General features: G+C 44.1%; 2 protein-coding genes and 1 long non-coding RNA gene across 7 annotated transcripts in view; 2 read left to right on the forward strand and 1 right to left on the reverse strand.

Annotated features, from left to right (window-relative positions):
• Window positions 1–5,781: 5,781 nt before the first annotated feature.
• TDRD7 (tudor domain containing 7) lies at window positions 5,782–350,949 on the forward strand. 3 transcript variants are annotated; one of them, XM_029603524.1, is made up of 17 exons: window positions 5,782–6,038; window positions 23,833–24,052; window positions 61,775–61,916; window positions 84,298–84,511; window positions 102,108–102,190; window positions 143,185–143,402; window positions 163,383–163,954; window positions 225,479–225,665; window positions 246,690–246,801; window positions 277,793–277,995; window positions 287,246–287,380; window positions 288,190–288,276; window positions 308,446–308,580; window positions 321,039–321,149; window positions 323,874–324,370; window positions 336,783–336,943; window positions 349,594–350,949. In XM_029603524.1, exons 1-17 carry the CDS (start codon window positions 5,797–5,799, stop codon window positions 349,812–349,814), a joined length of 3,540 nt encoding a protein of 1,179 aa, XP_029459384.1. In that variant the 5' UTR covers window positions 5,782–5,796; the 3' UTR covers window positions 349,815–350,949. The 3 variants fall into 3 exon arrangements, with proteins under 3 accessions (XP_029459384.1, XP_029459392.1, XP_029459400.1); XM_029603532.1 differs by having other exon boundaries at window positions 288,193–288,276; XM_029603540.1 differs by having other exon boundaries at window positions 336,783–336,864; window positions 349,594–349,736.
• A 43,414-nt stretch (window positions 350,950–394,363) lies between these two features.
• The window catches only part of TMOD1 (tropomodulin 1), a 196,022-nt gene continuing 13,669 nt past the window's right edge, over window positions 394,364–576,716 (forward strand). Inside the window, exons 1-9 of one of the 3 annotated variants that reach the window (XM_029603569.1) lie at window positions 394,374–394,486; window positions 440,948–441,055; window positions 464,999–465,168; window positions 482,076–482,232; window positions 506,388–506,507; window positions 534,438–534,527; window positions 549,769–549,899; window positions 554,821–554,928; window positions 565,261–565,404. In XM_029603569.1, the coding sequence (XP_029459429.1) occupies window positions 465,049–465,168; window positions 482,076–482,232; window positions 506,388–506,507; window positions 534,438–534,527; window positions 549,769–549,899; window positions 554,821–554,928; window positions 565,261–565,404 (870 nt within the window). In that variant the 5' untranslated portion in view covers window positions 394,374–394,486; window positions 440,948–441,055; window positions 464,999–465,048. Of the gene's footprint in view, window positions 394,487–440,947; window positions 441,056–464,998; window positions 465,169–482,075; window positions 482,233–506,387; window positions 506,508–534,437; window positions 534,528–549,768; window positions 549,900–554,820; window positions 554,929–565,260; window positions 565,405–576,716 lie in introns of those variants that run through there. The other 2 variants (XM_029603559.1, XM_029603550.1) reach the window with 2 other exon arrangements.
• On the reverse strand, window positions 490,917–494,812 carry LOC115092583. Its single transcript, XR_003857029.1, has 3 exons — window positions 494,572–494,812; window positions 491,622–491,680; window positions 490,917–491,057 (listed from the first exon to the last, which is right to left on the reverse strand). It is a non-coding gene; the product is annotated as an uncharacterized LOC115092583 (long non-coding RNA).

The raw sequence follows: 576,716 nt of genomic DNA on the forward strand, positions 1-576,716 counted from the left end.
CATCTTTGGCCCCCCTTGTGGTTACCAGTATCCTTGTGGAGTCTTAATCTGGTTTTGGACTTTTGGCGGGTCCTACATTTCAGCCAATGCACTCCCTTTTCTTGCGCTTAGTGACCTTCAAAACAGTGTTTCTGGTGATGTTATATTCTGCGCATCAAATTTCTGAGCTGCAGGCCTTGTCTTGTTGGGAACAGTTCCTTTGGATGACTCCAGAAGCGATTCAATTATGTGCTGTTCCTTCTTTCTTGCCTAAAGGAGGTCTCAGATTTTCAGTTGAATCAGTCCATTTCTTTGCCGTCTCTGGATAAGGAAAGAGATGCGGAGGCAGGGCCAGTGGAAGCACTAGGCAAACTAGGTGATCGCCTATGGTGCCACATGTTTGGGGGCGACCCAGCTTCCATTGGACCTGCTCAGAATTGGACCTGCTCAGAATTGTGAAAAAACTTTATCCGGATTCCCGACACTGGTGGCAGCTGCAGGACCTCCTTTTTCCAGCCCTCGAGAACTGGAAGAGAAAATGTATTGTGGGCCCGTGTGGGCAGGAAGAATAATGCCCAATCATCGTAGCTGGAAGGAGTGGCCGGAAGAAAAGACAGGGTCAATTGCAGCATCACCCGGGCTGTGCAGCAGGAGAGAGGCGAGATCAGGCCGGCCCGCGCAGCAGGAGAGAGGCAGCGATCGGGCCGGCCCGCGCGGCAGGAGAGAGGCAGCGATCGGGCCGGCAGGAGAGAGGCAGCGATCGGGCCGGCAGGAGAGAGGCAGGAGAGAGGCAGCATATCTGCTGAACGAGGAAGACAGTGGAAGCCTCCTGATGCTGTGGAAGTCCAGGAAGAAAGCTGCTGCTGCTTACACCTAAGAGGGAGAGTAAAATAAAAGAATACATGTGTGTGAGAATGTGTGAGTGCATGTGTATATGAGAGCATATGGGGAGAGAGAGCATGTGTGGGGGGGGGAAGAGTATGTGCTTGTGAGAGAGAGCATGTGAGGAAGAGTGAATGTGGGGGGGAGAGAGTGCATTTGTGTGTGAGAAAGTATGGGGGGGAGAGTATGTGTGTGTGTGTGCGTGTGCGCATGTAGGGAAGAGAGAGCAAATGTATGTGTATGTGAGAGCATATGGAGAAGAGAGAACAAGTGCATGTGTATGTGAAAGCATGTGGGGGAGAATGAGTATGTGTATGAATATGTGAGTAAGGGAGTATGCGTATGTGAGGGAGAGGAGAAAGTCTTTGTATCGCAGCCACCGCCTCCTCCCATTAATCCATGACAAGCTCAGACTGAAAATCAAAAGTTCCCAGGTATGAGTGTGGGAGATTTTTTTATCCTTATTTTTAATTATAGGGTGGTGTTCATGTGTTTGCTGTTTTGAAATATTTTATAGGTGTTTGGGAAAGCTTTCAAAATTTGCATGAGTCTTTATTTATTGGATATTCTATTCATCAGCTGTTTTGAAATTATTTTATTAGTATGCTTTTACTATTATGATTAATGATTTATATATCTTGATTTTATTGTTTTGTTTTATGAGGAATGGTGAAATGTTTGTTTTTCCATTGTTGCACTGTATAGAGTCTGGCATGTTGCATTTTACAATTCAGTTTTTGCCTGCACATTTCCATTTATACTTTATGGTGGCTTTATTCTGTATTTGGTGAGGGTCTGTGTTCTGCATGTGAGACTGAGGTGAAGCATTCTGTTAGCATATGATTTTTCTGTAGGGATATGTAGTAGCTTGGCCTGTTCTGTTTTCCTGATAGGAGGTGTATTGATATTTTAGATTCTGGTGTAATATTTGTGGTATTCCTTTAGACTCTTATTCACACACTTACACATGCTCTCTTTCTCTCACTTACACACAGGCTCTCAGTCACCTAATCACAAGCTCTCACCTACACCATGCTTTCTTTTATTTATACACATGGGCTGTTAATCATACAAAAACATGATCTCTCACATACAAGGCTCTCAATCACACACACATACTTTCTTTCACAAACAGGTTCTCACTCACACACTTACATATACAGACTCTTAATCACTGACTTATATACATGCTGTCTCTCACACACACAGGCTATGAAACATATATACTTGCTCACTCACTCACTCTCTCTCCCTCCCACCGAACTAGCAGCAGCAGCCTCCTGTACTTTCAGCCCTCTCAGCCTCAAGAAAGGAGTCCCATCGGCCGCGGGGGCTGACGTTGCTCTTTTGCTCCGCACTGCTCTGCTCAATTCTTCAGGCCGCCTCTCTTCTTCGGGCCGATTGCGTGGTCACTGCACTCCACTTCCTCTTCCTTGCCGAGGGGGGGAAGAAGACGAGACCATGCTGGTGCTGCTGACCCCAGCTCTCCTACCGTGTTCTGCCCGGGCTATCAGCATTTTAAGCCCCAATGGAGGACCTATTTTGCTGGGGCAGCAGGAGCAGCTGGGCCAGCAGGGGACCGGAAGTGTGGGAACACACCTGTGTGTCTTGGTGAAACACTGGTTGAAAACCGCTGAGCTAGGAAATGAGAAATTACTACTTACCTGATAATTTCCTTTTCCTTAATATAGACAGATGGGTTCAGCTTCCTGCCCTTGGCTTCCATATGTATGTGTTATAGTCCTGGGTGACTATGTGTTGTAGGGGTTACTGGTTAGTATAACTCCAGTCCCTAGACCAGGGGTCAGGAACCTTTTTGGCTGAGAGAGCCATAAACGCCACATATTTTAAAATGTAATTCCATGAGAGCCATACAATATGTTTAAAACTAAATACAAGTAAATGTGTGCATTTTATGTAAGATCACACTTTTAAAGTACAATAAGTCTCTGAAAATATTACACCAGGCCTTAAGACACCAATACATCTCCTATTAGGAAAACGGACCAAGTCAGGCTGCTATAGAGTCCTACACAGAAACTACACGCCAGCAGAAAACCTCACCTGAATCACGTGCTGTCCCTCACCTAACATAGAATAAAGAGACCAAAACGCATAACAAGAAGCATGCAGACAAAAACTGAATTGGAAACTGCAACAAGCCAGAGTCTCTGTATGCAGTGTAACAAAGGAAAAAAGAAACATCACACATCCTTATAAAACAAATCAAGAAATATAAAATCATCAGCAGTAAAACTGTACTAACAAAAAGAACATATTTCGAAACAGCTGATGAGTGGAATATCCAATAATTAAAAACTCATATAAAACATTTCCAGATACCAACAAAATATTTCAAAATAGCAGACACAAAGATCCAGTAATGAAAAATAATAAGGATACAAAAATTTTTTTGCTCTGCATACCTGGGAACGTTTGATATCCAGGTGTCCTGAGATTGTTCTGAATTAGCAGGAGGTGGGGTGGTTTGCTTGGAACTTTCTCCTCTCTCAGTCACATACCAGCGCTCTCTCTCACACTGGCTCTCAATGACACACCTATACACACATGCTCTCAGTCACTCACATATACAAATGTTTTTTCTCTCTCACTTATATAGGCTCTTAATTACACATTTACACACATGCTGTCTATCTTTTCACGCTTACACACACACAGGCTTTCAATCACATAAATACATGCTGTCTTTCTCTCACACACAGACTCTCATTCACATGCTTACAAACATGTCCTCTCTTTCCCTCATTTACACACAGGCTCTCAATCACATACTCACATGCTCCCTCACCTAAATCAGCTCTCAATCACACACAGACACACATGGTCTCTCTCTCTCATTTAAACACAGGCTCTCAATCACATACTCACATGCTCCCTCACCTAAATCAGCTCTCAATCACACAGACACACATGGTCTCTCTCTCTCATTTAAACACAGGCTCTCAATCACATACTCACATGCTCCATCACCTAAACCAGCTGTCAATCAGACACAGACACACATGATCTCTCTCTTACTTATACACACAGGCTCTTAATCATACATACACATGATCTCTCTCACACACAAAGGATCTCAATCATACACACATACTCTTTCAAACAAACAGGTTTTCAATTACAAACTTACACATACAGGTTCCCAATGGTAAACTTACATTCATGCTCTCTCTCTCACAGGCAGGATCTCAATCACAGACATACTCTCTTTCACATATACAGGCTCTCAATCATTCACATACATGCAATCTCTCACTCACACACACAGGATCTCAAACACACATGCTTGCTCGCTCATTCACTCTCTCTCTCCCCCCCCGGAACTCGCGGCAGCAGCAGCCACCTCCCAACGCTAACCTCCTTCATTTTCAGCCCTCGCGGAGGCGAAGGCGGAGTCCCATCGGCCGCGGTTGAAGATTTTCATTTTCCTCCGAGCCGCGCTGCAGTCTTCTTCCCGCGCAGGCACCCGATGCTCTCCACTTCCTCTTCCGGGCCGCGGGAAGAAGAGAGCACCGGCGTGCTCTCTTCTTCCCGCGGCCCGGAAGAGGAAGTGGAGAGCATCGGGTGCCTGCGCGGGAAGACCCGCGCAGGCACCCGATGACTCCAGCGCTGGCACCCGGCTGACACCCGATGACTCCCGCGCAGGCACCCGGATGACTCCAGTCGGCGTGCTCTCTTCTCTTCCCCCCCGCGGCCCGGAAGAGGAAGTGGTGAGCATCGGGTGCCTGCGCGGAAGAAGAGACCACGCTAGTGTGGTCTCTTCTTCCCGCGCAGGCACCCGATGCTCTCCACTTCCTCTTCCGGGCCGCGGGTGGGGGGGGGAGGAGAAGAGAGCACGCCGGTGCCGCTGACTCCAGCTGTCCTGCCGCGTTCCGCCCGGGCTGACAGCATTTTAAGCCCGGGCGGCGGAGGACCGGGGAGCAGCTGGGTCAGCGGGGAACCGCGAAGTATGGCGACACGTGTCTGCGAGCCAGATGCAGCCCTCAAAAGAGCCATATCTGGCTCGCGAGCCATGGGTTCCCGACCCCTGCCCTAGACTATTGTTAATGTATTTCCTGTCTGAGCTCAGTGTTTCATGTTGACAGAGTATTGAAATAATTATCTGTTTTTAATCAAGTCTTTGCAGGTCTGTCCACAGTTGCTCTTGAAGAGAAAACTGGTAGGCTGATGGTACATGCAAGAGAACATATATACTTTGACTTCAGTTTGCTCCGTTGCCATCTGCTGGTAGATGTACATAACCCATGGGTCCTGAACCCATCTGCCTATATAAACTGTTGTGATAGCTTTACCGAATGACGGTATATAAAACTCAAAACATAAATAAATAAATAAAATATATTAAAGAAAAGGAAATTATGAGGTAAATAGTAATTTCTCAGTAGCCACACTGTAGCCCAACAAAAATACAGTAAAAAATACCGCACATTGCTTCCTTGGCATACCATTTTATAAGAACACACTGGACAAAAAATTAAGCATATGGTATATCATGAGTTTAAAAAACAAACAACTAAAACCAATTAATAATATCAAGACAACGATCAAAGCAACTCATCAACAAACCACAATTATAGCGGAAACTAATACCAGACTCCAATAAATTAAAACAAAATAGACCAAAATAAGGAGACAAATATTTGTTCAAAAAGAAGAAGGAAAACAAAAACTGATGTTCACTAGCACCATGAGCGATGGAGCCGGAACCCGTTCTTCCTGCCCCGTCTAGAAAAAAAAAAAAGTTTACTACAGGTGCACCTTAAGAACACAGCGCCCCTCCCTCCTCTCCATCCCTAGAGAGTTTGCGGAATGCGCAGGCGCAGTTCTCAGCAAAGGCTCGAGGCAGGCAACCGGGGAATCCGAAAGTGAACGCAGCGCCTGCGAAGTCGGAGAAATAGAAACTGTAAGGGAGGTATGCGGAGGGCACGGACCCTGCGCATGCGCCGGAGACGGCGCGAGGGCGGGGCCCGGGATTTGCGCGTGCGCGCCGGCGGTACTTGTCTGCGCTTTGAGGCACACGGAGTGGGTGAGAGGGCGTCGCCGGCGGTTACGGGTGCGCTGAGAGTTTCTCCATCGCTTGTCCGCCTCGCAAATCTTCCATTCTGCCTTAAGATAGTGACCGAGTCCCGGAGGCAGCGGCGCCTTCGGCTCCGCAGGTAAAGTGTCTCTGCTTCTCGCCTGCCCGGGCCGGTCCCCTTTCCCTCCCGACGCAGGGCGTGTGTTAGGAGACGGAGTATGTAATATCGGGGGGAGCGCCAGTATTATAGATTTTGAGCCCTTTTTTTTCGGGTTGGGGCCCGCCGCCGCCTCCTTGTCGACTGTGGAGCCCGGACTTGATCGGGTGCGCCTCTCGTTGTGTCCCGGTGGTTGGAGCTAACGCTTTTCTCCCTCTCTGTCGCGGTTTTACTGTAACGGGAGTAGACGGGAGGGTAGTAGACGGTGCTGCCTGGGCGTCATGGGAGGTGTTTGGGCATCTCTTAATTTGTGCGACGGCCGCCTCCGCCCCGGCCTATTTCTGTCAAGTTCAGTAGCTACACACTAGACTCAAACCAGAGACTGGACGTGTGACTCCTGCCACCACCGTATCGGAATCTACCCGGGTGTTAAACCTGTCTGTGTGTGCTGTACGAGTGAGTCCGACTGAATCGATCTCGGATGTTTGAACGCAGACTGTTTTATTATATGACAGGCAAAAAGATCGCTAGGAAACTAATTCACTTATACTTTATCTTGCATATTTGAAGCAACCTTCTCTTCCTTCCCCCCCCCCCCCCCCCCCCCCGATTTTCTTTAACATCTAGAATAGAGTGGTTGTCGGGTTAGCCCACTTGAACGTGCAGAAAAAAGTCAATAAATTGGAAAAAAATATATATATTTTTTTTAGTTTGAGCATTTATTTCTTGACTTCCATTTCTGTGTTTGGATTTCTTTAGTTATGATTTCTTAGAAGAGGGATTGGTCAATAGATCTTACCTTATAGGATAGATCAGTGGTTCTCAACCTTTTCTCAGTTGGAATACACAAGATGGTTCTCACATGTGTGACATTGACCACATGATTGTCACAGGGCTAAATGTAAACATACTTTTTCTTCAGGAACTGCACTGACCTCCCAGCAGTGGGTACAGAACTAGGATTTTCCCTGATCAATTTACCATGCAAAAAAGATATTTCTGGTGTCACCTCAGTAACAGCAACATAAACACACTCTTCTACCAGGTGCAATAGCCCTCTTATGAAGAAACTTATTTACCACCAATACATGTCTTATTGAGAAAACACAGCAAATAATAATGATACAAATGCCTGCATGCTATAAAATACCTCAACTCTGTCACACATGCAAAACAGACCTTCACAAAGTACAGAAAAACCACAAATTACAAATGACAGAAACTGGAATGGAAACCCCAAAAGCAACTCTGCATGCAGTGCAAAACTGAAGAAATGGAAACAGAAATATAGCACCTAACAGACTCCCAGGATCTGCAATAATGCACACAAATTAATCCATACAAAGTTACCCCTGCATTATGGAACTCTATCAACAATAACAACCCTACCTATGAAATGACAATATTACAAATATGTAACCAGGCCCTAAACATCAATTCACCTCCTATTAGGAAAACAGAACAAGCCAAGTTGCTATAGATCCCTACACAAACTGCAAGTTTGCAGACAACCCTTACCTGGGTCACACAGACCCTCACCAAATACAGAATAAAGTGACTATCAGGCTAATATTTTTGTTTTTTCCATTGTTGCACAGCATCATGCAGTCTGGCTTCTTGCTGTTTCCAGTTCAGTTTTTGTCTCCACATGTCTGTCTATACATTTCTCAAGTAATATAAAATAATTCTAAAACTAGCATAATGAATGTTTCAAAACAACTGTTAAATATAACATCCAATCATTTAAAACTTAAAAATTATTAAAAATTCACTAAACACCAATAAATATTTCAAACAGCAGACACATCTCATAATATCCAATAATTAAAATAGCAATCAAGAAAGATAAACTTAAAAAGTCACCTTTATGTACCCTCTTCAGCAACTCTCCTACTCCTTTCCCTTGTAGGCCAATAGTACACACCAGAAGCAGCAATGGCTGCTGAAGCTTTGTCCTAGTGTGCTCCTCTTCCTTAGGGCCCATGAATAGTTTCTCTCACACACACCCGTCACCTCCCTGACCGCTCTCTCTCTCACACACACCCGTCACCTCCCTGACCGCTCTCTCTCACACACACACCAGTCACCTCCCTGACTGCTCTCTCTCACACACACACACACCCGTCACCTCCCTGACCGTGCTCTCTCACACACACCCGTCACCTCCCTGACCGTGCTCTCTGGCCTCTCTCTTGCTCTTACACATTTTCTCTCCCTTACACAGTCTCAATAACACACTCTGTCTCACTCACCCCCAGCACACATGGCAGCTACAACACAAGGCAGCCAGTATGCTGCTATTAAAGAAGTGTCCTGACAGGCTGGGACCTGCAGCAGGAGTGACTCTGCCGCAGAGCTGGGGCAGCTAATTGCTGGATTTCCCAAACAGCCTCAGGGCAGGAAATCCCCATGGCCACATTCTCAGCTGACTGCTCTGCGCCGCGATGATCGCAGCATAGGCAAACAGCTGAGTGCTGCCTTCTTACCGCTACGGGGCCAGGGGGAGTTTTGGGAGCCTTGGGACACAATTTCTGCAGTAACAGCAGTAACATGGCCCTTTCTTCTTCCCGCATGCCTGGTATTCATCATTCCTCTTCTGGGCCACAAGGGTGGAAAGTAGAAAAGGCCGTGTTGTTGCTGATTTCCACAAATACTGCTGCCGTTCCAGTCCGGGCTTGAATGTGCTGATAGCACAGGCAGGAATGGCAGCAGTGTTCATTGAAGAATTCTTTGTGTCTCACTGGGTGGGGAGAGGGAGGGAAGAGCAGCAGGAGACCAGGATGGGCACGACACCTGCCGGTGCTTGGTGACACACTGGTTGAGAACTGCTGGGGTAGATAGTCAACCTTTTTGTTCAATTTAACAAGTGCTTAATGCAATATTCAGACGTTTAACAAAATACGTTTGTCGTTTTTTGTTTTTTTTTGCTTTGGGTGAGGTTTTACTGTATAGTTCACTATTTAAGTTCAAAAACAGCTTGTCAAGGTGACAAGTTCAGGGCAGTGAGCTGATAGGATTTGTTTTGTTAATTTAAAAAACATAGGAATTAAATTAAACTTAAAATCAAGTAACAGTTTACAAATTTAATAAATTATTTTAGGAACTCAGAGTACCTCCAGATTCACTTAACTTTGAATTAAAAGGTAATGCAAGTAACTGGGAGGTATTTAAATGACTGTTCTCTCTCCTAGCCTGCCTTTCCAGATCTAGGGCAGTGGTTCTCAACCTTTTTTCTGTTGTCACACCTGATAGATGCTCATATGCATGACATACTGCACACAACACATCACAGCGGAATTAAAATTCTAAATATTAAAATTGTTGCAAGATAAATATTGTATGCTTGCAGTGTTTTTTAATGGGTAGGATTGCTGCTGTTTGAGTTCTGGGTACTCTAATGGTATGGCAGGTTTGCTCTATAGTTTCTCAGTGCCTCTGTTTGCAGATTTTCATGTTATTTCACAAAGAGTTTGGCAGGAAAGGGATTCTGAAGTGCTGGTTACTGAAGGGATACCAGAATTTGAATATATTTTTTTGTATGGTGAGTTAAAAGGGGAAACTTCTAGTTCTCTATAAAACTGCAGAAGAGGTCCGAACTTCTTGAGGTTCACAGTGAGGTGCATGAGAGTTTGTCTGCTGTTCAACCCTGTGTCAAAAATTGTGCAACACTAATGAAGTAAAGATGAAATCTTTTGTGAAAAAATACAATTTAATAACTTTTTTTTTTTTTTTTTACAAGCAGGTATAGAAATTAAAGAATACAATGCACTTCTTTTGAAAAAACAAAAGACAGCTAAAGATCCTTACCCAGAACTTACATGCTAGTTAGCAGAATCTCACATCTGTCACACGTGCAGAGCACAGACTTGCCCTTACCTATTGCCGATTAAAGGACTATAAATTAAAAATAGAAATATACAGACAAATCCCTAAACCCTGAGAAGTCAGACTCTCTGGGGCAACTTTTAAACTGCATTGAAGTGTAAAGTCTGCAGGTAGTTTTTACCCATAGACTTTTTATACTAGTTTCTAAAGGAGTACTCCATTTTGATAAATGAGTTGGAAAAAGTACGTGCACAGACTTACCCCGGTTATTTGTTTGAGTACTTTTTCAAGCTAAAATACATAGGTACTCCCTGCTGTGAATTCTCAGCAACAAACACATATGGCTGTGATAGAAAGTGTAGGCTTGCTATGTCACTGTGTATCCTGACACACACTGGTTGAGCAGCAGTTCTCAGCCGGTGTGTCACAGCACTTCCCAGTCCCCCACTGGCCCAGTTGCTCCCCCTGCCCCAGCGAAATGTGAATGCTTCCAGTGCCTGGGCTTAAAATACTGATAGCCCGGCGGAATGTGGCAGGATTGCTAGAAGAAGCACTCAGTGGTACTAGCAGCATGATCTCTTCTTCCCGCCCCCTGCGGCCCAGAAGTGGAAGTGGTGTGCAGCAGCTTCGTGCACCTGTAGAAGAGACCATGCTAGGTACAAGTGTGTGCAGCATCAGATTGAAGGAGAAGAGCAGCGTGGCCCGGAGCAATGTCAGTCCCTATGGCCGATGGGACCCTTTTCTTGAGGCTGTGAGGGCTGGAAGAGGAGGAGGAGGCTGCTGCTGCTAGTTCTTCAGTGAGTGAGCAAGCGTATGCATGTGAGACAGCATGTATGTAAGTGATTGAGAGAGAGCCTGTTTGTGTGAAAGAGAGCATGTGTGTGATTGAGATCCTTTGTGTGATTAAGAGCCTGCATGTATAAGAGAAGCAGAGCATGTGTGTAATTGTGTGATTGAGAGCATATGTGTGTGAGAGCCTGTGTGAGAGAGACCTTGTGAGTGACTTAAGAGGAGAAAGTTGCAATCAACTCCCCCCCCCTCCTAATTCACAACAATCTCAGGGTGCCTGGGAGAGCAGAGCATTTTTATCCTTGTTTTTCATTATTGGATCTTTGTCTGCTGTTTTGAAATATTTTATTGGTGTCTGGAATTTTTTGATACGAGTTTTAATTATTGGATATCCCATTCATCAGCTGTTTTGAAATCTTTTTCTTTTTATTAGTATAATTTTACTGCTATTGATGTTTATATTTTCTTGAATTTTTATGAGAACTGGTGATGTTACTTTTTTTCCTTTGTTGCACTGCATACAGAGTCTCTGGCTTATTGCGGTTTCCAGTTCCATTTTTGTCTGCTTTATGGTCCCTTTATTCTTTGTTAGGTGAAGGTCTGCACATGTGACTGAGGTGAGATTTTCTGCTGGCGTGTAGTTTCTGTGTGTAGGGCTCTATAGCAGCCTGGCTTGTTCTGTTTTCCTAATAGGAGGAATATTGGAGTTTTAAGGCCTGGTGTAATATTTTCCGTGTTGCCTTTTCTTAGGTACAATGGTTACTGTTTGAGTGCTTTGGTGCTGTTCTGGTATGGGAGGTTTACTATTTATGTAATTTCTTTTCAGAAAGAATACTTATCTTTTCTCTGTCATTCTTAACAAAAAATTAATACTGGGCTCTTTTTTTTTTTTAATTATTTCTGCTGTGGATTATAATGAGCAGTGTGTCACACACATGGGTGTTGTCCGTAAGGTGTGTCACGATGGGAAAAGGTTGAGAGCTACTTCTCTAGGATATACATATACAGACCTTTGAATCTCTCCATATGCTTTATAACAAAGACCACTGATTGCAAGCCCTGTGGACCTACTCATCTGGTTTATAGCCTTTTAAAGGTGCAGCCTCTAGAATAATTTATAGTATTCAGGGGCAATATCTAACTTTTTTTTTCCTGCTAACCATTTTCTTTTTTTTTTTTTTTAATGTTTGTGGTTTTGAGTCTAGGATCTCTGGTTCTATTTTCATATTTATTTATTTGTGGTTTTTATATACCGATATTCGTTTAGTAACATCGGTTCTCATTCAACAATAATTCACAACAGTGCTGTATAAATATAGGTATTAGCAGCAGTGTTTTACAGATAACATTTAAACTTAATAGAGTAATGACAAATCCATATAAATGCAAGGGGTTAACAAGGTAGAAGGTAACTTTATACAAGAAATCTGCCAAATTAAAAGGCAATGTTATATTAACTAGCGGTATAATTCTCTTGGATCTCTATTTGATGAAATTGAATTAATGGACTAATATCTCTAGGGACATCTGTAAGGGCATTGATTATTGCACATTAAGAAAGCATAAGGGAAGGACAAAATTACCAGAACTTGAAAACCTGTTATCTGCGTATTGAGGTGAGTGGTACCTCGATATGATTGGTATAATTAAACTAATATGAATAATAGCTTGTAGGAATGCATCTCTGTCGAAGGGGAGAAATTCTAGGGAGGAACCTATAAGAAGCGAAGGGGTATGGCATGTAAAGCACTGGAAGGGAAGACTCGAGAGGAAGGAAGGGGTATATCTGCGAGGAAGGGTGCAGATATGAGAGATTCATGAAGGTGGGGTTGTGAGATCAAAGGAGGATAGCAGTGCTGATATTTGATTGCGACTACCTTATGTAAAAGCTTGTATGAAAAGCCATGTTTTGAGTTTTTGTTTGAATTTCTTTGGGCATGTTTCTTGACGGAGATCAGGTGGCATGCTGTTCCAGTTTGAAGGCCCAGCTATGGTCATGCCACGCTTTTTGGTTGCGTGGAGTAGAATTGCTTTGTGGGAGGTTGTGTATAGCGTGGCAGCATGCTGAGTTCTAGGGGGTCTGGAGTGCTTGTGGAAACGCGGGTCATTGTTGAGCCAGGTCATATCTTCAGTGTGTAGGATCTTATGTATCAAAGATAGTGTTTTGTACATGATCCTTTGCGCAATGGGCAGCCAGTGCAGATCTTTGAGAATGGGTGTGATATGTTCAGACTTAAGTGTGTTGGTGAGTATGTGTGCTGCTGCATTTTGCAACATTTGTAATGGCAGGATGGTGGACTTGGGTAGGCCTAGGAGGAGGGCGTTACAGTAGTCGACGTTTGCAAAAATAAGGGATTGCAGTACGGTGCGGAAATCACATTGGTATAGAAGGGGTTTTAATTTTTTTAGGGTATGCAATTTAAAATAACCATCTTTTATAGTGTTGTTAATGTGTTTTTTAAAGTTAAGATGGTTGTCTATTGTGACTCTAAGATTTTTAACATTTTGCGTAAAGGCAACTGTTTCCAAATTTTTTAGTGTGCTTTGAATATTTTAGCTTGGTTTGTTTACTTGTATTTCAAGTACTTGATATTTGTAAATATGCTGAATATCCACTTCCTGCAGCTTATATGTAGTTGCTGAGGATTCAGAACATTAGCATTGTAGTGAATGTGATTGCAGATGAAGGGCTATTTTCCTTCAAAGAAATATTGTCAAAAGTTAAAAGATTTGCTGATTATATATCAAAGCTCCGATGGGGAAGGACAAAGTAAAATGGAGCAATCTAGTGTGATGACCCACAGAAATGATCAAGATCTGGAAACATGGATGAAATAAAGCGAAAAATTGATTACTAGTGCACATAGTTGTCAACCTTTCTATTAATATGATGAAGTATTCCTTCTGTGGTTACATACAAGTCAAAGCGGTATTTAAACATCATTAGGTAACATTTTAGAGCGATAAGAACAAGCAGTCTTCTGTTCCTTTTGCCACAAGCATTTCTTCAGACTACTGTTTTTATCCATGACTCCTTGTCTCTTTGGACTTTGTTCTTCTCTCTATATTTCCTAGATTTTGTGAAGGACAGGCAAATTTGTCATTTAAACTTTGTTTTCTTTCTTTTAGCACTTATTCCAGAAGCTTTAGTTTAGTGGGTTTTTTGTTTTTTTTTGTGAAAAGCATTACTTTTTTTTTTTTTTTTTTTAAATTTAAAAAAGTGGTATGTTTTTGATCTCAAACCCATTTTTCTCAGATGGGATGGTATTGAACTACTTCTACAAGAGGGTCTGCAAACATTTTGTATCTGGAAGCAGGTCATATCTGTACATGAGATCTTTAGGATGTCCTCCTGATCTGTGGGGACCTAGTAGGCAATGCTTTGCATTTTCCTGGTTTTGTAGGTCCATGGTACAGCTTTAATGTGTCAAAGTAGTTTGGATGGAGATGGGTTGGAGGCAGCTATGTTTTCATGTTCTTTGTTTAACTTTAGTGCTGCCTGTTAGCAGCTGCTGTTGCAACTCCCTTTCTTGAGCCTAGAGACCAAGCCCACAAATTTTAGATGATTTGACACCCAAGTTTTTCCCAGCCTTGACAGCTTGGAATGTGCAGTACTCTTCCATGTTCAAGCTAGTGAAGTATGCAATCTGCATATAAAATAGAGAATGAGAATGTATTCTTAGAAACATAGGTTTCAATGACAGTTTTTGCTTTTAGCCACCCATAAGCACTATTGGTGCTATTCCCTCCTTCACTTCCATAGTGTCCTCCCACCCTTCCCCCCCCCCCCCCCAACAGCAATCCAAAGACTTCACGTTTTTCCTTTTCTTTGGTCTTATGGATTTGGAATTGATGTCACCATGCTGGCTAACTATTACAATAAATAACTTAGCTAAGTTTTATTTCTTTAAATATATTTTTCCCGTCGATAGGCTGAACTAGCCATGCTGTATGGGAGACGTCACCTGTGATCTCTAGGTGGAGCTCTGTCAGGAAAATTCAGTTAACGCTGCAGCTTCTGTGTTCCCTTCCCGTGCAAATCAGAACCCCTCCTTCTCAGTCTGTTTTTTTTTTTTCCTGTGTGCCATCGGCACGTGGAGTTTCTCCTCATAGACCGACATAACTATTGTTACCTATGTCTGGGGCCGGACCACGACCAGTCCTCTTGTTGGGACTGTGGTCAAATGTCCCCCCGTCCTCCCCCCCCCCCCCCCCCCCCCCCCCCCCCCCCCCCGGGCTCAAAGACAGCAAGGTGAAAAAATTGCACACCTCCGGGCCGAATTGGGCTCTTATGCCCTAATGCCGGATTGTTCCACCCACTTTTCACCCGGACTGGGCAAGGTCAGGCAAAAATCAAAATCAAAGCAGACGTCCTCCCTGGGGCGTCATGGCAAATCTCAGAGTGCCGCTCTGATTTTACTTAGCCCTCCTGAAGCGCCCACTACATTGGCGTCGTGAGACGTGGCAAAAAAGATCAGCTGAAGCGGACTTGCGTCGAAAGAGGGAGGTTGGGACAAGTCCTCCCAGGCCAAAGAGAAAGTATCCAGTGCGGGTTGATGCTGACGCAAATGCTAGACATACCCCAAATGCGCTGGAAGCGCACGGCGCATTTGAAGCGCCCGAAGCACTCTAAATGGTCAGCGCCATAGTGGTCGGCATCATAGTGGATAATACTTTAAAATCGTCGGCTCAGTGTGCTGCAGCAGTCAAAAAAGCAAATAGAATGTTAGGAATTATTAGGAAGGGAATGGTTAATAGAACGGAAAATGTCATAATGCCTCTGTATCGCTCCATGGTGAGACCGCACCTTGAATACTGTGTACAATTCTGGTCGCCGCATCTCAAAAAAGATATAGTTGCGATGGAGAAGGTACAGAGAAGGGCAACCAAAATGATAAAGGGGATGGAACAGCTCCCCTATGAGGAAAGGCTGAAGAGGTTAGGGCTGTTCAGCTTGGAGAAGAAACGGCTGAGGGGGGATATGATAGAGGTCTTGAACGAGTAGATGTGACTCGGTTATTTACACTTTCGAATAATAGAAGGACTAGGGGGCATTCCATGAAGTTAGCAAGTAACACATTTAAGACTAATCGGAGAAAATTCTTTTTCACTCAACGCACAATAAAGCTCTGGAATTTGTTGCCAGAGAAGGTAGTTAGTGCCGTTAGTGTAGCTGGGTTCAAAAAAGGTTTGGTTAAGTTCTTGGAGGAGAAGTCCATTAATGGCTATTAATCAATTATACTTAGGGAATAGCCACTGCTATTAATTGCATCAGTAGCATGGGTTCTTCTTAGTGTTTGGGTAATTGCCAGGTTCTTGTGGCCTGGTTTTTGGCCTCTGTTGGAAACAGGATGCTGGGCTTGATGGACCCTTGGTCTGTCCCAGCATGGCAATTTCTTATGTTCTTATGTTATGTTCTTATATGACGCATCGCTTAAACCGCTCGACTCATTCGACGCCTTCCAGAGACCCTGCGTATTCACGCAGAGATTTGACGCATTCACCATCTGGAAAATTGGCGAGCCCTACAACGGAGCCCCGCAGCACAGGGGCTACTGATATTCCGAGCCCCCTCAGTTCTTCCCCATCTAGAAGCTCATCGGGGGGCTTGGGTACAGTCTATTCAAAGATGTCCTCAGTTTCTTGAAGGAAGAGCCTGTCACCTCAACTGCAGCAGCCTCTGATAAAAAGGCTCATGCTTTCCATCTAATCAAGGTGGGCAAAAGGAGGGCATCTTGAGAGCAGCACTGCCTCTATGACCCAGACCACTTAGTCTCCAGCCTCCCAAAACCAGAAGCGTCGCCCCTCAAGCCATGCTCCATATCTGAGGTCCTATCCACTTTCTTTTAATGATCTGGAATCAAAGGTCTCAGGGATGGTGCCTCCAGCCTCCTGCTGCTCCGCCGGCTCAAGCCCGAGGGCCTAATTGATTCAACATCCCCAGCTTCTCCAGAGTCACAAAGCTCGAACTTGCCTATTTCTCCACCTTCTTCCCTGGGATCCTCCAAGGGCATGCCGTCGGAGCCACCAGAAGGACCTCCGGGACCTTTCATACGCAAAATTCATCGAGAAGGTGGGCACCCTACTGAAGGTGAAGACAGGAAAGGTCCCGAACCTTAGATTCAGAGGTACTGGGGATCTTAAAAATTTTCGACATCCCTCCTGAACCAACAATGCTTCCACCATACTCAGTTCTAGACACAGTGCTGCGTAAGACGTGAGTCTCCCTTCTCTAACCTATCTGCCTTCAAAATGGATTTAAAATTTCATATGAGGAACTCAACAGTATATTCCATGGTTCGATTATCACACACGTCTATAGTAGTTGAGTCAGCTCTGCAGAAAGTGAAGAAATCCCGCCTGTTCTCCATGCCCCCAGGTAAGGACAACAATCCTAGATGATTTCAGACAAAAGACCTACCACTCCACGATGTTGTCCTCAAATTCAACATCATCAATTCTGTATTACACAATACATCTATGAATGCCTACAAGCCTCAAAACCCACATGCCTTTCTTCTTTGGCTCGGGGTTCCTTGCCCCAACCATTCCTCGATATGGAAGAGGGTTTGCGTCATCTACTCAGGACAATTTATGAGGCTTTTGAAACATCAGCTCGCACTTCGGCTGCAGCCATCAGAACGTGTCGCATGGCATGGTTGAGACAGTATAAATCACAACAGAATAAGCCCAACTGTGCAATCCCGAAACCTGAAGTACAAGTACAGGATAATATAACAAGGTTTCTAGGTCAATTTTTTCTCAATTTTAACACGCCACGTACATACAGATTTATATTAAGATAATTGTGTAGGACCACTAGCACAGGCACTCTTTAATATTCAGAAGACAGATGTTTTCCAGCTTGGGATTCCTATTCCTTATTTGTTAAATGTTAACCCTTCTTTGGAAGTGGCTCCTTTGCCAGCAAAACCATTTGTAAGAAATTTGGGAATCTTTTTAAATCCCAAACTGAATTTTAAATAATACATTGTGATGTCCAGGAATGCTTGGTGTGATCACTATGTAAGTATTTCTTACAAGTTCTCAATCAGTTTTGTTCAGTCAGTGGTTTTTATCAAAGCTGGATTATTGCAGTTCTTTGCCATTTAATCACTCTCGGGCCGATACAGTAAAATTGCGAGCGAGCGCACAGGCCACTCTCCTGTGTGCGCGATACAGTAAATGTATTTAAATTAGGGCCGGCGGTAAAAAGAGGCGCTAGGGACACTAGCGCGTCCCTAGCGCCTCTTTTCGGACAGGAGTGGTGGCTGTCAGCGAGTTTGACAGCCGACCCTCAATTTTGCCGGCGTCTGTTCTCGAGCCCGCTGACAGCCACGGGTTCAGAAACCCTACACTGGCAAAATTGAGCGTCCGGTTTTCAAGCCGCGGGCCTATTTCAAAATGTTTTTTGTTTTTTTACTTTAACTTTTGCCATGATATTAAGTCGGAGGGTACACAGAAAAGCTGCTTTTCTGTGCACTTTCCCGGTGCCGGTAGAAATTAGCGCCTACCTTTGGGTAGGCGCTAATTTCTGAAAGCAAAATGTGCGGCTTGGCTGCACATTTTGCTTTCTGAATCGCGCGGGAATACCTAATAGGGCCATCAGCATGCATTTGCATGTTGCGGGCGCTATTAGGTTCGGGGGGGGGGGGGGGGGGTTGGATGTGCTATTACCCCTTACTTGAAGGGGTAAAGTTAGCACGTCCAAAACGTGTGTCCAATCGCGGGTTAACAGTGTGCTCCGCCGGAGCGCACTGTACTATATCGACCTGTCTGTAGTCTTTTGTGTTTGCAGCAGGTCCAAAATGCCATAGCCTGCTTGATTTCTGATTCTGGATTCAGGGATTTTATTTCATATGTCTTGGCCAATATTCATTGGTCCTATGAAGATTTATGTATATGCTTGATATTCTTTCCACAATTTAAAATAGACAAGGATAAATCTGATCCAGTACAATGCTGTCAAATTTATTTTGCATGTAATATTACGATATCACATGGAGATGGCCATACTTCGAACAGGCTCTTAGTGGGTGTTCTAAAATTCATTACATACAGTAAGTCATATATATTTTCTACATACAAAGAGCATGATTTAGCAAAATATTTTAGCTTGACCAAGCACAGTCTGTCTTCTGCATTTTATTCTAGCAATACATGTCTTAGATCATTATTGGTCAACAGGTCAATATAGCTTAAGTTCTAATTATAGTTATCTACAGTTACCTACAAGCACAGCACATCTTATTACTGATGGAGAGGATCATGCTTGTGTCTAATTAGGAAACCTTGACTTGTAGTCTTTTTATCTCGTCCATGGAGCCAAAAATTCTGCCAATACAGCCTTGAGCAACTGTTAAATATCCTTTATTCTCCTTATAATCTAAAAATGGTTAGTGCCTGCTTGCAAAATCATATGTCTTTGGCCTGATCTGATCTCTAAACTGCATAAGTTTAAAGCTAAATTGGACAGAGAATCACAATAAAACTTTTTAATTTACTCAGGCCCTCTTACCTTCAAGGCTAGATTTAAGGTCATAATGTCTGATGTTTAGAGCTCTGCATGGTATGGGTCAGAGATACTTACAGGTAAGACTGTGGCCTTGTGTTCTAGCCTGTGGCTTGAGATATAAGTGATCCTTGTTTATGCTTTTTCTTTTTGAAACATCACAAATGGATTCGTCCCAGAGCTTGGGCTTTCATGTGCACCCCATTTTTATGGATCTCCCTTCCTTCTGACTTTTGTCTTGAATATAATTTAAAGCATACTTCTTTCCTTGTCTTTTGCTAGACCAGTCCTTACTTAAGGGATTTCCCTTCTCCACAGCTGCTGGGGAACAGAGTGCCACACCTTGTTCTCCACTGTGACATCACATCCAGGTATGAGGGAAGTATGGCTATAGGCAGTTGCCAGTAGTCTGTCTTTGGGGGCCATTTAAGAGCTTGTGCATAGCTACACACCCAGACATCAGATGTTCTGTCCCTTTGAGGAAGCAAAGAGGAAAACAGGCCACTCTTTAGACCAGTAGTTCCACAATGGGACCTCAACACGGCACTTCGGGCCCAGGCAGGGCCACCTTTTGAGCCTGGCATCCTTAAAGATCTGTCCATCGAGGCAGCCTTTCTAGTAGCCATCTTTTCGGCTAGGTGAATATCAGATTCAGGCTCTCTTCTGTAGAGATCCATACTTGACTTTGACAGTGGATTGCACAGTCAGACAGGTTCATGCCTTTTTGCCCAAAGTGATGTCTGTTCGACCTAATCTGGCACGGTCACTGCTGGCCTTTAATGTTGGTAGGGTGTGGGGGAGAGAGGTGAAAATGAACTTATTGGATTTTTAGTGATATTGAGCTACCTGAAGGTAATGAACCCCTTCTGAGGGTTGGATAGACTTTGTACTGCATGGTGGTATGTGGGAGGGGAAGATAAGGAAGGTGAAATTTGATCTTAATTTCCTTTCCTTTTTGGCTAAACCAGTCCAAATACCTATACAGGAAGAAGATGCAGTTGTGATCTAATACAGATTTTTTTTAACAATACCTTTCATTGTTTAATCCATAAGTGGGAGACAAGGGGCAGACTCCATCCCTGTCTCTCAAAAAAAAAAAAAATACTGTAAAAGAAAGCAGTTCACACAAATCACAGTAGTTTCTACTTTTTTGTTGTGGAACCACTTGAAGAGGATTGGGGTAGCCTTGATATTTTTTTTTTCTTTGTTCATTTTATTTTGTTGTCCCTTTCTTGCTTTCACACCTCCCTTATACCTGAACATAATGTCACTGGGAGAAAAAGGTGCTGTATGCTCTTGTCTCTTGCAGCTGTGCAGGTGGGAAATCTCTAAAGTAAGGACTGGTCAAGCAGGCCTCAAGGAAAAGAAATTATCAGGCAAGATTAAATTTCACCTTACTTGAGCTTTTTATGATTTTTGTTGTTAGCTTTGTTATATTTTGATTGCTGTGGTTAACAAACTTGTTTTTCTTGCACAAGTTAGATTCTTTTTGTATGTTTGCTGTGCATAAACTTAGAACTTTTAGTGAGACTCATTAAATTTTAATGAGTAAATAGTTGCGTGCACAAAAGTCTTCAGTGCTGGAAATGGCATTTCCTTTGAGACTGCATGAACTCCAGCAATAAGAATTGGGAAGGGCTGGCTGAAGTCTGTCACCCCGTGCCAGATTTGGTTGCAAGGACTCCACAAGGTGTGTCTGGAAAGCTTAGGTCTGCGATCGAGATAGTGATGTTATGGTTATTGATGTTTGGGTGGATCCTTGGACACTGTGGCAGCTGACCATGCCCATGGGGGGCAGATCTGTGAGGGACCACAGTGTCAGGCTAGACTCTGGACACACAAATTTGAATCTTTTATTAAACAGGTTTGGAAACCACCAGAGGTGGCAGTAGTGAGTAGTGGATGTTGAGCCCGGCTGGGCAGGTCTCCCACAGAACGCTGGAACAGCGAATCCTCTGCTAGGCTGTGCTGTAGTGGAAAGAGACTGAGAGTTATGAGTACACAATGAGAAGCATTGAGTCCCAGGTAGAATTAGGAGAAGCTCCGAGACGGGGAGAGCAGGCCCTCGATGAGCGAGTACCTGATCCCTTAGAGCAGGGAGACTCAGTTGTAATGTAGTCACACAGCAGTAACAGATTCCACTAGACGAGAGGTCTGGCAGCGGAACAGAGGGCAGGCCCTCGAGGAGCGAGTACCTGGTTCCAGTGAAGCAGTACTGTGTAATAGATGGTAGTTATATTCACAGATGGAAACTGTTAGTGAAGTCTTCCAAGTAGAAAGGCTTGAAGATGCAGGCAGCGACTCAGGGATAATGGGCCCTCGAGGAGCGAGTACCGGTTTCCTGATAGCACCTGAAAGAAGCAGAAGAGGCCCCCGAAGAGCACCTTGTTAGCAACCCCAAAGGTTGTAAGAGTTCCAGATAGCGCTGGAGTGGTAGAGCAGCTTCGGTACGGAGAGCGAATCCCATCCGTAGTTATCTTTGCTAACTCGATGAGCTAGCAAATACTGTAGGCTTAAATATCTGGGCAGCGTGACGTCACATCAGGGGGACGCCCCTGAGGTTCGCGCCAACGTAGAAATAAAGATGAGGGTGGCGTGCGCGCGCCCCTAAGGTACCTTGGAGGAGAATGACGGGAGGCAGCACCAAAGCTGGTCCGGGGACGCCGGAGAGGACGGCAAACAGACGCCGCAGCAGCCAGTAGTCCGAGGTGAGCGGGAGGAGCCACAAGAAGTGAGGTAGGCAGGGCAAAGGCGTCGAAGACCGGTCGCAACAAGTGACTGCAAGAATAACTGATGAAGAGATTTGTGATCTGGAAGCCCTTGTCCTAAAAGTGTTTCAATACTACCATCAGTCTGCTTGCTGTCTGAGAAGTTGTGTTAATGGGACTGACTGTGGACATGGTTCTGAGGGGAAACTAGGTGATAAATGCTCACCGAAGAATGATGGCTGTAGCGATAATTGCACCGTGGTCCCCAGGGAGAGCATCATGTGCTTCTGCCTACTTGGGAAGTAACTGATTTCTTACAAGACCTATTGGATCCAGAGCTACTGTGCTAGGCACCAGTATAGCCAGAAGTTCAAGCCAGAAAAAATTTAACATGAAGTGCTCTGTGAGGGCTAGATGCTGGAACCCAATGGAGACAGCTGCATAAGTCTTGATCTCTTTAAGCCCTTTGTCATCTTCACAGTTATTGTCCATGCCTAATTTGTGCTTGTTTATGCAAATCATGTGTTTATGTGCATAAAACATGATTTGTGCCTTTTCTGTGCATTAGGCTGAATACACATTTTCACTTTGGTTTTTGTGCCAGTGTCCCAACTGGTATGCTGTGGCACATTGGTGTGCCGTGAAGGATCTGCAGGTGTGCTGCAAGAAGAGCTGGGTATATGAAGAGGAGGCGCCGGCAGCCTTCAGTTTTTCTTTTCTAGCCTTCAGGATGTCCTGCCAGCAGAGGGTGTCAGAGCATGACCTATCTGCTTCTTCCCTCGCTGCTAGCTGTCTTGCATGACACACTGGCCTTGATCTGTTACTTTTGCAGAGGCAAGCTGGCAGAGGAGGAAGCAGCAGCAGTAGGTAAGTGCTGCCAACTTGTGCTGGCTTGGGGGGGGGGGGGGGAGAGAAACAGCTAAATGTGCCAAGGGGCATGATGGGAGGGGAAGATCAATGTGCCACAGGGTGTGGGGGAGAGGGAAGGTGATGCCAGGGAGGGGGAGGGAAAGTAATGCTGGCAGGGGAGTAGGAAAGAGGGATGATGATCAGAGGGATTGGGTGGCTGGACAAAGAAGGTGGTGATATACCAGAGAGGTAGAAGGAGAGGGAAGATTAAGATGATGGTGCCAGATAAGTGGAGGGGAAGAGAAAGTGGGGATGATTCCAGGAGGTAGAGGGATGAGATGCCAGGGAGGGAGGGAGAGAGAAGGGAAGAAGGTGATCATGCCAGGGAGAGAGAAGAGAATGTGGTGGTGATGCTAGGAATTAGGGGAGAGGGAGGGTGGTAAGTATGGCAGGGGAGAGGGAGGGAGAGAAAAGGGAAGGTGATCATGCCAGGGAGAGAGAAGAGAATGTGGTGGTGATGCCAGGAGTTAGGGGAGAGGGAGGGTGGTAAGTATGGTAGGGGAGAGGGAAAAGTAGGTGATGTTGCCAGAGGGTGAAGGGAGAGAAGAAAAAGCAGGTAATAATACCAGTGGGTGGAAGAAGAGTTGGGGAGAGGGAAGGAAACAAGGTGATGTCAGAAGGTGATGATGCCAAAAAGGAGAGGGAAGAGGAGGTGGTTGTGATGCCACATGGGTGGAGGGAGAGGGAAGGTGTTGGTGATGCCAGGGTGTGGGGGAGAAAGAAGGGAAGAGAAAGTGATGTCGGGGGAAAGGAAAAGGTGATGTCAGAGATGGGGTGACAGGGAAGAGTAGATGTTATGATGGTGTGCCATGATGAAATGAACCCTGTGCCAGGTGTACCACGACGCAAAAAAAGTTGGTAATCACTGGATTAGTATACCATTTGCTTACTGAATTGGGAGGAGTTGGCTTTTTTTTTAATCACATGCAATAAATTGCATTTCAGTGCTCAATTTTAATGCACAACTTGATATATCAGTCTCTAAATTTGTATTTTTGAGTATATATTTTCTACACTTCTTTGTTGCTTACAGAATAAAGATGCAGGAAACAGAGAAGGAGCTGATAGCAAAGATGCTGCGAGCAGTGCTGCAGTCAAATAAAAATGGGGTTGTCTTATCTCGGGTGCAAGGAGAGTACAAAAGCTTGACGGGAGATTGGATACCATTCAAGCAGCTGGGATATCCTACCTTAGAGTCATACCTGCGAAGTATTCCTATGGTTGTCAGGGTAGAAGCCAACAGAAGTGGCGAGGTAAGATTATTGTAAAATCATAGTAATCCTACCGCAGTATACATGTCTTTACACTTTTTTCATAACTGCTATTAAAATTTTATATTCTGTTAAGTGTGTCCCTGGTCTGCAGATTTTATGTAATAAGATATATATATCTATATAGATAGAGAGATATCTATATCTTATATAAAATCTACAATGTATAATGCAGAAAATTTTGTTGGGTGTAGACTTAATCTCAACAGGCCAAGACAAAGATCAACACAAGACAGATCATCAAACAGGATATATACTGTTACAGTTTTACAAGTATACTACTTTTTATGCACCACCTGAAGTACTAAAGGGTAAAGGTTTAAGGTTTATTGTTTTTCTATACAGTCACATCGGCAAGGCCTTCACAACGGTTTACAATTAATTAACAAGGAAATACAATAATACAATAAAATCAAGAGACAGCTAAAATAATTAAAAAGATAAAGCACGGAAAAATAAATAAATTAGCTGTTGGGCTAAAATTCTAGATCTAAAATACACAACGCATTCTCACAGGACAAGCAGGATGGTAGTCCTCACATATGGGTGACATCACAGGATGGAGCCCAATCACAGAACACTTTTTTGTCAAAGTTTCTAGTACTTTGACTGGCCCCTACTGGGCATGCCTAGCATGGCACTAACCCTGCAGCCAGCAGGGGTCCCCCTTCAGTCGTCTTTTTTTTCCACGCAGCAGTGGCTAAGCAGTTAAGGAGCTCCACAGAGAATAAAATGGAAAATGTCATAATGCCTCTGTATCTCTCCATGGTGAGACCGCACCTTGAATACTGTGTACAATTCTGGTCGCCGCATCTCAAAAAAGATAATTGCGATGGAGAAGGTACAGAGAAGGGCGACCAAAATGATAAAGGGAATGGAACAGCTCCCCTATGAGGTAAGACTAAAGAGGTTAGGACTTTTCAGCTTAGAGAAGAGACAGCTGAGGGGGGATATGATAGAGATGTTTAAAATCATGAGAGGTCTAGAATGGGTAGATGTGAATCGGTTTTTTACTCTTTTGGATAATAGACTAGGGGGCAGTCCATGAAATTAGCATGTGGCACATTTAAAACTAATCGGAGAAAGTTCTTTTTTTCACTTAATGCATAATTAAACTCTTGAATTTGTTGCCAGAAGATGTGGTTAGTGCAGTTAGTATAGCTGTGTTTAAAAAAGGATTGAATAAGTTCTTTGAGAAGAAGTCCATTACCTGCTATTAATTAAGTTGACTTAGATAATAACCACTGCTATTACTAGCAATGGTAACATGGAATAGACTTAGTTTTTGGGTGCTTGCCAGGTTCTTATGGCTTTGATTGGCCACTGTTGGAAACAGGATGCTGGGCTTGATGGACCCTTGGTCTGACCCAGTATGGCATGTTCTTATGTTCCTGACAGGAATTTTCCTCACAGAATTATTAAAAAGTTTCATACCCCACAGTGGTCCCTCCTTTGAATTTTTGACTCCATGGTACTCCGGTAAGATTTTACCCTTTTTCGGTTGATTCCCGTTGAGTTAGGCCCTCGCGGTCTACTTGCCGTCGACCGTACCACGGCTCGAGTTTTTCGTGGGCATGGTGTCGGGGTTCCATCGGTGCCCAGACTGCATTCGCACCATGTCTGTTACAGACCCTCATTAAGTCTGTGTAATGTGTCTCGGATGTGAGCACGATGTCCTGACCTGCACCAAATGTGCCCTAATGACACCCAAGGGTCGCAAGGCCAGAATGGAGAAGATAGAACTTCTCTTCCGTGCTCAAACCCCCCCGATGCAGTCTATTGCATCGATGTCAGAACCGGCACCGTCAACTTCGCGCCAGCATTGACGACTTCTCGGCCTTCAACTCCCTCTACTCCCCCTCAGGATCGAGGGGATCGTAGAGAGCGACATAGACATCGGAAGCCTCAGACCATCGAGGGAGCGAAATCATCGACCTCGCCATAGTCTGAGCTGCCATCGAAGAAACCCTGTCCAGAAAAGGCACAGACCTTTTCGGCGACTGGGTCACCGAGGCAACCCTCACCCGAAAGGGGATTGGAAGCCGCGACTCCGCCTTTAACGGTGGTCCCTCCGGCTATGCCTCTGCCTCCTTCTGTTCCGGAGCCGGGGCTGCTTGTTCCAGGTTTCTGAGGAGAACTGGACCGGCTGGTTCAGGAGGCCATTGACAAGGCAATGCATCGACTCCAAGTTCCTCCGGCACCAACACCGGTACCGATCATGGAACTGACCACTGACCTGATTCCGGCAGCGTTGGCACCGCTGCTTTCAAAAATGGAAGTGCTCATCACTGCTTTTCCACCGATGGATCCCGGGTCACTGGCTCCAGTGCCCTCTCACTTACCTTGTCATCGGGAGGAAAAACACCGTTCCGCATCCCTCCATCGGGAGTCCTACAGATGCCTCCGCCACCGATCCATTCATCTATGCCTGCACTGGTGCCTTCGATGCCTACACCAGGACCTTCAGGGATTCCACCGTCCCGTCCCCCTAGGGCTCCTAGAGGGGCAGATGCCGATCCCTACGATACCTGGACACATGATCTTCACCAGACACCGATGACCTGCCTTCACCACCTTCTCCTTCTGAAAGCAGAAAGCATTCTCCTCCAGAGGTCCTTTCCTTCATAAATTTTGTGAAGATGTCTGATTTCCTGTACATACCAGGATCAGTCCAGAAAGTGGGTTATCTTCCTTATAAGGTAGTGCACCCTCTACTAATCCTCAGTATTCTCTTGACTCCAGCAGATGACAGTGGTGGCTTTCGTTCCCCACTGAGATGACTAGAAAGCTATTTTAGGAATTTTCTCAATTTTCCTCAGTTTTCCTTTCTTTTGGATGGATCAAGTCTAATTAAAAAAAAAAAAAATTTGAATTTTCTGAGGGAATTATTTGGAGAGCTTTCCTATAGCCTCTGCTCCTGTTTTAGTGGGAGCATTCTATAGCTTGCAGGCAGTACTATTTGCAGCTCTTCCCACCCCTACCATCTCTGTTGTTGGGGTAAGTTTGTTTTTATTTCCTTTTGACAGGTTATTTCCTCTTCCTCTCTCCGGGGTGCAAGTCGGTGGTGCCGACCTCTCCCCCTGTGGCTGCTATCCGACCCGCTGCCCCTGAGATGCCGTTTTCCTTGGGGCAGCCGGCACAGAGAGGCGTTATTCCTCTGTGCCTCTATCTGTGGGTCGCTGAGGGATAGTGAGAGAGCAGGACTGAAGTGGAGGCTATTACCCGCTTCTTACAGCCTTGAACCTGGTGAGCGTGAGGAAGAACGGGCTGAAGCGGAGGTTTTTCCTGCTTCCCGCAGCTTTAAACCTTGCCTGTTTCTCACGTTAAGAACAGCTGGTTCCCTCGCGGCTCCATCGGCATCGATGACTTCTCGGCCTTGGTCGAGGCTCTCCCGCGAGGGGATTTGCACAGCTTGCTTCCCTGGTGGGGAGGGACCCTCTCAACCACCAGGCCGCTCTGGTTCTCGTCTTCTGGCGCTCCTTGACGCTCAGGGGCCGGCCCCGATCCCGCTGACCGCGGGAACGGCAACCATTTTGTTTCCAGACTCGGCTGCTCCGGCGCTAACAGGAGAAGAGCAGGATGCTCCTTTTTCATCTCAGCCGCCGTTTTTTTTTTTTTTTTTTTTTTTTTTTTTTAAATTTTGCATGTTCAGATATATCACAATATCGAAATAAAAAGAAATAAGAGATCGCACATCATTTCTATTTTCGAAACTTTACAGGAAAACAAAACTGCTATATTCAAAAGCCAAGATCTCTAGTTAAAGGAAAAATTGGGAGCCAGGAACTATAGGAAAATAGGAGCTCATTTATGATACAAATACAAGTATTACCACGCATGACAAGCCAACATTATTCCCACCTGTTAAACCCCACTTGGCTTCCCATCTAGAAATCCCCTTAATTGTTCTGGTTCAAGAAAAACACATTTTTCATTATTATATTTTATCAAACATCTGCAAGGATATCTGAGTATCATACTGGCCCCTCTTTCCATAACTTCTGTTCTCATCAGAATAAATTTTTTCCTACGTTCTTGTGTAGTACGTACAATGTCTGGATAAATCCAGACCTGTTGGCCATGGAAACAAGCCAATCTATTTCTGAAAAAATTTCTTAATACTAAGTTTCTATCATATTCCAATGCAAATGTTATTAACAACGTTCCTCTTGTGGTAATCTGATCTTGAACAGATAACTCAGTTATATTCATAGTAGATTGTTCTTGATCTCCTGGACTCTTTTGTAATCCAGTTTTTCTTGATGTAAAAAAGGCTTTTGTTATAACAGGAAAAATCTCTTGTGGCATAAGACACTCCTTCATATAGTTCTTGAACATATCTATCGGTGACACTTTTTTTAACTCAGGAAAATTCACCACCCGTAGATTTAACATACGTAAAGAGTTTTTTTTCAATATTCTCAAATTTTTTCTCAGTCACAATATTTGATTTAATCAAGTTTGTCTGTATCTGATCCATCGATGTTATCTTCTTTTGTACTTTCTCCAAATTTTCTTGTATCACAGTTTTTTCAATTTTTAAACCTCTTTTATTAGTTTCCACACATACCTGAGTCAAAGTTGTTATCGCAGTTTCAATAGACACTAAAGCTGATCAGACAGTGTCTAATGTCACAATCGAGGGTTTATTCAAAGAGAGAATTTTACCTGAAATTAATCCTTCCACCATTTAGGGCAAATCGGGTCCTTCGATGTTTATTGCCGGTGGAGCCATTGGGGTTCTAGGTGTCGATGTGATTCCTCTCACCAGGACATTCACATCCCCCTCATCTGCTCCTTCCTCGCACGCCTCGTCCAGACCCAAAGGCGCCAGCTCCCTCTCACCCACACTCGGGCTGCGCAAGATCTTCAATTCCACGCTCCGCCTGAATCCGCGGTGGGGAGGGAGTATCCGGAGCCCCCGGGCTCAACTAAATCATTTCGGCCATTGAGGGAGAACAGAGCTCCTGGCCCTCACTCACCGCGGCCCTCGTTTTCGAATCCAACATGAAGATGCTGGAAAAACTCTCAATTCTGCTTTGCTGGGTGTCCTCAAGTTTCAGAGGTAAAATGTTCTTCAGTTTTGCTTTGCGCTTTTGTATGCGGCATCCTGCAAAGCAAATAGTTTTAAGGCAATATTCAAGAGGAAATTACAAAGGAACGCTGAGAGAGCTCCTCCTGCGTGTCCTATGTGTCGGCCATCTTGGCTCCTCCTCAGCCGCTGGTTTTGACACCTATTTCACCTCTGGAGCCTTTTCCTCCGTCTGGGGATCTTCCCACTCTTCCTCCATCGGGGCCACCTCCCGTTTTCCACGGATTTTGTTCTCCTGCTTCACAATGCTTACCTGGCCAGAATGGGCTAGCACTAGGAATTTTTGGCGGGACCTCCTCCTAAGGTACCCAGAATGGCTGATTCCACTGAGGTCTTGGGAAATGCCCAGACCGTGGGGAGTGCCCAAGGGTCAGCGGTCCCGGGACCAGGGGAAACTCTGACCACCTCAAGCACTCCGAGGGTCTGTTTGGTATACCCCTCTGCGGGCGGAGGGGGGGGGGGGTGTTCCTGTTCCTCAGTAGGATCCGGATGAATCTTCAACTATGGCTCAATTGGAAGGGGATGATCCTAGAGTCCTGCGGATCTTCCAGAGGGATGAGCTGGACCCCCTCATTCCACATATCCTACAGGAATTGGACATTGAGGCCCCTCAGGACCCGCCTGAGCCTAATCCTCCAGCGAAGAAAGGGGATCCCCTTCTGGCTGGTCTACGTCCGCTGTGTAGGTCCTTTCCTTCCCATCCCACGTTCCTTCAACTGTTATCCAGGGAATGGGATTCTCCGGAGACCTCCCTCAAGGTCGGCGCAGCTATGGATAAGCTATATCCTCTCCTGGATGTTCTCCTGGAGCTTCTTAAAATTCCCAAAGTAGATTCTGCAGTCTGTGGTGACGAAAAGAACTACCATTCCAGTAATGGGTGGTGCAGCCTTGCGAGATCTTCAAGATCGAAAGCTGGAAGTTTATCTTAAGAGAGTTTGAGGTGTCCACCCTGTGGGTCCGGGGGGCCATTTGTACTTCCTTTGCTCAGCGTGCAGGCCTCCGCTGGCTTCAACAGCTTCTCAGCTCCCAGGAGTTGCCTCCTGAGGAAGCACTTCAGGCAGACCACCTGGAGGCCATCATAGCATATGGAGCAGATGCTCTATGTGACATTCTGAGAGTATTGGCCAGATCTATGGTTTCTGCAGTCTCGGCTAGACGCCTCCTCTGGCTTCGCAACTGGTCAGCAGATTCTTCTTCCAAGTCGCAGCTGGGATCCCTACCCTTCAAGGGCAAGCTACTATTTGGGGAGGATCTGGACCAGATTATCAAGTCCCTCGGAGAGAATAAGGTACACAAACTGCCAGAGGATTGCCCTTGTTCTTCTAGGTCTCTTAATTCCACTAGAAGCCGATTCAGGAATCAAGGTCGTTTCCGCCAGGCAAGGACTGCAGCTCCTCGTCAGCCGTCCTCTTGATCTCAATACTGGACTCGGTCCTTTCGTGCCCGAAGACAGCCCCGCTCTGGTCCAGCCCAGGGGACGTCCTCCAAGTCTTCACAATGAAGCTATGCCGGCCCACTCCCCGATCCCCAGGATAAGGGGACATCTCTCCCTTTCCTACGAGGAGTGGGTCAACATCACGTCAGATCAGTGGGTCCTGGATATTCTAAGACACAGCTACGCGTTAGAATTTGCTCCGCTGCTAAGAGACAGGTTCCTCTTCTCTCCATGTGGCCCAGTCCAGAAACAACTCATAGTCCAGCAGACACTCGACAGGCTTCTGGCTCTCGGAGCGATTCGTCCGGTCCCCCGTCCCCCCCCCCCCGGAAGTAGGCTGGGGACATTATTCGGTATACTTCGTAAACCCCAAGAAGGAAGGTTCCTTCCACCCAATCTTGGATCTCAAAGATGGTCAACAGGGCCCTCAAGATTCCCCACTTTCAGATGGAAACCTTGTGCTCCGTGATAGCGGTGGTACACTCCGGAGAATTTTTCTCCTCCCTGGATCTGATGGAAGCTTATCTACACATTACCATCCTCCAAGCGCATCAGCGTTTTCTGCGATTCAAGATTCTGGGACAGCATTTCCAGTTCCAGGCTCTACCCTTTGGTCTTGCGACCACTCCGAACCTTCACGAAGGTGATGATAGTAGCTGCCGCTCTCTGGAGGGAGGGAGTCTTGGTGCACCCATACCTGGACGACTGGCTCATTCGGGCAAAGTCCTCAGCCCAGTGCCACCAGGCGGTCGACAAGGTGTTGACGCTTCTTCACTCCCTCGGTTGGGTGGTCAACTTCGCCAAGAGCAGCCTTTCTCCATCTCAGTCTCTGGACTTCCTGGGGGCGCATTTCGACACAGCACTGGGCAAGGTGTCTCTGCCGGACAGGGCTCATACACTCATAGCTCAGATACAGCGATTCATATGTCTCTCGCGTCCAACGGCGTGGGATTACCTCCAGGTTCTGGGATCTATGGCTTCCACCATCGATCTGGTCCCCTGGGCGTTTGCACATATGCATCCCTTATAGCGCGCCTTGCTCTCCCGCTGGAAGCCGGTGTCTCGGGACTTCCATGCCATCCTTTCTCTCCCGCAGGGAACCAAGGACAGTCTCTCGTGGTGGTTCAACCTGTCTCATCTTCTCCAGATTGTTCCTTTGGACATTCCGAAATGGGTAATCGTCACGACGGACGCCAGTCTCTCTGGCTGGGGAGCGGTGTGTCAGATGAGTTCTGCGCAAGGGAAGTGGACGCCGTCCCAAGCAACTTGGCTGGTCAATCGCTTGGAGACCAGAGCAGTACGTCTGGCATTGAAATGCTTCCTACCTCTCGTTCATCTTCATGCAGTCCGAATACTCTCAGACAATGCGACTACTGTGGCCTACATCAATCGCCAAGGGGGCATGAGGAGCCGGCATGTCTCTTGGGAGACAGACCGGTTGATGGTGTGGGCGGAGACTTATCTCTCCCGCCTAGCGGCTTCCCACTTCGCAGGCATAGTCAACGTTCAAGCCGACTTTCTCAGTCAATATCTCGATCCCAGAGAGTGGGAACTCTCAGAAGAGGCGGTGAATCTCCTGTTCCACAGATGGGGGACCCCCTATCTGGATCTAATGGCAACCTCCTGGAATTTCAAGGCAGCATGGTTCTTCAGTCACAGAGGGAGTGGATGCCTTAGTCCTTCCCTGGCCCTGTCACGTTCCCCTCTACGTATTCCCCCCTTGGCCTCTGGTGGGCAAGGTGCTCCGGAGAATAGAGTCCCCCCAGGGTCTGGTAATGCTGGTGGCGCCGGAATGGCCCCGTCGTCCGTGGTTTACAGACTTGATCAACCTCGCAGTGGACGGACCTCTTCGTTTGGGTCACCTTCCACGCTTGCTGCATCAGGGTCAGTTATCTTTCGCCCAGGCCGATCGCTTCCATCTTGCGGCTTGGCTTTTGAGAGGTGCCGGCTGAGACGGCGTGGATACCCAGAGGCCGTTATCTCGACCTTCCTCAAGGCTAGAAAGACGGCTACCTCCATTTCCTATATCAGGGTATGGAAAGTTTTTGAGAACTGGTGTGCCTCCATACCAGTGTCGCCATGGACCGCCTCGGTGGCTCAGATCCCATCTCTTCTTCAATAGGGACTGGACAAGGGTCTGGACTACAACTTGCTGAGAGAGCAAGTCTTTGCCTTAGGCTCTCTACTTCATCAACGAAAGGTAACTTCCCTCTCCTCCCACCCGGATATCATCAGATTCCTCAGGGAGGTGAAGCACGTGAAACCCCCGGTCCACGCTCTTTATCCTTTGTGGAGTCTCAATCTCATTCTCCGAATCTTGGTTGGTCCACCCTTTGAACCCATGCGTTCCGCGACCCTCAAGGATATCACTCTCAAGACTGTTTTCCTTGTAGCTATCTGTTCTGCCCGCAGAATCTCGGAGCTTCAAGCACTCTGCTGCTAAGAGACAGGTTCCTCTTCGTTTTACGGATTCGGGAGTTTCCTTGCGCACTGTGCCTGCTTTTCTGCCCAAGGTGGTTTCCGAGTTGCACTTGAATCACAGTAGAGCTTCTGTCCTTCTCAGCGGATGCATCGGCGGATCTACGCAAGCTAGATGTCAAGCATATCCTCATTCTCTATCTGGAAGTCACTAATGATTTTCGCTTGTCGGACCATCTTTTTGTTTTCTGGCATGGTCCGAGGAAGGGGGCCAAGGCGTCAAACTACCATTGTTCGCTGGCTGAAGAAGGCGATCTTGGTGGCCTACATTGGAGCGGGTCCACAACCTCCGGCGGGTGTCAAGGCCCATTCTCTTCAAGCTCAGGCTGCTTCCTGGGCGGGGATGCAATCAGTCTCGTTCCAGGAGATTTGTCGAGCGGCATCTTGGAGATCGTTACATACCTTTGCTCGTCATTATCGTCATACAGTCTCCTACTTTTGGCTCCTTTGGCTCTAGGGTCATTCGAGCAGGGCTTTCCGGGGCCCACCCTACGTAGGGAAGCTTTGGTACATCCCACTGACTGGACTGATCCTGGTATGTGCAGGGAAAAGAAAATGATTTCTTACCTTCTAATTTTCGTTCCTGTAGTACCAAGGATCATTCCAGACGCCCTCCCTGACTGTTATATTGGGTTTGGGATTGCCTCTCTGCTCAAATTGTTCTTCAGTGCCTTTTTTCCTTTGGCTGGTTAATGGTCCATTCTGCCGGTTTGTTGTTTGCACTGTTTTGTGCCTTTTGCACACTGTTATTAGTTACTTAATTCTATTGTTCTTGATCCATCCTGATTTTCCTCTTTGCTTTGATATACTCCATACTGAGGATTAGTAGAGGGTGCACTACCTTATAAGGAAGGAGAGCTGAGCTGAGGCACACACGAGGTGGGAGAAAACTGATAAAAGAAGAGGGATTTGCTTTTGTTTTTTCTCTGGCGTCTTTCTGTGACACCCCCCCCCCCCCCCCCCCCCCCCCCCCCCCACCCCCCCCCACCCCCCCCCACACCCCCCCCCCCCCCCCCCCCCCCCCCCCCCCCCCCGTGACATCGGCATTCTTAACTTTCAAATTAAGTTCTCAACAGAGGCATCGCACGCCGTGCGTCGCGCGCCAAAGGGGCTTACCCCTTTGTGCACCCCTTCGTGCAACTCGAAGTGCATGATTTTAATATTATATTGTCATTTATTATTTATAATGTTTTCAGTTACTTTGTTAATTTTTGTTTAATTATATTCAACAAATTATCTAATAGTGCGTATTTAATCATTATTTTATAACTAATTGCATAATATTATGCTTATTTCTTCATTCTGTCAACTCAATATACCCTGTCTTCCCTTTCATAGTGTCTCCTTATTACAATCAGAATGTTAATTCCAGTCACCCAATATACAACCAATGGCTGTTCCCCAAACAGATACCACATAATATATATTCTAAAGCTTTGCCTAGAAGACTTATTCCCATACCCATTTCTCGAAATTTGCAAGTAGCCAACTTCTCTCTCTCTCTCTCTCTCCTCTTCCTCCTTCTAAATATTCCATAGCCAAAAAAATTCCTATTCTCAATGATCTTCTAATTGATCAACGCCCAGACCTAGTGTGCCTCACTGAATCTTGGTTAAAATCACATTTGTTAATCAATTACCTACTAATCTTTATAATATTTTCTCCATTCCCAGACCGAAAAAAAAAAGGTGGTGGACTCTTGTTTTTATGGCTAAAAAATTAAAATTTAGGTCGGTCCCAATCAACTCCTTATTACCCATTGAAATAAGCCTATTTAAATCTAAATCTCTACAAATTTTGTTGGTATATGCTCTTCCAGGTTGTCTTAATAAAACTCCAGATGCACTGATTGGAATTAATAGAAGAAATGGTTTCAATTTTCCTACAATTATATTAGGTGATTTTAATCTTCACATGGATAAATCTCCTCTATCACCTTCTGCAGAACTCTTCCTTAACTCTCTAATAGCTATGGGCTTTAAACAATTAATCAAATCCCCAACACAAAAATCAGGTCATATTTTAGATCTTATATTTATCAATAGCAAAATCTCTCATCTCACCTCCTTCTACCACCTCTATTCTCTGGTCTGATCATAAATTAATTAAACTAAATTACAAGTGGACTGCTCTTATTTACATTCTCAAAATAATGTTAAAATCATTAAGTTGATTAAACCTTGTTCTAGCGAAATTCTAGAAAAAAACTCTCCCAGATGCACTAAAACACTTTAAATACCTTATCTGCAGTAAACTCCTGGCTTAAAATTAACACGGAAACAGCTAAAATTATTTGCCCTACCATTTAAAAAATAAAAATAAAAACTTCAACAAAACATAAATCGCTATGGTTTAATATCAATCTAAAGAATAAACCTCTTAAGGCCTGCTGAGAAAGTTTGGAGAAAACATCCCACAAGTCAACTTAAAGACAGATACAAAACACTACTTTACATCTATTCAACTGATTAATACGGCCAAGAGAGATTTCTATTCTAAAAGAATTCACGAATATCAATATAATCCAAAAATTCTTTTTGATTGTCTAAATTAACTCTCCCTATTAATCATGACTCTCAAAGTGATAAACCTTCAATATCATGCCATGAATTTGCAAACTATCTTAATGACAAAATATCAAAGCTTGCAACAATAAATTTCACTTGTAACTCTGATTTGTCTTCACACACATCTTCCATTACTCCTGCTTGGTCGCATTGGGAGACCATTGCCCCCTCTGAAGTAGAATCCATCCTCCATAAAATGAACCCAGCAGCACACCCACTTGATCCTATCCCTATTAAATCCCTAAAGCTAATTCCAAACTGTTTAGCTAGGCCTATCACTGATATAGTTAACCTGTCTCATGTACAAGGTTTCCTCCCAAATTCACTTAAATGTGCAGTTGTTAAACCAGTTCTTAAAAAGCCACATTTAGACCCATCAATTTTGGCTAATTACAGACCCATTTCCATTTTACCTTTCCTTACTAAAATTATAGAAAAAAGTTTAATTTACAACTTACGGAATTCTTAGAGAACAATAATACTCTACTACCGGCCCAACATGGCTTCAAGAAAGGACATAGCACTGAAACACTTAGCTACTCTGGTTGATAAAAATCCATCATGGTTTCGACATCTCTTAGACATCTCTGCTGCATTTGACTCAGTCGACCATAAGTTACTACTCCATAGATTAGAAGAGATTGATATAAATGGTAATGTTCTGAAATGGTTTGTCTTTTCTTTCTAATCGTTCCTTCAAGGTATCGTATAATAACATTACTTCGGATCTCTCACCTCTCCCACTAGGTGTCCCTCAAGGTTCAACCCTTTCTCCCACCCTTTTCAACATTTACACGTTTCCATTATGTCACTATCTGAATAAATTAGGCCTCTCATACTTCCTTTATGCGGATCAAATTTTATTACCTATTAAAGATAACATCAACAGTACATTGTCACAATGGGAACTATATTTGATATTCACATCTTATCTCAATTGGCACTATCACTCAATCATAACAAAACAGTTTCTTCTTCTTACCACCTATAGATCCATTAGTATTCCCTAATTATAAAATATCCACGGCAGTTAGGACCTTGGAATTACCTTAGATAAAGAACTTAATTTCAAAATTCACCTTAAAAAAAATCTAATTACAGAAGGTTTTTATAAACTTCAAATTCTGAGAAAACTGAAGCCTTTACTACACCCCCCAGACTTTAGAACAGTACTACAAGCCTTAATTTTTGCGAAACTAGACTATTGCAACTCCATCTTAATAGGTTTGCCTGCTTCCACAATTAAACCTCTTCAACTGCTTCAAAATGCTGCCGCTAGATCCTTATCAAATTGTAGAAAATTTGAACATATCACTCCAATCTTGCACCAATTACATTGGCTTTCTATCAATTTTAGATCACAGTATAAGATATTTATGCTTATTCATAAAGCGTTATACAATGATTACTCATCTTGGTTACAAAAACCACTATATCAATGTATTTCTACTAGAAATCTTTGTTCAATAGACACTGGGTTACTCACTATTCCCACCAACAAAAAAATTCTCAAAACAGCTACTATGAACTGGGCCGCTTCTATAATTGGTCCTACTCTATGGAACTCCCTACCATTGCCATTAAGGACCGACCCTTCCACACCTACCTTTAGAAAAAACCTCAAAATATAGCTTTTTATCAAAGCTTTCCCCAACAAATACAATAGATTACATCCCCTTATCTATGGTTTTTCCTTTTATTTTCACGAGATACTGAAATTTGTATGACAATAAGTTATTGCTGTATATAGATCTATTTTTAATCTATAGATATTTTTTTTTATCTGGTGTTTCTTAGTTCCATAGGTTGTTTTTGAACTGTTCTACTGATTATGTCCTCAATAGTATTTGATGACAATTTGTTTCAATGTAAACCGATGTGATATTTTGAATTGAATGTCGGTATAAAAAAGCAAATAAATAAGGAAGCATCCTTCAAAGTTCTATTTGACTCCATCTGCTGGAAGGGGGAGATAACCCACTGTCTGGACTGATCCTTGGTATTACAGGAACGAAAATTAGCAGGTAAGGAATAATTTTCTTATTGGTTCCCTTCCAATTACAGACCGAGCAAGATGACAGGCACCAAATGATGGAGTTGTTGCAATTCCTGGATGCTCCCAAGGTGATAATCTCCATCCCTATTCACCAAGTTCTTCTGGATCTCCTCAAAAAGAACCGGGAACACCCTGGCTCTGTTGCTCCAGTCAACAGGAAGGCTGACACCACTTATTTTGTACAGACAGCCCCAGGTTTTCAAAACTCTCAATTGGATCACCACTCTGTCGTCATGGAATCTGCCCAAAATAGGGCAAAGAGATCAAAGCCTCACACTTTCTTTCCCCCAGGCAAGGAACAAACATTTCTAGATGCCATTGGTCGCCGGGTCTTCCAGGGCTCAATGCTCATCTCTTGAATCGCCTCTTATCAGCTCTATATGACCCAATACAACAGGGTCTTATTTAAGTAGATACAAGACTTGACAGACTCCCTGCCTCAGCAATTTCAAGATCAGCTCCAAACCTTAGTAAACAAGGGTTTTGAGGTGGGCAAGCATGAGATAAGATCATCTTACGATACCTTTGACACTGCTACCAGGGTATTTGCAGTTGCTATCTTGGCGAGAAGATGGGCCTGGCTCAAGTCTTCGGACCTTTGCCCTGAAGTGCAGGATAGATTGTCCGACCTGCCCTGTATGGGAGACAATCTGTTCGAACAGATTCAATGAATGGTGGCGGAACTCAAGGACCATCATGAGACCCAGAGACAGCTCTCTGATGCCTTCTGATTATGCCTCTAAGCAGCCGTTCAGGAAGGATACTAAAAAGTCATTCTTCTGTCCAAAGAAGTCCTATCAGCACAACTCTAGGACTCGTTCCACAAGACCTTTCCAAAAGGCCCAATCTTGTCAGATACGAAAACAAAAGCCGCAAGCAGCTCCTCAGCCGGGCCCTGCTTCCGGTTTTTGACTCCTGCATAGAGAGCAGCAGCCAGCTTCCACTGCCTCAGATACCAGTGGGAGGTCAATTGTGCCATTTCCACAAGTGGCACACAATCAACTCAGACCAGTGGGATCTCACCTGAACTTTCTCTCCATCCCACCGGACTCCCCACCTCGGCTGATGTGGGGAACATCCGACCACTCACCGCTTCTGGAACAGGAGGTCTCCCTCCTCCTCCAGTCCAGAGCAATAGAACCAGTACCCTATTCCCAACGAGGCCTAGGATTCTATTCCTGGTACTTTCTAATCCCCAAAAAATCAGGCGGCATTCGACCAATTCTGGACCTATGTGCCCTCAAAAAGTACCTCCAACGAGAAAAGTTCAAGATGGTAACCTTGGGTTCCCTCCTCCTTCTGCAAAAAGGAGACTGTCTCTGCTCTCTAGACCTCCAGGATGCATATACTCATATTGCGATAACTCCATCTCATCGCAAATACCTGAGATTTCTGGTAGGCCCCAAGCACTATCAGTACTGAGTGCTTCCATTCGGCCTCGCATCTGCACCACGAGTCTTCACGAAATGTCTCGTAGTAGTTGCAGCCTTCCTCAGGACTCAAGGTGTTCACGTTTACCCCTATCTAGACGATTGGTTAATCAGGGCTCCCACTCAGCAAACTGCTCTGTCGTCCCTACATCTTACCTTACACACCCTGATTTTGCTATGATTTCTCGTCAATTACGACAAATCTTGCTTAGTCCCATCTCAAACCTTATCATTCATGGGGGCAGACTTTGACGCCTTGCAGCCAAAAGCTTTTCTACTTCGACAACGAGCTCTCACTCTCATCTCTCTTGCACACCAGCTGCAGTCTCAGTGCTACACGACTGCATGCCGCTTTCTCATCCTACTGGGACACATGGCGTCCTTAGATCAGGTCACCCCAATGGCCCACCTAGCCATGAGTCATGCAGTGGACTCTAAGGTCACAATGGACTCCATGCATTCAGCCCCTGTCGACCATTGTCCACGTCACCGACTCACTCTGTCAGTCTTTCGCCTGTTGGAAAAATCAGATCAATCAATCTCCAAGGCTTGCCATTCCAACCTCCAGACCCTCAAATAATTCTCACCACCGATGCTTCCAACGTCGGTTGGGAAGTCCATGTGGCCAATCTGCAGACACAAGGAAATTGGTCTCCAGAGGAAGCCAAACACCAAATCAATTTCCTGGAGCTGCGAGCAATCAGAGATGCTCTCAGGGTATTTCAGGATCGCCTGTCCAATCAGACGGACAACCAGGTGGCCATGTGGTCCGTCAACAAACAGGGAGGGACGGGCTCCTACCTTCTGTGTCAGGAAGCTGCGCAGATATGGGCAGAGGCCCTCTCCCACTCGATGTACCTCAGGGCCACCTACTTGCCGGGAGTGGACAATGTGGTGTCAGACAAGCTAAGTCGTGCCTTTCAACTGCACGCGTGGTCTCTCAACCCCTTAAAGGCGGACTTGATCTTCCAACAATGGGGTTACCCTCATATAGATGTCTTTGCAGCATATCAAAACTGCCAAGTGGAGAACTTTTGCTCTCTTACTCGCAGCCAACACTCACAACCAAGAGATGTGTTCTCCCTCTCGTGGGCGACAGGTCTCTTATATACATTCCCTCCACTTCCACTTCTCTCAAAGACTCTCGTGAAGTTACGTCAGGACGAGGGAACCATGATCCTGATAGCATCTCACTGGCCTCGCCAAGTGTGGTTTCTAAATACTTCAGAATTTCTCCATTCGCAGGCGCATTCCCTTGGGTAAGGACCTGCTTCTGATTACGCAACACGACGTGTGCCTGCGCCACCTCAATCTGCAAGCCTTGTCCCCGACAACATGGATGTTGAAAGGTTAATCCTTCAACCACTTAACCTTTCTGAATCAGTTTCCCGTGTCCTGATTGCTTCACGGAAGCCTTCCATGAGAAAATCTTATTCTTACAAATGGAATAGGTTTCAGTCAGGGTGCTCTTCTCAATCCCTTGACCCCTTTACCTGTCCAATCACGAAGTTTCTGGACTATCTCTGGCACTTGTCTGAGTCGGGTCTAAAATCTTCCTCCATCAGAATGCATGTTAGTGCGGTGGCCACCTTCCATAAAGGTGTTGGGGATATTCCTATATCAGTACAACCCCTTGTAACAAGTTTTCTGAAGGGCTTGCTTCACCTCAAGCCTCCAATGCGTCCTCTGGCCCCTTCTTGGGACCTCAACATGGTTTTAGGAAGGCTCATGAAACCACCATTCGAGCCTCTCCAATCCTTTGAACTTTGCTATCTCACATGGAAAGGGATTTTCCTTTTGGCAATCACTTTGGCTCGCAGAGTTAGTGAGTTACAGGCCTTAGTTACCTATCCACCTTACACTAAAGTTCTGCAAGACCGGGCAGTGCTCCGCACTCACCCTAAGTTCTTGCCTAAGGTAGTATCAGTTTCATCTCAATCAATCCATTTATACTACCTACCTTTTTTTCCCAGGCCCCATTCCAATCCAGGAGAACAGGCTCTGCATACCCTTGACTGTAAACGAGCTCTAGCGTTCTACCTAGACCGAACAGCTGCCCACAGGAAAAGCACTCAATTGTTTGTCTCTTTCCATTCCACCAAATTGGGGCAGCCTGTGGGTAAGCAGACTCTCTCTCCTCCTGGTTAGTGGACTGCATATCCTTTTGCTATCAGCAAGCAGGCATTCCACTTCAAAACCGTGTTAAAGCACATTTTGTGAGGGCCATGGCAACTTCAGTAGCACACCTACGATCGGTGCCGCTTCCTGACATTTGCAGGGCTGCCACCTGGAGTTCTCTCCACACCTTTGCAGCCCACTATTGCTTGGACAAAGCCGGAAGACAAGATTCCATCTTCGGCCAATCTGTCCTGCATAACCTATTCACAACTTGACGTACCAACACCCTTCTGCCTGCCTGTTAGAGTTCAGGATGCCCTCTACCAAATTCTACCCCAGTTGTTGTGCCTGTTGCACATCTTGGGTACATTTGGTGCATACTCCGACATCCTCAGCTCTGTACTCACCCATATGTGAGGACTACCATCCTGCTTGTTCTGTGAGAAAGCAAATGTTGCTTACCTGTAACAGGTGTTCTCACAGGACAGCAGGATGTTAGTCCTCATGAAACCTGCCCGCAGCCCCGCGGTGTTGGGTTTGTTATGTTTCTTATTTTATTTTTCGGCACTTCCTGTAGCTTTTTAAACAAGGCGGAAGGGGGACCCCTGCTGGCTGCAGGGTTAGTGCCATGCTGTTCCGTGATTGGGCTCCATCTTGTGATGTCACCCATATGTGAAGACTAACATCCTGCTGTCCTGTGAGAACACCTGTTAAAGGTAAGCAACATTTGCTTTTCAATTCCTAATAACAGATAAGATATGTTTTATGCTAAAAATAAGGATATCTAAAACATATCTAAAAGAAAAGTTAAATAAGGTAAAGTAATGGAGCTCTTATCTACATAGTTATGCATCTACATTTTAATTTTGTGGGTATTTGGGCACATTTAGGATCTTAATTGGTAAATAGATACACATCTTGGATTATATTGTCTAAATGCATTATACTTTTTGTTATGAAAATCTTGCAAATTATATATATTACTGCTGTTTGCAATTTTTCTTTGTAATAGATGGTAGCTTATCTCATTCCATACATAGAGCAGATTTCAGCATAAAATCTTTTCCTTCAAACATGAGCATACTAGAGAGTGATGCTAATGGGTCTTGTGACAAGTTCTGAAGCTTTCCAGAAATTTAGCCCTTTCTAGTTGCTTCTGATAGAATTTGGAACAACCTCCATTTGATTTTTTTTTTTTTTTTTTGGGCCACTTGTCCAAGGATTAGAAGCTGACTGGAATTTCATCCTGATCCTTGCTGCCTGTGATATTCAGTCATGCTCTTTTCTCCTTTTAATTATTGAATCTAGGCCTTTTTAGCATGTTAGTGTGAGTATGCTTCTTAACAGTTGATCGGTCGATTCATCCATCCACATTTCGGCAGCGCAACAGTTTACAGCAAATTTGAGAGCTTTTTAGATGGTACAGAATGCTGCAGCTCTGATATTAACTAAGTCTAGGATGCATGATCTTCAGAAAAGGATATACTATGGAAACCTTTATCTTCTTTCAGTCCTATTCTGCATAGATTTGATGTCAATACAGATTATATTCTAATCTTCGATATCACAGCTGCCTTTGATACTGTCCCACATACTTCTTTTAACACATCTAGCCTTATTAGGTATTTCAGTTCCCTGTATGTACCAGGATCAGTCCAGACTGTGGGTTATGTCCCCCGTCCAGCAGATGGAGTCAGATCAAAGTTCTGAGGGAGGTGCCACATAAGCCCACACCCTCTCTATGTCCCTTCAGTATCTTCCTGACTCCAGCAGATAGGAGCAGGGGAACATCAGTTCCCCAGTGCATGGGCTGAGTGCAGGATTTCTTCTCACTTTTGCCTTTTGTTCACTTTACTTTCTTTGAGGGATCAAGTTTTTTCCCATCGATAGCAGGGCTGAATTAGCCATGCTGTCCTGGGATCTGTCACAGGTCCGGGAGGCGGAGCTTGTTAAGCAGAGGTTAGTCTTTTGTTCCCTCTGCGGCTGCGCATGTGTTCCCGCTCAGGAACTAACAGATTCTCCTCGGTCTGTTTTTTCCGCGCGCGCCATTTTCTCCTCATGTTCAAATCAGGGTTTGAGAGGTGTCGGTGTGGCAGGGTAATATCTGTCACAGACGGCCATGACCGATGCTACCGTTGCCTCGGTGTCACGCACGAAGTCGAAGACTGCGAATTTTGTGCCCGAATGTCGCCCAGGGCTAAAAAACGAGCCTACCGACTCAAGGAACTACTGAGTCCATCGAATCCATCGGAGGCCCATTCTTCTCCGGGCCCGGTCAAGAAGCCTTCGTACTCGATCAAACGGGCAGCATCGTGGGAAACCTTTCAGCATTGCAGGCTCTTAATACTTAATTCTTTGGACTGTTGTAACTGCCTTCACCTTGGACTTCCTCCCTCTGCTACATGTCCCCCCTACAAATTATCCAGAATGCCTCAGCAAGACTTTACTGGAAGCAGATGAAAAGATGATAAATCCCACTCTCAAGAAGCTGCATTGGTTGACCATCATATGGAGGTCAAAGTAGAAAGATCTCAGCATTTTCAAACTGCTAACCAACAAATGAACATGGCTTGTGTCTACTCTGACTATACAAGCCAATGTGTCAGCTACCGGTTTTTGTCAAAAACTTGCGTGAGATACCTACCATCAGAATTTACCAGATTGGAAATCACTAGAGAAACAGCTTTTTCTGTGGCAGGCCCAAGATAATGGAACTCTGTGCTGAAACCTATATACATCGCATTGTTGAAGGTTTTCCAGAAAGCACTTAAGATGTAATTTTTTGAACATGCATTTCAATAATGGAGGGGGGGGGGGGGTTCCTCTTCTTTTCCTTTGTTTGTAAATGTATTTTATTTTAATTTTATGTATGTATATTGTAAACAGCTGTGAATTGGTACATGGAATATGTGGCCTATAAGAATTGTATAAATGTTCATATAACATCAATGCTTTTTCATTCTGTTAATTCCTTCTCGACTACTAGACCAATCTATTATGATGGGGATTTTCCCATTCGAGTTGCTGGAGGAGGGCATGCCACTTTGACCTCATTCTTTTGTCATAAAAGGCTTTGCCAGTAGCCCTCTATCTCCAGCTGCGGGCAAGTGAGACACAAACCTCCCCCCCCCCCCCCCCCCAAAGGAAAAATAGAATACCCAAAAGGAGATTTCACAGTACCAGGACTAGGGTATTGGGTGTTGACCTGGTGCTCCTGGGTGTACTACCAGTTGGGGTAGTTTGTCCCAGCATTGCAGCCTCCCCCCCTCTCCATGATAGAGATGCCTAGGCAAGGTCCCTGCCTTTGGGCTTTGGATCCCCCTATGTAGACTCCCCTCCTCCTGGAAGTAGAGGAGGGTGCAAGCCCTGGAGCTTCTGAATTGGGGGGACGACAAGCCTCTGTCTCTTCTTTTTTCTCTTCCACCCTCCCTTTACCTTCTGTGTTCTTGTCCTGCCTACCTTAAACTTTCAAAAAAAAAAAAAAAGGGGGGGGGGGGGAACAGTTGTCAGAAATGTAGTGCAGCAGCACTGTGGTACTCTACTGTGGGACATGGCCAGCATTCTCTTGGAGAAGGTGTGTACTGTTCAGCAGGGGAAAGTGAAACTTGAGCAGCGTTGTGGCCTTAGGGGCAGGAGGCAGCAGAAAGATGCGAGGGGTGGAGATGCGTGACCTCTGAGAGCAGAAAGCTCCCTGTAGTAGCAGGTTCCATCTGTCCAACCTGCGATGGCTGTGCAGGCCGGCCTGTCCTGATTTACCTTTGGAGTAACCCCCTGGGTAGCAGGGAAAGCCCCTCAAGTGGGAGTAGAGGCAGAAGGAGGGCTTCTCGAGCTTCACTATATTTTTAGCCCGTGCCTTCTTTTTCCTAACTGTATATGCTGCAGTCTCTCCTTTTATCACTGCCTTATTTATACAAATTAATAGCCCACTGATCCACAAATCTCTGTGGACAACAAAAGTACATATAAAATTAAAACATAGACCATAACACCACATGTACATAATGCGAAATACAAAATCCAACAGAACAGAAAAAACTGCTAACTACAACAGTCTGCTGAACTGCCATTAGTGGCATCTATCAAAGAAAGCCATAGAAAATGAGTTTTAAGAAGTTTTAAAATCTGAGCAGATCATTTTCAGTCCTCAGCTCTTCAGACAAATGCATTCCAGAGAGAGGAGCATGCCACTGTCCTGTAGTGGAAGATAAATGAACATATTTCACAGTGGGCACATCCAATAAATGGAAAGAGGAACTGAGAGCATGGGAGGGAGAGTAGCAGCTAATGGTGTGCTTAAGACTAGGAGGAACCTGATTGTGTAAGGCCTTAAAGACCATTGTACGTACCTTACACTGATCCTCCGTTCCACTGGAAGGCAATGTAGCCTTTGCAGCTTCCCAAAAAAACAAGGGATCCTTCCAATGTTCCCCATAGAAATTCTCAAATTCTTTCCACTAATATTCATGAAATTGTTTATCATAGAACAGATAAGAGCGAAATTTCCATCGATTATTTTGGCTTGGTGTGGAAAACTCTTCCAAATCTATCCAAACTGGGGTGTGATCAGCTATATCAAATAGACCAATCTCTTAAGCCCACCACTTGTGAAAAACAATGTTTGGACATTAATATACAGTCTGGATTTAGAATTATGTACCCTGGAGACATAAGTAATGTCAGTCTCCAAAGGATGTAATCTCCTCCAAACATCTATTAGAGAAAGCTCCACCAAGGCTGGCAGAGATGCTGAAGCCAATACCCCCCCAGTTCTACCAGTGCCTGCAATTTTGGATCAAGGCCAAGCACCTAGGTACCCATCCTTTGTGGATTACAGTGAGGATGAGGAATCCTATGACCCTTTGGGGGGGGGGAAGATGCTTCGGAATATTCAGACGAAGGCTCCAGAGGTCTCCTTTCAGAACTTTCTCTTCCAGAGGAGCAAAGGAAGTCTCCACCTGAGGATTTAACCTTTGCAGTTTTGTGAGGGTGATTGGGGAAGCCATCCCATTTCAGTTATTGCTATATTTTTCTTGAGATGTGGTGACCATAACTGAACATAATATTCAAAATGAGGCTGTACCATGAAGTGATACAGAGGCATTATAATCTGTTTTATTCTCCATGCCTTTCCTAATAATCCCTAGCATTCTATTTGCTTTCTTGGCTGCTGCTGCACACTGAGCAGAAGATTTCAATATATTTTCAACGATGACACCTAGATCATTTTCCCTAAGTGGTGATTCCCAATGTGGAACCTTGCATTTTGTAGCTATAATTTGGTTACTCTTCCCTAAATGCATCACTTTTCACTTGTCTACATTAAATTTTCATTTGCCATTTGCATACCCAGTCTCCCATTTTTTCAGTGTCCTCTTGGAATTTCTCACAATTCTTTTAATTTGACAACTTTGAATAATTTTGTATCATTAGCAAATTTGATCACCTCACTTGTTTCCATTTCCAGGTCATTTATAAATATATTAAAGCATTGGTCCCAGAACAGATTCTTGGGGCACTCCACTATTCCCTTTTTTCCATTGGAAAAATTTACTATTTAGCCTTGCTCTCTGTTTTCCTTTTAACCAGTTGGCAATCCACAATAAGACACTGCTACCTATCCCATGACTTTCTAATTTCCTAAGAAGTCTCTAATGATGGACTTTGTAAAATGCTTTATGGAAATCCAGATACACTATATCAACTGGCTCATCTTTTTCCATATGTTTATTTACACCTTCAAAAAAAAATGAAACAGATTTGCGAGGCAAAACTTCCCATGGCTAAATCCATGTTGGCTTTGTCCCATTAAACTATGCTTATCTATGTTAAGCAATTTTATTCTTTAGGATAGTTTCTACCATTTTGCCTGACACAGACGTCAGACTCGCTGGTCTATAATTTCCTGGCTCACCCCTTTATCCCTTTTTGAAAACTGTTACATTATGATTCCTGAAGACTGAAAGGTTGACAGTTGATAGTTTACAAATTTCCAGTAGCTGCCTGCAATTTCATTTCTCAGAAATATCTTCCAGAGATTTGTTTCCATTCCTCTGAATCATCACCTTTGAATATCATTTCTGGCATGGGTATATCTCTTAATCTTCCTCAGTGAATACTGAAGCAAAGAATTAATTTAGTCTCTCTGCTATGGGTTTTGTCAACCCTAAGTTCTCCTTTTACCCCTTTATCATCTGATGGTCTAACTGACTCCCTCGCAGACTTTTTACCTTGAATGTATAAAAAAAGGTTTTTGAGAATTTGCTTCCACGGCAAGCTTCTTTTCAAATTCTTTGCCTTCCTTATCAGTGCTTTGCATCTGACTTGCCAGTGTTTATGCTGTTTCCTGTTTTTTCATTTGAATCCCTTTTCCATTTCTTGAAAGCTGTTTTTAGATATAGCCTCCCTCAACTCACCTTTCAATCATACTGGTAATCATTTAGCCTTCTTTTCACCTTTTCCAATGCATGGATTACATCTGTTCTGGGCTTCCGAGATGGTATTTTTAAACATCCGTGCCTGAGCTAAAGTCTTAACCTTTGCTCCTTTCAGTTTTTCCTAACCATTTTCCTCATTTTATCAGTCACCGTTTTTGAAAGCTAAATGCTGTCATAATAGATTTTTTTGTGCTTCCTCCAGTTCAGTGAAATTTAATAATGTTGTGATCACTATTGCCAAGTGGCTTCAACACAGTTATCTCTCGCACCAAATCCTGTGTTCCACTAAGGACTAGGTCTAGAATAGTTTCCCCTCTTGTTGGTTCTTGTACCAGCTGCTCCATGAAGCAGTCATTTATTTCATCTAGGAACTTTACTTTTCTAGAATGTCCTGATGTGTAACATCCCACCCAGACAGTACTAGAGTAATTGAAATCACCCACTACTGTGCTGCTGATTTTGTTAGCTTCCCTAATTTTTTTAGCATTTGTCTGTTAGTTCATTCTGGCCAGGTGGACTGAAATTCATCCCATTACTTCTCCAAAAAAATCCACAACTTCTCCTTCAACACCAAAGCCTTATTCTCTTGTTTCATCTCACAAAACCCTCACCCCATTCCCGATGAGCTAGCATCCTACAAAGCCACTGAGCTGGCCATCTTCTTTGAAAATAAGATAATTAACCTCCTTAACGCATATCCAGCATAGCTCCCTGCTTCAACAGCAGGGGAGAAGAAAAACAACCAATAAGGGCTGAATAACATAGTCTGGGTAAAACAAATAAGCATGGGTGTAGCTTGCTTATTGCGGCGGTTACTTCCCCTACTACCCCTAACTAATCAAGCTTGATATTTCACTTGGATGCACCTCCATCACTGCTCTCTACATTAATGGTGGGGGTGGAAGGGAAATAGAACCAAAGAGCTAAGAGAAACAGATAAGTATGAGAAAAAATGTGTGAAGCTTGCTGGGCAGACTGGATGGGCCGTTTGGTCTTCTTCTGCCGTCATTTCTATGTTTCTATATGTTAAGCCTCGTTCCACCTCCCAACTGACAACCCTCCCCTCCAACACTTCAACAACTATTCGGAATGTCAAACTAACATCCTTTGAGACTCCATCGTCACTGGAAATTGAAACCATCCTCAAGAAGCTAAAACCTGCTTCTCACCCGCTGGACGCAATACCCTCTAATCTACTTCTCTCCATCCCAAACATCATTTCAAAACCGCTAGCAAACATCATTAATTGCTCCTTTTCACAAGGAAGGGTTCCAGACCAACTAAAACTAGCCATTCTAAAACCCTTACTAAAAAACCTAACCTTCCAACGTCTGACCCCGCTAACTTCCTTCCAATAGCAAACTTACCTTTGATCTCCAGAGTCATGGAAAGAATTGTAAATAAACAACTGTCTGAATACCTAGAGGAGAACAACATTCTCTCCCCCTTCCAGTTCGGATTCAGAAAATCCCAAAATACTGAAGCCTTATTAACATCACTATCGGACACCATCCTTCTCAATCTGGAAAGAAAACAACCTTACCTTTTCGCACTTTTCGACTTATCAGCCGCTTTCGATACGGTTAATCACTCCATCCTACTGGAACGCTTATATCTGTATTCAAGGAGAAGCACACAGTTGGTTCAAATCGTTCCTTGAGAATAGATTCTACAAGGTCAGGATCAATAACAAGGAATCACATCCAATCAAATCGACCCTGGGAGTCCTGCAAGGATCATCCCTCTCCCCAACACTCTTTAACATTTATCTGCTGCCACTGCGCCAAATACTTTCCAACCTCAAACTAATCCACTACATATTCGCTGACTGAGTACAGATTCTTCTACCAATCACTGAATCCTTACAAAAAACCTGGGCACACTGGAATAGCTGTCTACAATCCATCAATCTGCTCACCAGCCTCAACCTTATCCTCAATCCAGACAAGACTGAGATCCTCTTTTCGCCAGATGAAAACCACGTTCTCCTAAACTCTCAAAGCGCCTCCCAATTCGCTAAAACTTTCAACCATTCCCCTTCCGTCAGAAACCTAGGGGTTCGGTTCGATAACCACCTCAACTTAACATCATTTGTCCTCAACACAACTAAAGAATGTTTTTTTAAACTACAAGTTCTCAAAAATCTGAAACCTCTCCTGCATTTTAGAGACTTCCGTCTAGTAGTCCAGTCAATTATCCTCTCAAAGTTAGACTACTGCAATTCCCTACTGCTAGGTCTCCCAGCAATAACCATCAAACCCCTACAGATGGTCCAGAATGCTGCGGCGAGGATTCTTACTAACTCAAACAAGAGAGCCCATATCACGCCCATCCTTCATTTCCTTCACTGGCTCCCCATAAAATCGAGGATCACCTTTAAAGCTTTAATGATGCCATGAATGTCCTTGAGAATCATCGCCCATCTTAAACTAAGCTCTCAACTCCGCCCGCATACATCAGACAGACCAATCAGAAACGCATTCAAAGGATCATTATACGCCCCACCGGTCAAATCCGCACTAAGAAAGCGTGCTATTTCGACAGCAGGGCCTACCCTTTGGAACTCTCTGCCACTGGAGCTCCGTCAAGAACCTTGCCATCAAACATTTAAGAAACTCCTCAAAACATGGCTTTTCAGACAAGCCTTCCCGGAACCCCCAGACCACTCTGACACCGGTTAAAGGACATAACAGGTCATAATTGAGATCTAGTATCTCTCCTCCATCTATATCCTAGCCTGTTCCTCTCCTTTTGTCCTAACTAACAGCTCTTCCTCTCCTCCCCCCTTCTCTCTACCCTTTCTCTTTTTCCCTCTTTCTCTTTCCTCTCTTTTCTCTTTCTTCTCTCTCTTTTTCTTTCTCTTTCTTCTCTCTTTCTCTCTACTCTTCCCTAGGTAGGAAACTTAAGATTTACGGATCATGTGAATGTTTACTATGAATGCTTTAAAGTTTTATCGTGCCAATGCTCTTTAAGATCCCTTTATGCTATACTTGTATTGGTCCATATGTTTGCATATTTATATTCTATTGGTACCTCTTGTTTTATACAACGCCTTAGTAGCGAATGTTCTATTGTATTATATTCTATTAGACGCTATGTTTTAATGTACCGCCTTTGCCGCGATTGTTCTGTTTTGTAAACCGATATGATTTGTATATTATACAAGAATGTTGGTATATAAGAATTCAAAATAAATAAATAAATAAATTGCTATGTTCCCTTTTTCTCCTGGAATTTCTGTCTTAAAGATTCAACATTGTATTTTGTTTCCTGCAGAGCTTGTATCCTGTGACGTGATGCTCTTTAACTTATAGTGCCACCCCTTCAACAATTTGATCCATCCTATCATTTCCATATAACTTGTACCCTTTATCAGTGCCTCATTGGTTATTCTCCTTCCACCTGGTCTCTGAGATGCCAGTTAATTCCACCTCTTCATCCAGTGTTATACACTCTACCTGTCCCATCTTATTTTTTAGACTTTCTAGAATTTGTATATAGACATTTCAAAGTGTTTCTTGTTTGTATTAGCAACCTGCTTATACAAACAAATATACATCAAAGGAAGTACTATCCTCTGCCTCCTCGCTCCCGTCAACACTATCAGGGCTCCCGCAGCTATCCTAGGCAGCAGCGAGTCCCCAAGCCACAGTCGGCTCCTCAGCAAACTCCAGGGATGGGGTTTTGACTGGGTCTTAGGGAGCGTATACACATACCCAGGACGATGGACCCTCCTGTCAGGGGAAGGCTGCATTTTGAGAACCAGTTGTCCAGTATAATCTTGGACCAGTGGGTACTGTCCATCATCCATCAGAGGTACCAATTGAATCTATTGGGTGTCCCGCCAAATTGCTCTTCCTGCCTGTTTTGGAGGCCAGTAGCGCACAAGGAGATACTAGCAGAGCTTCCTCCCTCTTAATGGCCAGAGCAGTCGAGCCTATACCACCAGGGCAAAGAGGGTGGGGATTCTACTCCAGGTTCTTCCTGATTCCAAAAAAATGAGTATTTTGTCCCATCCTAGTCCTAAGGGCTTTGAACAAATTTCTAAAAAAACCCAAAAGTTCAAAATAGTTTCCCTGGGCACCTTGATTCCCCTTTTGGAACAAGGAAACTGGCTGTGCTCCCTCGACCTAAAGGATGCATACACTCATCTCTAGATCTTCCATGGACCCGAAAATATCTCCAATTTGGCATGGGAAAACACTTCCAGTACTGGGTGTTGCTGTTCAAGCTTGCGTCAGCCTCACGGGTCTTATCAAAATGCCTGGCCTTGGTGGCGGCACAACTCCGCAGGCTGGGAGAGTGTGTTTTCCTGTATCTGGATGATTGGCTGCTCAAGAGCATATCTTGGGCAGGGGCCAACAGGTCCATGTGGTTGACTGGGTGTTGAAGTCACTAGGTTCGTTCTCAACTGCTGAGATCCATCTCAACCCATCACTTCAATTGTACTTAATAGGAACCCTGCTAGACACAGCTCAGGCCAATCAGAGGGCTGCCACCTTGATGACCATTGTGGCAGAGATACAACAGAGCTAGCAAGTGTCAGCCTGGCATATGTTTAGGTTGTTGGGCCATATGACCACAACATCCATGTTACGACATTTCCCATACAACTCCCCTACAAAAAAGATATTCTGATTCTGGTGACATCTCAGTAACAGCAACTCAAACTCCTTCTACTACCAGGCTCAGTAGCCCTGCTTATGAAAAGACAGCAGTTTACCACCAATGCATGTACTCTTGAGAAAACACAACAAATAAGACTGATCAAGCACTTACATGCTAGTAAAATATCTCACCTCAGTAACACACACACAGAACTGACCTAACATACTCCCAGGATCTGCAGTTATGTACATAAACAAATCCACACACAGTTACACCTGTATTATGGAATGCACTCAGCTAGTAACAACCCTATCTATGAAAAGGCAACACTACAAATATATTAAATCAGGCCCTAAACACCAATATACCTCCTATTAGGAAAGCAGAACTAGCAAGCAGCTATAGATCCCCACACAGAAAAACTATTAAAAATTCTCCAAACACCAATAAAATATTTCAAAAGATAACAGCAGGAGCCCTACCTTCATGGTAGGACCTGGACCTCCTCCGCTGGGACCCACCTCCACAGTGAGCCCCAAGCCGACGCAGCTCCATGCCGATGCCGTGGATTCAGGCCCTCTCCAGCACCGACCATGTTGAGACCCCGCCCACCGCTCCCAAGGCGGCGACGTGGGAGGTAATTGGGCAGTTTAAAAGCCCCTCTAGCACGTGCGCCCGCCCTTCGACCCGCGCTGACCTTGGCCGGACCCTATGGACCCTGACTGGACGGGACTGACGGGACCCCGACCGGACCCGCCGACATTAAATCCGCCGGTCCCACGCGATTGGAAATCGGGCCACAAGATAACAGTAGGAGCCCTACCTTCACGGTAGGACCCGGACCACGGTGAGCCCCAAGCCGATGCAGGTCCACGCCGACGCTATGGATTCAGGCCCTCTCCAGCGCCGACCATGTTGAGACCCCGCCCACTGATGCTCCCGAGACGGCGACGTGGGACGTAATTGGGCAGTTTAAAAGCCCCTCTGGCGCCGCACACCGGCGTCGCGCATGAAAGGAGCACAACAAAGCATGCCCCATATGCCTTCAACCACACCTAGACCTAAGAGCACAAGTTAAATTCTCGCCAACAGAACTCAAAAATAGGAAACTTTGCTACCTCTAGCCCTACAACAATCTCATCTTAACAGGCTCAATCCACGCCCGAAACCCTTTCGGTCTCAACAGGACCAAAGGCAACAAACCCACACGCGGCCACGGACACACACCACAGTGCCCACCTCAGGACCATCAGGACCCTCCGCTCTCTCGGTACCGTACGCCGGTCACTTTAAACCAAAGGAGTATGCTTAGGGACCACCCTCCCTTCTTTGGCAGCCCTAGCACTCCAATTTCATCAAGCCGACCTTCTAAACTCACCTGCACTTGGACTCCCAACTGTTACCCGATGCTAGCTTCTCTGCATTCAGATAGATTCACACTCAGCTACCAGCCACCTCCCAGCCTTCAGGGCGACAGTCTTTCAGTCAAATTTCTTCCACAGCCCGCACAAGGAGAGAAGCATGACTCTAGGCCACCCTATCCCCATCCTACACCACAGTCTCTACTGAGAACCTCCACGCACCCCAAAACTCGCCAAAACATGATCTCCCCATTCACCCAACTTCTAGGACTTGCTCTCTTCTCAGTGACACTCTTCAAAGCTCAATCTCTCACAAAGAAATCACACATTCTCAATGATTATCTCCTGGACTCAAAGCCAGACATCTGCGCGATAACTGAAACTTGGCTCAAACCTACGGATATAGCCTTGATAAATCAACTTCCCACACATATCTTCGATTTCTTCTCACTACCCATACTCAAAAAGAGAGGCGGTGGCCTTTTGCTAGCTGCCAAAAAAGAGCTGAGGCTAACCCTACAACCAGCCAAATCTAATTCGAAATTAGAGCTAGGACTTTTCAAATCTGACAGGCTTCAAATCTTCCTTATATACGCTCCACCCGGACGTCTGGACTCAGACGCTTCTCCTATTGTGGAAACCATAGCGAAGTATGTAACATTGGATTCCCCAGCCATGATATTAGGGGATTTCAATTTACATGTCGACTCAACCCCACTCTCCACCAACTGCGATGTATTTTTCACCTCCCTCACAGCCATGGGCTTCAAGCAAATTATTAACAAACCCACCCACAAAGCTGGCCACACGCTAGACCTCATCTTCATTAACTCTGGTCTTACTCAATCTACTCCTCCCAAATGTGTCCCAGTCCCTTGGTCCCGACCATACACTGATTTCCAACACCCTAAAGTTGAAAGAAAATCTGTCATCCCAACCATTCCAATCTACAATTCACTACAGGAAAGCTTGCACGTCAGATGTCCTAAGCAAACACCTAACCAAAGAACTTCTTAACCTAGACATCTCAAACCCAAACACGGCACTAACCTCTTGGCACAGCATCACTGAAGCGGTAGCTAATAAACTATGCCCTCTGACAACCAAAATAATCAATCCAGCTGCAAAAAATAAACAGCCCTGGTTCTCCAACGATCTCAGAAAACTTAAACAAGACCTTAGACGGAAGGAAAATAAATGGCGCAAGACCCCTTGCCCTGGTACTCTTGCGGCCTATAAATCTGCGCTCCACTTTTACAGGAACGCAACTCTATGAACAAAAAGATTTTTACGCTACCGGAATTCATGATCTCATTTTCGACGCTAAGGCCCTGTTCTCATATGTTTCAGAACTTACAAAAACCACCACCCCGGCCATTCCAGATGACCAAGCTCAATCTAAAGCTAATGATCTTGCAACCTTCTTCCAGAGCAAAATCTCCAACCTTCTTACTAGGCTACCCCCTAGCTCTACTCCTCCCTCCTCTTCCAGCTCGTACATCACAACTACGATTGCATCTCTCAATTCATTTGAACCCACTTCCACCTTGGAGATAGAAAATATACTAAAGAAAATGAAACCTTCCACCCACCATGCTGACCATATCCCATCTAAGTTTCTCATATTGGTACCAGACACCATCGCCAAGTTTTTGACAGACCTCATAAATTGCTCTCTTTCGCAAGGAATTTTTCCCGACGCCCTTAAACTCGCCACTCTCAAACCCTTGCTTAAGAAACCAATCTTAAGAAACCCTTGCTTAAGAAACCAATCTTAAGAAACCCTTGCTTAAGAAACCAATCTTAAGAAACCCTTGCTTAAGAAACTCAATCTACAATGCAGCCAACCCCGCCCTCATTGACATGATTCACCTTCACAAAGCACAACGAGCCACCAGAACAGAAGGCAAAATGACACTAGACATACCTTCCCCCAGCACAGCCAAACTGACAGCCACGAGGAACAGAGCATTCTCCGTCGCAGGACCCAAATTATGGAACACCCTTCCCCATTACCTAAGATCACTCAGTGACAGTAAATCTTTCAAAAAAGAACTCAAAACCTGGTATTTCAACCTAACCTTCCGCGACGGAGTCGGCTAAGCCTTCCACATCCCTCTTCACACCTCTGCCCCTCTTCCCCCCCCCTCCCTTTCATCTACCACCCCCCTCCCTAACTAATACCCGCACTCCTCCACCTACTTCCCCTTCCTACCTTCCCCCAACCCTTCTATGACTTCCCCACCCCTCCCTTCTCCTTACCACCCCTTTGGCATCCCATCCTACTTCACCCTCCCGCCCTCTCCTCCTTGTCACTGGTTCTTCAATTTTTTGCGACACAGCCCTCTATCCAGCCCGCCTCAGCTGATCCCCCCATGCCCCACCCTAACTCAGCTCCCCGCTAGAGTGCCCCAGTGACTGTTTTAGTTACCTATCTGTTTACAAAGTTATTTAAGTTGTATAAGATGTTATATTCGTATTTGTATAAGTTACCAATTGGTCACCACTATGTATAAGTTGTTTATCCTGTAAACCGGAGTGAAGGCATCCCGCTATACTTCGGTATAAAAAAGCCTCGAAATAAATAAATAAATAAATCTAGATCCTAAGAACCTGAACAATTTCCACCCTATTTCCAATCTGTCTTTTGTCGCGAAAATTATGGAAAAATTAGTCAACGCTCAACTCTCAGAATACCTTGAAGATCACAAAATACTTCACCCCTCCCAATATGGATTCCGTAAATCACTTAGCACTGAAACACTCCTCATCTCTCTCACAAACCACCTCATCATGGGCTTAGACAAAGGGCATTCCTTCCTGCTGGTTCTCCTTGACATCTTGGCAGCCTTCGACACGGTGAACCATAACATCCTCCTAAATTGACTTTCTGACATTGGGATAACTGGAACAGCCCTTAGTTGGTTCGATTCCTTCCTCAGTAATAGAGGATTCAAAGTCAATAACAGAGTCCCCACTCATCAGTTCCCCACTAGCAGGTCGATACGGTAAGGCCGCGGTAGAAACAGTGCGGCAGTGTCAGGCGCACCCTTCCTCCCCGCACGCACAGTTCTCTTCACTTAGTCCCCGATACTCTCTTCTAATCGCATGCAAATGCATGCCGCGGCTGTGAAGCGATAGGGAAGGGTTATGCCCGCGCAACCCATTTTACTGTATAGGCGCTTAATACAGCGCCTATACAGTAACCTGGGTGCGCTGGTACCTGTCATTTCAAATGACATTTGGAATGACAGGCACCGGGAGGAGGGAAGCGCGAAGCGACTTACTACTTGCTGTGTCTCTCCTCCTCCCGGAGCAGGGCGCGAAAGCAGCCTTGCTCCGGGAGTAGGTGGGCCACAGCGGCGAAGCAAAAAAAAAAACCAAAGGCGCGTGTTCGATCGGGCGGGTGGGCGCGTGTTCGATCGGGCGGGTGGGCGGCAGAGAAGGAAAAAAAACCCAAAAGCAATTTTTTTTTTTTTTTTTTTTCAAAAAGCGACAATTTTGTTTTTTTCCAAAAGCGACTTACTTTTGGGATCTGTCAAGATCCCAAAAGTAAGTCGCAAAAGTAACTACTTTTCTGAAGCCATCAGGAACAAGATCGTAGCTCCTCCCGATGAAGACTAAGATGGCCGCCTGCACGGGAAAGCGTGCAATTGGCCGCTGAAGACGTGACGTCACGACGTTTGGCGTCTTCAGCGGCCAATTGCACGCTTTCCCCCGTGCAGGCGGCCATCTTCGTCTTCGTTGGGGGGAGCTACGATCCTGCTGATGGCTTCAGATCCCGGGGGGCGGGTGGGCGCGTGTCCGGTTCCCGCCGCTGCTTGGATGGGTGGGCGCGTGTCCGGCTGGATGAATGCACGGGCATCCATTCCGGCGGGGGCCGTGCGTTCATCCAGGCAGAGGGAGCCGGAGGTCGTTCGCCGTCGGCTCCCTCTGCCTGGATGAATGCCCGTGCGATTTTGGCGCTCATGGCATGAGCGCCAAAATCGCACGGGCATCCATTCCGGCGGGGGGCCGTGCATTCATCCAGGCAGAGGGAGCCGGAGGTCGTTCGCCGTTGGCTCCCTCTGCCTGGATGAATGCCCGTGCGATTTTGGCGCTCATGGCATGAGCGCCAAAATAGCACGGGCATCCATTCTGGCGGGGGCCGTGCATTCATCCAGGCAGAGGGAACCGTGGGCCGTTTTCGCCACCGTTTTCGCACGGGCATCAATTCCGCTGCTGCCCCGGGATCCCGGATGCCGCTTTTTTTGCTTCTTTGCTGCCCCCCCCCCCCCCCCCCGCTGCCGCTGCTGCTCCCGGATCCCGCTGTCCCCCCCCCCGCTGCCGCTTACCCGCGAAATCGGGAGGAAGGGAGAAGGGACTACCGTAGCAGGCCCGAGCCTTGCTACTTTTTTGGTTTTGTTTTTTTTTTTTTTGCTTCGGGAGGAGGGGACCGGACGGGGCTGCAGGAGACCGGACTGGGGCTACACCGGACGGCTGGACCGGGGACCAGGGCAGGTAAGCAATGTTTTTTACACTACACTACACTAACTCCTGCTAGGGGGAGGCGGTAAACTAGCACGTTAAGGCCGCGGCAGAACAGCGGGTTACTGAGGAGATAATATCAGCGCCCGTTACAGTATCGGAGGGGAATAGCTAATTCCTTCATTATACAGCTTTTTCGTTCATTTACATGCTGGGTGCGGAAAGGGTTATGTGTTTATTTTAGGAAGCGCTAAGGACGCGTGAAACTGGAGACTGTATTGCTGGACTGCCTTACTCGTCTGTATTGTGCGCTCCCAGCACGTTACAGACGGGGAATCTTTAACTGAACGTTACTGTATCGACCTGTAGGTGTACCTCAGGGCTTCTCGCTATCTCCACGCTTTTCATCATCTACCTCCTTCCCTTCTGCCAGTTAACAAATCTAAAGCCTCAATCTGATCATCAACCCTGCCAAGACTGAACTCCTCATTTCACCAGAAAACGATACTCTCCAGCAGACCCAACCCAACACCCTAGTCACTCAAGCAAGAGACCTGGGAGTAATAATCGACAGCCATCTGAACTTAAAGAATTTCATCAATCATACCACCAAGGATTGCTTCTACAAATTTCAATTGTTAAAAAGAATTAAACCTCTTTCATTTCTGAGACTTCAGATCGGTTCTCCAGGCCATCCTGTTCTCCAAAGTAGACTACTGCAATTCCATTTTGCTTGGTCTTCCTACCGCCACTACCAAACCGCTTCAGATGCTCCAAAACGCGGCCGCTAGAATCCTGAAGAACACTAACAGAAGAGAACATATCACGCCCATCCTCAGAGACCTACATTGGCTTCCAATAAGCTACAGAATCCTTCACAAATCCCTTACCACCATTCATAAAATCATTCACCACCAGCTCCCCATTGACCTGCAACTCCCACTCAAACTCCACACCTCTTCAAGACCCATTAGGGAAGCCTACAAAGGTTCCCTGCAAGTCCCTTCCTCCAAATCCACCCACCTGACAACCACCAGAGAACGGGCCTTCTCGACAGCGGGACCAGCCATTTGGAATGCCATCCCTCCTGATCTCAGACAGGAACCTTGTCTGTTGACTTTCAGGAAAAAACTTAAAACTTGGTTGTTCCAACGAGCTTTTCACCCAACCTAGGCCGGCACCAACAATGACACAGATCACATACTAAATCAGATTGTTTAGGGCATGCTATCTTGAACAATGCTTTTACTTTGTTATAGTTATCGAGTTACATCTCCTCCTCTGGCTGCTTCTCCATCCTAGTTCCATTACCCCTGTTCATTGTAACTTTTGCCTCTGGCATCTTCTTCGTTATTGTTGTTAATCCCCGTTCCATGTAAACCGATTTGATATGATAGTATCATGAAAGTCAGTATATAAAAGGTAATAATAAATAATAAAATAAAGCAGACACATCACATAATATTAAAATGGCAGTCAATCAAGAAAGATAAACTTAAAAAGCCACCTTTACTTACCCCCTCCAGCAGCTCTCCTACTCCTGTCCCATGAAGGCCGTAGCACACACCAGAAGCAGCGGTAGTGGCTAAGCTCTATACTCATGGTCCTCTTCCTTAGGGCCCATGACCAGTTTCTCTATCACACACACACACACACACCATACCCAGTCACACCCCCATGACCAGTTTGTCTCTCTCACACCAATCATCTCCCAACCAGTCTTTGACCAACACATCGGTCACCTTCCTGAACAGTTTCTCTCGTGCCATACACACACACAGGCTTCCCACTCTCGAGTTCTATCTTACATATACGGGCTTCTCACTCCCATACTGTCTCACATACACCCAGGCTTCTCACTCCCATGCTCACTCTCTCCATCTGCACAGGCTTCTCATTCCCTTAATCACTTTCTTTCACATACACACACCCCAGTCTCTCTCTCTCACACACCTTCACCTTACCAACCAGTCTCTCTCTCTCATGCATGCATACTCACAGGCTTCCCACTCCCATGCTCTCTCACATATACAGGCTTCAGTCCCATGCGTTCTTTCACACACATCCCCACAACACCAGGCTTCTTACTCCCATTCTCTCTCTCTCTCTATTGTCTCACATCTCTGACCAGTTTCTCTGTCTCTCACACACACTCTCTCACTCACTTCCTCCCCCCCCCCCCTCCCGAGGCACAAATGGTAGCTGCAGCAGTCTCCTCCAGCCCCTGCAGGCCAAGAAAGAAGAATCCCATCAGCCGCAGGAGGCTTATTCTGCTGTCTCCTTTGCCGGCTGCTTCGATTGCTCGGGGGACCGATACTGCTGCCGCCGCTACTTTTCCACGCTACATGGCTCTTTCTCCTTCCCGTGCACTGTACTGTGTATCACTTCCTGTTCCGGGGCAGGCGCGGGAAGAAGAAAAGGCCAGCCTCGAGTGCCACTGCTTCCTCTAACACCACTGCCGTTCCCATTGGGCTTGAGCATGCTGTTAGCCCGGCAGCAACAGCAGCGGGAGAGACCAGGAGCACGCGACACACCTGCCAGTGCTTGGCAACACACTGGTGTGTCATGACACTGGTTGAGAAGCACTGTTCTAGAGAATAATGGCAGAGCAGCGCCCTTGCCCCTATGGCATCCCTGCTCTGAACACCTTAGTAGGGATGAACAGGTGGAGAGAGACTATGCATTGAATGCAGGAGATCTGAGAGTAGTCATGACTTCCTTCCCTCTGGATTCGGTGGAGCCTTGGGACAGCCCACTTATTTGGACTGGTCTGGCATGGATGATGAAATTTAAACTTAACTATTGCTGGTTAATTTCCTTTCTCTTAATCCTGCCAGACCAGTCCAGAACTCATCCAAGGAAGCTGCAGCATCAAGGGCTCATAGTCTGCTAACTCAGAAATCTAACAGCGAGCTGACCTAATTGTGAGCTTTGATGTTCCAGGGTTAATAACTATGAAAGGAAATTGATGACTGTATCAGCTTGTGGTTTTAATAGTGTTTTGGGAACCAAACCTAATTTCCTCTAGGTGACTTAGCTTTGACATCAAATACTGAAGGGTTGAGGGTAGCACTAGACCTTTATAGGGGTAGTGAAGTCAGCTTTGAGCTTTTGTCAATCTTCCTTTGCTGGCCAGAGGACATATCACCCCCCCCCCCCCCCCCCTCACATGTCTGGCCTGGTCTGGCAGGACTAAAGGAAAGAAAATTAACTTGCAACAGGTGAGTTTAATTTTACCTTGTACTAATCTGAAAGCCAGATTGGTAATTATAATATCTTATTTGACTAACATGCTATAAATAGAAGTTATTCTTTGTGCCTGCAAATGAAATAATGGTGAAAGAAATCAATTCTTTAGTAAATTGTCTGCCATGGATAAATGTTACACTAGCTTTTAATAAAAATATTTGATTTTGCATGGTGTAAATATTTTTATTGAAATATTAGCATACATCTATTAAGTCTATTGTTAATTCTTATATATTGCTTCTATTTTCTTTTGATTTATTAATATATCTTATTTGAAAACAGTTTTGTCTTATTTTTCTTAACTTCAGTTTACTTGCAGTTCCTGGATTTTTAGATTTGCTCTTTGTTTACTTAAGTGGATTTATAAAGCTGAAGTGAAATCTATTTTCTTTCTGTTTTGGGGTACCAGGTTGTTTGCTCTGCTGTGGCTTGCACAGAGACTGCCCAGATAGCTAAACTTGTAGCTCGTCAGAGAACTGCTAAAAAGAACATAGGAAAACAGGTGAACTGTCAGATGAGAATAAAACGCACTACTCCGTTCATGCTAGTAGGTAAGACTTTGAGAAATATAAACTTTTTATCACTAGCAAAGCTAATGTGTATTTGAATTGATGAGGGTGCACACTGTAGGCAAGTCTTCAGTCACAGTTAAATGTTTAACTGCCAGTGCCTTATGCAGCGCATTGCTGAAGGATGCATCTTAATCTTCTATTTCAATATGACCTAGAGCAGTGTTGTCCAACAATCTCCTGGAGGCACACGTAAAACCAGTAAGCTTTTCAGAAAGCATCTTCAATGAGTATATACGAGAAATCTATCTCATGCGTTCATTATGGCAATCCTGAAAACTTGACTGGGTAGGTGTGCCTCCAGGGGAGCAGGTTTGGAAACCCTGACCTATAGGTGGGCCACTTTGGTGGTTTTAGCACCTTGCATTTCACATTTCTTCTAGGACAAAAGCAGGATGGTAGTCCTCGCATGTGGGTGACGTCATCCGATGGAGCCCGGCATGGAAGACTTTTTTGTCAAAGTTTTTAGAAGCTTTGACCAGCACACTGAGCATGCCCAGCATGCTGCTATTCGCACGTCCACACGTAGTCCCCCTTCAGTTTCTTTTTTTCCACGGGGGTGCAATTTCCTCGCGGTTAATGGAGCTTCACTCTCTTGGGTTTTTTTTTTTGTTAAAGTATAGTGTCTTAGATTCCATAGTCAGGTTCCCCTTTGCGGTCTGTGCCACCTTGGCTTGGTAGGTTTAGATTTGCTGGTTTTGTGTTTTTTTCGTTTTTTTTTTTTGCTGCCTTGCGGTCGATCCCAGACACCTCACCTCTCTGTGACTGCCGGTCATCAACCGCTCGCCAGCTAATTTTTATGGCGTCTGGTTTCTGTTGGTGCCCGCAGACCATGACCATCATGGATCTGTAAGAGGTTTGCATCCTCTGCCTGGGGGCCTCGCATGATGTCCATGGGTGTCGCCTGTTTGACCAGATGACCCCCAAAGGCCTTCATGCATCTTGATAAGATGGAGAAGCTCTTCGGTTTTTCAAAGCTTGCTCCATCCACACCTGCGTCGGAGTCATAGACGCCGAGAGGTCACGGGGAGTCCCTCGATATGCTCCCTCTTGCTGCTACTCTTTCCACTTCTTTGAAGGATAGCAGGAACTGTGACCAATCCGGGAAAGCACCAAGGGAGATCCCGCAAGCAATGCCACAGGTCGCAGTTGGCGCACGGCTCTGATTCTGGTGTGGTGCTGGTGGCGGCTGTGCCGCCACCGAAGCGACCCTGACCATCAGAGGCCCCATACTCTGTTCCTGGGAGTCCTAGGCGTTCTCAACTGATTATCTGTGCTGTGCACCGTGCCACCTCGGAGACCCAAGGAAGAGCCGATGATGCTTCGTCTCCCTCCCTCAGTCCTGGCCTCACTGGACTTTCAGGAGGAGTTGGACAGCAGGGTACAGGCCGTGGTGCTCACAGAGCGTTGAACTGCATGTGCCACCGGTCTCTGTGCCAGTGCTGGAGCCTCCGCCGTCTCTTAGCACCTCTGCTTGAGCATCTGGGCATCCTATTAGGCGCCCTACCAATGCAACAGGTGCATGAGGGGCCTTCTATTCCCCCTACGGCCACCGATGATCACACTCTGGAGCAATCCTGATCATCGGGTCCTCCGTTCCTGAGCCTTTACTGGGTCCCTCCTGCGGCCCCTGGTCCCTTCCAGGGGAACCGTCAATTCCCGTGGTGCCATCGAGGCCGCCTGAACCCAGGGATGATAACCCCAACAGGCCTCACCCGCGTCACACTGGCCCAAGTGAGGAGGGAAGAGCCTTATGAGCCATGGGGGAATGATTCCATGAAATCTTCTTCTGACTACTCGGATGACCTCCTCTTTGAGCCTTCCCCACCGGAGGAAAGGCATCGTTCCCCTCCCCTCCCCCAAGGATCTGTCCTTCGTGGGATTTGTCAGGGCCATGGCGAGGCTATCCCCTTCCAACTGCTCAAGGAAGAAGATGCACAACCCAAGATGTTGGAAGTACTCCAGTTTGTCGATGCTCCTAAGGAAATCGTGGCAGTTCCCATCCACGACATCTTCAAGGACTTCCTCCTTTGGATGTGAGAGCACCCGATCTGCATCTTCCCCGTCAATATTTATTTGTTTTTCTATACCGATATTCCATTGAGATCACATCGGTTTACAGTAAACTGTTAGGTGGCATTTGTCTTATTTGCCCTATTTGGTGCAGCAAGCTGTGGGATTCGAGAAGCAGCACCTCCCCCCACCAGTTGGTGGTTGTGGAGTCTTCCCTTAAGGAAAGCCATGTGTTCCTGTACCCATGGCTCTGGCCCCTCCCCAGGGATGAGAGTACACGGAGCTCAGTGCCTTGGGCCGCAAAGTCTTCCAGGGTGCTATGCTTATTGCTCATATTGCCACTTACCAGTTGTACATGATTCAGTATAACCGGAACCTATGGAAGCGAGTCCAGGATCTAGTGGAGACCCTGCCGCAGCAGGAGGTGCTCTCCGCTATTGTCCTACAGGGTTTAGAGGGTGGCAAGCATGACGTGCGATCCACCTATGATGTCTTTGAAACTACGGTTCGGGTAACCGCTGTGGGCATTGGCGCCCGTAGGATGGCCTGGCTCAGGGCTTCTGACCTCCGTCCAGAGTTGCAGGAGAAGCTAGCTGACTTCCCCTGCACAGGGGACAAACCTCTTCGGGGAAGGTCCGGGATGTGGTGGCCCAATTGAAGGACCACCATGACACCCTTCAACAGCTCTTTGCTAGCACTTCTGACACCCCTTCCTCTGCCAGGAAATCTTCCAGGCCCAGTTCCAGGAAGTCCTTTTACAGGCAGAGGAAATATTATCCTTCGGCCTCCCGAGCTTGCACGCCACGCACTAGCTCTAGGGGCAATCCTCTACTAAAGCCAGTGCCCCCTCAGGCCCCATCTACAGAGTTTTGACTGGCAGCGAGAGTTCACAAGTCAGCCAAGCATACACCTGATGCTGGATCCCCCAGTAGGAGGCATGATCCTCAGCTTCGCCCATCGCTGTGAGGCAATCACCTCGGACCAATGGGTCCTTTCTATAGTCCATCAGGGGTACTAACTCAACTTCAGCTGGCTCCCATGGACCTCTCCCTCATGTCCATGGTGGGGTTTGTCCGCCCAGCAGGTCATACTTCGGACAGAACTCTCCGCCCTACTCGCAGCAGGAGCAGTAGAGCCTATTCCTCGTCCCCACTGGGGCGAGGGTTCTATTCGAGGTATTTCCTTACACCGAAGAGAGAGGAGGGCTTGCACCCCATTCTCAACCTCAGGGCATTGAACAAGTTTCTCTTAAGAGAAAAAGTCAAGATGGTCTCTCTGGGTATGCTGATACCTCTCCTCCGAAGAGGAGACTGGCTCAGCTCCCTCAATCCCAGAAGGCTTTCGCTCATATAGCCATCTTCCCCGGTCACAGAAAGTACCTCCGTTTCATGGTGGGGAAGGCTCACTATCAGTACAAAGTGTTGCCTTTCGGGCTGGCTTCTGCCCCCCCCCCCCCCCATCTTCACCAAATGTCTAGTGATGGTGGCTGTGCAGTTCACGTCTTCGTATACCTATATGGCTTTGGTTGGTCAGGAGCGATTCACACACAGGGACCCTGAGTGCTTTGACCCTAACAGTGTGGACGCTGCATAAGAACATGCCATACTGGGTCAGACTAAGGGTCCATCAAGCCCAGCATCCTGTTTCCAACAGTGGCCAATCCAGGCCATAAGAACCTGGCAAGTACCCAAAAACTAAGTCTATTCCATGTTACCGTTGCTAGTAATAGCAGTGGCTATTTTCTAAGTCAACTTAATAGCAGGTAATGGACTTCTCCAAGAACTTATCCAATCCTTTTTTAAACACAGCTACACTAACTGCACTAACCACATCTTCTGGCAAATTCCAGAGTTTAATTGTGCGTTGAGTAAAAAAGAACTTTCTCCGATTAGTTTTAAATGTGCCACATGCTAATTTCATGGAGTGCCCCCTAGTCTTTCTATTATCCGAAAGAGTAAATAACAGATTCACATTTACCTGTTCTAGACCTATCATAATTTTAAATACCTCTGTCATATCCCCCCTCAGCTGTCTCTTCTCCAAGCTGAAAACTCCTAACCTCTTTAGTCTTTCCTCATAGGGGAGCTGTTTCATTCCCTTTATCATTTTGGTTGCCCTTCTCTGTACCTTCTCTGTCGTAACTATATCTTTTTTGAGATGTGGCGACCAGAATTGTACATAGTATTCAAGGTGCGGTCTCACCAAGAAACAATACAGAGGCATTATGACACTTTCCATTTTATTCATCATTCCCTTTCTAATTCCCAACATTGTTTGCTTTTTTGACTGCCGCAGCACATTGAACAGACGATTTCAATGTGTTATCCACTATGACAACTACATCTTTCTTGGGTGGTAGCTCCAAATATGGAACCCAACATTGTGTAATTATAGCATGGGTTATTTTTCCCTATATGCATCACCTTGCACTTATCCACATTACATTTCATCTGCCACTTCGATGCCCAATTTTTCCAGTCTCTCAAGGTCTTCCTGCAATTTATCACAATCTGCTTGTGATTTAACTACTCTGAACAATTTTGTATCACCTGCAAATTTGATTCTCACTCGTCGTATTTCTTTCCAGATCATTTATAAATATATTGAAAAGTATGGGTCCAGATCCCTGAGGCACTCCACTGCCCTCTCCCTTCCACTGAGAAAATTGTTCATTTAATCCTACTCTGTTTCCTGTCTTTTAGCCAGTTTGCAATCCATGAAAGGACATCGCCACCTATCCCCATGACTTTTTACTTTTCCTAGCAGTCCCCTTCCAGACTACTATGCCTCAAGTGGTTCTCATCACAGATGCTTCTCCTCAGGTCTGGGGAGTCCATGTGGACTACCTCCACATGCAGGGTTTCTGGACCGCTCGCGAAGCCTGCTGCCAAATTTTGTGGCGCTTTGAGTGATCAACCTCTTCACCTCCCAGCACAACCATGAGATGGGCAGTTTCTGCTCCCTGGCCCGTGATGCCTTCTCCCTTCACTGGGGTAGGGGTCTGCTGTACACATACCCTCCTTTTCTGCTCCTCTTGAAGACCCTTCTGAAATTTCAGCAGGACAGAGGGACCATGATCCTCATAGTGCCTTATTGGCCCAGGCAGGTCTGTTTCCCTCTTCAGGATCTGTCAACTGGGGACTGCACACGACCTGATAACTTAGACCCAGGGTGATCTGTGCCATCTGAACCTCTGGGTGTTGCCCCTCACAGCGTGGATGTTGAGCGCTTGATTATCCAGCCTCTGAACCTTTCGGAAAATGTTTCCAGATACTGGTGGCTTCTAGGAAACTCTTCACCAGAAAGTCCTATAGTCTGAAGTGGAGGTGATTCTCCATCTGGTGTGAGGGGCATGCCCTGGATCTATTCGCATGCACCCACCACACACTATTGGACTACTTGTGGCACCTTTCCGAGTCTGGACCCTAAACCATCTCTGTCAGGATCCATTTCAGTGCTGTTTGTTCGTACCATTGGGGTATTGGCACACCCATCTCAGCGCAGCCCCTAGTGGATCATTTTATGAGGGGTTTACTTCAGTTGAAGCCCCCTCTTCAAACCCCTGCTGTGTCCTGGGATCTCAGCATTGTCCTGGCACGGCTCATGTGTCTTCCCTTCGATCCATTGCGTTCCTGCGATCTGAAGTTCCTCACCTGGAAAGTTATTTTCCTTGTGGTGGTTACCTCAGCTTGTAGGGTCAGTGGACTTCAGGCATTGGTCACGTACCTGACATTCATGAGGTTCTTTCGTGATCATGTGGTCTTGTGTACGCACTCTAAATCCCTGTCTAAGGTAGTGACTGATTTCCACATCAATCAGTCCATTGTTCTACCCACTTTCTTTCCCAGGCCCCATTTCCACTCAGGACAATGGGTCCTTCATACCCTGGATTGCAAAGGGCCTTGGCTTTTTACTTAGAACACATAGCCGGTCACAGGCAGTCCACTTAGCTATTTGTGTCCTTTGATATCAATAGGCTAGGAATGATGGTGGGTAAGCAGACCTTATCCAATGACTAGCGGATTGTATTGCCTTCTGCTGTGCACAGGCAGGTCTTCAGCTGACGGGCCGCATGAAAGCTCTCTCTGTGCAGGCCATGGTGACTTTGGTGGCTCTCCTGCGAGCAGTTCCTGTCAATTTGCTGTGCCTCCACGTGGAGTTCTCTCCACACATTTGTGGCTCACTATTGCTTGGACAAAGATCGGTGACAGGACAATGCCTTTGGTCAGTCCTTCCTTTCCAATGTTTGTTTTCCACACCTGAACCCAACTCTTCCGACCTAGTACCCCTGTTTGAAGTCAGGCAGTCCCCTACTGACCAACAGCGCCATAGTTATTGTTGTGCCCGTTGGTACTTTGTTCGGTACCTGTTGGTCTCTGTTGGTCTCTCCCACATGTGAGGACTACCATCTTGCTTGTCCTAGGAGAAAGTGCAGTTGTTTACCTGTAATACGTGTTCTCTTAGGACAGCAGGATGTTAGTCCTCAGGAATCCTGCCCACCTCCCCACGGAGCTGGGTTCTTCGCATTTTGTTCTGGTCAAAGCTTCTAGAAACTTTGACAAAAGTTTTCCGTGCTGGGCTCCATCGGATGTCACCCACATGTGAGGACTAATATTCTGCTGTCCTAGAAGAACACCTGTTTCAGGTAAGCAACTGTGCTATCTCGGGCATGGTGAATGTGATGCAGCCGTATGGGGACAGACTATACCCCATCAGAAAGCATAGTCATTGGCAGGGCTTAAATTGTAGACAAAAAGGAAATGGAACTGTAGAGCAGGGGTGTATGGGGGGGAGGGATTGAGAGGGGCCAGGACCAGGTGTGTGAGGGGTGGGGCCAGAGTGGATGTGAACATTCTCTCTTCTCCCAACACAAACACTTTTTCTCTCTCTCTCACACACACATAAGCAAAATACTCTTCCTCCATTTCTGGGGGGAGCCATAACTGATTTACACCACCAGCTCTGCCACACTTTGAATCCTAGAGAAAAGGTGACATAAAATCCATTCTAAGTCATGCTGCCAGAAATTATACTCTAGCAGGCCGATACAGTACAGTGCGCTTCGACGGAGCGCACTGTTAACCCGTGTTTGGACGCGCGTTTTCCACGTGCTAGCTTTACCCCTTATTCAGTAAGGGGTAATAGTGCATCGAAAAAGCGCGTCCAACCCCCCCGAAACTAATGGCGCCCGCAAAATGCAAATGCATGTTCCCTGTACGTACCAGGATCAGTCCAAACTGCTGGGTTATGCCTCCCGTCCAGCAGATGGAGTCAGAGAGAAACTGAAAAGCACCCCCTAGATATACCGGTGTGCCACCTGCGATCCCTCAGTATTTTCTCTGACTCCAGCAGATTGAGAGGCATAACCTGCGGTCCTGGTCCTTCTATATTTTCTAATTGGTTATCCAGGTTTGCTTATTATACTATCCCTGACTAGATCAACTAGCTTGTTATACTTTTAAAATAACATAAAATAAAATAAGAAGTAGGAAGTTTTAGGACGCGTTAGTTTCTTGTTTCTTTGGATTTCCCGCGCAGCGAGGAGGCAGGTTTGCGGCAGGCTTGGGAGGGCAATGCCCTCACACCATTTGCCCGGAGCTAGTTAGTCCCAGTGGATCTAGGGGGAAAGATTACCGGTGGGCCGGTCACCCTCCCCCCCACATTAACAGTATTCCAGAGGTTTTCCTCTGAAGGGGGCTTTTAGGTGCAGACGCATTCTTTAAAAAAAAAAAAAAAAAAAGCCGCTTAAGTCCTTTTGGGGGCAGGCAGTGGGCTTATTCTTGCAGCCCCGGCCTGCCGCGGTTCAGCCCTGGGACTCCAGAGGGGGTGGCTGGTTTACCCGGCGCGTTGCTTTATTTAGGAGGTAGAGTTTCTTTTTTTGGCACGATTTTCTAGCCACGTATCTTTCCGGCGCTGCTCGGCATGCCGCGCTCTTCGGCCTGTGCGGCCTGTGGGGGGGCGGGGGCGTGACTCTCCAGAGAGGGTCTCTGCTCCCGATGCCTTCCCGGGGGCGAGGGACCCTCTCGGAGGCCGAGCGCTGCCTGCAGCGTTTCTTCTCCTGCCTGTCCAGCGCGGCATTGGGGAGTGCTCTGCTCTCGATCGGCAGCCCCGCCTCCCATAGAGGAGGCGGCAGCCATTTTGCACGCGTTGCCGACGGGAGCAGCATCGGAGGCGGAGGATTCCCCTCCATTATCTCCGCCTGCCTTCAGCCCGCACAATTCGCCCGATTGCAATGCCCCTCAGGCCCCCCCTTCCAGCTGGTACATATCTGCTCGCCCTACCTACGATTTTATTCTTATTTTCTAGTGATGAGGGTAGGATCCGGCTACTATTGTGGTATACAAGTAACAGTAGGAGCATGCAGTGCTTGATCGGTGAGTCCAGCACAATCAGCCAGCACTGGAAGGGCAAGGCCGTGCTTTGAAATCAAAGCCACACGTTCACCCGCAGCTATGTCCACGCTTGGGCACATTTAGGATGTTGATGTGGGACAGCCCAGTGCTTGGGACTCCTACGCAGAATATCTGTCATTCTTTTTGGCAGCCAATAGGTTTGAGATCCTAAATAAAGCCATCATTTGTTTCTGGATCTCAGCAGCATTGCCAAACATTAAGATGTATGAAATTTCTACAAGCCCATTTGTCATCTCCTCCATAGATCATAGGGCAAATGTGTCAATCCTGCAAGCAGAATCAGTTGTACTAGGAGCACTGCTATCTGTTTGGCTCAGCTTCCTTGAGTTGTAGAGCATTGCGCTGACCCTTGCAATAGCAAGGGAAAAGGTTTTAGCAAGTGAATAAATGGCACTTTTAGCACGTGCAACTAATCCGTGTCACAGTGACTGATGGGGATATTATCTGCCACAGTAAGAAAGTCAGCAGCCATCTCAAGAGGCTGTACTTCCAAAACTCAGGTTTTAGCTGCAGAGGACAGCATCGATGCATTGTATGCAGATTTAAAGGCACAGAATGTCATTTTTGCAAAAAAAAAAAAAAAAAAGTCACATATAAAAATCACATGGTCCTGTCTCCACAGGTGCTTTCCTATTTGTTCATTATAATTTCTCAGTGTCCTGCTTCCACAACAAATGCTGTGGGCGGCGGATGTTTCCTCTAAGTCACGATTGGGTTCTTTTCCATTCAGGGAAAAAAATTGTTTGGAGACAAGCTGGATCAAGACCACAAGATTTATAAGTTGCCTCAGGTAAGCCCCGACAGCTTTGACCCTTCAGGAATCTTGGACTCCTTCCTTTCGGGGCAGACGGTCTCAGCGAATGGGATCCTCGCAGGGCTTTAACCCCAACAAAGCTACACAATGGAGGCACGCAGGCCCATTCCTCCATTCCGCGCATTTTGGGAGGAATGGGTCAGGATAACTTTGGACCAGTGGGTCCTCGACGTGGTACGTCACGGTTACGAGTTGGATTTTGCTCGTCTGCTCCGGAATCCTTTTATGATATCGCCATGCGGTCCTCCGGAAAAGTAGCTGGTTATTGCCCAAACCTTGGACCGGTTACAGACACTGGGGGCAGTAATACCAGTTCTACTGGTCGAACGCAGGACTGGCCGGTATTCCATATACTTCGTAGTTCCAAAGTAGGAAGGCACGTTCAGGCCGATATTGGATTAAAAGCGGGTAAGCAAGGCTTTACGCGTTCCTCGTTTTCGCATGGAGACGCTGCGGTCTGTTATTGCGGCCGTCGACAAGGGAGAATTGTTGGCTTCTTGGATCTAACCGAGGCGCATCTCCACATTGGAATCCGGGGGCATCATCAGAGATACCTGAGGTTCATGATGTTAGGGAACCATTTACAGTTTTGTGCCCTTCCGTTCGAGTTAGCGAATGCCCCAAGGGTGTTCACCAAGGTTTTCCTGGTCGTCGCAGTCTTTCTACGCCGTCAAGGAATACTGGTACATCCCTATCTCGACGTTTGGCTCATCCGGGCAAAGTCGGAAGCATTGTGCAAATGGGCGGTTCGGTTGGTGGTGGAGCAACTTCTGACGCTAGGTTGGGTAGTCAACTTCGTGAAGAGCCAGCTAACACCGACCCAACACTTGGAGTTCTTGGGAGCCCGATTCGATACTTTGGTAGGCAAAGTGTTCCTGCTGCATCAGCGAACGGTCAATCTGTATCGCTCCATGGTGAGACCGCACCTTGAATACTGTGTACAATTCTGGTCGCCGCATCTCAAAAAAGATATAGTTGCGATGGAGAAGGTACAGAGAAGGGGCAACCAAAATGATAAAGGGGATGGAACAGCTCCCCTATGAGGAAAGGCTGAAGAGGTTAGGGCTGTTCAGCTTGGAGAAGAGACGGCTGAGGGGGGATATGATAGAGGTCTTTAAGATCATGAGAGGTCTTGAACGAGTAGATGTGACTCGGTTATTTACACTTTCGAATAATAGAAGGACTAGGGGGCATTCCATGAAGTTAGCAAGTAACACATTTAAGACTAATCGGAGAAAATTCTTTTTCACTCAACGCACAATAAAGCTCTGGAATTTGTTGCCAGAGAAGGTAGTTAGTGCAGTTAGTGTAGCTGGGTTCAAAAAAGTTTTGGATAAGTTCTTGGAGGAGAAGTCCATTAATGGCTATTAATCAATTATACTTAGGGAATAGCCACTGCTATTAATTGCATCAGTAGCATGGGTTCTTCTTAGTGTTTGGGTAATTGCCAGGTTCTTGTGGCCTGGTTTTTTGGCCTCTGTTGGAAACAGGATGCTGGGCTTGATGGACCCTTGGTCTGACCCAGCATGGCAATTTCTTATGTTCTTATGTTCACAATTGCAGAACCTGTTGGATCTCCCGTTACCTATGGCCTGGGATTATTTACAAGTCATTAGACATATGGCTTCTACTCTGGAGATGGTACCAGGGGCCTTTGCATATATGCGGCCTTTACAAAGAGTGCATCTTTCTCGTTGGGATCCCAGGTCCGAGGATTCTGACATGGGGTTACCATTGCTGGAACTGGCCCGGTCCAGCCTCGCTTGGTGGTTGACCCCAGACCATCTTCTGCAAGGGGTGGACCTAGAACCTTCACCTTGGATTGTTGTGACGACGGAGGGCAGTCTATCCGGCTGGGGGGCTGTGTGTCAGTCCCGAGCGGTACAGGGGACGTGGTCTCCTCACCAGGCCACTTGGTCCATTGATCGTCGGGAGACAAGAGCGGTCCGTCTGGCCTTGCGTCACCTCCTCCCGAGGGTACACGGTCGGGCGGTGCGAGTTCTATCGGACAACGCGACCGCTGTGGCATATATATAAACCGGCAAGGGGGCACAAAAAGTCGTCCGGTGGCGGCCGAAGCGTCATTGTTGATGGCCTGGGCGGAACGTCATTTATCCCATATTGCGGCCACCCATATTGCAGGAGTGGATAATGTTCAGGCGGATTATCTCAGTTGGCAACACCTAGGCCCAGAAGAGTGGGAGCTGTCGGCCGAGGAGATGTATCTCATAACCCAGCGTTGGGGGTTATCGCACCTGGACTTGCTGACGACTCGGCTACATGCAAAGGCGGCGCGTTTCTTCAGCCGAAGGCGGGAACACGGATCGGAAGGGATGGATGAGCTTGGGCTTCCGTGGCCTCTCCATGTCCTCCTCTGTTTCCTCCGTGGCCCCTAGTGGGAAAGGTGTTAAGGCATATAGAATCCCATTGGGGTCTGGTTGTTCTCATGGCTCTGGAGTGGCCAAAGGCGCCCGCGGTTCACGGATCTCATCAATCTGGCGGTGGACGGGCCATTGCATCTAGGCCATCTTCCGAAGCTCCTTCGCCAGGGTCCGGTATTTTTCGATCTGGCGGATCGCTTTTGTCTGGCAGCTTGGCTTATGAGCGGAGACAGTTGAGGAAGAAAGGTTATCAAGAAGCGGATATTTCTACCCTTCTTCGGGCGTGCAGATCCTAGACTACTCTTACTTATGCTAGAGTATGGAAGGTCTTTGACTCTGGATGCGGTGACTTAAAGATTTCGCCCCGACAGACTCCTGTAGGGCATATCCTTACGTTTTTTGCAGGTTGGTTTGCATAGGGGTTGGCCTACAGTTCTCTTAGGGTTCAGGTGGCGGCTCTGGGTTGCCTGAGGGGTACTGTTGAAGGTTCCTCTCTTGCGTGTCACCCAGATGTTGCTCCTTTCTTGCGTGGAGTTAGGATCTTGCGTCTTCCGGTGAGGGTTCCCTGTCCTTCCTGGAACTTGAACTTGGTGCTCCATGTTCTATGCACGGCCCCTTTTAAGCCTATTAAGAGGGCCTCTTTGAAGGATTTAATTCTCAAAACGGGATTCCTAGTGGCGATTTCGTCGGCGCGTCGTGTTTCAGAGCTGCAGGCTCTTTCATGTAGGGAACCGTTTTTGCGTATGTCTGAGTCTGGAGTGTCTTTGCGCACAGTACCTTCCTTCTTGCCAAAGGTGGTATCTGCTTTTCATGCTAATCAGACGGTGGAATTGCCTTCCTTTTCGGAGGAGGAGCTCCATTCTTCTTAGAGTCGGGACTTGAGGCGTTTTGATGTCCGGGTACTCCTGCGGTATTTGGAGGTCCCTAATGATTTTCGGAGGTCGGATCACCTCTTTGTGTGTGGCAGGGACCCAAGAAGGGTCTTCAGGCATCCGAGACAACTATCGCCCAATGGTTGAAGAGCGCAATCGCGTCCACATACATTGGTTGCAGTAAGTCTGTTCCTGATGGGCTTAAGGCTCACTTCCTGCGTTCTCAGGCGACTTCGTGGGCTGAAAGTCAGTTTGTCTCTTGCCAGGAGATTTGCAGGGCGGCCACTTGGAAATCTTTGCATACGTTTGCTAGGCATTATCGCTTAGATGTTCGTGGTCCGTCGAATGAGTCCTTGGGGAGCAGCGTGCTTTGAGCTGGACTCTCTTGGTCCCACCCCATTTAAGGCGGCTCGGGTACATCCCAGCAGTCTGGACTGATCCTGGTACGTACAGGGAAAGGAAAATTAGTTTCTTACCTGATGATGATTTTCGTTCCTGTAGTACCAAGGATCAGTCCAGACGCCCGCCCAAGTCCTTTTCCTGAGAGTCTGCTCATATTTCTATCTGTGTTGTTCGTTTCTTAATGCTCTACATCTGCTCTACATCTTATACAGTAAGTTCTCAACTTCGTTTCTGTTTTATTACATAAGGAGACAGGTTTGTTTATGTCCTTAGGGCAATGTTATTACTTGATCTGGTCAGTGGTTGAGTTAAATTGTTTGTTTATTCAGCAGAGGGTTTGGTTTCGTTCCTTCTACTTTGATATCGATTATATTGAGGGATCGCAGGTGGCACACTGGTATATCTAGGGGGTGCTTTTCAGTTTCTCTCTGACTCCATCTGCTGGACGGGAGGCATAACCCAGCAGTCTGGACTGATCCTTGGTACTACAGGAACGAAAATTATCAGGTAAGAAACTAATTTTCCTTTGATGGCCCTATTAGTTATTCCCACGCGATTCAGTAAGTAAAATGTGCAGCCAAGCCGCACATTTTACTTTCAGAAATTAGTGCCTACCCAAAGGTAGGCGTTAATTTCCCATCAATAGCAGGGCTGAATTAGCCTTGCTGTCTAGGAAGCATTGCGATCCCGAGTAGGCGGAGTTTCCCTTAGCTGATCAGAGTTTTTGACTCTGTGCATCTGCGCGGTGGTGTTCCTGCACGGTTCCCTCACCTCTTCAGTTTCTTTTTTTCCGCGAGCCGTTCGCACGCAAGGTTTTTTCTCTTAGCGTATTTTTGCCTGACTGGATTTTTCTTGAATTTTTCGCGTTTTTTCACAAGATTTCTCATCCCAGATGGCTCCGAAGCCATCTGGATTCAAATATTGTCAATGTGGCAAAATTATGTCCATCACTGATGGACATAATTATTGCTACATCTGTTTGGGCCCGGACCACGATCAGAAATCGTGTCGGGACTGCGGGAGGATGTCTCCGCGGGCCCAGCGACACCGGGCCGCGAAGATGGGAGAGGCTCTGTACGGGCACTTCGGCCCCACCATCCTCCATCCATTCTTCGCCGAGACCGGCGAAGTTGGGTAAGGCCCATCCGAAGCGGGCGTCCTCGCTGGGCCCAACAGGACTCGGAAGACCTGCTAAAAGTTCCAGGCCAGGGTTTCACACACCCTCAAGGCCTTGTTCGAAAGCTGGGGATCCGGCAGAGGAACTTCGACACAAAGTACCGGCAGGTACGTCTGCGGAGCCTGCACTGTCTACATCCTTAAAAAGGAAGCACGAAGCGTTTCAAGTTATACGGCACGTCCACCGCGCGAAGACGCAACCTCGACGGGTCTTGTGGTTCAAGGAGCACATAACGGAGCAGCTACGACGCAACCTATGACATATGGCCTGTCACATGGCACACCTACGGAGCATAGATCATTGCACGATGCACCTAGGGCGCATGGAGCAAAGAGAATGCACCTGCAAACACCAGACCGCAGTACATCGGGCAAACATCGCCATAAGTTATATCATACAGCTTCTGACAAACAGATAATAAGATCTAGAAGCTCATCAAGAATCTCCTTAACTTCTGATGTAGACATTGAAGGATTCTCGGCATCTGAATCTTTATCATCAGGCCCTTCTCCTAGTGACAGTTCTTTGGCCAGTCTCTCATCGGTTTCTAGAGAGAAAAGACGCTCTCCTTCCTTGCAAATTCCATTATCAAAACGTATTTGCCCTTCGCCTGTTATACCTTCTCAAGGTCAACACAAGGGGAAAGCACCTGAGGATATTTTGCTTGCGGCAATTCCAACAAAAGCCCCAAAGCAAAAATTACATATTCCTCTACAAGATACTTTGGCAGCATCTACTATGACGAAAATCTCAGATATTCTCAGCTCCTTTTTCCAAGAACTGGAAAAAATGAAAGAATTACAACCACAGCATTCTCCATAGGGTTCTCCTATCTCGCCTCCAGGTGTCGCACCTTTGCAACCAGTCAAAGAACATATACAATCCCAACCTACTAATCCAGGTTCTCCGGAATCAATTCATTCTTTGAATTCTTCAACGGGGATGCCATCTGATCCTCAGGAAGGCCTACCTGAACTGTATTCTCCTCTGGAGGACTTGACCTATGCAAAATTTATTGAGAAAGTAGGTAGTCTTCTCCAGGTAGAAACTGGAAGGATACCTGACCCCAGAGCTGAAATGCTCGGAATATTAAAAATATTAGAATTTCCTCCTGAGCCCACTGCTCTTCCTCCTCACTCTGTATTAGAGAATCTACTATTCAAAATCTGGAAAACTCCTTTCTCAACATCGGCTACTTCAAGGAAAATTGACATTAAATACAAGATGCGTAGTTCCATAGACCTGAAGGATGCATATTCCCATATACCAATCCACCCGTCTTCGTGGCGTTACCTATGTTTCCAGATTCAGAATATACATTACCAATACAAGGTACTCCCATTTGGCCTATCTTCAGCCCCAAGGGTTTTCACCAAATGTCTGGCAGTGGTGGTGGCTCTCCTAAGGAAACTTTCAATCCAAATTTTTCCCTATCTAGATGATTGGTTAATAGTAGCATTGGATCAATCTACACTGAGAGATCATACGTTACGCACGATCGAATGCCTTCAGAGATTGGGATTTCTTATCAATTTCGAGAAGTCTCACCTACAACCTACTCAGATACTTCAGTTCATAGGCGCTCTCATAAACACGGTCGAACAGAGAGCATACCTTCCTCCAGACAGGCTTCACAGAAATTGGACATCTGCACACCAAGTTCTCACAGGACAAGCAGGATGGTAGTCCTCACATATGGGTGATATCATCAGGATGGAGCCCAATCACGGAAAACTTCTGTCAAAGTTTCCAGAACTTTGACTGGCCCCTACTGGGCATGCCCAGCATGGCACCAACCCTGCAGCCAGCAGGGGTCCCCCTTCAGTCTTCTTTTTTCCGTGCAGCAGTAGCCTCGCAGTTTAGGAGCTCTGAAGAGATTCCTGACAGGAATTTTCCTCACGGAGTTAATTAAACTTAAATTGCCCCACAGGGGTCCCTCTAACTTTTCTCAGGCCGCGGTACTCCGGTAAGTTTTTTACCCATTTTCTGTCTATTACCGTCTAGTTTGGCCCTTGCGGCCTACTGGCCATCGACCGTACTGCAGCTCAATTTTTTTCTATGGCCATGGCGTCGGGGTTTCGTCGGTGCCCATACTGTACTCGCTCCATGTCTATCACAGACCCTCATGGAGTCTGTGTACTGTGTTTAGGCCGTGAGCATGATGTCCTGACTTGCACCAAATGTGCCCTCATGACACCAAAAGGTCGCAAAGCCAGAATGGAGAAGATGGGACTCCTCTTCCGTGCTCACACCCCGACGCCGTCCATCGCATCGACGTCATCGGAACCGGCACCGTCGAAGTCGCACCAGCATCGACCTCCGTCCGGTGACTGTCCGCCATCGACGTCTTCACAGCCATCGATTCCTATTACTCCCCCTCAAGATCGAGGGGATTGTAGGAAGAAACATTGCCATCGGCATCGTAAGTCTCGGACCATCAAGGGAGCGAAATCATAGACCTCGCCACCATCGAAGAAGCCCCGTCCAGAAATGGCATTGACCATTCCTGCGACCGGGACATCGAGGCCACCCTCACCCGATCGGGGTTTGGGCGTCGCGATTCCGCCTGTAAAGGTGGTCCCTCCGACTGTGCCTCCGCCTCCCTCTTCCGTCACGGAGCCGGGGCTGCTTGCTCCAGGTCTCCGGGAAGAACTGGATGGGCTGGTCCAGGAGGCCATCGAAAAGGCGATGCAATGGCTCCGGGTTCCTCAGACACCGGCACGGAGAGTGGAACCGGCCACCGACCTGATGACAGCAGCGCTGGCACCGCTGCTATCCCAGATGGAGGCGCTCATGACCACCCTTCCACCAGTGATTCCCGGGTCTCCGATGGCTCCGGTGCGCTCCCTGTTGACAGCTTCATCGGGAGGAGAAACACTGTTCCGCATTCCTCCTTCGGGAGTATTGCCTCAGCCATCGATGCCATTTCGTCCCTTGCCACCGATTCATTCATCGGGAGCAATATGCACATCGGCACCATCGATGCCTTCGATACTGGCACCGATGCCTTCCAGGCCGCCCTCGGCGATTCCTTTGATTTTCTCGGAGCCTCAGCCGGGGCCTTCGGGTATCCAACCCCCTTCTCGTCATACAGGTCAGTCTGCTGATCCTTATGACACCTTGGGTAATGATACTTCCACAGACACCGATGACTTGCCTTCACCTCCCTCTCCTACTGAAGGTAGAAAACGTTCTCCTGCAGAGGACCTTTCTTTCATTAATTTTGTGAAGGAAATGCCTGAGTTGGTCCCTTTTCAGCTTCAGATAGAGCAGGATGATAGCCACCAGATGATGGAGCTCCTCCAATTCCTGGATGCCCCTAAAGTGATCACTTCTATTCCCGTTCATCAAGTTCTTCTTGACCTCCTCAAAAAGAATTGGGAAAACCCAGGATCCATTGCCCCAGTCCACAGAAAAGCTGACACTACCTATTTAGTACAGTCAGCCCTCTGCTTTCAAAAATCTCAGCTCGACCACCACTCAGTTGTGGTGGAATTGGCTCAAAAGAAAGCAAAAAGGATGAAGCCTCACTCATCTACCCCTCCTTTTAAGGAACACAAGGTCCTAGACAATATTGGTCGAGTGTTCCAAGGGGCCATGCTCATTTCCAGAATTGCTGCTTACCAGCTGTATATGACCCAATACAATATGGTCATTTTCAAGCAGATACAGGACTTCTCTGAAACCCTGCCTGATCAATTCCAACAGCAGCTTCAAATCCTTGTCAACAAGGGGTTTGAAGCAGGAAAGCATGATAAGAACAGCTTACGATATCTTCGACACCTCTACTAGAGTGTCTGCAGCTGCCATTTTGGCAAGACGATGGGCCTGGCTCAAATCTTCCGACTTTTGGCCAGAAGTACAAGACAGAACTTGCCAGGTTCTTATGGCCTGGATTGGCCACTGTTGGAAACAGGATGCTGGGCTTGATGGACCCTTGGTCTGATCCAGTATGGCATTTTCTTATGTTCTTATGTTCTTAGGCTCTCTGACCTACCATGTGTAGGAGACAATCTGTTCGGTGAACAGATCCAGCAAATAGTGGCTGAATTAAAGGACCATCATGAGACCCTTAAACAGCTCTCATCGATACTTTCTGACATCCCCTAAAGACAGCCCTTTAGGGAAGGACTCTAAGAAGTCATTCTTCTGTCCAAGGAAGTACTATCCTCCATCAGCAAGGTCCCGACCTACGAGACCTTCTCAAAAACCTCAGCCTCACCAGGCCCGAAAGCAAAAGCCACAAGCAGCTCCCTAGCCGGGGCCTGCTTCAGGTTTTTGACTTTCCCTTGGAGAGCAGCAGCCTGATTCCTCTGCCAAGCATACCAGTGGGAGGTCGATTGTGCCACTTTCACGGCATGTGGCAATCAATCACAACTGACCAATGGGTGCTAGCCATCATTGCTCAGGGTTACCACCTAAACTTTCTTGCTCTTCCACCGGACTCACCACCTCTGCAAGCATGGAGAGTATCCGACCATTCTGTCCTTCTGGAGCAGGAGGTTTCCCTTCTCCAGTTAAGAGCAATAGAACCCATCCCACTCTCGCAGCAAGGCCTAGGGTTCTATTCCGTACTTTTTGATCCCCAAAAAATTTGGGGGAGTTCGTCCAATTTTGGACCTAAGTGCTCTCAAGTACCTACAGCGAGAATAGTTCAAGATGGTAACCTTGGGCTCGCTTCTACCTCTTCTGCAAAGAGGAGACTGGCTCTGCTCTCTGGACCTTCAGGACGTATACACACACATTGCGATAGCTCCAGCTCATCACAGGTACCTCAGGTTTTTAGTAGGCCCAAAGCACTATAAATACCATGTGCTTCCATTCGGCCTAGCATCGGCACCACGAGTGTTTACCAAATGTCTCGTGGTTGTCGCAGCTTTTCTCAGGAGAGAAGATGTTCACGTCTACCCCTATCTGGACGACTGGTTAATCAGGGCTCCAACTCAGCAAGCCGCTCTATCGTCCCTCAGTTTGACCCTACACACTCTTATTTCTCTAGGATTTCTCGTCAATTACGAAAAATCCTATTTAGTCCCATCTCAAACCTTGTCGTTCATTGGGGCATACTTGGACATCTTGCAGGCAAAAGCCTTTCTCCCTCAACAATGAGCGCTAACCCTCGTGTCTCTCGCTCACCAGTTGCAGTCTCAGCATACAGCAACAGCTCGCCAATTCCTCGTCCTTTTAGGACACATGGCGTCCTCAGTCCATGTCACACCAATGGCCCGCTTGGCCATGAGACTCGTGCATTGGACTCTGAGGTCACAATGGATTCAAGCTGTTCAGCCTCTGTCGAACATTATCCACATCACCGACTCACTCAGTCTGTCTCTCCTGGTGGAAAAATCTCAATAATCTCCTCCAGGGTCTGACCTTTCAAGTGCCAGATCCTCAACTCATTCTCACCACCGATGCTTTCAACCTCGGGTGGGGAGCTCACGTGGACAATCTACAGACACAAGGGTCTTGGTCTCCAAAGGAAGCCAAACATCAAATAAACTTCCTAGAACTTCGAGCAATGCGATATGCTTTCAGGACTTTTCAGGAACGCCTGTCAAATCATGTCATCCTGATTCAGAGGGACAACCAGGTGGCAATGTGGTACATCAACAAGCAGGGAGGCACAGGCTCCTTCCTTTTGTGTCGGGAAGCTGCACATATTTGGTCGGAAGCGCTCTCCCACTCGATGTACCTCAGGGCCACTTACTTGCCGGGAGTGGACAATGTCTTGGCAGACAAACTTGAGTCGTGTCTTCCAGCCACACGAGTGGTCTCTCAACCCCTCGGTAGCGACTTCAATCTTTCGCCAATGGGGATACCCCCAGACAAACCTCTTTGCGTCCCCTCAGAACCACAAAGTGGATAACTACTGCTCCCTCATTCGGAGCGAGCGCTCTCAGCCCAGAGATGCATTCTCCCTCTCGTGGGCAACCGGTCTGCTCTATGCATTCCCTCCACTTCCTCTTCTTTCGAAGACTCTCGTGAAGCTACATCAGGATACGGGAACCATGATCCTGATAGCACCTCATTGGCCACGCCAAGTGTGGTTTCCTATACTTCAGGATCTCTCCATCCGCAGGCACATTCCCTTGGGAACGGACCCGCATCTGATCACTCAAAACGACGGATGCCTACGCCATCCCAATCTTCGGGCCTTGTCCCTGATGGCATGGATGTTGAAAGGTTAATCCTTCAACCACTTAACCTTTCAGATTTGGTTTCTCGTGTCCTGATTGCTTCGCGAAAGCCTTCCACAAGAAAATCTTATTCCTATAAATGGAAAAGGTACACATCATGGTGCACTTTGCAGTCCCTTGATCCCTTTTCCTGTCCAATCCCAAGATTTTTGGACTATCTCTGGCATTTGTCAGAGTCAGGTTTAAAGACATCTTCAATCAGAATGCATGTCAGTGCGGTAGCCGCCTTCCATAAAGGTGTCGGATGTTCCTATATCAGTACAACGCCTCGTAAAACGCTTTTAAAAGGGTTTGCTCCATGTCAAGCCACCTTTACGTCCTCCGGCCTCTTCCTGGGACCTTAATCTGGTTCTTGGTCGGCTCATGAAACCACCATTCGAGCCTCTTCACTCCTGTGACCTAAAATATCTCACATGGAAAGTGATTTTCCTTTTGGCTATCACTTCAGCTTGCAGAGTTAGTGAGTTACAAGTCCTAGTTACCTATCCGCCTTACACTAAACTCCTGCAGGACCGGGCGGTACTCCGCACTCACCCTAAATTTTTACCTAAGGTAGTTTCGGAGTTTCACATCAATCAATCCATCATACTACCTACCTTCTTTCCCAGGCCCCATTCCAATCCAGGGGAACAGGCTCTGCATACCCTTGACTGTAAACAGGCTCTAGCGTTCTACCTAGACTGTACAGTTGCCCACAGGAAGAGTACTCAGTTATTCGTCTCGTTCCATCCCAATAAATTAGGGCAACCTGTGGGTAAGCAGACTCTCTCCTCCTTGTTGGTGGACTGCATATCTCTTTGCTGTCAGCAAGCAGGCATTCCTTTTCAAGACCGTGTCAAAGCACACTCTGTGAGAGCCATGGCGACTTCTGTAGCACACCTATGATCGTTGCCGCTTCCTGACATTTGCAGGGCTGCCACCTGGAGTTCTCTCCACACCTTCGCAGCCCACTATTGCTTGGACAAAGCCAGAAGACAAGATTGCATCTTCGGCCAGTCTGTCCTGAGTAACTTATTTCCAACGTGACGTACCTACACCCTTCCACCTGCCCAGTGGGGTTCAGGATGCCCTCTACCAAATTCCACCCCAGTTGTTGTGCCTGTTGCACGCCATTGGATACATTTGGTGCATATTCGGACATCCTCACCCATATGTGAGGTCTACCATCCTGCTTGTCCTGTGAGAAAGCAAATGTTGCTTACCTGTAACAGGTGTTCTCACAGGACAGCAGGATGTTAGTCCTCACGAAACCCGCCCCCCGCCCCGCGGTGTTGGGTTCGTAACGTTTTGTTTTATTTTTCGGTACTGCCTGTAGCTTTCAAATAAGACTGAAGGAGGATCCCTGCTGGCTGCAGGGTTGGTGCCATGCTGGGCATGCCCAGTAGGGGCCAGTCAAAGTTCTGGAAACCTTGACAGAAGTTTTCCGTGATTGGGCTCCATTTTGATGATGTCACCCATATGTGAGGACTAACTTCCTGCTGTCCTGTGAGAGCACCTATTCCAGGTAAGCAATATTTGCTTTCTCCAACTTCTGGATCATATGGTAGCAGCGATCTATGTAGTTCCTCACACCAGACTTCACATGCGCCGCTTGCAATGGTGTTTAAAGACTCAGTGGTCTCAATTCATACAACCACTTAGCACCAGAATTCAAATTATGAATGCAATGAAAGAGGACATTCGATGGTGGCTCCTTTCCAAAAACCTTTCCTCGGGAGCTCCATTCCGTTTGCCGCCTCATCAGATAACTCTGACCTCGGATGCCTCCAACAAAGGTTGGGGGGCACATCTGGGCGAACTGAAAACTCAAGGTCTAAAAAAACCTCAAGGTCTAAAAAAGGAAAAATTGGAACAGTGTGTCTTTTTTTTTTTTTTTGGGGGGGGGGGGGGGGGGGGGGGGGGGTTGACAAACTATAAGGGTGAAAAGGTGATTCTGTTTGGACAACTAAAAACACATGAGCTGGAAGTCTGTCATGCATATGCAAATAACCAAAGACCTTTTTACATAAAACAATTTCTGGTAAAATGGAATATCAGTTATTGAATGTAGATATGACACTGAGCCTTTCCTTTTTTGTTTTGACTCATTTTTAGGAAAGCCAAAAGGCACATTGAGGCAGCCAGGGTTTTCTTACCAAACAGAAAGATTTGATAAAAAGCCTATCTTTACATTGTCGAGGAGCAGAGGAGGTTATATTGGATTTGGAAAGCACATCTATGAAATTGCTCACACTGCAGTGATCCCAAACCCTGGAACTGGAGAATCTAGAGAACTTCTTATGCAAGGACATACGTCGGTGGTAAGAAGGTCAGTAAACTTCTTTCTTAATTATTGTAATGTTTTTTGGATATGCATTGTTTTTTCAAGATGTATTCTTGGAATATAATTTGTGAAGACTCATAAATTTAAAAAAAAAGTGTCAGTAAATACATATCCCTGGTGGGAATGTAACTGTCAAAATCCTTTTAATCTAAATGATTCCCAAAGTGGTCTCTTGACTTTAGGGGGTTTGTTCTAGTATTGTTGCATCACATACCTGTTTCTGTGAAATAGCTGGGAATCGCAGTAAGAAGAGCAGCAGTCCTGCACCACCAGTCAGAGCAAGGAGTAACACCTCAGTTCCACCAAGCAGGAAGTGGCATTTGAGTCACTGATCACAGAAGTAGCTACCTAGCAGACTGATTCAATAAAAAGTGTGGCAGAGCCAGCGCTCCGAGTTGAGAGCCTGCTCTCCCAACGCGCACCCAGGCATCTGTCCTGGGCATGCGATTCTCTCTTCAAATTAGGCTGCGCTCTGAGGTGCTAGGGACACTAGCATGTCCCTAGTTCCTCCTTATTAGTGGAAGTGGTGACTAACAGCGGATCCGACAACTGCTTAATTTTACCAGCATCTGTTTTCGAACCCACTGACAGCCACGGGTTTGGAAAACGGATGTAGGCAAATTTGAGTGTCTGTTTTAAAACCCACCGACTGGCAGGCAGATTTTTTTTTTAATTTTAATTTTTTATTTATCACTATTTTACATGATAATACAAAGAAAATCTTGCATAGAATTACAAGAGATACAATGATATTGTTCCTTAACAAAATCTGATTTCTAATCTTCAAGTAAATAATAAGTTAACATAAACATATTGAAGATCTCTTTCTTACGTATGAAAATTGAGGAAAAGAGAGAAAAAAGGAGAACATTAGAACATCTTATTAACAATATGTCAGGTATATTAATTATGGGATGCAGGTTTTTGCACCCGAGCCTCTAGAAAGGCCTGAAGTTGTTCCGGACTGAAGAATATATATGTATTTCCTGAAAGTTTTACAAAGCACTTGCAAGGGTACCGCAAAACATAGGTACCCCCCAGTGCTAAAACTTCAGGACGCAAAGCTATAAATTTCTTCCTACGCAGTTGCATTGGTTTTGCTAAGTCTGGAAAGATACGGACCTGACCTCCCAAAAATAATACATTCAAATTTTTAAAATAATTATTCATAATTAATCCAGCATCATTTTCAGAATGAAAAGTTACAAATAGAGCAGACCTCTCTATTTCAACCATAGAAGATTCTAGGAAATTGGACAGATTAGCCATAGCTATCCCTAAACCAGGTGATATTGGAGTGCTTCTTTGTTTTAAGAAGAATTTTTTTTTTACAGAAGGAACTTGATCAGGAGGTATTTTTAGGATCTCCACAACAAACTTTTTTAAACGTCTGAAAAGGCAACTCTCCCATCACCTTAGGAAAATTAAGGAGTCGATTCAAGTGTCTCAAATAACTTTCTACTGACTCAAGTCTTCTCAGTGACGATAGTTTTTCATTCACAGAAACTGCACTTAAATCTTGTAACTTTTTAACTTCAGCAGTTACCTTCATTATAGTATTAGCTTGATTCTCTTGGTCAGTTTCGATCTTATCCATTCTTTTCGACACCGCCTCCAGTTTGTAGGCCTGCTCATCTAGTTTCGCCGCATTCCCTGCTACCAAATCCCATAGAGCATACAGTGTAACTATCGCCGGTTTTGTAATTCTCTGCGGGGTAAACGAACCAACCATCGGCGCCGATGTTACCGCTCTGAGGACTTCACTCTCCGCCACTCTCTCTGATGCCTCATCAGGGGCCTGGGTTGTTCCTGCCTCTGAACCGGTGCTGGGCATGCCTCCCATCTAAGCAGGCTCGAGGGACTCTCCTGTCGGCGTCTCAGCAGTCGCAGCATTGGGCAATAGAGAAGCTTGCGGTGGCGTTCTAGGATCCGGAGGTGTCAAGGATAGTTCCCCGGGTGAGTATGGAGCTCCCTTCTCTTCCTCACCAATGGGGCTAGACGTCCTCGTTCCTGACATCTGGGTCGCATACTGCGATATTAGCCGTTGCCCCTCTGGATTCTTTGGCATGGGAGGATATACCCGGATTTTCCCTTTTCTTTTGTGTGGCATGGAAAGAGTAAATAAATGAAAAGGCGTCGCAGGAGAGAAGTGCGCTCGGGTGGTGGACCTTCCCGAGCTTCCCGCAGCTGGGTCCGAACTCTGGCCGGTAGAGGAAGGTGCGTCGAATAGTCCCGTCGACGGGGGCTCCAGCGAGAGAGCAGGGAATGCTGTAGAGGTCTCATATGGGCCCGTGCCCAAGGCACCACTTCCAGGGTGGAGGCCATGAGACCCAGAACCTGCAGATAATCCCAGGCTATGGGCCGACTGGCACCCATCAGATACTGGATACGTTGTCGAAGTTTCAACTGTCTCTTGGTCGTAAGACTGACCGTGTCCGCCCGAGTGTCGAACTGCACTCCCAGATACTCTATTGACTGGGAAGGCTGTAGGCAGCTCTTGCTGAGGTTGATTACCCAGCCCAAGCTTTCCAGAAGGGCGATCACTCTGTCGGTTGTCCACAGGCTCTCCTCTCGAGATTTCGCCCTGATCAGCCAGTCGTCTAGGTAGGGATGGACCAGAATCCCTTCCCGCCTGAGTGCCGCTGCCACCACTACTACCACCTTGGTGAATGTCCGTGGGGACGTGGCCAACCCGAAGGGAAGCGCCCGAAACTGGAAGTGGCAGCCCAGAACCTTGAAGCGCAGGTAGCGCTGATGATCCGGATGGATCGGAATATGAAGATATGCTTCTGACAGGTCTAATGCCGTGAGGAATTCTCCGGGCTGGACTGCGGCTTTGACGGCGCGCAGAGTTTCCATGCGAAACCTCTGTACCCGTAAGTATCGATTGACTGACTTGAGGTCCAGAACAGGCCGAAAAGTGCCCCCTTTCTTGGGTATCATGAAATAAATGGAATAGTGTCCAGAATTCACTTCCCAGGCAGGTACTGGGATGATGGCGTTCAAGGACAGGAGCCTCGCCAGGGTAGCTTCCAATGCTGCCTTCTTGTGTATGGGACAGGAAGACTCCACAAACTTGTCCGGCGGAAGATGATGAAAGTCCAGATAATATCCTTCCCGGATAACGGCGAGAACCCACTGGTCCGACGTGATCGCGACCCATCTGGGGTAGAAGAGGGTCAACCTGCCCCCTATGGCTCCGTCCCCCAGATGAATCGGCAAATTCTCATTGTGGGGCGCGACCGGGACCTGAGCCCGAACCAGCCCCTCGCTTGCGCTGTTTGGTCCGAAAGGACTGATTCCTGGCCGGAGGACGTGGCGCCTGATAGCGCCCCCTATACGGAACAAAGCGCTGTGAACTCCTGCCCCTGGAGGGCCATGGAAAAGAGCGCTGTCCCCTCCTGGATCGATCTTCCGGCAGTCTCGGCACAGGAGAGGCACCCCAGGTAGTGGCTAGCTTATCAAGACCACTGCCAAAGAGAAACGAGCCCTGGAAGGGTAACATGGTGAGGCGAGACTTCGAAGGCGCTTCAGCAGCCCACGGCCGGATCCAGAGTTGCCTCCTGGCGGCTACGGAAGATGAGATCCCCTTAGCCGTAGTTCGAACCAAATCCGAAGTGGCATCTGTGAGGAAGGAAAGAGCGGACTCCATGTCAGCCGCTGGAGCGTTGTTCCTGACCTGGGATAAGCAGGCACGAGTCACCACAGTGCAGCAGGCCGCAATCCGCAAAGAAAGAGCTGCCACCTCAAAGGTTTGTTTCAGAATGGCGTCCATTCGCCTGTCATGGGGCTCCCTGAGGGCCGTCCCCCCTTCCCTGGAATGGTAGTGCGCTTGACCACAGCGCTAATTAAGGCGTCCACCTGAGGACATGCCAGCAGGTCCTGGAGAGCCGGAGCCAATGGGTACATACCTTTCAGGGCCCGGCCCCCTTTGAATGAAGCCGCCGGCGCCGCCCATTCCAAATCTATTAGTTGCTGAGCCGCCTGCAAGAAAGGAAAATGGCGGGCTGTAGGACGAAGACCTTCCAGCAGAGGGTTCTGCGCAGAAGGTACCGAAGCACTGAGACCAGTAATATCCAGCTCCGCCAGACACTGAGACACGAGGTCAGAGAGGTCCTCCTTAGGGAAGAACCGCCTCATGGTTCTATATGGCTCAATGCCCGGGGGGAGGTCTCCATCCGGGAGTTCGGACTCGTCCGGCGAAACCTCCTGGTCCGATTGATCTGGACTGTCCAGTGGCGGGAGGTCCCGCACCCGATAAGGCTGTGAGGGTCCAGGAACAGGATCCCTAGGCGCCGCCACCGCAGCGGCAGCCGCAGCAGGCGCCGCAGATATAGCCACCGCAGCAACAGCAGGAACAACAGGAGCAGCAGGGACAGTAGGGCCGGGACGGGAAGCCGTCTGCATCTGGACGAAGGCATGAATCCCCTTAAAGAGATCCACCCAGGAAATGGAAGCAGCCTCTAATCGCCGGGGTATAAGATCCCCCGGGATTCCCGAGTGGTCGAGACTGCCCCCCAAATCCGGGGTAGCTGCAGGGGAACTGTCAAAAAACTGCGGCTGAGATTGGTCCTGGCCGGAGGGTCCCCCGGCCGCCTCACATTGGGCACATAGGGAGTCTGGCTCAGTACTGCGCGTGGCTCTAAGGTGGCATGCAGAGCAGAGGCCAAGAGCTGAAATGCCTAAGACAGGCGGCGGCGCTGCTGAGGCTGCGGCCGCGTGCTGATCCATACCAAATATAGCAAGCGCGCAATAATCCGCGGCAGCAATAGGCGCTGAAGAAAACAAGCGCACAATAGCAATAATATGCGGCAGCAATAGGCGCTGAAGAGAACAAGCGCACAATAGCAATAATATGCGGGAGCAATAGGCGCGTAATACAACAGGCGCACAATAGCAAGAATAAGCGGCAGCAATAGGCGCGTAATACAACAGGCGCCCAAGAGCAATAATATGCGGCAGTAATAGGCGCTCAATACAACAGGCGCACAATAGCAATAATATGCGGCAGCAATAGGCGCTCAATACAACAGGCGCACAATAATATGCGGCAGCAATAGGCGCTGAATAGAACAAGCGCGCAACAATAAACAATAGGCACTGAGCCCTAAGCAGTTAGCAATATACGCTCTATAGCAGGGGTGGGCAAGTCCGGTCCTCGAGGGCTGCAAACCAGTCAGGTTTTCAGGATACCCCTAATGAATATGCATGAAATAGATTTGCATACCACTGAGGCAGTGTGTATGCAGGTCTCTCTCATGCATATTCATTAAGGATATCCTGAAAACCTGACTGGTTTGCAGCCCTCGAGGACCGGAATTGCCCACCCCTGCTCTATGGCATGCAATAGGCATTCAGCAGTAATATGCGGCATAAACTCAGTGGCAGCCAATATGCGAGAACAAAGCAATATACGCACAAGGAGGAAGAAAGCCGCGCCTATTACGGGCGCGGAATACCTGAATAAGGCCACAAAATGGTGTCCTTCACGGCTTGCCACGCCGCTGATCCTCTACTTCGGAGACCTGGGCGGAGAGACGTACGCCTTACCAGATCTTCGGCGCTTCCGGGCAGGAACACAGGCGGTCTCCGGCTGCGGGGGGAAAGGGCCGGTACCTTTCACCGCCGCGATTGGAGGAACTGCACCCGCTACCTCGTCCACGCCGGGACCGAGGGCCTCGAAGCCACACCCGAGTCTCCCCCGGGGGGCTATGCCCCTGCCGCGGTTCGGCCGGACCGAGGACTTTCACCTCCGGGGGACCACGGCAGTCACCCCGGGAAGCTCAACTGGGGGGAGTGACAGAAACGTCCCCTGAGGAGCGCGGGGCTCAAAAGTCATTGAAGAAAGGTAAAGTAGAATCTAGAATGAGAAAAAAAAGAGAAAAAATTAAAGTGGTCTTGGAAAGCACGCTGAACCAGCGTGCAGGCACTCCAAACTGCTTTGGAGACGGAAATTACTGAATCGCTTCGCTTCCTGTGGGGCTATATACCCCGTGCTGACGTCAGATCTGTCTCCAACTGCTAGCACGCGGATACTATCCCATTGGTTCTGAGTCCATCTGGCTACACGCCAGGAAAGTTAACATTATCACATTTCAGGAGAATCAGTTCCTAAGGATTGGGGAGACTAAGTTGAGAGAGGAGCGTTTGTAGAAAATAACAAGTCCACCTCCCCTGCCATAGGGTCGTGGGCAGTGGTAATAAGTGTAGTTCGGGGGTCAGCAAAGATTAAGTAAAAGAGGTGTTGCCGTCGGAAGTCCAGGATTCAGTTAAGCATAGGCAATTCAACCCAGAAGGGGCTAACAGATCATATATAATGGGTACTTTTTTAGTTATCAATCTGATATTAGCAAAAGAGAGAGGGAGTTAGATATATGAGCAGGAGAGTAGGGACCAGGAAATGGGAGAAGAGGAACAGTAATCAAGTTGTTACATGGTCTTGGGAGTGATGAGGTGGGGGAAGACCACCATAGCGGCCTTGTCCAGTAATAGTTGAAATTTGCAAGATGATAAGAGTGGGGCAGAACAGTGGAAAGAGGATAGGCGCAGATACGCACGTGCGAAGGAGCGCACAGTGTTGGGGCTCATGGCAGCAGCTGTAGTTTCAATGCCATGGTCCACTGCACACATGAGCCTGCTTCAGGCCTCCCTTCTGTGCCTGTGGTCCCCAAACCTCTAAAATACAGGGTATGGCTTCCTCCAATAGGGTGTGGTGAGTTGCCCTGACGGTCTGGTGAAAGGTCAGTCTAGTTGCCCCATCTTGGCTTCTGGTAATAACGGGAGCCTCTCACATTGTAGAGCTCATTGTCAGACTCAGGTAGTGCAAGGATGCTGAAGTCAGGAAGAAGCTTTGTGGTCCATCTTACTGGATATTAGGGCCATTTGTTTCACTCTATTGCTTTTTCTCCCAGTGAGCAAGGGCGAGCAATCCAAGTCCTCTCAGACAATACGATTGCAGTGGCATATGTGAATAATCAGGGAGGAATCAGGAGGGGTGGGTGTCTAGTCAGACACATCTTTTCCCTTGGGCAGGGAAGAATCTACAAATGCTATCTGGACAGGAGAATGTCAGTCACACGCAGTTGAAATCTGGGGAATGGGAGCTGAGTCCGGAGGCATTTTACCACATCTGTCTGCAGTGGGGTCGCCCACTGGTGGAACACGAAGTGAAGGGGCCGAGAACAGGGGTTTATAGGAATTGATGCCCTAGAGCACTCTGGCTTACAGGGGAATTACTCTTTCCCCCATGGGCTCTCATACACAGGATGCTTCGGAGGATAGAAATAGAAGCCAATTGGGTCATACTGGTAGTGTTAGATTGGCCACACAGTTCCTGGTATATGGACTTCATCTGTCTACAGGTGGACAGCCATTGTCTTCTGGGATTGCTGGGGCTGTTAATCCAGAATCGGGGATAATGGATGGTTCTAGTTTCTTACGGATTGGCTCTTGAGCAGTGACTGCTCTGCAGGAAGGGTTATTCTCCTTTCGTAATTTCTACTTTGCTGAAAGCACTAAAATGGTCCTCTTCATTGGCCTACATTCTAGTGTGGCGATTTCAAGTAGAATGTATTCGGTCTTGTCTGTGTTTAGGCAGAGTTTCATTTGATTTAAGGTATTTTTTATGTTGGTAAGATGTGGCTGAAAGGTTGAGGGCATTCTCTATTGTACTTGTTATAGGGACAATAAGTTGGATGTCCGCGTACAATGTAATAGGTGATGCCGAGATTTGATAGTAGTTGGCATAATGGTAGGATGTAGATGTTGAACAGGGTGGCAGATAGAGCAGATCCCTGTGGCACTACGGTTTCAAGGGGGATTGATTCTGATAGGGAATTGTTGATGTCTACCTGGAATGATCTGTTTCGAAGGAAAGAGAACCATGCTAGTGTATTTCCTGTTATGCCTATTTCGGTTAATCGTTTAATTAGGATTTTGTGGTCGACTGTGTCGAATGCTGCAGATAGATCTAGTAAGATGAGAATCTATTTTTGCCGTTGTTGAAGCCTTTTATAACAGTGTGTATTAGGTTGATGAGTAGAGTTTCGGTGCTATGTTTTCTTCGGAAGCCATGTTGTGTGGGATGCAGGATGTTTAGTTCCAGATGCTCATCCAGTTGTTTCAGTATAACCTTTTCCATTAGTTTGGCAAGTAAGGGTAAGTTAGATATGGGTCGGAGTTATTTAGGTCGTTGGGGGTCGAGGTTTATTTTTTTTCAGGATGGGCTTGATTGTTGCCTTTTTGAGAGTCCGGCAGATCTGCATCTTCAAGGGATTGATTGATTGATGTTATTGTTGGTGGGATGAATTGAGATATCTTTTAGCATATGGGTGGGAATTGTATCAAGCTTATGACGTGCTGGGTTTATTGTTCTATTGAGGTTTTCAATCTCAGTGGATGATGTGGGATCAAAGTAGGACCATGGTGTTGAATCAGTGTTGGCTGGCTGTATATTTTGGTTCGTGGTTAAGGGAGTTAGTGTAGCTGGGTTTAAAAAAAGATAAGCTCCTGGAGGAAAAGTCCTTAAACTGCTATTAAGATGACTTAGGGAATAACCACTGCTATTGCTGGCATTAGAAGCATGGGATGTATTTAATGTTTGGGTACTTGCCAGGTACTTGTAACCTGGATTGGCAACTGTTGGAAACAGGATGCGGGGCTCGATAGACCCTCGGTCTGACCCAATATGGTAACCTATGTTCTTATGAGGAGATCTGACAAAAGCACCGAATGTGGAGTAAAAGAAAAAAGCAATTTCACCAGATCAACAAGATCAGTAAAACATTATTGCTGAAGCCTAGTCGAAAGTTAAACACTATTGGCCTTTTAGAGTCCATGAAATATCTAAGTTGCGAAGGTTCAAAAAAAGCCATATTTAGTATTGGACAAATTCAGGATACGTTTACACTGATAATGAACTACAAATTGTGCATAAAGGGCTAAAACCTCTTGATGCATCAGCAAGAATTTTTTCCTACTATCTGAGTTCTAGTGATGTCTGGAAAAACCTAAACTTTCTAATCATAATATAAAACTTGTCTGTTCTTGAAAAGTAATTTCATAACATGTTATGAAAAACGAAAGTTATCAAGAACATAAGAAATTGCCAAACTGGATAAGACCAAGGGTCCATCAAGCCCAGTATCCTGTTTCCAACAGTGGCCAATCCAGGCTATACAAGTACCTGGCAAGAACCCAAAAACGAAGTCTGTCCCATGCTACTGATGCTAATAATAGCGGTGACAATTTTCTAAGTCATCCTGATTAATAGCAGGTAATGGACTTCTCTATTCATTACTTCTGCTTCTCCTGACCATTCTAAAATACTAGTCAGGTTAAGACCATTCTCTAGCTCCTGGCCACCCTTAGATATATTCTGAGCATCCCCTCTTACAGCCCGATACAGAAAAGATTGTGGGAGAACTGGCACTCCGTGTTGAGCGCCTGCTCTCCCAACGCACGCCCAGCCACCTCTCCTGGGTGCAAGCGTTTGCAATAGGAGGCACCACCTCAAGTGAAATTTTCAAAACTTCCAGAATGTATGTTTTAAACTGTTCCAGAGGTGAAACATAACCTAAAATAGGAAAATGCAATACTCTGATATTTAAATGTCTAACAGAATTCTCCAAATTTTCCAACTTCTTGCATGCACTAAACATCCTTGAATCGGTCCCAATTGAATCTGTATAAATAAAAATGTTAAATAGTTTGGACAAAATCGCTAATCTCAGAAACCACTGAACCGATTGCTTTCAAATTTGGACACAACCTTCATTTTGCATACAGGAAGGTTCTTCTGTACTTACATTACAGATATGTCACACCTGTGACAGGTAAAATAGGTTTAAAATTTTTTTCGAGAAAACAGCGACATCTGCTGGACGTAAGCGCCATCTGTTACACCTTACACTAACACACGCTACACTAATCATTTCGCCAGTCCAGGTCCACGTTTCACTTCCATTTTAACACATTTGCGCACTTTTTTCGCCGGAAGATAACTATTTCCTTTACAGATAAAATACACCCACCACCCTCCTCACACCCCCCACACACATGCCAAATTGATTTACTTCCCACAGCCTCCCAACACACCCAAAACCACCCTCCTCACACCCCCCCCCACACATGCCAAATTTATTTACTTCCCAGGCCCTCACAACACACACAAAACCTGACAGAAGTCCGGGAGGCTCCAACGGGGGGCCAGGACTGGTCCGGGACACATCTCCTGCACTACAGCCATCGGCTATCAGCAATCAACATGGCGCCAACGGCCCTTTCCCTTACTATGCCACTCGGGGACACCAATGGCGGCAGTAGCCCATGTGACATAGTAAGGGCGAGGGCCCCTCGGCTCCATTTTCAGGACTGGCAGCCGGCGGACCTTTGCCCTTACTATGTCATAGGACCTACCGCTGCCATTGCTCCACCCCACTGACATAGTAAGGGCAAAGGGCTGTCTGAACCCGTTTCAGTGCTCGCAGCCGATGGACCAACGCCAATACATCGCTCCCGGACCGCTCCTGAATGCCCGCTCCACCGACTGACATTTTTATCAGGTCTCAGGGGGTCTGGGGGGTGGTAAAGAATTTATTGCGAACATCTTGGGGAGGGGTCACGAGGGGGGGGGCAGGTTTCATTCAGCAACTCTGGGGGGGGGGGGGAAGGGGGGGCTACTGTTTTTCGCATGGCTGGGGGAGGGGGGGCAGGAGAGTGTGGGGTGGTTAGTTAAACAGAACTTTTCTCATAGGGTTGTTTTTTGGGGGAAGGGGGATGTTCACACACAAATACATACACTAAACTTGCATGATCTCGGGAACGCACCAAAATAGCCCTCCCCAGACCACAAAACAAATTTGGAAGTGCAAATTTGGTTAGGCACTCCCCTATTTGGCTACATAACACGCACAGACGCCCAGGGACAGACCACATGTTGCACCAACAATTTTAATTTCCCAGGTCTTGGGAGGGGGCAGGAGGGTGGGGGGTTATTATTTGATTTAAAGGGTTGGGATTGGGGGGGGTTGGGGTGGGAGGGTTCCCACAGAAATAGAAAGACAAAGGTTTTCTGATCTGAAGGGTAGGCAGTAGGCGGGGGGGAGGTGACAGTGAGGGGAGGGAGAATGAGGGGAGAGGTGAGTGTGAGGGGAGGGAAGGGGGGGGGTGAGTGACCAAGGGGGAGGAGGATGAGTGACTGAGGTAAATGAGTAAGGGGTAGGGGGAGGGAGGGTAAAGAACCTGACTCTGCCACTGCAACGCGTGGCCGGGTACCGCTAGTATTCGCTGATGTATGAAAAGTCATAAACGCAAGAAAGTTCTAAAGAAACTAAAGCAGTCCAGACATTCAAGTTGTATAACAGCAGGCTTGTCTGAGGTGATTTGATTAAGAGATCTCACATTACTTCTATCTGTTAGGGCTCTGCTGTACCCCAACAATTTCCCCGCTTGCCAGCGGTGTAGACACAAGATTCAGATCTCCTCGTGGGTTAACTTGAACTTAGGGAAAAAGCCACAGTCTGAAGGCAACAACATTGCTCTAATCTCAAACCTTCCCCAGATGCTGCTCACTTTGGCAACAGTCTTGGCAAGCCACTCAGGAGCAAAACTTCCTCCTTAGCGAACAAGCATAATGGCAGGGAAGGGGCTATCGGCGCATTGTGACTTAATGCAGTTTCCTCGTTCTGCTGCATCTTTGCCCACTCTCCATTGACTGCTTCTGCGGACCTCTCACCCAATAAGACTGATGTAGAGGTAGCAAACCCACTGATCTTTTCTTGTATCAAGGTAGTTACAGGAGCCATTGGATTGTCTGAACTTGCCCTTACGCTTTGCATGCGGCATAATGTACAACCAGAGGAAAAAAGATTTAGCAAAGTGGAGATCCAAAACAAAGTCCTCAGATCACCATCTTGGATCTCCTCTTTACAAAAGCCTGAAGCTTTCTTACCATATGTGGTGACAAAATTAAACCTCAGTAGGATCAGACTTATTTTCTGGGGTTCTTGCCCATAGAAAAGAGGATCTCATAATTTGAACAATTAAAAAAAAAAAAAATCTTTAGCTTTTCACTTGTCACAAAAAAGGAAGAATAGTAGGGATAGCTGGCAGGGGAAAAAGGCAGCTGGCAGGGCCCATTGAGAGAGGGGGAAGATGGTGGATTAAGATATAGGGTGGGAGAAAAAACAAAAATAAAAACCCACACCAGCCCAAAGGAAAGATGCACAAAAGCAAATTTTAATGAAGGAACTTTCTTCCTGGCTACTTTATATATTAAAAAAAAAAAAAAAATTAGACTGGTGCCCAAGTTTTCTAAATATGTTTTCATCTGTGCTGTATTTGAATCCGTGAATATTTAGGGGGCAATTTTCTTAAGTTTGCCTAGGTGCAAAATCAGGAGGTACTTTGTGCCTGTGGATTTTGTACAAATCTTCAAAGGGAATTTCCATGTGGACTTTCCTTTTTGAAAATTGCAAATGGGTAAAAGATTTCTTGTTGACATTGATCAACTTTTTGAGCAAGTAGGATATGACTGGGAGATAGCATGCACATTCTTGAAAATAAAATTTGCACATGCTGTTTTCTAATTCTGCCCAAAATATGTCCCCAGCTAAATGTATGCCCTATGTAAAACCCTGCATGTACTTTTAGCTGGATTAAGCATGCACAATTTTTAGGCAGCTCTGTTGCCTGGGCAAATTGGTATTTACCAGAGTCTTTTTTTTTTTTTTGTCTTCAATGGCCTTGGGCCTCTTGGGAATACAACTCCAAGTAAAATATCTGGTCAGTTTACATACTAAGTTTTGCATCATGAAATCAGTTTACCTTTGTACATTTCCTGAAGGGTTGCTTGCAATGTAAAACTGTAGAAATGTCTATTTGAATATCATCGGATGGGGAGCTTGAGTTCACTGTTCTCATGGTTCAGCATTACTCATACTTTGTTTTCCTTTCTTGTTTGTTTTTTTTTAATCTTTTTATTCCCTTCTCTTGTGCTGCATGGAAGATAGTTTGTGGGGGTGAGTATCCACTTAGCGCTTAAAATTTGGATCTGTATCCATCTGGCCCTGGCATTTTGGTCAATTTCAGTTGCATTATAGCTCTATGTATTTCTCTCACTAATTGGCTCATTCCGGCATTCTCTAGAGCAGTGGTTCCCAAACCTGTACTGGAGGATCTCCATCCAGCCAGGTTTTCAGAATATCCACAATGAATATGCATGAGATGAGGCACTGGAGGCAGTGCATGTAAACTTTATCTCATGCATATTCATTGTGGATATCCTGAAAACCTGACTGGATGGAAGTCCTTCAGGACAGGTTTGGGAACCTCTGGTCTAGAGCTCTCGTAAAATTGTGGAAGTGCCGCATCACCGAAAAAATATTGTTCCTGTTTAGATGATGTCCCTGCTTTATACAAGGTTTTAAAATACTTTTGAAATGCTTGTAATATGGAGGGAGTATCCTCATGGGTTTGTGAATCGTAGATCAGTTGTGTGACCAGTCCGTTAGACCTAGTATTGGATTTCATCAGTGTTGACAACAGCCTCCCCAATTTGTTCCCCCATTGGTATAGCTTCAGTATGTAAAACATTAAGATTGCTGTGCCTTACCGATCAGTATAGCATCTAACACTTTTTTGGCAACCATTAGAATATCTTTCTCACCTTTCAAAGTTATGGCGACCACTATAACATGGTCAGAGAAAGGGACATCACAAATACAACTAGTAGACAACTTATCAAAAAGCTGCAGCAATGAGAATATAATCTATGCAATTGTAAACCTTGCGTACATGTGAAAAATACACAAATTCCCTGTAAATACCCAGGTCAAACTCCTGGGTTTTTCCTTCCTGCCAGAAGATGGAGACAAAGTTTCACTGACACTGATAACCCAGTGTGCCACCCGCAGTCCGTCCAGTATTTCTGTCTTCAGCAGATGGTAAATGGTGTAAAACCTGCAGTCTGAAGAGAAAAAAAAGATTAAAAGACAAGAACCTTTCTGGATCCTCCCAGGGGATTGTGAGGTCCTGGTGGAGCCATCCCCCTAGTTTGAGGCAGAAAAGTAGAGTATTTATGACCCTTCTGACAACTCAGTCTGGAGATCCGAGGGATGGACATCTGATGGTCCAGATCCCTCATCCCCCAGTGGAGCAGGGAAGTATCCCTTTTATTCGGTTTGTTCTGAGTTGAGTTGCTAAAGTTTGGCAAAAGAAGATGGATATAGCCAGTGGTCTAGATCTTTTCTGATCTTCCATGTGGTCTGTACTCCTAGAACCGGAACCTCTGCACCAAAAGAGAGTATTGGCTTCTAGGTATCTTTTTGTTCCCAGTTAAAAAAAAAAAAAAAAAAAAAAGGAACTAGTTAGTCAGGGTTCGGGGGGGCGGGGGGAACTACCGTAGCAGCCCAGAGAGTTCAGTGATGGGGTTTTCAGCAGCTCTTCAGCCTATGGAGGAGACCAGGCGTTGGGCTCCATGTCGGTGAGGAACTGTTCCCCTGCTTGCTGTTGAGATGCTGGTGGTGGTGTGGGAGTAAGTGTGCATGTGGAACAAAAGCAGCATGGCGTGGGGGGGGGGGGGGGGGGGCTGCGTTGAGCATGGTTGCACTGGTAGAATGAGTCTTGCAGGTGACTGAATCTAATGATGAGGCTTTCCCCATCAGCACGGAAATGGCAGCCATTTTTTATTCCCTAATAGTGTTGGTGGGAGAGGCAGGGGAATCCCTTCCTTACCTATCGTTGATTGTTCCCTATCTGCGGAGGTGCAAAGAGGCACTTGCACTGAGGAGGAATGTCTGGTTCTGGTAGAGGTCTTCTGGCTTTAATTTGCTTATGCGCAAAGCTATTTAGTATAACAAGCAGTGGGGGATACTGGCTCTCTACCCCAGTCTCCATTGATTCTCGGCCGGTCAAGGCTGATGACTCAGATGAACTGAACGAAATCACTGTGAACCTGGAAGATGTAGTAGGCCAGATTGACAAACCAAAGAGTAGCAAATCACCTGGACCAGATGGTATGCATCCTAGGGGTTCTTAAGGAACTTAAAAATGAAATTTCAGATCTATTAGTTAAAATTTGTAACCTATCATTAAAATCGACCATTGTACGTGAAGACTGGAGGGTGGCCAATGTAACCCCGATATTTAAAAAGGACTGCAGGGGTGATTGGGGAAACTATAGACCAATGCGCCTGACTTCAATGCCAGGAAAAATAGTGGAAACTATTCTAAAGATCAAAATCACAGAGCATAGAAAGGCATGGTTTAATGGAACACAGCATGGATTCACCCATGGCAAGGCTTGCCTCACAAATCTGCTTCATTTTTTTGAAGGGGTTAATAAACATGTGGATAAAAGTGAACTGGTAGATGTAGTGTATTTGGATTTTCAGAAGGCATTTGACAAAGTCCCTCATGAGAGGCTTCTAAGAAAACTCAAGTCATGGGATAGGAGGTGATGTCCTTTCGTGGATTACAAACTGGTTAAAAGACAGGAAACAGATCAATTTTCTCAGTGGAAAAGGGGTAAACAGTGGAGTGCCTCAGGGATCTGTACTTGGACCGGTGCTTTTCAATATAGTTATAAATGATTTGGAAAGGAATACGAGTGAGGTTATCAAATTTGCAGATGATACATAATTATTCAGAGTAGTTAAATCACGAGCGGATTGTGATACATTACAGGAGGACCTTTTGAGACTGGAAGATTGGGCATCCAAATGGCAGATGACATTTAATGTGGACAAGTGCAAGGTGTTGCATATAGGGAAAAATAACCCTTGCTGTAGTTACACTGTTAGGTTCCATTTTAGGAGCTACCACCTAGGATAAAGATCTAGGCATCATAGTGGATAATACTTTGAAATCATCAGCTCAGTGTGCTAAAGCAAACAGAATGTTAGGAATTATTAGGAAGGGAATTGTGAATAAAACAGAAAATCTCATCATGGCTCTGTATCGCTCCATTGTGAGACCTCACCTTGAATACTGTGTACAATTCTGGTTGCCGCATCTCAAAGATATACCGGTAGTTGCGATGGAGAAGGTACAGAGAAGGGCGACCAAAATGATAAAGGGGTTGGAGCTGCTTCCCTTTGAGGAAAGGCTAAAGAGGTTAGGGCTGTTTAGCTTGGAGAAGAGACGGCTGAGGGGGGTATGATAGAGGTCTTGAACAAGTGGATGTGGCTATTAGCTAATCCCTGTGATTAAAAAAATGTCCTGTGGCCAGTGCGCCAATTGCAACATGGCAAACCTTGTCAGCCCGAGACTGGCATAAAGGTCCGCCATGCTCAAGGGCTCATTGGAAAAAAACCAAAAAAATCCTGCTTTCTGTGACTTCTCTTAGTATCCTTGGAATACTAAGTAGCAGGAACCACAGAAAGTAGATCCAGGAAAAAAAAGTCTTGAAAAAAAAAATTCTGGGTGTCCAATAAACATGCACAAGATACATAGTCCAGACCGTATATTGTGCCAGTAGCGGGAGAAAACGGATGCTCATATTGAGCGTCTGTTTTCCTAACCTGCACTGATGGCCACCTCTCCTGGGTGCCAGATGCCGAGGAGGCGCTAGGGATGCACAGTTTTTCTTAGCCCCTTCTTTTTAAGACTACCTCCTCATTTAAGTATTCGATCTTGCGCCCGGGGGAGGTAGCTGTGTGCATGTTAAGAAAGTGAGCGTTCAGCATTGAGCGCCTGCTTTCTAAGCACCTGTATTGCATTAACCTGTTTGTGCATTTCTCCAGTAAGTAAAACTAAGGGGATGAGACGTCCTCCAGAAACAGAGAATTGTTTTCTTATCCAGCATAAATCCTTTCCTCAACTACAAATTGATGTATTTATTTCTTGAAAGAAGAAGAAAAATCATCAAACGAGAAGAGTAGGGTTGCATGGAATGTTAAAATCCAGTGTCGTCCTCAAACAAAAGCACCGCATGCCAAAATGCTTGAGATATAGTGTAGGACCAAAAGGCATGTCTCAGAGTTCCCATTGGTGTAAAATATATTTCAGGAACAGCTTAGTAGTTAAAATTTTAGCAGCTGTATGCTGTGAAATGTAAAAAAGTTAATTTGTTTGATGCAATACAATATTTGATAATAGTAAAACAGTAAGAAAATTTCATAAATTGTAAATCCTTGTCACACTTTAAAATAAAGCCTGAATATCTGAGTGTCTGTACATTTCAATAATTTATGCAGAGCTGACCAGAAAGGGCACTCTGACCCCCATATACCATATATCCAAAACTTCAGTTCAGCTGTAATATGTTAACCCAACACACAAGCTCGTTTGTTCTCTAACTTTTGACTTTGGTAGATGTGATGGAACTTAGGTATGTCTTAAACCTGCAAAAACATTTTATTAGTATAAAATGTTTAAACTATATCTCATCGTACTATACTTTGTACTTTCTATTGTTTGATCATGGTTTGATTGCTTGACCAGGATTTCTGATGCTTGGTCATACGGTTCTTGCTAATGAATCCAGGTCTTTAAAATTAAAAAAAAAAAAAAATTACAACTTTTTGTGCTGATTACTGTCTCACTGGTTATCAAAATGCTGCAATTTTGTTTTTATTTGCAGGCCTGAAAAAATAACACTTCCACCACGATTTCAGAAAGACCTTCAGATGCAGCTTCCTAGAAATCCTCCCACAGACGCAAATGGTATGCAGTGTTTTCAAACAAAGGAAGTCTTGATGTGGGAACTTGTTGAATAGTCTTGATACTTAGTTTCATGTGGCGGTTGAATTGCATGTGGTCACCTCTAAGGTAGTACTAGTATTGAAGTTTACATGTTTTTATATAGCAAGTATTTAGTCTTGAATATTTCTAACTTTCATCTATTCACTTGGGGGCAGATTTTTAATCCTACGCACACGGGATACATGTGTGTGCGCTACCCGGTGCGCACAAATGTACACCCGATTTTATAACACGCGCGCGCATGTTATAAAATCCAGGGTTGGCGCACGCAAGGGGGTGCACATTTGTGCATCTTGCACGCGCCGAGCCCTAGGGGAACCCCAATGGCTTCCCCGTTCCCTCCAAGGCCGCTCCAAAATCGGAGCGGCCTTGGAGGGAACTTTGCTACCATAAACCCCCCACCTTATTTTATTTTTTACGCCTGCCTCTTGCAGGCGTATCTTGCATGCGCTGGCCGGCTGCCGGAGGCCTCAGTCCCGCCCCTGGACTGGCGCCACACCCCCGCCCCCTTCCTGCGCGACCTGGGGCTTGGGCGTGCTGCCGAGCCTATGCAAAATAGGCTCGGCGCGCGCAGAGGCAGGTTTTCGGGGTTACGCGCTTAACCCTTTTAAAATCTACCCCTTAATGCATAGTGTTTTGACAAGCAAGATTAATTGGCTACAAATGTGGGTGATACCTTCTGATGTCATTGACACAGAGCATTTATTTCACAGCTGTAGAAAAACCTAGACTACCTGTGTATAATTTCATGCTTTTTACCGTTGTGCAGGTCCCTTTCAGTCCTTTTTTATCCTCAGACCGGCTTGGCTCTTCAAAGATTTTTCCTGTAATTCAGTCCTCTTCAGTCATTTTCCTTTTTTTTCCAGCCCTCTTATGGTCTTAGGATAGGCTTTTTAGCAGTTTATTTTTTTCTCTCTTCAGGTGCAGGACCCGAGGCTTTTTACCTCTTACTGTGATGTGGCGTTAAGTGAACTGTCGGCCTTTTCCTGTGTATAGATTTATCTCTAGATTCACCTCAGTTTTCGCCAGTGACTTCAAGTAATGATCATAGGGATTGTATACAGTGTTTCAACCTTGAGCATGATATCTCTAAGTGCAATATCTCTCGAAGATGTTGCCTAAGGCCCTCAAAATCCAAAGATTGAAAACTTCTGGATGTCTTCAGCTTGACTCCAAAGCCTAGGGCACTTTCATCTGCACTCAAGGCCTGAAGAATGGAAGATGTGACCCAGGACAAGCTACAGATGGCCAGGGGAAAATTATTCATAAGATCATACTACAAAAGGCAGACTTTATATTTTGTGGTTTTAGAAGTCTCTCTTAGTTTCCCCAGTCAGCTGGTCCAAGGACATCTAACCAGATGATTCTACCAAGCTGCTAGGGCTCATTCTGGAACACCTATTGATGACTGTGGAGCTCTTCTCTTTGTTGTGTAGAATATACCGGACAGCAGCTTAGTTCTGTGACCAGCTGAAAGAGTACTGAAAGCAGAGGTGAGATTAGTGAGAAGCTTAAGATGCTCTCAGGAAGAGAATCAAAGGCTACATTTTTTGAAGTTCTAGGTCATTTTAGAGGGTTGAAGAATGGGAAAGTGGACTTGTTTTCAGTGGGGAATAAGATTGGGGAGGATAAGCATCAGAAGAGGAAGAGCAGTGGGAGCCATAGGAAGCAGGGAGGAGAAAAAATACTACTGGCCTAAGGCAGTCCTGTGGCATATGCTGAAAAGTGCTGGATTAATTTCCTGCTTGTTCAAGGAACTTGGGCTGACAGATAACCAAGTCTCAGTGGCTTCTGGTATCCCGTTGCTTATAAATTTTGTTCCATGTTAAGTTATTTTAATTGTTTGAGTGAATCCAATAAATGGGAAAAGAGGTGGTTGGGACTAAAATGAAATGTCTATTTCAGAAGAATAGGAACCTGGGTAGGTAGGAGGCACTTTAAAGTTCCAGCTACAAATGTGCTAGCCCAAACCTGGGCCTTCTGCGCAATCCATTCCTCTCTCCCAAAAGATGCAGCCACTACTGTGCTGCCTGCCTTCATTATAAGCTGTAATTTAAGGTTTATAGTTTTCCATTTGTGACTGGTAGGCCTTTTCAAAGTGGATTATTTTCAGATACAGTAGATATTTCCATGTTTCCAGAGGACTTATAAATTAGAGGTAATTTTCAAAGGAGTTGCGTGCACAAATTTAGCATATGTGTGTAACTATATTTGTATACATACTATATTATAAACACCAAAAGTGCGTAGATTTTTTGTTTCGTGTACACATCTGCGCAAAAAGAGATCTGGGTTGTTCCTGGGTGGGGCCAAATATGTGCATAAGTTGCTATTTTATAAAAGATTTATGCAAATACATTAGGAAATCTTGTGCAGTCTTACATTTGCTAATTAGTGCAAATGATATCAGACTTGTCTGCTATTGTTGGATGGAAGGTCTGGGTGAACTGGGGAAGCTCAGGGTGAAGTACTAGGTGGGTCTCGAATTCGAAATGGACTGGTGGAGATATCTGAACTGACAATTTCAAGTACGTACATATATTTTAAAATATACCTACTGCCTTGTATAGAACAGGGTTTTACACTAACAAGTTATGTTTCCTACATAAAATATACATGTGTTTATAAAATAGGTAGAAAAATACACACTAATACAGTTAAAGAACCCTAATTGTACGCAGTCTTACCCATAGCAAACTAGAACTGAACAAATTTAAGATGAAGGCAGCAGTCCAGCAGCAAGAGGGGGGACTCCCAGTCTGTTTTGCATAGTGTCACATGTATGATTTTTTACCCGCCAGTGAGAAATTGTGCATGCGATGCAAAGAGCTCCAGTCTCTCAGATAACTGGTCTGATCTCTGGAGGTTAGAGTGGTAGACCTGGAGGAGCTGAGGCAGACATAATAGCCAAGTCCCACCTCCAGTCTGGCATCCCTTGTGCTGCCTTGGAGGAGGAAGGTCTCATGATCGGAGATCATCAACCTGGTGCAGCAGGAAATGATCCTATAGCAAGGACCTGCTCTCCAGGTGGTGCATTGTCCTCTTGTATCGAGGATTTGTCTCCCAGGGTTTCTGCCAAGGAAGGAAGAGTGTGGTTGGCCATCATAGTTGGTGATTTGTTTATTAGGAATACTAGCCGTTAAGCCCATAACAACGGGCTACATTAACATTTTTTTTTCAGTCCATTTCCTTACCCCTAATTCTTCCCCCCCTCCCCCTATAGTCTCCCACCCCCACTCTCTTCTCCCTCCCCTCACTCTCTCCTCCCTCCCCTCTCCCCTCACTATCCCCTCCCCTCACTCTCTCCTCCCTCCCCCCTCCCCTTGGTCACTCCCCCTCTCTCAGCTCATTCACAACCCCTTCGGATGGCGCAGATGGAAGATCTCCAGGGGAGGTCCCTCCCTCCCTCATGCGTGCTGCCGCCGATACTGCTCCTCATCGCCACCGCCACTACTGCTCCTTGCCGCGTCATTTTTGTTACAGGCAAGCTCTGAGTACTGACGTGCTGCCCGCACATGCACGGTAGAGTTGCTCTCTACTGCGCATTTGCGGCACGTCGGCCAAGCTTCATTTATCTAGTAGATAGACAACTGGGTAGCTGGTGGGCATGAGGATCGCTTGGTAACATGCCTACCTGGTGTGAAGGTAGCGGACCTCGCGCATCACCTAGATAGGATTTTAGACAGTGCTGGGGAGGAGCCAGCTGTCATGGTCCAAGTGGGCACCAGCGACATAGGAAAATGTGGGAGGGGAGAATCTGGAAGCCAGATTTAGGATCTTATGTAGAAAGCTGAAATCCAGAACTTCCAGGGTGGCATTCTCTGAAATGCGCCCTGTTCCACGTGCAGGTCCCCAGAGGCAGGCAGTGCTCCAGAGTGTAAGGATGATGGTGCAAGGAAGAGGGATTCAGTTTTGTAAGGAATTAGGGAACCTTTTAGGAAGGGGGGCATCTTTTCTGAAGAGATGGGCTCTATCTTAACCAAGGTGGAACCAGGCTGCTGGCGCTAATCTTTAAAAAGGCAATAGAGCAGCTTTTAAAGTAAAACAAAGGGGAAAGCAGACAGTCGCTCAGCAGTGCATGTGTTTGGGAGATATCTTCAAAGGATCCTAATGAAGCATTAGTTAGGGGATACCAACAGAGAAGTTTCACTAATAACAAAAGTAATCCAAGTGTCTTTAATTAAAAACTCACCTGAGTTAAGATTCCAATTTATCCCTGAAAACTGAAAAGCAGAATGTGGATACAAACAAACTTTGAAATGTTTGTATGCTAATGCCAGACGTCTAAAAAGTATGATGGGAGAATTCCGAGTGTATAGCAGTGAATGACTTAATTGGCATCTCAGAGACATGGTGGAAAGAGGATAACCAATGGGATAGTGCTGTACCGGGGTACAAATTATTTCGCAATGACAGAGGAGCATCTTGGTGGCGGAGTGGTGCTTTATGCCCGGGATGGCATAGAGTCCAACAGGATAAAGATCCTGCATGAGACTAAATGTACAATCGAATCTTTTTGGGTAGAAATCTGTGTGTTGGGGAAGAGAATAGTGATAGGAGTAAACTTCCATCCACCTAGCCAAAATGGTGAGATGGACAGTGAAATGCTAAGAGAAATTCGGGAAGCTAACCAAACTGCAGTAATAATGGGAGAGATTTCAACTACGCCAATATTGACTGGGTAAGTGAAGCATCAGGGCATGCTAGAGATAAAGTTCCTGGATAGAATAAAAGACAGGTATATGGAGCAATTGGTTCATGAACAGACGGGAGAGGGAGCAATTTTAGATCTAATTCTCAGTGGAGCACAGGATTTGGTGAGAGGAAACTGTGGTGGGGCCGCTTGGCAATAGTGATCATAATATTAAATTTGAATTAATGACTGGTAGGGGGGAAGTTTGTAAATCCATGGCTCTAGCACTAAACTTTCAAAAGGGAAACTTTGATAAAATGAGAAAAATAGTTAGAGAAAAAAACTGAAAGGTGCAGCTACAAAAGTAAAAAGTGTGCAACAGGCGTGGACATTGTTAAACAAATGAAAATGACTGGTGTCTAATCTTATTGCAAGAGACTATTTTTGAAGGAACAATTTATTTTAAGAAGAGGAAAAGACCTCAGCACTGGTATGTGTCTGAATAGATTTATCAGAAATTAAACCAGTTGTTGCAATCATAGGTTAATGAACCTTTGTCCAATAAAGTCGTCTTTTATTCAAAAAATATATTTTTTTTGGAATTTTATTTTGGATTTTTCTTAAACGTTTATACTCTGCACCATTTTTAATGGATTCTTAATGTCCAGGTCTAGCTTGTGCCTTATCACAAATTAGGGCCGGTGGTAAAACTGAATCGGCTTTTCAAAGACTTTGTTCCACAATATACTGTGTATCTTAAACTTGCAATCTTTTATCGCTTTATAATTGCCCAGGAACAATAACCTGTTTGAATCACATTCTCACCTGTACTGGACTAAGTTACCAGAAATGCCAGTACTGTTCACAATCTTGTCGGCACTGTAGAAGTTGCCTTACTGGCATCAAAATTACTTATCATAGAAGATGATTTTCCTGCTTTTTAAATCGGCATGATTTAAGAATCCATTAAAAACGGTGCAGTGTATAAACTTTTAAGAAAAATCAAAAATAAAATTCCAAAAAATATTTTTTGAATAAAAGAAGACTTTATTGGAAAGAGGTTTTTGACCTGTGATTGCAACAACTGGTTTAATTTCTGATAAATCTAGTCAGACACATACCAGTGCTGAGGTCTTTTCCTCTTCTTAAAATAAATTGTTCCTTCAAAAATAGTCTTTCTTGCAATAAGATTAGACACCAGCCATTTTCTTCATTGGTTTTATTATACACTGGTTGCTCCTTAAGTATTTTTTGTGTGGACATTGTTAAAACAAATACATCTGCTCTGTGCTTCGAGGGTATTCCATGCATTAAGAAAGGTGGAAGGAAGGCAAAACGAATAACCCCATGGTTAAAATGTGAGGTGAAAGAGGCTATTTTAGCCCAAAGATCTTCATTCAAAATTGGAAGAAGGATCCTTCAGAAGAAAACAAGATAAAGCATAAGCATTGGCAAGTTAAATGTAAGACATTGAATCACTGCAGGAGATATGCAGGGCGGCTACGTGGAAATCCTTGCATACTTTTGCAAGACATTACAGACTGGATGTTCAGGCTCCAGTTGCGGGAGGATTTGGAGAGGGAGTGCTTCGAGCGGGCCTCTCCAGATCCCATCCCAATTAAGGAAGCTCTGGTACATCCCAGGAGTCTGGACTGATCAGTGTTTCTTAAAAAAAAAAAAAAAATTGAAGATGGTTTCCCTGAGCACCTTAATCCTCCTTTTGCAAAAAGGGGACTAGCTATGCTCCCTCTACCTAAAGGATACATACACTCATATAGAGATCTTTCCTGGTCACAGGAAGTATATCCAGTTAGGGATGGGGAAACAGCACTTTCAGGTCTGGATGTTGCCATTCGGGCTCACGTCAGCCCCATGGATCTTCAGAAAATGCCTGACCATGGTGGCAGCACACCTCTGTAGGCTGGGAGTGCATGTTTTCCCATATCTGTTACCAACAGCACTGGTGATGTTGTGCCTGTTGGCACCTAGTTGGGTGTCTGTTGGTCCCCTTTTGTGTTGGGGAGCAGCCTGTAGCGAAGTATTCATCCATGTATTAGGACTACCATCCTGCTTGTCCTCAGAGAAAACAGAGCTGCTTACTTGTAACAGGTGCTTTGAGGACAGCAGGACGTTAGTGCTCATGAAACCCACCCACCACCCCGTGGAGTTGAGTTTCTCCTGTTTTTTATTTTAATCATAATTCTTTATTACAAGACTGGAGAGGGACACCTCATGGATACTCATGCTCAGTGTGCCTAGTCAAATTCCTAGAAACTTTGACATGTTTTCCGCATTGCGGCTCCATCTGATGATGGTCACCCGGGTGTGAGGACTAACATCCTGCTTTCCTTGGAGAACATCTTTTACAGGTAAGCAACTATGCTTTCTCCTGTGCTCTCCATGGGATGAAAATCCTGATCCAAAGAGACAAGTTAACATGCTTTCACATCAACAAGCATGATGGGATCAAGAGTATTGGGTCCTTTTCAGGTAGACCGGTTGTTCTGGCAGTGGACAGTCAACCATGGAGCCTCGCTAAAAGTAACTTAGCTCCCAGGTACTGAAAAAATAGGCAGATTGCCTCAGTTGAGTCTTTCTTCCTCATGAATGATCATTGAATCAGTCAGTTGAGCAGCCTCTTTGGCCTTTGGCGACTTCCCTCAGTTTATCTGTTTGTAACAGAAGGCAACAGGAAACTCAAATAGCTCTGCTCCATCCATCTGAGCAATCTTCAGCTCATGTTGGTCACCTTACTGATCTCCTAGAACATGGGGATTTTCTATGCATTCTCACCACTTCCACTGCTGGCCAGATTGGTTCAGAAAGTGCTGAAGGATAGAGCGTGTCTCATTGTTATCATTCCAACCTGGCTGAGTCAACCATGGTTTTCATATCTCATCAGGTTATTAATTCGACTCTTGGTTCATCCAGGAATGGACCATCCCTGCTAATGCAGAATGGTGGTCATCTTCTATTTTCAGAATCTACTTGTCCTTAATCTCATTTCATTTGTTGTTAAGTGCTTGGTAATATCTTCCTTGCTCTCTCCAGAGAAAGAGGATGTGCTGATTTTAGCCAGAAAACCTTCCATCTGAAAAACATATGTGGTTAAGTAGAAGTGTTTCTTCTCGTGGTATAAATCCAATTCCTTGGATCAATTTTCATGCAATCCCAAACAAATACTCAAATAGTTGTTGCACTTATCTTAGACTTGCACTGAAGAGGTACTAAGACTTTAAGTGCTGTTGCACATATAAGTGCATTGATGACAAATCTTGTTTCTGTTCGATCTTTGGTGTCCAAATTCATAAAGGACTGTTGCACACTAAGCTGCTGGTTTTGAATCCCACTGTTCTATGAGATCTCAACATAGCTGGGTTTAAAAAAAGACTTTGATAAGTTCCTGGAGAAGTCCATAAGCTATTAATCAGTAGGGAATAGCCACTACTTATTGCCGGCATTAGTAGCATGGGATTTATTTAATTATTGGGTACTTGCCAGGTACTTGTGATTGAATTGGCTACTGTTGGAGACAGGATACTGGGCTTGATGGACCCTTTGTCTGACCAGTTATGGCATATCTTATGTCCTAGCATACCACATGAAACCTCCGTTTGAGCCTCTGGAGTTAGATCCATTGAAGTTCCTCACTTGGAAAGTGGTGTTCCTTGTAGCCCTCACATCAGCCAGGCGAGTAAGTGAACGTCAGGCATAAATCTCTTATTCAGTTTTCCCACAATAGTCATGCTCCTTATCCAACTGAAATTTCTTTCCAAGGTGGTTTCATCCTTTCATGTCAACTAGTGAATTATCCTGTGCCCATGGGCGAAAGTCCTTAACACAGACTAGAAAAGTTGGCCTGCTTCTCAGCTGTTTGTATGATATGATCCCAATAGGTTGGGTTAGCAGTTGCTAAATGCAGAATGTAAAGTACACTGTTATGGACTAGCTGGACTACAAATAAGATTCCTTCAAGGTTAATCAAGTCAGGCCCATGCTATTTGTTGCTCATCTGAGTGCCGTTTGTATATAATTTATACAAAATATACCATTTATGATTGATCCAAGATTACCAGATAACATGATTGTTTCTTAGATAATGGATATTTTAATAGGTGTGTTCTCCATAAACTTCAAGATTGTCAGATGTTAAGAGTTACATATTCAACAATTACGAAAATACTCAATTCTGACAGACATTATCAACTGTTCTTTAGCCCAAGGAATCTATCCAGATGACCTGAAAATTGCCTCCATCAAACCGCTCTTAAAAAAACCTAACTTAAATCCTAAAGATCCTACCAACTTCCGTCCAATATCCAATCTCCCTTTCATAGCCAAGGTAATGGAAAAATTAGTCAACGCCAGACTTTCAGACTACCTTGAAGAACACAAAATTCTGTTCCCTATCCAATATGGTTTCTGAAAATCCTTAAGCACTGAATCACTACTCATATCCCTGACAGATTACCTCATCATGGGCCTCGATAAAGGTCATGTTTGCTTACTGATCCTCCTGGACCTCTCAGCCACTTTTGATACGGTTAACCACACCATTCTACTAAATCAGTTAGCAAACATTGGAATTACAGGCACGGCTCTGTCCTGGTTCAAATCATTCCTGGGGAACAGAGGCTACAAGGTCAAAATGCACAACAAAGAATCTCAACATTATTCCTCCTTTCTGGGAGCTCCGCTGGGCTCTTCCCTCTCACCCATGCTCTTTAACATTTACCTGCTCCCCCTCTGCCAACTGTTAACCAACCTTAAACACTTTCTATACACGGATGATGTCCAGATCGTCATCCCCCTCAAAGAATCTTGCACAAAAGCTCTAGAATTCTGGGAAAATTGCCTTCGAGAAATCGACTGCCTCCTCTCCAATCTAAACCTAATACTAAATTCTTCAAAATGAGAACTCCTTCTAATTTCCCCTGAAAACAGTAACATCTACACAAATCCACCAGCCAACTTACAAACTTCACAAGTAAGAGACCTAGGAGCTATCATTGATAACAGGCTAAACCTAAAATCATTCATAAATCAAACTACCAAGGACTGCTTTCATAAACTCAATGTCTTAAAAAGAATAAAACCTCTTTTCCATACTCACGCCTACAGAACAGTGCTGCAATCAATAATCTTCGCTAAATTAGATTATTGCAACTCTATTCTATTAGGTCTACCGTCATCTCACACTAAATCCCTTCAGATGGTTCAAAACTCGGCAGCCAGAATATTAACAAACACTAGGAGAAGAGACCACATTTCTCCAATCCTCAAAGACCTACATTGGCTGCCAATTCACTACAGAATCATATATAAGGCCATCACCACCATCTACAAAGCCATCCATCAATACTCTCCGCTTAACCTTCAAATCCCATTCAGAAAATATACCTCCTCCAGACCCATCCGAGAGTCCTACAGAGAATCCCTACAGGTACCACACTCCAAAACCACTCGACATATAACCTCCAGAGACGGGGCTTTCTCCACCGCAGGACCCCCATTATGGAACTCCATCTCACCGGATCTGCGACAGGAACCCTGCCTTCCTACATTTAGGAAAAGACTCAAAACGTGGTTATTTATGAAAGCCTTTCCAGACCCCATTTGAACCTTAATTCATCACTAACTGACGCTCAGAATTTTTCTTAAGAGAGTAATTAATAACTGTACCCTCAACATGGTAATTCAATAACTCTGCAAACTCCATAACTTTGTTCACACCATTAATTGTTAAATTTGTTCTCCCTGGTAAATTCCTATCTCCTTTTCACTGCTCCAAGTTGTGTAATTCCCTTGTTTTATTGTAACTGCAATCTTTTTTTGAGCACCTGTTAATGCTTCTTATTAATTGTTATCTTCCTTCACCTCTTGTTAATTGTAAACCGGCATGATGCGATTCTCATTGCGAATGCCGGTATAGAAAGACTCAAAATAAATAAAACAAAATTCTTAGGAAATCAGTAAGTCTCTAAAATATCAAATTAACCTAAAACTTGCACTTAAAATGTTAAGATTGACTAACCACATAGGAACCTAAATTCCCAAACCTTACACTATACAGTCTGTGCTGGAAATCTTCTTCCTGGCTTTTGCCATTAAATGCAGTTACAGACTCGTGGCTGGCTAATGTTTTGACACAAATGGCTGTACCTTGCAATTACTGCACTCAGCCCAGGATTTGGGGGGGGGGGGGCTACCTCCGCTTTTTGAGGGAAGCTAGGATTGTTCAACTCCAGAGGCTAAGGCGCAGTAGGGGTGAGATGTTGGTATGTTGCAGTTATTGGTACACATGGCGGTCTCTTGAGTCTTATTCTCAACTCTTTTTAAAAGATTAATGAAATCAGTTAGCTTCAAGCCTAGCAAAACAATTGGTTAGAAGCCTTCAGTTTTTTTACTTTTGTCAAGTTGTCCCTCAATCAGAGAAATATTGACCATAAGGTTTTGGTAAACATCCCCTTGATAAGTTCAGAGTCACTGATAGGTGATGTATATAGCAAAGCAATAAAATCCCAGACTTGCAGATGCCTAGCCAGCTCTGTTTTTCAGTCTTTCATCCTTTTTCTGTGCAGAAAATAGTCTCTTTGCACTCTGCCAATGAGAATGATGGTCAAGCATCCCACATCTGCAAATTTGATTCTCACTCGTCATATTTCTTTCCAGATCATTTATAAATATATTGAAAAGTAAGGGTCCCAATACAGATCCCTGAGGCACTCCACTGCCCACTCCCTTCCACTGAGAAAATTGTCCATTTAATACTACTCTCTGTTTCCTGTCTTTTAGCCAGTTCATAGGTATGAATGCTTCTTTCTATAGTCCCTCTCTGGCTATGTGTTTACAGAAAACTGCACTGGCATGGGGTGCTGTTTGTGATGTGGCTGAATCAGTTACATGGCAAGTGGTTTGCACAGTTGTCAATAAACCATAGTGCCAGGGCCCAGCTTTCTGGCTCCATGCTCTAGAGACTTACTAATGTTGTGTCTCTACAAAGCACTTTCCACTAAGGTCGGTGTGTGACTGAGCAATACAGACTTTCAACTGGTCAGCTTAAAACAAGTTGCATTTCAAATCCTTTCTCTTGGAACAGTTGAAAAGTCACTTGTCTACCCAAACCTTTTTGGGTGCATGGAGCAGGAACTCCCAGGTCAGGTGGCCCTCAGCTCATAGTGCCCATATCAGTATCCTGTCTGTAGCACTTTGACTCTGGTAGCCAGGATGTCAGCCACGGTTTGTCTTCACTATCACAGGGATAGAAGGGTTCAAGGGAAAGCTGTAGGAGTAGCCTTTTGGGACAATCCTATTTAGTGTAACATAACATAAGAACATAAGAAAATGCCATACTGGGTCAGACCAAGGGTCCATCAAGCCCAGCATCCTGTTTCCAACAGTGGCCAATCCAGGCCATAAGAACCTGGCAAGTACCCAAAAACTAAGTCTATTCCATGTAACCATTACTAATGGCAGTGGCTATTCTCTAAGTGAACTTAATAGCAGGTAATGGACTTCTCCTCCAAGAACTTAGCCAATCCTTTTTTAAACACAGCTATACTAACTGCACTAACCACATTCTCTGGCAACAAATTCCAGAGTTTAATTGTGCGTTGAGTAAAAAAGAACTTTCTCCGATTAGTTTTAAATGTGCCCCATGCTAACTTCATGGAGTGCCCCCTAGTCTTTCTACTATCCGAAAGAGTAAATAACCGATCCACATCTACCCGTTCTAGACCTCTCATGATTTTAAACACCTCTATCATATCCCCCCTCAGTCGTCTCTTCTCCAAGCTGAAAAGTCCTAACCTCTTTAGTCTTTCCTCATAGGGGAGTTGTTCCATTCCCCTTATCATTTTGGTAGCCCTTCTCTGTACCTTCTCCATCGCAATTATATCTTTTTTGAGATGCGGCGACCAGAATTGTACACAGTATTCAAGGTGCGGTCTCACCATGGAGCGATACAGAGGCATTATGACATTTTCCGTTTTATTCACCATTCCCTTTCTAATAATTCCCAACATTCTGTTTGCTTTTTTGACTGCCGCAGCACACTGCACCGACGATTTCAATGTGTTATCCACTATGACACCTAGATCTCTTTCTTGGGTTGTAGCACCTAATATGGAACCCAACATTGTGTAATTATAGCATGGGTTATTTTTCCCTATATGCATCACCTTGCACTTATCCATATTAAATTTCATCTGCCATTTGGATGCCCAATTTTCCAGTCTCACAAGGTCTTCCTGCAATTTATCACAATCTGCTTGTGATTTAACTACTCTGAACAATTTTGTCTCATCTGCAAATTTGATTATCTCACTTGTCGTATTTCTTTCCAGATCATTTATAAATATATTGAAAAGTGTCCCAATACAGATCCCTGAGGCACTCCACTGTCCATTCCCTTCCACTGAGAAAATTGCCCATTCAATCCTACTCTGTTTCCTGTCTTTTAGCCAGTTTGCAATCCACGAAAGGACATCGCCACCTATCCCATGACTTTTTACTTTTCCTAGAAGCCTCTCATGAGGAACTTTGTCAAACGCCTTCTGAAAATCCAAGTATACTATATCTACCGGTTTACCTTTATCAACATGTTTATTAACTCCTTCAAAAAAGTGAAGCAGATTTGTGAGGCAAGACTTGCCCTGGGTAAAGCCATGCTGACTTTGTTCCATTAAACCATGTCTTTCTATATGTTCTGTGATTTTGATGTTTAGAACACTTTCCACTATTTTTCCTGGCACTGAAGTCAGGCTAACCGGTCTGTAGTTTCCCGGGTCGCCCCTGGAGCCCTTTTTAAATATTGGGGTTACATTTGCTATCCTCCAGTCTTCAGGTACAATGGATGATTTTAACATGTCTGACAAAAGTGTATCTCTGGAGGACATACTACAGAGCCACCAGGGACATGAGGTTGATATCTTTCTGTAATGCCATGTTTGACAGTGTGATGTACAGCTTCAGTGTTACAGGAATGTTAGAACTGGGGTAGAGATTGCTTGCTTGTAAGGGTCATGTACACGTTTTGTATACACCCCGGATGCATGTTTCCATTCATGAAGATCTGACACAGCATTAATAGTGTTATAGCATACATATAGTGTTCCTGTAAAAGGCGGCAGGGACTAAGGGTTTGGAAATAGTTTGGTCACAGGAATATGAGTGACGCTGCCATTCTCTCTTTGGCACAGGAAATTCGGCTATGGTTGTAGGACCTGACTTCTCACACCCTGTCACTCTTCCGAACATGCCAGCAGAGACGAGGTACAACAAGGCCTTATGTTCCACCCACTGTGTCATAGAATGCACCTTCGGACTTCTCAAAAATAGATTTTGCTATTTTGAAAAAAGGAGGGGAGCTTTAATGTATTCCTCACCCAGAGTTGCTGAGAGAGTACTGCTCTGCTGTGTATTCCATACTCTGGCGGTACAGTATGGTATCACAGTAGATGCTCTTCCAGACCTACCCGAAGATTCCCCATGTCCCCTGCATAAGCCAAGGAGGCCAAAAGGACTGGCAGCCAGCTTCAGCAAAGTGTTATACAGCACTATTTTTCCTGTTAGTTCTCATCTAGTCCTTCCCCTTATTGTGGTTCTCTGAAAATAAGAATGCTTAAAGCCACCAGCTATAGAGAAGTTTTTTTAATTAAATGATATAAATGCTAAACACTCAATAATAAAGGTACCTTATGGAGAGGTAGATTGCCACGCAACGCTTCAAAACTCCCTTACAAATGGCTTTTACTGATGAGCATTATATAGAATTTGATGGATGCTGCAGCTATGCTAATGTGTAGGTGGGGAGAAAATGACCTCATGCATTGTAACCAAACATTCCACCTCGGCCTGACACTGTTTGTTTATTCAATTGAGAAGGGATTAATGGAAATTGGCTGCATCAGAGCTCAGATATGCTGTGCTAGTTTGCCGCGAGAATAGATTTGTCTGTAGTGTAACCCCCTCCTGCACCAGAGGCTCTCCCACCCAGTACCTGGAGTGGGCTAATTTGTTTTGCTGTTGGCGAGTGTGCCTGGTTGGAAAAGCTTCAGCTGCTGGGGAGACTGTGGTGTTTGCAGGGGGTGGATTTAGATGATGTAAATTTATTTTGAGATGGAGGGGGAAGGGGGGAGAACAAATGGCACACTCATGCCAGGTACCTTAATGTTCACCAGATTAATGGGTTGGGGCCGGGCCAGCAGTTTGATACCTGAGGGCAGGGGGAAGTTGGCAGGAGGCCTGCCAGGACTGTTACTTTATGCTCTTTCTAGACAGAGACCTACTTACCCACTTATCTGTAAAAGATATCCTGGTAACTGGACAGTGAGCCTGCCACACTAGATAGCATCATTTGAAGCTTACTCTGCCATTTGTACACACTGGCGGGTTAGGCCTACAGAGAATACACCTTATGTAGCTGCATACGTTTTGGGTTCATTTATTAGGTGGCATTTTTATCCTGTTGATTATAGGGAATAGGTTCTGCTGCTAAATGGAGCTGTATCACTTGTACACTAAACAACCTAATGATTAATCACCTCTGTCTACTTGCAGTCTGCTAGAACACCATGTCAGCTGTTGTGAGACAACAGAGGATGAGTAATGGAGGTGTGGAGGATAGAGATTTCCCACTGCCCAAGAACAGACAGTGATGAGGCCTGCTGTTGCTTGGGACCAGGCAGACTTCCACAGATTGGCTCCCACTCCTGCACTGCCTTGGGTGGTTGTTCAGTACATACCCCTTAGCTAAGGATGATCATTGATGACCTCTTGAAGGGTGATTAGTTTCATATCTTCTAATACCACAGAAGATTTACATGTGCAGTATGTACTTTCTGGGCCTGGCAGCTGCACATTTTTGCTCCCTAGAGATGAACAAGACTTAGTGCTTTATGTACTTTTCAAGTAGGCTTCTGATTAAAGACTTATGTAATGACAGCATTCGGTTCTGTGCCCATTGTTTGGTCTGATGTGAGAGGTCTTCATAATGGAAGAGGCCAATGGTTTGTTATAGCCACATGTTGGGAATGAGAGAGTAAGGTACTCTGACACAATATCTGTCATCATTTATTAATGTGACATCATGGTAATATACGTTATTTACATACCACATGATTGCATATGCCATCCAGCACCCTTCGTGTCAGCCTTGTATTGAGGCGTTGTCAGGTCAGCAAAGGCGAGAAGGGGGTTTTCAGTGTCCAGCACGCTTATACGTCTATAGAGGCAATATCTCCTACTCCCGCTGGACACTGGAAAGTCCTGCTCTTTTATTCCGTACCAGTAAACAAGTGTGCGTGCGAGAGAGACATGATTGATCACATTCCCCCCCTTGTTATGTGTCAACAGTTGCTACTGCCCACTCGGACTCATCCTGTCCCTGGCATGTAGGCGATTGATCAGACCGCCTTATTCCTGACAGGGAGCCAGAAAGCTGAGCTGCACAACCTGTTTAACAAGAACATGTTTATCCTACACTCCATCCTTGATCAATCATTCTCCAATGCAGGCATCACTGCATACGAAGCCACTGTAGTGGTATATTTACTTAGACGTGCTATTTTATGCACTTGATAGGTAAGATAACATGTACACACTAGGCACAGGAGGCATACACACATTACAATAAGGATAGGATGAAAAATCCAATTCAGAGTCATTGTAGCAGTAGAGGAACGTCCGAAAAACACATCCCACCAAGAATGAGAGGTGTCTTTTATCAATTGTTGTAAATGTAGTAGGCGTTCCTTGGCAAAGTCCGCTCGAAGCAGGGCACCAGTTACAGCAATGTCCACATGTCTCCGGGTCTGTTTCAACGAATCTGAGGTATTCAATACCTTTTGCAGTTTAGTCAAATCCAACAATGGTGTCTTAAAGAATAAGTCCAACTTTACCCCCAATTGCGCATCAGTGATGTCCATTGGTGGTAAATAATATTGTCGAGAACCAAAAGTAAACCAAGTAACATTATACAGGCATCCTGTAAAAGTCAAATTATATACACATACAGTTTCAGGGAATGGAATTATGAAACCAGTTACATTATCAGGTAATATTAGAAGGCTACAATGTGCCAAAGGTTGCTGCAACGAGCAATCATTGGGTAATGTGGAATACATTAAAGGGCAAGCCAATCCCATTAGTGTAGGGGTACATATTGTATTGTCAATAGTGTGATTATTGGTGGCCCTTATCCAATTGTTAGTATGCAAAACTTGTATTGGCACACTTCCTCTTTCAGGAAGATAGTCTGGGAAAGGAAGTGATGTAAATTTACATACAGTATCTGTTAATGTATTGGAGGTGTTATAAAATGTGATTCGGCCTGTACACCAATTTGTGTCGCATATCGTATACTGTGGCAGCCAGCCTACAGGATATTGGTATGGTACATATGATTGGAACAATTCCTTCCAGATAGGAGAAATACTCATGTATAGTTTGGTTTGTATCATCTCTATCTATTGTTGTAGATACAAAGCTTGCATTCGGGATTGTGTCCAATTAACAAATGCAGTCAGATTATGTCCCATTTCCCAAGTGGCATTCCACCCTTCTATAACCAAATCATTATTTAAATGCAAATACTTCTGTACATACTGTTGCATGTGTGCGGGGTCGGGAATCCAATTTGCAATAATATTAGTGATGAGGCCTGTATCCCCTCCGGCCGTGGCAATTCTGTTCGCTAATACCTCTTATGTCCATAGTATTTAATGCTCCCATTCCTGTACCCAGTCCTCCCAATAGTGTATCATACCATGCTCGTTTATATCGTATAAGTTTGGGTCGGTGGGGAAATGTTATGTTAAATTTCAACACATGTTTTGTAACATATGGTATAAAAGGAATGCATGTCTCGGGGAATCGGACCACCAGCTGGGAATGACTAGTAACATCTTTTATAGGTAGCATCGTCCAAAAGTACCCAAAGCGGGCCCGATTTGTAATTACAGTAGCATTTTCACATACTAGCACCCAGTCATTAATACTAGTAAGTGTCATATTGAGAGATTTGGATTGGGGTGGAATTGCATATCTTCTCCTTCCACATAGCTCGGGTATATTGTAGACAAGGAGCTGAATAGTTACGACACTGTATGGCGGTGTAACTGGCTATAGAAAACTGATCCCCGATGTGATACTTGACGAGTAATCTAGTGATTTTGTCCTGTGTTGTCTTTGCTTTCACTACTTTTGCAGTTGTGGTGATGTCCAAACCACACAAGCATCGTATGCTTTACATGTGAAATTATCCTGCGTCCGAGAGGAGGTGCTGTTCTTCCACTTATAGTCCCTCGTCCGGAGGTTACTTCTACAGGCTGATATAGGGTGTGCACCATACCAATGATGGCAAAGAGGTTGATCGCCATAAACGGGAGGTGCAAGCCAACCTGTAGCGAGAGAACACATCGTTAGTTATTCCCTTAGTTTACGTCTGATACTGGGTACCTGTATCCAATGTTCATCTCCTTCTGGTAGTACAGTCAGTACTGCATCTTTGCCAACAGCTAAAATTTCACCTTTCCTAGGTTCTCTATGAGGTGTAAAGATCCATATTTTAGCTCTTGGATGTAGTTTACTTGGATTGGAGGTGCTTCCAAAGGCACCTTGTCCTCGTGAAGTGGAATTGGGAATTCCCCATACCATTTGGTCTGTTACATAGGGAATAATAATCAATTGTACCATTTTGGTTTGGGCAGGAGCATAAATTTCTTTATTTGTCAAGTTGTGATATAGTACATATATGGGACCACGGTAGTCAGAATCAATGATTCCCCCCACTACAGTTATGCCTTATTTTGCCCAACTAGATCGAATACACAGCCATCCGAAATGTTGCTTAGGGATGCTGCACCCAATCTGTAAATCATACAGTAAAGATTCAAGGGGAGGTATCACTATAGTGGTGGGATTGGTTACATCATATCCCGCAGCTTCATAACTATTTTGGTGGAGCAATTTGACGTTTCCCGAAGCCGTGGCCCAGCAAATGATATTTCAGATCTGAGTAGAAGTGGGTTCCTGATTATATAACTTCTGGAAAGGAGTCTTTCCATCCTTTTTTAAAGGTCTACTATTTAGCAGCTGTAGAGCTGTGGACAATACAGATTTCCACCCCTTCATGGTGGCAGATTTTGTAAGAGAGCGTAACATATTTTTTAATAACCCATTCATACGCTCAATAAGGCCAGCAGCTTGTGGATAATATGGAATGTGAAAGATCCATTCAATGTAGTTGTCTCTAGCATATTGCTGCACTAAGTTACCAGTACAGTGAGTCCCTCTATCGCTCTGAACTTGTTTTGGTATTCCATAATACTGACTCATTTCATTTAAAAGTTTTAACGTAGCTTTCTGATTAGTCTCTGGTGCAGGCACAGCCATCATGATTCCACTAAATGTATCTACTGCCGTACATAAATATACTACATCTCCACATTTTCGTAAAGGGCCTATAAAATCTATTTGCTAAATAGTGGCAGGACTTAAACCACGATGGATATGCCCCTGCTCAATAGCTTGTGGTGACCTTGGATGTGTCACCTGACAATATTCACATTGTGTGAGTATGTTTTGAAAATCAGGGAGGGATCCTGGTATCCCTCTGGCTTGGGCCCACCTGTGAGTAGCTTCCACCCCCAAGTGGCCACTTTTTTCGTGTGCCCATTTCCATAGCCCCTGCTCGTTTGTGGTCATGACACTGGCTCGGAATTTTGCGTGTTTATCTGCAATGGAATTGTACAGATTAGATAAACATCTTTCACATGTGCGTCTACATGGAACAGTGTAACATGCTTTTTGTGACACTCAGCCCAGATTTTTTGCCAAATGTCAGCGCCCCATACCGGGCGGTGATGTATCTTCCATTGATCTTTATGCCATTTTGGCATCCACTGAGTCATTCCTTTCATGACTGCCCAACTGTCAGTATAAATGTGGCTATCCGTTTCCCTTTTGTAAAGCCATCCATATGGCATAAAGTTCTACAAACTGGCTAGGTTTGCCTTTCCCTTCCTCCTGACTTACTTCGTTTGTATGGGGATTATACACTACAGCCTTCCATAATCGCTTGGTTCCCTTCATTTTAGCCGAACCATCTGTAAACCAAGCATGTAACTGCTGTTCTTTGGGTAATTGGGCGAATGGTACCCCGGTAGTAACCGGAGAAGGAGGAACATCCAATGTTTCTATCTGTTCTTTTTTCTTGATTAATAGGAATTTCTGCTACCTGTTCATGGAGCATGGAGTGCCCAGCCAAGCCTGATTTCACCCTGTCCTGGATATACCATTTCCATTTTACAATGGAAGCTTCTTGCGCATACCCTATCCGATGGGTATGCGGGGTGCTGTGTACCCACTGCATAATTGGGATTAAAGGGCGCATAAGGATTTCATGGTTCTGAGTTAATTGGTCCATGTCTAACAAAGCCTAGTAACATGCTAGTAACTGCTTCTCAAAGGCTGAATACTGCCATGCAGCATCAGGTAATTTCCTCCTCCAAAACCCTAATGGTACTCATTTACAGTCTTGTTTCTGCCACAGACTCCAATCCGCATGACAAGATGAAAATGAAACTTGTAATTCTACTGGCCCCTCCCTGATAAGCCATAAGTCTAATGCTGTTTGGATAGCGACCTTAGCCTGATCAAAAGCATCTTGTAATCGTCCCCATTCGAATTTTTCCTTTTTTCGAGTGACTTTATACAATGGGGACAATATTTGCCCCAAATGTGGAATGTGCTGTCGCCAGAATCCAAATAGTTCTATAAACTTCTGGGCTTCTTTTTGATTCCGCAGCAGGGAAAACAACAATAGCTTATCCTTTGCCTTTGGTAAGATTTCTCTTTTACCATTCGACCACTGTATCCCCAAAAATTTCACAGTGTTGCTAGGTCCTTGTATTTTATTCTTGTTAATTTTCCAACCTCTATTCTCCATATTTTCTACTACTTGTGCTAGAGCTATCGCTACTTGCTCTTCTGTATCCCCATGTACTAATATATCATCAATGTAATGAGTTAATTGTATGTCTTTTGGACAATCATACCTTTCTAAATCTTCTGCCACCCTCCGGTGACATATGGTAGGGCTATGTAAGTATCCCTGAGGTAGTCTAGTGAAGGTATACTGTCGTCCTTCCCACATGAAAGCAAATTGTTCTTGGTTTTCTTTACAGATAGGAATTGTGAAAAAAGCATTTGCTAAATCAATTACGGCGTACCACTTCCCCGAATGTTGCTGTATCTGCTCTACCAATGTTACAATATCGGGGACTGCGGCAGTCAGAGGGTCCGTATTTTTGTTCAAAGCCCTGTAATCTACTGTCATTCTCCACGAACCTTCTGATTTCTTCACTGGCCAGATGGGATTATTCCAACCGCTAGTGGTTGGAATTAGCACCCCCGCTTCCTGTAAATCCTTAATTGTTTGTTATCTCTTTATGTCCTCCAGGTATCCGGTATTGCTTTTGGCATACCGGACCCCTTGTTGTAGGCAAAGCTATTTCTGGTCCCACAGTTCTACCCACTATTATTGTTCTGGATAGATATACTGGTCTATTGTTTTCAAATGCTACTTGCTTACTTGGCACCTTTCCAAACACAATTTGCCCACATGTTGTATTCAACTTAAGTCCCTGTAACAGATCCATCCCATTATATATTCCTTAATGGGTACAATTACTACCTTAGCTTGAGGAATTTTGTATCCTCCCATGACTAAAGAAATTATGGTTCGTTTTCCTATCAGTTTTTCCTCCGAGACCCGGTAATTCTACCTTTTGCCCCCCATGTTTCTTGGGATTTCCAAATATTAAAGTGGCCTCCGCCCCCGTATCTACTAAAGCCATCACCTGCTGTGCCCCATTTCGCCATTGTATTTCTACCCCAATATGGGGGCGATTATCCACGGTGACGGCAGCGATTTGGGGGGTATGGCCTTTTTCCTATTGTGCCCAGGATAAGTCCGGATACAGTCTGGTACTTTTGGCCTCCTGAGGTAGGGCGCTCCGTTGAACGGACTCAGACTCTTTTATGAAGGGGTTTGTAGCATTTACCGCTTGCTCTTTTTTTTCTCTTGCAACAATTGGTTCATCTTTGTTAGTAACACTTTTCCCCAGTCTTCCTCCCTTTCCGTGTAAACTTTCTTTTGTTTACCCTTGCATTTTTGCAGATACAATTTATACATGTCTTTGGTTGGAATACCATCTATTTTCTTTTTAGCCACTCCGGCAGCTATCAATGCTGCAAACATATCTCTCCTTGACACCCGTGCGTCCGTATCTCGGTTTCGGAGATCCCTGTATCCCTTTCGAATACCTTCTCCTCTGTCACATACTTCGCCTTTAAATGTGAAAGTCTTATCATTGCGCTCTTGTATCCCTAAATCTAGGACCTCTCTGCCCGAATCAAATCTCCAATTTTCTTCCCAGCCGTATTTAATAGCAAGGTCAAAATAATGGACCTGTGTGCCGGGATTACGGTACGCATAATCTCTGTCCGAGCCGTACCAGGCAGGGGTAGGTCCAGGAAATCTCCCTGCAAATTCCTCAGACACCATGTTTGCATGGTAATTTCTTTGATACGCTGTATGATATCATGCATATTATATAATGGTTTGTTACTGACGGGCCAATCTAATACAGTGCTATACCTTGTTTTAGTGGCAGCGGCAACTACTCGAAACAAGTCCGTCATGTCCCCTTGCCAAACTACTGTTCTGATAGCTGCCCTTATCTCGGGATCGGTAGAAATCAGTGAATCTTTTAACATCTTTTTGATCAATCATAATGTCTCCTTCCCCCGATTCATATAATCTCACTAGCCAGCGGTCAATAGGTTCTCCTGGTTTTTGCCCCATGCGATCCAAAATCTCACTTACTTCTTGTTGGGTGAAGTCCTCCATTACTTGTGTACCCTCCTGTTCTATAGCTCTACCATCGCTGGTCTGCTTTAATTTATCCCTGACTATGGGACAGGCTTGCTCTACGGTGGGGAAGGGGGTATTACTGCCTCCTCCTCACTGTCCGTAGAGTCCCATATGTCCCCGTCCCATATCTCTGGATCCCAGTCATCTTTCATAATACATGCTCGTATTTTAGAATGATTTACTCTTCCTCTTCGTTTTCTATATTTGTGTTGTACTACCCACACAGCGGCTCATTTGGCCACCGGCTGATAATGTTCTGCCTTCTGTTTAAATGTCTCTGTGACATCTAAGCATAACATTATCTTTGAGGAGGTTGTCTGTCTTGCTCTAGTTCAACTAATTTCTCTTGCAACACACTTTTTTGTTCATGACATTTCCTATATCCTGTTAATACTACCCATCCTCTCAGTCCCACTGTCCCCAATTCTTTTCCTTTTATTACGGGGACCTGTTGGAGTTATTTACAATATCTAAAGGTTCTCCTCCTATATCCCAAGCCTCTGCGAGCCCTGTATTTGGAGCCCATTCCTGGGCCAACATTTTATACAGGGTTTTTTCCCATCCGGGAATTTTTAGATCCACCGGGCTTGGTGGTTCGGATGTCTCTTCCGTTTTTCCTTTTAAATAGAAACATCCTGTTCAGTGACGCCAAATGTTGGGAATGAGAGAGTAAGGTACTCTGACACAATATCTATGACATTTATTAATGTAACATCATGGTAATATACGTTATTTACAGAAAGTTATTTACATACCACATGATTGCATATGCCATCCAGCACCCTTCGTGTCATCAGCCTTGTATTGAGAAGTCGTCAGGTCAGCAAAGGTGAGAAGGGGGTTTTCAGTGTCCAGCACTCTATACGTCTATAGAGGCAATATCTCCTACTCCCGCCGGACATTGGAAAGTCCTGCTCTTTTATACCGTACCGTAAACAAGTGTGCGTGCGAGAGAGAAATGATTGATCACTATCCCCCCTTGTTATGTGTCAACAGTTGCTACTGCCCACTCGGACTCATCCTGTCCCTGGCATGTAGGCGATTGATCAGACTGCCTTATTCCTGACAGGGAGCCAGAAAGCTGAGCTGCACAACCTGTTTAACAAGAACATGTTTATCCTACACTGCACTATGACATTAGCAGAGCTATAAAAACTATTGGTTACTAACAAAGTCAAGACATTGCTACAGCAACTCTAGCCAAGCATTTCTACATTTATTCCATCAGACAGCGTTTGGAGGTGAACACTAGCTAGATAGTGCCCATCTCACATACATGCCTATGTACCCAAGAGTTAACTAAGAGTATGCTCTCTGGAGAAGGCAGCTTGAGCCACTTGTGAAGCTCCATAGTAAGAAGTTTTCTGTTTTGTTCTTGCTGTCTTCTTTGGGAGCATACAATGATCTTTCTATTTTATGGCCTAGGCTACATAGAAACATAGAAATGACGGCAGAAAAAGACCAATTGGCCCATCTAGTCTGCCCAGCAAGCTCCCACACTTATTTTCCCATACTTATCTGTTTCATCAACCACCAAGTTCAGGGCCCTTGTTGGTAACTGTGATTCAAATTTCCTGCCATCCCCTGTCATTGATGCAGAGAGTAATGTTTGGAGTTGCATCAAAGATGAGCATAAGGCTTAATGGTTAAGAGTAGTAACCGCTGCATCAAGCAAGTTACCTCGGTGCTTGTTTACCCAGACTGCACAGATCAATGCCTTGTTGGATGTTGTCCACATTTCCCCCTGCCGTTGAAGCAGAGAGCATTGCTGTATATGCATTCAAAGTGATGTATCAGGCTTAAGTGGTTTAGGTAGTAACCGCTGCAATAAGCAAGCTACCCCCACGCTTATTTGTTTACCCAGATTGTGAAGTTAAGTCCTTGTTGGTTGTTGTCTGAATGCAAATCCTCTTTTCCATATTTCCCCTTGCCGTTGAAGCAGAGAGTGCCTCAGGGATCTGTATTGGGACCCTTACTTTTCAATATATTTATAAATGATCTGGAAAGAAATACGACGAGTGAGATAATCAAATTTGCAGATGACACAAAATTGTTTAGAGTAGTTAAATCACAAGCAGATTGTGATAAATTGCAGGAAGACCTTGTGAGACTGGAAAATTGGGCATCCAAATGGCAGATGAAATTTAATGTGGATAAATGCAAGGTGATGCATATAGGGAAAAAATAACCCATGCTGTAATTACACAATTTTTATTTTATTTATTTATTTAAGGTTTTTATATACCGGCAATCATGAGGACATATCTTGCTGGTTTACATGAAACGGGGTGCATTAAATACATCAAACTAAAACTGTGGTGATCGAAGGAAACAGTTACAATTAACAAGGGTCACAGAACTTGGAGAAGAAGGAAGAGATAGGAAAGAATAACTGGTTAGACAAAATACAAATTAAATTAATTAAATACTATGTACAAATGGTATTGTTAATGGTTGAATGTTTTGGGGAGTCCTTGGATTGAGTCCTTGGATTGTAGCACCTAATATGGAACCCAACAATGTTGGGTTCCATATTAGGTGCTACAACCCAAGAAAGAGATCTAGGCGTCATAGTGGATAACACATTGAAATAGTCGGTTCAGTGTGCTGCGGCAGTCAAAAAAGCAAACAGAATGTTGGGAATTATTAGAAAGGGAATGGTGAATAAAACGGAAAATGTCATAATGCCTCTGTATCGCTCCATGGTGAGACCGCACCTTGAATACTGTGTAGAATTCTGGTTGCCGCATCTCAAAAAAGATATAATTGCGATGGAGAAGGAACAGAGAAGGGCTACCAAAATAAGGGGAATGGAACAGCTCCCCTATGAGGAAAGACTAAAGAGGTTAGGACTTTTCAGCTTGGAGAAGAGATGGCTGAGGGGGGATATGATAGATGTTTAAAATTGAGAGGTCTAGAACGGGTAGATGTGAATCGGTTAATTACTCTTTCGGATAGTAGACTAGGGGGCACTCCATGAAGTTAGCATGGGGCACATTTAAAACTAATCTGAGAAAGTTCTTTTTTACTCAACGCACAATTAAACTCTAGAATTTGTTGCCAGAGTATGTGGTTAGTGCAGTTAGTATAGCTGTTTAAAAAAGGATTGAATAAGTTTTTGGATGACAGGTCCATTACCTGCTATAAGTTCACTTACAGGTCAATCAGTAACGAGTGGTAGGAAGAGCTGCGTTAGTGCCCGGCGCACCCGCGGTTGCCGCACGCACAGTCCAGCTCACCTACCGCTCGATCCTGTATGTAAATAGCTTGCAAATGCAAGCTGCGTCTAAGAAGCGTCCGTGAAGCGTTAGGCCCCCGCAACCCATTTTACTGTATAGAGCGCTATAGTGCCTATACAGTAACCTGGGTGCGCGGGCTTAACGCTTCACGGACACGCTGGTATCTGTCATTTCAAATGACATTTGAAATGACAGGTACCAGGAAGTGGACGGTTCTCCGATGCTCGGGATTGTCAGCCCTCTCTCCCCTCCTCCCGAAGCAAGCAACGAAAGCAGAAAAAATCGGAAAAAAAAGTGAAAAAAAAAAGTAGCAACAGACATCGGCGAGGACTACCGCGGCTCCCCTGCCTCCAGCTGCCCGCGAAGATGGATGCCTGCACGGGCGAAAGCGGCCCCTGTGCATGCAATTGGGCCGCTCAAGACGTGACGTCACATGCCGTGACACCAAACGTCGTGACGTCACGCCTTGAGCGGCCCAATTGCACGAACAGGGGCCGCTTTCGCCCGTGCAGGCGTCCATGTTCGCGGGCAGCTGGAGGCAGGTAGTCCTCGCCGATGTCAGTCTCCGGAGGGGGGCTGCAAAAAAAGTAAGTCGCTTCGTCGCTTTACACTGCCAGTCCTCTCTCCCCTCCTCCCGGAGCAAGGCTGCTTTTCGCGCCTTGCTTCGGGATGAGGGGAGACAGGACTGGCAATCCCGAGCGTAGGATTGCCTGTCCTCTCTGCCCTCTCTTGCTCCTTTTTTTTTTCGCTTTTTTGCTTTTTTTTGCTTTTGTTGCTTCGGGAGGAGGGGAGAGGGCTGGAGCTGCCCTAGAGACCAGCACCCATGGACGCGGCCAGGGCAGGTGAGCGGGGGCTGGGGGAAAGTTTGCCGCCTACCCTTACCCCTGCCTCTAACGCAGGGGTAAGGGTAGGCGGTAAGTTAGCAGGTTAAACCCGCGGCAAAACGGCAGGGTAAAAAAGCGATAGTCAGGGCGCGCGTTACTGGATGGTAGGAAATAGCTAATTCGATCGTTTACATGTAATATACATGCCGCGTGCGGAAGGGGTTACCCGGGGATTTAAGGACGCGGTAAGAGTAGGTTAAAGGGGATTGTGGATCGCAGGAAGGGCTAACGCGGCCGGAAAGTGAGTAGAAAGCGGGTTAGGAGCAGGGTAAACGCAGCTGCACTTTACTGGATTGACCTGTTAGAGAATAGCCACTGCCATTAGCAATGGTAACATGGAATAGACTTAGTTTTTGGGTACTTGCCAGGTTCTTATGGCCTGGATTGGCCACTGTTGGAAACAGGATGCTGGGCTTGATGGACCCTTGGTCTGACCCAGTATGGCATTTTATGTTCTTAACTAGAACATCAAATGCTGATGAACAGACAACAGATATCTGACATAAAAACAACTCAGGTAGCAATGATCAAAGAAAAAAATAATATAGCAAGAAAAATGGAGAATTTAGAGAATGTGAGTAAAATTAGGAACCTCCACTTTATAAACTTCCCACAGGTTCCTTTATATTCTCCAAGAGAATTGTTCAAGCGATATCTTTTGGACATTCTACATCTAGAAGAAAATGCTATACCCCTGATTACAAAAATTTTCTATATACCTAAGCCAAGTAGAACATTTTATTTATTTATTTAGAAACTTTTATATACCGGTATTAGTGGGGACATCATACCGGTGCAATCGGTATGGTGCAATCGGAGGGAGGATTACCAACAGAGCCCATACAGAGTCAACCTTTGAATATTTCAGGCTTACTGGAGACTTCGGGCACAGAATTGGCGACTCTAGCAACACTAATAGTGATGCTCGCACTGGGACATGACAAAGAATGGTTATTGAGATTAAGCCTTCGTCATAGGAATGATCCTTTTCTAGGTTGCAATATTAGAGTTTTTCCTAATGTCTCATGAGGGACAAAAAAAGAACGGCCTTCCTGTTAAGACCTCAAGTTCTGCAAATTGGGGGGGGGGGGGGGGTTATTTAAAATTCCCTTGCAAATGTATAATAAAATATAGTAATACATATATATTTTTGATCCACCCCAATTGACAGTTAATTGGGAAAACCAGAGTGGCACCAGCAGGTTCCAATATGGATGCTGTATGTCACTCTTAGTTATAGGCTCTCTGTATCTACCAAGCTACACCTGTTTGAATTTAAGAGTTGTTCTTGAATTTTCTTTAGGTTGAGTTTAAACTCCCCCCACTATTGAGGACTTTATACAGAGATACTATAGAATATCTTTGTTTGGTTTTTTTCCTGATGAATTATGTATGGTAATCTCTCAGTATTTCTTTCAAGATGTAATTCTTAGAGTGTAAAATATATAAAGAAAATAATTAAAAAAAAATATATGAAATCTGTTATTGACTTTCAGATAATACAAGGACTAGGGGGCAATCCATGAAGTTAGCAAGCAGCAAATTTAAACAAATTGGAGAAAATTGTTCCTTGAATGAAAAAGAACTAAGCTCTGGAATTTGTTGCCAGAGAATGTGGTTAGGGCAGTTAGCTTAGCTGGGTTTAAAAAAGATTTGAACACAGGGAGGGGGCGTGGCCACCACAGAAGATGGCTGCTTAAACACTTGCTCCGTTCCTCACAGAGCCAAAACAAGTGCACAACAACGGCAAACCCCACGAAATCGTTAAAGCAGAGCCTTGCACTCCGGGAGCGGTAATGGCGCTGCCAGCAAAAAAGAAAAACCCTGATCTTCGGCAGTTTTCCTATAATAAGAGTGCGGAGGAAACACCAGGGCCCTGGAGCTCAGGAAAGTCAGGGAGAGGGTGCACATGGTGTCCTGCACTGCCGCAGAGCCCTCCGAGTCAGCAGTGAGTGACATCCCCTCCCGGGATGAGTTTAGAGAATGGTTTCGGGAGATTAGAACAGAGGTGACTGACTTCAAAAAAAGAGCTAAGAAATGAAGGAAGAAATTTCTGACCTGGGGCGGCGAGTGGATGAGTGTAAGGTGAGACAGGATTCTCAGGAAGCAAAACTTGATCAGCTTGATACTCAAATCGCCGAGCTGCAGCAGGAAAACTTAGCTCTCCATGCTAAAATGGAGGATCTGGAAAATACAGGGCGCCAATGTAATTTAAGGTTTCGTGGAGTGCCAGCTGAGTACCTTAATGTACATTAGGTAGTGCAAAATATATGTGCTTTTTTGCTGACACAGGATGCTACCAGTGACCCAGAACAGAGCCCAGTGGAGATAGTGCTAGATAGAGCGCACCGCACACTGGGCACCAAACTTGGAGACAGACCGCGTGATATATTAGCCTGCTTCCACAGATTCCCTGATAAAGAGAGAGTGCTGGCTATCGCCAGAAAACAACAAACCTGGACTTGGGAAAATCATCAAATATCTATAATTCTCTGATCTATCTCCCCTGACATTGAAAAAGAACGGAATTTAAAGACGCCACGGCTGTAATGCGGAAAGAGGGGGTCAGGTACCGATGGCAATTTCCTTTTGGGATCTAGATGACCATCCAGGGCTCTACCTCTACGGTGCACAAGGCAGAAGAAGCTGAACGCATACTGGCGGAGGCCGGCTACATGACCCAGACGACCAGACAGCAGAACAGAGCACCTGCATCGGGAAGGCCGGACACGTCGCGCTGGCAGAGACAGCTCAACGTCTCAGGCTGACTAACTTCAGTTAGTCGGTCTGAGTGACTCACTGCTCTCTTGATTAACTAATGTTGGTCCCTATTCAAACCCAATCACACTACCTCAACACCTTTCCAAGGTGAGTAACTGAGCTGAACTATTCAACTTCTTTACTTAGGTATACACTGCTCCTAGCTTATTTCTAGCTTCTGGCTACTTTTTGGGTGTGTTTTTTTTTTTCAATACAAACTCAGTATTAAATACAAACACTCAGTATTAAATACAAACACTCAGTTCTGCAGACTTTTAAAAATAAACACACTACCTACTGCTACCTTATTGACTGACTAAAAATACAAACAGTCTAACTTGTTTATTCACTGCCTACCTACTGCTACCTTATTGACTGACTATTTAAAAATACAGTCTAACTTGTTTATTCACTGCCTTTCTGACTATTAAAGGCACAAACACTCTAAATAATATTCCCAAATAGTTAACTTTGCCCCAATACTTTTAAAAAAGACAATGTCCCAAGCAAAAACTTACTGATTCCTTTCAGCCACCATCAAGGTGATCCTCTCCTCTCAGTGTTCCCAGTAGTGTTCTTCAGTAGTGTGACTTAGCACTTTCACCTTTTCCTATGTTTAACTTTTTCGCTTATAGGGTAAACCTGCTGCAATATAGAAGAACGCATCTCCATTATGGTTTCCCATATTGTCTCTACAGTAAAGGTAGAAGGTCTTACCGGTGGTAGTTATTTTAGGGAGTGCCACAGTGGCATCTGTTTGTTCTTCCAAAGATGTTTCTCTTTCAACGCCGGTCTGCCCCATGTTGTTTCCTGGGCTTTCTGAGGCAGTTGTTGCCCCTCCGCTCCCAGCTAGGGTCCGCATTTCAGCACTTCGGTCGATTAGCATTTCTGTTGGTTCAGGGTCAGCTCTCTCCTCAGGATTTCCTGGTGGCGCCCTTCTGCGGGGTTGAAGGGAGATATCGAGCCTGGGAGAGAGGGGAGCTCTTCCCCTCCCCCCATGCTCCAGCGGCCGCATTTACTTCTCTGCGTACGATGTGAGCATCCATGGGACCGGAGACAGGCGTCAACACCGAAGGGACAGCAGGGTAGGGTTTCCCCTGCGGTTTTCAATTTCTCCCCATAAAGTAAACCGGCAGCAAGAAATTTAGAGAACAAACCTCAGGAGCTCACAAAACGCATGGCTCTACCCAGTGGCCATCTTGGAACACCCCCCCCCCCCCCTTCATATTTACCCATTTTAGTCCTCTTATGATTTTGTAGACCTCATCATATCTTCCCCCCCCCAACTGTCTCTTCTCCCGGCTAAATAGCCGTAATATCTTTAGCCTTTTCTCATAAGTAAGCTGTTCCATCCCTTTTATCATTTTGGTCATCCTTTTCTGTACCTTCTCAAGTGCATATATATCTTTTTTTGGAGATGTGGCGACCAGAATTGAACACCGTACTCAAGGTGTGGTCTCACCATAGACCAATACAGAGGTATAATGACATTCTTCATTTTATTCACATCCCCTTCCTAATTTCTAACACTGGTTGCTGTTTTTACCACCACAGCACACTAAGCAGACAATTTCAATGATTCCTAGATCTTTTTCCTGGGTGGTAACATGAAACCTAACCTTATGTAACTACTGCATGAGTAATTTTAATCTATATGTATCACCTTGAACTTATCCACATTAAATTTAATCCGCTATTTGGATGCCCAATCTTCCAGTCTTGCAAGTTCCTCCTGCAATTTATCATTATCTGCTTGTGATTTAACTACTCTGAATATTTATTTTAAAGTTTTTATATACCGCTATCTCCAAAGGATTGTTTGTGGTGATTTACAAAGTTACATTCATAATGTAAACTAACAAAACAGAATGAAATAAAATAGAAATAAAAATACTAATACAACATGAGTCTAATTCTACAATCTATACAATTAAATAAGTCCACGAGGTTTGTTCTTTTGGTGCTAGCACTATAATATGGGTTGTAATGCTCCACACTGCTTTAATTCCTTATTGATTGCCTTTTTAAACAAGAAGAATTTTGTGTGATCTGCTAATTTGATCACCTTATTTGTTCCTCTTTTTTCTAGATCATTTATAAATATATTAAAAAGCACCGGCCAAGTACAGAGACATCAGTCACTCCACTGTATACATTTCACCACTGAGAAAACTGACCATTTAATCCTACTACTTCCTGTTTTTTAACCAGTTTCAATTCACAAAAGTACAGTCTCCTATCCCATTACTTTTTTAATTTTCTTAGGAGCCTTTCATGGGGGACTTTGGATTTTCAGAAGATGTATGACAAATACACTACATCTATCGGCTCATTATCCACACGTTTATTAATCCTTTCAAAAAAAAAAAAAAGTAGCAGATTTGTGAGGCAAGACTTCCTTGGGTAAACCATGCTTGCTGTGTTCTATGATTTTGTTCTTTAGAATAGTTTCTATGATTTTTCCTGGCACTGAGGTCAAGCTCACCGGTCTGTAGTTTTCCTGAGTCACCCTGGAGCACTTTTCAGATATCGGGTTTATATTGGCCACCTTCCAGTTTTCAGGTACAATGGACGACTTTAATGATAGGTTACAAATTACTAGTAATACATCTGAAATTTCATTTTTTGAGTTCTTTCAGAACCCTGGGGTGTATACTCCTGGTCTGGATGATTTGCTACTCTTCAGTTTGTCAATCTGGCCTATATCATCTTCTAGGTTCACCGTGATTTGGTTCAGTTCATCTGAATCATCACCTTTGAAGACAGTCTTTGGAACAGATATTTCCCCAACATCCTCAGTAAACGCCAAAGCAAAGAATTAATTTAGTCTTCCACAATGGCCTTATCTTCCATAAGGGCTCCTTTTATCCCTCAGTCATCTAATGGTGTAACAGACTCCCTCGCAGGCTTCCTGCTTGGATATATTTTTAAAAGATTTGAGTGAGTGTGTGTGTCTACAGCCAGTTTCTTTTCAAATTCTCTTAGCCTGTCTTATCAGTGTGTTATATTTAACTTGCCAATGCTTATACTTTTTTCGATTTTTCTTCAGATGGATCCTTCTAATTTTTGAAGGACTTTTTTTTTTGGCTAAAACAGCTTTTCACTTTGTTCAATATCTTTGTGAGCGGCCTTGCGGAAGAGAGAGAAGGTAAAGTTTGTCTATTTGTGGATACTGAGATCTGCAATGGAGTGGACATGCCTGAAGAAGTAGAGAGCATGAGTGATTTAAGAGAGCTTGAAGAATGGTCGAAGAAATGGTAGCTGGGATTCAATATCAAGAAGTGCTGAGTCATGCATCTGGGATACAGTAATCCAAAAGAGCTGAATGTGATTTGGGGTGGGGAGGGAGTCTATGGACTAAGTGGTGTGATAGTGTCTGATGATCTGAACATGGTGAAGCAATGTGACAAAGCGATAGTAAAGCTAGGAGGATGCTGGACTGCATCCAGGGGTGACGTCATCGCCACGAGACGAGCAGGATTAAAGCCTCCTGCAGTCCCCGGCGTCCTCCTCTTCTCATCGGGATCGGCGGTGAACTGGGCCCGCGCAGCCGGCGCTGAAAGCCCGTCGGGGTAAGGCCTCTTTGTTCCGCCTTCCCCAATCGGGCTCCCACGCCGGCCACCAGCCAGTCTTCGACCCGATCGGACTTACCTCACGGTCCTGAGACCACGCTTCGCTCCGGCCTGCCTCCACCCACGATCCGGCCTGCCTCACCCGCCGGGCCCCGAGCCCCCACCGGACCCGCCGCGCCGAGATCCGCCCCGCTGGGCGCAGGGGTGACGTCATCGCCACGAGACGAGCAGGATTAAAGCCTCCTGCAGTCCCCGGCGTCCTCCTCTTCTCATCGGGATCGGCGGTGAACTGGGCCCGCGCAGCCGGCGCTGAAAGCCCGTCGGGGTAAGGCCTCTTTGTTCCGCCTTCCCCAATCGGGCTCCCACGCCGGCCACCAGCCAGTCTTCGACCCGATCGGATTTACCTCACGGTCCTGAGACCACGCTTTGCTCCGGCCTGCCTCCACCCGCGATCCGGCCTGCCTCCCCCACCGGACCCGCCGCGCCGAGATCCGCCCCGCTGGGCGCAGGGGTGACGTCATCGCCACGAGACCAGCAGGATTAAAGCCTCCTGCACTCCCTGGCGTCGCGCGCCGGGCGTCGCGCGCCGAAGGTGCGCGACAAAGGGGCTTGCCCCTTTGTGCGCCCCTTCGTGCCGCACCTTAGTGCCGCGCCTAACCCACCGCCACCGACATCTCGGCATCCCCACACGCAGTGTCTTGAAGCATCTCTACCCTCTGCTTCATGTCTGCGGCTTCTCCTCTCCACCTCCTGCTGCGACACATAGCCTGGGGATGAACTAGACGGAGTGAGAGAGAGAAAGACACACAACCTGAGAGAGAACGCTAGAGTTGCTAACCGGGGGAATCTAAGAAACGCTATCCTGCTAATTTGCTCCCCTCAGCCACAAACAGAAACACATGCAACTGGACCTACATCCTCACAAGCTCCCTTCTGCGACCACTTCTTCCACTACCACTCCACACGGACACTCGCCTGCGGTGAGCAACTTAAAGTGCTGTCTACTCTGTGCCTCTATCCTGTTTAACATTTTGTACCATGTTGTTACATTGTGTACCATATTGCTACTAACCGTAATCTGCTGATATTCACACAGCCGAAACTTGCTGACCTACTCTTCTACCAGGCCCCCCCCTTTTTCCCCCTGTACCTCCCTTGCCACCTGACTTTTAAGGTACCTTTTAAGGTACCTACCATCCTCCTACGCCTACCACTCCTACCTGACTACCAAGGGCCCCCACCAAGGGCACCAACATGGCTGCTTACCCAATCCCTCGCATCCATTACCCTCACTCTAGACTACCTCCCCCTCCCCTCCTTCCCCGCCACCCAGCCTCCCGCCGAAAATCCCTTATCCCCATCCTCACCTCACCCCTGACTCAGCTCCTTGGTCTCACCACCGTCTCCATCATACTCATGAATGCCCAATCCATATCTAAAAATCACTAATCCTCAATGACATGCTTACAGACTGCACCCCAGACATCTGTGCAGTTACAGAAACATGGCTCAAAGAATCAGATACCGTCCTCATAAACCAACTCCCATCCTCCCTCTATGACATCTTCCCCATCCACCGACCTAAAAAAAGAGGTGGAGGAATTCTCCTAGCAGCCAAGAAACATCTTAACCTTAAACTCATCAGTATAGCAGCCCCACCCAAACTTGAAATCGGCCTCTTTAAAGCAGATACCCTCCAATTATGTCTAGTTTATGCCCCCCCTACCATCCTCGAGTCCAATCCCTCCCCCCTAATTGAATTTTTTATAGAATGGATAAATACAGATACACCTTCCATCATTCTTGGAGATTTTAATCTCCACGTTAACTCACACCCTCCTACTGCATCCTGCGAAAATTTCATTCAATCCCTCCTTGCCTTAGGCTTCCGACAAATTATAGCATCGCCAACTCATAAAGCTGGTCACACGTTGGACCTAATGTTTATTAACTCCAATTTCCAAACCGCCAACCCACCCACCTGCACCCCAGTGCCCTGGTCTGACCACTACCTCATTGAAAGCCGTCTCACTCTGAAGAAACCCCTCCCAACTAACCATTCTGCTCAAACCACCATCATTTCCAGAAAAACCTGCCCTAGCGACGAACTAACCGATGCACTAGCCTCATCCCTACCAAGGCTTATCTGCTCAGACCCAGACACAGCCCTAGCATCCTGGCATAGCCTCACAGAAGACATTGCCAACAAGTTATGCCCAATCACCGAACGTATCATAAACACCGCAGCAAAACCCTCTAAGCCATGGTACACCCAGGAACTAAAAACCCTAAAAGCCAATCTCAGACAAAAAGAAAGAAAATGGCGTAAGGACCCAACCCCGCAACATTCCTCCATCTACAAAACAGCCGTACACACATATAGGCAGTCTACTCTCAAACACAAGCGAGACTTTTATGGTAAAAAAATTCATGACTATAATTTCAACCCCAAAGTTCTTTTCTCCTACGTCGCCAGCCTCACCACCCCTGTCCTCCCCACTATCCCAGATTCCAAGGCCGTGGCCAAATGTGAAGAACTGGCCAATTATTTCAAAAACAAAATCTCCAACCTTCTCTCCAGATTTTCCCCCACCAACCCATCCCCCCCTACTAACCCACCCTTGATCCCCTCCCTGTCCCAACCTTCAATGGCCACAATGGATCTTACCTCCTCTAAAGAAATTACAGGCCTCCTCCGAAAACTTAAACCTGCCTCTCATCCCAACGACACCATTCCCACCAAAGCGCTAATAGCCATTCCCAACAGCATATCCAGCACCTTAGCTGAGATTATCAACTGCTCCATCACCCACGGGATAGTCCCAGATTCCCTCAAACACGCTGTTGTCAAACCCCTCCTCAAGAAACCCTCTCTAGACCCCAAAGACCCTTCCAACTTCCGCCCCATTTCCAATCTCCCTTTTATCTCCAAACTTATGGAAAAGGTGGTAAATTCACAACTCATGGACTACCTAGAAAACCATGATATTCTCCATGTCTCCCAATTTGGATTCAGGAAGCACTTCAACACCGAATCCTTACTGCTCTCCCTCACTGACTATCTCCTCAGAGGTCTGGGACAAGGCCACAGTTACCTCCTCGCCCTTCTTGACATCTCAGCGGCCTTTGACACCATCAGCCACCACCACCTCCTGACACGGCTAGAAAGCATCGGCATCTCAGGAATAGCTCTTGCTTGGTTCAAATCCTATCTCTCTAACAGAAAGTTCTCTGTGAAAATTGGAAACAACCTATCTGCCTCATACCCCCTACAACAAGGAGTCCCGCAAGGCTCATCACTCTCATCTACCCTATTCAACATTTACCTCACTCCCCTCTGCCACCTCCTCACTGACCTTAAACTCAAATTCTACCTTTATGCTGATGATGTACAGATCATCATTCCCATTCACAACTCCATATCTGACGCCCTCGAGCACTGGGAAAAGTGCCTTGCAGCCATCAACGCCCTCCTCACCAACCTTCAGCTTGCTCTCAACACCAACAAAACGGAACTCCTTCACATCTCCTCGCACCCCCCTGACCTCCTACCTAACGACCCTAAACTTAACCTCCTCACAGCTCAACCCTCCGTTAGAGACCTCGGAGTCCTTCTTGATCCCAACCTAAGTATGAAACCTCACATCAACTCCATCCTCAAAACTGGCTTCTTCAAGCTAAATGTACTAAAGAAACTCAGACCCCTGCTCTACGCCCATGACCTCCGCACAGTGATCCAAGCTACCCTCACCTCCAAACTAGATTACTGTAATGCCCTCCTCTTAGGGCTCCCATTGTCTTCTATCAAACCCCTTCAACTTCTGCAAAATGCTACTGCAAGACTCATTACAAACACACGCAAACATGACCATATTACCCCCATCCTCAAGGATTTACATTGGCTCCCCATAATGTCCCGTATACACTACAAAACTCTGACCATAATTCACAAGTCCATTTACACCCACAACTCCAACTGGCTCGACCTCCCTTTCACTGCCCCCCTGTCCATCCGAGCCACCAGATCTACCAACAAAGGCACCCTACACGTTCAATCCTTGAAACAGGCACATCTCTCCTCCACCCGAGACCGTGCCATCTCTATTGCCGGGCCCGTTCTCTGGAATACACTACCTGTCCACATGCGACTTGAACCCTGTGCATTTAAATTCAAAAAGAAATTAAAAACTCTCCTGTTCAACCATGCTTACACAGAATAACTCCCTCCACTCCCCCTCGCAGTCCCCTTTCAGGTAACCTCCTTATTAAGGAGACTTTCATTGTAAATTGTTTTGGTTATTACCTTCTTGTTCTCCTATCCTTCCTACTGCCTTTCTGTTCTTCCCCCCGCCCAGTTACATTCCCCTGTTGCAATGTATTTTCCAATCTTTCAGTTACTATGTGAACCGGTATGATGTCCCCACAAATACCGGTATATAAAAGTTTCTAAATAAATAAATAAAATAATGTCCTTGGTAAGGCCTCACCCTAGAGTACCATGTTCAGTTCTGGAGATCATATCTCAAAAAGGATAGAGAAGGATGGAGGTGGGCTAGAGAATGGCAACCAAAATGGTGTGGGATCTCAGTCGGAACACACATAAGGAGATACTGAAGGATCTTTATATGTATTCTCTGGAAGAGAGGAGCTGCTGGAGAAAGATGATACAGACCTTTAGATACCTGAAAGGTTTTAATGATGCACGAACTTTGAACCTTTTCCTTTGGAAAGGAAACTGTAGAACTAGGGGTCACAAAATGAAACTCCAGAGGGGATGACTCGGAACCAACATCAGGAAATATTTCTTCTTGGAGAGAGTGGTGGATTCCTTGAATGCCCTTCCAGAGGAAGAGGTTAAGACACATACAGTCAAAGAATTCAAAGGGGCATGGGATAAATAATGTGGATCTCTAATGGCTAGAGGACAGAAATGAAGAAAAAGATGCATGGGGGTAACTATCCTTAAGAGAAGGCATGGGGATTACTATCCTTAACCAATAAGCCTTGATGCTTTTGATACAAGTGTAACATTGTTCTCCGCTTCAACAGCGGCAGGGAGGGGATTGGAGTCAGACAACCAAAGAGGGCCCTGACATTCACGGTGTAGGGTACTGATAAACATGGGGGTAACTTGCTCTGTGTGGCAGTTACTACCCTTAACCGAAAGCATGGATTTACTACCCTTAACCAATAAGCCTTGATGCTTTTGGTGTAACTGCAACATCTGTCTGCTTTGCATATAGGGAAAATTAACTCATGTTGTAGCTACACAATGCTAGGTTCCATTTTAGGAGTTACCATCCAGGAAAAAGATCTGGGCATTATAGTTGATATTACATTGAAATCGGCTCAGTATGCTGTGGTGATCAAAAAAGCAAACAATGTTAGGCATTATTTTGAAGGAAATGGGAAATAAAATGGAGGATGTCATAATGCCTCTGTATTGCTCAATGGTTAGACCACACCTTGAGTACTGTGCAATTCTGGTCTCTGCATCTCAAAAAAAAAAAAATATAGTTGCATTGGAGAAAGTACAGAGAAGGGCAACCAAAATAATAAAGTGCATGAAATGGCTCCCCTGTGAGGAAAGGCTAAAGAGGTTAGGACTCTTCAGCTTGGAGAAGAGACTGAGGGGGGGATATAATAGGTCTACAAAATCATGTAAGGACTTGAATGAGTAAGTGTGAAATGGTTATTTATTCTTTTGGATAATGCAAGAACTATGGGGCACTCCATGAAGTTAGCAAGTAGTACATTTAAAACAAATCTGAGAATTTATTTCACTCTGTGCACAAATAAGCTCTAGAATTTGTTGCCAGAGAATGTGGTTAAGGTAGCTGGCTTTAAAAAGGTTTGGATAATTCCTAGAGGAGAAGTTCATAAATGGCAATTAATAAGGAGTAGCCACTGCTTGTTGCCGGCATTAGTAGAATAAGATCTATTTAATGTTTGGGACCTTGCCAGGTACTTATGACTTGGATTGGCCACTGTTGGAGACAGCATATTGGGCCTGGTGGACGCTTGGTCTGACCCAGTATGGCATTTCTTATATTCTTATGACAGCAGGGGGGAGGGGAATTGGATTCAGACAGCCACCAACACTGATCTTGACCTTTCTGATATGGGGTACTGATATGCAGACATAAGGGATAAAGCCATAGAAGAAGTCGTGTGCCAAGTCCAAAAGCAAAGCACATCAAGCAGCATTGTCTAAATTTTCAAGAAAACTCCTCACCCAGTAAAAATGTTACTAGAAGTAATTTTTTATGGGTTTCACAGTTGCTTGATTTTGATTGTAAATATTACTACCCTTATTAGACTTGGGGATAACTGCATGGAGTGCCAATTTCTACCCTTAAGAAAAACATGGGGGTAACCTGCACGGCGTGGCAGATACTACCATAAGAAGTATGCTGGACAGACTGGATGGACCATTTGGTCCTTTTCTGCCATCATTGCTATGTTTCTAGGTGTTTTAACCAAGCTGGCAGTCATTTGGCCTTTTTCTCCTTTCTTAATGGGTGCTATGCATTTGGACTGCACTTCAAAGATGGTATTTTTAAACAGTGTCCACACCTGTTGTACACTCTTCACCTTTGTAGCTGCCTAAGTATTTTCCTCATTCTGTCAGTCTCCCTTTTGAAAGTTTAGTGCTAGAGCTCTAGATTTACTTAGTTCCCCTTCCAGTTATCTAGTCAAATTTGATCGTTATGATCACTGTTGCCAAGTGGCCCCCACCACAGTTATCTCTCACACCAAATCCTGTGTTCCACTAAGCATCAGATCTAAAATAGTTCCCTCTCTTTCGTTGGTTCCTGAGCCAATTGTTCCATAAAGCAGTCATTTATTCCATCCTGGAACTTAACATGTCTAGCATGTTAAATTTACCTATTCAATATTGGGATAATTGAAATCTCCCTTTATTGCTGCATTACCAAATTGGTTTGCTTCCCTTATTTCTCTTAGCATTTCATTGTCCGTCTTATTTTGTCCAGGTGGACGGTATACTCCTATAGCTATACTCTTCCCCAACACACATGGAATTTCTACCTATAAAGATTCTACTGAGCATTTAGTCTCTTGCAGGATCTTTATCCTATTGAACTTTATGCCATCCTGAGCATAAAGTGCCACCCCGCCCCCAAGTTGATCCACTCTATAATTTGCACCCTGGCATAGCATTGTCCTATTGATTATTCTCCTTCCGCCATGTCTCTGAGATGCCAATTATGTCTGCCTCTTCAGTAACAACCTGCTTTTCAGTTAATAGGGATAATTTGGAATCTTAACTCAGGTGGTTCTTTACTTATTGGCATATGGACTACTTTTGCTTTTATTGGAACCTCTGTTGGGATGCCCTAACTTTCTTATTTCGTTCGTATCCTTCAAAGATACCTCCCTCTGAACCATGTGCTGCTGAGCAACTGCTTTCCCCCTTGCTCTAGTTTAAAAGCTGATCTATCACCTTTTAAAGGTTTGTGCCAGGAGCCTGGTTCCAGCCTGGTTTCACCCAGGTTAAGGAGTAGAATTCATTATTTACAGTGAAATGGATTATTGTCAAAATACAACTTTAAAGGTCTAGGAAATTCTTGTACATAGTATTACAGGAGATTCCTTAAAATAAAACTATTTAACAAGATATTTATTTGATCAATTTTCAAATTGTACTTCTGAAGATATTCCTGCTTCAGGCAGGAATGCATATCAGGCCAGAGTAACATTGTACTGATTGTAAGAGATGTGTACCATGTGCAGAGTGCTGTACACTATTATATTCTATAAAAATAAAATTGTTTTCCATATGGACTTCCAAAATCTCAAACAGTGCATAATAGATACAGCTTTCTGCTAACCACTAATAGCAGGATTTATAGCAGCTGCTTTTGTTTCAGCAAATGTGCTTAACTGTTTGGTTTGTTTGTTTTTTAGCTAATCTAAATGTAACTAGTCCAGAAAAAAGTAGCGTGCCTGTTGGACCACATAGCATGAACACAGGTATGGTTCAGAACAACATTAAAGAAATTCTGCAGAAGTACAGCAACGGAATCTGGTTGTCAAAGCTACCACATATTTACAAAAATGCATACAAGCAGGATTTGAATGAAGACATAATCAAACAACTGAAAAATTGGCCTCAAGCTTGTATGGTAGGTTTATTTCAAGTTTTTAAATTTTTCATCATCTTTTTCTATTTTCTTGTATAATATCTGAAATATAGTTCTTACACAAGTGTGTGTGCAGGGGGGTGGGGTCTTGTACCTTTCGGGTCTGGTTAATAGCTCTGCAAGAAATCATCTTCTCTGTACTTACAATACCTTATTCCTTTCCTATCCAGAGGTAAACTGAAATAGCTAATACAGTTTTCAGGTAGGTGGCTTACAGAGATGTTTGAAATATGTGGATTGACCTTGCTTTGATTCAATAGGATTTTTTTTTCCATTGCTAAATGTGTGAAACAGTGATGAGTTGTGGTTAAATTTATTTGTATGCCACCCATATCCGGGGTAGCTCACAACAAATATACAAAATAAGAACAGGTATTAATACAACATCTTTTAAAATGAAACACAGACACACAATCCAATCAATAAAATCTAAAATACAAACTTAATCATCGTATCTAAAATAGTTAAACTCTGTAGTAAAGATTTATATGCAGTCTGGAGATCTTAATTAGTCTAGTGATATCACCTCAAAATGCAACTGATTTTTTCCTTCTTCATTCTTAATATAATCAAAATTTCAGGAATAAGAACCCAAAAACCCCCAAAATAGTGGGTATCTAATTCTAAAGAATACAATCCATGATACATAATTTATTTGCAGTTAATTGCTGATATTAGTAAGATTCAGATTTTTAATCTATTTAGTGCCTTGCAAATGTTTTCATGCTCTTGTACATTTTTCACATTCTATCTAAAACAAATCAAAATGCATTAAAGTAGGAGTTTGTTTCACTGATCAACACAATATACTTCTAGACTTTCATCATGAAAAAATTATAGAAATATTCTAGAAGTAAGCATAAACAAAAATGTCTTGATTGCATTGTCTTCACACCCTTTGATTCAGTACTTGGTGGAAGCCCCTTTTGCAGTAGTAACAGCCAGGGTCATTTATGATCCTAACCACAACTGTCTCTACCAGAGTTGCACAGTAGGATGGTACAATTTTTTTGGCAAAAGTTCAAGCTGTTTTAAGGTGACTGGAGATCCTCTGAACTGCGGTCTTCACGTCTTGCCCAGATTTTCTGTTGGATTCAGGTTTGGGCTTTGACTGGTCTGCTCAAGGACATTCCTTTTTTGCTGAGCCAAGCCAGTGTTGTGCTTTGTGCTTAGGATCATTGTCATGCTGAAAGGCGAATTGTTTCTCCAGTCCTTAGGTCTGTGGCAGACTGGTTCAAGTTTCCTCCAGGATGTGCCTGTAGTTTGCACCATTCATCTTTTCCTGTTCCTGCTGCTGGAAAGCATCCCAATGGCAAAATGCAGTCACCACCATGCTTTACTTTAAGGATAGTGTTGGGGTGATGTGCTGTTCGTTTTGCATTACACATCACTTAGCATTGACACCAAAAAGTTCCATTTGTGCCTCAGACCACAGAGCCTTCTCCCACATGATGTGCTGTGTCCCCTAAGTGTTTCTTTGCAAATGCTTTGTGGCACATCATGTGACTCTTCTTCAGCAGTGGCTTCCCTCTTACCATCTTCCCATAAAGGCCATTTCCCTGTAAGTACCAGGATCAGTCCAGACTGGGTTATGCCTCCCCTCCAGCAGATGGAGTCAAAACTGAAAAGGCACCCCCCCTTACATACCGGTGTGCCACCTGCGTCTCCTTCAGTATCTCTCTGACTCCAGCAGATGCAGAGGCATGACCTACGGTCCTGATCCCTGTCAAAAAGATTTCAAATTATTTACATTTGTATGACCAGATTTGGTTATGGTTATTTCTTTGTCTATTGCCTTTGACTAGATCAATTTAAAAAAAAAAAAGCAAACTTTTAGAAATTTCTTTCTAAGGCAGGCTAGGCAGGGCATTGCCCTTCTACCCGGAGACTTTGGCTGCTAGCCCGGTGACAGAGGGGACTATTTACTGGAAGGCCGGACACTTGCCCCAGAGAAGATTCTTTTCCTCTGGTCGTGTCACTGTCTATTAATTAAAACCAGAGAGGTTTATTCCTCTGGTGGCTGTGACAGAAAAAAAACCAACTTAAATATATAAAAGATTCCAGGAGTCCTATCAGAGTTCAACAAGGCAGTAGTATTGCATTTTAGTGTTTTACCTATCAGAACTTGCGCCTGCCACGTTTTCTGGGCCTCTGGAGGGGGTGGATTTTTTCACCCGATCTGCAGTGTTAGTTTCGTACCATTTCAAGCCGCGTGGGCATTCTTGTACGGCTTGTGGGGACTTGGGGAGCCGGCTATCCCGCGAGGGTCTCTGCTCCCGCTGTCTTCCCGGGGGTGAGGGACCCTCGTGGAAGTCGATGTCAGGCAGGTGCTCCCGCCCGTGAGGCGCCTCGTAGGCACCGCCAGCCAAACGTTTTCGGCCGGGCACGCTTGGAGACGCAACGGCGGCCATTTTGAATGCATCGGATGCCGATGCAGAGCAGTGCTGGGAGAAGGAGGTGGATCCTTCTCCTCTCCCCACCGGCATTAAGCCCAGAAAAACAGCGCAATTCCAGTGCTAATACAGCCCCTCCCTCGAATTTGACTCTGGGGGGGCTGTTAAAGAGACAGCCCCCCTTTTTCATCTCAGTTCATTCTATTAATGCATAAAGCCTACCTAGAGGCTGAAGCAGACCTAACTAATGCAGGGGCTGTACCAGCCAGACCTTTACCTCCAGTTCCGGACATGGGAATTTCTGGGCCAAGGATCCCTATTCCTGCTACGGTTAATGAGATTCCCGGGCCCTCGACACCTGCGGATCTTTCTCTTACGGACTTGGCCAATTTGGATGTCAATAGAGATGCAGATTCTGCTACCCCAGTGGAAGGGGATGATCCACAGGTTCTGCGATTATTCAGTAAAGACGAGTTGGATCCCCTGATTCTGCATGTACTCTGAGAACTGGAAGTTCCCCTACCTCCGACCCTAGACCCCTCCCTGGGGGATTCGGTTTTATCCGGACTTCGTTCTCCTCCCCAGACTTTTCCCTTTCATCCGAAATTTTTTCAAATTGTTTCTAAGGAATGGGATTTTCCAGAAGCATCCTTAAGGGTCAGTAGGGCCATGGAAAAGCTCTACCCGTTACCCCTGGAATCTTTGGATCTCCTCAAGATCCCTCAGGTGGACTCAGCGTTATGGCTGTCGTCAAACATACTACGATCCCTGTCACTGGGGGAACTGCCCTTAAGGATCTTGAGGATAGGAAATTGGAGATTTTACTTCAACACGTTTTTGATGTCTCAGCCTTGGGGGTAAGGGCGGCCGTCTGCAGCAGCCTTATGCAGAGGGCTACCTTCCGCTGGGTTCAACCATTGCTCACGTCACAGGAACTTTCTCCTGAGGAGACTGAACAGGCGAACCGCATGGAGTCTGTGGTTGCTTACACGTCTGCATTATACGATCTTCTCAGGACTTCTGCTCGCACGATGTCCTCGGCAGTTTCAGCCAGGAGACTGTTATGGCTCCGCCATTGGGTGGCGGATTCTACCTCTAAGTCTCAACTAGGTTCCTTTCCTTTCAAGGGTAAGCTTCTGTTTGGCGAACAGCTGGAGCAACTTAAGGACCTGGGAGACAAACCCAAGGCTTCTTGGCTTACAGGGGCCTTCCGGGGACACTTTCACGGTCAACGGCGTTTTCGTGCCGGAAGGGGGACCTCATTCGCTTCACGGCAGACACCTTCCAGGTCTCAGACATGGGCGCATTCCTTTCGTGGCAGGCGACCTCAGCATGGTGGGACCTCGCACACCTTTGCCCTTCCTAAGACTTCACAATGAAGGGGTGCCGACCCATTCCTTCACCCCAAGGATCGGGGGATGTGTCTCCCAATTTTACGAGGAATGGGTCAAGATAACCTCGGACCAGTGGGTTCTAGACATTATAAATCACGGCTACACTTTGGATTTTGTTCGCCCGCTTCGGGATTGTTTTCTGATATCTCCCTGCGGTCCTCGGGAGAAGCAACAGGTTATTCATCAGACGTTATCACGACTGCGGGCACTGGGGACTATAGTCCCAGTAGCCGAGTGTCGGACCGGTCGTTACTCCATTTACTTCGTGGTTCCCAAGAAGGAAGGATCTTTTTGTCCAATATTGGATTTGAAGAAGGTCAACCTACATTTGCGAATCCCAAGGTTCCGTATGGAGACCTTGAGATCAGTCATTGCAGCCGTCCACAAGGGAGAATTTTTGGCTTCTTTGGATTTAGCGGAAGCGTATCTTCACATAGGAATACGGGAACATCAAAGGTTTCTGTGATTCATGGTGCTGGGCGAACATTACCAGTTTTGCGCACTTCCTTTGGCCTTGCGACGGCTCCGCGTGTGTTCACCAAGGTGATGGTGGTAGCAGCGAGCCTTCGAAGGAAAGGAATATTGGTGCATCCCTACCTGGACGACTGGTTAATTCGCGCAAAGTCAGAGGAGCTTTGCAAGGCAGCGGTACAGGTAGTCTTGCATCGCCTACATTCCCTAGGATGGGTGGTCAACTTTGCCAAAAGTCACCTGGTTCCATCGCAAGTACTGGAATTTTTGGGAGCATGCTTCGATACAGTTGTGGGGAAAGTTTTTCTACCACTGGCGCGCGCGGAAAAGTTGATGACCCAGGTAAGAACCTTGTTGGATCTTCCTTTGCCAACCATGTGGGATTACTTGCAGGTTCTTGGTTCTATGGCATGTACCCTGGAATTGGTACCGAGGGCCTTTGCTCACTTATGGCCCTTGCAGAGGGCCCTTCTGTCTCATTGGGGCCCCATGTCGGAGGAGTTTCACCTGCCCTTGCCATTGCTAGAACCAGCGAGATCCAGCCTCGAATGGTGGGTGGTTGGTTCCACATCATTTGTTTCAGGGTGTGGACTTGGAAACTCCTCAATGGATCATAGTCACAACAGATGCCAGCTTAACTGGTTGGGGAGCGGTTTGTCAGTCCCGATCGACACAGGGCCAATAGTTGCTGCTCCAAGCGAAGTGGTCCATAAATCGGTTGGAAACCAGAGTAGTCAGGTTGCCGCTGTACCAATTTCTACCAATTGTTCGTCACCGAGCGGTTTGGATACTCTCCGACAATGCAACCACCATCGCTTACATCAACCGTCAGGGGGGCACCAGGAGTCACCCGGTAGCCTCCGAAGCGACCAAGTTGATGGATTGGGCGGAACATCATCTGTCTCGTATAGCAGCGTCACACATAGCCAGGGTGGATGACATTTAGGCGGATTTCCTCAGCAGGCAGTGGCTAGATCCCAGAGAATGGGAACTGTCAGACAAGGCGATGTGGCTTGTAACACGCCGGTGGGGAATCCCTCGACTGGACCTGATGGCAACTCGCTTGAACACCAAAGCGGCTCGGTTTTTCAACCGCAGAAGAGAACACGGGTCAGAAGGAGTGGATGCCCTGGTTCTACCATGGCCTCTAGACATTCTCCTATACGTGTTTCCTCCGTGGCCCTTGGTGGGCAAGACTCTTCGGCGCATAGAGTATCTCCGGGGACCGGTCATTCTGGTGGCCCCGGAGTGGCCGAGACGACCGTGGTTTGCGGACCTGATCAACCTGAAGGTAGACGGTCCTCTACATCTAGGTCACCTACTGAAGCTACTGTGTCGGGGTCCGGTATATTTCGATCAGGCAGATCGCTTTTGTCTAGCGGCCTGGCTTATGAGAGGAGACAAAGAAAGGATATCCCGAGGCGGTTATTACTACTCTTTTTTGAGGGCTTGTAAGACATCTACATCTCTTACCTATGTTAGAGTGTGGAAAGTGTTTGACTCTTGGTGCAGCGGGTTGAAGGTGTCCCCGCGTAAGGCAACCATAGTTCACATTCTCGCCTTCCTTCAGGATGGTTTGAAGAAAGGCTTAGCCTATAGCTCGCTTAGAGTGCAGGTATCAGCTTTGGGCTGTTTACGGGGTAAGATTGACGGGTCCTCCATTGCTTGTCATCCTGATGTGCTTCGTTTCCTACGAGGAGCTAAGCATTTGCACCCACCAGTATGGGCTGTTTGCCCTTCATGGAGTTTAAATTTGGTACTCTGCAGTCTTTGCAACGCTCCGTTCGAGCCTCTTAAATGGGCCACGTTAAAGGATTTGACTCTAAAGACAATTTTTCTGGTAGCTATTTGTTGGGCTAGGCGTATTTCTGAGCTCCAAGCTTTGTCATATAGAGAACCGTTCTTACGCATTTCGGATTCCGGCATCTCTTCGTATGGTGCCTTCCTTTCTTCCGAAGGTAGTTTCAACTTTCCATGTCAATCAATCTGTGGAGTTACCGACCTTTTCAGTCGGGGATAAGAATTCACCTCAGGGTTGGGAGATGCGGAAGCTGGATGTTCGGGTACTTCTTCAATACTTGGAAGTTACTAATCCTTTTCGGCTGTCTGATCATCTTTTCGTGTTATGGGGTGGTCCGAAGAAGGGTAGTAAGGCTTCAAAGGCCACTATTGCCCATTGGCTAAAGGATGCAATTGCTTCCATGTACATATGTCATGGACGTTCAGTACCGGATGGGCTTAAAGCTCATTCTATCAGATCCCAAGTGGCATCTTGGGCTGAAAGCCAAGGTGTTTCTCCTCAAGAAATATGCAGGGCAGCAACTTGGAAATCGTTGCACACTTTTGCTAAACATTATCGCTTAGATGTCCAAGCTCCCGATGTCTATTCTTTTGGTAGCAGTGTGCTTCGAGCGGGACTCTCTGGGTCCCACCCCATTTAGGGCAGCTTGGGTACATCCCAGCAGTCTGGACTGATCCTGGTACGTACAAGGAAAGGAAAATTAGTTTCTTACCTGATAATTTTCGTTCCTGTAGTACCTAGGATCAGTCCAGACGCCCGCCCAGCAAGATTTCATAAGAACATAAGAAATTGCCATGCTGGGTCAGACCAAGGGTCCATCAAGCCCAGCATCCTGTTTCCAACAGAGGCCAAAACCAGGCCACAAGAACCTGGCAATTACCCAAACACTAAGAAGATCACATGCTTGTCCATAGCTCTATCCTAAATGAGTGATCCCATGTGGGCGTTCCAAATCTAAATTTGCCTTGGTTGGGCTTGCTGGATGTACCTTGTATACTTTTATGTGTGACTCCTGAGTTTCCTGTGGATCGGGGGGGGGGGGGAGGGAGGGAGTAGGCGATTGCTGTATTCTTGTATGGGCTGTTGGGGGATGAGAGTCAGAACCAACCTCTCTCCCCCCTGTTTGTTAATTGTTCATTGTTATGTTTTTTTTTCTTTAAAAAGCTAATAAACCGTTAAACAGTAAGAAGATCCCATGCTACTGATGCAATCAATAGCAGTGGCTACTCCCTAAGTAAAATTGATTAATAGCAGTTAATGGACTTCACCTCCAAGAACTTATCCAAACCTTTTTTGAACCCAGCTACACTAACTGCACTAACCACATCCTCTGGCAACAAATTCCAGAGCTTTATTGTGCGTTGAGTGAAAAAGAATTTTCTCCAATTAGTCTTAAATGTGCTACTTGCTAACTTCATGGAATGTCCCCTAGTCCTTCTATTATTCGAAAGTGAAAATAACTGAGTCACATCTACTCGTTCAAGATCTCCCATGATCTTGAAGACCTCTATCATATCCCCCCTCAGTCGTTCATCCAGTAGAGTCAGCTCGTCTGTATTTCTCTTTTACATTTGCAGATATTGGTGTTTCTTCGGCCAACTTTCCAAAAGTTATTCAGCTATGGTTACTTTTGTTCTTGTTCGAACAGAAGGCATTTTGTTATATGTTACTCTCAATCGATGTTACTAAGGCAGGTTACTTTACTTGATCTAGTCATTAATTATGGACTTCTTCTGCTTTGATATTAATTATACTGAAGGGGATGCAGGTGGCACACCGGTATGTAAGGGAGGTGCCTTTTCAGTTTTCTCTGACTCCATCTGCTGGAGGGGAGGCATAACCCAGCAGTCTGGACTGATCCTAGGTACTACAGGAATGAAAATTATCAGGTAAACTAATTTTCCTGTTTGTGGAGAAATCTTGAAATGGCTGAACAGTCATTTTCTTCATTCTCTGCCAAAGACCTCTGTAGTTCTTTTAAATTAATATTAGAACTCTGTGATCTCTTGTAGCATTTTCTTAATCTAGGGCTTCCGACTTTGGAGGGCCAGCTTGATCGCTGCAGTGACTTGGTGGTGTCAAACTGTACATTGATGGAACTGGCGGTATCCAAACAGATATTCAAACACTTTAAAATGTCTTAAAGCCTTCCTCCAATCTGCACGTTTGAACAACATTATCCAAGAGTTCTTTCAGTATCTCCTTATTTGGCATGTTTTGACCTTTGTTTCACATTACTTCATACAATAGAAACAGTTTGATTCTTCATTCAAGAGTATTCTAATCATCTCTACTACTGTAATAGAATAAGAGGTGGGCTTTGTTAAACTTATGAGCCTTGTCAAGGCAATTTTTTTGAACAAAAGCTAATTTGGGCTTGCAGTGACAAAGGGGTGTGAAGGCTTTTGCAATCAGAACTGCTCGTTTTTTATTCTTACTTTTGACAATGAAAGTATAGAGCAGTGGTTCTCAACCTCTTTTCGGTTGGGACTCACCTGACAGATGGTTCTCACATGTGTGACACACTGACCAAATGACCATCATGAGGCTAAATGTAAACATGCACTCTGCATATACAGGGAACTCCCTTGACCCCCAACAGTGGGTGCAGAGCAGAACTAGGGCATTACCCAAACAACTCACCATACAAAAAAAGATATTCTGGTTCTGATGACATCTCAGTAACAGCAAAACAAACTCCCTTTACTAACAGGCACAATAGCCCTCCTTATGAAAAGACAGTAATTTACCACCAATGCATGTCTTGTTGAGAAAACACAACAAATAAGATTGATACAAAGCCCTATGTACTAATATAATACCTCACCTCAGTCACACATACAACAAACCTTCTCCAAGTACAGAAAGACCACAAATTACAAATATGGAGACAAACTGGAATGGAAACCCAAAAAAGCAACTCCACATGCAGTGCAAAACTGGAGAAATTGAAACAAATATAGCATCTAACATAATCCTAGAATCTGCAATAATGCACAGAAACTAATTGTCACAAAGTTACACTTGTTATGGAATGCACTCACAGTAACAAACTAACTTATGAAAAGGCAACAATACAAATTTTAAACCAGGTCCCAAACACTAATACATCTCCTATGAGGAAAACAGAACAAGCCAAGATGCTATAGATCCCCACACAGAAATAATAGTAAAATTATACTAATAAATGTTTCAAAACAGCTGATGAACAGAATAACATTCAACAATTAAAAAATCATAAAAAAATTCTACAAATACCAGTAAAATATTTCAAAACTGCAGACATATCACACAATACCTGATAATTAAAATGGCCATTAATCAAAAACAAACTTAAAGCCACTTTTACCTCTCCAGCAGCTCTCCTACTCCTTTCCTTTGCAGACCAAAAACACACCAGAAGCAGCAGTGGCTACTAAATCTGTCCTCATGGTCCTCTTCCTTAGGGCCCACAAGGGTCTCGCTCACATACACACACCAATTAGACCCCATGACCAGTCTCGCTCACGATTACACACCAATTAGCCTCCACGACCAGTCTCGCTCTCTGACTTGCTCTCACTCTTAACCCCCCTTCCCAGCACTAATGGCAGCTGCACTAGCCTCCTGCAGCCCCACAATGAAGAATCCCATCGGTTGCGGGGGTTAACTCTGCTCTTTCTCCTGTCGCTGATTGTTGGCTGTGCTTTATTTTGGTTCAGGCCCACGCTGCTGCCACTACTTTATGCAGGATGGTTCTTTTTCTGGGCCGTGGGGTCGGGAAGAAGAAAGGGCCATTCTGCTGATGTTTCCAGCCAGAATGGCAGCTATGTTAGTGGAAGAATGTGTGTTGCTGCGATGGAGGAGAGAGGGAGGGAAGCTCAACTGAGGCAGTGGGATATCGGGAAGCCACAACACACCTGCCGGTGCTTGATGAAACACTGTTGTGTTGCGACACACCAGTTGAGAATCGCTGATATAGCGAATGTTGTATAGATCAGTTTAACATTTTAATGCAGTGGTTCCCATTTGGGGTCTACAAGACCATCCCAGATGGTCCTCCAGAAGGAAGTGCAAGAAAGTTTAACTGGGGAGAAAATGAGCAAACTGCTGATTAGCACAGCTGCTGCCACAGGTCAGGAGAGTAGTGGAGTCTATTATGGCCCTGAAAGCTTAACCTCATTTTGCTGCAGACCTGGAGGAGAAGGGACGGAGAGGGGCCATTTGCACCAATTAGAAGCATCAAACTGCATTTCTGTGTATTTAGCAGAGGTGAGGAATAAAGTGACAATTTGTAAACCCCACTGCTGCACTTTGAGGCTATGGAGAAGAGAGGGGACACTTGCGGCTGTCAGAATCTGTGCAGTTTCTGCTGCACATTAAGAAAACAGGAAAACTGCATTATCACAGTGATGAAAAACATTTCTCCCTTTTGCCACGTGCTTTGCCAGAGTCCTGATAGAGGAGAGCTGCACCTGAAAAGTGAGTAGAATGGCTCAAAGGAACTGAGGGTAACAGTACGAGGGATGAGACAAGAATGAAGAAATGGAGGATAAAGATGGAGACAGGAATCCATGATTGACCTGGTTAAAGGGAATGAGAGTAGATGGCAGCCTGTCAAGGAAAAGGAGAGGACCTCCAGGAATCATGCAGGATAGTGGTAGAGACAGAAGGGAGGGGTAGAGAACCAGCACAGTCCAGGAGGATAGAAGGGAAAGATGACCCAGGGATCAAGGAAGAGGGAGGAAGAAACAACCAGGTATGGATAGGACACTAAACGAAAGTTATTTAGGGGGAGACACAAATAGCCATGGAGATCTCATAAGCTGCCTTCCCTTTGAAAAGCAGGCTATTGGTTTGCTTTTTCTAAAATCTAAATTATTTTGTGACTCATTTTCTGTATGTATTTGTAAGAATCATTCAAGTAAATAATAAAGTACAAAAGAAAAGCTGGCTAAAGGAGGGCACGTTTTAAAACTTGTGGGTTAATGCCCATTTATCCATGTAAAAAAAGGTCCTTTGAGAATTGCTACTCCCCAACACTGAGGGTAAAAGTAGCTACGTGAACAGCATACATACTTTTACCTGCAGTAGGAAAGAAAAGCCAGGACTAGGTTATGAAAGGAAAAGTACATGCAGAAATTTAATTTTGAAATCTGTGCTTATCATGCACATCCTTGGCACCTGCTTCAAAGCAGATGAAAAGTACGAGTACCAGCTTTCCCTCGTAGGCACGAGTTTTCAAAAGGAAACTCTGTAAGCAGGTCCTTTTTAAATTAGATTATGTCTACAGGTACTGGTGCTGAATTTCTGCCAGTTCATACCAAGTTGCCAACCTGGAACTTTTACTTGCCTCCTTTTCCCCATTGCAGCTGGATTAGAAAGAGGAATGGCCTCAACCTTCATTTATGAGATCAGTTTTTAAATAGATTTGGGAATTTCCCTCCCTTTGTATTCAGTTTAGATCAAAGTTTTATACATTATGAGCGATTCTGGAGTGCATATCACTTCTTTTGTTTTGGCATATAAAAATAAAAAGTGTGGGGGTTCATGCAACTTTTTGAAACTGAAAAGGGGTCTATCTTCCCTGAAAGGTTTAGCCACCTCTGCTTTAATGCATTTTGATGTGAATTTTTCAGACAATAGAAATGAAAAATGCACAAGTGTGTGAAAACCTTTTACAAGGCACTGTATCCCCCTGTCTGCCAGATTATCCTCTCCCCACCCTAGATCACAAGGTTGGGGAGAGACATGATCTCACATGTCATTCAGTGATCTTTAGACCTGCTGCAAGATGAAGAATTGCCCATTGTTTATAGAGTAATCTCATCACTGATGGGATGTCATTAGAGAGTCTGGCTTTACCCCATTGTCAAGCTTGCAGATTTTCTCTGCTTTGGAGACTGGTTCTTGCATTGTTGTTGGACTGAGATCACATTGGCCTGCTTTGCTCTATTTCATCATTGTATGTACAAACACTACAATAACCAGCCAATATCTTCTGCCTTTTCTTCCTAGGTATTTTGTGCTTTTGTATCTCAAGGTCAGTTTGATTCAGGTTTTCATTAATGACATCCTCTTTGCCTTTTTAATTTTTTTTTTTTCCTTTTTTGGAGAGTCATACTTAGCTGCCTTCCTCTGTGGTTTTGGACACTTCCCACATGCTGGCCAATGGCACACAATGTAGGTTTTCTTATGTCAAAGTTTCTGGAATTTTGACTAGGCACACTAAGCATGCCCTATTACCATGCATCCACGCGGGGTCCTTCTTCAGATACTCGTAATGCCCAACTCGAGTGTTGAAGGCGGTCTTCCAGACATCTGCGGGCTGAATCCAGACCAGGTTGTAGGAGCCCCTTAAGTCTAGCTTGGAGAAGATGATGGCGCCTTGCAGGCTGTCGAAGAGCTCGTTGATTAGGGGTAGTGGATATTTCTTTGCAGGTGATGGCGTTGAGGCCCCTGTAATCAATACAGGGGCGCAGGGACCCGTCCTTGGTTACAAAGAAGCAGCCAGCCCCTGCGGGTGACTTTTTTCCCCCATGGAGCTTTCGCGTCGTGGTTAAGTGAACTCTTAACATTTTCCTTAGAAAATTGCCTTGGAAAACTCACTGATCTAAATGCGTTTTTTTCGTATTTCCGTTGACACTGGGTCTCTCTCAGTTCCTCCCTGAAAGCACCTTAGTCAGGTTTTTCAGCATTCTCGGTAAGTTTATTTTCGCTTTCGTTTCCCTCATGGCCATGGTACCTTAGTGCCTGCTGACTTCGACTGCCTGCCATGTCGTTTATCTCACTTTTTTTCATTTGTCATGACCTTGTCTGGCTTCTGTCTGCCTCCAGTGCCCTAGGACTTTGTCCATCATGGACACTCACAAGATATGCCTCTGCCTGGGGGCATCGCATGATGTCCGGGGTTGCTGCATGTGCGCCCAGATGATCCCTAAGGGACGTTGCACTCGACTCTAAGATGGAGAAACTCTTTGGGTCGAGTAACTCTGAGCCATCGACATCTGCATCGGTGGCATCTGAACCGATAGACCTTGGAGCCGCACCAATGGACACCGCACCATCAACATTGGCAGGGCCTCAGGTTCGTCGTCATTGACCTCTGCACCGGGGGAAAAACCAGGCCAAGCACTGAGAGAAACAGAGGAAGCATTGGCACCAGTCACCTTCGATACATGGTGCTGGGCGCGGGATGGCACCAGCTCATGCTGTGATGTCCTCAAAGAGACCCCCGGGACGAGGAGTGCCAATCCTCCATCGATGCAAGGGGAACGCGACAGATTCCACTGGTCCTGTGCCAGTTGCCGATCCACCTCGGCTTTGAGGAAGATCTGGCCACCCTTCCTGCCTCCCACTAAGTGTTGGCATCAGCAACGTTTGAGGAGGAGCTGGAATGGAGAGTCCAGTTGGCAGTGGAACGAGCACTGCAGGACATCACGCCTGTGGCACCAGTTGCTGATCCCCGCACTTCCTTTCAGGAATTCCTGCTGGAATGGTTCAGTATGCTCATTGGTGCATTACCGACCCAGCTAGCGTCTATTCCCAGGAGGCCATCAATGCCCAGCAGGGCACAGAGGCTTTCTCAACTGATACAGTGCTCTTTGGCTCCATCGAGGCCAGCAGTCCTCTGTCCAGCTTTGCCGGGGCCAGCACCAGTGCTATCAGTGCCTTTGCCTCTGGACAAAGGCCAAGCACCTAGGGCCCCATCCCCCGTGGACTACAGTGAGGATGAAGCTCTCTTTGACCCTGGGGGGATGACACTGCAGATTCCTCCTCCTTGGACTTGGAAGGTCTCCCCTCAGAGCCTTCTCCAGAGGAATGAAGAACCATCCACCAGAGGACGTAACATTTTCAGGTTTTGTGTAGGCGATGGCAGAGGCCTTCCCTTTTCATTTGTTGATGGAGGAGGCCAGGCACAAGTGCTGGAAATCCTCCAGTTTGGAAGTTCCTAAGGAGATTGTGGCAGTCCTGGTGCACGAGATTCTTAAGGAGTTGCTGTTGAGGATCTGGGAACACCCGCTCAGTACATCCTATGAGCAGGAAGGTGGATGGGGCTTATTTTGTCCAGAAGGCTACCGGATTCAAGAAGCATCAGTTATCACACCAATCTGTGCTGATCGAATTTGCCCTCAAGGGGAGTCTGGTGCTCTTGAACCCACGTCTCGATGCCCCCGGGGAAGGATCATAAGATGATGGATGCTCTTAGGAGGAATGTATTCCAGGGAGCCATGCTCATTGCCCGCATTGCCTCCAACCAGTTTTATGTGAGACAATACTCGCAGAACCTCTGGAAGCAAGTGCAGAAGGTGGCTAAGGAGTTGCCTCAACAGCAGGACACCTTCATGTCACTGGTGCATAAGGGCCTGAAGTGCAGAAAACATGAAGTTTGTACAGCCTGCGATCTTTTCGAGATGGCATCGAGAGTGTCAGGAATCGGCGCCCACAAAATGGCATGGCTGCTGGCCTCGCTCCGACTGGAGGTGCAGGAAAGACTCGCTGACTTGCTGTGTATGAGAGAGAATCTCTTCAGGGATAAGGTGAGGGATGTGGTAGCCCAGTTGCGAGACCACCATGAGACTCACCAACAACTCTTCGCCAGCACTTCAGACCCACCCTCCTCAGCAAGGTAGTCAGACCGGGTCAGAAGTATTATCCTCTGGCTCCTCACTCCCATTCACAGTGGTTGAGCTCCCACAGCCGTCCTAGGCAGCAGAGAGCTCCCAAGTCCCAGCCTGCGCACCAGTCAAATCCCAGAATGGGTTTTGACTGTATCGTAGGGAGTATAAACCAGCCTCCTGTACCAGAGATGCGAGATCCGCCGGTTTGGGGCAGACTACAGTTCTTCACTGTTTAGTGGCCCAATATAACATTGGACCAGTGGGCTCTGTCCATCGTCCATCAAGGGTACCTATTAAACCTATTGGGTGTCCTGCCAAATTGCCCTCTATGCCTGTTTTGGGAGCCAATAGTGTATCAGGAAGTACTAAGGGAGCTCTTCATCCTCTTAACGACCAGATCGGTCGAACCTGTCCCACTAAGGCAAGGAGGGCAGGGATTCTACTCCCAGTGCTTCCAGGTTTCAAAGAAAACAGGGAACTCTGTCCCATCCTAGACCTGAGGCCCTCGAACTTTTTTCTAAAAAGAGAAGTTCAAGATGTGTTCCCTGGGCACCTTGATTTGCTCCCTCGATTTGAAGGACTCGTTACATTCACCTCGAGATCCTCCCCAAGTCACAGGAAGTATCTCAGATTTGTGGTTGGAAAACAGCACCCAGTACAGAGCATTGCCGTTTGGGCTAGCGTCGGCCCTGTGTGTCTTCACAAAAGGCTTGGCCGTGTTGGGGGTGTACCTCCACAAGCTGGGAGTGTATTTCCCTTACCTGGATGATTGGCTGGTCCACAGTACATCTCAGGCAGGAGCCACTCTATCCAGGCACTTGACTATCCCAGTGTTGGAGTCACTAGGGTTTGTCATCAACTACCCGAAGTCTCATCTAAGCTTGTCACCTCAGTTGGACGTCATAGGAGCCCTGCTAGACATGACTCGGGCAAAAGGCTTCCTGCCGTGGTCCAGGGCAGTCACCTTGACATCCATAGCGGTGATTCAACAGAGCCAGGAGGTGTCAGCTTGGCACATGTTGAGTCTGGTGGGCCACGTAGCCGCAACTGTCCATGTTACTCCCTTGGCACGTTTGCACATGCCCAGAGCCAATGGACACTGAAGTCACAGTGGCGCCAGGCCATGCAGAGGCTCCAGGATCACATCTCAATCACCCCGTCTCTTCGGGACTCTTTGTCCTGGTGGTGGGTACTCTCAAATTTGGAACAGGGAATATCCTTCCAAAGTCCCCCTACCCAAATTGTCCTTACCACGGATGCATCCACCCTGGGGTGGGGAGCTTATGTAGAGGGTCTCTGCACCCAGGGCCTCTGGTCCATCCAGGAAGCACATTGTCAAATCAATTTCCTGGAGCTCTAGGAGATCAAGTACACTCTGTGGGATTTCCAAGATCAGCTGTCCAACAAAGTTGTCCTGATCCACACAGACAACCAAGTAGCTGTGTGATATGTCAACAAGCAGGGAGGCCCAAGGTCATACCTACTGTCAGGAAGTGATCCAGATGTGGTCCTGGGTCCTGTCCCACGGGATGCTGCTCAGGGCCATGTATCTGGCTGGAACAGAGAACATGATAGCGAACAGACTTGAGTCATGCCTTCAGACCCCATGTGTGGCCTCTGGACCAGGGGGAGCCCAGATGTGGATCTGTTCACGTGCCCCTGCAACAGAAAGGTGACTCTGTTCTGCTCCCTGCACAGAACAGACGGTAAACCAGCCTTGGACACCTTTGCCTGCCATTGGGGCAAGGGTCTTCTGTACATGTATCCTCCAATTCTTCTAGTGGCGAACACTCTTGAAACTTCGCGAGGCCAGAGGGACTATGATTCTCATAGCCCCTTGTTGGCTGAGATAGGTCTGGTTTCCATTCCTTTGGGAGTTGTTCATTTGGAAACCGCTGGTTTGGGGATTTCCCCAGAGCTCATTACACAAGACAGAGGCAGAATGCAGCATCCCAACCACCAGACTCTGCCGTTCACAGCTTAGATGTTGAGAGGTTAATTCTGCAACCACTCGATCTTTCTGAGGATGTCTCTGGTCCTGCTGGCTTCCAGAAAGCTTTCCATTAGAAAGTCCTGTGGGCTGAAGTGGAGGAGGTCTTCCGTGTGGTGTGATAGAAAGCCCTGGATCTGTTTTCCTGCCCCACATAAAAACTACTTGATTACCTTCTACACCTATTGGAGGCTGGCTTAAAAACCATCTCTGTTAGAGTTCATCTTAGTGCAGTTGTCTCACACCACCATGGTGTAGATCAGAGCTTTCCAAACTGTGTGTCGGGACACGTTAGTGTGTCGCCTGCAGTGTGCAGGTGTGTCGCGCAAGCCCGGTCAACTCTGATGCAAGTTTGGGCATTTTTTTTTCTAGAGATTCACTTTTTTTTTTCAGTTTATGGGTTGCTTATTATTGGGTGATTTTTGCTGTCAATCGCGTTTTTTTGGGGGGCTTGGTGGGTGGAACGAGCCCAGCCATCCTTGCATTGGCTGCTGCTGCCGATGAGGCCTGGCCATGAGGAGTAATGACTGCAAGCAGCAGTGTCTGGTGATCATGGAAGGGAGTGAAGCACTTAACTGGCAACAATCAAAAAGACGAGGTACATGAGTGTGGGGGCCAGACATGTGCTGGGGGGAGAGAGATGAGTGTGGGGGGCAAACGTGCTGGGGGGACAGACATGTGCTTGAGGGGGAGAGATATGAGTGTGTGGGGGCCAGACATGTGCTGGGGGGAGGAGAGAGATGAGTGTGTGGGGGCCAGACATGTGCTGGGGGGAGGAGAGAGATGAGTGTGTGGGGGCCAGACATGTGCTGGGGGGAGGAGAGAGATGAGTGTGTGGGGGACAGACAATTTGTTTTATTATTGTTTCTCATAAATTATAACAATAACATGAATCTTGGAATATATATTTTTAATATAAATTTAAGGTTTTCATGAGATAGGTTGTGTCATGAAACATTTTATTTATGTATATATTTAAGGAAACATACATAAATTGTCGAAATATGTTTCGTTCGTTTAACCTTTAACTTCTGGTTTGCTGGTAGACTGAATTACCGTGTCGTGAAATTATGTTTGTCTAAAAAGTGTGTCACCAACATGAAAAGTTTGGAAAGCTCTGGTGTAGATGGGATGCCCAGCTCTGTACAGCCTATAGTCTGATGTTTCATGCAGGGCCTGCTTCAATTGAAACCTCCCACTGTGTCTTGGGGCCTCAAAGTGGTGCTAACTCAGCTGATGAAAGCTCCTTTTGAGCCACTGCACTCCTATGACCTGAAGTAACCAGTGTTCTCCTAGGACAACAGGATGTTAGTCCTCATGAAACCCGCCTGCCACCCTGCAGAGTTGGGTTTCTCATATTTTCATTTTTATACATGGTGGCCCATGGAATAGTAGCCTGCCTCCAATGCTCTGGTATTGGAGGCGGTCTACTTTTCCATGGGCCACCCTGTATAATTCTGTTATAAGACTGAAGAGGGACCCCACGTGGACATGTGCTGGGCATGCATGTGCCTAGTCAAAGTTCCAGAAACTTAAATATGTTTTTTATGCCTCGCTTCATCCGATGTCACCCATGTGTGAGGACTAACATCCTGCTGTCATAGAACACTTGTTACAGGTAAGCAACTCTGCTTTCTCTTCCAGTCTTTCAAAATATGGTTAGAAACTACTTGTCTTTAGAAATGTTTAGGCTATAGCGTTGAGGGGTTAGATTCAGGTTTAACAAAAGGAAATGTTTCTTGGCAGAAATATTGGATACATGGAATAACTTCCTGATGAAGGCCAATATAATAGAATTTAAGGAAGTATAGGGTAAGTATAGAGGTCTTTGGATGTAAGGACACTTTGGTAATACCTGAGAAATAAATTCTGTGGTATTGTGCCATGAGTGGGCAGACTGGATGGACCTTGTGGTCATTGTCTGTTTTTCTTTCTGCATTTCTGCAGTTGACTTGATAGCACAATTACTAAACTTAAGGAAGTGGTTTTACCTAAATTTATAAAACTTTAAAAATGGTTACACTAGGTTGGTGTGACTTTATATAATGTGACTGCTTTTTGGAAGTCACCTCAGTGAGCACCTGAAAAAAGAAACTACTCTGCTACTGGAGCTACCAGCAGCTCACAGCCCTTGTTGGATTCTAAGCTTTTCAAAATAAAAATCTCCACAGATTGTAAGCCATATTTAGGATGTGCTATATCAACTCCAAATCTATGGCATCTTAGAGAACTTAAATTACCTCCCATATCTTGAAGTCCTTTATGCCAGTGACTGTGGGGGCCGATGCAATAAAGTGCGCTCAGCCTAGCACACGGGTCAACACGGTTGGATGCGCTAGGCTAACACCCGATGCAGAAAGGGGAATTAGTGCGTCCAAAACGCGCATCCAAACTCATGCATAGCTAATAGCGCTCATCATATGTAAATGCAAGGGAGATTAGTCTATTAGCTATTACCTCCTGATGCAGAAAATTGCTGGTTGGCTAACGCACACTCGTTAATGCAGCAAACTTAACACCAGCCTCTGAGCTGGCGTTAAGTCATTCCGCAAGTGAAGGGCTCTTGGCAACAGCTGCATGAATGTGGTATATATATATAAAAAAAAAAAAAGAGCAGGGAGCAAGATTGTAGGTGGAAATTTGGATTAAATCTGTGACCAGGCAATGCCAGGATTTTAAAAATGAAACCACCTTGCTTGCTTTTTCTGGCTTTACATTTCCCCAGCACTGCTTCTCATTGCCACAGAGGTTCCATCCTCCTCCTGCAGGATCCCTCTTATGCTCTTTTATCTTGTAAACTTTTATGTATAGAGCAGCCTGCAGTATGAGGTCAGCCATGTCTCCAGGGCACCCAATGCATTTGAGCGCTAGGGATGCACAGTTCCCTGGTGCATCTCTTTTAAATCAGCTAATAATTTACATACTGCATCGGGCACACAGGGGCTGTGGATGAGCATGCGTTAGGAAAACAGATGCTCAACATGTGCGCCTGTTTTACCATGTGGTTTTATTGCATCGGCCTGTCTGTGGTTGTGAAGTCACTTTATATCTCTTTATTGCTAGGATGAATCTGAAAGGAAAGCATTTGCCATAATTTGATTTTCGTGGTCAATATATCAATAAATGAACAAGAATGTATGTAAGAAGTATCTGGTCAAGCATGCTATATAATGTGGAACAACATAAAAATAGATTTATTGAGAGAACCAGCTTTAGGGTAACTTAAGTACTGTTTTGTTTTAGAAATTATGGAATATTTTTCTCACCCGCCATGCTTGCATAGAATCTTAATTCTTTAAATTTTTTTTGATAGGTTGAAAAAGTGTGCCGTGATGGTCATAAAGATGTTTTACTTTATCCCCCTGTGAACATATCCGTTTCAGTGAAGCATGGTACTAATCAGGAAAATTCTGTTCTTCCTGTTTCTTCACAACAAGACACTGTAATTAAACCGTTGATTTCATCCAATAAACTATCATCCACTTGTGAACTTAAACAGAGGGTTAAAGAAATTCTATTGAAATACAGTAATGGTCTTTGGGCTAATGCACTTCCCAAAGTGTTTGAGGACACATTTAAAGTGAAGTTCCCTGAAGATGTTTTACAGAACCTTGACTTGTTAGCAGATGTTTGCACTGTGGACTATGTATCTGATAACCCACAAAAAGCAATTCTTTACACTAAAGTAAAACCCAGCATAGACGAGAATCGGAATGATGCAAACAGAGTTTGCATCCGTGATGACCTGAAGTTGATGGTTGAGGAGGAATATTCTCGGATGACAGAAGATAATTTACCATTCATCCCTTCTTTGGTTATTCCAAATGAAGCATCTCAGTCTGTGTTGGTAGTTGATCTGAACAACACTAATGAAGTGGTTATCAGGTAGGTGGTTTGTTTCCTTTTGTTTTATATCAATGATTACCAAACCTGTCCCGGAGGCTCCCAGCCATTTGGGTTTTCAGGATTTCTGCAGTGAATATGTGTGAGGTAGATTTGCATGCGCTGTCTCCATTGCATGCAGATTTCACATGCATATTCATTGTAGATATTCTGAAAACCTGATTGGATAGGAGTCCCCCAAGATAGGTTTGGGAAACACTGTTTTATATCATTAACTACAAAATTCTTTCATTGCAGTGCCATATGATTTACAAATATGGTCCGTTGTACGAATACAATGTTATGGGTATGGCTAAAAATTTTCTTTTGAAGCAATTTTTAAAATTGTAATGAAAGTGTGTAGTGTCGTATAAAAATGGCATGTGACTATCGCGTTGTATATATTCAGGAAAAACCCAGTGCTCGAATTGAATGAAATAAAGGTTAAATCTGCTTGCATACTTGTCATATATCCCCAATTAAGGCCTTGATTAGGAGATCACATTTGTAGGAGAAAATAAATAAACCTTTTGTTTCAATCATATTTTCAATGTTTTGCTTTAATACTATATATTTAACTTTCTAATATTTTGTTTCATTGAGTAGGCTGTTTGCTACCTAATACTTCCTTAGATTCAAAACTTAGAGTTTATGCAGATAAGCAGGCTGAATTAGCCATGTATTCTGGGGATGGTCCTCCAGTCCTCTAGGTGGCGGAGCTCCTCAAAACACACAGAACTGAGCTCTGCATGCCTGCTTGTCTAGATGACCACGTAGTTCCCAGTGTGCTTCAGTCTTTTGTTTCTCCACACTGCATGGTGCATGCGGAGGCTCCTCTTTTACTAACTTTTCTTTTTCTTCTTTCCCCTCTAGGTACTATGTGGATCTGCCATCCTACCTCTAAATTCTGCATGGCAGCATTAGAGGGAAGGAATGTTGCAGTACCGCGGTCAGCTCTGGTCCGGGCCTAGATGCAGGTCTCATGCAGCGAAGGTGGCGAATTGGAATTAGTCTGCGCCTTAGCCGCTGATGACCTCATTGGAGGGGAAGTGGCAGCCGAAACAACCCTCCTCCAGGCCCCCTCACCGGGCTACCCGAGAGCAGGGGCAGGGAGGCCCTCCCTGGAGGAGCCTCCCATCGAAGTGAGAGCCTCATTGGGTGGCTGTTGTGTCATGTTTACCGATACCAGTCCCACTGGAGCTTTAAGGAGGCATGCCGAGGTCAGCGCATTGGAGCTGGCAAGCCGAAACCCACGCTTTGAAGTGGCGCGCATGCCAAGACCGGGAGTGCCTAGGCCGGCGCCTTGGCTGGGTGTGCCAAGGCGGGCTTGAACCGAGCATCTCTGGGTTACTGAGGGGCCAGCGCATGCAAGCCGGGGTGCGGGAGTGCAGAGGCTGACATGCGAAAGCAGGCGCTTCAAGGCTGGTGCATTGAAAACCGGCAGAGATCGGCGCATCGATGTGTATCAAGACATCAATGCTGAGGCTTTGAGCCCAGCAACTGTAGAGGCATCAGCCGCACTATGGTTCAGTGCTATTTATGTTGCTGGGCCTTACTAGGAGGACAGCGATAGTGACTGTCTTGCAAGAGTTCTGGTATGGAACAGATCGAAGTCACTGGGGGTGCCGGGGCACCTCCTCTGTTGATTCCTGCCGCTGATCAGAGGGCGTTCTTAAAGGATAAACCGACCCGGACGCCAGTTTTTGGGCAGGAGCTGGAGAAAAGATGGCACAGGTGGGGCTCTGGAGTTAGGGGAGATGCCCAACCTCATGATTTAGTTGGAGCGTTGCCCCCTGTGGACCCTCCAGGCAGGAACAGAAATACTATCGAGGGCAGCCTTAGGGGCACACAGAAAGATTGAAGCATCAGGGGAGCAGCTACCTTCCCTTCCATCGGCCAGATAGTCCACGATTCTTGCCCGGGAGACAGAAAAGTGTCATTCCGGTAAGTCGGGAAGAATACTTCATTGGTCATGGAAAAGTGACGCGAAGCATCTGGGAGCTCTATACAGCATATATTCCAGGTGGGAATGTTGAATCGAGGGGCAGTACTTGCAAGAGTATCTTCAGCCCTTGAAGCCAGGCCAGTGCTGCTACGTGGACGACAACCCCAAGTGGGGCATGCTGCTGGTCTATGAAGTTGAACATGCCAGACAAAATCATCGGGAGCCATTACGGCCAGATGTTCGGCACGGCCCCGGATCAATTCACCGGATAAGCTCCAGAAGGCGGCAGCACAGGGAGAGAGATGCCCCAATGGGGACCCTCAGATTCCGCGTTTGGGACAATGCTAGTAGCAGCCACAGCCTTAGAACCTCCAGATATGGCTGACAGTGCTGCATTAATAGAGTACAGTTTCCAATGGAGCCTTGGGGGGGGGGGGGGGGGTCAGTTTGACTGCATTCCTTGCCTCTTAAAAAAAATAATTTTTTTTCAGAAGACCACTGGGTGTTAAGAGGGATCCCCATCCTCACTAGTAATAACTCAAGGACAGGGGTATGGTGCGTCCTCCGAGACCAGTGCTTCTGTGATCTCGCCTGCAGTCGCAGAGGACAGCAGATTCATGTCAATCACGTGGAGTCTCTGGTGCAACATACAAGACCCAATGGGGGTTTAGGAGTACCCAAATAGTGTTCGCCGTTCATGGGAGGGAGAAGGATATTTTACACTCTGCGGGTCTAGCATCCTGTCTTGATCCTCAGATGCTTCCCCCCCCCCCCCCCCCCCCCCAATTTCATCATGTCTCGTATACAGCCCAGCATCTGGTGGGAACTGGTGGTTAGTGGAATCTTATGTCCACATATTCAACCACTTGATTCGTATGCAGGGCTTTCATGGCCAAGCCAATGAGTATCATCCAGCCCGTATGGCGCCCTGCTGGCTGCTTGCCGTTCCGGAGCGCCCTTATCAAGCGACCCTGCTGAAATAAGTAAATAAGCAAATGAATAATAACAGGAAATCCTCCACAGTAGTAAGGTACTGGTGGTTGCACCTAGCCATTCTTAGGCAACACAGCGTACAGACCAGTCTGAAGACAAGATTCAATACCATCAGTAGGACAATTCAGCCTACGGGGAGTATGCATGACCATAGAGGAGTCCAGGACATGGAATCGGTACTTATGGGAGACACGACACCCACACCTCCTGCCATGTGAGGCAATGCCGCCAACAACGCGGATAGGAGGGTACATCGAAGATGGTGTCCTCAGACACCAGCAGGATTACCCCTCAACAGTTGATTCAGGTGATCTCAAGGATAGATGACTTTCAATGAAATCAGAGATGACTACTACCCACAACCGATGGATGAGAGTCCAGCTTCATGGATGAACAGTCAGGGGGTAGAGCGCATCAGAAGATACATGTAAGGAGAACCTGCTGCACCTGAACGTGCTCGCCTCTTCATTATAGGTAACATGGGGAAGTACCAGCCTCACCTCAAAAGGCTGGGACGATCTCTACAACTAAGTACGCCCGCCTCTTGACCCAAACTCTGTCATAACAGAGTGGGTTCCTTCTTATCCTATGTGCTCCCCTGCTGGGGACACAGTGTGGAGACTGAAAGAACGACAGCAATGTGCCTAAAATTACCGCGACTATCCCAAGACGCCCAGGCCCCCCCCCCCCCCCTTTCCCAGGACAATGCCTGATAGAAGGAAATTATCAGTCCAAGTAGACCAGCTATCCAAAGGGTGCAGAGAGCACAAAGCTGACTGCTCTCTTGCACCCCCCGGGGCATCTGTTGGCATAACTTCACCCATGATATCATATGGGACTAACAGCATCTGTCAGGGTACATGCTAGTGCTACTACAACTTATCGCTTCCCTGGAAGGTTCCCCGGTACCATTCCACCCGCTAATTCCCAGGTTCATGAAGGACATTCTCCAGCGATGTCACCGCTTGCAAGCAGCACTGGTGCTGTCTGTTCTCCACTTCCGAAACAACTGATACTACCCTGTAAATCCATGGTCGACAGCCATAGGGGACATATCTCCTACGGAGTGCTGCTTGGTCGCTGTAACATCAGCAAGGGGAATCAGTGAACCACAAGCGTGAGTTCGTTTCTCATCCTGATACAGTAACATTAAGAACTCTCTCCCTTCCTCCCAAGGTGGTATCAGAGTTCTACATTGGATTGTAACATGCCTTGGCCTACTGTAAGAGGCAGAACTTCAATTTCGTGTCCTAACACAATGCTCTTGGACTACAGCCTCCAAGAAAGACATCACCTGAAATAATTTATCGCATCTTGTCCTACTATAACAAGAGAGCATAGACCTGTACCTACGTCACCAGAGGCTCGCTAAGTCAGTGATGACATCATCCATTGCCTTCCTAAACGAACACCCGCTCATAGCATACGTAAAGCCACCACGTGGTCATTGCTGTGCACCGTAATTTCACATTGCTACCTAGACAGCAGATGGACACAGATACGGCAAGAGGTCGAGCCGTTCTGGAATAGGAACATTTAAAGAGACTGTCCGTAAGGTATGACAACTTGAGCGCACCCTCTAATAGGAACCAATATGGATTACCTTTGCTCTCAGGGAACAGGGGGCACCCAACCAGTTAGCTAGGGACTCCCCAGAATACATGGCTAATTCAGCCTGCTTATCTGTGGAAAAGAGTAAGTTTGCTTACCATAAACAGTGTTTTCCATGGCTAGCAGGGTGAATTAGCTAGCCATGCTAACCCGCTCACCTCCCCGGACAGTCCCTGGATTGTGCAAATGCATGCTTGGGTAATAGACTGAAGCACACTGGGAACTACGTAGTCATATAGGCAAGCAGTCACGGAGAACTCAGCTTTGTGTACTTTGAGGAGTTCTGCCACCTAGGGGACCAGAGTCCGATCCCCAGAATACATGGCTAATTTACCCTGCTATCCACAGAAAACACCGTTTACGATAAGCAAACTTGCTCTTTGCTTTGTATAGAATAGGTATGAGTTAACGCAGCTATTTATTTTCAGCATTGTCATATGTACCTTCACCACACTATTTGAGAAGGTCACCCTACATAATGAAAATTGGGTCTTAGTTGGCATGAAGCTTTATATTGATTAGTTTGTTGTGCAAGAGCCTTCTTCAATGCAACTGTTTGGGTAACTGTTTTTCTCACAGGACAAGCAGGATGGTAGTCCTCACATATGGGTGATATCAGGATGGAGCCCAATCACGGAAAACTTCTGTCAAAGTTTCCAGAACTTTGACTGGCCCCTACTGGGCATGCCCAGCATGGCACTAACCCTGCAGCCAGCAGGGGTCCCCCTTCAGTCGTCTTTTTTTCCGCGCAGCAGTAGCCTCGCAGTTTAGGAGCTCTGAAGAGATTCCTGACAGGAATTTTCCTCACGGAATTAATTAAACTTAAATTGCCCCACAGGGGTCCCCCCTCTAACTTTTCTCAGGCTGCGGTACTCCGGTAAGTTTTTACCCTTTTTCTGTCGATTACTGTCGAGTTTGGCCCTCGTGGCCTACTGGCGTGTCGACTGTACCACGGCTCGATTTTTTTCTATGGCCATGGCGTTGGGGTTTCGTCGGTGCCCAGACTGTACTCATACCATGTCTATCACAGACCCTCATGGAGTCTGTGTAATGTGTTTAGGCCGTGCGCATGATGTCCTGAATTGCACCAAATGTGCCCTCATGACACCAAAAGGTCGCAAAGCCAGAATGGAGAAGATGGGACTCCTCTTCCGTGCTCACACCCCGACGGCGTCCATCGTATCGACGGAACCGGCACAGTCGAAGTCGAACCAGCATCGATCTCCGTCCGGTGACTGTCCGCCATCGACGTCTTCACGGCCATCGACTCCCGTTACTCCCCCTCAAGATCGAGGGGATCGTAGGGAGAAACCGCCATCGGCATCGTAATTATCAGACCGTCGAGGGAACGAAATCATGGACCGAGCCACCGTCCGAGCCACCATCGAAGAAGCCCCGTCCAGAAATGGCATAGACTATTCCTGCGACCGGGACATCGAGGCCACCCTCACCCGATCGGGGTTTGGGAGTCGCGATTCCGCCTGTAAAGGTGGTCCCTCCGACTGTGCCTCCGCCTCCCTCTTCCGTCACGGAGCCGGGACTGCTTGCTCCAGGTCTCCGGGAAGAACTGGATCGGCTGGTCCAGGAGGCCATCGACAAGGCGATGCAACGGCTCCAGGTTCCTCCAGCACCGAGAGTGGAACCGGTCACCGACCCGATGACAGCAGCGCTGGCACCGCTGCTATCCCGGATGGAGGCACTCATGACCGCCCTTCCACCGGTGATTCCCGGGTCTCCGATGGCTCCGGTGCGCTCCCCGTTGACAGCTTCATCGGGAGGAGAAACTCCGTTCCGCATTCCTCCTTCGGGAGTATTGCCTCAGCCATCGATGCCATTTCGTCCCTCGCCACAGATTCATTCATCGGGAGCGATATGCACATCGGTGCCATCAATGCCTTCGATACCGGCACCGATGCCTTCCAGGCCGTCCACAGTGCCCCTGGCGATTCCTTCGATTTTCTCCGAGCCTCAGCCGGGGCCTTTGAGTATCCAACCCCCTTCTCGTCCTACAGGTCAATCAGCTGATCCTTATGACACCTGGGGTGATGATACTTCCACAGACACCGATGACTTACCTTCACCTCCCTCTCCTACTGAAAATAGAAAGTGTTCTCCTCCAGAGGACCTTTCTTTCATTAATTTTGTGAAGGAAATGTCTGAGTTGGTTCCTTTTCAGCTTCAGACGGAGCAGGATGATAAGCACCAGATGATGGAGCTCCTCCAATTCCTGGATGCCCCTAAAGTGATCACTTCTATTCCCGTTCATCAAGTTCTTCTTGACCGCCTCAAAAAGATCTGGGAAAACCCAGGATCCATTGCCACAGTCCACAGAAAAGCTGACACTACCTATTTATTTATTTATTTATTTATTTAACATTTTTTATATACAGAGGTTCTGGTAACAATGTTACTAATCACTTCGGTTTACATAAAACTTAAAAATGACTTAACGCAAGTGTCTTACAGAGAACAAGGAAAATGAGGAACTTGGAAAAAATTGAATTAATTAAATAGCACCTTATAACATATATACAATTTTAAATAGCAGAAATCTTATAAATTGGAGATTAGGATCAAACATTTAGCAAGTGGTTGAAATATTGGAGGAGGGAAATTGAAAGTAATTCAAGGATTATTAAGCAATGTGGGATAGAATGAAATTGACCAGGAAGGGAGAGTGTTATAAAAGACCAGTTCCGGCGTAGGCTTGTGTGAAAAGCCAAGTTTTGAGTCTTTTTGAATGTGATGGGGCATTGTTCGAGCCTAAGGTCTGCAGGGAGAGAGTTCCATTGGTTAGGACCTGCTGTGGAGAAGGCTCTCTTGTTTGAAGAAATTTTGAATGGAGGTGTTTTTAGGGAGCCTTTTTGTGCAGATCTCAATGGACGGGAGGATGAATTTAGTTGCAAAGGTATCCTGAGATCGAGGTGTGAGGTTTTGTATATAAATTTATGGATGGTAGAGAGAGTTTTGTAGATTCTATATTTTATAGGGAGCCAATGGAGATTCTTTAAAATTGGCGTAATGTGGTCCCTTTTTTTTGCTTTAGTTAGAATCCTAGCAGTGGCATTTTGGAGCATTTGTAGAGGTTTTAGAGAGATAGTTGGGAGCCCAAGTTAAAGAGAATTGCAGTAATCAATTTTTGAGAATATGACTGCTTGCAAAACTGATCTGAAATCATGGGGGTGAAGTAAGGGTCTGAGTCTTTTTAAGACTTGGAGTTTGAAAAAGCATTCTTCACGGTGTTACTGATGAAGCTTTTGAAATTCAGTTGGTTATCCATGAAGACTCCTAGATTTCTGACCCGGGGAGATAGAAGAGGTGGTGCCAGAGGATGAGTGTTGGAGAGCTGGTAGTTGCCATCTTGGGTGATTAGGGGGAATTCGGTTTTGTTGGCATTGAGAATTAGGCAGAGATCAGCAAGGAGATTGGAAGTGGAGAGGAAGCATGAATTCCAAAAATGAAGGGTTTCTTGGAGAGATTTGGTAATTGGAATGAGGATTTGGACATCGTCCGCATATAGGTAGTGGGTTAGATTTAGCTTAGAAAGTAGATTACAGAGAGGGAGTAAGCAAATATTGAATAAGGTCGGAGATAATGAGGATCCTTGAGGGACGCCTAGACTTGTACTAATCGGCTGGGATTCATTGTTGTTGATCTTAACTTTATAGAACCTGTCTTGAAGGAAGGATTTAAACCAGTTGAAAGCGGTGTTTTTGATTCCAATCTCTGCTAGTCGGTCAAGGAGGATTTTGTGGTTAACAGTGTCAAATGCCGCTGATAGATCTAGTAGGATCAGTAGGCATGGTTGTTTTTTCTCGAGGTTGAAGAGAATGTTGTTAGAGAAATTAGAAGGGATTCAGTGCTTCGGGATTTGCGGAAGCCAAATTGCATTGTGGCGAGAATGTTATCGTCTAAGAATTTGCAGAGTTGATTGACTATTCTTTCAAGGATTTTAGCTATAAAAGGGAGATTGGCTATTGGCCGAAAGTTGGCTAGATTTTCCGGAGAGAGATTTGGCTTTTTTAGAAGAGGTTTCAGAATAGCAAGTTTGAGTGGTGTTGGTACTAAGCCCTGAATTAGTGAGGCATTGATGATTTGAGCGATTGGCTTAACAATAGCTTTGGCACTAGCTATGAGAAGGTTAGCAGGAATTGAATCAAGAGGTTGGGATGCAGGTTTAAGTTTTTTTAGTATGTTTTCAATCTCTAGAGAGGATGCTGGATCGAAGGCTTCCAGACTTGAAGTCTGTGATATAGTTGATGCTGGGAGAAGAAATTGGGGGGAAGGATTTTTATGATCCCGAAGAGGATTCAGTAGGTTGGATATTTTCTCCTTGAAGAAGATTGCGAGTTCATTGGCTTTATTTGCAGCTTTTTCCTCCGGAATGACGGTTGTGGGTGGTTTGGTGAGGGATGAGACCAGGGAGAAGAGGGCTTTTGGGTCATAAATGAAGTGGTGGATTTTTCGAGAGTAGAAATCTTTTTGACTGTAGGATGGCTATCCTGTATTGGTGCATGCTGGTTTTGAAGGCTGTGTTGTTTGCAGAAGTGGGGTTTTTTCGCCAGATGAGTTCTTTGTTTCTCAGTTCTCGCTTTAAGTGTTTAAGTTCTGGGGTATACCAAGGTTTTTTCTTTTCTTTATTAGAGTTGATGGTTTTGGAGATAAGAGGGCATGTCTGATCTGCAACTTTTTTGGTTATAGTAGACCAGGATGCGAGGGCAGAGTCAGCGTCCGATGTGTTGATGTGTTTTAGTTCCTCTGATAGGTGAGTGATGAGGGTTTCTTGGTTGCATAATTTTCTGAATTGAACCGATGTTTTCAGTGAAGTAATAGGGCTTAGGTGGTGAATGGCTAACGATGTGTTGATTTACTTGTGATCCGACCATGGGATTGGCAAGCAGATTGCTGAAGCCGCGAGGGAGAAACCTTGATTAATAAAGATTAGATCTAGGGTATGTCCAGCTTTGTGTGGGCTCGTTTATTAGCTGATGAAAGCCCAGTATCATAGTACTGTCAGCCCTCTGCTTTCAAAAATCTCAGCTCGACCACCACTCAGTTGTGGTGGAATCGGCTCAAAAGAAAGCAAAAAGGACGAAGCCTCACTCATCTGCCCCTCCTGTTAAGGAACACAAGTTCCTAGACAATATTGGTCGATGAGTATTCCAAGGGGCCATGCTCATCTCCAGAATTGCTGCTTACCCAGCTGTATATGACCCAATACAATAGGGTCCTTTTCAAGCAGATACAGGACTTCTCTGAAACCCTGCCTGAACAATTCCAACAGCTTCAAATCCTTGTCAACAAGGGGTTTGAAGTAGGAAAGCATGAGATAAGAACAGCTTACAATATCTTCGACACCTCTACTAGAGTGTCTGCAGCTGCCATTTCGGCAAGGCGATGGGCCTGGCTCAAATCTTCTGACTTTCGCCCAGAAGTATAAGACAGGCTATCTGACCTACCATGTGTAGGAGACAGTCTGTTCGGTGAACAGATCCAGCAAATAGTGGCTGAATTAAAGGACCATCATGAGACCCTTAAACAGCTCTCATCCATACCTTCCGACTGCCCTTCAAGACAGCCCTTTAGGAAGGACTCTAAGAAGTCATTCTTCCGTCCAAGGAAGTACTATCCTCCACCAGAAAGGTCCCAAACTATGAAGCCTTCTCAAAAACCTCAGCCTCGCCAGCCCCGAAAGCAAAAGCAGCAAGCAGCTCCCCAGCCGGGGCCTGCTTCAGGTTTTTGACTTTCACTTGGAGAGCAGCAGCCTGATTCCTCTGCCAGGCATACCAGTGGGAGGTCGATTGTGCCACTTTCACGGCATGTGGCAATCAATCACAACCAACCAATGGGTGCTAGCAATCATTGCTCAGGGTTACCACCTAAACTTTCTTGCTCTTCCACCGGACTCACCACCTCTGCAAGCATGGAGAGTATCCAATCATTCTGTCCTTCTGGAGCAGGAGGTTTCCCTTCTTCTCCAGTTAAGAGCAATAGAACCCATCCCACTCTCGCAGCAAGGCCTAGGGTTCTATTCCCGGTACTTTTTGATCCCCAAGAAATCCGGGGGAGTTCGTCCAATTCTGGACCTACGTGCTTTCAAGTACCTACAGCGAGAAAAATTCAAGATGGTAACCTTGGGCTCGCTTCTACCTCTTCTGCAAAGAGGAGACTGGCTCTGCTCTCTAGACCTTCAGGACGCATACACACACATTGCGATAACACCAGCTCATCGCAAGTACCTCAGGTTTTTAGTAGGCCCAAAGCACTGTCAATACCGAGTGCTTCCGTTCGGCCTAGCATCGGCACCATGAGTCTTTACCAAATGTCTTGTGGTTGTCGCAGCTTTTCTCAGGAAAAGAAGGTGTTCACGTCTACCCCTATCTGGACGACTGGTTAATCAGGGCTCCAACCCAGCAAGCCACTCGGTCGTCCCTCAGTTTGACCCTACACACTCTAATTTCTCTAGGATTTCTCGTCAATTACGAAAAATCCTATTTAGTCCCATCTCAAACCTTGTCGTTCATTGGGGCAGACTTGGACACCTTGCAGGCAAAAACCTTTCTACCTCAACAACGAGCGCTAACCCTCGTGTCTCTCGCTCACGAGTTGCAGTCTCAGCATACAGCAACAGCTCGCCAATTCCTCGTCCTTTTAGGACACATGGTGTCCTCAGTTCATGTCACTCCAATGGCCCGCCTGGCCATGAGACTCATGCATTGGACTCTGAGGTCACAATGGATTCAAGCTGTTCAGCCTCTGTCGACCATTGTCCACATCACCGACTCACTCCGTCTGTCTCTCGCCTGGTGGAAAAGTCACAACAATCTCCTCCAGGGTCTGCCCTTTCAAGTGCCAGATCCTCAACTCATTCTCACCACAAACGCTTCCAACTTCAGGTGGGGAGCCCACGTGGACAATCTACAGACACAAGGGTCATGGTCTCCAGGGGAAGCCAAACATCAAATAAACTTCCTAGAACTTCGAACAATGCGATATGCTCTCAGGGCTTTTCAGGAACGCCTGTCAAATCACGTCATCCTGATTCAGACGGACAACCAGGTGGCCATGTGGTACATCAACAAGCAGGGAGGCACAGGCTCCTTCTGTGTCAGGAAGCTGCACAGATTTGGTCGGAAGCGCTCTCCCACTCGATGTACCTCAGGGCCACCTACTTGCCGGGAGTGGACAATGTCTTGGCAGACAAACTGAGTCGTGTTTTCCAGCCACACGAGTGGTCTCTCAACCCCTCGGTAGCGACCTTAATCTTTCGCCAATGGGGATACCCCCAGACAGACCTCTTTGCGTCCCCTCAGAACCACAAAGTGGACAACTACTGCTCCCTCATTTGGAGCGAGCGCTCTCAGCCCAGAGATGCATTCTCCCTCTCGTGGGCAACCAGTCTGCTCTATGCATTCCCTCCACTTCCTCTTCTTTCGAAGACTCGTGAAGCTACGTCAGGACAAGTGAACCATGATCCTGATAGCACCTCACTGGCCACGCCAAGTTTGGTTTCCTATACTCCAGGATCTCTCCATCCGCAGGCACATTCCCTTGGGAATGGACCCACATCTGATCACTCAAAACGACTGATGCCTACGCCATCCCAATCTTCGGGCCTTGTCCCGGACGGCATGGATGTTGAAAGGTTAATCCTTCAACCACTTAACCTTTCAGATTCGGTTTCTCGTGTCCTGTTTGCTTCGCGAAAGCCTTCCACAAGAAAATCTTATTCCTATAAATGGAAAAGGTACACATCATGGTGCACTTCGCAGTCCCTTGATCCCTTTTCCTGTCCAATCCCAAGGTTTTTGGACTATCTCTGGCATTTGTCAGAGTCAGGTTTAAAGACCTCTTCAATCAGAATGCATGTCAGTGCGGAAACCGCCTTCCATAAAGGTGTCAGATGTTCCTATATCAGTCCAACCCCCCGTAACACGCTTTTTAAAGGGCTTGCTCCATATCAAGCCACCTTTACGTCCTCCGGCCCCTTTTTGGGACCTTAATCTGGTTCTTGGTTGGCTCATGAAACCACCATTCGAGCCTCTTCACTCCTGTGACCTAAAATATCTCACATGGAAAGTGATTTTCCTTCTGGCTATCACTTCAGCTCGCAGGGTTAGTGAGTTACAGGCCCTAGTTACCTATCCGCCTTACACTAAACTCCTGCAGGACCGGGCGGTACTCCGCACTCACCCTAAATTTTTACCTAAGGTCGTTTCGGAGTTTCACATTAATCAATCCATTATACTACCTACCTTCTTTCCCAGGCCCCATTCCAATCCAGGGGAACAGGCTCTGCATACCCTTGACTATAAACGGGCTGTAGCATTCTACCTAGACCGTACAGTTGCCCACAGGAAGAGCACGCAGTTATTCGTCTCTTTCCATCCCAACAAATTAGGTCAACCTGTGGGTAAGCAGATTCTCTCCTCCTGGTTGGCAGACTGCATAACTCTTTGCTATCAGCAAGCAGGCATTCCTTTTCAAGACAGTGTCAAAGCACACTCTGTGAGGGCCATGGCGACTTCAGTAGCACACCTACGATCTGCGCCGCTTCCTGACATTTGCAGGGCTGCTACCTGGCGTTCTCTCCACACTTTCGCAGCCCACTATTGCTTGGACAAAGCCGGAAGACAAGATTCCATCTTCGGCCAGTCCTGCGTAAAACTTATTTCCAACGTGACGTACCTACACCTTTCCGTTTGCCCTCTACCAAGTTGTAGAGGGCATCCTGAACCTCTACAGTTGTTGTGCCTGTTGCTCGTCGTTGGGTACATTTGATGCATGTTTGGACATCCTCAGCTCGGTACTCACCCATATGTGAGGACTACCATCCTGCTTGTCCTGTGAAAAAGCAAATGTTGCTTACCTGTAACAGGTGTTCTCACAGGACAGCAGGATGTTAGTCCTCACGAAACCCGCCTGCCGCCCCGCGGTGTTGGGTTTGTAACGTTTTGTTTTATTTTTCAGCACTGCCTGTAGCTTTCAAATAAGACTGAAGGGGGACCCCTGCTGGCTGCAGGGTTAGTGCCATCCTGGGCATACCCAGTAGGGGCCAGTCAAAGTTCTGGAAACTTTGACAGAAGTTTTCCGTGATTGGGCTCCATCCTGATGATGTCACCCATATGTGAGGACTAACATCCTGCTGTCCTATGAGAACACCTGTTACAGGTAAGCAACATTTGCTTTCTCCTCATTTAGTTTTCTAGCTTAGTCTGAACTGGGGCTGGAATCTGCTGCCATAAGCCAGCCTTTGCAACTATTTGGGGATTTTTCCCATATTTCAGATTCCCTCCCATCTCATTTAGCCCATTCATTTAGATGACAGTGCATGATCCTAATGCTTGAATCATGGGCTTTAAATTATGACCACTAGGTGTTGCCATTGCGCAGTGACTGGGGCTTCTTTTCCCTAGGTGCTGTGAAAGTTGCCTCTGCAGCATGGGGACCTGATACCGCAACTTTTAGTTCATTTAGAGCTAGCTGTGTCTCAGTCTTTTAACTCTATTGACCTTTATAGGTCTATTAAAGGACCACAGTGTCTGGCCTTGTTGCTGTTTTATATGTTTTTAGTTGAAAATGAAAAAAAAAAAGAAAATGATTAAAAATTAGATTTGCTTTATTGTGATCCTAAACAATCTGCTATGGATAACATTCTGCTATAACGGTTGTAATTTAAAATAGTAAATTGTTGATAGCTAGGGAGTCCAAGAGGCAGAATTGAGCCAGTTATAATCATTTATCAATAACAGTATGAGAACCAGATACCAGTAGGGAGAACTGAATTATGTATGTGATGGTCAACAGGAGCATTTCAGGAATTGATAGCCAATATGAACTTTTTTCAGTGAATTGTTGATTAAGAAATTACAGATGACCTTTAGAGGCAGTTCCTTGTAGAAAAGACTGTATAGTATTTACTTACAGAGAAACAACGAAGTACTTTCCCATATTTATTTTAGCTGTAGCTTCTTGAGGCTTCTGTATTTGAAAAATTGTAAATTTTGAAACCTTCCCATATTCATTATGCACCTTGTGGTATGCACTAGCTAAATGCAGTCTCATCTTTCAGTATGTCTGTAGTAACTGTTTGCCCTCACTTGCAGCTTTTTCCAAACAATCACAAGGTGAAAGCACATGGATATTGTGTGTTGAGAGAAATTTTGTTCTGAAGCATTTCTAAACAGTACCTTTTTTGTGACCTTTCTATGATATCTTCCTCTAAAAGGCCTGTGTGACCAATGCTGGCAGTGAACCCTTGATGAAGAAAATGCAGCCTCCCCATGTGCATTGATGTTTGTTTTAACCATTATCTCTCCATGCAAATCACCTCAGACTAATTGTAAGCTCAAAGCTGTTAGAACCCTAAACAGTAGTATTACAATAACTAGCTTCCAAGAAGACTTGGGTGTACTGAATGGAGGGACCATGGCTAACACCCCAAACTTTAATGAATTTGGGAGTAGAGACTTATTTTCCTCTTGTTTTTCTAAACAGCCTCTTTAACTTTAGTGGCTGTGAGAGTTATCACAAAACTTGCTAATAAGACATAGGAGACTTGGTCTTGAAAGAATCAAAGTTAAACATAAGGCCTGAAATGGCCTATTAGTGGATATGGTACAGTTGTAACATATTTTGGGCATGCTTGGGATTATTAGGGCAGTGGTAGGGAAAGGTGTGTGAGATCAGGTAAAAGACATGGGGAAGAGGGGAGCTGATGTCATGTAGTCATGCATATAAATTCCCATATGCAACCGCAAGTGGATGAATCTCAGCTGGGCAGACTGGACCATTTTGGTCTTCTCCTGCCATCACTTACTATGTTATTGTTTGGTGATAGTTTAGAGAAAAGAATACAGCACACTGCGTATAGGTTATATTTGGGTTTTCAAAAAGACTGAAACAAGGAATATAGTAATTTAGTAAAATGTGATAAGGGTTCTGTTTTACCTTTTTCAGTCTTTAACAATATGCTAATAAACTACTTTCAGAAGTCAGGTGGCCTTCATTTGTGCCTGTAATTTGCATCATCCATCTTTTCCTTGATCTTCACAAGCTTTCCTGTCGCCTAGTATCTACATGTTACCGCTAGTCTTTGTACGCTTTAAAAAAGTTAACAATGAATTAACATTTATTCATTCCATTCCACTTATTTTATAGACCTCTCATATCTCCGCTCAGCCATCTCTTCTCTTAGCTGAAGAGACCTTAATCTTTCTTCATAGAATCGTTCCATCCCCTTTAACATTTAGTTGCCTTTCTCTGTACCTTTTCTAATTCTGCTATATCTTTTTTTTTTTTTTTTGAGATGATGTGACCAGAACTGCACACAATACCATGAGGGCGATAGAGGCATTATGATATTCTGTTTTCTCACAGGACAAGCAGGATGGTACTCCTCACATATGGGTGACATCACAGGATGGAGCCCAATCACGGAACACTTTTGTCAAAGTTTCTAGAACTTTGACTGGCACCTATTGAGCATGCCCAGCATGGCACTAAACCTGCAGCCAGCAGGGGTCCATCTTCAGTCTTCTTTTTTCCGCACAGCAGTAGCCACGCGGGTTAAGGAGCTCCACAGAGATTCCTGACAGAATTTTCCTCACGGAATTACTAAAAACTTTCATACCTCACAGTGGTCCCTCTTTCGAAATTTTGACTCCGCGGTACTCCGGTAAGTTTTTTACCCGTTTTCGGTCGATTCCTGTCAAGTTTAGCCCTCGCGGCCTACTGGCCGTCGACCGTACCTCAGCTAAATTTTTCAAAGGCCATGGTGTTGGGGTTCTGTCGGTGCCCGGATTGTACTCGCACCATGTCCATTACAGACCCGCATAAAGTCTGTGTAATGTGTCTCGGGTGCGAGCATGATGTCCTGACTTGCACCAAATGTGCCTTAATGACACCAAAAGGTCGCAAGACCAGAATGGAGAAAATGGAACTTCTCTTCCGTTCTCAAACTCAAACGCCATCTATTGCATCGACGTCGTCTGAACCGGCACCGTCCACTTCGTGCCAGTATCGGCCACCAGCTGGTGACCATCCGGCGTCGACGACTTCTCGGCCTTCAACTACCTCTACTCCCCCTCAAGACTGAGAGGATCATAAAGAGAAGCATCGACACCGCAAGTCTCGGACCATTGAGGAAGGAAAATCTTTGACTTCTCCATCGTCCAAGCCGCCATCGAAGAAACCCCGTCCAGAAAAGGCACCAACCCTTTCTGCGACCGGGTCACCGAGGCAACCCTCACCCGGACGGGTATTGGGAGCCGCGACTCCACCTTTAATGGTGGTCCCTCCAGCTATGCCTCTGCCTCCTTCTTCCCTTCCGGAGCTGGGGCTGATTGCTCCAGGTCTCCGTGAAGAACTGGACGGGATGGTTCAGGAGGCCATCGATAAGGCGATGTACAAACTCCAAGTTCCTCCGACACTGAAACCAGTGCCGATTGTGGAACCGACCACCAATCCGATTCCGGCAGCACTGGCACCGCTGCTCTCGAAGATGGAAGCGCTTATAGCCGCTTTTCCACCTATGGATCCTGGCTCCCCCGCTTACTCTGTCACCGGAAGGGGAAACACCGTTCCGCATTCCTCCATCAGGAGTTCTTCCGATGCCTCAACCATAGATTCCGATGCGCCCATCAGCGCCACTGATCCATCCATCGATGCCCTCTATGCCTTCATCCTTGCCTCCAGCACTTCCCTCAATGCCTTCGGAACCTAGACCGGGACCTTCAGGAATACCATCATCCCGTCCTTCTCAGGCTCCTAGAGGGGCAGGTCCTGATCCCTATGACACCTGGACCGACTATTCTTCTCAAGACACCGATGACTTGCCATCGCCACCTTCTCCTACTGAAAGCAGGAAGCGTTCTCCTCCAGAGGACCTATTCTTCATAAAGTTTGTGAAGGAAATGTCTGAATTGGTTCCCTTCCAGTTGCAGACTGAACAAGATGACAGGCATCAAATGATGGAGCTGTTACAATTCCTGGATGCTACCAAGGAAATAACCTCCATCCCTATTCACCAGGTTCTTTTGGATCTCCTCAAAAAGAACTGGGAGCACCCTGGTTCTGTTGCTCCAGTCAACAGAAAAGCTGATACCACTTATTTGGTCCCGTCAGCCTCAGGATTCCAGAAACCTCAGCTGGATCACCAATCTGTGGTTGTAGAATCTGCCCAAAAAAGGGCAAAAAGATCAAAACCCCACTCTTCCTTTCCCCCAGGTAAGGAACAGAAATTCCTGGATGCCATTGGCCGGCGTGACTTCTAGGGATCAATGCTTATCTCTTGGATCACCTCCTACCAGCTGTATATGACCCAGTACAACAGGGTCTTATTCAAGCAGATACAGGACTTTGCAGAGTCCCTGCCTCAGCAATTCCATGAACAACTTCTAACCCTAGTACACAAGGGTTTTGAGGCAGGGAAGCATGAAATAAGATCGTCTTATGATGTCATTGACACAGCTTCCAGGGTATCTGCAGCTGCTATTTTGGCAACAAGATGGGCCTGGCTTAAGTCTTCGGACTTGCGCCCTGAAGTATAAGACAGATTATCTGATCTACCCTGCATAGGAGACCATCTGTTTGGGGAACAGATTCAACGGATGGTGGTGGAAATCAAGGACCATCATGAGATCCTTCGCCAGCTCTCTGAAGCCCTCTAAGTATTTCTCCAAACAGCCTTTCAGGAAGGATACTAAAAAGTCATTCTTCCGTCCAAAGAAGTCCTATCCACCACAGTCTAGGACTTGTTACACTAGACCTTTCCAAAAAGCCCAGTCTAGTCAACCTCATAAACAAAAGCCACAAACAGTTCCTCAGCCGGGCCCTGCTTCTGGCTTTTGGCTCCTGCATAGAGAGCAGCAGCCAGTTTCCACTGCCTCAGATACCAGTGGGAGGTCTATTATGCCATTTCAACAACAGGTGACACACAATCACCTCAGACCAGTAGGTCCTCACCATAATCTCTCAAGGTTATCTCCTGAACTTTCTCTCCATTCCACCGGACTCCCCATCTCTACAGGCATGGAGAACATCCGACCACTCACTACTCCTGGAGCAGGAGGTCCCCCTCCTCCTCCAGTCCAGAGCAATAGAAGAAGTACCTTACTCTCAACAAGGCCTAGGATTCTGTTCCTGGTACTTTCTAATCCCCAAAAAATTGAGAGGTGTTCGTCCAATTCTGGACCTACGTGCCCTCAAGTACCTCCAACGAGAAAAGTTCAAGATGGTAACCTTGGGTTCCCTCCTTCCTCTTCTGCAAAGAGGAGACTGGCTCTGCTCTCTCGATCTCCAAGATGCAAACACGCACATTGCAATAAATCCATCTCATCGCAGGTTCCTGAGATTTCTAGTAGGTCCCAAGCACTATCAATACCGAGTGCTCCCATTTGGCCTGGCATCTGCACCACGAGTCTTCACCAAGTGCCTCGTAGTAGTAGCAGCAGTCTTCCTCAGGACTCAAGGTGTTCACGTCTACCCCTATCTAGACGATTGGTTGATCAGGGCTCCCACTCAGCTAGCTGCTCTGTTGTCCCTACATCTTACTTTACACACTCTGTTTTCACTAGGATTTCTAGTCAACTACACAAAATCCTGCTTAGTCCCATCTCAAACTTTATCATTCATAGGGGCAGACTTGGACACTTTGCAGGCAAAGGCATTTCTGCCTCAACAGCGAGCTCTCACTCTCATCTCCCTCGCACACCACCTCGCCACTTCCTCATCCTACTGGGACACATGGCGTCCTCAGTACAGGTTACCCCAATGGCCCTTTTGGCCATGAGAGTCATGCAGTGGACTGTAAGGTCACAATGGACTCAATCCGTCCAACCTCTATCAATCACTGTCCACATCACCGACTCACTTCGTCAGTCTCTAGCGTGGTGGAAAAATCAGATCAATCTCCTCCAAGGCCTGCCCTTCCAGGCTCCAGACCCTCTAATTCTCACCACCGATGCTTCCAACCTCGGCTGGGGAGCCCATGTGGCCGATTTGCAAACACAAGGAACTTGGTCTCCAGAGGAAGCCAAACACCAAATCAATTTCCTGGAGCTTCAAGCAATCAGATGTGCTCTCAGGGTATTTCAGGATTGCCTTTCCAATCAGGTCATCCTGATTCAGACTGACAACCAGGTGGCCATGTGGTATATCAACAAACAGGGAGGGATGGGCTCCTTCCTACTGTGTCAGGAAGCTGCGCAGATATGGGCCGAGGGCCTCTCCCACTCGATGTACCTTAGGGCCACCTATTTGCTGGGAGTGGACAATGTGTTGGCAGACAACCTAAGTCGAATTTTCCATCCGCATGAGTGGTCCCTCAACCCCACAGTAGCGGACGCAATATTCCAACGTTGGGGTCATCCTCGCATAGACCTCTTTGCGTCACCTCAAAACCGCAAGGTAGAGAACTTTTGCTCTCTCACTCGCAGCCAACACTCACAGCCAAGAGATGCGTTCTCCCTCTCATGGGCAACCAGTCTCCTATATGCATTCCCTCCACTTCCACTTCTCTCGAAGACTCTCGTGAAGTTACGTCAGGACAAAGGATGCATGATCCTGATAGCACCTCACTAGCCTCGCCAAGTGTGGTATCCAATACTTCAGGATCTCTCCATTCGCAGGCACATTCCCTTAGGAACGGACCCGCTTCTGGTCACTCAGAACGGCGGGTGCCTACACCACCCCAATCTTCAAGCTTTGTCCCTGAAGGCCTGGATGTTGAAAGGTTAATTCTTCAGCCACTTAATCTTTCGGAGCCAGTTTCCCATGTCCTGATTGCTTCACGGAAGCCTTCCACGAGAAAGTCTTTCCTATACAAATGGAACAGGTTTAAGTCATGATGGTCTTCTCAATCCCTTGATCCCTTTACCTGTTCCACCACGAAGTTTCTAGACTATCTCTGGCACTTGTCAGAATCAGGTCTAAAAACTTCCTCCATCAGAATGAATGTCAGTGCGGTGGTCGCCTTTCATAAAGGTGTCGGATGTTCCTATTTCAGTACAACCCCTTGTAACATGTTTTCTGAAAAGCTTGCTTCACCTCAAGCCTCCACTCTGCCCTCCGGCCCCTTCTTGGGACCTCAATCTGGTTTTGGGTCGGTTCATGAAACCACCATTCGCGCCTCTCCACTCCTGTGATCTTTGCTATCTCACATGATGGAAAGTGATTTTTCTTTTGGCAATCACATCTGCTTGCAGAGTTAGTGAGTTACAGGCCCTAGTTACCTATCCACCTTACACTAAACGTCTGCAGGACCGGACAGTACTCTGCACTCACCCTAAGTTCTTACCTAAGGTAGTATAGGAGTTTCACATTAATCAATCCATTAATCTACCTACCTTCTTTCCCAGGCCCCACTCCAATCCAGGAGAACAGGCTCTGCATACCCTTGACTGCAAACGGGCTCTATCCTTCTATCTAGACCATACAGCTGCCCTCAGGAAAAGCACTCAATTGTTTGTCTCTTTCCATTCCATCAAATTGGGGCAGCCTGTGGGTAAGCAGACTTTCTCTCCTCCTGGTTAGTGGGCTGCATATCCTTTTGCTATCAGCAAGCAGGCATTCCACTTCAAGACGGTGTTAAAGCACACTCTGTGAGGGCCATGGCAACTTCAGTAGCGCACCTATGCTCGGTGCTACTTCCTGACATTTGCAGGGCTGCTACCTGGAGTTCTCTCCATACTTTTACAGCCCATTATTACTTAGACAAGGCCGGAAGACAAGTTTCCATCTTCGGCCAGTCTGTCTTGCGCAACCTTTTTACAACTTGATGTACCAATACCCTTCCCCCCCCTGCCCGTTAGGGTTCAGGATGCCCTCTACCAAATTCCACCCCAGTCCTTATGCCTATTGCACATCTTGGGTACATTTTGGTGCATTTCTCGGACATCCTCAGCTTGGTACTCACCCATATGTGAGGACTACCATCCTGCTTGTCCTCTGAGAAAGCAAATGTTGCTTACCTGTAACAGGTGTTCTCTCAGAGCAGCAGGATGTTAGTCCTCACGAAACCCACCTGCCGCCCCGCAGTTTTGGGTCCGTTATGTTTTATTTTTCGGCACTTCCTGTAGCTTTAAACAAGACTGAAGAGGGACACCTGCTGGCTGCAGGTTTAGTGCCATGCTGGGCATGCCCAGTAGGTGCCAGTCAAAGTTCTAGAAACTTTGACAAAAGTGTTCCGTGATTGGGCTCCATCCTGTGATGTCACCCATATGTGAGGACTAACATCCTGCTGTCCTGTGAGAACACCTGTTACAGGTAAGCAACATATGCTTTATTCTCCATTCCTTTCCTAATTCCTAGCATTCTTTTTGCTTAACTGCTGCTGCACACTGAGCAGAAGATATCAATGAATTATCAATTATGTCACCTAGATTCTTTTCCTGAATAGTGATTCCTAATGTGGAACATTGCCTTATGTAATTATAATTTGGTTACTCATCCCTAAGTGCTTCATTTGCTTGCCCAATCTCCCAGTTTTGCAAGGGCCTCTTGCAATTTCTCAATCTTCTTGAGATTTAGCAACTTTGAATAATTTGGCATCTGCAAATTTGATCTACTGGCTTGATCCCATTTCCAGATTTTTTATTAAATATTTAAAAAGCAGTGGTCCAGAACAGATCCCTGAGGCACTCCACTATTCACCTTTCTCAACTGAGCAAATGTACCATTTAGCCCTACTCTCTGCTTTCTACCTTTTAACCAGTTCCCAATCCACAATAGGGCAATGCCCTCTATCCCATGACTCTCTCATTTCTTAAGAAGTCTGTCATGAGGGACTTTGTCAAATGCTTTCCAGAAAACCAAATACACTATATCAACATGCTCACCTTTATCCACATGTTTGTTTATGCCCTCAAATAAATTTAACAGATTGGTGAGGCAAGACTTCTCTTTCTTAAATCCATGTTGGCTTTGTCCCATTAATCTGTCTGTCCATATGTTCAGCAATTTTGTTCTTTATGTTAGTTTCTACCATTTTATCTGACAGACATCAGACTCCTTGGTCTGTAGTTTCCTGGATCATCCCTTGATCCCTTTTTAATAATTGGCGTTACATTGACAACCCTCCAGTCTTCAGGTACCAGATGATTTTAATGATAGCTTACAAATTACTAATAGCAAGGCTGAAATTTCATTTTTCAGTTGCTTAGCACTCTGGGATGTATATCATCTGGTACAGGTGATTTGCTACTGTTTAGTTTGCCCTATTACATCTTCTGGCTATACTGATTTATTTCAGTTCTGCTGAATCATTACCTTTGAATATCATTTCTGGCTTGGGTATCTCTTGCATATTCCTCAGTGAAGATCAAAGCAAATAATTGATTTAGTGTCTTTGCTGGGGACTGCCCATATTATCCCTTGATCATCTAATGGGCCAACTGACTCCCTCACAGGCTTTCTACTTTGAATGTGCATGATCATTTGGGAATTGGAGTTATTAGGATTTAACTTCCCAAAGTCTCATCTCCGACCAACACCTCATTTGAAGTTTATCGGAGATTTGCAAGACACAACTTGAGCAAATGCCTTCCCTCCACAATAGAGGGCTGCTACTTTGGCTGCGGTGGAGGAAATTCAGATGAGTCAGTACATGGAGCATGTAATTCCCATGGCATGTCTTTACATTGAGAAGAGCCCAATGGATTTTAAGGTCTCAATGGCTAAAGCCCACTCAGGATCTTTGGAACAGCATCTGGATAACACAACAGCTCAGACTCCTTGTCCTTGTGTCGAGATAATTCCAGTCTGATCAGAGGAATCCCCTTCGAAATTTCTGTGATATAAATTGTTCCACTCTGCATTGGGGAGCTCATGTAGATGGGCTGTATACTCAGAGCTTGTGGTCTTCCCAGGAAAAATTAGGTCAAATAAACTTCCTGGAGCTCCAGGCAATTCAGTATGCTCTAAAAGGCTTTCAGAGATTAGCTATCTAGCAGTTGTCCTGGGCCAGGCAGACAACCAGGTGGCAATGTATTATGTTCAAATGCAAGGAGGGACAGGTTTGTACCTTCTTTGTCCTGAGGCTCTCCAGCTATGGGAATGGGCCATCTCTCAGGAGATGGTTTTCAGAGACTTATCCAGAGTGAAGAATATGCTAGCAGATAGACTGAGTTGGTCCTTGCAACCACATATGTTGTCAGCAGACCAGATCTTCCACCCCTGGGATACACGGGGAGGGGGGGGTTGGATCTGTTCACGTCCCCCTCGGAACAGCAAGGTCCCACTGTTTTGCTCCAGACAGAGGACACGTGGCAAATTAGCCTCTGAAGTTTTTGCCCTGCATTGGGGCAAGGATCTACCATAGGCATATCGTCTGATACCCCTAGTAGCAAAAACTGTGTTGAAACTCAGATGATAGGGGGACCATGATTCTCATAGTCTCCTTTTGGCTGAGACAAATCTGTTTCCCACTCCTGCAGGAGATATCTATCAGGAAACCAATCATTCTGGGTTTTCCCCAGATCTCATCACTCAAGATGAATGCAGGTTGTGCCATCCCAATCTCAAGTTCCTATTGGTAATCACTTGGATATTGAGAGTTTGATACTGCAACCCCTTGATTTGTGTCTCGGGTTCTTTGAGTTTCAAGTAAGGATTTCTCTAGAAAATTCTGTGGATTTAAGTGGAGGAGGTTTTTGCTTTATGGTGTGAGCAAAAGGCCCTAATCTTTCTCCTGCTTGATTACCTTCTACATTTGTCTGAGTCTGATCTTAGGACCAACTCTTAGGGCTACACCTTAGTGCAGTTGGTGGCTTCCATCACTTTGTTGAAGGTAAGCACATCTCTGTACAGCCTTTAGTTGTATGGTTTATATGGGGTCTGCTTCATTTGAAGACTCACATCAGACATTCTGCTGTGTCTTGGGACCTCAAGTTGGTTTTGTCCCAGTTAATGAAAACTCCCTTTGAGTCACTGTATTCTTCTGACCTAATGTACTTGACCTGAGAAGTCTTTTTTTTTTTTTTTTGGTCAGTCACTTTGGCACACAGGGTCAGTGAGTTTCAGACTCTAGGAAATTATCCACTTTATACAAATTTTTATCATGATAAATCTGTCCTAAGTTTCTGCCTAATGTAATGTCAGAATTCCATCTTAATCAATCAATTGTCCTTACAACATTTTTTCTCAGGCCACATGTCCAGCAAGGTAAAAAAAAGCACTGCACAGCTTGGACTGAAAGCTTTGGCCTTTTACCTGGGCAGATGGAAGCCTTTAGAAAGTCATCCAACTTTTTTCTTTTGATGCTAATAAGCTGGGCATAGTCTTTGCCAAACATGCTATTTTTAATCAGCTAGCAGATTGCATCTTTATCTGTTATTCCTAGGAAGGCCTGAATCTGGCGGATCATGTCAAAGCTCACACTGTTAAAGCCATGGCAGTGTCGGCTCACCTGTGATCAGTCCCCATGGAGGAGTTCTGCAGGACTACAAAATTAGCTCTCTCTATGCATTCACATCTTATTACTGTTTGAACAGAATGGCTGACATTACAGTAGGTTTGGCCACTCTGTCTTTTGGAATTTGTTTGAAGTGTGGAGTCCATCTCTTTTCCTTTTGGGCCTATTCTTTTTCTTCCATGTTGCCTCTCATAGGTAAATGAAATGGGAAAAAAGGCTTGTTTCCAAAAAAAAAATTTTCAGCAAAAAAAAAGGGGAGGAGGCAGCTTCTAGCTAGGAATTCGCTATGTATAAGGACTGCCATCCTGCTTGTCCTTAGAGAAAGCAGAATTTCTTATCTCTGTGAGGACGGCAAGATGTATGTTCACAAAACCCATCTACCACCCCATGTAGTTTTCTCAAAATTTGTTTGATTGTGACTGACGGGACCTCGTATGGACATGTGATACAATGGCATGCATGAGCATGGCCAGTGAGGCACAGTCTGTTCTAGAAACTGATACAATTTTTCCGTGATGGGCTTCATTGGATGATGTCACTTGTGAAGACTGATGTACTGCTGCCCTCTGAGAACACCTGTTAGAGGTAAGCAACTCTGCTTTTGCCATAGGATGGCATTAAGTAAAACTACTGCAAAGCATATAACTTTAAAAACATAAGAACATGCCACACTGGGTTAGACCAAGGATCCATCAAGCCCAGCAGCCTGTTTCCAAAAGTGGCCAATCCAAGCTACAAGTACCTGGCAACTACCCAAACACTAAGTAGATCCCATGCTACTGATGCCAGTAATAAGTGGCTATTCCCTAAGTCAATTTGATTAATAGCAGAAATGGACTTCTCCAAGAACTTATCCAAACCTTTTAAAACCCAGCTACACTAACTGCAATAACCACATACTCTGGCAACAAATTTGAGAGCTTAATAGTGTGTTGAGTGAAAACGAATTTTCTCTGATTAGTTTTAAATGTGCTACTTGCTAACTTCATGAAGTGCCCCCTAGTCCTTCTGTTCTCACAGGACAAGCAGGATGGTAGTCCTCACATATGGGTGACATCATCAGGATGGAGCCCAATCACGGAACACTTTTGTCAAAGTTTCTAGAACTTTGACTGGCACCCACTGGGCATGCCCAGCATGGCACCAACTCTGCAACCAGCAGGGGTCCCCCTTTAGTCTCTCTTTTTTTTTCCACGCAGCAGTAGCCACGTGGGTTAAGGAGCTCCATAGAGATTCCTGACAGGAATTTTCCTCACGGAACTTCTTTCAAAATTTTCAAAAAATTCTACCCCATTCGGGGTCCCCCTATCGATTTCCGTATCTGCGGTTGTAAGGTAAGGCTTTACCCTCAATTGCAGTTGATTCCCGTTGTGTTTTCCCTTCGGGGCCTACCGGCCATCAACCATACCGCGGCTAAATTTTTGTTGAAGCAATGACGTCTGGTTTTCGTCGCTGCCCCGATTGTCCTCAGACAGTGTCCATCACAGACCCGCATAGGGTTTGTGTGTTGTGTTTGGGGTCAAACCATGACGTCTTAACCTGCACCAAATGTGCCCAAATGACACCGAAGGGCCGTAAAGCCACCGACTCCATCGACTTCTTTGACATCGTCTGAACCGACATCGGGGGGCAGCACCGGTATCCCACTGCCGGTATCCCTCCGCAGGCGTCGACTTCTTCCTTCTTGGCTCTGGAGAAGGACAGAGGTGAACATTGAGAGAAGCGTTGGCACCGCCATCGTAAGGCTCAGTCCGCCGATCCAGGCAAGCCCTCAGCATCGGTGTCGATAGAGCCTCCGACTAAGAAATCCCATCCAGAGAAACCTCCATACTCCTCTGACTGGGTCACCGAGGTGTTACCCACCTTCATTGGTGCCGGAAGCCGCAACTCCACTTCCATGGGTGGACCCTCCGGCTATACCAGCGCTGCCTCCTACTCCAGAGCTGGGATTGCAAGCCCCAGGCTTCCACAAGGAATTGAATTGGATGATCCATCATAAAAGTGCTACAGGGCTTCCAGCCTCCATCAGTGCCGGTACAGATTCTGACTCCGGTCACCGACCCGATTCCCACAGTGCTCGCACCGCTACTGGGCAAGCTGGACGCGTTGATCTGTGCCCTTTCACTGGTGGATCCGAAGTCTCCAGTATGTCCCATGCCGTCCACCTCAACTCCTTTGTCGTCGAAGGACAAAGATGCACCGAGGCCGGAGCCTATACCCTGACCGTCTGGAGTGCTGCCACCGGCTCGTCCTCCGTTGTCACCGGTTCCATCAGTGCCTATTCCTCCCTCGATGCCACATCGCCCTTGATCGGTGCCACCATCGATGCAGTCTATGCTTCCTCCAGTTCCATTGGTGCCTAGACCTGATCCCACAGGAATATCACCAATCCTTCCCTCTGAGGATCCCATGGGAGCTGGAGACCAACCTTACCATCCCTGGACCGATGATTCCTCCCAAGGTTCTGATGAGCTGCCCTCTGAACCATCTCCCCCTGAGGAGAGAAGACGTTCTCCTCCAGAGGACCTGTCCTTTATAAATTTCATAAAGGAAATGTAATGGTATATAACTTAACGACGGTATAAAAAAGATTTTAAATAAATAAATAAATGTCTGAAGCTATACCATTCCAGCTTCAAACAGAAGAGGACTCCAGGCACAAGACGCTGGAAGTGTTACAGTTTGTAGATGTACCCAAGCAGATCATGTCCATACCTGTTAATGAAGTCCTCCTTTGACCTACTGAAGAGGAATTGGGAACATCCAGGCTCTGTACCACCAGTGAACCAGAAAACAGATGCCACCTACCTGGTGCAGACGGCCCCTGGGTTTCAGAAAACACAGCTGGCCCATCATTCTGTGGTTGTGGAGTCGGCCCAGAAGAAGGCACATGGTTCTAAGCCTCATTCTTCCATGCCACCAGGGAAGGAACAGAAATTCCTGGATGCATTTGGCCGACGTGTTTTCCGTGGTTCAATGCCGATATCTCGCATTGCTTCCTACCAATTATACATGACCCAGTATAACAGGGACCTTTTTAAGAGGATCCAGGATTTCTCTGAACCTTTGCCCGACCACTTTCAAGATCAACTCAGTGGCTTGGTTCAGAAGGGTCTAGATGCTGGCAAGCATGAGGTCCGCGCTGCTTATGATATTTTTGACACTGCCTCTAGGGTGTCCGTATCGGGGATTAGTGCACGAAGGTGGGCCTGGTTAAAGTCCTCTGACCTAAGACCAGAGGTACAGGACTGGTTAGCTGATCTGCCCTGTGCTGGTGATAATCTCTTCGGGGACAAAATCCAGGAAACCGTAGCGCAACTCAAGGACCACCACGAGACGCTACGTCAGCTTTCTTCGGTGTCTTCTGATTTCTCGTCCACCTCCAAGAGGACATTCAGAAGGGACTCTAAGCGACCCTCCTTCAAGCCACGGAAATATCCTCCTGCTTATAGGGGTCGCCCCTCCAGACCTTACCAGAAGGGTCAGTCCAGACAATCCCGGCCTCAGAAGACCTAACCGGCCCCTCAACTAGGCCCAGCTTTAGGATTTTGACTCCACGCTGGAGAGCATAAGCCAACCTCCTCTACCATCTGTATCCGTCGGTGGTCGGTTGTGCCACTTCACCATCATATGGCACATGATCACTTCAGATCAATGGGTACTTTCTGTAGTCACTCAAGGTTACCACCTCAACTTCCTGACTATACCAGCGGGCTCCCCACCGCGGCCAACGTGGGGATCATCTGACCACTCCTCCCTCCTAGAGGAGGAGGTTTCCAACCTCCTCAAATTCCGGGCAATAGAACCGGTGCCCCTCTCTTAACAGGGGCAGGGGTTCTATTCCTGGTATTTCATTTATTCCAAAAAAGTCGGGGCATTCGTCCAATCCTGGACCTATGCACCTTAAACAATTTTCTACAAAGGGAAAAATTCAGGATGGTAACCTTGGGCTCCAGAAGGAAGCAGAGAGCCCAAGGTTACCATCCTGAATTTTTCCCTTTGTAGAAAATTGTTTAAGGTGCATAGGTCTAGGATCCCAAGTCCAAGCTAGTTCCATCTCAAGCCCTATCCTTCATAGGGGTATACTTGGATACCATACAAGCAAAAGCCTTCCTCCCTCAGGATCGAGTTCACACTCTCACGTCTCTGGCACAATGCCTCCAGGCTCAACATTACACAACGGCTCATTTCCTCATTTTGCTGGGTCACATGGCATCCTCTGTACATGTCACTCTGATGGCCCGTCTTGCCATGAGTGACACAGTGGACCCTAAGATCCCAGTGGGCTCAAGCTTATCATCCAATGTCCAGCATTGTCCACGTTACCGAGCAGTGCTGCCTATCGATGGCCTGGTGGATGCAACACTCCAATCTTCTTCAAGGCCTACCTTTTCAGGCTCCAGAACCTTGACGACAGATGCTTCCAACCTAGGGTGGGGTGCAGCCATACGGAACCTGTTCTCCAGAGGAAGCCAAACATCAGATACATTTTCTAGAACTTTGGGCGATCAAATATGCCCTCAGGGTTTTTCAGGATTGCCTCTCAAACAAAGCCATTCTAATTCAGACCGACAATCATGTGGTGATGTGGTACATCAACAAGCAAGGGGGAACGGGCTCCTACCTTCTGTGTCAGGAAGCTGCGCAGATATGGGCATTGGCTCTATCCCACTCAGTATACCCCAGGGCGACCTACTTGGTGGGCATGGACAATGTTCTAGTGGACAAGTTGTTGCATCTTTCATCCACACGAATGGTCTCTCAACCCCAAGGTAGCGGACACAATCTTCCAACGTTGGGTTATCCACACATAGACCTCTGTGTCCATCCACAACCGCAAAGTGGAGAACTTCTGCTCGCTCACTTGCAGTTGACATTCACCACAGAGGTACTCTCTCTCTCTCTCGTGGTCCAGCGGTCTCTTCTACGTGTACCCTCCTCTTCCACTAATACCCAAGACTCTTGTGAAGTTATGGAGGGACAAGGGCTCTGATTCTTATAGCCCCTCACTGGCCACGCCAAGTATGGTTTCCAATCCTACAGGACCTGTCAATATGCTGCTGCATTCCTCTGGGAGCAGACCCGCTACTGATAACTCAGAATGACGGGTGCCTACGCCATCCCAACCTCCAGGCCCTGTCCCTGACAGCCTGGATATTGAAAGGTTAATTCTCCAACCCCTTAACCTTTCAGAGTCAGTATCCCTAGTCCTGGTAGCTTCACGAAAGCCTTCCATGAGACGTTCTTATCGTTCTAAATGGAAGAGGTTTACGGTCTGATGCACATCCATGACCATCGACCCCCTTCACTTGTTCCACTGCGAAGTTCCTGGATTATCTCTGGCACTTGGCAAACTTCCTCTATAAGAGTGCATGTCAGTGCTATAGCTTCTTTCCACAACAGCATAGGGGGTCTCTCTCTTTTGACACAGCCCTTAGGGTCACGCTTCATGAAAGGCTTGCTCTACCTTAAGCCTCCTCTACACCCTCCAGCCCCTGTTTGGGACCTTAATGTAGTTTTAGGACAGCTCATGAAGCCTCCATTTGAGCCTCTCCACTCCTGTGATCTCCGCTATCTCACATGGAAAGTACTTTCTTCTCACTATAACATCCGCTCGCAGAGTTAGTGAGTTGCAGGCATTGGTCACCTACCCAACTTACACTAAAATTCTACGTGACAGGGTAGTGCTTCGCACCCACCCTGTTTTTTTTTTTTTCAAAAGTACTATCGGAGTTTCATCTCAATCAATCCATTATCTTACCTACTTTCTTTTCCAGACCCCATTCACACCCAGGAGAACAGGCTCTGCGTTCCTTGGACTGTTAAATGTGCCCTGGCCTATCTAGAGCACAGGTCAGTCCACAGGAGGTCCACTCAACTCTTTGTTTCCTTCGATAAAAACAAGTTAGGTAATCCGGTAGGAAAACAGACCCTCTCTTCTTGGTTAGCGGACAGTATTTCTTTTTGCTACCAGCAAAAAGGCCTTCCACTACAAGAACGTGTAAAAGCACATTCTATCAGGGCCATGGCGACCTCAGTAGCGCACCTCTGCTCCGTCCTGCTTACTGACATCTGTAAAGCTGCTGCTTGGAGTTCTCTCCATACTTTCGCAGTCCATTATTGCCTAGATAAGGCTGACAGACAGGATTCCCTTTTTGGCCAGTCTTCTCTACGCAACCTCTCTTCAGCTTAATTACCCAATATCCTACCAGCGACCTGCCCAGGGTTTTCAGGATGCCCTCTTATCCAAATCCACCCCTGCTGTGCCTGTTGCACATTTTTGGGTGCATTTGGTGCATTGCTCGGGCATCCTCAGCTCGCTATTCACCCATATGTGAGAACTTACTATCCTGCTTGTCCTGTGAGAAAGAGTTGCTTACCTGTAACAGGTGTTCTCACAGGACAGCAGGATGTTAGTCCTACTGAAACCCGCCCGCGGGTTGGGTTCACTTACGGTTTGTTTTATTTTTCACACGTAATTCTTGTTATACACAAGACTAAAGGGGGACCCCTGCTGGATGCAGGGTTGGTGCCAAGCTGGGCATGCCCAGTGGGTGCCAGTCAAAATTCTAGAAACTTTGACAAAAGTGTTCCGTGATTGGGCTCCATCCTATGATGTCACCCATATGTGATGTCTAACATCCTGCTGTCCTGTGAGAACACCTGTTACAGGTAAGCTACTCTGCTTTATCCAAAAGAGTAAATAACCGATTCACATTTAACAGAATAAAGAATTTAGATACCAAAAGGTACAGTTGCCAAGGTTAAAAACTTGCATGTGGTATAGACATTGTTTTAAAATACCATCTTGGAAGCCCAAATAAAATGTGTTCCATGCATTAAAAAAGATTGAAGAAAAACCAGAGAACTGCTGGTTTAATGATCAGGTGAAAAAGGCATTTGAAGCAAAATGATGATAACGGGGATGAAACAGCTCCCCTATGGGGAAAGACTGAAGAGGTTAGGGCTGTTCAGCTCGGAGAAGAGACTGCTGAGGGGGGGATATGATAGAGGTCTTTATGATCATGAGAGGTCTTGAACAAGTAGATGTGACTCGGTTATTTACACTTTCAAATAATAGGAGGACTAGGGGGCATTCCATGAAGTTAGCAAGTAATACATTTAAGACTAATCGGAGAAAATTCTTTTTCACTCAACACACAAAGTTCTGGAATTTGTTGCCAGAGGATGTGGTTAGTGCACTTAGTATAGCTGGGTTCAAAAAAGGTTTGGATATTTTCTTGGAGAAGTCCATTAACGGCTATTAATCAAGTTTACTTAGGGAATAGCCGAACGGCTATTAATCAAGTTTACTTAGGGAATAGCCGCTGCTATTAATTGCATTAGTAGCATGGGATCTTCTTAGTGTTTGGGTAATTGCCAGGTTCTTGTGGCCTGGTTTGGCCTCTGTTGGAAACAGGATGCTGGGCTTGATGGACCATTGGTCTGACCCAGCATGGCAATTTGTTCTTATGTTCTTAAAGAGCATCTTTCAAAAAATGGAAAACAGACACTGTGGAAAATAAGCAAGAGTATAAATATGGTAAAACGGTAGTGAGACAAGTGAAAGAGTTTTTGAGAAGAAGCTTGCCATAGAGGTAAAAACTAAGAACTTAACAAGTACATTTGAGGCATATTGCCTGTGGGAGTCAGTAGGGTCATTAGATATCAAGGAGTTAAAGGATTGCTCACAGAAGTGAGGGAAATAACAGAAAAACTGAATGAATTCTTTGCCTCTGTCTTTGAGGACGACTTTGGAGACATACCCACACCAAAAAAGACTTGATTGTGACAATTCTGGGCAACTAAAGCAAATCTGTGATGATGGAGAATGTGTACTAGATCAAATTGGCAAACTCAAGAGTAACATCACAAGGACTGGATGGTATGTATACACCCCAGTTCTGAAAGAATTCATAAACTGCTGATCTGTTACAATAATCAATAACCTATCATTTAAAACAGCCACTGTTTAATGAGCTACTTGCTAACTTCATGGAGTGCCCCTAGACCTTCTATTATCTGCAAGAGAGTATTCTGGGCTGGCATATGAAGATATTTTACATATGCCCTATAATCTAATTTTCTTCAGTATGTAGAGGTGAAGGAAGGATTTCTGCATGGATCAGAGTGTCCTGTTTGGTGCATATGGGACTAGGCACGCACTTCAGGGACTGATCCCATATAGTAGAATGCCTTAAATGTCAGTGATAGAATCTTAAATTTGATCTGGTGTGAGATAAAACCAACGTAAACTTTCTTATGGGAAACCTGGTCCATTATTTGTTCTAGCAAATCAACAAATCAAATATATATTCACACAATAAACTAGCTACTTTGAGCATGCTTTAAATGAGAAAGTGGATTAAAAATCAAAATACACACACACAAATACTGTCTGTCCTGTGTATGCAAAGCGATGCTAACACTAGATGTGATATGCACACATCTACCTTTCCCTTACTTTACACAGTACAGAGTATGCTAATGCTTGTCTGATGCCAAGGTGGTTGTCTATTAATTATCAGCCTTATATATCCTATTCAGTAAAGGGTGTGTGCTAGTTGGTATAGGTCTGTGAAATGAAAACGTAATAGCAGTAAATGATTCCCTATCTGACTAGAGATATGAAGGCCTGGAAGAAAGGGAAACTCCAACATTTGGCGGAAGAAAAGCATTTTACATTTTTCCCTGAGAAAAGTGGACAATTAGGAGATTTTTTGAAAAATTGAGAACTTTTGAAATACTTTCTCTTTTAGAATGATGTGTGAAATTATTTTCAAGAAATGTTTTGATAATTACTACCTGCTCATTACTCTCTCAAAATGCTTGCTAATAACTGTCATATGAAAGATGTAAGTAGCAAAAATGAGGCAAAAAGTTGACCACAAGATGAGGACTTGTCAGAAGTGATGGCAACAAAGTAACACAAAGGTTACATAATGATGACAATTTAATAAATAGTGGAATAAAATCAAATAAATGGCATAGCCATGTTTTGCCAAGTTATGCCTGCATCAGGCTTTGAAACACAAACATCATTAATGAACATTTTAAATATTGTTAATCTTAATAAATATATAAATTAACTACAACAAAAAATCTGCTAACTTGTTTCTGTAGAGTTAAATTAGTGATCATAAGTCCAAAAAACGAGATTGTGTATTCCTGGCATAACGATTGTCATCCTTAGTGATTCAGGCACTTAATGAGCATATGCCAGTGAACAGCTGTATATTTGGGAACTGACAGATATTAGCTGACTGTGTAAATTCGAAATGCAGTGGTTACAGATGAAAACAAACCACAGACGAGATGTTTGTTTTACAGTGAATTATACAAAATACATTTTAATGACAAAAAATTCACCTTTAATTGTGGTGGGTCAAATCATTACAATCATGTATAACATACCTTCTCCCCCTTTGCCAGCTGCTTACGAATCTTAAACTCAAACACTATCTCTACGCAGACGATGTCCAAATCCTGATCCCTATAACCGAATCCCTCACAAAAACACTGAAATTCTGGGACAACTGCCTCCAAGTAATCAACAACCTCCTTACCACCTTAAACCTTGTGCTCAATACGTCCAAGACAGAAATGCTCCTATTATCTCTCAACCTCAAAGATAGCCTACACTCAAGTCACACCAACTCCCTGGTCAACCAAGCAAGAGACCTCGGAGTTATAATTGATAACCAGCTAAATCTTAAAAAGTTCATCACCAACACAACCAAAGACTGCTTCTTCAAACTTCAGGTATTAAAAAGACTCAAACTGCTACTGTATTTTCAAGACTTCAGATCGGTACTCCAGGCTATTATATTATCCAAATTAGATTACTGCAATTCCATTCTGCTAGGCCTTCCCGCTTCCTCCACCAAACCGCTTCAGATGCTACAAAATTCAGCTGCCAGAATTTTAACAAACTCCAATAGAAGAGACCACATCTCACCTATCTTGAAAAACCTACATTGGCTCCCAGTAAACTTCAGAATTCTACACAAGTGTCTCACCATCATCCATAAAGCTATCTACAACAGAACACCCATCGATTTACACTACCCACTCACGCTACACTTCTCTTCCAGACCCATCAGAGAAGCATACAAAGGTACGCTACACACCCCCCCAGCCAAATTCACACACCTCTCATCCACCAAAGATCGAGCCTTCTCGACAGCGGCGCCAACCATCTGGAACAACATGCCCCCATACCTTAGACAAGAACCTTGCACGCAGACATTCAGAAAGAAACTCAAGACGTGGCTATTTCTACAAGCCTTCCCTGATCTATGACCTCCCCAACTGATACAACTCGGTTTGGTCCGCCAGTCAACGCTCCCCATCCCTGACATGGCTTCTGACGTTATATTAATCAGTCCTGAGTTTTATGAACTAATACTATTTTAGTCAGGAACATTTGATAGTCTACAGCCCTAAGTATAGGAGACTAAGTACACATTTGATAATACTCAGTCCTGAGTACAAGTGATTATTATAGTCCTAAGTATATGATTAGATATTATTTATTTCTGATACTAGATATTATTTATTTGTTAGCCATGACTCTGGCTTTTCCTCCTCCCAGTTCAAGTGCCCCTGTTTTATTGTAACTTTCATTCACTTTTTCTCTATTCGCCTATTGTTCACGTTGATGTTAATGTTATTGCACAGATGTTTATTGTAAACCGATACGATATGATTGGAATCATGAGTGCCGGTATAAAAAAAGCCCTAAATAATAAATAAATAAATAGTAACGTTGGCAGATAAAGACCAAATGGTACATCCAGTCTGCCCAACAATTTGTTTATGGAAGTAACTGCCGCTCTGTGCAGGTTACCCCCATGTGTTCCATTAAGGGTAGTAACTGCCATTTCATGCAAGTTACCCCCATGCAGAAATGTTACGTCATCTTTCTTCAAGCCTTCAGGGATCTCCAGTGTTGGTCCTATGACCTTTTGTATTCATTTAACTGTTCTTATCTACACCACCCTTTCTGGGAGGGCATTCACCACTCTTCATGAAGAAATAGTTCCTGAAATTGGTTCTGAGACGTGTCCTCTGGAGTTTCCAATGGAAAAGCTTTGACGTTTGTACATCATTAAAACTTTTCAGGTCTGTATCAATCTCCCTTGTACCTCCTCTCTTCCAAGGTATATATGTATTCAGATCCTTCTGCCTGACCTCATAAGTCTTCCAATGAAGACCGGACACCATTTTGGTCAACCTTCTTTGAATTGACTCCATCCTATCTCTATCCTTTTTTGAGGTACGGTCTCCAGAACTGAACACAACACACTCAAGGTGAGGCCTCTCCAAGGACCAAAGCCATGGGCATTATCACTTCCTTTTTCTTTCTGGTTATTCCTTTCTGTGCAGCCCAGCATTCTTCTGGCTTTAACTATCACCTTGTCACATTGCTTTGCCACCTTCAGATCACAAGACACTATCACATACAGCTCTTTTGGATTACTGAATCCCAGATGCATGAATCTGCACTTTCTGGCATTGAATCGCAGCTGCTAAATCTTCGACCACTCTTCAGTCTTTCTTAAATCACTTTTCATTATTTCTACTCCTTCAGGTGTGTCCAGTCTGTTGCAGATCTTAGTATCATCCACAAATAGACAAGCTTTACCTTCTATCCCTTCCACAATGTCATTCACAAAGATATTGAACAGAACTGGTCCCAACACTGATCCCTGTGGCACTCCAATTAGCATGGTTCTCTCTCTGGAGTAGATTCCATTTACCATTACACGCTGTCTCCTATCAGTCAACCAGTTTGTAATTTATGCCACTACCTTGGCACTCACTCCCAAGCTTCTCATTTTATTTACAAATCTCCTATGTGGGAATGTATCAAAAGCTTTGCTGAAATTCAAGTAGATCGCATTGAGCACTCCTCCTTGATCCAATTCTCTAGTCACCCAATCAAAAATATTCTATTAGGTTTGTCTGACAAGACCTTCCCCTGGTGAATCCATGCTGCCTCGAGTCCAGCAACCCACCGGATTGTAGATAGATCACTATGCTTTTTTTCAGCAGAGTCTCCATAAATTTTCCTACCATTGAGATAAGACTAACTGGCCTGTAGTTTCTATCTTCTGTGCTACCACTCTTGTGAAGTGGGACCACAACCGCCCTTCTCCAGTCCCGTAGCACCACTCCCATTTCCAGGAATCTATTGAATAAGTCTTTCATTGGACCCGCCAGTACATCTGAGTTCCCTCAGTATCCTGGGATGTATCTCATCTGGCCCCGTGGCCTTATCCACTTTGATTATCTAGTTCTTCCCATACACAGGCCAATACAGTAAGGTCGCATGGAAAGCAGATAATCAGTGTTGAGCGCCCGCTTCTCTAATGTGCGTCCAGTCACTTCTAGGTGCACGATACAGTATTTAAATGAAGAGTTGCGCTAAAAAGGAGGCGCTAGGGACAATAGCATGCTCCTAGCACTTCCTTAGTAGCGAAAGCCCAGGAGAGGTGGCTGTCAACTGGTTTGGAAAATGAATGCTCATTTTTAAGAGCATCTGTTTTCCTAACCTGTGCATAGCCATGGATTAGGAAAATGGATGCTTGTAAGATTGAGCGTCTGTTTTCCTAACCTGACCGCTGACACATTTTTTTTAACCTTTTGGTTATTCTGACTTAATATCACCACAATATTAAATTGGAGGATGTACAGAAAAACAGTATGTTTTACTTTTCTGAAAAAAGTTTTGGGCTGCTCAGAAATTAACTCCTGCTTTTGGGCAGGCATTAATTTCCTTGCATAAAATGTGCGGATTGGGTGCACAATATTTTTCTCTTTATCTGGGGCAAAGAGCTAATAGCCTTATCAACATGCATTTGTATGTGATGACCACTTAGTTTTGTTTTGGTTTTTTTTTGGGGGGGGGGTTCGGACATACGTTTTGGACGCGCTAAACCTCTTATTGTATAAGGGGTAGTGGGCGTGCGTCCAACTGTAGGTTTCAGTGCACTCAGCTGAGCACGCTTTTCTAGATTGACCTGACAGTCTCTTCTGAAAAAGGAGTTTCATCTACCCATCCCCCTCCACGGTCTTGTCATCTAGCAACTGGAGATTCTCCAGGGGTTGTTTTTTTTTTAGTGAACACAGAACTAAAACGTTTAAAACTTCTGGCATGTCTACATTGCTCCTTGTCACCTTTCAATTTTACTAATCTACTTCGGGCCACCCTTTTTCTGATATATCTGAAAAAGGTTTTGACATTTCGCTTTACCTCCCTGGCATTCCTTGCTCCTCCTTGACTCTTTGCTTTCCTGATTTCTTTCTTTGTCTCCCTCAGTTTCTCCAGGTTTACAAGCCTTTCTTCAGGTGTAGTCCTCTGCTTCTCCCAATCCTGTCAAATCGGACCTTCAGCCAGAGGCCTCTCCCTCTTCCAGTCCTATGGTTAAGCGTTGGGGCACACCTCACTTCGGTGTGGGTATTCCTGACAGGAACCTGGATGGAACTGATGATGAGGTAGATCCTGATTCCCTGGAAGATTCTCTCTGAAGAGAGAGCGGTTTTAAGCGGTGTACCGCAGGGATCGGTGTTGGGACCGGTCCTTTTCAATATCTTTGTGAGCGACATTGCGGAAGGGATAGAAGGTAAGGTATGTCTTTTTGCGGATGACACTAAGATCTGCAACAGAGTGGACACGTCGGAAGGAGTGGAGAGAATGAGACGGGATTTAAGGAAGATGGAAGAGTGGTCGAAGACATGGCAGCTGACATTCAATGCCAAGAAGTGCAAAGTCATGCATATGGGGAGTGGAAATCCGAATGAACTGTATTCGATGGGGGGAGAAAGGCTGATGTGCACGGAGCAGGAGAGAGACCTTGGGGTGATGGTGTCTAATGATCTGAAGTCGGCGAAACAATGTGACAAGGCGATAGCTAAAGCCAGAAGAATGCTGGGCTGCATAGAGAGAGGAATATCGAGTAAGAAAAGGGAAGTGATTATCCCCTTGTACAGGTCCTTGGTGAGACCTCACCTGGAGTATTGTGTTCAGTTCTGGAGACCGTATCTCTGAAGAGACAGAGACAAGATGGAGGCGGTCCAGAGAAGGGTGACCAAAAAGGTGGAAGGTCTTCATCAAATGACTTATGAGGAGAGATTGAAGAATCTAAATATGTACACCCTGGAGGAAAGGAGGAGCAGAGGTGATATGATACAGACTTTCAGATACTTGAAAGGTTTTAATGATCCAATGACAACGACAAACCTTTTCCATAGGAAAAAAATCAGCAGAACCAGGGGTCACGATTTGAAGCTCCAGGGAGGAAGATTCAGAACCAATGTCAGGAAGTATTTCTTCACGGAGAGGGTGGTGGATGCCTGGAATGCCCTTCCGAAGGAAGTGGTGAAGACCAGAACTGTGAAGGACTTCAAAGGGGCGTGGGATAAACACTGTGGATCCATAAAATCAAGAGGCCATCAATAAAGAGTGGGTGGCTCGCCAGAATGACGGCTATTGCCTGGAGATAATACCCTTATTCAATAAACATACACATGGTTACTGTGACTCCAACATCACTCTAAGCTACAACAGCAAGAGGAAATGTGGAAAAAAGGATTCGCACTCACAAAGTGGGGAGTAGCTGGCTTGTTACGGCGGTTACTACCCCAAACCAAATAAGCCTGATACTTCACTTTCAATACATATCCAGCATAGCTCTCTGCTTCAACGGCAGGGGAGAAGAAAAACTGATACTTCACGCATAGCTCTCTGCTTCAACGGCAGGGGAGAAGAAAAACTGATACTTCACGCATATCCAGCATAGCTCTCTGCTTCAACGGCAGGGGAGAAGAAAAACTGATACTTCACGCATATCCAGCATAGCTCTCTGCTTCAACGGCAGGGGAGAAGAAAAAAGGATTCGCACTCACAAAGCGGGGAGTAGCTGGCTTGTTACGGCGGTTACTACCCCAAACCAAATAAGCCTGATACTTCACTTTCAATACATATCCAGCATAGCTCTCTGCTTCAACGGCAGGGGAGAAGAAAAACTGATACTTCACGCATATCCAGCATAGCTCTCTGCTTCAACGGCAGGGGAGAAGAAAAACTGATACTTCACGCATATCCAGCATAGCTCTCTGCTTCAACGGCAGGGGAGAAGAAAAAAGGATTCGCACTCACAAAGCGGGGAGTAACTGGCTTGTTACGGCGGTTACTACCCCAAACCAAATAAGCCTGATACTTCACTTTCAATGCATATCCTGCTTCAACCGCAGGGGAGAAGAAAAACTAATACTTCACGCATATCCAGCATAGCTCTATACTTCAACGGCAGGGGAGAAGAAAAACTGATACTACACGCATATCCAGCATAGCTCCCTGCTTCAACGGCAGGGGAGAAGAAAAACAACCAATAAGGGCTGAATAACACAGTCTGGGTAAAACAAATAAACATGGGTGTAGCTTGCTTATTGCGGCGGTTACTACCCCTACTACCCCTAACTAATCAAGCTTGATATTTCACTTGGTTGCAGCTCCATCACTGCTCTCTACATTAATGGTGGGGGTGGAAGGGAAATAGAACCAAAGAGCTAAGAGAAACAGATAAGTATGAGAAAAAAATGTGAAGCTTGCTGGGCAGACTGGATGGGCCGTTTGGTCTTCTTCTGCCGTCATTTCTATGTTTCTATGTTTCTATAAGATGTGGAAGGACTGGAACCGTATCTGCCCATGTTATGGTTCTTTCATAGAGATGAACTGCCAGCCCTGATTTCCCAGACTTTGAAGATGCTGAGAGTATCTGGGGCAGATTCCATGTCTGAGCCAAAGAAGAATCCCATTTTGGTTTTTCTTGCATAAAGCCTCTCGTTTTTTCCCTGTTATGGACACAATTCAGGAGTTGATTGATCTTGAATGTGATGCCCCAGAGGCAAATTTTAAAGGGGGTTGGACGTTGGAAGGCCTGTATCACCCTGGATCCAGTTGTGTGAGAGTTTGCGTCTTCCCAAAGTGGATGTGTTGGTCTGTGCTGTTTCTAAGCAGACTATCCCCGTGGAGGGAGGAGCGGCCTTGAAGGATGTGCACGATAGATGGATTAGTCTATCCTTAAGCAAGTCTTTGAAGTTGTGGCGATAACTTTACTGTTAGCTTCCTGTTGTGTTCTTGTGACACATTCTTATCTGCTCTCTCAGGAAGTTGGTGATTCCAAAGCAGTTCTGGAACTCGCTGCTGCCTTTTTAGCCAATATGGGCTGTGATTTGGCCGGGTGTCAGTTGTGGTTGCGAAATTGCTTAGCTGATGCAGCCTCCAAAGCTAATCTTATGAAAATGCCTTTTAAAGGCTCGCTTTTGTTTGGAGCAAGTTGGAGAAGCTGCCAGTAAGTGGAGCGAATCTCAGTTCCCTGGGTGCCAGAAGATAAGCAATTGCAACGCCCCTTTGCTATGAGGAGTAGTCTCTGGGGTTCCAAGCAATGATCTGGAAAGAAATATGACGAGTGAGATAATCAAATTTGCAGATGACACAAAATTGTTCAGAGTAGTTAAATCACAAGCAGATTGTGATAAATTGCAGGAAGACCTTTTGAGACTGGAAAATTGGGCATCCAAATGGCAGATGAAATTTAATGTGGATAAGTGCAAGGTGATGCATATAGGGAAAAATAACCCATGCTATAATTACACAATGTTGGGTTCCATATTAGGTGCTACAACCCAAGAAAGAGATCTAGGTGTCATAGTGGATAACACATTGAAATCGTCGGTGCAGTGTGCTGCGGCAGTCAAAAAAGCAAACAGAATGTTGGGAATTATTAGAAAAGGAATGATGAATAAAACGGAAAATGTCATAATGCCTCTGTATCGCTCCATGGTGAGACCGCACCTTGAATACTGTGTACAATTCTGGTCGCCGCATCTCAAAAAAGATATAATTGCGATGGAGAAGGTACAGAGAAGGGCTACCAAAATGATAAGGGGAATGGAACAACTCCCCTATGAGGAAAGACTAAAGAGGTTAGGACTTTTTAGCTTGGAGAAGAGACGACTGAGGGGGGGATATGATAGAGGTGTTTAAAATCATGAGAGGTCTAGAACGGGTAGATGTGAATCGGTTATTTACTCTTTCGGATAGTAGAAAGACTAGGGGGGCACTCCATGAAGTTAGCATGGGGCACATTTAAAACTAATCGGAGAAAGTTCTTTTTTACTCAACGCACAATTAAACTCTGGAATTTGTTGCCAGAGAATGTGGTTCGTGCAGTTAGTATAGCTGTGTTTAAAAAAGGATTGGATAAGTTCTTGGAGGAGAAGTCCATTACCTGCTATTAAGTTCACTTAGAGAATAGCCACTGCCATTAGCAATGGTTACATGGAATAGACTTAGTTTTTGGGTACTTGCCAGGTTCTTATGGCCTGGATTGGCCACTGTTGGAAACAGGATGCTGGGCTTGATGGACCCTTGGTCTGACCCAGTATGGCATTTTCTTATTTCTTATGTTCGTCCCTAAGAGGGTCGACCTTTCAGAGGACTTGCCTTTCGGTAGGTCTCGGTCCTTTTGTCTCAGACAGCCCAAGAATGGAGTGGGCTCGGGTGGCAGATCCTCCCAAGCTTCCCAATGACCCTTTCCAAAAGACGGATTGCTTGTTTGTCCTTTATGGTGGAAGAAAGCAGGGCAAACTGGTTTTGCGGGCTACAAAAGCTTGCTGGATTAAGGAGGTGGTCATGGCTGCTTATGTGGATGCTGAAAAGCTGTTGCCTACTCAAGTTAGGGCTAATTCCACTAGGGTTCAGGCAGCATCATGGGCAGAGGTTAGATTGTTGCCTCCCATTGATATCTGCTGAGCTGTGATGTGGTCCTCCTTACATACTTTTTCCAGGTTTTATCGTCTGGATGTACAGGCGTGGGAGGAGGCAGCCTTTGCATGTGTGGGGTTCACTGGACCATGGGCAGCTTCTCACCATGTTTGGGAGTAGCTTTGGTACATCCCCACTGGTCCTGAGTCTGTCTACCCGCTAGGAAATGAAGAAATTACTTACCTGATAATTTTGTTTTCCTTAGTCTAGACAGATGGACTCATCTTCCTGCCCTCTGCTGCCGAATGATTGTCAATAGTTATCCTGAGGGCTATGGGTCCCAGGGGATTATTGGTAAGTGTTCATCCAGTTCATAGATTGGGGTACCCAGGTTCTTACCGAAGTTCAGTATTTCTTGTTGGTTGAATACAGTTATGGTTGCCTGTTTTTAATAGTTTTGCCACAGTTGCTTTTGAAGAGAATACTCGTAGGCTGGGGTCACTGCAGGAGTATATATATTATGACAACAGCTTGTTCTGTCTCCATCTACTGGCAGGGGAACATAACCCATTGGTCCTGAGTCGATCTGTCTACACTAAGAAAAACGAAATTGTCAGGTAAGTAATTTCTCCAAATGCAAATGCTGTTTGGGAGAGAGAGAGAGCGCCTCTGTAGAGACCAATATGTAACTTTACTATTTATACCACTGTAAGAGGGGGGCACTTTTAACTTGGGGTGGGGTTTGGGGGGTGGGGTAGGTTTGGGGGGCAGTTTTACATACACAGATACGAACAGAAAAGTTGACTTCACTGAAGATTGTTTATCATTTGGAGCAATGAAGGATAAAAGAGAAGTTGATTTGTACCTTGCTTGATGTGCACTCCACCTAGCTTCAATCAATCTAGGTAGAGAGTACATTGTACACATCATCTCCTTTTAGCTTTCATGAGAGGTCTAGAATGGGTAAATATGAATCTGCTTACTCTTTTGGATAAAACTAATTGGAGAAAATTCTTTATCACTCAGCACACAAGCTCTGGAATTTGTTGCCAGAGGATGTGGTTAATGCAGTTAGTGTAGCTGGATTCAAAAAAGGTTTGGAGAAGTTCATTACCTGCTATTAATGAATTGACTTAGAAAATAGCCACTGCTATTACTAGCATCAGTAGCATGGAATTTAGTGTTTGGGTAATTGCCAAGTTCTTGTGGCCTGGTTTGGCCTCTGTTGGAAACAGGATGCTGGGCTTGATGGACCCTTGGTCTGACCCAGTATGGCAATTTCTTGTGTTCTTATGTTCATCGCTCCAAATGACAGAAAATCTTAAGTGATGTAAACTTTGCTGTTCGTACTTCTGACTCTGTATATAAAACTCCCCCCGCCCCCCCCCCCCCCCCCCCCCCCCAAATCTCCACCCTGAGTTGAGTCCCCTCTTACAGTGGTATAAATAGTAAAGTTAAATATTGGTCTCTACAGGCTCTCGCTCTTGCTCTCTTGCCCTGCCTGAACGGTATTTGTGATTTAAAAAAAAATAAATTTCAGTCAGTAATGCACAGAAAAAAGGTGCTAGCTCTGCTGTTAAAACCCGCATTGATGTGTGTTACTCTGTTGCATTTAGTAGCTGGTCGTTACCATTAACTATGCCCAAGCTCCTCCCACTTGCATAACTGATATAACATTTGCATATTCGCATGTGTAGCAGTATTTCCCGCAGGCATTAGGGCCTTAATGTTAAGGTCCTAACGCAAAATGATAAATAACCTTGTTGCTTTGCTGCTCTTCCCAGTCACCTTTTCTGCTTTTTTGAGCTGATTGTAGTTTTTTTCTTCTCCTAATTCCTGTGTTGCTTGAGGGTAACATTGGCAATGTATCACATACTTTAATTTGTATTGTATTTACTTGAGGTATGTTATCTTTATAACTCTCTAGCTGCTATACTATTAACAAAGGAGTATGTGTATGAATAAATGTATAAAAGAAAATACAATATATTAAAATCTACAACATAAATATTCATTTTTGTAAGGTAATAAAATCAGTATTAAGAACAATGTGTAAGGGAAAATGTTATTTCAAAACTAACTGGACAAGGATATGAAAGTACTTTGTAAACTACAATATAAATATAGATGACTTTATAGATATGAAAAATATTTATAGATAGAAATCTGCTAAGAATGGTATAAAAAGCTTTGTGATGAAATTAGTTATGTGAGGGTAAACACCATGTTCATAAAATTGAATATTTTCTACAACAAGTTCCATAGCTTACCTGTTACAGGGTGTGTTTCTTAGTACTATTTGATAATGTATATTTGGATTTTAGATTTAATTTGCCTTTTCCGAATCCATGTGTCACTTTGTATTAGTCCACATTATAGTTCATCTATCTTGCAGTGTCCATCTGTGGTTCCTCACAATCAACTAGTTTATTTATTTAACTTTTTTATATACCAACATTCAAGACGGTGGTCCCATCATGCTGGTTCACAAGAAACAGGGGTGTAATTATAATAAACTTTACCATTTAAACAATAGTGCAGAAAAGCAGTTACATATAACAAGGAAAACAATAACTTGGAATGAGAAGGGAAATGAAGATCAGATAGTTATATATATGTATACATTGACTTTGAATAATTGTGTATCATCTGCAAATTTGCTTATTGTTCCTTTTTTTTCAAACAATCAGTTAACACTAGTTCAGGTATAGATCCATGGGGCACTCCTCTATTCACTTCTCTCCACTGAAAACTGACCATTTAGAGCTACTTATTCCTATCTTACCTAGTTACTAATCCAGAATAGAATATGGCCACCTGTCCATGACCTTGTAATTTCCTGAGCAATTTCTCATGTCAGTTTATCACACAAATCAAATAAATCCTCAGCAAACATACACTTTTCTCTTCATATTCAATTTAATTCCTCAGCAGCACTAAACAATCAACAAAATATTGGAATTACAATTGTATCTTTATTGTAACTTGTCAGCATTATGTACTCAATTTAGGGACCATCATATTGAATGCATAAATTCATTTATCTGGTATTTTCTAGATATTAGTGCAAAGTTACAATCATTGGTCCACATATTCTATTTTTGCAAATACATTTTTCATGCGTTGAAATTTCATTATTCAAAATGCAAAGCAGTACACCTCTTGAACCTGATTGTTGAAAAACAAGGACCCGATACAGTATACTGAATTTTGACATGAACTTATTTTTGCATCAGTAATTCTTCCTTAAAGCAGTTTAACATGATATCAACCTTGTAAACTTGCCAGTAGGTATAGTCATTCTCTTGCTGCTACTTCCTGCTGTTTATACTTCTACATGCTTATTTAAAAAAAAAAAAAAATCAGGAGATTATTCAGTCTTAGTCCAGAGGTTCCCAAACCTGTCCTGGGGGGGACTCCCCAGCCAGTTGTTTCCTGGATATTCACAATGATTATACTCGAGATAGATTTGCATGTATTACCTCCATTGTTTGCAGATTTATCTTAAGCTTATTCATTGTGGATATCCTGAAAACTTGTCTGGCTGGGGGGCCCCCAGGATAGGTTTGGGAGCCCTCCACTCTTAGTCATTATCCAAAGCAACCAATAACAAAATTATTAATCAACACACTTTCATCATCATGTGTCTGAAAGTCTATGCAAATCCTATGCAAACAATAAGACATCTTCTCAAAACACATTTCAAGGTACTTTTTACATTAAATCCTGTAGTAAGTCATCTGCAGACAGAAAGTTCATTCTTGTTCTTTCCAGTTCAGGATTTGCAACAGATCACGTCCATTGCAATCAGATCTGACGTGATCTGTAACTAACCAACATATAACACAGAATAATTTTGGCGAACAAAAAAATCTACCATAGGGTCTTCCATTCCATTGTTAATTCAGCTTTTGCATGCAGTTAATCACAAACGCATCATCAATTTAGTCTTACCAATGTAATATTGGCCACACTGGAATTCAGTCAAACTACAAATGTAGATTTACAATCTGTATAGTTATTTATTCAGACAAATAACTGATTTTGTAATGTCTGTTTTTACTGTATTTAAGCACATTAGACACCACAGCAAAAATGCACCACTGTAGAAGTCTGAGTCTGATTGCACCACTTGTACTTTGATAATTTTTTCAAACCTTGATGGTTCAGCTAAAGTGGAATATAACGTCCCCCAGTGTTTTCTTATTTGACACATTTTAGATGACAAAGTAGAAAGTTGTAAAACAGATTTGCTGCAATTATTGCTGTTTTGGCTGAGGTAAAAGTAATCAGTATTTGCAAACTTGGGCACAGGTAAAAGCTTGCTTAACACATTTGTAAGGATAACCCTTATCTAAAATCCACTTACCCATATCTTTAAATTTGTTTAAATTCATCTGTCTGTACACAGATCTCTAATCCTTAAAAACTTGCTTATGGGCAGACAGTCTTTAAAAAGCCAAGGGAGAAATCTTTCATATCTTGTTTGTTTAGGCTTGCAGAAAAATAGTAGATAAATTACCTTCACTTTTATCTATATGTCCAAAAATGAAATAGCTTGTACATAAAAATTTAATGTGAATTTTAAGTGTGACTCTTGATATTTTAACCACTGATGAAAATTAAGGACTCATGGGAACCCATCCACAAAACAAAAATGCCACCAATGTATCTCTTCCAACATCTCCAGTGAGCCGTCCATGTACTCAAATTATATATATTTTTCTTCAAAAGATGACACAGGTTAGCAATGTCAAATGTAACTAAAAAGTCACATCACTTGTATTGTCCAAAGAACACAAAAAAAGTAATTTATCCTTGATATGACTTGGTTTGAGGTACAAACGGGTTTAACAAGCATTCAATAAGAATTGACAGTGCCTCCAGGGACTTTATCACATACCTTCTGACAATATCTATTAGCTCACCCTTATCCACATGTTTGTTTACACCAGGGGTTCCCAAACCCACGGCCCAGGATCTTCTCCCAGTCCATTGAGTGTCTTTTCAGCCCACCAAGCTTCCTTGTCTACAGCCAGATTGGTCTGGAGCAAGGTTTACGTTTTGTTTTGGCCCACATGCAGCGGAACAGCAGTACGTCAAATGCAGATGTGCCAGCGCGGTTCCCAACCCCTACCAGTAAGAGGAAGGTGTGTATGTGACTGCAAATACAGAAGTGCCAGCAGAATTCCAAACCCCCACCAGCAGAAAAGGAATACATATGAGTAAGGGGGAACAGAGGGAAATGTGTGTGGGAGAGAAAAGGAATGTGAGGGAATGGAGAGGAGAGGAAAGGGGGAAGAAATGAATGAGGTGAGGGAGAATGGAAGAAAGGGGTAAGAGGGAATATTTATTTTATTTAGGCATTTTTATATACCAAACATATTGTGTACACCTCATGTCGGTTTACATAGTTTAATGGACAGTCTTTAACGACATGTCCTAAAATTACTCAATAGAGTAAAATAATAAAATAGAGATAAAAATAAACCAAAAATACAATCACCCTATAAGAGCATATAAAATTAAATCCTAATCATTCTAAAATAACAAAATACATAAAATTCACTCAAAATCAGACTAAAATAGGGTTAAAATAGGTTACATGTTGCAGGGGAAGTCACTAAAGGAATCATACTGTGCTGTTGAAAGCCTGTACAAACAGCCATGTTTTTACCTGCTTCTTAAGACTGGATATTCTCCTCTAACCTTAACTCAAGTGGAAGAGTATTCCAGAGTTTCGGCCCAGCTATAGAAAGGGCCCTCTCTCTCTAACTGTATTAAGATGTGCTGACTTAGGTGATGGAACTGAAAGAAGTGCTTTACCCAGGGACCTAAGATTTCGAACGGGTGTATGAATTTGAAGTGTTGCGTTTAGCCATTCATTATTGTTGCCATAAATATTTTTATGAATCAATGTCAGACATTTATATTTAATTTGAAAATGAATGGGAAGCCAATGTAAATTCAGCAGGATTGGGGTGATATGATCGAACTTTTTAGAATTAGTAGATGTGCGGCTGCGTTTTGCAAAAGTTGCAGCGGGCGAATGGTGCCTAGCGGTAGGCCCAAAAAATAGTGCATTACAATAATCCAATTTTGTCAATAAAGCTTGAAGCACAGTTCGAAAATCATTATGATGCAACAGTGGTTTCAATTTCCTTAAAATCTGCAATTTGTAAAAACCATCCTTAATTATATTCTTTACAAATGCCTTTAAATGAAATTCATTATCTAAAATAGCACTGAGACTCCTAACCTCTTGTTTGATGTTGTAAATGGGTGAACTAGAACTGATTTCAAGTGTAATTTTGTCCGTAATCTTATTACAAATGTACAGAATCTCTGTTTCCGAGTTGAGAGGTGACATCTGGTAAGGAGTTGATTTATGGAACTATTATAAATGCCCCACAGTTTCAATGTCGTATCTAATGAATCTTTGGAAGAAGAATCTGACATCATCCGCAAAAATATGTCAGACCTAATCCTGACAACAATCTACACAATGGTGCCATATAAATATTAAACAACGTCGGAGAAAGGGAAGAATCCTGTGGTACTCCTGTTAAACTCATCTTTTTAGATTCTACTATATTTATTTTAACGTTGAATGATCTCTCTGTTAAATAAGATTCAAGCCAAGCTAAAGTAGTATCCTTAAGACCAATTTCTTTGAGCCTGAAGATCATGGCCTCATGATTAATAGTGTCGAATCGTGCCGAAATATCTAATAGAATTAGAAGGTATGAGTTTCCATGGTCTAAGCCTCTCAATATGGTATCGGAGAGGGAAGTCAATAAAGTTTCTGTACTATGTGATTTCCGAAATCCATGTTGCGAAGGTAAAAGTAAATGGTTTTCTACGTATTCTACCAATTGTTTATTTACCACCTTTTCTAAAAGATTTGCTAGAAAAGGAATCGTAGAAATGGGACAGTAGTTCGCTAAATTTTCTGAATCAAGAATAGAGAGCAAAAGTGTATTGGGGTAGTGAGTGGAAGAAAGTGTGCCACACTATTACATCATCCTGCCATTGACCCATTGTCTGATGTTGGGGGAAGAGGAGAGGCAGGTTGGTAGCATACCAGCTTTCTAACTTTCTTACTGACACTGCCATACCTCCAGTGGCATTCACAAATACTAGTGCAGTGTCTATTCTTAACCTAAGTTGATGTTCGTACTGTTTTGGACTGAACTGATGGTACAGCTTCCTGGAACATCTGCTCTACCATTAGCCCTCCATGTTGCCCCATTCTACATGCTTAATTTTTCAACCATTCTCACACAGCTTTTTTTTCTCCCTTTCTCACGCTGCTTCTACTACTATTCTAATGCTGCAGCTGCATCTTCCTCTCTACCCCTCCAGATGCCTTCCCCAACACCACTTAATCAGTACTGCACACCCTCCCCTGTACATGCTGCCTTACATACTACAGTCCTTTCTCCCAATCTCTCTACAAATAATGCCTCCCACACTACCATCCCTTAACACTGCTCCCTCTTCAGATGCTTCCTCCTGCACCACTACTCCACCACACGCACCTTCCTCTCCCTCTGCTGTTTAGGATGCTGCTTCTATTATTGCAGGCCCTTCTTGCACTCTCTCCCTCTTTCCCAACTCCATCAATCTATCTCTTTCTTAGCCTGTTTTCACCACTTTTTTCCCTGCACTACCACCATTTCTCCCTCTTCCCCTCTCCTATTGCTGCTGCAGTGCTGATCCTGGTCCCTGTGGGCAGCCTCTAGTCTTGTTGTCACTGCCATTCCTGCTTCCAGCCCATGTGACCATACTGATTTCACCACTATAGTAGCTGCTGCTTCTGATTGCACCCCCACAGATGCAGCTGTTTCCGGCCCATGGCTCCTGCCATTTTTGGCCAGGCTCATGAAGAGGCTGTAGTTTTCCCCCCTTTTTCTGTATCTTGGGGTTTCCCCTGTGAATGGCCTCAGGGACCACCAGGGGTCTGCAGACCACAGGTCAGGAACTACTGCATTAGGGGCGTGAGTCTGTTTCAGTGAATCCCTAGAATGCTCGGACTGCAGTCCATTGCAAACATCCAGTGGGAATCCTGCGCCCTGCCTTCCTCTTCTCCGTCATTTCTAATTACTGAAAGGGCCATATTCCTAGGGATCCCACTCCTCAGTCACCTGAACACTCTGATTTCAAATGTTATTTGGATCTTTGCTTTAAAAAATTTGGTCACCCGATTTACACCTTTAAAAAATTCTAATAGTTTCTAATAGGTAATAGGTTTTTTCCCATTAAGTCATACTTATCAATGTATTAAGTAATTCTGTTCTTAATTATTGTTTCTACCATTTGCCCTTTTCCTTAATCACTCCTTGAGCCCTTTTTAAAAATTTAGAATGGTTCCTGTCCTGAGGCAGATTCTAATGATATTTTAGATTAATAAGAATAGATCTGCACTTTCATATTTGAGTTCTTTCAGACTTGGGGATGAATACCATTAGTTTCTTGTGATCTGTTGCTATTTAGCCTGTCAGTTTGCTGTTATACATCATCCAGTTTAACAGTGATTTTCTTCAGTTCCTATTAACTCAAGACTTCCTAAACCTGTCCTGAGTACCCCCACAGCCAGTTGGGTTTTCATTATATCCACAATGAATATTCATGAGAGAAATTTGCATATCACGGAGACTAAATATACACAAATTTATCTCATGCATATTCATTGTGGACGTCCTGTACAGGTCTGTGGTGAAACATATAAACAGGATCGAGTCTGTCCAGAGTAGTGACTACTAAAATGGTCACTGGTCTTCGTTCTAAATCATATGGGGTTAGACTTAAAGATCTAAACATGTACACCCTAGAGGAAAGGCAAGATAGGGGGGAGATATGCTAGAGACATTCAAATATCTTAAAGGTTTCCATTCACAGGAGGAGCCATTTTCAATGGAAAGGAGGCTCTAAAACGAGGGGTCATGAGATGAGTGAAAGGGGGGTAGATTCAGGAGTAATTTTAGGAAGTAGTTCTTTACAGAGAGGAGGGTGGTGAATGCATGGAACAGCCTCCCAGTGGAGGTGGTGGAGGCAAAAACATTATCCAAATTCAAGAAAGCTTGGGATAAATACAGGGGTTCCGTAAGGAAATGATGCTAAATTAATTGGATGGATGGGCTATAAAGTCTTTCTGCTGTCATGTTTCTATGAAAACCTGATTGGCTGTGATGGGTCCCCAGTACGGGTTTGGGTAGCCCTGTGACTTGACTTGTCACTTTCAAAGAGGTTTTGGTGTGGCTGTCTCCCCAGCTCAATTAAGACTGAAGCAAATAATTTGTCATTTTTCTGTGATGGATTTCTCTTCCCTGAGCACCCATTTTACTCTTTAGTCATCTAGTGGTCCAGCTAACTTCCTTGCAGACTTCTTGCTTTTGATCTGCTTGAATTTATTGTTTTTGCTCTGGCAAGCTGCTTTTAAAACTTTTTTTTTGGCCTGTCTGCCTTATTGTTTTACATCTGCTTTCTAGTACCTATGCTCTTTCCTAGTCTCATTTGGACTTTCTTTTTTAAAACATGCTTTTTCGGCTTTAATAACCTCTTTCGCTACCCTATTTAAGCATACTGGCAGTTGTTTGATCGATCTTTGACCTTTTTTAATCATGGAATGCATTTTATCTGGGCTTCTAAGATGGTATTTGTAAACCATGTCCATGCCTCATGCAGATTTGTAATCCTTGAACTGTCCCTTTTAGTTTCTTCTTGACTAATTTTCTCATTTTATCACTTTCATGAAGTTGAATGCAACTACAGTAGTATTTCAGTGTTCTCCCTTGAAAAATATCAAATTTGATTGCATCATGGTCACTATTGCCAAGTGGCCTCATTATCATTGCCCTTTGCACCAGGTCTTGCAATCCACTGAGAACAAAGTCTAAAGTAGTTCTCCCTCTTGTCAGTCCCAGGACTAGCTGTTCCATGAAGCAGTCATTTATGGCATCAAAAAACATTATCTCCCTTGCATCTCCTAAGATGTTCACCCATTCAATATTGAAATAATTGCAGTCCCTTATTTTTTGTTTTGCCATAGTTATTAGCATGTCTTATCTGCTAGTATTTGTTTCATCCTCATCAGATGGGTGATAGTATAGTTATATTCTTCCCTCTCTCTCGCATGCAATTTCTGTGTATAGAGACAGCATACAGTTTATATGCTGTTGAACTCTTATATTAACATATAATACCACCCCACCCAAGGACAAATTGTGGGAAAATATCAGCCCAGGGAATTTTTATCCATACTGGCCCATGAACATCCAGTTACACAAAAAAAAAATATATAAAAGTTCTTGACCACTTAAATGTAACAATTATAGAATAAAAATAAATATAAAAGGTACAAGCAAATTTGTAATATATAGTGCAAATATATATATTTTTTTTAAATAAAAGTTTCATTAACCTCTCAAAGAAAATGGGAATAACATAGTAACTAGTACAAAAATGTATAGTTGTGATCATCCACCAAGCACCAAGAAACCATTTTCCCCACTAACTGGTCTGTCATACTAATAGCACATGAGAGATCTCTTGAAAATCCACATGGCTAGTGCCAAGATGGGATTAAATCTGCTTGTAAAGTGCCATCTATAGACATTGTCTCACTCAATTACGTCTTGCCCTCTTGTTCAGCCAGAAAATTGCTCAAATATGCTTAAGTCAAACTGCATGACATCTCTAATCCAAGTGACTGATTTAGCTATCCTAATGTAAACAAACAAGATGTTTGTAAGAAAAAGTAAAGACAGAGAGAATTGACTGTTAGCATTTTTTGCAGTTCTACTTCACAATAAGGCCCTAAAACACCTGAGAGGCTTAGGGAAAAAACCAATTGTGATTGATAATAATAGGCCATACAGAAAGGGTCCCTGCTATCTTTGGACCCTTAGACTGAGAGTCGGACTGAATTTCCCTATGATGGTATTTGCCTTTGTTGCTAGGAGAGAAGCATAATATTTGTGGGTGAATGCTTGATAATATTGTCCACCTCTAAAAATTAATTATCCTTATTATAGATTACAAATAATTATGCATTTATAACAGTTTTTACATGAATAGGGGCATTCAAAGTGCAGTCTTCTGAAATAAAAATCACTTAAAATAACATTTATATTTTCTTGCACTGCTGTGGTACCAACCAGAAAACCATGCAAAAAAAAAAAAAAAATTTGGAACCCATATGGCATTAGACCTATTGTAATATGGTGGTTGTGGGTTTGGTGATCAGAAGAACATAACATAAGAAATTGCCATGCTGGGTCAGACCAAGGGTCCATCAAGCCCAGCATCCTGTTTCCAACAGAGGCCAAACCAGGCCACTAGAACCTGGCAATTACCCAAACACTAGGAAGACCCCCCCCCCCCCCCCCATGCTACTGATGCAATTAATAGCAGTGGCTATTTCCTAAGTAAACTTGATTAATAGCCGTTAATGGAGTTCTCCTCCAAGAACTTATCCAAACCTTTTTTGAACCCAGCTACACTAACTGCACTAACCACATCCTCTGGCAGCAAATTCCAGAATAAACTATTTCAATATCAGTATAGCTAACCTCCCATACCAAAATAGCTGGACTCCAACAGTAACAGCCCAACACATGAAAAAGCAACACTGCAAATATTACACCAGGTCCTAAAACACCAATACATCTCCTAGTAGGAAAGCAGAACAAGTCAGGCTGCTATACATCCCTACATAGAAACTACATGTTTGCAGACTACTTCACCTCAGTCACATATACAAAACAGAGAGAGACCCTCACTAATATAGAATAAAGTGACTATAAACAGAAACCTATAGACAAAAACTGATCTGGAAATCACATGCCAGACTCTGTATGCAGTGCAAAAATGGAAGAAACAAACAGCACCATTCCTCATAAAACATTAAACAATAAAAAAATATATATAAAACATCAATCATAATGGTAAAACTGTATAAATGAAAAGAATAAATATTTCAAAACATGATGAAAGGAATAATATGCAATAGTCATAATTTTAAAAAAAATTAACCAAATACCAAAATATTTCAAACCAGCAGACACATCAGATAACAGGCCATATTTAAAACTAAGGCCAAAAAAATCTTTCTCTCCATACCTGTGAACTTTTAATTTCCAGTCACCTTTTGATTATTGTGGATTAGTGGGGGTGGGGGGAAAGAGCGCAATTTTCTCCTCTGTCACAAACACACACCTCTACCTGTGCTCTTCCATAACAGACACACACATTCTCGTAGGACAAGCAGGATGGTAGTCCTCACAGATGGAACCCGGCACAGAAAATGTTTGTCAAAGCTTCTAGAAACTTTGACTGGCACACTGAGCATGCCCAGCATGTCACTATCCGCGTGGTTTCGCGAGGTCCCTCTTTAGTCTCTTCTTTTCTGCGAAGCAGCAGCCTTGTGACTCTCGGAGCTCTCTCCCTTTTTCTACCAAAATGTTTGTATTTCGAGGATTTTTCCTCCAGTATCTTCCACGCTGGGGTTCCTCTTTGCTAACGGTTCCTTTGGCGTCTCGGTAGGTGTTTTCCCTCATTCTTTGTGGTGGACTCCCGAGCATGTCACCTCCCTGTGAGTTCTGCCTGGTTCCTCTTACGACGACCACAGGTGCCCACTACTGTGCCCAGATGACTCCCAAGCGCCACTGTTCCCAACTGGATAAGATGGAGCAGCTTTTTGGCACCAAGAAGTCTGCTCCATCGACTCCTGCATCGGGGACTTTGACACCGAGGGGCCGCAGAGACCCCCCTTAGACTCAATCACCATCTGCATCCTGTCTGGTTCTTCCCCATGATGAGAAGGGCTCGGGGGATCAGCCCTCTCCATCGTCGGGCCACTCCAAGGCATCTGGATCGTCAGCATCATCTGCGCCGAAGAAGGACCAGGCCGAGCACATAGGGAAACAGACATCGGCACAGACAGTTGACGCACATTGCCGGTGCAGAGTCCAGAGGCCCACTGGTCCATGCTGAGCCCCCCCTCCAAAGCGACCCCATGGTGAAGAGGCCCCATCCTCTTCCAAACCCTGGAGTCCCAGGCATTCCCCACCAGTTACGGTGCCGGGCAGAATTTCTGGTTATTTGGTGAGCCCGGACCCCTGATGAAGGATTGAATATGAAACCTGGCCATGAGGAAAAGGAAGCGCTACCAAACCATCTTACAAGCATTGAGGAGATTCAAGATATAGTGTTGATGTGCAGCTAAGTAACATGAATAATGTTTTATGTTATAAGCATTGACGTGCAACATAAGAATTCACGGTATTTGGAATGTTTTCACATTTTTCATGGCTCAAATGTTTGTTTGTTTCTAACATTTTTTGAGTCTCACTGACCTAAAGAAAAAAAATGGGAGATGGTGGTATGTTGATGATTTCAACAAGTGGGTCACCTGGTTGGTACCTTCATATATTTATATGAAACTACCACTTCCTTCATTTAAAAATTTTAGACATATTTGTCTGATTAAAAATTTCTTCTGAAAATATAAAAAAAAGTAACAAATTTTGAGTTCCCATTTAGGCAGAAACTGTGAAATGTAATCCAGCCACTGAGCATCTATAGCAGCGCAGACATCAAAGTGCCAGCACACCAGTGGTCGTCATGCCTAGGCATGGAGCTGGGCACTATCCAACAAAAGGTGCTATAGAGTGCAACTGACTGTCATGGGCTTGTCAAGCACCTTCCTATTGCTGTGGGTGCTGTTGACATTGAGGGCCATTGGCACCAAGCATCATGGAATGCTGTCGGGCCATCAGTGCCAAGCACACGGGCCGATACAGTACAGTGCGCTCCGGTGGAGCGCTCTGTTAGCCCGCATCCACCCCCCCAAAACTAATAGTGCCCGCAACATGCAAATGCATGTTGATGGTCTTATTAGTTATTCCCGCACAATACAGAAAGTAAAATGTGCAGCCAAGCTGCACATTTTAATTTCTGCCGGCACCAGGAAAGTGTGCAGAAAAAACTGCTTTTCTGTACACCCCTCGACTTAATATGATAGCAATATTAAGTCGGAGGCCCCAAAATTTAAAAAACATCAAAATTAAAAAAAAAAAAATTAAATCGACTGGCAGCCCGCGGGTCAGAAGACGGACGCTCAATTATGCCTGCGTCTGTTTTCCAAACCCGTAGCTGTCAATGGGTCTGAGAACCGATGCCGGCAAAATTGAGCATCAGCTGTCAAACTCGCTGACAGCCGCCACTCCTGTCAAAAAGGAGGCGCTAGGGACGCGCTAGTGTCCCTAGCGCTTCTTTTATCGCAGGCCCTCATTAGCATATTCTTCCCCTTGAATCACGCGCACAGGAGAGCAGGTGCTCGCCCGCTCTCCCGCGACTTTTACTGAATTGGTCTGACAGTTGGGTGCCATCAAGCATTGCCACCCAAAACATTTGGTGCTGATACGTTTTTTTTTCCTTTTTGTCTGTTGCAGCTTTTAGCTTTGGTATTCCCATGCGAGAACTGCCATTCTGCCTTTCCTCAGAGGAAATTGTTACTTGTCTGTAATGGGAATTCTCTGATGGACAGCAGGTAGTCCATCCTCATGACTCCCTCCCGCCTCTCCTTGGAATTAGTTTCTGCAAGTCTTACCCTTTTTACGGAGTGAGGGGCTCTACCTGGGAAATAGAGAGGTGGCTACAGTTGCATATGCTCAGAGCATGCTAAAAGCTTCTAGAATCTTTGAAATCAAAGTTCTGTATTGGGCTTCATTGGATGATGTCACCCACACGTAAGGACTGAGGTTCTGCTGTCCATTGGAGAACTCTTGTTACAAGTAAGTAACTTCATTTAATCTAGTGCCGGTAGCTGGTGAAGTCCATCCCATTGGAATTGGCCCCCTATTTTTCAAAATCTTCCCTAGTTAATCTGTGCACCATGGTCTCAACCACACATTGAGACTCCAAAGTTCAGCCTGCCTCTGGGGTCTGCGCCTGTATCTAGGTACATTTCTGAGACTTGTCCTGGAGGTTCTGGATTTGGCTTCCAGAATCTCCCTCTTGCACTTTCCTGTCATTGGTACCAACATGCAGCACTCTAATTCTATCTAGATGACAAATGAGTTCTACTACCTTGGCACTAGGCAGGAAAGTTATCAAGTGAGCCTCATGCCCACCAGTCACCCAGCTTATCTACATTTCTAATGATCAAACTGCCAATAATAGTAGTCTTAACCTTTCCAATTTGGGCACACTTGGCGAGAGATCCATATTGAAAGATAATACCTCATTTCCAGGCCAATACAATAAAGTGCATGTGAAAAGCATTCATCCAAACTGGGCGCTTGTGTTTTTTTACTATGCGCACATTCACTTCTCTTGGGCACCTGATGCAATAGGCAAATAAGCCACCATGCTAAAAAAAAAAAAAAAAAAAGGGCCAGGGATAAATTGTGCATCCTTGTGTCCATGGCATCGGGTACATGGCTGTGCGTGGGTTAGGAAAAAAGATACCCAATTTTACAAGTGTCTGCTTTCCTAATCCGTACACAGCCACGGGTTAGGAAAATGCATACTCATAAATTGAGCAGCCGTTCTCCTAATCTGACTGCCATCAAGACTTTTTTTTTTTCCCGTGTTGCTGCTTTCTGTGGTGGTTCCTACTTAGTATCGCCATAATATTAAGTTGGAGGAACCACAGAAAAACAGAATTTCTGCTTTTTTGTTCAGGGTTTGGGCTGCCTCAAGACGTAATGCCAGTTCAGGGGCTGGCATTAAGTTTTGAGGGTTAAAATGTGCATGTCGGGCGCATGGTGATTTTTGTACATCAGGGGTACCAGCTGATAGCCTCATCAACGTAGTATTTACATATGATGAGCGCTATTAGCTATGCGCTGGTTTAGACACACTGATCCCCTTATTGTATCAGGAGTTATGCGATCTGAAGTACCTGACCTGGAAGGTTGTCATCTTGGTTGCGGTCACTTCAGCGTGCAGGGACAGCGAGCTTCAAATGTCATGATAGGGTTGTTCTCTGTACTCATCCTCAGTTCCTGCCTAAGGTGGTGATTGATTTTCATCTTAACCAGTAAATTGTCCTGCCCACCTTTTTTCCCAAGCCTCATTTGCACCAGGGCGAGCAGGCTCTGCACAACTTGGATTGTGAGAGGGCCTTGGCTTTCTAACTTGAGTGGACAGCAGGCCACAGGCAGTTCACGGAGCTCTTCATCTTTCAACAAGAATAGATTGGGAGTTGCGGTTACCAAGCAAACCCTGTCAAACTGGCTGGCGGATTGTATTTCCTTCCGCTACTCGCAAGTGGGCCTTCAGCTTGGAGGCCACGTCAAGGCTCACTCTGTCAGAACCATGGCAACTTCGGTGGCCCACTTGCAAGCGGTCCCCGTGGATGAGATCTGAAAGGCTGTGACGAGGAGTTCTCTCCGCACGTTCGCTGCCCATTACTGTTTGGACAGATGGCTGACATGACACAGCTTCAGCCAATCTGTTCTTCAGAATCTTTCAGCTGTAAAACCCAACATTTCCTACCTAGGGCTCATTTTTTGGATTCAGCCTGTCTCCCTTTGGCACCAGGTTAGGTGTCTGTGTGTTCAGTAAAGTTCAGGAGCAGGCTGTAGCTACATATTCACCCATGTGTGAGGACCACTATCCTGCTTGTCCTAGGAGAAAGCAGAGTTGCTTGCCTGTAACAGGAGTTCTCCTAGGACAGCAGGATGTTAGTTCTCAGGAAACCCGCCCGCCACCCCATGGAAATGGGTTTCTCCTACGTTTTATTTTTTCGTAGTTTTATGTTACAAAACTGAAGAGGGACCCCGCATTGATAGTGGCATGCTGGGCATGCTTAGTGTGTGACAAAAGTTTTCTGTGCCAGACTCCATTGATGATGTCACCCATGTGTGAGGACTAACATGCTGCTCTCCTAAGAGAACACCTGTTACAGGTAAGCAACTATTTCTTTTTAAATTTGAATGGGGATTTATTTTACACTTTGTCTGAAGCAATAGTTTCCTATTATGTAAATGTTCTCCTTGCCCCCTAAAAGGGCAGTAGTCTGTAAATGTAAATTTAGGTTGGGGATGGGAGATTGGGAAAAACAAACTGTCGAACCAAATAGTACACTCCCAAAATGTTCTCACACTCCCAAATATAAATCAAACCTCTGTTGGTTTTTTCCAGCCCTCTTCTGGAGTCATAGCTAGGTAGTCAGGTTTTGATGATTTCCTCAATGAATATGCATGAGAGAGATTTGCATATACCAAGTCTCCAATGTATGCAAATAAGTCTCATACATATTCATTGTCAATATACTAAAAACCAGATTGATTAGATGAGCTTCCAGAAGAGGGTTGAAAAACACTTTTTTTACTCTGAAACAACTATACTTTTAAAGCTCTATCATACTTCCCTCAGCAAGCAAAATAGTTTAGCATGTTAACCAAACCTCAATTTTTATTCTGTGTAAAGTTCTGCTCTCATCAGCTCTTGCTTCAGCAGAAGCTCCCTCAAGACTGACGTTTGTTTGTTTATTGTTTAAAAGGACTTGTTGCCCTCCAAAGTTTGGGGCATGTTACAATAAATCGCAATATAATCCACAATAAAAAAAATTTTTTTTAAAAATCCTCCCTTGCCTTCCTTTTGTATATTTCAATAGTTTATCCAAAAAGTTGTTTCATGCTATCATAATGGAACACATTCTTGTATAGACATTTTGTAATTTCTTTCCTGCTTTTTTTTACATTCTGACTCATAATTAGCTCAGAATAAGTAGTTGCACAAAGTTGTCCATGATTCTCCTTCTGCCCTGGATGATAATTTCCCTCTACTCCACAGAATGGAATGTCTGTTAAATTGACACACACAAGAATCTCGGGTTCGAAGTTGAAAAAACGGGTTGCAGGTTTAGTACAAATAGGAGAATTAATTACAAAGTAATAAACTTAAATTTGCTATCCAGAAACACCCATGGAAATTAATGTATGGGTAGGAATGCAGTTTGTTAGTGTCATCTCATCCCTGCCCTTGCAACTGCCAAACTGTGCCACACTACTGGATGTGATTCACTTTTAGTGTTGGGAGCAGTAACAGTAAAGGAGGTCTGGCAGCCGTATGTGTACCTGCACCACATCGATTTATCCCATCTCTGTCACTTGTATATGTAAAGAGAGCTGGTTCCTCGTAATTGTTTTGCTGTCTCTGTCCTCTCTCTCCCTTAGCTTTAAGATTTGAAAGAGACTGGGGCTTAAAGTGCTTTCCTAACTCTTCTTTTGGCCATACGAGTCCCCTTCATGTCAGCAATGCCTGCTCTGCAAGTTGGTATGCCAAAAGATTTTGTTAATGTTTGTGTGCCTTGGCTGTGAAAAGGTTGGGAAACACTGCAGTACTCTGTGCACACACTCATCTTACTCAGGACAGACAGAGACTGGAAGGACTCAAAGATGAGAGAGTGCTGCTGTGTGCAGAGTGCACAGCACAAAGCGGGTCCCGGCTGTCTATGCCTTGCATGCTGCCCATTAATTACCACAGTATAAGTCTTATACTATAGCTAGGAAGAAGAGACATGCTTGATTACCCATGTTTTCCAGAAGGAGTTCCTACAAGTTTTAAGAACCACCACTGGTGTCATTGTTGCTGCAAGAGACTGAGAGCAGAGCCCAGGTGCTGGTCTGGATCTGAGCATCCGCCAGTGGTGACATTTTTATGGCATACCTGATCAGATCTGAGGGCATACTGTTTGGGAAACACTATTATAGGCAATAGTTGATAAAGCTTTGTTTTTTGTAGCCTATCTAATGTTATATTTTGTCACTTGTAATTTAGATATGTAGGTGAAGGATACTCTATTGCACACGAGCATATGGAAGATGAAATGAAAGAATATTATAGACAGAATGCTGGCTCAACATCTATACAGACTGTAAAGGTTGGACAGCTTGTGGCTATAAATGCAGAAGAAGATGCTTGGTTGCGTGCTCGGATTGTTTCAATAACAGCTGACAAACTAGAAGTAAGTTTCGTTTTTTGGTTTTTTTTCCCTTATTTAATTTTAAAAAACATTCTTTGTGTAATAATTTAGCTGCAAAATCCAGGGTGAGGATATTTTCCCATTCATTTTTTATTCTTACAGTCTACAGTATTCAAAATGTCATTATTTCTGTTAGCTCTCAGCAGAACTAACAGAAAACAGTTTAGTTGCAGAAGGAATCAAATTCTGAGTTCCATCTTCTCCTGAGTTTTCATCATTGCCTTTTCAAGGCGGTAGAATCATGTATTTTGATTTACCCTTTTCTTTATAGATTCTGGCACACTGAACACTTTCTTCCCTTTCAGATATGTAGAAGACTGCACTCCAGAGCAGAGCTTTTTTTGAGTATATCTTCTGAGAAACTCTGTACTAAGCTCTCATTGTGGTAACATTTATTATCAAAACAGAAAACACTTAATTTTAAGTAGGCACCCTTGTAATTAAAACTACTTTTTTCATTTAAATTTGAACAAAATCTTCACAGATATAAGGACACTTTTTTTATTTTGTTAAAAATAGAACATTAAAGGGATTTTTTGCTACACATTTTTTTTCTCTTCTGAGGTAAGAAATGTTACTAATTTATTCCTTGTACTCTGCCTCTCTTTGCTAGGCTCACTTGTATATATATTTTTCTTTAAAATTGAAAGAATTACTTATCAGTCTGCAGAGGTGTCAGGAATGATTTAGAAGCAGCATTCAATCCCTAAGAGTAAGGTGGGTTCTATCCTTTTCATTCAATCGAGACACTCCAGAATGCATTTGTGGCAGGCTCCAAAGGGATTTGTGCTTCTCGACCAGAGAACTACTGCAACAGTGGCTGGACTAGAAAGGAGGTGGGAGAGGGGAGGGGGGGAGATGCTTAAGTTGAAATGCATGGGAGTCCATAAATGAAGACTTATGATGACTGTCTTAAATCCCTGTCATAAATGAGTGTGCAGGATTGGGACAGGTTCCAGTTGGACCGGAAGTTCAAGGAGTTAGAGGAAGTGATCCAGGCCAAAAATATGATTTGTATGGTTTTATTTAGTTTAATTCTTACAAAAGTTTTCTGTATTATCTTTTTCATACCTCAGTATGCTTCATCCTTCCAGGTTGTTATTTTAGTTTTCTTAACCATCTGTTAGTTATATCCTTCTAGACCAGTCCAGACGTGTGGATTTGACATCCTGCCTGCAGTTGGAGGCGGAGAGCCATAACTTTTTTTTTTTTTTTTTTACTGATATCACTGGTATAAGGGATGGGGAAGCACAGGCATGTCGGTATTTTCCGTCTACAGCAGGTGTTGGCTGGTGCAGCAGGATTCCTATCTCCCGTACTTTGAGCTCTGGGACTTTCAAAGTAGAGTTAGTTGCATGTTTGCTTGCTCCAAGGGCAACAGTCCTCAAATTGATTCCCCGGGCAGAGCTATTCTAAGGACAAGCAGGAGATGAATTTAGCCACACAAATGCGTGATGTGGGTGTTCCTGCATAACCCCTATGGCTCCAGCCTCCTTAGTCTATTTCCTTCTCCCAAAGTGAGAGAATATCTCTGCACACTTGTCTGCTTGCTGTATTTTTTTTTCATGGTTTTTTTGCGTATTCTCAATTTTTCCTCAGTTTTTTTTTTTTGATAATGTATTTAAGTTGTCTTTGAGGCATGTTACAAAAGTAAAATACAATACATAAGATATGTTAACCAATAACTGATAATAGTCATATAGAGATCTAGAGAATATAAATCTCGCTAACTGAGCTGATAGGATGACGACTTCAACAGTCCAACTTAATGAGCTCACAACATTATGACATTAGAACGTCATAAACATTATTAACCATGTAAATATTTTAATCAGTATGATCATCTAAGCCAAACCTGGGTTCCTAAGAAATTCTTAAGTTTCGAACAGTAGTAACACGTCTAGAACTTAGGCGTTGAATAACTGCTTACTTCCTCCCCCCTAATATGCCCACTAGTTTTCCATTTGGGCACTTTTGCGTAATGGGAACATGGTGGGAAAATCATCATCAATAACTTGTAAGGCGGTATGTACTGGATAGGTGTTCATCTCCATTCCAATTTTGAAACTGGCCTAGACTGTGCTCTTTACTGTTTCTAAAGAGGACAGGATTCCAGGGTGTCAGGTTTTGGGTTTGAGTCTGATATATTTATTATGAGGTGGAGCTAGTATAGACAGCACTTTGGGTATTAGGCTGGAAACAAGATTAAGTGGAAAAACGCATCCTCTGGGTTGGGGCTTGTACTAGAGCGAGTCGCGCTAGTGGTAATAACCAATGATGTATTTATGAACACGCATCATCTACTTCACTTAGCTGGAAACAGTATCCTTTCTTCTAATTGCTTGGCCCTAGCCATCCCATACCATAGTAAGTATCCATCATATGTCGTCCTGTACCTTAAATTAGGACGTGGAGGGTGAAATGGGTTTGAGAAGGCTTCCCATGTCTGCAGGGCACGCTTTTTACAAGATGAGGTCTGGGCTATGACATGTTCAAAAGAAAACAAGAGTAGCATGCCTTGAAACCAATGTCACTATCAGGGCTGTTTGCTGTAGTCCAATGGGAAAGAATAGTTCTGCGCCCAATGAGGCTCACTTTACGTAAAAATAAAAGGTTAGAGGTACTTAGTGGGCTAGTATGGTCTGTCAGGGTCCCTAAAAGCCACAAACTAGGACTGAGGGGTATAACTACCTGCAAGAGCTGCTCTCATTTCTGCTGAAGTGCTTCCCAAAAAGCATGCATGACTGGGCATTCCCAAAAGGAATATATATGTTCCTTCATTGACTTAACATCAGAATTGAGAGAGGTATTCGAGCACGTTTGCCTTGCCACAGAAAGAGTCTCAAAGCTTTGTTCAGGATTTTAAGATCGCATTCATTAAGCCACAATGGGACCATTTGCAGTAAGTATAGCCACTTTGGCAAGATTATCATTTTGAAAAGTTGTACCCAACCCGAAAGAGATAGCAGAAGCGATTGCCAACGCGATAGGGTAGTGGTAGAATATTGCATTAATGGATTTACATTGGCTCGGTATGTATCTTGTATGTTTAGGAGGAATTTAATCCCTAAATATTTAAGTTCTCCAATTACCCACTTTAGGGGAAACACCCCTGGCCAGACATGGCCTCTGACTTGTCTGTGTTGATTTTTAAGCCGGCAAATCGGCCAAAGTGTTGCTGTAATGAAAGGACTGCAGGGAGAGAGACTAAAGGGTTCGTTAAAAAGACCAGCACATCATCTGCAAATGCTGCTACTTTGAATATATAATTGGGGCCTCCAAACCCTCGCACCTCTGAGGAGGCGTCCAGTCTGCGGAGTAGCAGGTCAATTGAAAGAATGTTCAGCAAGGGCCATGAGGGACAACCTTGACGGGACCCCTCGTTGGATAGGAATGTCCCCTGAGATGAAACCGTTGGAAACTATGCGAGAAATGGGACGCTGATATAGAAGTAGTATGTATTGCAAGAAATCTCCTCTGATTCCAAATCTACTCAACTCAGAGAACCATATGTCCATGACACCCTGTCAAATGCTTTTTTGGAATCAAACCCTGGTATATTTTTGTGTTTGGCAAATCGTGTATGCAGAAAGCGGTTTGACAATATTCGCATTCTGCTTCCTCCCTTTTACAAACCCGACCTGAGGAGAGGAGGTTGAGGGTAAGTCTACATTAAGCCTGTCCACTAAGACTTTGGCTAAGATTTTTAAGTCACAATTCAAAAGGGAAATTGGCCGATATGAAGCCAGTAGTAAAGGGTCTTTTCCGGGTTTAGGTAGGACAGTTATGTAGGCTAAATTGAAAGACTCTGAAAATGCTCGGCGCTCTAGACCCTCGAGGTAAAAATTCGACAATGGGGTGAGTAAATGTGGACTAAGAATTTTATAAAAGTCATAAAAACCGTCGGGCCCTGGGGATTTACCTGATTGTGTAGAGGTTATCGCTTGTTGGACCTCAATGGGTTGAATGGGTCTGTTCAAGAAAGCAGTTTGGGTATCTGAGAGCTGCGGGAGGTGAAGGCCCTGAAAGAAAGTTTCTTCTTCTTTTCGCTCTGGATCTGTTCTATATAACTGTATAAAAACTGCAAAAGATTTCACTGATATCTGTTTGGTTTGAAGTGATTATACCCCGTTTTGTTTTCATCTGGAGTATGTGTGATTTCTGCTGTGCAGACCGAACTAGATTTGCCATTAGCTTACCCTGTTTGTTCCCATATTTGAATAATAATGTTTCCCCTTTGTGTAAGGCACGTTGGGCCCTAAAATTTAAAAGGGTGTTTAAATGGCTCACATGTTGATAGAAGATTTTCCTGATAGCTGTAGTGGGGTTTTTATTTAAGTCACTCTTGGCTTTCTTTAATTCCTCTTCTAGGGAGAGGATGTCTTTATTTAATTGTTTAGTAAGGGAATGAACATAGGCGAGTATTTCCCCATGTAAAACTGCCTTCCCTGTTTCCCAAAACAATTGAGATTCTGTGTATGTTGTTGGTTGGTAGTTGCATATAGGGCCCATTTATCTTTAAGGAAGGTATGAAAAGAGGCGTCATTTTTAAGATAAGCTGGGAATCTCCACCTTGGTGGTGGGGCATTTCCAGACCTCAAGCCAGCCAAATGACGCTTTGACAGGAGCTTGGTCGGATATCACTATATTTCCTATTTCTGCAGATTGGATTCGTATCCAACCTGTATGGCCAACTTCTCTTCCTGTTTCATTTCCAGCTAACACTGGCACTATTTCTTTCTCCATTTTGACTGAAGCTGGCCTCAACTGCCTTTGCTGCTGATTTCTGATCGCCATGCCTAATTTTGTGGGGCAAATGCAAAATTCTATGCAGGATAATTGTGCACAATGCAGAATTCCCCAGGAGTATATTTTAGGTTGCTCTTCTTTACGGCCCTCCCCTTGCACTTGTCCACATTAAATGTCTGCCATTTAGATGCCCAGTCTTCCAATGTCACAAGGTCCTCTTAAAAATTCTCACAATCTTGCGATCTAAGAAGGTTTTCATGGGTAATGATTCAGATGGACTGAATCAAATCACGGTGAACCTAGAAGATGTGGTAGGCCTGATTGACAAACTGAATAGTAAATCACCTGGACCGGATGGTATACACCCCAGAGTTCTGAAGGAACTAAAAAATGAAATTTCAGACCTATTAGTAAAAATTTGTAACTTATCATTAAAATCATCCATTGTACCTGAAGACTGGAGGATAGCAAATGTAACCCCAATATTTAAAAAGGGCTCCAGGGGCGATCCGGGAAACTACAGACCGGTTAGCCTGACTTCAGTGCCAGGAAAAATAGTGGAAAGTGTTCTAAACAAAATCACAGAACATATAGAAAGACATGGTTTAATGGAACAAAGTCAGCATGGCTTTACCCAGGGCAAGTCTTGCCTCACAAATCTGCTTCACTTTTTTGAAGGAGTTAATAAACATGTGGATAAAGGTGAACCGGTAGATATAGTATACTTGGATTTTCAGAAGGCGTTTGACAAAGTTCCTCATGAGAGGCTTCTAGGAAAAGTAAAAAGTCATGGGATAGGTGGCGATGTCCTTTCGTGGATTGCAAACTGGCTAAAAGACAGGAAACAGAGAGTAGGATTAAATGGGCAATTTTCTCAGTGGAAGGGAGTGGACAGTGGAGTGCCTCAGGGATCTGTATTGGGACCCTTACTGTTCAATATATTTATAAATGATCTGGAAAGAAATACGACGAGTGAGATAATCAAATTTGCAGATGACACAAAATTGTTCAGAGTAGTTAAATCACAAGCAGATTGTGATAAATTGCAGGAAGACCTTGTGAGACTGGAAAATTGGGCATCCAAATGGCAGATGAAATTTAATGTGGATAAGTGCAAGGTGATGCATATAGGGAAAAATAACCCATGCTATAATTACACGATGTTGGGTTCCATATTAGGTGCTACAACCCAAGAAAGAGATCTAGGTGTCATAGTGGATAACACATTGACATCGTCGGTTCAGTGTGCTGCGGCAGTCAAAAAAGCAAACAGAATGTTGGGAATTATTAGAAAAGGAATGATGAATAAAACGGAAAATGTCATAATGCCTCTGTATCGCTCCATGGTGAGACCGCACCTTGAATACTGTGTACAATTCTGGTCGCCGCATCTCAAAAAAGATATAATTGCGATGGAGAAGGTACAGAGAAGGGCTACCAAAATGATAAGGGGAATGGAACAACTCCCCTATGAGGAAAGACTAAAGAGGTTAGGACTTTTCAGCTTGGAGAAGAGACGACTGAGGGGGGGATATGATAGAGGTGTTTAAAATCATGAGAGGTCTAGAACGGGTAGATGTGAATCGGTTATTTACTCTTTCGGATAGTAGAAAGACTAGGGGACACTCCATGAAGTTAGCATGGGGCACATTTAAAACTAATCGGAGAAAGTTCTTTTTTACTCAACACACAATTAAACTCTGGAATTTGTTGCCAGAGAATGTGGTTCGTGCAGTTAGTATAGCTGTGTTTAAAAAAGGATTGGATAAGTTCTTGGAGGAGAAGTCCATTACCTGCTATTAAGTTCACTTAGAGAATAGCCACTGCCATTAGCAATGGTTACATGGAATAGACTTAGTTTTTGGGTACTTGCCAGGTTCTTATGGCCTGGATTGGCCACTGTTGGAAACAGGATGCTGGGCTTGATGGACCCTTGGTCTGACCCAGTATGGCATTTTCTTATGTTCTTATATCAGCAAATGTGATCACCCCTCATTGTTCCTCCATCTGTCATTTATACATATGTTAATAAATAGTGATACAAATCCCCGGGGCACTCCACTATTCACCTTTCTTCATTGAGAAAATTGACTATTTAGCCCTACTCTCTGTATTATCTTTTAACCAGTTCTTTATCTGCAATAGAATATTGCCTCTTATCCTATGACTTATGAGGTACTTTGTTAAATGCTTTCTGAAAATCGAGATAAACTATACCTGGCTCACATTTATCCATATGTTTCTTCAAGCCTTCAAAAAATATGTAGCAGATTGATGAGGCAAAACTTTACTTGGCTAAAGAAGTATCTGAAAAGGTAAGCGAGAAAAAGGTTAATGTTCATAAACTGCAAGAGATCACAGAAAGAGGAAGCCAGGAGACAATATCTGGAAAAACTGAGAAGCTGGGAAAATAGGAATATAAAAATTCAGATAGAAGAAAAATAGAAAATATGGTAAAACAGAAAATGATTTTTTTTTAAAGATATGTTGGTGATAGAAGGAAGTGTGAAAGTTGCATTGTGAAACTCTGAGGTAAAAGGGAGGAATATCTAAAGTTTAATATGGCAAAAGTAAAAGTGCTTAAATATTTTTGTTTGGTCTTCACTGCTCTGTTGGCTGAGCTTTTCAATGTTTCTTTAGAGTTGGGAGTTGTTCCAGAGGACTTGGAGAATGGTGGATGGATTCTTATTTATAAAAGTAGAAGTGAGGAAGCTGGGAACTACAGACTAGTTAGACTGACCTTTGCGGTGAGCAATGGAATTGTCTAAAATAGAGGATACTGCAGTTTTTGAATCCAGTGGATTGCAAGATCCGAGGCAGCATGATTTTACCAAAGGAAACTTTGTCATGAATCTAATCAGTCTCTTTGGGTGACCAGAGAGTTGGATTAAGGGATATACTTGGATTTCAGCAAAGCCTTTGACATGGTTCTGCATAGGAGATTTATAAATAAATTGAACACCCTTAGTTTGGGTCCTAGAGTGACAGATTGGGTAAGAAACTGGCTGAGTGGGAGGTGACAAAGGGTAGTGGTAAATGGAATATTCTCTGAAGAGGGGGATGTTAGCGGTGTGCCTCCGGGATTGTTCCTTGGAATGGTTCTTTTCAACATTTTCATGAGCAACCTAACAGAAGAATTGGGTAAAGGTTTGTGTTTTTGCCACTTCCAAAATCTGTAACAATTTTCTCAGTGGAAGGGAGTGGGCAGTGGAGTGCCCTCAGGGATCTTTATTGGGACTCGTACTTTTCAATACATTTATAAATGATCTGGAAAGAAATACGAGTGAGGTAATCAAATTTGCAGATGATACAAAATTGTTCAGAATAGTTAAATTACAAGCAGATTGTGATAAATTCCAGGAAGACCTTCTGAGATTGGAAAATTGGGCATTGAAATGGCAGATGAAATTTAATGTGGATAACTGCAAGGTGATGCATATAGGGAAAAATAACCCATGCTATAGTTACACAATGTTAGGTTCCATATTAGGTGCTACCACCCAAGAAAGAGATCTAGGGGTCATGGTGGATAACACATCGAAATCATTGGTTCAGTGTGCTGCGGCAGTCAAAAGAGCAAATGGGAAGAATTAGAAAGGGAATGGTGAATAAAACAGAAAATGTCAATGCCTCTGTATCGCTCCATGGTGAGACTGCACCTTGAATACTGTGTACAATTTTGGTCACCGCATCTCAAAAAAGATATAGTTGCGATGGAGAAGGTACAGAGAAGGGTGACCAAAATAAGGGGAATGGAACAGCTCCCCTATGAGGAAAGACTAAAGAAGTTAAGACTTTTCAGCTTGGAGAAGATGGCTGAGGGGGGGATATGATAGAGGTGTTTAAAATCATGAGAAGTCTAGAACGGGTAGATGTGAATCTGTTTAGTCTTTCAGATAATAGACTAGGGGGCACTCCATGAAGTTAGCATGTGGCACATTTGAAACTAATTGGAGAAAGTTCTTTTTCACTCAATGCACAAGTAAACTCTGGAATTTGTTGCCAGAGGATGTGGTTGGTGCAGCTGTGTTTAAAAAGGATTGGATAAGTTCTTGGAGAAGTCCATTACCTGCTATTAATTAAGTTCTAGCAACAGTAACATGGAATAGACTTAGTATTTGGGTACTTGCCAGGTTCTTATGGCTTAGATTGGCCACTTTTGGAAACAGGATGCTGGACTTGATGGACGCTTGGTCTGACCCAGTATGGCATGTGCTTATGTTATGTTCTTAAAGTGGCAAAAGCCAGAAAGATAGTTGACTGCATAGGGGGAGAGGAATGGTCAGCAGAAAAAGGGAGGTGATATTGCTCCTGTATAGGTCCCTGGTGAGACCTCACTTGGAATATTGTGTATAATTCTGGAGATCACCCCTTCAAAAGGATATGAACAGGATGGAGTCATTCCAGAGGATGGCCACTAAAATGGTCAGTGGTCTTTGTTCTAAAGCATATGGGGATAGACGAAGATCTAAGCATGTACACCCTAGGTGAGATAGAGCATAGACATTTAAATCCCTGAGGTTTCAATGCTTAGGAGGTGAACCTCTTTCAACAGAAAGGAGGCTGTAGAACAAGGGCTCATGGGTTGATGGTGAAAGAGGTGAATGTGTAATCTTATGAAATATTTCTTTACAGAGAAAGTAGTGGATGCATGGAGCAGATTCCCAGTAGAGGTGGTAGAGACAAACAATGCAAGAGAATATGGGATAATTACAGGGATTTCTAAGGAAGTGATGGGAAAGCTAAAATTGGGCTGATGGACAGACTAGAAGGGCATATGGTCTTTTTCTGCCACTGTGTTTCTATGACTATCTTTGTTTAAATAAATATTCTCTTTTATTTATAATAATTTCAACCATTTTGCCTGGCGCTGACATTATTTTCCTGTCTGTAGTTTCCTGGATCATTCCTGGCCCAAAAAACAAAGAGGAAGACTGACTAACAAAGCCGTGAAGAATAAAACAAGGAATAGCCGAAAGTCCTTCAAAATTCCTTTATTAATTGCCCAACTCTAGGCCTGATTTTCGCCCATCAAGGGGCTGCTTCAGGGCTATAAGAGATAATAAATAATGAATAATAATAAATAAAATAATATAATCAATTCTATAAATTAAAAAAATAAAAATCTAAAATATAATTAATTAAAATTAATATTAATTAAAAACAGACGCAAAAGTAGCTCTACTAAAACATTGAGGTTGCATAGTAATAGATGAGTAAAACAATTTTATGGAAAGCAAAACAGAGGAGGACAAAAAGATACAGATAAAATTACAGCAAGATAAAAACACAAACGACCTTAATTCTATCAACCAAAAATGTGACAACCAATTGACTGAAATATTCCTAACAACCCTTCTTATAATGGTAAAAATTAAAATTAAAAATCAATGTATAAGAAACATACCTGAATAGAATCTAAATTGTCCTGTTGTGTGCTCGATCCATAGGAATTCATCACAGACTTAAATGTAAAAAATACTATTAGTATAAAAATATTATTGGTAATAATTAAAAAAGATGTTAAAAATTGGCAATATTATAAATCGTAATTACCTCGCACAGATACCATCAATGAGCTTACAGGTTTACCCTGTCCATTGGACTACGCAGATGATGTGTATTCATCCAGCAATCAAAAAATTCTCAATTGTGGTTAAAGCAGCTTCGAATTTTGACTGAGAAAATACATACATGTAAAAACCCAAATTGAGTAACCAACGTTATTAGTGGGTAAACAACGTTCTTGGTGTTGTAACTTCATTTAAAAATTATGAATATATTGCGGGATTTTATTCGAAATTATGAAAATTCTCAAAATATGGGCATGCATACACAAGACATAATGTTTTATGGAAACGATGTATTAATTGAGGATAACAAAACCACTTATTCTTTGAGTTTATATAAAAATATAAATAGACAAAGATCTTCAAATAGAAATCTGCAGATATAATAGTAGTAAACGAATCATAATTCTCAAAGACAATTGTCTAGCCGCGATGACTCTTACTACAATACCAAGATTTAAATTAATAATAAAAATTAATAATAAATAGCCGCTAGCTTTTAAACAAATCTGTATCCACAAAATGTGAGTTGGTGTAGATGATTTAAGTGACGTTTGTGAATGAGTAACATTTCTTATTTTCTGCTGTGTCCAAAGTGAACAATGAATAACTAGGTGTACAGTCAGCGTTATTGAACGAAAATCCTTAAAATATGACTTATACAAATAAAATTTGCAAAAAAATGCTTGTCAACTAAGAATAAGCCGCTGTCAAAATTAATACAAAAACGGCATTGTTAAATTTAGTGCTGTGCTGGGAAACTAAGCAAGCGGTGCAACGGAAACAATCAATGCAGCAACAGTGTTGTGATGAAAGTGCTTGAGAAGATACTCCTAAAGATTTGCTCAAACAGACCAACTTAGGATACTCACAATGCATCTGGTGTCCACGGAGAATTAGCAAAAGAAAGAAGTCAGTGGAATGGAGTGTCTTTTAAACTTGTGTTTGGCACCAAGGGAATTGTCAATCAGCTTTGAGTGGGCGGAGCAAAAAACCGACGATATCCAAAATAACTAAAACATTTATCATAAAAGAGCAGCTAAATTGATAAACGTTGACGCTGGTAAGAGTGAATGTGGAGGTGGAAAAATGAATTACATAGATTCATGTTATTTAAGAATGGAATAACACGCGATGTTATAGATTGTTATAAAGGTCTATGAGGTGAAAATGCAAGTGGGTTGATTGACAGGTTTGCTAGTGAGTCTCCACCCCTCACTAGTTGATTGACATCTTTTCATTGAACTCTTTCTTAATTCATTTTTTCACCTCCACATTCACTCTTACCAGCGTCAACGTTTATTTATCAATTTAGCTGCTCTTTTATGATAAATGTTTTAGTTATTTTGGATATCGTCTGTTTTTTGCCCCGCCCACTCAAAGCTGATTGACAATTCCCTTGGCGCCAAACACAAGTTTAAAAGACACTCCATTTCACTGACTTCTTTCTTTTGCTAATTCTCCGTGGACACCAGACGCATTGTGAGTATCCTAAGTTGGTCTGTTTGAGCAAATCTTTAGGAGTATCTTCTCAAGCACTTTCATCACAACACTGTTGCTGCATTGATTGTTTCCGTTGCACCGCTTGCTTAGTTTCCCAGCACAGCACTAAATTTAACAATGCCGTTTTTGTATTAATTTTGACAGCAGCTTATTCTTAGTTGACAAGCATTTTTTTGCAAATTTTATTTGTATAAGTCATATTTTAAGGATTTTCGTTCAATAACGCTGACTGTACACCTAGTTATTCATTGTTCACTTTGGACACAGCAGAAAATAAGAAATGTTACTCATTCACAAACGTCACTTAAATCATCTACACCAACTCACATTTTGTGGATACAGATTTGTTTAAAAGCTAGCGGCTATTTATTATTAATTTTTATTATTAATTTAAATCTTGGTATTGTAGTAAGAGTCATCGCGGCTAGACAATTGTCTTTGAGAATTATGATTCGTTTACTACTATTATATCTGCAGATTTCTATTTGAAGATCTTTGTCTATTTATATTTTTATATAAACTCAAAGAATAAGTGGTTTTGTTATCCTCAATTAATACATCGTTTCCATAAAACATTATGTCTTGTGTATGCATGCCCATATTTTGAGAATTTTCATAATTTCGAATAAAATCCCGCAATATATTCATAATTTTTAAATGAAGTTACAACACCAAAAACGTTGTTTACCCACTAATAACGTTGGTTACTCAATTTGGGTTTTTACATGTATGTATTTTCTCAGTCAAAATTCGAAGCTGCTTTAACCACAATTGAGAATTTTTTGATTGGATGAATACACATCATCTGTGTAGTCCAATGGACAGGGTAAACCTGTGAGCTCATTGATGGTATCTGTGCGAGGTAATTACGATTTATAATATTGCCAATTTTTAACATCTTTTTTAATTATTACCAATATTTTTATACTAATAGTATTTTTTACATTTAAGTCTGTGATGAATTCCTATGGATTGAGCACACAACAGGACAATTTAGATTCCATTCAGGTATGTTTCTTATACATTGATTTTTAATCTTCATTTTTACCATTATAAGGGTTGTTAGGAATATTTCAGTCAATTGGTTGTCACATTTTTGGTTGATAGAATTAAGGTCGTTTGTGTTTTTATCTTGATCTTTTTGTCCTCCTCTGTTTTGCTTTCCATAAAATTGTTTTACTCATCTATTACTATGCAACCTCAATGTTTTAGTAGAGCTACTTTTGCGTCTGTTTTTAATTATTAATTTTAATTATATTTTAGATTTTTATTTTTTTAATTTATAGAATTGATTATATTATTTTATTATTCATTATTTATTATCTCTTATAGCCCCTGAAGCAGCCCCTTGATGGGTGAAACTCTGGATCATTCCTTGGAAATCTTTTTAATAATTGGTGTATGTTTGGCTACCCTCTCATCTTCAGTTACTGTAACTGATTTTAATGATAGTTTACAGATTCATTTTTCAGATCTTTCAGTACTCTGAGATGTACACCATTCGGACAAGGTGACTTGCTACGCTTTAGTTTGTCTGTGTCTTCCAAGTTCACTGAGACTTGTTCCTCTGAATCATCACCTTTAAATATCACCTCTGGCATGGGTATTTGCTTTAGACATAGTCTCTACTATGGCCTTGTCTACTCTTAGTGTCTCTCTTACCCCTTGATCATCTAATGGTCCAAATGACTCCCTTTCAGGCCTCTTCAGTAGCATGTTAAATCACTACAGCCATATCAGGAGGAAGGGACCAGTCTTCAAACATTGCAGATTCACAGCTTCATTTAAGTTCCATGATGAGAAAATTAATTGCCCCTCTACTTAGCAGATTTTATGGCTCACACCACTCCAGTCTCCCCTCTGACAAGCCAGAATAAATGTTGCCGTCTGCTAAGCTAGTCTGTTCTGCCACACTGCTGTTTGACTCGCATTTTCCCTAAAGCACAGGTCCAGAATGCAGTAAGCATGCTAAGCACTGCAAGGACTGAAGCCATCACAAACAGCCACCTTGAAGAATGAACCCAGACCAAACTAGTATTTTATTCCTTTGTTCCTCAAAAACAAGGTACAAAAAATTTCAGGATCTGGAGAAAAGAAGAAGGATGATTAGGTAGCCATCTTGTTTGTTTGCTAGTGACAGTCACACCCACCCCCCCATTGTATGGCAGCCACTTGATTTTCCTTATATAGTTCACTAGCCAAGGAGATCCTGTGTTTGGGCAGGTTTCTCAGAGCAGCCCTGTCTTCCTTCTACACCAATTAGAATGGGCTTGGGTTCTTTCCTCACAACTAAACTGGTCTAGCAGGATGAGAAAAAATTTAGTCTTAGCTGTTAATTTCCTTTGGAATCGTACTAGACCAATCCAGGACCCCACCCCCAGCCAGGAAGTCAGTGGCTGCAATTCTGTTTGTGCTCAAGAGCCTCCTGGGTGTTTCAGAAGATTTCAGTTTCTCTCTGTTGTATATATTATCTCACTTTGTAAACAGCGCTTCTCTGCATGTATTGGGCACAAGGATACTACACAGAATTTAGTTGGAGCAAATATAAATTTATTATTGCATATCCATACTGTGGAGAACCCAAGGATTCTTAGTATCTCCTGAGAGGAGGTTTATTTTTGGAAGGCTTTTCCTCTCTTTTCTAATGTGTTTTTTGTTTTTTTGGGGGGAGGGTTTATAGTTTCATAGGAGTTATTACCATTCCATTGCTTTGATATAAGAATACTGGTAAATGTGTGTGTTTCACCTCATATAGCAGTGATGTCACTGAAAGGTTATCATAAAGCCACGCATCTAGACTGCTATAGCAGGATTCAAGCAAAGGAAATTAATAAGTAAAGCTACATTTTTCCTTTAGCTTGACAGGCAGATGGTTTAGATTCTGATTGAGTAGCTAGACAGGAAGAATTGCAGCTTGACAGTGAATACATTATCCCAGGACAAGCAGGATGATAGTCCTCACATATGGGTGATGTCACTGGATGGAGCCCTATCATGGAAAACTTTGTCAAAGTTTCTAGAAACTTTTGACTGGCCCACTGAGCATGCCCAGCATGCCATTATCCCTCGAGCCACAGAAGTCTCCCTCAGTCTTCTTTTTTCCGCGCTGCAATTAGCCTCGCGGTTAGGAGCCCTGTGTGATTCTTCACACAATTTTTCCTCACGGAAAAAGTTTCAAAAATTTCTCAAAACATTATCCCTTCTTAGGGGTCTCCCACTTTGCATACATTTTTCATCGATTGGTGATTAAAATTTATTGCATTCGATACCGTTCTTACCGTTCTTCATTGCTGGAAGGCTGTCGACGGCTGTCCAGCCTTCAAGTTTTATTATCATGGCAACTGGATTTAAAAAATGCCCAAATAGCCCTCATATGATGTCGATCACTGACCCCCATGATGTGTGTATTATGCTTGGGCACAGGACATAATGTTACTTCTTGTCCTCAATGTGCTGAAAGGACTGCTAAAGGCAGCAGACGGGCCAGTCTGGAAAAAATGGAAAGCCTATTCAAAATTTGTTTACTTCCATCAACATCAATGCAGTAGTCACCGGTAGGAGTGGCTAAAAAGTAATTAAAACCCGACGGATACTTGAGGGAAGTGGTGACCACCCGTTTCAGACTCCATAAAGGTCATCGATTAAATCTACCTCTGTGCTGGAGAAAAAGAGTACAAAGCACCAAGAAAAAATAGTCACCAGCATCGACGATCTTCCACACCTGATGCTGGCTTGGTTTCTGGAGCGGCTTCGATGGCCATCGAGCTGCCACCGAAGAGGACTAGGTTAGAGGAGCCGTCTATGCCGTCAATACCTCAAAGTCCAAGGTGATCTCCACAGATATCTGTGCCAGGTACTGTGCCACCACAGGGATTTGTGGAAGAGCCAGTTCCGTCTTCTCTGCCACCCCCTATAGCTGCTCTGTCTTCATCAGCTATACGGGAATAACTGGACGGATTCGAGGCCCTTCGAGATCTGCATCCACCGATGCCAACTCCGCCACAGATGCCGGAGCCATCAGTTCTCACACCATTGCTCACAAGACTCAATACCTTTATCGGTGCCCTACCGACGCAACCTGTGCCATCGAAGCCGAAAGCACCGACCAAACATCCAAAACAGGTACCAATTCCCGGTTCTTCGGATGAAGAGGCCTCGGACTTTGAACAGTCACCGATGCCTGAGCCAATGCTGGGACCGTCAGGATTCTCTGAACCGAGCTGTCCGACTCTTCAATCTGTGCCATCGATTCCACGTCCAGCTCCATCGATGCCACCGAAGTCTCAGCCAAAACCATCGAAGGATCCATCAATGCCTTTATATCCTTTGATGCCATTCTTCATCCCTCCTTCCACTCCTCAACATCACACCTTATCAGATACCTGGGAAGATGTGGATACCGATTCTTCTTCTGAAGATATATTATCAGAGCCCTCTCCACCAGGAGAAAGTCACCACCTGAGGACCTCTCCTTCTCCAACTTCGTAAAGGAAATGTCAGACACAATTACTTTTCAATTATTAACAGAAGACGACACAAGACACAGGACTTTGGAAGTCCTCCAGTTTGTGGATGTCTCCAAGGAGATAGTAGCCATACCAGTGCACAAAGTCCTGGTTGACCTTCAACGTCGACTGTGGGAACATCCCTGTTTGTTCCACCGGTGAACAGGTGAACTGATGCCACATACTTGGTGCAGCATGTACCTGGTTTCCAAAAACCTCAACTCCCACATCAATATGTGGTGGTAGAGTCCACACAAAAAAAATCAAAGAGAATCTGTCCACATTCATCTACACCTCCTGGCAAGGAGCAAACATTTCTGGACAATTTAGGATGTAAAATGTTCCAAGGTGCCATGCTTTTATCAAGGATTGCCTCATACCAATTATATATGACGCAATACCAGAAAAATTTGTGGAAGCAGATGCAAGAACTAACAGAATCTCTTCCACAATAGCATCAAGATAAATTTAGTTCCATCATTCACAAAGGTCTTGAAGCAATTAATCACGAGGTACGTGCAGCCTACGACTCTTTCGAGACATCCTCCAGAATGGCAGCAACAGGCATTAGTGCCAGAAGATGGGCATGGTTGAAGGCATCCGACCTCAGGCCTGAGGTCCAGGAAAAATTAGTGGACCTTCCTTGCACTGGTGAAAACCTTTTTGGAGAAAAGGTGCAAGATGCAGTTGCGCAGCTGAAGGACCATAATGAAACTCTGCGCCAACTCTCCATCATTACTGCAGAGACTCAATCTTCTGCAAGACGCCCATCCAGGAAAGATACAAGAAAACCATTCTATCCACCATGAAGGTATTATCCATCAGCTCCTCGTGGTAGGACAAGGCCAACCCAAAAAGTTCATCCCAGGCAACCAAAGGCATCCAGACCTCAGCCTCCCCCAGACAGGGCAAACATCTGGGTTTTGAAAAACTCCTAGAGAACAGCAGCCTCTCCAGAAACCCAAATCAAAATCTACCAGTCAGAGGCAGAGTCTCCTATTTTCTACCCAATTGGATAAACATCACCACAGATCAATGGGTATTATCCATGATAACACAAGGTTACCATCTGTATTTTCTCATGGTACCCAGAGATTCCCATCCAAATTCCCTCTGGGTACACAAAGTTCATACCACTCTTCTAGAAACAGAATTATCCACCCTCCTGAGAGCCTGGACTGTGCAACCTGTTCCCCGACCTCAGCAGGGCAGAGGATTCTACTCTTGCTATTTTCTCATTACAAAGAAAACAGGAGGCCTCTGCCCCATCTTAGACCTCAGAAATCTCAACAAATTTCTACGAAAAGAAAAATTCAGGATGGTGTCCTTAGGCACCCTTCTTCAAACATGAGATTGGCTCTGTTCTCTGGATCTTCAAGACGCTTACGCTCACATTTCAATATTCCCTCCTCTTCGCATGTACCTGCATTTCCTGGTGGGTCATCAACACTTTCAGTACCCAGGTTCTGCCCTTCGGTCTTGCCTCTGCATCCCGTGTATTTACAAAGTGCCTGGCAGTAGTGGCGGCCCACCTACGCAAGGAAAGCATACACGTTTTTCCTTATCTGGACGACTGGCTCATCAAGAACCAGTCGAAACAAGGAGCTCTCGACTCTCAAGCTCACAATCAACCTGCTTCACTCTTTGGGATTTCTTATCAACTACCAAAAATCCCACCTCATACCATCTCACCTACAATTCATCTGAGCAGAGTTGAACACCACCGTATCAAGGGCCTTTCTACCAAAAGACCACGCAGACACACTCTCCAGACTAGCGAGATCTCTATGCTCCAAGAAAACAGCTTCAGCCCATCAATTCCTAACAATGCTGGGCCACATGGCTTCCACGGTCCATGTCACTCCTATGGCCAGATTGGCCATGAGAGTAACAAAATGGACTTTAATATCACAGTGGCTCCAAGCTTTTCAACCACTGTCTCCTCCAATTCAAATCACCCACCAGTTACGTTCATCTCTCCTCTGGTGGACAAACATGAACAACTTGTTAACAGGCCTGCCTTTCCAGCAACCAGTTCCGCAAGTAACCTTAACTGCAGATGCATCCACCTTTCTCCTGCCCCACATCATCTTTATTAGGCTATCTCTGGCATCTTTCAAAATCTTGTCTCCAGACTTTATCAGTAAGGGTACACCTGAGTGCTGTCTCAGCTTACCACAAAGGAGTAGGGGATGCCTCGATCTCAGCGCGCAACCCCTTATCAGTAGGTTTATGAGAGGTTTGATTCAACTAAAACTCCCTTTACGGCCACCAGTCACAGAATTGGACCTTAATGTGGTACTAACAAGGCTCATGCATTCTCCCTTTGAGCCCATAGATTCCTGCGATTTTAAATGTCTTACATGGAAAGTTTTCTTCCTAGTAGCTATTACATCTGCTAGAAGAGTTAGTTACAAGCACTTGTAACATACTCCCCCTATACCAGGTTCCTACATGACCGAGTGGTCCTGCGTACTCACCCTAAATTCCTTCCCCATGTGGTTACTGATTTCCACTTGAATCAGTCTATAAACTTGCCCACATTCTTTCCAAGACCTCACTCTCATCAGGGTGAAAGTTTTACACACCTTGGACTGTAAATGTGCACTAGCATTTTATCTGGACCGCACTGCAGTCCATAGGAAATCCACCCAGCTTTTTGTTTCTTTTGACAAAAACAAACCGGGTAGGGCAGTGGGCAAACAAACTCTCTCCAACTGGCTAGCAGATTGTATAGGCTTCTGCTATGAAAAAGCAAGCCTTTCTCTCCATGGACAAGTAAAATTGCACTCAGAGCAATGGCAACCTCAGTAGCACACTATCGTTCAGTACCAATTACTAAGATCTGTAAAGCTGCAACATGGACTTCTCTTCACACATTTGCAGCACATTACTGCTTGGACAAAGAAGGACGACAAAATTCAGCCTTCGGACAATCTGTCTTAAAGAACTTATTTCCAGTATATAATCCCAACTCTTACATCCAACCTACTGTGATTTCAGGCTGCCTCATTTTTTCCCAACAGTATGCCAGTTGTGCCTGTTGCACAAGTTGTACGCTGTTGGTCCTCAACAAATATGAGTCAGCCTGTAGCTTGCTAATCACCCATATGTGAGGACTATCACCCTGCTTGTCCTGGGATAAAGCAGAGTTGCTTACCTGTAACAGGTGTTATCCCAGGACAGCAGGATATAGTCCTCACAAAACCCACCCCGCGGAGTTGGGTCAGAAACATTTTATTATTCAATAAACATACAATTCAATAAATAAACTTATTCAATAAACATACAATTCAATAAATAAACTTATTCAATAAACATACACCTTATTCAATAAACATACACATGGTTACTGTGACTCCAACATCACTCTAAGCTACAACAGCAAGAGGAAATGTGGAAAAAAGGATTCGCACTCACAAAGAGGGGAGTAGCTGGCTTGTTACGGCGGTTACTACCCCAAACCAAATAAGCCTGATACTTCACTTTCAATGCATATCCAGCATAGCTCTCTGCTTCAACGGCAGGGGAGAAGAAAAACCGATACTTCACGCATATCCAGCATAGCTCTCTGCTTCAACGGCAGGGGAGAAGAAAAACCGATACTTCACGCATATCCAGCATAGCTCTCTGCTTCAACGGCAGGGGAGAAGAAAAACTGATACTTCACGCATATCCAGCATGGCTCTCTGCTTCAACGGCAGGGGAGAAGAAAAAAGGATTCGCACTCACAAAGCGGGGAGTAGCTGGCTTGTTACGGCGGTTACTACCCCAAACCAAATAAGCCTGATACTTCACTTTCAATGCATATCCTGCTTCAACGGCAGGGGAGAAGAAAAACTGATACTTCACGCATATCCAGCATGGCTCTCTGCTTCAACGGCAGGGGAGATGAAAAACTGATACTACAAGCATATCCAGCATAGCTCCCTGCTTCAACGGCAGGGGAGAAGAAAAACAACCAATAAGGGCTGAATGGCACGGTCTGGGTAAAACAGATGGGCATGGGTGTAGCTTGCTTATTGCGGCGGTTACTTCCCCTACTTCCCCTACTACCCATAACTAATCAAGCTTGATATTTCACTTGGTTGCAGCTCCATCACTGCTCTCTATATTAATGGTGGGGGTGGAAGGGAAATAGAACCAAAGAGCTAAGAGAAACAGATAAGTATGAGAAAAAAATGTGAAGCTTGCTGGGCAGACTGGATGGGCCGTTTGGTCTTCTTCTGCCGTCATTTCTATGTTTCTATGTTTCTATATTATCTTATTTTTCGCTCGCACTTATTGCTACAAAGGAGACTGAAGGGAGACCCATGTGGCTCGAGGGATAATGGCATGCTTGGTGGGCTCAGTGTGCCAGTCAAATGTTTCTAGAAACTTTGATAAAGTTTTCCGTGATAGGGCTCCGTCCAATGACATCACCCATATGTGAGGACTAACATCCTGCTGTCCTGGAATAACACCTGTTACAGGTAAGCAACTCTGCTTTCCAGTAAAAATGTAAGAAATTGCAGATGATTTTGACAGACTAGAAATTAAGAATTCTGTTATTGATGCTTTGCTTTTCCAGCATTCCTTCTTTGCTGATAATTGCATTGATTGTATAGGACACAGTTATGAGATAAGTTAAATGCTGGAACTGTCAACAGTATGTTAAAACTAAAATCTCTTTTCATTAGGCATATTATGTTGATTATGGCTTCAGTGAAACTATTGCAAGGAATAAAATACGGAGCTTGGGTAGACCGTTTTACTCTCTTCCTTTCCAAGCTACAAAATGCAGATTAGCTGGTAAGTGGATTACTTTAACCTGTGTGTAAGAATTTAATAGTCATGCACTAAAGAGATTTTGCTATTTTGTCTGTGGGGAAAAAAAGCTTAATAATCTGGCCCATATTGCTCATTCATTTTGTATGATTATGATGAATATACACATTACAGCTACTGGTCATCCTCTACATAGGATTTATATTTGTAACTTTGACTGGCTGAATATTCTGTTTCCCATGGAGCTGTTAGATTAATTTTTGCCATTTGTAATTAAAATGTGGATGATTGCCTGAGATTTTTTTTTTCCCCTGTAAAATTGCTTAACTTCTTCATAATACCTTTAATTCGTTTTCTACTATTTTTCTTTTGAGGTCAACTCATCCAAGAAACCCAAACTCTTTACGGAACATTTACTCACCCAGGGGAAGGAAAAGAAAATGCCATGATTCATTGCTTATGCTTGACAGTAGAAATGTGCATTGTTTAGATCTTTCGGTTCGGGCTTCGTTTTCTGCCCCTGCGGGAAATTTTGTTTTCCTGCTGCATGTTTTGTTTTTTGGTTTTTTTTTTTACGTGGGTCCCGATTTTCATGTTGGTGCACGCTAATTATGGTTAATGTGCACTTAGCATGCGCTAACACTAACTATGAATTTTTCTGAAATTTCCGAAAAATTCCATTTGTTTTTCGGTTCCCTCGAACCATGACGAATTAGACAAGTCTAATTCGTGAAAAACGAATGCACATATCTACTTGACAGTACACTAACACAACTAATTGCCACAGGACATTACATAGTAGCATAGTAGTTAATGGCAGAAAGACCAATTGGCCCATCCATTCTTCTCAGGTATTTTTGTCTATGCTGCAAGGTTATATTTCAGCTCTGTGACAGACCTCTGTCCTGTCCTGAACCATTATCTGAAGACACAAAAAAGCCAACTAGTCTTGAATAAACCACATCTTTTGTTTCCTTTGTTCAGGTTGACAGTTTGCAATTTCAACAATGCAATTCATTTCTTCCTTTATAACAGAACTCTTATATCCATACAAATACCTACGGTACCTGAATGTAGTGCACTTTGAATGCCAAAAAAATGGAATATAAATAAACAGGCATTACGCTCAGGCTTTCCTAAACTACTAGCAATCAATCACCTTTTACCTTTAGAGCTGAAGGGTGCCCTTCCCCTGAGTTAGCCTTGAGCAGTAGGGATGTGCATTTTGTTTTTATTAGTTTTCATTTTTAGTGCACGCTAAAAAATTAATGCACTATTTTTATTTACCCTGCACTAAACTAAAAAAAATTAGCGGGTGAGCGATTCGAGAGAGAAGAGAACAGCTGTGATTAACCAGGAGAGAGGCGCTAGATCATCTGTAGCGTCGAGGACTGGGATGCCCTCCCCTGTTGTGACAGCAGCAGATTCCCAGAAATTTGAGAGGTGCCCTTGTTCATCTGTTTGATTAATGGGGAAAAAACGGAAAAGTAAAATCATTGCCTCCTTTCCACTTCAAGGAACGATTAGAGGGCCAGTGGATCATTATGTCCAGCATTTAAGTAATTTGCCAGGTATGGATGGTAGTTTGGAAGTCTCTGAACAGAGGTTTCATTAAGTCCAGGCAAGGTTCAACCTCCACTCCAACCTGTTCCACCATCTTCGCGCTCTGATTCTGTCTTTGTTGAATCTGAATTTTTCTCAGTAGCAACATATTTCTTTATTAAAATCAAGTATAGAGCAGGATGTTGCTGTATCTGAATGTAGCCCCTTGGGGCCACCTGGTGTATCCCTTGTTAGAAATGATAATGCTTGATGAGGTCACACTTAAAGATATTTGGAGAATGGTTGCTAAATTAGATCAGACATTAACACATATATCTCAAATGTCCATTTTTACAAGCAAAACGAGAGAAACTAGGTGATCATGATAAACTGGTTACAAACTGCTCTATACTTGATTACAAACTGGTTAAAAGACAGGAAACAGAATAGGATTAAATGGTCAATTTTCTCAGTGGAAAAGGGTAAACAGTGGAGTGCCTCAGGGATCTGTACTTGGACTGGTGCTTTTCAATATATATATGTGATCTGGAAAGGAATTAGACGAGTGAGGTTATCAAATTTGCGGATGATACAAAAGTGTTCAGAGTAGTTAAATCACAAGCGGACTGTCATACATTTACAGGAGGACCTTGCAAGACTGGAAGATTAGGCATCCAAATGACAGATGAAATTTAATGTGGACAAGTGCAAGGTGTTGCATATAGAGAAAAATAACCCTTGCTGTAGTTACATGATGTTAGGTTCCATATTAGGAACTACCACTGAGGAAAAAGATCTAGGCATCATAGTGGATAATACTTTAAAATAGTCGGCTCAGTGTGCTGCAGCAGTCAAAAAAGCAAACAAAATGTTAGGAATTATTAGGAAGGGAATGGTTAATAAAATGGAAAATGTCATAATGCCTCTGTATCGCTTCCATGGTGAGGCCACACCTCGAATACTATGTACAATTCTGGTCGCCACATCTCAAAAAAGATATAGTTACGACGGAGAAGGTACAAATAAGGGCAACCAAAATGATAAAGGGGATGGAACAGCTCCCTATGAGGAAAGTCTGAAGAGGTTAGGGCTGTTCAGCTTGGAGAAGAGACGGCTGGGGGGGGGGAGGGATATGATGGAGGTCTTTAAGATCATTAGAGGTCTTGAACGAGTAGTTGTGACTGTTTACACTTTTGAATAATAGGAGGACTAGGGGGCATTCCATGAAGTTAGCAAGTAGCACATCTAAGACTAAGTGGAGAAAACTCTTTTTCACTCAACGCACAATAAAGCTCTGGAATTTGTTGCCAGAGGATGTGGTTAGTGCGATTAGTGTAGCTGGGTTCAAAAAAGGTTTGGATAAGTTCTTGTAGAAGTCCATTAAATGCTATTAATTAAGTTGACTTAGGGAATAGCCACTGCTATTAATTGCATCAGTGGCATGGGATCTTCTTTGTGTTTGGGTAACTGCCAGGTTCTTGTGGCCTTGTTTGGCCTCTGTTGGAAACAGGATGCTGGGCTTGATGGACCCTTGGTCTGACCCAGCATGGCATGTTCTTATGTTCGTTTAGAAGCATTAGAGACTTCTGTTCCTAATATGAATAATGTTATCTTCAGTTCAAAAAGCTAGCATTTCCTTTATTAAGAACTGTATGTTCATAACAATTAGAAGTTTGAGAATGTGGTTCGTAGTAAACATTTGAGATTCCTGAATTTTCCAATTAATAGACTTTTATCTCCGAGATGTATAAAAAGTATTTGAAAGAGATCTTAAGTTTTACAGATTAGATTCCATTTATATCTAATGTTTATTTACAAACACAACAAATTAATTCCAATGGGATTTTAGAGGGTTCTAGGCACGAATCTTTGAATGTTTCTGATTTTTTAGAATTCTCTATTGATCTTATCCCTACACGGGCAACTTTAATTGTCTTTTTCCTCAGATAGAGATAGGGACTCTGATTTTTGGAAATATTGTCAGTATAAACATTTTTCTTTTTGTGGCCATAAAATAAGATTTTCCTGATGTTTCTAGAGAAATGCAAAAGAGAAGGAAGCAATTTCTAATTTTAAAGGAGAGAAGGTGCTACATTTAGGGGCTGGCTACCTTCTCCCTGAAATTCCCTTGCAAATGCTTGGTTTCCTTCCAGAATAGTAAATTTCTTTTATGACCCATTATATCTTGAAAATTTATCTTGGATAAATCAGATAAGATTTGAATATTAAAACTTATTTTCAGGAGGTTAAAGTTGAACATATAGTTAATTTATTCTTTCTCCTCTCTTTGCCTTTTTGTTTAACTCTGATTGAAAGAATTTAGTACTCTCCCCCACTATAATGAGGACTGATTATAATATGTTTAATTTTCACACATGTACTCCTATTTTATGATATTGCTTGTGTTCTGATTTTTGAAAATCAAATTTAAATTGTAAAAAAAAAAAAAATTAAAAACGAATTAAAAAAAAAAAGAAAATGAATTTTTTTTTCTGGCTGCACATCCCTGTTGAGCAGCAGGTTCCCCAGACTATAGAGATCTTTTATTTAACTGGAGTGGTAGCCTTGACCTCCCCCTGCTCTTTTGACTATTCTTCAGTGCCATAGTAATCTGACCCTTCCATGCTCCGCTATCTCTTCCTTTCTGTATCTACAGGTTCACTTTTGTTTCTCTGCCTTGCCACATCCAAATCAACATCATTTGTCTCCTAGGATTTTGACTCTGTGAAACTACATTATCCATAAGCCCCGTCTGCAAGACTGTACTACTTTGTGCTCGCTTGGGTCCATTTTTCCTTCTGGAGCGCCCCCTGCTTCTCCTGGGTGACACATGCAATATATCTCTTCATGCTTCTGAGACAATACCAAAAATCCTGATATAGATATAGCTATAGATATATATAGATATGATTGTGTATTCTGCTTTTCGGCACTTCAAAGCAGATTGCTTTCAGGTACCATAGAGATTTCTTTTTATTTATTGTATTTTAATACAATATTCCAGTAATTACACTTAAGAAATCAAATGACATTGACACTAATTAGAACAAATAACAAGGTAACCCCAGGCAATCTCATAATAAGAAAATAAACAATGCTAAAAAAAAAAAAAAATCCTAGTCCTCAATCATAATGGATCCAGACACAACTTAGAAAAAATATATCTAAATACAGGAAATACTAGCAAAATGAGGGGCAACTAAAATCATATAAAGGACAATATTCCTAACCATTGAAAAATCAATCTGTATTTGCAGGCGAAAACTCCTCTAGAAGGAGGTAATTGATCACTAAGGAAATATGAAAACTGGGATGGAAGAAGATACATAAAATATTAGGATATTTAATTAGATATTTACATGGGCATTTTACTAGGAAAAAAACAACCAGTTGCCATACTCTGGGCCTCACTAGAAGTACTTGCTTTCTTTTCTGAGTTTGTCTTGCCAAATCAGGAAAAACTCTATCCTTCAGATGCAAAAAAGATTCTGGTTGAGCTAGCTTATTATCAGAAGTCTCAAGCATTTCAGAAAGATTTAAATTATTAGAATTCATACATTGAAGAGACTGCATTTTCTGACTCTCTGCAGACCCTTTATTAAAGGGAGGCAGGTAGTAAATCCTAGAAGTAGGCGGTACCGCTTGTTAGGTACTTTTAAGATCCCTGTTAAATCTCTTCCACATATCTTTAGAGACAAGGGGAATTCTGAGAAAGTTAATAAATTGTATTTTCCGTTGATAAGCAGGGCATTTAGCCATGCATGCTGGGTGACGTCATCCATGATGTCACGACGGCGGAGCTTACTCTCATAGCTCAAAAAGCTCTGAAGTGCACATGACCTCGGGTTCCCGCGCTCCTCGAGCTTCCCTTCAGTTTTAGTTTTCTGTGGTACTACACGGACATGCAGCTACTCTCTCCCTGACAGGAAAATTAATATCTTTGAAAAATTTGAGAAAAGAAGATGACGAAGAGCCCAGGATTTAAGTATTGCTCCTGCGGTAAAATCATGTCTGTGACAGATGGGCCTAATTACTGTTATTTATGCCTCGGTCCCGACCATGATCAGGCCGCATGCAGGGACTGTGGGAGGATGTCCCCGCGAGCAAGGAGACATAGGCACTCCTATGCCCCCTCTCCAGCAGATAAGAGATCGACCAAGTCTTCAGTGGGCTTACAAAAGCCTCGGTCCGAGACTCCTCGACACGCACACTCAGCTTTGGAAGGCCGTGCGTCAAAGACTGCGTCTGCAACCGCACAACATGCATCAAGTGTCGCGCCGGACATGACTCATGCGCCGTTAAAACCTGCGAACCTTCCAGTTACAGGACATCGCATGACGCAATCGACACATGCGTCGATAACCACGCCGCATCTAGACACATTTAAAAAATCCACGACGCATCGCAAACACCTACGAAGCAAGTACCTCAAAAACATAAAAAGCCTGCTCATCAACTGAGGAAGACAACTGAGACATCTAAACCAAAGGACAGGCCATGTAAATCGATTTCAAAAACAAAGCACCTGACACTGTCCTCTACTGCACCTCCTGAGCCGAAATCTGCTCGAAGGCACATTACACCTTTGCCAGGAGGTAACCAATCCCTTCATCAGTGTTTGATTTCGTTGTAGACGACCAAGCAGGAGGCTGGGAGTCATCTCCAGACATATATCTTCCTACAAAGCCTCATAAGAGACCAAGGTTGCCTCATTTACCACTGCCAAATACACTGGTCAAAAGGTCTACCAAAAAACCGGACCAACCTCAACGCCAGACAGCGCAGGAAACAATGTCTCAGATCGCCACTCTTTTGCACTCATTTATGCAAGGCTTACCACCAGAACCTAATCCTTTACCATTAGATTCACAAAGTACTGCATCACCACAATTCTCTCCCTCTCCACTTCGGGATGTACCATCTCCACGACACTCTAAGTCCCCTGAATCTTCTGTACACACGATCTCCCCGGACCTCTCTCCATTATCAACTCCGGGAAGTTCAACCGGCATTCCATCTGACCCTCCACAAGATCTTCCCCAGCCCACTTCACTGCCGGAAGATCTCACTTATGCGAAGTTTCTGGAAAAATTAGGCTTAGCACTTAATATCGAAACTAAGAAACTTCCAGACCCGAGATCTGAGGTAATGGGACTTCTGCAAATATTAGATGTTCCAGCTGAGCCTACTGCTCTACCCTCACATTAAAGCTTGGGATACTCCGCACCTTCTTCCACCAATATCAAAAAAGTTAGACTTGAAGTACAGAATGCAGAAAACATCATATTTAAATGTACAGATTCCTCACAATTCAATAGTAGTGGAATCGGCTATGAAAAGAGCAAAAAACAGGCTATATTCTAACATGCCCCCTGGCAAAGACGACAAATTTTTGGATGACTTTGCAAAAAAGGTCTATCAGAATTCCATGCTAAATTCTCGTATTAACCATCAATTTTATATTATTCAGTATTTGTTTAATTGTACACAGCAGTTGCAACCCCTGTTATCCACTGCACAGGGTGCAACTCTGTTGCCTCAGCCATTTCTAGACCTCCAAGAAGGATTGTGCCATTTGTTGCGCACATCATATGAATCCTTTGATACATCTGCAAAGTCATCAGCAATCTCCGTCTGGCATAGCTACGAGCCTGCAGTATCAGAGACAATGTACATGATAGACTTGCGAATCTACCATGCAGGCCAGACAATCTTTTTGGAGAAAAGCTTAGAGAGACGGTTTATTTAATTAAGGAACAGAACATTGCAGTCCAGTTTTTAGCAGCACATCTGGATCGCCTTCCACCACTTCTCGACGTTACTTCAACCAGTATAAAAGGGGTTATTACTATCGCAGACCATACCGCTACTATCAACCCTACCAGTACAATTATAGGCAACAATCTTTCCAGCCACAGCTGCCTCCGTCTCAGCCACGGCAAAGAAACCAAAGACCACAGAAGCCGCAACCTTCTCAGCAAACTCCAAAACAGTCTTTTTAGATCAGAATGCCACAGCAACAGCTCAAGTGGGGAGGGAGACTGTCTGTCTTTCTTTTATTCTCAATGGGCTAATATCGCCAGGGACCAATGGGTATTAAGCATCATTTCACAAGGATATAGGCTACATTTCAGTTCCTTCCCAGTACTTCCGCATCGGATCGCTTCCAAAACACCCCAAATGCAAATCCCATCTCTCAAGAAGGAAGTGTCACTCCTCCTTCAACAGAGAGCGATTCAACCAGTGCCTCCCTCGCAAGGGGGAAAAACAAATTCTATTCCCAATGCTTCCTCATTCCCAAGAAGTCAGGAGACCTATGCCCCATCTTAGATCTTCGAGCACTAAACAAACATCTAGTAAAAAAGATTCAAAATGACTTCTCTCAAAACGGTTCTCCCTTTTCAGTAACCAAACGACTGGATGTGCTCACTAGATCTGAAGGATGCTTACATTCACATTCCCATTCACAATAATTTTTGGCGTTACCTCTGTTTCCAGGTGGCGAATCACCACTACCAATACAAGGTACTCCCCTTTGGTCTCTCATCAGCCCTGCGGATCTTCACAAAATGTCTAGCTATTGTTGCGGCACACCTCCGCAAACGAGGGATAACCATATTCCCTTACATGGACGACTGGCTCATTATGTCTTCCAATGCTCAACTCCTATTACAGCAGGTGGAAAGCACTCTTCTTTGCCTAGAGAACTTGGATTGGTCAATTACGAGAAATCACAACTCCATCCCTTCCAGACAATTAAATTTATAGGAGCGGTTATTCGAACTCCTCTTTCCAGAGCCTTTCTACCTCTGGACCGAAACAAAACTTTACAAAACCTTTCTCGTGCGCTTCTACGTCGCAAGATACTCCCGGCACGACATATGGTGCTCTTAGGCCATATGGCTACAGCAATACATGTTGTCCCACATACTCTACTCCACATCCGACGTCTCCAATGGGGTCTAAAATCTCAATGGAACCAACTGACACAGCCGATGTCCCACAAAGTTCAAGTAACAAATTCCCTGAAGAAAGACATCAAATGGTGGCTTCGTCCCTCAGTATTGACAGAAGGAAACCCATTCCACCAGCCCCCTCATCAGCTAATACAACTGATGCATCCACGAAGGGATGGGGTGCCCATCTCGTACATTTAGAGACGCAGGGACTTTGGTCAAAAAACCGAGAAACATCTCCAAATCTGTTGGAACTCAGAGCAATAAGAAACTCTCTAAGAGTATTCCAGTTATGGGTACAAGGCAAATCAATTATGATCCACACCGACAACCAAGTGGCAATGTTTTATATAAACAGACAAGGGGGATCCGGTTCATTGCCTCTTTGCAAGGAAGCAGTTCAAATATGGGAATAGGCAGAACACATAAGAACATAAGAAAATGCCATACTGGGTCAGACCAAGGGTCCATCAAGCCCAGCATCCTGTTTCCAACAGTGGCCAATCCAGGCCATAAGAACCTGGCAAGTACCCAAAAACTGTCTATTCCATGTTACCATTGCTAATGGCAGTGGCTATTCTCTAAGTGAACTTAATAGCAGGTAATGGACTTCTCCTCCAAGAACTTATCCAATCCTTTTTTAAACACAGCTACACTAACTGCACTAACCACATCCTCTGGCAACAAATTCCAGAGTTTAATTGTGCGTTGAGTAAAAAAGAACTTTCTCCGATTAGTTTTAAATGTGCCCCATGCTAACTTCATGGAGTGTCCCCTAGTCTTTCTACTATCCGAAAGAGTAAATAACCGATTAATATCTACCCGTTCTAGACCTCTCATAATTTTAAACATCTCTATCATATCCCTCCTCAGCCATCTCTTCTCCAAGCTGAAAAGTCCTAACCTCTTTAGTCTTTCCTCATAGGGAAGCTGTCCAATCCCCTTATCATTTTGGTAGACTACCTCTGTACCTTCTCCATCGCAATTATATCTTTTTTTGAGATGCGGCGACCAGAATTGTACACAGTATTCAAAGTGCGGTCTCACCATGGAGCAATACAGAGGCATTATGACATTTTCCGTTTTATTCACCAATCCCTTTCTAATAATTCCCAACATTCTGTTTGCTTTTTTGACTGCCGCAGCACACTGAACCGATTTCAATGTGTTCTCCACTATGATGCCTAGATCTTTCTTGGGTTGTAGCACCTAATATGGAACCCAACATTGTGTAATTATAGCATGGGTTATTTTTCCCTATATGCATCACCTTGCACTTATCCACATTAAATTTCATCTGCCATTTGGATGCCCAATTTTCCAGTCTCACAAGGTCTTCCTGCAATTTATCACAATCTGCTTGTGATTTAACTACTCTGAACAATTTTGTGTCATCTGCAAATTTGATTATCTCACTCGTCGTATTTCTTTCCAGATCATTTATAAATATATTGAAAAGTAAGGGTCCCAATACAGATCCCTGAGGCACTCCACTGTCCACTCCCTTCCACTGAGAAAATTGTCCATTTAATCCTACTCTCGGTTTCCTGTCTTTTAGCCAGTTTGCAATCCACGAAAGGACATCGCCACCTATCCCATGACTTTTTACTTTTCCTAGAAGCCTCTCATGAGGAACTTTGTCAAACGCCTTCTGAAAATCCAAGTATACTATATCTACCGGTTCACCTTTATCCACATGTTTATTAACTCCTTCAAAAAAGTGAAGCAGATTTGTGAGGCAAGACTTGCCCTGGGTAAAGCCATGCTGACTTTGTTCCATTAAACCATGTCTTTCTATATGTTCTATGATTTTGATGTTCAGAACACTTTCCACTATTTTTCCTGGCACTGAAGTCAAGCTAACTGGTCTGTAGTTTCCCGGATCACCCCTGGAGCCCTTTTTAAATATTGGGGTTACATTTACTATCCTCCAGTCTTCAGGTACAATGGATGATTTTAATGATAGGTTACAAATTTTTACTAATAGGTCTGAAATTTCATTTTTGAGTTCCTTCAGAACTCTGGGGTGTATACCATCTGGTCCAGGTGATTTACTACTCTTCAGTTTGTCAACCAGGTCTACCACATCTTCTAGGTTCACCGTGATTTGATTCAGTCCATCTGAATCATTACCCATGAAAACCTTCTCCATTACGGGTACCTCCCCAACATCCTCTTCAGTAAACACCGAAGCAAAGAAATTATTTAATCTTTCTGCGATGGCCTTATCTTCTCTAAGTGCCCCTTTAACCCCTCGATCATCTAACGGTCCAACTGACTCCCTCACAGGCTTTCTGCTTCGGATATATTTTAAAACGTTTTTACTGTGAGTTTTTGCCTCTACAGCCAACTTCTTTTCAAATTCTCTCTTAGCCTGTCTTATCAATGTCTTACGTTTAACTTGCCAATGTTTATGCTTTATCCTATTTTCTTCTGTTGGATCCTTCTTCCAATTTTTGAATGAAGTTCTTTTGGCTAAAATAGCTTCTTTCACCTCCCCTTTTAACCATGCTGGTAATCGTTTTGCCTTCTTTCCACCTTTCTTAATGTGTGGAATACATCTAGACTGTGCTTCTAGAATGGTATTTTTTTTTAACAATGACCATGCCTCTTGGACATTTTTTACTTTTGTAGTTGCTCCTTTCAGTTTTTTTCTAACAATTTTTCTCATTTTATCAAAGTTTCCCTTTTGAAAGTTTAGCATGAGAACCTTGGATTTGCACACTGTTCCTTTTCCAGTCATTAAATCAAATTTGATCATATATTGATCACTATTGCCAAGCGGCCCCACCACCGTTACCTCTCTCACCAAGTCCTGTGCTCCACTAAGAATTAGATCTAAAATTGCTCCCTCTCTCGTCTGTTCCTGAACCAGTTGCTCCATAAAGCTATCATTTATTCCATCCAGGAACGTTCTCTCTAGCGTGTCCCGATGATACATTTACCCAGTCAATATTGGGGTAATTAAAGTTTCCCATTATTACCACAACAAGATTTTTCTTCAAGCATACTACCTTCCAGGACTTGCGAACACTCGAGCGGACAGGCTCAGCCGCCTTTTCCACCCACATGAATGGTCATTAAATCAAACAGAAGCGAACAAGATTTTCGCACAGTGGGGTACTCCAGAGATAGACCTCTTTGCGTCGGAAGAGAATCGCAAAGAACAAATTTTGCTCTCTTCTTCCCAGTGTACTCAGAATGTCCCAGGATGCTTTCCTGATTCCATGGAGCCAAAGGCCTTCTGTACGCTTTTCCTCCCATACCACTAATTTCATGCACAATCCAAAAATGTATTGCGGACAGAGCAGATCTAATTCTAGTAGCTCCAGCATGGCCGAGACAACCATGGTAACCTTATCTTCTTTGACTCTCAATCAGTCCTTCAATACTATTACCAACGGTCCCCCTTTCTCCTTTCACAAGACAAGGAAACTCTGATTCACCCCATGCAATCCTCCCTCCACTTGACGGCATGGAGATTGAACGGCACGTACTAAATTCTCTGCAATTTCCACCGCACATAACGTACGTTCTCATAGCATCTCGAAAACCTTCCACCAGGAGAAATTATGCCTTCAAATGGAAAAGATACTCGACATGGTGCTCCCGTCAAGGACTTGACCCCCCTTTCTTGTCCTGCAACATCGCTTTTGACTTACCTACACAGTCTATCTCTTTCAGGACTAGCAATAATGTCTATAAGAGTACGCCTTAGTGCAATTACAGCTTATCATAATAGAGATAAGGATGGCTCCATCTCTTCCCATCCTTTAATTTCCAAATTCATGAGGGGATTACTTCGTCTTCACCCATCTTTTGGAAAACCAGTAGTTCCATGGGATATTAATATTGTTCTAGAAGCGTTAATCCTCCTTTCGAGCCCATTCAATCCTCTTCACTAAAATTCCTAACTTGGAAAGTTTTTTTTCCTTGTCGCCATTACTTCTGCAAGAAGAATAAGTGAACTTCAAACATTAGTAATCAATGCTCCATATCTTCAATTTCATCATGATAAAGTGCTATTGCGGACTCACCCTTCTTTTCTCCCAAAAGTAGTGTCCGTTTTTCACATAAACGAAGCAATATCTCTACCAGTTTTTTGCCCAAAACCACATACTGATGAACGGCAAAGTTGGATTGTAAAAGAGCTTTGGCTTACTACAAGAGTAGAACTGACTCAGACATTCCTCTCAATTATTCATCTTTCAACCCTAATAATCCGGGTCAACCTGTCTCAAAGCGAACATTGTCTGGCAGACCGCCTGTATATACTACTACTTTTCTACAAAACACATACCTCTCGCAGGTCCAGTAAAGGCTCATCAAATTAGAGCGACAGCAGCTTCCATTGCACATATCCAGGGTGTGCCAATCCAGGACACTTGCAAAGTAGCAACCTGGTTATCCATTTATACATTTACATTGTACTATTGCCTCTATCAGCAGTCTGCATCAGATTCCTCAATGGGATCTGCAATTCTAAAGACTATGTGAAAGCCTTAATGGTTGTCCACCTTTCATAGGTTGCAAAAAACAAAACAAAACCCCGCAACCTATGAGCTTGGGACTCCCAGCATTTTTTATTTATTTTTATTTATTTAAAAACTCTTCTATACCGTCGTTATGTTAGATAACATCACAATGGTTTACAGTAAGGCATGATAAAAAATGGGTGGTATAGATTACAACTTAATCATGTGCCATCATAGTACGGTAACAATTTAATATAATAAACTATATGTGTAAGTTAATCTTGAATATTAGGAACATATTAAGCGGATTGTATTTAACATTACTATGCATTTGTATGTTATAAGTAACAACTTCTAGTTTGGTGCGTTCTTATCAATCAGCTGTTTTTCTCGTTCTCTTTATCTTTATAAAAAGCTTGTTTAAAGATCTAGGTTTTCAGATTTGTTTTGAAAATTTTCAAATTTCTCTGCAGTCTTAAATCGAGAGGCATGGTGTTCTGTAGCACAGGACCAGCAAGTGACAGTTCTCTTTCCCTTACTTGCGTGGGGCGTGCTGTTTTAACAGAGGGGACAGTTAGTAGAGCCTTATTAGCAGATCTCAGGTTTCTTTGCGGAACATGTACGCGTAGTGCAGTGTTAAGCCAGTCAGCTTTTTCGTCGTGGATTAGTTTATGAATTATACATAAAGCCTTATATTGTATTCTTTGTTCGATTGGAAGCCAGTGTAATTCGGCGAGTGTTCCTATAATGTGGTCACTCTTTTTTTTTTTTTGCAAGTCAATATTTTGGCAGCTGAGTTTTGTAATATTTGCAGTGGCCACATTGTAGATTGAGGTAGTCCTAATAGTAGGGAGTTGCAGTAATCAGTGCTTGCAAATATCAGTGCCTGTAAGACAGTGCGGAAATTATTTAATGTTAGTAGAGGTCTGTCTTCTCAGGATCATTAGTTTCGCATATCCTTCTTTTATTTTTAATGAGATATGTTGTTTCATGTTTAGCTCAGGGTCAATTATTACTCCTAGATTCCATACTTTTGTTGCTAGCACAGCAGCTTGAGTATTTTGACTGTGGGTGATGGTTGTATGTGGTGTATGTTTTTACGTTCTAGGTGTAAGAATTCTGTTTTGTCGATGTTTATTACTAGTTCCATCTGATTTAAGAGCTGTTTGGCAAGTTTCATTCTTTCATCAATGGTGTTTACAATGGGTAGCAGTAGTTGTATATCATCTGCGTGTATGTAATGTATTATTCCAAGTCCCGCTAGTAGGTGACATATCGGGAGGAGATAAATGTTGAAGAGTGTTGCAGACAGGGCTGATCCCTGTGGGATGCCTGTTACCAGTGTGACTTTGAGAGTGTATTTTTGATTTGTACTTGAAACCATCTATTGTCTAAGTAATCCTTAAACCATTTTAATGTTTTATTAGTGAGTCCTATTTAAGTCTATTAAGTAATAATTTGTGGTTTACCGTGTCGAATGCTGCGGAGAGATCTAATAAAACCAGAATGTAGTGTGTTCCTCTATCAAAACCTCTTAAGATGTTATCTGATAAAGCTAATGGTAGAGTTTCAGTACTGTAATGTTTGCGAAACCCGTGTTGGGTATAGTATGTTACTTTCAATGTGGTTTGACAATTGTTTTTGTACTGTTTTTTCAATTAGCTTGGCTAATAGGGGTAAGTTTGAGACTGGTCTTTAGTTATTGAGATTTAGGGGGTCAAGGTTCTTTTTCTTAATTATTGGTTTGATTATTGCTCCTTTCAGAGTATCCGGCATTACTCCTCATTCTAGTGAGAGGTTGATGATCTTAGTTAGAGTTGGGGTTATTGTGTTAGCTAGTTTTTTTAGTTCTGTAATGGGAATGGTGTCAATTGCGTGGGTGGCAGGTTCATTTGTTTTATCATTTTCTCAACTTCAGCATGTGATACCTCTTCAAATTCTGACCAGTTATTGACGTCTTTAGTGGCATCTTAATCTCTTGTTTTGTAGTTAGGGATTTTTTTTTTCAGATTCTCAATTTTTTCTCTAAAGAATTGGGCTAGCTCATTGCATTGGTTCTCTTGTAGGGTTAAGTGGTTGTGTATATTGTCGCTTGTTAGATTTTTTACTATGTTAAATAGGGCTCTGGCGTTGTTTGAAAAGTTTTCTATTTTTGAACTGTAGAATTTTTTGGGGGGGTCTAAAATTGTTTTTTTGTAGCATGCTAGTTGTTTTCTGTACTTTTGTTAAATTCTCTGAAGTTTTGTTATTTTTCCATTCTTTTTCTTTCTTTGGCATCGTTTTTTCTTTGATTTGATCAGTGTACCATGGGTTATTTAACTTTGGTTCTTTTATGCGGGCCATTTGCAGAGGGTTTAATTCGTTAGCCAATGTATGTTTTGTTTAGCCAGTCCGTTGTTGCGTTATGACTATTATTGTAATTGATGTGTATTAATTCTTCAATTAGTTTGTTTTTAAGTGTATCTGTGTTGAAAGGGGGCCGGTATGAGAATTCAGTTGGTTCTGGGTTTAGTTTTTCTATTGGTCTTGCATGGCTAAATGCCCTGCTTAGCTACAGAAAAAAGCAAGTTTGCTTTGTAGAATAGCAGTGTGTTGTAGAATAACAGTAGTGTATACGGGCGATCAGCCAGTTAGACAATGTTTGCTTGGAGACAGGTTGACCCGGAGTATTAGGGTTGAAAGACGAATAATTGAGAGGAATGTCTGACTGAGTTTTCCATAGATAGGGAATTTAGCCATGCATTCCCACCCACCTCCCTGGACAGCCATCGATCTAATCAACACCTACACCAGCACTCAGCTTGGAAAACTAACTGAAGGGAAGCTTGAGGAGCACGGGAACCCGAGGTCATGCGCACTTCAAAGCTCTTCGAGCTATGAGAGTAAGCTCCACCTTCGTGACATCATGGATGACGTCACCCAGCATGCATGGCTAAATTCCCTGTTATCTTCGGAAAACACCGTTTACGGCAGGGGTGGGCAATTAATTTTCCCATGGGGCCGCATGAGAAATTGGGATGGTTTTAGAGGGCCGGACTAATATAATTAACTCAGTTCTCAATAGCCTTACTTATGAAAAGACAGCAGTTTACCACCAATGCATGTCCTCTGAGAAAACACAACAAATAAGACCGATACAAACGCTTACATGCTAGCAAAATATCTCATCTCGGTAACAGACACAGAACCGACCTAACATACTCCCAGGATCTGTAGTAATACACACAAACTAATCCGCACACAGTTACACCTGTATTATGGAATACACTCAAAACAGGAGCAACCCTATCTATGAAAAGGCAACACTACAAGTATTAAATCAGGTCCTAAAAACCAATACACCTCTTATTAGGAAAACAGAACTAGCAAGCACTATAGATCCCCACACAGAAATAATTGTAAAACTATACTAATAAGCAGAATAAATGTTTCAAAACAGCTATGAACAGAATAACATCCAACAATTAAAAACTATTAAACATTCTCCAAACACCAATAAAATATTTCAAAAAAGCAGACATCACACAATTAAAATGGCAGTCAAGAAAAATAAACTTAAAGCCACCTTTACTTACCCCCTCCAGCAGCTCTTCTACTCCCCTTCCCTGCAGGCCGTGGCACACACCCAGAAGCAGCAGTAGAAGCTAAGCTCTATACTTATGGTCCTCTTCCTTAGTGCCCATGTCTCTCACACACACACCATACCAGTCATGCCCCCATGACCAGTTTCTGTCTCTCACACACCAATCATCTCCCAAACAGTCTTTGGCACACACACACCAGTCACCTTCCTGAACAGTTTCTCTCATGCCATACACACACACACACAGGCTTCCCACTCCCGTGTTCTACTTACATATATGGTCTTCTCACTCTCATAATCACTTTCTCTGTCTCTCTCTCTCTCTCACACACACTCACTCACCAGTCTCTCACTCCCATGCTTGTTCTCTCCACATGCACAGGCTTCTCATTCCCATAATCACTTTCTTTCTCTCTCTCACACACACACCAGTCTCTCACTCCCATGTTCTCTTTCAGATATACAGGCTTCTCCCTCCCATGATATGTCTCTCACACACCCAGGTTTCTCACTCCCATGCTCACTCTTCACATGCACAGGCTTCTCATTCCCATAATCACTTTATTTCTCTCACACACACACACACACACCAGTCACTTGATCTCACTCATGCATACACACACACACACAGGCTTCCCACTCCCAAGTTCTCTTTCAGATATACAGGCTTCTCCCTCCCATGCTGTGTCTCACACACACCCAGGTTTCTCACTCTCATGCTCACTCTCTTCACATGCACAGGCTTCTCATTCCCATAATCACTTTCTCTCTGTTACACTCACACCAGTCTCTCTCATTTCCATGCTCACTCTCCACGTGCACAGGCTTCACATTCCCTGAATCACATTCTCTCACATTCACACACACCAGTCTTTTTCTCTCACACACACAGTCACCTTACCAAGCAGTCTCTCTCTCTCATGCATGCACACTCACCCAGGTTTCTCACTCCCACAACACCAGGCTTCTTACGCCCATGCTTTCCCACATACACAGACTTCTCACTTCCATGCTTTTTCTCTCTCACACACACACACACATCAGTCACCTCCCTGACTAATGTCTCACACTCTCACATACACATCAGTCATCTCCCTGAGCAATCACTTTCATTGTCTCTCACATACACACACACATCAGCTCTCTGACCAGTCAATCACACACAGGCTGGCTGACTGCTTCTCTCTCTTTCTCTCACTCACTTCCTCTCCCCTCCCCCGGAGCACAAATGGGAGCTGCAGCAGCCCCCGCAGGCCAAGAAAGAAGAATCCCATCGGCCGCGGGAGGCTCATGCTGCTGACTCCTTTCTCGATTACCAGCTGCTTCAATTGCTCGGGGACCGACGCTGCAGCCGACGCGGCACGGCTCTTTCTCCTTCCCGCGCACCGCTCCGTGTATCACTTCCTGTTCCGGGTCACGGGAGGGGGGGTGCAGGCGCGGGAAGAAGAAAAGGCCAGCCGCGGGTGCCACAGCTTCTAACACCGCTGCCGTTACCACTGGGCTTGAATGTGCTGACAGCGCAACGGCAGCGGGAGAGACCGGGAGCGCGCACCGCGGACCGGCAAAAAACTCCCACGGCCCGGTCCTTGTCTGCAGACCAGTGGTTGGGGACCCCTGAAAAAAGACCACGAAAGGCGGAACTGTGACATACCGTATTTTTCGCTCCATAAGACGCACCTGACTATAAGACGCACCTAGGATTCAGAGGGGGGAAATAAAAAAAAAAAAAAAAAATTTGTGCTAAACCGGCTCTGCGTCTGGGCGTCTTATGGAGCAAATTAGGGGAGTGCATAGTTTTGTTTTTTTTTCTCCCCATTTTGTTTTCGGGTCTGGGGAGGGCCATTTCGGTCCACTCCCCAGATCAGAAAAGTTTTCTTTCTCTGGGAACCCCTCCCCCCCCCAAAAAAAACCCCATCCCAACCCTTTAAATTAACCCCCCACCCTCCTGACCCCCCCAAGACCTGCCCGACTTAATTTACTGCAACCCCCCACCCTCCTGACCCCCCCAAGACCTGCCGACTTAATTTACTGCAACCCCCCTCCCTCCTGACCCCCCCAAGACCTGCCAAACGACCCTGGTAGTAGTCCAGCTGGGGGTCCAGGAGCGGTCCGGGAACGATCTCCTGGGCGTGGGCCGTCGGCTGCCAGTAAACAAAATGGCGCCGACGGCCCTTTGCCCTCACTATGTCACTGAGACCGACCAATAGCAGCGGTCGGTCCCAGTGACATAGTGAGGGCAAAGGGCCGTCGGCGCCATTTTGTTTACTGGCAGCCGACGGCCCACGCCCAGGAGATCGTTCCCGGACCGCTCCTGGACCCCCAGCTGGACTACTACCAGGGTCGTTTGGCAGGTCTTGGGGGGGGTCAGGAGGGTGGGGGGTTTGTTAGATTTTTTTTTTTTTTTTAATATTCGCTCCATAAGACGCACATACATTTCCCCCCCACTTTTGGGGGGGAAAAAAGTGCGTCTTATGGAGCGAAAAATACGGTATGTAGGAAAGAAACTCGAGCGAAGGCACGCTGTCCGATTGGCCGGTGCTTGCCCAGCACCGGCCAGTCGGACAGCGTGCCTTCGCTCGAGTCACTCCCTCCCCCCCACCGGACGCTGTAAAAAAAAAAACAAAAAAACAGTTCATTCTCCGCTCCCTCGCTCCCCGATTGGCCGGCCAATCGGGGAGCGAGGGAGCGGAGAATGAACTGCTGCTTTCCCTCTGCAAGGGAAGGCAGCGTGCCTCATTCCCCGTCTGCTCTCAGCAGTGGGCGGGCCGGTCACAGACCGTAAGCGGGCCGGATTCAGCCCGCGGGCCGCCCCTTGCCCAGGTCTGGTTTACAGTAAGCAAACTTGCTTAATTCCTCCCATGAGTGAAATTCTCCAGATATTCTACTCTATCAATCATGAGCTAATTATTTTTCATCAGAGCTTGTTGCAGAATAGGTGTGCTTCCAACTCCTGTTTTAAACTCTCTCAAACTCGTTCAGTGTTGGTGTTATCCACTTCCACAGTTTTAACTCGTATGTTCAAATCATTAACTCTATTCACTATAGGATTTAGTTGTACTGAGCTATTAGTATTCAGTCACTAATGCTTCCCATATTGACTCCAAGCTAAAAACAGTAGGTCTTACCATTTCAGGAGGCTTAACCAGTAGTTGATGAGAGCAAACGATACCCACATGAGAGGATTCACCTTCATAATGTTTTTTTTGCAGGAATTTCCCCCTCTAGCTCCAATGATTTCAATAATGAGCTCTGACGTAGTTCCTACAACCACTGCAGTCTCAGGACATGTCTTGGCAACTTTGGCATCATTGCCAGGTCCTGTCGCAGGGTCAAGATTCTCGCCACAGCAGGGTTAGCAGAGGCAGTCCTTTCAGCTGGGGACAAGATGCCAAAGAATCTGTGAAGGAGTTGAGTACCTCTTCTTCTCTGGCTTCCAACGATTCACCTCCCGACTCAAAACACCCCTTGCTGCACATGTGCGTTCATAGATCCAACAACAGGACACTCTGGAGGGGCAGCTGAGAAGGCCCACTCTCTGACCCCTCCCTTTATGGCTAGTGAGACATAAAAGCAAGCCAGTAAAGAACAGCAACTCCATGCAGCGCTAAAGCACCATCTTGGATACTCCATAGAGTTTTAATTTGCTGTTTTCCTGTTACCACTTTTCTGTGGTTCAGAGTTCTGGGAGGCCACTTTCAGTTTCAGGCACTACCCTTTGGTCTGACTACTGCCCCAAGAACCTTCTCCAAAATAATGGTGGTTGTGGCAGGATGGAATGCTTGTACACCCGTATTTGGACCCCTGACTAATTTGGACCAGATCACCAGAAGAGAGCAACTGGGTAATCTGCGTGGTGATTTGCCTGCTATGGGAGCTCGGCTGGGTTGAATCTAGCAAAGAGCAATCTTCTCCCTGCTCAGACACTGGTTTACCTCTGAGTTCGGTTTGACACGGAGCAGAGCAAGGTGTTCCTGCCGGAGCCTCGTATTCAGACATTGATGGCACAGTTTCATCTGTTGATAAGCGCTCAGTGTCCAACTGTTTGACTTACCTACAGGTTATGGGCCTCATGGCATCAATTCTGGAAGTGGTTCTGTGGGCAAGAGCACATATGCATCCGCTTCAGCACTTCCTGTTGTTCCAATGGAACCCACAGTCTTAGGACTATTCAATGAGGCTTCACCTGCCGAAGGAGATCTCCGTTCAACTACACTGGTGGCTTCAGGGGGAATATCTCAGAAAGGGTGTGTCCCTGATTCCTCTGTATTGGTTAGTACTGACAGGAGCTCACTGCCAGGAGTTGATGGTGCAAGGCCAATGGGATGTGGAGGGGTCTTGCTAGAGCATCAGACATCTGGAAGCTAGGGCCATTGGGTTGGCGTGCTTGCATTTCAGCGACATGCTGCTGGGTCGCTCTGTATATGTGATGTCCGACAATGCAACAACCGTGGCTTACATCAGTCAGCAGGGAGATACCAAAAGTCTACAGGTATTGCAGGAGAGAGATCTGCTGATGGCATGGGCAGAGTTGCATCTCCAGAAGATATCAGCTTTGCATATCTCAGGCAAAGACAATGTACAGGCAGACTTCCTCAGGAGGGAGAGTCTGGACCCAGGAGAGTGGGCATTGTCGGATGAGGCGTTCCTTTTGATTTGGGACCGCTGGGGTCGCCCATTCCTGGACCTATTGGCGACAGAGCGCAATGTGAAGAAGTGAGGGACTATCAGTCGCAGAAGGGATCTGAAGGCCCTAGAAATCGATGCACTGGTACAAGTGTGGCCGGAAGACAAAGTGTATGCACTTCCTCCTTAGCCACTTCTGGGCAGGTTAATTTAAAGAACTGACTGATACAGAGGGATGGTACTCTTGGTTGCCCCAGGAAACCGTGGTATGCAGATCTGCAGAAGCTCTTGGCAGGGAGTCCTCATCACCTTCTGGCGCACGGAAACCTGTTGCAGCAGGGTCCTGTTCTTCATGAAGATCCGACTCTGTTTTGTCTTATGGTTTGGCCCTTGAGAGGGCTCATTCGCTGAAGCGTGTCTTCTCTGCGGTAGTGATTTCCACCTTGCTTAGGGTGAGAAGGTTCTTTACAAGATGGTTTGAATAAAAGCTTGGCCCTCAATTCATTGAAGGTGCAGGTGGTGGCGCTCACCTTCAGAGGTCAGGTAAATGGTGGTCCTTTGAGGGGGGTGTAAAACATCTTCATCCTCCCTTTCAGTTTCTGGTTCCCTTGTGGAGTCTTAATTTGGTTTTGGATTTTTTGGCAGGCCCTATGTTTGCTTCGCTTTGTTCTCATTCCTTGCAGTTATTGACCTTGAAGACAGTGTTCCTGGTTGCAATTTGTTCTGCCCGTAGGGTGTCCGAGTTGAAGGCCTTATCTTGGCGAGAACCTTTTCTCTGAGTGACTCCAGGGGCTGTGCAGTTGCATACGGTTCCTTCCTTTTTGCCAAAGGCGGTGTCTGAGTTTCACTTGAATCAGTCCATCTCCCTGCTGGCTCTGGACAGGGGGCAAGATGGGGAGGAATATCGTTTGTTACAGCCCTTGGATGTCACGAAGCATATTGTCAGGTATCTGAAAATTAGAGTCCTTGCAGGAGTCTGACTGCCTTTTCGTCCTTCACAGTTGTGCCAAACAAGGAGAGCCAGCTTTGTGGGCTATTTATAGCTCGTTGGATTATGGAAATAATTACGGCGGCATTCGTGAATGCTGGGAAGCTGCTGCCTAGTCAGATTAGGGCTCAGGTAGTGTCTTGGGCTGAAGTGAGGTTATTGTCTGCCGCAAACGTTTGCCGAGCTGCAACCTGGTCATCTTTACATACTTTCTCCAGGTATTATCGCCTGCATGGTCAGGCCTGGGAGGTCGTGGCTTTTGGCCATGCAGTTTTGACTGGGCTGCAGGCAGCTTCCCACCCGATGAGGGATAACTTGGGTACATCCCATTTGTTCTGGATTCATCTATCTGGACGCCAAGAAATTAGAAATTACTACTTACCTGATAATTTCCTTTTCTTTAGGACAGTCTGATGAATCCAGCTTCCCTCCTTTGGCTGCCGAACAATTATATTATGGTCCTTCTGTGTACCTACATGTTACAGGGATTACTGGTAAGTGTGAATCCAGTCCCTAGACTTGTGTTTATACGTTCTTATCTGAGCTTAGTGTTGGCTGAGTACTGAAATGGTTGTTTTTGATCAAGACGTTTGCTAGTTTGTGCACAGTTGCTTTTTGAAGACTATACTGGCAGGCTGGTGTTGTGGGAGGAACCTATAGGCTGTGACATCAGTTTGCTCCGTCTCCATATGCTGGAAGGGGAACATAAACCCACATGTTCTGGATTCATATGACTGTCCTAAAGAAAAGGAAATTATCAGGTAAGTAGTAATTTCTCATTTCCATCCTTCAGACTAGAATGGAAACTGCTACTATTCTAATATGTTGTAACTCACACTACGGATGTGGGGAAAAAAGTTTGTCTTTCATTTCTTGGAAAAACAGATTAATTGTAATCACACATGCGCGTTTGTGGATCTTTTTTTTCCCAGAGCTTTTTAACTTTTTATTAAATTTATTATATATGTAAGCTTCCACAAATGTAAAGAAGTCTAATAAAACAGAAAAAAAACAACCCTTAAGTTATATAAATTAATAATAATTAAAAAAAAGTAACCCTCAGAAAACAGCTCCACAAAGGAAGAGACTGCCATTCAAAATTAATTAACTTTTTCAGACAAGACTGAACTAAGGAAGGTAATCCTGCCAAGGAAGAAAGTGTTGTACTAACAGAGTATCAAAGGAATGAGCACAAAGAAATTGGGCGGGGCTGGGGTGGAGCAATGGAGCCAGGATGCTGCACATCGCCTCCAGTTTTCAGGAAGTAGTGAGCGTAGGCATGGCCTGAAGTTGTCTTGCCAGGTGAGTGAAATGAGTTATTTGTCTCAAGTGCATTATATTTTGGATAAGGGTTTTTGTGCTGTTGGCCGCGTATGATTGGCTGCTTTGTGGTTATAGTTGTGGATAGTGGGCTGTTCAGCTTGGAGAAGAGACTGCTGAGGGGGGATATGATAGAGGTCTTTAAGATCATGAGAGGTCTTGAACGAGTAGATGTGACTCGGTTATTTACACTTTCGAATAATAGAAAGACTAGGGGGCATTCCATGAAGTTAGCAAGTAGCACATTTAAGACTAATCAGAGAAAATTATTTTTCACTCAACGCACAATAAAGCTCTGGAATTTGTTGCCAGAGGATGTGGTTAGTGCAGGTAGTGTAGCTGGGTTCAAAAAAGGTTTGGATAAGTTCTTGGAGGAGAAGTCCATTAATGGCTATTAATCAATTTTACTTAGGGAATAGCCACTGCTATTAATTGCATCAGTAGCATGGGATCTTCTTAGTGTTTGGGTAATTGCCAGGTTCTAGTGGCCTGGTTTTGGCCTCTGTTGGAAACGGGATGCTGGGCTTGATGGACCCTTGGTCTGACCCAGCATGGCAATTTCTTATGTTCTTAATGGTTGGCATATGAGCAGGCATTCATGGAGTAGGGCTGGTTGTGCAGTCCTGGTATATACTGAAGGAAGCTCGTGGTGTTGGATTTTTAATATGAGAGATGTTTGAGTCATCTGGTCGATCCGCCATGGTGCGGTGAGTATAGGTAATATGAGGTTCGTGTTTTAGGGAGCTTGAATTAGATTATATATGGTGGTTGTGTTCTATTTTTCAGAGTTTAGGAGTGATATCTGCCTAGTCGGGTATTGGAGCATTTTTGACGTATTAAAGTTCGGCATCAGAAGCTGTGTGGGATTCAATGTGAGCTGAGATGTGGTGTGTAATTGTGTAAGTTCTGTGATAGCCTCTGTAATAAGTGGACACACATTTTGAAATAAGATGTGATAGAATTCGTGAAGTAATTATGTATTTTATATAAGCAGCATGAATTGAGCGGTGGGAGTCTCCGGACATGTTGAAGTCAGTGGAGCAAATGCTCGGAGTGGAGGAAATATTGTGATATGTCAATGTGGTGATAATAATTTCCCCTGAAGAAACCCTAGTCGGGTGAAACAAGGAAACTTGTCTGGACTTATAGTGTTTTCAGTAGTGAATAAATATGTTGTGAGTTGAAGTCTCAATACAAAGGTATCAACGATTTTCTCATGATAGTAAACATCTATTTTTCAAGCTGTGTAGTTTAAAGTCAAGTAAATTATGATTATATCATTGAATAATATCTAGAACACATAGGAGCATTTGTTCTTTTTATGTATTTTTATGGTGTATGTATGTGGTGTGAATGTGATTATTAGATTTATCAGGGTGTTCGGGGGTGACATGTCCGGGGGATATGGTATTTGATGTTAAAAGGTTGTTAAAAGGATCTAATTAATTTTGTCCAATTCTTTGATATGTTTATTACATAGTATACATGTTATATTGTTGGTTGGTATGTAATAAGTTAATGTTTGTGGTATGTGGGGTAAATGCAATATATAATAAAAACATTCTTGTGAATTCATTGTTATAATATGACAGTTTGTGTTTTTGGACTTATGTATTAAAATGTATTAAATGTAGTTCAAAAATATGTGATAACATTGATGAAAATTTAATGTGGCATTAGGTAATGATTCCCAAGGTGGTGTTTGATATTCTTCCAAACAGCCATTCAGGAAGGATACTAAAAAGTAATTCTTCCGTCCAAAGAAGTCCTATCCACCACCGTCTAGAACTCGTTCCACGAGACCTTTCCAAAAGGCCCAGTCTCGTCAACCTCTGAAATAAAAGCTGCAAGCAGCTCCTAAGCCGGGTCCTGCTTCCGGCTTTTGACTCCTGCATAGAGAGCAGCAGCCAGCTTCCACTGCCTCAGATACCAGTGGGAGGTTGATTGTGCCATTTCCACAACAGGTGGCACACAATCACCTCAGACCAGTGGGTCCTTGCCGTAATCTCTCAGGGTTATCACCTGAACTTTCTCTCCATCCCACCGGACTCCCCACCTCTGCTGACATGGGGAACATCCGACAGCTCACCACTCCTGGAACAGTAGGTCTCCCTCCTCCAGTCCAGAGCAATAGAACCAGTGCCCTATTCCCAACAAGGCCTAGGATTCTATTCCCGGTACTTTCTAATCCCCAAAAAATCAGGCAGCATTCGTCCAGTTCTGGACCAACGTGCCCTCAACAAGTACCTCCACTGAGAAAAGTTCAAGATGGTAACCTTGGGTTCCCTTCTTCCTCTTCTGCAAAGAGGAGACTGGCTCTGCTCGTTAGATCTCCAGGACGCGTACACACACATTGCGATAACTCCATCTCATCGCAAATTTCTGAGATTTCTGGTAGGCCCCAAGCACTATCAGTATCAAGTGCTACCATTCGGCCTGGCATCTGTGCCACGAGCCTTCACCAAGTGCCTCGTAGTAGTAGCAGCCTTCCTCAGGACTCAAGGTGTTCACGTCTACCCCTATCTAGACGATTGGTTGATCCAGGGCTTCCACTCAGCAAACTGCTGTCATCCCTACATCTTACCTTACACACTCTTAATTTCGCTAGGATTTACATAAGAAAATGCCATACTGGGTCAGACCAAGGGTCCATCAAGCCCAGCATCCTGTTTCCAACAGTGGCCAATCCAGGCCACAAGAACCTGGCAAGTACCCAAAAACTAAGTCTATTCCATGTAACCATTGCTAATGGCAGTGGCTATTCTCTAAGTGAACTTAATAGCAGGTAATGGACTTCTCTTCCAAGAACTTATCCAATCCTTTTTTAAACACAGCTATACTAACTGCACGAACCACATTCTCTGGCAACAAATTCCAGAGTTTAATTGTGCGTTGAGTAAAAAAGAACTTTCTCCGATTAGTTTTAAATGTGCCCCATGCTAACTTCATGGAGTGCCCCCTAGACTTTCTACTATCCGAAAGAGTAAATAACCGATTCACATCTACCCGTTCTAGACCTCTCATGATTTTAAACACCTCTATCATATCCCCCCTCAGTCGTCTCTTCTCCAAGCTGAAAAGTCCTAACCTCTTTAGTCTTTCCTCATAGGGGAGTTGTTCCATTCCCTTTATCATTTTGGTAGCCCTTCTCTGTACCTTCTCCATCGCAATTATATCTTTTTTGAGATGCGGCGACCAGAATTGTACACAGTATTCAAGGTGTGGTCTCACCATGGAGCGATAAAGAGGCATTATGACATTTTCCGTTTTATTCATCATTCCTTTTCTAATAATTCCCAACATTCTGTTTGCTTTTTTGACTGCCGCAGCACACTGCACCGACAATTTCAATGTGTTGTCCACTATGACACCTAGATCTCTTTCTCATTAACTACGAGAAATCCTGCTTAGTTCCATCTCAAACTTTGTCCTTCATAGGGGCAGACTTGGACACCCTTCAAGCAAAGGCATTTCTGCCTCGACAGTGAGCTCTCTCTCATTTCTCTCGCACACCAGCTACAGTCTCAGCACTGCTAGACTGCACGCCACTTCCTCTTCCTGCTGGGACACATGGCGTCCTCAGTACAGTGGATGCTATGGTCACAATGGACTGAACCGTCCAACCTCTATCGACCATTGTCCACATCACCGACCATCAGTCTCTAGCCTGGTGTAAAAATCAGATCAATCTCCTCCAAGGCCTACCCTTCCAGGCTCCAGACCCTCAAATAATTCTCACCACAGATGCTTCCAACCTTGGCTGGGAGCTCATGTTGCCAATTTGCAGACATAAGGAGCTTGGTCTCCAGAGGAAGCCAAACACCAAATCAATTTCCTGGAGCTGCGAACAATCAGATATGCTCTCAGGGTATTTCAGGATCACCTTTCCAACCAGGTCATCCTGATTCAGATGGACAACCAAGTGGCCATGTGGTACATCAAAAAACAGGGAGGGACGGGCTGCTTCCTACTGTGTCAGGAAGCTGCACAGATGTGGGCGGAGGCCCTCTCCTATTCGATGTACCTCAGGGCCGCCTACTTTCCGGGAGTGGACAATGTGTTGGCAGACAAGCTGAGTCCCGCCTTTCAGCCGCACAAGTGGTCCCTCGACCCCACAGTGGCGGACTCAAAATTCCAACGTTGGGGTTATCCTCACATAGACCTCTTTGTGTCACCTCAAAACCGCAAAGTAGAAAACTTTTGCTCTCTCACTCGCAGTCAACACTCTAGACAAGAGATGTGTTCTCCCTCTCATGGGCAACCGGTCTCCTATATGCATTCCCTCCACTTCCATGTCTCTTGAAGACTCTCGTGAAATTACTTCAGGACAAGGGAAGCATGATCCTGATAGCACCTCACTGGCCTCGCCAAGTGTGGTATCCAGGATCTCTCCATCCGCAGACACATTCCCTTGGGAAAGGACCCGCTTCTGATCACTCAGAACGATGGGTGCCTAACGCCACCCCAATCTTCAGGCCTTGTCCCTGATGGCTTGGATGTTAAGAGGTTAATTCTTCAGTCACTTAACCTTTCGGAGCCAGTTTCTCGTGTCCTGATTGCTTCACGGAAGCCTTCCACAAGAAAATCTTATCTTTACAAATGGAAGAGGTTTAAATCATGGTGTTCTTCTCAATCCCTTGATCCCTTTACCTGTTCCACCACGAAGTTTCTAGACTATCTCTGGCACTTGTCAGAATCAGGTCTAAAAACTTCCTCCATCAGAATGCATGGCAGTGCGGTGGCCACCTTCCATAAAAGTATTGGGGACATTCCTATTTCAATACAACCCCTTGTAACACGTTTTCTGAAGGGCTTGCTTCACCTCAAGCCTCCACTGTGCCCTCCGGCCCCTTCTTGGGACCTCAATCTGGTTTTGGGTCAGCTCATAAAACCACCATTCGAGCCTCTCCAATCCTGTGATCTTCGCTATCTCACATGGAAAGTGATTTTTCTTTTGGCAATCACATCCGCACGCAGAGTTAGTGAGTTACAGGCCCTAGTTACCTATCCACCTTACACTAAACGTCTGCAGGACCGGGCAGTACTCTGCACTTACCCTAAGTTCTTGCCTAAGATAGTATTGGAGTTTCATCTTAATCAATCCGTTATACTACCTACCTTCTTTCCCAGGCCCCACTCTAATCCAGGAGAGAACAGGCTCTGCATACCCTTGATTGTAAATGTGCTCTAGCATTCTATCTAGACAGTACAGCTGCCCACAGGAAAAGCACTCAATTTTGTCTCTTTCCATTCCATCAAATTGGGGCAGCCTGTGGGTAAACAGACTCTCTCCTCCTGGTTAGTGGGCTGCATATCCTTTTGCTATCAGCAAGCAGGCATTCCACTTCAAGACTGTGTTAAAGCACACTCTGTCAGGGCCATGGCGACTTCAGTAGCGCACCTACGCTTGGTGCCGCTTCCTGACATTTGCAGGGCTGCTACCTGGAGTTCTCTCCATACCTTTACATCCCATTATTGCTTAGACAAGGCTGGAAGACAAGATTCCATCTTCGGCCAATCTGTCTTGCACAACTTTTTTACAACTTGACGTACCAACACCCTTCCACCTGCCCATTAGGGTTCAGGATGCCCTCTACCAAATTCCACCCCAGTCCTTGTGCCTGTTGCACATCTTGGGTACATTTGGTGCATTTCTCTGTCATCCTCAGCTCGGTACTCACCCATATGTGAAGACTACCATCCTGCTTGTCCTGTGAGAAAGCAAATGTTGCTTACCTGTAACAGGTGTTCCCACAGGACAGCAGGATGTTAGTCCTCACGAAACCTGCCCACCACCCCTTGGTGTTAGGTTCGTTTTATTATTTTATTTTTCAGCACTTCTTGTAGCTTTAAACAAGGCACTAAACCTGCTTTAAACAAGGCACTAAACCTGCAGCCAGCAAGGGGGACCCTTGCTGGCTGCAGGTTTAGTGCCATGCTGGGCATGCCCAGTAGGTGCCAGTAAAAGTTCTAGAAACTTTGACAAAAGAGTTCCGTGATTGGGCTCCATCCTGTGATGTGACCCATATATGAGGACTGACATCCTGCTGTCCTTTGAGAACACCTGTTACAGGTAAGCAACATTTGCTATCCTTAAAAATGTCTCCATCTTCTGCCCACCCCCCCTCCCATCTTTGGAATTAGAAAAAAATAATTACTACCACTCCAGAGCAAGCCTGTCATGCCCTCCTGCCCTTCCAACCACTTTTGTTAACATAAGTGCCATGCTAGGTCAGACTAAAGGTCCATAAGGCCTAGCATCCTGTATCTGACAGTGGACCATCCCAAACATAGATCCAATTTCTTGTTGCTCTTTCTCAGTGACAAACATTGGTTTTCCCTGAGTGTTCTGGTTGTTGTTTGTTTGTTAATTTTTTATTTTCAGGAACGTGTCCAACCCCTTTTTAAACCCAGTTGCTATGACCACATCCTCTGACAACAAATTCCGCAGCTTGATTGGAGAAAGTGGTTTTTCAGTTAATGCACAGTTTGTTTTAAATCTACTACCACTTAGATTCAAGGAGTGTCCTCTGGTCCTTATATTTATTTGGGTAAATAGTTGTTCCCTATTTACCTGTTCCACCCCACTCATGATTTTATAAACTCTCTCTCTTCTCTTTTCCAAACTGAAGAGCCCTAACCTGTTTAACCTTTCTTTATAAGGAAGCTGTTCCATCTCCCTTCACTGTTTGTTTTTTTTGTTGTCCTCCTCTGTACCTTTTCCAGTTCAATTTTAGGGCCTATTTTACCTTGCTTTGTGCAAGAACTGTAGTCATCTCTTATGTCCTGCTTAGCTATAATATTCAAAAGTGCCTTTTAAGTCTTGCTTAATCTAATATAAATTGCTGACAATGGCTGGGTCTTGGATTCTGTGCTTTGATTAGCTGCTGAATGTTAGACCCCCTAGCTATCATCATGTATCCTGTATTACAGTATTTAAGTTTCTAAAGCAACGTAAGGGTGTTAAAGTGCTGTAATCGCCATTTAAACCATTATAAACAGAACTGGTGTTCAAAAAGGGTATGCCGAAGTGCTGTTTTATAAAAGTACCTTACATACCATTTAGAACATTTTGGGTATACCGTTGAGTATAAGGTCAAAACAAGGGAAACTTAACATCAAAAAATGTTAGTCTGTGTGCAAGAGCCAGAGTAAATCATGACCTGGGGTGTATGTGTAGTGTTATAGTAATTATATAGTTTGAAAAGATTAGGAAGGGTGACACTATAAATTAGCTTCATTAACAAACACATTGCAAGTTTTCATTCATCAGCATTTAGAGCAGCTTGTTGTTAATCTTTGTCAGGGAATCAGAATTCTAAATCTCTAGTGATACCTTGTAATATATCTGCTTGGTCTAAATTCAGGTGTGATATTGGACATCATAGGTTATATAATCATTTGAGAATGCATTCTGGTTTTTGCCATGAGAGGGCTACTAAGTTTATTTGGTACACAGTAAATTATCAAGATAGCATATGATCTTGTGTTGGATAGGACTCAAAGGTTTCATAATTGTTCTCCTCAGGTCTAGAAGCATTTTGTGAAGACCGCAACCTCGTAAAGGCAGTGGCGACAAAAGCGTGTGAGAAGATCCTGGCAGTAGAAATATTGGAGAAAAGTGAGATTCCACTTGTTGTCCTGTATGATACATCAGGAGTTGATGATATCAATATTAATGCTTCCTGTCTGAAAGAACTATATGACAAGTCACTTCAGCTTACTGTAAAGGTACTAAGGTTAAGTTCATAATTAGTAGCTCAAACTTTTGTTTGAGTTGTGCTGAGACTTCAGTTTGCTTTTTTTCTCTGGCTTTCTGAAGTTGTCATTTCAGGGTGTTTTTTGAGGAACCTAAGACAAATACAGCCATCCTGAGTAACAAACTGACGTTATATCCCAAATGTGTCTTTTTGTAACGGCAGTCAAATTCTATAACAGATGTGACATCCAGCCTATTTGTTGCAAGGAGTGACCACTGTACTGAATTTCTTTTGACACTATTCTGTTGAAAGAGCTCTCTTACTGTTTTCTCTCAAGGAGCCATTGGTATGGCTTCCATTAAGGCAAGAAATTGCTAGTCACTAGCTTACTGCTGATGACTAAGAATTTTATAAGTGCCTTACTAATTCTGCACCAGCACTACAGTTTAAGCAGACCGTTAGGGTAGGCAGGAAGTCTTTGAGTAGGGGAAAACAAAAAAGAGGGAGTAAAGGAGGGAATAGGCTGGGAAAGAGGAACCAGGTGCCTTGCTGCACTATGGAAAGGAAAAGCCAGAACTTGATACAAAGAGAAACAGAGATTAGGGTAGGTAAGAGACATTTTGGAGAGTATTTGTTTTTTTCTGGATATCGGTATAAACTAAACATTGGAGAGACAAGCAACCATATGTTCTTCTGGGATGCAGTGCACCTTGTGCAGGTTAGTGCCACCAACAAAATGGGTTCTTCATGAATCTTACCTTCCCTGATTGGTAGCACCTGCTTGTATGAAAAGCTAATCAGAAGTTTACCATTATATGTAGGTCAGAGATATTAATTGCTTTTAATTTAAATAGCTAATGTTACTCCTCTGCTACTTACGCTCAGGTCTCGGACTAACTTATTATCTATATGCAGACAATATACAAATTTTACTGCCAATTCAAGATTCAGTTGAGAGAGCTTATGAAAAAACGTTGTTATATTTGAAAATAATCAAACTACTCACACACATGAGGTCTGAATTTTAAGGAGCCTGGCATCCACCACTTCAGCCACCTTTGCGGATATCTTGCACAGGGCTTCCTCCAATACTTCAGCAACCGGAGTCGTGTGGTCTCCCGCGTTTGTGGCAGCCATCTTGACCATACTATGATGATGCTGAGAGGATCTCGCTGATCTATGGCGCATTACGGGCCCAGGAGCGTTCAATTCTGTCCCAAAACGCGGCGATTCCGAAGCCCCAGGCGTCCTCTGCAACCCCCAAAAATCCAGAAGCTAGATGCTAAATAAGGTAGGGAGGTCGCTCAGGCCTGGGACACCGATGTTGTGGGGAAGGCCGCACTGATTTTAGATCCGTACCGGCCTGAGAAGCTTCGTTTTTGATGCAAATCGCGGCGAAACAGCAGTCCCCGACTCGCTGTTCAGACTCCCAACAAAATTTTTAGGTATTAAAGCATTCCAGGGGAGGATGGCCACCGATTGAAAGGAACGGAGTCCAGGCCCAAGACGCCAATGCTGCGGTGAAGGCCGCGCCGTTTTTAAGTCCTTACCGGCCTCAGAATGTCCTACAAGTCCACAGATCATGGCGAAAGAGCTGCCCCAGATACATTGATCCGACTCCCAGCAAAAAAATTATATCATCAAAGATTTTTGGGGGAGGATGGCATCCGATGGGGGGAGGAGGGTCTGGAGCTAGCTATCTATGCTGCTGATCCAGGTGACATCATCCTGGAAGTCCCCTTTACTGTTTTAATTGGTTTCGTTTCTTTCTGTTTATCCTTTTTACATTGAATTTTACAGAGCCAAGCGTCATGACTTTGTAGTAGTTAAGTGATTTGACTGTACAATTTTTAGTTAATAATTTTAATGAATTTTAGGTTTTTTAATGTTTTTTTAAGTTAATTATAAGGATATGATTTTGAATGTGTATTATGGTCTGGGGCTGTTGATATGCAGATAAGGAAAAAAAAGCACAGGACAGTTTCTACAGTCAAGTACAAAATCAAAGCAAGTCAGCATTGCTGGAATTTTCAGGAAGGTTTCTCACCCAGTAAAAATGTTGCTAGCAATTTTTATGAGTTTGACAGTTGCTTGGTTTTTAATTGTAAATTATCCTTATAAGGATTGGAGTTAACTGCATAGACTTATCCTTAAGAGAAACCTGGGGGAGATCTACACAGCACAGTAGGTATTACCATAAGCTTGCTGGGCAGACTGGTTGTACCATTTGGTCCTTTTCTGCTGTCATTACTAAATGTTTAAGTGTAACATTTCTGAATGACAGACAGAGTGCAATTACAAACCCTAAACAACTTGCTGGGCAGACTGAATGGACCCTTTGGGTCTTATTTATTTATTATTTTTTCTATACCGATGTTCCTGTATACAATACATATCGCACCGGTTTACATGGAACTGAACCGTCGCCTCAGTGGCGGAATACATTATTTACTGTGTTTGTGTTTCTCCCTATTTGGTCTAGCATCTCTTGCTTTGGCCACTGCATTATCACACTATTGCTACCTTGAGATCATTAGACCCTATCGTCCTGAGATCTGTCTTTTTGGATTAGTGCAAGTCAGTATATCTGTGTAATGCTCTGTTGGATCTCTGTACCCCAAATGTATAACTCCACACTTCTTTTCATTGAATCGTAACTGCCAGGCACTCAGCCATTGCTTGAGGTTTATTCATTTTTTTTTTTTTAAGATTGCTTCTTCTATCTTCTCAGGGATGCCCACTCCTTTCCAGGTTTTAGTATTATCTGCACAAAAGCTTCATTTACTTTTGATAGGTTTACAATGTTACTCAAAGACTTTGAACAGAACTAGCCCCAGGACAAATCCAGAAAGCATTCCACTAATTACCCTTCTTTTCTCAGAGTGAATTCCACTTATTACCCTCTGTTATCTGTTCAACTAGTTATACTAATTGACGTCTACCTTGGAGTCTATCCCCCCAGACTGTGCAGTTTGAGCCTCTGTGTGGGATAAAATCAAAAGCTTTGAATTCAGAGTACATTACATCCAGTGCACACTTGGGTTGTAATTGACTAGCTTCCCAGTCAAAGAAATTGGTCAGATATTTTTGACATGATCTCAGTCGGCTGCCATTTTGATTACTGGCAGCCGACGGCCCTTTGCCCTTTCTATGTCACAGGGGCTACTGCTGCCATTGGTTGATCCCAGTGACATAGTAAGGGCAAAGGGCCATCGGCGCCATTTTGATTGCTGGCAGCCGACGGCCCAAGTCCAGGAGATCACTCCTGGACCACCAGGGATGTTTGGCAGGTCTTGGGGGGGTCAGGAGGGTGGGGGGTTGTATTTAACTAATTTAAAATTGAGAGGTCTAGAATGGGTAGATGTGAATCGGTTATTTACTCTTTCGGATAATAGACTAGGGGGCACTCCATGAAGTTAGCATGGGGCACATTTAAAACTAATCAGAGAAAGTTCTTTTTTACTCAACGCACAATTAAACTCTGGAATTTGTTGCCAGAGGATGTGGTTAGTGCAGTTAGTATAGCTGTGTTTAAAAAAGGATTGGATAAGTTCTTGGAGGAGAAGTCCATTACCTGCTAATAAGTTCATTTAGAGAATAGCTACTGCCATTAGCAATGGTAATATGGAATAGACTTAGCTTTTGGGTACTTGCCAGGTTCTTATGGCCTGGATTGGTCACTGTTGGAAACAGGATGCTGGGCTTGATGGACCCTTGGTCTGACCCAGTATAGCATGTTCTTATGTTCTTAAAGGGTTGGGTTGGGTTTTTTTTGGGGGGGGGGGGGTGTTCCCACAGAATTGGGGGGGGGGGGTGTTCCCACAGAATTAGAAAGACAAAAGTTTTCTGATCTGGGGAATGGACCGAAATGGCCCTCCCCAGACCCGAAAACAAAATGGGGAGAAAAAAAGTTGTGCACTCCCCTAATTTGCTCCATAAGATGCACAGACGCCCGGGGACAGAGCCGGTTTAGCACAAAAATTTATTTTTTTTAAATTTTCCCCCTCTGAATTCTAGGTGCGTCTTATGGAACGAAAAATACGGTAATAGATTTTACATATATATTTAATACTATGAGTATTTCTTGGTTTCTCCATCAGAAAGCAGACATGAATTAGCCATAACATGAGGGTGACCTCTGTCAGCACCAACATGAACCCAGGTTTAAGAGCTCAGTAATCACTTTACTGAGATTGTGTGGGAGTTCCGTGTATGCTGCCCCTTGAGCCCATCGCTCTTTGTCTGAGCTGCTGCTGCTGCATAGATGTGTCCAGTCTCTCTGGAAATGTTTGATTTTGGCCTTGTTTTAGGCCTGAGTTTCTACCTCTTTCCTTCTTTTTTTTGCCTTTGCCTTGGCAGCCTCTCAGCAAGACTTTTGAGTTCTACTTTAAAGAAAAAAAAAGAATCTTTAGTATGAAGAAGCCCAAGGCCTACATTTGTGTGCACCAAATGTCCATCACGAACACTCATGCTGTGTTATCATTGCCTGAGCCTGAACCACAACTCCTCCAACTATTATAGATGTGGTCTGATGTCTCTGGGAACTCGTTAGTATTGTACCTAGAAGATGGACGCACCAAAGAAGGCACTGGAAAATGAGGACAAAGCCCCTGAACAAGGCTAAACAGAGCTACTCCTCATCCAGGAGCGAAATAGGCTTGCGACACCTGAAATTGACACAAGTCTTCTCTGTCCGACTCCCCCACCCCCCGGCACTGGTTCCATGTTTGTCACAGGTCAGGGGTTGAGCACTGTATGGAAACATGTGGAGGCATTAAGAAGAGTACATAAGAGGTACAAGGGATCCCCTCTGGGACCTTCTTTGATGCCTAGGAGAAAGTTAGTGCAGGGCTGTTTCAAGGCAAAGCCCTCTAGATGCAATGAAATTGCAGACTTCTTTAAACAAAAAATCACAAACTTAACCATGAGTATCGATTCTGCCTCCACCCAACAAATTAACCTTATTTCAAAGGATATCTTAAAGTGGACTACATTTGAAGAGACCTCCAATGAAATTGAATCTCTTATTAAAAAACTCAATCTGGCTACATACCCTCTTGATGATAATCCTATTACCTTGCTTAAACTGATTGCCCACATAATGTCCATTGCCATCTTACCCATAATCAACCTCTGCCTCAATGAAGGAAAAGTTCCTGAACCTCTAATATGCGGAATAATAAGCCAATTCTTAAACACAACCTGGATCCCGCCAACTTAATTACAGACCAATATCCAACCTTTGTTTCATCTCCAAAATATTAGAGAATGTGGTGTAGAGACAACTAACAGAAATGACATCTTATACCCATCTCAATACAGCTTCAGCAAACACCTAAGTATGGAAATCCTACTCCTTACTCTAACAGACACGATTCTCAGAGGTTTTGACAGTGGTCAAAAATACTTGTCCTACTAGACCTTTCCGCAGCTTTTGACATGGTTAATCATAGCATCCTTATCAATAGGCTTTCTGAAATCAGTTTATCGGACATCACCCTACAATGGTTTTCTTCCTTTTTGAGTAATCTGTCCTTTCAAGTCAAAATCCAAATTTCCATTTCAGAGAAAACAAGCTTAGATTCAGGAGTGCCTCAAAGTTCATCTTTGTCGGCTACTTTATTTAATATTTACATGTTACCGCTTTGCCACCTTTTATCTGGTCTGGGCCTTACTCATTATATTTGTGTGGATGATATACAGTTTCAGGTTCCAATTCAGGATACTATAGAAAAAGCACTCAAACTAACGTCCATATATCTGTCTGTCATTAAAACTCTCCTTATTCAGATGAAAGTGATACTTAATATCAATAAAACTGAGATTTTATTGTTGGCCAGAAAACTATCAATTAGCAAACTTCCGACCTTCAAAATGGATGATGATCAGATTGAAATCAAATTAGTGAATCATACTAGGGGGGTTTTCCTTGATACTGAACTCAACTTAAAAAAAACACATCTCTCTGAAAAGAGAAGGATATAATCTTTTAATCTTAGTCGTCTAAAACCTCTTCTAACGTTTAACAACTTAAGAACCGTACTCCAATTACTGATCTTTTCAAATACTGACTACTGTAATTCCATCTTACTTGGGCTTCCAATTTCTACCTTGCGTCCTTTACAGATTCTGCACAACACTACAGCTAGAATTCTAAAAGGTAAAAAAAAAAATTTGATCACATAACGCCCATTTTAATTTCACTTCATTGGCTTCCAATTAAACAACGAAATGAATATAAAGTACTATGTTTATTACTCAGTCACCCACAGCGAGCAAACTGACTGGTTAAACACAGTGATACATTTACATGTACCACAGAAAAACCTCAGGTCTTCTAACCATTCCTTCAGTAAGATCATCTCATCTAAGTGATGTTAGAACAAGAGCTATATCTCTCACCGGCCCCAAGGTCTGGAATCTTCTACCTTTATCATTGCGTTTACAGGATGACACAAAACTATTTCGATCAGGCTTAAAGACCTGGCTATTTATGAAGGCGTATGAGGATTCAGCCTAACTACCTATCAACTGTTTCCTCCTTGACTGCCACTATGATCTTTAAATTGTTTTAATTGAAATTGTATTCTCTTATGTATTTTGTAACTTATTGTAACCTAGTTTTTATATCATGCTTCCTTTGTTTAACTCTAATTTTATCATGTAAACCATTATGATGGTTCCCCCAAATGACTGTATATAAATTTAATAAATAAATAAAAATTATTAGTAGCTTTATCGGCATAGGTGCCAACCTTCATGGCACATAAGACACCCCTGGCACTCAGCCACCTGTTCTCACCATATTTAATGCCATCTGTTTCATCTGTGCATAACATGAACTCTGTGGTGCATCAACCCAAGATGTCTTCACTCTCGTTAAAGCAAAGCACTTGGCATGGAAGCCCATGAGAACACATAAGAAGGATTTGCCCATACAACCCAGGGGGTGACCAGCCAGTTTCAACCTGCTTCCAGTACTTCATACAAGCACCCATTCTTTCAATGATGTTCCTTCTGCTCTTTTTAGTGCCATCGGGCTTCACTCAAAGAAACGGCTGCCTGCTATGGGACGGCAGAAGGAAAGACAGCCTAAGCCCAGGACCAATTTGACATTCTTGTCCTTTCCTCTGGTAGGAGAGGGGAATCACCAGGGACTGGTGGGTCCTAAAAATCATGGAGTATGGTTATCACTTGTGTCTCGCCCTCCTGCAACCAGATGGATTGCAGTCTTCAATTCCAACCCTTCTCAGTCTGCCCAGTTATACCTGGAAGAGGAGTTGCTCGTTCAGCAGTGGGTGATTGAGCCTGTCCCTCAGAGTGTGACCGGGGGTTCTTTCTCAGTACTCCCTAATCCTCAAGAAGTCATAGTTTGAGGCCTTCATGCACTTGCAAAGACTTAACAAATTGTTCATTCAGGAGAGATTCAAGATGAGCTCCCTTGAAATGTTTCTCCCTTTTTTATTCAACTGAGGGCCATGCTGAATCTGAATTATATGCATGTGCATATCCGCCTCCTTCTTTCTCACTGGAAGTTCCTCAGTGTTGTGTGAAGGATGTGCTCCTCTTTGGCTTCTTGGCAGACCTAAGTGTTCTCAGAATGACTTGTAGTGGCTGAACAGCTTTGTCAACAGGGAATCTACATATTCCCTTATCTAGATGATTGGCCTTCACAGTGTGAATGTTGAGCATGCTATAGTCTCCTCCTTATGCCTTACTAAGTAGGTGGAGGATCTACTGATTTCTGCCAGAAGACCATCAACCTGAAAATCTTATGGTTTCAAATGGAAGAGGTTCTCAAATTGGCATAGGACCAGCCAGCTGGATACCTTCTCCTGAAGCCTTAACACCTCTTGTCAAATTTCATCTCAGCGCCGTTGTGATGTATCACCAGCAGGTGGAAGAAACTCCAATCTCTTTCCACCCTTTGGTATCAAAATTCATGAAAGAACTGTGGCATTCCAAGCCTCTAGTTAGTAAACATCCTTTGCCTTGCCTTTGCCTGTATTTCAACCTCTCAATTCAGTGGATATGAAGTTTTTCAGCTGGGATAGGCAGACTAGATAAGACTGTGTAGTCTTTCTCCATCATGTTTCTTTGGAAAGTGGTGTTTCTTATGGCTGTAACCTTAGCACAAAGAGTAAGGGAGCTACAGGCTCTGGTTTCATATTCCCCCAACCTTCAATTTTTTTCATAATCAGATGGCTTTGCAAGCTCTTACCAAGTTCCTTCTTAAAGTATCTGGTTCACATTAATCAAGTTATTGTGTTACCAACATTCTTTCCAAAAACCCTTGCTTATTATTTAAAGAAGTCTCATCCTCATTGTCAAGCATCTCAACTGTTTGTGTCCCAATAAAATGGGAAGAGCAGTTGTCAAACGAACCCTGGTTAGCAGATTGTGTTGCACACTGTTATGCACTAACTGGCTTACAGTTCACGGACTATCAAGGCTCATCAAGTGACTGTCTTGGTGACTTCAGTGGGTCATCTCCGGGGCACTTCTATAGAAGACATTTGCAAGGCTGCTACTTGGTCATCTCTGTGCACCTTCAAGTCCTACTACTATGTAGACAACATGTCCCATGGAGATAGTAACTTACACCAGCAGCTCTGTGTAGCATTTTCACCCAGTAGTCCATTCTCCACTGGTGGGATTGAACTGCCTTTCAGTAATTGCTCCTCTGCAACCTTCAGTTTTAGACTCCAAAAGCTGCTTTGATTAATTCATGCCCACTTGTCAACAGATAAAACAAGTTTGCTTATCTGTAAACTAGGTTCTCCATAGACAGCAGAATGAATTGACCATTAATACCTGTCCTCCCTGCAGTCAACTACCTTGCTAAAGCTTAAACTCTGGAAGAGACTGAGTGGTACACAAGGTAGTGTGCATGACATGCTCAGTAAAATCTTTACTGAGTTCTCAGGGCTGGATTCATGTTGGCACTGTCTACAGGAATCCTGTTTATAGGTAAACATATTTTGCTTTCTTTGCTAGTGGCTCTAACCATTTATTTAAACCAATGTAAGGTTTACCCAAACGTGTTGAAACGACTAAACTAAGGACTTGTTTGGCCTTGAAAGTTCATGTACAATAGTGTATGAATATAATTTGTTCAGTTACTGTAATAGTACCACAGGAAATCTGTGCAATTACTGGTTTTTATATGTATTTTAAAGCTTGGTTCACTCATGATGCAATTTTATGTAGGATACTGAGTAAAAATCTTAAGTTTTGCTAAATTTTGTAATGCACTTTTTTTCTTTTTTTTTTTTTTTTAGGATAATATTTTGTTTACAAATGTGAGGGTTGCCAATGTGTGTTCTGATGGAACTCTTTTCTGCCAGGTGCCCTCAAAGGGTCTGGCTAAACTTTATGAGGTTTTACAGAAGATTGAAAACTATTTTCATTCCAAGGTATGTTAGAATTTCTACAAAAATATTGAATTTAAATGTTCGTTGGGTAGTCAAACCTTTTTCCTTTACAGACACTATTAAGTTTTTCATTGAGATATATATATATCTCTTCAGAATTTGGGAGCAAGACTTCTATAACTTTTTCCCATTTTATTCACATTATTCATATTTATTCATAAATTGGGCTTGTCAGAAAAGTTGGTCAGTTCTTAAACAGAAAACACCATCTCAGTCTGAGAAATTTTACATTAATACTGCTTAATAATCTAAAGACTTCCACAGTTCCCAAACAGGAGTAAAGAGAACAAATGTGTTTGAATTACATTTCTTAAATCAGCATATGTTGAAAATAATCATTTTCTGTTTTAAACTAATACCCTCCCTGTTCTTTTCCTGAATGTAACATGTTAGTATCTTGCTGTGATTTGGCTTGTCAAATTCCTGTATTTTTACCATTCCCTTTTTTTCAATTGCTTTTCTCCTTTGTTTGGCTTTATCAATCTATTCTTGATAAGATATCTAAAAGAATGCAGGGATCAAAGTAGCTGATACCAAAGAATGACTAAGAATTATTGAAAGGGGGAGCAGTAACAGCTAAAATATGTAACTAAGGAGAAGATGCCACCTCTCTACCTATTGCAGACCAGGAAGGTCAAGAAAGATGGAAGAAATTTTAAAGTTGCATATGTGTGCCTTTTAAAAGGAGTTTGGTAAATAGGTGGCTATAATAATGCATCTTTATTAACTTCTACCTTCATGCTTTTTAAAACCTGTGTCAAAACAATGTTTAATATGAGATTTCATTTTAGCAGGCTACATCAGAGTTTTTCGTTTCATTGCCTTTCTGTGGCAAAATCTGCTTGATGAATTGTAAAGAACAATGGGCACGAGTTGAGGTGAGGAACTAATATATTCTTATTTATTTTTTCACAAATTTGCACTTTGACAGTTTGGTTTTTTTCCTGTGGCCCGCCTGATATTTCATGTGTGAGCATGTCACGTAAATTGCCCACCTACTCCTTGCTCTGTTGATTGTGATATATCATAATAGGGCATGTAAGAAATTTAAACCACTTGTGGGATGAAGTTTGAATGCTGGGTCATGATGATAATGAAGTGTGTTTTTAAAAGCTAGTATGCTGAATTTTTTATAGATTAAATCCTATAGTCACTCCTTTTTATATACAGTACATGAACATCATACTTTCTTGCAGAGAAGTGTTTCATAAGTCAGTAATTGGTTTGTACTAGCAACCAAATTTCTTGAATGTAGGAAAATAAAAATGGGCACAAGTTGCATGAAAAGTGGTCATTCTTAGAAACCCGTTACAAGCCATATTACTGATTTTGTTTGCATCATAATGTTTTACTTTACAGTTCTTTATATATAGTAGTTCCTTCCAAGAGAACATTAGATAGCATAAATCATGTTATCTTGGAATCTCATTAATAGGAAACCTATAGGAAGAAAAAATTACTTAGTAGCAATAACTTGTGCTTCCATATACTAGAAGATATGTTTAAAGTGAAATATTAGTATAGCAAATGTATCTTGTTTTCCAGGTATTAGGTTTGGTGCAAGCGGATCATTAGATATATCTTCTAGAAAGTGTCTATCAATTTGTAGATGCAGGATCATCTGAATAGCAAGTATTTAATAACTCACATATAGGTTTTAATTCAGCAAATTCCCATCACAGTACTGCAGCCCAGTAATAGTTTAATATCCAACAATCCCAGCCTTCCCTTATTCCTAGGGAAATATATTCTACAGTTTAAAAATCTATTGAATACCTATAATATTTTAAAATAGGTTTGTAGTGGGGTTTTTTGCATGCCTTACAAATTGTTGCACAGCCACAACAGATCTATAATTATTTGCTTTTGTAAGTCTGAAAAATTGCATTTCTATTATTTGATCTATCAAGGTCTTTTCCCATAGAAAGAGAAGGGAGACTAGATGAGCCAGTGGGTCCTTATCTACTGTCATCCAGTGTTTTTGCTGTGATACTAAAAATCAGGTCCATAGTGTATTGATTTTACTACAGGGATAAAAAAAAATCAATGAATGTCTGAGCTTTGCTTCATTTATCATTTCACAAAGGGTACCTACTGCTATCTCATATTTAGCAATATTAAATAGAGAATGCATACCAAAGTGGTTGGAAAAAAATGTTTGAGATGCCAAGAACAAAATGTCATCTGCGTAATTCTTTAGTTCATGAATAGGCAAATTCAACATTGTGTCTTACGTTCAACCAAAAATTCAGTTACATAAGTAAATAAGCAGCTAGCTTGGACAACCTTATTGATCAATCTATTCAGATTAAATGCCTTGATAGCAATTTACAGTTGTAGATAGAAAATAAAGGATAGTGTCAGTCAACTGTATTGGATGTCTCTGGGTGCACAGAAAATTAAATGGAATGAGTCTCTAAATTAAATAAGCAAGATTGACTAGACTTCTAATTTTCAAAAACTTTTCTGAAGGTAAAAATGTTTTCTCCATGGAAAATCAGGGATAGTCAACCACACAATTGGGATGATGTCATCCAGCACCAAGGCGGAATCGTTTTTTCAGCTCAGAAAAAAACAAAAAGATCTTTGAGTATGCAAGGGCCTTCTTGTACAGCTGCCTACCATGCAAGCTGCCTCAGTCTTTCATTCATTCGTGCAGATGGATGTATTTTGTTTTTAAGCCACTCATCTGAGAGGTCATGTAATGTGACTGACAAGTAGGACTCGTGCCTGCTTAGCTCCAGTCTATCCCTCCCACTTTTGTTTTAAAATTGAATTAAACAAAGCACTGGACTTTAAAAACTGGTGAATTTGCTTGCACTTCAGATTAAGGTATTGCTGATGTTTTTATTTATTTATTCAGTTTTATATACCGTCATTCGGTTCAGCCATCATAACGGTTTACAAAAATCAAACAGAGAATAAACCATTAAAAACATTGATGCATAAATTAATAGTGGAAAAGATGAAGGGATCGGGGAGAGGTTGGTGAAAAAGGGAGCATAAGGAAAAGGGAAAAGGATAGTGGTAACAAAGATTGTTGAAATAAATAATCATTAACGTAGACTTTATGAAAAAGAAAAGTCTTTAGATCTTTTTTGAAAGTTTTGATATTCATTTGAGTTCTTAAATAAGGTGGTAAGGAGTTCCATTTTTTAGGACAGGCTATGGAGAAAGCTCTATTTCTTGTTGAAAGATGAGCATAATAATCCATTTATGGCCTCAAAACTGCAGCACCAGGAAAAAGAAAAAAGTAAGCCAGCAAGTCAGAAAATGGTGGCTCCTGAGAGTGCTCCCCTGTCTCTGGAAAAGGCAGAAACAAGAGGTACGGAGGTAGCAGTTGTAGCTGCATTGGAGGCAAAACTTGAAAAAGTGTGTGCAAAATTCGACAAGATCTTTTCCCTACTAGCTGAGTCAAATAAATGCAGGATGTTCAGATGCGTGTCTCAGATATTGATGACAGAGTGCATGATTTAGAAACTGAGGTTCTTACTCTGAAAACAGACCAGAAACAAGCTATTACATTAGATGATTTGGAAAATCACGCAGAGGTAATCTGTGATTTATTGGGTTTCCAGAATCTATTCATGATCAAGAGCTGGCAGAGGTTTTGGAGGAGTGGCTTCCATGTGTGCTACATATTGACAAAAAACATGGCAATTTTAGAATTGAAAAGGCCAATCAATAGGAGCAAGATCCGTACGGAGAGCTAAGCTGTTGAAATCAGCACATAAGCAGAATGTGTTGCAAGCATACTGCAAGAATCAGAAGCTTGAATATGAAGGGGAGGCAATATTGATTTTTCAAGATTATTTGATCCTGGTGGTCACCAACAGTAAGGCATTCTCGCCAATTTGTGCTCAGTTAATCGAACAGAAAATCCAATTTATGCTGCAGTTTCTGGCGAAATTGAGGATCATATATGAAAATAAGCCTACGATCTATGAATCAGTGGAAGCCTCTTCAGCTTTCTTAGACTCTCCCCTGTGGGAACAAGCCAGCTGAGTAAAGTTGGGTAAGTATGAGAGAATGGTTCACCAGATATCAAGCAAGATTTTTGTTGAAAATTGTTCCAGATGACTTGTTTTAATAGTATAATTTTATGGTGCTTTTTTTGTCTTTAATTAGCAAGTTGGGATTTAGTGAACGTTTGTTATGTGGAAGATTCCCAGATTGGATAAGTACTTGGTTTTTAGTTTTTAATTTTGCTTCTTGTGACCTTGGGCAAGTCCCCTTACCCTCCATTGCCTCAGGTTCAAAATTAGATTATAAGCAGTGTGGGGATAGGGAAAATGCCTATAGTACCCCTGCATATAATCTTTGATGTACTCTGTGAAGTGCTGAAAAGTGGGCATATAAAAAAAAAATCTAAACTGCTTGATGAAGATGTATTTAAGTGCAGTTTGAGGGATGTATATTTTGGTTAACTTGACAGCAAGTCCATCCGAAATCCTGGACTATGGACAGTTATCTCTGGAGTTCTGATTAAGGGAAGACAGCAATGGAATAAAGCCAAGTATGATTGGCAGACAGGAATTATGCCAGCATAAGTTTTTTACATCAACTACTTTGCTAGAGTCTTCTTTCATCAGCAAGTTGACATTTTGGGAAGTTGACTAGTTACTTCTTGTGGATAAAAATCAAATTATTATTTTTTTTTTTTTTATTCCCTCTTAGCCATTTGAGGTGAATGTGACTGGGACCTAAGACATGCCTGCTGTAAGTGAGCGTCTGAGATCAGAGAGATGCTGATTAGGTGTATATCATTAGCAATGGGTAGTTCGAAAGTCTGGACTACAAACTGTTATTGTCTGGACAAACTCAGGAGAGGAAATACAGATCCCACAGATGTATGGATGTTTTTTTTTCTCTTGGTGGGTTTGAATATTGATAATTAGTGAGAGGTGGGATCAGCATGTTGGAGAAGGACCTCTAACTCCTTTTAGACAGAGGATTATGTGCTGGAAGATGTTGCTGGGAATTAAGGGATGGAGGGAAGGAGTGGGTAAAAGGGGAGTGGGAGTTTGAGGGGAGGAAGGAGAAAGCTTGAGGAGGGGGTAGTGGGTGTGGATCTGAAAGTGGGGGAATTGAAGTCCAAGATAAGGAGCCTGGAGGGTAAAGGTAGGAAGCGTTGGTCTGAGTTTATGCTGGGAGACTGTGACCCAATTTGAAAAAGTTAATTGCAGATGGAGTCTATGAGAAATCTGGATACTTAGTAGAATAACTCACACATTACTAAGATATGCTACCTGGAATGTATCAGGGTTAGGAACTGTGTACAGATGTTATAAGATTTATCAATCTTTATGCCGTCACAAGGTGTAAATAGCCCTGTTACAGGAAACCCATTTGGATGAAAATGAACATAAGAAACTTTGTAAGGGAATGGTTGGAGAGGTTTATTCTTCTCAATCCCCAAATAAAAAAGCGAGGGTGGCAATATTGTTAGGAAAACAGCTTTTCAGGCTACTAAAGTTCTCTGACCCAGAAGATAGGTTTATAATACTCACTGGAACTCTGTTTGGTCAGCCAGTCACTATATACAATGTCTATGGTCCTAATATTTATCAACATTCTTTCTATATAAAGATGGTGCAATTAATAGCAAATTAAACCCAGGGACAACTTCTGGTGGGAGATTTTAATTGTGTGTGTGTGATCCAGAATTAGCTCATCTGGAATTAGTATCTTTATCTTCATTGTATTTATAAACTGCCTAAAGCAAGAAACTAGGCGATGTACAGGTGATACAATCATAAAATGATTAGCATGAACTCAACACATAAAACAAACAAATGAGACGCGCTCAGTTACAGCCAGTAATTCAGTTAATTCGATTAGAAACTACTTACTGGTAGATCAAATCATATGCTTGCTTGAATAGCCATGTTTTCAACATAGATGAAAAGGTTTTTAGGCTATCAGCTAATCATAAGGGTTCTGGCAGAGCGCTCCACAAAATTGGAGCTGCCACAGAAAAGGCACAATCTCTGTTGCAGCATAATCACAACTAGCAGATTGATAACACTATGTATGATAAATTTACCCATAAAAGTACTTTCAGTACACTCTGTCATGACCCACTTCTCTAAAAATTATTTTGTCTAATGATATATTGTAACCGAACCTTTGACGGCACCTGTTAGAATGTACTATAGTACACTTTTACCTACATTAAATATGTGCCTACATGTAAACTGTTGCGATGGTATATAACTTAGCGACAGTATAGTAAAGATTTTAAATAAATAAATCTTGCTTGGCGCACTGAAGGCATGTCCAGAAGGCCCCTTTGAGAAGAGCGTAGCTGGCATGTGGGCCAGTATATATGTGAAAGTGCATTGCCTCATGGTGACATGTCTGAAGAAATCAATTTAAAAGTCATAGCAATTTTATTTTCTTAACGTGTAGCCAGATGGACTCAGAACGAATGGGTATAGTATGCTCGTGCTAGCAGTTGGAGACTGATCTGACGTCAGCACGGGTATATATACCCCCACAGGAAGCGTAGCAACTCAGTAATTTCCGTCTCCAAAGCAGTTTGGAGAGCCTGCACGCTTGCTGAGCGTGTTTCCAATCTACTTTCTATTTTCTACTTCCTTCTTACTAAATTTCTACTGCAACTTCGAGCCCCGCACTCCTGTGGTGATACCCTTGGGGTCCCTCCCCCAGTTGAGTTTCCCGGGGTGATTTCCGCGATCCCCCGGAGGTTTAAGACCTCGGTCCGGTGGCCGAATCGCGGCTGGGACGTAGTCCCCGGGCGAGGCTCGGGCGTGGCGAGTGAGGCGCCTCTGTCCCAGCGTGGACGAGGCAGCGGGTGCATTTCCTGAAACTCGGCGGTGAAGGTACTTGCCCTCTCCCCCCGCAGCCAGAGACCGCCCGGGTTCCAGCCGGGAAGCGCCGAGGATCAGGTAAGGCGTACATCTCTTACTTTTGGTCTCCGAGGGACGAGGATCGGCGGCGTGGCCTGTAGGCGGCACGCCGAGGAGGGTGCCATTTTGTTGGCCTTGTTCAGGTATTGAGCGCCCATGATAGGCGCCTGTCTATGACTAAGCGCATATTATATACATCATTGTGTTGCTGCCCGCATATTGCTGAGAGCATATTGAATACCATTGAGCGTGTATTGCTGAGAGCATATTGGATATCATTGAACGTATATTACTGCCGCATATTGCTGAGAGCATATTGGATATCATTGAGCGTATATTACTGCCGCATATTATTAAGCGCCTGGTGTATTAAGCGCCTGGTGTATTAAGCGCCTGTTGTATTAAGCGTATATTGCTGTCGCGTATTATTAAGCGCCTGTTATATTAAGCATACATTGCTGCCGCATGTTATTAAGCGCCTGTTACATATTGAACGCATTTTGCTGCCGCATATTATTAAGCGCATACTTTTCAATGGAACAGAACGCCTCAGCGTCTTCAGCGGGGGCGCCGCCTGCCTCCGGCATTAAAGCCCTCTGCCTCTGCTCCGCATGCCAACTTAGAGCCACGCACAGTAAAGAGCCAGACTCCCTTTGTGCCCAATGTGAGGAGGCCGTGGGACCCTCTGGCCAGGACCAGTCTCAGCCACGGTTTGCTGACAGTTCCCCAGGGGCTACCCCGGATTTAGCGGGCAGTCTTGACCAACCTGGAATCCCGGGGGACCTGGTACCCCGGCGATTAGAGACCGCTTCCATTTCCTGGGTGGATCTCTTTAAGGGAATTCATGCTTTTGTCCAGATGCAAACAGCTTCCCGTCCAGGCCCTGCTGTTCCGGCTGTTCCTGTTGCTGCTGCGGTTGCGGCTCCAGCGGATCCTGTTCCTGGACCTGGACCTTCATGCCCTTATCGTGGCCAGGATCTCCCGCCTCCAGATAGTCCGGTTCAGACGGACCCTGATGTTTCACCGGACGAGTCCGAACCCCCGGAGGAGGGGAAACTTCCCTCAGGGATTGAGCCATACAGAACCATGAGGCGGTTCTTCCCTAAGGAGGATCTCTCCGACCTGGTATCTCAGTGCCTGGCGGAGTTGGATATTACAGGTCCCAGCGCTACAGAACCCTCTGCGCAGAACCCCCTGCTGGAAGGTCTTCGTCCTACAGCCCGCCATTTTCCATTCTTGCAAGCCGCACAACAACTGATAGATTTAGAATTGGCTGCACCAGCGGCCTCATTCAAAGGGGGTCGGGCCCTGTCAGGTATGTACCCCCTGGCACCGGCTATTCAGGAACTGCTGGCGTGCCCTCAGGTGGACGCCTTGATTAGCGCTGTGGTTAAGCGCACTACCATTCCAGTTGAAGGGGGGGCGGCCCTCAAGGAGCCTCATGACCGGCGATTGGACGCCATTCTGAAACAGACCTTTGAGGTGGCAGCTCTAACTTTGCGGATCGCAACCTGCTGCACAGTGGTGACGCGTTCCTGTTTGTCACAGGTCAGGAACAATGCTCCAGCAACTGACATGGAGTCAGCTCTCTCGTTCCTCACGGATGCTGCATCTGACCTACTCCGGACAACAGCTAAGGGGATCTCATCCTCCGTAGCCGCCAGGAGGCAGCTCTGGATCCGGATTTGGGCAGCCGATGCTCCTTCAAAGACACGCCTCACCAGAATGCCCTTTAAGGGCTCTTTCCTGTTTGGCAGCGACCTTGATAGACTAGCCAGCACATGGGGCGCCTCTCCAATACCTCGACTGCCGGAAGATCGGTTCAGACGGAACCAGCGCGCCTTTCCAAGGCCCTCCAGGGGTAGAAGCTCCCAGCGCTTCACTCCCTATAGGAGTCGCTACCAGGCGCCTCGTCCTCAGGCCAGGAGTCAGTCCTTTCGGACCGAGCAGCGCAAGAGGGGAGCCGGCCCGGGTTCCGGTCCCGGCCGCGCCTCCCAATGAGAATCCGCCGATTCCTCTGGGGGACGGAGCCATAGGGGGCAGGTTAGCCCTCTTCTACCCCAGATGGGTCGAGATTACGTCGGACCAGTGTGTCCTCGCCATCATCCGAGAGGGGTATTATCTGGACTTTCGTTGTCTCCCTCCGGACAAGTTTGTAGAATCTTCATGTCCCTTACACAAGAAGGGCGGCATTGGAAGCTACCCTGGCGAGGCTCCTGTCCTTGAAGCCATCATCCCAGTACCTGCATGGGAAGTGAATTCTGAACACTATTCTATTTATTTCATGGTACCCAAGAAAGGGGGCACCTTTCGGCCCGTACTGGACCTCAAGTCAGTCAATCGCTACTTACGGGTCTCGAGGTTTCGCATGGAAACTCTGCGCTCAGTCAAGACCGCAGTACAGCCAGGCGAATTCCTCACGGCCTTAGACTTGTCAGAAGCCTACCTGCATGTCCCGATCCATCCGGATCATCAGCGCTACCTACGCTTCAAGGTTTTGGGACGCCACTTCCAATTCCGTGCTCTGCCCTTCGGGTTAGCCACATCACCGCGGACCTTCACCAAGGTGGTCGTAGTGGTTGCAGCAGCACTCAGACTGGAAGGAATCCTTGTCCATCCCTACCTAGACGATTGGCTGATCAGGGCGAAATCACGAGAGGAGAGCCATCGGGCAACCGACAGAGTGATCGCCCTTCTGGAAAGCTTAGGCTGGGTAGTCAACCTCAGCAAGAGTTGCCTACAGCCTTCCCAGTCACTGGAATACCTGGAAGTCCAGTTCGACACCCAGGCAGACACAGTCAGTCTCACTACCAAGAGAAGGTTAAAACTGCAGACGCGTCTCCGGTACTTGATGGGAGCCAGTCGGCCCATAGCTTGGGATTATCTGCAGGTGCTCGGCCTCATGGCATCCACCCTGGAAGTGGTACCTTGGGCAAGGGCCCATATGAGACCTCTACAGCGCTCCCTGCTCTCGCGCTGGAGTCCCCGCTTCCGGAACTACTCCGTGCATCTACCTCTACCAGCCAGAGTGCGGACCCAGTTACGGTGGTGGTTGCAGCCCAACCACATGTGCAGGGGGTCAAAGATGTCCTCCCCCACGTGGACTCTGCTCACCACGGATGCCAGCCTGAGCGGCTGGGGAGCACACTGCGAAGAACTCACCGCACAAGGGCGGTGGAACAGAGAAGAGTCAGCGTGGAACATCAACCGCCTAGAGGCCCGGGCAGTCCGATTGGCATGCCTACGATTTGCTCACAGACTGAAGAACAGAGCAGTCAGAGTGATGTCCGACAACGCCACCACAGTGGCATACATCAACCGTCAGGGCGGAACCAGAAGCCAACAGGTATCTCTGGAGATAGCCCCGCTGATGGCTTGGGCAGAGGCGAATCTCCAGGACATCTCCGCCGTCCACATTGCCAGGAAGGACAACACCGCGGCAGACTTCCTCAGCAGAGAAAGCCTAGATCCGGGAGAGTGGCAGCTGTCACTCACAGCCTTCCAGATGATTGTAGATCACTGGGGAATTCCGGACATGGACTTACTAGCGGACAAGTCCAATGCTCAAGTACCCAGATACTTCAGCCGCAAGCGAGATCCGTTCTCACACGGAATCGATGCCCTGGTTCAGCCATGGCCTCCAGGGACTCTGCTATACGCTTTTCCTGGGTGGCCTCTGCTGGGCGCCATTTTCCACAAGATTCAGAAACACCGGGGCCTAGTTCTTCTGGTGGCACCAGACTGGCCAAGAAGACCCTGGTACGCGGACATGAGAAGATTACTGGCAGGGGAGCACCTTCCCCTGCTTCCTCTCCGGGACCTTCTACATCAAGGTCCCATCCTCCATGGGGATCCAGCTCAATTCTCTCTTTACGGTCTGGCCATTGAGAGGGCTAGACTGAAGAAAAGAGGTTACTCGGAGCCAGTGATAGATACACTCCTCCGAGCTCGCAAGTTTTCCACATCCCTCACCTATGTCAGGATCTGAAGAGTATTCGAAGCATGGTGCGACACTCATGGCAGCAATCCACATGTGACCACAATCCCTATTGTGTTGGATTTCCTGTAAGATGCACTTCAGAAGGGTCTCTCCCTCAGCTCCATCAAGGTTCAGGTGGCTGCGCTGTCTTGCTACAGTCCCAGGAGGGATGGCAAGACCATTGCCAAGCACCCAGATGTTTCGCGCTTCCTGAAAGGAGTCAAGCATATTCGTCCGCCACTGAGGTGGCCAGTGCCCCTGTGGAACCTCAACCTTGTTCTGGATTTCCTCGCGGGATCCACCTTCAGACCCCTTCAGGGCTTGTCTCTCCGTTCTCTAACTTTGAAGATGGTGTTTTTGCTGGCGGTGTGTTCAGCACGCCGCATCTCTGAGCTACAAGCACTGTCCTGCCGTGATCCCTTCCTCAGGATCACTCCCGAGGCTATCCATCTTCGCACGGTTCCCTCCTTTCTACCTAAAGTGGTTTCACAGTTTCACTTTAACCAAACCATATCCTTGCCTACCACGGCGGGTTTGAAGAAATCTGAAGAAGGGCGTTTATTACGCCATCTCGACATAGGCAGATTGCTGCCCAGATATCTGGAAGTGACACAAGAAGTACAAAAGACGGACCATCTGTTCGTCCTGCACAGCGGAAAGAAACACGGTGAAGCGGCCTCTTGGCCCACCATCGCCCGCTGGATTAAAGAAGTTATCCGAGCAGCTTACGTAGAGGCCGGGAAGTCTCCGCCTCTACAGGTCAAGGCTCATTCTACCAGAGCACAAGCGGCATCCTGGGCAGAATCCAGGATGCTGTTGCCTGCAGAAATATGTAAAGCGGCGACATGGTCCTCCCTCCATACCTTCTCCAGATTCTACCGTCTGGATGTCCAGGCCAGGGAGGACACAGCATTTGCGAGGGCAGTCCTACAAGGACCTCAGGCAGCCTCCCGCCCAGGCTGGGAGTAAAGCTTTTGTACATCCCATTCGTTCTGAGTCCATCTGGCTACACGCTAGGAAATGTTGAGATTACTTACCTGATAATCTCCTTTTCCTTAGTGTAGACAGATGGACTCAGCATCCCGCCCAGCTGCCAGTGTACATGGGTTTCACCGATTCAAGGTAGGCCATGTCATTTGTTTACATAAGAGCGTCCCCTTTGCCAGGTGTCGACGCCTTCCGGTTGGGAATGCTGGTGGTCTCCAGCTACTATCATTCGGTCAGGGGAATCCTGTTTCACTATTTCACTGAGCGTCAGTACACACACATCCATAACAGCTTTTGCAAGGAAGATTACTGAGTTGCTACGCTTCCTGTGGGGGTATATATACCCGTACTGACGTCAGATCCGTCTCCAACTGCTAGCACGAGCATACTATACCCATTCGTTCAGAGTCCATCTGTCTACACTAAGGAAAAGGAGATTATCAGGTAAGTAATCTCAACAATTTGATCTGTTCTGTAATGGGAAGCCAGTGAAGGTCGACAAGAACTAGGTAATGTGGTTGTGTCTTTTGCTCCAAGAGATATACGGGCAGCGACATTAAGTAATAGTTGCAGAGGCTCAATTCTTATGGAAGGTAGGCCAAGGAGGACAGTGTATGGTGATTGATTATCCGTTGAAAGGAGTTTCCTATGTTTCTGATAATTTAGCTTTAGTAGACATTTGGAGAACATTACATCCTTTAGAGAGAGAATATACACACACACATCTAGAACGCATGGATGGTGGGAGAGGAAGCCTTTTCTACAGTAACTCGCACAGAAGTGGGGTCCTTGGAGATAATTCTCCAGTGTGGCTGGACCTGGAAGGCTTTAGAATCAAGGCTTAAATGGAGGTTATAAAACCGCAATTGGTTAAGGAACAGATGAGAGGGAGCAATTTTAGATCTAATTCTCAGTGGAGCACAGGATTTGGTGAGAGGTGGTGGGGCCGCTTGGCAATAGTGATCATAATATGATCAAATTTGAATTAATGACTTGGAAGGTGGACAGTAAGCAAATCCACGGCTCTCGTGCTAAACTTTCAAAAGGGAAACTTTGATAAAATGAGAAAAATTGTTAGAAAAAAACTGAAAGGAGCAGCTACAAAAGTAAAGAGTGTGGAAGAGGTGTGGTCATTGTTAAAAAAATAAATAAATAAATAACCATCCTAGAAGCACAGTCCAGATGTATTCCACACATTAAGAAAGGTGGAAAGGAGGCAAATGATTACCAGCATGGTTAAAAGGAGAGGTGAAAGAAGCCATTTTAGCCAAAAGATCTTCATTCAAAAATTGGAAGAAGGATCCAACAGAAGAAAATAGGATAATGCATAAACGTTGGCAAGTTAAATGTAAGACATTGATAAGACAGGCTAAAAGAGAATTTGAAAAGATGGCCGTAGAGGCAAAAACTCACAGTAAAAACTTTTTAAAATATATCCGAAGCAGAAAGCCTGTGAGGGAGTCAGTTGGACCGTTAGATGATCGAGGAGTTAAAGGGGCACTTAAAGAAGATAAGGCCATCGCGGAAAGATTAAATGATTTCTTTGCTTCGGTGTTTACTGAAGAGGATGTTGGGGAGATACCCGTACTGGAGAAGGTTTTCATGGGTAATGATTCAGATGGACTGAACCAAATCACGGTGAACCTAGAAGATGTGGTAGATCTGATTGACAAACTGAAGAGTAGTAAATCACCTGGACTGGATGGTATACACCCCAGAGTTCTGAAGGATCTAAAAAATGAAATTTCAGACCTATTAGTAAAAATTTGTAACCTATCATTAAAATCATCCATTGTACCTGAAAACTGGAGGATAGCTAATGTAACCCCAATATTTAAAAAGGGCTCCAGGGGCGATCGGGAAACTACAGACAGGTTAGCCTGACTTCAGTGCCAGGAAAAATAGTGGAAAGTGTTCTAAACATCAAAATCACAGAACATATAGAAAGACATGGTTTAATGGAACAAACTCAGCATGGCTTTACCCAAGGCAAGTCTTGCCTCACAAATCTGCTTCACTTTTTTGAAGGCGTTAATAAACATGTGGATAAAGGTGAACCAGTAGATGTAGTGTACTTGGATTTTCAGAAGGCGTTTGACAAAGTTCCTCATGAGAGGCTTCTAGGAAAAGTAAAACGTCATGGGATAGCTGGCGATGTTCTTTCGTGGATTACAAACTGGCTAAAAGACAGGAAACAGAGTAGGATTAAATGGACAATTTTCTCAGTGGAAGGGAGTGGGCAGTGGAGTGCCACAGGGATCTGTATTGGGACCTGTACTTTTCAATATATTTATAAATGATCTGGAAAGAAATAAGACGAGTGAGGTAATCAAATTTGCAGATGATACAAAATTGTTCAGAGTAGTTAAATCGCAAGCAGATTGTGATAAATTGCAGGAAGACCTTGTGAGACTGGAAAATTGGGTATCAAAATGGCAGATGAAATTTAATGTGCATAAGTGCAAGGTGATGCATATAGGGAAAAATAACCCATGCTATAGTTACAGCAGGGGAATAAGAAAAGCTGAGGCTTCACGCATATCCAGAATAGCTTCAACTGCAGGGGAGAAGAAAAAAAAAAAAAAAAAAGGATTCGCACTCACAAAGCAGGGAGTAGCTGGCTTGTTACGGCGGTTACTACCCTAAACCAAAAGGGCCTAATACTTCACTTTTAATGCATAACCAGCATGGCTCTCCGCTTCAACGGCAGGAGAGAAGAAAAACAACCAATAGGGGCTGTATGACATAGTCTGGGTAAAGGGAATAAACATGGGTGTAGCTTGCTTATTGCAGCAGTTACTACCCCTACTACCCCTAACTAATCAAGCTAGGTATTTCACTTGGATGCAGCTCCATCACTGCTCTCTACATTAATGGTGGGGGTGGAAGGGAAATAGAACCAAGAGTTAAGAGAAAATGATAAGTATGAGAGAAAAAAATGTGTGAAGCTTGCTGGGCAGACTGGATGGGCCGTTTGGTCTTCTTCTGCCGTCATTTCTATGTTTCTATGTTTCTATATTAGGTGCTACAATCCAAGAAAGAGATCTAGGCGTCATAGTGGATAACACATTGAAATCAGTTCAGTGTGCTGCAGCAGTCAAAAAAGCAAACAGAATGTTGGGAATTATTAGAAAGGGAATGGTGAATAAAACGGAAAATGTCATAATGTCTCTGTATCGCTTCATGGTGAGACCGCACCTTGAATACTGGGTACAATTCTGGTCGCCGAATCTCAAAAAAGATATAATTGCGATGGAGAAGGTACAGAGAAGGGCTACCAAAATAAGGGGAATGGAACAGCTCCCCTATGAGGAAAGACTAAAGAGGTTAGGACTTTTCAGCTTGGAGAAGACAACTGAGGGGGGGATATGATAGAGGTGTTTAAAATCATGAGAGGTCTAGAACGGGTAGATGTGAATCGGTTATTTACTCTTTCGGATAATAGACTAGGGGGCACTCCATGAAGTTAGCGTGTGGCACATTTAAAACTAATCGGAGAAAGTTCTTTTTCAATCAACGCACAATTAAACTCGAATTTGTTGCCAGAGGATGTGGGTAGTGCAGTTAGTATAGCTGTGTTTAAAAAAGGATTGGATAAGTTCTTGGAGGAGAAGTCCATTACCTGCTATTAATTGAGTTGACTTAGAAAATAGCCACTGCTATTACTATCAATGGTAACATGGAATAGACTTAGTTTTTGGGTACTTGCCAGGTTCTTATGGCCTGGATTGGCCACTGTTGGAAACAGGATGCTGGGCTTGATGGACCCTTGGTCTGACCCAATATGGCATGCTCTTATGTTCTCATGTTCCTGAAATATTTATATAGAGACTTGAGGTTTTGGTAATATTTGATCAAAAAATAGGAGTAGAGAACTTTCAGTGCAGGACATAAGAAAACACTCTTCTGGGAAGTGGCAAAGGTAGTACTGAGAGGAGAGATTATTTATTATGTATCAACACAAAACAAAGTGATATCTAGAAAAGTGTTACAACTTGAAATACAATTGAAAATAACTAAAAAAAAACAAAAAAACAAACCTTATGAATCTAATGGGACTGCCAGAAATAAGATCAGATCTTTGGAGATTCAAGTAACTCAACTCTTTATTATATAAACGGGCTTGGAAATCTTTATTATATTACAAAGCCAGATTTTATCAATACAGAAATAAATCTGGGAAAATGTTGGCAAGTCTGACAAAGAATTGGGGAGGGGTGTGATATATTAGGGCTGTGAGGGATAGGATGGGAAGTGTCCATAAAGTTACTTAGGATATATGTAAAAGTTTTCATATATTTTATGAGGAATTATATAGTGCTACTTCAGGAGACACAAATTAGATAAAAGTGTATTTGAAGAAGGTAAATTTTACCCTAGTTACAAGATTCCCAACAGGTCTTATTCAGTTAGAAGAAATTCAGAATTTAAATAGACAAGCACTGCTGTTAAAAGTACCAGGACCGGATAGATATTCAGGGGAATTTTTTTTAAGATGAGCGATAAGATACTGTCACCTCTAGGAGCCATGTATGAGGAACTTATTAGAAAAGGTAATTTTCTTTGGTCATCCAATAACTGTTGTATAAGTCAGGGCGAGATCCGTTATCACCTGTGTTGTACAGACCAATATTCCTCCTTAATTTTGAAGTCAAAGTATTAGCAAAAATAATGACAGGTTGGCTAGGGTTTTGCCATCTCTGATTGGGAAGGAACAAATAGGTTTTGTCAAGGGAAGGCGTACAGTTTATAATGTTAAGGTGGTGACTTCAATGGAAATTAGTATTAGACAAGAATTGTCATCTGTTATTTTTAGTTTTGATGCAGAAAAAGTATTCTATCGGGTGAATTCGAAGTTTGTTTGCAGTTTTAAAGCAGTGGGAATAGAGGGGTATTTTAGTAAGGTGCTAGAAGTACTTTATAATAAGCCAAATGCCTCAGTGTTAATGGGGACCAATCTGAGATTTTTGAACTTAGAAAGGGCACTTGTCAGGGTTTCTCCTTGTTTGTGTTAACATTGGAGCTCTTATTAAAAATGATTAGAGAAAAATAGGACATAAAAAGAATTAGTTCTGGAAAGGGGAATGTCTCAAGTTTTAAGCTTTTGGCATTAGATGATTTGCTGATCCGGCTTTATTAGGAGAGTTTGCTAGCAATGGGCAATTGGCCAGATTAAAACTCAATTTGGACAAAACTGAGGCTTTGCCATTGGGAGACGAAGTTAGGGATTTATGTGGATCCCACTTCCCTTTCATTTGGGCTTCGGACTCTTAAATATTTAGGTATATTTTACATAGAGAAGTGATAAAAATACAGAAGGTGAATTATAAGCAAATGTTAAGTCATACTACAAAACTTTTGAATACCTGGATGGAATATCCCCTCTCATTAATGGGTAGGATAAGCATGTATCAGATGCTGATACCAAGTAGTTATACTTACTTCAGACAGCACTGGTTTGGTTGACAGGGAAGGAAATTGGGGGTATTGAGAGACAAATTAGACAATTTATTTGGCAGCAAGCAAAGCTCCAAATACGGCTTATAATGTTAATGAGGAAGCGAGAACAAGGGACTAGAGCTTGCAAGTATAAAACTTTATAACAGGGCATACAACATGAGGCATACAGGGGATTGGATAATGGGGACAAAATTTTTCACTCCCCTAGATACGGAAAGGTTTGATATGGCCCACAGATTTACGCTATGTTCAACATAGATGGTGTCGTGCTTTACAAAAACAATTACGGCAAAGTGTTTTTATATATTCGATAGTAAAGACTTGGTAATGATATTGTAGAAGAGCAAAAGTGGATTACCAAATCGCTCATTTTTTTGCCAGTAGTAGGAAACTATTTTATTCCTGGGTCACAATTGTGAAATTTTCAGGACAGGGCAAAGAGGAGACTACAACTTGTTATGCATACTTTGACCAAAGAAGGCATGATTAAACCTTTCTATAAGTTTGTCAAAAATGTGGTATCTCCCCACAGCAAGGCTTTTCATATTTTCAGTTGAGGCAATATTTGCAATCCTTAAGGCCTTGCAAGGAGAGCAGAGAGAATGCTGGAGCTATTTGATCTGGAGGATCCGGATCATCACTTATTTCCTTCTGGTATAGGATATTGAGAAATATGCAGATGGATCCTGATTATGAAAATATTGTAAAGGATTGGAAAGGGGAACTAAGCGTAGAGATGTTGGGACAGTTTTTGTCTAGTTGTCTATCAAAGGCAAAAGCTATTATGCTGAACACCTCAATGGAGAGACTCAATATAAATTTATTCTCTGAGCATTTTGCTAACAGAAACAAGCACACAGAAGTAATCTGGTTGCATCTAGTCTATGCGTGAAATGTAAACAGGCGATAGGAACACTAGCTCACAATTTTTGGAGCTGTCCCTTAATAAACCTTTGTTGGAAGACAGTTCAGAGATATATTTTGGATGTAATGGGGTGGCGCTCAGATTAGATGTAAAATCTTTATTTAATCTGAGAAGCTATATAATTCCATCGGGTTATACCCATTTGTGGTGTAGAAGGGTACTGGCAAAAAATTGTATTCTGCAAAAATGGGCAGTGTCAGAAGTGCCCAATTTAGGGCAACTCAAAAATATGGTATTTCAGATATGTCCTATGGAAAGGTATGTGGAACAATTGGATGTGACTCAGAAGTACTGAATTTTCTTAAAAATCTGAGATATATATTTACAGTACTTATAAGCATGGGCTCGAAGTTTGATCTTAAATTACATGGGTCAGTGAACCTTGGAATGAACGTGTGATGCATGTTGGACATTGTAAAGTACTTGGACAATCTTCATTGAGATTCCACAAAGGGGGGGGGGGGGGGGATAGGAGGTGGGGTTGGGGGTTCAGGATTGTATACCTCAAATGTTGTGAATCCGGCTGGGAAAGAGTGCACCCACCCAGGGTTCTTATTGGTTTATTGTTTTGTGCATGTTAATAAGAGATTTAAACATAAGCTATTCATCTTTACTGGAACCAGTGCTTTTTTTTAAAAAACATTTATAATTAATCTGGAAAAGGGAACAGCGAGTGGTGCCATATTTGCAGACAGTTTTTAGAAGTTAATTCGCAAGCAGATTCTGAGAAATTGCAGGACCATCATGGGAGACTGGGCATCCAAATGGCAGATGAAATTTAATATAGACAAGCGGCCTAAGGGAGCATTGATGCTGCCACCGCCGGTCCCCATACCAGTGAGCGATTCCTCGAACATTGGGTTTGGCAGCACCACGCTTGCACTTGGCACCCCACCACTTTCCGGCTGACCCGCAGCCATCGGGATCTGTGCCATCGAAGCTGTTAAACCCATCAGCGCCTTTGCTGCCTCAAGCCCTTCCGAGCCCCGCCGATGCCCTCTGTTCCCTCTTCAGTTCTGATGAGGCCTGTGTTCTGGGCACACTTGGCTGCTCGGTCCCCCACATCCCTGGAAGGACATAGTGAGAGGGAAGTATCCATGTCCTCTACAGAGGAATTGGAGGATTTGCCCTCGGAGCCCTCGGAGCCCTCTCCACCAGAGGAGTGGCAGAATCCCCCTGGAGGAACTTTCCTTTGCTGGATTCGTAAAGGCCATAGCGGAGTCAGTGCCTTTCCAGCTCTTAACAGAACAGAACTCTAGACACAAGATGCTAGAGGTCTTGCAATTCCTTGAAGCCCCAAAGGAGGTGATGGCTGTTCCAGTCCATGACATCTTCAAGGAACTGGTAGCTGCCTCTGGAACACCCAATCTCTGTGCCACCAGTAAACTGCAAGACGGATGCGGTCTACCTGGTCCAGCCTACCACCGGTTTCGAACGACGACAGTTACCTCATCAATCTTTGAAGAAGGCAAAGAGGCTTCACACTCATGCCTCAGCCCCTCCTCCCCCCTCTTCCCCCAGGACGGGAGCATAGGACTCTGGACACTCTTGAGCGTTTGATGTTCCAAGGTACAATGTCAGCCAGGATTGCTTATTACCAACTGTACATGGGTCAGTGCGCCAAGAACCTATGGAAACATGCACAATGGTTTGAGGAATGCCTCCTGCAGCAATTCCAGGAGGAGTTCCACAAAATACTGCAGCAGGGACTTGTGTGATAAACACGAGGTATGCTCTGCATATGACGCCTTCAAGATGGCAATGAGAACTGCCGCAGCGGGCATTGGGGGCTCACTGTATGGTTTGGCTGCGCTCCTCTGATCTCTGCCCTGAGTGTTCCAGGACTGCCTGGCAGATTTGCCTTGTACGGGTGAAAATCTATTTGGCGACAGAATTAAGGAGGCGGTAGCACAATTGAAGGACTACCATGAGACCCTTCAGCAGTTGTCAGCCAGCACTTCTGACACCCAGCATCCCAAGAAGCCCCTCAGCAGTACCTGAGATGGCCTTTTTACCAGCCGCACAAACATTATCCTCTGGCAACTAGGGCGAGACCTCAGCGTCCTTCGCCAAGGCCGAGGTCATGACCACTTCATATGCCCCATCTGACCCCAGTCCCGCCACAGAACCCCGCCACGAGGGTTTGAGTGGCGGCCAGGGAGCATGCACCAGCCTCCTCCTTATGGCGTCTTTCTCGTGTAAATGTAAGTTCTTAATTTGTGTGAATTGACCTCCATCTTGTGATATATATATATTTTTTTGTTTTCCCTATAGATTCTGGCAGAACCTTCACCAAGTATGTTGCCTTTGGGGGGGGAAGGCCTAAGCAGAATGTTTATTTTGCCAAATTGTGAATGTATTAATTTTTTGTGGACAGGCTCTTGGAATCCAGGATTTTTCTGGAATTTTTCTCAGTCATTTGTTCATGCCTATTTATCATAAGAGAAGAGCAGCATAAAGCTTTCCTCAGCTAGCACCTTTTTATTTTAGTCACAAAAGTCACCACCACCACCCAGTTTTTCTATTTCTATTTTTACCCTCAATCTTTAAAGATTGCCCAGAGTTGCTTACTACAGAATTAAAAACTCAGAACATTAGATACAAAATTCAAAAAATACAATTCATACAGTACAGATAAGACAGTTCATTAGATACAACTAAAATATTCAAAGCATAAAATAAATACTAAAATCAGAACATGAGTGGCACTAAATTATAGCAGAAACATTGGTACTTCAAAATTTATTATGGTATCAAAGCATGTGATCCTTTGCACTCTAAAGTTTCTGTTTTAATGCCCCTTTTTTTTTTTTTTTTTTGTAAGATTACAAATCTTCATAGTAGTCGGACACTGGATGTTCAGTTCCTGGATTTTGGAATGGTGGCTTCAGTAAAAGTATCAGAGCTCAGAGAGATTCCACTTCAGTTCTTAAAAGAGGCTGTCACAATACCACCTCAGGTAAGATTCAAACAAAAGAAATATCCTTATCTTTTGCCGTTTATAATGCTGCATTAATGCAAAGGTAAAAAAATACCAAAACTCTAGGGTGTTGGTTGCTCTTTTAGGAAACAGTTTTTCAGACATTTGAAATGTTTTCAAACGTGTACATTTTTTTAAAGAAACAAATGTACAGCAGCTTTTTCACGTCATTCCATCTTAAGTTGCTAAAATCATGCTGCGAAGATTGTTGAATACTATAGTCTTTTGCAAATGAATTTTTACTTGTCCTCCATTCTTCTGTCAGTTCTCACACTGCAGAGTTTAGACCAATAGCTTCTCCCTCCTTGCAGTTATGTGCAGATTTTGAATCTTTAGGTGATAACACCATTCTGGCTACTTTCTGCCTCAGTTTTGAGAACATTCCTTGCACTGGAGGCTAATCTTAAAAAAAAAAAAAAAAAAAATCAAGAGAAGATGGCAGTAATCATAGGTAAAACCATATTTCAAGAAAAAATAAATGTTAAGCTAAATAGATAAGAATAACATGAAGATGTTAGGAGAGTTCTGTGATGGCAGGCACTGTGTAGCTGCATGTTGTAGCTTCTCATTGCTGTGTGGCTGTGCAACTTCCTCTGTTATTTCCTTTTCTCTTTTTTACCTTTCTGTTCTTCCTTTCATGGTTTCGAGGAAGGACAGACCCTGAGGACTTCCCTTTGTATCCAGGACACCATCTGTCCTCATCCAGTGTACCAGTTTATGTTGCATGAGGTATAGCCAGGAAGATGCGTGAGGATGTTCTGCCAAGCAGTTCAGCATTTGTGATATTTCTATATGTTTTCTAAGTCCTGGGGAAAGTGAACAGACCCACGGGGCTGATGGCAAGATCACTGGTGGTGCTTCTGCTATATTGGATGTTGGTAGTGGTGGCGACACTGAGGAAAGAAGTAATCCTCATACATCCATATCCGGACGATTGGCAGATCAGGGCAAAATCTCCAGACGAAAGTCACCAGGCGACCACCAGAGTCAAGACTCTACCGGAGAACCTCGGGTGGGTCGTCAACACAAATGAGCTATCTGCAGCCCTCCCAATCTGTAGAATACCTGGGAGTCTGGTTCAACACCATTCAAGACAAGGTCGTTTTTCCCCCTACAAGGAGAAGAAAACTGAACCAATTGTGAAACCTGCTAGGAGGTCCCCGCCCCAAAGTATGGGGACTACCTCCAAGTCCTCTGCCTCATGAGATCAACCCTGGAAGTGGTCCTGTGGGCAAGAGCCCACATGCGGCCGCTACAGCGCTCCCTACTGTCACGATGGAACCCGATGTCCCAGGACTACTCCGTTCACCTCCAACTCCCGGAGGAAGTGCGGAACCAGCTCCAATGGTGGCTACAAGAAGACCATCTAAGCAAGGGAGTAAGGCTATCTCCACCAACCTGGGTCTTGCTCACCACGGATGCGAGCCTACGAGGGTGGGGAGCCCACTGCCAGGAACTGACGGCCCAGGGGCAATGGAACAAGGAAGAGTCGGGGTGGAACATCAACCGACTGGAATCCTGGGCGGTCAGACTAGCCTGCCTAAGGTTCAGTCACAGACTCCAGGGCAAATCTGTCAGTCATGTCGGACAACGCCACAACAGTTGCCTACATCAACCGCCAGGTAGGAACCAGAAGCCAACAGGTGTCCCTGGAAATAGATTCCCTAATGGCGTGGGCGGAAACAAACCTACAAGGGATCTTAGCCGCCCACATTGCGGGAAAAGACAACTTCAAGGCGGACTACCTCAACAGAGAAAGGCTAGACCCAGGGTAATGGAAGCTGTCGACCGCAGCCTTCCAGTTGATAGTAAACCGCTGGGGAACCCCAGCCATGGATCTCCTAGCAACCCAGTCCAACACCCAAAGTTCCCAACTTCTTCAGTCGCAGACAAGAACCACAATTCCAAGGGATCGATGTCCTCGTCCAGCCCTGGCCACAGGAAGACCTGCTATAGGCCTTCTCCCACCCCCCCCCCCCCCCCCCGTGGCCACTACTGGGCGGGATCATCTGCAAGATACAGCACGACAGGGGGGACTAGTACTTCTATTGGCCCCGGACTGGCTAAGAAGGCCGTGGTACGCAGACATGTGAAGACTCGTGATGGGGAGCACTCTCCCTCTACCTCCACACAGGGATCTGCTCCAGCAAGGCCAGAACCTCCACGAAGACCCAACTCTATTCTCACTTACAAGTGGATACTCGAGGGCGGTGATTGACACCTTGCTCCGAGCATGCAAGTTCTCCACATCGCTAACCTACATACGAATATGGAGAATATTTGAAGCCTGGTGCGAAGACCACGACATCCTTCCTCAGACAGCCAAAATTCCCACGATCCTGGAATTCCTGCAGGACGGCTTACAGAAGGGGTTGTCCCTCAACTCCATCATGGTTCAGGTGGCCGCGTTGGCATGCTTCGGAACCAAAGTGGAAGGCATTAGCCTAACATCTCATCCGGACGTCTCCCGCTTCCTGAGAGGGGTCAAACAGATCCTTCCACCCTTAAAGTGGCCAGTACCCCTATGGAACCTCAATCTAGTTCTAGACTTCCTAGCAGGAGCCTCCTTCACACCTATCCGCGGTCTGTCTCTACAACTACTAACCTTGAAGTCTGCATTTCTAGTGGCAATATGTTCGGCCTGTCGCATCTCCAAACTTCAAGCACTGTCCTGTCAGGAACCCTTTCTTAGGTTCACACCAGGATCCATACAGCTACGCACTGTCCCTTCCTTCCTTCCAAAGGTGGTTTCTCACTTCCATCTAAACCAAGCCATCTCGCTGCCATCTCCAGACGAGCACAAGGGCTCGGAATAATATCACTGTCTTTGCCACCTGAACATCTGCAGACTCTTAGTCCGATACCTGGAAAGGTCGGAACCCGTACGAAAGACTGACCACCTATTCTTCCTTCACAGGGGGAAGAAACAAGGGGAAGCGGCCTCGCAGGCAGCCATAGCCCGCTGGATCAAAGAAGTAATCAAGACTGCCTATGTAGAGGCAGGCAAGCATCCACCTCTACAAGTCAAGGCCCATTCCACTAGAGCTCAGGCAGTGTCCTGGGCGGAAACAAAGATGCTGTTACCCACTGAGATCTGTCGGGCGGCGACATGGTCCTCCATTCACACCTTCGCCAGGTACTACCGCCTGGATATTCAAGCTCGGGAGGACACAGCATTCGCAAGGGCAGTACTAAGTGGGCCTCGGGCAGCCTCCCACCCGGTTCGGGAGTAGCTTTTGTACATCCCATTGGTCCTGAATCCATCTGCTACACGCTAGGAAATGGAGAAATTACTTACCTGATAATTTCATTTTCTTTAGTGTAGACAGATGGATTCAGTATCCCGCCCACGGCTGCCACTATGCACGAAAACCTCGGGAGTCATTTCCCGAGAGCAAGACAAACACGGGTACGTCACGCTTCCCTTCAGCTAGGACACCCGTAGTTACGGGTGTCGGCATTTCTTGGTTGAGGGCACTGGCGGTCTCCAGCTATAGTCCACGTCAACTAGTTCAAGTTGATTACGTTTCTCAAGTTTATTCAAGTTTAAACAAAGTTAACCAAGTTAATCAAATTATCCAGACATACATATATCCACAATTGCTTTGCGAGGAGAATACTGAAGAGCAGAGCTTCCTGCACTGGTATGTCCTGATGCTGACATCAGATTGAAATCTGACTCCGTCTCCAACTGCTATCAGGAGCACACTATACCCATTGGTCCTGAAACCATCTGTCTACACTAAGGAAAACGAAATTATCAGGTAAGTAATTTCTCCATTCACCCTGTTTGTGCAGTCCTCAGATATAATAGATATATTAGAGCTCTGCCATCTTTCGTCATGGTCTCAGCCTCCGTGTCTGTCTGCGCCGCGTAGTGCTGAGGAGCACTGGCGGGGGAGGCGTCATCACACACACTGTGCTTGGACGTGAGGCGATGTATAGACACCAACTCTAGCACGTGGTTCTCTGTCATTGCTGGGGCATGGGATTTCTCCCGCAAGCGGTGCGCTTAGGATCATAGGTATGCCGCCATCCGTGAATGGGTTACCATTGCATGAGTGCCACCTAGTATGCTTTCTTAGCGGAGGGCTTCCAGTTGCCCTCTGCCGCCTGGGAGTTCGTGTGTGTGTATTTTTCTCTTTGGGTAGTCACAACAGGTTGCGTTCCGCAGCCGCAGGACTGTCCTAGGACTGCATTCCTGGTTGGATCCTGAGGAGAGTGGACATCGAGAGAGTGGCTCGGGAATCCTCTCCTTTCTCAGCAGAGAAATGTCTTTCGACCTCCACTATGTCAGACTCCCCTTTCTTGTGGAACAGTGCCTGGGGCGTCTCCTTGGAGGCCGAGGAGTGGTAGCGGAAGTTGTTGGACCGTCTCCAGCTGTGGCCTCTCCAGGGGTTGCAGTGGCGACTCCCCCCCCCCCCCCCCCTTCCCAAGCTGTGGCTGCCTGTGGTGGGTTGGTCACTTCTGCACCTCTGCATCAGTGATTGTGCCTCAACTCTCTTTCAGGGGGAGTAGCTAGGTCTTTCGGTATCAGGAGGCCCCAATTCCACTGTTTCCCTCTCCACTCTGGAAGGGGAGATTCGACAGGGTTCCCTTCTGAACCCCCAACTAATCACCCCTTCGAGAGGTGTCAATCATTTTCAGTTCCCAGACAAGGGATGGCTCTGCTCTTACTGGTGCTAGCCTCAAAACCGGTAAAGAATAACGCTGTCCCCTTGGGCCCTTTAAACCACAGCAGGCCTATCCACAAGGGAGCCTGACCAGTGTTGCTCCCTGGTGACCCTCAAAGTTTGCCCTGTTCAGGAGTCACTTTGGTAACTATTGGACTCTGGGCATCTTCCTTAAGGATTGCTATCGCCAATCATTCTTGCCTGCGGGACCCTCCTCTGTGAGGAAAGTTTGTCCATTAGCTCAGTGACCATGGTCTTCACAATTTTACCATGTCCATGGCTGAGGGAGTGGGGGCTGAGTATCCCGCAACAGGGGCACAGCCCTTTGTTTGCGATAGATTGCAAGCTATTCTTCCTCCTTTTTCAGGGTTACCCTGTCTGCAGACACAGCAGTCCTGGGTCATGCAACATTGTCCATTACTGGGCCACGTGCTCCCTTAGGAGAAGACGTATATGCACTCATGGCTGGGGTAGTGATACCTCAGCCGGGTGCTTGGTACTCTGTTCAGAGGTCACCTTGGGCCTGCCCTGATGCCCTTCGGATTTCCGGGCTGGTAACGAAATCCTGTTCTATTGGGGTTTGCATGTGCACCTCACCAGCTTCTAGTCTCCTAGAGGGGCCACTGGAATTTCTCTCCTGGAGCAATCGCTCTTAATTTCCACTGTTTCAAGAAGACTGAGGTCTCTGTCTCAGTGGGTTACTCCCTTCTGTTTTCGGCAATGAATTTGCTTGGGGTTGATAGACAACCAGGTGACTTGTGCTTGCCCCAACAGTCCTCTAGCCTGCTTCCTTGTGTTCTTCGCTACTTCCGATTAGATTGTCAGGGGGAGGGCAGATAAAACTAAGGTGCCTGTGGTATATTTTTATTTATTTATTTAGCACTTTTATATACCGATTTTCAAGTTACAGAGTTACCAATCAAGTCGGTTTACATTACAACAATAACCATGACATGAGAATGTCTTACGATAAACAGGATGATCGAACTTGGATACAATGAACTGGGTTAACAGCGTAAATAAGGTAAGTAAGGAGACCAGCGAGCCTAATGTTAGCTGGTGTAAAGTAGACCAGCGAGCCTAATGTTAGCTGGTGTAAAGATCAGAAATTAATAGTAGGGCAAAAGGTATTGAGATTTAACTACATCGGGAAAAGTAGAGCAAGCAATTCTCTTAAGGAGTTACCAAAGATTAAGATCACTGGTGGGAAATCTGATAGAATATTGGGTTAGGAGAAGGCTTGGTTGAACAACCAGGTCTTGAGTCTTTTTTTAAAGGTGTTTGGGCATTGTACTAGCTTGAGGTCTGATGGAAGAGAGTTCCAATGCTTACATAGAAACATACATAGAAATGACGGCAGAAGAAGACCAAACGGCCCATCAAGTCTGCCCAGCAAGCTACGCACTTTATCCATTTTTTTTTCCCTTTTTCTCTCTCCCACCTGTTATTATTGGCTTCCAGTACCCTCCAGCCCTAATTCCCCTCCACCCAATTAGAGAGCAGCTCTGTATCTGCATCCAAGTGACATCCAGCTCAATTAGGGGTAGCGACTGCTGTAACAAGCAGGCCACCCCCTTGCCCCATACTCTTACCCACCCCTGTTTTTATTTTTTTGTTTTTTTTTTTGGAAATAGCAGCCCCTCCATCCTTCCGCTCCGTGAAGGTGGAACACCAACTACTGGCCACTGGCATCCCGCTCCGTGAATGCCGCTGTGGCTACTGCCGCTCCGTGCAGTGTTTGAATGCCGCTGTGGCTACTGCCGCTCCGTGCAGTGTTTTGCTGCCTCCACTTTATTCATGCCCTCTAGACTTGATGGATCCACAGTGTTTATCCCACGCCCCTTTGAAGTCGTTCACAGTTTTAGACTTCACCACTTCCTCCGGAAGGGCATTCCAGGCATCCACCACCCTTTCCGTGAAGAAATACTTCCTAACATTGGTTCTTAGTCTTCCTCCCTGGAGCCTCAGCTCGTGACCTCTGGTTCTGCTGATTTTTTTCTGACGGAAAAGGTTTGTCGTCTTTGGATCATTAAAGTTTTTCAAGTATCTGAAAGTCTGACTCATATCACCCCTGCTCCTCCTTTCCTCCAGGGAGTACATATTTAGATTCTTCAATCTCTCCTCGTATGTCATCCTATGAAGACCCTCCACCTTCCTGGTCGCCCTTCTCTGTACCGCTTCCATCTTGTCCTTGTCTCTTTGTAGATACGGTCTCCAGAACTGAACACAGTACTCCAGGTGTGGCCTCACCAAGGATCTGTACAAGGGGATAATCACTTCCCTTTTCTTACTCGATATTCCTCTCTCTATGCATCCCAGCATTCTTCTGGCTTTTGCTATCGCCTTGTCGCATTGCTTCGCAGACTTCATATCATTAGACACTATCACCCCAAGGTCTCTCTCCTGCTCCGTGCACATCAGCCTTCCCCCCCCCCCCCCCCCCCCCCCCATCGAATATAGTTCATTCGGATTTCCACTCCCCATATGCATGACTTTGCACTTCTTGGCATTGAATCTCAGCTGCCATATCTTCGACCACTCTTCCAGTTTCCTTAAATCCCGTCTCATTCTCTCCACTCCTTCCGGCGTGTCCACTCTGTTGCAGATCTTGGTGTCATCCGCAAAAAGACAAACCTTACCTTCTATCCCGTCCGCAATGTCGCTCACAAAGATATTGAACAGGACCGGTCCCAACACCGATCCTTGCGGTACACCACTTAAAACCTCTCTCTCTTCAGAGAAAGTTTCATTTACCATCACGCATTGTTTTCTGTCCGTCAACCAGTTTTCAATCCAGGTCACTACCTCAGCACTCACTCCTAAGCTTCTCGTTTTATTCACCAGTCTCCTGTGCGAAACCATATCAAAAGCTTTGCTGAAATCCAAGTAGATGACATCGAACGCTCTTCCTTGATCCAATTCCTTGGTTACCCAGTCAAAAAAGTCAATCAGATTTGTCTGACAGGATCTTCCTCTGGTGAATCCATGCTGCCTCTGGTCCATCAATTCTCCGGACTGTAGATAGTTCACTATTCTCTCTTTCAACAGTGACTCCATTACTTTTCCCACCACCGAAGTGAGGCTAACCGGTCTGTAGTTACCAGCTTCTTCTCTTTTCCCACTCTTGTGAAGCGGGACCACCACCGCTCTTCTCCAATCACTCGGCACCACTCCCGTTTCTAGGGATCTATTGAACAGGTCGCACAGCGGTCCCGCCAGCACATCTCTGAGCTCCCTCAGTATCCTTGGATGAATCCCATCAGGCCCCATGGCTTTGTCCACTTTCAGATTCTTTAGCTCTTCCCATACATTATCTACTGTAAATGGATTTTCATCTGTTTCACTTCCCTCCAGTTTCTTGTTGTGTAGAGATGGTCCTTCTCCAGGGTCTTCTTTAGTGAACACAGAGCTGAAGTATTCGTTTAATATTTCTGCCATTTCTTCGTCTCTCTCCACACATTGATCATTTCCATCTTTCAATTTCACTATACCACTTTGGACTTTTCTCTTTTCGCTGATGTATCTGAAAAATGTTTTGTCACCATATTTTATCTCCTTGGCAATCCTCTCTTCCGCTTGACTTTTTGCCAACTTGATTAATTTCTTCGTCTCCCTCAGTTGAATCAAATATTCTTCTTTGTGCTCCTCCCTTTGGGATCTTTTATATTTCTTGTATGCTGTTCTTTTAGCTTTAATTTTGTCAGCCACCTCCTTTGAGAACCAGATAGGTTTCATTTTTCTTTTGCTTTTCTTTACATTTCTAACATATAGAGCAGTTGCCTTCGCGATTGCTCCTTTTAGATTGGTCCACTGCTGATCCACATCTCTCTCATTTTCCCATCCATTTAGTTCTTCCTCTAGGTACTTCCCCATTTCCTCAAAGTCTGTGTTTTTGAACTGTAAAACTCTGGTCTTTGTGCTTCTTTTCCATATTCTTTTAGTGATATTAAACCATACCGATTGATGATCACTGGTGCTGAGGTGGGCGCCCACCTTGACATCAAAGACGTTATCTCCATTATTGAGCACCAAGTCGAGTATAGTTCCTTCTCTTGTGGGTTCCAATACCATTTGTTTGAACAAAGATACTTGCATGGCATCCACTATTGCTCTACTGTTTTTAGATTCTGCAGATGGGATTTTCCAGTCTACATCTGGCATATTAAAGTCACCAACGATCACCACTTCCCCCTTCTTACCTATCTTATGGATGTCTTCAACCAGATCTCTGTCCAGCTCTTCCTTTTGGTTTGGAGGCCTGTAAACCACTCCAATATAAATGGATGCTCCATCATCTTTTTTTAGGTCGACCCATAGTGCTTCTTCCTTGCCCCAACTTCCTTGCAGCTCAGATGCTTGGATATTATTTCTGACATAAAGAGCCACACCTCCCCCTTTTCTATCCACTCTGTCCTTCCTTAACAAGTTATAGCCTGGTATTGCCGTATCCCAATCATGAGATTCTGTGAACCATGTCTCTGTGATAGCAACGATGTCCAGTTCTGCCTCCGTCATTAGGGCCTGCAGATCTGGGATTTTATTTCCCAAACTATGAGCATTTGTAGTCATAGCTTTCCAGGTACTCTCTTTAAGGTTATTGCTTTTCCTGTACTCCTTATGAGACTTTAGTTGAGATTTGTTATTCACTACACTCTTTCCTTTTGCAGTTGTGCCATTGATGACAGAGTTATCCATCTCAATTAGCTTTTTCTTTTGGTTATGGATCTTGAAATTCTGCATGCATTGGTATTTTCTCTTTTCTGGTAACACGTCAATGTTTTTCTCTAGAACTTCTTCAGTTATTAATATAGGGAGGGCTTTATGTTCTTGTTGCATTTGATACTGTGTGTGTCTCCTTGTTACAGGTCTAATTCTACCAGAGCCCACCGTGATCCTGGTTTTTAATGATTTACTTGATGACCTGATTGAGTGGGGGGGTATACTTGTTGGCTTCCCATCTGTCAAGAATGGGTGACTATGGGACACATGTGTTATCCTACCTGAGTCTACTGTATTTCTTTTTCTTGACTCCTGGTTATTCTTTGGTGTTGGGGAATAATTTTCTGAGTAATGCAATGTCGATATAATTCTTGTAATTGAAGCTAATTGAGCTTTAACCTCAGTCAGCTCCGTTTTCAAAGAAGAGAGCTGTGCACAGATCGGGCAAGCTCCAAGTCTCCAGATGCTTTCCCTCAGAATAAAGGCTCTACAATAGTTGCATTGGATAGTTCTCATATTGGTAAATTTTTGGATTAGTATTTCCTTAGCTGTTAACTTACTAATTTATCTTGTTGCTAATGCTAATTTAGTCAGTCTATATTAGAAATCTAACCCCAGGGGTGGGTGGGGAGAGGGGTAGGGTGGGAGGGAATCAAACAGTTTAACCTGGGACAAGCTGGATAGAGCAGGACACTTTCTGGAACTTTAATAGTCCTTTAGCTATTAAATGATCCCTCAGCACTTCTGTGCCAATATTAACCAGATTATTAAAGAACAGCTATACAATAATAGAAATGCAGGTATACTGGATCTTAAAAATAAACAGTTTGCAAGGAACAATTACAATTATTATATAATAACAGACCTAGAGAAAGGTATAACACAGCAGTTCTACTGCACAGAGAGCCCAGATATTAGTGGAGCACAGAGCAATGAATTAGAAGGAATAGTGAAAGAAAACCAGCAGGGGTTTTTTTGGTTTTGTTTTTTTTCCCCCCAGAAGAGCGCCACAGAAATTAAGTCAGAGCGCTTGAAAGAAGGGAAATTGAGAGACTTTCCTATTACACAGAGTTCAGAGGCTAAGATTCAAAGCACTAGCAGAGGAATATTAGAAATACAGAGTTCTATTATGCACAGATTCTCTACTATATAGTAATTCCTTAGGGCCGGCAGTGGAGAAAGCTCTTTTGCTTAGTGTTGTTTTGATCGGTGGGGCCTGTAGATTGTCTCTATATGCTTGTCTCACCGGTCTGGAGGAGGTGCGAGGTTGAAGTGGGATCCTGAGCTCCAGGGGGGTGATGTTATGAATCGCTTTGTGGATTGATGATAGAGCTTTGAACAAAATTCTGAATTTGATTGGGAGCCAGTGCAGGTTCTTTAGAATGGGTGTTATATGGTTTCTTTTGTTAGTTTTGGTTAGAATCCTTGCTGTAGCGTTTTGTAACATCTGTAAAGGTTTTATAGTGTTCGTGGGGAGGCAGAGTAGTAGTGAATTACAGTAGTCAATTTTAGCAAAAATGATTGCTTGTAAAACTGATCGGAAATCTTGGAAGTGGAGGAGGGGTCTCAACCTTTTTAAGACTTGTAGTTTGAAAAAGCAATCCTTTACCGTGTTGTTGATGAAAGATCTACAGTTCACTTGGTTATCCAAGATGACTCCCAGATTTCTGACTTGGGGGGGATAGAATTAATTGAGAAGCGAAGTATATCTCTGTATACCTGCAGAGATGTACCTGCGAGGTATGCGGAGATATACCTCTGTATTCCCTGCAGGTATACAGAGATATACCTGCAGGGAAGGATACACCATGTTTTTCCACATATTTTCAACATTCTGTGGCCAATATTGCCTTAATTTTTCTCTTTTTCTAGGTTGACCAAAGGGCCTTCCTGCTCCCCTTGCTATCCTGTGACAGGATAGATGAACCTGTTCTGTCAGATGCTCTTGAGTGAGCTTCAGGCCTATTTCATCTCCCTGACAGGAGCTTTGGGCTATAGGTCTGTTTTGGGGATTGTTTCTCATCCCCTGAAACCTTTGAGGCTGTCCTGCATGGTCAGCTAGGTCTGATGGTTCGGCACGCAGTGTCTGTCCCAGGCTCTGTTGTGGTTTGCTGCTTGTTCTTCCAAGCATTGCTTGGGTTTCTTCTGCCCATTCGGCCTACCAGCCATACCTGGGCACTCTTCTCCAGACCGCTGTCAGTGGATGACAGTCTTTCTGGAGGGCTTTCGGGCCCCAGTTTGTTTTTCGGTTGTTTTTTTCATACCAAAGGAAACTGCGGTTTTCATCCAAGAGTGTCTCTTGTTTACATCTCTGGGTCCTTCCTGTATCCAGGAGGATCTCATTCCACTGTTTTTTGTCCGGGTTTACTTTTCAGGAATCATGCTTGTACTGTTTTCCGTGATGCGGAGTTGCTTCTGCTTGCACTCTTATCACTCCCCTGCCTCAGGTATTCCTGCTACGCATGAGGGTTTGTGTCTCACTCTTTTCTTGGCTTTCTTTGTAAAATCCAACTCTTCTCCAGCCTGCACCACTGATGGGTCAGCTGCCTCTCAGGCAAAGGGAAAGAAGTAGTACTCCAGCACTATGAGGTTTACTGCTTTGTCCTGACTAGACAGCCTGGAGCTACGGATTCTCCCATATGTGAGGACTACCATCCTGCTTGTCCTAGGAGAAAGCAGAGTTGCTTACTTGTAACAGGTGTTCTCCTAGGACAACAAGACTAACATCCTCACAATACCCTCCCGCCTCCCCTGGGAGTTGGTTTCTCCATGTATTAGCTAAATCATGGACTGAGGAATTCTGCCTAGGGGCCAGGGTGATGATTGACTACAGCTGCACATGCTCAGTAGGGCATGTGGAAAGCTCTAGATTCTTTGAGATCAAAGTTCCATGCTGGGCTCCATCTGATGATGTCATCCATATGTGAGGACTAAAATCCTGCATCCTAGAACACCTGTTGCTTTATTACTCAAATTTAGTCTGATTTATTGGAAAGTGAATTGAAGTCAAAGTACTTTTATATTGCATTTACATTTTTTTTTCAGGCTTTGAAGTGCTGTTTGGCAGATCTTCCTCATAATATTGGCATGTGGACGCCAGATGCAGTACTTTGGCTGAGAGATACTGTACTGAACTCTTCAGACTGCAGCATTAAGGTACGTAGGTGAATTTCAAGAACCCTAATTATGTGTGTTTTGACAGAAGATCTGACTTTAACATTTGAGGACAATTGCATTTTGTAGATCTGTTTAAAAGGTTTTTTTTAAGGAATTTGCTAGTTAGAATTTTGGAGGGCCAACAAGGATGTTTTGATTCTTTGTCTATTTCCTTTGGAAGACTTAATTTGAGGGGTATTCTCTCTGAATCTTAACTAGATTGATAATCTTTATCATAATATGATTATAATTGTATGAAAGTATCTGTCAGCACCCTCTTCAATGATGTTGTCTCACACAGGTGTGAAAATTAAAAATTGGTAATTCTGTATGACATGCAATTTTTTTGTCAAAAGAAAGTCTGTGTATATACTTTCCAACATCAGTCCAAGGAAACCAACCAATGTTCAAATCAAAATCTTTTAATGTTCTCCCCAGCACTGTCTAAAATCCTATCTAGGTGGAGCTTGAGGTCCATGACCTTCGCACCAGGTAGGCATGTTACCAGGCGATCCTCACGTCCACCAGCCACCCAGCTGTCTACATTCTTAATAATCTAATCACCAACTGTGATGGCCGACCTAACCCTTCCTTCCTGGGCAGTAGTCCTGGGAGACACATCCTCAGTGCGAGAGGACAGTGCACTACATGGAGAGCAGGTTTTTGCTACAGGATCCTTTCCTGCTGCATCAGGTTGATGCTCTCTGATCAGGAGACCTTCCTCCTCTAAGACAGCACCAGAACTGTCAGACTGGAGTTGGGTCTTGGTTTCTATGTCCCTGAAGGTCTAATCTATAAACCTCTGTCTGCCTCAGCTCTTCCAGGTCTGCCACTCTAGCCTCCAGAGATCGGACTCATTCTCTGAGAGGCAAGAGCTCTTTGCATCAGGTATACACATACAACTTCTCACCGGTGGTTAAAAATTGTATGTGACACTTGATGCAAAAGACTGGGAAGCCCCCCTCTTGCTGCTGGATTGCTGCCTTCATCTTAAATTTGTTCAGTTCCTAGTTAAGTATAGGTTGCTATGAGAGTAGTAATACATACAATTAGGGTTCTTTAAATGTATTAATGTATTCACTATATATCTGGAGGTGACCTACAAGAGAATGATTAAGCTCTTGATAAGGTGTGGGGAATTTCTGAATTTAACAGGTTGGATTTTTTTTTTTTAGTGTCTTACCTGCCTATAAATTAAAGGATGAGCTAGGGGTGGGAGGGAGGGAAACATAAATACCTAAACTTCTGGCCTCTGCCTGCCTTCTAACTAGCTATTTAATACAGCACACAAACACAGTAAAGAATATCCCAATAGCTTACTTCTCCCCAAAACTTTTAAGTTCTAAAAATTTCCCCAAGCAGTACTTACTGATTCTTTTCAGCCACGAGCAAAGTTATCCTCTCCTCTCAGTGCTCCCACTCAGGCTAATACAGTAGAATGCGCTCCGGTGGAGCGCACTGTTAGCCCACGTTTAGACGCACGTTTTTGACGTGCTAGCTTTACCCCTTATACAGTAAGAGGTAATAGCGCGTCGAAAATGCTCATCCACCGTCCCCCCCCCCCCCCCCCCCCCCCGAAACTAATAGCGCCCCGAACATGCAAATGCATGTTGATGGCCCTATTAATTATTCCCATGCGATACAGAAAGTAAAATGTGCAGCCAAGCCGCACATTTTACTTTCAGAAATTAACGCCTGCCCAAAGGCTGGCGTTAATTTCTGCCGGCACCGGGGAAGTGTACAGAAAAGTAGAAAACTGCTTTTCTGTACACCCTCCAACTTAATATCATAGCAATATTAAGTCGGAGGCCCCAAATTTTTTAAAAAATCAAAAATTAAAAAAAAAAATTAATTGGCTGGTGGCCCGTGGGTCAGAAGACGGACGCTCAGTTATGCCAGCGTCCATTTTCCGAACCCGTAGCTGTCGGGGGGGTTTGAGAACAGACGCCGGCAAAATTGAGCGTCGGCTGTCAAACCCGCTGACAGCCGCCGCTCCTGTCAAAAAGGAGGCGCTAGGGATGCGCTAGTGTCCCTAGCGCCTCTTTTTACTGCGGGCCCTCATTTGCATACGGGCCAATACTAAATCGCGCGCACAGTAGAGTGGCCTGTGCGCGCATCGGGAGAGCGGGCGCTCCCCGGCTCTCCCTCACTTTTTCCGACTATGAGAAAGTGGATTGGCACCAAGGATATGTGTGCATTTGAGAGGGTAACCAAGGATGGGATTGGAAATGAGAGAGAGGATGGGAGTAGGAAGGGGAGAGCAGAACTGGAAATGGAGAAAAACACCCCCCCCATCCCCTGCCTGTCCCCCATCTAGTTTCTCCTCCTTCCTCCCCCCTGTCCCCCCAGGTCTGGGTACTACCCTGAATGAAGTTTTGATTCTATGCCTTCAGTGAAACGATTACTAGAAATCCTGTATTTACAGAAGTATGGCACTAAAGATATTTTGCCCACGTGTTTTGTGGGTTGTTATTCTCCAGTAGACTGTTTAGCCTTCATAAGCTTTACGTTCCTATAAGCTGAAAGGCATTTACTTAAGTGCCCCTTTTCAGAAATTGTGTAATTTGATACCTCTTGAATAGCAACTATGAATAGAATAGATGTCACCTTTAATTATTTTAAATAAGCAGTATATGGTTTTGTAGAGCTCAGGTGGATTTTGTGTAGACATTTTTCAAATGTTTTAGTATAATATGTTCTGTGTTTCTTTTTCTGCTTGCACAGGTTACAAATATGGATAAATCCAAGGGCATGGTGTATATTTATTTGTTCACTTCAAAAAACGTTTCAGATCTCAGTTGCAGCATTAATAGACAAATCACAAACGCAGACTTGTGGAAACATCGCAAGGATGTATTGTTGACCGTTAACCCGTGTGGAAATAGTCTCACTAAAAGCAAAGAGAATGATGTCCATGCTCCTCCAGGATTAGCTATTATAGAACCCCAGAAAGACTTCAGTAACATCATGGAAAAGCCATTTCCAGTGCAAAGCAATGCAATAGATCTTCCACCTCTTCTACCTTTGCCTAAGCCCGGTGAACACCTGGATGTGTATGTTTCAGTGGCTTGCCATCCTGCTCATTTTGTTGTTCAGCCTTGGCAAGTGTTACATAACCTGGAAGCAGTCATGGAAGAAATGATTCTTTACTACAGTACAACAGAAGAATGTCTTGTTGATGTTGAGAAAAACAAAGTTTATGCAGCAAAAATAGAAAATAAGTAAGTTTTTTATTATTCTTTTGAGCGATGAGGTTAGCCTTAGTGGTTGTGTTGCCATGTGCAAGACCTGATTCAATGTCCAGACTTGCCTTCTGCTGCTTGGGACAGCTGGGGCTGGAGATGCTTTCCCCTGTCATGAATGGCAGTGAACTGGGTTGGACAAGTTCTGACTGAGTTTGGAAGATCCAGTGAGGATGAAAGAAAACCAGATGAAAACACATTGTATAATTGTTAATCTCTAAATTCTTTTAATTTCCTTTGCTCTAACATCTCTGGCATATACCATTAATAGCTTTGAATGTTTGTGTGTTTGAGAGCCTTAATTATTGTTGTGAACCTAAACTTCTGACAATTTGGATGTGTTGACAATATAAGGTTGAAATTAACCCAAGCAGATTTCAGGCTGGAGAAATTCATCAAACTTATTACATCAGACTTTTCCATTGCTTTGACAGATTGTTGAAATTTTGATATCCTGAATTCAGAAATGTAATGTTCATCAAATTCATTTTTCACTATGGGTAAGTCATTTATTGGTCAATGGTGTTAGGCAATAGGAATCAGTCACACAGTCCATTTCCGTCCACTCCTGAGTGTAAAAGTAATGGTACCTTAGCCTGTCTGGTGACTGTGTGCAAGGAGAAAAAAGCAAAGGAAAGATTTTACAATGCCTCAAGTTTAGAGTAGGTCTAATTCTACTATATACCCTAGATATTTGATGAGTGGTCTTACAATCACATAGATTTATATTCTTGTTTAGCCTTAAGCAATACACATTTACTGACTAGATTTTGTCAGAGAGAAATACTTATTCTCTACACAGGATTTTTCAGTTCAAACAGTCTAATGTGTCGGATTGTGGAAGTCTTGCACACTTCTGGCATTTGGCAGTGTAACTGACTTGGCCTGCCTACTATCCACACTATTATTTATGTGCAGATTGGTTTGCTATTACTGCACCAGGGCCTGGATGCTGTTAACTGTCAGATTGTGTGTGTTATGTAGTACATGTATTGCTGTGTACTCCTGGGGGGATTTCTGCGCAAAAAAATGTAAAATTCTGCGCACAAAAATATAAATCCTGTGCACAAAAACTTAAAATTCTGCAAACTTGATATTGGTCATAACACAGTTTGCATGACAGTCCTTAAGTAATTACATTTTAAATTAATACAGAAAAACGTTATTACTTAAAGATGCAGGATTTTAAATATTTTGAGCAGAATTTCCCTAGAAATTCACTATAAGAGTTGTCCCTTCCACTCTCCCTACTCCCCTGGCCACTTTGCCCTCTCAGGTCCCAACTCCTCCACCTGCCAGTATCTCTCCCCTCCATCTCTAGGCTCAACCCCTTCCACTCTATCTCTGCTACCAGAGTTTGACCTCGTTCTCAGTACTTAAGAACATAAGAACATGCCATACTGGGTCAGACCAAGGGTCCATCAAGCCCAGTATCCTGTTTCCAACAGTGGCCAATCCAGGCCATAAGAACCTGGCAAGTACCCAAAAACTAAGTCTATTCCATGTAACCATTGCTAATGGCAGTGGCTATTCTCTAAGTGAACTTAATAGCAGGTAATGGACTTCTCCTCCAAGAACTTATCCAATCCTTTTTTAAACATAGCTAAACTAACTGCACTGACCACATCCTCTGGTAACAAATTCCAGAGTTTAATTGTGCGTTGAGTAAAAAAGAACTTTCTCCGATTAGTTTTAAATGTGCCCCATGCTAACTTCATGGAGTGCCCCCTAGTCTTTCTACTATCCGAAAGAGTAAATAACCGATTCACATCTACCCATTCTAGACCTCTCATGATTTTAAACACCTCTATCATATCCCCCCTCAGTCGTCTCTTCTCCAAGCTGAAAAGTCCTAACCTCTTTAGTCTTTCCTCGTAGGGAAGTTGTTCCATCATTTTGGTAGCCCTTCTCTGTACCTTCTCCATCGCAATTATATCTTTTTTGAGATGCGGCGACCAGAATTGTACACAGTATTCAAGGTGCGGTCTCACCATGGAGCGATAGAGGCATTATGACATTTTCCGTTTTATTCACCATTCCCTTTTCTAATAGTTCCTAACATTGTTTGCTTTTTTGACTGCCGCGGCACACTGAACCGACGATTTCAATGTGTTATCCACTATGACACCTAGATCTTTCTTGGGTTGTAGCACCTAATATGGAACCCAACATTGTGTAATTATAGCATGGGTTATTTTTCCCTATATGCATCACCTTGCACTTATCCACATTAAATTTCATCTGCCATTTGGATGCCCAATTTTCCAGTCTCACAAGGTCTTCCTGCAATTTATCACAATCTGCTTGTGATTTAACTACTCTGAACAATTTTGTCATCTGCAAATTTGATTATCTCACTTGTCTTATTTCTTTCCAGATCATTTATAAATATATTGAAAAGTAAGGGTCCCAATACAGATCCCTGAGGCACTCCACTGTCCACTCCCTTCCACTGAGAAAATTGTCCATTTAATCCTACTCTGTTTCCTGTCTTTTAGCCAGTTTGCAATCCACGAAAGGACATCGCCACCTATCCCATGACTTTTTACTTTTCCTAGAAGCCTCTCATGAGGAACTTTGTCAAACGCCTTCTGAAAATCCAAGTATACTATATCTACCAGTTCACCTTTATCCACATGTTTATTAACTCCTTCAAAAACGTGAAGCAGATTTGTGAGGCAAGACTTGCCTTGGGTAAAGCCATGCTGACTTTGTTCCATTAAACCATGTCTTTCTATATGTTCTATGATTTTGATGTTTAGAACACTTTCCACTATTTTTCCTGGCACTGAAGTCAGGCTAACTGGTCTGTAGTTTCCCGATCACCCCTGGAGCCCTTTTTAAATATTGGGGTTACATTTGCTATCCTCCAGTCCTTCCCTCTCTCACACACATGCTCCCTTTGTCTAGTGCACATACACACACCCTCATCAGGCTCCTTCACTCTCTCGCACGCACATCCCCTCATACAGGGTCACTCTCTCTTGCATGCACACTTATAAGCTCCCTTTCTCTCTCACACACACACTTTCACAGGAGCTCTCTCATACATACACAATTCCTTCACACAGGCTAGCACCTCACATACACAGGTCCCTTTTTCATACACACCGGCTCCCAATCTCTCACACACATACACACTCCTTCACAAACTCCTTGTAAAGGCCTTGCCAAAATGATAGTTACGCTATCATAGTTATAAGTTATTTGTAAACAGATACGATGTGAATACGGCTGTCGGTATATAAAAGTTCCAAATAAATAAATAAAATAAATAAATATAGGCTCCCTCTCTCTGGCACCCACATTCAAACACTTCTCTGCTCTCTCTCTCTCACACACACCGCTGCTTGCCCTCCTTGGTCTCTCTCACACCCTCCTGCTCATCCCCCTGCTCTCTTGTCTCTCACCCTGTCTCCCCTGCTCTCTCTCTCACCCCCCTCTCCCCTCCTCCCTCCTAATCTCTTATCCTTTCCTCCCCTCCTCTCTCTCTTACCCTCTCCCCTCCCCCCTCCTCCTCACACACACACACACCCACCCACCCCTCTCCATATACATTCGTACTCACAGGGGCCTTCATCTTTGCCGCAAGTGGAGTGTGTCCCGAGGCACAAGGGGGCCTTCATGTTCGCCACGAAGGTGCATGCACTCCGTTTGCGGTGCGCTGGGGGCCTTCATCTTCGCTGTGAACGGTGCACTCCGTTTGCGGCATGCCGATGTCTCTGCCATTTTCTGCACAGAATTTGTCAATTCTGCGCAGGGGGGGAAATTCTACGCAAATTCTGTAATCTGCAGTAGCGCAGAATTCCTCCAGCACTATGCTGTTACAAGAGAAGCACGCATGATGCTAGTTGACCCTGTAGACAAGCAGATGGTATGGTGTGACTAATAGGTACAACTATGATGATGGTGTGGTATGCACTGTCAAGTGTTATATTTCTCACAGGACAAGCAGGATGGTAAGTCCTCACATATGGGTGACATCACAGGATGGAGCCCTGTACGGAAAACTTTTGTCAGTTTCTTTTTTTTTTAATTTGTAGTTTATTGAAGTTTAACTGAAATGGATCACAAAACTCTCTTTACACCATCCGTATAGTTGTAAATGCTTAAATAACATTTAGACATGGCACAAAAAAACCCCAAAACTTTATTGATTAGACCTCTAATACATAGCATCTATATGCTAACATTTAGAAATATCTACAATGGTGTAAAGACATAGACAGTACAATCGTTAATACAGTACTACCCCCGTTGTATGCCCCCATCCCCTTTCATTCTATGCTGGGGAATAAGAAGGAAATGTGGAAAAATGTCTTATGCAATTCTGTATAATAAAGTCTAATAGAGGTGATAAGTCTGGCAATCTGTCAGTGTTGTGTGTGGACTCTGAGTCTCTGTATTTAGTTCTAACCACGCCTGTAAGGGTCACCATAGCGCCTGTTTCTTCTGTTTAGAAGCAGCCTTAAAATGGAAGGAGTAGAGCCTTGTTAACCTGGTCTGAAGGTCATATAATGTGGGTAGAATGCTCAGTCTCCAGACCCTTGCTAATTCACAACGTGCTGCTAGAATTATGAGGATTGCAATCCTTCCCTGGTTTGGGGAGACTTCCAGTGGGAGGTTCAACAGTGCCTGCTCGGGTATTAGAGGCGTCAAGCCCCATGACCTGCTGCAGGATGTTGTTGACTGACTGCCAGTAGATTTGCAATTGAGGGCAAGACCACCACATATGGTGGTAGGTTCCTATCTGGCCACAGCCTTTCCAGCAGGTGGGGTCACTTTCTGTCAAAGTTTCTATAAAGCTTTGACTGACACTGGCACACTGAGTGCACTGAGCATGCTCAGCCTGCAATTATCCCTGTGACCACAGGTGTCTCCCTCAGTCTTCTTTTTCCACTCTGCAGTAAGCATAGCGGTTGCATAGCGGTTAAGAGCTCTGTGAGAAATTCTAACACTTTTTCCATACGGAAACACTTAAACTTTTACTTCACAAACACTTTTTCCCTGCACGTGTCTCCCTTCGCGTACATTTATTCGACGCTCTGTGAGTACTATGCCCTGTTTTTTGGTCTGTTCCTGTCACCTCCCTGGCCTGCTAACCGACTGCGGTCTTCCCTCTCCCTATGTTTTCATAGTTAGCCACACATAGCCTGCAAGTGTCCCTCTGTGACACTCTGCCTGGTTATTAGCGCTAGTGGGACAGGGACTTCCACGGTTTCCGTTGCCGCCAGGGCCTCTGTCGAATCCAGGTTCTTCGATTTCCTCGGTACCCTCGCGCAGTCGATGCCCCCATCGCTACCGTCTGTACCCCCTTCCGGACAGTCCTGCATTCTTTGATGCCATCGGTACCCCTCCCCCGCGGTACATTGATGCCATTGTTCCCTGCATTGATTCTATCAGTGCCATCCATGTTTTTCATCCATGGCACTGATTTTTCCCTGGGTTTCATCGATGCCATCATTGATCAGATGGATGCCATTGATATACACCCTTGTGTCGTCGGTGCCATCAATGCCCAGGGCACTTCCATCGATGCCAGGGTCATTTCCATCGATGCCATTGTTTATTTTATCGATGTCATTGGTGCCCAGGACGATTCCATCTGTGTCATTGGTGCCAAGGACGATTCCATCGGTGCTGTCATTTTTTACGATGCCAACAGTGCTTTCATCACTGTTATCCTTGCTCTGCCCGGGTCATCAATGTTTAACATAAATGTATTTTTGATGATGCCCTCAAAGCCACTTCAGCCGCCATCGACACAGTCAATACCGACATAGCACCTCCACGTAATGCCCTCGCCTAAACACAGTGCTCCATGCTTTGGGTTCTTCTTAAAGCCCCGTATTAGCCTATGATACTACATAGTGCCAGGAGCAGTGCAGGCATGCTGACAATCCGCCAGCATTCGCCATCCAAGACAGCGAGGGCATCCACCTCGGCGCTAGGGAAAGACCGGGCCGAGCACTGTGGTGCTCATTGTCACCAGCACGGTGACCTTCTGCCACAGACGTCATCCAGCACATCAGTGCTATCCTTCTTGGTGCTGGAGAATGCCCGGGCCGAGCAGCATCACCACTGCCATAGCCACTGTTCCACACAGTGCTGGCAGTCCTTGGTGCTCCAGAAACACCGGAACGAGTTCCGAAGAATTCTGGACTGGCGTCACGACATATTGAGCCGCTGCAACAAGGGCCGGGTTCACGAGTCATAATGGCTCCCCTGTACCCGAGGCGTGCCCCACCGACATTGGTGCGGGATTGTGGCCCTCCACAAATTACTGTGGTAGCACCAGCCACACTCAGCCTGTCTCCTCTATACGTGCACTACCATACCAGGTATCAGAGTTGAGACTGACGTTATGTCCGACAGGCTTACCCCTTAATGACTCCTGAAATCCACGGAGCCATCAATCTTCACCGGCTCGTCCTTCGGCGATCCACGTTGGATGGTAAGTAGTCTAAACCCGCTTCAGCGGCATTCCCATTGAGATCTGTTCTCTAATTCGGGCCACATGATTCGAAAGGTTCTAGGTCGCCTGTCTTCCAAGAACCGTATTAGTGTCACATATCGCTATTGCCAGCTATGTCAGACATCATACCAAAAGAACCTCTCTACCATTTATTTGGGATTGCATCAGGACATCCTCCCGTTGTCAGCAACAGGACCCTGTACTGATTAATACTCTGGCTTCTCGTTCCTGATTCAGGACCGAAGTTCCAGATGGATTCGCTGATTTGCTAAACACAAGATCCAGCAAATACTGCCTCAAGTGCATGTCCACCTTGAAACCTGGCAACAGGTCTCGACATTTTCTTGTACAGCACACAGAAATGCAGGTAAGACTTTACCGCTCACGCTCCCTTGGGAGGTTACATGATATCCAGGTTACATCAGCCCGGCCAGTTGGACACCTCCGGGTTTCTCAACTTGCCGGATGTCAGAGCGGCCACCCCACTCTGTACCAAGATTTACGGTACACTCCCCCGGACGCTACAAAGCGCAGGAGGGAGGGGGGGGGGGTTGGGGAGCTTTAATTTCACCTTTCTTTCAACAAAAAGTAGTTACACTCTGCCCATCCTGGACCTCAGAAATACCAACTTTCTTCAGAAGGCACAGGTAAAATGGTATCTCTTGTCACCATGCTTCCATATCGCAGTAAGTAGATTGCCTCTAATCTTTCTATGTGCTTCATGGTGAGTCAACAATATTACGATCCCAAGCTCTGCCGGTTGCACCAGCTTCAGCAACTGGGGTATTTCATTAAATCACTATCGGTGACTGCTGTTTCTCTACGGAGTACATCATTCACGCTTTTCCTTGCATGGACAGCTGCATAACCACAGTCAATCCAAGCAAGGAGCTCTAACTTCTTCATGACTCACTATAAATCTACTACCTAGGATTGCTGTCACTGCCATAAATCCCTTATAGAACACTTCTGGACACGACAGTCACAACGACCTTCCTGTCCAGCAACCGCGCAGACATTCTAACAAATTCCTCTATGTCCCTGCGTGCATATTCCATAACTTCAGCCCCTCAATTCTTTCATTGTTGGGCCATGGGATTTTTTAACTTGCACTTTCCTCATAGATCCAAAATTGCTATGGGTTAGGTTCAGTGAAATTTTATCATCAGTGGGTCTAAGCTGTTCAACCGCTTTTGTCCCTCATCCATATTGCAGATCTAGAACCAAAACCTAGTCTGCTCCTGCTAATGCTCGCATTTACTCAGGGTTGTAAGGTTTGACCTAACATCTTCTCAACCCAATATGCATCTATTCCGCTCCAGGCACAGTTTCACATGAACTTCCTGGAGCTTGTAGCCATGAGTTATGCCCTTATGCCTTCCAATACTGCCTCTGCAACAAATCTTTGTGCATACAGACAGCATAGGGACAATGTGCTTTTCCAACACACAAGCACGCATAACCTCTTAGCTACACTACTAGGAAGCTCCGCAGCTCTACCCTTGGCCCTTGCTCGTTCCATGCATCCTCGGGCCACTTATCTAACAGACTTACTGAACGCACTAACAGACCTTCTCCATATAGGTTTCCATCCTCTTGAATGGTCTCGGACTACATGTGTAGCGAGAGAAATCTTCTAGCGCCGAGGTCAACCTAACTTGCCCTCTGCGTCCGCATCGAACCATACTGTGCATGGATTCTCCTCCCTACACATGTTTCCAATGCGTTCCCATAGGCGCCTTTGTTCCATCAAGGCCCTGTTATGTGTCTCTTCCGCTGCCTCTCATAGCCAGCACTCTTCTAATGCTGAAATGGGACGGGGTTCACTGTTCCTCAAACCCACTTCTTGGCAGAGACCAGTATGCTTCCCATACTTTTCGGTCTATCACACCAGTAACCAATTCACCTTCTCACAAGTCAGTCTCATATCATAGACTCACTGATGTTCTCAGGTATTGGTAGCGTCATAAAATCCCTTCCACACCCAAATCCTGCCATTCAAAATGGCACGATTTAGCACATGACGCTTACAAAAGGGTTTTACCCTTTTTCTTTTTTCTGCACCACTCTTTTTTTTTTTTTTTTCTTACTCCCTCTGATTCTGCTCCCCAGACATCCTTCACATGGGTATACCTCTGTTCCAATTGGCATACCATTTGGGAGTGGGGATACCCGTTTAACGGTCAACCCCTTCTGAGACAGCTTACCATGGATTATCCACTGATCAAACCGCCTCTGTTTTCACTAGTCACGGAATGGGACATGTAATTCGTGCTTACAAGACTCATATGTTTTCCATTCGAGCTTTTCCATTCCTCTCACTTAAGTCTGCCATGGGGAACTCTTTCCCTCATAGATGCCACTTCTACCAACCGGGTCAGTGAGTTACACACCTTATTACATACTCACCCGACCCTGTGTTCCTCCGTGACTGAATGGTTTTATGTTTTCAACTTCATATCCTTCTTAAGGTAGACGTTGCATCTCACCTTACTCAGAATATACTCTGCCCACTTTCCCAACACCTCTCTCTCACCAAAGCGAGAGGGTTTTTCCACTCCTTGGACAGTAATAGTGCACTTGCTTTTTATCTAGATCGCAGTACACTCCATAGGAATTCCAACTAACTCTTTCCTTCTGTGGCAAGAGCCAAGCTGTGAGTTCCAGTGGGCAAACAGACCTATTCCTCCTAATTGACGGTCTGTATCTTTTTCCTACCAACAAGCAGGCATTTCACTACAACACTGTGTGTAACCACACTCTGTTCCGTCCGTTCCAGCCTCCATAGCTTCCCCTTGGCCACTGCTGCTTGTACATATTTATCAGGCTGCAACCTGGAGCTCTCTCCATACCTTCGCAGCCATTATTGCTTAGATACGACTGGCCGGCATGCTCCATGTTTGGCCAGTCCATCTACTACTATTCTTTTCAGTTTAACTACCCAACATCCTTCCACCAACCCATTAAGGGTTTCAGGATGCCCTCCGTTCCAAATTCCACCCCCGTCATTGCGCCTTTTGCGCGTCTTGGGTGCATTTGGTGCACTCTAGGGCATCCTTAGCTCGGTACTCACCCATAAGCAGGATGGTAATCCTCACATGTCCTGTGAGAAAGCAAATGTTGCTTACCTGTAACAGGTGTTCTCACAGGACAGCAGGATGTTAGTCCTCACGAAACCCACCCGCCACCCCGCGGAATTGGGTCTGTATACGTTTTTACTTTTATTTTAGTTTCGCTTGCGCTTTTTGCTATAAGACGAGACTGAGGGAGACACCTGTGGTCACAGGGATAATTGCAGGCTGAGCATGCTCAGTGCACTCAGTGTGCCAGTGTCAGTCAAAGCTTTGTAGAAACTTTGACAGAAAAGTTTTCAGTACAGGGCTCCATCCTGTGATGTCACCCATATGTGAGGACTACCATCCTGCTGTCCTGTGAGAACACCTGTTACAGGTAAGCAACATTTGCTATATGCTATTATCTCCGATTCCTGCCTTCCTGATGCTATCATTTTCTGCCTCAGCGCTTGCTGCTGCCAGTTGGATTTGGTCAGTGGTTGTCGCTCTAAAAGAACTACGCTATTTCTTTCCTCCTTCCTGTTCCCCATCAACAGGACTAGTGTGAGGCATAGCCAGATGGAACAGTGCAGCTCCAGTGCGTCCCTTCCAACCTGAGCACATAGGTTGCCCAAGCTGATCATGTTTTCACACAAGTTACAGAATCCAGCCCTTCCCCAGAAACCATATTTTTTTTTCTGTTGGGGTCCAAGCTGGGTGCAGCCCTCTCCTTGCTCCAATGCTAGTACAGCAGAAAATGACAGTGGGCCTCCCACTGATCCTGGAAGCAAAAAATTAATGCTGCCAAGTTGGGAAATAAAAGGTATCATCCCTATATATATGTGCCCTTCTTACCAAATGAATGGGAACATTACTTTGCAGTGAACTACAACAGAAGTATGCACGCTGCCATTCAGTGGCAATCTTAAAAAAAAAAAAAAAAAGTACTATGCCTAGGATGTTCAGTCAGCAAGCAGAGGTGTAGGGCTCCTTTCTGCCTCTTCTCGTCCACTGCTGCCACCTCACCCTTCTATTCCCCTACTCCCCACCACAGTCCATTTAAATCAGCTGTTAAGTTTATTTGTAAAGGCATGCTACTGCATATATGTATAATGCCATTTGATACTGTATTTTATTGTCCAAAGAAAAACATTAAAAGTCACATATTAGGTATTAAATGTATGCTTATTTGTAATTCTTGATATGCCTGTGCTTTGTTACTTTCAAGGCAATGACTTAGCTTTCATCATTCAGTAAACACTGTTTTATAGACGTGTGGATTGAGAGAGCTTCAAGGATCAATATAATGTCCCTCAGAAACACCTCTAAGGCCCACTTTTGCTGTTTTCTTTTATGCTCCACTGACATGTGTTTGGTTATTTTTTTAGGCAGAAGAGGGGAGGTAGAGGGGATTTACAACAGATACTTTGGGTAGCCAATCCAATCAATATGGCTCTGCTAGTGGTGCTTTTTATGGTTGGTAGTAATTTTGTTCCCTACAAATCCATAGTTCGGAGCAGGATGTTTAAACCACTTTTTTTTTCTGCAGTAGTCCTATGTCCCCAGTGGGGGTAGCAGGGCATTAACCCCCATATATCATACACGTGCGCAATCTTGGCTGAAAGGCCAAGAAGGGATCATTCTCAGCTCATAGCTTAGATTCTGCAATTTGGATCTTATCTAAGAATAGGCCAAAAAATGAAAGGGCTGTTTCCACCGAAGTTTAAGAAAGTGACATTTTCTGTAGGAGTTGTCAGTTCTCCATTTGTTTCTAGTGGCAACTGAACTTTTGAGAACATTCCTAAGGTTGGGTGAAGCCTTTTCAACTTAGCTTCACTATAGAATTACACAATTTGGTCACATGATACCTGCCTTTTTCAGAGGACAGCAGTTTTTGGCAATTAGCATTTTAGCGTTTTTGTGTAATACTTGTATCCAAAGTGGGATGGAGGAAATAATTGACAGAAGTCCCAATTTGACATCCTTCCTAGAAGCTTCTGGGGATGATATAACAACTAGAGCAACGTTAATAGTGGTTTTCGGATTAGAGATTGAAAAGAATCTTGTTCTACAGAAATATTTTAAGAATAAAAATTTCTTATTCTGTGGTAAAACTGTTCAAGTATTTCCAGACGTCTCAAGATCGACCCAGGTGAGAAGGAAGCAGTTTTTGGCAATGCGAGGAAGAGTTGTAGCCATTGGGGCTACATTCTTCCTCAAATTCCCATGCAAATGTATTATTACCTATCAAAAAAACAAATTTGTTTTTCTTCAACCTGAACACCTGGAGGTATTTCTTTTAGATAAAGGGGGACCAGGGGTTCATGAGCAGCCTACATGACGGTTTATTAATTTGGTCAAAAAGAGGATCTATCTTTTGGTCTAGATTTAGACATATTTTCTTTTAAATATTTCTTATAGAGGCTTCCCAGATAAAGTGGACTATTTAGTTGGGATAATATGAAATTTAACCATAGCCTTTTCTTGTAAGAAAGTGTCCTGGGATCTTTAATGTCCTCAAAATAGACTGGATTTTTCGCCACATTCAGACTTCTGCATCTGTTCTCCTTTATGCCACTCTGGGGCGTTGGCTCAGAGAAAAGTTCAGTCACAAATATTTCCTGCAGTTCTTCAAGGTCTTCTGTTTGCTGTTCCCAGCACCACATAGTTTTGAGCTCTTTATCAGAGCCCACAGTTGTATGACTGTAGGTGCTAGATTTTCAAAGCACATGAGACATCCCTGTTAAATTTATGCTAAAGCTTTATTATCAGTTTTAAGATCCTGCTAACTAAGGATTTTTGCTTTACGCTCAAAGTGTGAGAAGAGAGCCATTCTTCCAGTTGATACATTTTTATTTTTTAGGTGGTACAGAGTCCTTTTAAAAGGGATTTTGACAAATGGATTGGTGTCTGTGTATGAGCTGGACTATGGTCGTCATGAATTGGTGAGTTGCAGGAAAGTGCAGCCACTGATTGACAGGTTCAAGCTATTACCATTTCAGGCTGTAAGAGCTGAGCTTGCAGGTAAGTTCAAGAACTGGATATATTTCTATGTATATGAATAAATAGTCATTTTTAAATAGAAACAATCATTCAATTTTAAAATGGTTTTAGCCTAAATATCTGTTTGAATGAATTGAAACTTGTGGAAAAACACATCCTTTAGGGAACTTTAGTTCTCAGAATTCTCATTTTAGTGTCATAAATCTCTGCAGTTCTGACTTCCTCTCTTTTTTTTTTTCTCCCCCAATCATAAGTAGCACTGAGAAGGGGTTAAGGTAGGATCTAGCTGGCCTTGGAAGCCCAGGTATGTAGGAAAACAAATCAGGCCCAAAATAAGTTTGCATTGATCCTAGAGAGCATTTTCTGAGCCTCAGTAAATTGCTCCTACAGAGGATGTTTTAAGTTTTTGCATCCTTGTGTTTGTGAAAAAAGTCATTGGATCTTTTAATATCCACAAGATAAGTAGGGTCTTATTTTAACATCTCATCTGAAATAATGGCACTCAGCAGCATAGTACACTGTAAATCATAGTAAGGCATACAGTAAATTCTTAGGTGTGATTTATTTATTCATGCAGACAGTGTATCTGCAGTTAAAAGCAAGCTGATGCCTATAATCTCTACAGAAACCTCTATGCTCACATAGGATTCACCTTCTTGGCTAGTAAGCTGTTTTAAGCTAAGGAAAAATTACTTGTGTTTTTCACAGCTGGTTTAACACTCTCTAAAGATGGTTTGTGTGCAGCTTGTTGAAATGTGCACTCTTGAAACTAGATCTGAAAAGAAAATTGGCCCAAGAAAGAAGAGCCAGTGCGGACTTGGCATCTCTTCTTTCGCATTTGACCTGAGGCAGGAGCTGGTATACGCCCATGGATCTCCTCACATTGACCCAACAGGAACTAGCAGGATCCTAAGGAACCTCATCCCCCACAGTAAAGCCAATGTGAGCCAAGGGATTTTCACTTGGCAGCTATAGCAGAAATGAGGCATACTTGGAAGAGAGGGTTGGGTGAGGGAGAGAAAAAAATGGAGAATGTTAAAATAGAATAAAATGAACAGACTGCTAAAGGAATTTGAGGGGAGGAGGAGTGAAAGATGAGGTTACCTAGGGAGGTGGTTGTGAAAGAGAGCAAAAGGGAATAATTAGGTTGTAGAAAGAGATGAAGGAAAGTAATGGGAAGGGAGGATGATAGGGAAGGAAAAAGTTGGAGATTGAGAGAGAAAAAAGGTTATAGAGAGTAAAACATGAGGTTAGAGCAGTTTTTGTCAAAGGTAGCCAGTGTCAGGAGGTTGTCAGGAGGAGGAGAGTCTTGAAGAGTAGATCCCCTGTATCCAGAAAAAAGTTGCACCATAAGAGCCTGCCCTAGCATAGGCAAGAAGGCATCTGGCCCACAAATAACCATCCAGAGGAAGAGTGCTACATAAGGACTTGGCTCCCTCTGCTGGCTACAGTTTAAAGAGCAAGAAATCAGGGCTGGGGTGGGAAGAGGAAGACAGTGAAGGGGGAGATATAGCAAAGAGGTACAAATATTTTAGGAAAAATTGTAAATTCAGCCAAAGTTGATGACTGCACTCTTGAAGCCACCAAAAATTTGTTTTGAGAATCCCTGTTTCAAAGGAATAGAGATTGGCAGGGACAGATTTCCCAATAAGCAAAGAAAGCAACTGTCCTGCCACCAGAGGTTTTCCATCACCAGCAGAGGCGCTCCTGGGCAGTCCCATCATTTTGTGACTGCCAACTCAAAATTGAGAGGAGATCCCCGGGCCTGCCTACAGTGCAATTTCACAGGCTGCCACCCCCACCAGCAGTCTATGATCTTGGAAGGGAACAGCCTCTTCTCTTTCTACCTGGCTGGAGTGGGGCAGCCAGCTGTTTCAGTGCCTGCTTGGAGGGTTAAAACTGCTGCTGAAGATTAATTGAAAAAGAGACTGGGTTATGGAGTTAGTTACACAATTTTGACTTACTACCAAGCAATTCTTATGTAGCAGTGACAGCGTTTTGTTAAGGTCTTTGAGGTTATATATTGCCTGAACACATGGTCTTTGGAAGCTTGTATCTTAATATTCTAAAACCTGGTTTTAGGAGTTTCGGTATTTTTATTTTATTTTTTTTTTCTGTTGGTACTTTATTATAAATTGGTGTTTTGTATTTTTTTATGTATTCTATTTTAATTTGTAAATGAATTTTATATCGCTGAGAGCCTCAAGATGGGTGATTAATTTGCAAAATTTATGGTATCCCCTCTAACAAACTTTTTTGTTGGTTTCTTTTAGTATTAAAAGTGCAGATTACTAATAAATTTAAAGATTTGGGTAAGAATGAAACTGAAAAGCAAAGTCAGCTAAAATGGCCAGAATTGAATGCCTTGAAATAATGACATACAATGTATAGTACTTTCTGAGATCAAAGTATCAAGTAAACTTATTTTAGCCACTTAGCTTTTGGCTAGCATATGAAACAGAATCTCCATGGCATGCAAATTTATCATGCATATTCAGTGTGGATATCCTAAAAACGTGACTGGCTGTGGGGTCCCCAGGACAGGTTTGGGAAACCCCGATCTAGGGAACTGTTAAGCTAGTAGATGGGTTCTAGCATGCCTTTATATAAGCAGAGTGTGAAATCATAACCAGATGTGATATTCATTTGAATGTCGGTATATAAAAGTTTTAAATAAATAAATAAACCTGATTAAATGTTTGTCCATCTGAGTTTTCTGCTGCTACTTTCTGTGCTAATATGTATCCCCTCCAGTAGTGTGGAAAGCTGTTGCCATTTTTTTTGTGAAAGGTTGCACATCAGAATGAAACTCAACCATATAGCTGATGATTGAAGGCATCCAAAAGCAACTGTGGTTGCAGTGTTATTTGCAAAGCTGTAATGAAAAATACAATAGTAAAAGAAACTACTAGAATACCCAGCTTTTAAATTTGTCCAGAATGGAAGGTATTTGCATACCTCAATTTTTGACCACCCAGCATTTTGCTGTCATTTTGCGTACCCAGAATTTTACTTTTGTACTCAATTTTCTGTATACATAACTTGAATCTAATTTAAAATTTTATAAACTATCTTTCCAGATTTCCAAATCAGACCAAAGTGGCATAAAATTTAATTTAAAAAAATTGATACACATACAGCTAAACTCGACAGACATTAAAATATATAATACAGTAAATGCAAACAAATGTGAGCTGTATATTTCCAACAGCATATTCCATCATAATTCCATTCAAATATCCTGGAAGTCTATATTATACAGCAAAAGCAGAAAGATGAGGTAAAATGAGTAATAACGCCCTACCTGCCCTGTATAACTAGCATTACCTTATCAAAACTTAACAGTATTGGCCAAATGTTGGTCTTTGTTTACTTCATTATGGATGTTTTTATTCTATCCCGCCCTGAACATTGGAAGGGCAGATGAGAAATCTTTTTAATAGCCATGTTTTTAGCTTTTCTCAAAGGTCAAGCAGGATAGCAGTTCTCACTCATGAGTGATGTCATTCAGTGGAGCCTGGTATGAAAAATGTCAGTTTCTAGAAATGTGACTGAGCCCTACTGAACCCCTACTCATGCATTATGCTACTTGGCCATATGGGGTCACTTCATTTTCCGCAGTTCCCAGTGGTTGCATTTTTTTTTTTTCGGAGCCTTACTCTTAGAGTTTTTCATATTTTTGAGATTTGGTTATTGTGGGGTCCTGTGGATTCCTGTAGAATCCCTAGGAAGGTTTTTTGGTAGCTTTTCTTTTGCAGTAGATTCCCCCGGGGTGGTGGTGCCATTGGTGCCTGCTGCCATAGAGTTCGATTTAGTCTCTCTTTTTCAAACAGACATGTCCGGGTTTCAGCAATACCCCTGATGCACGAGGACCATGTCTATCACGGTTTCCCATAATAGATGTCTTCATGGGGGCATTGCATGATGTCCCGGGGTGCCACAAGTGTGCACAAATGATCCCCCAAAGGATGCCGGTCCCGTCTGGAGATCATGGAACATCTTTTCAGGCACAGGAAAACGATCCATTGGCATCTAAGGACCACAGAGCTGCAGTGATAGACATCGGGTCACCTGCATCTGGGGAGCCATCAGTTCCCTCAATGATGGCTGTTAGGGATCCAGGAACAGGCCATCACCCATATCCTCCTGGTTGAAGAAGGGATCGGGTTACTTATTTTCAACCTTGGCACCAGGGAAGACTCATGCCGAGCATCAGAAGAAGCCAGAGTAGCATTCACATCAGCCTCTGTCAATGCACGGTGCCAGGAGTGGGGACAGTCTAGCTTTGGCTGAGAAACCCCCAAAGCTAGACTGGTGGTGAGGAAATCTCATCCTCCAAGTTATCTGGGCATCCACTATGGTCTCCACCAGTCCTGGTGTCCACCACTGATCCTCCTCTCTGTTCCAAAGAGGACTTGGCCACCCCTCCTGCCTCCCAGTCAGTGTTGGCATTGGCAAATTTTGAAGAAGAGTTAGAGCATGGGTGGGCAATTCCGGTCCTCGAGGGCTGCAAACCAGTTGGGTTTTCAGGATATCCTTCATGAATATGCATGAGAGAGACCTGCATACACACTGCCTCAGTTGTATGCAAATCTATTTCATGCATATTCATTGGGGTATCCTGAAAACCCGACTGGTTTGCAGCCCTCAAGGACCGGACTTGCCCACCCCTGAGTTAGAGAAACGAGGGTAGCTTGCCATGGAGAAGGTGCTGAAGGACCTCGGTGGTGCTCTGCAGACACTATCAGTGTTGGTTCCCTTTATGGTGCCAATGCCCAGAGGGGCATTGAAGTCTGTGCCACCATCCCATTGGTCATCCCCGATTTCTCGTTGGAGGAAGTTCTCCAAGGAGACAGGAAGGCATCAAGGTCCAGATCCCATCGGCCAGCTGCTCCAGTCACTGTACCACTGACTGAAGACAGAGTACCCAGTGATCCCTCTCCTGCTATTGTGGGGAGGAATCTGGGTATTCCTGAGGATATGGTGATTCTGACACTGGTTCGGATGATGAGGCATCGGATGGTTGTAAATCTGACTTTGGATGTTATGTTGTAAACCGCTGCAATCTTTCCAGAGCAAGTGGCATAGAAATATTTTGAATTAATAAATGTCAACCTTTCTCCTACATCTGGCAGAAGGAAGTCCCCTCCAAAGGACCTATCTTTTGCAGAATTTGTTCAGTTGATGGCAGAGGCCATCCCATTTCTTATGGAGACTGAGGAATACACCAAGCATAAAATGCTGTGGAGCCTCCTAAGGATATCATGGATCATGGCAGTCCCAGAGAATGAAATCTTTCAGAAGGTAACCAGCATGGAGTGGCAGCTGCTATCCCTATCAGAAGGTTTGGGAATTGCTACCCTTAACCAATTAGCTTACATGATTTTGATGCAACTGCAACATCATTCTCCGCTTTGATAGTGGGGGGGGGGGGGTGGGGAGGGAATTGGATTCAGACGACAACCAATGCTGGGCCCTGACTTTTACAATCTAGGGTACTGATATACAGACATTCAAGCACAGGACTGCTTCTACAGCCAAGTTAAAAGCAAAGCATGTTCAAGCAGCAGCAATGTATGAATTATCAGGAAGACTGCGCACTCTGTAAAAATGTTGCTAGCAGTAATTTTGTTTGACAGTTGCTTGTTTTTTATTTTTAATATTACTACCCTTAACATAAAGCTTGAGGGTAACCTGCATAAAGCAAAGTTACTACCATAAGAAGTTTGCAGGGAAGACTGGATAGACCATTTAATCTTTTTCTGCTGTCATTACTATGTTACTATGTAGGAGTTGCTGTTGAGGATGTGGGAGAACCCCCTCTTAGAGGCTCCCATTCACAAGAAGGCGGACATGGTATACCTCATCCAGAAGGCTCACAGATTCAAGAAGCATCTGCTTCTGCACCAATGAGTGATGTTGAATCTGCTCTCCTCAAAGCCAAGCACTCTATAAAACCCACTCCTCGGTCTCACTAGGGAGGGATCCTAGGGCCGTGGATACTCTTGGGAAGAAAGTATTTCAGGGTGCTACCCTCATTGCCTTGCATAGTGGTCTACCAGCTCTTCATGGGCCAGTTCATGCGGGACATCCTCAAGCAGGTGCAGGAGGTGGCCGTGAAGCTTCCTCAGAAGCAGTAAGACAGTCACTGATGGACAAGAGCATAGAGTGTGAAAAACATGGAGTGCAGTCAATCTACAATGTTTTTGAAGTGGCATCAAGAGTCTCTGCCGTTCGGTTCAGGACCTATTGGGTGTCCCACCAAATTGCCCTCTGAGCCCATCTTGGGGACTCGTAGTACATCAGAAGGTACTACTTTTGTAGCTCTCCTTCCTCTTAATATCCAGAGTAGTCAAGCCCATTCAACCAGGGCAGAGAGGGATGGAATTTTATTCCAGGTTCTTCCTGATTCCAAAGAAAACAGGAGGTCTTGAACACGTTTCTAAAAAAAGAAAAAGCTTCAGGATGATTTCTGTGGACACTGTTATCCCTTTTCTTCAAAGAGGGGATTGTCTATGCACGAGCTCGATCTCAAGAATGCTCACATCAAGATTTTCCCTAGTCAAAGGAAATATCTGATTCATGGTGGGAAATCTGCTCCTTCAGTATCGCGTTCTTCTGTTTGGGTTTGTGTCCATCGCATGGGTCTTTACCAAATTCTTAGCTGTGGTGGTGGTGCACCTTTGCAGTCTGAAGGTGCATGTGTTTCTCTATTTGTATGATTGGCTGGTCTAGAGCATGTCTCAAACAGAAGCCGAGGAGTCAGTGTGTGTGACCATCCAAATGTTGGAGAAAGGGTAAATCGTAAACTACCCAAAATATGACTGTCATCTGAAATGGAGTTTAGTGGAGCTCTGCTAAATATGACTCAGGCCAAGGCCTTCCTCCTGCAACAATGATGATCATTGCCCCGGCGAAAGATTCAATAGTCAGCAGATGTCAGCTTTGCACACGTTGAGGCTGTTGGGCCACATGGCCGCTACCATTCACATCACTCCCATAGCAAGATTGCACATGCAGAGAGCCCAATGGACCTTGCGATGTCAATGGCTCCAAGCCTCTCAGGCTCTCCAGGATTGCATCCAAGTCACTCCATTACTCCGAGATTCACTTTCCTGGTGCTGAGAGAATTCCAATCTGGTTCAGGGAATTCCCTTCCAAATTTCTCTAGTCCAAATCATCCTTACAAGGGATGTATCCAACCTATCTTGGGGAGCTCATGTGGATGGGCTTCATACTTGGGGTACTTGGTCTGCCTGGGAACATCAATATCAGATCTTCCTGGAGATCTGGGGAAACCAGTGCACGCTATGGGCTTTCAGAGATCAGCTATCCAACAAAGTGAGCTTGCCGACGCATGCATTATGCCACACGGAGTCCCTTTAGTCTAATTACATAGCATAACATTTTTTAACACACATTAACTGGAGACCCAACTCCACGGGAAGGTGGGGGGGCTTGTGAGGACTGACATCCTGCTGTCCATGGAGAACACCTATTACAGTTATGCAACTCTGCTTTCTCCAAGGATAAGCAGGATGGTAGTCCTCACATATGGGTAAATCCCTAGCCACAAGTAGCCTCCCCCAACAAAAAAAGTGCCAATGAGAACAGGCCTTTTTTGCATATGTATACCTTAATCTGGGGAGGTGGGAGGGGAGCAGCCTGAACAGAAATAATGGGCCCTAGACAGGAACAGAATTGGGTTCTACACATCAAACAAGTTCTGGACAACAGACTGGCCAAACCTGCTGTCACGTCTGCCATCCCTGTCCATGCAGTACTGTGATGCAAATGAGTGGATGGAATTCCACATCGCAGCCTTACAGATCTCCATGAGGACTCATTGCAGTTGGGCCACTGATACTGCCATGGCTCATACAGAATGAGCCTTGACATGGCCCATAAGAGTCAACCCCACCTGGGCATAGCAGGAGATGCAATCTGCTAGTCAATTAGAAAGTATCTGTTTGGCAATGGCAATTCTCAGTGGTGGTGGGGCCGCTTGGCAATAGTGATCATAATATGATCAAATTTGATTTAATGACTGGAAAAGGAACAGTGTGCAAATCCAAGGCTCTCGTGCGAAACTTTCAAAAGGGAAACTTTGATAAAATGAGAAAAATTGTTAGAAAAAAACTGAAAGGAGCAGCTACAAAAGTAAAAAATGTCCAAGAGGCGTGGTCATTGTTAAAAAATACCATTCTAGAAGCACAGTCCAGATGTATTCCACACATTAAGAAAGGTGGAAAAAAGGCAAAACGATTACCAGCATGGTTAAAAGGGGAGGTGAAAGAAGCTATTTTAGCCAAAAGATCTTCATTCAAAAATTGGAAGAAGGATCCAACAGAAGAAAATAGGATAAAGCATAAACATTGGCAAGTTAAATGTAAGACATTGATAAGACAGGCTAAGAGAGAATTTGAAAAGAAGTTGGCTGTAGAGGCAAAAACTCACAGTAAAAACTTTTTTAAATATATCTGAAGCAGAAAGCCTGTGAGGGAGTCAGTTGGACCGTTAGATGATCGAGGCGTTAAAGGGGCACTTAGAGAAGATAAGGCCATCGCGGAAAGATTAAATGATTTCTTTGCTTCGGTGTTTACTGAAGAGGATGTTGGGGAGGTACCCGTAATGGAGAAGGTTTTCATGGGTAATGATTCAGATGGACTGAATCAAATCACGGTGAACCTAGAAGATGTGGTAGGCCTGATTGACAAACTGAAGAGTAGTAAATCACCTGGACCGGATGGTATACACCCCAGAGTTCTGAAGGAACTAAAAAATGAAATTTCAGACCTATTAGTAAAAATTTGTAACTTATCATTAAAATCATCCATTGTACCTGAAGACTGGAGGATAGCAAATGTAACCCCAATATTTAAAAAGGGCTCCAGGGGCAATCCGGGAAACTACAGACCGGTTAGCCTGACTTCAGTGCCAGGAAAAATAGTGGAAAGTGTTCTAAACATCAAAATCACAGAACATATAGAAAGACATGGTTTAATGGAACAAAGTCAGCATGGCTTTACCCAGGGCAAGTCTTGCCTCACAAATCTGCTTCACTTTTTTGAAGGAGTTAATAAACATGTGGATAAAGGTGAACCGGTAGATATAGTATACTTGGATTTTCAGAAGGCGTTTGACAAAGTTCCTCATGAGAGGCTTCTAGGAAAAGTAAAAAGTCATGGGATAGGTGGCGAGGTCCTTTCGTGGATTGCAAACTGGCTAAAAGACAGGAAACAGAGAGTAGGATTAAATGGGCAATTTTCTCAGTGGAAGGGAGTGGACAGTGGAGTGCCTCAGGGATCTGTATTGGGACCCTTACTGTTCAATATATTTATAAATGATCTGGAAAGAAATACGACGAGTGAGATAATCAAATTTGCAGATGACACAAAATTGTTCAGAGTAGTTAAATCACAAGCAGATTGTGATAAATTCCAGGAAGATCTTGTGAGACTGGAAAATTGGGCATCCAAATGGCAGATGAAATTTCATGTGGATAAGTGCAAGGTGATACATATAGGGAAAAATAACCCATGCTATAATTACACGATGTTGGGTTCCATATTAGGTGCTACAACCCAAGAAAGAGATCTAGGTGTCATAGTGGATAACACATTGAAATCGTCGGTTCAGTGTGCTGCGGCAGTCAAAAAAGCAAACAGAATGTTGGGAATTATTAGAAAAGGAATGATGAATAAAACAGAAAATGTCATAATGCCTCTGTATCGCTCCATGGTGAGACCGCACCTTGAATACTGTGTACAATTCTGGTCGCCGCATCTCAAAAAAGATATAATTGTGATGGAGAAGGTACAGAGAAGGGCAACCAAAATGATAAGGGGAATGGAACAACTCCCCTATGAGGAAAGACTAAAGAGGTTAGGACTTTTCAGCTTGGAGAAGAGACGACTGAGGGGGGATATGATAGAGGTGTTTAAAATCATGAGAGGTCTAGAACGGGTAGATGTGAATCGGTTATTTACTCTTTCGGATAGTAGAAAGACTAGGGGACACTCCATGAAGTTAGCATGGGGCACATTTAAAACTAATCGGAGAAAGTTCTTTTTTACTCAACGCACAATTAAACTCTGGAATTTGTTGCCAGAGAATGTGGTTCGTGCAGTTAGTATAGCTGTGTTTAAAAAAGGATTGGATAAGTTCTTGGAGGAGAAGTCCATTACCTGCTATTAAGTTCACTTAGAGAATAGCCACTGCCATTAGCAATGGTTACATGGAATAGACTTAGTTTTTGGGTACTTGCCAGGTTCTTATGGCCTGGATTGGCCACTGTTGGAAACAGGATGCTGGGCTTGATGGACCCTTGGTCTGACCCAGTATGGCATTTTCTTATGTTCTTATGTCCTTATTAAAGGAAACAAAAAACTGGGAGGACTTTCTAGAATCTTTGACATAGGTTTTTCATGCCGGGCTCCAACAGATGATAGCATCCAAGTGTGAGGATCGACAACCTGCTGAACTCAGAGAACACCTGTTGTTATAGGCAAGCAACTGTGCTTTCCCTAAATATACTATATACTCATGTATAAGTCGAGAAAAAAGGCACAAAAGAGCTGGCTTGACTTATACACGTGTATTGTAGTATTTGTACACACCCTCCTGATTTCCCCCCCCCAACCCAAAACTCACCAAAAGCCCCTGGTGATCCAGCAGGGGGCCCGGGAGCGATCTCCCACTCCTGGGCCATTTGCCAGTAATCAAAATAGTGCCAGCGGTCCTTGCCCTTACCATGTGCAGGGGCTACCGATGCCATTGGCTGGCCCCTGTCACATGGTAGGGGCCATCCATTGCTCCTACCATGGGAGGAGAGGGAAGGATTCTTATAATAGGGGCATTCTTATGAGACACTTTATTCTGCTTTTAAAAAAAATAAGTGATTTTCATAAGTTAATGGTTTGTTTTTTAGTGTGATTTCACCATTTCATAAGCCTCCTAGGCTTTACCCTCAACTTATACATGAGATCAACATATACACGAGTATATATGCTAATTAGATTCATATCTAAATTCCCTTGGAAGATTGTCCCAAAGGAGCCACAACATAGATGCTCTGGCTCTTATATTCACGTTTCAATGTCTTCATTGTAGGAGTACTTAAACCTCTTGCCGAGATTAAAAATCCCAGAGCAATTGTATCTGGTGTTATCTAGTTTACAGCTCTTATATGCTTTGCTCTTCAGCCCACTTTATCTTTTGTTCTGCCTTAAGCTATTACTGCAGTCTATAAAGGGATAATAAGCTTTTCTGCATAACTTCAGTATTGCCAGCCATAATGCATCACTACAATAGGGAATTTAACTAGAAATTCCCATTGAATTTGACAGGAATAAGCCAGGCAATCTTGTTCTTAAAAAAGGGAGGCTCATTGCTCTTCAGAGCCTTAATGTCAGCATCTTAAATCATTCTAGCAGCCATAGATAACCAATGTAATTCCTGTAGTATGGGGGAATATGTGCTCAGTATGATGAGCAGTCATATTCTACACTAACTTGTTACCAGTCTATCTGGTAATCTAAGTAGGAGATTACAAGGGAGTGTAACTGTCCTTTGGTTTTAAAAAGGGGTGAAGACACCCACAGTTTTTACCCTGAGAACCAGCATACAAGCTGAGCCATCATTTGAGAGAGAGATCACAAATCCCATAGGATTAGGAGATCCAGTTCTTAGAATCTTTTTTTTTTTTTTCTGAGTTTAGTTTTAACGTATTTGTCAGAAGCCATTTGAACATGGTTGCCAAACAAGTATTAAGTGTGTTTACAGTCAGGGTTTTGGCCTTTCTCAGGGGCACCAACAACTGGATATTGTCTGTATAAATGTGGTACACTAAACCAGAGATAATGATTTTATCCAAAAGTTATATACATATTGAGAAACAAGGGGAATAGAGATGATCCCTGGGGAACCCCAGAGGAAAGATGTCTAGGAATGGAAATATTCTCCTCAACATGCACCCTTTGATTTTCAGTTACTAAGAAAAGAGCTAATTAAGCTGTTCCAATTATATCTAAAGACCTTACCAGAGAAATAACCTGAATCATAACTCAGATTTGAAAAAAGTGAATAATTAAATCCAAATATATTCTTTCCAACAATATCTAATATACTGTCTAAAACAGAAGGAGAGGTCAAGGAGCTCTAGTAATAGACTTCTCATTTTTCAAGTGTGAAATATCAACCAGTGATTTAAAAAAAAATAGTTTTGGTGCTGAACACACCCCTAAGTCCAGTCTGATGTTTATCCAGCCTGCTTGACTTCTTTTAGAAAAAAGGCATTGTGCTTAACTACTTGTTCAGTTACTATAGTTAATACAGGAATGTTTTAAATACACCTATAATGTTATGAATTTCCATCAAAGGAAGGGGTGTTTAATACCAGAAGGATGACAAAGGTCCTCCCTTTAATAAAAACACATTCATATTACAAAGCCAATTTAAGGCATCTTCCTTTAGGACCTTAATTTTGATGGACAGATTTATTTTATAGCTAAAGGATTTTTCTTTCTTCAAACAACCTTGCAAATTCACCAAAGACAATGGGGAATGTTTGCTGTGTTGCTAGCCTAGCAGATTCTTGATAATCCAGGCAATTATTGGATGCAATTGATGCATTGTAGCATGGCCTCTCAGTGTGCTTTATTATTTTACAGGGGTGAAATGTGAACAATGGTCCGAAGAAGCATCTATAGTCTTCCGGAATCACGTGGAGAAGAAACCTTTGGTGGCACTTATACAGGCAGTTTATGAAAATACTAATCCTTGGGATCGAAAACTAGTTGCATATATTGTGGACACGTCACTACCAGACACTGATGTATGGATTCATGACCTTATGGCAGAATATCTAGCAGAGCTGTCAAAGGCTCAATAATCAGTGTATCTGAAAGGAAGCTAGAATCTTTAACAGAAGCAATAACCGAATATGTACTACATTTTTTAAGAAGTTAAATAATTGCATGACTCTTGGCTACAACAGAACACAAAAAGTGATAAGGTTTGGAAATCTGAAGCTTGTTTTCTGTGAATAATTAACAGAAGGGTTTTGTTTACACTTTATTTTTAAGAAGTTGATTTTCAGAGAATTTGCACTTATAGAATGTTTATGAATAAAAAAATGTATTTAAGAATAAATATCACAAAAATAGGGATGGTTTGTTTTTGTAATTTAACATGGGTGGGCTTCTCCATAAAATGAGTATATTTCAGTGAGTGGACACATTTACGTTTGAGCATTTTTTTTTCCTTTACAAAGCAGTTATGTTTAGGTCAGTTGTTTTTTGCAGTTACCTGGGAGTTTTCTCTATTTTTGTTCCCCTACCCGGCATCCTCCCTCTCCCAGCATTGTAACATCAGTTCTTTCAGTGAGAGACAGGTGATGCTTGCCCCCAGAATCACTGACAGTCCTCCCAGTGTTACTGTCTGAAACACACTATGCATCCACCCTGAGAATGCACAGTAAGGTTGCGAGCACTGACTCTGCAGAATCCTGAACCCTCGTAGGCCTAAGGAGCAGAAATTGGGCTCAGACATTTTCCTTTTCATCCTGGCAGACCAGTCCATATGAGTGGGTCATTCTCACTGACCAGCAGATGGAAACAGAAATCAACAGGATCACTGATGTCAACCCTTGTAGGCATTCATGCTGACCTCAGCCGGCCAGTATTCTTTCTTCAGCAGATGACAGGCAAGCATCCCATGCTATGGTCTGAGACCTGGATAGGCTTAGAGGAATCTATTAGTGGGCTGCTTCTGAGGTGAAAATAAAGTTCTCCTTTCCTTAGTTGAGCTTAGCCCTGGTTCCAATGTGAGTTTAATTTTAAGCAGCTCCTGTAGTGAAAGACGAGTTCTCCCTTCCATGGTTGAGCAGTGCCAGAACCAGAGGGCTTCCAGCTTTACTTGTTGGGAGTTAAGAGTAACTTCTTTATTCCTTTCTTTCCCCACCTTTGTTTTGCACCCTTACTTCCCTCCTTTGTTGAGCACATTTCTATCTTTAAAAAAAAAAAAAAGAGGAGCATTCTGTGTGAGCTGTCAGGGGCAAAAAAAAAAGGAACGGAATCTCCGAGGCACTGTTCACAGGAACAGCCCACAATGGGGCTGATGCAATACAGTGTGCTCAGCCACTGTATAACCCACAGTTGGACGCGGGTTGTATAGGTGCTACGTAATCCCCTTATGCAATAAAAGGATTAGCACCTCCACAACGAGCATCCAACATGGAATGAAACTAATAGCGCTCATCACGTGCAAATGCATGTGAATTGAGGCTATTAGCTATTCACTCTGCAAGAAAAAAAAAGGGGAACCAAAAGACGCACATTTTTGTGCTCAGATATTTACGCCTGCCCGGAGCAAAATCTGATTTTCTGTACAGTCTCCTACTTAATAACATTGCGATATTAAGTAGGAGGAAGAAATCTTTCAAAAAACAATAAAAGAAAAAAAAAAGCACTGGCAGTTGGGTGCAGGAAACAGATGCATAGTTGACAAGCGTCCATTTCCTGAACCCCTGGCTGTCCGCTGTTTAGGAAAACAGACGCCGATAAATTCGGCATGTGTTTTTCTAACCGGACGGCTGTTGCAACACAACCCCTAATTTGAATATTGCATGGTGCCCCCAGAAAGGGTGCCTGGAGGCGCCTTAAAGCACGTGCTGACTTTTCAGCGCCTGCTTTCAGTGCATAACTTATTGCATCTACCCCAATGGGTGCAGGACCACAGTGGAAGATCTGAGTGTGCTGGATTTTTATTTGTTCTCCTGGCTGTGAGTTCAGTTTGCTGCAGCAATGGCCACTTCAGCAGAATGCAGTAAATAGCCCGTGCTCTGCATTAAATTCAGTGAACCCTCTTACACGGGGTTGGGGGGGGGGGGTGCAGAGAAGCTCTGCTGGGGGATGCCTAGAGCAAGAGGGGAAACTCTGCAGCAGGAAATCCAGCACTCCAGAGGGTTCAGCTTCAGATGGACTGCCAGACGTTTTCTCCGTGTGTGAGGTGTTCACTGCAGAAGCTGTGATTGTCATTTTGGAACTGGAGGGCAGTGAAAAAGAATTAGAGCCCCCTTCTCTTGCTTCGTTGGGCAGATTATGACCTGGTTTTTAGGTGTTCAGGTGCCTGGGTTGGTTCCTACACCAGTGGTTGCCTCTTCTATGATTTGAGCTTCAGTCTTTAAAGAGTTCTTAAAATACATTCTTCAAGCACTCTCTATGGGACAGAGTTTAGTCCCTAAATCAACCCAAGGTTTTACTTCTATGCCAAAAGTGCCAAATAAAGGCAGTAAGTCTGAGAGAGGAATTATAGAGACGAGGAAGAGATTGGCTGTGGAGCTGAGGACTCCTTGTTGAAGTTTAAGAGTCCAAGGAACATGGAAAGTGAGAAAGCTAGTGGAAGGGAAATTCTTTTCAAAAGGGGAGGATTTCTCTTCTATTGTTTCTCTTTCATAGAGAGGAACTTTCTGCCTTAATAACCCAGTCCTTGCAGACACTGAATATAGAAGATGGAAAGAAGGGGAAGAGGCTTCTTTTTCTGCCAGGAATCCAATTATGATTAGTATAAGGAAACCTTCTAAATGCTTTGTTACATCATGTCGTATGAGATTTAATTTAAAATGAATTTCCCCTAGGCAGATTTTAAAGAGACATTACGTTGTCTAAATTGTATACTTTTGTATTCTCATCAAAGGGAAAAGTTTGTTCTGAGTGGGATATGTTGGTATGCTTCGTAACCAAGAGAACCACTATTCCTGTGGAAGGTGAAGCTGCATTAAAGGATAAGCAGGTTAGAAAACTAGTAATGAAGCAGTGAGAATTACATTGCAGATATTGTCATGTAGCTGCATCGTTGCTCAGTCTGATTTGCGTTTGACGCAGCATGTTCAGGAGGTTGCGGATGGCGCCTCTCAATTGGAATTAGAAGTAGCTTGTTTGGCTGAAGCCTCCTTTGATTTGATACATATGTCTGCAAGGAGTTAGGCATACACAGTAGTGGCTTGAAGTTTCTGTGATTGAGAAATTGATCAGATGACTCAAAGAGCAATCTTTTTTTATTGGTGAAGATTTGGAGAAGATGGCTAAAGCATGGGGAGAATCCAAAGTCATGAGGTTACCAGAGGGCAGGCCTAAGAGTTCCCTCCATACAGCTTCAACCTGGAGTAGATTTAGAGGCCAGATGGAGTAGGCAGGGATGCTTCTATAACACTCGATGGTCTTTTGGCAGGTTCTTGTCCTTTTGATCGACACAACGAGATGGGAAGGAAGAATTCTCAGGATTGACAGGTCTTTCTCCAAGTTCCCAATGAGATCTTGGTGGGGCCCCAAGTGGTTGCTTGTGAAATGTTTTTGGAAGTTGGATCCAAAATACTTCACACCAATGGTCTTGGATATAATCCAGAGGGATTGCTCCTTGGAATCTCTCATCCAATTTTGGATGCTTTTATGGTTTCTTTGTCATTCCTTAAAGAAAAGAGAGGCAATTAAAGCAAGACTAGAGGTTTTCTGTCCTTTGTGGCAGTAGTTCTGGTTCTAGCATATCAATGGAAACAGGGTCACTACTCCATTTATTTCGTGCTCCCCTAGAAGAAGGGGTCTTATCCCATTCTAGATTTAAGAAAGTCAGCAAATTTCTCAGAATTGTCAATTATGGCAGTGTGAAAGGGGGAATTCTTTACCACCTCAGAAATGACGGAGGCATATCTTCAAATCCTCATCAGGAGAATCAGAGGTTTCTGCATTTTAAGTTATTAGGAGGTCCTTTACAGTTTCAGGCTGTTTATTTTTGGCTAGCCACAGCTCCAAAAACGTTTAAAAGGTAATGGTTGTGGTGGCAATGGTGTTAAGCAAGCAAGGGGTTTTAGTTCACCATTATCTAGATAATTGATTAATCAGTGCAAGTTTGGAGCAGGAGAGCATTCATGCTACCAAAGCAGTAGTACATTTGTTGCAGGAGCTAAGCTAGGTGATCAATTTCTCCAAGACCAGTCTAGTTTGGCTCAGAGTATTTGAGAGCTGTATTCGCAAGATCTGGAAAGGTTTGGTTAACCAGTCAAAGGATACAGAAGCTTCAATGTCAAGTTTACATTTTTGGACTTTTCCAATGGTATGGAGTTACCTGCAGCTTTTTAGGTCTTTGGTGCTAGTGCTGGACCTAGTCCCTTGGACGAGAGTACACTTGAGGCCTCTTTAAAAACCATTGCTATCCAGATGGGACCCTTATTCTCAAAATTTTTCTCTGAAGCTCCCAGTACCACTGCAGGTCGAGATCAATCTGTGTTGGTGATTGAACTCTGAGAATTTGTGGAAAGGGCTAGACCCACTGAAATGGATTACAGTTTTAAGGGGTGCCATTGTCCCGGGGAGGGGGGGGCTCATTATCTTGATCAGATTGCACAGGGTTTGTTATCACACAAGAATTCAACATGGTCCATCAGTTGGCTCTTGTACAGTTTGCAGACCTCAGGTCAAGCAGTGAGAATTCTGTCAGACAATACCACAGTGGTAGCCTATGTTAATCATCAGGGAATCTTCAACTTCTGGAAGAGATGGACCTGCTTTTTCTGTGGCTAGAGTGAAATCTGAAATGTCTCTCTGCCTTGCACATTTCCGGAAAGAGAATATCCAGGCAGATTTTCTCAGCTGGAACGTCATAGATCTAGGAGAATGATCATTGTCTCAAGTAACCTTCAATCAGCACACCAATGGGGAACTCCAGTGATGGATCTGATGGCTACCGCAAGGAACACAAAGATGCAAATTATCTTCAGTTGATGGAAAGAGAAGAAATGTTGGGTTTAGACACCTTGATTCAGGATTGGCCAAACAGGAATATACTGTATGTATTTCCTATGTGGCCTATGATAGGAAGAGTTTTCCAGAGGATCTCCTGTCGTCATGAATTAGTGGATTTGGTACCTCCAGATTGGCCAAGACACACTGGTTGGATAAGTCCATTGCATCTTCTGCAGGGTCAGGATCTTCTGTCTCGGGGACTGATTCTTCACCAAGACCCAAGTCAATTTTGTCTTATGGCCTGGCTTTTGAGAGGACTGTTAGTTAAAAGGTATTCTCTTCAAGTAGTGGCATATCCCTAGCATATGTTAGTTTGAAAGACCTTTGAGCATTGCTATGTTGGTAAGAAAGTGGCTCCCAAGAAAATTTGTTTTCTCTATTCTTGAATTTCTTCAGGATGGTCTGAAGAAAGGTTTGGCTCTTAATTCCCTAAAAGTGCAAGTGACAGTTATAGCATGTACAAGGCATTCCCTTGTCTGCTCATCTGGATGTTTCCCATTTTCTGAGAGGAATCAAAACACATTAAGACCAATGGTCAGGGATCAGTTCCTGCTTGGGATTTGCATTTGGTGTTATCCTACTTGTCCAGCTGTCCATTTGAGTCTCTCAATAAGATTTCTGTACTGTTGATGCCCTTGAAGGCAGTGTTTCTGGTGACAGCTTAAGCCAGAAGGATTTCAGAGCTTCAGGTTTTGACATATAGTTACGCTTTTAGGGAGATTTCTTGAAACACAGGTTTCATACAGTCCCTTCCTTCTTTCCCCAAGTGGTTTCAGTGTTTCATCTGAATCAGTCAGTTTGTTTACCTTCCTTTTGCAAGAAGGTTGAAAGACAAGAATACTGTCCATTACATTATTTGGATATCCAGTGAGTTTTTCTGAGATATTTGAGGGTTATGAATGATTTCAGAAGATCTGATCATTTATTTTGTAAGCTGAGAAACATAAAAGTTGAGGCAGTGTTAAAAGCCACAGTAACTCATTGGATTAAACAAGTTGTTATGGCAGTGTGATGACTTGCTTAATCCAACACACTACTGTGGATTCTGATGCTGCCTCACCTTTACAGACACTAGCATACAAAAAGGCAGGCCTAGTTTAAAAAAAAAGTGCTAAAGCAATTATTTTCTACCAGTCCCCCCTCAGGTTTAAAGAGTTTTCTGTTTCTGAAGCTCCTTCAGTTTAACAAAAAATTAAATTACACTTTCTTGCTTATTACTAACCTCCCCCGTTCACCAGCTCTGCTCTCACTGAATTGATTGAGCTCAATAGCTCTCATCTCCTGCTCCTAGGAGATTTTAATCTCCATGCTGATGAGCAGAGCAATGGCTGACCTTTCCTTGACACAATGGGTTGATCAGCCAACCCCTATTGACCTAATTTTCTCATCTGAAGCTGTTAAGATTCCTAAATCTTCATTAAAATTCATATCTTCAGTATGAACCAACCATACTCTGATTTCTTTCTCTTTACTGCTTGGCCTCCCCTAATATTGTTATGCAACAAAAGTTTCTAATAAGACCACCTCTTCTTACTGATTGACTAGTTTATTTAATTTCCTTGCATTTCCTCAGTGTGATCTGACTCTGGATGACAAAATCACTTTCAGGAACAGCATTTTAAAGAGAGCCTATGATCATGTGGTCCCACCTTTTCTACAATTTCCATAATTCTAATGGACAATTTACTTGGTTCCATTCAGGGCTAAAAAACACCAAATGGACAGAAAAGAAATGGCATAAATTCAAGGCCTATGACCTAGAGTTGTAATTTAGATACAAAGAAATTGAAGTTTTAAAAAAAAAAAGATTTCAGAAAACTACTTAACAAAGCAGATAACAAATCACCATCTACTTTTCAATCTAGTATCTAGATTCTCTAGATGAGAAGGAGATTCTTCTCGTTCTCATTCAGCTCCTCCTCCATTTTGTCATTTGCAGATGGTTTTAAATCTACCTTCCAGTCCAAGATCTATCTTATCCAGACAAGCTTTGGTCCTGATATAACCTAACCAACCTTCTTTGCTCTCCTGATCTAACCCCTCCATCTGATAACTCTTATGTTAGTACTAGCAAATTCTCTGCCTTTAATGAAGTCAAAGTTGCTTCTTTACAGCTAATTCTAAAGCAGATGAAATCATCTTCATTCTCTTCTGTAGATCCTCTTCCTTTTAAATTTGTAAAAAAAAAAAAAAAAAGAAATCCAGACCTTAAATTACCACACTTGATTAAAATCATTAATTTGAGTCTGAAACAAAGTAGACTTCCAGACTCGTTGAAAACCGTGACTGTTCACTTAATCTTTAAAAACAAAAAAAACAAAAAAAAAACCCAATACTCTTCACAAAGAACTATATGAAAATTCTAGACCCATCTCTAACCTGCCCTTACTTTCAAAGATCATTGAGACAATTGTGCTATTCCAACTGATATCCTTTCTTGATAACTCTCATCTTACACCCCTAAGCAGTCTGGATCCGGAAGGGTTATAGCACAGAGACTACCTTATCACTGCACGATGACATTAGTTTAGGCCCAGATGGAGGCAAAGCTGTGCTCATGGTCCTGCTAGACATGAGTGCATCATTTGACACTATTAACCACTGCTTATTTTGTTGCATGTCTTATTGAATTTAATTTGAGATGCCCCACTCAATTGGTTCATTTCTTTCCTCACTAACAGAGCTTTTTCTAGTCTGGAACTCTACTCAATCTTCTTCGCTTCCTCTATCCTGCATTGTCCCACAAGGCTTTTTATTTTATCTCCCACCTTGTTTAACCTGTTTCTTGCCTCCCCTCTACTCTTATTTAAAGCCCGGGCTTTGCAAGTTATCTTTATGCTGACAATGTTCAATTTCTTAGCATTCAGATAGGTGAATCCACAGCCAGTGTGTTATGCACCTCCACCAGCAGATGGAGATGGAGCAAAGCTGGTGTCACAGTATATTTACCCCTCACTGACAGCCCGTCAGTATTCTCCATCTCCAGCAGATAGTGGACGTGCATCTCTCTACCGGGGATTCCGTTAAGTTTTTGTGGAAGGAGAAAAGAAAAGTTTATTGCCCCTCTCTCTTATGGTGATACCTTCTGCTCCTTCCCTCTGTCGAGTTTTCCTCAGGTGATTTCTTCATATCCTTCTCTCTGATGAGTGCCTTGGTCCAGAAGCTGGTTTTGGTGGATGTGGACTTAGCTGTAAAAAAAAAAAAAAAAAAATCAAAAGCTGAAAGGCAAGCGGATGCAGGAAGCTGAGCGCGGCGGAGAAGGTCTATGCCCTCTTCCCCTGCAGCTGGAGACAGATACTTGGCTGGGTTGGGCTGAGCTCAGGTGTGTTTAAAAAAAAACAAAACTTTAAATATAATGGGGAATTGATTTTAGGGATTCCTCTCCCCTCTGGTCTCCATGCTTGGCACACTGATCCAATGTCCATTCCCACTTCCGGGGGAGCTTGGGGACTCAGGCAGCCTTCTGAGATAGGCTCCGCTCTCAGGTTTGGATTGTTTCCTGCATGGTAGGCCGCAGTGGCATTCATGTGCTTTTTCTCTGCGCATAAGGCTTCCCTCTTTAGGTATGTTGGTTCACACTTACGTGCCCATCTAGTTGTGCGCCTAGCTGGGTGCTCAATTGTGCGTGCAGGGATGCCTAGGTGGATGCACAGTGGTACGCTTAAGGACGCCTAGGTGAGTGCTCAAGTTGCATATGAAGTGAGCACTTAGGTAGGTGCTCAGTTGAGCATCTATCTGAATGATGTATTAGGCGCCTAATCTTTGAGCACCTATTTTTTGACATCCTATTGTGAGCACAGTTCTCAGATGCCTTTTGGTGCCGATGGCAAAGAAGCCTAAGCACCTTAACCTTGTGCTGCTTGCCTATTAAGGCATCACAGCCTGGTGTTCCATCTAACTTGTCAGCACTTTTTGGAGGCTGAGGGAGAATTGTCGCTGTCTGATTTTGCTTAGCCTAGCCTAGACCTTCCCAGCATGATGCGGGAATGAAAAATAAAAAAAAGCTGCCAGAGGTTTTGCCTGTATTTGGACCTCACCTAACTGGTTTGTCAGTGGGGGAAGGTAGTTCGGTGGGCGAAAGACTGTTGCCACCTGGTTTTGACCTGGATCCCTCTGCCTTTTCTGGGTGGAATTTTTCAAGGCTGCAGTCCTTTCTTCAGGCGCTGTCATCAGTCCCGGCCAATCTTATCAGATCAGGATTGCAGGCTGCGGTTTACAGCGTGCCTGGTGCTGCGATTAAGCGTCTAAGTACGTCTAGACCCCCTGCGAGTCATGCCAATAGGGACCTAGATGGCATGGATGATGAAAGCCGATCCTTGCTCCCTAGAAGATGGGGAAAATTCCTCCAGGAATGGAGCCATACAGAAATTGTTGCGTTTCTTTCATAGAGATGAATTACTGGCTCTGAATTCCCAGACATTGCAGATACTGGACATGCCAGGGGGCTGATTCCATTTCTAAGCCAAAGAAAGATCCCATTTTGATTTCTTGGCATACTTATTATGGAGGCTATTCAAGAATTGATTGAATTTGAATGAGACACTCCAGAAGCTAATTTTAAAGGGAAACTAGCCTTGGAAGGGCTCTACCTCCCTGGATCCAGCTGCGAGAGAGCAATTGCGCTTCCAAAAATGGATGCGCTTGTGTGTACCATCCCCAAGCGGACAATTTTTCCCTCAGGCCATCCTTAAGCAGGCCTTGAAGCAGTGGCAATGAATTTGCAGATAGCTTCTTTTGCTCCTTGATGGTTTGCTCTTGTTAATTCTCTCACAGGAAGTCGATGAATTTGGTGTGAATTCCAGGGCAGTGATGGATCCAGCAGACGCCTTTTTGGCAGATGGGGGTTGCAAGCTGGTCCGCACTTCGGCCAGAGGGGTGTCTTCAGTAATAGTGGCCAGCGTCAGCTATAACTCAGTAATTGGCTGATACAATCTTGAAATCTAATCTTATGAAATAGCCCCTTAAAAGATCACTCTTGTTTTGAGCGAGCTGGGGAAAAAATGTCCAATAAGTGGGGTGAGTCCCAGGTTCCTCAGTGACCAGAGGATGAGAAGCAAATGACTTCTTCGGTTCCTTGCTTTTTCAGTTTCAGGAGAGATCAAAGTTCCTTGGGCATCGATGCCCTCTTGCAGGAGTGGCCGGAGTATAGGTTCCTATATGCCTTTCCCCCATGGCCCAGGTTGGGCAGAATGGTTTGAAGGTTCGAGATTCACTTGGGGGTGGTACTTTTGGTTGGCACCAGATTGGCACAGGAGACCGATGTATGCAGATCTGTGAAGGCACCTGCTGGATTCTCCTATCTGACTACCGGTTCACAGGGTTCTGCTACGGCAGGTGCTTATGTTTCACGAAGATCCAACTTGATTTTGTCTTTCAGTATAGCCTTTGAGAGGGCTAGGTTGTTGAAATGTGGATATTCCACTGTGGTGATTGCTCTCACTCTTAGCAAGGTTGCATTTTCCACTTCTTAACCTATGTGCAGGTTAGCGAGTGTTTGAGGCTTGGTGTGATGTTCGAGGGGTTCATCCTTGTTTGGTTAAGATCCCGCTCATTTTGGATTTTTTGCAGGATGAATTGAGGGGTTGGCCCTTAATTCATTGAAGGCACAGGTGGTGCCTCTTGCCTGTTTCAATGTCAAGGTCAAGTGTATAGCGTACCCTTGTCGGCAAATCCAGATTTGGCTCATTTCTTTAAAAATAAAAAAAGGCTCATTTCTTTAAAAATAAAAAATGGCTCATTTCTTTAAAAATAAAAAAAGAAGAATTTTCGGCTTAATCTGATTTTTGGATTTTCTGGCAGGTCCCTCCTTTCAACTGCTACATAGCCTTCCTTGAGGTTACTTATCTTGAAAACAGTGTTTCTTGTGGCAATTGTTCTAAGAGTGCATCCAGGAGTAGTACAGTTGAGTACTGTTCCGTCCTTTTTTTTTTTTTTTTTGCCAAAGGTGGTATCGGATTTTCATTTGAATCAAATTTCCCTGCCAACTCTGGACAGGAAGATGTAGATGAATATCGCCTGTTATGTTCCTTGGATGTCAAGAGGTATATCTTGAGGTATTTAGGATTTCTGACACTCTCAGGAAGATGGTCTGGCTGTTTATATTCCATGGTGGGAGTAAACGTGGTGAACCGATGTCACAGGATGCAATAGCTGCTGGTTTGTAGTCACGGCCGCGTATGTGTTTGCTGAACAGCCGTTGCCTAGACACGTTAGGGCTCATTCCACTAAGGCTCAGGCAATGTCATGGGCAGAGATTAGATTGCTGTTTCCCATCTAGATTTGCTGAGCAACAACATGGTCCTCCTTACATATATTTTCCAGGCATTACTGCCTGGATGTGCAGGCCCGTGGGGAATGCAACCATCGCACGTACAGTATTGATAGGTTCACAGGCAACCTCCCACTCTGTTCAGGAGTAGCTTTGGTATATCCCACTGATCATGAATCCACCTATCTGAATGCTAAGAGAGGAGAAATGACTACTTACCTGATAATTTCCTTTTCTTTAATGAAGTTAGGTGGATCCACCTTCCCACCCTCGGCTGCTGGATGTTTGTGCTGTTGTCTCCTCCTGTGTGGCTGCGTGTTCCTGGGGTAACTGGTAAATGTCAGTCCAGTCCCTAAACTACTGTTACACTCCTTGTCTAAGTTCAGTGGTTTCCTGGTAGCTGAGTGCTGGAATAGTTGTCTGTTAATAATCAAGTTTTGTTAGTTTGTCCACAGTTGGCTTCTGCAGAGAATGCTGGTGGGCTGATGTCAGTGCAGGGGTATATATATACCATGATGTCAGTTTTGCTCTGTCTCCATCTACTGGTAGTGGTGCATAACCCACTGGTTATGGATCCACCTATCTTCATTAAAGAAAAGGAAGTTATCAGATAAGTAGTAATTTCTCCATTATTGCCACTGATACAAATGCCCTAAACTTCATGCCCTAGACTTTTGAATGTCTTTCTAAGGTTTCAAACTCGCAGCCAAGTTAAGGGTTAACCTGGAAAAATCTGAAGCAGTTTGGTTCTCGAGAAAATTAGATGCAGCGCACCTTCCAGCTACTTTCATGTCAAGTTCCCAAATGCGATTGAAAGTTGTGGTTTCCTCCCTGGGAGTCTTATTTAATGCTCAACTCAAATTTGAACCCCAGATTTTTACAATTGTTCAAAATGCCTATTATCTCCACTCAATCTGGGGTTTAAGGCTTTTTTTTTTTTAAAGCACCACTGATCTTAGGTCATTAGTTTATTCACTTATCCTCAATCGCTTGGACTATTGCAATAAGTTGAATTATTGTCTCTCATCTCTATTCAATGGTTACATTAATACAAAATACAATTGCCAAACTTATTTTTGGGGAAACGTTTGACCACATTTCCCCTCTTACAAAAACTCCATTGGCTTCCTGTCTCACTTTGAATACAATTTAAAAGTGGTTGCCTCTTCAATTCCCTTCGCTTTGGGACTCCACCATATCTTATAATCATTTAATCCCCTATCTCCCTGGCCATTCCCTATGGTCCTCACAACAGACACTTTCTTTCAGATAAATTAGTTATGGAAGAACTAGAAAATGGCACTTTATCTTGCCCCAGCTTTCTGGAACTCTTTCCCTCCTACACTTAGTTACAAAAAAGATTATGGCAAATTTAGAAAGGGCCTAAAGACATTTGTTTTGTCAAGCTTTTGACCTTTAGGTATTGCTTCTAAATATTATCTTCAGAATACTCTGGTTTTGTCTGTTTAGTTTTATTATATTTTTCTGATTTATTCTTATTTCATTTAGACATCTATGACCAGTCTGTGATTATTGTTTGTTTTTAATTAACTTAGGTATGTGTTTTTCTTATTTTATTTGTATTTTTGGATTTTAATGTACATCACTGATTTTAGTGTAAGAAAAATGATTCATCTAAGAAATTAAACTATAAAGGAAAGTCCTTACCGAGGCAAGTCAGAGCACATTCCACTAGAACCTAAGCAGATTCATGGGCTGAATTAAGGTTGGTTTCTCTGCAGGAGATTTGTGAGGCCGCTGCTTGGTCTGCCTTACATTCATTTTTGAAACATCGTTTGAATATGTAAGCAAAGGAGGAAGCTGCATTCACTGCAAAAGTATTGTGAGCGGGTTCGGCAGTTTCCCACCCAGTCTAGAAGTAGCATATGTACATCCCACTCATCTGGACTGATCTGTATGGACAAAAAGGAGAAATGTACTTCATGATTTCCTTTCCTTCAGGCCAGGCAGACCAGTCCAGAAACCCACCCGATTTCTTTTCCTACTAAACTGGTCTCTTTCAGTGCTTGAGGCTATGTATATTCTGGGAAAGACACTGAGGATTCTCTTCATGTGTTGTGAAGGTACATATACTTCTTTTCTTCTGATATGTATGTGTTGTATGTTATGGTTACAGTGTTTATGTATTGTTGGAAGTCCTTTTGGTTGTTATGGGGTATTATTACATTTAGCTTTTTGTAGATAATACTGGCAGGTTGAGGTCAGCACGGATGTCTATAAGGTATGACTTCCACAAACTTGTTCTGAGATTCATCTGCTGGTCAGTGAGCATAACCCACTTATCTGGATTGGTCTGCATAGACTTAAGGAAAGGAAATTAGAATGTAAATTTCTTCTTGGGAGTGCACGCACTGCCACTGAATGATCAAATGAGCCCATTATTTATGAAGTTACTGAATAGTAATTTTTCTCAGCTTGCTGTGGTATTTTTTGGAACTGGAAATAGCTTAATATTCATTTGCATGTGCTTCATCTTTAACAGAAATTGGGTAGTCCTGTACTAAAGTGATGGAAAAGATTGGTTATAATATGCCAGGTATAAAAAATAAAAACCAGAATAGAATGCTTACCTATAAAATAAAATTATAAATATCTACAGAGGCCACTGGAATCTTCTTTGCTTTGTCATCTACATATTTAGGTTCTTGCCCAGCAAAGGGAAGCACTCTCAGGCAGAGGATACACAAGGCTGATGTTAGTAGTAAATTGACAAAGTTGTGGTAGCAGCATTGGGATCCCATGCTGATGGCAGGCCTATCACAGCCCTTGAAGGAGGGGGCCACCTTCCTATTCCTGCAGAGCCTGGATCACTCACATAGGGTGGGGGGAAAAAGGGGAAAGAAAAACCTCAGGATCCCATGGAATGGAGACGGGAAACTCCTGCAAGGTTATTGGAAAGGTTTCACAACCACACATAAACCAAAACAAAACTGTCCACACAGATGTGTGTTCCAAAACAGAAAGAAGTTTACTGAAAATGTTAGTCCAGCAGTTACAAGAGGAAAAATATTTTCAAATACTGAATCCAAAACAATATAGGAAACTGTACAGTTCAAAAAAAATTAGACTCAAGGTTCACTTTCACTGACACAGTTCTGCTGCTTAAATCTCTCTAGTTCTGACACCACACTTCCTCCCAAAGCATTTGACTGTTCACCTCCACGGGAAAACAACCAAACCCTCTTTAAATTCCTAGCTTTACTCATAACTTGCAGAAATGGCTAAATACAATTCATTCCACTTTGTGTGGTTGGAAGTGTTCCCAGTCCACTACTGGAACTCCGACAGCCTCCCTGCTGTTCTTACTGACTCCCAGCCCCCAACTTCTTAGCTGCTTCCAGGGCCTTCAACCTCCTGCACCAAATCCACACAGCAGCTCATTCCCATACAAAATTCCGTAACTATCTCTCTCCCTTCTGTATTTATGGGAAGAGAATATTTCTCTCTGGGTAAGCAGAATCAGCCACACTAGTGGGTGACATCATCCAGTGGTGCCAATACTGATGTGTGCTCTCCCAGCTCAGAAAACATTTCTGAGCTTGCACAGGAATTCCTGTGCACTGGCTTCGCATGGGTTTCTATAGGCATCTTTTTTTCTCTGCTGCCACAGTAAGACACACAGCTTTTGCTCTCTCCTCACCAGACTGTAATTTCCATTTTTTTGGGGGGGGGGGAGGGAGGAAGAGGTTTTATTGCCAAAACTGTTTTTCTTCATACTCTTGGTATTTACTTTTCTTGTTTCCTTTCTAAAACAATTTATTTTTCACTCTTATGTCAGGAAAACAGACTTTCAAAAGATGCAATAAGTGAAGTCACAAAATGGCTACTGCCAACCAGTGGCGTAGCCACGGGTGGGCCTGGGTGGGCAGGTGCCCACCCAACTTAGACCCAGGCCCACCCAACTGGCACCGGAACTGCAAGGCTGTCGCGGGATCCCATCCCCGCGACAGCGAACAAGAGAACCCACGCCTCGCGCGCCATCACGGCACACATGGGGAAGCGCTGCTGCGGCCGTATGGCCAACCGGTCTTCCTGTTGAGGGGGGGGAGCGGAAGCCCCGCGCGCAGCTTCCGCTTCCTCCCCCCAATGCAGGAAGATCAGCTGCCTCTCCTGCTGCCACCCGTTCTCCTGCTATCTTCGGGCCAAACGGCCCACCGAACTTCCTGTTTGGGGGTGGGGGAGCGGAAGCGCCGCGCACAGCTTCCACTTTCTCCCCCAAAACAGGAAGATCAGCTGCCTCTCCTGCTGCCACCGGCCTCCTGCTATCTTCGGGCGTCGGGCCGTATGGCCCGCCGATCTTCCTGCTTGGGGGGGGGGGGTAGGAAGCGGACGTTGTGCGCTGCGCTTCCGCTCCCCCCCCCCCCCCCCGACAGGAAGTTTGGCGGGCCATACCGCCCGACGCCCGAAGATAGCAGGAGTCCGGTGGCAGCAGGAGAGGCAGCTGATCTTCCTGCTTTGGGGGGAGGAAGCGGAAGCTGTGCACGTGCTTGAATGTGGATGTGTGGATGAGAATGGGAGTGTGTGTGGGTGAAAACTGGAGCCTGGGTGTGTATGTGGGTGAGAATGGAAGCTTGAATATGTGGGTGAATGGGAGCTCGAATGTGTGTATGTGTGGTTGAGAATGGGAGCCTGGGTTTGTGTGTGGGTGAGAATGGAAGCTTGAATATGTGAGTGAATGGGAGCCTGGGTTTGTGGGTGGGTGAGAATGGGAGCTTGAATGTATGTATATATGGGTGAGAATGAGAGCCTGGGTTTGTGTGGGTGGGTGAGAATGGAAGCTTGAATATGTGGATAAGAATGGGTGCTTGAATGTGTGTATGTGTGGGTGAGAATAGGACCTTAAATGTGTATATGTATGGATGAGAATGGGAGCTTGAATATGTGTGGGTGAGACTGGGAGCATGGGTTTGTGGGTGAGAATGGGAGTCTGGGTTTATATGTGTGGGTGAGAATGGGTGCCTGGATGTGCGTCTGTGTGTGCATAAGAATATAAGCCTGGGGAGGGGTGAGAAAGTGAGAACTTGTATGTGTGTATGCAGAGAATGTGAGCTTGGGGGGGGGGGGAGGAGAGCATATGAGAGTGAGAGCTTGAGTGTGTGAGAGGGAGTCTATGAGAGAAAGTGTGTGTGTGGAAGGGAAGAAGACAGTAATAGAAGAAAGACACTGAAAAAGAATTAGGAAATGAGCTATAAGGGAAAAAATGGGAAAAAGAGACCAGGACCAACTGATTAGAAAAATACAAAGATCAGACAACAAAGGTAAAAATATATATCTATATTTTGAGATGTTAGCAATTTAAATATAAGCAACACAACCGCTCTCTCAAAATTTATGGACAGGTAGGAGCCGTGTATAAAATCGTAATAATAAGAAGGCTAAAGTACCACAAATCACCGTGAATTATGTTTGTATCATTAAGTAAACCTCATACTTAGGCGTAGATGTGAATGCTATGCTGCATAATTTGGCATTATTTATCAGTAAAAAAACAACTAGTAGACCTGCATGCCTACAGCCCACCCATGTTAACCTTGTGCCCACCCAAAAAATCAATTCTGGCTACGCCACTGCTGCCAACCTGCATTCCAAGATGTCTGGGACCACAGCACAACATCTCAAGCTGCAAAGTTTGTGGGAAAATGTCCCAGCAGGATATATAAAGTATAGGCAGTTTGAGTCCTTACATCTGGAGGCCATCCATCTTTGCTATGAATACCAATACCTTCCAGAAAAATGTCAGTCCTCAAGAAGTAGAATTAAGGGTCTTTATCTTCCTCCCATTCTCACCTGGAGTAGTCTTCAGCATCTTAAAACCCTGTTCGCATTCACATGACCAAAAACAAGATGAAAGGATTGGGAAGCAACCAGAAGTCTCCAAAACCAGAAACTCCTATATTTCCTAGAGCAGTGGTTCTCAACCTTTCTAATGCCGTGACCCCGCAATACAGTTCCTCATGTTGCGGTGACCCCCCGCCCTCGCCCCGTGAGGGTGGGGTGAGGGCGGGGCTTTGGTCATATGGGGGCGGGGTTATGGATGGGGTTGGATTTTAGTGCACACTTATCATTTAATTATGACATTTATAATGTGAATGTAACTCAACTCACCATAGGTTCTCACATGCATGGCACACTGACCCATGATCGTCACGGGGCTAGATGTAAAAGTACAGTTTGTATCCACAGGAACCCCCCTGACCCACAATAATGGATGTAAAGCAGAATTATGACATTCCCCATACAACTCACCCTACAAAAAAGATATTCTGGTTCTAGTGACATCTCAGTAACAGCAACTCAAACTCCTTCTATTTCCAGGCTCAATAGCCCTACTTATGAAAAGACAGCAGTTTACCACCAATGCATGTCCTCTGAGAAAACACAACAAATAAGACCGATACAAACGCTTACATGCTAGCAAAATATCTCATCTCGGTAACAGACACAGAACCGACCTAACATACTCCCAGGATCTGTAGTAATACACATAAACTAATCCACACACAGTTACACCTATATTATGGAATACACTCAAACAGGAGCAACCCTATCTATGAAAAGGCAACACTACAAATATTAAATCAGGTCCTAAAAACCAATACACCTCTTATTAGGAAAACAGAACTAGCAAGCAGCTATAGATCCCCACACAGAAATAATTGTAAAACTATACTAATAAGCAGAATAAATGTTTCAAAACAGCTATGAACATCCAACAATTAAAAACGCATAAAAACTATTAAACATTCTCCAAACACCAATAAAATATTTCAAAAAAGCAGACATCACACAATTAAAATGGCAGTCAAGAAAAATAAACTTAAAAAGCCACCTTTACTTACCCCCTCCAGCAGCTCTCCTACTCCCCTTCCCTGCAGGCCGTGGCACTCACCAGAAGCAGCAGTAGAAGCTAAGCTCTATACTTATGGTCCTCTTCCTTAGTGCCCATGTCTCTCACACACACACACCATACCAGTCATGCCCCCATGACCAGTTTCTGTCTCTCACACACCAATCATCTCCCAAACAGTCTTTGGCACACACACACCGGTCACCTTCCTGAACAGTTTCTCTCATGCCATACACACACACACAGGCTTCCCACTCCCGTGTTCTACTTACATATATGGGCTTCTCACTCTCATAATCACTTTCTCTGTCTCTCTCTCTCTCACACACACACACACACACACACTCACTCACTCACCAGTCTCTCACTCCCATGCTTGTTCTCTCCACATGCACAGGCTTCTCATTCCCATAATCACTTTCTCTCTGTTACACACACACCAGTCTCTCTCATTTCCATGCTCACTCTCCACGTGCACAGGCTTCTCATTCCCTGAATCACATTCTCTCATATTCACACACACACACCAGTCTTTTTCTCTCACACACACCATCACCTTACCAAGCAGTCTCTCTCTCTCATGCATGCACACTCACCCTGGTTTCTCACTCCCATGCTTTCTTTCACCCCCACAACACCAGGCTTCTTACGCCCATGCTTTCTCACATACCCAGACTTCTCACTTCCATGCTTTTTCTCTCTCTCACACACACACATCAGTCACCTCCCTGACTGTCTCACACTCTCACATACACATCAGTCATCTCCCTGAGCAATCACTTTCATTGTCTCTCACATACACACACACATCAGCTCTCTGACCAGTCAATCACACACAGGCTGGCTGGCTGCTTCTCTCTTTTTCTCTCACTCACTTCCTCTTCTCCCCCGAGCACAAATGGGAGCTGCAGCAGCCTCCGCTGGCCAAGAAAGAAGAATCCCATCGGCCGCGGGAGGCTCATGCTGCTGTCTCCTTTCTCCATTACCGGCTGCTTCTATTGCTCGGGGACCGATACTGCAGCCGCTGCTGCTACTTTTTTCGCGCGGCGCGGCTCTCTCTCCTTCCCGCGCACCATGATTCACTTCCTGTTCTGGGTCACGGGAGGGGGGGGCAGGCGCAGGAAGAAGAAAAGGCCCAGCCGCGGGTGCAGAGCTTCTTCTAGCGCCGCTGCCGTTCCCGCTGGGCTTGAACGTGCTGACAGCCCGGCGGCAACGGCAGCGGGAGAGACCGGGAGCGCGCAACCCCTGTGTTTTGGGCGTTCGACCCCCGCCGGGGTCGCGACCCATAGGTTGAGAACCGCTGAAGGACATAGTCATCTACTGTAGATTCTGCACCACAAAAAGACTGCTAAAATTTGTTGTAGGTAACAGTGCAGAAAATCTCAGAACCAACAGCATGGAAGAATTTAGTTCCATTGGTATCTGCACAGAAGCAAGGCTCAGCACCAGTGACATATGCATCAAACACCACACCAAAAAAAGCACAAAGCAGATGCATCTCCTGTGTTAATTCCAGAAACTGACACCCTCTAAAACAAAGATTCCCAACCTGGGGTCTGTTAGACCCCATCCCAATGGGGTCCTCCAGAATGGATGAAATAAAGCTTAGCTAGGGAGAAAATGGGCAAAGTGCTACTGCCTATAATTAGTCGAGCTGCTACCACAGGCTAGGAGAGCGTGAGGCACCAAAAAACTTCACCCCAGATTACTACAAACCAGGAGGAGGAGGAGCAGAGGCAACATTTGCACCCATCAGAAGCCTAAACAGGCATGTTTAGCAGAGGTGGGAAAGAGGGGTACCTCAAATCATAAATCCCACTTTTGCTGTTTGTAAGGATGCAGGGAAGAGAGAGGCCGATTGCGGCTGTCAGAACTTTTGTAACCTCTGCGGAACACTAAGGAAAGCACAGGAAACATTTCCCACTACTGCCATATGCTCTGCCACTGACTTGACAGAGCAAGAGGAGAGGAGAACTACACCAAAAAGTGAGTAAAGTAGCTCGCAGGAAGAAAAGAAATGGAACTGGGGTTGACAGTATTGTGGTAGATGGGGGAGAAGGAATGAGACAGGAATGAAGGAAGAAATGGATGATAGAGGGAGACAGGAATCCATGATTGGCTTGGTTAAGGGGCGTGGGCATGGATGGCAACCTATCGGGAGAGAAGGAGAGGACCCCAAGGAATCATGCCCTGCAGAGGTAGGGCGAGAGATAAGAGGATCATCATAGTCCACAAAGGAAGAAGGGAAAAATGACGACCAGGGATCAAAGAGGAGGAAGAGATAACAGCCATGTATGGATATCACATTAAACACGCAAGTTTAATGTCATATCCAGAGTTACAAACTGGAAAGTAGGAAATCACCTGGACTGGATCTTTTTTTTTTTTTTTTTTTTTTTTTAAAGAATTCAATAAATTTCAGACCTATTCCTAGTAATTTGTAACCTATCATTAAAATCATCCATGGTACCTGAATACTGCAAGGTGACCAATGTAACAATATTTTAAAAGGGCTCCAGGTGTGATCCAGGAAACTACAGACCAGTGAGCCTGACTTTAGTGCCGGGAAAAATCATAGAAACTATTCTAAAGAATAAAATCACAGAACATACAGATAAACATGGTTTAATGGGATATAGCCAGCAAAGGAAGCTTTTTTTCCCATATCTGCTACACTTTTTTGAAGAGGTGAATAAACATGTGGAAAAAAGTAAACCGGTAGATGTAGTGTACTTGGATTTTCAGAAGGCATTTGTGAAGGTCCCAACTAGGAAAATTCTAAGAAAACTAAAAAGTCATGAGATAGAAGGCCAATGTCCTTTTGTGGAGTGCAAACTGGTTAAAAGACAGGTAACACAGTAGGATTAAATGTTCAAGTTTTCTCATTGGAAAAAGGTAAATAGTGGAGTGCCTCAGGGATCTGTACTTGGACAGATGATTTTAATATAGTTATAAATGATCTGGATAGGAGTATGACAAATGAGGTGATCAAATTTGCAAACACAAAATTATTCCGAGCAAATAAAGTGGATTCTGATAAATTTGCAGGAGGACCTTGCGAGACTGGAAGATTAGGCAACTAAATGGCAGATGAAATTTAATGTAGGCAAGTGCAAAGTGATGCATATAGGGAAAAATAACCCATTCTGTAATTGCATAATGTTAGATTCCATATTAGGAGTTACCACCTAAGAAAAAGATCTAGGTATCATAATGGGTAATACGTTAAAATTGTCAGCTTAATGTGCTGCAGTGATCAAAAAAGCAAACACAATGTTAGGAATTAGGATGGGAATGGTGAATAAAACAGAGAATGTCAAAATGTGTGTATCTCTCCATGATGAGGCTGTACCTTGAGTACTGTGTACAGTGCTGGTCGCTGTATCTCAAAGATCTGGTTGCACTGGAGAAGGTACAGAGAAGAGCAACTTAAATTATATAAATGGGATGGAATGGCTTGCCTATGAGGAAAGGCTAAAGAGGGTAGAGCTGTTCAGCTTGGAAAAGATAGCTGAGGTAGGGATATGATGCAGGTCTACAAAATAATAAAAGGACTTGACTGGGTAAATGTGAAATAGTTATTTACTCTTTCATAGAATACAAAGACTAGGGGGCATGAAGTTAACAAGTAGCACATTTAAAACAAATCAGAGAAATTATTTTTCATTCAACACACATGCTTTGGAATTCATTGCCAGATGATGTGATTAAGGAAGCTAGTGTATCTGGGTTTTAAAAAGGTTTGGATAAGTTCCTGGAGGAGAAGTCCATAAACCATTAATCAAGTTGACTTGGGGAATAGCCACTGCTTATTACCAACTTTAGTAGCATGGGATCAGTGGTCTGAGTGTGAAACTGTTGGAACATTTACGGTTGAAAAAATAGATAAGTTGGTTCCATCTTTTAACCCATTAAAAACATGTTCAACTCTGTTATTAGAACAATCAAAAATATTATTTCCCAATGCATTCTGCAAATTGTAAACTTATTCCTCGCTTCTGGGACTTTACCAGATTTATTAAAGCATGCTTCGATTCCAAAGAAACAATTTAGAGACCCTTTGAACTATGCTAATTTTAGACCTGTCTCTTCCCTGACAGCATTAGCAAAAATAATAGAATCTATTGTACTACATCAATTAACATTATATAAATGAGTGCCATTTTAAGCCCAAATCTGCATGGCTTTACACATGGGCATAGTACTGAAACTACTGCTTTCATCTTTTGATGCTATTATTCATGGCTTTCATTCCAGCACTGGTTATGTTCTTGTGTTCCTACATAGAAATGCAGCTTTTGATTCTTAGACCATGCTATTTTGCTGTCACATTTAGAATCCATGGGCATTTCAGGTACTGTTTTGAAATGGTTTGGATCTTTTTTAACCGTACACAGCAAATTTGGATAGGTCAATTCCATTCTGATTGGAAGGAGATAACATCTGGTGTTCCACAGGGCTCTGCTCTTTTGGCTTCTTTAATGTTTAGTATCACTGTCAAATTTTTTAATGCATCGGCATAAATTATAAGATCTATGCGGAGACATTCAGTTTTTTGTACCTTATGATAAATCATGGTCCAATACTTTCATTGATTTCATTATATTTTAACTCTGTAAAAAAAAATGGCTGTCCTATAATAGACTAAAATTAAACACTGACAAAACAGAAATAAAGTTTATCTAATATCCCGAAGTCCACTAATGTTCCAGCATCTGTAAATATTGTTAGATTTAGCATACCTATTGTGCACAAAGCCAGAAACCTAGGAGTAGTCATTGTTCTTGCACTTTCAATACAAGGACTATATTTCATCTTTGGTAAAGTCGTCATTTTACAAATGACGACTTTACCAAATGCTCAAACCTTGCGATTGCCGCATGGTACCTCAAGCTCTAAATTTTAACAAAAATTGATTACTGTAATTCATTGTTTCTGGGCCTTCCATTGAATGTATTACGTCCTTTACAATTGATCCTGAATTCAACTGCTCATGTTTTGACATGGGCACATATGAGTGATCATATTTCCTCTATCCTTGCATTGGTTTCCCATAATGTATCGCATTCACTATAAAGTATTAATGGTAATTTTCAATCTGATAAATAATTTCACTATTTGTCTGTTCACCTCGTTGCGTATATATAAAACTCTGCAACAACTGTGCTATGCAAGCAAAAATCTGTTGGATATTCCAACTCCAAAGTAAGATAGACTAGACCACATAACTAGAAACCGTGCTTTGTCAGTGGCGGGACCAAAATTATGGAATGTACTGCCTGATTCATTGCGTATGATTACTGATGCGAAAGAATTCAAAAGAGATCTAAAGACTTATTTATTCAATCAGGCTTTTAGCAACCGGTAAGCGATTATGAAAGACATTTATTTAGCAGGTACCTTAACTGGTATGCGAACTGATATTTAAAGATCCAAGCAGCTTTTCTTAGACCATTTGTAACAGTTTTTATATATTTACATTATTTTAAGTTAGGTTTTTATTCTGTTTTAAATTGTGTGTTTTCTGTAAACCGCTCATGCATCTCTGAAAATAGCAGTATAAAAGAATTTTTAAATAAATATTTGTTTGGTACTTGTCAGGTATTTGTAACCTGGATTGGTCATTGTTGGAAACAGGATGTGGAGTTGATAGACCCTTGGTCTGACCCCCAGTATGGCAACTTCTTATGATGATAAATTATTTTGGGGGACACAGACAGACATATGGAGCCTTCTTCCCTTTGTTTTTTCTAAGATATAAATTATTTTGTTGCTATCAATTTTTTTGTTTGTAAGAATCTTAAAAAATATTAAAGTAGAAATGAAAAGCAGGCTAAAAGGTGGTCAGTTTTCAGGGAGTGTGTTTCAAAATTTATGTGGGTAAACATGTTTATACACACAAAAAGGCTTTTTTGAAAATAACTATTCCCCGCCACTGAGGGTAAAAGTAGTGTACCTATGCAGTGAACAGCATGCACACTTTTATTTGTAGGGGGAAAAGGAGCAGGACTAGGTTGGTGAAGGGAAAGTACATGCAGGGATTTAATTTTGAAATCCTTATGCATACTTTCATGCATCTGTTTCAAAGCAGATGAAAAATACACAGGAACAGAAGTACTGGCTCTCTCCTGCCAGCCCAAGTTAGCAAATAATTTCCCCTTTGAAAATTAGTTTGCAGGTCTTTGAGTACCATGCTGATTTTCTGCCAGGTCCCATCAATTTGCCAATGTAGAACTATTTTGAAATGTGTTCCTTTTCCCCATTGCAGCTGAATGGGAAGATGGAATAGCCTTAGCCTTCAATTATGAGGGCAATTTTTGAATAGCTTAGAAAATTGACTTCCCTCTATATTCAGTTTAGATAAAAAATGTTATACGTTATAAATGATTCTGGAGTGCATTTCATTTCTTTTGTTATGGCATGCAAAAATTAAAGGGAAGTGTGTTGTGGGGGGGTCTGTGAAACTTTTTGAAGCTGAAAAAAGGAACCATGTTCCTTGAAAGGTTGGGAATCCCTGCTATTATTGAATTCATACATGATTTATCCAGTAACTTGTTTATATAAAAAAAGTGGCATGATTTTGAACATAAATATATGAAGGAGGTTCCTTCTCAGTAGATAACCTCTATATTAGAGAGAATGACAAGACAGATCAATCACAAATTCATCCATATCAAACTCTTGAGTTGCAGAAACAGTCATCAATCTCTTCTCCTCATAGACAGGAATATCCAGTAGACACTGGGGCAGATTTTCAGCTGCTTTCTCTCTAGCCTATAGCAGAACAGATGATTCTTTATGGGCAACATGGCTTTGGCGTACTGAAGTGGAGGAGGAAGTACTAGCTGTCGCTGACAGAGTGCTGCTCCTGCTTGGGCTAGCACTACTCTCTGAAGTGCCTGCTGTTTCCTCCTCTGCTTCATGCCTAATCTGTCTCTGCCTATGGCCTCCTGTTCCCCCTTCATTGTGCTGTAGGATGTTGATGCCATTTGTCTTGCCACTTTGCCTGTCGTGCTGCCTTTGAGGGTTCATGCAGCTGTTAGTGGTCTCTTTTGAAGCTGTGGTGTGTTTTTGACACTCTTGCTGCTTTGCACCTCTGTTAAAGCATTCTTGCCACTCCTGGTACCCCTTTGCCCCTTTACAGTGCCTTAGGCTATTCATGCCACTTTGGTGCCACTTTGCCACAGTCTAAGTACCTTGGAGCTCTTTCCTCATTCTGATGATTGCTCCCCAGAAATTTCATCAGAATTGATAAGAAAACCCCAACTCTGCAGCCAAAAATAGGCTGCAAATACTTCCCCCATTGACTTTAATGGGAAAACGAACAACGAATAAAACTAATCAATGAATTGGTTTTCCCCCCTATGAAACTAATGTAATGAATTTGGGTCCCGGCAAAACAAAATCGGAATCGAAACAAATTTTTTCCTTCTGCACATCCCTAGTTTGAATGATCAAATCTTCAACTAGGGCACGAAATATGATTGCACCAGCCCTGCTAACAACACCCTCCACCTCCATGCCTAGCAGCCTGCTCAGCCCCTTCCACTCCCCAAGCACCACTGAGCAATCTCCTTTCTCCCCCACCCCTCCTTTCTTTCCTCTACATCTGTCTAGCTGCACCCACACCCTCACCCCACCTATACCTGCCAAGAAGTAGCACCCACATCCTCTCTCTCCTCCACACCTCCCTATCTAGAAGCACCCCTACCTCTCTTCCCACCTCTACCTCTCTAGAAACACCCACATTTCTCCCAGGACAAGTAGGATGGTAGTCCTCGCATGTGGGTGACATCATCAGATGGAGCCCTGTCATGGAATACTTTTGTCAAAGTTTCTAGAACTTTGACTGGCACACTGAGCATGCCCAGCATGCCACTAACCCTGTGGCGACATGGGGTCCCACTTCAATCTCTTTTTTTTTTCCGCGCAGCAAGTTGCCTCGCGGTTAGGAGCTCTGTGAGAAATTTCCTCACAGAAATATTTGAAGTTTACCTTCTTAAATTCACCCTCACTGGGGTCCCCCATTGCGCTCCATTCCCTCAGACGTTCGGTAAGTGTTTTTCCCATGGTTTGTGATCGGTTCCCGGCAGCATACCTCTCAGTGCCCGACCCATTTTTTTCGGCATGGCGACCAAGTTTAGAAAATGCCCCGAGTGCCTGAGGACCATGTCTATAACAGACCCGCACAATGTTTGTTTTGTGCTTGGGTCCCCCGCAAGACGTCCATCGCTTCCTCAGTTATGCACAAATCACCTCCAAAGGCCGGCGCACTCGACTGGACAAGATGGAGCATCTGTTTGGGTCAAAACATTCTGCTCCATCGACTCCAGTTCCAGTGGCACTGACCGGAGGGGGTCCATCGACCTCGGAGATGCCCCGACAGGAACATCGTGGAGCTGGTGACAGTCCGTCACCGACCCCCTCGAAGGCATTGGCGTCATCATCCTTTGTGCCGGAGAAGAACCGGACCGAGCACCAAGGGAAACATCGTCACCGGCACCGACGTGCGTCCCTGCTCAGTGCCGGCATAGACTTCCATCGAGCCGCCTGCGAAGAGGGCATGGGGAGAGGAGCCTCCATCCTCCTCTGGACCTGGGACCCTAAGGCGTTCCCCCACCGATATCGGTGCCGGGTACTGAGCCTCCACAGATCCCTGTGGAGCCTCCGTAACGCCTAGCCTGCCTCCTACCTCAGGCGTAGTGTTGTCTACACAAGCCTTCAGGGAGGAGTTGGACAGATTAGTCCAACAAGCAGTGCTGAATGCCCTTCGGAGCTTCGTTGTCACCGGCGCTGGCCCCCATACAGGCACCAGCGCCCTCGATGTTCTCACCGCTCCTCGAGCGCTTGGACACCCTCATCAGTGCCCTGCCGACTCAGCCAATGCCATCGGACATGTTGGCTCAGTCGGCCATCGAGGCCTCCGCAGATCCTGATTCCCATACCAGGCTCCTTGGGGGAGGAGGAGGCGACGTCTGGCCCATCTCTGGCATGGAATCCACCGATGCCGGAAACCGTTCCAGGGCCATTGGGATTCTCAGTGCCTAAGCGCACCTCATCCGCCTCGGTACCATCGATGCCAGCACCGCCTCCATCGATGCCACCTCGTCATCTATCGATGCCTTCTTGCCCTCTTGGCTTTGGAATCCTTCCTCAGGAAGTCCACCGGGAGAAGGTGAAACTCCCTATGATCCTTGGGAAGATGCGTCCTCGGACCATTCCTCACAAGTTTCCGAGGAGTTGCTCCCAGAGCCTTCACCCTCGGAAGAAAGGCGTCTTTCTCCTCCTGCATTCCTCTCCTTCGCCATCAGCGTTGACAAGGAGATGTCTGAAACTATCCCATTTCCATTGGTGATGGAGGAAGACGCTCGCCACAAGATGTCGGAGGTCTTACAGTTTGTAGACGCTCTGAAAGAAGTGATGGCAATACCGGTGCATGAAGTTCTTCTTGATCTTTCACCACCTGTGGGATCATCCAGGTACTGTACCTCCAGTAAACAGATGGATGCAACATACCTGGTCCAGCAAGCCCCAGGATTTCAAAAAAGCCAATTGCCCCACCATTCTGTAGTGGTAGAATCGGCCCAGAAGAAGGCTAAAAGATCCCGTCCACATTCCTCTATTCCTCTTGGAAAGGAGCAGAAGACATTGGATGCATTGGGGCGCAGAGTTTTTCAAGGGTCCAAGTTAATAGCGTGAATAGCTGTGTACCAATTATACATGACCCATAACAGGAATCTCAGGAAACAGGTCCAGGAATCTGCAGACACCCTACCTCAACAGCACCAAGAGACCTTAACTTCCATCCTACAAATAGGTTTGGAAGCAGGTAAACACGAAGTTAGAGCTGCTTACGACTCTTTTGAAACAGCATCCAGAGTCTCAGCAGCGGGCATCAGTGCTAGACGCTGGGCCTGGCTCAAGGCCTAGGACCTACGCCCTGAGGTCCAGGACAAACTTGCTGATCTCCCATGTACAGGAGAAAACCTGTTTGGAGACAAAATTCAAGACGCAGTGGCCCAATTTAAGGACCATCGTGAAACCCTGCGTCATCTGTCCACTGTCACTTCAGAGGTACCCTCCGTAGCATGCAGGGGCATACGTAGGGACACCAGGAAGCAATTCTATAGATCACGCAGGTATTATCCTCCTGCATCCCGTGCTCGACCTGCTCAGGCCCCTCGCCAAGCGAGAACTCCTAGAGCGTAACCAGCTCCACAAGCTGGTCCTGCGGCTGGATATTGACTCCTTTCCAAAGAGCAGCAGCCACCTCACCCTGATCCCACAACGCAACTTACCAGTGGGAGGCCGCCTCTGCCACTTCATAACCAAGAGGCACCCGATTACAACTAACCAATGGGTACTGTCCATCATAATCCACGGTTACTGTCTAAATTTTTCAGCGGTACCTCCGGACTCCCCACCCAGTCCAGCGTAGAGCCGGGACAATCACACAATACTTCTTGAGTCAGAGCTCTCAACTCTTCTGTATGCCAGGGCCGTGGAACCGGTTCCCTCAACTCAGCAAGGGAGAGGGTTCTACTCCCGTTATTTCCTAATCCCAAAAAAGACCAGCGGTCTCCAGCCTATTCTGGACTTCTGTTCCTTAAACATATTTCTTCACAAGGAACAATTCAGAATGGTGTCCCTCGGCACCATGCTCCCCCTCGTACAACAGGAGGATTGGCTCTGCTCTCTAGACCTTCAAGACGCTTACTCTCATATTGCCATCTTCCCTCCTCATCACAAATACCTGTGATTCGTAGTGGGTCACGGGCACTACCAATACAGGGTACTGCCATTCGGCCTGGCCTCGGTGCCCCGAGTGTTCACAAAGTGCCTGGCAGTCATGGCTGCACACTTACACCACAAGGGCGTCCGCGTTTTTCCATATCTCGATGACTGGCTCATAAAAAGCCAGTCCAGACATGGAGCGCTTGACTCTCTCGATCTCACTATACAGCTTCTGCACTCATTGGGGTTTCTGATCAACTATCTGAACTCCCACTTGACACCATCTCACCATCTCTCCTTTATAGGTGCAGACCTAGACACCAAAGTGACCAAAGAGTTCTTACCCAACGACCCCGCAACCATGCTGTCCAACTTTGCCAGCTTTATCCGCAGTCGACAAATAGCCTCGGCTCGCCAATTGCTCACATTACTCGGCCACATGGCATCAACAGTCCATGTCACCCCAATGGGCATGCCTAGCCATGAGATTGACTCAATGGACCCTAAAATCTGTGGCACCAAGCCACTCAGCCACTTTCATCCCTTGTCCAGATAACCAACCGGCTTCATCTGTCCCTTGCTTGGTGGATGCACAAAGCCAACTTATAAACAGGTTTTCCCTTCAAGCAACCGGCTCCTCAGGTGACCTTAACCACGGACGCCTCCAACCTAGGTTGGGGAGTCCATGTCGAAGGTCTTCAAACCCAAGGGACTTGGACAAAAGCCAAAGTGACCTATCAAATCAACTTTCTAGAGCTTTGAGCGATGCGGTATACCCTTTGTGCATTCAGGGACTGCCTATCCAACAGACAACCAAGTAGCAAAGTGGTATCTGAACAAACGGGGGGCACGGGCTCTTATCTGCCCTGCTAAGAAGCGGCGCAGATTTGGGCATGGGCCCTGTCGCACTCAATTCTCCTGCAAGCCACTTAGCTGGCAGGCACATAGAATGCAGTGGGGGACCGCCTCAGCAGGAGTTTCCAGCCCCATGAGAGTGGTCTCTGGATCCCTCTGTTGCGGGCAGAATCTTCCACCGGTGGGGTCAGCCAGACATTGACCTATTTGCGTCCAGCCAGAACCGCAAAGTGGAACAATTCTGCTCCCTACACAGGAACCAAAGAACACCAACCATGGATGCCTTCGCCTGCCCCCGGAACACAGGCCTGCAATGTGTACCCTCCAATTCTACTAATAAGCAAGACTCTCGTGAAGCTACAACAGGACTGAGGCTTAATGATACTCATAGCCCCGTATTGGCCAAGCCTGGTTTCCCATACTTCTCGAACACACTGTCCAGGAACCCATTCACCTGGGCACGGCACCCAACCTCATAACACAGAATCACTGTAAGTTGCACCACCCGAACCTCCAGACCCTGTCCCTGACTGCCTGGATGTTGAAAGGTTGATACTACAACCCCTCAACCTTTCTAGTAGCATCTCAAGTCCTCATAGCTTCACGAAAGCCTTCCACATGGAAGTCTTACCGCACTAAATGGAAGAGATTCACCGTGTGGTGCACGCAGGATTAGATTCCTTTACTTGCCCCACACCAGCACTCTTAGATTATCTCTGGCACCTCTCGGAATCTGGTCTCCAGACTTCATCCGAGTACACCTCCGTGCCATCTCTGCTTACCATCAAGGAGTAGGGGATGCCCCGATAACGGCTCAACCCCTTATGAGTCACTTCATGAGAAGCTTACTACAGCTTAAGCCTCCTCTATGACCACCGGTCGTGGCATGGGACCTCAATGTGGTACTCGCACGGCTCATGCATCCTCCTTTTGAGCCCCTGCACTCTTGCGAACTCAGATATATTACGTGGAAGGTAATTTTCCTGGTAGCTATTACATCTGCTTGCAGGGTCAGTGAGTTGCAGGCCCTTGTGATCTACTCGCCCTATCAAGGTTCCTCCATGACCGGGTGGTTCTCTGTACTCACCCTAAATTCCTTCCTAAGGTGGTAACTGATTTCCACTTAAACCAATCTATTGTCGGGAGGACTCGTGTGTGGAGATACCTCTCCGTTGAGAGGAGAGGCTAAAGGGACGAAGCCTAAGGTGCTTGTTTTGAAACGCCTACAAGCCGGGAACAGCGAGAGCACCCCGTAGCCACGCCCCTCTAGTGACGTCATCCAGGGGAGCCGGAGCACAGGATAAATCTGGGACAGGAGCGGCACGCAGCCGCCGCAAGCCCCTTGGTAAGATTTTTTTTACCTCTTTATTTATGGGGCGGAAAAGAAAGACTAAACTTTGGACTTCATCGCCAGCTATACAGGTGGTTAGGGGTCCTATAGACGCACATTTGCTGAGACGAGTGGACCAATCTACTCGTGATTCAATCCCAGATATTTCCTTCTCTTCAGGCGCCTCAGACAATCCCAGCCAAGCGCAGCAATCTCAATCTCAAATGGATAGGCCAGACCAAGCACCCCCAAATAGTATACAAGTAGTAGGGAATCCTACAAATATTTCTGAAATTTCTCCCCCCAATGGGGTTGGTGAGGATGAAACAATTGGGAATATGGTGAGCTCTGGACTGCAGGTAGTTGTTCCTGAGCCCATAGACCTCAAAATATAACCTTGGGTGACGTGTGGAAGGCAATAACAAAACTTCAGAAAGTGGTATCAAATGCTTTAATTCAGAATAATAAAACATCAATGGAATTTAAAAATGTGTTAAAAAAACATGATGGTAGTTTAAAGCAATTAGAAGAGTTGGGAAAAACAACAGCACAGGTTTCAACCTTACAGGCTGTTAACAACTCTCATATTAAGGACAGTTTGATAACCCATAGACAATTGGAAAATTTGGAAAATGAACAGAGGGCAAAGAACTTAAGAATTTTGAATTTTCCTATTACTAGACTTTTATCTGCCACTGAGTTGTTTAAAAAATACCTATTAGAAGTTTTGTCAATTTCTACTCTAGATGAGAAATGCATGTCAAAAATATATTATATTATGAACTCTATATTAAGGAATCAGGTGGAAGGGGAAGGAATGGACCTGGTCCAGCAGCATTCCCCTAATTTAACTTCCTTTTTAGAATCATGTGCGGATGATATTCCACAAAGAGCAACATTATTGGTTACCTTGTGTAGGGATAATGATAAAACTTTGATAATGCAAAAGTACTTTAAAAATAAGGATTTCCTATTTTGCAGGCAAAGGGTCCAAATATTCCCTGATGTGTCAAACACACAAACAAGAAGAAAACAATTTCTGATATTGAAGCCCAGAGTTTTTATCTCTGGGAGCTACATTTTTCTTAAAATTCCCCTGTAAATGTGTTGTTGTTCTTCATAAGAATACATTTATTTTCCAAGACCCTATCCACCTGGAATCCTTTCTGGAAGATAAAGAAAGTGAGCGAGCTTGAGATATAGTCTGCTAGTTAAAGAAGAATCTCCATTAGTAAACTTGATTTACAGATTTCTATAGTTTTTTGCCTGTAATAATCCTCCCGTAATGTGGACTAAGATTTTTGATGCAATATGTAATACAAGAGAGTATTATTATTATTATTGTTTTCTTTATTTTTTTTCCTTTTGCATACAAAAATGTGCTTTTTGAGTTTTACAACTGTATTGTATAAAATCTGAATAAAGTATAAATTAAAAAAAAACAAAACAAAAAACCAATCTATTGTCTTGCCCACTTTCTTTCCAAGGCCTCACACTCACCCAGGTGAGCGAGATTTGCACACCTTGGACTATAAACGTGCGCTTGCATTTTACTTAAACCGTACCGCAGTCCACAGGAAGTCCACCCAACTTTGTTTCTTTTGACAAAAACAAACTTGGAGTTGCGGTAGGCAAACACTCTCTCCAGCTGGTTGGCAGACTGCATTACATTCTGCTACCAGCAAGCAGGCCTTACACTCGAGGGATGAGTGAAGGCGCACTCAGGGCCATGGCAACATCAGTAGCACACTACCGTTCAGTACCGATTGCCGACATCTGTAGGGCTGCGACGTGGAGCTCTCTCCACACCTTCACAGCCCATTACTGTAATGACAAGGCTGGACGACGGGACTCTGGCCAGTCTGTCCTAAGGAACTTATTCCCAGTGTAAAAACCCAACTTATCCTACCTCAACCCGCTGTGAATTTCAGGCTGCCACCTCATTGCCAACAACATCCCAGTTGTGCCTGTTGCACATGTTACGTGCTGCTTGGCCTGCTTCATTATGAGTCAGCCTGTAGCTTGCTATTCACCCACATGTGAGGACTACCATCCTGCTTGTCCTGGGAGAAAGCAGAGTTGCTTACCTGTAACAGGTGTTCTCCCAGGACAGCAGGATGTTAGTTCTCAGGAAACCCACCTGCCACCCCGCGGAGTTGGGTTCGATACAGTTTTCTTATTTTATTTTTCGCTCGTATTTTTTGCTACAAACGAGACTGAAGGGGGACCCGTGTGGCCACAGGGTTAGTGGCATGCTCAGTGTGCCAGTCAAAGTTCTAAAAACTTTGCCAAAAGTGTTCCGTGACTGGGCTCCACCTGATGATGTCACCCACATGTGAGGACTACATCCTGCTGTCCTGAGAGAACACCTGTTACAGGTAAGCAACTCTGCTTTCCCCCAGTTAGCAGAAAAGCCTCCAGTGCAGAACCTCCCACCATACCAGCAGCAGATCAGGGCTAAGAAAAATTGAGGAGAGGAGGAAGCAGCAGAAGTTAGCGGAGGGTTGGAGCATGCACCTCTTTCCCTTGTGTTCCTGCTGGCGCTGTCACTTCTGATCCCTGCAGAGTGTGAAGAGTGGCATCAGAGCATCACTTCTAGGCTCAGTGGTGGGGAGGATAAAATTGGTGTCCCAGTGGGCCCAGAAGAGCAGGTGTTTGGCCATGTCTCTCTGATCTGGCTGAAGGAGGAGAGAACAGCCTCTCATTGGGCCAGGAAAAGGAGAAGAAAGTGAGAGCAGCCTCTTGTTGAGCCTGATAAAAGATAAATCATCCAACTCCAGCCCAGGCTGATAAGGAAAGAGCACTCTTGCTGTGTGTGACACACCTCCTGGGATCTCGTGACATACTGTCACAACACACCTGTTGAGAACCACTGATTTAATACCATATGTTTTGTCTTGTTTGTTAAAATTTTCAAATGAGACTTTTCTTCATGTTCCACCTTTGGCTAAGGCAAGATTAGCTGGGCTTCATATACAGGTCTTTTTTAACATGGCCCCTTTCATTAACCAGGTCTCTTCTCCAAGAGAGACCTGGTTAATTACTGATTATTTGCTGTTTAAATGCTTGACTAAAACATGTCCACATCGGCAAACTTTCATTATATGAGTTGTCTTGCAGTTTGGGGGCTAGTAGGTAATTTGGATGATCCAGATTAGGTGAGATTATTTTATATATTTTTAAAATCTGTTTTATACCTATTTTTTTTAATTATTCAAGATTTTTTCAAGATTTTTATATTTTAATTTTTCTGTTTTTCAGTAGATTCATTCAGGTACTGTATTCCCAGAGCACTTAGTCTAAGGCAGAGCTTTCCAAACTTTTCATGTTGGTAACACACTTTGTAGACAAACATAATTTCGTGACACAGTAATTCAGTCTACTAGCAAACCAGAGGTTAAAGGTTAAACGAATGAAATGTATTTTGACAATTTATGTATGTTTCCTTAATTATATACATAAACAAATGTTTCACGACACAACCTATCTTGTGAAAATCTTTCATTTATATTAAAAGTATATAATATTCCAAGATTAATGTTATTGTTATAATTGATGAGTAACAATAATTAAACAAAGTTATTGTGTTATTCAATTTACCTCTTTAATGAGATATATGAGCTTGATGGGATGAACACAGCTTTTGAATATTTGGTGTTAATAAAAAAAAGTCCAAAGGGTCTTCTGCGTAATTTTAAAAAGCTGGCCAGTTTCACACTATAAAATTATTTGATAGCCTCATTCAACTAATTCTATATGGCTATGAGAGTGAAGTCTGGAATTTATAGGAAGGGACGGAATGTCAATATAAATCCTGCACCTCCAGTTCTCTAACTCTGTACATCCACTGAAATTCCCCCAAACAATGGAGCTTGGATGTTTCCCTTACAGCTCATCATACTAAAAGATATTTTCAAATTCTGATGTCACCTCACAGTAACAGCAGCACAATCACCTTCCACTGCCAGGCACATTGTGAACTAACACAAACCCCCGCAAAAAAGACACTCAATCTATACTGCAATCCCATCGTAACATAACAGTAATATCACCAAGGACTCAAACAACAATAACCCTACTTGTGAAAAAGCAAGGGTAAACATTACACTGGGTCCTAGAATACCAATACACCACCTACTGAGGAAACAAAACAAACCAGATTGCTATAGATCCCTATGCTAGCAGAATCTGTCATCATGGTCACACACAAAGAGCAGAGACAGACTCTCACCAAAACAAAGGAGCACAAATTAGACAAAAACTGAAATGGAAACCCCAAGAAGCCAGCTCTGTGTATTAATGGAAAAACAGAACCACCATTCCTCCTAAAACAAATAAAATCAAGAAACATAAAGCATCAGTTATAATAGTAAAACCATATTAATAAAATAATATGGTTTTACTATTAATAAAATAGTACAATACCATTAGTAGTAATACCATTAATAAAATAAAATAATAATAAAACTAAATGCATGTGATCCCAACAACTTCCGCCCTATTTCCAACCTACCATTTATAGCTAAAATCATGGAAAAACTGGTAAACACCCAACTATCCAACTACCTAGAGGACCACAGTATTCTGTCCCCAAACCAATATGGTTTTCGCAAAGCCGCAAGCACCGAAACGCTACTAATTTCACTCATGGACTACCTACTCTCTGGTATTGATAAAGGCCAAGCATATTTTCTAATCCTCCTTGACTTCTCGGCGGCCTTTGACACAGTCAACCACGCCCTTCTTCTAAAACAGCTGGCAAACATTGGTTTAACAGGTGCCACACTAAACTGGTTCAAAACATTTCTAGAAAACAGAGGATACAGAGTCAAAATTCATAATAAAGAATCCCAATACCACCCTTCTAATAGAGGAGTGCCGCAAGGATCATCACTTTCACCCACCCTTTTCAATGTCTACCTGCTACCACTCTGCCAACTACTAACAAAATTAAGCCTGAAACATTTCCTTTTTGCAGACGACGTACAGATCGTAATCCCTATAAAAGAATCAATCTCAAAAACAATGGAATACTGGGACAGTTGCCTATTAGAAATTAAACTTCTCCTCAACAGTCTAAACCTTGTACTCAATGCTTCGAAAACAGAATTCCTGCTCATATCACCGGAAAACAATAACACACTTCCTAAACCACCCACACTCCTTCAAACACCCCACGTAAGAGACTTAGGAGCCATCCTAGACAATCGTCTCAACCTCAAAACATTCATTAACCAAACCACCAAAGATTGCTTCTACAAATTACATATCCTGAAAAGAATAAAACCGCTGTTTCACACTCAGGACTTCAGAACAATCTTGCAAGCAATAATCTTTTCCAAACTAGATTATTGCAACTCATTACTATTAGGCCTCCCAGCTTCTTACACCAAACCTTTACAAATGGTTCAGAACTCTGCAGCCAGAGTCCTTACAAATTCCAGGAAAATTGACCACATTTCACCTATTCTCAAAAACCTCCATTGGCTTCCGATCCACTATAGAATCATGTACAAAACCATTAACATCATATACAAAACTATCAACCAACACACGCAACTTGACCTACAAATACCACTTAAAAAATTCACCTCCGCCAGGCCTATCAGGGAACACTACAAAGAGTCACTCCAAATTCCAAAGGCCAAAACCTACCAACATAAATCCTTGAGTCTCAGAGCCTTCTCATCAGCAGGTCCAGCTCTCTGGAACTCGATCCCACCTGAATTGAGACAAGAGCCATGCTCTTTAACATTTAGGAAAAGACTAAAAACTTGGCTTTTCAAAAAAGCATTTCCAAGCCTTGAATAAAACCTCCTCTCACTAGCACTTACTCGTATGCAATAATGGAATGTAAACACGAATCAACCAACCTCAAACCCTCTCTCACTAATTCCTGCTGAATATTTATCATACTATTACCATTCACAACTGTCATATTTATTCATTTGATTACCTATGTACCGTTTCATAGTCTTATTTTTTCACTTGCTATTCTAATGTATCAATAGGCTGAAATGTAAATATTGTGCTGTTCAATTTCTCCCCTTCCATCCCAAGTTTATTTTCCTTGTTTTTTGTAACTTTCCCTCTCCCTTTTTCTGATTCACTGTATTTAAAGTTCAAGGTTCTTATTGAAAATATTGTTTTTTACGTTACGTTATGCTTTACACTCCTTGTTATTTGTAAACCGGGTTGATGTGATGCCTATCATGAAACTCGGTATAACAAAAACAATAAATAAATAAAAATAAATAAAATAATATTTTAAAAACTACTGATAAATATAATTTCTATTAATTAAAATCATATACATTTTTTACAATTTCCCAAACACCAATAAAATATTTCAAAACAGCACATATATCAAATAACACCCAATAATTAAAACTAATAAGGATTTTAAAAAGCCCCTGCTGTCCATACATGGAAGCTCTTGATTTCCAGTCACCCTGATATTGTCAAGGATTAGGAGGTCATCCTCTCTCTCTCTCACACATACTCACATGTCCGTTCTCTCTCACACATACACTGTCACATACATGCACATTCATGCTCTTATACCCACCATAACCTCTTGCTCTCACAGACACTGACACACACTCTCAGGCTCTAAGACACACTCTCCCCCTCCACACACCCCTCCCCCACACAAACCCTTATTCCCCTAGATTTTCTGATACACACTCATGCTCTCTCTCTGGCTCCCTCACATACACACAAACACGCACACCCAGGCAATCTCCCAATCATTCTCACAAACACACACACCCAGGCAAGCTCCCAATCATTCTCACAAACACACACACCCAGGCAAGCTCCCAGTCATTCTCACACTACTCCCTCACCATCCCCCAGGCAGGCACACATTAATTCTCACACACACAGACCCCCAGGCAGGCACACATTCATACACATGCACACACTAAAGGCAGAGACCCCCTCTCTTTCTTTTGCCAGCAACCTCGGAGCCTCTCTCATTCCTCTGCTGCCACTGTCACTGCTGCCACATGGCTATTGGGGAGGCACTGATTGCTGCTACTGGCACTGAAGCCCATTCTGTTGGCTTCTCTGTGTAGGCCCCATGGGTTTCCACTTCCTCCATGTTGATCTCGTATATTGTGAGATCCGCATAGAGAAAGTGCTACTCTTGCACATTACCAAAAATTACATGTGCCAATCAGTAAAAAATTTATTTTTTTTTACCTTTGCTGTCTGATCTTAGTTTTCTAATCGGTTGGTTGCAGGCTTTTTTGTTCCACTTTCCCTTTCTTATTTTTTTGCCAATTCCTTTCATATTGTCTTTTTTTCTATTTCCTTTCTCTCCATTTATCTTCTTCCCTCAAACATACAGTCAGGTTCTCATTCTCACATGCTTTCTCTCTCTCTCTCACTCACACACACACACACACACACACACACACTGTCACATGCTCTCTCTCATACAATCATTCATACACACAGGCTCTCATTGTCACATGCTGTCTCTCTCACACACACACAGGCTCTCACTGGGATGGGCTCTGCAGCGGCCCTGATCTCGGGCCAATCCGCAGCGGCGGCTATGCTACCGGGCCTCCTCTTCTCAGTCCGCTGCAACAATGCTGCTCCTCTTCAGCACGTGGCTGATGCTCCTCCTCCTTCCTGCCCAAGCGGCTCCAGCAACATTTTTCTTCCAGGGCCACATGGGCAGGAAGGAGGAGGAGCACCTCCATGTTTAGACGCAACCTTTTTTCTTCGGGCCGTGGTGACATGAGCTCCACCACGTCCCTGCCGATCTTCCTGCTGTGTCTCTGGCACAGCACAGCGATATTTCACTACTCAGCCGCCAGTGGGATGAGGTCCACCGGCGGCCGCATTGGCTCCCCCTTACCTTTCCTCGGTATACCACTTGCTCTGCCCCCTCATGTGCACCGGGCTTGCAAGACACACTGGCACACTGTAGGTGATACTTTGGAAAGCTCTGGTCTAAGGGGATCATTTACATCTACAATAATACTATACCTATCCACAATCAATACCTGCCTTGCTCATAATCGGTTAAAATTAAATGACGTCAGAAGCTATTGTGTATTCAATGCACTTTTCTACAGCCAGTAAACTCTGTCTTCATCTATACACAATGGAACATGTACAACACATAATGACACACAAACAGAACACATAATGACAGAGAATCACAGACAGAAAACAATTATCGAACATTAGAGCTCAAAAAGTAGGCCTTTTAAAAGTAAAAACAAAAAATCTTTGGATCCAAAATTAAGCAAAAATCAGAATTTTTAAAACAGATCTGTTAAAAACAAAACAATCTAGGAGAAAGAAAAACCCTCAGCTTCCTGTACAGCAGCTTTTATTCTTGTAAATCTGTAAAAGAAAAATCTCACATACAAAGAGAGGTTAATTTTAATCTTTTAAATCACATTACAAAGTATTAAATGGCTAGCTATAAGTAACTGAGCAGCACCGTTAAGGTTAAAAATCATTACTTTGATTATCTTCTAACTAAAAGATTCTAATTGCTTAATCACAAAAACCAGAATTGTTTACATTCCTTCAAGTTTAGTCATATGGGAGAGATGGGAGAAAGCAGAAAGGAAAAAATGTTTAGACAAATCTCTCCCTGCTTCTGTAAAATCGTGTTGCTAAACCTATAGCTGTAGAATTAAAATATTACAAGCTTTTCATTAGGTTATCAGCTGAGGCCACATACCCCATTGTTTAAGTAAGTATTGGGTGTGCCACATAGTAGAAGGACTGGGGTCAGCCACCCCCAACTTAATCTGCAGGCCTGCTGGGAAGGTAAATACTGAATGTAAAATCCAGGGGATTGTGACAATTTTTTGCTGTATGTACTTTTCTCCTGTATCGCTAACAAATGCCACGAAACTTCTAACTAAATACAGGCCTTCCCTTTAACATCCTGTCACAGATGCATGCAGTGGTGAAATTCTCACTCCCCCCTCTTCTGGGTCATTTGCTCCCCTGTTCGCAGTGGTCGTTATATTACCTTCTTTTTCATTCTTATAATCAGAGGAGGATTTGGGTTTACGGTGTTCCCAAAGGATTTCTAATTCTTCTTCTTCAAGTAACTATTAGAACAGGGTAATTTCAGACTTTAAAATTTCATTCTGAGTACTAGCAATCTTTAGCTTCTTATTTAAATCAGCCTCACACTGCTCATAGGAGGAAGGCCGTCGACCTGGAAAAATAAAATCTGGCATACAACAAAATTATTAAGAATGGTTAAAGTCGTATTTCTGTTAAGCCTCAAGGAGGCGCCACTACAAGGTGCTCTGACTTGGCCTAGGTCTTAGCAGGGACAGCTTCCTTCTTTGCCTTTGGAGCCACTATGGAATAATACCAATTTTAGTTTTTAACCTTGGAGAATAAATTCAGTCAGCAGAAACTCTGAGCTACAAAGATATCTCTGCCCTCATTGCTGGAAGAAAAAAAAAAACAAAACCCTTACTTCTGAGAAACATTCAGGTCTATCCTGTAAAGTGTGTCCGCGGTTTCCCCGTCCCTAACCGGCTCTCTACTCACTTTCCGGCCGCGTTAGCCCTTCCTGCGATCCCGAATCCCCTTTAACCTACTCCTACCGCGTCCTAAATTCCCCGGGCAACCCCTTCCGCACGCGGCATGTATATTGCATGCAAACGAGCGAATTAGCTATTCCCTAGCATCCCGTAACCCGCGCCCCGACTATCGCTAGTTTTCCCTGCCGTTTTGTCGCGCGTTTAACCTGCAAACTTACCGCCTACCCTGACCCTGCGGTAGAGGCAGGGGTAAGGGTAGGTGGCAAGCTTTCCCCCAGCCCCCGCTCACCTGCCCGGCCGCGATCATGGGTGCCGGTCTCCGTGGCAGCCCCAGTCCTCTCCCCTCCTCCCGAAGCGAAAAAAAAAAAGCGAAAAAAACGTTGCAGCCCCCCTCCGATGTCCGGAGGGGGGGCTGCAACGTTTTTTTCACTTTTTTTTTCGCTTCGGGAGGAGGGGAGAGGACTGGGGCTGCCACGGAGACCGCTTTCCCCCCTGCAAGTAAGTTGATTCGCCGCTTTAGTTCTTCCCTCCTCCCGGAGCTGCTTTTTCAGCCTTGCTCCGGGAGGAGGAGAGACACTGACAGCGGCGAAGCAAAAAAAAACCCAAAAGCAATTTTGTTTTGTTTTTTTCCAAAAGCGACAATTTTGGTTTTTTTCCAAAAGCGACTTACTTTTGGGATCTGTCAAGATCCCAAAAGTAAGTCGCTTTTGGACGCCTGCACAACTTACTTTTTTGCAGCAATCAGCAGGAACACGATCGTAGCTCCCGTAGCTCCTCCCGAGGAAGATGGCCGCCTGCACGGGGGAAAGCGTACAATTGGCCGCTCAAGACGTGGCGTCACGTCTTCAGCGGCCAATTGCACGCTTTCCCCCGTGCAGGCGGCCATCTTCCTCGGGAGGAGCTACGGGAGCTACGATCGTGTTCCTGCTGATTGCTGCAAAAAAGTAAGTTGTGCAGGCGTCCAAAAGCGACTTACTTTTGGGATCTTGACAGATCCCAAAAGTAAGTCGCTTTTGGAAAAAAAAAACCAAAATTGCTTTTGGTTTTTTTTTTGCTTCGCCGCTGTCAGTGTCTCTCCTCCTCCCGGAGCAAGGCTGCTTTTCGCGCCCTGCTCCGGGAGGAGGGAAGAGTGAAGCGGCGAAGCGACTTACTTTTTGCTTTTGGTTTTTTCGCTTTTTTTTTTTGCTTCGCCGCTGTCAGTGTCTCTCCTCCTCCCGAAGCAAGGCTGCTTTTCGCGCCCTGCTTCGGGAGGAGGGGAGGGGAGAATGGCAGTCCCGACGTCCTGGTATCTGTCATTTCAAATGACATTTGAAATGACAGATACCAGCGTGGCGTGAAGCCTTAGGCCCGCGCACCCAGGATACTGTATAGGCGCTCTATCCAGTAAAATGGGTTGCGCGGGCCTAAGGCTTCACGGACGCGGTTTACATTTAAATAAAATTATTGTTCAGGATTGAGCGGTAGGTGAGCTGCACTGTCTGTGCGGCAACCGCGGGTGCCGCAGGCACTAACGCAGCTCTTCCTACCGCTCGGTACTGGATAGACCTGATTGTTTGCAAGAAAAAAAAAACCCCAAACCTAGGGAGTAAATGTACTGGTGTGAGTACTAAACCTTTGACCAACCCCCACTAGTGATTGAACGCCAAGGATTTTTCCTTCCTTTTAATTAACATACCACAATTCTATCTTTATTCACATACGCACACCATCAACTAACTTCCAATAATGTTCTGTTTAAACAAACGAAACAATTTTTCTTTCTGTTTGTCTTTTTTTTTGGGAAAAACAAAAAACACATTCTCTTCATTCACCCATGCGGACTCAACCTCTCCTTTTTTTCTTTCTCGCTCGTCGACCCCCTCCTCTCTCCGGTAATTATCTCTGCCGTTAAACCTTAACTGCCATCAAGTTCTAAACTTCAACACCAGAAAGTGCATTGTCCAGCAAATCAGAATCTAAACTTAACACTAGAAATTAATTTGTTGTATAGTAGCTATGCTAGAGTCCAGTAATGGGAGCGTAAAACTGAAACTGCCACTTAGGAATCTGTTCTTGTGCTGATCTACTGCTTTTAATTCTAGTTTAGTGTCCTTGTGATTCTTAACAAATGACACCTTCTGATGCCACATATTGCTAAAGTTAAATACACACACAGAATATTCTGTACTCAATAGATTTTCTTATGCACTATCCTGCTTTCTGCAAATTACAAGAAAAATTCTTAACACAAGCTAGACGTTCCCAACATAAACAAATCAGCCCTTCACAGTAAAAGATCAAGGAATACACAGACACAAATTAAAGGCTCATATAAAACTTTCACCACTGATTTTCAGTTTTCACATAGCATTTTATATGATTTATTCTCCCATCCCGGGATATCCAGGAAGTTGCTGTACTAATTTCCTTTCACTTTCTATGTAACCCGGCTCACTGCGCCACGCTGTATTTGTTTTACCGGTACGGCTGCCCTCTCTGCCACCACTGGTTACATATTCGCTTTATCTTTACAAAGCTGCAACTGACATTGCAACACCACTCTATGCTGCCTTCATATCTCTTATTCTTCTTGGGCTGCGGCTAGTTGCTACTGCAACTCATTAACCCTTAAGTGACCTTTCCTATGTCCAGTAAGAAATATCCATCCCTGCCGGGCAATGCATGCTAGTTCTTTCCCTGCAACTATAGGAACTCGTTAAAAATATATATATATATATATCCATCATCTTGTGGGGTTCTATGCCCAGTTTTCTATCACAATTTTCACATAACCCCATATTACACCCCCACTCATTGACCAGCAGTGAGTAGGTTACATCTTCCCAACGGAATTTGTGCTAGGGCTTTCACCTCCGCCCCTTCAGATTCTTTTCTGCCCTTCTTTTGTTCTTTCTTAGGCAGACCTCGCACAGTACTAAACACACACACACACACACACACACACACTATGATACAAGATAGGAGATATACAATAATGAAAATATAGCTTTATTTACAGTACACATACTTCATTTCCCGTAACTATCAACGGGAAAGATCCTGCGCCACTCATCAGTGCACAGTGCGGTTCCAAGTTCCCACCGGAGGACCCTGAACTTTTCTTCAACCACTTCTTCCTACTGTCCCTAGTTCTTTCCCTTTAATTACTGGGACCTCTTGTAGCTTCTTTACAATATCTACAGGCTCGCCACCTACATCCCATGCCTCTGCCAATCCCATATTCATTGCCCATTCCTGTGCCTGGATTTTAACATCCACGGGGGTAACAGGTTCGGATGGCTGCTTTGTTTTCCTTTTAAATAAAGCCATCCCATCCTCGTCGCTAAATGTAAGGAATGAGGTAAGCGAGAATAAGGTAAAAGTAAAATAATATGTTTATTGATATACAATCTTAACAATTCTAAGCATTAAGATATACAGTTCTAAGCATTAAAACATATTGCTAAGCATATACATCTGTATTCGTGCACTACATTTCGGCCAATACTCACAACACCCTTTTCATCCGCCTGACTGAGAGAGAGCCCACCACAGGCAAAAGGGGTCCCGTCACTTTGTACGTCTACAAAGGACACGCATCACTTTGCATGCCAGCAAAGTAAAAGCAAGTTTCTCACTCTCCCCGTTTTTCAGCCATAGCTGTTTGTCTTTTATAGCCTAATGTAAACAAGTGTGCGTGCCAAACTAGACTGTGTATGTGGGACAGGATTACTCACTATCCTAGCAACAGTCCCAGTCTAAACAATATCCAGCCTCAAGGATGGATGGTCAGGTCATCTTTTCTCCGGGCCGAATGTCAGTGCTGCAGCTGATTCTGCAGTTTCCCTTACAGCATGCATGCATGGAAACGGCATCTGTACTGTGACAGGTCCAGGACAGCCTGACCAATCCACCTCTCGATATAAGGCTTTGGAGCTTTTCGGCCACCCCCCCCCCCTGCTCGTAGCTCAGGTTTCCTTGACGGAAGTTGGGGCCGCTGGGTAGGCGTCTGGTCTCTGGAAGGTGGTTGGGGGCGGGATCGAGGAGGAGCTAGCCACCCTGACCTCATCTGAGTGACAATGGTGCTGGGGCACGGGACAACAGCCGAGCACCTCGACGTGCAGGGAAAGTAGAAGCAATAATCTTCGCTTTTCTGTTGCCTACTCCCCCGGAGCGGGTCCCCAGCTGAGCAGGTAAGAAATTTACTGTGTGTGTGTTACTCTCTCTCCTCTCAGGTTTTTTTTTTTGTTTAATTATTTTTATTTGTGCGCTTTTCTGCTTGCATTGTGCAGTGAAAACCATATCTGGTCAAAATATTCAGCTGTCACAAAGTGGGACTGAGCGCCGCGGCTTCTCTATAAATAGAAGCCTGAGCCGGGAAGGAGGAGGAGGCGAGGGCGCTTGTTCCCAAGGACACGGAAAAGTGGTTTCCGATGTACTGTTCCCTTGAGCAGTGATGACTTGGTGCGTGGTAGGAAACAGCAGCTTAGAGGTGCTGTTCATGCTCTCCGCTCTTGCAGCACTTTTCGGATTTTCTGAAGTGTGCAAAGGGGCCGGGGGTTGCAACCTCGACTCTATATAAACCTGTGTATTAAGGATCACGGCAGCCGGCAGAAAGTTGGAAGTACTTGGCTGTGTGCATATCATGGGGAGAGAACTGGGACAGTGCGTAGATAACAGGTTGATTTCGATGTAGATTATACGAACGAAACACCAAATGCTAGATGCTCTTAAGTGTAGCCGTCAAGGGTTCTGTGTCTCCGATGCCTTCATGCAGGGGGTTGAAAGGTAGCATGAAAGGTGGAAAACGCGCAGAAAAAGTATATAATCGCAGACGCATTTTTTTTAGTAGAAAGTTACACTTTGACTTCGCTTACAAAAAAACTTATAGAGAAGATGGAGCAAGGAGATCAGGTGTTTTCCTAACCACAGAATCTGAAATTAACAGTAGGGTCCTCCCCGAAGCTGGTGCGATAAAATGGATTTGCTAAGCCAATCCCCGTAGACGCCGGGGGGAGAGCCTCAGTAAATCAGGTCCATTGGACACACACGATATGCCTGACTTTCTTGCTGCAGTTTTCAAGGCATAGTTCTGCACTGTTCAGGTTACCTATGCTCACCCCTCCCACGTGTTAAGAGAATCAAATAAATTAAGGAAATCCCAATCTTCGGTCTCATTATTTGGCGATCGTAGAAGAAAGAGGGGAGGGGGGGGGATGACCCTCTTAAAGGCGCCCACGATGTGCGTCAGTTTTCTCTCTGCTTTATCAAACTTGGATGTTTCTCTCCTACCCATTTGTAAAACGCATCTCATTAAAAACTAGATGCCGGGCCGATAAAACTGAACAGGCAAGAGAATGGATGAATGGATGCAGCTCTTCAATAGAGCGTGCCAACATCTCAGTTCCTGCCCGGAAACCTGGAGATCCAGCACTCCAGGTTGCTGCATATTTTAACACAAGCCCTTAGAGCACTTACTAGACAATTGCTGCCTCTTAATATCTTTGATCTCAGATTTTTAAAAGTGCCATATGAAGAAGTAATGCTGTCTTTACATACACTGCAATGATAAATGAAAATAGGTTGTTTTGATGTTTTAAACTGTCAGGGAGGCAGGCCTTTCTCTCCGGAGTGAGACTGCAACAAAACTCTTCCTTCCTCTGTTCAGACACATTCAGACGGCACTTATTTTTCTCTCGCTGGGCTCTGTTTGCCTTGCAACAGATTGCAGGATGACTTGTTATGGTAGGGTATGTCAGAGATTGCTCAGTGCTGCAAAGAAGGCTTTTGAATCCCAGTGCTGGTTTTTCAAAGGAAGGGAGATGAATTAGTATTGTACTAATCTGTTATTTGTCCTTCTTGGGCAGCCTTAAAAGAAACACAGTTCAGAAAATACATAAATAGATGTGAAAGTTGAGATCAGGCATCCATCTAAAAATATGCTCCTTAAACTTAAAATTGAGCTATGCTGTATTTATGCTGATCATGCTAATAATGTGTGGACCTTTCGAGAAACTTAGTAATGCCATCAATCTGCAGCATTTTCTTTGTTTTGGGTTGGAAACTGGTTTGGTCATGCTTTTTATTTTTTTTCAGAAATAAAGTTGAATTGTAAAAACACAAAACAAAAAAACCAAAAAACTTGAGAAGCAAACAGCTGGAAAAGTATTATTGGGAAAACAAACTGAAGGTGCTCCTTTGATATCAGAGTTCTATAGTAAACAAATTACCCTGCTATCATTTATCTATCTATCTTACAGTACTGTAGCTTTTCAGTTTTATTTTCCCATGGTGGAGTCTAATATTGTAATTGCAGGCTTCACACCCCTGTATGTTAGATTAAGTTCTGTTTTGTGCAGCATTGCCCATCACTGTCCTAGTGATGAATAGGCTTGGTGTAGATTTTAACAATTAATTAGAACAAGGCTGTCAGTGCTTGGCTTGTGTGTAAGGGCATGTCAGTGGAAAATCGATTAGCATGCCTCAGCAAATAAGCAACATTATTTCTGTAATCCAGGTAATTTATCTTGCTAATGACATGTAATTCATTTGCACAGCCACACCACTTTAGCCATTCTGTGAACTAAACACCTATAAATTCATGAAGTCTCTTGTTTTCATTGTTGAAACACGTGGAATATGTGAAGGGCCAGCACTAGTGATATTGCTTAGTGGTTCAGGTGCACTGGGTATTTATAATAGCACTTTACCTCTGGAAGCCATGGCTCAGATTCCAGCTTTCTGAGTCATATTGGTGGTTGTGTCAGCCTGGTTTTTAGAAGATATTTCTTACCATTGGCAAACGAGAAAGCTGGGACTGGAATAGGTATGTTCTGGGCTAGAATGGTGTATGAAAACGTACACGGTATACAGTTCTCATGGCTTGCTTGTCTGCATTGTAAAGATGTTCAAATTCTCAGCCGCTGCAGTCAAGAGTTTAGGTTCTGCATTCCTTCCGCAACACATCCAGCTCCTCAGCTTTCAGTGGTACTGCTGGGTTTGATTCTTTGTTCAGGTCTTCTGCTCCCTGGGCTGGCCAGGGCTGCGTTCACAGCCCCAGGAATGGGAGGGAGTCTTGGCCATTTCTCAGCGGTGTTGCCCCTGGCTGGACTTGGGATGTAGACGTGTTGAGGGAGTCACAGTCTCTGGCCCCAGGCCAAAGGCTGTTAGCTGCAATGGCTGGACTGTGGGGGCGTTTATGCAATACGGGTGGAAACGCCTTCAAGTAGGGCCATAATCCTCATAGACGCCTGTTCCAGTTGAGTTGAAAGTCCAGAGGAGCAGGAGAAAACTGCCAGACCAAAAAAAAGTACCCTAAAATGTCTTTTTTAAATGACATTTTCCAGCGCATTTCAGACCTACCACATGGATGTAGGGGGGTGCCTGCAGCCATTTATCTAGGGAACCATTTTCAAACTGTCCGCACCGGGGTCAAAAATGCACACTTTTACCCAGAGACTCTACACCAAGTTTCAAAAACCTACTTCTCTGTGACACTTGCGGTGGATATAGAGTATGCGCAGTCACTTGCCCCTGCTTTTTCCCCGGGGAGTTATGTTTGCTGGAAAAGTACGTGCAAAGATGTGAAGGTGCTGTCCACGCTTACCTTTCCTGCCCCCACCTGGGAACTCTTCATCGCAACGTGGCTTAGATGCTAAACACGAGCACCTCACAGCTGCTATGCAATTAGCTCAGGTAACATGTTTTATTATTATTATTATTATTATTTTACCTTCTTAAACCGCTGGGAAAATTGTCCACCCTCTGCTTGCAGTTTCCAGCCTCACAATTATTTAGGGTATGAGAGCTGTCATCTTGTAAACCCAAATGCACTGTGTAGTTATATAAATACCCGAAGAGATTAAACATGAAAGGCAGCCCACGGTGTGTGTCGTGTCAGGCGTGTCCTTGACTGTAAACCGTTTACTCTTTTGCTTGAGGGACATCCTGTAAATGCCCGAACCAAAACATACTAAACAAAACATTAAAAGACATTTTGGCTTTTAAGTGGTATAAGGTTTAGTGTAAATGTAAAATAATTTTAATGTTTATTCTGCCCATGTTAAGCCTGACAGAATAATGTGCTATTCTTTGTTCTTAAGACTTTCCAGATGAGCAGTTTGACATACAGCGATAGAGCACATTCCTGCTTTACATTCAGTCCTTAACACTGCCCTACTTTGGCTAATACTGGTAATAAATTTTGTTCACGCTTCACTCTCCTTATACTTTTGGCAACTAACATAATATTGTAATACCAGAATATGGTTTTCAAACAAAAAAAGAAAAACCCACACACAAACGTCAGCCATTATACCACATTAAATACCTGATTAAAAAATAATTCTGGTTTGTATTCATTTGTAGTTGGTTAGGTTGTCGTAAAACTGGAAAAATCCAAAGGAATGGTGGAGGCCTCTGAGGAACAAATAAGTAGCCAGTGTCTGTCCCAATGTATGCAAAGAGGCAGTGCATACTATACCTGGAAGCTTTGGCAAATGTGAGTCAAATAAAGCCTTCAATAGTGATCACATTTGATAACCAACTCCACCAGATTAAAAGAATGCACCTCTTCCTGGAAGAATGATGAAAGATCATTAAGGATTGTGGAACCTGGTTACCATTTGCACATCAGTCTTCGGGCACCACCCCATTATTCAGATTCAGTCTGGATCTGTCTCACTTGATTTCAGCTTCACCCAGCAGGCAATAAAACCTGTGCCTCCCAACTAACATGGCAAGGGGTTCTACTCCCACTATTTATTTATCTCCAATAAACATGGGGGATTGAGGCCTATCCTGGATTTACGTGTCTGTAGTGGGAGAAATTCAAAATGAACTCCACACCATCCTGCCTTTCATTCAAGCAGGAGACTGGATGTGTGCCGTTGATCTGAAAAATGCATGTGCCCACAAAGCCATCAATTCCTCCCATTGGCACAATCTATGTTTTGTGGATTCCTCTCTCTACCACTACAGAATGCTTTCTTTTCTGCTCTTGGCAGTGCCGAGGGTCTTCACCAAGTACCTACTGATAATAGCACCACATCTTTGTCCCCAGGGCATCTGTGTTTTCCTTTACCTGAATGACTGGCTAATGATGGGATCCTCCCAAGTGTTGTGATTCTGCTTGCGGGCCCAACCGCGAACAGCCTTTCACCTCCCTGCAGCCTGATGCTGTTTCCCTTCTGCAGCTGAGTGCTGCCGTTGGGGCCTGCCTGCTTCTCCCCGCAGCGGGGGAGCCACTGCCAATATGGTGCTCACCTTGCGGCAGGAGTGCCACTGCCGATCTCCTCCCTCATGGCCCAGAGGCTGCCGACATCACTGCTTGCCTTGTGGCAGGAGTGCCACCACTGTCCTCTCCTTTTGCGGCCTGCAGGCCACCTACGTCACTGCTCTCCTTCGCAGCCCAGGTGCCGCCGCCGACCGCTTTCGTCTCGCGGCAGGAGTGCCGTCACCAACCTCCTCTTCGTAGCTAGGACACTGCTGCCATTGTTCTTGGCCCTGGCTCTCCCCTAGATATGCGGCCATGCCTCCCTACAGTATTTAAAGGGCCTGCGGCAGGAAAGGCCCCGCGGCCCTGTTGGATGACATCATTTCATCGTTGCCTCTGCAGCCCTATAAAAGGGCTCTTCTCCAGTGCCTTGTGACCTTTACAAGGAGCTGTCGGCCCCTGGATATTCCGTTCCAGCTCTTTCTTCCAGGAGGCTCAGAAGTCCATCTTCGCTTCTTCAAGGGTTTCTGTCCTTCGTGGGAACTCCCTTAACTTTGTCTTGTGTTCCTGGTCTCTCGACAGATCCTGCGTCTTTGTTCAGATGTTCCAGTCTCTTCGGTTCCTGATTCTCCAGTTCCTGGCTGCGGGTGTTCCAGCCTTGTCTCTTCCTGCCAGATCCAGTCTCTAGATGACCATCCTGTGAGTTAAACCTGAATCCATCTCTGATCTGGTGACCTGTTCCCGGTCATTGGAGCCCTTTTCCAGTTGGATCCTTCAAGCACTGCCCATATTCCTCCTCCTCCTTCCTGAGCTTCAGTCTTGTACTCATCCCACTCTCCGCGTGGTCCACAACCAGCCTCTTCAGGTTGTGTAGGACGCGCAGTGGGACAGTGTGGTCCACAACCAGCCCATGGGGGCTGTGTAGGGTGCTTTGTCTGAGTCTCCAAGTGCCTATGTCTCATCCAAGGCTCCAAGTGCCTTCATCTCGTCCTTGTTCCCGAGTCATCATCTATCCTCAACCTCTGTCCGTCCTGTCGCACCTGCTGTTCCCAAGCAGCCAGTTCGAAAGGGCTATCGAGTGGCTGGAGGGCTAGCCCGGAGACCAGCATTGTGTTGCTGGGTTTCTTCTGGTGTGTTCAGGTTCAACAGAGGTCAGAGTGTTCCGAGTCTTCAGCTTGTCTGCCCATGCTCGGATACGTCTCGCCTGCCATAGCGCATGCCCTGGGTTCTCCTCTGGGGTCATACTGTGGTCCAAGGAGGCGCACACTCCTGAACAAGCGACCACTCTCCCTCGCTCACAACACCAAACAGTGGTGTTTCTCTCCTTGCAGAGAATGATCCAATTTCTTCAGTCACTAGGATTCATTGTGAACTTTAGGAAATCAAACCTTGTCCCATCCCAAAGAATCAAGTTCATAGGAACATGGATAGACTGTGGAGGAAAGAGCATTTCTTCCCGCAGAGTGAGCTTGCTGCCTCTGATCCCTGGTCCAATGGCTGATACCAAAGGATCAAGTCCAAGCTAGGGAAGGTTTGGTTATTTTCAGCTACATGGTGGCGGTGGTTCATGTGGTTCCCTTAACCTGCCTCCACATACAAATTTTTCAGTGAAGCCTCTGCACTCAGTGAGACCAGATACTTCAGCCCTTATCATCCCCGGTGAAACTTTGGCAGAATTAAAGAGGTCACTCCACACTTGGCTAGACCTGAACATCCTGGAGATGAGGGCTCCCCTTTGACTGTTACCCTATCAAGTGTCAATGGCAATGAATGCATCCTCCAGGGGCTGGGAAGTATGCACATGGGTTCCTTACAAACCCAAAAATTGTCAACAGAATGACTGTTTGTTTCAAATCAATCTGCTGGATCTTTGAGCAATCATAATTGCCTTAACAGCTTTTAAATCCCCTTCAGGGAAAGAGAATTCTCATCCAGACTGACAATCAAGTAGCTTTGTTCTATGTCAACAAGCAAAGAGGCATTCTCTGCCAAGAATCTCTAAGAATTTGGGAATGGGTTTGTACCCATGAGGCCTTCCTATAGGGAACCTACATTTCCAGAATCTCCAACCCATCGGTAGATTGCTTCAGCAGAGTGTTTTGTCTTCATAAATGGGCTCTGCATCAGAAAATGTCAATGAGGTTATTTGATCTCGGGGGTGTCCATTGATCAATTTATTCGTGTCAAAGACAAACAGGAAATTGGAAAAATTCTGCTCCATTCTTCAAAGCATATATAGATCTGCTCCAGATGTTTATTTACTCAAATGGGATGCAGATCACATGTACACTTTTCCACCACTTCCACTGATAGCAAGAACGGTGCAGTTAGTGCTCCAAGATAAGGCCTGCTTGATACGCATTGCTCCAATATGGCCCAGACAAATATGGTTTTCGTACTTCGTCCAGTTGTCCATTAGCCTTAAACCTCTGTTTGATCTGACATTAACTCATGAAGAGGGCTTCTGATTCATCTGAACCCTCCCCTCTCTAAACTTGACAGCGTGGATGTTGAGTTCTCACTTCCCTATTATTATCCAAGGAAGTTGAAGATGTTTTGGTTTCCACCAGGAACCCTTCAACTGGAAGAATGTACAATTTAAAATAGAAATGCTTTTCATCTTGGTGTCAAGATAGCTCACTGGACCCATTCACTTAAGAATCATGGCAGTTACATTAGTACTTGTTCTCTTTTTGTTCCTCAGGTCTCAGTACCTCATCAGTCAAAGCACATTTTAGTTTCTTAGTTGCTTCCCATGTTCAGGTGGATGGAAAACCAATATCCATTCATGAAATGCTTATGATATGAGGCCTCCAGTAGTGAAGCCACCAGTGCTATGGCATCACAATGGGGTATTGGCGCAGCTTATGTAGGCTTCTTATGATCCACTGGAGTTTGTTTATTTTTTAATTAATTTTTAAATTATTTTTCTTAATATACATTCGAGTTGACTTCATTGACGTTCCCCACATAGAGATTATTATTTCTGGTTGCTTTTATGTGGGCTAGAAGAGTCAGCTTCAGGCTTTTGTGCATTACTTACTGTACATGCAATTTTTCCATGTGTGTGGTGTAGTTTCAGCTTTTCATATTAATCAAGCCATTGTGTAACCCACGTTCTTTCCAAGGCCGCATGCACATGAAGGTGAGAGAGCCCTCATTCATTATACCACAAAAGGGCCTTGGCTTACTATCTAATAAGAACTCAATCTTATGGTCAGGCCTTGTGACTTTTCATCTCTCTTGATCCTAACAGACTAGGCATAGCAGTTTCCAAGTGCATGTTGACCATCTGGTTAGTAGACTGTATCGCATATTGCTACACTGGCTGGCCTCTAGATCAGACTCCATTAAGGCTCAGCCATGACTACCTCAGTGGTTCTTTTTTTTTTATTTAATCTTTATTGAGTTTTATAATAAACAAAAGACAGTATCAACATGTCATGGAATTTCCAGGGAATATCATTACAAATATTTCTCCAGTAAATAAACCACTAGAAGTAGAATACATAACTTATTCCTGCAGTTACTATGCAAATGGGGGAGAACAAAATGAAAATGGAGCAATCATACTATGTATATCTCAAAAAAACAGGAAAGAGAAATTGCGGTACTTATTACACATTGGCATTTCTAACAGAATCCTCCCCATTATCCCCACGTGAATTTAGAAATTTCTCTAACTGGTCAGGTTCCATAAAAACGTAATGTGCATCATTTACTTTCATAATACATTTGCAGGGAAATCTTATAGTTATTAAAGCTTCCATCTGGCGAGCTCTGGAACACAGTGCCAAAAACGTTGTATGATGTACTTGCGTGGATCTCACTATATCAGGGTAAACCCAGATTTTTTCCCCCCAAGTACATTTTATTACGATTCCTAAGAAATAATCTTAACACACTATCACGCTCCGTAGGTATCATAAATCTAACAATTAAAGTCCCTCTTTTTTCTACTTGTTCTTCTTGTGTAGTTTCTAAGAAACCAGATAAATCTCTTAATGGGGATTCCACTTAATGGGCAATTCCACTTGAGTATTCACATTCATACCATCTTGTCTTTGGTCATTGGAGAAATAAATTTTTGTAATATTTGGTATTTCTCCATTAGGCCAAGACAGTACATCTTGTAAGTACTTTTTAAACTGCTCTTTAGGGGAAATTAATTTGCATTTCGGAAAGTTAAGTAGCCGCAAATTATTATAGATAGCGTGCATTATTTTCCAGGTTCTCCATCCGCTTTTCAATTCTTGAATCTCCTTGTATTAAATTTGCTTGCACAGATTTAATCTGTTGGATTTGCGAATCCATCTCTTGGATCTTATTTATATGATTCAAGACCACCGGATTCACAGCATTTAACTGTGTTTGTGAGTCTTTAATCACAGTGGTTAAAGACAGAATTGCATTTTCAAGCAAAGTTAGAGCACTCCACACTGTTTCCAGAGTCACTACCGAAGGTTTTTCAAGTAACTTTAAAGGCAAACCTTTTTGTTCCATGGGTTCCTTAGGATGTTCCGTCTGACTCCTTTCTTGTGCAGGCCTCACTGGAAAACTTCCATAGTCCTCCAATATTAGCCTCACACAGGGCGGTTAACACATCACTGCCCTGGGACTGCCCCACTGGGCAGACGGCTGAGGCCCTCTTGATGGCCGCTTTCCCACCAAACGACATCCGTCTATGGTTTAGGGTCGGGCCCACCCGGGCTAGAATGGACAGGAGGAGAGGGAGTTGCCGGGGCTCAAAGATATTTCGCCGAGCAGCGTTAGAGCCTGCTCCCCCTCTGACGCTGCAGCCGGCTCTCCCGAAGCATTTCCCGCAGCCGCAAAGAACTCCCTTTTTCTCGTCTGTTGTAGGGTAGGCATCTGGGAGGATGAGGATCCTTCCCTCACCTTACCCTTTCTTTTTGTATGCGGCATATTTCGAAAGGCAGGTAAAAAAAAGTTGACGAGTCGGGAGAGCCCTCTAACCACGTCTTTCTCTCATGGCGGCCATTTTGTTCTCCTCAGTGGTTCATTTTAGAGCTGTGCCTCTTAAAGATATCTGCAAACCTACGATTTGATCATCAGTTCACACAGTCATGTCCAATTACTGTCTGAACAATCTATCAAGAAATGACAGTAAATCTGGACAAGCAGTTTTGTGCAGTCTGCTCATCCAGTAGTCTACTCTCTTCTGTGGGGTCTGGGTTGCTTTTTAAGTTATTGTTTTCACTGTAACCCTCAGCTTGGATTTCCTCACAATTCATGACTAATTCAGCCCTGCTTGTCAACAGAGAAACCAATTTACTTTCTGTAAAAAGGGTTCTCCATAGGGTGAATTAGCTATGCTTGACTGCCCAGAGATCTGAGAAGGTATTAATTACCAAGCTAAAGCTCAGCTTTACAATCAGCTCGCAAAGCAGCGCTCGTGTGGGAATTCCTGCATAGCCCTATGAGCTAGGAGAGTTCTTTATAATGGTCCCCCATCCTCTCCTCCATGGAAATACATATTTATGTTATGTCTTACCTTATAAAGCTTATGGTGAAGAGCACCTTCATTTTTCTGCTGATTATTCTTCTCCTTATGAGCAGAATAGTAATGCTGCTGGCTCCCCTCACTGTCTTGTCACACTGTTCAGCACCCTTGAGGTTAGAGGAAGTGGCAAATTGAGAGAGGAGTTCCTCGTGGGATCTTCATAAACCCCCAAAACTTTGCACTTTTTAAACTTAATCAATTGCTCAAGTTGCTTATCTCCTGCTGGTCTTACAGCTTTTTGTGTCTTTGAGGAGGAAAACTGAACTTAGACATTTTCTTACTCTGTAGGTGCTGCCCTTGTAGAGGAGTTGAGCAAAAAGGTGGTGGATGGTGCCTCAGAGCCAGCCAAATAGGTGTAGTATTGTAGCTACAGAGGAGCATGGTAGAATTTCATACACTGAACTGAAGTCATGGTTTCAGGAGCTCCAGAAGGATATTATCATGGTAAAAGAAATTTTAGAGAAAGTTGTGGAGCTGCAGTGAGATATAACAGACATCAGGAGGTGGATGCGGGTGGTTGGCGTGACAGTAGAAGAACAAGCCTAATCAATATTGCACTTGCAGAAGGCAGTGCAGGATCTTGTGCAAGCTAACTTGGAACTGTCAGAGAAACTGGAAGATCTTGAAAATAGATGACATAGAAACAATATAAGATTTAGGAGGATTCCCAAAGCCATCTGACTATGTGGATTGTTGAGCAGATTTGAAAAGTGATTCTTGCTGCTGGCGATTCCCCTACTAAGGATGGTGGAGATTGATAGACCATGCACACTGCTGGGAGTTCCTTAGCATTCTTAGTTAAGGAAGCCGTAATGACAGATCCTTGGGATCCCTCAACTGGGGAGGACATTCCATTGAGATTTGTAATGATCTGCCTCCAGTGTCACTGTGCAAGAGAAGAGAGCTCAAAGAGATTACTCTCACTTTACAAAAAGAGAATATTCGTCGTTTGCTTTTCCCATTTTGGTTGGTGTTTGTGATGAACGGGATTACTTCAAGCATCAAGAATTTTCACAAAGCTGCCACAATTCTACAAAATGCTGGAATTACTATTAAAACTCCCACAGTGACCACATCAGCTCCTATCAAAAAGGAAAACAGGGAGAGCTTTTACTGAATTTCCTGATGGGCTTTTACATTATAATTCTCTTGCTTTTATGTGTATGTATATGTACGTATATCGAGACAAAGGCAATCTAATAAAACGTAGAATGGGCCACTAATGAATTATATGTACGAGAAAGACCCAATACCCTTCCTTTACAAATTTCTATAAATACAAAAACACAAACATTTTTTAATCCCAAAACCTTTAATCAAATGTTAAATACGCATTTTAAAATACTATTGAGATCTCAACCACCTAAAAATCATATGCATTTACCCACACATTCACACACACACACTTAATCAATTAAAAAGCTAGTCCATACAATACTAAAAGAAAATATTAAAATTTCTATAATAATGAAACAAAATATTCTACCCTTAACAACCCAAAGTCTATCCCAGAAAATGAAACATAGTATCAATCTTATGTATCCTTTATTGCATACTATGTAAATATTCACTGTAAATGCGTTTTACTATGTAAATATTCCTGTCCCTTTTCTCTTTTTTTCCTCCTATCCCAGTTGGTAATTTCCTTGTTCATTGTAACTATTATTTTCTGCACCAGTTCAATTACCCTAGTTCTATGTTTATTACACGACTTGTTAAATGTAAACCGACTTGATGCAACCTTTGGTCGTGAAAGCCGGTATAGAAATTAATAAATAAAATAAATAAAATAAATGTATTCAAGAATTGTCCACAAAAAAGTAGAACTCTTAAAGCAAGTGCTGTTTCAAAATTTGTATCCAGCGACAGCCTTCTCTTAAGGATTATGCAGGTAATATCCATGCCGAAAAAAACCCTACAAAGGCCTTTTTTCACCTGGAATCAGGCTTCCTCGGGGGAATATTCAATGATATTCTTCAGCTCACAGCGGTGGTATTTTATAAAAGCTCAAGAAGGCTCAGAGCAGCAAAACTCACATTGGCTGCATTTCTGACAGCTCTTGCAAAAACAGAGCAGCAAAAAAAACAAGAGTAGTTCATACAAACGCCATCCCCTCGTTACAGCACAAAAGCGGCACAAAATGTTCCAAACTACTGCTATTCAGCGCCCAGCAGCACAAGTATGAAAGATAATGTTTTGCGCTGTTCTTTCTCAATCAAAACAGCTGCCTAACTGCACATACAAAAACTCTTGTTCAGTGATAATTTCCAATGTAGACTTTTGCAGTTTTAAAACACACAGAGGTGTGTTAGAGCATGCCGCTACTGTATATTTTGAGACAGTCACAAGAACACAGCATCCTGATGGTTGAGATCTCAATAGTATTTTAATATGCATATATAATGTTTGATTAAAGTTTTTTGGGATTAAAAAATGTTTGTTTTCGTATTTATAGAATATTTTTGTAAAGGAAGGGTATTGGGTCTTTCTTGTATATTTATATATAGAAACATAGAAATGACGGCAGAAAAAGACCAGTTGGCCCATCCAGTCTGCCCAGCAAACTCCCACACTTATTTTCCCAGACTTATCTGTTTCACCAACCACCAAGTTCAGGGCCCTTGTTGGTAACTGTTTGATTCAAGTTTCCTGCCATCATCTGCAATTGATGCAGAGTGTAATATTGGTGTTGCATCAAAGGTGAGCATAAGGCTTAATGGTTTAGGGTAGTAACCGCCGTAATCAGCAAGCTACCCCCCACGCTTATATGTTTACCCAGATTGTGAAGTTCAGTCCTTGTTGGTTGTTGTCTGAAATCAAATCCTCGCTTCCATATTTCCCCCTGCCGTTGAAGCAAAGAGCAACACTGTATATGCATCAGGTTTAATTGGTTTAGGGTAGTAACTGCCATAATAAGCAAGCTACCCCCACGCTTATTTGTTTACCCAGATTGTGAAGTCAGTCCTTGTTGGTTGTTGTCTGAATGAAAATCCTCTTTTCCACATTTCCCCTTGCCATTAAAGCAGAGAGCAATGTTGGAGTTGCATTAACCTTGCAAAGGCTTATTGAGTAAGGATAGTAATCATCAGGTAGTAGCCTCCTCTTCAGTAATCCACTCCCATGGCTCTTCTCTTCATCCCCATCCTCTAGCCTTTATGGATCCACAATGTTTATCCAATCCTTTTGTAAACCCACCTTCACTAACTGCACTAACCACATCCTCTGGCAACAAATTCCAGAGTTTAATTGTGCAGTGAGTGAAAAAGAACTTTCTCTGATTAGTTTTAAATGTGCCACATGCTAACTTCATGGAGTGCCCCCTAGTCTTTCTATTATCTGAAAGAGTAAATAACCGATTCACATCTACCTGTTCTAGACCTCTCATGGTTTTAAACACCTCTATCATATCCCCCCTCAGCTGTCTCTTCTCCAAGCTGAAAAGTCCTAACCTCTTTAGTCTTTCCTCATAGGGGAGCTGTTCCATTCCCTTAATCATTTTGGTCGCCCTTCTCTGAACCTTCTCCATCACAACTATATCTTTTTTTGCGAAGCAGCCATCAGAATTGTACACAGTATTCAAGGTGTGGTTTCACCATGGAGCGATACAGAGGCATTATGACATTTTCTAATAATTCACAACATTGTTTGCTTTTTTGACTGCCGCAGCACACTGAACCGACAATTTCAATGTGTTATCCACTATGACAATTTCAATGTGTTATCCACTATGATGCCTAGATCAAAAATCACTCCTGTCCTTCTCAAAAAGCAAACTATATCCAACCACACCTTGAGCATGCTCAACCCAGTTTATATATGGGGAGCTTGACCAATCCCAGCACCCTGGGTGGGGAAAATCCTAGGGATGGTCTTAGAGATGCAAAACCCTCTCTCTCTAGCTGGTCTAGGCAGAACTATTGGTAAGGGAGTGAAGCAACCATATGTATAGAAACAGGTTTCTTGCTATTGAGAAAAGACAATGCTAAGTTATACCTGTTTTGTCTAAACTAAAAGAATAAGATCAGATTTAACAGCTCCCTGCAAGTGTACCAGAGCTTTGGCAGCAGCAGGTGGGGATCTCATATCCAGAAACTGGGTAGAACAAAAAGTCATCCTTAAAGATGAGAAAAAAGGGAGGGATATGGATAAATGTGAGCCAGTTTTTATTTATTTATTATTGAAATTTCAGAATAATTTTCACAAAGAATCCACTTTGATTTAGCAACATGATACTTCTTGTTACAGAAATAAGAAACAGTTAAAGGAATAATTCCCATAATACTAAGACAACGTATCCATTAGACCACAATCTATAGGATGAGGTCAGCCTAATTCGGAGATATAAAAAGAGAGAGAAAATGCATGAAGGAAAGACATAGCTTAATTGCAGCTACCAACATATATAGGCATCTCTTACAGTTCACTTCTACCAGATGGTAGCATTTTCCTGAAGTCAATAAAAATCAAGTTGCTCCGGTGAAAAAAAGACAAAGCTATCTCTGTTATACTTGACTAAGCATTTGCATAGATATCTCAAAAAGGATGCCCCTAGGGCCAGGGTATCCTGATGCAAGGCCAATAATCCCTTCTTTCTTGTGTAACCTTAGCCAAGTCCGGGAATATCCTCAAAGATTGTCCCATAAATGGTACAGTAGATTTCTTAAAATATTTCTTCATTACTGAAGAATGACACCAGCAAAGTAGCTTGTTCTACCACTTCATAATTAGATGACTCGAGGTATTCCGTAAGATTAGCCATATCAACAGCAGATGATTGCATTTGGGCTAGCTGGTAGAAAATACACTTTATCCAAAGGGGGAATTGCATCAGAAGGAAATTCCAAAACTTTAAGAAAGAACCTCTTCAAGGTAAAACATGGTAATTCTCCCACCACCCTTGGAAAGTTCAAAAATCAAAGATTTAAATGCCTCAGTCTGTTCTCAACAGATTCTACTCTTCAATGAGCAGCTGCCTTGGATTAAAGAATTTTGTACTCCTCTGATAGTATGTAATTCTTCTATTTGTTTATATTTTTGATGACTATCCTGTTGCTAAGATACGTTATTTCTACAAAGTGTATCAACTTGTTGTGACAAAATATTTAACTTAGAGGAGCACTCTGAGAATGCTTTGCCCATCATAGAAACAAGGTCCCATAATGATTCCAAGATTACCACCGGGATTTTCTGAGCCGGGAAAGGGACTCCCTCTACAAGTTGAGCCCCAAATTCACTCTCTTCACCCCTTCTCCCACCTTGGAGATTCTCACCTAAGAGAGGGGTGTCCATATCACCAGCACTGATCGCAGAGGCTTCCATCATGGGAGGGTACATCATAACTTTTCCCTCGGTGGCGTCAACTTGAGGAACCACTTTGGGGCTCAATGCAATGAGCTTCTTCAGCCCTTCCCGAGCAAATGGTGGTGGACGAATGTCTAGGGGACTCAACGACGCCTCCTCCAAGGCTGTGGTGAGTTCTCCACTCACCACAGCAGCTGGATCTACAGACCCCAAAAGTGTAGCTGCAGCCAGGCATTGCTGGGTGGTTTGCTGCCTGGACAGAGGAAGGGGCTCTGAGGGGAAAGATTTCACTTCCCCTTCCTCATAGATGGCATTGAAGAGGTCATTTAATACCAAGGAAAGAAACGCAAAGCAGAGCAGTGCAGCGACAAGCTGCCATCTTGGCTCCTTCCCCAAAGTGAGCCAGTTGATATAGCACAGCGATTCTCAACCAGTATGTCGTGACACACCAGTGTGTTGCCAAACACCAGCAAGTGTGTCACACACTCCTGCTGGCCTGGCTGCTCTTCTCTTCTCTTCCTTTCACTAAGCGGTGAACCTAGAAGATGTGGTAGGCCTGATTGACAAACTGAAGAGTAGTAAATCACCTGGACCGGATGGTATACATCCCAGAGTTCTGAAGGAACTAAAAAATGAAATTCCAGACCTATTAGTAAAAATTTGTAACCTATCATTAAAATCATCCATTGTACCTGAAGACTGGAGGATAGCAAATGTAACCCCAATATTTAAAAAGGGCTCCAGGGGCGATCCGGGAAACTACAGCGTGGTTAGCCTGACTTCAGTGCCAGGAAAAATAGTGGAAAGTGTTGTAAACATCAAAATCACAGAACATATAGAAAGACAGTTAAAACAGCAAGGCTGACACAAGTGAGAGAGAGAGCCCTATCACTAGCAGGACCAATAATCTGGAACACAATGCCTCCAGAGATCAGGCTACAAAGTGATCTCAAGGCATTCAAGAAAAGTTTAAAAACATGGCTTTTTAAACAAGCATTTTACAAAGAGACGAGAGAATAGAGAGAAATTATTCGGGAAAAGACAGAAAGGCACTGACCCAGGGTACTTAGAACTTTACAGTAGATTAGTCTATGAACTCTACACCACAATAAGCTTAACTATAAAACTATGTGTGATAAAACTACCCGTGTAAGTACCTTGGTACAATTGGTCATGAACTACTTTGCGAAATAACTATGTCTAATGATATATTGTAACCGAACCTTTGACGGCACCTGTTAGAATGTACTATAGTACACTTTCACCTACATTAAATATGTGCCTACATGTAAACCGTTGCAATGGTATTTAAACTTAGCAACGGTATAGAAAAGTTTTTAAATAAATAAATAATGGAACAAAGTCAGCATGGCTTTACCCAGGGCAAGTCTTGCCTCACAAATCTGCCTCACTTTTTTGAAGGAGTTAATAAACATGTGGATAAAGGTGAACCGGTAGATGTAGTATACTTGGATTTTCAGAAGGCGTTTGACAAAGTTCCTCATGAGAGGCTTCTAGGAAAAGTAAAAAGTCATGGGATAGGTGGTGATGTCCTTTCGTGGATTGCAAACTGGCTAAAAGACAGGAAACAGAGTAGGATTAAATAGACAATTTTCTCAGTAGAAGGGAGTGGTCAGTGGAGTGCCTCAGGGATCTGTATTGGGACCCTTACTTTTCAATATATTTATAAATAATCTGGAAAGAAATAAGAGTGAGAGAATCAAATTTGCAGATGACACAAAATTGTTCAGAGTAGTTAAATCACAAGCAGATTGTGATAAATTGCAGGAAGACCTTGTGAGACTGGAAAATTGGGCATCAAAATGGCAGATGAAATTTAATGTGGATAAGTGCAAGGTGATGCATATAGGGAAAAATAACCCATGCTATAATTACACAATGTTGGGTTCCATATTAGGTGCTACAACCCAAGAAAGATTTAGGCGTCATAGTGGATAACACATTGAAATCGTCGGTTCAGTGTGCTGCGGCAGTCAAAAAAGCAAACAGAATGTTGGGAATTATTAGAAAGGGAATGGTGAATAAAACGGAAAATATCATAATGCCTCTGTATCGCTCCATGAGACCGCACCTTGAATACTGTGTACAAATCTGGTCGCCACATCTCAAAAAAGATATAATTGCGAAGGAGAAGGTACAGAGAAGGGCTACCAAAATGATAAGGGGAATGGAACAGTTCCCCTATGAGGAAAGACTAAAGAGGTTAGGACTTTTCAGCTTGGAGAAGAGACGGCTGAGGGGGGATATGATAGAGGTGTTTAAAATCATGAGAGGTCTAGAACGGGTAGATGTGAATCGGTTATTTACTCTTTCGGATAGTAGAAAGACTAGGGGGCATTCCATGAAGTTAGCATGGGGCACATTTAAAACTAATCGGAGAAAGTTCTTCTTTACTCAACGCACAATTAAACTCTGAAATTTGTTGCCAGAGGATGTGGTTAGTGCAGTTAGAATAGCTGTGTTTAAAAAAGGATTGGATAAGTTCTTGGAGGAGAAGTCCATTACCTGCTATTAAGTTCACTTAGAGAATAGTCACTGCCATTAGCAATGGTAACATGGAATAGACTTAGTTTTTGGGTACTTGCCAGGTTCTTATGGCCTGGATTGGCCACTGTTGGAAGCAGGGTGCTGGGCTTGATGGACCCTTGGTCTGACCCAGTATGGCATTTTCTTATGTTCTTATTGCAGTTTTCCCTGCATTATTAAGATTGCCAGCATCCCCAAGTCCAGACTGGAACGGCACCAGTGTCAGTAAGAGTTGGGAACTGCAGCATGGTCTTTCCTTCTTCCTGCCCCCTGTGGCCCAGAAGAGAAAATGATGTTCAGTGGGGTGCGTGGAAGAAGAAAGGGCCATGTTGCAATCAAAAGTAGTGGCAGCATCGGCCTGGGGAGCAGTGCGGGCTTGGAGAAAAACAGCTGATGATCTGCAATCGAAGACAGCAGTGTTAGTCCCCGTAACCAATGGCATTATTTCTTGGGCTGCGGGGTCTGGAGAAGGATGTTGCTACAGCTCCCATTTGTGATTAGGGAGGGGGTAGTGAGTAAAATTGAGAGCAAGCCAGTATGTGTGTGTGTGACTGAGAGCTTGTGTTTAAGTGTGAGAGAGTGTATGTGTGTGATAGACTGGTCAGGGAGGTAACATATGCATGTGAGAGAGAGAATCTGGTCAGGGCGGTGACTGGTGTGCACATGAGAGAAGACTGGTCAGGGCGGTGACTGGTGTGCAAGTGAGAGAGAGAAACTGGTCAGGGAAATGACTGGTGTGTGTGAGAGACAGACTGGTTATGGGTGATCTGTGTGCATGTAGGTATGTAAGACTAGAGAGACTGGTCTTGGAGCCTAAAGAAAAGGACAGAGCTTCAGCAGCCCCTACTGCTTCTGGTGAGTGCTATTGACCTGCATGGAAAAGGAGTCAGAGTTGCTGGAGAGGGTATGTTAAAATGAACTTTAAAAAGCCACCTTTCTTGTGACGCAGTGCCCCTAATTTCCCCCTTAAACCTTACAGGACCAGGCTTAGATGCCTGGTCCACCTCAATTCCCCTAAGGAGAGAGAGCTCTGTGGGCAGGGCCCAGCACAGGAGGAATAAGAGTTGGGACCCTGGTGGGTTAGACCAGGAGTAGGAGCTCCTGTCCATCTCTGGGAAATTAGAGTGGGAATATACTGCAAAAGGTAGGCAGTTTATTATGGTGGTTGTTTGCTGTGTACATATAATAGTGAAATTGCATGAGAAAAGGCTGGAATCAGTGTGCTTACTGCTCCAGCCCACAAGATATTGGTCAGCCATCCTCACAGACTGCTATTTTAATTATTGGGTATTATGTGAAGTGTCTGCTGTTTTGAAATATTTTATTGATGTTTGGAGAATTTTTAATAATTTTTATGTTTGTAATTAGATATTATTCTGTTCAGTTGTTTTGAAATATTTATTCTCTTTATTAGTATAATTTTTACAATTATTATTTTATATTTCTTGAGGAATGTATAAATAGAAATGTGCAGACAAAAACGAACTGGAAACAGCAAGAAATCAAACTCTCCATACAGTGCAACAATGGAAAAACAAAAACATTAGCTTTATGGTCTTTCTATTCTATATTTTTTCTCAAGTTTATTGTAATGTTTATTGATTATTGTAAATGTTTATTGTAAAGCATATTTTCATTGCATATTTTCATTAACAAGTTTATTGTAAAGTTTATTGATTATTGTAAATGTTTTTTGTAAAGCACTGTTGCATATGTTTGTTCTAGTTCGCACAGCTGCAATGTTTCTGTTATCTGTGAACCGATGTGAGGTTACTAAACAAATGTCGGTATATAAAAACTGCAAATAAATAAAAATAAAATAAAGTATTTGGTGAGGGTCTGTCTGTGTTCTGCATGTGTGACACAGGTAAGGGTATTCTGCAAACTTGTAGTTTCTGGCTTGTTCTATTTTCCTAATAGGAGGTGTATTGGGGTTTAGGGCCTGGTTTAATATTTGTAGTATTGTCATTTCATAGGTAGGGTTGTTACTGTTTGAATGAGTTCCATAATGCAGGTGTAACTTTAATGGATTAGTTTGTGTGCATTATTGCAGATCCTGGAACAATGTTAGGTGCTATATTTCTGTTTTCATTTCTCCAGGTTTGCTCTGCATGCAGTGGCTTTTTTGGGTTTCCAGTTTCTGTCTTTTTTTTTTTTTTTTTTTTTAAAGTATCTTTTAATGGAAACCGAGGAATGACAAGCATGAACATAGTAAACAGTAAGCTGAGCAACACATGATATAGAATACAAACAATGATATTGAGATATATATAGCATGATACATTCCCTGTGTTCCATTTTACATTATAGAAACCCCTGCCCCTCCACCCGTCCCACCCTCCCCTGAGACACAAATCACACACATACAGCACTCATACCACACTCATCCTGATGTCCTAGATTGTGTAAGGCTAAGCAACATAACCTTTATAATAGATTGAGTTCGTTCCCACAACCTGAATTAACTGCGTAAAACTATTCGAGTTTTGGGGTGTGAAATAGAGTTTTGTTGTAAGAGCTCCATTCTTGCTGATTGTTGCATGGAGATTTTCCATGTTTGGGAGGTGGGTAACAGGTCAGAGATCCAAGTCAATAGAGCTTATTTTTTTGTCAATACCAGGGTGATGCATACATATTTCAGTCCCCCTCTGGGGAGAACCTCCTTTTCCCTCAAAAGATGCAAGTAAAACAGTGCCCCTGCCCAACGGACTGTGCATCCCAGGACCCTTTCCACAAATCCCTTAACTTGAGAACAAAAATGGCCCAGTTTTATACAGCCAGAAAACATATGACAGAGCTTTCCTACTTGTGTACCGTATTTAAGACACAAATTCGAGTGCATTAGATGTCTGGATGCGCCCATTGCTCTAGTGAGATATGCTCTGTGTAAGAGTTTGAACTGGGTCTCCCAGAGCTCCGCAGAGGGCAGTTGTTTCCTCACTCCACCAAAAGCTCTCTTAGGATTTCTGCCTTTATCGATTCCCCCAAGTCTTCTTGCCATTTATTCGCCAGGTGAAGTAAGTGGGAGCTGGGCAAGCTCGCTTTCAGCTGAAACATCCATGTCTTGATTTTATTAAAGTGTGGAGGAGTATCAAAAAAGGAATCTTCTTCATCGGATAATGTGATTAAGTTCGAGTCTCTCTTGCTTACTTGAAAACAGTAATGTCGTGCCTGGAGATATGTGAAGAACTGTGATGAGAGAATTTCACAGCGGGCCTGCAGCTGTTGAAACGAACAGATGGAGGAGCTATCCTCATCCACCCACTGGTGGAACAGACAGAATCCTTTTGAGGCTCGTTGCTGAAAAACACCCCCACCCTGGCCTAGAATGAAATTGCCATTTCCCACCAGAGACAAAAAGGGGGAGACGTGGCAGCTCCTACGAATAGTAGTGCGCCACCACCTCCAAGCCTTGCTATGTGCCCGCATCCAAAATGATGATGAGATCCGGGTGTCTACTTTAGAGCTAGGCATGTGCAGGAGATTGAGCGGAGAAAGCGGAGGTAGTCCAGTCCATTAACAGGTCATCCAAGTCCAGTTTGTTGTGGCCTGATGCCCAGTCTTAAATATGTCACATTAAGCAGGCAACATTATATAATCTCAAATCCGGTAATTCACTACCTCCCAGACCCTTGTCCAGCTGAAGGGTGTCATATTTAATTCGGGAGCATTTCCCACTCCAGACAAAATTCCCAATCATAAATTTAAAACTACGCACAACTTTGTCCCTTACCAAATTAGCAACATTTGGAGACAATATAGGAATTTAGGAAGAATCGCCATTTTAACGACTGCTCAACTCCCCAGGAGAGACAATGGAAGATCCCGCCAGCGGGCAAGTTGGCGTTTAGTTTTATCCAGTATTGGGGGTAAAGTTGGCATCATACACTTTCTTATTCTGAACATCTAGGTGTCTCCTCAAGTATTTTATGGATGATATTGCCCAGCTTAAGGGGAACCGGCCTACCCATCGCTGCAGTAAAGAACCATTTAATGGTAGGACTTCAGATTTGTCCATATTGAGTTGTAAGCCCGCAAAGGAGCCAAAATTATCAGTAATGTTAAAATCCCTCTCCCCCCCCCCCCCCCCCCAAATAAGGATGTTGTAATCTTCCTAGGAGATCAGCCTAGAGACCAGACAGGTAAAGGAACGATGCAAATATTGGTTTGGGGCATAAATGTTGACTAACAAAACTTTCAGGCCTTGTAACACTCCTCTCACGATGAGATATCTACCCTCTGGGTCAACGACAGTGCCCTCCACCTGGAAGGACAGAGACTTAGTAATTAACACTGCCACACCTCGTTGGCTGGTTGAGAAAGATGAATAAAAGACCTGCCCCACCCATTCCCTTTTCAATTTTTGATGTTCTACATCAGTTAAATGTTTCTCCTGTAGAAAAGCAACATTTACTCTATTTTGTTTGAGCTCCTGGAGCATTTTATTTCCTCTTGATAGAGTAATTTAGTCCCACTATATTTAAAGAACTGACTATGAGATTAGCCATAAAAAAGTAATAACCAGCAGAGGATGCTGCGTCGATATCCTTTAACAGCAGGAAAGGCTCCCAGCCGAAGCCCTCCCATAATGCTGTGATGGCCAAGTAGAGGAAAATACAAAATAGGAAAATATTCCAGATCCAATCCGTTACCCAGGTAACTCTCTGTCCTTCCTACAATCTAGACATACCCACACATTCACACTCAGCCTCACATAAACATTGCCCCATAACAAAAACAAACTCTACACCCAAAGCCCCAGGTCAATCCCACTGGTGGTGTTCCTTCACCCCACAATAGCACAGGTACCAGGGTGAACCAAGGACTCTGGGGCTCCAGAGAGTCTGCGACGGTCTCACGCAAGGTCACCTCCCTGTGTTGAAAAGAATATTGCAGGCCTCAGCGAGGCAGGGACCATCTGGAAAATTATATTTATTTATTTTTATTTTTATTTAACTTTTTTATATACCAACATTCAAGACGGTGGTCCCATCATGCTGGTTCACAAGAAACAGGGGTGTAATTATAATAAACTTTACCATTTAAACAAATATAGATATTATAGAAATATTATATATATAATATATATATATATATAATTATATATATTATATATATAATTTCTATATAATATATATATTATATAGAAATATAGATATTATAGAAATATAGATAGTAGTGCCTTTGCTCCAGCTATCACATTTCACAGACTGCAGGCCTTCTACAAAAACGTCTTGCCTCCTCCCTGGTAATGAAGAACCTGGATTCTCCACAATGAAATACTCGTAGCTTTGCGGGAAACTGTAAGGTGAAGCGGATCCCCTTAAGAACATAAGAAATTGCCATGCTGGATCAGACCAAGGTTCCATCAAGCCCAGCATCCTGTTTCCAACAGAGACCAAACCAGGCCACAAGAACCTGGCAATTATCTAAACACTAAGAAGATCCCATGCTACTGATGGAATTAATAGCAGTGGCTATTCCCTAAGTCAACTTGATTAATAGCTGTTAATGGACTTCTCCTCCAAGAACTTTTTTGAACCCAGCTACACTAACTGCACTAACCACATCCTCTGGCAACAAATTCCAGAGCTTTATTGTGCATTGAGTGAAAAAGCATTTTCTCCGATTAGTATTAAATGTGCTACTTACCTACTTCATGGAATGCCCCCTAGTCCTTCTATTATTCGAAAGTGTAAATAACCGAGTCACATCTCGTTCAAGACCTCATGATCTTAAAGACCTCTATCATATCCCCCCTCAGGCGTCTCTTCTCCAAGCTGAACAGCCCTAACCTCTTCAGCCTTTCCTCATAGGGAAGCTGTTCCATCCCCTTTATCATTTTGGTTGCCCTTCTCTGTACTTTCTCCATTGCAACAATATCTTTTTTGAGCTGTGCAATAAGGAGTCATTTCCTTGCATGCTGCCAGAACCGTGGACGAAAAATCTGAAAAGATCAAAATTTTGTGTCCTTCATATTGCAGTTCTTTCTTTTTCCTATATGCTTGCAGGATGTTATGCTTATCCATGTAGTGCAGATAACTGGCTATGGCCTGTCATGGTCTCCGATTTGATTCAGCCTGCAGGCCTAGCCTATGCGCTTTTTCCACAATGATCGGCCTGCCCGTCACAACGATATCCAACGCATTTGGTAGCCAACTTTCGAACCAGAGGTGTAAGGCGTTCCCATCACTTGTACATTATTTCTCCGGGCTCGGTTCTCGAGCCCATCTAATTTTTCTTCCAGCTTCTGGGTTTTTAGCACAGAGCGGTCATGCTGGTATTGGCTGCATCCTGTTGTTCTTCTTGGCGCGTGACTCTGGCTTCCATGGCTGACAGCTGAGTTTGATCTGTGGCCCATTTATCGTGGAGTTCGACCAGGGAGGACTGTAATTTCTGGAGCTGGTCATTCAGCGCCGCCGAGACTGCACGAGTGATTTCTCTGATCAGTGTGTCCGACACCCCCTCGGGAGGGAGCATGACATCAGATGCCATTTTGTCCTCGGGAGCCACAGTTTTGTCTGGCAGAGGTCTTCTTTGCCGACTCGAGGAAAAGTCCAAAAACCATTAAAGTGAAGGTGCAGAAATTAATATCTTATCCCTGGGATAAGCAGCTTCGAATCTGTCTACCCCTTGGGATCCTGGCAGGTACTTGTGTCCTGGCTTGACAGTGTTGGAAACAGGAGACTGGGTTTGATGGAACTTTGGTCTGATCGAGTATGGCAAATCTTATTTTCTTAATTGCAGGAGGACCTTGTGAGATAGGGTTACTGGGCATCTAAATGGCAAATGAAATTTAATGTGGACAAATGTAAAATGATGCATATGTGGCAAAATAATCCCAACTGTACTTCACAATCCAGAGTTCCATACTTTTATGTTTTTTTGATTGTGCATTTAGCATATGCCTTTTCATTGGTATCTCAAGGTGAGTTATGTTCAGGTACAGTAAGTATTTTTTCTGTCCTGAGAGGGCCCACAATCTAAAGTTGCACGTGAGGCAATGGTGGGTGATGTGACCTGCCCAAGATAACAAGCAGCAACAGCAGGACCTGAACCATTGCTTCATAGAAACAAAGAAACATGATAGCAGAAAAGTATTACATCCTATCTAAGCTCCCATCCACACCAACTACTCAGCTTTACAATCCCTATAACTCCCTCAGAGACCACCTGTGTTTATCCCATGTCATCTTGAATTCAGATACAGTTCTTGTCTCCATCACCACTATGGGGAGGCTGGTTCATACATCTACTACTCTCTCTGTAAAGAAATATTTTCCTAGATTACTACCGAGTTAATCCTCATTCGCCCTCATTCCATAACCCCTTATTCCAGAGTCTCCTTTCCTTTGAAGAGTCCTGCCTCCTCTGCATGGATCTCTTTCCTATCCCACCTTTCCTCTGGAGTATACATGTTTAGATGTTTAAGTCTATCCCCATATGCTTTAGAATGAAGACCACTGACCATTTTAGTAGCCACCCTCTGGATCAGCGCCATCCTGTTTATATCCTTTTTGAAGGTGCGGTCTCCAGAATTGTTCACAGAATTCCAAGTGAGGTCTCACCAGGGACCTATACAGGGGCACTATCCTCTCTCTTTTTCTGCTGACTATTGCTCTTCCTATGCAGCCAAGCATCTTTCTGGCTTTTACCACTTGTTTGACCACCTTAAGATCATCAGATACGATGACCCCCCCAGATCCCGCTCTTCCTTTGTACTTAGAATCTCACCTACATTACTGTACTTCTTCCTTAGATTTGTGCAGCCCAAATGCATGACACTACATTTTTTTTAGCTTTAAATCTTAGCTGCAGACTCAGATTTAAAGCTAAAAAATGCATTTGGGCTACAGAAACCCAAGGGAGCTGTACAGTCATGCAGACTTTTTTTTTTTTTTTGCCACATTTAATTCTCTTCTGCTTAATCCCTATTACCCCTATTCTTGTTTCTCTCACTCCATTTCTCTCCCACAAATTCCTTGTTCAGAAAATAACTTCTCTAAACATCTGTTCTCCTTTTTCTCAAAGATCGCACCATTTCTATTCTTCCTTTGTCATACTCTCCTACTGCTCCTTTTCCTCTGTTTTACACTTTGTAAGAAAAGTAAATAAAAGTATGGAGTCAATATTCCGAATGCTGGCGAGCAGGTAACTGGGTAAATTTATGCATGTAACTTTATCCAGATATTCAGCGGGGCTTTACCCGGATATGGCTGACACTCAATATAACCAGATAAAATTACGCACAAGGAAGATAACTTTCAAAGAACTGCGCGTAGTTTTATATATGCAAGGTTGTGCATAGTTTTACAATACTATTTTATAACCTGCGCATATCAGATACACACATTAGAAAATATGCATATCTTTTCAGGAATAGGTGGGCTTTCATGCAAAAACATTCAATGCATTGAAAGCATGTATTTTTCCCTACCTATTTTAAAAATATATGCATGTATATTTTACACACAAAAATAAAGTAGGACTTGCGTAAAACTAGAGATGTGAATAGTTTTTTGTGTTCGTGTCGTTCTTTGTTTTTCGGCCACCGCGAGAAATGTCGTTTTTTTGTGGTTCGGGTTTTTTTCTTGAAAAATCGTTTTTTTGGGTTAGTGCGCGCTAACAAAACCCGTTAGATTTTGTTACTTTTTGTTAGTTTTGTTAGCGCGCACTAACCCAGAAAAACGATTTTTTGCGAAAAAAACGGGAAAATCCTGATCTTTTTCGGGCTCCCCAAAACATGCCAAATTGGACAATTTCATTGAAATTTTCCAGTTCGGCAAAAACGAATGCACATCTCTGTGTAAAACCCGATTTGCATACGTAAGTCAGTCTATTTTAAAACATGTGCACATAATTTAAATTAACCAGTTTTACCTTTTACTCCACTAATTCTTCCAGCACAGATCATAGAGACCCCCTGGTTCTTCAGCCTGAACTCTCCCCAGTTCACCAAGACCTCCCACCTGGTCAATAATACACAATAAACAAGTCTAAGATCAATTTCACCAGATAATTAGCAGGTGTAAAATTATACAAGTTAATTGCCAAATACATGGGCATAAGTATCTTTTAAAATAGCAGATTATATGTGGAACTGTTGACCCTGCCCTGGAATGTCCCTGGTTACCTCTTTATTTAATAGACGTATATGTGTGTGTGTGAAATGTAATATGCATGCGTACTTTCAACTTTTTGTTTAAAATGTTGTTCATGTGAGTACAGGCTTCTTACACATGTAACTTTTTGAAAATTCACCCCAGATAACTTTAGGACAGGCATTTTTCTGAGCAGACTCGCATAACTGTAGCTGGTGTGCACCGAATATCTGCCACATTCTGGAAAAGCCTCCAGTGCTGCCCCTTTCTGTGTGCACAGATTGTGTGCATGTAATGAGTTGCCCGCACAAAATGCACCTGCTCAGCAGGGGAAGGGGGTGAATTACACCCTGAAAATTTGTCTGTCTAATTCTTAAAATTAGCCCAACAAGTCATTTGAATATCAGCCTTTAAGAGGAAAACGAGACCAATATGGCTTTTGAAAGAGAGAACTGGAAAACTAAGGACAAAATGATTACCATTCAAAAAAAAGTACAAGGAATCTAAGAAAGGAGGAGCTTGGGGAAGAATGTTATCTGGAAAAGCTGAGGGAAGCAGAGAAAGGGTGGAGGAAAGAATAGCTAAGGTGGTAACGTGGAATGGAAAGACTGTTTTCCAATATTACAGTGAAAGGAGGGGAGATGTAGAGGTGACATTGTAAGATTGGAAGGTGAAAAGGAGAAATGTGTGGAGGGTGAGCAGAGATTAGAAGAGGACCACTGAAGTCTGGCAGGAGTACACATGGTAGTAAGATAAACTTCACCTCATTTACGGAAAAGATTTGTATGGAACTAACAAAACTGAAAGTGAAGAAGGCATTGGGTCCAGCTGGGATACATCCCAGGATGTAAGGGCACTCAGAGTTCCTGGAAGTTCCCCCGATGGTTCCGTCTTCACAGGTGGGAGTACTGGAGCAGAGTCGGAGTCACTCCTCTTCATAAAAGTAGGAATAGGGAAGAGATTGGTAATTACATGGCTTTTAGTCTGGCCTTGGTGCTGAGTAAATTCATGGAGAGACTATTAAAGGAAAGCATAGTGGAGTATCCTGAATCCAGCAGGTTGCAGAATCCAAAGCGCCATAGTTTACCAAAGACGGAACATAACAAACAATTCTGATCAATTTATTTGAATGGGTGACTGGAAAATTAGCTCAGGCAAACACTAGAGGTGGTATACTTGGATTTCATCAAAGCTTTTTGACACTGCACTACTTAGGAGACTCATAAATATATTGAGCAGTCTCTGGAGGCTCCCAAAGATTGACTTAGAAACTGGTTGAATGAGAATAGTGATATAAATGGGGTTCACACAGAGGAAAGAGGTGCTATCATTGAGTGCCTCAGCCATGAGGATTCTGCTCAGCCATTGAGTGCCTCAGCCATGCGGATTCTGCTCAGTCACTGAGTGCCTCAGCCATGAGGATTCTGCTCAGTCACTGAGTGCCTCAGCCATGAGGATTCTGCTCAGCCATTGAGTGCCTCAGCCATGCGGATTCTGCTCAGTCACTGAGTGCCTCAGCCATGAGGATTCTGCTCAGTCACTGAGTGCCTCAGCCATGCGGATTCTGCTCAGCCATTGAGTGCCTCAGCCATGCGGATTCTGCTCAGTCACTGAGTGCCTCAGCCATGAGGATTCTGCTCAGCCATTGAGTGCCTCAGCCATGAGGATTCTGCTCAGCCATTGAGTGCCTCAGCCATGCGGATTCTGCTCAGTCACTGAGTGCCTCAGCCATGAGGATTCTGCTCAGTCACTGAGTGCCTCAGCCATGAGGATTCTGCTCAGCCATTGAGTGCCTCAGCCATGAGGATTCTGCTCAGCCATTGAGTGCCTCAGCCATGAGGATTCTGCTCAGTCACTGAGTGCCTCAGCCATGAGGATTCTGCTCAGCCATTGAGTGCCTCAGCCATGCGGATTCTGCTCAGTCACTGAGTGCCTCAGCCATGAGGATTCTGCTCAGTCACTGAGTGCCTCAGCCATGCGGATTCTGCTCAGTCACTGAGTGCCTCAGCTATGAGGATTCTGCTCAGCCATTGAGTGCCTCAGCCATGAGGATTCTGCTCAGTCACTGAGTGCCTCAGCCATGAGGATTCTGCTCAATGACTGAGTGCCTCAGCCATGAGGATTCTGCTCAGTCACTGAGTGCCTCAGCCATGAGGATTCTGCTCAGCCATTGAGTGCCTCAGCCATGCGGATTCTGCTCAGTCACTGAGTGCCTCAGCCATGAGGATTCTGCTCAGTCACTGAGTGCCTCAGCCATGAGGATTCTGCTCAGCCATTGAGTGCCTCAGCCATGCGGATTCTGCTCAGTCACTGAGTGCCTCAGCCATGAGGATTCTGCTCAGCCATTGAGTGCCTCAGCCATGCGGATTCTGCTCAGTCACTGAGTGCCTCAGCCATGAGGATTCTGCTCAGTCACTGAGTGCCTCAGCCATGAGGATTCTGCTCAGCCATTGAGTGCCTCAGCCATGCGGATTCTGCTCAGTCACTGAGTGCCTCAGCCATGAGGATTCTGCTCAGTCACTGAGTGCCTCAGCCATGCAGATTCTGCTCAGCCATTGAGTGCCTCAGCCATGCGGATTCTGCTCAGTCACTGAGTGCCTCAGCTATGAGGATTCTGCTCAGCCATTGAGTGCCTCAGCCATGAGGATTCTGCTCAGCCATTGAGTGCCTCAGCCATGCGGATTCTGCTCAGTCACTGAGTGCCTCAGCCATGCGGATTCTGCTCAGCCATTGAGTGCCTCAGCCATGCGGATTCTGCTCAGTCACTGAGTGCCTCAGCCATGAGGATTCTGCTCAGTCACTGAGTGCCTCAGCCATGAGGATTCTGCTCAGCCATTGAGTGCCTCAGCCATGAGGATTCTGCTCAGTCACTGAGTGCCTCAGCCATGAGGATTCTGCTCAATGACTGAGTGCCTCAGCCATGAGGATTCTGCTCAGTCACTGAGTGCCTCAGCCATGAGGATTCTGCTCAGCCATTGAGTGCCTCAGCCATGCGGATTCTGCTCAGTCACTGAGTGCCTCAGCCATGAGGATTCTGCTCAGTCACTGAGTGCCTCAGCCATGCGGATTCTGCTCAGCCATTGAGTGCCTCAGCCATGCGGATTCTGCTCAGTCACTGAGTGCCTCAGCCATGAGGATTCTGCTCAGCCACTGAGTGCCTCAGCCATGCGGATTCTGCTCAGTCACTGAGTGCCTCAGCCATGAGGATTCTGCTCAGTCACTGAGTGCCTCAGCCATGAGGATTCTGCTCAGCCATTGAGTGCCTCAGCCATGCGGATTCTGCTCAGTCACTGAGTGCCTCAGCCATGAGGATTCTGCTCAGTCACTGAGTGCCTCAGCCATGCAGATTCTGCTCAGCCATTGAGTGCCTCAGCCATGCGGATTCTGCTCAGTCACTGAGTGCCTCAGCTATGAGGATTCTGCTCAGCCATTGAGTGCCTCAGCCATGAGGATTCTGCTCAGCCATTGAGTGCCTCAGCCATGCGGATTCTGCTCAGTCACTGAGTGCCTCAGCCATGAGGATTCTGCTCAGTCACTGAGTGCCTCAGCCATGAGGATTCTGCTCAGCCATTGAGTGCCTCAGCCATGAGGATTCTGCTCAGTCACTGAGTGCCTCAGCCATGAGGATTCTGCTCAGCCATTGAGTGCCTCAGCCATGAGGATTCTGCTCAGTCACTGAGTGCCTCAGCCATGAGGATTCTGCTCAGCCATTGAGTGCCTCAGCCATGCGGATTCTGCTCAGTCACTGAGTGCCTCAGCCATGAGGATTCTGCTCAGTCACTGAGTGCCTCAGCCATGCGGATTCTGCTCAGTCACTGAGTGCCTCAGCTATGAGGATTCTGTTCAGCCATTGAGCGCCTCAGCCATGCGGATTCTGCTCAGTCACTGAGCGCCTCAGCTATGAGGATTCTGCTCAGCCATTGAGTGCCTCAGCCATGAGGATTCTGCTCAGCCATTGAGTGCCTCAGCCATGAGGATTCTGCTCAGTCACTGAGTGCCTCAGCCATGAGGATTCTGCTCAATGACTGAGTGCCTCAGCCATGAGGATTCTGCTCAGTCACTGAGTGCCTCAGCCATGAGGATTCTGCTCAGCCATTGAGTGCCTCAGCCATGCGGATTCTGCTCAGTCACTGAGTGCCTCAGCCATGAGGATTCTGCTCAGTCACTGAGTGCCTCAGCCATGCGGATTCTGCTCAGCCATTGAGTGCCTCAGCCATGAGGATTCTGCTCAGTCACTGAGTGCCTCAGCCATGAGGATTCTGCTAAGCCATTGAGTGCCTCAGCCATGAGGATTCTGCTCGGTCACTGAGTGCCTCAGCCATGAGGATTCTGCTAAGCCATTGAGTGCCTCAGCCATGAGGATTCTGCTCGGTCACTGAGTGCCTCAGCCATGAGGATTCTGCTCAGCCATTGAGTGCCTCAGCCATGAGGATTCTGCTCAGTCACTGAGTGCCTCAGCCATGAGGATTCTGCTCAGCCATTGAGTGCCTCAGCCATGAGGATTCTGCTCAGTCACTGAGTGCCTCAGCCATGAGGATTCTGCTCAATGACTGAGTGCCTCAGCCATGAGGATTCTGCTCAGTCACTGAGTGCCTCAGCCATGAGGATTCTGCTCAGTCACTGAGTGCCCTAGCCATGAGGATTCTGCTCGGTCACTGAGTGCCTCAGCCATGAGGATTCTGCTCGGTCACTGAGTGCCTCAGCCATGAGGATTCTGCTCAATGACTGAGTGCCTCAGCCATGAGGATTCTGCTCAGTCACTGAGTGCCTCAGCCATGAGGATTCTGCTCAGCCATTGAGTGCCTCAGCCATGAGGATTCTGCTCAGTCAATGAGTGCCTCAGCCATGAGGATTCTGCTCAGTCACTGAGTGCCTCAGCCATGAGGATTCTGCTCAATGACTGAGTGCCTCAGCCATGAGGATTCTGCTCAGTCACTGAGTGCCTCAGCCATGAGGATTCTGCTAAGCCATTGAGTGCCTCAGCCATGAGGATTCTGCTCAGTCACTGAGTGCCTCAGCCATGAGGATTCTGCTCGGCCACTGAGTGCCTCAGCCATGAGGATTCTGCTCGGTCACTGAGTGCCTCAGTCATGCGGATTCTGCTCGGTCACTGAGTGCCTCAGCCATGAGGATTCTGCTCGGTCACTGAGTGCCTCAGTCATGCGGATTCTGCTCGGTCACTGAGTGCCTCAGCCATGAGGATTCTGTTCGGTCACTGAGTGCCCTAGCCATGAGGATTCTGCTCGGTCACTGAGTGCCTCAGCCATGAGGATTCTGCTCGGCCATTGAGTGCCTCAGCCATGAGGATTCTGCTCGGTCACTGAGTGCCTCAGCCATGAGGATTCTGCTCAATGACTGAGTGCCTCAGCCATGAGGATTCTGCTCAGTCACTGAGTGCCTCAGCCATGAGGATTCTGCTCAGCCATTGAGTGCCTCAGCCATGAGGATTCTGCTCGGTCACTGAGTGCCCCAGCCATGAGGATTCTGCTCGGTCACTGAGTGCCTCAGCCATGAGGATTCTGCTCAGTCACTGAGTGCCTCAGCCATGAGGATTCTGCTCAATGACTGAGTGCCTCAGCCATGAGGATTCTGCTCAGTCACTGAGTGCCTCAGCCATGAGGATTCTGCTCAGCCACTGAGTGCCTCAGCCATGAGGATTCTGCTCAGTCACTGAGTGCCTCAGCCATGAGGATTCTGCTCAGTCACTGAGTGCCTCAGCCATGAGGATTCTGCTCAGCCATTGAGTGCCTCAGCCATGAGGATTCTGCTCAATGACTGAGTGCCTCAGCCATGAGGATTCTGCTCAGTCACTGAGTGCCTCAGCCATGAGGATTCTGCTCAGCCACTGAGTGCCTCAGCAATGAGGATTCTGCTCAGCCATTGAGTGCCTCAGCCATGAGGATTCTGCTCAGTCATTGAGTGCCTCAGCCATGAGGATTCTGCTCAGCCATTGAGTGCCTCAGCCATGCGGATTCTGCTCAGTCACTGAGTGCCTCAGCCATGCGGATTCTGCTCAGTCACTGAGTGCCTCAGCCATGAGGATTCTGCTCAGTCACTGAGTGCCTCAGCCATGAGGATTCTGCTCAGCCATTGAGTGCCTCAGCCATGAGGATTCTGCTCAATGACTGAGTGCCTCAGCCATGAGGATTCTGCTCAGTCACTGAGTGCCTCAGCCATGAGGATTCTGCTCAGTCACTGAGTGCCTCAGCCATGAGGATTCTGCTCAGCCACTGAGTGCCTCAGCAATGAGGATTCTGCTCAGCCATTGAGTGCCTCAGCCATGAGGATTCTGCTCAGTCATTGAGTGCCTCAGCCATGAGGATTCTGCTCAGCCATTGAGTGCCTCAGCCATGCGGATTCTGCTCAGTCACTGAGTGCCTCAGCCATGCGGATTCTGCTCAGTCACTGAGTGCCTCAGCCATGAGGATTCTGCTCAGTCACTGAGTGCCTCAGCCATGCGGATTCTGCTCAATGACTGAGTGCCTCAGCCATGAGGATTCTGCTCAGCCATTGAGTGCCTCAGCCATGAGGATTCTGCTCAGTCACTGAGTGCCTCAGCCATGAGGATTCTGCTCAGTCACTGAGTGCCTCAGCCATGAGGATTCTGCTCAGTCACTGAGTGCCTCAGCCATGAGGATTCTGCTCAGTCACTGAATGCCCTAGCCATGAGGATTCTGCTCGGTCACTGAGTGCCTCAGCCATGAGGATTCTGCTCGGTCACTGAGTGCCTCAGCCATGAGGATTCTGCTCAGCCATTGAGTGCCTCAGCCATGAGGATTCTGCTCGGTCACTGAGTGCCTCAGCCATGAGGATTCTGCTCAATGACTGAGTGCCTCAGCCATGAGGATTCTGCTCAGTCACTGAGTGCCTCAGCCATGAGGATTCTGCTCAGTCAATGAGTGCCTCAGCCATGAGGATTCTGCTCAATGACTGAGTGCCTCAGCCATGAGGATTCTGCTCAGTCACTGAGTGCCTCAGCCATGAGGATTCTGCTAAGCCATTGAGTGCCTCAGCCATGAGGATTCTGCTCAATGACTGAGTGCCTCAGCCATGAGGATTCTGCTCAGTCACTGAGTGCCTCAGCCATGAGGATTCTGCTAAGCCATTGAGTGCCTCAGCCATGAGGATTCTGCTCAGTCACTGAGTGCCTCAGCCATGAGGATTCTGCTCAGCCACTGAGTGCCTCAGCCATGAGGATTCTGCTCGGTCACTGAGTGCCTCAGCCATGCGGATTCTGCTCGGTCACTGAGTGCCTCAGCCATGAGGATTCTGCTCGGTCACTGAGTGCCTCAGTCATGCGGATTCTGCTCGGTCACTGAGTGCCTCAGCCATGAGGATTCTGTTCGGTCACTGAGTGCCCTAGCCATGAGGATTCTGCTCGGTCACTGAGTGCCTCAGCCATGAGGATTCTGCTCGGCCATTGAGTGCCTCAGCCATGAGGATTCTGCTCGGTCACTGAGTGCCTCAGCCATGAGGATTCTGCTCAATGACTGAGTGCCTCAGCCATGAGGATTCTGCTCAGTCACTGAGTGCCTCAGCCATGAGGATTCTGCTCAGCCATTGAGTGCCTCAGCCATGAGGATTCTGCTCGGTCACTGAGTGCCTCAGCCATGAGGATTCTGCTCGGTCACTGAGTGCCCCAGCCATGAGGATTCTGCTCGGTCACTGAGTGCCCCAGCCATGAGGATTCTGCTCGGTCACTGAGTGCCTCAGCCATGCGGATTCTGCTCGGTCACTGAGTGCCTCAGCCATGCGGATTCTGCTCAGTCACTGAGTGCCTCAGCCATGAGGATTCTGCTCAGCCATTGAGTGCCTCAGCCATGAGGATTCTGCTCAGTCACTGAGTGCCTCAGCCATGAGGATTCTGCTCAATGACTGAGTGCCTCAGCCATGAGGATTCTGCTCAGTCACTGAGTGCCTCAGCCATGAGGATTCTGCTCAGTCACTGAGTGCCCTAGCCATGAGGATTCTGCTCAGTCACTGAGTGCCCTAGCCATGAGGATTCTGCTCAGTCACTGAGTGCCTCAGCCATGAGGATTCTGCTCGGTCACTGAGTGCCTCAGCCATGAGGATTCTGCTCAGCCATTGAGTGCCTCAGCCATGAGGATTCTGCTCGGTCACTGAGTGCCTCAGCCATGAGGATTCTGCTCAATGACTGAGTGCCTCAGCCATGAGGATTCTGCTCAGTCACTGAGTGCCTCAGCCATGAGGATTCTGCTCAGCCACTGAGTGCCTCAGCCATGAGGATTCTGCTCAGTCACTGAGTGCCTCAGCCATGAGGATTCTGCTCAGCCATTGAGTGCCTCAGCCATGAGGATTCTGCTCAGTCACTGAGTGCCTCAGCCATGAGGATTCTGCTCAGCCATTGAGTGCCTCAGCCATGAGGATTCTGCTCAATGACTGAGTGCCTCAGCCATGAGGATTCTGCTCAGTCACTGAGTGCCTCAGCCATGAGGATTCTGCTCAGTCACTGAGTGCCTCAGCCATGAGGATTCTGCTCAGCCACTGAGTGCCTCAGCCATGAGGATTCTGCTCAGTCATTGAGTGCCTCAGCCATGAGGATTCTGCTCAGCCATTGAGTGCCTCAGCCATGCGGATTCTGCTCAGTCACTGAGTGCCTCAGCCATGAGGATTCTGCTCAGTCACTGAGTGCCTCAGCCATGAGGATTCTGCTCAGTCACTGAGTGCCTCAGCCATGCGGATTCTGCTCAGTCACTGAGTGCCTCAGCCATGAGGATTCTGCTCAGTCACTGAGTGCCTCAGCCATGCGGATTCTGCTCAATGACTGAGTGCCTCAGCCATGAGGATTCTGCTCAGTCACTGAGTGCCTCAGCCATGAGGATTCTGCTCAGTCACTGAGTGCCTCAGCCATGAGGATTCTGCTCAGTCACTGAGTGCCTCAGCCATGAGGATTCTGCTCAATATTTTTGTGAGTGATACTGCAGGCAGAAAGGGGGTTAATAGTAGGGAAATCGGAGCGGCCTCGGAGGGAACTTTCCTTCCGCGTCCCCCCACCTTCCCCTCCCTTCCCCTATCTAACCCACCCCCCAGCCCTACCTAAATCCCCCCCCCCTACCTTTGTTGGGCAAGTTACGCCTGCTTGAAGCAGGCGTAACTTGCCCGCGCTGCCCCGGCATCCCCAGCACATGCCGCAGTGCCGGGGGGCTCAGAACCGCCCTCCCGGCCTGCCCCCGAACCGTCACCACGCCCCCAGACACGCCCCCTCCTGCCCCTTTTAGGAAGCCCCGGGACTTACGCGCGTCCTGGGGCTTTGCGCGCACCGGTGGCCTATGCAAAATAGGTGCGCCGGCGCACTAGTAAATCCGGGAGGATTTGCGAGCACAGGGGTTTTAAAATCTACCCCTAAGTTTAGACCTGCTCTATGAGGCATCTAAACTTAGACATAAAATATGCGGCTAACTCCGAATACCAGTAGTTAGCCATATATATATGTCTAACTCATCCGCCCTGTACACACTCACTTTTTGTTTGTGAAACTTTCAGCCATATAAGGGACTATTCAGTAGGGCATATTCAGCAGCCGCTACTTAACAAAGTCCCGCTTACCTGGCTGAATAGTGCTGAATGCGCTTTGAATATCAAGCCAAAGGTATTCTTTATTTTACTTTTCAAGTAAAGAATTCCTAAAAAAAAACAAACAACCCCTTTTCTTCAAACTATTGTCCTTTATGTCTTCACTTTTTTCTTTCCAGAATCCTAGAGCAGGCAGTCTGTCAGCAGACTACTTTTTTCTTCATCTTTCTTTTCCATTCTTGCTTTAGGTCCTCCTCCTCCTTGTTCAGCATCTTCATACTTCACCCATTCTTATCTATTTAGGCTCTCAGCAGGGTTTGACACAGTTGGCCATAGCTTTCTTCTTACCAATCTCTCCTCACTGATTTTCTCTGATATTTCCTTTGTTTGACTTTCCTCTTCTCTCATTAATCGCTTCTCCTGTGCTCTGGTTAGTAGCTGTTATTGTGCACATTTTACATTCTCTGTTAGTGTCTTTTAAGGCTTTGTCCTGGGCCTATTTTTTACACCAGTTTTCTGGGTGCCTTGATCCCTTCCTTCAGGTGATCCTATCCCTCATTTACTCACAACACACATCTTTTTTCTTTTCTCTTCTCCCTTAGTCTCCTTGTAATCCATTTGTCTTTCTGCTGGATCTTCATGGATATGGTCACACTTTGTCGAATGCCTCCAAAAACGGAGATCCTATTTGTTCCTTCTCCATTTCTCCTCTTTCTGGCTTTCTCACAACAGACACTGTGTCCCTCTGTGACCTGATTCAGCCAGAAGTCTTGGGATCACCATTGATCCTTGGCTTTCTTTAAACACCCCCCATTTTCAACCTCTGCTTCAGCCTTCGTTTTGAACTTCACAACATTCACACAATCTAGTCCTCTGACTTTGGAAGCGTATCCTCATGTTCAGACTGTCTTCTCGCCCAGACTAATGTGCAAGTCTCCCTGGCCTGTCTCCTTTCCTTTCTTTGACTTCTTCAGCTCTCCGCTGCACAGATGTTTTTTCAGCTACATCACTATGGACATATTACGCTATTTCAATGCTCTCTGTTAAATACTGAGCTATTTTTAAACGTTTTGTTTTCACTTTCAGATGTGAGTATGGTCTCACGCCACCCGATCTTTCTGCTCATGTCTGTAGCTATAAGCCATTTTGTGCTTTCCGCTCTGACTCCTGCACGATTCTCTGTATCCCATGTACTGTATACAGACGGGCTCTTGCCCTGGGGCTTTCTTTTGCAAGCTCCATTTCATTGGAATAAACTCCCTCCAGATGTCAGAGGCTCTCTGTGGTAAAACATCCTGTTGACACTGAAAGCTCAACTCCTGAAATGAGCCTGGCCCAATACGGGACTCCTTCAGGTATTTCTCTCTGGCTCACTATTCTTTTTTTTTTTTTTTTTTACTGTAACTCGTATTAGCTCTTATTTTATATTTCTTGCTGTAAGTTATACCAAATCAAAATTGTAAAGAATTAGATACTTCCACGCGTGTAACTGAAGTATAAATGTAATTCAGCACTGATTTTCACACCCAAAAATTTAGTGGTTGAGTTGTTTTCAGAATAAGTGGTCCAGTGAAGGACCAATTAATAGATAAAAGTATAACCTGGATAACTGTCTGCGGCACAAAGTGGACATGTGGAGACCGCCAAAAACCTTGTTCCTAAGCACTTTTCTTTCCCCTTTATTTCATGGATGTAATTTGTCTACAGATTCTGTAGTTAATGTGCTGTACATTTCAGTGTCATTCTGGATATTCAGTGTATACATTTTTGGAGGTTATAATATTTTTATTGCACTCAGAATAAATGTATAGATGTATGTTAGCTTTTGAGAACTCGAAAGTCCTTCTAATCTACTGTATGTATACATTTTTTTTTTTGTTGTCTAGGAAAAGATATGATAAGTTCCAAAGTATGTGCTTTTTTTCTGGGCTCAGCATGGTGGTAAACAATGGTTTTCACTTTCTAATAGCCAGTCCCATATCCCTTTCTGACTGAAGGCTGCAGTGAGGTTGCGCAGTAAGAGTATATACTTCCCTTCCCTTCCCAGAGCTTAGGTGTGTCACTTCCATGCTACACCAAAGCCCTGCTACTCTTCTCAGCCAGGAAGCAAACCAGAGTGTACACTGTCACACTATATAGTGCTAAGGCCACCAAACATTTTGATCCATTATTGAGTATGCAGAGGAGGGACGAAAAGCTAGAGGTAGGAAAGAGCAAATATGCCTTATAATATACATGGACTAATCAGCTGGCAAGCAGCTAGAATTTTATATAGGTAGCCAGCACATATGTTGCCCAAGAAAGGAACCTTAGTAATCCTGAAAGTTTAAAGCACTAACCAGTTGTTATCCAAATTAAGGTATCTATTTGCTGATTTTCTTTTAATATTACTTCTGCTTTGTTTATTTCCACCAGGTTATCATATGTCTCCACTAGGGGGTACATATGACCAGTGAATAATAAGAAGGAGTATAGTGTATTAAATACAGACCCTGCTGGGTTTATAGAAGTAATCAAAGCAGAGGCTCAGAATATTCTTAAGATCTTTGCAGTGGATCCAAGGTTCAAGAAAGGAAAACTCTGAGTTTCTCTAGGAAGACAGTTCCTGCACTGTGGAATCCTTATCCGCAGAAATTCTAAGTGTGACGGAGAAGAGCACAGTACTGGGGGCATACTACCGCCCGCCTGGTCATGATGAGGAAACAGACTAAAATGCTAACAGAGATTAAACACACTAATAAAATAGGCAACACACTAATAATGGGAGATTTTAATTAATCAAGTATTGATTGGGTAAATGTCACCTCAGGACATTCTAAGGAAATAAAGTTCTTAATACCATAAATGAGTGCTTCATGCAGCCATGGAACTGACAAGAGGTGGAACTATTTTAGATCTAGTTTTCATTGGAATGCAGGGCCCGGTACATGGGGTAAAGGTAGTGAACTCACTTGGCAATAGTGATCATAATACAATTAAATGTACATAATCACCGGAGAGCAGATACTAAGTAAAACTACTGCAGTAGCATTTAACTTTCAAAAAGGAGGCTATGATAAAATGAAGAAATTAAAAAAAAAAAAAAAAACTACAAGAAATGGTTGCCAAGTTTAAAAGTTTGCATGAGATGTGAACATTGTTTAAAAAAATCCATGTTGGAAGCCCAGATAAAATGTATTTCGTGTATTAAAAAAGTCAGAAGAAGATTGCCAGCATGGTTTAATGATGAGGTGAAAAAAGCAATTAAATCTAAAAGGGCTTCTTTAAAAAAAAAAAAAAAAAAAAAAGGAAAACAGACCCAAAGAAAATAGGGAAAAGTTGTAAAGTGATAATAAGGCAAGCCAAGAGAGAATTTGAAAAGAATCTTGCCATAGAGGTAAAAACTACTAATAAAAATGTCAAGTATATTGTAAACCAAAAACTTGTGAAGGAGTCAGCTAGGCCACTAGATGACCAAAGGGTACAATGCTCAAGGAAGAACAAGGAAATGGCAGAAAATCTAAAATCCTTTGCTTTGTTCTGTATTGAGGGAGATATTGAGGAGTGAGGACAAACATTCTTGAATACTGATGATTCTGAGCAACTAAAATAGGGATTCTTCACCTGTTTGCAGCTGTGGCCCCTTTCTCACCCCAATCTCAAGTACAGCCCATGGACCGCCACCCCGTTTATATAATAAAAAGGATAACTTTTAAAGATCTCGGTGCTGCCCCATATGCATGTATGGGCACACAGATTTATTATAGTAACTTATAATCTGCATGAATCCGATTCAAGCAGATTATAAAATATGTATATATCTGCCCCATATGTTTCAGTATGTACAAATATTTGAACTGCATTGGAAGTGCATACTTTATCTATTTTATAAACATATACATGTATATTTTACTTGCCAAGAAAAACTTGCATGCATAAAACTCTGATTTACATATGAAAGTATATTTTAAAATGTGTGTGCAAATTTGAAATTGCTAATTTACTGATACCTCTACCAGTTCATCCAGTCTGTCTCCAGATCACCAAGATCCTTCTACTACACCCTGAACTCTCCCTTGGTTCACCCAGACCTGCCACCCAAAAATAGCACACAAACAAGTCTGATATCATTTGTGCTAGTTAATTAGCAGGTGTAAAACTGGGCAAATAAGTTGCCTAATGTATTTGTATAAAATTGCAATTTATGCACATACCTCTTGGCCCCATCCCGGAACATCCTAGACATTCAGGTAAATGTGCACATGAAGCTGAAAATACACGTGCATATCTGATGTTTATATAATAGCATGTAAGTGAATACAAACTATTTAACGCATGTATATGCTAATTTTATACATGTAACTCCTTTGAAAATTAGCTTATAAGACTCCAGTAAAATTGAAAAATAACTAAGTATTTGGAGTAGGTATTTTCAAAAATTTTATTCTGGCTCACCAGGAAGTAAATCAAATTCAGTTCGGCAAATAATTTGCATTAAAAAAAAAAAAATTGCGCAGAGCTCAATGAGATGGTTGCTGCTTCTTCAAAGCAAGCAGGACATGAAACCAAGGGCACGGAAGAGTTTTGCCCCTGGAAATCGGAGATTGCTATCTTTCTCTTGGAGAAACATGACAACCTCCAACCAAGGTTCCATGAGCAGAGTGAAAACTTGAGCTTTTTATTTATTTATTTTATTTATTATTTTTACTATACCGGCTTTCATGACATGGATCACATCAAACCGGTTTACATTTAACAAGTGTGCAAGATAAGAGATAACTCAAACAATTGTAACGAGCATTGTAAGGAGAGTGACAGTTACAATAAAACAGGGAAATAAATAACTGGGAGTTGGAGGTGAGAAGAGGGGGATTTAACTTACAGCAACTTATTTACAAGGTTACAAGATTATTTACAAGGTTACAAGATTGAATCCGATTAAATGTGATTTGTATAGTAAATGATAGTGTTAACAGTGTGAAAGTGATGGCAGCGAATGACAAAGTTTGTTATTCAAAACCATTTTTAATAGTGTGGTTGAGATGTCGGGTGTAGGTCTCAGTCAGGGCTTGGATAGTGTGGTTACGGTGTCTGGTGTAGGTCTCAGTCAGGGATTGGAAAGGCTTTTTTAAAAAGCCAGGTTTTCAGCCTTTTTCTAAATGTTGGAAGGCAGGGTTCTTGTCTCAGGTCCGCTGGGATAGAGTTCCATAATGGTGGACCTGCGGTTGAGAATGCTCTGGCACTGAGAGACTTATGATGAATGGTTTTTGCGTGAGGCACCTGGAGAGATTCTTTGTAGGATTCTCTGATGGGTCTGATGGATGTGTATTTTTTGAAGGGAATTTGTAAGTTGATCCGGGCTTGTTGGTGAATGACTTTGTAGATGGTGGTGATGGATTTGTATATGATTCTCTAATGGATTGGTAACCAGTGAAGGTCCTTGAGGATTGGGGTGATGTGGTCCCTTCTCCTAGAGTTCGTCAGGATTCTGGCAGCTGTATTCTGCACCATTTGAAAGAGCCAGTGAAGATCTGTGCCATACAAGAGGACGACATGCTCTGAGTCCATTTCCAGGCAGAGAATTTTGAAGAGGCGATGATTTGTGGCATGAGCTTACATGAAGTTTGTGGCCTGCATGGCACTGGACACGACATTCAAAATTTTGAGGCAAGCACCTGTTGATGCAGGATGCAACAAATAACAGCAATGTGAGCAGCTTCTGCTTTCACCAGGCCAACATATCCTAATTTGTTCCCAAGCAAGAAACTAAAAACATTCCTGTTCAACCAAGCCTACACAGAATAGATCCTCCCTTCCCTCTATTGCTCACACCCCCTAAGTGACCGCCCCTTTTCCTTATATTAAGGAATTTAATCACATTGTACATTGTTGTCTTCTTATTACCTCTTGTTGATTTCTTGTTGTTTAATCTATTTTCCTTACTGCCCTAGGTTAACCCCCTGCCCAGTTCGCCTTCCCTGTTGAAATGTATTTCTAAACCTTCTGTTAATATGTGAACCGGTATGATGTCCCCACTAATACCGGTATATAAAAGTTTCTAAATAAATAAATAAAGCAGTGATGGCACTCCATCAGCTCAAATCATCCCCAGCTTCTTGCTCCAGTCAGCAGAATCTTGATTTGAAAAGCATTTCTGGACATCCTCTGCCTTTGTGATTGCTACAAGTGGTTTGCAGAAAAGGAATTCATCATTGATTGAACAACTGTCCACATATTGCACAAAAACCAGCAGCTGAGTGCACTGAACCACATCAATGGTTTCATCCAACCGCATGCTGAATAAGAGAGGGTGTAACACTGTTGACGGAAGTGGTCCCTTGTGGCTGCAGTGTGGTTGGTGCCACCTAGTGAGTGAGCTCGCTAGGCCCACGCCAGCAGCTAGTCCTGCCTATGGAGAAGCCCGTAGGTGGGACCAGCTGGAGCTTCACCTATACCAGCTGCCTCAACCTACGGTTGAGCCCTTGGGTTCTGGCTGCCGGCAGGACTTAGTGGGTCCTTAGGACTATGCTGAGTGGGAGTCCTATCTGAGCAAGGGTCTTGGCAGGCAGCAGACAGTAGAACAGGTAAAAGGCCAGAGGTCAGGGGCAGGCAGCAGAACAGGTAACAAGCCAGAGGTTGGGGCAGACAGCAGACAACAAAAGGTCAGGGGCCAGGGTCAGCATCCAGGTAGTCAGTCCAAGACAAACAAGATAGACAAAGCCAACAAGACAAGCAAGAAAAGAAACAAGCAGGGCTAGGAACAAGGACAGACAGGCAAGGAACCGGACAAGGAACAAAGCACAGAGGAGATAGGACAATACAGGGAATCTGGACAAGGAACACAGAACAAAGCACCAGGCAAGATCAAGACAAGGAAAGCATCTCTCACTGGAGCACAAGGGCACCAGGAGACCTGTTGCTGAGGCGCTGGCTGGTTGCAAAGGGCTTCCTTATATACTGAGGGGGATGTGATGTCATCATCCGTATAATTGTTTATTGTTATATTTGTTTAATTGTGTTAATTGTTCTATTTAAAGCCTTTAGGCATAAAACCCAGAGATATTTACTGCTTAATTGTTCTATGGAGTGTTCTGATTAACTGTTCCATGTAAAGTCTTGGGCATTTAATTTAAGGCCTTTGGTGTTTTTTTCTGTTCCATGTAAACCGGATTGATTTGTATTTATTACAAGAACTTCGGTATATAAAAATTCAAAATAAATAAATCAGCCAGCGCTGGCTAGGGGACCTATAAGAGGAAGTCCAGAGCCGTAGGTTGTTCTATCCCGGGTCCTTATAACACCATGCTGCTGGCGGCTATGCTGGGGTTGCTTCGGATCAGAGATGAGGGGCTTAACGGAGGGCTGGCTTTCAATTCCTCCATCACTTATTGAAGAATATCTGAAGATATCTTGAATTCATAAGTGGTCAGCTGTATTTTTTCAATTTTTTTCAGTGCTGTTTGCCACACAGCAGTTCATTTCCAAAATAATTGGCTTGATCAAGGTTACTCCAATTGTGTGTGGCTTCTTGTTTTGGGCAATCAAGGGAGCCACTTTGTAAGCCACCTGCTTCCAAAGCAGGTTTTTGACTTGGAGAAAACCCAGGTTTAGCTAACATGCCAGATGGATCAAATTGAGTTGCTTGAAAGTATCCAACCTATCTTCAACCTTTTCAGGGTGAATCTTTTTCCAGATGTTCTCATAGTTTTGCCAGCTCCATGCTCTGATCGCTACAAAGAACTTTCACACACAGAAAGCACTAAGGTTTCCGAGTTCTATCACAGTCAGTAGTGAAGGTAAATCCAAATGTGTTGTATCTCTCAGCATATTTGTTTTTATTTTTTTTGCTGGATATGTTAACATGTTGAACAACTAATTTATTCAAGGATATAATTTAGTTTAATTATACCTTTGCTGCTGAGATTCATTGGTGCTGAGATCTCAGGTATTTTGTAGTTTGTAGGTATGAGAGCATTTATAGAGAAGCTCTGTGAACTAAGGTGAGCAAGAGGGATATGGTCAGAGCAAATAGGAACAGAGTAGAGTAGGAAGACCCAGCATTGGTTGTGGCTAGTGTTGCTTGTGTAGGAAAGGAGAAAATAGGGCCAGGTAGTTGAGAGAGATTCCACTAGGTAGCAAAGGTTAAAATTCAAGAAAAATAAAGAAACTCCCCATAAAAACATCATTTGATTAGAAATTATATTTTTATGGGGAGCTACTTTTAATTATATTTAATTTTCCATGGCACTCCTAGACCCCAGGGGTGGCGAACTCTAGTCCTCGAATGCCACAAACAGGCCAGAGTTTCAGGATATCCACACTGAATATGCATGAAATAGATTTGCATACAATAGAGGCAGTGCATGCAAATCTTTCTCATGCATATTCATTGTGGATATCCTGAAAACCTGGCCTGTTTGTGACACTCGAGGACTGGAGTTCGCCATCCCTGCTCTAGACCTACCCCATGGATTTCCATTTAATAAACCCTGGTCCAGCTGATTTAACACTAAGGAATGAATTGGTGTCTGAATGTCTTTCTTTCTTATTTTTGTTAAACAAAGGACATAATTGGCATAACTGCCAAAGATAAAAGAAGGTAGTACAAACAGTTGAAGAGGTTCAACTTGATCCCCCAGGAAGAGATTACATCCTTAGGAACAGTGTTTATCTCTAAAATAAAAGGCAGAGTTGTTACTGGTATTTGTTCTGCTAATCTAGAGAGTCTTTGACTTTTGGGGGATTAAGCTTGTTTATATGATTTAAGACCGATAACCTACTCCATCTAAACAGTGATTGAAGCTGGTTAGGTCACTGGTTTGCAATGAATCCACACAGGCCAGCAAAATACAAACATCTGATCCCAAAGCCTTGAATTAAAATGCTAATGGTGCCAAAGAAAGATTGGATAAAATAAGGCCAGAAATGAATCTTTGCGAGCACCATACTGGAGGGATGACCAGTGGAGGGTGGAGTTTAAGATAGGTGGGGAATAATCTTGTTCCAGTTTAGCGTTCACCATAGTTTAGAGATGTGGAAGGAAGCCCAGTTCTTGGGGGGGGGGGGGGGGGGTGTTTTTTTTTTACCCATATAACTAAGGATCCATGGGAGAGGAAAATGAACTTATCTGAAGAAGTTTAAGCCCTAGTCCTCGTACTTTATTAAATGCAGAAAATGTTCTCATGGAAATTGGGGAAAAGGATATTTGAGAGGACCACCAGAGACTAACACAGAGTCTTCACTAAGTGGGGGGGCCTAGCAAACTCTTTTTGGATGTCCAAGATTTTGTCATCAAAATGGGAAGCAAATGTTTCTGCCATGAGATTGTTTCCATCATTGGCATTAGGAATAATCTTCCTTTTTCCAAGCTTAGAAACTAATTTAAAAAATTGTCTAAGATGATTTTCCAGCAGTCTCAGTGTGTGTGTGTATGAGTAGTAATCTTTAATCCCTAAAGATCTCCTTTTATATACCTCTCTATTAGCTTCTCCAGAGACTGGACTCGTTCTCTGAGAGCCAGGAGCTTTTGGCACCGGGTGCAGGCAATACAACCTCTCACCAACAGGTAAATACAAAAGTAAAGGTTAACAAATAAAAAGGAAAGCATATACAGGGTGTTTCAAAACAATGGACCCAATTTCCAAAGCAATATATTTCATAGGGATGTGCATTCGTTTTGGACAAATTAGACAATTTCAACGAATTGTCTAATTCGTCCTGGTTTGGAGGACCCGACAAACGATAGTAATTTTTCCAAAATTTCAGAAAAATTTGTTTTTCAGGTTAGTGCGCGCTAACTTTAAAATGTTTGTGCACGCTAACAGAAGTTAGCGTGCACTAACCCGAAAATCTGGGTCCCTCCCCCAAAAAAAGCCCGAACCACGGGAAAAATGAAATTTCCCATGGCGGGCCGAAAATGAAGCCCGGAACGAATGTACTTACCACTGCACATCTCTAATATTTCACGATGGGTCCATCTTTTTTAGGCACCTTGTGTATGTCAGGTGATACTTTTTTATTGGACTAACCTAATGCATTTCTTGACTAGTTTTCAAGAGCCAAAACTCTATTCTTCAGGTCACAATTGGAATGAGCAAAAGATGACATTTACCAGGAAATATACAGCACTGTGGCTGCCTTAAGTGAGCCATGAAAGGCATTCCAGGGAAACGATGAAGGAGAAAGGGTGCGTGTTTATTGGGGATGGGTGTTGATTGATGATCAGAAAATGACATGTAGATAATCATACTTGTGGCACCCGGTGCAAAAGACTAGCCAGCCCCCATCAACCAGCGTGTCGCCAAGCACATGCAGGTGTGTCACCACACTTCCCAGTCCCCCCGCTGGCCCAGCTGTTCCCCCTGCCCCAGTGAGATGCGAACGCTTCCTCTGTCCGGGCTTAAAATGCCGATAGCCTGGGCGGAATGCAGCAGGAGAGCTGGAAGAAGCACTCAGCGGTACTAGCGGCAGGGTCTCTTCTACCCACTCCTCCACCCCCCCCACGGTCAGGAAGAGGAAGTGGTGAGCAGCATCAGCCTGAAGGAGAAGAGCAGCACAGCTCGGCGCAAAAAGAGGAGCAATGTCATCCCCCATGGCCGATGGGACTCCTTTCTCGAGGCTGCGAGTGGTGGAAGAGGAGGCGGAGGCTGTTACTGCTGCTAGTTGCTCTTCAGTGGGGGGAGAAAATGTGTAAGTGTGTGATTAAGAGCCTGTGTGTATAAGAGTGAAAGAGAGAGATCATATGCGTCTGTGTGTGATTGAGAGACTGTGTGCAACTGAAAGGAGAAAGTTGCAAGCAACCCCACCCCCCCAATTCACAACAATCTCAAGGCACCTGGAAATCAAACATTTCCAGTTCTATTTCCAGGTAGGGAGAGCAGAGCATTTTTATTTTTATCATTTTTTTTTGTTAATGTAGTTTTATTAAAGACAGATAGAGGTACAATAAATGCATCTGTATGTATCACAAAGAAAAACGTTTACAGTTGTACCCTAATAGACAAATGTACCATCCCAGTGAGGATCATTTATTTTCACACGTTTAACCCTGACAGGCCCCCCAGCCCCCCACTCCCAGGTACTAGGTTAGGTCCATAAGAATTTAATGCAATCCTGTGAAGATCAATCACAGAGACAGTCCTCAGCTAGAAACTTTCAAAAGTAAGTTCCTGGAGTTTGGTGGCAGCGCCTGAATATATGAGTGCCACGTCTGCTGGAAGCGTGGCTTTTGTTGAGGTGTGTTCCGGGATGCCATTTCATCCATTAACATCATTTTATGAAGATGGTTGCACCATGCCCAATATGTAGGGGGTTCCGGACTCCGCCAAGGTAGCAATATTAACTTTTTCCCCACGTAGCATTTGTGTCTGCTGTTTTGAAATATTTTATTGGTGTCTGGAAATTTTTGATACGAGTTTTTAATTATTGGATATCCCATTCATCAGCTGTTTTGAAATCTGTTCTTTTTGTTAGTATGGTTTTATATTTCTTGCTTTGTTTTATGAGGACTGGTGATGTTTCTCTCTTTCTTTTGTTGTACTGCATACAGAGACTCTGGCTTGTTTTTGTCTGCATGCTTCTAGTTATGCTTTATGGTCTCTCTATTCTTTGTTAGGTGAGGGTCTGCACGTGTGACTGAGGTGACATTTTCTGCTGGCGTGTAGTTTCTGTGTAGGGCTCTATAGCAGCCTGGCTTAAGTCCGTTTTCCTAATAGGAGGAGTATTGGTGTCTTAAGGCCTGGTGTAATATTTTCAGTGTTGTCTTTTCTTAAATAAGGTGGTTACTGTTTGAGTGCTGGAAGTTGGTGCTGTTCTGTTTACTATTTATGAAATTTCTGTTCAGAAAGAGTACTTATTTTTCCCTTATGTCATTCTTAACAATAAAAGTAATATTGGGCTTTTTTTATTTTTGCTGTGGATTATAACAAGCAGTGTGTCGCACATGAACGTTGTCTGTCAGGTGTATCATGATGGGAAAAAGGTTGAGAACCACTGGTTTAAGGAGTAAGTATGCTTAATCAGATTTAGTGTTTTGTGTTGCTTTGTTAAAGATCTGCTGTAATAGGACTAAAATCAGTAAAGGACTAAAATCATATGTTGATATAAATCCTTAATTCATTCTTAATGTAAAAAAAGTCCTCTTTATTGGGTTAATTGTCTCTATATATAAAATGTGTGTTGTGAACATGCTCGCAACGAGCGCGGGCAGGCCCCCTACCTGCCACGGCCAGACGGGCCGCTGCCGCTGCTTCCTCCGCAGCAATCATGCTCCTCCCCGGCCGCCTCCTGCCCTGTGAGGCAAGGCTGAGCAGCCGGGACACTTCCCACGCGGTCTGAACTGCCGCTGCCACTCCTGCTCTCCCTGACATGCCTGGAGCCCTCCTGAGATCCTCGGGCTGCAAGGGAGTCGTCCTTGCCGCAGCCAGGGCCTTTACCTGGCAGGGAAAGCCGTCCCTGCCGGTGCCTGCAGCCTACCTTCCATCTTCGCGGCATGGAGCCGCTCTTCTTGGGCCCTCCACGTGGCAAGGATACCATAAGAACATAAGAAAATGCCATACTGGGTCAGACCAAGGGTCCATCAAGCCCAGCATCCTGTTTCCAACAGTGGCCAATCCAGGCCATAAGAACCTGGCAAGTACCCAAAATCTAAGTCTATTCCATGTAACCATTGCTAATGGCAGTGGCTATTCTCTAAGTGAACTTAATAGCAGGTAATGGACTTCTCCTCCAAGAACTTATCCAATCCTTTTTTAAACACAGCTATACTAACTGCACGAACCACATTCTCTGGCAACAAATTCCAGAGTTTAATTGTGCTTTGAGTAAAAAAGAACTTTCTCCGATTAGTTTTAAATGTGCCCCATGCTAACTTCATGGAGTGTCCCCTAGTCTTTCTACTATCCGAAAGAGTAAATAACCGATTCACATCTACCCGTTCTAGACCTCTCATGATTTTAAACACCTCTATCATATCCCCCCTCAGTCGTCTCTTCTCCAAGCTGAAAAGTCCTAACCTCTTTAGTCTTTCCTCATAGGGGAGTTGTTCCATTCCCCTTATCATTTTGGTAGCCCTTCTCTGTACCTTCTCCATCGCAATTATATCTTTTTTGAGATGCGGCGACCAGAATTGTACACAGTATTCAAGGTGCGGTCTCACCATGGAGCAATACAAAGGCATTATGACATTTTCCGTTTTATTCATCATTCCTTTTCTAATAATTCCCAACATTCTGTTTGCTTTTTTGACTGCCGCAGCACACTGAACCGACGATTTCAATGTGTTATCCACTATGACACCTAGATCTCTTTCTTGGGTTGTAGCACCTAATATGGAACCCAACATCGTGTAATTATAGCATGGGTTATTTTTCCCTATATGCATCACCTTGCACTTATCCACATTAAATTTCATCTGCCATTTGGATGCCCAATTTTCCAGTCTCACAAGGTCTTCCTGCAATTTATCACAATCTGCTTGTGATTTAACTACTCTGAACAATTTTGTGTCATCTGCAAATTTGATTATCTCACTCGTCGTATTTCTTTCCAGATCATTTATAAATATATTGAACAGTAAGGGTCCCAATACAGATCCCTGAGGCACTCCACTGTCCACTCCCTTCCACTGAGAAAATTGCCCATTTAATCCTACTCTCTGTTTCCTGTCTTTTAGCCAGTTTGCAATCCACGAAAGGACATCGCCACCTATCCCATGACTTTTTACTTTTCCTAGAAGCCTCTCATGAGGAACTTTGTCAAACGCCTTCTGAAAATCCAATTATACTATATCTACCGGTTCACCTTTATCCACATGTTTATTAACTCCTTCAAAAAAGTGAAGCAGATTTGTGAGGCAAGACTTGCCCTGGGTAAAGCCATGCTGACTTTGTTCCATTAAACCATGTCTTTCTATATGTTCTGTGATTTTGATGTTTAGAACACTTTCCACTATTTTTCCTGGCACTGAAGTCAGGCTAACCGGTCTGTAGTTTCCCGGATCGCCCCTGGAGCCCTTTTTAAATATTGGGGTTACATTTGCTATCCTCCAGTCTTCAGGTACAATGGATGATTTTAATGATAAGTTACAAATTTTTACTAATAGGTCTGAAATTTCATTTTTTAGTTCCTTCAGAACTCTGGGGTGTATACCATCCAGTCCAGGTGATTTACTACTCTTCAGTTTGTCAATCAGGCCTACCACATCTTCTAGGTTCACCGTGATTTGATTCAGTCCATCTGAATCATTACCCATGAAAACCTTCTCCATTACGGGTACCTCCCCAACATCCTCTTCAGTAAACACCGAAGCAAAGAAATCATTTAATCTTTCCGCGATGGCCTTATCTTCTCTAAGTGCCCCTTTAACCCCTCGATCATCTAACGGTCCAACTGACTCCCTCACAGGCTTTCTGCTTCGGATATATTTAAAAAAGTTTTTACTGTGAGTTTTTGCCTCTACAGCCAACTTCTTTTCAAATTCTCTCTTAGCCTGTCTTATCAATGTCTTACATTTAACTTTCCAATGTTTATGCTTTATCCTATTTTCTTCTGTTGGATCCTTCTTCCAATTTTTGAATGAAGATCTTTTGGCTAAAATAGCTTCTTTCACCTCCCCTTTTAACCATGCCGGTAATCATTTTGCCTTCTTTCCACCTTTCTTAATGTGTGGAATACATCTGGACTGTGCTTCTAGAATGGTATTTTTTTAACAATGACCACGCCTCTTGGACATTTTTTACTTTTGTAGCTGCTCCTTTCAGTTTTTTTCTAACAATTTTTCTCATTTTATCAAAGTTTCCCTTTTGAAAGTTTAGCACGAGAGCCTTGGATTTGCACACTGTTCCTTTTCCAGTCATTATGTCTGCTCTCCTCCTGCCTTCTCCTAGGCATGGGCGCGCGCCTCTCCTCTTCATTTAAAGGGCCAGCGGCGGGAAAAGGTCCCGTGGCCCCCTTCAGTGATGTCATCACCCTGCCTTGCTTCAGCCGAATAAAAGGGGCCCTGTGTCAATCCAGCTTTGCCTTCGCAAGCAGTTTAGATGATCCTGGATGTTCCTGTCCTTCACCCCAGAAGTCTTCTGTTCCATCGCTTCTTCAAGGTCCTGTGTTCTTCGTTAGAGCTCCTTGTCTAGTCCTGGTGTCCATGTTCCAGTCCAGATGTCCGCCTTCTGTTCCTGATGTCCATAGTCAGTCTTGTCTGTCTTCCAGTTCCTGATATCCATGATCCAGTCCAGATGTTCATCTTCTGTTCCTGAAGTCCATGATCCAGTCCAGATGTCCATCCTCCGTTCCTAATATCCTGAACCCCAGGTTCCTCGTCGCCACCTTTCCTGGCGTGCCATGTCGTGGTCCGCGACCAGCCCCGCGGGCGGGCTGAATAGGGCGCCTCGTGGTACATTGCCTTCCTCACTACCGCAGCTCAAGCCTCCGGGAGACTTCCACCTGAATCCTTGTCCCTGGTCTATGGAGTTCCTTGCGCCTGCTCCATCCTTGCCAAGGACTCTGCAAAAACCTGTGCTGTGACCAGCCACTGATGGCTGTGTAGGGTGCGCCCTGATGCAGGCCTGTACAGTTTCTAAGACATGTTCCTCTCAGTTGCTCTACTATCTCGTCTGGAGTCTACGTCGGTTCCAGCGTGGTCCGCGTCCAGTCCCGCCGGTGGGCTCTGTAGGGCGCGCTGCATAGCAGTCTCAACCCAGCTCTTGATTCTGACTCCTTGTCTTCAGAACCTCGCTCCTGACTCCTCATCTACAGTGCCTTGATCCTACGTCTTCATCCAAGTACCTACGTCTTCGCCTGAGTCATCGTCCAAGTGTCTTCGCCTGAGCCTTTGTTGTACCTGGCCTCCATCTGCCCTGCTGCTTCTTGCCGTTACCCAGCGGCAGGTCCAAAAGGGCTTGGAACAGTCGGAGGACTGTTCAAAAGACCACCATTACATTGTTGGTCTTTCCGAAGCGTGCAGGTCCGGTGGAGGGTCAGCATCTTCAATCATCATTGTCTTCGTTCCAGTCTTGTTCTGCTCCGGATTCCATTGTCTGTCTTCAGTCGAGCCTTGCTCCTGTCCGGCCCATGCTCAGGCATGCCTCACCTGCCTCGGCACCTCTTCGGAGTTCCTCTGGGGTTGAGCCGTGGTCCAAGAACAAACAAACCCCTGGAAAGTGGAACCGCTCTCCTAGCGCTTCCTAACAATGTGATTTGGTTGGCTGGGAATCTTTATAACAACTCTTTTCCCATACATTCAGAATTAAATTTTAACCTTACAAATGCACAATTAATGGGAGAATCTATGTATATTAGAGAGAAGGGTTCATATCGGGGGTTGGGGGAAGAGAAAGAGGGGGGGATATGGAATTGGGTGTAAAAGATGAGAACCAGGGATGGTGGGGGGGGAAAAAAGTGAGCGAGAAGAGTGGGAGAGGAGATGGAATGTGAGGAGGAGGACTGGAGCCCAGTGGAGGAATACCTTCCCCTTCCCCACCCTGATTCCATTTCTTCCCCCATCCCACTGATTTGAAACCTCCCTCCCAGCCCCCAGGTCCTAGATCCTCCCTTCTAAGGCCACCTTCCCCATCCCACTCCCTTTTTTTTTTTTTTTTTTTTTTTAAACTTTCCCATCCCTGGCTCTCTCTCCCCACTTCCTATCCCATCCCATCTCCTTCCTCTCCTCTACACATCCTGCTGATGATTTCTTCCCCCTCTCTTCCATGTACCAATATCTGAGTTCCTTTTTACAACACCCAAAAAGTACAAGACAAAATAAGTTATACAGATGCAAAAGTAAAATTGGGAAAAATCCTTTTCATGTAAATCCAAAAGTACATTATTTAATATGCAAACAGAGAGAAACTTATACACACATGCTGAAGAATTTCAAACCTTTGTGGCAGAGTTCACCCCTGAGCTGCTGCAGGAGACAGGGAGCGCTGACTATAGTTGCTTCTAGTTTAGCTCTGCATGGAACATAAAAGACTTGGTGACATATGGGGAGTCTGAGGACTGCAGCCTATTAGCTGGTCTATAGAAGCTTTAAATCAGACAGAGTAATGGCTAGAATATAGAAAAGTACTGTCTCTGAGTTCACAGCTATATTGTATACTGTACTTTTTTTTTTGGGAGGGGGGATTTAAGTAAAACAGAGCCATTATTCTTTGTAATTAGATCATCAGATGTTCTAAATATTTTTAGGTACGTAAATAGATGTGTTCTTATGCATGTGGCTTAAAATAAGTTATTTTTTAAGTAGACTTTTCCATTACCTCTCTCTCGTTTAGAGGCATTGTTTGCAGTAAAGTATGGTTGTAATCATTTTCAAAGTTTACAAGACACTTTGGCAGTGGTGACTAACTCCAGTCCTCCAGAGCCACAAACAGGCAAAGTTTTCAGGATATCCACAATGAATAATCAAGAAAGAGATTTGCATGCACTGCCTCCATTCTGTGCAAATCTCTCTCATAGAAACAAAAAGGCAGAAAAAGACTGTGTGGCCCATCCAGTCTATCCATCCGCCCAATTAATTTAGCATTATAATTCCCATCACTTCCTTAGAGATGCCCTGTATTTATCCCATGCTTTCTTGAATTCAGATACTGTTCCACACATCCACCACCACCACCTCTATTAAAAAAAAAAAAAAAAAAAAATGTTCTCCTAAGATTACTCCTGATTCTACACCTTTTGAACCTCATTGATCTAGAATCTCCTTTCCCTTGAAAAAGGCTCACTTCATGTGCATGGAAACTTTTGAGATATTTGAATGTCTGTATCATATCTCCCCTATCTTGCCTTTCCTCTAGGATATTCATGTTTAGATCTTTGTCTATCCCCATATGCTTTAGAACGAAGACCACTGCCCATTTTAGTAGCCACCCTCTGGACTGACTCCATTCTGTTTATTTCTTTTTGAAGGTGCGGGTTCCAGAATTGTTCACAGTATTCCAAGTGAGGTCTCAACAGGGACCTATACAGGGGCAATATCACCTCCCCCTTTCTGCTGACCATTCCTCTCCCTAGGCAGCCAAGCATCTGTCTGGTTTTTACTGTCGCTTTATCCACCTGTTTGGCCACCTTAAGATCATCCAATACATTCACCCCCAGATCCTGCTCTTCTTTTGTGTTTAGAAGAATGTCACCTCCAGTTCTGTACCTTTCCCATGGGTTTTTGTATTCTAAATGCATTACTCTGCATTTTCTGGCATTAAATCTTAGCTGCTAGACCTTAGACCATTCCTCGAGCTTCACTAGCTCCCTCCTCAGGTTTTCCACTCCTTCCTGGCTGTCCACCCTGTTACAAATGTTGGAATCATTGGCAAAAAGACAAATCTTTCCCCGACAACCCTTCTGTTAAGTCGCTCACAAAAATATTAAAAAGACTGATCCTTGAGACACATCGCTAGTAACAACCCCCTCCTCAAAGAAAACTCCATTTACCACTACCCTTTGTTGCCTCCCACTTGGGCAGTTTCTAACCCAGTCATTCTAGGATTCGTACCAGGGATGAACAGTTTATTTTCAGTATAAGTCTTCTGTGCAGAACCGTGTCAAAGGCCTTGCTGAAATCCAAGTACACTACGTCTAGTGCTCTCCCTTGATCCATCTCTCTGGTCACTCAATGAAAGAAATTAATCGGATTCATCTGACAAGATTTACCTCTGGTAAAATCATGCTGCCTTAGAGCTTGCAATCCATTGCATGTTCATTGTGGCTATCGTGAAAATATGGCCTGTTTGTGGCACTCGAGAAGGCTGCCCCCTGCACAAATGGGCTTGACTTTCTAACAGATCTTGCTTGTTTGCTCAGATTTGCCCAGCCCAGCCTACCCAGTTGAAAAGGTCAGCTAGGTTTGCATGCATCCTAAGGGGGGGGGGGGGTGTTATACTGCAGTATAACATATATGAGTAGCCCCCATCCCATGCTGGTCCTGGGCATGAGGGCACACGGGGAGGGCCATGGGGCACACAAGGCCCCATGACCTTCCGGGATTCCTGCCTCTCTCTGGGGCTCTTATGCACACCAGCACCCAGCACTCTGAAAATAATCACTCCTTAGACTTGTTTAAAATAAGTCTTCACTGAGTTGCTGCCAGGAACAAAAATTCCAAAATGAATTGCTGGACAGTGCACCATTGTGACACAAAGTCTAAAATGCAAGTCAAATTCAGCACCTCTTCATTTTTCCACACCAATTCCCCACAAGTAAGTAATTCCCTTCCAGCCTGGGCCCTCCCAGTGCCTGGTGGGTACATGAATTTTGTTCCTTAATTCCTTGCCTCATTCCTCCTCCCTTTGTTATTTTGGGCTGATTGTAGCTGATTCGGTCATAGACTCTGGTGTACTTTCCCAGGCAGGGTTCTTCTCCTTTGGCATCTCTCAGTACACTCATCCCCAGCTCTTTTCCTCCTCAGGACTCCAAAACATGGCTCTGGCAGACTCTCCCAGGCAGGATGCCTCTTCTCTGGCACCTCTCAGGGAAAAACCTCTTCTCCTCGAGGCTCCAGGTTCAAGGAAGGTAAAGGTAATCCTTTGTGGCCCGGGCAGTGGAGTGCGGTTCCCTGAGTGTATTTTATTCTGATCTCAAGAGGTGAGATGCTGGGACAAACAGGCGTAACACTCTTCTGAGTGTTCAAAATAAAGTTTGCTGATTATCTCAAATGTAACTCAAAGATTACAGCTTTGTTGCTTGCAGATGTTTTCTCTTTCTCTGGGTAGTGTCCTCTCTCTCTCTCTCTCAATTCCCTAAGATAGAGTTTACCACATCTTCACTCAGTGTATAAACTGTCCCAGTAATGCAGGGAAATCCTGTGGGTGATGGGATCCCCTTATTCACCGAGAAATCCTACCTTTATCCAGTTTCTCAGTATCTCAAACCCAGCTTGTGTTCTTGTCCCTTGGGGTGAAGGTCCTGTGCAGGATCTTCAGAAATTCCTGCTTCTGTTCTCCTTGCTTTTCCGTAATGAGGTAGCCTTCCTGATGGAAAGGTCCCAACATGATCAAATCCAGTAGAATTACAACTGGATGCTTCTGTTTAGACACAAAGTGGGTCTCTGCTAATGCTTCTTTAGCATCTCTGAGGACCTTTTCCCCTTAAAGGGAGTCTTCCTGCTGACTCCTTACAAAGATTCATCCTCTCTATCTTTCAAAAATATCTTTCTGGGACAGATGGGAAAAAGGAATTAAATTCCTTCTTCCTTTTAGATCTCTCTTCTGGTTCATGAGCACAATCTTGGGAATCCACCCTTGTACCCACAAGTCAAAACCTCTGTAGTCCTGAGGGCCCGGGCGTCCTGATCTTGGGCCCCAACCACCTCTTCAGGACAGGTAGTCTTCTCCCCTTGGAGATACCACTCCTACCAGTACCTCTCTCTGACAGAGATACCCCATGAAGAACCCTGAATCACAATAGTATAGGAATTTTGTTAAAACACTGACACCTTCCATTGGAGAATGCCAACCACCTCTTCCACTCTGATTGTGCTCTGACATCACTCTCAGGGACAGTATTAAGACCCCTTACTCATGTCCCAACATCTGAAAGCTTTTAGGAGGGAGATTTGGAAGAAAGATAAATAGATGAAATCTTTCTTTCAAGTGTGTTGGGGAAGGGAAACCTTTACCAAAGTTACAGGCAGCAGCCGTTTCAAACTGACCTGGATATGTCAGTATTTATTACTCTTCGGCCAGTACTTTCCTTTTGGGCTGTGAACCCAATTGTGAATGTCAGAAAGCTGCTCTTTTAAAGAGTTATTTTAAATATTTCCTTTTAATGCCGGTAGATGAAAATTTGTTAGGCACAGGTTGGTAAAACAGTTGTTACCTAATAGTTAGGGTACAGGGGCTCTGAATTCTCAAGATAAAACGAAAATTGGAATTATGAATTGTACAGTTGACCCATATATTCACAAAGCCTTCATCTTTTGACTTCATAAAAAGAAAGCAAAAAGCTTAAAGGACATCTGTGAATTGAGCACAGGAAAGAAAATGGACAGGGGCAGAAATAGCTGTGAGGTCGGAGAACAGAAAAGTATGTCCTATTGTGACAAAAAAATACTTCTTACGACATCCACAGGATATCAACAAACATCACTGTTACCGGCTAGCAGTCAGTTAGTATTGAAATCCCTCCTTTTAGCCATCAGCAAGAATCCAGTTTTAATGAATAGTCTCCAAAGGCATGCCAATGATTAACCAGGTACATTTTTGAACACAGGGCATAGGCTATCAAGAAATGCCTTTCAAGTGTCTGTGAACAGATTTGCTGAAGCCATTTTTTTCTAGGATGTGCCTCTTTTCATGGGCACAAAATTATACACTTAGGGGCGGATTTTAAGAGCCCTGCTCACGTAAATCCGGGCGGATTTACGCGAGCAGGGCCCTGCGCGCCGGTGCGCCTATTTTACATAGGCCTACCGGCGCGCGCGTAAGTCCCGGGGTTTTCCGAGGGGGGCGTGTGGGGGGGCGGGCCCGATCCGCGCAGCGTTTTCGGGGCGGGACGTAGCGTTTCGGGGGCGGGTCCGAGGGCATGGTTATGGCCCGGGGGCGTGGCCGCGCCCTCCGGACCCGCCCCCAGGTCGTGTCCCGGCGCGCGGGGATTTACGTCTCCCTCCGGGAGGCGTAAATCCCCCGACAAAGGTAAGGGGGGGGGGGTTTAGGGAGGGGAAGGTGAGGGGAGGGCAAAAGAAAGTTCCCTCCGAGGCCGCACCGATTTCGGAGCGGCCTCGGAGGGAACGGAGGTAGGCTGCGTGGCTCGGCACGCGCCGGCTATACGGAATCGGTAGCCTTGCGCGCGCCAATCCAGGATTTTAGCGGATACGCGCGGCTATGCGCGTATCTACTAAAATCCAGCGTACTTTTGTTGGCGCCTGATGCGCCAACAAAAGTACGCCAAATCGCGCTTTTTGAAAATCTACCCGTTAGTTTGCTGTATTATTTTTGGTTTACAATGATGATTCTTAATTGGTTTTTTAACCCTCTTCCTATTATGATGAGGTGTAAAGCTAGAGTTTGAACACAAGTGTGTTGACATGTCCAGTCTATTTGTCATCAGAATTTGTGTTTCGTGGCCAAATGGCTTACACACTGATGTTCTGTAGTGTGCTATATTGAATGTGACATAATACTTCCGTATTACCCCTAACATTCACCAAAGTTCAGTCCATGGCCATTTGAGGGCCCCTCAACAAAAACAAAGGCAAGTAAAAATACATACCTGTAACACACAATGAAATCTTTACATATTAATTCAATAAAATGTATGTCCAAATACTAATTTTTCTAGCATGTAGACAGATGGACTCAGGACCAGTGGTTTATGCTCCTCTTCCAGCAGATGGAGATGGAGCAAGTATATATGCATTCCCCTAAGATTAGTTGGAAGTTTCATCATGTATAGCCCTATGTTACTATTATATTTCAGTATTTTTTTATTGTACCACATGTTCCTTGTTTTCTTCATGTTCATTGTACCCGCCACACGGCGACTGTTCAGTTATTATGTAAACCGGTGCGATATGTATCTTATACAGGAACATCGGTATATAAAAGTTAATAAATAAATAAATATGTAACCCTGCTGTGACCCCAGCCTGCCAGTATCCTCTACAGATGGTGAATGTGCGTCGTCCTATGGGGATTGCTTTGAGCTTTTTGGAAGGAGAAATTTGAAATTCTAAATTCAGGAAAAGAAAGCCCCGTGCTCCTGTGATTATACCTTAAGATCCCTCCCCCAGTTAAGAATTCCTGAGGTGATTTCTGTGGTCCCTCAGATGTGGGCCTTGGTCTGGTAGCTCAGTTTCCCGGTGCGGACTTAGCTATTAGTTCAGCTGAAAGGCAGCAGGTGTAGAAGGCCGAGCGCAGTGGTTACAACAGATGCCCTGTCCCCCTGCAGCCGGAGACTGTGTCTGTCCTCAGCTGGTAAGTGCTGAGCTCAGGTAAAGTTTAGAAAAAAAAAATACAGGAGTTTTACCTTTGCAATAGAGACAGTTAGAGGGGTTTCAGGACTTCCTCCAGTCTCCGTGCTCAGCGCGTCATCCCGACGTTCATTCCTGCTCTCGTTGGGGTTGGGGAACTGGGCAGCCTGGCCGGTTGAGCAGCCCCCTGTGGGCTAGGCCCTACAGTTAAGCTTTTTCCTTGCACAGTATGTGGTAGGCTGCGGCAGCGTTTTTCACACAATCCTGTGCGTGCTCTGCTGCTCTCTACAAACCATCGGTGTGTGCAGTGTGTTGGCTCTGTGCGTGCATTGTGCCCTCTGTTTTGGGCACTCCTTTTATGCATACAACTTTTAAACCGGTCACATGCTTAACTTGGCGCACAAGTGCGTGCCCCTTGCTGCGCTTCCTTCTGCTGCCCTTATTTTTGTGCGCATAGCCTTTTTTGAGCGTAAGCCGTTCAGATGCACGTTTACCGCCACAATGGCACTGGTAAACAAGAAACCTAAGCGTTTTCCTGTTTGTGTTACCTGTCATATTAGGGCTTCTCAGCCTGACCTGGCTTCTAACCTGTGTCAGCGCTGCTCAGACGCTCAGGGAGAGTTGTCTTCCTCTGACTTTGCTAAGCCTGGCTCTTCCCGTTCTGATGATGGATTGGTCATGGCCTTGACTGTGGGGACGCCAGATCTTGGTTCTCCCTTGAATGGCTCCTCCACTGGCGAGGGCAGTTCTGTGGGACCAGCTCCAGTTCCTTCTGGGCTTGGTCTGGATCCGGCTACTTTTTCTTGGGTGAAATTTTCAAGGCTTACAAGCTTTTCTTCAGGCTCAGTCCTCCGCTTCACCCATTCCTGTCCTCAGCCTGTGGCTTTTTCCTCTTCCAGTCCTATGCTTAAGCACACCTCAGTTAGCTGTGAGTATTCCTGACAGGAATCCGGATGGCACTGATGGTGAGGTTGATCCTGATTCCCTGGAAGTTGAGGAAATTCCTCCAGCCTGCAACCATATCAGATTATGTTGTGGTTCTTTCATAGAGATGAACTGCCGGTCTTGATTTCCCAGACTTTGAAACAGCTGGGTGTCCCTGGTTCAGATGCCATGTTTGTGCCAAGGAAGAATCCTATTTTGGTTTCCTTATGTAAAGCCTCTTATTTTTTTCCCTGCGATGAATGCCATTCAGGAATTGATTAATCTGGAATGTGAGAAAATGTTTGCGTTTTCCCATAATAGTTGCACTGGTATGTGCCATCTCTAAGCGGACGACCATCCCCATAGAGGGAGAAGCGGCCTTGAAGGATGCACATGATAGAAAGATTGAGGCTGTTCTTAAGCAAGCCTTTGAGGCAGTGGCAATGACTTTACAGATTGCTTCCTGTTGCACCCTAGTGGCGCAATCTTGCCTGCTTCTCTTTCAGGAGGTTGATGAGTCTGGAGGAAATTCCAGAGCAGTTATGGAGCCCACTGCCACCTTTTTAGCAGACACAGGCTGTGATTTGGTCCTGTACCTTGGCCAGAGGAGTAGCTTCAGTGATAGCAGAAAAGCGTCAACTCAGGTTGTGAAATTGGTCAGCTGACACAGCCTTCAAAGCTAATTTTACCAAGATGCCTTTTAAAGGCGCACTCTTGTTTGGGAGCGGGTTGGAGAAACTGGCCAGTAAGTGGGGTGAATCTCCAGTTCCTCAGTTGCTGAAAGATAAGCAGTTACCAGTGCCACTTTGTTATGAGGGGGTCATCTCTGGGGTTCCAAGCGATTTTATCTCTACAGAGAGTCGACCTTTCAGTGGACTCAGCCTTTCAGTAGGTCTCAGTCCTTTCATCCCCATCAGCCCAAGATAGAAGCTGGCTTGGGTAGTGGACCCTCCCAAGCTTCCCAGAGAAGGTTTGCCGACCCAACTTTGGAAACAAGAGATAAAGGGACATCTCTATCTCTTTTATCAGAGGTGGGTCAAGATCACGTCAGACCAGTGAGTCCTGGAGATGATACGAGAAGGATATGTGCTGGAATTTCACAGTATTCCTCGGGACATATTCATGGTTTCCCCATGGCACTCCCTGCAGAAGAAGCAGACAATGGAGTTCACACTTCAAAGGCTGAGGGCTGTGGTTCCGGTGTCCACGTCTCAAAGTATGAGGCGATATTCCATTAATTTTGTTGTGCCCAAAAAGGAGGCCTCCTTTCATGCCATCCTGGATCTCAAGAGGGTTAACTATCATTTAAAGGTGACTCGTTTTCACATGGAAACCTTACACTCTGTGATAGTCGGGGGAATTTCTGACCTCCCTGAATCCGTCAGAGGCTTACATTCATATTCCCATCCCATTGGAACACCAATGCTTTCTATGCTTTGCAGTGTTGGGGCAATATTATCAGTTTCAGGTGCTGCCCTTTGGTCTAGCCACCGCTCCCAGAACATTTTCCAAGGTTATGGTGGTCGTAGCGGTGGCCTTGCAAAGAGAAGGGATACTGGTGCACCCATATCTGAATGACTGGCTGATTTGAGCCAAGTCTCAAGAAGAGAGCCACCTGGTGACACACAAGGTGATCTTCTTATTGCAAGGTCGTGGCTGGGTGGTGAACCTGACCAAGAACAATATTTGCCATCCCAGTTGTTGGAGTATCTGGGGGTCTGGTTCAACATGGGGCAGGACAGAGTTTTCCTACCGGACGTTCGGATTCAGAAATTGTTTCAAGTGTGTCAGATGGTGAAAACTATACACCCAACAGTGTAGTCCTACCTACAGGTGCTTGGCTTGTTGGCAGCAACCCTGGAAGTGGTGCCTTGGGCGAGGGTGCATATGTGTCCTCTTCAGCGCTCTCTGCTATTTTGTTCGAACACGCAGTCTCAGGACTATGCCGATCAGACCCACTTGCCAATAGAAATCTGTTCCCACCTCCAGTGGTGGTTGCAGGAGGATAATCTGAGGAAGGGAGTTTCCTTGTCCTCTCCAATCTGGTTGGTACTCAGAACAGATGCGAGTCTCCATGGCTGGGGGGGCTCACTGTCTGGAGTTAACAGCTTAAGGGCTTTGGAATGCCATAAATTGCCTGGAGACCTGGTGGTACAACTGACATGCTTTTAGATCAGCTACAGGCTGTGGGATCAAGTGGTTTGCGTGATGTTGGGAAAACATGACAGTGGCCTATATCAATTGTCAGGGAGGAACCAAGAGCTAGAAAGGGTCGCAGGAAATAGACCAACTTATGGAATGGGTGGAAGGTCATCTGCAGATGATCTCGGTTTCTCACATTCCGGGAAAAGACAACATAAGAGTGGACTAGGGAGACTAAGCAGGGAAAGTCTGGACCCAAGAGAGGTGGGTATTGTCAGCTGAGGTATTTCAGCTGATTATGGATCGCTGGGGCCTTCCATTCCTAGACCTGCTGGTGACTTCTCATAATGCAAAGGTTCCTTGAATCTACAGTTGCAAGAGAGATCCCTGGTTCCTTGGAATAGACACTCTCATACGGAGCTGGCTGAAGACAGATTGCTTAATGCCTTTCCTCTGTAGCCCTTGCTGGGCAGGATAATTTGTAAGATTGAAGGTCACAGGGCGGTAGTCTCCTGGTGGCACCGGACTGGCCCAGGTGTCCGTGGTATGTGGATTTGCAAAGACTTCTGGTAGAGGCTCCCCTTCGCCTTCCGCCATACATGGATCTGTTACCGCAGGGACCATTTCTTTACGAGGATCCAACTCGATTCTGTCTTACGGTTTGTCCCTTGAGAGAGCTCACCTGTTGAAGCGTGGTTATTCCTCTGCAGTGTGTACTGCCTTACTCAGTGCTCACAAGTTCTCCACTTCCTTGGCTTATGTGTAGGTTTGGAGCTTTTGAGGCCTGGTGTGAAGAGCATGGTATTCTTCCTCATTCATTTAAGATCCCACTCATTCTGGACTTTTTGCAGAATGGGTTGAAGGATTGGCCCTTAATTCCTTGAAGGTGCAATTTGTGGCTCTTGCCTGTTTCAGGGGCCAGGTGAAGGGTGGTTCATTGTCTTCTTACCCTGATGTGATTCGTTTTTTAAAGGGAGTGAAGCATCTTAGGCCTCCCTTGAGGTTACCGGTTTCTTTGTGGAGTCTTAATTTTGTGCTGAATATTTTGGTGGGCCCTACATTCTGCCCACTGCATAGCCTTTCCTTGTGGTGGTTGACCTTGAAGACTATGTTCCTGGTGGCTACCTGTTTAGCGCATTGAATTACTGAGCTGCAGACCTTGTCCTTCCGGGAGCTGTTCCTTCAGGTGACTCCAGTGGCATAACAGCTGCGTACTGTTCCATCCTTCTTGCCCAAGGTAATCTCGGACTTTCATTTGAATCGGTCCATTTCCTTGCCGTCCCTAGATAAGGTCAAGGATGCAGAGGAGTATCGCCTCTTGTGCTCCTTGGATGTCAAGAGACTTGTCGTGCTGTATCTGGAGGTTTCTGAACCTTTTCAAAAGACAGATCGCCTTTGTGTTCTCCATGGTGGGAGTAAGTAGGGTGCTCTGGATTTGCGGGCTACCATAGCTCACTGGATTAAGGATGTAGTCATGGCCAAGTATGTGGATGCTGAAAAGCCATTGCCTACTCAGGTTAGGGCTCATTCCACTAGGGATCAGACAGTGTCATGGGCAGAGATTAGTGTGTTGTCTCCCGTCAATATCTGCCGAGCTGTGACATGGTCCTCCTTACACACATTTTGCAGGTTTTATTGTCTAGATGTGCAGGCCTGGAAGGATGCAGCCTTTGCACGTGCAGTGTTGACTGGACCCCTGGCAGCTTCCCACTATGTTGGGGAGTAGTTTTAGTACATCCTACTGGTCTTGAGTCCATCTGTCTTCACGCTAGGAAATGGAGAAATTATATACCTGATAATTTTGTTTTCCTTACTGTAGACAGATGGACTCAGCTTCCCGCCCTCGGCTGTCACATGAGTGTGTCAATAGTTCTTCTGTGGGGCTCTGGGTTCCCAGGGATTACTGGTAAGTGTTCATCCAGTCCCTAACTTTGGGGTACCTAGAATTTTGCATGAGTTCAGTGTTTCTGGTTGGTTGAGTGCAGTTTGGGTTACCTATTTTTAATCATATTTAATCAAGTTTTTTGCTAGTCTGTCCACAGTTGCTTTTGAAGAGAATACTGGCAAGCTGGGGTCACTGCAGGACTATATACTGTGACATCAGTTTGCTCTGTCTCCATCTGCTGGCAGGGGAACATAAAACACTGGTCCTGAGTCTGTCTACACTAAGGAAAACGAAATTATCAGGTAAGTAATTTCTCCATTGTAAGAGAAAACCTCAAACTAGAAGTATGCAAGGAATCATGCAGATATAATTTATACAGTCACTGGTCTTTATAATTAAAACCTTTTTGTTGTCAATGCAAATTTTAAATTATATAATACATTCTAATACAATGTCAATTTTATTATTTTATACAATGACAGAAATTAAAATTTTAATCTGGTTCCCATACTGGGAATTACACCCAGGCCACCTAAGTGAGACCTAGAAATCCAAACCAGTAAACCATTTGAAATGAAACTATCAATAAGCCAGAACTCAGCCTTATGACCACATGTCCACATTTATATTCTTATGACCATGTTTTTGTAATCTGACCAATATATTTTAAGGCAGGCTTTTGGCACATGTTAAACACACTTCCCAGAGAATGAAAACCATTGGCCTGATTTCAATTTTTTCGTCAAACTATAAAAACATGGTCATAAAAACTTAAGTATGGTCATAAGGCTTATTGATAGTTTCAATTTAAATGTTTTATTGGTTAGGATTTCTGTTTTTTAGGTGGCCTGGATTCAATTCCTGGTATGGGAACCAGATAGACATTTTAATTTTGGTCATTGTATAAAATAATAAAATTGACATTATATTAGAATTTATTATATAATTTAAAATTTGTATTGACAAGTTTTTAATTATTTAGATCAGTGATTGTATAAGTTATGAATTTTGTATGATTCCTTGCATACTTCTTGTTTGAGGTTTTCTCTTTTACCAGTCAGTATTTGGACAAATATTTTATTGAATTGATCAATATGTAAATATTTGTGTGTTGCATTTGAGGGTCCCAAAAAGCACAGCATAGGTCTCACCTGCTTCTGCCCACATGCCCATGTTCTGGACACCTTCCATTCACCAACTGGGTTTCTGCTTGCCTTTGGGCAAGTACTCTGCCCTCAAGCTACCCCCTGATGGTTTCTAAAGATACTGCAACCACACAACAAACTGTGATCACAAATTCCCAGATAGGTATTCACTTTCTTAAAACCCTGGGATCATCCAGTAACTTATCTTACATGAGTCACTGTTCAGTCTCAGACACCGTGCTGATAAACTAAAAATGTTATTAATAAGTATGCATAGTGAACACAAAAAAAGCACCAAAAAGCTACAAGCAATGGATAGAGAAAAGGAAAGTATATGTTTAATGCTTTTACCATTTTCTTATCTTTAAATTTACACTGTAGTTTTTCCTAGCAGGTCAATAGTTAACTCTGCTGAACTCATAGCCAGACTTCTTCAGCTGTTCTATTAAAAACAACAGTCCCCGCGTCATCGTCGCAGCTTTCTCCAGATCTGGGATCCTTACCTTCAGGCTTTGCCACACAGAGTGAGGAGTTTGATTCTCAACGATTAAAAGATTGACATTTTACAGGTTTGACTTTTATAACCTGATGGACATGGACTGCAGGTTGCGAAGATACTGGCTTTGCTTTGCGGGGTACTCAGCTCATTTAGTTTGGGAAGGGGCGGGGGGAGGGAGGTAAGGGGGGAAGGGGATAGCTAATGGTGGGTTTTTTTTTTTTTTTTTTTTTGTATCGAAATACCAGTGGATTGCATCCTGTTGTTTCTTTGTAACATGTTGGACACTGAAGAGTGCCTGTGTCCGGCATGTGGTATGTTTCTAGTTGATGTGTGCTTAATGCAATAAAAATTGTTAAACATAGTCTCCCTCTCTCTTGCAACAGTTCCCCACCAGTTTCACTCTTTCTGCCCCTCACCCTGTCCTCAGCCATCTTGCTCGATCTCAGAATTCTCTCATCTGCAGCAGTCTCCCTCTGTTTCTCAACCCTCCCTTGACCCCAGCTGTTTCCTCCTCTCTCACATCCCCTCGTCTCTAGCAGTTCTCCCTCTCTCAACCCTCTCCCCTCATCGTTATCAGTCTCTCTCTTATTTACTTATTTAGTCTTTATATTCTGCTTGAAATGTGTTAACCAAGCGGGTACACAAAATTAAAATGTGTACACTCAAATATAAAATATTAAACAAAAGAATAGTAATCATTGTCAATTCTCTTTTGAGTAGAGAATATTTTTCTATGAATTTGTTTATTTTGACCAACTTACTAGCCTACCCTTTTTGTTTAGTTCCCTCTCCATAAATTTTAAAAACTGTTTATTTTTTATAGGCCTATATAAGCTTAAAAGTGTTTTGAAACTAAAACTAAAGAATGAAATTTACTTGTAAAACCTGTGCTTGTTTGTTGCTTCACAAATACTTAAATGTGTGTTGAACTTGAAATAAGCACACACAGTTTTCATCTTCAACTGAAATGAGACTATTTCTGTCTTTATTCTTGATGTTTGTTAAATGAGAAAAAGCTTGTTTACACATGTAAGAAGCTGAACATTTCAAGAAAAAGTTCATTGCCTTCCTGTGAATGTCAGGATGGCACACACAGTTCAAAAAAAGATGTTTATTTTTTTTCAATCATGACCTCTCAAGGAACCCAAGGATTCCATGGAAGCCTGGTTGAGAGAGGCTGTTATAGACTAACCAATTTATTGAAGTGTGAGCTTTCAAGGACAGAGTTCACTTCATCAGATGCATGAAGTGCGATTCAGGAGGTGGGTAAAATATATAGGGATGGGGTGGGGGAGGATACAGAACAAAGAGAAAGCACTGAATTAAGTAGGTAGAGTGTGAAAACAGAGTATTAATAGCATTATAGTCTAGCCTACTGCCAACTGAGGTACAGTAAGTGTGAAAAGACAGAATGATCTGAGAACAGTTAAGTTCATAGATAGTTGTAATGTGCCTTGAAGCCATTGTCTCTGTTCAGACCTAGGGTGATGGTGTGGTTTTTTTGTTTGGTTTTTTTTAATGAGTTCCAATTCAGCAGGTACTAGCTCTTCAATATCTTCGGATTCAGAGAATCCCAGACAAGATTATTCCTCAGAATCAGTTGGTGCAAATACTACTTTCACTGCCTCTGAAGCAGGAACCAAAAGGAGCTTACTGCTGGTTTTTGGCATTGCACTTTTGCTACCCTTGTCCTGGATGATTCTCACACCTTTTCCCTCTGCTCCAAAACAAAAGGGAAAGGAACAGGTGGTGGTAGCACATGCTCTCCAAATTTCAGTTTCTTCTGTGTTGAGCTGCCTTCCTCTCCTGCCATTCTGGACCTAAAAGGTTCCTCTTCAATTTAGGTGCAGAACTGCCTTTTTTATTATTGTCCCTTCCAAAGCTTCCTGTCCTCTTCAACATGTCTCTTTCTGACATGATAGAATTTAATTGCACTGCTAGGGGTTTTGATATTACAAATGATTTTATTGATACTGTAACTGTACTCCCACTCACAGTACTACTTTATGTTGTAAAGGAGTATGAGTCCTTCAGCTTTGGTGGGATTGACACTGTCCAGCTAGTGAACCAGCTGGGTCCCCAACAATAGGAGGCAGAATCGCTCAGAATGGGACAGGAGCTAGACTTCACCTTTACTAGCCACTTCCCCCATAGATTGAGCCCTTGGGTTCTGAAGCAGGCAGGACTTAGGTGAGGGTCCCATGAAGAGCGGTCAAGTGAAAACAGTAACCAGGCCAAGGTCAGATAACATTAGTATCCAGGCAGAGATCAGGTAACATTGGTATCCAGGCAATGATCAGGTAGTATCTGTATCCAAGTAATGGTTAGGACAGGCAGAGATCAGGCAGCATTGCTATCCAAAGCAGAAATCAAAATCCAGCAGTCAGAGAACAGAAGGAAGGGAGTTAGAGATTAGACCAGGGGAGGACAGGGAGAGATAGAGCAGGACCAAGGCAAGGCAGGGCTAGAACAGGGCAGGTGGGAGCAGGGCTGGAGCAGAAGCAAAGCAGGGCTGAAGCAAGGCATGTTTTGTTTGTTTTATTTGTGCATTGTCTAGAGTACTGTTTTAGGTGATATATAAATTCAAATAAAGATAAAGGCAGGAACAGGATCAAGAAGCAACACACACTGCAGGCAGCAAGGCATGGCAGAGGGACCTGTAATGCTGAGGTGCCAGCTAGGACCATGGCTGGGATTTAAATACCCAGGCACATTGACATCATCAAGGGGTGCTGTTCCTGCTGTTCCCACCATGAGGCTACCTTAAGTCAGACAGCAGTATGTGTGTGCACCTAGGATACAGCATCTGGAGCTGTTGGCTTCAGAGGGAAGCAATGGCGGCATCCCTGCCGCAGACTCAGCTTTGTAACATCTTGGAGTGAGAGAGGCTGGTCACAAAGCCATCTCGTGACTGGCCAAGCATTACAACCTTATGGAGAACTGTCACATACACATACAGAGTGTGGGACAAATATCAAAATCAGGCATAGTGCACAGCTTTTCTTTCTAGCACAGTGAGTGTATAAGACCACTGCAGCACAGAGAAGAGCAGAAGCAGCCTTTTACCAGTGCCAAATCTCAAAGTTTATAAAACTCTGTGAGATATTCTAGTAGCACATTCTTTTCTGCCATCAGCTAAAGAGGAAATACAGAGCTTTTTGGACTCGCACAGACTTTACAGTGGGAGGTGTCAGTGTTACTTGATCCCGATGAAAACTATAGACTAGTTAGAAAGATGCTACATTGTAAATTTTTCCTCTGACTAACCTCATTGCCAATTTTATCCTTCCTCTGCTCTGATAAGTGGTGAGGTCAGATAGGCAAGAGATAGTTGTTGTAGTTACCAGTTTTGGGGTTTTTTTTTCTCAGAATTACACAGCCATAGATTTCAATGGGCCATAGAAATGAATGGGAAATATTAACAGATGGGACAAAAATGATTTGTTTCATTTCTGGGACTCTTCCATTCATTATGGGGTTCATGAATGAAATGAATATGGGCGCATTCATTATGTTTTACCCATTTTGTTTCAAATGAATGCACATTCCTGGTACTTTCTGCTGCATGCAAACCCATATGACCTCTTTGTCTCACATACTGATAAATACTAGAGGATCAAGGGCACATATGCATCCTCAGTACTTTAGCTCAGTGGTTCTCAACCTAGTCCTCGCCACATCCTAGCCAGTGAGTTTTTCAATATATCCATAATGAGTATGCATGAGAGAGATTTTCATACTATGACGGCAACACATGCAGATCTATTTCATGCATATTCATTTTGGATATTCTGAAAGTCTGGCTGGGTGTGTCCCAAGTACTTCATTAAGAGCTGCTAATTCAGACTCTGTTATGTACACTATAGTACTATGGTAAAATAACCCCACAAAAAGTTTTCCTAGGTAGATATTACACTCACAGCCATATTCAATGCACACCAAGCTTAGCCACAGTTTTACTATCAAACAGATCAAACTTATTTTTCAACAGATCTTGTTTTTCTATACATTCGCAGGTCATCATTCCATCTAGAACTGCGAAGGTAGGAAGACAAATATATCTAGAATGTCATACAGACAGGAACTAGAAAAATACCGAGATCTGGATGAGGATGAAATCCTGAACTCTCTAACAGAAGATGAGCTGAGAATGCTAGAAAATGAATTGGAAGAACTTGATCCTGATGTAAGTACTTGCTCTCTCCAGGATGGTGCTATGTTTAAAAAAAAAAAAAAAAATTTCCGTAATTGCTGTGGTGAATTAATATGGGGCACTTATTTTATTTCATTTCTACTCAGATGTCCAGTTTCTTCAGTTTTTATTTTTGTCTGGAATTTTTGCCTACCAAACAGGACCATGAGTTGTTTATAAAATGTATAAAATGTAATTGCAATAGCACTTGAAAACCTTGGTTGAGCTACTGCTGAGGTGGTTCATCCAACACTTTACTGTATTGGCCCGTAAGATAGCTGGCTATATTCAATAGTGCTCTGTACTATTAAATATACAGTTGTGCTCACAAGTTTACATACCCCTGGCAGAATTTATAAAAAAAAAGTGATCAGACAAAACACATCTGTTATTTTTAGTGTTTTAAATTAAAACTATTATGCACCATAGAATAGCACAATCATTAAATAAACCATAGCAATAAAGGAAATAATAAAATGTTCCTGTTCAAAAGTTACATATCCTTGAATGTTTGTGCTGATAATATATACTCAAGTGATGAGTCAGATGAACTGAATAAAATCACTGTGAACTTGGAAGATGTAGTAGGCCAGATTGACAAACTAAAGAGTAGCAAATCACCTGGACCAGATGGTATGCATCCTAGGGTTCTGAAGGAACTAAAAAATGAAATTTCTGATCTATTAGTTAAAATTTGTAACCTATCATTAAAATCATCCATTGTACCTGAAGACTGGAGGGTGGCCAATTTAACCCCAATATTTAAAAAAGGCTCCAGGGGCGATCCGGGTAACTATAAACCAGTGAGCCTGACTTCAGTGCCGGGAAAAATAGTGGAAACTATTCTCAAGATGAAAATCGTAGAGCATATAGAAAGACATGATTTAATGGGACACAGTCAACATGGATTTACCCAAGGCAAGTCTTGCCTCACAAATCTCCTTCATTTTTTTGAAGGGGTTAATAAACATGTGGATAAAAGTGAACCGGTAGATGTAGTGTATTTGGATTTTCAGAAGGCGTTTGACAAAGTACCATATGAGAGGCTTCTAAGAAAACTAAAAAGTCATGGGATAGGAGGCTATGTCCTTTCTTGGATTACAAACTGGTTAAAAGACAGGAAACAGAGAGTAGGATTAAATGGTCAATTTTCTCAGTGGAAAAGGGTAAACAGTGGAGTGCCTCAGGGATCTGTACTTGGACCGGTGCTTTTCAATATATATATATATATATATATATATATATATATATATATATATATATATATATATATATATAAATGATCTGGAAAGGAATACGACGAGTGAGGTTATCAAATTTGCGGATGATACAAAATTATTCAGAGTAGTTAAATCACAAGCAGACTGTGATACATTACAGGAGGACCTTGCAAGACTGGAAGATTGGGCATCCAAATGGCAGATGAAATTTAATGTGGACAAGTGCAAGGTGTTGCATATAGGGAAAAATAACCCTTACTGTAGTTACATGATGTTAGGCTCCATATTATGAGCTACCACCCAGGAAAAAGATCTAGGCAACATAGTGGATAATACTTTAAAATCGTCAGCTCAGTGTGCTGCAGCAGTCAAAAAAGCAAATAGAATGTTAGGAATTATTAGGAAGGGAATAGTTAATAGAATGGAAAATGTCATAATGCCTCTATATCGCTCCATGGTGAGACCGCACCTTGAATACTGTGTACAATTCTGGTCGCTGCATCTCAAAAAAGATATACTTGCGATGGAGAAGATACAGAGAAGGGCAACCAAAATGATAAAGGGGATGGAACAGCTTCCCTATGAGGAAAGGCTGAAGAGGTTAGGGCTGTTCAGCTTGGAGAAGAGACGGCTGAGGTGGAATATGATAGAGGTCTTTAAGATCATGAGAGGTCTTGAACGAGTAGATGTGATTCGGTTATTTACACTTTCGAATAATAGAAGGACTAGGGGGCATTCCATGAAGTTAGCAAGTAGCACATTTAAGACTAATCGGAGAAAATTATTTTTCACTCAACGCACAATAAAGCTCTGGAATTTGTTGCCAGAGGATGTGGTTAGTGCAGTTAGTGTAGCTGGGTTCAAAAAAGGTCTGGATAAGTTCTTGGAGGAGAAGTCCATTAATGGCTATTAATCAATTATACTTAGGTAATAGCCACTGCTATTAATTGCATCAGTAGCATGGGTTCTTCTTAGTGTTTGGGTAATTGCCAGGTTCTTGTGGCCTGGTTTTGGCCTCTGTTGGAAACAGGATGCTGGGCTTGATGGACCCTCGGTCTGAACCAGCATGGCAATTTCTTATGTTCTTAGTTGCCACACACAGGCTGAAATGGCAATACCTATGCAATGTTTGATTGTAATTAGTGTCTTTGTTATTTATGAAAATTAGATCTAGGGTATGTCCAGCATTTTGAGTTGGGGATTTTATTATTTATTGGAAGCCATTGGCTGTTCGGGTATCTAGTAAAAGTTGACATGAAGCTGAAAGGAGTGTTTTATCAACATGTAAGTTAAAATCTCCTAAAATAATGGCTGGGGCATTCATGTTGATATTGTGTTGGTTATGGCTTCAATAAGTGGAGATGGATCATGTTCTAGTTATTTTTTTTAAGTGTCCACACCTGTTGTATACTCTTTACCTTTGTAGCTGCACCTTTCAGTTTTTTTTCCTATTTTTCTCATTTTATCAAAGTTTCCCTTTTGAAATGTTAGGGCTAGAGCAATGGATTTACGTATTATTCCCTTTCCAGTCATTAATTCAAATTTGATCGTTATGATCATTATTGCCAAGCGGCTTCACCACCATTACCTCTCACCAAATCCTGCACGCCACTAAGAATTAGATCTAAAATACCTCCCTCTCTCATCAGTTCCTGAACCAATTGTTCTATAAAGCTGTCATTTATTCCATCCAAAAACTTTATCTCTCTAGTATGTCCTGATATTACATTTACCCAGTTAGTATTGGGGTAATTGAGCAGACTTTCTCAGCAGGGAGAGTCTGGATCCAGGAGAGTGGATGTTGTCAGACAAGGAGTTTCAGCTGATTTGGGATCACTGGGATATCCCGTTCCTGGACCTGTTGGTGACTTTGTGCACTGCATCAGTTTTGCGCTCCTTCAGCCGCAGAAGAGATCTGAGGTCATTGGGGATCGATACCCTAGTGCAGGAGTGGTCTGAAGACAATTTGCTGAATGCCTTTCCTCCATGGCCCATATTGGGCAGATTGATTCGAACACCACAGACGGATGGTGCCCTTGATTGCTCCAGATTGGCTCAGGAAACCATGGTATGCAGATCTGGTGAATTCGCTTCTTTGACTTCCGGCATACAGGAACCTGTTGCAGCAGGGGCCTGTCCTTCACGAAGATCCAGCTCGATTATGTCTTATGGTATGGCCCTTGAACAGGGCTCACTTGCTAAAATGTGGATACTCTGTGGCAGTGATCTCCACTTTGCTAAGAGCTAGAAAGTTCTCCACTTCCTTGGCCTATATGCAGATTTTGGCGAGTGTTTGATTTCTGGTGTGAGGATCGTGGTACTCTTCCTTGTTCGGTCAAGATACCGTTCATTTTGGAATTTTTGCAGGACGGCTTGAATAAAGGCTTGGCGCTTTATTCCTTAAGGGTTCGAGTAACTGCACTCACCTATTTCAGGGGTCTGGTCTATGGTGGATCCTTGTCAGCTCATTCTGATGTGGTCCATTTTCTGAAAGGAGAGGAACATCTTCGTCATCCTTTACGATTCTGGTGCCCCTATGGAGTCTCAATTTGGTTTAGGATTTTTTGGTAGGCCCTATATTTCGAACACTATGTACTCTGTCCTTGTGATTTCTGATCTTGACAACAGTGTTCCTTGTGGCAAATTGTTCTGTGTGTAGGGTTTCAGAGCTGCAGGAATTGTCCTGCCAGGAGCTGTTTCTCTTTTTACCGATAGTGGTCTCTGAGTTTCAAAGGAACCAGTCTGTCTCCCTGCTATCTCTGGTCAGGGAGAGAGATGTAGAAGAGTCTCGTCTGTTGCGGCCCTTGGTTGTCAAGCGGCATATTGTCAAGTATCCAGAGTTCATTGGGCCTTTGCGTAGGTCAGATCACCTGTTTGTCCTCCATGGCCATACTAGTCAAGAGAGCCAGTCTCGTGGGCTACAATAGCTCATTGGATTTAGGAGATAGTCACAACTGCATACGTGGATGCTGGGAAGCCGTTATCTAGTCAAGTTCGGGCCCATTCCACTTGAGCTCAGGCAGTGCCATGTCAGTAGTTAAATTGTTGTCTCCCATTGACATTTGCTGAGCTGCGACGTGGTCCTCATTACACACCTTTCCAGTAGGGATGTGAATCGTTTTTTGACGATTTAAAATATCGTCCGATATATTTTAAATCGTCAAAAATCGTTAGAGCCGCGATACAATAACAATTCCCCCGATTTATCGTCAAAAAATCGTAAATCGGGGGAAGGGGGAGGGCGGGAAAACCGGCACACTAAAACAACCCTAAAACCCACCCTGACCCTTTAAAATAAATCCCCCACCCTCCCGAACCCCCCCAAAATGCCTTAAATTACCTGGGGTCCAGAGGAAGGGTCCCGGTGTGATCTTTTACTCTCGGACCTCCGTGCGTTGTAGAAATGGCGCCGGCGCTACCTTTGACCTGTCATATGACAGGTCAAAGGTAGCGCCGGCGCCATTTTGTTATTTTGTCCCCTGACGTCAGGAGCGTAGGAGATCGCTCCCGGACCTGTCATATGACAGGTCAAAGGTAGCGCCGGCGCCATTTTGTTTTTTTGTCCCCCGACGTCAGGAGCATAGGAGATTGCTCCTGGACCCCCGCTGGACCCCCAGGGACTTTTGGCCAGCTTGGGGGGGCCTCCTGACCCCCACAAGACTTGCCAAAAGTCCAGCGGAGGTCCGGAACGATCTCCTACCGTGAATCGTTTTTCCGTACGGAAAATGGCGCCGGCCATACACCGTATGGCCGGGGCTACCTTTGGCCGGCGCTACCATTGACCTGTCATATGACAGGTCAAAGGTAGCGCCGGCGCCATTTCTACAACGCACGGAGGTCCGAGAGTAAAAGATCACACCGGGACCCTTCCTCTGGACCCCAGGTAATTTAAGGCATTTTGGGGGGTTCGGGAGGGTGGGGGATTTATTTTAAAGGGTCGGGGTGGGTTTTAGGGTTGTTTTAGTGTGCCGGTTTTCCCGCCCTCCCCCCCCACTGGACCCCAGGTAATTTAAGGCATTTTGGGGGGGTTCGGGAGGGTGGGGAATTTATTTTAAAGGGTCGGGGTGGGTTTTAGGGATGTTTTAGTGTGCCGGTTTTCGATTTACACGATTTACACGTGTAAATGGCGCCGTATGGCCGGCGCCATTTTCCGTACGGAAAAATGATTCGGCTGCAGGAGGTCGTTCCGGACCCCCGCTGGACTTTTGGCAAGTCTTGTGGGGGTCAGGAGGCCCCCCCAAGCTGGCCAAAAGTCCCTGGGGGTCCAGCGGGGGTCTGGGAGCAATCTCCTACGCTCCTGATGTCGGGGGACAAAAAAACAAAATGGTGCCGCGCTACCTTTGACCTGTCATATGACAGGTCAAAGGTAGCGCCGGCGCCATTTCTACAATGCACGGAGGTCCGAGAGTAAAAGATCACACCGGGACCCTTCCTCTGGACCCCAGGTAATTTAAGGCATTTTGGTGGGGTTCGGGAGGGTGGGGGATTTATTTTAAAGGGTCAGGGTGGGTTTTAGGGTTGTTTTAGTGTGCCAGTTTTCCCGCCCTCCCCCCCCCCCCCACTGGACCCCAGGTAATTTAAGGCATTTTGGGGGGGTTCGGGAGGGTGGGGGATTTATTTTAAAGGGTCGGGGTGGGTTTTAGGGATGTTTTAGTGTGCCGGTTTTCGATTTACACGATATTTAAAAAACCCAAACTGCGACAATCCGATTCCCTCCCCCTCCCAGCCGAAATCGATCGTTAAGATGATCGATCACACGATTCACATCTCTACTTTCCAGGTATTATCATCTGGATGTGCAAACCTGGGAGGATCAACTTTTGCGTGTTTGGTTTTGATTGGATCGCTGGCAGCCCCCCATCCTATTTGGGAATAGCTTGGGTATATCTCACTTGTTCTGGATTCATCTGACTGGACGCGAAGAAATGAGAAATTACTACTTACCTGAAAATTTCCTTTTCTATTAGGACAGGAAGATGAATCCAGCTTCCCTCTCTTGGCTACTGTATGATTGCATAATCTTCCTGTGTGCCTATATGTTACAGGGCTTACTGGTAAATGTTACTCCAGTCCCTAGACTAGTGTTATTATATTCGTCTCTGAGCTCAATGTTCCCTTTTGGCTGAGTATTGCAATAGTTATCTGTTTTTCAGCAAGTGTTTTGCTAGTCTGTCCAAAGATGCTTTTGAAGAGAATATTGGCAGGCTGATGTAACTGCAGGGGTGTATATACTGTGACGCCCATTTACTCTCTCTATCTGCTGGTAGGAATACATAACCCACTTGTCTGGATTCATCTGATTGTCCTAAAGAAAAAGAAATTATCAGATAAGTAGTAATTTCTTAGTACCCTTGCAAGAATCGTCATCACTTTTAGACCCTGCAACGCTCTTGTTTTATTTGGTTAATGCTCAATCCATCTCTAAGAAATCTGCAGTCATTCATGACTTACTGATTTTTGCTTCACCTGATTTTCTTTTTCACAGAGAAATGGTTAAAAGATTGATATTTCTACACTGAATTGTTGCTGTCCACCAAATTTTTCATATGCATATCAATCCCGAATGGGTCATGGGGGTCACCGGTTTGGCAATCTTCTTTAAGAACTATCTGAATTTCACCAAAGTTGATATCTCTACCCAGCCACCATTCGAGATTCTCTGGTTGAAGTCAAATGGATTGAATATCTGTCTCACTTATTGTCTCATAATTCTTCTCTGATAGAGGTTCATTGAATCTTAATTTTGATCTATCTAAGATGGTTATTTTAGGAGAATTCAGCCTTCATGTTGACACTCCTAATTTGTCTCACGCTGCTATTACTCTACTAGATACATTATCAACATATGGGTGGCAACAGATCATGTTTGACCCCCACCCACAGAGCTGGACATCCGCTCTATTTGATATTTGTAAATAATTCTGCATTTTCCAGTTGTAATGCAGATGTGTCTACTAGAGAAGTTTGATGGAACGACCATCTCCTAACTTTTCTCACTAACCTCTATTTTTCAAAATTCTCTGCCTCCGCTGTGTCAATCTATTTCCCTGAAATGAGGCTTTATAAACCGATGACCTATGTTCCGAATTCATTCCAATGCTGGAATCCGCAAATAGTGATGCACCTGATGAGTTGTTGACCCTATGGGACAACTCATTGAACACTGTCCTTGACAATTTAGCATCCAGGAAGGTCTTCATTAGGAAGAGGTCTAACATTCCCCAATGGTTTAATAGTTTGTTACAACAGAAGAAAAGAGATGTGAGAAGGTGTGAAAGATGATAGTGTCGATATCCCACCCGTTAAACTTATCCATTTACTGATTTTTCTCTTTCCAATTATCAATAATTCACAGTACTGAAAATGCTCCTTCTCTCTAGTTTTGACAGGGTTTTGATTGTGGAATTTCTTTTGCACTCATTTTCCTAGATATTTCATCTGCCTTTGACACCACCGATCATTGTATCCTTCTCTCCTCTTCTCTCCAGGATGCGCTCTCTCTGTATTGCTGGTTCTATGATTTCATGGTTTACTTCATATTTAACATGTCATTCTCAACAAGTAAAAATTGGATCGGAAATTTCAACTTGGGTCCCTCTGACCTCTGGTGTACCCCAAGGCTCAGCATTATCTGCAGCCTTTTTCAATATCTGACTCTTATGTCGGCTGATGGCCAGCCTTGGGGTACACTATAAATTGTATGCGGATGACATATAATTTTGTTTCCCCCTCAAGGATACTTGACATCTCACAGAACAATTCATCTCATCATGTCTTTCAACCGTTCATGATTGGCTTTTTCAAAACAAACTTGTCTTAAACATCCTGAAAACCAAAATTATGATCCTATCTCTGTTGCCTTTTTCTTATGTTCCTGAATAAAATTGTCTTCAAAAATCATAATATACCCATATCCAAAATGGTTCAATATCTCAGCATTCTCATTGATCCATCTCTCTTTGCATGTTCACATCAAGGCCCTTACACAAACTTTGTTTTTCAAGCCACGACTCTTACGCCATCTAAAACCACTTCTGGATCCTCCTGATTTTAGAACAGTTCTTCAATCACTTCTTTTCTCTGGTTTGGATTATTGCATTGAACTTTTCACCGGTTTGCCTGCTTATTCAATTCGCCTTTTACAGATTAAAATTCTGCTGCCAGGCTATTTTTTTTTTTTTATATTATTTTTATTGTGAAGTAAAAGCAAAAGATAACAACCAAACAAGGCCATGCGGATACAGGGCATTACAAAGCAGTACATAGTCCGTAATTTTTCTACATCCCCACAAAGGCAGAGGATAAATAAATGTGCAAATATAACAGTGACTAGATGCAACGTTAAGCTACCCGCAACAGTCGTAAAACTTCACATCAGCATTTTTGTATTTTAAACCTGGACTTTCTTCCAATTACTGCACAGCCTTACATCCTACGGAAAGGGACTATACCTTCTTTTCACACCCCCATGGGTCACTGTCGAGGATAGACTACATTCTCCTGGCTAGACATCTTTTCCCCAATGTTCATACAGCTTCCGTGGAAAGCCCTGTCATCTCTGATCACTCGCCCGTGACTGCGCTATTGAGGCTGGACAAGGGCGGAAGGGGGGACATACCTTGCTGCCAGGCTATTAATGAAAACACACATATGTGAACACATGACCCCAGTTTTGCAAATGTTACATTAGCTCTCAGTTTAATTTCAGAAACAGTATAAGCTCCAGTTACTATTCATACCCTCATTCATAATATTCCTTCACCGTGGATTGCAGCAACGCTAAAAAGTCATACGCTATCCAGAATTTCATGCTTCTCCAGTCAGTGCCTTCTAGATTCTCCCTCTCCTCAGACAGGCCATCTTGAAGAGACATGGGAACGTGCTTTCTCCATTGCCAGACCTTTTTTATGGAACTCTCTTCCAAAAGACATAAGAACTATAGCAGAATCAAAGTTTTTCTGGAAAGCTCTTAGAAACCATTTATTAAAAGTCATTTTCCATCTGAGCACTATAAAGTCATCTATATTAACAATGGTTAGGTCTATCCGTGCTATCAATGTCTGTGATTTTGTTTGTTTTTTGTCATTGTTGTTTCATTCTTATGTAATTTTATTATGTGTGTTTTCTTGTATCCCACCCTGAACATAGGAAGGGCAGGTAATAAATATTTTAAAATAAAATAAATATATACTGGTACTACTCCCACCACTCAAAGTAAGTCACATCCAGCGTTCAGCACATGCTCTCCCTATCTCACTCAGCAAGGGGATAGGAGAAAGTCTTCCAGGACTCCAAGGAGCAGACTCACGACCGGGAATATGAGGAGGTGCTGTGTGCAATGTGTGCGCTGGACAAATCAGGGCCCAGGAATCCGTGCAGGCCTAGATGCCTAGGGCATCACATTTTGAAGGCAACAAATATCCAAGTCAAAGAGGGCCCTGCTTCATTTGCTTTAGGGCATTGTGCCGGAACAGCTTCAAATGGGTGCCACCATGGCACTCTGCTTAAGGGTGTGTAAGGAAACTGGTTCTGGGCCTAGCCAGCTCAGAACTAATTAACTTACAAGTATGCAGGGCCGCAGAGAGCTGACCCTGACATATGACACATCTGACACAATTGCTTTCTGCTGGCAGAAAGACATGTACACACAAAGTTATAGGTTAATGAACCTCTGACCCAATCTGCTTTCAGCATGCTCAGAATAGCTATTTGCCATTTGTTCTGATTTGGAGTTTCAGGGGTGGAGGGGGGAGAGAGAGAGATTCCTCCTCAGCAACACAGCATAGTAATAGACTCAGCAAACTGACACAGATAAAAAAAAAAAAAAAAGCCAGATTAACTGAGAAATACACTGTGCCCCATGCCCTTTCACAGACTTGGCAGCTTTTCATAAGGGATATGTTACACTGTTTTATTTATTATTATTATTTTATGTTCCTTGCATTACCTTCATAACCAAGCACATATAAATATTAATATTAATTGTCCTGAGATCTGCTATTGTTCTGGCTTGTGTGTTTGAGCTAGTGTACAGTGTATGGTGTGACATGTACCAAAGCTTGTCAGAGAGGGTCCCTTTGTGTTCTTGTCTGTTTGCCACATCCACAAACAGCATGACACGGAACAAACTTCACATAGTCTGCAGGATTCCAGCGGATTTATTTGAGACAGACATTGTGATTCCAGCATTTTACTATGTCTAATCAGTGTGCCTATTTATAACTGCTGTCAGTGTTGTAGAAAAAAGGGATCAAGGGAGCCAGCTGCTCCTGGGATGTGGTGGCACAAACTTGAGCAGAGATAGAGGAGAGGGCAGAAAATTGGGAAAGAGAGGACCTTGATTGCTCTCAAGCCATAGCTTCTAGCCTAAAGAAAATCCAGTTAGGAAAGAAAGGGGGGCTGGATGCTGATTACTGCATCAGGTAAGCTGTGGGAGAATAAGTTTGGATATAAAACAAGCATGTGAGTCCCTCCAGCATAAGGTACTTGAGAAGCTCTTCTCCCTCTTATTGACCACAGCAGTGAAACCCATTCCAACAGAGGAAAGAGGGTGGAGACTTTACTCCTGATATTTTCTGATACCAAAGAAACAGGGGGCCTCCATCCCATCATAGACCTAAGGACTTTGAACAAATTTCTTAAAAAGGATAGGTTCAAAATGGTTTCAGAGTGTACCGTAATCGCTTTCTTGCAAAAAGAGGACTGGCTATGCTCTCCTGACCTGAGGGAAGTGTACACCCATATCGATATCTTCCCCAGTCACTGGAAGTATTTCCGATTTGTGGTGGGAAAGCGGCACTTCCAATACAGTGTACTACTGTTGGGGGCTAGCATCTGCCACACTTGTCTTCACAAAATGCCTTGCTGTGGTGGTGGCGCATTTGTGCTGGCTGGGAGTCTGTTTTCCCCTACCTGGATGATTGGCTGTGAAAAGCACGTCTTGGGTGCTGGAGTTTCTAGGGTTCGTCATCAACTACCCCAAGTCCCATCTCAGCCCATCACCTCAATTGAACTTTATCAAAGCCTTGCTAGATACAGCTCAGGTCAAAGCCTTCCTGCCCCAGCAATGGGCTATCAACCTGATGACTATCATGGCGAGGATTCAAGAGCCAGCAAGTATCATCCTGGGACATGAGGTTGCTGGGCCATGAGGTTGACACAGTGTATGTCACTCCCTTGGCACAGCTGCACATGAGGAGAACCCAATGGACCCTAAATTCCCAGTGGCGAAAGAGACTGCATCCAAATTTCTCAGGCCCTCGGGGACTCTTTGTCCTGGTGGCAGGATATTTCCAATCTGGAATTGGGGTTACCTTCCAAAATTCCCGGGTTCAAATTACGTTGAAAATGGATGTGTCCACCCTGGTCTGAGGAGCTCATGTAGATGGGCTCTGCATCCAGGGTTTGTAGTCTGCCAAGAAAAGTGATGTCAGATCAATTTCCTGGAGCATTGGGTGATCAGGTATGCTCTGTGGGCTTTCAGAGATCGGCTGTCCATCGAAATTGTTCTCATATAGACCAACAACCAAGTTGCAGTGTGGTATGCCAAGAAGCAGGGAGGCCTGGGATTGTACCTCCTGTGTTAGGAAGCGGTTCAGATCTGGTCATGGGCTCTGTCCCACAGGATGGTGCTCAGAGCCATATATCTGGCCAGCATGGAGAATGTATTAGTGGACAAGCTGAGTTGTGCCTTCAGGCTCCACGAGTGGTCTCTGGCTCAGGGTGTGGTGAATCAGATCTTTTGCCTCTGGGGTAGCCTGGACAGGGATCTATTCACAGCGCTTTGGAAAGGAAGGTTCCTCAGTTTCGCTCCCTGTACAGGAATCACGGCAGACCAGCCTCAGATGCCTTTGCCCTATATTGGCAAAGGCATTTTCTATACATGTATCCTCCAGCTCCACTGGTAACAAAGATTTCATTGAAGTTTCACAAGAACAGGACAACTATGATTCTCATAGTCCCTCATTGGCCAAGACAGGTCTGGTTTCTACTCTTATGGGAGATGTTGATCTGGAAACCGATCAGACTGGAAACTTCCCCAGATCTCATCACACAAGTCTGGGGCAGGTTGCATCATCCCAACCTTCAGGCCCTGTCGCTCACAGCCTGGATGTTGAGAGGTTGACTCTTCAACCTCTTAATCCCTCAGAGAATGTCTCATGTCCTGATGGCTTCCAGAAAGCATTCTACCAGAAATTCATATGGGTTGAAGTGGAGGAGGTTCTCCTTGTGGTATGAGCAAAAGGACTTAGATCCTTTCTCCTGCCCAACACTCAAACAGCTTATTTATCTTCTATACCTCTCAGAAGCTGATCTTAAAACCAACTCTATAAGGGTTCACCTGAGTGCGATTGGCACATATCATCATGATGGTGAGGGTAAACCCATATCTTACAACCTATAGTTGTATAATTTATGTGAGCCTGCTTCAGTTGAAACCTTACCTAAGGCCTTCTGCTGTGTCCTGGGACCTCAATGTAGTGCTGGCCCAACTGATGAAAGCTCATTTTGAGCTGCTGCACTCCTGTGACCTGAAGTACCTGATCTGGAAGGTCATATTTTTGGTGGCAATTACGTCAGCATGCAGGGTCAGTGAGTTCCAGGCCTTAGTGACTTATCCTTCCTATACTAAATTTTCCATGACAAGGTGGTTCCTGCCTAAGATGATATCTGACTTCCATCTTAACCAGTCCATCATCCTACCAACATTTTTTCCCAGACCACCTTCACATAAAGACACACAAGCCCTCCACAGTTTGGACTGCAAGAGCTTTGGCTTTCTATCTGGAGCGGACAGAAGCCCATAAACAGTCCACCCAGTTTTTTGTTTCTTTTGATTGGAACAGGCTGGGTATCTTGCCAAGCAAATGCTCTCCAATTGGTTGGCAGACTGCATCTCCTTCTGTTATACCCAGGCGAGCATGCATCTTAGGGGTCATCTCAAGGCTCACTCTGTTCGAGCCATGGTAGCATCTGTGGCCCACATGTAAGCAGTCCCCATGGAAGAGAACTGCAGAACTGCGATGTGGAATTACATCCACTCATTCATCTCATTATTGTCTGGATTGGGATGGCCGATGTGACAACAGGTTTGGCCAGTCTGTCCCTTTGGAACTTTTTTGAGGTTTAGAACCCAATTCATTCTCTCCTAGAGCCATTTTGTTCATGTTCAAGCTTGTCCCACTTTGTTACTAACACCATGTTGTTGCTTTTATGTCCATTGGCACCTGTTTTTTGGTCCCCTTTTTTGTTTGGGGGGGAGCCTCTGGAGTTAGGGATTCACAGGTGTTTTCCAAGGACTGTCATCCTGCTTGTCCTTGGAGAACACCTGATAAGGTAAGCAACTCTGCTTTCTCCAGGTCATTGATACCCTCCTGGTTCTTCAGCCTGAACTCCCCCAGTTCACTCAGACCTCCCACCCAGCCAATGGTACACAATAAACAAGTCTGTTATCTATTACGCAAGATAATTAGGTGTAAATGTATGCAAGTAAGTTGCCAAATGCACGGGTATAAATCTATTATAAAATAGCAACTTATGTGTGTAACTGTGGTCCCTGCCCCAGACCGTCCTTTTTTTTCACATGTATATGAACATTCAAAACCTAAAGCACGCTTGTACTTTTGATGTTTGTAAAATACTGATTATGCAAGTATAGGATACTTAGACACATATATACTAACTTTTATGCGCATAATTCTTTGAAAATTCATCCCTTGTGTTTTAGAATCCAAATAAACTTATTCAAATGATAGTTTAAAAAAAGGGAAGTGATATGTAGAATGAAGTCTATACATTATGTGGCATACTTGAGAAAATTCTGCCTCCTTTTTGTTTTTATGTTTTTTAACATTTAGCTTTTTGTTTGATATACTACCTTTTCAGCAAGCCAGTCCAAAGATCATATAAAACATTAATAGTCCGTCATAAACAATTGATATATAGTACAAATATATAAGTAAAAGCATTAGCATGCACATATTGAGGACAATATTCCACAAAATGTAGGACGGATAACTTTTCTGTTAAATTTAGCTGAATAAGTTACCCAGGATGTTGAGCAGGTTAAACTTCTTACTGAATATCCACAATTAGTTATTTGATTGTCTTTTTAATATCGCCAATTAGGGGTAGCTCTGCTTTTTCCATCTATCAATTACTGCAATTCTCTTTATGCTGGGCTTCCACAAAATTCTCTTTGTGCACTTCAAATAATTCAGAATTCTGCCACCTGCCTTCACTGGCACCCTTATTCAAAATCATATTTCACTTGTCTTACAAAACCTCCACTGGTTACCTGTTTTTGCCCGTATCAAATATAAAGTTGCTACTTCCATACACAACTTACTTTACAATCTCAGCTCCCCCAGATTAGCAGTCTTCCATGTATTTACACTCATGCATGGATTTTGAGTTCCTTAAGCCAATTTCTTCTTGATGTCCCCCTTCCCAGGGCTGCTCACCCCAATGTTTCATCCCTGGGAACGTCCCCTCTCAGCGATGGCTAAGCGTCCACGTGCTGTCCCACTTTTAGTTGCACAGAGGGTGGGTAGTTATTAGCCCATCTATGCAGGTAAAATGCCCTTTATCTATGGAAGTCGCGTTGAAAATTGCTCTCAAATTGGTGTACCCTAGGGGCAGGAAGAAGTTGAACTTGTCCCATTTTTTCTGATTCCTAGCCCTAAACTCTTACACCTGCATGACTTATCCACATGGACACACAGGTGGCTTGGATGCTTTTGTATTATGGGGGCACATCGAGGGGAATTGTTTTCACATAAGTCTCACTGTCAATCCTTGTTTGTCTTTTATTTAAACTCAGAAAAGATCAAACCCCAGGGCACATCTGTTATATTTTCTTTGTTTTTTGTGAACCAAATGAAAAACAGTGAAATTTCCCTCTCTTTATTTGCCAGAACATTGCAGAATTTGCAAAGGCCATAATTTTTTGCCTTGTGCTCTAGAAATTCTCCAAGTACATTTATGACAAAAGTTTCACGTTTACAGGTTGTCATGAGTTAATCTCCTTTTATAGGAAATATTTGATTGTTTGGAGAAAATACTGAATTGTACGATCAGATGTTCTAATAAGTTTGTTTATTTTGGATTATTTAGCATGTATTGCCCTGGCAAAGAGAGGGGATGAGTTTCCTACATTTCATAATTGGAAACTGCCCATTCAAGCAATTGTGCTCCAAGAGAGAAAATGAGAATCGATGCAATTCAAAATAGCAAAAAAAAAAAGAATATTTCTTATAAACAATATTAGAGGAAAAAGTAGAAAGTTTTTTAAGGAGTTTGGGACAAATGATTGTCCCAGTTAATCTTCAGGAATCTTGTAAGGAGAAAATCTGCTCTTGTATTGTATGAGGTATGGCTGTGTACTTGGGTTATGCATGAGGGAAAAATCTTTTGTAGATTATTTTGGTTGATCAGCAGTGATATACGTTTATTTTGGATTCCTTTCAGTTTTTGCAAATGCTTGAAAACATATATTTGCAAGATTGAACTTGAGGATAAGTGATGTAAACTGTATAAACTAAGACAATGTCAGGATCTCCTTGCTGGAGCTACATCACCTGAGGAGCGGTACAGGACTGCAAGGCTGGATGCTGAGCAGAACTAGATCCGGTCTTCCGCCTAGCCAGACCCCCTTCTCCACAGATTGAGCCCTTGGGTTCTGGGGGCCATTAGATCTCTGCAGCATCAATACTACAGAGCAAAGCTGGGTATAGGAACTGGATGATTCAAGGCTTTGTACAGGCTGAAGTAGGTTAAGGCCTTGTACTGGAGTTAGACACAGAGCAAGAACTGGGGCTGCAATGGACAGAGACAAGGCCAGGTGGTGAACACAGCCAAGGAACAATACAGGCAAGGCAGAGTACTGGGCGAGAATAGGGCAGGAGTGTGGACAAGATACTGGAACAAACAGGGAGCTGGACTGGATACTGGAACAGGCAGGACTGGGCAGGGTGCGACAAGACCAACAAGGCAGACTAGGGCAGGACTCAGACAAGGCAGACAAGAGTAATACAAACAGAAAATATAAGCCCGAAGGCATATAGGCCACTAGGCTTGAGCCCGAAGGCCCCTAGGTACAATGAGAGGCCTGGAGGCCACAAGGTGAGGTAAGACCTCGTGTAGGCCACAGAGCAAGATAGTAGAAATAGGAAGGCTCATAGGCCACAAGGCAAAGAGTAAGAAGACCCAAAGGCCACAAGGCATAAGGTAGGGAAACAGAGGCCAGGTCAAAGCGGCAAAAGTGACTCCATGAGAAGGCAAGTGGAAGTGGGAAGGCTGGGTTACAGAGGGCTGAAGCTTGAGTGTAGTGCAGGCATTGATGAGGTGCTTGGCAAGGCTGGTGATTAAACTCGCTTGAGGGCTCCTGGTAGAGCGGAAGCTGCAATACTGGCTGAGTCAGGTTGCCATTAAGGAGCTGGCTCTGGTGGCCGAAAGCAGAGCTTGCCAGAAGCCTCAGAGGCCCCCGATGGTGGGGAGGCACCATCACAGGAGAAAGTTGGATAGGATGAGGCTGCATAGCAGGTGAAATCCTAGCAGACAATCTCAATAAATAGTGTAAAAAAAAAAAAAAAAAGAAATATGTGCAGAAATCGGTCTGCACAGATGTGTACTGAGGAAATCTTGGAACTTATATCAGTGTCTTTGTATTTTGTTTCCTAGAATGCGTTATTACCTGCTGGATTAAGACAGAAGGATCAAACAAAAAAAACACCAACTGGCCCATTTAAACGGGATGACTTGCTGGATCACTTAGAAAAGCAGGCCAAAGAACTGAAAGACAGAGAAGACTTAGTACCATACACAGGGGAAAAGAGAGGTATCCTTACACACCTGTCTATGTGCATGCATCCACGACTGGCTGAACAACTGTGGTAAATTCAACTATGGCAATTGAAGCTGTTGTCCTTTAGAACTGACCTTTTAGTTTTTGGCTTAGATGAACAGCATAACTTAACTGTGCAAGCATCATATTCACAAAGAGGATGACTTTTTTAAACAACTGTGTGGCATGGCACATATGCACATATATGGCTATGAACAGATCTACGAAAGTATTTTGTAATCTGTGTGTATGATATACATGCATTTTATAAAATATTGTTGTCTCTATCCTGCAACATACAGGCATATGTAGGCTTCCCCTGGAAGTATAGTTATTCACTCACTAGTTATTACCAATGTAACGCTACAAGCAGCTGGGATCACAGAGAACAGCGATCCCGGCACAGAGGAGCCAGTTTTGGAGGTAACGGGAGGGGTGGAAGAGTTTCAGCCAGGGGTGGGGGAGGGACAATTAAAAATATTTCTAACAAAGAAGGGGAGAGGCCCATGCCGGCGGTGATTGTCAGATAAAACATTTCAAATTTTAAAGGTTTGGGCCAGTTTGTGGGAACCTCCAAGGGGGGAAGGGCATTGGGGAGATGGGTTTCAGGCCAGGAGGCCCATGACTTTTTTTTTTCTAAGAGGCATTAATTACTTGGATATCTGTGAAGATTTCCGAGTAAATACAAGTTATCCAGCAACGTGAGGTCAGATAACTTTAGGCCTAACTGGCTATATTCAATCACTGGCCAGTCAGGGTTGATGTTATCTGGTTATATGTAGCCAGATAGCTTTAAACAAGCCAGATTACTTGTCTATTAATCAGCTTACTGAATGTGGACCCCAGTATATACAAATTTATCTCATGCACATTCATTGTGGATATCCTGAAAATCTATCTGACTGTACGATTCTTAGAACAGGTTTGGAAAACTGTACAAGTATATGTATCTCTACTGAGAACCAACGAGGAAGAAGATAAAAGTCTGACTTGAATAACAATTGATAACTTGTGTGCGATCATGCTTCTCTGACTGTATGTTGGGATATATTCTTGCAATGTGGACAGGAATAATTGGGCAGACCAAATGGGGCAATTAGAGTTTATCTTCTGTCATCTACTAAATTACTGTCGGGCCGATACAGTAAAATTCACGGGAGAGCGGGAGAGCGCCCAGGATACTCTCCTGTGCGCGCGTGAATTTTACTGTATTGGCCCGACAGTAATTTAGTAGATGACAGAAGATAAACTCTAATTGCCCCATTTGGTCTGCCCAATTATTCCTGTCCACATTGCAAGAATATATCCCAACATACAGTCAGAGAAGCATGATCGCACACAAGTTATCAATTGTTATTCAAGTCAGACTTTTATCTTCTTCCTCGTTGGTTCTCAGTAGAGATACATATACTTGTACAGTTTTCCAAACCTGTTCTAAGAATCGTACAGTCAGATAGATTTTCAGGATATCCACAATGAATGTGCATGAGATAAATTTGTATATACTGGGGTCCACATTCAGTAAGCTGATTAATAGACAAGTAATCTGGCTTGTTTAAAGCTATCTGGCTACATATAACCAGATAACATCAACCCTGACTGGCCAGTGATTGAATATAGCCAGTTAGGCCTAAAGTTATCTGACCTCACGTTGCTGGATAACTTGTATTTACTCGGAAATCTTCACAGATATCCAAGTAATTAACGCCTCTTAGAAAAAAAAAAGTCATGGGCCTCCTGGCCTGAAACCCATCTCCCCAATGCCCTTCCCCCCTTGGAGGTCCCCACAAACTGGCCCAAACCTTTAAAATTTGAAATGTTTTATCTGACAATCACCGCCGGCATGGGCCTCTCCCCTTCTTTGTTAGAAATATTTTTAATTGTCCCTCCCCCACCCCTGGCTGAAACTCTTCCACCCCTCCCGTTACCTCCAAAATTGGCTCCTCTGTGCCGGGATCGCTGTTCTCTGTGATCCCAGCTGCTTGTAGCATTACATTGGTAATAACTAGTGAGTGAATAACTATACTTCCAGGGGAAGCCTACATATGCGAGTTTGACAGCCGACGCTCAATTTTGCCGGTGTCTGTTCTCGAGCCCGCTGACAGCCACGGGTTCGGAAACTGGACGCCGACAAAATTGAATGTCCAGTTTTCGAGCCGCGGGCCTACTTCAAAATTTTTTTTTCTTTTTTCTTTTTTTTTTTTTACTTTTTTTAACTTTCGGGACCTCCGACTTAATATCGCCATGGTATTAAGTCGAAGCGTGCACAGAAAAGCAGTTTTTACTGCTTTTCTGTGCACTTCCCCGGTGCCGAGAGAAATTGCCTACCTTTGGGTAGGCGCTAATTTCTTAAAGTAAAATGTGCAGCTTGGCTGCACATTTTACTTACTGAATCGCACGGGAATACCTAATAGGCCATCAACATGCATTTGCATGTTGCGGGAGCTATTAGGTTCAGGGGGGTTGGACACGTGTTTTCGACGAGCTATTCCCCTTACTGAATAAGGGGTAAACCTAGCGCATCAAAAACGCGCATCCAATCGCGGGTTAACAGTGCGCTCCACCGGAGCTCACTGTACTGTATCGACCTGTGTGTTCTTTAGCTAAAAATTCAAACCCTAGGAAGTAATAGAAAAAGAATATTTATTTTTCTTCCTAGCTCTTCAGCAAATAAGAGTGACCAATCAGAAAACTTCCGTTTTCTGCTACTTTCCAATTGTAACTTATGTGTAACTCAATTGGTACAAGAAAAGATGTGTTTGGCTGAGCGAATGCTAACTCGGAGTCGTGCGCACATTTTTATGCATACAGCTTTACTCCTGATTTAACAAGGAGTTTAGGCACACAAAACATGTGCACACAAATTATCACTTCTCCATGCAAACCACTTGTTAATCCATGGCTGGCATGACCCACTCACTGTGCACTTGCACAGGGCAGCAGCTCCAAGGGAGTTACATCACACAACTAAGCTTGTCCATGGAGTCTAAGCATCGCAGAACCCGCAGGAGTAGTGCCTAACGCAACATCAGCTTCCTCTGCTACGAGGGGCCAGCCTCACAGTCGGCCTGATACAGTAAAGCGCGGCCGTGGTTACTCAGTTTTTAACCCGTTTTGGACGTGTAAGGCGTACCCGCGATTCAGTATCGGCTTTTACGAGTCCTTACCACTTGCCGAAAAGGACGCGTATCCCTTTCTGCCCGCCGCATGTATATGACATGTTAATGATCGGACTAGCTATTCCCTCCGATACAGTAACGTGTGCCCAAATTATCGCCCTGTTAACCAGCTTATTTACCGCGTCATTAACCTGAATATTTACCGTCTACCCTATCCCTGGCGTTAGTGTGGTGTTCAGTCAGCTTCGTACCGGACAGCGCCATGGACAACATGTATATACTGGCTCTGGCGATATTTTTCATTCGGTTGAGAAGCAGAACGAGAAATGCTCGATTGAGAAATGCTCGAAATGCTCGGCAGATTGGAGAGGCGAACAGGGGAGCCCAGCAGCAAGGGGAACCCATCCGACCAGAGAAACCAGCAGCAAGACCGGAGAACCCAGCAGCAAGATTGGAGGAGGTATGTGTTCTGTTTTGGTTCAACTGTACCATCCATCTCTGGGCGTCTCTGAGGCTCCAGACATGGATGCCTCTACGGACACCAGAGAGATAGGCGTTCGCTAGGCATCCTGAGGCTCCGGGATCCAGCGGAGACATGGATGCAGATACGGACGCCTATAAGGAGCCTTCCTCCTGCTTGGATGCTGCGGCTTGGACGTCCGGCCGGGTGTTTAAGGCAGCAGGGCCTACAGGTGGGAAGGTCCATGAACAGAAGCCGCGACCTCAGACATCCAAGGTTGCGGCGTCTGTTCATGGATCTTGCCGCCTGTATCCGGGCGTCCATGATAGGAGGCCCCGCTGCCTTGAGCACCCGCCGGATGTCCAAGGTCGCGGCTTGGACATCCGGCCGGGCGCTCAAGGCAGCGGGGTCTGTAGAAAAGAACCATCCACTTACCTGGTGGAATGACATTTCGAATGACATTGCGAATGATAGGTACCAGCACACCCTGGTTACTGTATAGGTGCTGCATACCGCTCTATACAGTAAAATGGATTGCGAACGCCTCCCACTTCATTGATGTGCTTTGGACGCCGCTTGGATTTGCGTCTAATTTGAATACTGAATCGAGTGGTATGTGAACCAAAATATGCACGCAGCAAACGAGCGGGCGCCCGGCACTGCCGCACTGTTTCTTACGCATCCTTGCGATATCGGCCCGAGTATGAGGGAAAACTGTCTATGGGATCCACATGGCTGAATCCATTAGACAGGACCCACACGATGCAGGAAGTTGACACTGTTTAGTGCTGTTTCTTCTGCTGAGTGAGGGTGATTGGGAGGAGGTCAGACTGCACTGGGGATCATAGAGCAGGGAGAATTAGGAGGACCTGGGGATGGGGATGTGTGACAGCATTTTTGGGGCAGGAATGTGGGAAAACTTTTCAGGGGAAGGAGGAGAATGCAGGGAGAGCCTTCTTAAGGGTGAGATGAAAACAAAGGAAGAATCTTCTAGGGTTGGGATGGAGACATGGAGAGAACTTTCCAGGGATAGGAGGAGAATGTGAGGAGAACTTTCCATGGTTGGGAAGGGAGATGTGGGAAGAGCTTTCTGGGTATCAAGGAAAGGAATGTGGGGAGAATATTCCGGGAAGTGAGAGAAAAGATTAAACTGGGAGGGGGTCCCAGAGAGAGAGAGAGGGGACATGGGGATTAAGGGGAGGGGAGAAGGACCCAGGATGGAGGAAAGGGGAGAGAGAATGGACTAGGGACTGAGAGAGGACTGGAGATAGGGACTGAGGTAGAAAGGACCCCAGGGTGTGTAGAGTGCTGAGTGGAAGGAGAGGCGGGAAGGAGAGAGGACCAGGGATGGTGTTAATAGAGAAAGGACTCTGAATTTCATGGGTGGGGGGATATACAGGAGAGGAATGAAAGAGAGCATATGAAAAATAGGGGAGAAAGGAGGAGAGATGGAGAAAGGCAACAGGTAAGAAGAATCTGAAGAGACGAAGAGAAAAAGGAAGCAGAAGAAAGCATAAAGAGAAGGAAAAGCAATTAAAATATCCACTTTAAAAGTAAAAGAGAAAAAAGGGAATTTAAACTGAAAAAAAAAGTGAGAACACAAAAAAGGAACTGAGAGAATATTAATAGTTTAAAATAGGATTGGAACTGCAGGTAAACCTCAATCATTTTTTCAGAATTGAGATTGTGAATTAGTAACTAAACTTAAAGTGATGGGGCTGGTTGGGATATATAAGAGGGTATTGAGAAGTCCTGGCAGCTCTGCTGGCTGACCTCATCAATGCTGCTTTAGAGTCTGCAGTAGTTCTGAAGGATTTGAGACAGGCAGATATGCTTTTCTCTGCATAAAATTAGAAGTAAAGAAGAGGCTGGGAACTAGAGGCCAGTTAGGCTGACCTCTAGTGAATAAATTAATGATAATACTGCTAAAAAAAAAGTGCAGTTTCTGGAATCCACTGGATTACAAGATATGAGGTGGCATGGTTTTACCAATGGTAAGTCTTGTGGGATGAATCTGATCAATTTTTTGGGTAACCAGAGAGTTGGATCAAGGGAGAGTGGTAGATGTAGTGTGCTTGGATTTTAGTAAAGCCTTTGACACTGTACTACATAGGCAACTTATACATAAATTGAGTGCTCTTAGTATGTGCCCTAAAGTGACTGACTGGCTTACAAATTGGTTGAGTGGGAGGCGACAAAAAATAGTGATAAATGAAGTTCACTGCAAGGAGATCCTAAAATGTTCTAAAAGTTTCAAATTTGTATCTTATAGAAATGGTTGATGTCTCCGTTCACATTGCAAAACGCTTGTTTAAAAAGCCATGTTTTTGACATTCCTTTAAATAATTTATAATCTTGGGAGCCATGTCTGGGCTCACTATATCAGAGCCTTGGCAGTGTAAGTGGCCTTTCTTGCAAGCAGTCCCCGTGGAGATCTGCCGAGCTGCGAATTAGAGTTCAATCCACTCATTCACATCACATCACTGTTTGGATAGGGATAGTCGATCTGACAGTAGGTTTAGCCAAATGGTCCTTCGAAACTTGTTTGAGGTGTAGAACCTAACTCTGTTCCCACTTAGGGCCCATTCTTTCTGTTCAGGCTGCCTCTCTTTGTCACCAACAAAACAAGTTACTGTTGTGCCCGTTGGTGCTTATTTTTGGTGTTTTGTTGGTCCCCTTTTTATGTTGGGGGACAGCTTGTAGCTCGGGATTCACCCGTGTGTCAGGAGTGCCATCCTGCTTGTTCTCTGAGAAAGCAGAGTTGCTTTCCTGTAACAGGTGTTCTCTAAGGACAGCAGGATGTCATTCCTCACGAAAACCTGCCCACCACCCTGCGGAGTTGGGTTTCCACTTTGTGGGTTTTGTTCTTATTTTAATTTTTTGTTCCTCAATTCTGTGTTAAAAGACTGAGGGGACCCTGTATGGATGCGTGGTATGCATGCAAGCATGCTCAGAAAGGCTCAGTCAAAGTTCTAGAAACTTTGACATAAGTTTTCCATGCCAGGCTCTATCCGATGATGTCACCCATGTGTGAGGACTGAAATCCTGCTGTCTTTGGAGAGCACCTGTTAAAGGTAAGAAACTCCGCTTATGCACAAATAAATAAATTGTCGTGGTGCACTGCAATGCTTAATGCTTCTTAACCATATGGAAGTTAGCAGCTACATGAAGTGCCCTTGACTTTCTAAGGGAGACGGACAATATTGGAGCATAATGCAGAGTCGACTGTGATGAGCACAAGATGATGCCCTTCTACCTCTAGGGTGCGGTGATGGGACCAGGGATTCAAAGGTTAACATTTAAACCACATAGAACTAAATTTACTTCTAATCCATGGGTTTACAAGTAATGCAGATGAATAACTATTTTTTAAGTAATGGTAAATGCCACAATAATGAAGCAACAGCTCAGAAATCAGCATAGAGCCAGTGCCCAATGTCTATCTCCTGTGTGCGTCCGAAGTATATGCACGCTCCCAGGGACTACTGGATAACTTTCTGATCTGCCCTCCTGGAGCTTTTATCCTAGCTCTTCTATCCAGAAATGCAGCAATCCGGCAGCAGCTTTCAGCAGACCACTGCAGGGGCGCAGTAATTCTTTCTAAGCTCATCTTACCCTGTTTATTTTAGCAGTGCAACCTAAGCAGGAGATTCACTGCCAGTAATCCTTGCAAAGATTAACAGATTTTTTTTCAGCTGAGACAGAGCCAGCCTGCTCTTCTCTCTCTCTAACTGCTTTGTTACCAAAAAGCCCAGGCTAACTAGAAAAATCTTGCTTTTTCACCCATTGGCTCTTAGAGTCATTTCTGAAGCATAGTACAGTTAACATAGTGCAGTGAGACAGCTGAAGCAGTCATGTTATGATTCTCTCCAGGAGTCTCAGCATCAATCATTGGCAGCCAAGGTTTGGTTGGAGTCTCAGCATTATTAATCGTTAGTGTCCTGGCTGTTCCTCCATGAAAGGTAAAAAGAGCACTACACAAATATAAAAGAATATCCCAAAGCTAGCTCAGCTATATCTACAAAACAGTTTGAGAGAGAGCACAGTTGTAACATCCCCATCCCATCAAACAGCACAGGCCCAGGAGCCTTCCATCAAGTGGATCAACAGCCTACATTCCTGTTCAGGTGCCTTTCAGTAAAAGACAGCGCCTATGGTTGATACTCAGTTCATTTCTCTGTACATGTGTATCAGGGTCCATCTCCTTGGACGGCTTCGGCTGAAATTTGTTAGACGGGCATGCTACTGATATGCCAGCCCTGCTGCCAAATTTCAGCCATATCTGTCCAGCGGAGGGCATTCACCTCTGCTATTTAGTGGTTTTTATTTTCCTTTTGGCCTGACCGTTTTTCTCATCCTCCTTTGTGGCTTCCAAGCCAATTGGAACCAGTCTCTTTTGGGCACAGCACCAAGAGCCTTTATGTTTTCCAGTTACCTGGAGTTTTTCACCCACAGTCCCTGAACATAATCGGCTTTGATGTGCCTGAAAGGTGGAATATAAATAATAATAATAATAATACATGCTTTCTCATGTTACACAACATGCTGGTCACTTTTCAATTAAGAACCTTTTAATGGGCTAAAACAGGCTGGCCTTGTTAGCCAATCGGTTTCCTCCATGGCTTAAACTTCCACAGCCTCTCTCTCAGGGGCTCTGTCGCTGTGATGTCACGTTGCTGCAGTCATAGACGTTTGCATTAAGGGAAGAGGTCAGAAGACAGTTACAGTTTGGGCTGTACCATTACAAAGTGTGTGAAAAAAAAAAGTCCATACGTAATTCTTTTTCTATTTTGTTTACATTTATTGAATAGTAGTTTTAATGGATGTGGTTCTCTGGGTTTTATTTATGTTTTCTAGTAGCTCTGGCATATGGTCGTTCCCCTCAGAGTGCTTTCCCCCTTGGGAATCTTGAAACATGGTATGACTTGGCTTTGTTCCATTGTCCTGAACATTCATGAATCCTCATGAGGCGTGGAGCCTGCGACAGGAAGAGAGAGGCCTCATTCTGACCACGATGGAGCAGAACTGTCAAGTGACACCCCCCCCCCCCCCCCCCCCCCCCCCCCCGTTTCCGGAGGGAGACTTCTGGGCCAGTCTTGGGCTTTGTTCTCGCATCCCAATGCATTGTGGTATCTGTAGTCTTGCTTCCTCTGTTTGAAATCAGCATTGCATGAAAGGATGTCAGAAAGGCCAGGACCTGTTGAAAAGCCTCTCTGTGGATCCTGGCTCACTTGGCAGCACTGAAATAAACACATCTCGTACAGTTAGAGCATTGTTAAAAAGATAAGTGAACCAACGTTAGAAGAACAGATCTGTAAAAATATTTTTTTCAATCAAGGCGGATATGTCCTGGCTGAAATGTATTATCTTTGGCTTGAAACACAAAATTAATTAAAACTAAAAAAAGAACAAATACTAGTGGAACTACTTCTAGCTATTTCTGGAGAAGCTGTAGTTTTTATGGAGATCGGAGGCTGCTTGAAACAGTTACTTTTGTTTAATTATTTTCCAAAAAGACATTGTGTGCCCCTTAATAGTTATGTTATGATGCATTGGAAAGATCCAAGCAGGCCTCAGGATTTAGTGCATGGTGAGCTGTTATTACCAGAAATCTTTTACTCTGTATACGTTCATTTTGGAATATGGATATTCTCTGTTTTTTAGATTCGCTTCATGCCCCTACAAGGTTTACACTGAGGAGAAACAAATGCTTCCTTACTAGTAGAATTGACCCTGTGCCTGGTTGCAGTGTACAGACAGTGATTGCAGTATAATAATTATAATAATACTGAATGTGAGCAAACCTCAAACTGTCAGAAGGGGTATCATTTTCCATAAAAGACCAAGGGGATATCAAATGAAGCTGAAGGGAGGGAAGCACAAAAGGAAGACAAGAAAACAGTCATTCAGTGTGAGGGTGATGGACATCTGGAACAGACTTTCAAAAGAAATGGTAATATCCAAAACTGTGGCAGAATTCAAGCCAGGGCAGTGCAAGGTACGAACAATTGAATACCCCACACATACTACAGTAATCAATAAGTGTGTAGATTTTAATAGTTTTTAATAGATAGCTCATCACTAAGGAAAAGTTACAATTATAAAACTAGTGTTATACTCAAAACTGATAGAAAGCGACTTGGACATGAATTATCACATTTATTAATTAACATTGATTACAAACTATGTTACCGAACCTTATGGCACCTATGTAAACTGACAGAGTTTAGTATCATTACTTTTGTGCCTTATTGTAAACCGTTGTGACGGTACCCACCTTAACAACGGTATAGAAAAGATTTTAAATAAATAAATGTATCGCACAGAAGGAAAAGGAGACCTTAATGGCAGACATAGGGAGAAGACTATATGTCAAGTAACAGTAGGCAGGCACTAAATGAGCAGAATGGGTGGACCGAGTGGCCTTTATCATTTGACATCTTCTATGTTTCTAATATGAAATATCTCTAAGGAATTTTTCAGTTTCTAGTGATGGAGACTCAACAATAAAACAAGACGTATAAAAGCAGGAGAGCCTTCTGCTCATAATGATATTGAACACAATTAGTATTGCAAAGTAAAATTGTTTGAGTCCTGTCCATTAAAGTCCCCAAGTAAACTGCAGTTTAGTGCCGTACCAGCCACGCTAATGAAATGCAGAGCGTGGTTGCATTAAAATGGCCATTTTAAACTGAGCTGCATTTGTGGTGTTCCTTGTAATCTGTGCTAACTGACCCAGAGATTTGGGTCCAGTTAGCATGGGCTACAAGGAATCCAGAAGAGCGGGACAGCAATGTGGGTGCTCTCTGCATCCATTCTTCACTTCGCAGACTGAAGGACCTCCCTCTCCTGCTTACTGCCAGATTTACCTTCTACTCCCCTCTTCTTCAGTCAAAAGTCTTTCCTCTATTCAGTGGCACCTGATCCCTCTTCTCCCCCAAGTAAAGTAACCCCCACAGAGTGTCACCAAGACCCGCCTTCACCCCTGAGTCCAACTCCCCAGTCAAGGACCCCCCTACCCTGAGTGCCACAAGATTTCTCCTGCCAAGTTGTCTCCCCTTGCCTTAACCTCCACCCGTGTATCGTTAGATCCTCCCACACCAAAGTCACAGTGTCCTCCCCAATATCGGGGAAGAGGAGGGAGACCTTGCTACCTCACTACTACCACTTTACCAGGTCTTAACTGAATGGTGGCTTTTCCTCCTCGTAATCTGACCTGTAGTAAAGCCATTTTAGTAGATGCACATTAGGAAACACACACATTTAACCCTAACATGCTCTAATGGATAGATCCCTTACAAACAGAAAGTTTAAAAAATACATTGATACCAACAGAATGTCAGCTCTTACTGCAGCAAGGATGAAGATTCCATTTAACAGGGTTTTCCTCCTTTTTTTTTTTTTTTTTAATAAAGATCCCATTTTAGAAAAGACCTAGTTGCTGTGGAGTTAAACTGGTCCTCTGATGTAAAAAAAAAAAAAAAAAAAAAAAAGCTAATACCACCAAAATGCAAAGCCCAGGCTGATTCTGTTAGGATCCGCTCTATTCAAATGATTAGAGATGGGCTGAAGAATGGCTGGGAGTGATTTTAAACTCTGCTTTGGGATTCTCCCTTGAGAAGGACTTACTGGATCTTGAATAACATAAAGCCAACCTCCCCAAAATGGACATAAAAGGCAAGTCCCTTTGTATAGTAAAGGCTGTTGAAGTAAATTTGAGTTCTGCTATTGGTAGGTGTTGCTGTTTTAAGGCAACCTGAAGGCCCAGATATGAGAGCCACTGCTCTTACAGGCCGATACAGTAAAGTTTGCGGGAGAGCGCTATTACCCCTTACTGAATAAGGGGTAAAGCTAGCGCGTCCAAACGCGGGTTAACAGTGCGCTCCGCCGGAACGCACTGTACTGTATCGGCCTGTTAGAAATCACCATGACAATTCATTAATGAATGGTCGTGCCACACCTTGGGTTAATCTCCTTAAAATGTTAGGCCTAGTGATTTCGTACTGTGCGTATTCTCTCTACTAAACTTCTCTAAATAACTAGGATGTGTTATTGCTAACCACAGATTTTGCTGATCTCGGGATAATCCTATAGAAAGTGAAGATTTGTGCATGTGTGGGGGTTGGGAGGAGGTTACTGATATGGGCCATCTCCAAAGAAATCCAGTGCAACCCTGTGCTCATTTAACACCTACCATGGGGCTGTTTCACTATTCAACAGTACTGGGCAGATCAGCTCTTATATGACAGCCTGCTGCACAGCTGTTGGATTTCTGGAATTTTTTTTTTTGTTTTTTATTAAAGCCTAAATATAGTTTCATTCAGCAAGCTACTGCTTTTGGACGCACACATGACTCCTCTCTTTGTTCTGCTTCTCCCTGTTAGAGTGAATGTGATCCTTGTTTGGAAATGGGACAGACATAGCGCGCTCTGCGGCATTTCATGCAGGAAGGGGATGCAGGGGAGAGATGGGAGGAGGCGTGTTTATCTCTGCCGGTGAGGTAGCAGGCTTGCTTGAGGGATAATCTTTGACTTTCTCCAAAGTTAAGTCATGGGTAGCAATGATACATTTGTTAAGCCTGACAAATGTTTTAACAGCGCAAGCTTTGGGAACTAGAAAACAGACGTGGGCCAAGCCAGAACCGAGCCAATGAACTTGGCTTGCCTTAAGAGCCAAAATACATGTTGAGTCAATTTAATTAGCACACAGGGAACACACATTTATAACCAAAAGTAAAATAAATCCTTTTCCAACCTTTTCATGTCCCTGGCATTCGTTATGCTTTCCCTGTTTATTCCTTCTTTTCTTGGTCTTTGCCATCTCAGGTCTCTCATTCCTCTTTTTCTGTTCCAACTTTCTCATTTTCCTTTCTTTCATTTCTTCCTCCTCTTCTTTCCTCCGTCTCAGTCTCTTGATGCTTCAGATTCTCCTCTCCTGCTCTGCTTTTTGTTTTTACCCTCTTTCCTCTGTCTCAGCCTAACTCTCTCTAATTTCTCCCTATCCCCAGCTCAGTCTGCAGCTGTCAGTCAGTAATGCTGAAGGTTTTTGTTACTCTCCTCCTTTTTGCCTTTGTTTACCCAAACCATTACTTTGTTTACCCAAACCATTACTCCCTCACAGGCCGATTCAGTAAAGTCCGCGGGAGAGCGGATGAACGCCTGCTCTCCCAGCGTGCGCACCGGCCCTTCGCCAGTGTGTGCGATGCAGTATTCAAATTAGGTGGTGCGGTAGAAACGGGGATAAGGAGGCACTAGGGACACTAGCGCTTCCCTAGCGCCTCCTTTTGACCCAGAGCAGCGGCTGTCAGCAGGTTTGACAGCCGACGCTCAATTTTGCCGGCGTCGGTTCTCGAGCCCGCTGACAGCCATGGGCTCGGAAACCGGACACCAGCAAAATTGAGTGTCCGGTTTTCGGCCTGACAGCCGCCGGCCCAATTTAAATTTTTTTTTCTTCTTTTTTTTTTTTTTTTTACTTTTTACAACCTTCGGGACCTCTGACTTAATATCGCCATGATATTAAGTAGGAGGGTGCACAGAAAAGCAGTTTTTACTGCTTTTCTGTGCACTTTCCTGGTGCCTTTTGGGTCTGTGCTGAGGATAAAGGTCACCTGTAGATGCAACTCCTGGTTGAGAGGAAGGGCAGGAGTTATTGTAATGTTTGTAGAATATATAGTATAATAAGGACCCCTGCTCTCCCATGATTCCACAGCTGTGGAAAGAGCAATAAAATCCACTCCTTCCTGCAAAACTGGCCAGTTCCTACAGAACTGCCATGGGAGACTGGGTGTCGAGCCAGATCGGGGAAAACAAAGCAGGGATGCAATAACTCCCTCCCCCCTCCACTGATTGATTCTCCTGCACCCCCAGATCCAGGCCACTCGGCAGATCAGGCAGCAGGAGGAGGAGAGTAGCGGCTGCACGTCGGGCCATGTCTTCTTCCTTTGTCACTTAGGCCCGGATTACTGCTTTTATCTGTGAAGAAACATAGGTTTGTAGTTAAAAGCAGGAGTCCAGGCAGCACAGGTAGGAAACGTAGCCACTCCTCTGCTACTCCTCTCCTCTGCCATCCAATCAGCAGAGGGATATAATCGTCGAAGAAAGTGGCAGACTCTCTCCTCGACCAGACACCACCCCTCACCCTCACACCTGGTTAGCTACAGACCAGAGAGAATCAGTGTCTCGCTGGCAGGAGTCTTGATCCATCTGTTTTTCTTTTATTTTTTGAAACTGTGGAGAAGACTTGCACAGACCAATTAAAATCTCAGCCTGCAAAATAAATAAATGAATAAAACCTAAGTGGCTCTTTATTTTTGGGTGAGGGGCTGTGAAGAGAGGGAGTGTAAATGAGGGCTACGGGGGAGATTGGAGGGGTGGGTGAGAGTGAGGGGATCTGAGGAGTTGCAGGGACAGCGAGCATGAGTGAGAAGGAGATTGGATGGGAGTGAGCAAGGGGATTAGAGGGGATGCAGAAGGGTTAGTGAACATGAGGAGCTCAGAAGGCTGTGCTCTTGTGAATGAGGAGACTGGAGAGATGTGTTTGGAGCGGTAACTGTGAGGATTGGAGGGGTGTGTGTGAGGTATGAGTGAGAGAATTGATGTCTGGGGGAATGGTGCGAGTGGATCATTCCTTCCTCTCCTGAGCCTAGATCCCCCACCCCCCCCCCCCTCCTTGATCCCTCCCCTCTTCTCATTACCTTTCCCTGTCTTGCTTCTGTCTTTATTCTCCTCCATCCCTACTCTCTCTAACTACCTGAGATCCCTTTTTCATTTCCTGCTTCTGAGATCCTCTCTCTCCCCATCTCTAGCTCCTTTCACCTTCTCCTAACCCTCCAGCACCAATCGCTATAATCCCTTTTCCTCTAATAAAGAGCCATAACTGGACATAGAAATGTCAAAAAAAGACTTTATAAAGTAAAATAAAAAACTACCTTAATTAATATGCAAATGTAAACAAAATGATGCAAATGTGCTACAGAAATTAATTCTTGCCACAGAATCTTCAAATATTTGCCATTGGAAACTGGGGGCAATGAGTATATAGAACTGACTTAACATTTTCCTGATGTGAGAGAAGAAATGATTTGTCTGTGAACTGTAATTTAAATTTCACACAGCGAATGAATAATGTATATGAATGAAGATACAGCCAAGGATTGCAGTAGAATTTAACACTAAGAAAACTTAGAAGGTAATTTTCAAAGAATTACACATGTAAAAATTAGCAAAATACACTCATAAGTAGTCTATACTTGCGCAGTCCATATTTTATAAAAGTCAAAAGTATGCGCATACTTTACATTTCACACGCATATAAGCGTGCTTAAAAATGGGGCAGTCTAAGGGCATTCCGAGATGGGGGCCATCAGTTTCACATTTTAAAAGACATGCACATTCATTTGGCAACTTGAGTAATTTTACATCTGATAACTGTCTTGGATAATTGATATCGGTTATTGTGTACTATTGACTTGGTGGGAGGTCTGGGTGAATTGGGTGGAATTCAGGCTGAAGAACCAGGAGGGTCTCAATGACCTGGAGGAAGACTGGGCAAACTGATGGAGTAATTGTTAAAATTGGTAATTTCAATTACGTGGGCATGTTTTAAAATAGACTAACTTACTCGTGTAAATCAGGTTTTACATAAGTTCTTTATTTTCATGCGTAAAATATGCACATACATATTTTTATATAGGTAGGAAAAACATGCGCATTCAGTACATTGAAGTACTCGCTTTCTATGTATTGAATGTATTTGCATGTAAGCATACATATGTGTGTATATTATGGGGTAGGAATATGCATTTGCAGGTAGATTTTCAAAAGGGTACGTGTGTAGGATACACGCGTACCCCCCCGAAAACCTACCCCAAACCTCCCCTGCGTGCGCCGAGCAGGCCCCGGGACGCGCATAAGTCCCAGGGCTTGCATGGAGGGGCGTGTCGGGGGGGCATGTCGCGGCGTTTTGGGGGCGGTGCCGCGGGGCGTGGTTTCGGCCCAGGGGCGTGGCCGCGGCCTCCGGACCAACCCCCGGGACCGGAACATGGAGTGGGGCAGCCGGCCGGCGCGCACAAGAAGCAGGCGTAACTTTGCCAACAAAGGTAGGGGGGGGGTTTAGATAAGGGAAGGGAAGGTGCGGGGGGGGTGGAAGGAAAGTTCCCTCTGAGGCCGCTCCGATTTTGGAGCGGCCTCGGAGGGAACGGAGGCAGGTTGCGCGGTTCGGCGCGCGCAGGCTGCCGATTTTGGGCAGCCTTGCGCGCGCCGACCCCAGATTTTAATGGATACGCGCGGCTACGGGCGTATCCATTAAAATCTGGGGTCGGCGCGTGCAGGCTGCCGATTTTGGGCAGCCTTGACGTGCCGACCCCAGATTTTAATGGATACGCGCGGCTACGGGCGTATCTATTAAAATCCCGCGTACTCTTGTTCGCGCTCGCGCTAATTTATAAAATCCGGCCCATTATAAATATGCTTGTATATCATGCACACGGGTTATAAAATTCTATCCTAGATCTGCATGTGGCCATATTTTTGCTTATATGCTGCCACGCAGAGTTGTTTGAAAGTTATCCTCTGTTTAGAAATGGAATTAAAATGATTTAAAAATGTATTTTTCGCTGTTTTTTTTAAATCTCTGTTTTTGAGGCAAACTCTCATAGGCGTCAATTGTCAAATGTCCTGTACATCACTCTGTGGATTGGCTGGAGGAAATATTCCATTCTCAGTTTATTTACATCTCACATAACTCATACCTTTGTGCTTTTGGAGAAGTTAGAGAAGTGTATCAGTCATTCAGTGAGCCTGCCAGCAAGAGAAGTGAATGTGAGAAACAGGTTTACTCCTAAGTTACCCATGATTAGTGAGAATAATTAAAAGATGCTTGGATAATCTCTCCAAATAATTTAATATTTCTATTTAATTTTCATGGCTGTTCAAAGCAGATTACAGTATTGTAGGTTAGGTACATTTTGGGAGGATCAGATTGTAAGCAGGAATGTTGTGCTTCTCTGAAATAGATGCTTAGAGCCAACAGCAGTGGAGAAAAGCTTTTCATGTAATTGCAGTAATGTCTTATGGAGAGAGAGACTGGCAGAGTGCTACACAAAGCACCAGATAAAACTCTCTCTCAAATGATTTCACTCATAAGATGTTATATAGGATTTTATACTTGCTTCTTTCCACCCCTAAACTAGGTTACATAATTATCAAAATTTCGATAATTGGCTTTCTACTATAAACAATTAATCTGAATGGCCATATCTTAATTTGCTCTTGCTCTCCATGATAAGTGCTTCGTATGCAAATGTTATCTCGGGGCTTACTGTTAGCTGAAGTATCAGCATCATCTTGTGTCCATTCTGAATATGCTTCTGTAACCTTGTGACCCAGTTCTTTCTGTTAATACAGCATTCCTGTCTATTCTTGCTCCCTCTGTGGCATCTGTCTGTCTAGTAAAAATTAAAGCCGAAGTATCATGCTATTTTTGTTAGTAATTATAAAAAAAAAAATCAAAAAAATTAGGAGAACAAGAATAATGACTTCTTATGTGACACATCAAAAAGTGTTTCATTGCCTCTTCACCACTTTCCATCACAAGTTATGGGGCTCTTTACATGCCCCAAGTCTCTTTAGCAGTGCCCTGAGTCCCAGTTCTCTTCTCCTTCCTCCCCCCAGACCTTTAAGTTGGTATATAAGACTGCCTCTGTCTGCCTTTTTCTCCCCCTCCTCTTCCTCTTCACTGCCCAGCTTGCTTGCAGTTCAGCTGCTCCTCCTTTCGCAGTGATGATGTCTCTTCTGTGCCGGTGCAGTAAAATGATTCGCTGCTTGAACCGCCAGGGGCTCCATAGATAAACAGGCACACAGTTCACACCGCGAAACATTTTACCATGCTGACACAGAAGAGACATCGGCACCATGAAAAAAGGAGTGGCTGGATTGCAAGCAGGCCAGGCATGGAGGGAGAGAGGTGAAGGATATGCATGGGCAGACTCAGAAACAAACGTACAAGTCCAGGGAAGAACCAGGGATTCAGGAGAGAATGTCTTTGGGAAGGGGGAGATGGGAGCGAGGATTCTCACATTTGGTGGGTGGGAGAGAGGGAGGAAAGAGTGGGGCTTCCTAGATTGAGTGGAAAGAGCATGGACTCCCGGATTGGGTGTCAGAGAGAGTGAAGACTTAGGGAGGGAGAAGATAACATTCTAATTGAAAAGAAAATATAGCTAAATAAAAATAAAATAAGTAAAATAAAACTCATAGATTTGCCGGTTAGGTGGGTAGGGAGGAAAGAGAAGAAAATGGGGACTCCCAGATTGGATGAAATGGGGGGAAAAGTAGTTTGGGTGTGGGGAGAGAGTGGAAACTTGAGGATATGTAAGGAGAGCAGGCACTCAGAGATTGGCTGGGAGTGGGGTCAGAATATGACGACTTTGGGGGATTTGGGAGAGCAGGGATGTGTGGAAAGAATAAGGACTTAGCAATTGGGTGGGGTGATATGTGTTGGGAGGTGTAAGTTGTGGTGTAAGAGAATGGGGCTGAAGAGTGAGGAAGGTCAAGGTATGGTGTGAAGGGCCTGGTGGGCTGAGAAGGGATTGAGAAGTACTGGAAGGAGATGGATCTGTGAAGGGGTAGAGAAGGTGGAAATGGGTCGGAGGTGGCTGGGTAGGGAGGAAGAGAATGGAAGATGGAGGAGGAAAATTTGAGGCAGAGGGAATAGTAGTTGAAGGTTAGATAAAGGATGAGTACAGAGGCTGGAAATGGGAGACTAAGAACATAAGAAATTGCCATACTGGGTCAGACAAAGGGTCGTCAAGCTGAGCATCCTGTTTCCAACAATGGTCAATCCAGGTTACAAGTACCTAGCAAATACCCAAGACATTAGTAGATCCCAATATTCTAATGCCAGTAATAGCAGTGGCTATTCCTGAAGTCAAGTTAATTAGTAGTAGTTAAGGGACTTTTCCAAAAATGTATTCAAACCTTTTTTAAACCCAGCTACACTAACTGCACTAACCACATCCTCTGGCAACAATTCCAGAGTTTAAATTGTGCATTGAGTGAAAAAGAATTTTCTCCAATTAGTTTTAAATGTGCCTACTTGCTAAATTCATGGAGTGCCCCCTAGTCCTTCTTTATCCAAAAGAGTAAATAACCGATTCACATTTACCTGTTCTATAATGCTCATGATTTTTATAGACCTCTTATCAAATCCTCCCTCAATTGTCTCTTCTCCAAGCTGAATAGCCCTAACCTCTTCAGCCTTTCCTCATAGGGGAAGCTGTTTCCATCCCCTTTATCATTTTGGTTGCCCTTCTCTGTACCTTCTCCAGTGCAACTATATCATTTTTGAGATGCAGCGACCAGAATTGTACACAGTATTCAAGGTGCAGTCTCACCATGGAGTGATACAGAGGCATTATGACAATTTCCTTTTTATTACCCATTCCCTTCCTAATAATTCCTAACATTCTATTTGCTTTTTTGACTGCTGCAGCACACTGAGCCAGCGATTTCAATGTATTTTCCACTATGATGCCTAGATCTTTTTCCTGGGTGGTAGCTCCTAATATGGAACCTAACATCGTGTAACTACAGCAAGGGTTATTTCTTTCTCCTATATGCAACACATTGCACTTGGCCACATTACATTTCAATCTGCCATTTGGATGCCCAATTTTCCAGCCTTGCAAAGACCACCTGCAATTTATCACAAACCTATGGAAATTTAACTACTTTGAATAATTTTGTATCATCTGCAAATCTGATTACCCCACTCATTGTATTCCTTTCCAGATAATTTATAAATATATTGAAAAGCACCAGTCCAAGTACAGATCCCTGAGGCATTCCACTATTTACCCTTTTCCACTAAGAAAATTGACCTTTTAATCCTACTCTCTGTTTCCTGTCTTTTAACCAGTTTGGTAATCCATGAAAGGACAATCGCTTCTTTTCCCATGACTTTTTAGTTTCTTAGAAGCCTCTCATGTGAGGGACTTTGTCAAACATCTTCTGTAAATCCAAATATACTACATCTAAACCGGTTCACCTATATCCATGTTTATTAACCCCTTCAAAAAAATGAAGTACATTTGTGAGGCAAGACTTCCCTTGGGTAAATCCATGTTTACTGTGTTCCAATAAACCATGTCTTTCTGTATCCTGTGTGATTTTGATCTTTAGAATAGTTTCCACTATTTTTCCCGGCACTTGAATTCAGGCTCACTGGTCTATAGTTTCCTGGATCTCCCCTGGTGCCTTTTTTAAATATTGGGGTTACATTGACCACCCTCCAGTCTTCAGGTACAATAGATGATTTAATGATAGGTTACAAATTTTTACTAATAGATCTGAAATTTCATTTTGAGTTCCTTCAGAACCCTGGGGGTGCATACCATCCGGTCCAGGTGATTTGCTTCTCTTTGCTTTGTCAATCTGGCCTACTACATTTTCCAGGTTCACAGTGATTTGGTTCAGTTCATCTGACTCATCACCCTTGAAAACCTTCTCTGGAATGGGTATCTCCCCAACATCCTCATTGGTAAACACAGAAGCAAAGAATTAATTTAGTCTTTCTGCAATGGCCTTATCTTCCCTAAGAACCTCTCTAAGGTTGAGTGAAAGACAGAGTGAAATAGAAGGCTAAAGGAGTGAGATGGGAGTGGGAAAAGGGGGAGCTGAGGGGCGAGAGTAGCAGGATGGACTCGCAAGGGGGTAAGAGTGGAAGACGAAAAGTAGAACATTGAGGACTGGAAAATGAGAGAGGGGCAGAAGAAGGGGCAATCTAACTATATGAGGGGTTAGAGAGGTAGAAAAGAGGGAAATGGAAAAAAAATAGATAAAAGGGAAAGATCAAAGAGATGTAGGGGAGAAAGTGAAGATAGGAGGAGAGATAAATGACAAAATGGATAGGAGACTACAGAAAAGGAGTTAAGAGAAAGACAGGAAAAAGGAGAGAGAAACTGAAAAGCAACATGATTAGAAAAAATGCAATGTCCAGACAACACAGGTTGAAAAAAAATGTTATGGTCAGTTTAGTGATTGGACTATGGTGGCTTTGGGATGCTATTTCTGATATCTTTGTATTTTTCTCAGACAGGAAATACATTCTGTTTCTCTTTCTCTAGTGTTAAAGTGTAATGCAGAGTTTGACTTCTTGGGGTTTCCATTTCAGTTTTAGTCCATTTCTAATTTGTGGTAATTTAATTTATTCATATTTGGTATTGTGTTAGTGTGCATGTTTCTGTATAAGAGAACAGGAGCAGTCTGGCTTGTTTTTGTTTTTCTGGTACAAGGTGTATTGCTGTGCTAGGGCCTGATGTTGTATTTGCAGTGCCTCCTTTTCATGGGTAGGGATGTTACCGTTTGACTCTGGCAGTTAGTATGTTATGGTATGGCAAGTTTGCTCTATAGCAGGGGTGGGCAAACTTGTGTGCTGGGGGCACATTACAAGTTATTGAGTGAACGAGGGCTGGAGGTTGGGGTGAGGTGGGTCACAGTTGACCCAGCAATCAAATCCCCACCACTTGCTGCAGGCATTTCAGTATCCAGCAGGCTTAAGCACCATCACTTTTAGCACCAAGGAGCCCCTTCAAACCCTGATCCCAGCGTCTACCAAAATCAGTAAAAACCAACAGGTACAAGGTGGTTTCCCAGCTAGCAGACCACCTAACCTCAATCCCAAATGCAGGCCATAAAGAATAAATAGAGTGCAGGTATAAAAACTGGACTGGAAATCACTAAAAGCCGGACTCATATGCAGTGCAATAAATCAAAAACAGAAATATCACTATTCCTCATAAATCAAAGACAAGAAATATAAATCAATCATAACAGTGAGAAACCATACTAATAAAAATCATATTTCAAAACAGATAACAAATAGAGCACCACCTAATAATTAAGAATAATAAGGATAAAACAAACTTTAAACTTTTCCCCCAAATCAATCAAATATTTCAAAACAGCAGACATATCTAGCACTTAATAATTAAAACTAATAAGGGCAAAAAAATAATAAAATTCCCCCGCCCCCATACCTGGAAACCTTTCATTTCCAGTCATCGTGAAATTGTAGAGGATTGGAAGGGAAAGGAGAGTAGGGCTCACACTAACTTCCTCCTCTCTCTTGCCCACACTCACACTCACACACACCTTTCTATTCTCTCTTCTTCTCACTCCCCTCTTCTACTTCCTCCCTCCCTCCCTCTTACCTTCCCTTTCACTTACCTTCAGTATTTCACTCTCCTTCCCTTTCACTCAACCCCCTCACCCTCCTCCCTTCCATCAATCACCCTCCCACTCAGTCCCCTCTGTCACTCACCCCTCATTCCCTGTCACTCCTTCCCATTTGCTCCCTTCATTTCCCTCCCCTCCTTCCCTTTTCCTCTCTCACTCATTCTTATTCCCATTCACTCCCTGTCACTCACCCTTCCACTCAATCCCCTTATCTCTGACACTTATCCCCTCACTCCCACTCACCCTCTTCTGTTTCTCATTCTCACCCCTTCTCTCTGTCACTCAGCCCTCTACCCCACCCCACCCATTCACTCTTTCCCTTCCCTTCCTTCTTAGTCCCTCACCCTCTCCTTCCCATGCACTCATGTCCCTTCCATTTCACTCACTCACCATTCTCGCCACTTTCTCTTCCTTCCCTGTCTGTCCCTTCCCTTACTCCCCTATTACTCACTAATCCTCCTTACAGCAGCATGGGACCTTTCCTTGCTGGGGGGGGGGGGGGGAGATGGAAACCCCATCAGTGCGCCGGCAATGGGACCTCTCCTCGCTGGCGGAGGGGGTGGGAACCCCACCAACACATTTAAAACGTTCCAGTGCTCCGACCTGCCTGCTCAAAGGACAAGCATCATCAAGGGTGGTATCTTGGTCTTTGATGATGACGATGGACACTTGGGCAGGCAGGTTGGAGCATCAGCAGGCCACACACAATGGACAGTGTCCCAGTGATAGGCAGGCCAGACTGGAAAAAAAAACCCTTTAAGGGCCAGATTTGGCCCGTGGGCTCTAATTTGCCCACTACTGGTCTATAGTACAATTTTGGCTGGTTTTGTATTATTTCACAGTGTTACTGGGAGCAGACGTTGTGCTGCTGTACCTGAAGTAACACCTGAATCAGAATATCATTTTTGTATGGCAATTAGTAATGGAGCTTGGCAAGAGGCAGCTGTGGAGGGAGCCATGGGGATGCCTGCAGGGATCAAACTAATAGGGTGGCTGCCCTCTCAGAAATCACGTAGGATGGCTGCCTGATGACAGCTGCATGGGAAGATAGAATAAAGATCCTTTAAAATGATATGTCTAATTCTGTGTTTTGAAAGGATTGTTCTTGGGGAAGTGGAAAGACAGCTGCTGGGGGGGGGGGGGGGAGAGGAATGGGAGACCTCATGGACCCGTGTCCCGGATCCCTTAGGTATCTTGCAATGCCTCTGACTGTAAGGTCACTTCAAGCTGATTATAATGCGGCAGGTTACATTACAGTTAGGGGGTTTCATTACGCTGATTACAGTTACATTAGGGGGTTTCATTACGGTGAGGTAGATTATGGTAAAAGTTAGGCGGCATTTTGCCAGCAGATTTGCGTGTAACACATCATATAGATGTATCAAGGTCTTTACATAGGTCAGTTTCTCAAGTCTCTCTGCTTCCTAATATGAGCGTTAGTTTCTTTGCCATTAGCTGATGCTGAACAGGGGGACAGGTTACAGAGGGAGCCATGGGTTGAGTGAACAGTCATGTTTTTAATTGGCTCCGGAAGTCTAACTGGTCATTGATTCCTTGTAGATAGAGAGGGGAGTACACTCCATAGGTCTGGTGCCACACTTCTGAAGGCTCTTGACACTGGTATTTTTTTCAAATGGATTGTTTTAAGAGGCAGGGTTGTTAGCTTTTTTTTGTTGCCTTGAGCGAAGGCTTCTTATTGGGTGATTCCCTTTACCTTTTCAGCCAGACATGCGGAGCCAATGATTTTTCAGTGCCTTGAATGTGAATGCTGACCTGAAATTGGCTCCCTAGCAAGATGGGAAACCAGTGCAGGGCGACTAAGAAGTGGAAAGCATATTCCCATTTCTTGCCGCCTTTGATCTGGTAGCGACATTTTGGAGCATCTGCAATCTTTTTTTTTTTTTTTTGGTAGTCCTGTGCTGGTGTTGCAGTAGTCAATGTGTGCAAGTACTATGGTTTGCATTAACTGTTTTGAGGTCAGTTGGTAGCAGGCAGGGGCATTGTTGCTTCTCCATTCAGAGGGGCTCCAATGCCGCCTTGTCACTGCTTTTATTTGGCTCCCTATGGTCGAGCAGAGTCTGATTATAAAACAGTCCGAAGGACAGATTGCATGTGGGAAAGAAGTGTTACGTCTCATTCGCCAGTCTTCAGGGGTAAAAAAAGAAAATGAGAATACTACTAGAGAAATTTATGTTCTAACAGACTAAAGGAATATCGCAAATTACAGCCTGCTTCCAGTCAGAGTTAAAGATGAGATGTGCTTCATTCTCACGCTTTCTGCTTCAGATAGGAGCAACCAGGAAGAAGATGGGACTAATTAGCTTCATTTTGTATTATTAGGAAAGGTCTGGGTCCCCAAGCAGCAGCCTCTTGATCCTGTTCTAGAAAATGTGACTCTGGAGCCAGAGCTGGAGGAAGCCCTGGCGAATGCTTCGGATGCAGAGCTCTGTGACATTGCAGGTAAGCAAGTACTAGAGACTTTAATGGAGAGGGGCAGGGTGTTAATTCTGTATTTGCTTTCTCCTCTTTGGGCATTTTACTGTCAGTGGTTTGTACTGTAAAAGTTTGTGCTGAAATCTGTTGAACTGTATATAGAGTACACCTCTTGATATTCAGGTCCCTCCCCCTTAGATTTTTTTTTCCCTCATTTGATAACCCACCCAGTCCAGTCCACCTGCCCGGGCAACTTTCAACTTCCCTTGTTGGCAGAGCATGGAAGAGGTTATCTATTCCAAGGCTGAGCCCTGTGCCAGCAGGGGGCGCCACTACGATCGCAGCTGCCTTCTGCCATTCCTGGGAGATTACGGGCATCTGCTCCATGATGGAACTGAGTGCCTTCGAACAGAAAACCGAAACATGAGCGTCCTTTGCTGCAGCACACAGGGATTGATTGTCCCCTCGCTTCGCCTACCCTCCCTGCCCAAATTTTCAGTTTGATTTGCATATTTCCCATTTAGATTGAGTAAATCAGATTTTTCAAAGCAGCATCTGACCAGAAATCATTTTTTTGTGTGTGCAGGATTTCTCAGATTTCTTTATAAGGCAAGATTGTATATCCTTGTCACTCAACAATTAAAACCTAGCCACAAAAAATAAAACAGTGTTTCGGTAGTAGGGGTCTATGATTCTCCACCTCTCCCTGTGACTTTCTGAACCATGGAGTCTGAGCTCTGTGTGTGCTCTCTGGTTTGAATGCAGCTGGGTGTTACAAACACAGAATTGGACTAAGGACTTTTGGGAGCATCCTATACCTTTCCAAAAAAAAAAAAAAAGTAACTATGCAATGTATATCTGATTCAGAATTCTTCACTTTGCAGAGCAACTGAATTGAAGTGAATTTTTTAAATTTATATTCTGCCTTTTTTTACTGGTCAGCCACTTCAAAGCGCACTACCTTAAGGTAGCGCAGATATTTCCCTGTGCCCAGAGGGCTTACAATCTCCATGCAGTTTGTCGCCAGATTGCCAAAAGAATGACTGCAGCTGTAATTGTGAACGGTTTTGCCCATACGCCATTAGTCCTTGGAAAGCTATAAATCACAACTTCCCTGCAATATTAATGATTTATTTTGTGACAGATGAAATATCGCAACCAAAGTACAGTACAGAATATATTTAGGGACCTTTGTTTTCAGTTTTTATGCTTGAGAATTTCAATGTGAGAACAGAAAAGAAATGGGTGGAAAAATGATTTTTCTCCAGTGTGTTACATTGGTCATTTTCCACTGACTTTTTTTTTTCTTACATGGAATTTCCCAGGCAAAATAAAATAAAAACTGAAAACGAAGGTCCCCAGAAATACCCCAAGATGGAAGGTTAAATCAGAGGGTATGAAGGAGAATGCAGCAGCCTTCCCCTGCCCCTGATGTAACAAACCTGATAAAAAGCCTATAAAACAGTGAAAATAGCTAGAATGCATGTAAAGTTTTTGGAAGGTGGCATTGGCTTGACATTTATTGTCTGGCATTTGGTTTTATGAGATGGCTACTGAACGTTCTATGATGGAATTTAAACTGTTTTGACCACATTTTTTTTTATTCTGGGATGCCATGAGTATGACAATTCTTTGTCTACTTCATGTATATATGGTGACATATAAAATTTTTGAAAATCTTCATTTAAAAAAATGTTAAGAAATTTGGAGATCTCCCTTTTCAAAAATGGGTCACCTTTCGAGACGGCTGAGCAGTGGTCAACTCTGTGCAGCCTCTGGGGAAAAAAAAACAAACCAGGCCAATACTATGGGAAGCAGGATTCACCTGCAGGATTCAAGAGATCACCAGAAAAAATGGCCACTGTTTTCCAAAGTAAGGGAAAATTTAAAATAAAAGGCAGAGGGAGTCCGAGGTGGAGAGACTGAGAGTGGGACTCCAAATCGGGGGGTGCCTGCTGAGACTGACCTTGCCGAGGGAGGTGAGAGACCCCGGAACATCTTTCTCGCTTGTTGGGAACTCGGCAGGGGGAGGTGCCCCAGTGACATCATTGCTGCGCGTCTCCAGACAAATTTGGACGGCAGATGCGGGAATTTGGAGTCCGAGGTGGAGAGACTGAGAGTGGGACTCCAAATCGGGGGGTGCCTGCTGAGACTGACCTTGCCGAGGGAGGTGAGAGACCCCGGAACATCTTTCTCGCTTGTTGGGAACTCGGCAGGGGGAGGTGCCCCAGTGACATCATTGCTGCGCGTCTCCAGATAAATTTGGACGGCAGACGCGGGAATTTGGAGTCCGAGGTGGAGAGACTGAGAGTGGGACTCCAAATCGGGGGGTGCCTGCTGAGACTGACCTTGCCGAGGGAGGTGAGAGACCCCGGAACATCTTTCTCGCTTGTTGGGAACTCGGCAGGGGGAGGTGCCCCAGTGACATCATTGCTGCGCGTCTCCAGATAAATTTGGAGGGTAATCGGCGCTCAGCCGCCGTCGGCACGCGGCCGGCGAAGGCTAGAAGGCTCCTAGACTCTTCGAGATATTCCCCTATTTTTGACTCTCTTTCACGCTCTCCTTCTTAAATACTTATATGTTGTTTAACTAGGTGAGTGTAAACCGTCATAGTTTGTTTAGGCACTGAGTTGCTATGCCACATACCAAACGCAAAGGTAGGGTAAGGCAGGAAGCCTCAACCCCTGTATACCCATCCTTGGTTCAAACAACAATGACTGGTTTCTTTTCAGCAGAAAAAGAACCCCTGGAGAGTCCCATTGGAGGTGGGGAAGGAGAGCAATCTACCCCCCCCCCCCGGGAGAAGTCAGTCTAAGTCCCAGGGCCCCAATGACAGCTATTCCCCCTGGTAGCACTGCAAATAATCCGGATCTAGGTTCCACTCCTTTACGGAATGCGTTAGGACCGGAAACCCTGATTGAGGAAGTATCAGGATTGAATATTGCAGAGCAAAGAAGGGAGGGAGAAATTGAACTCCCCCCATCTAGGGTGGGAACTAATGGAGAAGGAGTCTCCATTATGAGAAGTGACTCAGACTCATCCTCAGGGGACAGCAGTAGACAAGACCTTAATGGGCAGCAAATGACATCTTCGAGTCCACAAATATTGTTAGGACAGGCTACTAATGTGACTATGGATACGATTTGGCAAGCCATTGTGATTTTGCAAAAGAATATCCAAAGTTTAAATGGTAATATTAGGGACATGCAAATGTCCTTAATAAATTTGACTCCAACTGTTACTGGTCAGACAGAATCAATAAAAAAGGTAGAAGAAGACATCAAACAAATTAAAACAACTCAATTTTCTATAATTCAGGGAGAAACGATTCTACAAAAAAAAGTTGAAAACATAGAGAACTCAATTAGATATAATAATTTGAGAATAATTAACTTTCCAATGTGTAAAATGATGTCTGCAATTGAAGAATTATTTCTCAGAAGTACTCTTATTACCATCAGATCAGTTTCCCATAATAATGAATGCATATTTTGTTAGTTGGAATAGTAATGTGGTTCCAGAACAAGGAGGAATTGATACCTCCTTAAATGTGACTGATTTAATAGAATCATCCCTCAGTACCCAAGTTGAAAAAAGGGGCACGTTATTGGTCAAATTTACTGATGTTATGCAAAGGGAAAAAATTTTAAAATTGTACTTGGCCAAACGAAACTCTTTTTACTTGGGACAGTGGGTATGGATCTACCCTGATCTCTCTAAAGAAACACAGATAAGGAGGAAAAAGTTTTTCTCATTGATAAGTCAGGCCAGAACTTTTGGTTATCAAGCATTAATGAGATTCCCATATGCTGAAGGAGTAAGATATGTGTACTTTGAACCCGCTCACTTAGAGAGGTTCTTGGAAGCTCGCCGTAAACCTGAGGTAGTAGCTGATGTCACTCAATAAGTTGGGAAAGATTGTTATTTCTGCTAAACCCTAGATATTAATTATTATACAATAATATTGTAATATTATTTGCTCAAGTATAGGACCCCCTAAGTCCTTATATGGTTAAAGGAGAGGAATATGTGAAATTTTTTTTTTTCCTTATCTGGTTATTGAAGAAATGTATGACTAAAATTATTTGATTTTTCTTTCCTCTCTATATTGTTAGATTTAAAATGGAATGTATAATCCTTGGAAAAAGATAAATAAATAATAAAAAAAAAATAAAATAAATAAAAGGCAGAAAATTCAGCAAGCAGTCCAAACTAAACAGCTTCTTAAACAATTCACAAATTTCAGAGGTTGTTACTCACTTTCTTCTCATGTTACTGAGCACAGCCCAATAGAACATTCCGGATTAGTTTCCCACTGAGGCCTTTGATCTCTTGCAGACTCCAATGGAAAACAGGAAGCTGCTGCTTCTTAATCCACACTCACTGGATCCAGACTCACACAGTTAGAATGGTGTTCCCTTGGGTTATGGGTCTTATGGGTTATGGGTCTTATGGGTAACGGCAGCAGGCCATCCTTCCGGATGGCCTGCTGCTGTTACCAGAGAGCCAACTGGGTCACGCTGGGGCTGCCCTCTCTGAGCTCCCACATAAGACGTCTTCCTCTAAACTCCAGAACTCTTATTGTAACACCTCCCAGTGTTTTATAGAAGGATTATATATACCAAACACCCTGCCCATCTCTTATCACTCACTCTCTATACCGTTCCTCTTGGATCTTCCATTGCTGGAAAATTCTCCTATTGTTGCAAATCTCTTTATTTGCATAAAAATGTAACAAAAAAAATACCATAGAAGAAAAAAATTCAGGTAACAAATATAGTCAAGTGTGCATGCTTTTTATTTCATGTGCACTCATATAGATAAAATGATAACTTTCAAACATCTGCGCGCAGTGGCTTATAGGCGCGTATATGGGCATGTGCAGATTTATGACAGTATTTTATACAATGTGCATATTTTTAGCCTGCAGTATACATGCACATGTATGCTTACACATGAATACATTCAATGAATTGAACATGCCTACTTTTCCTATTTAAAAAAATGTGTATATTTTATGTGCAAAAATTAAAGCAGGACTTAATTGTGCAAATTGTGACTTATGCACAATAAGTTAATATATTTTAAAACATGCACGCATAATTGAATTTACCAGTTTTACCAGTTCCTCCACCAGTTTGCCCAGTCCTTCTCCAGGTCATCAAGACCCTCCTGGGTCAGCCTGAACTCCTCTGTTCAAACAGACGACCCATCCAGCCAACAGTACACAATAAATCTGATTAATATCACTTTTGCAAGAAATAGGTAATTAGCAGGTGTAAAACTATGCAAATAAATTGGCAAATCTATGTGCATAAGTTTCTTTTAAAATAGTAATGTACATGCATAAATGTTGGTCCCTCCTAGACCACCCCTAGATCGCCACTTTTTACGCATGTGTGTGTGTGTGTGCAAAAGCCGAAATATGCCTATGTGTTTGATTAGAAATAGTATCTGCACGAGTAGGTGATACTTATGCAGATGTCATCTCTATAGTACTGATCTCACTAAAAGGTAGCAGTTGAGTTAATCTGGCTTTGATCAAGTGAGGGAGCAGAAGGTGTCAGACCTTACCTTGTCAGAGACTGCTCTAAAGTGCCAGAAAATCACGGAAGTTGAGCACAGAGAGGACAGGAATGCCATTCTGTGGAAGAGTTCTGTGTGAATGTGTGTAGCAAAAAGTGTGTCCTTGAAATTGGAGTCAAAGGTAAGAAATAGGTTCAGAAAAGTTTGGAGGACACGTGGGATTTGAAGAGAGAGAGAGAGTTTGAGATGGATTTGTTGCTAAACTCTCATTCTTATTGGAAAAAACTGGAGATATATCCTGTTCCTAAATACTGTACAGCTGTAATGGTTATATTAACATTTTCCCTGAAGAGAAACAAATTATAAATAAGAGTAGATTATCAGTGGAAGGGATTTCAGGTTTAGATGCCAGATTCCTTAATATTGAAAACTGTGTAATAAGTTACAGTGTGGATTTAAGAATAATTCTGAATCTAAGAATAATCCTTGATAACAAGAAGGAGGATGCACAGTTAGGGGCAGATTTTTAAAAAGTACGCTGGATTTTATAAGATACGCGCGTAGCCGTGCGTATCTTATAAAATCCGGGGTCGGCGCGCGCAAGGGGGTGCACATTTGTGCAACCTGCGCGTGCCGAGCCCAGCGTGAGCTGCCTGTTCCCTCCGAGGCCGCTCCGATTTTGGAGCGGCCTCGGAGGAAACTTTCCTTCGCCCTCCCCCCACCTTCCCCTCCCTTACCTTTGTCGGCAAAGTTACGCCTGTCGGCTGGCAGCCCCGCTCCGTCCTCCGGTCCCGGGGGCTGGTCCGGAGGCCTCGACCACGCCCCCGGGCCAGCACCACGCCCCCAAAATGCCGCATCGTTTCGGGAACGCCCCGGACACGCCCCCTCCCGCCCCTTTTCGAAAGCCCCGGGACTTACGCACGTCCCGGGGCTTTACGCGTGCCGGCGGCTTATGCAAAATAGCCGCGCCGGCGCGCACGGGCCTTTTAAAATCCGCCCCTTAGTGTGGAAAAGAGAGAGAATTTTGATTGTGCTTACAATTCTATGACAGTACAAGGCAAACAAGCTTAGCATAAGAGAGCTGGCAATAGAGTTCTGTTACTAGCAGAGCATTCAACAGGGACACTTACTATCTCCAAGAGGACCTTATATACTCATCTACAGCAGCAGTTAAGACAAAGTGACTGAGTGTGCCAGATTTGTGAGTAGAAAGGAAAGTGTGTGAGTGGGAAGAGTTTATTTCTCTCACATTGATTCCAGATTTCCTCTGTGCTCTAGTGAGAATAGGGAAATTTAATTATTGGGGTTTTTTTTTGCTATACAAAATAAGTTCCAACAAGCTTTCGTGGACATACATTTAGGGAACTCCTATCTAGTACTTCTTCGGAAGATAAACGGGGTTAGAATATTGGAGGAACACTCTATTATTTTAATTAAAGCTTAGAGAGATCCAAAAGGAAGCCAAGAGACTACGCAGACCTTGGAGAAGGAGCTCCATTCAGCTACTTCAACTAATACCTGCTACCAGCATTTTGCCAGCCCAGTGGATCAGCACTGGTGGAGGGGACAAGGATTTATTTTCACCAACTTGTCAGCTAAGTTTTCATGCAACTTAAGGTTTAGCTAAACTGCATCACTGACAACATTACAAAGAGAAAGAAAAGTAAGAGAAAGACATAAAAACAGGGACAGACATGTCACTGTAAAGGAAAGAGCACACAATACAGGAGAACCTAAGACTCACAAAGATTGGAAAACATTTACGAGAGCCTGTGAGAAGGGAAAAGAATAACTGAAAGCATACAGAGACAGATAAACACAGGCATATACCTTCAGGCTGATGCAATATCATTGCGTAAAAAACATGCTTCCAAACTGGGCGCATGTTTTTTGTATGCGCGCACATCCACCTCTCCTGGGTGCTCAATGCAATAGGAAAATGAGCTGCTGCGCTAAAAGGGACGCACAATGGGTAATTTGTGCTTCCCTAGTGTTCTGCATCGGGCACCCAGGAGAGTAGCTGTGTGTCCACAACAGCCAGGCCACAGCTCCCTCCCCATCCCCCACCACCCGGAAGGGCTGTTCCTGATTGCTCCTTTTCACTGGCATGTGACAGTGAATGGACCAATCAGTAGTAAGTGAAGGACTCCTTTAGCTGGGCCAGAACCTGGGGATTCTGCTTTCTGTGGTCCATCCTACTATATTGCGACGATACTAATAGGAGGAATCGCAGAAAGCAGGAGGTTTGTTTTTTTTCATGAGCCCTTGAGCACGGCATGCTTTAACATCTGCTCCCGGACAGGCATTAAATTTGCTGTTTTAAAATGAGCGTCTTGGCCGCGTGGCAATTTTTGGCATTGTAGAGTAATAGCAATTGCTTCATCTATATGGAATTTGCATGTGATGAGCGCTATTAGTTACGCGCTTCATTGGACACACTAATCCCCGTATTGCATTGGGCGTAAGTCTAGCATTTTCAAAATGCACGTCTAACAGCGTGTTAAGCGGCACCCTGGCCTGAGAACCCAATATTGCATTGGCCTGTTTTGTCTTTAGTTACCTGGAATCCCATCGGAAATCAGTGCTCAGCTGAAAGGCAGAAAAAACATGACACAAAGACTCATATTTCTTAAGAAACATTAAGTAGTGTTCCAGTTACAAGTAAAGCACCCCAGGTTATTGTAAAACTGACTGTACTTTATCTGATTGGTTATACAATAGTTGAAAGAATCAGTTCTCTTCTTAGGTTTATATTGTTACCTATACCAGCAAAGGGGAAAGTGTTAAATGTTGATGTTGAAACTATTAATGCAAATTTGTTGGCATTCTGCCAATGATTTCAGGATGTTAAGAAAAATAAAACTGGACTTCTAAAGTTACTTTAAATGGAATTGTCATCCATCTGGTTATTGCTTTCAAGACTCTGTCTTCCCTGGGAGACTGCCCGGGAGGGCTCAGTCCCTTGTTTCCTTTGAGAAGACCCAGCCGGAAGAAGAGCAACACTTTTCTCTGTCAGTCTTCACGGTAACATCTTATAGTGACTCACTCCCTACCAACAGAAACCCCATTACTATTGCCACCGTACCACTGAAGCAGGAGAGTCATTACCCCAAAGCGACTGATAGGTTAGAATAGCTACAGGTGAATGTGCACTCCTGCATTCTGCAGATAAATTCATGCTTTTTTTCTTTCCTTCATAATACACTGTAACTGCAGGAAGTGCAGGCAGATTTAGACTCCCTATTGGCCGAGGGTTGTAACCTAAGCCTCTTATGAGGCTGAACCCTTCGCTACCACTCTTGGATAAACAGGGATCATCCATGCATCTCATAACGTAATCAAGAAAAGATTAGAATTAGTCACCACTGTGCCATTAGAAAGAATGTAAGATTGCATGGCACATGTTTATTTAGGTATTCTGGGGCCTAGTAGTTCTCATTTTTTCTTCCAGCTCAATCAGGACAGTGGGATCCTGCTGTCCCAAGTCTTCATCTGCAGCCTTTGCTCCTCTACTTTCTTAAACCCTGCCACTGTTCCTTCATTGCAGCCAATGGTCCTGAGGCCAGGAGCCATGCACCCCGTATCATGGGCTCTAAACCAGTCACTGGATATCGCCCTTGACTCCCAGGCCCAGTGACCCAGGAGATGGAAGACCCATTTAGGGAATTGAACCAGGGACTTTCCTTATAGAAGGGGCATGGCATTTACCACCGAGCCACCGGGCTGGCAGTACATATTTCAAGAAAATAAATAACGTTTTTTAAAAACTACTTTCATAGAATGTTTTTGGAATGTTTTCTTCTGTTAATAAATCAGATAGAGGCCGATATTCAAAAGCCATTTAGATGAATAACTGAAAAGTTATCCAGCTAACTTAACTAGCCACTCCGCAGCTGAATATCAACCTCATAATTTTTTTTAATCCAAAAATTGAATATAGCTATATCAGAATATCTAGAAATGCTTTGATTTGCAGTGTTAAAAAAAAAATGGCTAAAGATGCCCTGTGTGTGCTTCCACTGAATCAGCTGTCCGTTATGGCAGGTCTGTGGATCTCCTGCAGATTTCTGGAGTTTTCTAATGGCCAGCATATCACTATGTATGCAGCATGTGTACATGTCTATGTAATCTGTTTGTTCCTTGTTTGCGTGCAGATGTCGGCCCGCACCCAGGTACGCGGCTATTTTATAACATGTGCGCAAATGGGTATGCACGTGTGTGTGCGAAAGCCGTTTCTACTGCATAAATTGGAGAATTTTAAAAGGGGCATGCACCAATGCTATTCCCAGTTTTACCATTTTGTCCCCAGTTCACCCAGTTAAGAGAGAGGTCCTCCAAACCCACTTAGTTTAATAGCCTTCACTCCCCCTAGTTAGCCCCAGCCCTTAAAATCCTGCAGATCTGCCTAGTTTTCTTTATATTTACTTACATGGCATCCATAGCAGAAGTAAAGTTGCACGGCAGGAGGCCTCAGTGCACACCGGGTTGCATCAGCGTTTGCTCGCACATCTTTGGTTCATGCCCGTGTCTTGTCCAGACCATGCCCTACCTCATAAGAGCATCCTGTTTCCAACAGTGGCCAATCCAGGCCATAAGAACCTGGCAAGTACCCAAAAACTAAGTCTATTCCATGTTACCATTGCTAATGGCAGTGGCTATTCTCTAAGTGAACTTAATAGCAGGTAATGGACTTCTCCTCCAAGAACTTATCCAATCCTTTTTTAAACACAGCTATACTAACTGCACTAACCACATCCTCTGGCAACAAATTCCAGAGTTTAATTGTGCGTTGAGTAAAAAAGAACTTTCTCCGATTACTTTTAAATGTGCCCCATGCTAACTTCATGGAGTGCCCCCTAGTCTTTCTACTATCCGAAAGAGTAAATAACCGATTCACATCTACCCGTTCTAGACCTCTCATAATTTTAAACATCTCTATCATATCCCCCCTCAGTCGTCTCTTCTCCAAGCTGAAAAGTCCTAACCTCTTTAGTCTTTCCTCATAGGGGAGTTGTTCCATTCCCCTTATCATTTTGGTAGCCCTTCTCTGTACCTTCTCCATCGCAATTATATCTTTTTTGAGATGCAGCGACCAGAATTGTACACAGAATTCAAGGTGGGGTCTCACCATGGAGCGATACAGAGGCATTATGACATTTTCCGTTTTATTCACCATTCTTTTTCTAATAATTCCCAACATTGTTTGCTTTTTTGACTGCCGCAGCACACTGTACCGACGATTTCAATGTGTTATCCACTATGACACCTAGATCTTTCTTGGGTTGTAGCACCTAATATGGAACCCAACATTGTGTAATTATAGCATGGGTTATTTTTCCCTATATGCATCACCTCCTTTTGAAAACTTTCAAGATGTGTGCACTGCGAAAGATATGCACGTATCTCGGCGGCTTTTAAAACTCACTCGGTACGCAGAAGCCCAACTTCTTCGCGTATCCCCTAATTAATGCATTGGGCTTTTAAAATTCCACCTCTAAGCATTTAAGACTGGTTGACCCAATCAGCAATTATTAAGGTAATATCTTTCAGCAGTGAGAACATTTTTATATTGAGGACAAAATACTTAGCCTTTTCAGTGCAGGAGTCTTGTTTAATGTGGACTCTGATATGTGCATGTTGGGACAGTCTTCTCCACCTGTAAGCTATGGAGCAAGAAGGCCACCGAAGCATAATTGGACATTTTGTCCTCGATTGCTATCAAGATGGCATTTTCCTGTACCAGTCCAGATAGAGCAAAAATATTTTTTTAAAGAGGAAAATTATTCTCTCATATTTTAATGGGATTTTGGAAAAGAGTGGAAATGTATTTTATTTAAACAAGAATGTATGGGTGCTTTTGGAGTAAAGGTCAAAAAGGTCCGATTTTGTCTGTTCATTTACAGGTTGAATGATGTCTTCTGTTTGTACAAGTCTTTCCATAAATGCCTGTTCACTTACTCATTTTTGTAATTTTATGAAAATAACATTATTTTCCCACTAATCTAAGGTTCTGATATATTTAGTAAATATCTGTTTGTTTTCCCCCCCTTCTTCATTTAAACCATGTTTATTTTTTTTCAGCCTTCCATGCCTCATGACATCATCCATCTCATTAGAAGTCTCAAAGGGACTGTAAGGCAACCATGCCAGTAAAATAACTTTTGCTCCTGCTCCAAAATACGAATGCAAAACTGCCTCAAGCGTTCATGTTTTTTGTTTCTTTTGCGTGAAGCAAAATGCACTGCTTTGCTGTAATGAATTGCCTGCAAATCGAGACTTCGATTTTTGCATTGATCATGCTGTTTGTCTCTTCTTAAAACTAGTATTCGTGGGGAGCAAGTGAAACAGAATTAATATCCGTGCCCATGAAAATAGTTTTGGTTCAGTGGAGCCACAATACTGGCAGTTGGAGTCTAAAAAGCATGCACGATACTAGCAAATGAGCAGAGGACCCACTGAGCATTTCAAAATCTTGTGCGAGTGTAGAAATCAGTGGCTTTTGAAAACTATGAAAGCACTGCACCAGTCATTAATCCTGTCAATAAAATGCATAACCAAAGTGCAACAAAACAAGCAACTAACAATGATTGGCATATTTGTGATAGCTACATTTAAATTTAATAAGTAGAAGGACAAGCACTTACTAAGGCAAATCAGAAGAGTAGGATAAACTTTTAATTGAGGAACTGCCCACCCATCCCCACATAAGTGGGGAGGCCACTGGATCAATGAGGGGGCAGGGGCTGGTGAGTGGGCTGGTGAGCATGATTTAAGCCTGGGCCGGTCCGCTCACCAGCCTCTTCTTTCGACGGTTTTCTTTTCTGGCTAAAGTATTGCCGCTATACTCCCTCACGTTCCTTCTCCTCTATGTGGCCTACCTTTGTTCTTGCCCGAGTGGCAATCTCGGCACTCACAAGGCTTGAGATGAGCTATGTGCAATCCAGTGTGCGGGTCCTCTGGCCTTCTACCAGGTCAGGGTGGGGTGGAAGCGGAGTGCAAATACGCTGGACACTTTGACGTCTTGTGCTGCAAAGTCTCTGGAGGTGGTAGTGAGGGTTCATGTGACAGTCGGAGCCTTCAGCTTGTGTATTGTCCATGCTGGCGCCTGACTGATAAGCAAGGTAACTGGCCTGAAAAGGGGGCCTGTGCTGAAGCGACAACCTTATGTGGGAGTGCTTTTGGAGCACGCATGAGGCAGCCAAAATATGGCTGCTTGCATGGAGTCTGTGCAGGTATGCTGGTCCCTTGTTTGGAGGCTGATTAAAGCTGCTTACTGAACTATGTCCTACTAAGCTTGTGTGCCAGTATGTGTCGGTATGTGTGAGCGGCAAGGACAACAGCTGCAGGATATTGGCAAAGTCAGCAAAAGGTGAAGGACATGGGAATGGCCCACATAGGCTATATGTGTGGTCTGTGTGAAAATCAGCTACATAGGAAAATACAGAAACCGATAACAGATGATCAATGTCTTCCTACAAAGTTTTGTGGGGAGATGGAAATAGGAGAATGGACATTTGAACCTGAAAGGAAGAAAGTTGACTTTTATTGGTGCAGCATGTATCCACCTCAGCTGTATCCAAAAATTCTTCCCTGCTGCTGTGGCAAGGCATTATGCTTCAGCAGTATGACTGTGCCACAGTAAATGGCTTTGCTTAAGCCATAATCAATGGTTCCCCTTCAAAGTGAGAGAAGTGGTTCAGATCCATAGGGCTATTCAAGCATCTCACAGTGGCACTCATCTGTATGGCCATGAGCCACGTAGAAGTCAGAAACATAATTAAATGATAGCAGAAAAAGACCAAATGGTCTATCTGATATGCCCAGCAAGTTTCTTACAGTAGTCCCTGTAGGTTACTCCCCCATGCCGTCAGTTAAGGGTAGCAATTGCTGCTCTGTGCAGGTTACCTTCATGATTTCTGTTAAGGGTGGTAACTGCCGCTCCTTGCAGTTTTCCCCCGTGCCAAAATGTTATACCCAAGGATAACATAGGTTACTCCTTTTTTCATTTCCATCCTTTCGCAAAGCCAGGAATGGCTGGTACAGCATTCAGCAGGACATGGTTGGGGAATAGCAGCTCCAGACCTTCAAGCCTTGTACTGTTATAAGAAAAAAAAACAATTAAGGAACCAACTCCTTAGAGGCTGCCACTAGTGGTAAGGTGCCTTCTCCCAGTGTGGACATTAAACAGCCAACATGGTTGGCCCAAAGTCCAGCTGGATATGGTTTCAGTGGCAGTACTCTGCCTTTCCTTACACCAGCCAGCCTTAGTGATGGCAGCTGTGGCTTGGTAGTGGGAGCACCCATCTTTAACAGGGGATGATGGATGCAAATGAGAATGGGACTGGCCTTATTTAGGAAGGGCTGGTGTAGAAGAGTGGCAGCAGCCATCTTTAGGAGGGCAAGGGAAAAGAGAATGACAGCAGTCTTGGGATAAGCAGCTTGGAATCTATCTACCTTTGGGATCTTACCAGGTACTTGTGACCTGGTTTGGCCACTGTTGGAAACAGGAATCTGGGCTTGAAAGACCCTTGATCTGACCCAGTATGGCAAGTCTTTTGTTCTTATGTACTTGTGTTAGGCTGGACATTTTAAAAAGAGAATGGCAGTGGCATACGTCTCTGCAGTTTGCTACTTGATGCCTGCTTGTAGTTTCTGGTACCCGCGCTCCTGAACCTTGGCTTGCACATGACACGTAGTCCTTGTGTTGTCCCATTGCATTTCAGAGAGCTCATAAATGCCTGGCATTCTGTTCAGGGTGAGATTTTAACTCCTCCATCATCTGTTTTGTTCAGCAGGCCATCATTGCATATGCATCTGGTGGGCCTCTACTATATGTCATGGCTGTTCTGGTCTGAGTGGGGTGTGGAGGATGCTCCCTAACCCTTTGTGCCTCTTCACTTGTCCTCTGCCTGATCCTACTTGTATGCTGGAAACTCTTTTCTTCTGAATTCTTCACTCTTCAACCAACATGAAAACATGCGATGTTATGAAATCCACTGCCGTCTTTTGGTCAGTAGGTTCTGTCTTGCATTTGGACATCTGGTTTTAAAGCGCCCATTCTAGGTTTGTCACGAATTTGGCCCCTATTTGGAATCTTGCTTCATTAGGAATTGATGCACCCCCCTTTCTTGCCTTGTCCTCCCCCTCTACCCCATTTTGAGCAATACAGGTATTACTGCAGAGGAGGTTTGCAACACCATGGATTGCCAAGTGGATCGCAGACAGCAATGCAAAGGGGCATGGGAGAAACACTGTGGATCCCTCAAGACTAGAGGATGGGAATAAAGAAAGAGTGCATGGGTAACTTGCTGGTGTGGCGGTTACTGCCCTTAACCAATAAACCTTTATGCTGTTGATGCAACTCCATCATTGCTTTCTGCTTCAGCGGCAGTGGGAAAAGGGGAATTAGATTCAGACAGCAACAAACAAGGACATTGAATCACACAGTCTGGGAAAACAAATAAGCATGGGAGTAACTTGAAAGGTGTTAATGATCCAAAGACAACAACAAACCTTTTCCGTAGGAAAAACATCAGCAGAACCAGGGGTCACGATTTGAAGCTCCAGGGAGGAAGATTCAGAACCAATGTCAGGAAGTATTTCTTCACGGAGAGGGTGGTGGATGCCTGGAATGCCCTTCCGGAGGATGTGGTGAAGACCAAAACTGTGAAGGACTTCAAAGGGGCGTGGGATAAACACTGTGGATCCATAAAGTCAAGAGGCCGCCAATGAAGAGTGGGTGACTCGCCAGAATGATGGCTACTGCCTGGAGACAATACCCTTATTAAATAAACATACACATGCATACTGTGACTCCAACATCGCTCTAAGCTTCAACAGCAAGAGGAAATGTGGTAAAAAGGATTCACACTCACAAAGAGGGGAGTAGCTGGCTTGTTACGGAGGTTACTACCCCAAATCAAATAAGCCTGATACTTCACTTTCAATGCATATACAGCATAGTTCTCTGCTTCAACGGCAGGGGAGAAGAAAAGAGGGTTCGCACTCACAAAGTGGGGAGTAGCTGGCTTGTTATAGCGGTTACTACCCCAAACCAAATGTGCCTGATACTTCACTTTCGATGCATATCCAGCATGGCTCTCTGCTTCAACAGCATGGGAGAAGACTGATACTTCACGCATATCCAGCATAGCTCCCTGCTTCAACGGCAGGGGAGAAGAAAAACAACCGATAAGGGCTGTATAACATAGTCTGGGTAAAACAAATAAGCATGGGTGTAGCTTGCTTATTGCGGCGGCTACTACCCCTAACTAATCAAGCTAGATATTTCACTTGGATGCAGCTCCATCACTGCTCTCTACATTAAAGGTGGGGGTGGAAGGGAAATAGAACCAAGAGCTAAGAGAAACAGATAAGTATGAGAGAAAAAATGTGTGAAGCTTGCTGGGCAGACTGGATGGGCCATTTGGTCTTCTTCTGCCGTCATTTCTATATGTTTCTATAACTTGCTGATTTGGCGGTTACTACCCTTAACAAATAAGTCTGATATTTTTTATGCAACTCCAACATTGCTCTCTGCTTCAATGGCAAGAGGTAATGGAGAATTGGACTCAAATAGCAACCAACAAGGGTCCTGACTTTGACAGTCTGGGAAACTGATAATTATAAGGTGACTTGTATGACCGGTAGTTACTACCATAAGCGTGCTGGGCAGACTGGATAGACCATTTGGTCCTTTTCTGCCATCATTTCTATGTTTCTATGCTGTATGCTCAGGACTGACACGGGACACCCTTTGCAGTAGAAAAGGACCAGAAGCTCACACTGTTAAGTGTGTGAATCTCAAACCCTTCAATTCTTTGAGTGAAGATCAATTTAATGGTGGTTAAAGAATATTGGTAAGTGTAGCTTTGAGAAATCTTTGGACTTATAAAAGTTTGGAGAAAGGTGAAATAGTGGGCTATATTCTTTAGAGCAGTGGTTCTCAACCGGTGTGTTGCCAAGAACATGCCTCCACATTTCCCGTTCCCTTGCTGACCCAGCTGCTCCCCCTTTTGGGGAAGGGGGAGACTTTTCTGAAAGGATGGGATCCACCTTAACCAGAGTGTGGAACCAAGCTGCTGGCACTAACTTTTAAAATGGAGATAGAGCAGCTTTTAAACTAGAACAAGGTGGAAAGCCGACAGTCACTCTGCAGTGCATGGTTCAGAGAAAAGAATCCTTGAAGGATACTAATGAAACAGGAGAGTTAGGGCATCCCAATAGAGAGGTTCCAATAAAAGCAAATGTAGTCCATGTGCCTATTTGTAAAACAAAATCACCTGAACTAAAGATTTCCAAATTATCCCTATCAACTGAAAAGCAAATTGTTAATACAAACAAAAACCACATTTTGAAATGTCTGTATACCAATGCTAGAAGTCTAAGAACTAAGATGGGAGAGTTAGAGTGTATAGCAGTAAATGATGAGATTGACATAACTGGCATCACAGAGACCTGGTGGAAGGAGGATAACCAATGGGACAGTGCTATATCAGGGTATATATCACTATTGCCAAGGGGCCCTACTACCATTACCTGCCTCACCAAATCCTGCATTCCACTAAGAATTAGATCTAAAATAGCTCCCTCTCTCATTGGTTCCTGAACAAATTGCTCTATGAAGCAGTCATTTATTCCATCCAGGAACATTACCTCTCAGCATGTCCTGATGTTACATTTACCCAGTCAATATTCAGATAATTGAAATCTCCCATTATTACAGTGCTGCCAAATTTGTTAGCCTCCCTAATTTCTCTTAGCATTTCATCATCCATCTGATCATTTTGGTAAGACGGACAGTAGAATATCCCTTGCTATACTCTTTCCACATCACACATGGGATTTTTACCCATAAAGATTCTACTGTGCATTTAGTCACCTGCAAGATCTTTATCCTGTTGGAGTCTATGCCATCCCAAATATAAAGTGCTACCAACCCCCCACCAAGTTAATCCATTCTCAGCTAATGACAGGTTGGGTTCCATTTCTTTCAAGTGTCCCAACTTGCTCCATTAATGGCATGTCATGGGTAGCAGCGATGCTAATTGGTGGTTAATTACCTCATTCATGGCTCTTTTTCTTATTCCCTCCCCATATTCATTTTTGTGTATGACCATGTTGCACTATAGTCTAGTGTTTAGTGTAGATAGGCAAACTTTAGTGATCTGGGTACAGCAGCACTGACATCGCAGATGTCACCATGTTGCAGGCATTCCACTATGCATTCTTAATCTCTCAGTGTGAGCTGTGCAGCCTGGATGTCGCACAACAGTTTCCTGCGGCTCTTCCAACCCCACACAAAAGAGATTGATTTATTACCTCCGAGTCTCTGGCAGTGCCATGCTAATTGGGCTCCTTCCCTGCTTGATAACTATAATGCCAGATACCTTGTGGCGCGGTTACTGCTCCTATGCTGTACTCTGTATGACTGGTTCGCTGCTTTGGTTTCACTAGGTAACCATCTTTCAAGTCTGGTCGTATGCACTCGCAATCTCTGCACATTCTAATGCAGTAGGAATAGATCTCTGCATTGGTCACACATGGCACTACACTTCTAAACGTTGCAAGAGGTTTCCTCTGGCTTTCCACTGAATGTCTAATTGCTATTTGAGCTTCAGTCTGGGCTTTTATTCGAGTTGAACTCTGGGCTGCATGTTGCTCTCTCTCTCTCAGAAGGAATACAAACTCCTGGTATGAATGCAGTCTGGCATGGGGTATGTGGCAAATTTCTTTGCTGTCTCCATACTGCAAGTAGCCCTGCACAAGTTTCTCTTCAACCCTGTAAGTGCCATGCACTATTCATCTATGCTTGAGAAATGTACTCAGCGAATCCCTTGCTGACCAGCTAATTCAGGGATAGCTTATTCCCCTTTGGTAATTACTGCATGCAGCACATTCTTTCATAATAAACCCCATGGGTTTATATATGAGGCCTGGACAAGCTCATGGCATTATACAGCATGCATTACCATTTCAGAATGGAAGCAATCACATATGTTGGTGCCAATCTGCAATATCTTCCTCTGGTTTGGGAGGGTCAGTGCTAGCTCTGCAGCAATATGCAATATGTTGACGGCAATATTATTTTTTAGCAAGCTGAACAAAGGCCCTGATGGTCTTTACAGCTATAGGTAGCATTACTGGTTTAAGAGACGGCCACAGCTAGGTTGGTGAGAGTGCCAATGGCAAGCAAACTTTCGCTACCGTGGGCTATAGCGGGGTTGACCATGCCCTAAGGTTCCACAGCAAGTGCTATGTGAAAGCTGGTCAGGTGGAGAATACTAAGCTACTCCTTGGAGCATCCATTGTAATCAAGACAGACAACATGCACAACAAAAACCAAAGAGGAACCTTAGAGCTATGCTGTCATTTGAATGAGAATGACAAGGTGTTCATGTTAAACTGCTTAGTGTTAGCAGAGGCTCTGTAATGATTAAGGGAAATTAAATAATACATTTTCAAAATATATGCAGTTGTGCTTCTAAGTTTACAGTTGTGTGTCTAAATGCTAGGTACATAAAAAAAAAATCACTAAATGTCAGCAATTTGGTATTTCACCATTTAGAATCTGAAGATTTTCTACAGGTAGCCCCCTACTTCGATGTTAGGTCCCAGTTGGTGCAGGGGACACACTCATTCCTGGGCTAACTAAATCCCAGTTCTCTTGCACCAGTCCTTTCAAACCTGGGGACATGGATTTTCTCGACTGGGTGGGAGGCTTGACCTCCCGGGCCCAAGGCATGCCAAGGGGATGGGGAACCCACTTTCAGTCTCTCACAGTACTCACAGAAGTCACTCTCAGAAGGCTGGATCTCACCTTGGAAAAGCAGATGGAGGCTTGGAGTGGTGTTCAAAACAAATTTACTGTAACTTAATATAACATAGACCAGTGAGCCTGACTACCGGGAAAAATCGCCAGGGGATGTGGTTACAGCAGTTAGTGTAACTGGGTTTAAAAAAGGTTTGGATAAGTTCCTAAAGGAAAAAGCCATAAACTGTTGTTAATCAGTAAGCAATAGTAGCTTGGGATCTATTTAGCGTTTGGGTACTTGCCAGGAACGTATGGCCTGGATTGGCCACTGTTGGAAACAGGATGCTGGGCTCGATGGAACCTTGGTCTGACCCAGTATGGCATGTTCTTATGTAAGGTCCAGTCCAAAAATAGCAAAAAGCATCAAAATAGAAAGGATAATGAAAACTCCAAGTGATAAGTTCGTTCTCTTTCCTCAGCCTCTGATCCAGTGTCCAGATTCCTTTCCCAGTGGGGGGATGGGGGGGGGGAGAAGGGAAATAAACCTCTTCTCCAAGGGCAGAGAGAGAGTAGAGGGAAAAATGTTCCCCTCTCACAGACAGAGAAAAATAATTTCTCTCCCAAAAATCCAATTCTGGCTCTTGGGACATCACTGACCCCACTTTTATAGGGCGCAGGGGAAAACAGCACCCAGGAAGCGGCACCTCTGCTTTAGCTCGGCACCGAGCCACAGATCTCTCCCCTAAGGCAGGGGGGGGGGGGGAGCCCTACAAGAATGGAAACAGGTCAAACTCCCTTCAGGACACAAAAATCCACTCTTCGAGCTCTTCTGGCCCAAGCCACGTCCCCCCTCGGAACCGGGAGAGCACTTACAGGGCCAAAACGTCACTGAAACCCCAAAGTAGCAGGCAGGGGGCCTGCATGGGTTTTCCAGGAGCTGCTCTCCTTCCTTTCTCAAAAGAAGACTACGCCCAACCTCACTGCTCATGCTCAGACACCAGGTTATAGAGCCCGAGCTGGACCAATCCCAGCACCTAAGGGTAGGAAAACCTTAGGGATGGTCTCCAAAAGACCACAGCAGTCCTTTAGTGTAAACCCAAAGGAAAGGTGGTTAGGGATGGAAACGAAGTGTCCGCTGCATACATCCAAAAGATGTTAGATGTTAAGTAAGCACTTGAATGAACTTACGTGTCTGATCTTTAATTAGCATGTTTTATGCACATAATAAATGATGGCAAATAAAGGCCCAAATGGTCCATTCAGTCTGCCCAGCAGATGTTTAGGGTTGTAATGCCATTCTATGCAGGTCACCCCCATGCAGAAATGTTACAGCTACAGTTACCAAATGAGGCACATATCTGCCTAATTAATAGAGGTGATCAAGAGAAAATAATCATTAAAGAATGATTTTAGTTATAAGGTAGGGTGTCAGCAAGCCGGGTGTGAGTGTAAGACCTCCCTAGATGTGGAGTTTTACCCGGATGACTTGATCATCCAACCAAGTAATCTTACTTGCGCCTTTAGGCTTTTTTAACTGCATTTTTTAAAAAACTATGCTTAAAAAGAATTGAGGCTTTGATATGTATGGCACCTTGTGTGGGCCATGGGTGGATATTGGAATCGTCTGGGTAACAGATTAACTTAAATATGAAATGTTTTAAAAATTCAGATTAAACTACTACCAATTTTAATTAACATATAAAAGCTTGCAAACTATAGCAGAGTCAATGGTGTATTTCATACTAATTATAGCATGGTAACAAATATATATAAGAGAACATAGGTTATGCAGAAAGGACAAAGGAAAAGGACCTCTGATAGGGAAACTTATAAATATTTAGACCTGGGTAATGGAGGCAATTGCTTCTGGCACCAAATTTTCAGAGGCACCAGAGCCTGCAGTAGTCCAGGCCTGCTGGTGCCAACCCACAACAGCAGCAACGTCAGGAAAGGAAATTCAGTTTGGGGCCTGCCAACTCTTGTATGTTCACATGCCCTGCCGTGGCCCCACCTTTATTCCTGCAAGGGCTTCCTTATACCATGGAAACTCATGTGAGGGGCGAGGCTGCCGCAGGGCTTCCAAGCATGCAAGGTCTGGCAGGCCCCACACTGAATTTCTACTTTTGTTTGGCCGGTGCCCATGTAGAGGGCAGCAGGGGCATCATCGGGGTGAGGTGGAGGGGCAGGGTGCACCAGGAGAAGGTGGTGGCTAGTCAAGGGGGCCCCTGCATTTTCTAAGGGCACCCATAAGTTAACGATGGCACTGTAAATGAGTACCTCACACTGTAAAAAATACAAAAAACAAAACTGAAAGCCTGGTACCCCACGGTCTAGAGTACAGGGTATTTGGAAAATGTGAATAACATAAAACATCATAGATTAGTGTTATCTGTTGCATGATTAGGGTTTCTTTTTTTAGGTTTTAACTAATAAACACTGAAGTAATTTCTCCTTCCGGGGGGGGGGGGGGGGGGGGGGGGGGGGGGGGGGAGGTTACCTTCCCAGCTCTTGGGAGCAATTTTCTAGGTCTGTCAGGGTGGGGAACATACTCTCTCTCAAGTCATGGGGTTGGAGGCAGGCTCACTTTCAAGGCCAAACCAGAATGAGGATACCACAGAAGAAAGACACTGTTCACACCAGAAATTGTGCTCCAAAGAAAAATTGTTTACTAAAAAACAAACAAAAAAAAAAACAGTTCAGCCGAATAATAACAAAAATAACAATACGGTCCACAGTTCAGTTAATAAAAGAGTGTGGAGGAGTGTTCCTGGAAACCTTTCTTAACCAGCTTTGGACCAGGCACCTAGCCTGGCCCACCTTAAAAGCCAGAGAGACAGAGAGCTCTGGGGACGAGGCCCTCAGAGGAGGAACGAGTGTTGGGACTTAGGTGGGAATAGTGAGGCCAGGCCCAGGTCTCCAAGAGAAGGCAGCTTCTGAAACAATTCTGTCCTAAAGGTTTATGGGAATGCTGTTAACTGTGATTGCAGCTGAAAATAAGCAATTGTGCCGTTTCATGTGCACTATAAATAAAAGCACCCCAGGAAAGCCTTAACCACTCATTTACCGTGCCGCAAATAGAAAATTTGGAGAGAAAAAAAAACCCCTTCAAATTCAGAAAAATCACAGTTCTCAGCTAGATATGGCTGGAACCCCAAAAAGAGAGATTAAGATCCAAAATTCACAGTTCCCACTTCCCCTGACAATCTGCCTGAACTCCAGTTCTTCTTCCCCTGGATCCTCTGCCGACCCAGACCTAGATAAAAGTCTCTTTAGAAAAAACAAAATTTTCAGTTACTCCCAGTTCAGGACTGGGCACTGGGACAAAACACTCCCGTCCCTTAGGTGGATGCAGTTCCTTAGCCCTGTACTGCAGCTCCAAGGAGGCCCCCCTCTCCCTTAGGTCCTGTGGGCTCCATCACAGCATCTGGTTCTGTGTCTCCAAACGTCAGCATCTTCACTCCTCTCAGGCTCCTGCTTCTTAAACTCCTTTTGCTTCTCCAGCCTCCTATAGGGCTTGAGAAAACACCTCAGGAATCAGAATTGGTGGCACCACTGGAAGTGAAACCTGCTGCATGTTCCCCCATCTCTCTCAATTTCTTCCCATTTCCAGTTCTGCAAACTCCTCGTGGGGAGTATATTTTAAACCATTCCTCTTTCACGCTGTCAGTCATCCAAACAGCTCCTACACACCTTAGCCTTTTGGTACCCTTCCTGTAAAGGAAAATTCCCCACAATAAACATAGGCATCCCTTCAATGAACCACTAACACTCCAAATTACCTCAACCTGCTGAAAACAAAATTGTTACAGCATAGGACCCATGGTTAAGTATAGGCCTCTCTCTTCCATTCCCGCTGTGCCATCTAGTGGCCATAGGGCTACACTGATAAAACACCTTGGGGGGGGGGATGTTTATTCAGGGGTGGCCAACTCCAATCTTGAAGAACCACAAAAAGGCCTGCTTTTCAGGATATCCACAATGAATGTGCCTGCGATAGATTTGCATACAATGGAAGCTGTGCATGCAAATCTCTCTCATGCCATATTCATTGTGGATATCCTGAAAATCTGACTTGTTTGTGGCTCTTCAGGACCGGAGTTGGCTACCCCTGATTTATTTGCTAAACACCACTGTCCCTACTAAATTCTCACCTCTTCTCTTTACTTGCTTTGGATTCTTACTCTGTTTTTATGCCTTTTCTACACTGATAACTCTCAACCTTTGCTCTCCTCTTCCTCCCATCAGCTCCTCAAGAACTGGAGCTGGTGATAAGGGGACAGGATTGAGTAGGTGTGGGGAGTCTGAGAGTGGTAGGGGTGAAAGTGCAGAGAAAGTCAAGGACAAGGCTATGTAAAAGAAATGTTTCAGTTGGCAAGGCCTATTCCAAACAATGTAGCAGGGAGAGCTGCTATTAAATATCAGCCAGAGAGCTTTGATCTACAAGCAAGTTCACTGTGAAAATATAGAGATAGACTAGCCCAGGTTAATAAACTCAGAGGCAGGAGAAAAGGATTAAACGGCAGGAAAAAAAAAACACCTTCTAAAAGTACACACTAGAGAGGGAAATATATTAACAACTGTGCGGAAGAAAAGGATTTAACACCAGAACAAAACATGTCTAAAGTGCACACTAAGATATCATTGGCAGCATTAATGTGGTTAACATGCCAGGAAGCGCTATTTTGCATGATAGTGAGCTCATTTGCATATTAGGATGGGAAGCGTTAGTGGGTATTAATGTGAAAATTACATTTGCTAAGCTGCTGTAAGAGGGAATGGCTACTTGCATGGGTAAAAGGGCTACTTGTAAATTGGCCAACCTGGATGTGGTGAAAGTGTTTGTGGGTACTTTTACCTGCACGGAGTAGGAGCATGCCCAGAAGCTGAGATTGTTACAGCACACACATTTTTTTATTTTGAAATGTAGCAGGTACCTGTTCCTAAGTATAGCTTCCCTTTGCGAATAGATACAAAATCCACAGATAAAAGTACTTAGTCTTTGCATCAAAATGCATCATTTTGAAAATTTACCTACTTAATGCAGTTTTAAGCACTAGCAAGCTTTAGTAACTAGACCTAAAAATAAGACCACTCCCCCCTCGCTTACAGACTAGGCACAGCATGCTTATCTATTCCAACTGCTCTGGTCTCTAACTAGTCTTAAGTCTTTCCTTGCTGCCCGGCTTATGAATGATAGTGATATGAATAGTCACAAAATCATTATTTAATGCTTGGCTCCGAAATGTTTTATTAGTTAGGAGTTAGTGTGTATAGTAGTGCGAGGTAGCCATAGGGCTACTTTAAATGGAATACACAACCTAAGACAGTCCTAGTACCTGAACTTTACAACAAAAAGGCACCATGCCTTGGCATTTAACGATTGAGACCTTTATTTTCTTCTATTGGCCGTCCACTGTTTCCAGCTTGTTAAAAGCTAAAATATGTAAGTAAACTGTAGCAGCAGTCAGTGCTTGTACATTGCTTTTAGTCAATCAAATATTGAAATTAGAATTAGTGACCAGAATCCGTAGCCCCTTTGTGTCTGTCTTGAATCATTTAATCCTATTTATGCTTAATACTAATACCTGCTGTACTGTTGCTGTATTAAAAAAGAGACGCAGAAAGAAAACACTTGCACTTGAAAATACAAAAGCAGAAAGAGGGGTGGGGTCATACTCAATCAAATCTTAGGTCAAAATATGATGAAAACTGTTTTGTGGCTAGGGACCTTCTGTGCTTATCCAATCTTAAATTCTGCTCCTGTTATTGCCTTCATCACTTCTTCCAGAAGGCTGTTCGATATATCCCGCACTGTCTTCATGCAGTAATATTTTCTGATGTTATTCTTGATTTTACCCTCTTGGATCCTTATATCATAATCGCCTGTTCTAAAACATCCAATCTACTGAAAAAAGAATTGTTTCTTGTGTGCTGTTTATTAGGGATGTGAATCGGGCTTCGGACGATTGAAAATATCGTACGATATTTTCAAAATCGGCAGAAATTGGGGGCTCCCCCAAAACTTTAGGAAAACCCCACGATATTGTTTGTTTATCGGCTCGGGTGCAGCCGATAAACAAAACCGCGATTGGGCTGGACGAAAAAAAAAACACGATGTGAATCCGAACCGGAATCCGAACCGATTCTGGTTCTGATTCACATCTCTACTGTTTATACCTTGGTTTATACCTGGTTTGGCCTCTGTTGGAAACAGGATGCTGGGCTTGATGGACCCTTGGTCTGATCCAGCATGGCAATTTCTTATGTTCTTACCTTGGGGCATTTGAATATCTTTCATATTCCCCTTCTCACTCCTCTCCTCTAGGATATACCAATTTTGGTTCGCAAGTCTCATCTTACAGGGCTTTGGGTGCAGACCGTTTTGAAACAATCTACCTGAAGATCTAAGATCTCAACACAATATAAAAACCTTCAAAAAAGACCTAAAAACTTTACTGTTTTGAAATTCTTCTTGGATCCACAATCATCTACACAGACCAACTCTCAAATGAACTCATAACCTTAATTCTCAACCTTACTAACCTCCCTCCACATTCAACCTTATATCTGCAGAGACTTACTTGGTTATGTTTATCATTATTGTAATTACAACTTGTTTTTTTTTATATCTAAAACCTCTTTGTTAAAATGTATTCTCTTTGTAAACCGTTATGATGGCTTTCCGAATAACGGTATATAAAACTCTTCAAAATAAATAGCCCCTGCTGCAGTGCCTCTGGCCCTGTCCATATCCTTTTGGAAATATGGCCTCCAGAATGCAATGTTGTATTCCAGGTGACATCTCACCAATATCCTGAACAGAGGCACGATCACCTCTTTTTCTAAAAATTAAGCCCCTAGAATTCTATTGACTCCAGCCACCATTTTGTCTCCCTGTTTTGTTACCTTGAGAGCATTAGATTCAAAGACAGTAATGGAGCAATGTTAGAAATAAATATTTTAGTGCGATATGATTACAAACCTTCAAGTACTTTAAATATTTCTGGTAAGTACATGCGCATTCAGTGTGATTACCCTTAGACGAATAATTTTTTTTCTGATACACATTTTCCGAGGTTCCTTGGCCTAAAATTTTAGGAGTATGGCCCCTCCCCCCTTTGTGCTTTTGTACTGCTATATCAACCAAGAATTATTTTAATGTGATGAATACACTTACTCTTTGAGTAACTTTCATGCCTAATTTCAGCATGAGGATCCTGAAAACCAGACATCTGTTTCAGAGTTATTGATGTAGGCAGCGTGCATGAAGCCAGTTGTGTTTTTTGAACCAAAAGTTACCTGATAGTTGGACTGTGCCTTACATTTTGTTGGTTTTGCATTATTCCATTGCAAGTTTGCTTTATTCTGTTATGGGGTATGCCATGGTCTTTTGCCAAGTATGCCTGTTTCTGTTTTGGACGTACTGTATTGTACATTTGAGTTATTCTGCTCTACAGCCAAAAGAAATTAATGTAAAACAGATATTTTCATTTTGTGCAATTTTCCTACCCCCAAGTTGTATATTTACAGGTCCTCATAACAGCTACAAAACAGCTGGTAAGATGTTCTTCGTTATTTTCATGGAACCTCCTGAAATTCAAGTATAAACTGTAAGGTCCATATTTGGCCTTTGGCTGAACAAGTTAGCCGGATAAACATATCCAGGTAACTTGCTACGTTATTCAGTAGCAAGGCTGTGCCGCTGAGTATACCCAAATTACTAATAACTGGAAAAGTTTATCCAGCTAACTTTAGACTTAATAGCAGGTCTAACTTATCTGGCAAACTTAGCTGGATAAATTTGAATATTGCCACCTATCCAGCTAAAGTCCTGATTTATTAAGGCTTTTCTCCCATTCTGTGTCTGTGGGAAAAATGCTTAGTAAATGAGGTCCTAATTTAGCCAGATAAGTAGCCACACCCTGGAACACCCCATCCCACCCACCACTTAGCCAGAGAAGTATTTATCTGGATAAATAGTTATCTGGCTAAATAATGGCTGAATATTCAAGCAGTTCCACTTAGTCGGATAAGTCTGAACTTATCCGGTTAAGTTGGGCTGAATTTGGACCTCTGTATCAATAGTAGTATGAAGCATTTCCGTAGCACATACCAGATGTATGTGGCACTGTACAGAAACACATAATGGTTAATCCCTGCTTCTTGGAGTTTACAATCTGGTCAAGACACAGGGACAACATTATATAAGCTTTGAGTTAAAGCAGTAAAGCCATGGTTGAGAAGAATTAAACTGGGTGGATTATAAGATTAATTGAGGAAGGGGCAAATTGGATTGAGTGAGGCTACATGGAATGAGGCCTCTAAAGAGTCTGTAGAAGAAAAGCCATCAGTGGGTGGGGAGTTGCCAACAATAATTGTGCCTTCCTTTCAAGTTGTCATTTTATCTGTTAGACATGATAGAACTAATATTGGAGCCATTGATTAGATTGGCTTAGCACTGTTGACTTCCTATGATTATACATCAGTGTTCTTTGCCAGTAGAACTTGGACCTGGCCTTTCATTAAAGGAATGGTTCACAACAGAATTGTTTTTACATACATAATCGCATTGGGCAGTTCTAAGAGGCCACATGGCTCATCAGCCCTCATCAGATTCCATCTTTCCTCTGAGCTCAGGAATTTCACTGAACTGTGTCTTGCTTTATTTCCTTGTATAGCTATCCTTGGCATGCATACGTTGATGAGTAACCAGCAGTACTATGAGGCACTTGCAAGCAGCACCATTGTGAACAAGGAAGGTCTAAACAGTAAGTACAGTTTTAAACTGTGTACAGCCAGCTCTCATTGCACAATAGCTTTTGAACAAGGAATAATCTGAATTTCATAATACATAAAAATGCCTTCACAGTGATAGTGGCATAGAACAACCTCCTACTTGAGATTATGAGGATAGAAACTCTCTTCAAATTCAAGAAAGAAAACAAGCTCGGATGATCCTTAGCCATGAGGAAGTGTGGGTAAAGCTAGATATCAAAAATGGTCTGGGTACAGTCGTAGGTAGGCACATTGGGCACACTAGATGAGCTATGGTATTCTCCTGTCATAGAGACCTGTGTACTAAAAGTTTTCTCCTATTTCGTTTTTGTAGGAAAAAATGCTTAGTACATAGGACCAATATTATAGTCAGTATTTCTCTGTCTAAAAGGTAGGTATGATCGGAATTTTTTTGTGATCTTGGGTGCTATTGTGAATGAATGGAGGGAGATGCACTTCTGTAAAGCTCCGATCATCCGGGGCCGTTCTCCCATTAATTCCCCTTCACTAAAATTACGTTTTTTTGTGTGCATGAAAAGATAAAATAGTGCACATTTCAGAAAGGGTCCCAATGAATTCCGCGAATATAGCTTACCCACCACACGAAGAATATCATGCATACTCGTAGTACACGGGATAGGCCTGATACAGATTTTTATCACAAGGCCGGAGAAGCCGAAAGCCTTGAGTACAAACAGGAAAGAGAAATCGTGTGACATGGATGGTCAGGCTGCCATCCCTAATCACAAAGGGGGGAGTAGCTGGCTTGTTACGGCGGTTACTACCCCAAACCAAATAAGCCTGTTACTTCAATTTCTATGCATATACAGCATAGTTCTCTGCTTCAACAGCAGGGGAGAAGAAAAAACTGATACTACACACATCCAGCAGAGCTCTCTGCTTCAACGGCAGGGGAGAAGAAAAAAGGGTTCGCACTCACAAAGCGGGGAGTAGCTGGCTTGTTACGGCGGTTACTACCCCAAACCAAATGTGCCTGATACTTCACTTTCGATGCATATCCAGCATGGCTCTCTGCTTCAACGGCAGGGGAGAAGAAAAACAACCAATAAGGGCTGTATAACATAGTCTGGGTAAAACAAATAAGCATGGGTGTAGCTTGCTTATTGCGGCGGTTACTACCCCTACTACCCCTAACTAATCAAGCTAGATATTTCACTTGGATACAGCTCCATCACTGCTTTCTACATTAATGGTGGGGGTGGAAGGGAAATAGAACCAAGAGCTAAGAGAAACAGATAAGTATGAGAGAAAGTGTGTGAAGCTTGCTGGGCAGACTGGATGGGCCGTTTGGTCTTCTTCTGCCGTCATTTCTATGATGGCCCAAACTTTAGGGGAAATTCAGAGCTTATGAGCAGAAGTCTCCAAAGAAATGGAATTGGTGAAAACATTGATCGCCGAAATCAAGGCGTGCATCGATAATGTCAGCCCGTGTGTAGATGCACTCCAAACCCAGGTTTTAGCCATAGAGAACTGGGACACAGCAGCTGCAAACACGCAGCGCCAAAGAAGCAAGTGAAAACTTTAGAGGAGAAGGTGTTAGATCTTGAGGACTTGTCCCGCTGATCTAATGTGTGGATCCCAGGAAAGATGGACGGGCAGAGAGTTAGAGACTTCTTAGAGTGATTTTTTTCTGGAAATGCTTCACCCAGGGGAGGGAGACCCCCACCTAGATATTGATCGGGGCCAATGGGTAGCAGGATCCAGCAGATCTGGCAACACCTCCTCTTGGGCTTTCCTTGTAAAATTTCATTATTTACAAGACAAGGAATAGGTGCTGAAGCGGACACGGGAACTTGGCCCCTTGGAATACTAGGGTAGTCAGGTCACCATTTTCCCTGACTACAGTTCTGTTACTCAATGTGCAGCATACCTGCAAGCGAAGAAAATACTGCATGAGAAGAAGGTAAAATTTAGTTTCCTCTATCCCACCAAATTGTTGGTCATGGTACATGGGTCCTGGAGAAGTTTTACCATGCAACATGAAGCAATGCCATTTGCAACAGCACAGAATAAAAATGGTGCTGCCTCACCTCGTCAAGACAATCCTGGTCAGACGGGTTCGCGGCAAAGTCCGGGGACAGAAACTGGAACAAGCCAGGCCACGGGGCATAAGAGCACACCTGCATGTAGAAGAAGTAGCCTGAGTTGATGTTTACCTGCATTACCCAGTACTGATGAGTGGCCAGTTTATGTGAGTATGAAGGCTTCATAACTGCGAAGTTAAGTGTGACATATAACTCTAGCAGCCCAGGCAAGGAGAGAGAAAAGGGTCAACCAGGCCCTTCGTAGACTGATCGAGGGGGAGTCTTGGAGCAGATATCGATGAGAATGACTGACTGAATGATGCTTGGATCTAGGCAAGACCTAGGAAATGATATCTTTGCCAGAAGCTCGATGTCCTTTTTCACAAGCAATCAAGGAGATGCTGGCGTGCCCTCATGTGGACGCTTTGCTTAGTGCGGTGGTCAAGCGCACTACCATTCCAGTTGAGGGGGGGCGGCCCTCAAGGAACCTCACGGCCGGCGATTGGACGCCATCCTGAAACAGACATTTGAGGTGGCAGCTCTGTCTTTGCGAATCGCAACCTGCTGCACAGTGGTGACACGTTCCTGTTTGTCACAGGTCAGGAACAATGCTCCGGCGGCAGACATGGAGTCCGCTCTCTCGTTCCTCATGGATGCTGCATCCGACCTAGTCCATACAACAGCCAAGGGGATCTCATCTTTTGTGGCTGCCAGGAGGCAGCTCTGGATACAGAACTGGTCAGCGGATGCTCCTTCGAAGACATGCCTCACCAGAATGCCCTTTAGGGGTTCTTTCCTGTTCGGCAGCGACCTTGATAAACTGGCCAGCACATGGGGTGCCTCTCCAATACCTCGACTGCCGGAAGACAGGTTCAAAAGGAACCAGCGCGCCTTTCCAAGGCCTTCCAGAGGCAGAAGTTCTCAACGCTTCATTCCCTATAGGGGTCGCTACCAGGCACCTCGTCCTCAGGCCAGGAACCAGTCCTTTCGGCCCAAGCAGCAGAAGAGGGGAGCCGGCTCGGGTTCAGGCCCCGGCCGCGCCTCCCAATGAGATTCAGCCGATCCATCTGGGGAACGGGGCCATAGGGGGCAGGTTAACCCTCTTTTACCCCAGATGGGTTGAGATTACGTCGGACCAGTGGGTCCTCGCCATCATCCGAGAGGGTTATTTTCTGGACTTCCATCATCTACCTCCGGACAGGTTTGTGGAATCTTCGTGTCCGATCCACAAAAAGGCAGCATTGGAAGCTACCTTGGCGAGGCTCCTGTCCTTGAAAGCCATAATCCCGGTACCTGCACGGGAAATGAATTCTGGGCATTATTCCATTTATTTCATGGTACCCAAGAAAGAGGGCACTTTCTGGCCTGTATTGGACCTCAAGTCAGTCAATCGATACTTACGGATCCCGAGGTTTCGCATGGAAACGCTGCGCTCAGTCAAGAACGCAGTACAGCCAGGAGAATTCCTCACGGCCTTAGATTTATCAGAAGCCTACCTGCATATCCTGATTCACCAGGATCATCAGCGCTACCTACGCTTCAAGGTGCTGGGACGCCACTTCCAGTTCTGGGCTTTGCCCTTCGGGCTGGCCACGTCGCCGCGGACCTTCACCAAGGTGATCGTAGTGGTAGCAGCGGCGCTCAGACGGGAAGGAATCCTTGTCCATCCCTACCTAGACGATTGGCTGATCAGGGCGAAATCTCAAGAGGAGAGCCATCGGGCTACCAACAGAGTGATCGCCCTTCTGGAAAGCCTGGGATGGGTAGACAACCTAAACAAGAGTTGCCTACAGCCTTCCCAATCTCTGGAATATCTGGGAGTCCAGTTCGACACCCAGGCAGACACAGTCAGTCTCACCACCAAGAGAAGATTAAAACTCCAGACGCGTCTTCGGTCCTTGATGGGAGCCAGTTGGCCCACAGCTTGGGATTACCTGCAGGTTCTCGGCCTCATGGCATCCACCCTGGAAGTGGTACCCTGGGCAAGGGCCCATATGAGACCTCTACAACGCTCCCTGCTCTCTCGATGGAGCCCTCCGCTTCCGGAATTACTCCATGCATCTACCTCTACCAGCCAGAGTATGGACTCAGCTACGGTGGTGGTTGCAGTCCAACCACACGAGCAGGGGGTCAAAGATGTCCTCCCCCACGTGGACTCTGCTCACCACAGATGCCAGCCTGAGCGGATGGGGAGCACACTGCAAAGAACTCACCGCCCAAGGGCGGTGGAACAGAGAAGAAGCAGGGTGGAACATCAACCGACTAGAGGCATGGGCAGTCCGGTTAGCCTGCCTACGATTTGCTCACAGACTGAGGAACAGAGCAGTCAGAGTGATGTCAGACAACGCCACAACGGTGGCATACATCAACCAACAGGGCGAAACCAGAAGCCAACAGGTTTCCCTCGAGAGAGCCCCACTGATGGCTTGGGCAGAGGCGAATCTTCAGGACATCTCCGCCGTCCACATTGCCGGAAGGGACAACACCATGGCAGACTTCCTCAGCAGAGAAAGCCTAAGTCCGGGGGACTGGCAGCTGTCGCCCACAGCCTTCCAGATGATTGTGGATCACTGGGGGATTCCGGACATGGACCTACTAGCGGACAGGTCCAATGCTCAAGTACCCAGATACTTCAGCCGCAAGCGAGATCCGTTCTCTCAAGGGATCGACTCCCTGGTTCAGCCATGGCCCCCAGGGGCCCTGCTATATGCCTTTCCTCCGTGGCCCCTGCTGGGCACCCTTATCCACAAGATTCAGAAGTACCGGGGCCTAGTTCTTCTAGTGGCACCAGACTGGCCAAGAAGACCCTGGTACGCGGACATGAGAAGACTACTGGCAGGGGAGCCCCTTCCCCTGCCTCCGCTCCGGGACCTGCTACGTCAAGGTCCCATCCTTCACGAGGATCCAGCTCAATTCTCTCTTACGGTCTGGCCATTGAGAGGGCTAGACTGAAGAAAAGAGGTTACTTGGAGCCAGTGATAGATACACTCCTCCAAGCTCGCAAGTTTTCCACATCCCTCACCTATGTCAGGATCTGGAGAGTATTTGAAGACTGGTGCGACACTCATGGCACCAATCCGCATAGGACCACAATCCCTATGGTTTTGGATTTCCTGCAGGATGGACTTCAGAAGGGTCTCTCCCTCAGCTCCATCAAGGTTCAAGTGGCTGCGCTGTCTTGCTATGGTCCCAGGAGGGATGGCAAGACCATTGCCACGCACCCAGATGTTTCTCTCTTCCTGAAAGGAGTCAAGCAAATTCGTCCGCCACTGAAGTGGCCAGTGCCTTTGTGGAACCTCAACATTGTTTTGGATTTCCTCGCGGGATCCACCTTCAGACCCCTTCGGGGCATGTCTCTCTGTTCTCTTACTTTGAAGATGGTGTTCTTGCTGGCTGTATGTTCAGCACGCCGCATCTCAGAGCTACAAGCACTGTCTTGCCGTGATCCTTTTCTCAGAATCACTCCTGAGGCTATCCATCTTCGCACGGTTCCATCCTTCTTGCCTAAGGTAGTCTCACAATTTCACCTCAACCAGACCATATCCTTGCCAACTACGGCAGGCCTGAAGAAATCAGAAGATGGGCGTTTGCTACGCCATCTCGACATTGGCAGATTGCTGCCCAGATATCTGGAAATGACAGAAACAGTACGAAAGACTGACCATCTGTTCGTCCTTCACAGCAGGAAGAAACAAGGTGAAGCAGCCTCTCGGCCCACCATCGCCCGCTGGATTAAAGAAGTCATCAGAGCGGCCTACGTAGAGGCCGGGAAGTCACCGCCTCTTCAAGTCAAGGCTCATTCTACCAGAGCCCAAGCAGCATCTTGGGCTGAATCTAGGATGCTGTCGCCTGCAGAAATATGTAAAGCGGCGACATGGTCCTCCCTCCATACCTTCTCCAGGTTCTACAGTCTGGATGTCCAGGCCAGGGAGGACACAGCATTTGCGAGGGCAGTCTTACACGGTCCTCAGGCAGCCTCCCGCCCAGTCCGGGAGTAAAGCTTTTGTACATCCCACTTGTTCTGAGTCCATCTGGCTACACGACAGGAAATGGTGAGATTACTTACCTGATAATCTCGTTTTCCTTAGTGTAGACAGATGGACTCAGCATCCTGCCCAGCTGCCTGTCTACATTGGTTTCACCGATTCAAGGTAAGCCTTATCACTTCTTACATGAGTGCGTCCACTCTGCCAGGTGTCGACGCCTTCCGGTTGGGAATGCTGGCGGTCTCCAGCTACTATCAATCGGTCAGGGGAATCCTGTTTTCACTATTTCATTGATCGTCAGTACACATATATCCATAACAGCTTTTGCAAGGAAGATTACTGAAGAGCTTCACTTCCTGTGGGGGTATATGTACCCGTGCTGACGTCAGATCCGTCTCCAACTGCTAGCACGAGCACACTATACCCACTTGTTCTGAGTCCATCTGTCTACACTAAGGAAAACGAGATTATCAGGTAAGTAATCTCACCAATTTAAAACAGTAAAACCTGTACCTGAATTTAAAAAATTTGATTTCTACTTCTTGTACAGACCCAGCAAGTCCCATCCATCAAGAAAACTTAAAATCTTTACCACCAAAGGCTAACCAGACCTGTAGTGATGACTCGCCAGAATGAGGGCTACTGCCTGGAGTCAATACCCTTATTAAATAAACATACACATGCTTACTGTGACTCCAACATCGCTCTAAGCTTCAACAGCAAGAGGAAATGTGGAAAAAAGGATTCACACTCACAAAGAGGGGAGTAGCTGGCTTGTTACGGCGGTTACTACCCCAAATCAAATAAGTCTGATACTTCACTTTCAATGCATATACAGCAGAGCTCTCTGCTTCAACAGCATGGGAGAAGACTGATACTTCACGTGTATCCAGCATAGCTCCCTGCTTCAACGGCAGGGGAGAAGAAAAACAACCAATAAGGGCTGTATAACATAGGCTGGGTAAAACAAATAAGCAAGAGTGTAGCTTGCTTATTGCGGCGGCTACTACCCCGAACTAATCAAGCTAGATATTTCACTTGGATGCAGCTCCATCACTGCTCTCTACATTAAAACTGGGGGTGGAAGGGAAATAGAACCAAGAGCTAAGAGAAACAGATAAGTATGAGAGAAAAAATGTGTGAAGCTTGCTGGGCAGACTGGATGGGCCATTTGGTCTTCTTCTGCCGTCATTTCTATGTTTCTATGTTTCTATGATTCTGTAGCTCCCTTGCTCAATTCGCATACACCAAACTATCTGAAGCAGAAAGGACTAATTGACTCAGGCAAGGTTCAGCCGTCTTCAGCTGCAACCCAGCAGCTGCTAATGAGACCTTCAGTGAAGCATCAGAGAACAGCGTGTGCCTTTACTGGACTTAAACTACCCAAACAAAATTCAGATTCTGAATCTAAACTTTGTGCACAAGACCTGTTCTAGAATACTCTGCCTGTTACAGATACTGTGATGAAGGTATGGGAACTACATATCTCTGTTCTGCCATCTTGCCTTTTGAGGTCACTTTCCATAACCCTTACAAATTCCTCTCTGCCCTTTCAACAAGAGAGAACCGGAAAAGCACCAGAACCTCTATCAGTGGCAGCTAAGCCTCAGCTTCTGAAAACCACTGCTCCTGCAGAACCAGCCCAGAAGGGGCATCCTAGCTCAGGAGAGTGTCCTGCTACAGATGTCCACACCTAGGAGAGCCCTGCTTCAGACATCCAGTGCTCAGGAAGAAGCACTATCCACACCGTGCACCTAGCCACCAAGCACCATGCACCACACGCTGGTCCTGTTGCCTCGCTTCAAAGAACCCTGTGCCAGTAGTTACAATTCACACATCCTGCACCAGTGGTCCAATCATTCAAACATCCTAAGCTAGGGGCTCCACGCTTCACTCACCCAATGTTAGGGAGTCTACCCTTCACGCAAACTGTGCCAGTGGTTCCATCCTTTAATAATCCTGAGCCAGTAGTCTTACACCTCACTCACCCTGTGCCAATGGCCTTGCCAGTCGGATACTCCAAATCAGCAGGTCCCTTATCCAGCCTTGATTCGGCCAGCCCAGGAGAAGACTCCAACCCTGGATCTAGTCAGCCCAGAAGAGGATTCCAATTCTGATCCAGCCAGTCCAACAGAGGGCTCTCGCCCAAATGCAGCCAGCCAAGCAGAGAGCTCCAGCTCTGATCCAGTCGGCCCAGCAGGGGGCACCTGCCTACAGCCAGTCCACCCAGGAGAGGGAATCCATTCGCAGCCAGTCTGTCCAGCAGAGTGCATCTGTTCACAGCCACTCCATCTGGGAGGGAGCATCTGTCCACAGCCAGTCTGCCCAGGAGAGGGTGTCCTCCCACAGTCAGTCCTCCCAGGAAAGGGCATCTGTTCACAGACCACCCAGCAGGGGGTGTCTACCCAGAGCCAGTCTGCCAAGTTTCCCAGCCAGGAGGAGGGAGGTCTTAAAGGAGGGTACTGTTACAATTTCACCTACTATGCAGCCTCATCGTACCCTGACCGTGATGCCTCCCCACCAATAGAGGTCTCCTTGAAGCTGCATTCCATGCTGTCCCCGTCAGCTCCTCATGACTCATCAAGCTCAAACTGAGATACAGCCTCCTAGCCTTCAGGAGCCCTCAGTGAGCTTGGATACCTGTCTTGCCAAGCCCTTCTCCCTGCCTGCACCACACCCAGACTCCAGTCATACAAAACTCTGCCTTACCAAACCCAAGATGCTTCCTCATCAAGTTGCCTTGGCTCCTTGCCCTACCCAGGCCTATTCTTGCCTTGTTGCCATCCGGCCTTCTTGCTCCTTGTCTTGCCTTGTGGCTATCTGGCCTTTCTGTTCTTTGCCTTGCCTTGTGGCCTAAGAGTCTTCTTGCTCTTTGCCTTGCTCTGTAGCTTATCAAGGTCTCTCCTTGCCTTGTCCTCGGGGGCCTTACTTTATCTAGTCCCTACAGGCTTCCTGTATATTGTTGCCTTCAGGCTTGTATGTTCCATATTCTGTCTTGTCCTTGACTTGTCTCATCCTGTCATGTCTTAGTCTGTCCTGTCCAAGCCTCAGTTCCAATCTTAGCTGCATGCTGTTTGTCCAAGCCTCAGTTCCAGCCTTACCAGCTTAACCCAGCCTTGCTCCAGCTTTACCAGCTTATTTAAGCCTTGCTCCAGACTCACCATGTTGGCCTGCTGCCACAGAAACCTGCTGGCTCCAGAATCCAAGGGCTTAACCTGTGGAGGAGGGGACTGGTTAGGCAAAAGACCAGCCCTAGCTTTCTCCAGCTGTCCTGTGCCACTCTGAGGTGAGGTTCCCTACACTGCACCTGGATTGGATCCATAACCGATCTGTGGCACCCATCTGGTGTTAATCCCCTCTACATCATCAAGTTGTTAATAAGAGGAGTCTGGTGGTAACATCCAGGCACAAACAAGAAAGAAAGGAGAATGAATGAAGAACTTGACTTAAGGTATGAAATATGGGACATTACTAACATCTGTGGCCAGGGAACACAGCACCCCAAGCCAACATGGTCATCAATGCCTTCTCCCCCATCTTCTTAGGCTGGCTACCTGTGCAGCTCCCACCCCCACACTGGGGAACCCTGGGCTGCTACTGGCCAGACCAGGGAGCGCACATACATATCAGGGGCAGGAGTGAGTATTGGGAATTGGGCCTGAGGAAAGTATGCCAGAGGATAGAAGGGATTGCACTTGTTGTGTCTGTCGCTGTCCAACGTCTCTGCTCCGCCCACCTTACCTCGTTGGCGACTCCCTCTGGGGTTGATGGAAGGCTAGCTGCTGCGGTGTCTCCCGGCCGTCATCCTCCGGGATTCCCGGACCGGCTTGACGCTGCAAGCCGCCATGTTGACCAAATGCCTAAGGGCGCGCGCGGCCCGACTGATGTACCGGCATTGGTGTGAACCTCAAAGGCGTCCCCCTGAGATCATGTCATCAGCTCCAGTTATTTAAGGTCTCAGTTTTCGCTAACTAGACGAGTTAGCAAGGGTTTGCTTCCTCCAGGTCGCTGTGGATGTGATTTGCTCTCCGCAAACCTAGCTACTCTGCCTCCTCGGACTTCACTAGAGGAACCCACTCCTCGGGGGGCCTCGCTCTCTCTTTTTCTTTTCAGGTCGCAGTCCGGAACTGGTACTCGCTCCTCGAGGGCCCACATCCCGGACCAGCTCCTGAATACCACTTCTGCTAAGAAGTCATCGCTGCTTACAACATTAATGAGTTTCCATCTATCTCTCAGAGCTTTCCCTGGGACCAGGTACTCGCTCCTCGAGGGCCTACTGCATTCCAACTCCTGGGCTGCCTCAAGAGACTATGGTGTGAGTGTTATCATCAAGGACTTGTTCCTGAACTCTGCATATCCTATCTACTCACTTTCTTAGTTTCTCTACAGCTCAGCCACCTTGGATTGCTGTTCCAGTACTGCAGCCCAGCTGGGCGCTTCCATCCCACTACTGCCACCTCTGGTGGTTTAATATACTGCTTACTAAGAAGTCTTTGTTGCTTATAACATCAGTGAGTTTCTATCTATCTCTGAGCTTTCCCTGGAACCAGGTACTCGCTCCTCAAGGGCCTAATGCATACCAACTCCTGGGCTGCCTCAAGAGACTATTGTGTGAGTGTTACTATCAAGGACTTGTTCCTGAACTCTGCATGTCTTGCCTACTCACTTTCTTAGTTTCTCTACAGCTCAGCCACCTTGGGATCGCTGTTCCAGTACCTGAGGGACTGCAACCCAGCATCACCTCTGGTGGTTTAATATATTGTCTAATAAAAGAACTAGTGTGTGTCTATCTCCTAACTCTGAGCCTGACCGGTGGTCCCTCTCGGGATCTCCCCCGAGGGCATGGTCACCTGCCACTGGTCCAAGGATCCACCCACAACTATTCTAAATAATAACAGATTGCTATCTCCAGCAACTCCGTTAATAACAGATTGCTATCTCTCAGCTTTAACAACAGAGCTCTAATAACAGATTGCTATTCCCAGCTTTAACAGAGCTTTAATAACAGCACTGTGCTTCTGAGGGGCTATCAGATTTAGTCTGGCTCTAGGCAATGAGGTAACTGCCAATATATATATAGAGAGAGACAGAGCTCAGACAAAGCTAGAGTTTTTGTTTTCTTTTGACTGTTTTGCATATTGTTTTGCCTAACATTCTTTTTTGTAAATAAACCCACTTGAAGAAAGATTTGTGCATAAACCAGCTTTAGATACATGCTGTACCATTACATCTTGGATTTAACTTGGCATTTTATATCAAAATAGATCTTGCCTCATCCTTCCATTAACGGGGAGCTGCCATTCATTTATTTATATATTTTTACTGTAGGAGGAGGTGACATCGCTGATTGGGATGGCCACCTGAGAGAACTGTTCTCTTCTGGTTAAGTTAATATCTAACAAAGTCAGCCTTCATTTTGCCTGTTTTCTGCCACAAAGATGTCAGCAAAGATGTTCCACAGGAAAGAAAATTTGGACCTTAGAATATTTTTACTCAGAGGTTTGCAACGGTGCACAGTGTGCTCAATCCCCATCCATATGTCTTCAATGGATTCTGAATTAAATCACCTGGGAAGAGATGTGAGAAGGACAGGCCTTTTACGAAAGCCGACATGCATAAATGGCTTAATGAGCTTCAAACAGAAATTGTTATGATGTTATAAAGAACTGGGGGTCTAACAAAAGATTTAACAAACTATGCACTAGAGTGGACAACTCAGACCAAGAAATATTGAAGTATGCAGCAAAAGACTTGTGTGCCTCAGTGACTGCTAGCGAAGAACTATATAACACAATCAACAACAGAGAATTGATTGTGTCAGAAAAATATTTGGATTCAGGAAGTATCAGAAAATTCAGAGCCAAACGCACAGGGACATTAGTGCACTCAGTTATTCAAGAGACAGCAGATCCAAATGGGTGTTTAGAAATGGTTTCACCAATGAAAATTGAGGGAGAGCTCAGAGAGCATTAGGAAAGCTAAGAAATCAGAGAGACAGAGATATCACTTGTGGCAGCACTGCTTTGCTGATAAAGAACGAATCCAGTGACGTGCTCAAATTTGAAAGTAACACTTCTCTGGCTTGTAAGTTAATTTTTTTATAAAGTAATGATTGATAATCCTCATGTGATGCTAACTCTCTTACTCTGGACCTCATTTACTAAACATTTTCCCATAGAGCCAGAATGGAAGAAAAGCCTTAATAAATCAAGCCCTTTGCTAATCTACACAATGAAATGCCGGGGAGGGGACATAATATTACTTGGACTGTTTGAGTTGCTAGGTATCAGAATGAATATTTGACCTAGAGTTTACCTGTTTCAAGCTTTCCTGTTGATATTTACCAAAATATTTGATTTCATCTGGCGAAGATGTCCTTCCAAAGTAGCCCAGATTATCCTCTTTCGAGCTGGAAATAATGGGGGCTTCAAAGACCAAACTTGAGTTGATTCTGTAATGCTTGCCGTCTAAAAGCAATAATTGAGTGGTATGCATTTTCTGATAGGACGTGATTAAAAGTGGGAAGAAAATTGTTAAAGAAAATTCCTTAGAATGTATTTCCTGGATTCCTAAAAAAAAAAATGTAGATTGCATAGAGAAGGCTCCAATCCAATTCTAGATATACCAGGGGGAAGCTACTTTCAGTTCTCATGGACACCGATCTGCTCAGCTTTTCAGGACAATGTGCATGCATGAGAGTTGCATTGCATACTGATGCAGTTGGTAAAAGCCAAATGAGTCATAAAAGGTTATCTTACTGGATGGCATGAAGAAGTAATTTAATTTCTCAAAAGTCTTCCAGAGATGAGAACATTGTATTTGTTCAGTAGCAGTGCATTGCGTTATGATTATGGCATCCTTGATCTTAATACTCTGTCAAATCAGTTTCAAATGCAAGGAAGAGGTGTTTGTCTATCTTTGCTACTTTCTTAATTAACAGTTCTATCTTTGCCCCTCACTCTGAGCTAGAAAATGTTTGTGGTACTTGTAATTGAATGAAGGGCCAGATTTCTAAGTTCTTTGCACCCCAGAAGCAGAGTGCACCATTCTTTCTAAAAAAAAAAATATGGAACATTGGGGAAAAGATCTCAGTTACCAAATTTGAGATGGGATGAAGCCCTGAGAAAATAATTTGGTCTTCTGTTTCATCAGGAATATTGGAGAATAATTATAATGTCCTTACCAAATGATTTTTAAATCCTCAAAGGATACATACATTTTATCCAGCCACCTCAGCAGAGCATTCAGGTTTGGCGGGAATGTATTATAATCTCCCAGTTATTAGGGAGATCACCAGCTTATCCTTACCCTAGGATCCTGGAGTTTTCTTGCTGAATCTTTCTTTAGAAAGAGATCTAGACAATGGATTACTCAGTAACAGCAGCTCAATGTACAGTTATAAAACATCATTTTTGACTGATCAGCTACAAAGAATCATGGAAAAATCTAGCTTATATGAGGAAGGGTAAATACACCCCACATTTTTCAATATGTGGTCTCCATTTTTTAAGTTTTATAGATTCCTTTCAACTCATAACATGCCAGCTCTCCTGAAAAAAATATTTGTAGTTGACTTTAGTTTTGATTATTTGAATCTTCTATATAAAATGGGGTTGTATTGTGCTGGGGGTCCTGAAACAGACCCTGATCTCTAAAATTTGAGAAGCATCATCTTGTGGTAAGTGTTAAGGGACATTACGTAACCTCTATTATTTGGTTATTGTGATGAGTCATTATGGTAGAGGTTTATTAAGGGAATTTGGTATTATTCCTTTAAATGAGTGTTACGAGGGAGAGTCTCTATTTGGTCAATATAAGGCGGTGCTCAGACTGTGAATTTTCTTCTGGGGATATGACTTGTAGAGTGAAAGCAGAATGAGGAACTCCACAGCTCCAAGGAGGCAGCAGGGTCTACTGAGTCCAGCCAAGGCATGGGAGACCAGTGGACCATTAAGGGGCTCTTGGGTGGTGTCCGAAGATAAGCCAGGAGGAATATGGACCATAACAGCCTTATGGGCGTCATTTAGAAAGTAGGTGAGCTGTATTGAAGGGCTTTGACCATGAATAATTCTGTGTGGAGATGCGAGTACTGAAACTCATCTGATTTTGCAGGAAGACCCTTTTGTTGTAGTTGATGTTGCTGCTAATTAATGCCATAAGAGCCTATGAACCCTGATTGATTGAGTGCATTTTTAATGTAGTTCATCTCTGACTGCTGGGGACCCCAGAAATAAAACTTTTCTAATGTTGAAGATACACTTTGGTGTGAGTCTGAAAGAAGCATCTATCAGCCTATGGAAGAAGTTGGGGTGCAGTCAGAGAGCTCGCACAGTTTTTTCCTGTCCTCTTTGATAAATTCTGCACTTGCCCCTGGGCCAGGTCCACTCTACCATCCATCTGCCTGACCATTTTAATGTTTTTATGAACCCATGGGAGACTGGTGCTTAACTCCTACAAGGACATCAGACAGTCTCTCATTCTGTGGGCCCTGTCAGGATACTGTTTTTCTTTCTGTATCATCTATTGTTTGCTATAGTTTTTACTTGAGCAGTAATTGACCTGAACATCTATATTTTTGTGAAGAATATTCTGTACCATATGAATATGATATCTATGACCTCAATAAAATTGGTTGCATAAAAAATGTACTGTATAGGAACCCTGTAGACATTTACTGTAGGAGGCTATGAGTTTAGTAAGATTGTGCATTTTAAAAATCAATTCTCCCCGGTTTTTTGTATGTTTTTGGAAATGTTTATATGTGTATGTGTGCATGTGTGTTTTTAATTCATTATGTAATGTTTGTTGTATTTTTATATGGATGTTGTGCCATGCTTTGAACATGAAGTTGGACATAGCATATAATTAAATACATTTTATTTTTTCACACGGGGATCATAAGTATTGTGAAAGTTGTGCCTGGGTGGTTGATGTCACTGCAGGAGTGCAGTTATGGAAATGCAGCGATGTTGCAATAGACTTTTTATGCAGAATATTTGGGATGGCCTTAATATCAGGACTGAAAGAAAACATACCCTGCATTGACAGAATTACTGAGTCACCCTGTAGCATGGGGTTGTACAGCAAACTTCTCCATCTTTTCTAACTAGCCTAGTCATTGTGTTTGTATTGTTTAAGGGTAAATGCACTTCCCTCTCGCTTATGTAGTGTGGCAGGAGGTCATCATTTGATTTCTCTTGTAGGTGTTATTAAACCAACACAATATAAACCTGTTCCTGATGAAGAACCTAATTCAACAGATGTAGAAGAAACGCTAGAGCGAGTAAAGAAGAACGATCCTGATCTTGAGGAGGTTAACCTTAATAATATTAGGGTATGCGTTACTTTCTGCTTCAGTTTGCAACTCAAGATTGCTTGGAAAGCGCAGAGTAGAAAAGTTAAGTTATGTGATGATATTGCAGCATAGAAGGGAACATTTTTTCCTCTGCAATTTGCATTTCATCTTTCATTGTGATGACAGATTTTTATTTTAATGGCTTTATCCTGTTAACTGTTATGAGTTTGAAAGGATCTGATTTTGTCAGCGTACAGTGTCTAAAATAAAGTGCCACAGATTTATGTCCAGTGTTGCACACATGCTGCTGGAAAAAAAAATACTGCTATCCCTGGATGACTGCCTTACAGTGGCAGTCTCCTCAGTCTGCTGGTGTTTTTTTTATTTTTCAGCTGGCACAGGGGCACGGTGTGTCTGCATTTTTTTTCATTATGCAAGCAAAAAATACTGACACACCGCATCTTCTCCTGCTTCACCCAAGCCTTTGTGCATTTGGTTTTCAAAATCATTTACAGGTATAGAACCCAATTTTATGCGTTTAAATGGCTGTTATAAGATTGCCTGGAGGTCCATGGAGTACATTTTCAAAAGGGTTTCACATGTAAAAATACATAAGTAGCATGTATGGGCGTATATGCTTGTTTATAAATATGAAGAACACGCGTGTATTTTCCATTTCATGCTTACCTTTCACCGTGGGGGGGAAAAGGGGCAGGCTAGGGTTGTGCTGGTGTGGAGATCAGAAGTAGGCATGGTAGTTGCTATCAGTAATCACTGTCAGGCCGATACAGTACAGTGCGCTCCGACGCGCGTTTTCCCTTACCCCTTATTCAGTAAGGGGAGGAAAACGCATGTCCACCCGCAGCACCTAATAGCGCCCTCAACATGCAGCCAAGCCGCACATCTTACTTTCAAAAATTAGTGCCGACCCAAAGGTCGGCGCTAATTTCTTCTGGCACCGGGAAAGTGCACAGAAAAGCAGTAAAAACTGCTTTTCTGTGCACCCTCCAACTTAATATCATGGCGATATTAAGTCGGAGGTCCCGAAGAGTAAAAAAAAAGTAAAAAAAAAAAATTTTTAATTCGGCCCGCGGCTGTCTGGCCGAAAACCGGACGCTCAATTTTGCCGGTTTCCGAGCCCATGGCTGTCAGCGGGCTCGAGAACCGATGCCGGCAAAATTGAGCGTTGGCTGTCAAACCCGCTGACAGCTGCCGCTCCTGTCCAAAAAGAGGCGCTAGGGACGCGCTAGTGTCCCTAGCACCTCTTTTTACCGCCGGGCCTAATTTGCGGCGCGCACACAGGACAGAGTGTCCTGTGCGCACGCCGGGAGAGCGGGCGCTCGCCCGCTCTCCCGCGTTTTTTATTGTATCGGCCTGTGTGAGATCAACTTGTTTGCTGTAAAACGGGAGTGCCCTGAGATGAGATTAGGTGATGTCCTGTGACCTGTGCCTCATGTGTTAAAGTAATTCTATGTAACCCCACCCTGCCTGTCCTGCATGGGAGGGGTCCTAAAAGAATGTATAAATTCTTTGAGGCAGGACCCCTGACTAGCTTGTCTCTTTTGCCCTGTTCTCAGGATGTGGATCCTCTAGCTTTGGGGGAAGGGTTCCTTTCGGGTCCCAGTACAGGGGTGGCTAACTTCCTCTTGATTATCCCTGGGAGAGGGCTTACTTCTCTTCCCGTGTGCTGCACACTCAAATAGACGCTGGGCACACTGGATTAGTGTCCAGACTTACATTTACTGTATAAGATAGTTGCTGATGGCACAATAAATATGCTTCCAGCCACCACAGTCTTTTCTCTCCTCAGTTACAGTACTTACCTCCTATACAGGAATATTTTAATAGGCAAGGGATCCTACCCACTCTCCTGGGGTTAGGTGAGATGGAGGTCCTGGTAGGCAGGGCAATCTTTAAACAGGGCAGGAAAACCCCTTCCACAGAAGGCCAAAACTCCTGTCCTTGCATAGAGAGTAAACATTTCTCTCTCCCCAGGGGCTGAAGACTCCGGTTTGGTGTTCTCTAGGATCTTTACAGTTCTTTAGTTTAACTCAGTCTCTTGACTCTCCTCTGGATCCTTTATGGGAGGGATCTCGGGATTCAGGTTTCTTACCCTGCTCCAATGCAGGAAGGGAAGGGGCAACCAAAAATCTTCTTCCTGGTTGTCTCAACTTTTAATGTCCTTTTCCCTTAACCAGATATAACACTGGAATTACTCCTCACAGTGGGTCACTACCTCTGAGGGCAGGTCTTCCCTGTCCATGGGCATCCCAGACACAGGGTTCCCGGTGCCCTGAATCCAAGAAAGGCTGCTACCATGAAAAATCTCAAAATCCCGACTACAACCCAGAGAAGTATCCCAACCAGCTATGGAGTAATCTAGCAGGACCACCCTCCCAACCCTGGTCAGGAATCCCAGGCTTGGTTAGCCTGTTTCCTCTGACTGGGCCTGAAAAGCACAACTACCTGCTAACTCTCCAAAAATTATACAAGACTGCCTCCAGACTCTCAGGAGAGAGCAGTGATAAAGCCTCCCAGTGGTAAGGCCGTTCCCAGGCCCCTCAAAGGGAAGGACTGAGATTGAATGGGTCCACCCCCCACCCACTAACCTATTCTAGCTAATACTTCCCCTGGCATATACCGGTAACTGAAGAATGGCTCTCGGTCACATCTATTTTAAATATTGATGCTTTGAAAATGTATAGCGCACGACTTCATAGATTTGAAGAATGTTTGTTGGCACCAATAACATTTTGATAGTTACAGCTGCTCGGTCTGGATTCTCCAGCTTCTCACTTTCAAAAAGCGATGGCACTTTTTTTTCCCCCCCTTAAATGGTGCTTCATAATGTAAGAGGCCTTCAGTGAGATTTTCTTTTGATTTGCTACTGATAATTAATTTGAATTTTAGATTTCATTGCTTACATTGCCAAACCTGGGCTCTAGGTGAGGTGCATTCTGGTACAGTAGGGTATTTCCCTGTGCCAGACACACACAACTGCTAAGCTGCTGGTATTCATCCTGTGAGTTGGGGATCTCAGAAGCCAGGCCAGAGATTCATCACAGGGTAAAACACACAAGGAAAAATCAAGGTTGGAGTTAATTGATGATTATGACATTTAATCTGGATTAGCACCAGTTGTATACCCTGAAAGTTATGAGGCGCTCCTTAGTGGTACAGAAAACTCAACAAATCCCCACTCCCCAACTCCCTGCAACTTTTTAAACCTTGCTCGGTTTCCCAGCTGTTGGTTCCGGCAAGGCAGGACAGCACACCAAAACCTTCTGTAGGCACCGTGCTAATTTCCAAAACATCTAACTTCAGTACTTTTCAGTCGCACATACATACATTTCTATTCGCACTATCTCTCTGATAAAGATACCAACCTGAAGCTCATATATGCTACTATTTCTCAGTCGCTGCTGTGGGATCTGCGCACTGAAAGGTGGATTTTGGAAACGTACGTGCGTAAGAATCAGCAGTTGCACGTGTAAAATGTCATATGTGCAAGTATAGGCTATTTTAGAAACCTCAGTATACAGGCATAAATCAGGTCTGTGAGGAAATTTGTGCATATTAAAAAAAAAAAAAAAAAGGGGCAGGCCAGGGGCGTTCTGGGGAGGGGCCTATTTTATAAGCAATTTACTTATGTATATTTATTCCTGATCTATATCTAGAGTAAGTGATCGTAAATGTCTTAAAAGTGGAATAAATGACTGGAATGTGGGGCCTGGGTGAAATCGGGTACTTCAGGTGGAGAGCCAGGAGGGACTCGATGCACAGGGTGAACTGATTGTTAAAACGGTACTTATCCAGGTATGTTAGATAGCTGGATAAATCTAAAAGCACTACATATCCGACTATCTGACTTAGCCAGATAAGTAGCTCTTTTTCAGATGTATCCAGCTATCTTACTTACCAGATAAGTCTGAAATGTGCTAGTTGTCCTGACATGTAGCGCTTTTCAGAATTATCTGGCTAAGTAGTGCTTGTGCGGTGTGTGGGGGGTTTTTTATATACGCATGCATGCTTAAGTGTATTTTATACATATTTTATAACCACATATTATATATATATGCCCAGGTTATAAAATACAGTAGAAAATTTGCATGAGCCCATAAACATGCGTATATGGGCACATGCGTGCAGGTTTTAAAATTATCCTTTTCTTGGTGTGGGAGGAGCGGGGAAAAGGAAAAAATGAAAAGCTGTACTTTAAGAAGTTATATTTGCTGCTCTATGGTGTAGTGCATGGCTGCAACACTGAGCAGCTTCTGTGTTATATGTCCTGTTACATTTCTTGACTTGCAATAAACACTGGGCAACAATGAAAGTGTTACTGACCTAAAAAGGTCCTACTCTGTAGTATCTTGATGTTCTGAACACGAATATGACCATGAAAAGTTTTTATTGGCTCTCGTTTTGAAGATATTTAATATAGTTCACTTTCTATGTTTAGTCGTGTAAATTTATCCAGTAGGACTGTAAATAAGCCTAGAATGATGTAATATTGCATCATATTGCATAATACCATCATGCACACATCATCCAGAGTTTATTACATCATTTTCTGATGCAATGCAGTTCTACTGCCATGCTGCTGCTGAGTAAGCTGACGTCAGCAGTGTACTATATGAAGCCCAGTCAGAAAGGATGAGCATTTGAAATATTCATGCTGGCTGACTACTGCTGGACACTCCGCAGAGATGCTCCCGAACAGGTGTACAAGAGACAAGCAAAGAAATCTAAGACGTAGTCTATGACTTCATTTTTCAAACTGTATTAACCGTAGGTCTCCTACTATTGGCATACAATTCAAGATGTAATTATTTTATTGCATATTACAAAAAAACTAGAGCCAATTTTGCATTTTCACAGTCACATTCATGTTTAGCAATTGGAAATGTATAAGAATTGACTAATTTCATTTCAGTAAACTTGTGTTTTTGTTTTTCTGCAGAACATTCCCATACCAATTTTAAAAGCCTATGCAGAAGCTATGAAGAACAACAGCTACGTCAAAAAGCTTAGCATAGTGGGGACAAGAAGCAGTGATCCTGTGGCTTTTGTAAGTGGCTTTTACTGTGCTGTACAGTATGGGATGTTCATTGCATTCATTTATTTCCAAACTTCTGTACATCATCTTTTTTTGGGGTGGGGGTTTCAGGGCAGGGTAAGATTATAATTTATGATTGTCCTAAACTCTAATTAGGGTTTCTAATTGTAAGTGTGTACATATTGTAAATTTAGGTATTTATTTTTCTGCTAATTAAGGGTGCTTTGGGGGTACCAAAAATCGGTGTTTATCAGTGTTTTTTGCAGGGCAGGTACTATTTGGTAGCTTTTCCAGTTCAGTCAAATATATACTTTTGTGTAGCTGAGGAATCGTTAGCATGGGCACAAAAACAAAGGGGGGGGGGGGGGGGATCCAGGATAGACTGAGGTGAGAGTATGATAGGAGAAGTGGTGTTTTCCCGGTGTTCATCTAATCGACACCTATTTTATTTGTACCAATCAGGAAGGTTTTATCGAGATCTATAAGTAAAAACCTAAAATCAGAAGCCCTAATTATTATTCAGCAACACTTAGCAGTGAATTTTTCAAGGACTTGCACGCGTAAAAGTATCAGTTTTCAAAAGACCATTTACCCACATAAAACCTTGTGAAATTTACCTCCTCGGAGACCAGCCGCCACCGGCCCCAGTTGTGCTTGGAGTGTTTCCAAATTTGAATTGCCAATTATCATAAGTCGTAGGTATAACAGGGTCAAACATCATAAAGTCCTTACAACATAACATAAAAACAAACATTACCAAATATGCTCACTTTAAGATGAGCAATTCAAAAAAAGTGTGGTGTTGAATTTTCTATGTAGTCAGGTTCAGGTCAAGGTAATCAGACTAGCTGACCCTAAACAAGCTGCAGAAGAAGAGGCTCATCTGCATACTGCTCCCAGCGTCCCCCGGGAGAGGTCACAGCAAGTAATCCAGGCTTTGAACTCCACAGCCCCAGCTTCCAGAGGCCCCCGCAGTAGAAAAGGACCAGAAGCGTGCTACTAATGGAGCGCAAATCTCAAACCTTTCAATCCTTTGAGGGAAGATCAACTTAATAGTGATTGAAGAGGATTAGTAAGTATAGCTTTGGGAAATCTTAGGTCTTAAAAAAGTTTTTGGAGAGAGGTGAAATAGTGGGATATATTCTTTAGAGTTTGTGTGTGTCTGAGATAATCAAGTCAGAGGGAATTAATTCTAGTGTCTGTCTTTCCCACCCACCCCTATCTCAACCCTTGATTTCTAAGCAAGAGACAATTTCTCATTAAAAATCAATCAGGCTGTATTCTACATAGAATTGTAATTTCTCCCTACAAAGCTCACTTGCTTTTATTCATTGAGAGTCCCAACTGTCGGAGATATGGAGAGCATATTGCAATGCTCTGTCATAATTTTGGGGACTGTCCTCCTATACAACAATTTTGGACCCGATTTTGAGGGTTCTTTTTTGATAAATTGCAATGCAAGATACCAGATCAAGCTGCCCTTTGCGTTTTGGGTATTGGAGTGGAAGACCTAGGCTCTGAAAGCATTAGATTACTAGTGACAAAAAGATGTATTTTGGTGCAATGGGTAACAGGGGATGCTCCCAATTTTTCATTATGGTATGCCAAAATGAAGACCTCTTAATGCTCGACTTCAAATCCTGGTGTTTGGGATGTGGTGACAGAGTGACTAAAGTTTCTCCAGCATATGGGAACCATTTATTGCCCAATTAGCTCTGTCTGTACATGTCCACTTTCAAATGGCAGGCAAACCTTCTCTACCCATTGAATAGATAATATGCTGCTGCATTTTATTTTCTCTCTCTCGCATTCTATTGTACTTAGGGTTTGATGGGGGAGGGAGAGTTGGAGGGGGTGGCTTGGGCGGACTTGGTAGGGGGGGAAACATGATTTATATACTCTTATTCTTTCATAAGGCAATCTTGACTCTATGATTAAACTTGAATAAAGATATTATATAAAAAAAAATCAATCAGGCTCTTATCTAAATCTTACTATTGCACCAGCCCTTATTGAGAATTTAATCATCCCCTTGTAGGACACTAGCAGATTAATTAGTAAATAACCCTGTAAATTGAAAATATTCTAATTCCAATTCCCTTAGTAACCTAAACTTAACTAGGTACTCAACAAAATTAAAATGAAGAAAGCAGTCCAGCAGCAAGAGGGGAGCTTTCCAGTTTTTTGCATTGAGTGTTACATAGATGATTTTTTAAAATTTATTTTTTATTGAATTTTCAAATTGTTACATTAAGAATGTTACTATTACATCTCGAAAGAAGAAAAATAAAGTTTCTATACATCAACTTTAGTGTAACTTGTAACAATATCAAATAATATTTATAAGTAATCTGGGGAAGCAAGATACAAACGAGCAGTATGCTTTACGTAAACATAGAGGAAAAACATAGCATCAAGCGCCTTAATCATATCGACCAACCTCCTCATGAGAATTATCAGGAATGTGAATCTAAATATTGTCTCAACTGCTCAAACATAGATGATTTTTTATCCACCGGTGAGAGATTATATGTGTGCACCTGGTGCAAAGAGCTCCTGGCTCTCAGAGAATGAATCCAATCTCTGGAAGCTAGAGTGGCAGACCTGGAGGAGCTGAAGCAGACAGAGAGGTACATTGATGAGACCTTCAGGGACATAGTAGCCAAGTCCCAAATCCAGTCTGGCAGCCCAAGTGCTGCCTTAGATCAGAAAGTTCTCCCAGTTGGAGAATATCACCCTTGTGTAGCAGAAAGTATTCCTGTAGCAAGGACCTGCTCTCCAGGTGATGTTTTGTTCTCTCACACTGACAAGTCTACCAGGGGTACTGCCCAGGAAGGAAGGGTTAGGTTGGCCATCATAGTTGATTTGATTATTAGAAATGTAGATACCAGGCGGTCCTCACGTCTACCAGCCACCCAGTAACTTGACTGCCTGGTGCGAAGGTGGCAGTCCTCACGCTTCACCTGGATAGGATTATAGACAGTGCTGGGGAGGAGTCAGCTGTTGTTGTACATATGGGCACAATGATGTAGGAAAATGTGGGGGAGAGGTTTTGGAAGCCACATTTAGGATTTTAGGTAGCAAGCTGAAATCCAGAACCTTCAGGGTGGCATTCTCTGAAATGCTTCCTGTTGCATGCGCAGGTCCCCAGAGGCAGGCAGAGCTCTGGAGTCTCAATGCTTGGATGAGACGATGATGCAGGGAAGAGGGATTCAGTTTTGTAAAGAACTGGGAAACCTTTTGGGAAGGGGGAGACTTTTCTGAAAGAACGGGCTCCAACTCAGCCAGAGTGGAACCAGGCTGCTGGCACTAACTTTTAAAAAGGAGATAGAGCAGCTTTTAACTAGAACAAGGGGGAAAGCCAACAGTCACTCAGCAGTGCATGGTTCGGAGGAATGTATCTTTGAAGGATACTAATGAAACAGGAGAGTTAGGGCATCCTAACAGAGAGATTCCAAAAAAAGCAAACATAGTTCATGTGCCTATAAGTAATGAATCGCCTGAGCTAAAAAATTCCAAATTATCCCCATCAACTGAAAAGCAGATTGTTAATATAAACAAAAAACACTCTTTGAAATGTCTGTATGCCAATGCCAGGAGTCTAAGAAGTAAAATGGGAGAGTTATAGTGTATAGCAGTAAATGATGAGATAGACGTAATTGGCATCTCAGAGATCTGGTGGAAGGAGGATAACCAATGGGACAGTGCTATATCAGGGTGCAAATTATATCAAAATGATAGGGAGGATCAACTTGGTGGGAGTGTGGCACTTTATGTCCGGGAGGGTATAGAGTCCAACAGGCTAAAGATCATTCAAGAGACTAAATGCTCAGTAGAATCTCTATGGATAGAAATCCCATGTGTGTTGGGTGATAGTGATAGAATCCTACCTTCCACCTCGCCAAAATGGTCAGACAGATGATGAAATGCTAAGAGGAATCAGGGAAGCTAACCAATTTGGCAGTCAGTAATAATGGGGGATTTCAATTATCCAAATTTTAAGAACACAAGAAATGCCCTACTGGGTCAGACCAAGGGTCCAACAAGTTCAGCATTCTGTTTCCAACAGTGGCCAATCCAGGCCATAAGAACCTGGCAAGTACCCAAAAACTGTCTATTTCATGTTACTGTTGCTGGTAAAGCAATGGCATTTTCTAAGTCAACTTAATAGCAGGTAATGGACTTCTCCTCCAAGAACTTATCCAATCCTTTTTTAAACACAGCTACACTAATTTCACTAACCACATCTTCTGGCACCAAATTCCAGAGTTTAATTGTGCGTTGAGTGAAAATGAACTTTCTCAGATTCGTTTTAAATGTGCCACATGCTAACTTCATGGAGTGCCCCATAGTCCTTCTATTATCCGAAAGAGTAAATAACCAATTCACATTTACCCATTCTAGACCGCTCATGATTTTAAACACATCTATCATATCCCCCCTCAGCCATCTCGTCTCCAAGTTGAAAAGTCCTAACCTCTTTAGTCTTTCCTCATAGGGGAGCTGATCCATCCCCTTTATCATTTTGGTCGCCCTTCTCTGTACATTCTCCATCGCAACTATATCTTTTTTGAGATGTGGCGACCATAATTTTACACAGTATTCAAGGTGCGGTCTCACAATGGAGCGATACAGAGGCATTATGACATTTTCCGTTTTATTCACCATTCCCTTTCTAATAATTCCCAACATTCTGTTTGCTTTTTTGACTTCTGCAGCACACTGAACCGATGATTTCAATGTGTTATCCACTATGATGCCTAGATCTCTTTCTTGGGTGGTAGCTCCTAATATGGAACCTAACATTGTGTAATTATAGCATGGGTTATTTTTCCCTATATGCATCACCTTGCACTTATCCACATTAAATTTCATCTGCCATTTGGATGCCCAATTTTCCAGTCTCACAAGGTCTTCCTGTAATTTATCACAAGCAGATTGTGATTTAACTACTCTGAATAATTTTGTATCATCTGCAAATTTGATTACCTCACTCGTATTTCTTTCCAGATCATTTATAAATATATTGAAAAGTACGGGTCCCAATACAGATCCCTGAGGCACTCCACTGCCCACTCCCTTCCACTGAGAAAATTGTCCATTTAATCCTACTCTCTGTTTCCTGTCTTTTAGCCAGTTTGTAATCCACGAAAGGACATCGCCACCTATCCCATGACTTTTTACTTTTCCTAGAAGCCTCTCATGAGGAAATTTGTCAAATGCCTTCTGAAAATCCAAGTATACTACATCTACCGGTTCACCTTTACCTACATGTTTATTAACTCCTTCAAAAAAGTGAAGCAGATTTGTGAGCCAAGACTTGCCTTGGGTAAAGCCATGCTGACTTTTTTACATTAAACCATGTGTTTCTATATGTTCTGTGATTTTGATATTTAGAACACTTTCCACTATTTTTCCTGGCACTGAAGTCAGGCTATCTGGTCTGTAGTTTCCCAGATCACCCCTGGAGCCCTTTTTAAATATTGGGGTTACATTAGCCACCCTCCAGTCTTCAGTTACAATGAATGATTTTAATGATAGGTTACAAATTTTTACTAATAGGTCTGAAATTTCATTTTTGAGTTCCTTCAGAACCCTGGAGTATATACCATCTGGTCCAGGTGTCAATCAGGCCTACCACATCTTCTTGGTTCACCGTGATTTGGTTCAGTCCATATGAATCATTACCCATGAAAACCTTCTCTGATACAGGTATCTCCCCAACATCCTCTTCTGTAAACACCGAAGCAAAGAAATTGTTTAATCTTTCCGCTTTGGCCTTATCTTCTTTAAGTACCCCTTTAACCCCTCGATCATCTAACGGTCCAACTGACTCCCTCACAGGCTTTCTGCTTCAGATATATTTTAAAAAGTTTTTACTGTGAGTTTTTGCCTCTACGGCCAACTTCTTATCAAATTCTCTCTTAGCCTGTCTTATCAATGTCTTACATTTAACTTGACAACACTTATGCTTATTTTCTTCTGTTGGATCCTTCTTCCAATTTTTGAATGAAGATCTTTTGGCTAAAATAGCTTCTTTCACCTCACATTTTAACCATGCCGGTAATCGTTTTGCCTTCTTTCCACCTTTCTTAATGTGTGGAATACATCTGGACTGTGCTTCTAGGATGGTATTTTTTAACAATGACCATGCCTCTTGCACACTTTTTACCTTTGTAGCTGCTCCTTTCAGTTTTTTTCTATTTTTCTCATTTTATCAGAAGGCATTTGACAAAGTCCCTCATGAGAGGCTTCTACGAAAACTAAAAAGTCATGGGATAGGAGGTGATGTCCTTTCATGGATTACAAGCTTGGTTAAAAGACAGGAAACAGAGAGTAGGATTAAATGGTCAATTTTCTCAGTGGAAAAGGGTAAACAGTGGAGTGCCTCAGGGATCTGTACTTGGACCGGTGCTTTTTAATATATATATAAATGATCTGGAAAGGAATACGACAATTGAGATAATCAAATTTGCAGATGATACAAAATTATTCAGAGTAGTTAAATCACAAGCAGACTGTGATACATTACAGGAGGACCTTGCAAGATTGGAAGATTGGGCATCCAAATGGCAGACGAAATTTAATGTGGACAAGTGCAAAGTGTTGCATATAGGGAAAAATAACCCTTGTTGTAGTTATACGATGTTAGGTTCCATATTAGGAGCTACCACCCAGGAAAAAGATCTAGGCATCATAGTGGATAATACTTTAAAATCGTTGGCTCAGTGTGCTGCAGCAGTCAAAAAAGCAAATAGAATGTTAAGAATTATTAGGAAGGGAACAGAAAATGTCATAATGCCTCTGTATCGCTCCATGGTGAGACCGCACCTTGAATACTGTGTACAATTCTGGTTGCCGCATCTCAAAAAAGATATAGTTGTGATGGAGAAGGTACAGAGAAGGGCAACCAAAATGATAAAGGGAACAGCTCCCCTATGAGGAAAGGCTGAAGAGGTTAGGGCTGTTCAGCTTGGAGAAGAGACTGCTGAGGGGGGATATGATAGAGGTCTTTAAGATCATGAGAGGTCTTGAACGAGTAGATGTGACTCGGTTATTTACACTTTCGAATAATAGAAGGACTAAGGGGCATTCCATGAAGTTAGCAAGTAGCACATTTAAGACTAATCGGAGAAAATTCTTTTTCACTCAACGCACAATAAAGCTCTGGAATTTGTTGCCAGAGGATGTGGTTGGTGTAGTTAGTGTAGCTGTGTTTAAAGGATTGGATGAGTTCTTGGAGGAGAAGTCCATTAATGGCTATTCATCAATTTTACTTAGGGAATAGCCACTGCTATTAATTGCATCAGTAGCATGGGATCTTCTTAGTGTTTGGGTAATTGCCAGGTTTTTGTGGCCTGGTTTGGCCTCTGTTGGAAACAGGATGCTGGGCTTGATGGACCCTTGGTCTGACCCAGCATAGCAATTTCTTATGTTCTTAAGAGCACAAGATTGTTTTAGCTAAGAGTGTCTTATTGTTGAATAAATGGTTAGATTTAAAAGACCCAGTATTCTCAGTATTGAAAGCTACTACGTTGGATCTCATGCTTCTGGAATATGTCAGAGGCTCAGCTTCCTCAGAAATTTAACAATGCTTTCAAAATGTTTGGCAGTCATTTGTTGCTTCGTTACCTGTGGACATTAGAAAGAAGACTGAGTGACTTTGTTGCTTTTATCCATTTTTATTTCTATTCATTGATGTTACCTATTCTGGGTAATGTTACAAGTAGATGTTTGGGCTTTAGATGCTGTGTAGAACTGTGTGTAATAAACAAGTTCCATGAATTTATTATAACTAATACAGTAAAAGACTTGAAGAGGAAACGTACCAGGAGAGGGGTAAAAAATGTTGCATTTCCGGCCACTGCACAACCTTTCCTCTACCAGTGAGCCTGGCTCCAAACTATACCCTACAGTATGTCTCTCTTTGCTCACTTCAGCCTATGTGCCACCAGGGAACCTCCATGAGCTCACTCTCCTGGCTGGCCAAGCCCCTCTCTTTTGCCTGCACCACACCCAGACTCCAATCCTATTTAGCCCTGTCTCTCCCATGCCTCTGTGCTTCAGCTTCGAGTGCTACTCCACTCCTTGCTCTAGCCATATCTGCCATGTGGCTTTTCCTGTGTTTGTCTCTTGGCCCCCATGCTTTCTGACTCCTGTTTACCTATGCCTTGCTCCTTGACCGATGGGCCTTCTGTTCCTGGTTCCTTTGCCTGTCTTGTTGGCCTTCTGGTCTTCTGTTTTGTCAGGCCTAGCCTGAGACCTCTCAGGGTCTCTTCTGATTCTAGACTTCTCTTGTTTCCCTGATGTCTGGCCTAGGTTGAGACCTCCATAGGTCTCTTCTGATTCTAGGTCTCTTTCTTTTCTCTGACCCTTGGCCTAACAATGAAACTTCCTAGATCTTCTCTCTGCCTTGTCCCTCAAGGCCTTCCTATTGTAGCTCTCGGGCTTTTATCTTTCATGTTCCGTGTAATCCTTGTCCTGTTTTATCATGACTTGTCCTAGTCAATCTTGCTGCAGTTCATGTTCCAGTTCCATGCTTCCCTGCACCCTGTTCCTATGTTCCAGCTCCACCCTCATCTACACTCAGTTCCATTGCTCCAGTTCCACGCTTACCCACATTCTGTTCCAGTGTTCCTAAGTTCACCCTTACCTCCACGCAGCTTCAGTGCTCCTGAACTCCAGTCCAGCCTGCATTTTTGCTGCAGAGCTCCAATCCGGTCTGCACTCTGCTCCAGTATTCCAGTCCAGCCTATACTTCCTTCCTGAGCTCCAACCTAGACTGCACTTGTTCCTTCTTCCAGCCTCACCAGATCACCCACACCTATTTCCAGCCTTGCTATCCTGCACCACTCCCAGAAGTGTGTTCACAACATCCCCTCTACAGTTGTCCTCACAACAAAAAATATAAGAAAATGGGGAATTGAATACCTACATTTTGTGAGGAGATCTGTCTCATATTGCATGGTATATGTTATTCTTACTTTATGCATGTATGTAAACAAAGTTTGCTAATAAAGAGATTATACAAAAAAAAAATAACTGTTCCCTATTTACCTGTTCAACCCCCCTCATAATTTTATACATTTCTATCATATCCCCTCAGCAGATTTCAGGATCCAAAGTAGCATGGTTTTTACCAGAGGGAAATCATGTCAGACAGATCTTATCAATTTATTTAGGTGATCAAAGGCTTCCATGAGGGACAAACAGTGGATGTTGTACTTGAGATTTCAGTAAGGCCTTTGACGCTGTCCTATATCTGAACCACATAAAGTGAGTAGATGTGGGTCCAAAGGCAGTAAACTGGGTTAGAATCTGATTGTGTGGCAGGTTGAGTGGTAAATGGAGTTCACTCCAAAGAAAGCTGGGTTATCAGTAGAGTATCTCAAGGTTCAGATTTGGGGCCAGTTTGGATGGTTAGGCAGATCCGGTACCCGTCTGCCCATAGTAATATGGTGCCAGGCTCGCTTTGTGAGCAGGCCTGGGTTGGTGGTGACTGGATTTTTCCAGTCAGTCAGGCTAGGGCTAGTGGTTTGAATTCAAACCACTTGGAAGCAGAGAACTGATTGGTTCCCTGCAGGCTGAGACCGTTGGGTAGTGGGTTGCGCATTTTGGGGGTCACGCACGGCAGAGCAAGGCATCCCACCCACCCCGCCCTATTTTACTCGTTGTGTTTGGGTATGATTTTTATTGTCGCAACTGGTGGAGGGAGTGGGTAGCCCAAGCCGACTGGGGCTCTGCCTGGTGTTGAACGGCTGGCTGACTTGCTGGTGGTCATGTCAGGGATTCTTGGGAGAACAACTGGGTGCAGTTGCCCCACATATGGCTCCTTGCTGGACTGTGGTGGGGGTCTACATGCACGGCTCATTGCTTGGGTGGTGGCGGGGGTCGTGGGTACGTTTATTGTTAATGTTGTTAACCTACAGGCCTGGTGGTGTCCGTCTTGCTGGTCAGTGACAGATGGATGCTGGGGTTGATTGTTATCTTGCATCTGGCTCGGGCTCCTGGTGGTTACTTGTAATAAAGCTGCGGCCTGTTTGATCCCACTCAGTTGTATATGTATTTATTGTGATGATTTTTGTGAAGGGACGGGTATGGGAGAAGCGTAAGTCCTGGCTACCCATATTTACTATTCAGTATTTTCATAAATGATATTGAAGAGGGTAAGTAGCAAAGATTTAATACTGAGATCTGCAACAGGGTAGCCATCCACATGGAGTTGAAAAAAAATGAGGTGTATTCTAAGGAAACTAGAGGCATGATCAAAACTTGATACAGGTAGCAACATGCCTCTTGAATAAGTGCATTCTTTTGTCCCATAGCCCTCTCTTGTGTTTGCAGGCTCTCGCAGATATGCTAAAAACCAATGGTACATTGAGGAGTCTGAACGTGGAATCTAATTTCATCAGTGGCTCTGGCATATTGGCTCTGATTGAAGCCCTTCAGTATAACACATCACTGATAGAACTAAAAATTGACAATCAGGTAAGATGCACATGTTTGGCTTTACTTTCTAGATACTTTTTTTTAAATTTTATTTTCAAAACGCTGGTAGTGGTCCAGACTGAAGTTCCAAACAAAACATCTTGCCACTTTCTAATGGCGCTAAGAGGCAGCACGTTATCAGGGCCTGTTGTTAATTGCTACTTAAAACATTTTTCAGGATTAAATCCTTGCCAATGAACATATCGCTATCACCTTGGAAAGCAGCGATTTTGGAAGGGCTTTCTGAATGAAAAAATCTTTTTTTATAGGTTTTTAGTGCAGTGCTGTGTGTGCAGGAGCTGGGGCTTCAGAGGTTGGAAAGCGCTCTCTTGCAAAAATACAAAAAGAGGAAGAGAGGGCTGATTTTTGTTTAAACCGATATTCCAAAATCACAGCCTCCTTTGTTTAAATGATTAAAGGATTCATTTGGAGCAGCATTCTTAACTAAAATATTGTAGTGGTTCCCTGCTGGTTGTGCTCACCATCTTTAACTGCACTCGGCTAGCATTTTTCCAGTGTGAGGCAGATCAGGGAAATTACATAACCAGGGATTAAGGTTTTAGGATTTTGTCACCCTTAGGCACTTTTGGTGCTTGGACCTGCCCATCTCTCGTAAGGATCTGTTACAAGGTAGAAGAGGGTTGTTCAATGCTGAAAAACTCAGCAGAGCTGGAAGGCAGCAAATCCTAGCCAGCCTGCAGTCCCTAAATGTTTAACATACTGGCTGTGCCTATTGACAAATGCAGGGCTTTTCATTACAGTGGGAAAACTGCTGTCAAATGTGAGTGTAATATCATTGTCATATCTAACTTATTACCACTTCGCTTACTACTTTTAATAATTATCTTAACTCTGGCAAAAAAATGGCCTTTACTATACGTTAATAATACTTTACACCAGTAAATTCTAATTTATTTTAAAAATAAATTTAAAGAAAGGGGCTGAAAGCGTAGGTTGTGCCAGGCCTTGTAGCTGCAAAAATCCAAGGGAGAGGTACAGAATTGGAGGCACAATTATTCTAAGTACAAAAGAAGAGCGGCATCTGGGGGAGATTGTATCTGATGATCTTAAGGTGGCCAAACACATGGATAAAGCAATGGCAAAAGCCAGACAGATGCTTGGCTGCACAGGGAGAGGAATGGTCAGCAGACAAAGGGAGGTGATATTGCCCCTGTATAGGTTCCTGGTGAGACCTCACTTGGAATACGGTTTACAATTCTGGAGATCGCACCTTCAAAGGATATAAACAGGATGGAGTTGATCCAGAGGGTGGGTACTAAAATGGTCAGTGGTCTTCATTCTAAAGCATATGGGGATAGGCTTAAACATCTAAACATGTATACCCCAGAGGAAAGGCAAGATAGGAGAGATATGATAGAGACATTCAAATATCTCAAAGGTTTCCATGCACAGGAGGTGAGCCTTTTTCAAGGGAAAGGAGGCCCTAGAATTGAGGGGTCATGGTATGAGAGTGAAAGGGGGTAGACTCAGGTGTCATCTTAGGAAATCTTTCTTTAGATAGAGGGTAATGGATGCATGGAATGGACTCTCAGTGCAGGTGGTGGAGACGAGGACAATATCTGAATTCAGGAACACATGGGATAAGCACAGGAGATCTCTGAAAGAGTTCTAGGGATTGTAAAGCTGAGTAGTTTGAGTGGATGGGCATAGTCCATAATGGTCATGTTCTGCAGTCCTGTTTCTATGTGTTCTACAGTTGAATTTAACATTTAAAATGGTTTCAAAGTGATTGCCGGGTGACCCAAGATATATACTGAATTGCAGTAATGTATTAATCCCACTAAGCCCTCGCCTCCTTTTTCTCGCAATCAAATTTTCTGCTCCTTGTCACCCCAGACCGACCCCCATCCCCCCAAAACCTTAAAAATCACCATCAGGAATGGAGACTGAACTTACTCAATCCTGGCAAGGTCTGGTTCTTTCTCCCTCTTCCACCATCCCCATTTCTTTCTCTCATCCCTTCCCTCCAGACCTCTCTCCTTCTCCTTCTTCATGCATGCCTTCCCTTCCATCCCGGGTCCTTTCTCCCTTCCGCCTTCCCACATTGGATCATCCTTCTCAGTCCCGAGAAAGGTCTTGCCGCATACCTTCCCCCCACCCCCACCGAACGTATTCCCTGCATCAGAGTCACTGGCCAGTGAGAGGACAGGGCGGATATTTCTCTGAGTAGGATCAACCTTGTGGGACTGAGAAGGAGGATACTGCTGAGAGAGAAGGATGCTGGGCAGGGGGAGGGACAGAGAGAAAGATAAATGCTGGGTACTGTTGGCTGGCAGGGGGGAATGGAAAGAAAGAGGGCTACAACTGGGCAGGGAGACAGAGAGAGAATAGGATGCTGGGTGACTGATGGGTAGCAGAGGGGGGGAGGGAGGAGTGCTGGCCACGAGGCAGCTATGGGCTGGTTTAGGGACAGAAGGGGCAGAGAGGGTCAGGGGGATATTGCTGGACAGGGAAAGGGGGAGAGAGGAGGATGCTGGGCAGTGGAGAGGAGGTGGCAGAGAAAGGGGAGGGATGCTGGATATTAGGCTGACAAGAGGGAAAGAGCGAGGGGGGGGGGGGGTAGGGATGTGAGAAAAAATGCTCCTGGGCAGAGGAAGAGAAAAGAGAGGGAGAAGAAAGGGATAGGCAGAGATGGAAGGGGAGCAGGAGAAAAGGGGATGCTGTAGGCTGAGGGAGGGAGAGAAAGGGGAAAAGATAGGCAGGGAGAGGAGACAGAGGAAGGGGAGAGAGCAGTGGTGCTGCTGGGTGGGAGGCGAAGCAAGAAGGGGATGCTGGGCACTGGGATGCTCTCAGGGTGAAAGAGGGGAGATGAGGGGGTGAGGAATGAGAAAGAAGGGACATGCTGGGCAGGGGAGAGAGGAGAAAGGGGAGGGAAAGAGAAAGGAGTACGCTGAGCAGGGGGGATGCTGTGTTGGTTCTGCTGTTGCCAAAGGAAAGAGCGCTGTGCAAGAGTCACCAGAATTTGTATTTTCCTATGGGGAAGACGCCACGGGGTGCCCAGTTAGCCTAGAGCCAGTCCTCATGCACCTATCCCTGCAGCAGCTTTCCTCAATAGGAACATAAGAGCATGCCATACTGGGTCAGACCAAGGGTCCATCAAAGCCCAGCATCCTGTTTCCAACAGTGGCCAATCCAGGCCATAAGAACCTGGCAGGATCCCCAGCATACTCAGTCCTCATGACAGCCCCACTTTCTCTTCCTTTGCTTGGCGCACACGCTCTCTGCAGAAGCTTTTCCTCTGTTCTTCCCAGCACGCTTCATTCCCGAGCAGGCAATGTGTGCCGGGCAGGGGAAGAGGAACTGCTATGGGGACAGCACACGCAGCCTTTTTGCTGACCCCCATGCTGCCTGTGCTGAGGTGACACTTCTGACAACTCAGGTTGAGAGTAGGAAACAGCCTGCAAGTCTCCCAGTCCCGATGATTTGTTTGCTTGAAATTATATTGATGACAAAGATGTGGGGAATTCATCTGTTGTGTGGAGACCCCAGGACAAAGCCAGACACAGAAAGTTTTGTTCCGTGAATAACTTAGCAGCAGACACTGAGCCAGAGGCCATTATCCCCTCTTGGCAGATCCACCTGTATTTGATCAGAGATGGGAAAGTGGCCTGAGAAGTTTTAAGGCCCACTGTTTGCCACTGCTCCAGGGTGGCTGCTGCCTTGCAGAAACCTGCACTATTGTTAGGTCTCAAGCAGGGACATGGTTGACCTCCAAGATAATTTTACAGCTCTGGGACAGACAGGGCATTGATGTGAGATTTTGGCATGGCCGACGAGTGCTTGCATACATTCATTAACAAATGATGTGATTATGTTACAGCTATTCTGCTAATTTATAGTATACTTTTTCTTGTGGCTATAAAGACCAATATTAGACTCACAGGTCCTGTCACAATAACTACAATAGCCTGGACAACCATGGGAGCAAACTTCTCAAAATGATTGGGCGTGAACTCCCCGAAGATGTTTCCTCAATATTGGGGGGTGCTCAAGCACCCAGTGTACCCACAGAGCTGGCACCTGGTATGAAGATACTTGAGATACCCATATGCCAATGCCAGTGACCCTGTCAGGAGTTTGCCCCATCTGACCCTTCCTAAGCAGGGTGAAGCTCCAGCCCTTTAACAGAAAAGACAACCTACACAGTTGGTTCCACAGGATTTATTTATAAAAAAAAAAATTATGCGCAACCAAAATAAAAACCACCCCAGCTGGAATTAACAGATAAAATAAAACCTGGCTCTGTCTGCGAAGTGCCTACATGTATAGACCTGGAGTCCCTCAATGTGCTGGAGAGAGGGTAGCTCTATAACCCAGTATCCTGGCTTCCTCAGTCAGTAGGTCCTCTCTTCTTCGTGCCTTCATGTTTGAAGTATAGTGGCCCCCCTACTAGGAAGGTGAAGTTTCAGGGGGGAAGATACGCGTCAGGTATCTTCTGCTGGAGTCTGCTCTCCACAGACTGGACGCTAAAATACAAGTAGCACACTCCACTGTTCCAAAGAAAATATTTTACTGAAAATAAACTTCTTGAATAGCAATGATCTCACACACAATACATTTGGCAGGAGATTAATTCTGACACTTCATTCAGTATGCTCAGTTATATCCAGCACAGCTTCACAACATTAACCCCTTTGAAGAAGTAACCATAAGATTTTAAACTCCTAATAAGACTTCTTTGCCCAATTACTTTAACTTTTGGTGTGCAGGGGATACTGCTGTTAACTTAGTGTCTCTTGGTCTCCTCAAAGTCCAAACCTGTTATCTCATTGCTAGTGAGGGGGGTGAACACCAGGGCCTTGGGATTGTTTTCTACGGTGGTACAGCTTAGGTGAAGCACACACTGGGTGTTCTGCAAGACTGACAGGCCCAGTGAGAACACGAAAAAATGAAGGCCAACACAGGCTCTGAAGGCATGTCAGCTCATTTTAGGGCAAAGTAGGAGTGCTCCTGGGAAATGGCTAACCAACAAGGCAATGTTCACAAGCAATTGTGATCCCTGTGCACAGAAGGGCAGTCCTAATAATGTAACTATGATGTGTCAGGGTTGACAAGTTTTGAACTCACAACTCTGGGATTCCAGACCATGCACCTGCCACAGAGCTGCAAAGATTGCTGGTTCTCCAGAAAGTTCTACAGTAGTATTTTTATTCTTTTTTCCTGGAGAGTCAGACATGCCCCTGCAGACTCCCTATTGTCCACCATTAAGGGTGTCCCAAACTGAGGGTTTGTATGTGAAGAGCTGTCATCAGACACATCTTTGCTGGTCCAACAACCCTTTCAGTGTGTGCCCTGCAGAAACACTATTTGTGTGACTCCTGATGTAGCCGTTTACCTCTGTTCTTGCCTGGTAATTGTGCAGTCCAGTATCTCTATCCTGTTTGAACAGTTCCAGTAATTCCTGCCACACGCTTCTCCCCTGGTTCTTCTCCAGCCCCTGAGCTCCACTGGCCTTGGCTCTCCAAGCCCACACCTTCCCTCCGGGGCTGCCCTGATTGCCAAGCCCAGAACCTCCCTGACATTATCATCAGCTCTGGCCACCTTCCTAGTCCTCACCCCTCAGATTATCAGATGGTGTGAGAATGGAGAGTGTGGGTGGTGTTACGCACACACCTCTTTCCTAAATTCATTCGTTGTGATGTCAAGTCAGTGGTGCTGGAGTCTTGGTAATGTCCCAGAACAATGGATGAGTGGCAATGGGCTCAGATAGAGGGTACCATTGGCAGTGCCTGCCTGGTCACAGACTTGCACACAGATAGCTCAGGTGTGATAGACTCTCATTATTGACCTGGAATAACTGTAACATTTGCATCCTGCTTGTGTGCCAGACCAATTCTGTTTAGGGAAAGTACTGCTCCCTTCAAAGGAAGAAAAGAAAATATAGAAACGGGACATCAGAAAAAGACCATTTGTACTATCTAGTCTGCCCATCTGCCCACTAATTAACTTTACAATTCCCATCACTCCCTCAGAAATTCCTTGTATTTATCCCATGCGTTCTTGAATTCAGATACAGTTTTTGTCTCCACCACCTCCACTGGCAGGCTGTTCTATGCATTCACTATACTCTCTGTAAAGAAATATTTTCTAATTTTACTCCTGAGCCTAACCCCTTTCACTCTCATAGCATGACCCCTCATTCTAGAGCCTCCTTTCCATTGAAAAAGACTCACCTCCTGTGCATGGAAACCTTTGAGATATTTGAATGTCTGTATCATATTTCCCCTATCTCACCTTTCCTCTGGGGTATACATGTTTAGATGTTTAAGTCTATCCCCATATGCTTTAGAATGAAGACCACTGCCCATTTTAGTAGCCACCCTCTGGACCAACTCCAACTTGTTTATATCCTTTTGAAGGTGCGGTTTCCAGAATTGTGCACAGTATTCCAAGTGAGGTCTCACCAGGAACCTATACAGGGGCACTATCACCTCCCTTTTTCTGCTGTTCATTCCTCTACCTGTTCATCCAAGCATCTTTCTGGCTTTAATTATTGCTTTATTCACTTGTTTGGCCACCTTGAGATCATCAGATATAATCACCTCCAGATTGTGCTCTTGTTTGTGCTTAGAAGACTTTCACCACCAATATTATACCTCTCTGTTGGGTTTTTGCAGCCTAAAGGCACAACTCCACATTTTTTAACATTAAACTTTAGCTGTCAGTTCCTAGACCATTCCTGGAGCTTGGTTATATCCTTGCTCCATATTTTACACACCTTTCTGGCTGTCCATCCTGTTGCAAGTTTTTGTATCATTGGCAAAAAGACAAACCTTTCCCAACACTCCTTCTGCAATGTCATTCACAAACATTCTGAAAAGAACTGGTCCAAGGATTGATCCCTGAAGCACTTCATAATAACACCCCCCTCCTCAGAGTGAACTTCATTTACCACCACACTTTGTCACCTCTCACTCAACCAGTTTCTAACCCTGGCAGTCACACTGCCCATACCAAGGGTGCTCAATTTATTTATTAGTCTTCTATACAGAACTGTGTCAAAGGCCTTATTGAAATCCAAGTACACTACGTCTAGCACTCTCTCTTGATCCAACTCTCTGGTTACCCAAAGAAATTGATCAGATTTGTCTGATAAGATCATAAGAACATAAGAACATGCCATACTGGGTCAGACCAAGGGTCCATCAAGCCCAGCATCCTGTTTCCAACAGTGGCCAATCCAGGCCATAAGAACTTGGCGAACCTCTTTTTCACTCCGCCCTCCTCTTGTGCTATGAACTTCTTGTAAACCATGCTACCTCAGATCTTGCAATCCATTGCATTCCAGAAACTGTACTATCCTCTGTTTTAGCTGCAATTCTATTAATTTACTCACCTCAGAAGTCGACTAATCAGCCTGTAGTTCTCGGCCGCCTCCTTATTTTCATTTTTATGTTCACCCCTCTCTAGTCCTCTAGAATTACTCCCAACTTTAAAGAAGTTTTGAAAACCAATAGAGCTGCCAGAACTTCTCTAAGTTCCCTTAATATTCTCAGATATATCCCATCCGGTCCCATCGCCTTAAATCCTTAAGTTTAGTTAACTCCTTACAAGCACACTTTTCTGAAAATCTATTGAGGTTTACCTCACTTTCAGTCTCACTTATTCCATGTAATACATGTTGAATTGCTGCTGCTAGCTGAATATCAAAACGTGATTGCAATTTTCAGCCAGAATAGAGAGAGACTGTCTCACAACTGAGACTATATGCATACTCTTAGGCAGCTCTGATTGCCACAAATGAAGGACTGTTGTTGCTAGGGAACTTAAGCACTCCAAGATTGACTTAGCAGCCCTCTGTGGACCATAGATGTCTGACCAGTTAGTTTATGGAGGCTGGAATAGATTATATACATTATTCCTCTCAATCTCTTAAAATTATTGATGTACCATGGTCTGACCACTCTTTAGTTTTTCCCATATCTTGGCCCAAAAATTCATGTAATTTTCTTAAGTCTCGACCACAAGCTCAGAGAAGTTTTCTTCTTTGGAAATCTCCAGTATTGTTTCCTGCATTAACAATGTTATTTGTTCCTCAACGAATGCTCCGATCACAGCTTTCAAGCTATTAAATACACAGTTATTCCATCTTTGACATCTATTGTCACTTCGCTTCATTCTGGGCCTGTTCCTGACTGTCTCAAGAAAGCAATTGTTTAGCCTTTGTTGAAAAAATCTAATCTTGATTCATCCGACTGAGTTCCTCCTTACCTTTTGTTACTAAAATCATTGAATGTGCTGCATTGCACCAATTCACTGATTTTTTGGAAGATAATGAGATCTTAGATCCCCATCAGTTTGGTTTCCATTGATCTATGAGCACCAAACTTTTATTGGTATCTCTGATTGACACTATCAAACAGGGACTTGACAACAGCCAATAATTTCTTCTGGTGTCCTTGGATTTATCATCAGCCTATGATAGCATAGATCATGAAATTTTGCTATTCCGCCTTCGTGAATGCGGTATTTCTGGTAATGTTTTGGGTTGGTTTTCTTCATATCTCAATAATTGATCTCAACAAGTGAAATTTAACCATCATCTTTCCACGTTACACTATCCAAATTCTGGTATTCCTCAAGGCTCTGCCTTGTCAACCATGCTTTTCAAGGTTTACTTAGCTCCTATTACAAAGCTCCTTGCCAGTATCACAGATGGCTATAAAATCAACACCGATGATATCCAGTTTTTCATTAGATTATATCCCACTTGGAAAGATACTGTAGATTATCTACAAATTTACATGTCCTCAATAAAACAATGGATGCATCAAAATAAATTATCTTTAAATACTGCTAAAACTGAGCTCTTACTAATTCATAGGCCTCATTCCATTTCTCAATATGATTCTATTTCCTTTGACGATCTCATATTTTCATTGAATTCTCCCATAAAAAGTCTTGGTGTCTTTTTGGATGCAACTTTTTCATTCTAACCTCAAATTAAATCAATCATCAGAGCTGGTTTCTACAAACTGCGTCTTTTGGCCAGTTTATGTCACCTTTTGCACAATCATGAGTTGCATACTATTGTTCATGCTATTATCTTCCCTCATGTTAACTACTGCAACAGTTTACTTTTAGGTCTTCCAAATAGCTCTCTACATCCTTTACAGTTACTTCTTAATTCTGCTGCAAGGCTAGTCTCTGGTTCTAGTTGATTTGATCACGTTACACCTGTTCTTGCTAAAATGAAATGGTTGCCAATCCGAGAGTGCATTCAATACAAAATTGCAATGACTACCTTCAAACTGTTATGTACAGACTCTTGTTCATGGTCTAATGCCCTGTTAAAAATTTGCAAGCCTACCCGTGAATTAAGATCCTCTCAGCATGGTTTACTAGATGTCCCCTCCGTACGTCATGCTCGCCTTGTTACTACCAGATTATACAGCATTCTCTGTAGCTGCGCCTGCCTTCTGAAACTCTACCTATAGATCTTCGCCTCCAAGATAATGTAAAAAAAATCCAGACTCCTTCTAAAAGGCTTCTTATTGCAGCAGGCTTTTTGCTGATTTGGTCCTTCTTTTTGTTTATTAACATGATTGTTTATTTTATGTTTTTATTGTCATTGACTATATGTTTTATTTTGATTGTTTTTATTGTAAATCGCTTAGGCCTTCAAGTGTTAGGCGATTAATAAATCTTAAATAAATACTAAAATTACTGTGTTGGCTTCCCAGAAGGATCCCCATATCAAACAGGAGTCAATTTTTCCATCAAGATATCACTAATGAATAAGTTGGAATCTTCACTGCTTGCTTAGTCCACACTTGATAACACTGCAACTTGACCTGCTTCATGGAAGATGTGCCACTCTTATCATGTTTGTTAGTGCGTATGCTCCACCCTTTGCTGGCTCTTGACAAAATCAAAGTTGAGAATTATGAGCTCCTGCATAAAATAATTTCTCTTGTACCTAATTAACACAAGCTGTTCATATTAGGCATGTTATATTTGTGGACCCTTGGACCAAGGCAGGATTGGCTCTACCTGCAGGGAGGAGCCCTAAACGTTTCCACCGTCAAGAGGCAGACCCAGGCGAAGCAGAGACCAGTCAGGACCTTCACCTGTACCAGCCCACGTCCTCTTGGTTGAGCTTTTGGGTGCCGGGGCCAGCAGGACTTAGGTGAGTCTCTGCTGATGGCAGAGGCAAAGGTCCGTGGTAAGCTGGGTCATAGGCAGATGGCAGTCAGTGATATTTGAGGTCCAAGCAATGGTCAGAGGCAGGTAGCAGTCAATCGTATCCGGGGTCCAAACCGAGGTCAAACAAGTATATGTCTAAGGGAGGAGAGGAGGGACAGATAGGCAAGGACGGGGACAGGCGGGCAAAGTGGATGGAGCTGACGGAGATAAAGACAGAAGACAAATTGGAGACAGCTGGACGAGGACTGACGACAAATCTGAAACAAAGACAGGAACTCTGGGAAGCAACATGCACTACTTAGCAAGTAGTTGGACGTGTTCCTGAGGTGAGCTGCTTCCAGGCAGCTGCCCTTATATAGGACTAGCCTGGTGATGTCATCTCTAGGGGCTATGGGGACTTTCCTGTTGTGGTCCCTTTAAATTCCAGCAGGTGGTGTGCGTGCATGCCTAGGGGGAGGTGCGGTGTCAGTGGCATCCTGCCGTGACAAAGAGTGATGTCCTGCCACGTTGCTGACTGGCGGCATTTTCCATGTTGAGGAGAGACCCCGCTGGCCTGGATGGGGAAAGTAAGAGCAGCGGTTCGTAGGGGTAGCCCACAGACTGCTGAATGCAACAAGGAGATTTTAATGCATGTGTTTGACAATATTATAACATATAGGCCTGAGTAGTTAGGTGCCATGATGTAGGTAATAAAATTTCAAATGGCACATTACAACTGGAAACTTCTGTTCAGCATGAATTGGTCATTAACAAAACAGACTTTCCACAAGCCAGTATGTCTAAGAATACATCCACGCTGCAAACACTAGCACATGCTGGATTATATCATCACCAGATATTGTGATCTTTCTGATACTAGGTTGACTCATATCATGCAAGCCATTTCCAGTTGGTCTGGCCACCGCCTTGTGCACAGCACTATATTCCTTTCCATCGTTTCATCTAAATGCAGATAGCAAGGATAGTGAGCAAAGAAGCTAGATGTCACACAATTAGAGCTTTCAGAAGTGCAGGCTTCAGGAAAAAAAATGGATTGCTACACTTAGGCTGACAGTGAGCCAACTACTATGCATACTGCTTGCTCAGAAGTCTGGAGGCAGTCGAAGACTGCTATGTATCAGAACACTGCAGAAGTCTTCAGCTTT

The sequence above is a fragment of the Rhinatrema bivittatum genome, chromosome 1, assembly GCF_901001135.1.
Source record: "Rhinatrema bivittatum chromosome 1, aRhiBiv1.1, whole genome shotgun sequence".
NCBI classification, from domain to species: domain Eukaryota; kingdom Metazoa; phylum Chordata; class Amphibia; order Gymnophiona; family Rhinatrematidae; genus Rhinatrema; species Rhinatrema bivittatum.

What these genes read in the sequence shown, in the direction of transcription:
- TDRD7 (XM_029603524.1), top strand. Translation starts at nt 5,797, where the DNA reads ATGCGGAGGGCACGGACCCTGCGCATGCGCCGGAGACGGCGCGAGGGC. An exon ending in ACTAATGAAGTGGTTATCAG is followed by an intron (nt 163,955 to 225,478) that starts GTAGGTGGTTTG and finishes CTTGTAATTTAG; the next exon opens with ATATGTAGGTGAAGGATACT. An exon ending in TGTAAGAGCTGAGCTTGCAG is followed by an intron (nt 336,944 to 349,593) that starts GTAAGTTCAAGA and finishes ATTATTTTACAG; the next exon opens with GGGTGAAATGTGAACAATGG.